Source organism: Balaenoptera acutorostrata, chromosome 7 (assembly GCF_949987535.1).
Source record: "Balaenoptera acutorostrata chromosome 7, mBalAcu1.1, whole genome shotgun sequence".
In the NCBI taxonomy this organism is placed as follows: domain Eukaryota; kingdom Metazoa; phylum Chordata; class Mammalia; order Artiodactyla; family Balaenopteridae; genus Balaenoptera; species Balaenoptera acutorostrata.
The window spans coordinates 106,386,940-106,963,655 of record NC_080070.1 but is presented as its reverse complement, the minus strand read 5'-3'; the positions used below and the strand labels follow the sequence as shown (position 1 = coordinate 106,963,655).

Genomic DNA, 576,716 nt, shown 5'->3' with positions numbered 1-576,716 from the left:
TAGGAAACAAGTAGATAAATTGAACATGCTCAGAAAATACTATTAAGATATGTCACCATATACCTCTTAAAAAAAAACTGTATTTGTCTAAAACACACACACACACACACACACACACACACACACACACACACACACTTGCTAATAGAAGGTGATATTCCAAGCGATCTTTGTGTGGCTAGAACTTCCATGCACATCAAGATAGGAGGGACTTTCTGTTTCCTCTAAAGAGGAAGGAAAAAGAGAGAAAGGAGGAGGAATAGAAGAGGTGAATAATTATTAACAATGTCACAAGATATTTAGTGTGAGGAGAATTTTGTGAAATTGGTGACGGAATTGGGTTCACACCCGGATGGACGAGAAGAAAAATAGTACATGCAGATGCAGAAATAGAGGGCACAGAGAATGTATTTTTGAAAAAACAGCGTTATATTTAACAATTTGAGAAAGTAAAAGGCTTTGTTAAGCAGAATGTTTTATAAACCACTTACTGATCACTCACTCATTTCAATTCTCTGGAAAATACCTTACGTTCCTTGTCTTAAGAAATTCTCTTAACCCCTTGAGATATATAGATCTTCAATCTACAGAAGTGCAAACTGAGGCTCAAAGCAGTTATGTAACTTGCATGAGGTCACACAGCTGGTAAGTGTCCCTGGTATGTGTTCACTTGTGGCATTAAAGTTCTTTGGTATAAAAATGCCCAGGAATTGGATGTAGGGGTGCCCATCAGCCAAGGAGCCAGAACTGGGCTCCCTATGTGAACTGGAATCCAGGAAGATATGGTAAGTTTAGAAATAAAAACCCAGAAATCATTATCCTCTAGACTAGAAATTAGCCTCCTGCACTATGTAATGAGTACAAGATGTGTCACTGGCTTGAGCTCAGAACACTAAGCCTTTGTGTGACTAGATACGAACCCTGAATTTGAGCTATATGTCTGGGCAGTATAAACCCTGAGAAGATACACTTACATAACAATTGACTTGGAGCCAGTGAAATCCACAGGATCAGGCATAAGCAAACAGCCTTTTAGGAGGTGCCCATATCCCAAGGCACAAGATGCAAGATGAACTCACAGTCAAAAATTCCAAAGTTTGTGAGGAAGTTTAATATCATGATAGACAGTTGCCAGATGCAGCCACTGTGGGAATTTACATTTTAGGAGTTACAGATAACAGAACAATATAAAAGAGACTCAAATTATGAATGTTTAAAATTTTCTAAGGAAAAAAAAACTGGCATCTGCAAAACAAGAACAGGAGTTATGAAATAAGATCCAGTGGATTAAAAGAAAAAGAAGTAGAAATGCTGGACATGAAAAAATATGGTCACTGAGAAAAAAATCCAAAAAACATTTTCATCAACAGTTCTTAATTCTGGTTATACATCATAATCACCTTCAAGCTTTAAAAATATTGATGTTCATGCCCTTACCCACACCAATTAAACCAAAAACCCTGGAGGCAGGGCCAGGCATTGATATATTTTGTAATCTGCCTGGTGCTTCTAAGATGCAGCCAGTTCTATGAAGTACTTTGTTAAATCAATTACTGGACACAGCAGAAGAGAGAAATAACAATTAATAATAATACTGATACTAATAACAAAAACCAAACTAGACATAGCTTAAGACAGAGGGAAAAAAAAGAAAAAGGAAGATGATAAGAGAAGGAATACAAAGGCCATAATGAGAAAAGTTTGGCCTCTATCCCATAAGCATTCCAGAAGGAGAGAATAGAAAGAATGGTGGAGGAGAAATAGTCAAAGAGAAAACGGTTAAATATTTTCTCACAATGAGAAAATACATGAAAACCTGTATTGGACTCTGAGTAGATAAACACAAAGAATCCAGACCTAGACACATCACAGGAAAATGAAAAGAGAAAATGCCAAAGTAGGTGTGGGTGGAGGGCAAGCAGGCATCTCGAGTACAGATGTGGTTGTTATAAGAAAAAGTATCAAATGCCATTGGAGTATCAGAGCTGATTCAAGGCACAGTTCTACTCAAACCAATACAAGGTTACTTACCAAGCATGGTCTACGTGCAAGTGCAGTCCTAGGAACTGACAGATCAAAAGGTGAATAAGGCACAATTAAAGAACTCCAAGGAAAGAGAAGACAGGCACATACAGAACTGTGGTAGGTTACACTGAAAATAATACCAATACTTCAATTCTCCCTGTATCCATCCACTGTGTCTTGTGACTTTACGGGTCTTCTTAGAGTTTATTTCTCAATGTCTTAAAATCGGGCTGACCTTGAGACTTCCTTTGGCTAACAGAGTTTACTGGACTTGACAATGGGCCAGTTCTGAGTCTAGTCCTCAAGAGGCTATGAGGGATTCTGCTGCACTTGGCCTTCACTCGGACAACACGCCCAGGTTAGCCGCCTGGAGGCTGAGGTGTGGGGAGCAGAGATCAGTCACCCCAGTCACCCCAGTCACCAAGTATGTGAGTGACCCCAGCAGAGCTGACCACCCCAGATGTCTGATGAATAAATAATTATAACTGTAGGCCACAGAGATGCCACTGGTAAGTAACAACCCCCCATATTCCAGTGTGACAGAGGACACAGCAAATATCAGCAGGAAAATAACTCTAAAATCTAAACTCTTTCTCCTCTAGCATATTAAACCTGTTTTAAACTTGTTTCTTCGGTTTCACAAAGTTCCAGCTTGTTCTGTCTGGCAAATGCGTTGGTGGCAAAAGCTGTGAAGGGTGGTGGCAGCCCAAATCTCTTGCCCTTAAATAGCTGTCAGCTCAGAACTATAAACAGTAAATACTGTGAAGCCTGTCTTCAAACCGCAGCCCAGGGGAGCGGCAGAAATTGGATGCCTCGTAGAAACGATCTTTAAGTAAAGGTTGAATACAGTAGCCTTGGGGATACTTTCAAACAGTGGCTCCAGACAGAGTTGTCTGATGGTTGGCGTTGCCAATCTTGGCTTCGCGGGGCGCGCTGGCTCGGAGACACCTGATGAAAGAGAGGCCTTCGGAGTTCATCTCGGTGTACGCGGAGGGGCCAGGAAGACCCAAAGTATTTGCAGACGTCCAGGGAAATCGTCTGCTTGTGGGTGCATTCATCAGACTTGAAAAGATAATAGGCCAAGTGGAGAGCTGAACTTCGTCTCAAAGCCTCCATTCATTTCGGGAGCGGCGTGCGCCACGCCCCTCGCCATCAATCCTTCCCTTTCCGGGGAGGGCACCCCGCCCGGGGCGCGGGGGATGGGGGGATGCTGAAAGCCAGCCCGAGCAGACAGGGGGGCCCTCTTGATGTCCCCCGACAGGAGGTGGCCGGCAGCTCTGCCCGGCAGTCGGCAAGTACTCACTCTGCAGAGGCCAGAGGAGCTTAAGCTCTTGAGAGGACACTTAGGGACCCTGGGGTCACAGGGGCAAGATGCTGCAGCCCCGGTAGGAATGGCCTCGGGGTACTGTCGCCGCCAGAGCCACCTTTCCGTGGGCGGAGCGGGAGTGGGGTGAGCCGTGCCCGGGGAGGGGGAAGGCGGGGGGAGACGGGTTTACCGTAAACGCTGCTCGTTCTCGAAGCGCTTAGGGGCTGGATGCCCAGAAGGTGGACAGTCCTCTAGGAAGATGCAGACGCCGGCTCTTCCACGCCGCCACCCAGCAGCCTCGGAGCACCCGCAGCCTTTTATTTTCCGTGTCCGCTGAGTCTGTCAAACCTCGCCCTGGGTAACTCACAAGAGCCTCTACTCAGCAATGGCCGCGGCGGGGCCCCCGAAAGCAGAGCCGGCTGCGGGTCCCCAGCCGCTCACCTGTCACCTGTCCCTAGCTGGCGCTCCCTCTACCCCGCATTCGTGGGCCTCAGGCCGCCACCCAACTGCGTGTTTCCCGACTCCCCCTCTCCATGAAACGCCACCAATAATTTCAGGCACCTGCCTGCGCATCTCAGCGCCTGGCAGGAGGGGGATTGGAGGGTGGAGAGTGTGGTCTCCTTATCCTGTGGAGTCAATGCCAAGGGCATGAGCGGATGTACAGTTAGGCCCTGAGCCCTCACCCTGCCTGGGCACTGACAGGTCATTCACAGGTTAGAATAACAGGGCATCATGCTAACTGTTCCTGACGTGCAATTTGGCCATTGTATTAAAATGCCCCCAATTTGACACAATATACTCCGTTTTGTTATCACATTTATGGTCTGTGGATTTCTTCTGCGTGGGCCTTGCAGGAGTAAGGATCCTATGAGGAGGCCAGACTGGCCATCTGTACAGATGCCAAGCTGACTCCACACTCAAAGCTCTTCAGTATTTCCCGCCTCAGTTTTCTCATCTGTAAAGTGTGACTATTAATAAAATCTGTTTTGATAGTATCTGGTTTTTGTTTTAAAAAAAGATAGTCCATGTGAATCGCTTAGCTCCAAGGCTTGGCACACAGTAAGTCCTCAATGTTAGTTAGCTACTATTATTCTAACGATTATTTCTAAAAATGCTATGGCAACGATGAAAATCTTTTGTTTTTGAGTTAGCTCTCAATTGGTGGGCTATCTGAAACCTTTACAGAAGTAGTTGAAAGTACTTTTTATAAAGCAAAGCCTCTGAGTTTTCATATTTTTCTGACTAAATACAAGAAAAGCTTACGAAGAAAACCCAACAAAGTAAAGCTATTCAGTTAAAAAAAAAAGCAGGGTGATCAATTTTATCATCAAATAGAGCAAAAACATTAAGAGGAAGATAGAGGGTCATGTTTGTGTTTATTAAAGACAACATCTAAATCAAAGGTGTGACAGTAGAAAACATACAGAGGTGCTAACAACTTCACGTTCATACTTTTGAAATATGACTCCTAAAATGGTATAAAATTTTGGTCTCACAAACCTGAATCTGCCCCAGAAAACATGTAAAGTGAAAACTAGTAGACATACAAGGGAGTTAAATAAATTAAACTTTCTTGTATTTGACTAGTAAACAGATATAGGTGAATAACCACACAGGAAGATGATCCTGATATATTACATAGAAGAAAAGAACACATAATGTAGTTGTTGTTTTTTTTTTTTGCTGAATCATATGGTACTTTTATTTTAATTTTTTTAGGGACTTCCATACTGTTTTCCATAGTGGCTGCACCATTTCACATTCCCACCAACAACAATGTACAAGGGTTACCTTTTCTCCACATCCTCAGCAACACTTGTTATCTTTAGTTTTTGTTTTGTTTTGTTTTTGCTTTTGTTTGGGGTTGTTTTTGTGTTTTTTTTAACATCTTTATTGGAGTATAATTGCTTTACAATGTTGTGTTAGTTTCTGCTGTATAGCAAAGTGAATCAGCTATACGTATACATATATCCCCATATCTCCTCCCTCTTGTGTCTCCCTCCCACCCTCCCTGTCCCACCCCTCTAGGTGGTCACAAAGCACCGAGCTGATCTCCCTGTGCTATGCGGCTGCTTCCCACTAGCTATCTATTTTACATTTGGTAGTGTATATATGTCCATGCCACTCTCTCACTTCGTCCCAGCTTACCCGTCCCCCTCCCCGTGTCCTCAAGTCCATTCTCTAGTAGGTCTGCGTCTTTATTCCTGTCTTGCCCCTAGGTTCTTCATGACCATTTTTTGTTTTTTTAGATTCCATGTATATGTGTTAGCATATGGTATTTGTTTTTCTCTTTCTGACTTACTTCACTCTGTATGACAGACTCTAGGTCCATCCACCTCACTACAAATAACTCAATTTCATAATGTAGATTTTAATACATGTGTCCTGAGGTCAAATCAGTTGTGAAACTCTCAGACCAGTTCACCTTTTGGAATTTACCTTTAAACTCCTAATTGGCATATCAATGTCTCTGGCAAATCCTAGGACTGAGTTTAATTCTTAAACCTAGTGTTTTCCATCACTTTTTTGGGATCATGGAATACTCTTTTTCACAACACCCATATTAAGTTTCTTTTGAACTATCGTTAATAGACACATTTTGGGGATATGCTAACCTAGAAGCATTCCCATTAAAATCAGGTAAATAAAAAGGAAGGATAACTCTATCAGAGTTATATATAGAGAGAGACATATATTGATAGATATATATATATGTAAATACTATATAAAAGAGTACTGGAAAGAACACCAATTATCATCTTTACAGATGACAGTTTTCTCCTTAGACTACTCAAGATGGTCAACTGAAAAAAACTGGAACCATTATAATATTCTAGAATATATAAAACCAGTTCTTCATATATGATGTCTATAACACCTTGGAAAAGATCATGAATAAAATAATTTATTCACAGTAATAAAATCAACTACCTAGGAATGACCTTCAGACTTGGTTCAGTTAACTTCCTCTGGATGACTTTGCCTGAGCTGCCTTCCTGTGTCCCTGGTCACCTTCTATCCTGTGCCTCCCTTGATACAGAGCTTATCTTGTTGGACTGCAAATCATCTATTTGCCTGTTGCTTTTTCCCAGCTCACACACATAAGGCAGCTCTTCCTGAGCCGGAAGGATGTTTACTTATCTTAGCATCACCAATATATAGCCCAGGGGCCGAGGTGCTCCACAAACATTTATCCATTTAATTAACTAATCCACGATTTGAGACTTACAAGAATGTAAATATCCATCTCTTTGATGTCAACTTCTTTGACTTAATATTTTTATCTGTTACCTATCTACACTGTTTGAAATTTTATTTTCACATGATGTATTTTTACAATGTAAAAAGTCTCCTCCTTTAAAGTCATGAAGGGTTAGACATTTAGATTGAATGTAAATGACTACCAAATTTTTTTAGAATCAAAACTTTAAAAAATCAGTTAAGCAATCAGTAGTGTCAAAGTCTGATAAGACAAGAATCTTTCAAAATGGTATGCATCTCTGTGGAGCAGGGCTCACTCCAGTTTGCTTGGAAATGACCTGGAGCTCAAGGCCCAGTTTCCTAGGTCTCCAGGTCCAGCAGGGGAAGAGCTGCACCCAGATCAGTTTCCATCAGGCCCTGGGTCTTCCATGTCTCCAGGCTGGGGGCTGTGGCATTTCTCAGCATCCCACCAAACAGCTGGCATCTGGGCTCAGACAGCCTGATGCAAGCCCCAGTGTTAATCCCCTGCCCACCAGGTCACTCGCACTGTCATTCTGCTTTAAAGAAAGAGCAGCAAGGGAGATGGCTCTCTCTTCTGAGCAGAGCCCAGAGTGCTCAGGCCCAAACACGTGGCCACAAGGACCTGTGACCTGCTGGTCTCTGCCCAAGTGACCCTGTCTGGTGTCTGCCCGAGGCTTTGGCTCAACAGGTGCACACGACCGACTCACCTGTGTCTTCTGGTTGCTTACAGAGTGGGACTGTGCAAATGAGTTAATTTTAATGAAGTGAGATTGTTTGGGTACTTTAGCGATGACACTATCACCTCAAAAAATCAAACTTTACTTCTGGTGGTAGGGACATGAACTCAAGGGGTTTGTCTTCTTAGTTTTTATTTTTGCTTTGTTTTGTTTTCTTTGGGTGGGCACTTTGTACTAACAGTACTTCTCAACTGAGAATTTCAAAGGGATTCAAAGCTGATGGAAACCATAATGCCCCCATGTCACAGAAGGGGAAACTGACTCACTGCAAGGTACTGAGTTTAGGCTTTAATTACTAGTAACTGAGCTGGGTGCCTCCAAAGTCCATCCTAAATTCTCTTTTGTAATCTGTGTCATACATGAAAGAAGAGCAGGGCATTGGGGTAGGTTTTCTTGATAAGTCACTGAGTGGAAAATATTAATACGTTTTCTTTTTCCCAAAGATAATGCCTTGTCTTCTTACCATGGGCATTAACCTACAATAAATATATTATTAGGAGAAAAAAACTTCAAGGTGGATAATTCACCCACTGGCAGCCATTTATTATGTATGTTTAAGCGGCTAATAAATCCATTTGGACTACAAATAATTTGAGAACCAACCTACTTATTTACATGAATTCAGTGATGCCCTGTAAATCTTCAAAAATCAATATTTTCACCAGATTATAGCAGTCAATTCATCTGTGAAGGATCATGTATTGGCCAAATAGCTCATGATTTTTAAGCTCTACCAATATTTTATATCTCCTCTGCCTGTTTACTCAAATTACATTATGAATTCCTGGAGAGTATAGTAGGAGCCTAATAATAGCTTGTCGAATGAATGTACAAAGGATATTGCAAGTTCAGTGTGATCAGAATATACGGTATTAGGGCCAAGCATTATAACAGGAGCAACTTAAAACCCACAATGGAGAGGAGAATGGGAACAAGGGCTAGAGGTTGGTGCCCACGCCCTACAGAGCAGGCATATTTCTATCCTACAGGCACCAAGGGGAGTTTGGCAGTGAGATATTCAGGGGGTAGGGACATGCTCTTTGCTACCTCTGAGGGGACAATCAACACAGATCCCCAGGGCCATTTGCCAACCTTCTCCTCACACATTTCCAGGACCCCGTATTTGGCCCAGTGGTTACTAAAGAAAAGCCCGTTGGGAACAGTTGCAATTGGCAAAAAAAAAAAATTCAAGCTAAAGAAAACCTGGATGGACTTTTCTCTTTCTTTACCTTTTATTTGATATCCTGGAGAGAACTAGGAGATACATACTGCTAAGTAGCGCCAAGAGAGACGAGAGGAAGAAGAAGTAACTGAAGAACCAAAGAGATTCACGTCGCAGGAAATGGCAAGGGGATTTTCTTTATTTGAGGAGGCACTGTTAGTTTTTGAGGCACAGGACCCAAAGGTAGAACAGTACACGAAGGTTGCAGCAGCTGTTCAGAATGCAATTCAGTGCTCCCGTGTCGTCTATGACGAGAAAAAAAGAGCTACTACCCAGACATTACTGGATTGTCTTTTCTAGAGGGTAGATAGAATTGAATCCAGCAAGGAACCAGAACCTCTGTCATCAACGTCAGGCATGAGTGAAATTGCAGCTTGCCCTCCATCTCCTATTGCTGACGATCCTTCAGCTCTACCATCTCCCACCTCCTCTCCCTCCTCCAATCAATAACTCTTCTTGCCTGTTCACTCGATGCCAGACCCTGGATGCCAGCTGTTGTACTGGACTACTGTACTTTTTAAGGTACTGTACTGTAAGATTAAAAATGTTTCCTTTATTTTTTGTGTTTGTTTGTTTGTTATGTACGTCTTATTTGTGTGAAAAGTATTATAAATCTATATAGACGATTGTGTTAGTTCGGTACCTAGGCTAACTTTGTTGGACTTATGAACAAACTGGACTTCGGAACGTGCTCTCAGAATGGAACTCGTTCGTATGTAGGGGACTTACTGTGCTATTTCTGGTGAGCCAGGATTTAGCTCTTTTTTTTTTCTTTAGGCAAGTAATTATCAAGAGAGCATAGCCTTTTTATTGTTCTAAATCCAATGAAGCAGCTGCCCCTCGTCTGACCTCTGGGGGCTCCGCCAGCTGATGCTCAGCCTGGCAAATCCCGTGAATCCTCCCATTGTCATCTCTTCTGTGGGTCCCCCAGTTCCTGCCCACTTCCCGGCCCTTCACCCTCCTGCACACATGCACACTCTCACACCAGCTTCTCAGCACGGCTCCAACCACTGAACGGGAAGCTTGTCTAAACTAAGAAACCAAGATCTTGTCTTGCATCCCTTGCTAGCAAAAAAGTTCCAAACCTTTTTTAGGAAGGCAGAACTTGTATCACATCCAGACGTACATACTAGCCTAGAGAGATGGCTACCAGGCACCTGCCACCTATAAAATCCTTGCCAGGATTTTCTATAGTGTTTTTCCTCTGTATTTTTTTTTTCCATTTGGATCTGTGTTGGATGAAACTGTTTGCATAATCTCTCAACATTACCACCAAATTAGTATGTGAGAAATAAAGATTCTTGAAATTATCTACTTCATATATAAAGCATATGTATACATGTAGCTTAAAATGTTACACAAAGCTTAAAAATGAACCATTTGGAGATGCATTTTTGCTGGAGAAATGGTTCATACAAGAGTACCTATCATATAGGGAATCCACCCAACAGACTCACACAAGAACTCAGATGATAGAGTGAATTGACAAGATTGACATTTACCGCATAGAATTCCTACCCCAAGTACAATCAGGGCAAACTCACTATCTTACAAGCAGTCTCATGCTGTCATTTGAAGGTACCTCAGAAAGGACCTTCCTATGGAGAATGTCAAAGGGTAGGGAAAAAAAAGAGCATCCCATAGCTCTTGTATTATTAGTTTAAAAAGATGAGTTTGACTCTGGGGGGAAATGGCCTCAGATCAAATTAGCCTCCATCACCATCATGGCAGGTAGGGTTTATGGTGGCAAACGAAGGGGTGGGCATGTGTTCCAGCTGGGTGACCGATCATCCCAGTGGGATCCAAGGACTCAGGTAAGCCAGGAATGTAAGGGACCAGAAGCTGAGTGCAAGGCAGGCCCTAAGGAGCGCCAAGGGAAGCTGCTCTGCCATCAAGTTCAAAAGCAAAATGTGGGCACAGAAAGATAACAAGGACAGGAGACCCAGGAAGCAGGGAGCTGTAGGGGCAAAGCAGGATATGAAGGGCAAAGGAAAGACTGAAGAGAGAATTGAACACAACAGCGTGAGTACACAGGAGTGTGAAGCCAGGTTTGTGGCACATAGGTGATTTGGTCTGGCTTAAAGTCATGACTTCATGGCCAAAAGGTCAATCGACCTCCATTCTGAATTGCCCTCTGTTCTTGCCCAGCTAGTGCCAAATAGGAGAGCGGAGTTCCCTTGGGATGTAAGGGACCACTCTGGAATTGAAAAGGGAAACTAGACTTTCGGTTGTGGTCAAGATCCAGATGTCAGCAAGGAAGCTGCTAATACAAAATCTGAGCAAGTGAGAGAGAAAGCCCAGGGTCCAGCGTTCAAAACCAGCATGAGATGTGAAAAAAGGAAGGCTAGAGGACTAGGACAAAGTCACATGGTTAATATGCAGCTGCACTGGCTTCTAGAAAAGAATAAGGAAATCATTTCCCTGATATTATTGACTCTCCTCTCTTTTTTAAAAACTACTCATCTTTTGGTTAACATGTTCCATTCTCTCTGGCTAATGCTACCTGTCATGCATTCTCCCTTACTTGGGGAGATGATGGCCAAGGAGCCTTTGGTGGTGTCACTGCTTTTTTTTCCCTTTTCTTGGTACCATGGACATTACTAGGCTCCACCCCCATTTTCTGCCAAGCAGGTGGTCTTAAAGATGGAGGAAGGTGTTTTGTGTATATGTATATGTATATGTATAAGTGTATGTATAGGTATATGTATATGGGAGTGTATATAGTGTTGATACACTTTTTAAACTTGATAATAACCTATTTAGGACCCAACACAGCAGTCTACTCCATGAAACTCCTACCTGAGGTTAGCCAAAATTACTCATCTAGTCAAACTTTTGGAGGAGAAAAATCAGGTTATTACTGTGTGACATTTCATTTTTTTTTTAAACATCTTTATTGGAGTATAATTGCTTTCCAATGGTGTGTTAGTTTCTGCTTTAGAACATGGTGAATCAGCTATACATATACATATATCCCCATATCTCCTCCCTGTGTGACATTTCTAAATCACAAAATTAGGTAGGCATAGAAGCAGGTTTAGTCATCAGAGGATCTGACATCCAGGTTTTATAACTATCCAGCTATCAGATTTTCATGAGAGTTGATAGATTCCAAGAGGACAAGCTGTTAAAACTCAAAAGTTTCCAAGTTTGACAAGAGCCTTGAAAAGGGCCTTACAAATGCAAAAGCAAGCTCTTTCCCGGTGATTGCACATTCAGAAATCCATCTGAAAACAATCATCCAAAACATGGTCTAAAGAGCCATTACATAATTATTTATATTAGCCGAATATTGTAAACAAATGTTCAACACTGTGGAATTATTAGGTATATTGGAAGTGATGAAATTCCATTTGATGGACTCTCGTTCAGCTATTAAAACTGATGTTTACAAAGAGTTTTTTAAAGCTGGGAAAGATGTTTACATTATAATGCTAAGTGAATTATGAGGTTTCATGAATGTATGTGCCACATGACCTCAATTTTTCTTAACATGGACCAAAAAATGAGGATAAAACATATATAAATTTTAACTGTGATTTTTTCCCCTAAGATTATAGGTGATTTTTTTTTTCTTTTTTCTCTTCTGCTGTCTCCATTTTTTCCAAGTAAGCATATATAACTTTTATAGTAAGAAGAATATATAAATATATGACATTTCTTTTAAAAGCAATCCCAAGGCAGCACTTGACTTCACTGTCCTTTCACTCATGAATCAACATGACATTGAGAACAGAGGACCTCTGAGCCATTGTAACAAAATACATGGGCCCCCAGAACCAGAGATGAGAGAATTCACAGAGAAACTTGAAACATGAAGCCCAATTTACAGAAGAATGGTGAAATGGAGATTACTATTTGTGAAAAGTGAAAAAACTCATAGTGGATTTTCAGTTCCAATTTGGTTATGCTGCTTTCTAGAAGCCAGGGAAGCATCTCTTCTTTATTTCACAGAAGCGGGTGAGGAAAGCTCAGAGGCTAAATCTGTGATAAAATTCAATATTTCATGTGGCCAAACTCACAGCGAAGAAATCAAATATGGTTAACATTTTTGGTTGCAAGTTTCAGAGACTCACTCAAGTTAGTTCAACTCAAAGGACCAGTTATTAAGGACATACATGGAGTGAGAAGCAGGATGAATTTTCCTGGAAGACAACAAGCTGGGAGAGAGGGTAACCAGGAGCTATTATTAGAGCAAGTTTCACAGACTTGTGACCTAAAGGGTCCCTGGGTATAAGGATGTTCTAAAGACTTCAGCAGAGAGAGTCCATACCTGGGGGCTGGTGCTCCTGTATTCATACAACTCAGAACTTCTGATCACCTCTTTTTTCCTGTCTTGTATCAACTGACTTCTACACCTTCTTAGGCTATATGTTTTCTGAACTGTGTATCTTTTGCTCTGTTCCCCATAAGTTCATTTGCCTATGGCTCATTATGGCCATCTTAAATTTCCTCTCCTCCATGGCATTCTGTGAGCTTCAACTCTGGTCAAAGAGAAGCCAACTACATCATTCTCTCTGTATTCCTAGTACAGGAAGGAGTTGAAGTGTCTCATCTCTTATTTACAGTAAACCATTTAATAAGCCCCTGAGAAGCCCATGACATCACTGCTCTGGGTTCACACATTTTCTCCTTGTCCGTGAAACAGAAATTCTACCTGTGACTGTTCAATGAGAAGGATTCTTGGGCTAAGCAGATTCACTTAGAAGAGACAGGAAAAAAAATATTATAACATAGGGGTGGCACCTAAGTCTTCACACCTAACATCCTGTGAACAGCCATTGACTGAGTTCTGTTTGCCTGATGAACATTTAGGGTAAAGAATCCTGACTCTGGAATGTTGACACGTCTGTCTCGAGTCAAATCAACATCATTGAGCCCACTGAACAGGGTGGCTGTATAAACTATTGATAGTTTGTGCCTATTTGCTAACAAATATTTCATGAATATTTTTATGTCAAGAAAAAAATATATAGGTTATTTACATATTTAGCTAAGAACCACGCCACCTTTCTGATCCTTTATTATGTTTCACACAGACATACTATTCTCTATGTTGGTTATGTTACCAAAAGGAGTGGTGACATCTTGACTGCTCTAGGTTTCTTTCTTTTTTTAAATTTATTTATTTTTTTAAACAGCTTTATTGGAGTATAATTGCTTTATAATGTTGTGTTAGTTTCTGCTGTAACGGTAAACTGGGATGAGTGAGCAGCATATATATACTACCAAATGCTCTAGATTTCTTAATCACAGTTTTGCCTAAAAGCCAGTTACATCAGCTACTTAAGGCCTTGATGCCTATTTGCTCCGAGCCCACCCCCCAAAATAAGGAGCTTCCTCTTTTTCCTGCTCACTACTATTTAGATTGCTTTGGGCAAAGCTATAAGCAAAACAAAAACAAAATGGAAATCTTGCCTTTGGTATTATCAGTGAAAAAACTATTGCCTGCCATATCAGTAAACAAAGGATGTTGCAGCCATCAAACCATCACACTACAGCCGTCCCGAGGTTAAGCCCTGAGGGAACTCAAGGTAGAAGAAGGATGCCCACCATCGAGCAGTCACCACCCCCTTCAATGCTGCACCCTGAGGAGACTCAGGATAAGAAATCACAGGATGCTGGCCCTAAATGGCTAAGGTGCATATCAAAGGAATGATTTCAGTGAGCCCAGACTCTTGCATCTTCCCATACACAGAAAAGTGCTAAATTCCTTAACTTGAGATGTCTGGCTTTCTTTAATTAACAGTAATCTTTTGATATTCCAACTACCTGGTCTTTGCTGCAAAAAATCCTAAATATCCTGACTCCTCCTTTATCTCTTTGGAGCCATTCCTTAGAGCGATCTGAGAGGCTGCATCCCCGGCTTAAGTCCTCAGTTTTGTCTGCCAAGTAAAACATAATTCTCAACTTTTAGGTTGTGCATTTTTTTTTCAGTCGACAGCATCTAGATGTGTTTACTAAACTGAGAGTCTGGGGGACTTCCCTGGCGGCCCAGTAGTTAAAACTTCGTGCTTCCACAGCAGGGGGTACAGGTTCAATCCCTGGTTGGGGAACTAAGATCCTGCATGCCGCACAGTGTGGCCAAAAAATAAATAAATAAAAATAAAGTACAAAGACTGCATCCATTAAAAAAAAACAACAAAAAAAAACAACTGAGAGTCTGAGATGAAAGCAGTTGAAAGGAAAAAAATGCCTTAAAGGGGAGGCCAATGGCAATTTTGCAAAGAAATGTTTCCAAATGCCCTTTCCATGGCAGGATCAGCGAGCCTCAATGCCCCTCGGCCCCTGTGATTCCATTACTCTCAGGGCTTGGCAAAGAAATATTCAGATAGCAGTTTGATGCTCGAGGATTGGAGGGAAGGAATGGAACATTTATCAAGCGCGTGCTACACCAGACACAAGAGTTGGTGCCTCTCTCACATATTATCTCATTTAAACCTCACAAAAATGTTGGGAGTTAGGCGTGACAAGGGCCAAGTCTCAGAAAATTGAGGCTTAGAGGGGTAGCCTTTAAGAAGCCTAATCAGAAGAAGAGAAATTATAACTGATATAATAGAGATTTTAAAAATCATAAAAGAATATTGTGAACAGTTATATGCCAACAAATTATACAACCTAGAAAAAGTATTGTTGTACAAATTTCTAGAAACATAAAATCTTCCAAGACTGAATCAGGAAGAAATAGACAATCTGACCAGATTGATTACTACTATTGATATAGAATCAGTAATCAATAAACTCCCAGCAAAAAAAAAGTCCAGGACCATAAAGCTTCACAGTGGAATTCTACCAAACAAAGAATACCTATCCTTCTCAAACTATTCCAAGAAATTGAAGGGGAGGGAACACTCCCAAGTTCATTCTATGAGGTCACCATTACCCTGTACCAAAACCAAAGACACTACAAAAAAAGAAATTTACAGGCCAATATCTCTGATGAATATAGATTCAAAAATCCTCAAAAAATATTAGCAAACCAAATTCAACAATATATCAAAAGGATCATATACCATGATCAAGTGGGATTTATACCAGGGATGCAAAAATGGTCCCATATTCACAAATCAGTCAATGCGATATACCACATTAACAAAAGGAAGGATAAAAATCACATGATCATCTTAATAAAAAAAAAAGAAGACTAATTAAGTGAGCTGGGTTTATTCCTTTTTGCCTCAACTAGATAACTGAAGAGTAACTGTAATTATCTAGATTAATAATAAATAGTACATTTCTCATGTCCTCACAATAGAGGTGGTATCCAGCCGTTCAGAATACTGGCCAGTAGATCAGGTGCTAACAGGAATGGGCATACCTGGCCAAGAGGAGGAAGACAGAGCCTGATGAGAAGGAGAGAAGGGCAGTCAATACCAGAGGACCAGAGCGGGGATTTCACAGATGGTCACACGTTCAAATAGAGACAGGCCTTGCTTGAAGGCTGGGCTTCCTGCCTTGCTGCCTTGACCCGTTTAGGCCTCCATCTATTTCTGTCCTTGACTGCCAAGTTTACTTCAATCATCGATGCCTATTGGTTCAGAACCCCAGATAAAGTAATGAACATCCTAACATGTTTGAGCAATGCATGGTCAGTGGAAAACGTAACGCTCTCCCTTGGTGGTTACTCTCTGTCCAATGTCTGCTAAGAAAATATAAAGCTTCTTCTTTGCCCTTATGTGGTAGGAAAGGTCTTAGAAATACCCTTGGTTTTAGGCAGGCAAGAGCTAACTTCAAGGCTGAGTGCTACTTGACTTCCCCCCGCTTTTCAGAGACCCATCACTCAACAGTCGTTTCCTGCACACGTGGCAGAATGCCGTGGGCCGGGAGAAGACATGGCTCTAAGTTTCACTCTTAGGGCCTCGTTGGTATTGTGCTGTTCATTGCTTTCTAGCACTTAGATGGAAGTTCCCTGCCTGTCGATACCCCTCTGTTAAAGTTCAAAATGACAGGAACAGTGAGTAACAATGGTACGAATCAGCAGGGTGACCGGGGAACGAATTCATAAGGACTGAGTGCATAAGAATGAAGAATGCACTTGAAGTCTTAGTAAAGTGCAAGTTGAAGGAGACAAGCAAGTTTCTGGATCCAAGAAGATACTTCAGATCAACGTCCAATCGTGTGGGCCAAGCAGAAGGGACGCAGAGAAATGACCCCCTGAGTGAATGAAAAGGAGAAAATGAAACTCAGACTGAGCAAGAAAGCACGGGAGAAAGGAAGCCTGTCTATTCAGTGGCCAGTGCATCAAAGTTCCAACTGAGCAGCAAGAATCAGAAGGGAGTTTTTGCAAACGGTCCCCACCAACATATAACATCTGGGTTGGCAAGTGGTTCTCAGACTTGAGCCTGAATCAGAATTAACTCGATAAAACACAGATTGCTGGGCCCCTCCCCCGGACTTTTGATTCAGTAGGTCTTGGGTGTGACCTGAGAATTTGCATGTTTAATAAGTACTCAGATGGGGCTGATGTTCTTGGTCTGGGGACCAACTTTGAGAACCATGGGAATAGCAGATGTATCCAAGCAGCCTGGTTAGAGGATGCCTGTTGACCTTGGGCAGTAGCCAAGTGTCCTCTTGCTGTAGCCCTGCTCTTGCTGTGGGCACACTTTTGCCAAGGCTGCCCACTGCAAGACATCATGCATGCTTCTGAGTTGATGAAGTTGATTTCTTTAGGTGGGCCTTGAGGAAAGTAACACATATCATGTGATCATTTTTTTGCGTTATGTCTCTGCTGCCTCCAATAAAAAAATAGAAGAAGGCTTATAATAAATGATGTATGTATTTAAAACTCAAAATGGAAATAAGAGAAAATATGCAGACAAAAAAAAAAGAAAGCAAATACACCAACAAAAAACGAATAGGGGTCTAAGAATCAGCATTAAATGAATCAGCCCTGACTTTTTAAGCAGCCAAGGTAAGAATGGGAAAAATGATGGGTGGCATAATTCTCAACATTGATTAAACATATGTAGAGCCATTCTTCAAGAGACACCCATAGATTTGGGATTTTAAATGATAAGAAGGAAAGAGGAGCTTGCTATCACATGATCAGTTTTTCTTAAAGATTGAAAGAGATAAGAAGGGCATATGTAAAGGATGGTGAGGAAGATGATTGAAGCTAAATAAGAGCTAATTTTGACAATAAGTGAGCAAGACTTCCAACACCCAACAGATAGTATTCCAGTGGCACAATATGTCAGCTCTAGAAGACCTCAGGCGTCCACGCTTACTGCCAAATCCGGCCCTGGTTCCCGGAGCTAAGCAGAAACCAAGACTCTGAATTGTTGCTGGGTCACTAGGAAAACCAGACCAACTTCCTGTGAGCCCTGGCATCGGGCAGCTCTCCTCGTAAAAGCAACAGCTTATAGTAGAACAAGGAGGCAGTCACAGGTCTGGAAAAAGGCCAGAAGGGATTCGCCAGGATCTTACACAAGGTCACCCACCATAAAACAAGCACCAGAGCGTTTATAAAACGCCCCCAAAACACACAGATCCAGCCCTTCTACTCTGCCCACAGGGTTTTGTGAGGTGTCTCATGGCTCCAGTTCAACTTCCTGTCGTATTGTCAGAGTTTCCAGACTACTGGGACATTTGGCGAAGGCCAGGCGTTACATCTCCTGTCGAGGGACCCTCTCCTGCCAGGAAGGGTGGAGTGGCGCAGTGGAAGAATCCAATCAGGTCTTTTCCATTCCCACTTCTGTGGTCTCCTTTAGACTCTCATCACATCATCACATGAATCAAAACAATCTGGAGACACGTGATCAGACGAATGTCCCAACATGCCTTTTGTCCCTAGTGGCATCCTTCTCAGGAAAAAAAAAAAAAAACACAGAAAAACAGAGTCTCCCAAATAAACATCATTCCAATTTGCTTTGGAATTGTCGGGAAAGAGAAGGCAGCTGAGCAATTTCTACTCCTCCACGAAGTCATGTGGCACTTTGTTTACACTCAACTATTAGGATAAGCGTCGAAAGTAGAGGTCCATGAATCTAAGGCTTTCTGGCCCCAGGCTGATTGTTTACTTTTGCCTGACTGTCAAAATCCATCATAGGCTTCTCTTATTATCTTTCCCGTAAATATACCAGACTCAGTGGAAAGGAAGACATTCCTCTGGGCTGCAAATTATTTTTCAACTGCTTCATCCCCTTCCTCCCCACCCTCTTTTGAATAAACATTTGGGAGACACAATCCTGCAGCCTGGAAATTTGCAAAGACTCTCTTTGTCCTCACAAAGGCAAAACAAGATGGACGAGGTTAATGGAGGATGTGAGTTATCTTGGATAATCAGTTGAAATATCCACATCTCTAATTCAAGGCTTCCTTTGATTTATCAATGTCAGATTTCACATTAAGGCCCCCAACGTCCATTTTCTTCATTTCCTTTCTAATTATTGCTTCCCAACTCAATAATTGGCTGTTATATAGTTTCTGAAGTCTTGCATCTAGTTTGTTCAGCATCTTGGAATGTGATGAGAAAAGGGGTCTCTCTGTTAGAAAAACCATATGGACTTTTTGTTCTTTTCATTTGTTCGTCCCGTCCATCCTTGTCAGCGAACATATCCAGGCTGGTGGCTAAGGATGCAGGACACATAGAATATTTAACTTTTCTCAGATCACTGGAGGAAGGGCTGGAGAGAATGGGCTCAGGACCCAGTGTTACCCTTTACCAGGGGCAGAAACTGTACGAGTTTCTTAACCTATAGGATTCACAGATACCTTATCTATAAACTGAGAGATTTCAAACTCTCAGAAGATGTAAACTCTGAGGGTTAAAAATAAAAATCAGTTCCGGGGTTGTTGAGAGAATCAGAGAATGGATACCACCTCTTGCCCCTCCACTGTTTCCACCCCAGTACAACCCACTAGCATCTCTAGCCTGGATTTTGGAACAACCTCTACTCCCAGCCTAAGTCCATTCTCAGCACAACATCAATCAGACCATGTTACAGGCATCCTCAAGACTTTTCCCATAGGACGGACCCCTACTGTCTCTGACTGCAACTGTTACAACTTTCTTCCTTGCTTACTCCACTCAGCTATGTTGGTCTCTGGTGTTCCTTGAATGCCTCTGGCATGGTTCCTCTCACCTCAGGGCCCTTGCACTGGCTGTTTGCACTGCCTGGAATATTCTGCACCCTGCCCTACGCCCTCAGCCCACCTGCCTTTGCAGCTCTGACGGGCTGTTCCGTGTATGCCACCAACCTCTACATCATGAGTATGCCACTACATCGCCCTGTTTGGCTACCCTGGAACCTTGGCTAGCCTGAGTTCAGGTGCAACACGGTCCCACAGGGAAATTAATGTGCCAACAGCATCCTGAACCAATGCGATTTGGTAAATCAATGGCCAACCTCCCCTCCTGTGGTTGGGATTCTACATGGGGCCTCAGAGGGCCCCTGAAGGATTGAGTCCCAGTTGTGCACAGTGGTAAACAGCTGACGTACCCTCGGTTGATTTTCTTACTTCCCCATCTCACTCTTGCCCACTCTTTACTTCTGGTTCTGGGATCATCTGGGATCTCCAATCTCAAAGCTGTTTTCCTTGATGACATTCTAAGATGAAAAGCAAAAGGCAATGTTCCTTTTTGGTTGGATTACCATGGGAGGCTCGAAAAGGATGCTTCTTAATTTCTCAAAGTCAGACAAAGACTCACCTGCTCCTTTCCCAATTGTAGCTATTTCTGGGAGCAGACAACCAGGGATACCTCTTATCAACAGCAAATTTGGAGATGGAAGTCAAAGCATGTGTCTCAAGGGGTAAGAGATAGGTCTTTCTAAAAGTATTCATGAAATTCCTTCCTGCTCTTGTTAATTTTCGAGTCAGGCAACACTATTCTCAGATCAGAAAGTGCTTGTCTCTGCTTACCATGGTCTGCACTTCCTGCTGGGCCCCAGCACAGGTGATCTAGAAGGAATGGGAGGATGTCGGTCTCATCATTGTTTTGGGTACTTTTTCTCTCTGAGGAGAAAATCTCCCTGAGGCTTTAACAGAGAATAAAATGAAGTGGTGTATTAGTCCGCGCAGCCTACCATAACAAAATACCACAGGCTGGGTGGCTTAAATAACAGATATTTATTTTCTCATAGTTCAGGAGGCTGGAAGTCTGAGATCAAGGTGTCGGCAGGGTTGGTTCCTCCCAAGGCCTCTCTCCTTGGCTTGCAGATGGACGTCTTCTCCTTGATCCTCACATGGTGTTTCTTCTACGTGAGCACATTCCTGGCGTCTCTCTGTGTGTCCAAACTTCCTCCTTTTATGAGAGCACCAGTCAGATAGGATTGGGGCCCCCTCTAATGACCTTGTTTTACCTTAATTACCTCTTTAAAGGCCCTCTCTCCAAATGCAGTCACAATCTGAGGTCCTGGGGGTTAGGGCTTCAACATGTGAATTTCCGGGGGCACAGTTCAGCCAGAATAAGTGGGGATAGATAGAATGGTTTAACCAGACACAGCCCTCTCTGGCTCAGTCTCACTCACTCCCCACTTTACACTCTGCCCCAAATTTTAACCTTTCCTAGCAAGGTATCTCAGGATGACCCACTTTGTCTCCTGTCCTGACCCTGGACCCTGTGGGACACTCGTGGGCTGGCATGTGGGCATATTTCCTGTGTCACTGTCCCTGGTTCTGCTTCCTGTGAGTCACCCCCTCAATTGCTCTGTGCCCCTGACACATTATGCCAAAGGCACTCTGCTGGAGTAGGCAGGTGCCCCTCGGTGCCACCCCCCAGCATGCCAGCCCTAACATCTCTCAGAGATGGCCCTTGACATCCGCACTGCCATGTCTGCCTCTGGTTGTGGTCTCTAAGACCCACTAACAGATCTTGGAGACAGACACCACGTTATCTCCAAAACCCCTCCCCTCAAGAGCACAAATGCCCCTTCACCAAAAACAACTCCTCTTTCCATCACTCACAGAACACCTGTGTAATCCACTCACTTTGAAATTTCTCCTCACCTGTAAGAACCATGATTTGCAAGACTCAGATCAAGTGTTATTTCAAGAGTGACTCCTTCAGTGAACTTCCAAACATAATCCTACTGAAAACTAAAAAAAGAAAAAGATAGTTCAAGAATCTCTTACAGGGACTTCCCTGGTAGCCCAGTGGTTAAGACTCTGGGTTTCCATTGCAGTGGGTGAGGGTTCGATCCCTGGTTGGGGAACTAAGGTCCCACATGCTGCGCAGCATGGCCAAGAAATAAAAATAAGTAAATAAATAAGAGCAGAGAGAGAGAGATTCTAAAAAAAAGAAAAAAGAATCTTTTACATTCACATAGCATTCTAGAGTTTACTAAGCGCTTTTCTATACTCATTAAATCATTTGATCTTCCAACAGCCCTGGAAGGAAGGCATTTCCTCATCTTCACAGGTAACCTGACACATGGAAGTTTGCCTGGCATGGCCACGGTCAAAGGCCAGTGAAGGGAAGATCTAAGATTAGAACTTGGATGCCTATTTCAATGTTCTTTCAAAACTGCTGTCATTCTTCCCAAGCCTCCCTTACAATATGCGGCAAAATCCCTAAGTTAATTTTTTTTAATTAATTAATTTATTTATTTATTTATTTTTTGGCTGTGTTGGGTCTTCGTTTCTGTGCGAGGGCTTTCTCTAGTTGCGGCAAGCGGGGGCCACTCTTCATTGCAGTGCGCGGGCCTCTCACTATCGCGGCCTCTCTTGTTGCGGAGCACAGGCTCCAGACGCGCAGGCTCAGTAGTTGTGGCTCACGGGCCTAGTTGCTCCGCGGCATGTGGGATCCTCCCAGACCAGGGCTCGAACCCGTGTGCCCTGCATTGGCAGGCAGATTCTCAACCACTGCGCCACCAGGGAAGCCCCAGTTAATTTTTATTTTTAGGAAATACCCATGTCAAAGTGGACATGTGTGACAAGTCATTAAATGCTTTCTACATTCTTTAAAAAAAAATTAGCTATAATGTACCAATTTACTGTTATAACAACTCAGTTGATTCTTTTGACCACCCTTGAATTATTGTATTTATTTCTTAGGGCTGCCATAACACGGTACCATGAACTGAGTGGCTTAAAACAGCAGAAATGTATTCTCTCACAGCTGTGGAAGAGAGACTCTGAAATCAAGGTGTCAGTAGGGCCACGTGATCTCTGTAGGCTCCAGGGAAGGGTCCTTCCTTGCCTCTTCTAGCATTTGGTCCTTGCAGGCAATCCTTGGCTACCCTCAGCTTGTGGACACATCACTCCAATCTCTGCTTCCATCTTCACGTGGCCGCCTTCCATCTGTGTTGCTTCTCTCTTTCTTATAAGGACACAAATCATTGTATTTGGGCCAATTCTAACCCAGTATGACCTCATCTTAACTTGATTACATCTGCAATGACTCTATTTTCTAGTAAGGTCACATCCACAGATACCAGGAGTTAGGATTTGAACATATCTTTTGGCGGGACACAACTCAACTTGTAACATGTATGGTGTTGTGATATTATTACCTATATTCTGTAGATGAGGACCTTGTAAGGCTCACAACAGGGAAGTTAGTATATCTGTATGCTTGGTCCAACAGATGCCCACATCAGGTGCACCTGGGGGTTTCTTACAGTGCAAACTCCTGGGTTTCACCACAGAGCTGCAGAATTGGAATCCAGAATCTGTGCATCTAACAAGGACCATAGGTGGTCGTAGGCACACTAGATTTGGGGAAACCCTTAGATTCACGAGAGCCACCAGAGATTTTGTGAATAAGTAAATGCAAGCCTAAGCACTTAGATTTCAGAACTTTGTTTGCATAGTGGGTCACTTTATCTTTTAATTTTCTAATCCAAGAATTTGCTTGATTATTTGCCCCAAACCCTTGTGAACACTCATCTTCCTTGCTTGGCATACCTGTCCCTTGCAGGAGCCCTGGGCAATGCTGTACAGGTCGGCCTTGCTAGCCCATGTGGAAGCCCCATTCTCTCACCAAACCCTTATTCCACTTCCCTTATCCTGCATCATTTCCTCCACATCACCTTGGGCTATGCAGCTGTCTCAACCATGTTAGTGGGGAGGCAGAGCTAGTCTCCACTCTGGTTGCTTACAGAATCTTCAGGCTGTTGCATTTTATACCATTTCCTCCCAAGAATTATACCAACTGTCTCAGGAAACATTGGGCAGTTTCACTTCAGCCATCTCTTTCCAAGATACGATAGTGGTTTTGTCATGCTAAATCCTTTGTTCAAGAGGAAAATACTACCACTACGTATAAATAATAATGATAATAATAACTATAAATAGCACAGGGAACTCTATTCAGTATTCTGTAATAACCTATACGGGAAAAGAATCTGAAAAAGAATGGACGTATGTATACGTATAACGGAATCACTTTGATATACACCTGAAACTAACATAACATTGTAAATCAACTATACTCTAATATAAAACATAAATTGAACTAAAAAAATTAAAAATTAATTAATTAATTTTTTAAAATAATAATAAACATTTATTGAGTCTCAACTATGTGCCAGGCATCCTGCCATATCATATAGTTTCTCATTAGATCCTCCTGTAGAGGGATACCATTCTCATACCTCTTTTATGGATGAGCAAACTAGGTCTTAACACCAAGCTCAGAACCAGGATTCAAGCCAAGCTACTTAGACTCCACCTTTTGCTAGTCTGCTTTCCAGCCCTGCCTAGGCAGTCCAGTCCCAACTCCTCGTCCTGGATTCCAATAAGGCTTCTCCTTTTCATCGGACACCGTCTGCAATCACCGTTCACTCTTCTCTACTCAGCCGGCCTCCCCACTATAGTCTTTCACTTCCAAACACCACTCATTCCCACCACTTGATCATCCAAAGACATCCCATTTGGGCCCTTAGCATGTACTGTTACGTGTTGTTGTTATTTACGAGCAAGGACAAGGTTGGGCGCCCACCACTCATCCTACCAGGAGGGCAGTTAGCACAGAGTAACCATATCTTGAATGAACGATGGCAGCCCGTCCTGTGGATGGCCCCTCTGCACACAGGGGAAACCCTGCCCTGAGAGTCGAGAGCCTTGCTTTCTTTCCACCCTTGTCTCTGTGACTCCTTAGAATCATGCCTGGACATGTCCATTCATCTCCCTGGCCTGTACCAAGAAGGGTTGGACTACAACATTTCTGAAATTTCATCCAGGTCTAACACTCTCTAAATCTAAGTCCTGCTTCTCCCATGAAGACACTCCTATAACTTTTGCCAATACCGATCGCTTCTGTTCTTAATCAAGTCCGTATTTCAGTACTGAAAATCAGAATGCTATCTGACCAAAATATTTTGTACTGCTTCTGGATATGGGAAGCAATGAAATTGCAGCTTGAATTGCTACTGTGCTACCAAAATGCTGCTATGTTTGGGGTATTTTAGTAGCAACAAAGGGGCAGAATATTTGAAAACCAGGTTGTCCCTGAAAAAACAGAATGTGTTCAGTCCTGACAGCAAAACTAAACAGTAAAGGGAAAATTCACAGCCTATACATTCGTGCTGTATATTGAATACCTTCTTTTGTACTTTTCATGTACTTTTCTACACTCTTTATTTGCAATGTGTAGAAAACTTAGCTCCTTTCCAGATAAACTTGAGACGAGAAAGCTTCTGATGTGCTTTTGGTATCTCCACAGCCCTTACCCAATGCAGCCTCACAGTAGAAGCCCAATATGTACAGGCAACAAAGCTAGAAATACAATACAAAGTACTCTATGGATTAAGCATTAAATACTTACTGCAGGCTGTTTGCAAGCTAGAACTCCAAAAAAAGGGATAATTTCAGCTGGAAAGGAGTCGACAAAAAGGGAGAACAAATATATCAACATAGGCTTTCCACAGTCATTCGTTCGTTCACTGCCAATGACAGCTTGCTGTGACTTTTCAGAGATCATCAGATCTAATCAAAATTGAATAATTCAATTCATCTTTTTCTTTCTTGACAGCCACAAGAGACTTGTACCCAAACCTAAAGGAATTCGGGGGTACAAGAGAATTGCCTGTTTCCAACCACAGATGCACAAAGTCATAGAAACCACCTGGCTCTAGAATTTGAGCATTAAATGGACCTTTTAAAATGACCAAATTCACATTCCTCATTTTATTGATGGAGGAAGTGGGGGCCAGGATGATAAGGCAACTTGCCCAAGGTCCCAGAGTAAGTTAGAAGCAGAGGCAGAGATGGAAAAAAGCCCTCTGACTTTCAGGCTGGCGTATTTTCCAGGAGATAGACTGAGACTTCTTTTTCAGTAGTACCATAAGGATATATATTTGACTGGAGTCATTTCTTCCCTTGACCCCCATCTCCGCATTTGGGTTAAGGATCGAGGTGGGGACCCCTAAAGAAATGTCGTTTGTTTATTACAGAATAGTGTGGTCAGGACAACCTTCCTGGTTTGCCCAGGACTTTCCAGGTTTGGCCCTGAAATTCTCACATCCGGGAACTTCTTCCGTTCCAGACAAGCCAGGACGTGGCCCCCTTATTCCACAGGAAGCCTGTGTTCCGAACATTGCAGTTCCCCACGTTTGATTTGTGGCAGAAGCTGCTGCAGCAAGGGCTCTGTCAGCTCCCACTGTTCTGGTCTGTTTGACACACAAGTTTCAGGATGTCACCGTGATGCCTGTTCTATCTGACAGAGGTTCAAAATCTGCCAGATCACACTTTTATTTGCAAAAGCTCTTAGTCTTAGTTTCAGAAGAAAAAAAAAATTCTCCACTTATCTACCACCCACCCCAGATTTTCTGTTGCCCACTTACGGGAGATGCCCAGCACTGCTGAAGTCCAAGAGCTCCCTACAATGACAGCACTTCTGGGGACCACAGAGCTTCCCAGCGTCTACATGGACAGTCTCCTGTCACCACAGCAGCAGCTGCATGCCCTCTGTCTGTCACTTTGCCAGTGTCTGTTTTTCAATCATCAAGAGGCACCCAGAGTATTCACTCAATCCCTTGCTTCAGAATCTTTCCTTTAGATCAAGAGTGGCATACTACGGTCAATGGACCAAATCCAGCCCTGTGGCCTGGTTTTTCCAAATAAAATTTCACTGGAATGCAGCCATACTCATTTGTTCATATTCTGTCTGACTTCTCTCTACTCAATGCAAGTGAGTAGTTGGGACAGACAATGCATGACCTGCAAAGCCTAAAATATCTACTCTCTGGGCCTTTTACAGAAGAAATTTGCTGACTCATGAGCTTTGTCAATAGTCTTGGATAAGATACTCATTACTAGTGGAATTTTCTTTCTTTTTTTTTTTTTTTTTAAACAGAACTAGGTCAGCATCTTTTTTATATGGTTTTTTTTTTAAAGAGATTTTTTTATTTTTATTTATTTATTTATTTTAAATTTATTTATTTAATTAATTAATTTATTTATTTTTGGCTGTGCTGGGTCTTCGGTTCGTGCGAGGGCTTTCTCTAGTTGCGGCAAGTGGGGGCCACTCTTCATCGCGGTGCGGGGACCGCTCTTCATCGCGGTGCGCGGGCCTTTCACTATCGCGGCCCCTCCCGTTGCGGGGCACAGGCTCCAGACGCGCAGGCTCAGCAGCTGTGGCTCACGGGCCCAGCCACTCCGTGGCATGTGGGATCTTCCCAGACCAGGGCTCGAACCCGTGTCTCCTGCATTAGCAGGCAGATTCTCAACCACTGCGCCACCAGGGAAGCCCACTAGTGGAATTTTCTATCACCACTATCAAATATGTTGATACGGCCTTTTAACTTATAATTGTTGCTGTATTCATTATTCTTGCCAGTAATATTGAGATGCATACATAATAAAGGGTACCTAGCTTTTGGTAAATGAAGAAATTAAGTCAAGAGTCTAGTGGAAAATGAAAGGCAGAAAGATAATTGACATTCCTGATTAGCACTTTTGTAGGAAACTCTCCTTCCTGGTGAGGGCTGGATCAGGAAGTGACAGATCACAGGGAGGAATAACCACAAAGTTATTCCCAGCTTATCTAGAACAAGTGGAGTGGTCATTGCCAACAAAACAGCACTGCTAACTTCCCCAGGGCAGAGTAAAATGGGTAAAATGATTAGTTGTAATCAGATACAGTCAATATCCGAACAGATTACAAAGCGATCACCCACAGGCAACTTGATCTTTTAAAGGACCAGATTGCATACAGAATAGAAACAAAACATTATTTTTTTAATCCATGGCTTAAACAAGATAGACATTTATTTATTACACTCTCATGCAAAAGTCCAAAGGAAGGACTGGATTGGTGGTACCATGGTCTTTAGGATCCCAGTCTGCTTTATCAACCTACCATAGGGCTTCCAGCCTCAACATCACCTCACAGCCCAAGATTGATGCCGTCACTCCAGCCATCGTGTCCCACTTGCAGGCTAAAAGAAGGAAGAATGCTGATGTTGCAAAAAGGGTGTTCCCCAGCAGAGTCAACTCTCTTAAAGAAGCCTTCTAGGAAGTACCACCCTAGACCTCAGCTTACATCTCATTGGCCAGAACTTAGTTGCAAGGGAAACTGGGAGCTGTAGTCTTTTAGCTGGGTACATGGACTTGTACAGTTGGAATTTTCGCACCAAGGACAAGGGAAAAAATTCCTCCTATTGGCACTGAAAACCCTGAGGAGAAAACTTACTTCTCTAGATTTACTTTCAAGAAGAATTTGCTCTGACTTTTGCACTTTGTCCATAGATAATGAAAAAGCTAAAAATAATAATATTTACAAAGGAAGTGCCTGTCATTTTACCACCCGTTCTTCCCTAGGGGGTTGACACCTGAGGGAATGTGATGGATGCCTGTGTACATAGCTAAGAGACGGGATTGATGTCCGCCTTGTTTTTCTGTTCCAGAGACAAGAAAGTCTGAAAAGCCAGAAGCACAAACATGTGGGTTTGGACTCCTCCCACTCATCATGCTTTGAGTCTCACTGGAACTCGCTCCCCTCCAGGGACAGAGGGCAGAGTCTCTGGTCAGCACCTTGGCCATGTGGCTACGCCCGCGGCTGCCACGTGGCGGGAGGAGCACCTTCCCTACTCTCTGCTGAGGACCGTGTGTTGGCATCGCAGAGAAACGCGGTCACAACCGCTGCCGCAGGGCCAGACACTTGCTGTGTAAATACGCCGCTAAAATAGATCCCTCCGCCAGGACCAGGGAGGGGTGTTCCGCGGTGAGGAGGCCAGAGTGGAGGGCTGTTTGTTTAAAAAGGAGAGACACGGCACATCGTCAAATATCTGCGTGTTTTTTCCCAGCGTCATTTCTGCTTTCTTACCCGCTAGGTAATCTTTACCAAAACAAACATCAAAAATCATAGAAAAAAAATCAAATAAGAAAGTGCAAGAAGTCCGTCACCCTCACACTCAGTCACCCCATAACAAGATGCCAGAGGAAGCCGGAAGCTAGAGAGGAGAGAAATCAGACCAGGGCCCCCAGAAAAGCCAGCGGCGCTGCAAACTCCGCGGCGACGAGGGCAGGAGGGGCCCGAGGAGGGGCCGCGGGCCAGGATGGGCGTGGCCAGGTCGTGGGGCGGAGCCAAGGTGACTGCGCGCGCTCACTGTAGACCACGCCGCCCCAGCCTTCGTTCGGCTCCGCTTCTTCCGCTTCCGTCCTTCGGCCTTAAGTTCCGTTCTGCTGCAAAGGAGGGAGGAGGGTTTCCTTGACTGGCAACGGTGCTGCAGGGAAGGGTCCGGTGAAAACCCTCAGGCGGGATTCCAAGTCTGGCCAGAGCCACCTCCGTCCATCTCCCTGCAACCGTAAGCCGTTATGATGACGCACTTTATATCGCTGCATTTGCCATGTGGCTTTTCTGCCCACTTACTGAAAAGTCAGAGAAAATGGGAGAAAGCTATCCAACGCTATCCCCAGCAGCGCCAAAGGTCACTTTTCAGGGAAGCTGAGGGTCCTGCCTCAATGGGCTTCTGGGCTCTGTGACAACTACTCCTCTTCCAGGCGGCCGTACACTGTGTGTCGAGCACATTTCTCCCCAGGGAGAGACCGTGTCACAGATGTCGACAGAAAATGCTGGATCGATGACCGATGGCTCCCCAGCCCCAAATCTCGCCGTATTTGAAGGCATTTTTCTGATGTGTGTCATTTTCTGCCAGAAGGTCTGTGTCCCCCAGCCTGCCTCCCGCCCTGCGCAATCCACAGCATGGGTCTCCCAGGACTCGTCTGTGCCGGCCTCCAGGGAGACACAGACCTGGCCGTGACCACAGATGCGCTGAGCTGTGTTCTCAGAGCCCCACACTACACTCTCCAAGGCCCCATAGGTTGGGACTGAAGGAGCACAAAGACCAGATCTGCACCGCGGGCCCTCTTAGCTGCAGGTTCCAAGCCATTAGCAAGGAAGCAGCGTGGGGCCGTTCCTAGCTGTGCCGTTTGTTCTAATGGATGAGCCCTCACTTATAAGAGAGGCTGAACCCTAAACAAGTCTCAACCCGGCTCCGCTTATGTTGTCCACCGACGGTTAGAACAGAGACGGACTGCCTCTGATGTTTCACTCCTCCTGAATATGAACTGAGAGCACCCCTCCTACCAGTAAGTAAATTGCCTGCGTTTGGATTATAATTGAACTGTTCGGCTGCAAGCGCTGCACTTGGAAAATTATAGCTCTATCGCAATAAGGAGCCAGAAAGGGTTCATTCACCTCTACTCTTTCCTCCCCGGAAGGATCAGATCAAGAGGTAATTATAAATGACTGATAATCTTATTTATGTTTTTATTGGGCTATAATTAAACAGCATGGTATTCATCTTCATTATTCTAGCAGTTCCACATTGGGTATATCCTCAGAGAATCTGGAAGTAATAGACCAGAATCTTTTCCCCTATGAACTTTGGCATCTTCTAAAAGATGAAGAGTTCTAATATTGAGGGGCAGAAAATTTGATCTACAGTAGCAAGACCTGCTCCCAGAGTCCAGTGCAGGTTCCAATCATTGCTTGCTGATTCTCAAGGTGCTAGAAGGAGACTGGAGGGACCAGAGGAGTGTTCATACTGCCCACTGGGCTTTCTTCAATGGCTTGGAAATAACTTCCTTGCAGGGCTCAAGAGCTGTCTTCAAATAGATATCAAAAAGCAGATCCGGACACTGAAGGCAAGAACATTTAGGTTCACATTTAAGGACTTCTTTTTTTGTTGTTTTCTTTTCCATTATGGTTTATTACAAGATATTCATAATAGTTCCCTGAGCTGTACAATAGGACCTTGTTGTTTAGAACTTCTAAACAATGAGGTTCTATGGGAAAATGTTGGGTATTCAGTAGTACATAAAACAGATATACTCCCTGCCCTTGTATAGGTCACAGTTTGGAGGGAAGTGAATTTAAAATGCATTAAAATATGTAAATCATGTTTTCCAACTATGGCAGTGGCAGGAGTGAAGGGTAATGGCGTGAGAGTGGAGAATAAAGGGCGATGATGAACTCGCTTAGGAAAGGTTCTCAAGGAGATGACCATTTATCCAGACCTGAAGGCTGTGGGGAAGGGAGAGCATGCATGAAGACCTAGGACAGAGAAGGAGCCCTGCCAGCTCGCGAACGAGCAGACTGGTTAAGGAGTTGAGGTTGGAGAGATAACATTTCCAAGTAGCAGCTGGTCAACCACTTTGTTGGAAATGTGATAGTGGGAAAGTGTACCTAGGGGATAGAACTGACCAGTATGGACCTTCGTAATGTGAGGATGTTTAATTTTGCTATTTAAGAGGGGCTTGCCACGTTGTGGCACAGGTGGTAATAGAACCAGGAAGCCTACCTCGTGTATTTGCTTGGAGGGAAGAGCCTGCAGATATCCGTGCTGCCCCCGGGCCCCATTGGGGTTCAGGAGCTCATCCTCAGACCGCCCCCCGCCAACTCAGCAGCTCCCTGCCTTTCTCTTGGCCATTCCTCCTTCTCTCTAATCCATTCTCCACACTGCACTGGAAATGGTTTTCTAACACCAGATCTGACTAGATCCCTTTAATAAATCACTCCCTGTTATCTACAGAGTAGAGCTACTGAGCAAATTTCTGTTATTTGTATCCTGCTCACGCCTTTCTTGGCTTCATCTCTTGCTGGTTTGCACTCTCATAATCTAAACTACCCATAATTTTCTAAACTCCACTCCACCCACCTCAGATGCAAGCTCAGGCTTGCATTACTGGTCCCTCTTGCATTACTTTCAACAGTTTTTGCAGATCCACCCACCTCCAGGCTGAGCTTTGCTGCCTTCCAAAGATGCCCACAGCCTGCATCCTACTGACTGCCCCCCGAGAATTCCTCAGCTCCCCTCTCCCTCAATTGTGAGATGATACTAAGGAACTTCTTTTACTTTCTTGGCCACCCTCCTCATAGCTATGGCTTCTGTTCCTAACTGCTCTGTGAACCAAAATTGCAAGGCCACTACATTTGCTCACAGGCCCACCCAGATGGGACTAAGATCTGGGGAATGGTAGGCAAATATGTGTGTACATCATGCAGTCTTAGGGCTCTTGCTCTTCCTTCTGGCTGGAACACACTTCCCTCATTTCTTCCCCTGACTCTCTTGTTTTGAGCATTTTGCAATCAATCTATGATGGTACTGCCCTCAGGGGTCCGTCCATAAGCAACCAGTTAGATCTGATTATTCCTTCTCTCTGCTCAATATCTTGTAGACAACAAATACATTCAGATTATGTGTGTGTGTGTGTCCTCATCGTACTTTATGCTCCTTAAAGTTAGCAGTGTGTCCCTTCAACCTGTTTATCCATTTCATCACTCTCTGCCGAACATTCAGTGCGCACTCACTAAATGCTCGTGAGACTTTGGAAATGTACAAGAAAAATAACGAAACAGAGAGCCAGTTGTAGAAGACAGTCTTTGACTCTCCAGTCCCAGCCAGTGGTACATCCTGAAGGCCTTCAGTTTGTTGGCTTAGCCCATCTGATCCCTGAACCGCCCGTAGCCTGGATGTACGTGGGGGTCCAACACTATTTAGATTGGAGGCCTGGGCTTAAACGTACAGGAATTCATTCTTAATTCCCGCAACCCCTTATCTGAACCTCTTTGAGGGTACTTGTTACTTTCTACCTGTATACATTTTTATCTTTGCAACTTCATAGCTCCTTATAGCTGAAATATAAACTCAGTGAGGGTTGTACCTAGCACACAGGAGGTACTCAATACATTACTGGTGAAAAATTAAATTATGTCTTTTGCTGCATTCACATAACCCATGTGTGCCAAATAAGTTATGTGTTGTGATCAAATTCAATGTAAATCCTGATCTGTGATTATCTAACACATAACGAATGCTACTACAGTCGTCAGCTGCTACTGAGGATGCCAGTACAGATCCTAAATCTAATAGGTCACAAACAAATGGAAGCGGACGATTCCTCAGGAAGTTTTTCTCTCTCTCTCTCTCTCTTTTTTTTTTTTTTTTTTTTTTTAGTATTTGTGAGTGGACTTTTTTTTTTTTTTTAATTATTTATTTATTTATTTATTTATGGCTGTGTTGGGTCTTCGTTTCTGTGCGAGGGCTTTCTCTAGTTGTGGCAAGCGGGGGCCACTCTTCATCACGGTGCGCGGGCCTCTCACTATCGTGGCCTCTCCCGTTGCGGAGCACAGGCTCCAGACGCACAGGCTCAGTAATTGTGGCTCACGGGCCCAGCCACTCCGCAGCATGTGGGAACCTCCCAGACCAGGGCTCGAACCCGTGTCCCCTGCATCGGCAGGCAGACTCTCAACCACTGCGCCACCAGGGAAGCCCCTCTTTTTTTTTTTTAAAGTCTAGTTGATTTACAATGCTGTGTTAGTTTCTGGTGTACAGCAAAGTGATTCAGTCATATATATTCTTTTTCATATTCTTTTCCATTATGGTTTATTACAAGATACTGAACATAGTTCCCTGTGCTATATAGTAGGACCTTGTTTATCTATTTTATATATAGTAGTGTGTATATGTTAATCTGAAACGTCTAATTTATCCCTGCTCCACCCTCTTTCCCCTTTGGTAACCATAAATTTGTTTCTATGTCCGTGAGTCTGTTTCTGTTTTGTAAATAAGTTCATTTGTATCATATTTTAGATTCCACATATAAGTGATATCATATGGTATTTATCTTTGTCTGACTTACTTCACTTAGTATAATTATCTCTAGCTCCATCCATGTTGCTACAAATGGCATTATTTCATTCTTTTTTATGGCTGAGTAATATTCCATTGTATATATGTACCACATCTTCTTTATCCATTCATCTGTCGATGGATATTTAGGTCGCTTCCATGTCTTGGCTGTTGTAAATAGTATGAACATTGGGGTGCATGTATCTTTTTGAATTAGAGTTTTCTCCGGATATATGCCCAGGAGTGGGATTGCGGGATCATATGGTATCTCTATTTTTAGTTTTTTAAGGAACCTCCATACTGTTCTCCATAGTGGCTGCACCAATTTACATTCCCACCAACAATGTAGGAGGGTTCCCTGTTCTCCACACCCTCTCCAGCATTTATTATTTGTAGACTTTTTAATGATGGTCATTCTGACTGGTAGGGAATTTCTCAAGAGTATCAGAACTAGATCATTTTGACATTGACACACAGCTATGTTTTTAATATTTGTACATAGACATAAACTTTAGAACACTAAGTTATCTTTAAAATAATAAGACTGATTCAATTAAAATGATTCTATTCCAATAAACAATGACAACAAATACTCACTCTCACATACACCTAAAACATCCACTCTGACATTCAGTTCACATAAGGATCTATTCAGCCTAAAAGGATTATGTTGAGTAAGACAGAAGTAAGTGTAGAATGTACTGTGTGTGGAATACTAACTGTGGAATTCACTTCACCCCACAATAATATTAATGATGACTGACATTTTGACTTGTGTAGGACTTTTTGTCTAAGGTGATTACATTGTAGGTGCAAATCACCGTATAATTGCTCTAATGTGAGCTTAGTTTTAATCACAATACCAAAGTTTGATCTTGAACAATTCATCACACCGTTATCCAAGAGAGAATTTATAAAATGGTAAATTGGACTGTGAGAACCCACTTTACCCTTGGTCATGGGCAATTAAAGTTGGGTTTCAGTTGATGAGACATGAAGAAGACTAGAAATCCTACCTACACCGAATTTCTTATGCTTCGTTTATGGGCTCCAGAATATCATGAACATCAAATAAAATGGTGTTCAATCTTGATTTTTTTAAAAAGACAGCACCATTAATTGAGTGAGAAAAGAAAATAGTTGTGATGTGTGGTAATAGAACAAATAGTTCTCCTTAAACTTGAATATTTTGTAAGCATGCCCCTAAAAAGTTTCCTGGTTCACAATAGTTATCTACTTCTATTTTATTTTTATTTTAAATTTTATGTGTATTTCTTTCTTTTTTTTCACTATGCATCCTGTATGTGTCCATATTTGAACATAATCCATTTCCATTTATTGTACTAATAATGTGTAGTATTACTTCTATTATCTTGTTTTATGCTTTATATGTTTTATAACTCATGGCTGTTTGCTTCTTGTTTTTCAGTCTTTTACTATGTGGGAAATGTTTTCTAATCTTTTTGTAATCTGGTAATTTTCAAGCTGTATATTCTGGCTTCAGTTATATGGATAGTTAATTCAACTGCAAATTTTAAAATGCTCCCCCTGTGTACATTTTTTTCTCAGGAAGGAAACAGAATTGTTGACCGTTTGCATTTAATAAATAAGATGGCAAAATGAGCATTATTTTACTGTCCTTCCCTTTTTCCTTTTCCTGGCTCCCCTGGAATAGAGCATGATTCGGATGCTTCTGATGACACTTGCAATTATCACTATTATGCATATTACTTATATTTTTTCCCCCTTTTTACATTTCCATTCAACTTTCTAATCACAATTACAACAATTATTTAGCCTTGATTCAACATTGACATGCTTTCCATAATACCACTACTTGCTGACTTTTAGCTGTTTAGTTTTGATTCGTTTGTTGGTCAGTTGCAACGTGTCATCAAGCATTTTTCAGGATGAGGATACAGGTGGTTTACTTGATGAGCTTTTCCTATAGTAAGTCTTTATTAGCATGCTATATAATTCTGCACCTTGACATTAATGATACAGTTCTTTTATTGTTCTATTTGTCCGATGAGAGTTTTTTTTTTTCCTGTTTACTCATTCTTGAATGATCTGAGGGTTCTCCGTGCCTGAAGTTTGCCAGTATTTACAAATGCATGGTGTCACTTGGTCCGATCGATAACCATGAACTCCACCAGCATCTTCCTCCTAGACCCCAAACTGGAAGGCAGCTTCATTGCAGAGTTCCATGTAAATTTTAGTCTTTAAATGTCAATTATATAATATGGCCCTTTAGAAGTGGTGAGGGTCTGCTTCCCCAGCCTGATCATCTTATAATGGGAAATACAAGTTATTCATAGATAATTGACAATCTCTATGTCTTTCCTTTTCAGATGCAAGCTGAGGCTGCATTTCCCACAGTATGCTCTTCTCACTATTCTTCTGTCCCCTCCATTTATCACTGTCAGTATCTTATACCTGCATCTGACTATTTCTGACTGGTCCCTCTTGCATTACCAAATGGTACTCCCCAAATGGATATCAAAAGGGAAGTGCCCATGAAAGAGCTTGATTGGATGAAATAAACTTAGCCAAGACAGAAGGCTGTTGCTTCACCATTTAATTGGTGACGGCTCCAGAATTCTAAGATACATAACTCAGTAAGACAGGGTGGAAATTTCTCAGTGTCTTTCTGCTTGATCTGGCTTGTCTACCTCGGGCACCATCCAAGCTTTAGTTGGTAGAAATTCCTCCTGGCATCTAGCAAATCATTAGTCTGTATTCCTGATTTCCAGTATTGTGGAAGCTTTTATCTCTCGTTCAGTTTCCATAATTATTTCAATTAGAATTTGGGAAGGTAAATAACGTGCCCCTAACTAGCTGCCATCTTATCTGGGAAGTTCATCTTCATAGGAATTTTAATGGGAACTGGGAGAAGGAATGTTCATTTGACACCATCTTAAAAGATAGTTTGCCCTCTTGACTTTCTTTACAGTAGAAATAACTTATGTAAAAGTAAAATAAAAATAATAGACAAAAAGATGACACTGATTCTACAATGCTGCCTTTTTCTGCTGACCATCAAAGTAGCCAAGGTCAGTGCCTGATGGAAGCAATCATCTCACACCTGGCATTTCTCAACAGAGAAGAATTAACCAAAGCAGCAGCTGATCTAACAAACCAAGGCTGCCAAGAACAAAGCAGAGAGGTTGCTGGAAGAGGGTCTTTGTCTAAGAAAAAGAGGCCAAAAGCTAATGTGAGGGAGTAGGACACAGTTTAGGACACAGGCTCTGGCCTCTGACTGCTTCTCTTCAAACCCTGGCTCTACTGGCCGATTGATTAGCTGTAGGTCCTTAGATGGGATAGCATGTCTACACTTCTGGTTCCTTATTGCAGAGATTGTACCTATCTCAACAGGTAGCTGTAAGAAAAAAATGGCCTTACACATACAAAATGCTTAGCATAGTACCTGGCCCATGGTGAGGGCTCATTAATGTTCATTATTGTTATGTTTGCCCTCATTTCTTAAATAGAGATCAGATGCAAACAAAACAGAGCCAGCTACTGGACATACCGTTGAGCCAGGTGTGCAGATGAGAGACAGAACATGTGTGCTGTTAGTTCCAGAACATCCTAGTGGCTCTGGGGGAGAACGAGGGGACACAGTGACCTGGACTCAGGGGGGAGGATGGCTGTTGAGATTCTGGGAGAGCAAGAAGTCACTGGCCTCCATACTCCCTGACAACAGGAATAGGGTCTTATTTTCCTCAAAATCACTGATTTTCTGTGTCTAGCCTAGAGATCTGTCTATCACAGACATCTAATGACTATTTGTTAAAGGAATGAATTTGTTCACTGAATTCAGTAGGATCAGGACAAGCCTGGAGCAATCACAGCAGACCAGAGGCAGCATGGAAACAGATACAAAGCCTGAGTAGATAGTCATAATATTAGTGTCCAAAATAATAGCTTAGGTTATTTATTCACCAATTTACATGGTCCAGGTGAAGGACTTAGTATATTTAAAGTCACTTTATTTTCAGTTCTTACCAAACTTTCCATTTTTTGAAAGGAAGAAACTGAGGATTAGGGAAAGTAAGTCATTCATTCTCTCTCCACTAGCTTGTGTCCAAGCCCCAGCGTACACCTCCCCCTGACTACACCACCTCTCAGAGTCCTGGGCACGGGCAAAGCGCCCTGGGCCTGGGAAAGTGCGTGCCACAAGGCCACTGGCTTTGTAAGCAAGTGCTCACATCAGAATACGTGCTTGAGAGAGAGGGAGAGGAAGAAAACTGAGGGGTCTGTACCTCAGGATTCAGTCTGGAGGTACCAGAAAGAACAACGGTGCCTTGAGATACTGGTGAATCAATCTGAGATCTCTGGCTGGACCAAGCCTCATACTATTTTGATCATAATTCATCCCTTACTAGGAATTGAAATCCTAAAATACTCAAATGTTGTTTGCCTTTTTATTAGGCTGCTTCAACATCCAAAGGGGCAATTGCCATGACTGTCACCAGGAAAACCATGAATTTGGATAGCGCTGGGTCATTGCAAGGAAGGAGGTAAGAGACAACCTGAAGGGAACCATTATTATTATATGATTTTAATTCACTGCAAATGAAAGGTCATGTATTTAAAAAGAAAAACAACACGTGAGTGTTGCAATGGAACACCCATGGTACATCCCAAATTAATAAATAACCTTCCATTTCCACCTCCCAAATGACCGTGATTACAAGTCTGACCTTTCTGGCCAATGACACAAGAAAGAAAGGCCAACAATTTAGCTGCTACTTGTCTCCATGAAGTGATGCGTATTTGCATTTTGAAGGAAATCTTGTAACATTGGAAACGTCCTGGAAGCTCTCTGAAAGGTTACAGGTGAACAGAAAAGTGCCATCCTGTGGGCTTCTCAGAACCCTTTTCCGCACCAGCCTGCAGTGCCAATGCATTCCCAGTGGACCCAGAGTGGACTCGGTGGGGGACGCCTTGGCCCATGGGGTCAGCTGTGCTCTAGGGCCACCAGAATTCCCAAAAGAGCCCCACAGAAGGAGAGACTTCCCACTGGTCAGAGCCCCTGGGGGGGAGGTGGCGATGTCCCAGCCATATCACCTTTGCTCTCCACCCCTGGTGCTACACCTGCCTGCCCAGACGCAGCTGCTGTCAAGGGAGAAATCCTGCTCCTCACCGGGACCTGCCCACATTTGCCAGTGGGAGGGAATATAGGGGCAGCACCTGGCTCCTCATCTGTGTGTAGGCAGATGACAGTAGAGTCTTCCTCAGACTGGGGCTTAGAAATGGCCAGGATCTCACCCACTGCCCCACGGGTGGGAGAACAAGAGGAGGTTTGGGGAAGGGTAGACCCTACTGCACTTGCCCAGATCAGTGCATCTTTCCCGGGATGTAGGGAGACTGGAGCCACCTGGGAAGAGCGTTTCGTAAAGCCAGGATCTGGAGCTGAGAGTTTTTGTTTGCGCTGACAGAAGATGCTAAAATGCACAGCACACGAAGTCTCAGACATCCCGAGTCCCATGATCCAGGTTCTAGGGGGTCACAGCCTCCAGCTGCCTCAGGGGCAGGTCTGATGGAGATGAAGGTCCAGGCAGGCCAGCACGGGGGGAGGGGGCCAGAGAGAGGGGGCTGCTGCCCGCCCACATTGGAGTTTGAGCCTCAGGCTTATCAAAAGTGTGGTCCAAGAACCAACGCTATAAGCGTTACCTGAGTTCCACGTTACAAAGGCAGAATCCTGTGTCCCATGTGACACCTATGAAGCGGAATCTTTGGAGGTTAGTGTGATCTGATCCTCAAGGGCCGGAGAAAGAGGGAGAGACTCAAACCCACCTCACCAGAGGTTTCCTTTCTTTTCCCAGCCTTTCCCAGGCCACTGCCTCTCAGACCGTCTCCAGGGCCAAGAGTCCCTGGGACAAAATGACTTCAAACCTGAGAATCCACTTAGCTGTGTACAAGGCTCATTACCCCTGGGGCTAATCCCCAGCGCCCTGCCTGCTGCGCTAAGGGGCCCTCATCATTAGTCTACGCCTCACATGGGCCAAGAGCCCGGCTCCCCAGGGTCACAAGCTTGGGGCTTGTCGCTCAAACGGGGGGACCTGTGCCAGTCCCCCACCCCCTGCCCTGACTTAGCCTGATCTTTCCCAGCTCCCTGGGGCCAAAGCTGCCCGGAGGCCCAACCGCAGGCTGCATTTGGTGCAGTTACGAAAACAATTACAGGCCCAGGACATCTTCAGTTCTCAGCAGTCCTGACAGGGTCAGAAGAATTATCTGCATCCAAAACCTGCCTTCTGGTGTGACTCAGAATCAAGATCTCCTATGATACATCGGAGATCTCCTGGCTGTGCGGCCTGCAGTGCCAGGCACGATTACTCAGCCATAAAAAGGAACGAAATTGGGTCATGTGTACAGACGTGGATGGACCCAGAGACTGTCATACAGAGTGAAGTAAGTCAGAAAGAGAAAAACAGATATCGTATATTAACGCTTACATGTGGAATCTAGAAAAATGGTACAGATGAACCTGTTTGCAGGTCAGAAATAGAGACACAGATGTAGAGAACAAACGTATGGATGCCAAGGGGGGAAGGGCGGGTTGGGATGAATTGGGAGATTGGGATTGACATGTATACACTAATATGTATAAAGTAGATAACTAATGAAAAGCTGCTGTATAGCACAGGGAACTCTACTTCACCTCGCCGTATAGTACAAACTAACACAACATTGTAAAACAACTATACCCCAATTAAAAAAAAAAAAAAAAGCCACACAGGCAAAAATCAAACACTTGAGATGCTCCAAGTCACAGATCACCTCGCTCCACCCCACAGCATGTGGCCTGCCTTGTCACCATGTCATCTGTTTGCTCTGGAGCAGACACTGTCTTTTTGTTTTTTTAATAAATTTATTTTATTTTTATTTATTTTTGGCTGCATTGGGTCTTTGTTGCTGCACGTGGGTTCTCTCTAGTTGCGGCGAGCGGGGGCTACTCTTTGTTGTGGTGCGTGGGCTTCTCATTGCGGTGGCCTCTCTTGTTGTGGAGCACGGGCTCTAGGGCGTGCAGGCTTCAGTAGCTGTGGTGCGTGGGTTCAGTAGCTGTGGCTCACAGGCTGTAGAGTGCAGGCTCAGTAGTTGTGGCGCACGGGCTTAGTTGCTCCGCGGCATGTGGGATCTTCCCGGACCAGGGCTCGAACCCATGTCCCCTGCATTGGCAGGTGGATTCTTAACCACTGCGCCACCAGGGAAGCCCGACACTGTCTTTTAAGACCCGGAGGAACTGTTTCTATTCTCCTTGAAGTTGGTTCTTGCTCTATGTGCTCCCAGCCTCCAGCTAGAGGTCTAATAGCCCAAAGCAGGAGTCAGCAAACTTTTCTGTAAGTGGCCAGAGAGTCAATCTCTTAGGCTTGTATGGTCTCTGTCACAAATGTGTCACTCTGCTGTCCCAGTGCCAAAGCAGCTGGGGACAATAGGTAAATGGGTGGCTGTATTCCAGTGAAATGCTCATTACAAAAACAGGCAGTGATCTGGACTTGACCCGAGGGCTGTAGTTTGCCAACCCCTGGCATAGGAGGGGAGACCCTAAAGACAGATGGTTCATTTCAAATTTGAGCCCCATCAGTTTCCTGTCTGTGCAGCCTTAGACAGATTACCGACTTCTCTAAGACATATTACTAATACCTATATCACGCTCTTCTGAGAAGACTGCAGTGAGAGTCATGCATATGAAGTGCTTCAGGGGGTTTCCAAGCGCATGGAAAGCAAAGCTACCAAAAAAGCTACATTAGCTACAAAAAGCACTCATCACTCTTACTATGACCCTTTCAGACCGTGACAGTTCTGCCTAGGACGTCTAGCAATGGGCTGACACCTTCCCCTGCGGCCCAAAGCGTCCCATGTGCTCGCCAGTGCCCAAACCAAGTCTGAGTTTGTGCCACTCTCAAAACGTTATTTTATTGATTGATCAGCTGTCCTTGCTGGAGCCAGCCTCTGCGACTGGGTTGTGTGTCATGGGCCCCTCCCCTGCACTACTGAGCAGGGATCCTCCCAGCTCCTGGGTCCCCTATCCCCCCTCAGGGCTGCCACGTGGGCCCCGATGCCTCAAGCAGCAGCCTCTGCCCTTTTGGCAGCCTGGACAAACCAATAGCATCATGGGCCAGGCCATCAGCTTCCTAGCAGTACTTGCCAGTGACCTTCTTCAGAATCACCATTCTGTGAGACGGTACTGAGTGCTCCCAAAAGGGATAAATGACTCGCGGCCAATTAAGTATTGGGAACATAGGGCTAAAGACCCTTTAAAATGTTTCTTTTGTCCAGAACATCTCAGGGCCTTTTAATAAGCTAATACGTACTGTTCATCTTTAAGAGGGGAATCCAAGCACTCCGGCAGCGTTTCCAAACTTTATTTTAATATGGGACCATTCTCAAGGGCCATGACACAATCAGGATTCTAGGAGACACATTTTGGGAAATGCAGCTCTGGAGGAAGGGCAGTGTGTCTCCGCTTTCTGAGTTGATTGATGGCAAAGGTTAAGAGTGTGCGCCTGGTAGAGACATCTTTAAAATCCTTCCTGTCTGTAATCCGTGTCCTCGTTTCCCATCGCAGGTCACTCAGCACATTTGGGCTGTGGGTGCTGCCTGGGGAGCTGGGTTTTCCCAGCATCAAGGCTTGTTCCTTCTGTCAGCCAGACCGGCCGGATCTATAAAGAATTCCCTGAGTTCGTGAAATCCAATGCCCCTTCCTTCCTGAAGACACCCCAGTCACCCCAGTCAATCTGTATCTTGCCAAATGTTCTCCTCTTTGACTCTTAAAAGAAGTTCAAAGTGGCCCACAATTCATGTCAAATGGACCGGCCTGCCATTTCCTCGTTGTCTCCAAGGGCTCCTTATATAAAACCGTGGCTTTATGGGCCTTAGTCATCCTATATCCTCAGGGCCCTTTTCTGGACTCAGTGAACTTGTTTAAACATCCCAGGCCTTCTCCTGTTTCCCTTGCCCCCCTCTCCCTGTGCCTGAGCCTGGTGGCACTGACCTTGGGGGGAGGGGAGGGCACCGTGGAAATGCTAAATCTTCTTAGCAGTTTCCAGCACTGGGGATTTCATTCTTCACCCGCATCTGTGTCCGCGGCAGCCTCAGCCATGTTGTCCGGAAAGAATCTCTCCCTTTGCAGGGAGTGGAGCTGAGACCCTTATCCGAGAGGCAACCCCGCTCCCGCTGCTGGCCTAGTACCTGTTCACTGGGAAGAGACTCCTCTTCCTCGTTTTCTTTATTGCAAATCAGTGGGAAAAGAGCTTCCAATCCAACGATGCCCGGGAAGAACCTTGAAGTTTCCTGATGAAAGAGGCCGTGGAGGTGCCCATAGTATGATCTACAACCTGCGAGGCAAGTTTGTGTCCGTTCCTCCCTTGGGTCCCAGCACCCACGTGGAGGGAACAGATGTGTGTCTTTCCCAAGCTGGGGGCCAAGGTGCTGGAAAGATGCTCTGAGGGGACGTACGTAATTCTCACCAGCTCGGGCCAAAGTTGGCCTCTGACTTACCTTTCTTCCCTTTTCAGCTTCCTTCTCCAAATGGAAACGGGAGGGTTGATGTGGTTCATGGTTCCCAGGCCGCTCCTCCCAGATACCACATTCTTCAGGGGACACTTGCGGCCTCTCCACCGGCCAGGAGGAATCCTGCTGGGCAAGGGGTCTTGGATCTGACTGCAGAATCAGATCCACTCTGATTCTCTACAGTATACATGGTATTCTCCATGTGTAGTTCCCCATGAGATTTTATTTGAGGGACAAACAAAAAGTTTCTTCTGTCTGAAAATGACCAGGTTAAAATATTGCTAAGAACTTTTCACTCTTCATGTCCTTTGATCCCAGTTCTAAGCACCTCCCTTTCACCCCAAAGCCTAGCTTTTCATGCCCCATGTTTTCTCTCATACTTACCCAACTGTCAGTGAAAACTATTAGGATGTATTTGTGGGGATGAAATAAATGTATATTGGTTTTGGGGTGTTTTTTTTTTGGCCACATGGCACGGCATGTAGGATCATCATAGTTCCCCGACCAGGGATCGAACCCATGCCCCCTGCGCTGGGAGTGCAGAGTCTTAACCACTGGACCGCCAGGGAAGTCCTATATTGGGTTTTCTAAATCTAGTCATCTGGTGGAAATAGAACCCCACCTTTTATAGTCTGGGTTGTCAGGCGTGTTTGTTGGAATAGTTTCCCGTATCCATTGTTTTCCTCAGTCCTTCTGCCTTTACAGGCCAATCCCTACCAGCTCTGCAAGGATTTTGACACCTCCACCCAGCATCAAGCTAGAAACCATTGACATCATAGAGTTTCCACTCCTGTGCTTTTTTTCTTTTTAAATTCTAATGATGTATAGTTGATTCACAGTGCTGTGTTAGCTTCTGCTGTACAGCAAAGTGACTCAGTTATACACATATAGACATTCTTTTTTAAATATGTTCTTTTCCATTATGGTTTATCACAGGAGATTGACTATAGTTCCCTGTGCTATACAGTAGGACCTTGTTGTTTACCCATCCTATATATACTAGTTTGCATCTGCTAATCATAAACTCCCAATCCATCCCTCCCACACCCCACTCCCCCTTGGCAATCACAAGTCTGTTTTCTATGTCTACGAGTCTGTTTGTTTGGTAGGTAAGTCCATTTGTGTCATATTTTAGATTCCACGTGTAAGTGATTTCATATGGTATTTGTCTTTCTCTTTCTGACTTACTTCACTTAGTATGATAATCTCTAGGTCCATCCATGTCACTGCAGATGACATTATTTTATTTTTTTTATGGCTGAGTAGTATTCCATTGTGTATATATAAATATATATATATATATATTTATATATACCACTTCTTCTTTATCCATGCCTCTGTCTATGGACATTTAGGTTACTTCCATGTCTGCCTATTGTAAATAGTGCTGCTGTGAACATTGGAGTGCATGTATCTTTTCGAATTAGAATTTTCTCTGGATATATGCCCAGGAGTGGGATTGCTGGGTCATATGGTAGCTCTATTTTTAGTTTTTTAAGGAGCCTCCATACTGTTCTCCATAGTGGCTGTACCAATTTACATTCCCACCAACAGTGTAGGAGGGTTCCCTTTTCTTCATACCCTCTCCAGCATTTATTATTTGTAGACATTTTAATGATGGCCATTCTGATGGGTGTGAGGTGATACCTTCATTGTAGTTTTGCTTTGCATTTCTCTAATTAGCGATGATGAGCATCTTTTCACGTGTCTGTTCTTAAAGCATCCCTCATGTTTCAGTTTCCCAGTGAGCTTGGCTTCTGCACGCAGCCCGTGGCCAGGAGCCCTCCTTTATGTACTTTCCAGCTGTGGCGCTTGTGCAGGAGAAGCTGCACCCAGCCCAGCTCACCCTCCTGTGAGCTAGAACTTCTAAGGGAGCTCAGGGGCTCCTTCTGAGGCTCCGTTTCATCTCCTCCCCTTCCTGCGGCTTAACCTCTCCCCTCCCAATGCCTCCCCAAGTGCTTCTTTCAGAAGAAAAGGCTTCCCAACTGCTGGCTCCTTTCCTCCCTCCCCAAGCCTGCTCACCTCCACCAGCCTGATCTGTCAGAACTTCTGGGAAGACTACAGACCCTCCCTGTGTCCCTGTAGCCCCCCCCCCCCACCGCCCTCCCTGAGTTTCTTCAGGGACGCTGACACCCATGGTGCTCTTGAGAAGGACGCAAAAGGGATAGAGCAGGGAGCTTTCCTGCAGGTCTGCCACCTGCTCTTACCAAGGACGTTCCCCCGGCCATCAAAGGCTGCCTTGGCCCCAGATGTTGCACCTCCAACCCACAATTCTCTGGCCATGAACTCCCACAGCACCCAACTTTGTTCTCCGAGGCCTTAGGGAGCACGGGGAAGGGGCGGGCCATGTCGATCCCCTGCTGCTCACTTCCCCGTGCCAGGCCGCACCTCACCACTGGGGCTCAGCCAGGGGGGGTCCATGGCTCCACTGGCTCTGGAGGTCCCTCTGGCCAGTTGAGGAGGGATGGGAGATGACCCCAGGGTGCTCCCCTGCTCCTGGGCTAGACACAGCTCCCCGACAAGCTGTCCTCCTGTCAGCTTCCTTCTGGCCTTCGTCCCCAGCCCGGAACAGCCCTGTCCCCTCTCCCTCCCCTACCCCCAGGCATACACCCCCCCAGACCTCCACTGGGCCGCCTTTGGCCAAGCCCTTGGAGAAGGACATCCTTGGCCAGTGTGCTTCTTAAACCTCATTTGGCCCAGGACCGCACACGCTTTATGGGCTCCTCCCTTGCCGGGGCCTGTACCACAAGGCTATTAGTTAAGATGTTTCCATGCCGCAGTCTGACCCCGCATTTTCTGGCTATTTCCTTGACTTCCCCTCTTTGCCCCCAGCTCCAGGGCTCCCACACGTCGATTTCTCATCAGGGCTTGGGGGGCTGAGAGCACAGCTTTCCTCTCTCTCTAATTCCTTTCCTAGGAGTCTGAGCCAGCATCTGGCTTGGACCAGTCTGGAGAGATCTGGAATCCAAACAGTCTTTAAAGAGTTACGACTCCAGGAACCGTGGATGGCAACGTTTTCTATTATTCACAGTTCCAACTTTCCCATCTGGCTGTTTTCAGAATGAAAGCTGGAGATTACTGTCAGCATTAATTACAATCAGGTGTACTTTTCTTCTACTCCATTTTGCCCCAATGGTTTCTCACACAGCAAGAAATCCCTAAAATGCATGTCCTTTGAAATGGGGCACATAAATCCTTGCTGCTGGTGAGAGCTGCTGTCAGCCCGTGGGGCTCTCCCTGGATCCGGTGACCTTGGTGAGGTTCACCGAGCTTCATCAGGTTGAGAGGTTCGCCTGAGCCCCTTGAATCTTCAGGGCAGGAAATGTCAAAAGAATCAGCTTCCTTGCAAGATTTCTGGCACTTCCTGCTCCAAGTCAAACCCGAGCTACCACAAGAACGGGTTGTGGAATGTCTGTCTTCAGGGCCCTAGCTGAACCTGAGAGGGTGAAGCTGCAGAGAAGAAAATCAGTCTCCCTGATAGTCCCCTCTAGTTCTCATCCCAGTCTCCTTCCTCGTGTCTCAGTTCTCACGTCTTCTCCCCGGACCCCTTGCCTATTTCTAGTCAATGTTTGAAAAACATCATCTCATTCGGAAGTATTTTCTTTCCCTCCATCTTTGTCCCTATATGCATATTTATAGACGTGCCGCTTTCCTTATATTTTCCAGAAGTGTCTTTTTTTTTTTTTTTTTTGGAGTAGAGTTGATTAACCATGTTGTGTGAGTTTCAGGTGTCCAGCAAAGTGATTCAGTTACACATATACATGTATCTATCCTTTTTCAAATTCTTTTCCCATTTAGGTTATTACAGAATATTAAGAAAAGTTCCCTGTGCTATACAGTAGGTCCTTGTTGATTATCTGTTTTAAATACAGCAGTGTGTACCTGTCAATCCCAAGCTCCCAATCTATCCCTCCCCTCCAGAAGCTTTTTTTAATTACTCTCCTCGGGTTTACTTTTCTCTACAGATTATTCATAACTATTTTTTTTTGGTTAACCATCCAACACATTAAATTTATTGTTTTAATTTATTTTTTTATTGAAGTATAGTTGATTTATAATGTTGTCTTCATGTCTGCTGTACAGCAAAGTGACTCAGTTATTTTTATATATATATATATATACACACACGTTCTTTTTTTATGTTCTTTTCCATGATGCTTTATCCCAGGATATCAAATATAGTTCCCTGTGCTATACAGTAGGACCTCCATAATTATTAGTCTTCAGGATTAATTAAACATCAGGACCATTCTCCTTTTGCAAAGACATTTGAATTTCATTCAGAAAGGCCATTCTGATATCTTAGTTATTCTTTTTAACAGCTCTGCTATGTAAGCCACGGCTCTACTATTACCAGGTGGGCGATGCTGGGTAAGCTGCTTAAACCCACTGCCCTGGGGTTTCCTTGTCTGCAGAAGGGGGATGCTGTATCTTCACAGGGCTCCTAAGTGCATTAGGGAAAACAACAGCTCAGCAGTGGCAAGTGTAAAGTGTTTGCTCCTCACCTAAGGCATGCTCCATGATTTGGGGCATTGGAAGAAGGAACAAGGGTCCTCGTCTCGAACATTCACGAGAAGACAAATCTCTTTCTCTGGGAGAGTGGAGGAAGGGATTGCTGCTCAAAGATGACAAAATGTGTACGCAGTACAAAAGCAAAACTGTTTTTAATACCACCCATTTTTTCCTCATGGAGCCCAATCTTCATGGGTTCCCTTTGTCACATGTGGCTCATTCCATTTTCTACTGGAATCCAGTTGGCCTGTGTCTTTATCCCTGAGCAACTGCAGTATAAAATGCCAGGGTTTGAAAAAGAGAACCATTCACTTAGAACATTTGCCCCTCCCTAACGTCCCCTGACACATCACCCACAAACTAATAATCTTGGGAAAAAAGAGAGGGAGAGAGTTGACAACTTTGAAAAAGCTGGACAGAGTATGACATTTCTGCAATAAAAACTGAATAGAGGAATTTACCGTAACCACATTGGTTTTGCTGCTAATTCGACCCTGGCCATAACTTGCCCTAGTTCGCTGCTCCCAAATCACTTGCCTCTTTGAGCTCTAGTCAGGCTGTATCTGCCTCATCCCACTCATCCTCTCCTTCCTCACCTCAGCTGCTTGGAGACCTTGCACAGGGGGTATTAACCGCAGAGCCCCGGCAGCCATCTTGCAGATGAATTCTCTGGCTGCATTTCATAATCTCGGTAGAATAAATGAAGTTTTTGACAGTTAATTTATTTCCTTGATGTATTTCAGATGTCTCTTCAGACGAAGCACTGGGTCAGTCCTGCTGGTTGTCTTGAATCGGATATTAGGTAAGAACACTTCCTTAGCACTGTTATTGAGATGTGCATTAATTGTATTTGCACACACTCATAGAGCTGAATGAGCCTCTGAGCTCCTAATTTTTCCACTTCATCAAACTCAATGGGTGTGCTGAGATGCACAAATGAGACAGTTATGAATGTGGTCACAACCGCGTGGGTCTGCTTAAAATCGGTATCTCATCCCTGTACTAGTGAATGTACAGGAATCATCCATTATGAGCAAAATTAAGGGAAATATGTTATGTAGACAAATGGCTTTGTCATACACTCCCCTTTCCAGATTTTAAATGCTTTTGCACAAATGTTTTTTATTGTCCTAGTTCTTTCCCTATATTCTCAACTTCTTTTTTTTTTTTTTAATTTTATTTATTTATTTATTTATGGCTGTGTTGGGTCTTCGTTTCTGTGCGAGGGCTTTCTCCAGTTGTGGCAAGCGGGGGCCACTGTTCATCGCGGTGCGCGGGCCTCTCACTATCGCGGTCTCTCTTGTTGCGGAGGACAGGCTCCAGACGCGCAGGGTCAGTAATTGTGGCTCACGGGCCCAGCTGCTCCGCAGCATGTGGGATCCTCCCAGACCAGGGCTCGAACCCGTGTCCTCTGCATTGGCAGGCGGATTCTTAACCACTGCGCCACCAGGGAAGCCCCTATTCTCAACTTCTGAAGGGAGAGTCACCACCTCAGCCCCCTGCCCAGACACGGACCTGAGGAGGTGGTTGAGCAGGTCTCAGATACCCTCAGGTCGGAAGGGCTCAAAGGAAGAATTGCAGGTTGAATGAACACAAAATTCTGAGTATGGCTGTTACCATTTCCTATTTCCCAGACCATGCTACAGGTCAATCCTGTGCAGAGAAAGCCACAGGCATCACTGACTGTTTGGTGGTGAACCCCTGGACCACCCCAAGTGCCATGTCCACCTTCACTTCAGTGTCGTATCCCCATACCAGTGATTAGGGTGTAACTTTTGGAGTCAGACAAATCCATATTTCAGTCTGGGCCCGGTTACTTACTAACACAGAGAATCAGACTGTCCTCTTGGGGCCTCCATTTCTTTATACGTGCAATGGGATAAAAATGATTTCAAGGATTCAGTAGGTCATGAGTATAAAACTCTCAGGACACCTTATGATGCCTGCCACACAGAATATGCTCTCTAAATGGTAGCTTTATTGTTACAATAACTGAACAACAGACATGATCCACATTGGGAACCACTGACTCTTCCTGACAGAGGTTACCTCTGGCTACTCCAGTCTCTGGACCATAACTACTAGTTTCCTAGGCTGTGTAACAAATGACCAAAAACTGAGTAGCTTAAAACAACCTACATTTATTCTCTCTCAGTTTATATGGATCAGGAGTCTGGGCACAAATTAATTGGTTCTTCTGTTTAGCCTTTTGTGATCAAGGTGTTGGCTGGGCTGTGTTCTCATCTGCAGGCTCAACTGGAAACTAATCTTCTTCCCAGCTCAGTTAGGTGTTAGCAGATGTCAGTTCCTTATAACTGTAAGATTGAGGGTGCTGACTTCTTCCTGTATGTCAGTAACCATAGGCCACCCATAGTCCCTTGCCATGTGACCCTCTCCATAGGCCCTGTCACAACATGGCAACCTGCTTCTTCAAAGACAGCAACAGAGAAAAAGAATGAATCTGCTAGCAAGACAGAGTCTTGTACAACATAGAAGTAACATCCCATCACTTTGCCATATTCTCTTGGTTAGAAGCAAGATGCAGGTCCCACCCACACTTAATAAGAAGGGCTCATACAAGAGGACACCAGGAGGAGGGGTTAATGCAGGTGACCCTAACGTCTATCTGCACAGCCAGAAAAGGCTTCAGAGAGTAAGAGGTACAAGTAAAACCTACATCTGTGGTTCTTAAAGTATGGCCTCCTGACCAACAGCATCAGTGTCACTGATTCCATTCCAGTGCTACTGCATTAGTATTTTATTGCTGCTATAACAAAGTACCACAAATTTAGTGCATTAAAAATCACAAATTTATTATTTTATCGTTCTTGAGGTCAAAAAGCCTGAAAAGACTCTCACTGGCCTAAAATCAAGCTGTCAGCAGGGCTGCATTGCTTTTGGAAGCTCTGGGGGTGGCGGGGATTTTTTTCCTTGCTCTTTTGAGCTCCTAGAGGCTGCCTGAAATCTTTGGCTCCCAGCCACATCACTCCATCGTCAAAGGCAGCAAGAGTGGGTTGAGTTCATCTCACAGTACAACACTCTGACCTCTTCTGCCTCCCTCTTCTACATTTAACCGTCTTTGTGGTTCCTTGGGTTTACCTGGATGATCCAGGATAATCTCCTTATTTTAAGGTCAGCTCATTAGCAATCTTAATTCTACCTGCAAACTTAATTCTCCTTTGCCATGTAAGGTAACATATTTACATGTTACAGCTATTAGGATGCAGACAGCATTATGGGGCCATTATCGTTCATACTTCACACACTGAATCAGACGATGGGTCCAGGTACTTCTGGTTTACCAAGCCCTCCAGATGATGCTGACACACACTCAAGTTTGAGAGCCACTGGTCTACCTCAACAGAGTTTGAAACAATTAATTTGTAAGACACTGGTGTCAACACCTGGTCACTGGCAAGAGTTAGGAGGCAGGAAATTATTGTGATGATTGAGTTGTGTTAAACAAAATATTAAAGAATCCAACAGGTATAACTAACAGGAATGCTTTTTCTGGACAGAGTTTCTGAAATCTGTACTCTATCCACCAAAAAGTTAGGAGCAATAAGCCCCTCCTTCCATGTCCATGCATTGTGAAGAGAGCACCAGAGGAGACAGAGTCAGGGGATGAGCCACTGCCACTGGTGTTTCTCAGAGATGGAGCTGAGGAGGAAGGCAAACCTTATTATGCCATTGAGGAGGATGTGAACCACCCCAGAACCCTTTGTAATTAGTAATAAAAGGGCACAGACAGACAACGAGCAGCTAAGTCCACTGATGTGAATCCAAACAGTATATAAAACAGACCCCTAAGTCACAGGGTGCTGCCTTGGATAGAAATGCTCACCTTAGCAGTAACTGGCCAAGCTGTCACCAAGTATGTTCTAATAATGTGATTTAAAGCACGTTGTTCACATTGGAAGCTACATGTGGTTTGTTGCATATTCTAAGGGCTAAATAGCTAGGACAGTAATGAATGTGCATTTCTTACTTTCTTTCTAAGATCGTGACTTTCTTACTCATTGGCCCAGGGTAGCCTCTTGGTTGGGAGGATGAGAGAAGAGTTGGGGGAAGAGACAGATTAGGATTTGTTACAGAATTAATTCAAAGTTTGATTTCCAGCCCTCAAAATATGAGATTATTCAAGATAGTCTTTCCTTCCTTTTTCACATGTCAAGGGTTAATCATGGAGGACTCGGATCATAAATTTCTCTTTATGGAGAAAGAATTACCTATTTTCTATTAAAGCCTAGTCATGATGGATTAAGGAAGAAGGAGGAGATGACCTAATTAGTCATTCTCAAACACTTGCTACATCAGAATTACCTGCAGTACCTGTTAAACTACAGATTCCTAAGCCCTACGCCAGAGATTCTGACTCAGGGGAGGAAAGCCTGCCTCTTGTCCTCCCTGGAGTGTTTACGAAGAAAGAGGAAGAGAGGTAGAAAATGATAGAGCAGAGGTATATGTCCCAATCTTCCTCTTTTCCAGGTTCAACCCAGAGAAGCTAAAATAAATTAATTAAATTAGGGTAATTCAGAGGGCAGAAGGGGGAATTGTGTTCCCAAATCCTCCATTCATGATTTTGGAAGATCAGTGCTCAGAGCCCTATGCCAATGTGTTGCATTCTAGCCCAGATAAGAGAGTAGAACAGTGGGGTCAGACAGACAGAGTCCTAGTTGGTACCTTCATGCTTCCCATAGCCTGCAGTGGTGGACTGCTGAGCATGGAACACAATGGGGGGTGTGACAGTGACTTGGTGGTCCACAGCCACCAGAAGCAGAGAGGAGACCATGTCATCCAGTGGGAGATGAATGGTGACCCCACAGAACAACAGCTGAGCTGAAACAACAGACCACAATCCACCAGTCACAGACTTCAGACTTGGGTGCCAACAGGACAAGGGCCACCTGGATACAAAGAATATTGAACAGCCAATGGAGGGGGCCTCCAAAGACCATCCACCATGCAGTCACGTAAGCCAGCCCACTCCCCCAACACCCACACACCCCTGGGAGAGCAGCTAGAAGGGGAAGGACAGAAGGCTAAGAATCAAGAATCAAGGCTGAGCATTACCAAAAAAAAAATCCAACTCAAGACATCGACTTGCACTAAGTTTAAAACAGGTAGGTCTAAAAGCGAATTTATTTACAGTAATCAAGACTTTATTGTGTATGCAAATCATGGTAAAATGGATGGTTACCTTGTGTCAATACCCATGGTGCAGTGTCTCCCTGGGGTGCTGTATTGAGGGTTTGGAAGTTTCCAGAGAGCCTGGGCATTCAGCAGTGACTGCCCTGAGTGGGAAGTCAGGTGACAGTTTCTGTGGCACAGGGTGGCCATCACTGGAATAGGCTACATTCTGGTTTTCGTGAATCAGTGTAAGCGCAAATTCACAAAGATGGGCAAAGAATCATGCTTCCTGTGGCCCTAGAAATGTGCCTATTAACAACAGAAACAAAGCAAAATATCTGACTTTGAGTCTTTAGCAATTCGGCCAAGTATCTGTCAATATCATTTTAAGACTGAGACTAAAGTCTGCAACAGATGTGGACAGAAGAGAAAGAAAGAAAATTAGTGAATCTTCAACAAATGTGTGCTGAGTACCTTCACACGTAAGACTCCGTGCCGGATTCTACAGTAACACAGAAACAAGTATGATGCAGACCTTCTCTAGAGAAAATACTGTCATTCTGACCAACAAGCCTTTGAAATGTGGGTGGCTGATGTGTTTGCTAGACAGTTGACAATGACCACGGCGACGGCAAAATGCCTTCTAGTGCCCATTGTGATATGAATCCAAAATCCCTTCAGGTACTGCACATACCCACCTGCGCCCTCACCCCCTTGGAAAGCAGAGAGCAATTATGCTGCAGGGAGCTTCAGGAGCACGGGGTCTCCTAGCCAAACGCGTCATGAAGTTCCAGGAAAGCCGTGGGGAGAAATACGTTTGGCAATAATAGTAATTTTAAGGCCACTTATTTAACTATGGGATCATCCCAATTACACATCGAACCCTTGAGCACTGATGAGGTGTAGGGCGGATGGGTGAGTATTTTCCTGCTGGTCACACCTAGTGTGAACACTGCACGATATTTCCTACCAGTAGTAACAATCAGGTGACAACGCATTTCTTCCAGTGTCTTTCTTCCAGTTGTTGGGATTTTTTTCGATATTCCCTGGGTTTCAGATCTAAAAAAAAAATTCTGGAAATACATTTTGGAGAAAGAAGTAGTGTTTTCTGGAAGGTGCATAGCATAATGTGTGCGGCTAAACTCTTGCTATCTAGAACCACAAATAAATTATTTTATGTCTGACTCATTTATGAAATGTACTCTGGGGCTATTTTTTTCTTTGAGATTCATACAGTATCTATTATTAAATCGTGTTGTAATGAGTTTTAGAGATTATTTAAGTAATTCTGTTAGTGCCATGGCTTAATTTAAAGATACATAACACTCATGTATATTCAAAAATTTGAGTACAAAAGAATTAGAAAAGTTATGGCAATAAAACTTTAGTCATTCATGTATTTGGAAAAGGCTGTTGGCTGTGTAGCACTGTTTAGTTTGAATCCATATAATCACGTACCCATTCTAGGTGATTCAATAAATGCTACATGATTATGACTTTTCACATTTAGTATTAGTGCACTAGAATGTAGCGGCTGTACAGTAGACCATCAACTAATCAAAATTCTTGGGAGTAGGATGCTTCTTCCAGTTAATTGAATTTACTGATACATTCAGGTTTCAATGACAAATCCTTTTATTTTTAACCCGTTTGAGGACTCCTTCTAAAATGCATTAGTTCACACTAGTTCTACAGTGTACCAAGGATTCACATTTGATATTCACAAAAGATTGGTCCTTTCTGTGCCTCTTTTTATCAGCCTCAACACCAATTCTTAGAGAGTACTGGTTGTTGCCTTGACCCAGGGTGTGTAATTTGCTTCTTTCTCCTTAATAATGAAGTAGAACAAAATATCTCAATCTTAATGTCTTTTGCTTAGAACAGTTTTCACAAGTTTAGAATTGCAAAATGGGATTTTTTTTAACAAAAAGGAAATTCCCAGGTAAAAGCCTTGTGCCTTATGAACTTTCAAACAGGCATGTCTGTCAGGGGAGAGCCTCATTCTTTAAAGCTTTATGGCCAAGGCTAGAGTTACAGCCCTGAGAATGTGGGCCTCAGACTAGGGCAGGTGTTTCCATTCTTTTCAGATGCTTATCTGAACGTGGAATAAAGTTGAGTCTATAAAACAGGGGTGGGAATTTCACCGAGGAAGATTCAGGCCAGACCATAAAATTGCCCCTAGCCCTGTGTCTGCACTGCCTGTGTGTGAGCCCGCTAAAGAAACTTCTAGAAGTGCAGTCAAGGACCTCAGTCTCTCTGGTGTGTGTAAACATGTGCATTTTTAATGTATTCCAATGGATTAAAATTCATGAAGAATTATAAACACCCATTTTAGACTTTCAGCTCTGCTGTCAAGAGGCTGAAGGGATTTGAAAGCAGTTATGTTCGTCCTTGTACTCAGAGATATTAGAGTCTTTTAGATCAAAGAAAATGGGTAAAGTAAAATCCATACGGAACACGTACCCACTGGAACTGTGTCTCTAGGAGAAGTACTCACAGATTTATAGAAACCGAGGCCAGGAGATTTGTTCACCATCTCTGTAGCTAAGAAAAGTGACGTTTTAAAATGCACATCGGAGCACATGACTCCCCTGTATAAGACCTTCTGGGGCCCCTTCTTCCATTTCAGATCAGTTATGGATTCTACGAGGTTCCGAGTATTCTTCCATGTACCCCCAAGATCCTTTGTTCCCAGCTCCCTTCACACTGGCTTTTTAAAAAAAATCTCTAGAAAGTACCAGATATTCCCCCACTTTGTAACCCTCTCAAATGCCCTTTGCGTTAGTGGCCCTGCCCTATTTGCCTTGCTAATTTCACTCAGGTCTCACATAAAATGTCACCGCCCCCCCTTCCAAAATCCATCTAGTTATGTGGCCAATTTTATTTTTAAACTTTCCCTTCGTTATACCTCTCAGAATTTGTATCTAAATGAACGTTAGAATATCTAGGGCTTTTTGTTCCCATTGTACGATATAATTGATGAAAAGAGGAGCCACGCTATTTTCACTTACTTCTGGTTTCCTGGTGCCTAGCACAGTTCCCGAACGTGAGACGTATTCAATAAATGTCTGTTGAATGAATGAGTAAATAGATGAAGGAACACACAGGATAATATGAAATGGAGTTGTATGTGCACTACATGTGCTTTTCAATGATGCTGTTAGCAACAAACACCATCATCTAGTGATTCCCATCGCTTGTTAATTTATTCATTGGATATTTTTTGCATGCCTGCTATGTGCTAGATATTGTGCCAGGTATAGAGAATTCATGAGCAGCGCAGTGGACCTCTGGGGCTTTAAATCCCGGCTCCATCAATTACTAGTCAAATGACCTGGGTTACTTAATTGTGTAGACCTGAGTTTTTCTCATCTGCTAAAACAGGATAGTAATACCTGCCTTTTTTGATTGTTGTGAGATTTAAAAGAGTTAATATGTATAAAGAAATTAGGATGGTGGTTAGTGCCTAGTAAGTGCTGTCTGTATGTCAGCTAAGTTACTATGATGGTTAATTTTATGTGTCAGCTTGACTGGGCTAAGGGGTTCCAGATATCTGGTAAAATATTACATCTGGGTGTGTCTCTGAGAGTGTTTCCAGAATAAATTAGCATTTGAATCAGTAGATGCAATAAAGAAGCTCATCCTTACCAATGTGGGTGGGTATCATCCAATTGGTTAAGGGTTTAAATAGAACAAAAAAGGTGGAGGAAGGGTGGATTTGGTCTCTCTACTTAAGCTGGGATATCCATCTTGTCCTGTCCTTGGACAACAATGGTCCTGGTTCTCAAGCCTTAAGACGCAGACTGAGACTTATACCATCAGCTTTCTCAGGCCTTCAGGTTTAGACTGAACCACCAGCTTTCCTGGGCCTCCAACTTGCAAATGGCAGATGGTGGGACTTCTCAGCCTCCATAAGCATGTGAGCTAATGTCTCATAATAAATCTCTATCTATCTATCCATCTATCTGTCTATCTATCTATGCTATTGGTTCTGTTTCTCTGGAGAGCCATGAGTAACACAGTTACTATGTTGGAAGGAACCGTGGACCACAGCCAACTTCTATGTGTTAGTTCTCATTGGATTAGGTGCTGGGACTGGACCTCAATGTCCTCATCCACAAATGGGGAGAGTAATACCAAATGCCATACCAAACTTAGAGGATTATCAGCGAGATCATGTAAACTGCAAACACAATGCTAGTCTAAACTATTCTTCCATGGGAGACTTCTTTATTCCACTTGGTATTTAAAAACTTAGAGTATTCTGATATTATTCATCCTTTCTAAGTGAATATTCTACTTTATTTGACAGTTTTATACTTCATATATTGTACTGGGACACTTTTCACCTTTTTCTCGTGTTTTTTTTTCATTTTCTCTGTAAATCTAAATAAAAATTCATACTCTATCTGCAGTATTAAATATTACAATATTTGGAGCTTGAAACAGGAGGGCTGAGCTACATTTTCAGTAAAGTATGTTTATTTTCTCAGTATCTTTTTATACAAGTCTATTATTATTATTATTGATAATAAGAGCAATCTTCTTCTCTAAAATTGTGAAATATGTACATATTTTCAGAACCTTGGGAAGAATTTTCAAGGAAAATATGTTAGTCATGTTGCTGTTAGTCACATCTGAAATAAATTAAAATTTGAAAGTCTTTATTATCCCACATAGGTCATGGAGAAAATGCATAATTTCCCAGGAGGATGAGGAAGGGTGGAGGTATTGGACTAAAAGGCCTTGTTTTCTAGATGCCATTTGATATGTTCTCATTGGAGTTTACAGTGGGCCCCTCACATTACCAGTCATGCTGTGTCCTCTTTCGCATCTTTTTTTTTTTTTTGGCATTTTACCCATTTCACTGTAACATAAAACATTTGAAACTGAAAGCTTCTGATCGTCTTTAACTCTTTACATCACTTATCATGAGTAGACATTTGATAAATTCATGTTAATGTTTTAGAACTTTCTGCACTTTTGCTTTAGTATACAGGGTCCTTAGGTGTTGAAAAACCTCACACTCTTATTGGGCTATTCATCACTCATTACCTTGCCTTCTATAAAAGAAATGCTAGGTGCACTTTTAAAGAATCTCACCTATAGAGTAATTGTATGTGCCCCCAAAAGTAGAAATCTGTTGTTATGTTATTATTGGCATCACTGTGATTATTTATAAGAATCATTTTAGGAAAGAACTTGCCATTTCTGGAGAGTCCATAATCCCAAAATAATAATCATAGCAACCACCATAATAATGAGCAATAGAATCATCATTCATTTAGACAGTGATTCATAATCTGAGCTATTATCCTATTACGCTTAATTATCATGATGGTGGTGAAAATTACTATTTCCAGCTATTGAGTATACAAGGAATTTCAGAACTCAAGGGAAGAAAATGAAAATTAAAAATTTGATGAAACTTTTTTCTTAAAACTCTCAAGGAAAAGCTATTTAAAATAAAGCTAAATATTCAAATTTTATTTTGATTTAACTCACACTCATTTGCCTGATCTTGAATAGAGAGGTATGTGTTTTCAAGTTGTTAAAACCTCTATCTGTGTGACTTCTTCCTCCCAAATTTCCACCAAAACCATTTCTGTTCAATTCCAAACTAAAAACAATCAGGAGCAATCCTGACAGGAGGAAATGCTTGATTTTTGAAAGTCATGGTGAGCGTTTATGATAACGTTGGTCCCGCCATTCAGGAGCACGGTATCGTGAAGTGACCACAGCACAGGAAGGGAAGGTGGGCTTCTTGGCTTTTTATGACTCTGGCATCAGAGAGCTGGATGTACTCAATGGTCTTGTCTGTGAAGAAAACAAAGGAGAATGTTTTACCCTCTGGAACGCTGAAAGCCTTTTAAACATGACATGAAAACCATAACCATAAAGGAAAATATTGACAAGAGGTTTGACGTTTGAAAACTTTAAGTTTCAGTAACAGAGAGAACATGATAAATTAGCTAAAAGACTATTTTTTTAAACTAATGAAAAATGTAGCAGACAATGGATTATTATTTGTAAGACATAAATAATTTTTTAAATTACCACGGAAGGCCAATAGGCCAATGGAAAAGAACACACCACTAGGGTATGAACTGGCAATTCAGGTAAGAAGAAATATAAATGATAAAGACATTAAAAAATAATCATCCTGCTTATGACTAATTAAATAAAAATAATATAATAAAACACCACTCTTACCTATCAACTTGAAATTTTTTAATTGATAAATAATACAGTGTAGGGAAATGAACACCATCATGCACTCCTGGTGAAAGTGTTTTTTGGAGAACATACACTTTGGGAAGTCTCAATTCCAGGAATTTACTCTGTGGAAATATTGGCATAGTACAAAGATATGTGCATAAAAATGCTTAGTAATGCTTTACTTGTAATAGTTAATCAGAAATTTCTACAGATATATCAGTAGACAACTAGTTAATTTACACAGACAATGGAATAAAATCAAAGGAAATTGGACAGCTCTTTTATGGATGTTTTGAACAGGACCAAATGATCCTGCAAATATCAAGAACCCTTTAGCAGGGACCAAATGTCTTATGGACCGATGTCTTATGGACATTTTGATAGGACCAAATGTCTGCTAATCAGGAACATAACAGTAAGCAAGAGACCTCACTGCCTCCATAAACTTACAGAGTAGTGAAGAAAATGGATACCTAACATGAAATCACAACTCACCTCGAGATATGGTGGAATACTCTCACCGAGGACGCTGGAGGACCCAATCAGGCTTGAGATAGAAAGAACCCACCAAAGGTGGCACCTGAAAGGTATAAAGAAATTATTCAAGCAAAGAGTGACAAATTATGGTTGAAGCAGAGATTTCTAGGGAAGAAAGCAAGAGATATACTTGGAGGCTGCTCAGGAGACCCATAGAGAGCCTGACAGGCCATGCAAAGGAATTTTCATTTTATCTTCAGTGCAACAGAAAATTCAAGAAGGGTTTACACATGTTTACACAAGGGAGAGATATGGTCAGATTTGTATTTCTGAAAGATACACAGCCCCGGCCACAGTGAAGAATGGAGTGAAGACTTCCTTTTCTGGCAGTGTGGCTGGCTGGAAACTTTAGGGCAAAATAACTAGATCTTGCATTAGAAACAGTCTTGTGTGTGTGTGTGTTTTGTTTATTTTAATTGCTGAGTTTTCAGAAAATATGGGAAAGGGAAAACAAAACACAGTATTTCAGATCAGTGGTTCAAACACATGGCCCGTGGGCCTCTGGGATTCCCCAAGAACATTTCAGCGGGTCAAGGTCAAACTTATTTGCATCGTAAGCTGTTACTTGCTCGTTTTACTGGGTTAACATTTGCTCCGATTGTGAACGAACAATGATGGTGAAACCACGTCAGCACAGTGGTACAAACCAGTGTCTCTTCTCCTCCATATGCTCGCAATGACAGAAATGCCAGTGTCCCACGAGAATGTCCTTGATGAGGCTGTGGGATGGTCCATTTTGTTCATCTCAGCGCTGGAGAATCAGTCTTTAAGAGTCTCTGTGACGATGGGGGAAGAACACAGAAAGCACTTCTGCTGCCCACAGACACAGGAAGATCGTCTCAAGGAAAAACACTTGTCTGATTGTTTCAGCTGTGAGCTGAACGAGCCACTTTTTTCATGAAGCAACATTTTTACCTGAAAGAAGAGCTAGAAAACTATAATTATCCAGACTTGGGTATTGGTCAAATATTTTCTTGAAAATGAATGAGGTGAGCCTGTCGCTTTAAGAAAAACAATGACAGTCTGTATTGCCATTGATTGAACTGAAGTTTTCAAAGATATAAATTAAGAAAAAAACAACTTGTCCCCATCACATTGAGCTTGAAAGTCTCCCAATAATTAAAGATTTTTCTCATGTGATCAATGGACTTTTAACAAACGTGTGTTATTATACTGTACAATGAAATGTGTCAATATTGGAAAGATTTGTATAACCCAGTGAACCAATATTGTCCAAATGATCAATATATGATCTATAAAATCACACAAAAGTAAAAAATCCACCTAAATTGAAGATAGTCCAAATGGATTTTAATGTAAGAGAGAACAAAAATTTTATCTATAAAAGTACAGAATTACAACTAACCTTTAAGAAACTACCACTTGTCTAGTTTTGGTGATATATCACAGAATAGCCACAATTACCTGAAAACTACTAAATACTCCTCCCTTTTCCAACTACACAGCCTCTGTGAGGCTAGATTTTTTTCAAATACTTGAACTAGAACAACTTATCACAAAGACTGAACACAGCTGCAGCTATGAGATTCCAGCTGTCTTTTATTTAACCAGACATTAAAGAGATTTGCAAAAATGTAAAACAACGCCACTAAGTATTTTGTTTTGTTTTGGAAAATACAGTTAGTATTCCATAAAAAAAATGTGATTTATATTAACATAGAATGGACTTATTAATGTTAAAAGTAAATGTAAAATTTTCAAGTTTTCATTGCTAACGTTGTAAATCTCAGTAGATGTCACCCATATTAAGAAGCTTTTCGGGATTGTCATTTTTTAAGGGTAGAAGGTGTCCTATAGAGAAAAGACTGATGGTTGCCAAGGGGGAGGGTGTTAGGGGAGGGATGGAGTGGGGCATTGGGGTTAGCAGATGTGAGCTTTTATATATAGAATGGATAAACAAGGTCCTACTGTATAGCACAGAGAACTATATTCAGTATCCTATGATAAACCATAATGGAAAAGAATATGAAAGAATGTATGCATATGTATAACTGAATCACTTTGCTATACAGCAGAAATTAACACAACATTGTAAATCAACTATACTTCAACAAAAAAATATTGATTGATTAAAAAAAAAAGAAACAGGCTCACAGACATGGAGAACAAACTTATGGTTACCAAAGGAGGAAGGCAGGAGAGGGATAAATTAGGAGTATGGGATTAACAAATACAAAACAGATATAAAATAAATAAGCAACAAGACCCTACTGTATAGCACAGGGAACTATATTAAATATCTTGTATGACCTATAATGGAAAAGAATATGAAAAATAATATATATATTATATACATATAACTGAATCACTTTGCTGTACACCTGAAACTAGTACAATATTGTAAATCAACTCTACTTCAATAAAAAATTTTAAGAATTTTAAAAAAAGAGTAAAAGATACCCTGAAACCAAAAAGCTTGAGAACCGCTATGTTGCATGCTATGATTATCTCTGCATAAAATTATTACAGTTCAGTGTCTGTTTGACAGCAGAGCCTTGGGTAAGGACTCATGTGCAGGTAGCTTATTTGGTAATGAGATCTCAGGAATGCAGAGAAAGTGAACATAAAAGGAAAGAAAACCAATGTGTTATCAAGTCAAGCATGGCTATGGGACCATGGGACCCTCTACTGAGCTGTATGGAATAGTTCTCAGAACCATGTGCCTAGACCATGAAAGGCAGAAGGCATCAGTCCACCAGCTTCCTTCCCCTATGGGTCAAAGTTGTCTCTTCAGGCTTTACCCTCCTGAATTTCCTGGTTGTCTGATGGCTGTCAGAGCATGAATGCTAATCCAGGTCCTCTGAAAATCCCAGGGCAGGAAGCAAGAGGCCCATTGCAGATATTCTAAGGCACAGTGTTGTAAGAGTGTACCTGGGTGAAACTGGTTGGAGCCTGCACAGGCCTGATTGGTCCAGAGGTGGCCAGAATTAGAAGACAGGGCAAGAAAATATGAAATAATGCACAAAGTTTCCAACATAATCCACCCCCTTGCACTACTCGGATCTCTCCATGCCTTCATTCAGTCGAGTCCCCTTCATGGTGGTGGTTCAACTTAATCACTTCAAACATTGATGACAGGGGTTTAATAGAATAAGCTATGGACTGCAGTCCCTCTGCTGCATCTGGTCCCAAGGCCATAATTGCTATTCACCATCTCCCTTATCCACCCTCCAGTCTACATCTCCCTTTACCTTTAGCCAGCACTTGGGCTGGTCTACATGGCTGGTCAGGTGGGGTGACCCAGACCTTCATCACTGATAAATCTGTGCCCCTGTCCTTGTCAGGCTCTGGTTGCTGTAAATGTTCACTCAATTAGATCACCAGGCACAAGAGCAGCAAGACACATCCCAGTGAATATCCCTGATTCATTGTAGCAGCATAGCTAGCTCTACATGGCAATCGGGGTCAGCCACCTGTAGCCCAGAGTGACCCAATGGTAGCCATAGCTTCAAGTTCAAAGGAACCGTATACTTTGTGTTCTCGTGGAAGTGTCCACCCCGCTCCCCAACCAGAGGATGTAGTATGTCTAATCTAGCAATATAATATTCTGCAAGTGGGAAGAGCCAATTCTATTTCTACCTCTCAGTTCCTGGACTCCTGTGTTCTAACTAACAGGGTTATAGCACCTTAGGTCAACCATTGGTTTACTGCATACACTGCAATGTGGAGAAAAGTGTCCCATCTGCAGGCTCTTGTCCTCAAGCAGACCCATTAGCTGAGCTTTAACAGGCTACTCTAATATTCTATTATTCTTGCTGAATCTGGGTGATAATATGCCATGAGTGGATCCTGTGGTCATGTACTGGTTTTTGCAACTCTTTGGCACGAAATCGGCCTCTTGGTCCAGAGCATTGTGTGATCCCATGTTGATACATCTGGTATTCTGTAAGCCACTGGATTGCAGTGATGGCGGAGGCAGAAGACATACCCACAGGTGGGGTAGAAGACACACTCACACCCTTGGTAGAAGGGATTTGATGGAATCAACCTTCCCCTAAGAGACGGGCTCATCTTGAGGGACCAGACCTCCCTTTGTGACGCCTCTGCCTCAGCTGAGGTCTTTTCAAGGAGAAAGTGGTCTTTTCCAGCAACGGGAAGAGGTCACATCCGCCAGCTGGCAGAGTTCAAGGGGGAGTTTGGGATTCAAGATTCTTAGGCTCATCCACTCAGCTGTTCCATCCCAGGTCTCCAGGTCCCACTCATTTCCTATCATGGTCCTGATTCTGACATGGCAACATATTGACCCTGTACACATTTGTTGTTCTTAATTGTCGCATTTAAACAAATAACCTTGCTGTAGAACTCTTGTGCTTGAATTTTGTCTCTCTTTTTTTTAAAATTAATTAATTAATTAATTTGTTTTTGGCTGGTTGGGTCTTCGTTGCTGCCCGCGGGCTTTCTCTAGTTTCAGCGAGCAGGGACTACTCTTCGTTGTGGTGTGCGGGCTTCTCATTGTGGTAGCTTCTCTTGTTGTGGAAGCTTCTCTTGTTGTGGAAGCTTCTCTTATTGTGGAGCATGGGCTCCAGGTGTGTGGGCTTCAGTTGTGGCACGTGGGCTCAGTAGTTGTGGCTTGCGGGCTCTAGAGCGCTGGCTCAGTAGTTGTGGCGCACGGGCTTAGTTGCTCCGAGGCATGTGGGATCTCCCCGGACCAGGGCTTGAACCCGTGTCCCCTGCATTGGCAGGCGGATTCTTAAACACTGTGCCACCAAGGAAGTCCAAATTTTGTCTCTCTTTAAACACATTTTAGTCTCCTATATTTGTTGCATTTGCCCTATATATTGTGATTTTTAGGTATAGATTCTATATTTTCATGGTAGTAGTAATTACCTTTTCAAAAATACGTATGGGCGTATATTTATCCAATCGGCCAAGTCAAAACCTAATGCATATTTTCATTCCCTGCTTAGTAAGATGAACAAATTTATGACACCTCTATTTCCTTATTCACTCACTTCATGGTGTTGCCATAATTTGAAGTTTTAGAAACCAAAATATTATTGTTTCCATCACATGATACTCACTTATCAAAAATTAATTGGTATCTAATTTGTAGGTTATTTAAAATAAATATTTTAAATTAAATTATTAAAATAAATAATTTAAAATAAACTTTTTAATATGTTTAACGATTTCAGTGCTCATTGTCACATTATTAATATATGATTTGTACATTTTGAATTTTTAATAATAATTTGCCTCTTAATTATATTGACATTGTTCTTAAGTAACAATGTTTCTGCTTGTTTGTTGCTTTGTTCTTATATGCATTGTACACTTCCTAAAACTGCTAATCTCGTGTTACCGTGCTATCATTCAAACACCACAAGGCTTGGATTGAATATACAATATGAGTACAAACTTTCCCCAATACACTGTAATCATTGTTTCCGTATGTTCTGGCATTCAGAGTTACAAATAAGTCTAAGACCAGCCTAACTATTATTCCTACATGAAAAAAGTAAATTGCTTTACTTTTTTCTTTGTAATTGAAGAATTTTTGCCAAGATTTGTCCAAATGCAAGTCCCTTTTTATCAGCTTTGCCTTATAATATAAGAAAAACACTTTAAATCTACATATGTAGGTCTTTATTTAGTTCAGAAAATTTTCTTCTATTATGCACATTTTTAGTCACTACATTTTCCCCATTTTTCTAGTTTCTTAAGGAATTACTACTATTTGTATGTTAAATATAACACACAGAAAAACTAAATCCATCATCCTCTCCCTTTTCTTCTACAGCCCAAGGGAACTCCAGTTTATCCTCAAAAACTGTCCTTTTTTTGTAGTGTCCAGTTTTTTCTATATTGCTTCCAATCTTAATTTTCATTCTGTGTCCTTTTCAGTTTCCCAGAAGTCTTTCCTCTTCTCTGCCAGCACCCTTTTCATCTTAGACTTAAATTTTCAGCCTTTTCCAAATCAGTCTGTTCTCTTTTAATTATTTTTCCTGTTTCCTACATTAAAAATTTTTTAGGAATCTACCATTCCTCTGAATCTCCAAGATAATTCTTTCTTTTCCTTTTGGACCACTGTTTTTACTCAGGACTCATTTTGGCTATAAAAGCTACATGCCCTGTATGATACAGGAATCAGAGGAGGAAGAGCTTACAAACATGAAGGGGTCTGGAAGGTGTTCCTGAAGGAAGAGGGTGTCTGCTGAGCTGGAAACTATGAGATTGACTGGCCAGGGAAGACAGAGGTGTTTTAAAAGAGACTGACTTTTTCTCACTATGTTTCAGTTGGATAACTCTGGCAGTCAAGTGGAGGAAATGCTCAAGTCAGGAACACTGGTTAGGAAGCTCCTGAAATAGGCTGGTGAGCAAAGATGAGGCCCTCAACAAGGTCAACGAAAGCAAGGCTTAAAAGAATAGAGCTTTCAAAAATATGTGAAAAGGTTAAGTCACAAAACGTGATGTCTCATTGTGTCATTGAGGAAATGGGAAGATTCCACTATGACTGTAAAAAGAGCAGAGTTAGGGAGATGACATGTTGGGTTTTTATATTCTGCATGCGCCGTTTGTATGGGATTTCCCGGTGCAGATGTTCGTACCAAGCCTGAAGCCTAGGGGAGATGCAGACCTAAAGAAATGTGAAGTGCTTTGGACTATGATGAGGCAATAGGTCCTTCGTCTGCCAAACGAGGCTAATACTGCTGCACTCACAGGATTTCTGTGAGACTTTCCATGAGATGATGTATGCCCTGTCCCAGACTGATTCTGCCCATGGCCCTCTAGACATGATGTCTTAGGTCTTTTTCCTCCTTTAAGAATCTGTATGTTCCTTGATGGACTCTGCCTTAGTGTGTCCCCTTGGGTTTCTGAATCTCTTGCTACGTTGGGTAGAGACACCTGCTGTGATAATAGCTCCTTCCGTCCAAATTTCTGACTGTGCTCACTGGGTGGGCATTTGTGCAAGTTAAGCCTTGTTCCCCAGAAGGGGCCTTTGAGTCCTGCCTGGCAGAGCTCTGCCCCACACCTCTGTTCATCAGAGCTGGACAGCGGGAGGAGGTGAAGAGAGGTTAAGATGGACCAGAAAATCTGGCATCTATGGAGGATCCGGCGGCTCTCTGTGGGCAAAAGTGACTAAAGATGGAATATTATGTTACTGATGGCCTCGGCGATTTGAACAGCTTTTGACTTTGCATCAGAAAAGGCTACTGGAGAAAAGGCTACTGAGGCTCTAAGTTCTCTGGCTTCTCCTGCTGCCCTGTGTGGTGCCTAGTTGGGGCTCCCTGGGTTGCACTGCAGAGCTTCTTAGCAGCCTCCAGACCTCCTCAACCCCACGTGGCAGCAGGGGGGTGCTGGGGCTCCAGAGTGCAGGGAGGGGGCAGGAGTGGAGGGCAGATTCTGGGCAAGGATGCAACGGGTTGCTGTGATGTTTGATGGTCAGAATCATGGCAGGATCAATAACACTAGTAAAAGAGACTATGAGGTCCTTTTTTTTTTTTTTTCCAGAGTAAATGTTTTTCTGTCAGCCTTCTCCTGAGACCCAAGGAGTGTGAAAGGGATAAAAGGAATTACAAAAAATATAAAGAGTAAGACACTAAAAGCTGTCACCACAAATAATGATTATAGACCTTAGCGTCATTGTAAGTTCTCATTCTAACCCAAAGTAGAATGACTGGACCCCAGTAAGCACCTGGATGCCTTCACCTGCACTAAAGTATTTTAGCACATATAAGGTTTTTCCCTCTTTCTTTGCATATTAGTCATAAATTATCTCAGACTCCAAAAATTGAATATTGTCTGCAGAGGGGAAAGCAATCGCTCTCTTGAATATTGATTGATTTAGTTTAGTCGTTTAGAATATAGAATTCGGTGGGTATTATGATATACCCATCATACATATTATATGCACGGTAGTATATGGTATTAAACCAATAATTATAAATATATATTATTACACGTAATTTTTTTCTATATTACCTTGGACAAATTATTTCACAACTTTAAGCCTTCATTGTAAAGCTTATCAATAAATCAATATTACCTATCTCTTAAGTATATAATGAGAAAGTGTGTATAGATTTGCTGAAAGACAGTAAGGTCTCAATAAAAGCTAAGTATTATTGGTATTATCGTTATCCTACAGGAAATGGCATGGAAATTGAATTAAGATGTCAGACTAACCAAAGTTTCCTCTCTTCTTTTTCTGTGTCCCTTCCCTTCTCTTTCTCTCTTTTTGTCCAAGATACTATAGAAAAAGTAATTTTTTTAAGAAAAATTATAACTACTCTCAAAAAACAAAGAAAAGGGAAGCTCCCTACTTCCTTACATATGGCTATTTCTTAATCCCAACTGTATTGACCAACTTTGTGCACATTTTGGAGTTAGTGTGCTTTAACTTTTGCTAAAATATAATCAATTTCCTAAAATATAACTGAAACACAAAATACCCATTAAGTAATTATGTTAGAATATGAAGTGGTTAAAATATCACTTCTGGATAACCAAAAAATTAATGATTGTTAATAAATACCTGCTTCATATGCAATACAGATGCCCTTTGTTGACATTTGGTGCACTTTCCAAAAATAGCCACATGTGATTCTGACATTCTACCTAATGTATTTGGAATATAACTTGAGAATTTTCCAATCCATCATTTTGTTTAAAATGTTATATTTGGGTTTGGGGAGGAAATGTAAATGTTTCCTACATTCATGTATTCTATAATTTGGGAATATGAAAAATGAAAAGAATTTCTACTGAGAAAGCAGTAACGAGAGAGATTTTTTATAAATTCTAAACATGCAAAATAAACATTCTTTGGTGAAAAGCACAAACAATAGAGGAGTTAAACAGTAAAGATACAGCTTCAGATAGAACTAGTGAATGTGAAAATAGAGCTGAGTAATTCAAATACATGTAGTGAAGGGGTAAATCAGGAAACATGAAGGAAGTTAAATGATATGGAAGATGCAGAGAAGGACCACTATGTATCAAATAAGCATTCCAAAAAGAAAGAATAGCTAGAATAGAGGATGCGTGATATTGAAAGAAATGATTTTCTAAAAGTGAATAAATCCATTAGTTCTCAAACAAGCTAAATCCCATCTAGAAAAACTATAATAAAATTGTAGAAAGTCAAAGAGAAAATTCTTCAGTAATTAGAAGAAAAAAAGATTGTATAACAAAGAATACAGAGCAGGAGAAGAATTCTCTGAGTAATCAGTAATAGCATAAGAAATTAGAGTATCTTCAAAGATATTATACGAAGCAATTATGTCACTCAGTATTGAGAGTGAAATAAAGATGTTAATAGGCATATAAAAATGAAGGTATTATTTACTGTATAAACTACTAAGGAGTAGAATGGAGAGCAAAATAACAACAAAAGGTGAACAAACATACCAATAAAGAGATGATAAATCTTAAGAAGTATTGGCAAAGTTAATATTTCTCAGTTTAGAAAAAACTAAAACATCAGATATTAATAATAGAAATGGTGGAATTTGGAGGAAAATTAAAGTGTGCTAATTTCTTTGAGAAGAGAATAAAGATATTGAGCAATCTTAGGCTTTGTTATAAAATCTAAAATTGTTGTAAAAATTTTTTCAAAATTTAAATCAATCCTAAAAATAAAGAAGTAAAATATATAACCTTTAAGTTAGTAACAAATAATGAATAAAGAAGATCTCATCAATTTATAAGAAGGTAATGAAGGAAAAAGAAAGACACAAAGAGAAAGCACAATAAATAGTCAATGCATATTAATTAGTATGGTGGAAATAATTTCAGATACTGACAAAAATAACAAATAAAAGATGGACTATTTTAGATAAGATTAAAATAATAGCTACAACAAAATCCAGCTATATTTTTACACAATAAAAACATCAGTGTATAGAAACATTAAAAAAAGTGAGAACAGTTACAAGAGATGGGTAAGTTATCTTCTAAAAGTCACAGGCTGTAACAATTGTATAAAAATATTAGCAAATCAAATCCAATAGTATGAAGAAAAATAATACATTAGAACCAAATAGAGTTTATGCAAGTCAGGTTCAACATTAAACAATCTGTTAACATAATTTTCTCCATTAATAAATTTTTAAATGTATATGTTCATTTCAGTAGAAGTAAAATTTTAATTAATATAAACACTATTTTTTTAAAATTTGCAAACTATGAATAAAATAAAACTTCTAACCTAATATAGTAATCCATGACCAAATGCACTCCAGACCTGAGGACATAGTAAAAATAAAATGCTGAAGAATGTAACAAAATGCTTAGAAGGACAAATTTCTTATACGGTAGGATATAGACGTTGGGCCTAGTGTGACCCCCTCTCCCATGCTATTTGTATAAAAAACACTGAACTGGTGATTCTGAGTTCCTTCGACAGATAGGTTTCTCACTCCTCACAGCTGAAAGTAACCACCAATTTGGACATGGAACTCTGAGCAATAAAAGAGTTCTTGGAATCTGCATCCACTTAATTGGGTTACTTATTTCCTTAGAGGGCTTGTTTTATGGTTAGGAAACTAAAGTGAAAGCAAACCTGAATTAAGTCTGATCCAGTATTATTTTGACCTTGGTGAAATGGTAGATTCAATCTCTCCAAACTGAGGAAACCTTACTATTGAACACCGTCACAAGTACCAGTCAATGTGATCAGACAAGAAATAGACATAAGGATTATGAGATTTGAAAGGGAGACACCAAGCTGTCATTATTGGCAGACAACACGATTGTCTACATACAAGGGTTAAGAATGCATCAAATATAAATCTATTAAAATTAAACTATTAAATTTATTACATTAAAATTAAAACTGTTAAAACTATTAAAATTAAGAGTTTTAAGGTTTCTTATTTTAACAACCACATCACGCATCAGTAGCATCTTTACACGTCGGAAATAACCAATTAAACTGTGGAAAAGGAAGAGAACCTTATTCACAACAGCAACAAATACTAAAGATACCTAGGGGAAAAGTCTTCTTAATTGTATAGAAGACCCATGTAACATCACACACAATTAAGGACATACACATTAAAACAACAGTGGTGTAGTACTTCACACACTAAGGTTTGGCAAAAGCAAAATGTTTGAAAACATCAATTACAAAGGATTTAGAGAACTGAGTAGTTATTCATTATTTGGCTGTAACAACTACTGCTTAGGAGAGAACACTCTAGCAATACCCATTTAAAATGAAAATGCATCTACTCTAATACCCAACATTGTGTATTTCTAGCTATACATGATAGAAAATTTTTTCATGTAAATATTCAAGGAGATAGGTACAAGGATGTATAGCATTTTGTAAAAGTAAAAAATTATGAACAACCTAATGGAAATGGATAAATAAATAATGTCATATTCACACGTTGGACTCTATACAAAAGTTAAAATGAATGAACTAAAGCTATGTATATTAACATGCATTGACACAGTCTTTTATATTCATCTAAATTTAGAATAAAATAATGGGACTAGTTCAAATGACAGGAAAAAAGGAGTTATTTGAGCAATAAATTGTTTAGAAAATTGGCTATTAAATTGAAAAAAATGAAAATCCCTAATTCACAACCACACAACAATAAATTACAAATTAATTTAAAAACTAAGCAGAAATATGTAATTTTGTATTTGTAAACAAAGTGGGTTTTTTGTAATAGATATAATCATGTGTTTATATTGTTTTATGTGATTTTAAATGAAACCTGTAAAGCAATTTCTAGTCCATGGAGTAAAAAGGAAAAACAAAAACAAAAAAGGAAGCTGTGGGCTTAAAAGCAGAGAACAAAAAGCATAAATTTTAAACACAACAACTATGACCAAATAATTTTTTTCTAGGAAGCTTTCCAGAATACTTCTATCTAAAGATAATTTTTTCAGGATTATCTAGATAATCTGGATAAAATTGTTTCTATTACCATATGTTTAATGCAATCCATTGCCTTTCCAATCTGTTTTATTTTTTCCTTCTAGTTTTATTGAGATATAATTGACATACAGCATTGTATAAGTTTAAAGTGTACAGCATAATGATAAAGTCAAGAATGTCATTTTTACAACTATTTTAGTGGGGAAGGTTTTCTCGAGCCAATATTCAGAATCAAAGCAATATTGTTGGATTTGACAACGTGAAAATAAAAGTTTATGGACCCTTTTGTCATATAAAGATAAAGTACAAGTGGCCAAGAAATATTTACAACATAATATCAATTACATAGCGCTTCCATACTATAAAAGAACCACATACCCTAATGGAGAATATTATAAAACAGTAATGAAAGACAGAAAAGAACATTTGTGAGTAGAGAAAATTAATATTGCATGGATATTAATCTCTCCAACCTCATATATGAATTCAATGCATAGCAGCATAAGAAAAAAATATGAACAACCCATGGAAAAATTTCTGAAAAAATTTAAGAATATGAAATAGAAATGGCCAACAAACTCATGAAAATATATTCAAGTTCACTAACAAACTTAAGCAATTTATCACCTATCACATGGTCAAAAAATTTAAAAGACTGATACTGTTCAGTGTTAGAGAAGACAAAGTTGAAACAATTGTCCTCAGGCTTTGTTGTAGAGGTGAGAGAGTTGAACACACAATTGTGGGGGATGATTTTGCAGGATCATTTAAATATTTAAATATGCATTCCTTTAGACACATTAAAAAATGTAATGGTGGTTTTTTCTATTTGATTATACTTTGTAGGCCCCCATATCATGCAAAATGCATACTACTCCCACAGACTCTAATTAAAGTAGATAGTGTGAAAATGTATAAATATTGCAGATCCTTTGGTTTTATTATGGGCTTAATATATGATGATTTAAGTGTTATTTGACACTAAGGTATTGTTCATGACTATCTTCCCTCAAAACCCTGAATGATATTTTCATTCTGTCAAAACCCAAATAAAAGCAAAGCTTTTCTTCAGTATTCATTATTTTCCCACTGTTCTCCATCCACTCAAGAAATACGTTAAGATATTTAATCTAGAAATATAACAAGATAGAAGTAACAATAATGATACAGAAGACAAACTAAATTAAATTATCAGGTGAAAACAGGAGTTCAGTTAGTGAGGAAAAAAATACATATCATGCCATTTTATGTCCTTGCTGAAATCTGACATCCAGCTTGATCACGATCAAGATAACATCAAGAGGCATGACCAGTTACATCATTCACAGTGTCTTAGGATAAGTACAGACCAGTCTCTCAGGAGATCCTCAGCCTGTCCTTACAATAAGGCTAGGACCAGAGTCCCCAGAAGAAAGACAGAGAGCAGAAAGCAGCGGGGTGTTTCACAGCAGCTTCACAATGAACAGAGTGACAGATTTTAGTGAGGCTGTTCTTATAACTTCTCTTAATTTAGGAAATGCCACAATTCTTTAAAACTTATCAAATGGGGAGCCAATTCAATGCAACCCAGGAACTTGGCTCGCTAACAAACTGGCTTCCACCAAGAGAAGATTTTGCAGAGGTTGCAAACAGGCAGCTAAAATTTGGCCTAAAATAGATTTGGTTTGGCCACAATAGTGGCTGGAGAGTTAATAAAAATTGGGCAACTGCATATAAAAATCCAGATTTTTCAGCATTCCTTGAAGAATTGTAAGATTTGGCAACACTGGACTCACATGGCCACAGTTAGCTGGCCCTGAGTATCAGTAGCCCCTTTTGGACAGGGGATAGGCAATAGATTTTCCATAACCCTCACTAGTCTGCATAACTCATTTATGTTACCTTCTTGGTCCACTTAGGCATTTTGCTTGTGATCAATCTTCAGACTATTGTGCAGTAATTCTCAGCACTGGCTCTACAACCAAAACACCCATGGAGGTTTTTAACAATACAGATTTCTGGGTCTTACTATAGACCTGCTGAATATGCAGTTGCCTGAGCCTCAGCCACTGAGTTCTGCAATGGATGAGGCTCAGGCATCTGTATATTTCTAAGTCCCCATATCATCCAATACCCAGCCAAGGTTGAGAACTGTGAATCTAAAGAAATGAATTTCCTGTTGGTGGGAATGTAAATTGGTACAGCTACTATGGAGAACAGTATGGAGGTTCCTTAAAAAAACTAAAAATAGAACTACCATATGATCCTGCAGTCCTACTCCTGGGCATATTCTCGGAGAAAACCATAATTTGAAAAGATACATGCAACCCCAATGTTCACTGCAGAACTATTTACAATAGCCAAGACATGGAAGCAACCTAAATGTCCATCAACAGATGAATGGATAAAGAAGATGTGGTGTACTAATGCAATGGAATATTACTCAGTCATACAAAAAGAATGAAATAATGCCATTTGCAGCAACCTGGATGGACCTAGAGATTGCCATACTAAGTGAAGTAAGCCAAACAGAGAAAGACAAATATCATATGATATAACAAATATACGTGGAATCTAAAAAAATGATACAAATGAACTTATATACAGAACAGAAATAGACTCACAGCCGTAGAAAACAAATTTATGGTTACCAAGGGGGAAAGAGGGGAGATAAATTAGGAATTTGGGCTGAACATATACACACTACTATATATAAAATAGACAACCAACAATGACCTACTGTATAGCACAGGGAACTCAATATTTTATAATAACCTATAAGGGAAAATATAGAAAAAAAAGATACATGTGTAAGTACAACTGAGTCAATTTGCTGTACACCTGAAACAATGTCAATAAAAATAAATAAATTAATTTTAAATAAATAAATTTCTAAAACATTACTCCGTAAACATTTCTCTCAACTGAGCTTCTGAAAATTACTGAAAATCTATGAGTTTGAAAACCGCTGAGTCTGAGGTTAGGCTTCAGGAACAGTTCTTTTTTGATGCCCCACCAACTGTAACAGTGAGCTAAGCATGGAGCAGGATTGAAATCTGTTAATACATCTCTAAAAAGAATGTTATGCTATTTCTTTTTGGACCCTGGAAAGCACTTTTACAGGTCAGATTTCTCTAAGACATAATCTGTTGCTGCCCCAAAACAGGGACATGTAGAAATCATCTCTCCATCCTCCTTCCACAAGGGAACATGAAGACATTCCACCATCAGCACCTGCTGGGCTGACAAGCATTTGTCACCAGGAGCCCTTTTTGGACCCACACTTTCTCTGTCCTTGTAGACACACTGATGGGCAGCTCGAGAAGAATCATCACTTGTAGAAGTTTCTAAGGTGGAGTGATTTTATCTCCTCCCCATCCTTGCATACCTCGTCCCCCTCCAGCTCCTATTTACTATGGAACCTGGACACATCAAAATGGTATGGGGACCAGAATGTTCTAGGTGGCACCTTCACACTCTGTCTTATCCATTTCCTCTAAGACAAGAAGGGTAGAACTACACCATCCAGAAGAAATGATATCCTACTAGTAAGGTGTGATTTTATTCACTTACTCAGCACATCTGTTGAACATCTTCTAAGTGCTAGGCAATGTTTAGGCACTGGGAATACAACAGTGAACAAAAAGGGAGAAATCTCTGCCCTCTTGGGGTGAATATTCTAGTGGGAGGGAAGATGATAAGTCAGATAAATGAAAAAATAGATCATATCCCATATGGTGATGAGTCACCAAGAAAAAATGAGGGGGAAAAGAACAAATAGAAAGTGTTGGAAAGGAGAGTCAATTTTAGGTGGTGTGGCCAGGTAGGTGAGGAGGCATTTTGTAAAGATCTGAGTGAGCTTAGAGTGGTGAGGCCAGAAGAGCATTCCAGGCAGAATAAATAGCAAGTAGAAAGGCCACAGGTAGGAGGTGTCTGGAATATCCAAGGAAGATCAAGGAGGCATTTGAAATCAGCAAGAGAATCAGTGTTGGAAAGAGGGTGTCTGGAGACAGAAGCACCTGCATGTGTGTGACCCAAACCTGGGCCACCCAGGTGTGGTGGGTCCTCTCTTTTCCATGTTTGCTTTTTTAAACCCCTTACACCTCCCATCCTCGGGACCAAGTTTCAAAAGTGATTTGGGGAAAATCTTAGAAAAACTTTTGGGCAATGCTGCAAGGCTAGGCGTTTGTCAATAAAACCCCCAGGTAAGCTCCTCCACCCCGTCATCCCAAAGTAACAGCAGTGATTTGAACCATATGTTCAAATTTGAGCATCTTTCAAAATTTCACTCTACCTGGAGTTTGCACCCAGAGACTAAAAACCTTAGTAACCCTTAGATCTGCTTATGTTCAGGGTCCCTAGTCCACATCATAGTAAACATATGGAAATACACACAAATCCCATGTAAGTCTTTTGCCCCAAATTTGAACACATCTTTATGATTTGCATTTTCAGATTATTTTTTATTTTGATTTGGTCCTTTCCTTTTATATTTTCATATTTGGCATGACTCATCATTTTTCAGGTCTCAGCCATTTCCACACCTTTGAAAATCATCTTCACATAGACACTGTGCCTACAGGCACAAAGGCACCTGGTCTCACCCTGAGGGACTGCCCCATCTCAGAGCGACTGCTGCCCCATCTCAGAGCGACCGCTGCCTTCTCCCCTCTTGTGAGAATGTCCTAACCCAAGAGAGAGGTGCCCTGACAGCCAGAGAACAAAGCTTTTATAAGTCCCTTCAACTCGTGCAAGACTCTTGGTAGCCCCACGTCCTCGATAAGGTGATGTGGAATTTTACGGTCTATCAGACCTGGTTCTACACTGAGACTTGCCCTCAGGAAGATGAGGTCATTTGCAGTTTCTGACAACCCAACCGCACTAATAGCACGGCAGTACTTTTCAAATGTCTTAGTCTCCGGCCCCCTTTACAAGCTTAAAAATGATTGAGGAACCCAAAGAGCTTTAGTTTACGTAGGTTATAGCTGTCAGTAGTGACTATATTAACAATTAAGACTGGGAAATTTTTAAATGTTTATTAACTCATTTACAAATAGAAATAATAGACCCCATTACCTTTTAATAACATAAATAATATATTCCTGTGAAAAATAACTATACAAATAAAATTGAGTGAGAAGATTGATGTTGCTTTATATATTGCTAATCTCTTTATGCCTGGGTTGACAGAAGACAGATGGATTCTCACACGTGCTTCTGCATCAATCTGTTGTGACATTGGTTTAGCTGATGTACATGAAGAAGATCCTGCCTCACAGACGTGTCCTTGGAAAAGCGAGGACCTCACAGCCCCTGTGAGATGCTCGGTGACCTCAGTGGGCTCACAGACCACACGTTGAGCACCGTTGCTCTGGTGACAGGGATGAACAGGAAGCAGCACTTTGTGTGTCGACATGCGCAGTTGTGGTTAAGTGAGAAAGAGAGGTGGAGAATAGTGGGGCAGCTAATACTAGACCAGCTCTCAAAAACAGAAAAAAGGAATGTTTAGCATCTGTCAATTTCTGTGGTGTAAATACCCCCCACTCCAGCTCCCACAGCGATGGCTGTGTTTAACAACCAGCTCAGAGAAATTTCTGAGAATTCAACATCAGCTCCAACGCATGGCTGGGAAGAACTAAGATCAAGAGAGTGCTGATAAAGAAATTGTCCTATATCTGATCATTTGAAATAATTGTGTAATTAAATAAAAATAGTAACGAACCGTTAAAAATAAAATGGGGAAATGCTGCAGAGGGTTGGATCTCCTAAGTTTCTCTCTTTTAAAGAACAAGCTGGGCTTCATGTTAAGCAGGTGAGTCAGTCTGAGTCCTAATTGCAAGCAACAGAAATAAACTGTGTTGATCTTAAAGGAAAGGGAGGTTAGTGGAAGCATATGTGGTTTTATAGAATTGATAAAAGGCTGAAGAGCCAGGATTGAAAAAATGAGCAGATCCAGAGGCAGAAAGTATAATTGTGCTTCAGAAAAAAATTGGTGCCAGGACAACATGATACAAGGAAAGAATTGTTTCCTTGAATGGAACAATACGGGACATAGTCACATATGGAAAGTGGAAAGGGATTATCAAATGACACTGGGTCGGATAATGACAGGAGGAGAGAATTCAGGGGACAGAGGTATTTCCCAAGCCCCAACTGGCTAATGATTTCACTTATACTTTGGTGAGAAAGGACTTTGTATTAACACTAGAATTGCTCTTTGTTTTATGAGTTAATTATTTTTAGCTGGAAAAATATACATATATAAAATATATATGAGATATATAAATATAAATTGTGTGCATGTATATAAATATAAAATGTGTGCATATATAAATGCATAAATGCATATGTATCTATATATGCAGTGCAAAGGTAAACGGCTTAGTAAACTGCATATAATGCATTCCACAGACTAGATTTAATATTTCCCAAACCCTCCTTTTCTGTTGTTTTAGAAATCCAAGTTAACATATGTCTCTAAGGTATTGTTACAGAAATGTGTATTGACTACTGCATGAATATGGTTCACTCCTAATCATTGTAACAGTCACACTAAGAATAAAAAAGTAGTAACAGGCTTCCCTGGTGGTGCAGTGGTTAAGAATCTGCCTGCCAATGCAGGGCACACGGGTTCGAGCCCTGGTCTGGGAAGATCCCACATGCCGCGGAGTGACTAAGCCCGTGAGCCACAACTACTGAGCCTGTGCGTCTGGAGCCTGTGCTCTGCAACAAGAGAGGCCGCGACAGTGAGAGGCCCGTGCACTGCGATGAAGAGTGCCCCCGCTTGCCACAACTGGAGAAAGCCCTCGCACAGAAACGAAGACCCAACACAGCCAAAAATAAATATAAATTAATTAATTTTTTAAAAAAATGCAGTTTCACATAAAAAAAAAAAAAGTAGTAACAAATGTTTGGGTAGGGCCAAAAGTGCAAGTGAAAGTTTGGGGATATAATCGGAAAGACTTGTTTTTAGTCCCTCTCTATTAGGTCTTAGACTTTATCAATAATGAGAAAAAAAGGAACATTTTTCTATTGAGGACCAGTCACAGGGAAAGAATTAAACTACAGCTAGTAACTAAAGGCCACGTTAGGTTTTGTTGATAGAAATTTAATTAATTTTTTTTAAGGCTAATAACGGATAATGCTGCTTTCTTCCATCAGAGAGCAGATATTGTGTTAAATACTTCAATTTCGTATGTTTACCAGCAAGGGGAAAGGGAAAACCAAAGAAGCAGAGGCAAATTGAAGACCAGATAGAGAAGATGGGAGAGCTCTGTGGAAAAGAAGAAAGGCGAGCATAAGACAACTTGAGAGGGTGTGTCTCAGAACTTTCAACACAGAGTGGAGAGTGGTCTGGGGACCACACAGAAAAATCTCGAACAAACCTGTGCCATTACCCTTCTCTTCATTTCAGACTGTTCTTCCTCGGAGCTGCCTCTGAGGGGCTTTGCACTCCAGACTGAAAAGCAAATGTACTGTGAAAGAGCAATTCTTATACGGAAGCAAAACTTACCAAGACTCTTTGTTTTTATATTTCTTAATTATTGGTCTTGCCTGGAGAAAATGCTGTGCTTCCATCTGCATTTCTTTCTTTCTCAAAAACTTCTCTGTGAGCAGAGGATTTGCAGTAATTTGTCAGGGAGGGCATTTTCTGAATTTCTTGGAACGTGGTCTTTCCTACACCTGCTCTGGGCTCTGGAACCCTGCATGGAAACTTCCCATAAAGTCTTTCCACAGTATAATCTATAAATCACCCTGTAGAGCAATATTAAACTTTAAAAATCAGCTTCCCACCTAGGAGTGCTGGTCAGATGAAACTTCTCCGTGTCCTCTCTTTAGCTGTGTGACTTCTGTCTTTGAAAAGTTAAACTAGAACGAACGGATAAATGGTTCTTTTATGACTAACGCGAGTCTTCCACTTCATCACCACCACAAGTCAGATGAGGTTAGGACTTACTGTAAATATGCTCTTACAGCATCTTGGACCCCTTTGTAGCTGCGGTCACCAGATTTAGCCATTAAATACATAGGGCGTGGAGTTAAATTTGATTTTCAGACAAATAACAAATAACTTCTTAGTATAAATAAGTTGGAAATATTTTTCTGAAATTTAGATTTAACTGGATATCCTGGATATTTTCTGGCACTCTTATCCATCACACATGTTGCAATTGTCATGAATTAAGCATTTGTATAATTATGTGTTTAAGGTCTGTCTTCTCCTTAGAGTCTATAAGTACCATGTGGTTAAGACTCTCTTGGTCTTAGTTGCAATCCTATTCTCAGCACTTACCCCAAGGTGGGCACAGGGTACAAGTTCACAAGGAATTTGTGGAGTGAATGAAGGTCAACTCTGAAAGGCATGGTCATCACACACCACTGGGAAAACATTGTCCTGTCAACTTCTCTGCCAGTGACCAGAGCCAATATTACCTTAAGATTCAAGCCAAGTGGTAGATTTGTCCAGAGCCCACTCTTACCCACCTCTGAAATAGTTATCCCATTACTATATAAAGTATAAAGAAAAGAGATGCTGTGTGCATGCCCTTCCACACAAGAGCAAGTAGCGAAAACAGCAGTAAACACGTCCAGGGAGGGAAGGAGGGACTCTCTAAATCCCAGTGCCAGGTGATTATAACAGTAGGATAAAGTGTCTGGATGCCTGACCCAGCCAAGAGAAACAATCTGCCTTTGGTTTGTCACAAGCCAGCACCGAGTGGAATTCAGCTTCCAGACCCTCCCAGGGAAGAGTCCTGGTTTGCCCTTAGGATGGTCACAGGAGCGGGCCAGCTCACCACATCCCTGTGCAGGGAGGGGAGACCTGATATGGAAGAGATAACAGGGCAAAAGCTGACTGATTCTTCCCTCATCCATCCACCGTTTCATGAATAGATGTCTCTTTGAAGTACCGTCTGAGTTAGGAGAAGTATAAAATAGTTGGATCAAGGCCACAGAGGGCAGCCCATAAATTACATATTTTGCTAACTTTCGCCTTTTCTCTTGGTTTAGCTAAGCAAAATAAGCTCCATGGTACTGAGACAGGATGAGACCTGGGACCTGGGACCCTTTGCTACAATGTTTGCACCTGGACAAAGGTCAAAAAAAAAAACTATAAGGGACTAAAAATAACTGTGTTTCTGTGCAGTTGGGGCAAATTATGGACAAGATACAGAGACCAAAAACCCAGCTGCCACTTCTGAAGAGCCGGGAGCAAAAGCAAGGGACTGAGCATGCCCCCTGCACACAACACCACTAAAGGGGTGGGCAAACTACCTTAGCCACCTCTCCAGCCTGACCCCTGGACCCTTTCTACCCTCACCCCATGTAAGGAACCAGCTCGCCCCCGATCGCCGAGCTAGCCAGCAAGCAAGGGAAACTGTTGCTTGTTCTCGCTCCCCGCTGCTGCAGCAGGGGCCCCAGTAAAGCCTTGCCGGAATTTCTTGTCTGGCCTCTGGTCAATTTCTATTGATTAAGGAAGTCAAGAACCCTGGTCAGTAACAGTATACTGATACCTTGTGTTCTCCAAGGGCCCCAAGGGGTTTTTAGAACTGCTATTTGTATAAGTGCATTACAGTTTCCAGAACTATTTTGCATATATTCATCATCTCAATTAACCCCTGACAACAACGCTGGGAGAAAACTACTAGTTCCTTTCACAGATAAGGGCACTGAGGTTCATGGACATATTTGGTACTTAGTCAACACTACTGAAGGACTCAAACAACAGCACTCAGATTCCCGAATTAACGTCCTGCCACTCTGCAGTGCTCCTCAGCTGGTGGTCTTTCTGCTGCTTTCAGGCCCATGGGGCTGGACCCTGTTCTCATGATCCAGGTCTAGGGTTCCTTTTCAGGCCCCAAGGTGGGGGCCTGAAAGCCAGTCTGCAGAATACTGGTATGTAGAAGACATATTAAATTACAACCATTATCATTTGAGTATGAATTAGTTCATAGTTTTACCAGGGAAGGATAAATGTCTTCCTGTTTTGCCTGTTTGTTTTCTGTGCATTTCCCATCTCCTCTTCCATCTGCCATTCCATCGGGAAAAAGACACAAACTTAAAGAAACAGCTCAGCTGTGGGGGCGGGGGGGACCTACAGATTCTCAGATGCACGTTTGCCTCCATGGACTAAACGACTGTGTATGCAGAGAAGAAGGAGGGGGCACAGGGTTGAGAACAGAAGATGGGAGAGAAGCAGAGTCCTTGATGTGGGGAAAAAAAGCAGGTGCTAAAATAAAAAGGCCCAGGAAGCAGAAAGAAGGGACTTAGGGCCCAGCTACACTTTAGCTTTGGACAACATTCTGAGGAACTTGGTGAGGAATTTGAACAATCTGTTTGGAGATACGGATTTCAAGAGAAAGACCTTCATCTCCTGCCCAAGACATGGTTGAATAAAAGGAATGGGCTCGCTGTGCTGACACAGGCCACACAGGGACGAAAACTTTAAGGGTCAAGGCAGAACTATACTTCTATCTATGTGTTTGTAAGAAACTACCATATGACCCAGCAATTCCACTCCTGGGTATATATCTGAAAAAAACAAAAACACTAATTCAAAAAGATACATGCACCCCAGCGTTCATAGCAACATTATTTACAGTTGGCGAGACATGGAAACAACCTAAGTACCCATCAACAGATGAATGGATAAAGAAAACATGTTTTATATATATATATATATATCTGAATCACTTTGCTGTATACCTGAAACATTATAAATCGAGTATACTTCAATAAAATAAACAAATAAATAAAAATAATAAAGGAAAGGAGGAAATATATGGAAAAAATTTTTTAAAGTAGAGAGTATGTAACTACTCCCATAGACCAGTCACCCAGCTTCAGCTGCTATCAGCTCAAGCTAGTCTTCCTTCATTTACACCTCATCCAGTACCTTCCCCTATCATGACTCCCTAACGTTAGGTTGAACCAAATCCCAGACATAATTTTATTTTGTCTATAAATAGTTCAGTCTTTATTTCTAAAGATAGACACTCCAGACTAACAATTTTTATTGGTCTGGAGTAGACTGCACTCCGTGGGCTCTGCCTGAGGCGTACACGTAGAAAATGGAAAAGGGAATTCCCATGGCTAAAGGCCATGGTTAGAATATAATAAAACCATTTAATAATATTTGTACCCCACAAAGTTTTCGTCTGTTCAATAAAATTATTACAACTTGAGTATGAACAACTTTATGGGATTCACACAATGAGTTGATTCAGGAGCAGGAAGCTGGGAACCTGAGGCCCTGGACTAGGGCAACATGGCCTTGATCTCCAAGATGGCAGTGCCCGTGCTGGAGGTGGAGGGGGTCTCAGAGAAGAGGGAGGCTTTTGAAGAGGACCATGCCCCCCTGTGGGGAGACAACAGCATATCCGGTTTAAGTTCTACTACATTTTACTTTCGATTCCAAATTGACATTCCATTTTTTTTTTAAATTTATTATTATTTATTTATTATTTTTATTTTTGGCTGTGTTGGGTCTTCGTTTCTGTGCGAGGGCTTTCTCTAGTTGCGGCAAGCGGGGGCCACTCTTCATCGCAGTGCGTGGGCCTCTCACTATCGCGGCCTCTCTTGTTGCGGAGCACAGGCTCCAGACGCGCAGGCTCAGTAGTTGTGGCTCACGGGCCTAGTTGCTCCGCGGCATGTGGGATCCTCCCAGACCAGGGCTCGAACCCGTGTGCCCTGCATTGGCAGGCAGATTCTCAACCACTGCGCCACCAGGGAAGCCCTCCATTTTCATACAGACTTATCAAAGTAGCACTGTTGTATTAGGGAGTGTATGTCACAGTCTGAATCAGAAAAGGAATAGGGATCGTTTCCTCCACTGTGTGTGGTGACCACTAAGGATGAAGAGTTTGCAGTGTCCAAAGGACTTCATAAACAAGACGGAAAGACAGCCCTCAGAATGGGGGAAAATATTTGCAAATGAAGCAACTGACAAGGGATTAATCTTCAAAATATACAAACAGCTCATGCAGCTCAATATCAAAAAATCAAACAACCCAATCCAAAAATGGACAGAAGACCTAAATAGACATTTCTCCAAAGAAGACCTACAGATGGCCAACAAACACATGAGAAGATGCTCAGCATCACTAATTATTAGAGAAACGCAAATCAAAACTACAGTGAGGTATCACCTCACACTGGTCAGAATGGCCATCATCAAAAAATCTGAAAACAATAAATGCTAGAGAGGGTGTGGAGAAGAGGGAACCCTCCTACACTGTTGGTGGGAATGTAAATTGGTACAGCCACTATGGAGAACAGTATGGAAGTTCCTTAAAAAACTAAAAATAGAATGACCAAATGACCCAGCAATCCCACTCCTGGGCATATACCTGGAGAAAACCATAATTCAAAAAGATACTTGCACCCCAATGTTCATTGCAGCACTATTTACAATAGCCAGGGCATGGAAGCAACCTAAATATCCATCAACAAAGGAATGGATAAAGAAGATGTGGTACATACATACAATGGAATATTACTCAGCCATAAAAAGGAACAAAATAGTGCCATTTGCAGAGATGTGGATGGACCTAGAGACTGACATACAGAGTGAAGTAAGTCAGAAAGAGAAAAACAAATATCGTATAATATCGCTTATAATTGGAATCTAGGAAAATGGTACTGATGAACTTATTTGCAAAGCAGAAATAAAGACACAGATGTAGAGAACAAATGTATGGATACCAAGGGGGGAAGAGGGGGCAGGATGAATTGGGAGATTGGGGTTGACATATATACACTGCTATGTATAAAATAGATAACTAATGAGACCCTACTGTATAGCACAGGGAACTCTACTCAATGCTCTGTGGTGACCTAAATGGGAAGGAAATCCAAAAAAGGGGGGATATATGTAAAAAAAAAATTTAAATTCTAAGCTTGTGTCATTTCGCACTTATATAGCCCTTTCCTGCTCCCCACAGCTCAACTAATTATTGTGTGTAGAAGGGAAGGATTGAGATTTTGACCAAAAGATCCTTCAGAATGGGAATTCTGAACCTCAGGGCCTTGGACAACTGAGAAATCTGTGAATTAGTGAATTGAGCCCTCCAATCTATATCACACAAGCATCATCATTTCGGTTTTTATTTAAATCCAATAAAATATGTGATATGGAGAATGAGTTTTGAGCATAAAACAACACTGTCTATTTTACTCAGTAGATACATTAGTATCAGTAAGCAGCCATATGTTTTATAGATTGAATAAATGATATTTTCCCACACATACCCTCCCCTGCCAGTTCTAATGTATGTAGATATATTTTTGATTCATTAAATTTATATAACATTAGTAGATTCATAGAACTTTCTCAATCAGTGTTTACTTAAAGGACACTTGTACTATATGAGGGTCAACAAGACATTCTGATGTTTAAAGAGAATTCTCATATCAAAATCATGGAAAGCACAAGGTTACCATGGACTTCATGAATAAACACACAGGGAAAAATGCCTGTAATTCAAAGTCCTCCATCACCAGAAAGCTGGGAAGCAGAGGGAAAATAGAATATCTGTACATGTGTATTATGTGTGTACATATATACATATATATGCACATGAATATATACAGAAACATACATATATAACACATACATTCACACACACACATCCCTATATACATATACAGACACATATACATGTATATACACACATGTATACATCCATATACATGCATGTGTATATGCACATATACATACATGTACACATACATACATGCATATGTGGGTTAGGCACATGGTTCTAAAAGAAACATAAGCAAGGAAAAGAAAGAAGGGGCAAACACCTGTGTTTTCAGGTAGAATGGAGCTTATAGCACTGGCTCAGAAAGTGCATGTCACTTAGGAGCCTTGATCCCCCACCTCCAAGGAAATAAGGGAGTGAGCAGTTCCGATGTCTGGAAAATGTCATCCACATACTAACAGTGGTTCTCCTTGGGTGGCAGACATGATGAGCAATGTTTACTTACTTCTTTAATTTTCTGCTCTTTTTCATATTTTATAATCAGCATGCAGTATTTAGGTAATCAGAAAAATAAATACCTCTATTTTAATTTTGACTACTACTACTGTAGAAGTCTCTATGGAAAGTGGGTTTGTTGTCTCTCTAGAAAGGAAGCCCAGGCCAGTGGTGGCTGCATGAGCAGTTGGACCTCCAAAAACAAAGTGAAACGTGAGATAAGTTAGGAGTTTGGGATTAACAGATACACACTACTGTATATAAAATAGATAACCAACAAGGACCTACTGTATAGCACAAGGAACTATAATCAAAATTTTGTACTAACCTATAAGACAAAAGAATCTGAAAAGAATATATATATATATTCATATATATAAAACTGAATCACTTTGCTGTACACCTGAAACTAACACAACATTGTAAATCAACTATACTTCAATTAAAAAAATAAAATAAAATAAATTTTTTTAAAAAGCAAAAGGAAACTCTCACCAGGGACTCTGTGTTTCTAGCCTCTAGACCTCAGGGATTTTTCAAGAAAATCAGATCCACATATTTCTAACTTGTTCAGGATGAAATCTTCAAAATGTTTTCTTTAAGTGTTCTCTGATACGTATGAAATCCTTTGAAAATTTTTTCTTAAACTAATTTGTCATTTCCGCTGACAAATGAAGGTAAATGAGTTTCAGCACCATACAGTGTCGGCCATAGAATGAAAGGGTTTTTCTTTCTGATTGTGAATTTCAGCAAGCATTTTCTCTGTTGCTTCATCAGGTGCAGTTGAGAAATGAACAATCATGTATATCTTACAGTGGGAAGAACAGGGATTTAGAGTGAGATGGCAGGAGTTGAAGTTTCGGATTCAGCATGTTCGGCAGGTTACTTCTCCCTGAGCCTTGGTGTCTTGAAATGTGAAAATACTTAGGTCAGAATATTTCGAGGGTCAAAGAGCATCGCATGTGAGAACCCTGGGGACAGAAGGAAATCTCTGCATTGGTTAGGACTCTGTCAGCTGCAAGGACCAAAAGCCAGCTAAAACTGGCTTATGCAAATGAAGGAATCTGTGGACAAATCATGGCTGGGAACGGAGCTGAAAGGATCCCACTAGTGTTAGGACCACACTACTGTCTCCGCTGGCAGGCAGGTCTTCATCGTGGTGGCCCATGGCAATTCCAGGCTTTCATCCCACCAGCTTAGTGACTCCCCTTTTCCAAAAGCACCAAGAACAAAGTTCTGTGCTGGGCTCTTGCTGGATGTGTTAATTTCTTCCTTCTTGCAGCCATTCACAGCCATTCACAGGTGGGCCTGGTCAGGATGTTTCTTGTGAGCTAAAGATATTTTAGCTTACGGCTCAGGAAGGGTTCCTGGAGATGGGCCATTATGTATACTTTAAGCTATAGGCAGTATCCCTTTAGTGATTAACTTGTAGCAAAAGAAATAGAACACAAAGATTAAAATAAAAGAAACAGATCCAATATGGTGTCAGATTTGTTCTTCTCTATTACAAGAAGATGGACCAGATTTGAAGTCTGGTCCTTGAATGACATATTGAAGAACCAAAACCTGCAAGTTTTAATTCTTCTAAATACTGTCCTGTTTCTCACCACCAAATCCTCATTTCTTGACCCTTATAATGACAGTTGGGCCCAACTCTATCTTTCCCAGCCACCTTCAGTCATTGGAACAATACTCAGTTTTGGAATTCAGTGCTCTCCTCTTCACCTCTCCCTAATGCAGGCTGGAGTTATGGTCAGAGTCAGGGCAGGACCAAGCTCTCCCTCAGCCTCTTCTGAGCCCAAGCCCCTCTAACTGTAAGAAGCAGAAGACGGAAAGAGAAGAGGCACATGTCCCTCATTTATGCTGGAGGAAAGAGCCCATTGACAAAGGGCTCCTTCCCATGCACCGGGCATCCCTGGTGATGGGGCTGCATCTCCAGCAGGGGGCATCACGCCACGCCTGGGACTGGTCCCTGGAATCCCAAACTTTTCTGTCACCCACTGCTCATTTCAATACAATCCAGCTTCTATACCTCTCCAGAACTGCCACAGTGCTGGCCTTTTCTGCACCTGGAACTCTATCAAAATGACATCTCTCCTCAGTTTCTTTTAGGTTCTTACAGCCTTAACAGTCCAGGGTCAGGTCAGGAAATAGGCTAAGCAGTCCTACCAGGGATGAATGTCCTGTCTCCCTGTGTTGCAGGACTCTCTTTCTGAAGAGTTGCTGCCAAGCTTATGGGAGACGAATTAGCAGCAACTCAAAGCCCATTCCCAATGCAAGGCTCTAGAGGAGAAAGTAAGCTCTTTGCAGGCTCAGCCTCTCCCCAATACCTCCCTTCTCAAGGCCCCCCTTAGAGTAATGATGGGGAGTTGGTGGTAGGTCTCCCTCTCTCTCCTGCCAACTGTCTGGCAGCCTTCTGGTGAGATGGCTGGCCAAAACTGTTGGCAGAACTCTGAACTTAGAATTTAGGAACTTAGTACCATTTGCCTATAATTTGGGGCTTTAACTGCAGTTCCCCTCAACAGGGAAAATCCCATTCAAATGCTCTGATATGTTTTTTCTTTGTTTTATTTGGGTTAGGTTGGTTTTGTTGTTGTTGTTTGTTTTGCCTTAGCAAATAACAAGGTACTTCTAGATATTAAAAAAAAAAAAAAAAAAAAACTCCCCCTGGAAAGCCCATCTTTGCTTTTCTAATCCCTTCTTGGCAAGTCCCCTGGATTGCATTCAATGACTGTGCTTTTTGTGCTTATCCTTGGGAAGAGCAAGGTTATATTTGCTTAGATGATAGACATCTTTCAAAGAAGCTTCTTCTTTCAAGATTGATTTTAAATTTAAAATCGGGTACTTGGGCATAAAGAAATAGAGTATTCCTTTTCAGATCTAACTTTCTTAGAATTATGCATTCACTATTACACTCCTGGAACCGGTCATTGCAGAAAGGCTTGTACATACAGTTAGGGAGTCAGTCTCTCATATGAACCATAAGCAAATCTCTACTAAATCCATGTCTACGTACACAGATTTGCACATGCATGACTCCCATCAGTGTGTTCCCACTGTTACACTAATGTGCGTTTTAGTAGGACCGGGCTGGAAGAGAGCTTCCGGTGGGACATCAGTGCCTGTGGGGCAGGAGGTGGAAGAGAGAAGAGCAGCGCAGCTGGAGGGGCAGTTTTCCCAGAAGGGATATATCGATTCAGACACACAAGATTCAAACTGCACTTTGAACTTTGATGCAAGGGGGACTCGTCGCATAGGAAGAGGAAGCCTGACTGGTGTGAAGACGAGAAGCAAAAGCAGAGAGCATCCTTCTTCACCGCAGCATGGGAAAAGGCGAGAATTCAGTCCTTTCCTTCCTTCACCTCTTCATACGTATGCAGCATTGCAAAAGAGAACTTACATCCATGTTTAACTTTTTTGGAAAAATTATTGTAAATAGGCAGAGCACAGAGGATTTTTAAGGCAGTGAAATTACTCTGTGTGATACTATAATGGTGGATACGTGTCATTCTGTATTTGTCTAATCCCACAGAACGTACGACACCAAGACTGAGTCCCAAGATAAACTATGGACTCTGGGTGTTAGTAATGTGTCAGCGTGGGCTCATCCATTGTAACAAATGTACCACTGTGATGGGGGGTAATGATAACGGGGAAGGCTGTGTGTGTATGGGGGCAGGGGATGTATGGGAAATCCCTGTACCCTCCACTCCATTTTGCTGTGAATTTAAAACCGCTCTAAAAAATAAAGTCTATTAACAACTACTACACAGACCTGCCTTCCGTAACACTGGAAAAAGCAAAACTGCATTTGACTCTGTCCAACCCACACTTAAAGCAAGAAGCACTATCACTTAAGACCTGTCTCAGGGTAGGCTTTTGCCAATAGCACCTGGCTGGGATCTCTCTAGAGGATTCTCTGCTTTCCTGTTGGATGCCTGCCCCCATGCAATTGTAATCTAGCCCAGGTATCTAAGAAGATGCAGACACCAGCCCGGCAAAACAAGCAGGGGGCATGTTAATGAGTCATACCCCTTGGCTTTCTCCTGGAATAAGTCTTTCTCTCCGGCCACCATATGGACTTGATTCACCCCCTGGAGAGGAAGGCTGCTGCTCCTGTCCTGCAACTGCTGGGAATTTTATGCCTAATAAAGGCTTCATTTAACACACAAGTATAATTATGGCTTGTATGCAGTGGCTGGGAGGTCTAGAGGTTTGGTATATTTTATATTAAAATGTGCACATTCTTCCACCTGTATTTTTTAAGAAGCGGGGGGAAATAGTGAAAACATGTCCATCTCTAATGATGCGTCCTCTTGCACCTTCTTGCAAATGAGATACAATATTGAGGGCCTCTCACACATAGATGTGAATGTATTTAATAAATAGGAATAAAATAGTTGTGTCAAATTCTGCTGGTATGGACCCCTTCTTCCTCTTTTCTCAAAATCTTTGACATTGAATGTGGGTTCCAGGAAGACAGGTTGCTCCAAAGACACAATTTATGCATTGCTAGATGCACCTTAGCAAGGGCTGCAGGCGACTCTAAGAGATTTAAACAATGTAGAGATGGCCTCAACGATGACTTCATTCTTGGTCCCAGAGAGCACGTCCATTACCTCTGCTAATGCCTACATTTTGGTTTTCTTGAATGGTTTGCCTCTCAGGCTCAGAAAGAGGATTCTTTCCCATTAGTTTCCACTCCCACCTCCTCATTAACCCTTCAACTTGGAAAGAAAAGAAAAATTGGCAATCTCTGAAAACATTCTGTTTGGGCTTTTGTGTGGTACTTACAGGATGCCTAAATTAGCTCAGAGGATTCTGGGCGGGCAATCCTTATTACATCTATTGTTAACTCATCAGTAGACCAAAACTGCCTAAACCAAGTTTTCCACTCAATAATTAGCCAATGGTTTCATTTGGTGGTTTCTTCCATCAACTAATTACAGCCTTCAAAAGAATGATATCACTGCCTGGCTAGAAGAAAAGTTAAGCTAATCAAAAGCCATTTTCAGAGTCGACTGAAAAGGGAGAAAATGAATTTAGGATATCAAAGAAATCATGCTCCCAGCTTTGGGGAGACAGTGAATTTACAGCTTGGACTTCTAAAACTCGTCTTTAACCCTGTGCTTCCTTGACTAAGTTGTGAAAATATGAAGCTAGGGATATCAACAACTTATTAGGATTATTAGAAGCTCCTCAGGTCCCAAATAAAAAAGTGAGGTCAAAAATCACTTCCTCAAAGTCTCAGAACAGAATTGAACTAAAACTTTGATCCCTCTAAGATTCCTTGAAACTTTTAGAATAGAGTTCTCTTTGAATAAAATGAAATAAAGTGTAGAGGAAGAATACTCTTACACTGATTTGAATATATTCACAATCATTTTTAAAATTTTTTTATTTTTTATTTTTGGCTGTGCTGGGTCTTGACTGCTGCACGCAGGCTTTCTCTAGTGGCGGCGAGTGGAGGCTACTCTTCGTTGTGGTGCGCGGGCTTCTTATTGCGGTGGCTTCTCGTTGCGGAGCACAGGCTCTAGGCACGCGGGCTTCAGTAGTTGCGGCACGCGGGCTCAGTAGTTGTGGCTCACGGGCTTAGTTGCTCCGTGGCATGTGGGATCTTCCCGGACCAGGGCTCGAACCCGTGTCCCCTGCATTGGCAGGCAGATTCTCAACCACTGTGCCACCAGGGAAGCCCCACAATAATTTTTAAGCATAGTAATTAGTCATTAATGCACAGGAGTTTGCAGAGGTAGCTCTGATTACTGTAAATTTCAAAGAGCCAAACCAGGATTTCTGTGTCTTCATTGGCTCCTGGGCAGCCGACAATGGTGTAAATGGACTGGTGGTTTGCAGCATGTAGAATTTACAGACGCACATTCACTGTCACTCACTAGACCCTGACACCTCAAGGTGATGCTGATCTGGCAGCCCAGGCCTTCGCGCCTCAGGTGAGCAGAGCTGTCTGCCAGAATTGAAGGAAGATGATCCAAAAACATACCTTTGTCATTTAAACCCTGAGTCTGGGGGTTATGTGATACCTGGTAAACATGTTCCAAGCTTTTCTTTGTCTTTTTGCTCTTTGTACAAAGTTGAATGCATCACTTTTGGTTTCAATATCATTCAAATATTCTCCTATTCATTATTTTAAAAGTTTTGTTGTTTTGCTCAGTCTAGAATTTAGTTTTGCTTATGGAATGAGGAAGGATCTAATTTTATCTTTATTCCAAATGGGAAGTCCAATATTTTATTGGTTACTTCATTTTTTTTTCCTCACTAGTTTACAATGCCACCTCCTGCCTATACTTTTCAAACATGCATATGTAAGGGTTTGTTCTGGGCTCCTTACTTTATTCCATTGGTCTATCCTAGAAACGGACACTACACTGTCAATTACTATTATTTTATAGTAAATCTTCACACCTAGTAAAATGTGTCTTTCTTTATTTTTATTCTTGTCCAAAACTCTCCTAAATGTGCTTGACCATATAATATTTATATGAATTTCAGCATCTACTTGTAAAGTGAAAAATCACGTTGGGACATTATTTGGAATTACATTGAATTTATACATTTATTTGGGGAGAATTGCCATTGAGTCTTTCTTTCTCTGAAAATAAAACATGGTATATAGTTCTCCATCTATTTAGGTTTCCTTTAATTTTTTCCAAAATTGCTTTTTGTTCCTAGTTACCTTACAGTTTGTGGTGCCGTACTACTTATATCATTTTTATTTGCATTTGTGATTATGTGTTGCTCACATATAAGCATGTAGTCAGTTTTACGTGTAGAAACCTTGCTGAAATTTCATTATTTCAAATAATTTGTGAGAAAAGGAAACTATTTCTTTCCTTTTTTTTTTTTTTAGTTTATTATTTATTTATTTATTTATTTATTTATTTATTTTTGGCTGTGTTGGGTCTTCGTTTCTGTGCGAGGGTTTTCTCTGGTTGCGGCCAGTGGGGGCCACTCTTCTCTTCATCGCGGTGCGCGAGCCTCTCACTATCGCGGCCTCTCTTGTTGCGGAGCACAGGCTCCAAACGCGCAGGCTCAGTAGTTGTGGCTCACGGGGCCAGTTGCTCCGCGACATGTGGGATCTTCCCAGACCAGGGCTCAAACCCATGTCCCCTACACTGGCAGGCAGACTCTCAACCACTGCACCACCAGGGAAGCCCCCATTTTTTTTTTTAAATTGATCTTAGTGCACTGCCTAAGATTCCAGTTAAATGAGGGAAAAAGGCAGAGATACTGGGTATTCTTATCTTTTTCCAGATATTTAAGGAATTGCCTCTAAGGTTGAATGTTTATGTGCACCTGTTGTGGGTATTTGTGGGTTTTTTTAACCCTGTATCGAGTTAAGGAAGTTACCTTCCCATCATAGTTGTTAGAAAAAAAGAGAAAATCTCGTATGAACATTTCCGTTTAGCAAAATCTGGCTTTCCCAAAGCCCATTTTGAATCTCATGGACACTGAGTTACTAAAGAGTTTCTCTGAAGAGGTTTTGCATTTGCTTCTTCTTGGCGCCCCAAGAGTATCCACTACTGGGAACCAATTCTTCTACTAATGCCTTGGCTTGTGATTTTTCACCCCTTGTGGGTTAGGATTCCAATTCAGGTGCAGGTCCAGTGATTCAATTTCTCAGAAGGATTTGGGTTTCCATGTCAGATTCATGGTATAGATGAGCTTCCTTGTCATCCCTCAATTCTGTAAAGGGAGTTCAATACTGAGACCAAGCAGGACCCTGTGGGACCTTCCCGGGGACAGACCCCTCCCATGTCCCCTGCCCCTTGTCTGTAGAAAAGCTTTAGCCTCCTAAACTCCTTCCCTGAGTTCGAAAGAGCCAATTTAATCAGAGAAGGGGGAAAATGCAGAAACAAAGGAAAACAGTCAAGCAAGACAAAATAATATTAGTTGAGCCATAAAACAAAGCCAAAGGCCTTTAGTTCCTCCTCAAGGGCTATAGATAATATCCTGAGGCATATCCTTGACTCGTTTTAGAGATACTAAAACCTCCACCAGGTGGAAGAAGGTAACTGCATGCTGACCACCAGCATGTAGACCCCAGACTGGTTTGAACCAGCAGGTTGATTATGTTAACTCCGGAATACTACCCTGTTACTTCACCACCAACCAATCATAAGAATATTCACTAGTTGGTCATGCATTCTGTGACCCTCTCCCTCATCTTGCCTTTAAAACTCTTTTGCTAAAAGTTTTCTGGGAGTTCAGGTCTTTTGAACATGAGCTACCTGTTCTCCTTACTTGATACCACATTGGGCATATTGCAAAAACATTGTACTTTCCTTCACCACAACCCAGAGTCAGTAGATTGGCTTTGCTTTGCGTGGGTGGGTGGACTCAAGTTTGGTTCAGTAACAATATTCCCCTTTCTCCAGGACTATAGGTGTTCTGAAGTCTTGACTTCATACACAGACCTCCCATCTGACTCCCATTTATGCAGGAACAAAAAATAGGGACCCTCTATGGGCATTAAAACTCAAATCCATAGCCCTAACTGAGTCACTAGACCCTGGAGACAGTTGCTGCATTGCTCATGGCTTCCTGTCCTGATGGTCAGCTCTTCTCTGCTTCAGACACACTTAATGTCAGTCATTCTCAAACTTTTTGGTTTCAGGAAACCCTTTAAATTTGTAAAATTTATTGACAACTCCGAAAACCTTTATTTGGGTGGATTATATATGCTAATAGTTACTTTATTAGAAATTAAAACAAAAAATACTTATTTAATAATTCATTTAAAATACCAGTAACAAATCCATTAAATGTTAACACAAGTTATGTATTTTTATTTAAAAATACACTCTCCAAAAGAAACACATTTGTATAAAGAGTGGCATTGCTTTACATTTTTGCAAATATCTTTGTCTGACTTAATGAAAAACAGCTGAATTCTCATATCCGCTCCTGCATTTAATCTGTCATGATATACTGTTTTGGTTGAAATATATAAAGAAAACCCAGCCTCACACAGATAGGCAGTTGGAAGAGGGAGGAAAATTTTAGCAGCTTTTTCAGATAACTATAGATATTCTCCTTTGATACCACACCTGAACTCAAGTGGTAGTTTTTTACAGATCAGTTGCAGTGTGGAATCTGAAACCATGACGCTGTACCTCGCTACTCCGTAACATTAAAATATGTTTGGTCTATCTTACAGTTGGGTTGGATCTTGCATGCATGATTTTATACATTTAAAAAAATATTGGTTCACTGTTTTTCAGATCTTCCAAACATTAATATATTTCATTCACAATATTAAAAAAACATTCATTAAAATCACCAGCTATCTCATAGATATTATGAAAGTAGTTTTAATGTCACAGACCTCTACAAGGAGTTTTCAGGGGTCCCTAGACCACTTCGAGAACCATTGCCTTAAGTGATACAGTTATATTTTATTCACCATCTCTCAGGTTTCAGCTCTTCCATATCTGCTAATTTTCCTAAACCAGAGACAAGAAATATTTTCTGTCAACAAAGAAACATGCTACAGTGAAGAGTTACAAAAAGCTGTCAATAATCTCAGCAATGTCTTCAAGCATAAACTTTCTGCTTGCTCACCATGGGCCAGGCTCTGTTCCAGACAACAGTCTAGTGAGTAAGAGAACATGAATTATATTTATGAATAAAACAGTTCTATTGGTTTCTACTGGAGATCCAACTTCGTTTCTCTCACAACAGTCCAATAACTATCGTTCATCACATAATTCATACTTGCGTTTTAAAAATACAGGTTGCCAAGTGTTATATGGGAACTCTCTGTGCTATCTTTATAACTTTTCTGTAAATCTAAAATTATCCAAAATAAAAGTTTGATTTTAAATTAATTAATACAGTGTGCTTCCATCAACTTTTCTTGAGTCAAAAGTATTGCATTATGAATTCAGTTTAAGCTGGTAGCCTCTCTCTTATAAAGACACTGACTTTATTTAGAAACTTGAATTCCAAAACAGAAAAATGATTTGGTCACAAAGGAAGAGATGAGTTTGGAAGGAGTATAAAAATGAATTCAAACTATACTCCAATATAAAATTAAAAATTAAATTAAAAAATAAATAAAAATGAATTCAGAAACACTATAAATTATTAAAACACATATATTATTTTAGTATGTATCCTACTGCATTTCTCTCTTACTCTGTGTCAGTCTCTAAACTAAATGTACTTCTTTTAACTTTTACAGTAATCCTATGCATTAGGCACTATGAATCTCTACTCTTCACAGAGCTACTCAGAAAGTTCAGTAAGTTGTTTGTCAGTGACAGAGCCAGAGCAAAAGACAGTCTCTCTGGATCCAGAGCCCCTGCTTTTAGCCACTTGGCTCTACAGTTCTTATTGATGTGATTTCCAGAAATGGAAAAATTTACAGCCATTGAAGCCACCACAGGGAACGGAGAAATGTTTTCATTGTTGTTGGACTCAGTCCCTAATTTTCATGCTACCTTTCTCCTGAAGCCACTTTTAAGGATGTGACTGTGGATGGTTTGGTTGGGTGTTTGGAGGGTGGTTTCATTGAGTAATAAATCAAGGTATCCAAGAGCAGAAGCCCAGAAATCTAAAGCAGTCCTCAGAGGAAGAAAAGGGGGATTTTAGATACTCTCCCTACCAGAAGGGAAATTAAACAAATGAATTTAAACCAATTAATGTTTACTTTTTAAATTTATTTTTTTACTTTTTAAAAACATGTTAAACATTTCATTGAAGTATAAGTTGATTTACAATGTCGTTTTAGTTTAGGTATACAGCACAGTGATTCAGATATAGATATATAGATATATATATTCTTTTTCAGATTCTTTTCCCATGTAGGTTATTACAGAGTACTGCGTAGAGTTCCTTGTGCTATACAGTAGGTCCTTGTTGGTTATCTGTATTCATATATAGTAGTGTGTATCTGTTAATAATTTAATGTTTACTTTTGCTTACACAACACCTGATATGTTTTGTAAGCATTTTATTCTGGAGATTTTTAAAACATACTGAAAAACAGAGATAATAGACATGTAAGCCATAATCAGCTAAGTTAAACAATTATCAACATTAAAGCAATCTGGTTTAATCATTCACTCACACACTTTTTTGGAAGGATGGCTAAAGCATTTTAAAGCAAATCCCATATTTTTTTTAAGATAACCATGGTATAACGATCTCTTAGCAAAATGAACGATTCCTCAATATCATCTAATACCCAGTTTGGATTTATATTCCCCTGATTGTCTCAAACATAACATTGTACGGTTAGTTTATTGAAATCAGGGTCCAAATAAGTTCCATACATTGCATTTGATTGATCAGTCTCTAAGGATTCTTTTCATCTCTAACAGTCTCCTTCCCCTCATTTTCTTCTATGTCATTTGTTTGTTAAAATAACCAGGACATTTGTCTCCTTGCATTTTCTACATTCTACATTAGGTTGTTTGCTTCCTTGTGGTGTTATTTAACACATTCGCCTACTCTTTATATTTCCTCTAAACTGATAATCAGATGAAAAGTCTTGATTAGATGCTAGAGGTTTGCTTGTTTGTCCAAGAATGTGTCATGAGTGTCCCATTCTGAGCGATGCTAGATGTTAGTATTGAGTCAGTAGGCTCCAGTGCTGTCAGCCTGGTCCAGCTATTAGAGTTCCCATCGACCTTCACCTAATGATTTTAGCAGGCAGTTGCTAAGTGGTTGCCTATGTTCACTTTCTCATGAGGGGCTACAAAATGATCATCTAATTCTATCATTCCTTCTGCTTTTATTAGCTGGAATTCTTCTACGAACTTCACTCTGAAATAGGGTTGGATTTTATTTTATTGCTCTATAAATTCATCTAAGAGCTTTTGTCTTTTAATAAGGAGTCTAGACCATTTATGTTCAGTGGCCTATTTGATAAGTATCCTCTTCCTTTTTTTCTATCTTTCTTTTTTGCTCATTATATTTTTGTTTTCTTTTCCTATGTTTTGCTATATGGACTATACTTTGCATTTTTGTCATTCAGTGTCTTGGAGCATATATATGGTAGACAACCTTTATGACTTCTTCTCAGGCCATGCCCCTTTGCCTAAGAACTCTTCTCACACTTCTGTGGGTGAGCCCTTGGCAACTGTGTTTGTACAATATGACCCTAGAACACTGGCCTGACTTGAATGAACTAAGGGTAGACGTTTGACTCTAATTGGGCTGATCAAAATCTCTCCCCTGGGGATTTGGAAATGGGACCTTACGTGCACTAGTCAATTTGGGGTTCTTACTAGAAGTAAGAAAATCTGTAAGCTTGAGCTGTGTTTGCATGTTTGCACCATTCATAGTGGAAACTGGGGAGAAGGAACAAAATGAAAGAGAGGTGCAAATATATGTAAATGTATGTATTCTAGAGCAAGAGAAGGCAAGGCGCAAGAGAGGGTGGGGTAGCAGGGAGAAGAAGAAGCCTGCCTGAGCCCCCAGGTTACCTGCAGCTCTTTGGTCCCTGAATCTCATCCTCCATGGCTCTGTGCACGTCCTGCCTTGGTGGCTGGGAGACATCCCAGCCACATTTTAGGGGAACCAACCTGGTGTTGGCTTCTGGCCATGTCACATTTTAAGGTGGCTGTTTTCTCTCAGAGGTGACATGGGGCAACTTCCAAAAGGACTCATCATTGCCGACTCACTGACCCCTTCACTTTGGCTCCTGGTTCTCTGGCGTCCACACCCACTCAGGTCCTCTCTGTTGAAGTCCCATCACCTCTCTTGGGGTAGAGTCATCCCCTTATGAAGGTGGCTCTTTTTCTCACACACACCTGGCCCACATCTGATCGTAGGACACTTGTGCCTTCCACAAGGGAAGGGGTGTATTTGGGGAGGTGGTCCTTGAAGCTTCTCTCACTAGACTTGAGATTAAGAGAAGCACTTCCTCCATGGGTGGGCACAGAGGTCACAGCACCACCACCCTCTATCCACTCCCCACGACACACACACACTGGACAACATTTTGTACAGAAATCCACTCTGGAATTTCCAGCTTCAAACATTTATAAGCATCAGAAGGGTGTTGAGCTCAGGGTCACAAAATTAGCTCTTGGCCACCTCCTTTCCAGATTATGCTTAGATGATCAGCTCTTTAATGCCCTAGGGCTCCAGGCTAACTGGGCAGGTTTTCATTTCTACAAATGTAATACACGCATACACATAGTATTTTCTAAGTCTCATCTGCTCATTCAGAACTAAGGGCTATTATTTATTCAAAATATACTAAATGAATGGGGTCAATTGGAAATCTCCCAAAACTTAAAATAGTCTGAGTGTTTAATAGATTGATTCATTCTTTGATTTTTTTTCTCTCTCATTTGGCTTAATATTTCTTTAAGTTTAAAACTAATACTTAATACCAACATCTTCTATGTGCCTATTCTTCAGCATTTACAACATGATTTCAGGTGAATAATTTCATTCTACCTTCCTAGCAATCCTTTAGTGTTAACCTCATTACAGAGGATAAGAGAACTTGATCCATTATACAGATCCAGATGCTCCTTATTTTATGCTGCTACTACAGCTTAAGTAAATACATAAATACAGTTAAAACAACAACAATGACACGTGGACCCCTGCCTGAGAAAAGAGATTTTAATCACAAGTCACGTTTGTAGTGGAGTGAGCTATTACCTAGAGTGGAATCTCGGCCCCCAGAGTTGTGGCTAATGGCAGTCAGCAGGGAGACCACCAGCTGGATGGATTAAATGACCTTCTTTATGCCAATGGCTCAATCTTCCTGGTGAGGTAGGAGTGGGAGGTGGGGAGAATGTAAGAACTTTCTTTCTTGAGACCCCAAAACGAAAGCATCCCTATGTTATAAAGATGTCTGATCTCCAATGCTCTGTAGGCCTGTGAAGTTAAGAAGACCACGTTCACATCAAAGTCATGTAAAAAGAGTACAAACTGTGAGTACCTCCATTTCCCTGAGTTTCACATGCTGGCATTCCTGCTGAGCTGCAGATCTCACCCCGAAATGCCTTGGTCCCCCAGGAATCAAAAGTGCTTACAACACGCACCCAGCCTCTTATTTCACCCCATCACTGCCAGCTGGAGCTTCCCACCCAAGCCCTTTTTTGAGTTAAGATTAATAAATATATTTGACACTGAAAGCATCTTTTCCCCTGTGCCTTCTCCCTTGCTCTGAATTCTGACTCCTTTCTCAAGGCATGATAAATACATACATAGTTCATTATGGGATAGATTTGCCTTCTCCTTTTGCTGCCCTTCTTCCATTTGCAACTTCCTAGCACCTTCCAGCTTTAAGAGAGAAATTCCTGCCCATTCCTACCCCCATCCAAGTCACTAACAGTATATTTTGTAAATTCCTCCAAGTTGTCTGTATAATATTCTATTTTGCTGATATTCCAAAGTATATTCAACTCTTCATTAGTTCATACTATTTCCAAGATTTTTGTTGTTGGAAACAGATCTGTAATCAGCATCTTCTTCTTCCCATATTGTTTTCCATATTTATGCTTATATTTCGGTGGGATAGATTCCTAACCGTCAAGTACTGAGTCAAAAGTTACGCTTATTTTCAATTTTAATAGATGTTGTTAAATTGCTTTCCAAAATGTGCTGAAACAATGTACGTTCCAAGTGTCATGGATGAAAATCCTCTTTTTTTCCCTGCCAGTATTATGTGTTATCACTCATGAATTTTTACCAATCTGGTGATTATGAATGATATCTGATTGTTACCTTAATTTGTAATTTCCCTGACTGTGAGGGATGTGAAGAATATTTTCATATGTTTTTAGAATGTATTGTTTGGATTATTTGCTTGTTTGGGATTTACTTTTCTATGAAGTGTCTATTCATATTCTTTGTCCATTTTTAATCTGAGTTTTCTCTATTCATTATCAATATAAAAAGCTACTTTTTAAATATGGAGATTAAACTTTAATCTGTCATCAAAACACAAATATATCCCTATTTTACACTAATTTATAGATTTAGTGTATCTTTTCTATTAATTTTTTTGGGTTTTTTAAATTAAAGCATGCTCAACTCTCTTTGATAGTGTATTTCTTAACATTTATTTATTTAATCAACTGGAATTCATTTTTTGTATAAGGTGTTAAGTGAAAAATTAGTTTCTTTTTTTCTGAAGCACTGAGAAACTTCTTAGCAACATTTATTAAAACATCTTTTGAATCAAGCATAATAGCACTTTAATTATATTCAAAATTCTTACGTATTTTAGGGCCTATTAATGTCTCATTAGGATCCAGTGAGCCGGCTATTTTTATAACAAATTTTAATAATTTCAAATTGGTAGGATAAGTTCTTCCTCTCTTCTCTCTTTTCATCTTTTAAAAAAGAAGATATAGGAAATTATATTGTGCTTATTGAGGTGAACTTTGGAATAATAGTTTCAGACTTCACAATTTTGATTACAGTGGCGTTACTCAGATCACATACACTAATTTAGAGGCCATCACCATCTTTAGGCTTTAGGAACAAAGCTGATCTATTTAGACAAGTCTGAATTCAGATCTCAAGTTCTTATTTAGTTTTCTTCATATTTCTTATTAGAGCTGTTTTTACATATTTTATATTACTTGTTGTTTAGTGAATCAAATCCCCCTACTTATTAAAATACACTTAATTATACTTTAACTTTCAGAGAAATTTTAAAAGTATAAATGATTCAGTGCTATGAGTCTGTAGAAGGAAATATGACTCACAAGCGTTTGGGAAGATTTCAAAAATTAAATCCTTTGAAACCATAATAAATGATTCCAATGAGACATCTGTTTGAATAGGCAATTGGCTAACAGCCACCAGTGTATTCTCTCTTGATGTCTCCCCAAAATACCCATGAAGACACAAGAAAAGTTGAAAACATAAAACGAAACTGACAACTAAGACAGGCAGTTGACCTGATTTTAGAATTGACACTAATTATATGTCAGATAACACAGGATTGAGAAAAAAGACAATGAGGGCTTATCTCATGAAATATCTTGACTTCTCTTCATGAAATCAAAACCACCTGAGCAAAGGGAAGAGATGCTTTGCATCTCCCCAAACATGTATCCCAGGAAGCAAGGATTTACGGTTTGTACCAAAAAGGAAATGGTATCATCATTCTTCTGCCTCCAAGATGCTGATCTGGGAGTTGACCGCTCTAGTTCCTGTACTGCTTCTTTCCCTGTCTCTCTTACCTTAATGTATCTAGTTATTCAAAGACCTAAAAAAGATTCAATCAAACCACAGGGTATTGTTCCTTGCTAACCTTCGGTGGCCACTTTGCGAAGCAAATTAAATGTCTATTACTGCCACCTGATCTCTTATGGTCATCCTTCTATGTTTCAGCCAAGCAACTCAGGGCTAGATATAATCCTTAAAAAATGAGAAGCACATGAAGTGAGTGCCACATTCACTAAGGCTTTCCCTCTCAAGGCACTTTCCAAACCATGGCAACAGGAAAATAGAGCCCAAGAAATGAGTAGAAATCTCACAGGATGGGAGAAATGAAGATAGGCGTTTGGGATTGCTAAGGTGGCTGGTATTTGGGTGTCAGGACACCAGAGAAGAGGAAGCTGCAGAAAGGAAGTTCAAAAAGTCTGTTTAAAAGTATTGTTTTTTCCTAAGCCAACTTCTAAGCTGTGCATGCCCAAGATGGGTGTCTAGAAGGCTTGAATCAGTAGCTGCTGGGAGGCTAAAAGCTTAACAGGGATTTTAGGGGGTCACAGAGCGGGTATATATTAAAACAATTCCAGCTCAGTCAGAGTGGAAGGACCTTGGTGAACATCTCAGAGAGCCCAGAAGGACCACACCCCAGGAGAAAGGACTATGCCCCAGGACTAAAACAAATGCTGAAACAGGGGTGAGGTGAGGGTCCCAGGGTGCAAACTTTCATGCCCCTGAGAGTGAATGGTTCGTTTAATACTGTGCTCTGGGCAACTCACTTGCCTCATCCTAGTTTTGGCCGTGCAGACAAGGACTTCAACATCACTGTCATTAATATGCTTTAAAACACACACACACACACACACACACACACACACACACACAGCAAAAGGATGTATAAAATGATTGAAAGGGAGGACATTTTAATACAGAATTTAAATTCTCATGAAAAAACAAAATCAATATTTGAGAATTAAAATACCTAAATAAAATCATTAAAAAGTAGTGAATGAATTAACAACTGGAGGGACAGAGCAGAAGTCATAATTAGTGAATTCAAAACCAGGTTGATAGAAAGATAGCCAAATGGAAGTATAGAGAGGAAAAAAAGGAAAGAAAAAGAAAACCAAACTTAGAGAAGATAAGAACCATATGGGACATAATCAGAGATCTAACATAAGTGTAATTATGTTACACTTTGGAGTCACCAAAAAAGAAAAGAGAGAAACTGAGGAATTAAATTAGAACTCAAAAAAGAAAGATAAATAGAAAATCTCTTAGACATTAAAACACATATGCACACTTCTAAATGACTGTTAGGTCAAAGAAGCAATAATAATGGAAATTAATAAGTATTCTGAGCTAAAAGATTATGAAAATATATTCAGAAATTGTGAGATGCAGTTACTTAGCAGGAATTTAAAAGTTTAAATGCATGTATTTTTTTAAAAAGTCTTAAAAACGGTGACCTAAGCATTCAATCCAGCAAGCTAGACAAGGAGAGCCAATTTAACCCAAAGAAAGTATAAGAAAAGGGATAATAAAATTAAGAGTAGAAATAAATGAGATAAAAAACAGCATATAATAGAGAAAATCAACCAGGCCAAAAGTTGATTCTTTGAAAAAAATAAATTTGATAAATCACTAGTAAGACTGCTCAAGAAAAAAAGAGGGAAAACACAAATTATCTGTATCATTCATGAAAAGAGAAACATTACTACAGGTCCTACAGTTATTATTTATTTAAAGAATTATGCAAAGATACTATAAACAACTTTGTGCTAATAAATTTGAAAATTTAGATGAGATGAACCAATTCCATGGGAAAAAGCTTACAAAATAACATCAATCTTACATAACTTCATTCGGAAAATAAAAAGAAAAGTTGTGGTCAGGGATTTTTTTTTTCCCTGGGAAAGAGCAGAAGGGAACTTTCTAGGGTGAGGCAAATATCTATATTTTGATCTTTCTGGTGGTTACAAAGTTGCATACATGTGCAAAAATTCACCAAGATGTATACTTATGATTTTGCACTTTATATGATTTACATCTCAAGAAATACAAAGCAAAAAATAAAAGACTTTTATACTCAGATTTCTCTAATTTCATACTCTAAGGCAATTAATTTTTGACAATGTAAAAATAATTGTGATCTATTTAGGAAAGCACATAGAACGCCACTCAGCAGAAGCATACACAAAGAAAAAGACTTGATCCTATCCCAAATTGTGGCCAATGATTGTACACTTACAAATTTTAAGTACAAATCAGTGATATTAAAAAAAAAAAAAACTACTTTTCTATGCCTATGTCATGAAGATATTTTCTTATAACAATTTCTATTAACATTTTAGATTTGGTCTTTTATCTATCTGGAGGCTATGTTCCTATGCCATTTAAAAAAACTTTTTATTGGAGTATAGTTGCTTTACAATGTTGTGTTAGTTTCTTGCTGTGCAGCAAAGTGAATCAGTCATACGTATACATATATACACTCTTTCTTAGATTTCCCTCCCATTTAGGTCAGCACAGAGCATTGAGTAGAGTTCCCTGTGTGCTATACAGTAGGTTCTCATTAGTTATCTATTTTATACATAGTAGTGTATATATGTCAGTCCCAATCTCCCAGTTCATCCCACCCTCCTATACCATTTTAGGTAAGGATTCAATTTCTTTATTTTTATTTTATTTTATTTTTTGTATAGTGATCAACTTCTTTGCTTGTTGAAATAATTTTCTTCTTTTTTATGCATTAATTTCCACTTATACATGGATCTGAGTTCCCAAGTCTATTCTATTTGTTTTCATGCCAGTCCTACATTCTTGCTATTCTGTAGCTTTGTCTTAACATCAGGGAGAGTGAGCTCTTCTCAAAGCTATCTCCTTGTTAACTTAGCTAATCACAGATTCTTATCCCTCAAAGGATGTTTAGTAAATCAAGTTCTTTATAAAACTTCCAGTCAGAATTTTGTGTGGGATTGTGTTGAATTATGTTTATTATTTCAGCTCCCATATTTTTCATATTTTATGAAATATGAAACTTGGTTTTTATTATTTTTTCCTGCTTTATATTAATAATATCCCCCTTATATCTTGGACATATTATTATGCTTATTATAAATTTGTTGTTGACCTAATCTAATAATTCTCCTTTTTGCAATATGTTTTTCCCTTTTGTTGATGTTTTTTAAGTGGTTGTGTTTTTCTCTTGTCTGTTCTTTTGACCTGTGACTTTAAGTTTCCTTGGGAATATCAGCTGCCTTATCCTGTAACATGCATAGGGAAGGGTCAAAACACACACTCTAGTTCTCATCCTACTAGACAGTTTAGGGGAGAGTAGGGGTGAACCCATAGAACTCCACTGATCACCATCTCTTTGTTGTCATGCCACCAGGCAACTGTTGGGCCAGGAAGCCATCTATAAACTCATCCAAAGAAACAGCTCTGGGATTTAGGAGGGTGATGGGAGTGGTGGATGTTAAAGGCCTGGGCTGGTTGCCACATCTGATTTCCTCAGCTCTGCAGGGCTTCTACGAAGCGCTGATATTTCCCTGTCAATGTGTGGTGTACTATGGCAACCTGCAACAATCTTCCAGCTGAATGGGACAGGCAATAGCCAAATGTAAAATCCTCTGGAGGTTCCATATCTTGATTGAAGTGTGGCTTACCTGGGGTATACATTTGTCAAACACATTGAACTATACACTTGAGATCTGTGCATCCCAGTATAAGAACACAATACCTAGGAAAGACGGGACATCTACTATCATCACCCTTATTTTACTGCTATTGAACACTGAGCTGGAAAACTAGCAATTAAAATAAGTTGTAAAACTAAATAAGAATTATAAATATTCAGAAGAAAGATATAATATTGTATTTCTTTGCTCTTATCACATTTTCTCTGGAATCCCCAAAAACTCATTGAAAAAAAATTAGAACTACTGAGAGTTTAGTAAGATTGTCAGTTAATCAATAAACCCACACTGATCTATAACTGGGGGCACAGTTCAAATGCTTACAGCATTTTCACCTAATGAAAATGGATGAAAGAAAATAAACTGTTAGGAAGGTAATACAATTTTTTTAATTTTAATTGAATTGTGGTTTAAACAAGTGATATAAACATCTGTGATACTGAAGATTATATTTTAAATTTGAAGTAGAAAAAGTATGAATGGAGAAATCAGAACAATTTTATTTTATATATTTTTTTCTCATTTGGGGATGCTGTTTTAAGCCTGAAAAAATACCATATTTTGCATAAAGATATCAATATCAAGCGTTATATTTCCATTGTAATGTGCAGAACAGAATTCAACCTTGAATTCTTTAACTGGGTGCAATATTTAATTTTATATGGTTTCATATTTCATGAGAGAAAACAGCTGCTCACAAATTTAGGAAGTTCCGAACCTAACAGAATCTTTGTACAATGCTTTTTCTATTTAGTGCAATCACATTCCGGATATTTGTAGAATTACGGAATTCTGGCGTAATGATGTAAATATGTACCACAATATTGTACTAAGCTCAGAAACTTTTCTTTGTAGCTGTTCATTCAGTCTTCTTCTGATAAAGAAGAAGTGAGCACTATTGGTAATTTTTCTCAAAATGTGAAGTTATCACAGTAGACTGTGTAGACTGGTTTAGAGGTTTAAGAGAATTGATTCTGTGGCCAGACCACCTGAATTCTATCCTTGCTTCAACACTCAGGAAGTGTGGCCTGGGGCCAATTTCTCAGCGTCTCTGGGCCTCAGTACATAATCTGTAAAGTGATGAGGCTTATAGCACCTACATCAGCAAGAAGATTAAATTACCTAATATACACAAAGCTCTTAGATGATCCCACTGCATAGCAAGCTCAGTTATTATTAAGAACCTGTTTTTGAATTCAGTCTTTTAGCCCACTATTTAGAAAGTGAATATAGAAACTAAAAATGGTAAAATCTTTTGGATGGCAGAATCCAAATATATATGGATGGTTGTGCATATGTAAGTGTCGGTTGTGTATGTGTGTATGTGTACATGGATATACTCTTTATTAATGTTTGTATTCACTTGGATCCAGTAATTCCTCCTTTGGGACTGTATCATGCGTCTAAATAATAATCCTTTCAGTGTCAAAACAAACAAACACCAAGGAACAAATAAACAACCCAGAAACTTACTTGACTCAACAGGAGGGAGACTTATTATTAAGTCAGAACCTAAGAGAAACATTTGAGGTCAAGTTTGAGACAGACCCGTGAACCAGAGGCCTCAAGAACACAGGCAGCTATCATCCCATCCTTCTCTTTACCCAAGGACAAACTCTCTGAGGAGGGGATGTGAGAAGAGCTCTAAGAAGGGAAATGGAGGAGTAATGGGAAGCTTTTGTAGTAGGCTAAAGAAGTAATCATGGATTGTACAAAGATGGACCCAAAAAATTGTTTATAAAAATAATATATGTCATACAATGTCTAAATGTATTGTCTAAATTATAGTAAAATATATAGGCATTTAAATTACATTAGAGAAGACTATTTAATAATGTGGAGAATCAGTTACTATATCATCTCTATTATTATGGAAAAATACGTATTTCAAAAAATGAGAAATATGATGTGAATTAAATTTACATTTAAATTGTAAATATAGCCTGCAAATGATCTGGTTTCATCAGCATGCAACTAAAAATTAAGGGGATACTGCTTTTTCATGTTCAGTAACAATGGAGAAGTGGTTCAAATGGACTACACAAAATACCTGGTCATTTCTGCCCTTTCCACGGGTCCTCTCACTCGGTGTTTCTGGGGAATCCTGGTGGTTGGTGCCGGCATCTCAGCCAGTGGTCTGGTTTCCTGTATGGTTCTGTTGTCCCCTGGGACATCGCTTGCCCTCCTACAAGGACCTTCATCAGTCTCAAGACTCCTTGCCTCATGCTTACTGCTCCCTGCTCCCGTCTGTGTCCCCACTGTGGGCACACACTCTACTCCATTACCTAGATCAATAGAAAGGGTTAGGCTGTAATTTTCTATGAGACATTAGCTAAATTTCATGGATAAGTAAAGGTAATATCACAAAGGTTAAGGCTAGACATGGCCATGCAAAGAGCCCACCTACAAGGCTTGGTTGAGGGGTGGGTCCTCAAAGAGCATCCTCACTTGGTATCCTGATCACCTCCCCAGGCTGGGGGCCCCTCTTGACCTGAACCCTGGGAGAGCTTTGGGAGTCTCCTTGCCTCAGATCCTAAGCCCAACCTCCAGGAAACTCCTAAAGAGAGACTCCCCCTCCCCTTATCCCATTCCATGATTCACATTTAAAACTTTTTTAAAATTAGGTTGTTTTTACTGAGATAAAACTCACACAGTAAAATTCACCATCTTGCGGGGGGTGGAATGAACTGGGAGATTGGGATTGACATATATACACTATTGATACAGTGTATATAACAGGTAACTAACGAGAACATACTGTATAACACAGGGAACTCTACTCAATGCTCTGTGGTGACTTAAATGGGAAGGAGATCCAAAAAAGAGGGGATATACGTATATGCATAGCTGATTCACTTTGCTGTACAGCAGAAACTAACACAACATTGTAAAGCAAGTATACTCCAATAAAATAAAATAGAATGAATTCACCATCTTAAAGTGTACAATTTAGTGAGGTTGTTTTTAGCATATTCACAGAGTTCTGAAACCACCACCACCATCTAATTCCAGAATATTTTCTCTGATTCACTTTTCAATCCTTATTTCCCATTCCTGGTATTTGAGAACAAGTTTGAGAACCTCACGTCTAAACCAGTGGTTCTCAAAGTTTAGCATCATCAAAATCCCCTGAAGGGCTTAACACACCACCAGCTGGTTTCTGATTCTGCAGAGCTGGGATGGGGCCTGAGAATCTGCATTTCTAACAAGTTCTCAGGTGATGGAGCTGCTGCTGGTCTGGGGACCACACTTTGAGAACCACTGACCTAAATATTTAAAAAACTTAGTTTTCAATCATTTTAATCTACCTTTGAGATTTAGTTTGCCCGCTAGTCTTTCAGATTCCTGTCTTCTGCAGAAGGTGGGATTTTAGGATCTGTGCACTAGGGAGGGCTCTCCCCTCCACTGGGTCCCCGGGAGCTGTGACTACCGCTCTGCTCACATCATAGACTGCTGCTGTATGAGGCTTGTGTCTACCAGTGTTGAACTTGGGATCTGTCCTGGGCTCACTCGGAGCCCGGTGGCCCTTCAGCTCTCACCGGCCCTACATACCCTGCCGGAACTGACCCTGCCTTTGCTTGCGGAGGGTCACTTTGTCCCCCCTCAACGGGCCCCATGGCCAGCGCATGGGGCTGACGGACTCAGCATCAGAGCCTCTCGCCTCTCTCTGTTGCACGACGCCACTCTCCCCTTTCAGCTCTGCCTCTAACAGGAGGACAGCAAGGTCCCTGTGCCCCCAAGGTCCCTCCAGGCTTTGCATCCTGGAGCAGAGGGATGAGAGCACCCTCTGATCATAAAGAACCACTGGACGAGAGGGAAACGCCCTCGGCGACTCCAGGACTCTCAGGTGGAGGGACTGGCAGAAGCCAGGGCTGGGAGGCGGGGTCCCGCTTTCTCAAGCACGACTTCTGCTCCCCCTTATAGCACTCATGCTCCTGCTCTGCTCTCTTTTCTGCTTAGCTGCCCTCCTTCGAGGTGGCTCCCCTTTTCTTTTCTTTTTTGATGATGTGGACCATTTTTAAAGTCTCTGTTGAATTTGTTACCGTACTGCTTCTGTTTTATGTTTTGGTTTTTTGGCCGCGAAGCACGTGGGATCTTAGCTCCCTGACCGCGGCATTGGAAGGCGAAGTCTTAGCCACTGGACCGCCAGGGAATTTCCCAAGGGGGCTCGCTTCTGACTTGCAGGTGTTATGACATATTCCTGAATCCTTTCTGTGAAGTGCCTCTTGCCTCATCATCAGACCAGGGTGTGGTCGGGGGTGCGGGCATCTGGATCACCTGCGCTGCTAGGCGAGCAGCCGGCTCGCAGGCCACAACCCAGACTTACCGAATCAGAAACTCCAGCGATGGGACGCAAGAACCTGCACTTGAACGGGCACCCCAGATAATTCTATGTACACTCAATTTGAGGACATCTGTACTGGGCTAATAGCCACAGAAACTGAGGGATAGAATCTGTGCTGTTGACAAGCGTATTTTCACCACGTGGCACACAGCATGTGCAGGAGTCGCCGTACAGAGGGCTGGGTTCCACAGTGGGGATGGGGTGGGGACAGTCATAGGTATAGTGACACGACGCTTGCAAATTGTGCGTGTGTGTGCGCGCACGCGCGTGTCATCTCAGCACCACCTGAGTCCTCTTTGGCTCTGGAATAGACCCCTGCTTTTGCTTGGACACTGCTCACCAGAAGTGATGGGGTGCTTTAAACACCAAAGTCACAGCCTGTTGCTTACATGAGAAGAGAGTCACAGAAACCAAGACCCACGTAAGGTCAGAGCCGGGGTACCCTTCTCTGGTTTTCCATTTTCTCTGGTTTTCCATTTTCTCTGGAGCAATTCCTGGTGGAGTGAGTGAGCGGCCAGGACTGGGCTGGGTAGATGTTCTCTCTCTCCTTGTGTGGTTACATTCACGGAAGCTAAAAGCACACGTTACACGTCTCCACTGTGAACACACATAAATGTTTGTTGGAGGATTGAAGGAACAACACGTGGCAGTCCACGGTCTGCAATGAACTTTCTATAATAAAGAAAAATAGCTGTCCTGTAGATGGTACTTTTCACGCACCAGGTCCTGTTCCAAACATTTTCCATATAAGACTCAATAAAATCTTTGATTTTATTTTTTTTCTCTTTTAAATTAAATCTTTGATTTAAAAAAAAAAAGTGTTTCCCATTCGACAAAAGCGCAGGCACAGAGATGAAGAAACTCACCCAAAGCCCCAGAGGCAGGGGCTGAACCTCAGCAGTCAGTTACAGCATCTGGGTGTTTGGCCACCTCCCCCTTGGCTCCCTGAACACATATACCAGGGGATTCGAGGGCGTTTCTGAAAGTCTTCCTCAGCCAGTCCCCCTTTCATGAGCACATATGGATGTCCCCCTGAATCAAACTGGAAAACCAGGTACAAATATTTCCAGAGACAGAAGCCACCTTCTACGCTAAGGCATGTTTCCTCCAGCATGTTTTGTGCTGGTGAGGAATTGGTGGTTGGCTGGATTGAGATGACTCTCTTTTTATTTGAAAACCACACACACACAAAAGAACCCCACAGCTCCTACTTAGTTTGTTTTCTCCTGCACTTTATATTATGTTGCATTCAGGTGGAATTTTGATATTTCAAGTCATTGTAAATTTTATAGCTAAATAAACACCCCAATTGCAGGCCTTACTGTGTAGTCAGGGTTAGGTGTAAACATGAGAAGCTTTAGTGGAATTATTATAATACCTGTTTGTATTTCACGATTATAAAAATTCTGCTTACATAAAGTAGTACATATAACCTACATAACATTAAATTATGTCATAATCATTCTTCTACACACACAACATTTGAAGGCATTCCACTGATAATGATGGAGAGTTTCAATAATTTGTACCTTTTCTAACAGAACTAGAGTCTGTTTTGCTTGTTAAAATGCATGGTGATTTACAATAGTCAAAACTGCATTTGGCAACAAGTTATGTTGAAGACAAGATAGTAGGAAATATTTTCTCGATTAGATAATGGTTGGTGGAAATTCTTTCCAGCTTTGGCGAAACAAAAGTTAGCAATTGAAAGCGTATCAGATGATGCATCAATTTCCCATAAACAGAAGACTGTGCAACCTACTTTATTGAAAAAACCTTTATGCGGAGCTAGATTTAATCTCTCAATTTAAGAAGCAGTGCCATGAAATAAGACGTTTGCATGCAAAATCTCCAGATTTCCAGTGGAAATATAAAACAAAGAAGCGCTCCGTTCCCTTGGGGATGACACCTATCTTGGATTTGTTTTTTCTCTGATGTTCTTGCATGGTTTTATCAGTGGCTTCAGGGAAGCGAAACAGCAGTTTGCTTCCTTCAGAACAAAGGCTTGGAGAATTAGGAAAAAAGAAGAAGATAATATATTAAAAGTAGTTCCCCTACTGTTCTTTATATTTGTTATGGATTTCCTGAGGAGTAATCATTGTTTCAGATAATTTGTCTTTGAATGATTTTAATATTTAATCTAGCAACTAAATATGACCTGACTTTATGCTTTGTTTTCTTGGTTTTTGTTTTTCTAAATCACACATGCAAATGTTTCTTGAAGAAGGCAAGTCTTAACTATGTAAAACTGAAAAGAGTATGGACTTAAGCAAACTATACATTTTTCGTAAATGGCTAGCTACTTTACCAAAATAAAAGCGAAACTTTACTAGCATCTTTAAATTTATTTGGTAATTAAGTATTTAGCACATGATATGTGCCTGATAAATGAATAAATGACAAATAGGACACGGTCCCATGGTCAAGGTCCAGTAATATAGTTGTGCATAACTGGTGTATATTATAAACATGGTGCCCAGGGAGAAAACACATCCTTTCCAGCACATGCACCTTATTGGCTATATGGCAACCATATTGGTTTCTCCTCTTTGTTTCTGTAACAAGACAGTCATTTCACATTCTGTAAAATTTATTGATTTCTATTTTCAGTTGTTAAATGCTCCAAAGTTCTACCTACTTATTTAAAGCACTGCTGCAAAAATGTCTAGTGTTTCACAGTCCATTTTTATAAAGCCATTTCTCTCTACATATTTATTTGTGTCTTAATAGGCAATCTTAGGTAAAGTAAGCATAATTTCTTACCAAAGCAATTTAGCCAAATTTAGTTAATTATCTGAAGCCATAATATTGTGATGTGCTTGGATGGTTTTCCCTAAATACTGTTTCCCATGAAAGGGAACCAGGCAATCTTGGAGAAATCTCCAATTCCACATCTGATTCCTATAGCTGGAAATGTACAAGATAAGCCTGGATTATCTCAAGATTGTGTCAAAAAGACACAGAACATTTGAAGAGGTTTCCCTGGCTAAAAGTGGGACAATTTCAGCATCAAAAAGCATTGATATCCTAAAACAAGTAAATAAAATGAGCCAAAGAACAAAGTCAAGCACATATACAATACAAATACAAACAGCAATATAAAAGCCTGAGGTCAAAAATAATAAGTCAGGGGACTTCCCTGGTGGCACAGTGGTTAAGAATCCTCCTGCCAATGCACGGGACACGGGTTTGATCCCTGGTCCAGGAAGATCCCACATGCCACGGAGCAACTAAGCTCGTGTGCCACAACTACTGAGCCTGCGCTCTACATCCTGTGAGCCACAACTACTGAGCCCATGTGCCACAACTACGGAAGTGCATGTGCTTAGAGCCCGTGCTCTGCAACAAGAGGAGCCACCGCAATGAGAAGCCTGCGCACTGCAACAAAGAGTAGCCCCCACTCGCCGTAAACAGAGAAAGCCCAGGTGCAGCAATGAAGACCCAATGCAGCCAAAAAAATTAAATTAAATTAAAAAAATAATAATAATAATTCATGTTACAGGTAGTAATGAGATGGGACATTTTAAGTTATTAAAAGTATAATTCACAATAAATATATATATCAATCATAAAGATTCATGTGATAAACAATCTATGTCTGAATATTTAAATTAAAAATGAAACTGAAACATGACAAAAACATAATAGTAGAAGATGTGAACATATCTCTCAGCTTTTGTCAAGGAAGTAGACAAATGTTTTAAGAATGTATAAGAAATTTTATTAAGGCAATGAATAACTATTATTTTTTAAATGTTTTTAATTTTTTTTTTTACCTTATAAGCAGAAAGTATCATTTTGTTTGCTGTGTCCACGAGTAGTTTTTAGAAAATGATCTTATTTTAAGCCACATATTGAATTTCAATTTATTTGGAAAAACACATTCTCTGTCTTCAATAAAATAAAATTAGAGGTAGTGGTAAGGGTTTAAATAAAGAATTCCTCCAATTAGAAATTTTACAATGGCATTCTAAATGACTTCTAAGTTAAAGTGGAAATAAAAACTGCATATATAAAAATTTTGTAAAAATTAAAATGCCAATTCAAGAAACTTCAACAAGATGTTAAAGTTTTGCTCAGAAGGGATTATGTATCCTGATGACTTTATTAATCTCAATACATAATGATGTAAATGAATGTATTATTCAAAACTCAAGGATTAGAAAAAGAATAAACATTGAAAACTAAAGAAAGGATTCTATAACTATAATTTCTACATTCATAAATTGACAAAATGCCATCATGTCTAATCAGGATAATATAGAAGAATACAAAAGTATATACAACACTAGGCACAAGAATGAGGATAGAGAGACATATAGATAAGAATTTTAAAATTATATTGACTTAAAAATGTTATAGCTAATTCTTCTCATGTGAATATGGGATTTCAATAAAAATATCAAGCAGGAATTTGTTTTAGGACTTGGCAAAATGATTCTAAATGTCATCTGAAAGAATTATCAGACAAGAACAGCTTCCAAGCCTCCCAGTAAAACTTGTTTCTGTCATTTGTGTTTGTGTGTGTTATAAATGTCTATATTGTATTATTTGCTGTATAAAAGTTTTAACAGTTATAACTTCATAGTAGGTTAAGATTTTTATTAATATAAAAACACTCTGTCCCAGGTAATGACTTTTTCTAGGAATTATTTTTGGTTTCTTGACTTTTTCTTTGTGTTTTTGCTTGATGTATTTGATCTTCCTTTTTATTTCTAGACTTTGTCTTGATTTATTTCACTGTAGGCAACATATAGTAAGATTTTGTTTTTGAACCTAATCTAAGGGTTTTCTTTTGTTTCTTTTTTGTTTTTTTTTTTTTTTTTGAGTTTTCAAGAGGTTAAACCATTTGGTTTTATTGATATGTTTGATCTTCTGTTATGTTTTTAATTCCACCTTCCTTAGTGTCTGCTTTGTTTTTCTATGTAAACCGTTTTCAAACATACAATTTAAATATATACTTAAACCTGTAGTTCTCTAATTATGCAAATCAATAGTAAAATGAGATCCTTTAATGTCCTTGTTGCATAATAAAGAGTGAAACCTTATTTCCCCTAAAAAAAAAAAGTTATAGCTATATCTCAAAAATATATCAATGTAAATTTCTGATGCAGTAAATACTTAAATATTTTTAAATCACTAAAATAAAAAAGAGAATATTAATATTAATATTAACCTTGGATGGAGACAGATTTTCTGAGCATTACAACAAATGCAAAACCCAAAATGTTAAGTATTAGAAGACTTGAGAGTTTGTCTACAGCCAACTGTGGATCAGTGCAGACAGATTCAATAAGCGAGTGGCAGTGAGAAGAGCAAGTGCCCCAATAAAAGACCAATGAACATGTCTTTTTTTGGATGCTCCAGGCCAACCATTCAATCCAGATTGAGATGGGGCTCCCACACTGGCTTGGATTTGGCGGAGGATATTTCCAGCAATGCCACTTCCAACCATATTAAAAAAATTTTTTTTTCAGTCAAGCAGGGTATATTTCCTATGAACCAGCCAGGTCAACTGGCTCAGACCCAGTGTTTTTGAGCAAATGCTTATTTGTTTTAACAGACCTTAGTTTTCAGAGCAGTTTTAGGTTCACAGCAAAACTGAGTGGAAAGTCCAGGGATCCAGGGACTCAAATGATGTCATCCAGACATGATCTGACTCCCTCCATCCTCTGTGTTGGCTTCATTTTCAGGTAAGCTCGTCTCATGGATGGCAAAATTGGCCCCCGGGGAGCATTAGGCCACGCTGTGTCAGTTCTTTCCTCCTGGAATCTTGTCGTGGTAAGAAAAAAAATGTTTAAAAAAGGCAGGAAAACTCCTTTTAGAGGAGAGAAAAGTCTTTGCTGAGCAGAACACCTTGAGGAGACTTTGTGGATATAGAAAGATGCACTGGGGTCATGGCCAGTTGGGCTAGAAGAAACATGTATTTTATTATCAAATCAGGACACTTTGGAGGGTAGGAGGGAGTACTATTAATCATTTCACTGGAAAACAGGTATCATCTGGCATCGTTCCCTATAAACTAAGCTTAGGCTCCCCTTCTGAAGAAATGAAGCCAAGAGGTAGCTAAACTGCTGTACTAAAATAAAAAAAGCACGATGAGATGACTAAATGACTGACCATACCAAACGTTGGTGAGCCCATGGGGCATCTGAAACTCTCACACATTGCTAGCGGAAGTGAGATGGTACCTACTGGTATTTGCCAAAGAAAACTGAAGTCACAAAACCCAAAGATTTGTACGTGAATGTTCATTGGAGCTCCATTTGTAATAGCCCCAAACCCAGAAACAATCCAAATCCATCAGTAGACAAATGAATAAACACGCTGTGGTATATCCATGCAATGGAATGCTACTCAGCAATAGAGACACATAGCTATTGATGTACACAACAATGTGAATTAATCTCAGAATCATTACACTGAGTGCAAGAAGCCAGGCTAAGAAAGAGAACAAATTGTATGATTCCATTTATATAAAACTCAAGAAAATACAAGCTAATCTATATACAGAAAGAATGTAGATCAGCAATTGCCTGGGGATAGAGGTAGAAAAAAGAATGGATGAAAAGGGGCACAAGGAAACTTTTGAGAATGATGGAAATGTTTGAGAGGCGATAGTTTTGTGGGGAATGTATGTCACACCTAATAGAATTGTACAGTTTAAATATGTGTAGTTTTGTGCACTTCACTTAGACCACAAAAAAGTTGGAAAACTTCTAAAAAATAAAAATAAGTGAGATTTTTTTTGGAGAGGTGGGGATTGGAGTAGTTTGAGCCAGGGTAGAGAGGAGGAGGTTGATGGGAAGTGAAGAGGCCCAAGAAGAAGCAGAGTCTGAAGCTAACAGAAGAGACCAGTGCACATTCCCCGGTTGGGCTGGGGCCCCTGGAGAGAGGGTACCAAAATGCTTCCAGACAAATGATATCTGACAGTCTACTTTACCTGCTGCGGTATTCTCTGATGTAACCTCCATACTTACACCCTACATCTTTAATAAGAAATGGCCTTGGATGAGTGCCGTTTAGGGGATATAAAGGAGCTGAATCTCTGATTCAGGATAGTGAGAAGGGACAGCTAAAATATGCAACATGAGAGAAAGATCCAGGAGTTATTGGCAGCACAAGATCAGTCTGAAATGAACCAGTGAAATATGACTTTCAAGAATGGTCACTGAGATTTGGAACTTGGCTTAAGGTCCCAGCACACAGGGAAGCGGGGGATTTGAGACAGTGTCATCTGACTTTTGAAGGCTGTTAGATCCTGACTGACACCTGAGGTACATGACTATGTCAAAGGGCAGTGGTCCCGTCATTCCAACCAAGTGCTGCATTCTGGAGCCCCTGCTCTTTATAACCATTTTCACCTGGGGTCAAAGAGATCAAGGTCAGTGGCCTCCTGCTTCTTAGTCATCGGTTTCAAAGGTAAATTTCAATTCAGGGGGAGGGAGAGGTGGTGGAAGATGAGAAGGAAAAGCAGTTTTCAATTTTCAATTTCAATACGCACGGTGCCAACACTGGAAATGCCGTGATGAGCAAGATACTTGAGTCCTCTATTCCCAGAGCAGAGAAGCCAGCAGGAACATAGACGTTAAATCAGGAAGAGCAATGCGTGCTAGCATGAAGAGGAGAGGAAGGGAATTCCGATGTGAATGAAAAATAACTGAGTCTAGGGGATTTCCCTGGGATGTAAAGGGTAGGATGGGATTGGAAACATGAATAGGGAATGTGCCCCACCCCCAAACACTCCCACCCCCTGTCCTGGCAAAGCAGTCCCCATTCCCCAGTCAGTGAGGTTCAGCCAGGCTGCTGACAGCTACCCCGGCACCAACACTTGTGCGTCGGCCAAGCTGGATACTGTCCTGAATGTTGGTGTGACAAAGCAACAGTAGGTTTGTCACTCTCTACCACAGTGGGCTCCTGTGTTCCCAAACTGATGAAACAACCAGGCATTGGCAGTACAGTAAGTCCCCTACCTACGAATGAGTTCCGTTCCGTCAGCACGTTCCTAAGTCCAATTTGTTTGTTAAGTCCAGGAAAGTTAGTCTAGGTACCCAAATAACGCAATCAGCTATATAGTACCGTACTATAATAGGTTTATAATACTTTTCACACAAATAATACATAACAAACACAAAAAAATAAACATTTTTAATCTTACAGTACAGTACCTTGTAAAGCACAGTAGTACAGTACAACAGCTGGCATACAGGGGCAAGTTCGCATCTTTGAAAGTTCGCAACTTGAAGGTTCGTATGTAGGGGACTTACTGTACACTTGAATATTCTAAATCAGAGCCTGCCTTCCTGGGAGTCATGGCATGGGATGGCACAGAAGGGCCACAGATGGACACCGTGGGCGATGGTAATAGACGTACCTTCAGCCTCCACACTTAGTCATGGAATTTCACTTCCTCTTCTGCTCTTGTATATAGACACTCAGCCATGAATCCCACTCTCAGGAGCATTTTTATCTGGTTCTCTGAGTCTACGGCTCTACTACAGAGCAGCCTGTGCTTGACTGTTACACTGGTGACCCCCAGTGAATCATGCTTCCCAGTACCCTCGTCCCTATGTAGTTCCTTCTCCCATTGATTCTGGGCTTGACCATGTGACTTGCTTGGACCAGTGGGACATTAGCAAGAGTAAGGCAAGCACGGGTTTGATGAGCACCTGCCCACTGGGTCCTGTCCTCTCGAACTGTTCCCTGTTGGAATTCAGCTGCCATGTTATATATAGGGAAGTCCTTGCTCTTCTGTTGTGAGAGAGGGGCCACGGGGAGAAGAACTAAGGCATCCCAGCCCACAATCAGCACTGAGGCCTCAGGTGTGTGAGAGAGGCCTTCCAGAAACTTCCAGCCCAGCCCAGGCACCAGCTGGCTGAGCCAGCAAGAATGGAAGAAGTCCAGCAGAGACCACAGAAGCAGAGAGACCACTTAGCGGAGCCCTGCCAACCCACAGGGCCATGAAAAAGAATACACTGCTATTGTTTTAGACTTATAAATACTGAAGTGCTTGCCTCACAACAACAGTTATCGTATAGACGTGCCCCTCAGGCCTTGTTTTCCCAGACTTGTCCACACTGAGCCTCCATCAGTTCATCAGTGACAGCTCAGATTTTCCTACCCGGGTGCTGGTTCCCATGGGGGTTTCTGTTCATGGGTCCCCACTCTAGTAAATTGTGATTCTTTGTATCCACCTGTCTGGGTCTCCAATTTTGGGGCAGGGGTTTCGCCCTGTGACTTCAATTCTCCAGCAGATGTAGAAAGAGTAGTTGATTTTTAGTTTTTCAGCTTTTTACTTGATGCTATGATAGAGTGACAACTTCCAAGCTCTTTCCATGCCAGATTGGAAATTGGAAACTGGAATTCCAAAGCTGGTTTTTTAATTGAGATTATATTGATAAGCAAAATTAAACTACTTGTTTAACATATTAACAGTTGGCTTTTTTCTGCTTTTATTCTTAGAACAATTTTCCTGTGGATGCTATGTTTTCTGGTACAAGTTTTTGAGTTGATCATAGTCTCTACTGAGGGCAGATACCTACCGATTTTCATTCTATGATTGCAATTTTCCCTTTCATGGGAAGCCACAGGGTAGGGTGCTCTTCTGACAGACGCGATATCCTCTAGGTTGGCAGGTAATGCCCTCAAGTGGAAGTGATCAAAGTGCTTCCCTGGTCACAGTACCTACACAGTCTCCCAACCGGAAGCGGGCCTCCTTTGCAGGAGCAAAACGAAACTAAGTAGAGGGCTTTCCTGGTGGCGCAGTGGTTAAGAATCCGCCTGCCAAGGCAGGGGACACGGTTCGATCCCTGGTCCAGGAAGATCCCACATGCCGCAGAACAACTAAGCCCGAATGCCACAACTACTGAGCCCGCAAGCCACAACTACTGAGCCTGTGTGCCACAACTACTGAAGCCTATGCGCCTAGAGCCTGTGCTCCACAACAAGAGAAGCCATGACAATGAGAAGCTCGCGGACCACAACCGCAACTAGAGAAAGCCCGCACGCAGCAACGAAGACCCAACACAGCCAAAAATAAATAAATAAATAAATAAATTTATTTAAAAAAAACAAAAAAACTAAGTAGAGGTGGATTCCACCCCTCACTTTCCCCAGCTCCACTAGAGGCTACACTAAGGAAGTGTGGGCAGATTCCATCCATCCTCTGTTTCTTTATTTGCTCCACTCCTCCCACAACTGATTCCACTGATGAAAAGTAGAAGCTCAGGATAACTGTAGAAATGGAGGTGCTGATGACAGCCATGGCTTGGGAGTGAAGGGTTGGGGTGACTCCCATTGCTTTGGAAAGCAGAATTGTCACAGTAAGAACAGGTACTGGTTTTACAGAAGTGAGGATAAATACCCAGATGTATTCATTAGAGCCCTACCAGCTTCTTCAAGAGATAAACCGCAAATCAAATGGACACAGTAGAAGTGTGTTTCTCACTCACATTAAGTCCATGTGGCGGCTCACTGAGCGGGGAATAGGGAGGGAAGCTCTGCTCCATGCAGTGACCCGTGGAGCCAGGCCCCTCCGTCTCGTGGGTCTTCCAGCCGCTGGAGCCTCAGCACCCTCTCCACTCAGCCAGTAGAGAAAGTGGAGAATCATGCAGGAGGTTTTATGAGCCCGGCTGGTAAATAGGACCCGCCATACCTGGTCATATGGCCACAGCTAACTGCAAGGGATGCTGGGGAATGTAGTCTTGCAGTAAATGAGAAGATAAACATTGGGTTTGGTGAACACCTAGTCAACTTCTTTTATACCAAGAGAAGGGTAGACAAGACTGACAAGTCTTTGCTTCCTACATTAGTGACTGTGTTTTAAAGGATCAATGTGCATTAGCCACAGATTGTGTTTTTCAGCATACTCTTCTGTTTTTTTTTAATGTCCTAATATTTATTTATTTTTAACATCTTTATTGGAGTATAATTGCTTTACAATGTTGTGTTAGTTTCTGCTGTATAGCAAAGTGAATCAGCCATATGTATACGTATATCCCCATATCCCCTCCCTCTTGACCCTCCCTCCCACCCTCCCTATCCCACCTCTCTAGGTGGTCACAAAGCACCAAGCTGATCTCCCTGTGCTATGCAGCTGCTTCCCACTAGCTATCTATTTTACAATTGTGTAGTGTATATATGTCCATGCCACTCTCTCATTTCGTCCCAGCTTACTCTTCCCCCTTCCCATGTCCTCAAGTCCATTCTCTACGTCTGTGTCTTTATTCCTGTCCTGCCCCTAGGTTCACCAGAACCTTTTTTTGTTTGTTTTTAGACTCCATATATATGTGTTAGCATATGGTATTTGTTTTTCTCTTTCTGACTTGCTTCACTCTGTACGACAGACTCTAGGTCCCTGCACCTCACTACAGATAACTCAATTTCATTTCTTTTTATGGCTGAGTAATATTCCATTGTATATATGTGCCACATCTTCTTTATCCATTCATCTGTCAATAGACACTTAGGTCAGCATACTCTTCTTATCTAAGCCATAATTAGTCAAAACTTCCACCGAGAAAATAATTGCAATTCATATGTATCTGACAAGAACTCTCATCTTGAATACATTAATAATTCCTAAAATCAATAAGAAAAAAAGAAAAACAACTTTTTAAATTTTTATTTTATTTTGGAATACAGTTGATTAACAATGTTATATCAGTTGCAGGTGTACAACAAAGTGATTCAGTTATGCATATACCTATATGCATTCTTTTTCAAATTCTTTTCCCATTTAGGTTATTACAGAATATTGAATAGAGTTCCCTGTGCTATACAGTAGGTCCTTGTTGTTTACTTATTTTAAATATAGTAGTGTGTATACGTTAATCCCAAACTCCTAATTTATCCCTTGCCCCCCACCTTTCCCTGTTGGTAACCATAAGTTTGTTTTCTATGTCTGTGAGTCTGTTTCTGAAAAAGCAACTTTTTTTTTTTAATGTTCAAAGGACAAAAAAAGGCATTTCACAGAAGTCATCCAAATGGTGCCTAACATCATCAGAGAAATCCATATTAAAAGCAAAATGAGATCCACCATAGAGCCATCAGAATGGTGAAAGTTGAATTTTCAATTCTTATTTTTAAAAAACTGGAAATACCAACTATTGGAGAGAATATGGAGCAATTGGAATTCTCGTATGTGTTGGCAGGTCATAAAGCATTACAACCACTTTACAAAATTTTTTGCCAGTCTCTACCAAACATATATATCTAAACTGTAATCCACCAATTTCCAGCTCAGGAATTGAGTGGATTCCAATTCCAAAAGAATCAAAGGTGTATATCCACTAAGAGCCTTGTTTCTGAGTTTCCATAGAGCTATATTTATAGCTGGATTTTAAAAATGTACATTAGTAAGAGAATGGGCTAACTAAAATGGACTAACTGATCTGGGTGGTACCTACACTGAAGTTTTGTGCATTTTAACTGTATGTAAGTATTTTTTAGATCTGAATTTTTGAAACATCAGGTTTATTGAGGAACAATTGAGGTAAAATGTCCCCTTTTTGTTCAGTTTCGTAAGTTTTGACAAATGTATATACCACTATAATCAATATAGAGTATATTTCCATCACTCCACAAAGATTCTTAATGGCTATTTGTAGTCAGTTTCCTCCTTCCAGCCCCTAGCGTCCACTGATCTGAGTTCTGTTTCCAGAGTTTTCTGTTCTCTCGGTTGTCATATAAATGGAATCATACTTTATGTAGAATTTTTGTATCTGGCTTCTTTCACTCAGCGTAATTCTTTTCAGATTAATTTGTAACGCATGTATCAGTACTTCATTCCTTTTCACTGTTTAGTACTATTCCTTTGTTATGGATTTAGCACTCTTTGTTTATCCGTTCACTAGTTGATGGATGTTAGAGTTGTTTCCAGGTTGGGTCAATTACGAATAAAACTACTGTAAACATTTACATACAAGTGTTTATGTGGACATACGCTTTTATTTTTCTTGGATAAATACCTAGGAGTAAGATTCCTGGGTCATAAGTTAAGATGATGTTTGACTTTGTTAGAAACTGGGAAACTGTTTTCCAACGTGGCTGTGGTATTTTGCATTCCCACCAGAAATCGACGAGAGTTCCGGGTGCTCTACATCCCCACCCAGCTCTTGGTATCGTCGGTTTATTTTAATTTAGCCTTTCCAAATGATGTGTAGTATCATTTTGATTTTAATTTGCCTTTACCTAAAACTAACGATGTTGACCATCATCTTCATGTTTATATGCCATCTGTAAATCTTCTTTTGCAAAGTGACTGTTCAAATCTTTTGCCCATTATTTGTTGGGTTGTTGCATTTCTAGCAAACAGTATGTAAAAGTTACATGTTTTGCAAACAAGCCCTTTTTCTGACATGTGTTTTGCAAATAATCTTTCTCGATCTGCACTTGCCTTTTTATTTCCTTAGCAGTGTCTTTCAAAGGACAAAGGATTTTACTTTCAATGAGGTCCAATTTATCTTTTTTTTTAATGATTTCTGCTTTCTGTGTCCTAAGAAATATTTGCTTAACCCAAAGTCACGCAAATTTCTTCTGTGAATGCAAATCAGAACTACAATGAGGAATCACCTCACACCAGTCAGAATGGCCATCATCAAAAAATCTACAAACAATAAATGCTGGAGAGGGTGTGGAGAAAAGGGAACCCTCTTGCACTGTTGGTGGGAATGTAAATTGATACAGCCACTATGGAGAACAGTATGGAGGTTCCTTAAAAAACTAAAATTAGAACTACCATACGACCCAGCAATCCCACTAGTGGGCATAAACCCTGAGAAAACCATAATTCAAAAAGAATCATATACCACAATGATCGTTGCAGCTCTATTTACAATAGCCAGGACATGGAAGCAACCTAAGTGTCCATCGACAGATGAGTGGATAAAGAAGATGTGGCACATATATACAATGGAATATTACTCAGCCATAAAAAGAAATGAAATTGAGTTATTTGTAGTGAGGTGGATGGACATAGAGTCTGTTATACAGAGTGAAGTAAGTCAGAAAGAAAAACAAATACCGTATGCTAACACATATATATGGAATCTAAAAAAAAAAAATGGTTCTGAAGAACCTAGGGGCAGGACAGGAATAAAGACGCAGATGTAGAGAATGCACTTGAGGACACGGGGACGGGGAAGGGTAAGCTGGGACTAAGTGAGAGAGTGGCATGGACATATATACACTTCTAAATGTAAAATAGATAGCTAGTGGGAAGCAGCCACATGGCACAGGGAGATCAGCTCAGTGCTTTGTGACCACCTAGAGGGGTGGGATAGGGAGGGTGGGAGGGAGACACAGGAGGGAGATATGGGGATATATGTATATGTATAGCTGATTCACTTTGTTATAAAGCAGAAACTAACACACCATTGTAAAGCAATTATACTCCAATAAAGATGTTTAAAATTTTTTTTTCTTCTGTGTTTTCTTTTGGAGGTAATAACCAGTTTTAGGTCTGGATATCCATCGTCCTAAAACCATTTGTTGAAAAGACTATTTCTTTCATTTAATTACCTTGGGGTCTTTGTCAAACATCAATTGACCGTACATGTGTAGGTCTATGCCTGGTATTTATGTTCTATCTCATTGATCTATTTGTCTATTATTTCATCAATACCATACTATCTTGATTATTGTGATTTTATATTAAATCTTGAAATTAGCTAGTATAAATCCTCCAACTTTATCCTTCTCTTTCAATATGGTTTTGATCATATTTGGTCCTTTGCTTTTCTGTGTAGAATCAACTTACTGATTTCTACCAAAAAAAGAAAAAAAAACAAGATGTTGACTGAGATGACACTGAATCTATAGATCAATTTGTGATGAACCAACATCTTAGCAATACAGAGATTTTCAATCCATGAACATGACATAGCCCCACTTTTATTTAAATCTACTTTGATTTCTCTCATAAATGTTTTATAGCTTTAACATACATATCTTGCATGTATTTTGTATTAAGTATTAGGTATTTTAAGAGTTAAGGATTTTGTATTAAGTATTTCATGTTTTGTTATTATAAATCGTACTTTAAATTTTTTTAATTTTAATTTTTAAAACACCTTTTTAATATTGGCTTTGTATCCTATGACCTTGCTAATGTTACCCGTTAACTTTAGGAGCTTTTTTTGGAGATGCTTCAGGATTTTCCACTGGCTTAGTCAGTTTGAGCTGCTATGACAAAGTACTATAGACTAGGTGGTTTATAAACCATAGAAACTTATTTCTTACAGTTCTGGAGGCTGGAAGTGCAAGATCAGAGTACCAGCGTTGTCAGGTTTTGGTACAAGCCCTCTTCTGGGATTGCAGATAGCTGACATATCATATTCTCACATGGTAGAAAGAGTGTTAGATAGCTCTCTAGATTCTTTTTATAAGGACTCTGATCCCATTCATGAGGGCTGCACCTTCATGACTTAATTACCTCCCAAAGGCCCCATCTCTAAACACTGTCACATTGGGATTAGAGTTTGAACATATGAATTTGGGTGGGGGGGACACAAACATTCAGTCCATTGCATCTACATAGACCATCATTTGATCTGCAACTAAACACATATTTATTTCTTCCTTTCCAGTCTGTATGCTTCCCTCCTTTTTCTTCTCTTATTGCATTGTCTGGTAACTACACTACAAAGGTTGAATAGAAGTGGTGAGAGACAACAGCTTTGCTTTGTTTACAGTCTTAGAGTGAAAGCATTCAACCTTTCATTAAGACAAAATAATTAGAAATGTCAGCTGTAAGTTTTTTTCCTACATGTCTTTCATCATGTTAGGAAAGTTCCTGTTTATTCCCAATTTGCTGAGAGTTTTATCATGAATGGATCTTAAAGTCTGTAAAATGCCTTTTATGCATTTATTCAGATGATCATATGGATTTTCTCTTTTAGTCTGTTGATATGGTGAATTACATGGCTTGGTTTTCTAATGTTGAACCTTGCATATCAGGGATTCCCAGCCTGTTGCTTAAGCTAAAAAGTCTTGACATTCAAATTAGTTAGAACACATAATCAGTTATGATTAGTAATGATTTATCATACAAGCTTTGAGTTTTTTTTAAAATAGATCTTTATTGGAGTATAATTGCTTCACAATACTGTGTTAGTTTCTGAAGATGTGACACATATATACAAGCTTTGAGTTTTATTCATTCAATTATTCAACAAGTATTTATTGAGACCTACTATTCTCCTGAATTAGGTGGTGAGGAAGATCTGTGCTTGGTTTTCTAATGAGATAGTCCTGACTCTATCAGTTTTTAGCTATATGACCTTCAGCAAGTCATTTCACTTTTCAAAGCTTCATTTTTTAAAAAACAAAACATCAAACAGAAACAATAATTATACTTGCCTTATCCTAGATTCCCACAGGGCTCATTTCTTTCAGTTCTGTTCTCCTGGAACCATCTTACAGAAGCCTACCTTGACCACCCATGAAATGAGGCTCTTCTCTCACTCCCTTACTCCCAGCTTTTTTCCATGACACTTCAAGTATGTATTCATACTTTCTGAGCCTGTCCAGTACAATTTAATCTCCACAAGTTCAAAGTCTTCTGCTTTCAACACTAGTTCCCAAAGCCTAGAGGTATACCTGATATGGAGATGTGATCAAATTGTATGTTGAATGAAGAATAAACTAAATGAGATAGTACATGAAAAGCATGTAAGCCTTATCTGGCACAAGATAGGTATTCATTAAAACTAACTATTAATATAAATATGTATTCTTCATTGTGCTTTCTCATATATGTTCCGATCATGAATTGTCAGGTCCCAGCAGATGGCACACTCAAACAGGGTATTTGAGGAGAGTAATAAATGGGTTTTTTACAAAAGGTGACTTTAGGTGGAGAAGTTTTAAGGGAAACCAGCGAAGGAAAGAGAGGGCTGAATAACAAGAGGGGCAGACTTTGGGGAATGGACCCCATCATAGGGCAAATACATGTAGACCCTAATAACATCGCTCCTCTCCAACTACTGGCTGAGCCCAGAAACCAGAGGGCAAGGAAACCCCACTGAGGTGCTCCATACAGGCCAACCTTCCAGGGAAAGAGACGGAGTGGAGAGGTGTAAAACAGATCAGGAGGGGAATATGCAAACTGTCCAGCACCCATAACACACGAACCAATTTTCCAAGTTTAAATGCTCAACAACCAGGAAATTTTACAAAGTACTACCCTTCTAGGTTACCTTTCGGAAACATCTTTTTGCCCAATCCTTTCCCTCCTTGACCTAGCTCTAGAAGGGTTGTTTGGCTGGATGCAAGCCTCGGGTGAAAGTGCTTTGTTCCTCTAAGATTCTAAGAGGAGCACGTTCATAAGGACCACTGTAGTTCTCCCAGGCAATTTCCTGGTTCTGTTCTCCCGATCTGTGTCTTTTGCCATACAAAATAAAAGAGAGCTGCGAACCCGGCAGCCAACTGCGTTCATGTAGCATGCAGTATGTCTGTGCATTGTTAAGCAGCTGCCACAATTTCCCCCAGAGGTTGCTACATTTCAGAGCTGGATGAGGTAATGGGGATATTTAGCCCAAATTAAGCTTGTAAAAGTGCTTTGGGAATCTTTGGAATGAAAAGGACTGTGCATACACAAAGTTCGCTATTAATTACACGATGTATGCCCAGGGTTGGGAAAAAATCTCTGCATGGGTGTCTCCCACTAGTAAATATGACTATTTCTTTGCTTGGACAAGATTAATCTGACAACTGAAATGCAGTAAAATAAACTTCAGGCAGTATTAGTGGTGGAAAAATTTGAGATCATTCCCCTACCTACAAGTTGGGAATACTGATAATTATTACATCATCGAGACTAGGGGAGGGTATAATGGCAGTAATATGTATGAATTCATTTCTGAGGAGTTTTGTTGAGGTGTCAAATAACATTCTTGGAATGGTAGCTAGATCATGACAAGGCTCCTTGTCATGCAAGGCTGGTTACAGAGCCATCCACCTGCAAATGAAATGCAACTTATCCCTCCGTCTGGGTTATATCTTGAAATACAGTCAGGCATGACTCAATTTGTTGAGTGGACTGAGGGGCCTGAAGACAGTCAGACTGAGGGCTGGGGTTTTAAAACCAGACCTTCCCTCCTGGAGTGGGACAGGTGGTGGGCAGCTTAACCCAGTTACTGATGCTTGGAGGAAGTCCAGCCCAGCAGGCAGAGTTTAGCTTCTAAGAGAGAAGCAAGAGGCCAGGCCAACAGTCAATTTCAGAGAGTTTACCAGGAAGGTCCTCATGGGATAGAACAGTGCAACCAGGAATGGCAGATACATGGAAATCCAAACGGGCAAGGACCACCATGGATGTCCGTCGGCAAGGGGCTCCAGCTCAGATTTTTACTTTACAGAAGGAACACTGGCAATTGTAAGCCAGAGATGGGGGTAAGAGGCAGGAGGTCTACGGAGAAAGACAACCAGGTGCAGGGAACATCGCTGCTCCAGAATTCCTACATGAAGTGCATTTGGGGAAGGCAATCTGGTTGGAAGGGGAAGTTTGAGGCTGTGTTTACACAGAACTTTACAGAATGTTGATAAGATAACAGTTTTCCATATCACAGAACATAGTAATTATGGAAGAAAGGGGATTACAGCCCTACTCACCCATGCATACTCATACACACTCACACTCACAAGCTACCTCCATGCACTACTAGTAGCCCAAAACTAGCCATCAGAATTAAAGTCCAAAGTTAGTGCAGGTAAGGAGACAACAAGACTGAGGTCAGGATCTCAGCTCAGTCAGCTCTGCCAAGTACCAGGTGATGCCTAAAAGGCCCATCCTAATACACTCCCTGTGTTTCTGACATTCACTCCCAATGGTCCTTTTCACCTGCATGTACAATACAAATGAAAGGCTTGTAGAATGATCATCTCTGCAGCATTCCCTGAGCCATACATCGTAAGGGAAATTAGATACTTGAGTAGAAGGATGCATTCAAGACTCTTCACATCCAATATATCCCATCCACCTTCTCCCTTTATCACTTTCCCCGGTAATTAATGCCTAACATGTCCTACTGGCCTGAGGATGTCTCTTCTGTGATTAAAACCCTCCCAACAAACAAAAGCCCAGGACCAGATGACTTCACAGGCGAATTCTATCAAACATTTAGAGAAGAGTTAACACCTAAACTTCTGAAACTATTCTGAAAAATTGCAGAGGAAGGAACACTCCCAAACTCATTCTATGAGGTCACCATCACCCTGATGCCAAAACCAGACAAAGATATCTCAAAAAAAGAAAATTACAAGCCCAGTATCACTGATGATCATAGATGCAAAAATCCTGAGGATGTTTCTTGAACCGCATCTAATTCAGGGGTGTTTTGACTCCAGAACACCTAAGCAAACTTTTTTTTTTTAGTCTCTTTTTTCACAGGTTGTGTCAGTTTTATGCATAAGACTCTGGGCTGAGGATCCACACCCTGAGCCTCAAGAAGCAAGAAAACTCCAGCTTCCATTATAGAGCCGGTTCCTTGTGACAATGGCCCCTGGCATCATCTTCAACAGAATTTTCCTGACACCCAATAAGACACCCCAGTACAGCCCCGAACCATGGACTGTGCCAATGGGTCAAGATTACCTATAAAGTTGGAAATAAATAGAGGTGCCCGGGACCATCCATGGAGATCCAGTACTGTAGATTTGGGGTGGTATCTGGGTACTGAACCAGAGGCAAGAATGCAATCAGTCAAAGTCCAAATGACAACCATTATGGAATGAAAAAGATTTCTAAGAGTTCCCGGTGATATATTCTTCCGCCTGAAGCGATGAAGAGAATTTGAATTCAGGAAACACAGGTCTTTCCCACCATATTCTGTTCTGCATGCAAAATTGTACAGCCCTCTACACCATTGCATGTTCTCTGTGCTTTTCTCCTTCATTTGAAAACCAAGGGGGGAAAGTGGCAGGGGTGGTGGTGGTGTGATGAATTGGGAGATTGGGGTTGACATAGATACACTAATATGTATAAAATGGATAACTAATAAGAACCTGCTGAATAAAAAATAAAATAAAATAAAATTCCAAAATTCAAAAAAAAAGAAAACCCAGCAACCAGGAAGTGATTGCTGTCATTGCCGGCTTGGCAGGGGCACAACTCCACAGCAGCCCTAAACAAGGAGCCACTGGCCCTGTGTTGTGTGCGGATTTCAGGGATCTGTCCTGAGTGTCAACTAAATTCGTCTTGACCTTAGAACAGATGTTTCCACTTAATTTTTCGGAGCCATAGACAGTAATCAACTTACAGCAAATCTTGGTCTCAAATACAGCCACCTGGCTTCCCAGAGCAAAACCCGCGGCATTTCAGCAAATCTCCGGATGGAGAACTTGGAGGAAAGCAGAGAAATGTAATGCTTTGTAAATGCCAGGCGTGGTAGGTGCACAGAAAGAAAAATTGATTTAGATCAGAAAGAATGCAAGATACATTCTATAATCAAGGACCTTGGTGGCCGAACAGGATCCCCTTAGGAGATAAAGCTCAGGGCTCTGAGATGGTGTTCCTCAGATTTAATGTGCGTACAAACCACCTGGGTGCTTCTTAAGATGCATATTCAGATTCAGTGTTTGGTCCTGAGACTCTGCATTTCTAAAAGCGTCCCAGATAATGCTGATGCTCCAGTCCAACAGCCACATTCTGGTAACAAGACCCAGGCCACAGGCCTCTGAACCAAGTTCAGTAGACAGATTATCAGCTTTGGTGAATTATCAGCCAAAGACCACAGTGACTTTAAGGCCAAAGAGGAACTTGATCTTCATCAGGCTCTCCAAGGGACAAAGACCTTCCCATCCATTGAGATGCAAAGTAATTTTGTATCCTCTCTCTCCCTCTCTTTCTGATCAGAGCCCCAAATAACCTGTCCTATAGACTCCAATGTTTTGCAATTGTGAGTTAAGTAAAGGAGACATTAAGATGATTTCAGATTTCGAACAAAAATTGAGTCTGTTTCTTAGGCCATGTTTAATTCAAGCTCTTGCCATTGATTTTTTTGGGGGGATGGGGGTTGGATTCAACCACATCATCACTTTCACCCTTTCTACACAAACGAAGGGCTGAAGAGTTGGATTTTAGTAGGAACTGGGTGAGTGTTCTGATCAGTGTCTGCCATATTCAGTCCCCCAGTCTCCTTGTGACAAATGGCAGCTGGCTCAGTTTCAGACTGCTGCCCCAGGTCCATGTGGGGACTGAATTCATGAGTGGGATGCATTAGAACAACCGTGGTAAAGCAACTGAGCAATGGACCAATGAATGTGACTAATGATGCCGAAAATTCAGCCTCTGTGCACTGGTGCGGAATTGAATCTCAGAGACGAAGTTTTGGGTGAAGTAGAAAAAATTAGCTTTACTGCTTTGCCAGGCAAAGGGGGACACAGCGGGCTCATGCCTCAAAAACTCTGTGTCCCAACCTGGGCGGGGGGGGGGGGGGGTCGGGAGAGGGGGCGGGATTTGGTGAGGAATTTTATAGCAATGGTTCAAGGGCGGGGTTGCTGATAAGGGTCAGGGTGTGTGCAGGGCCTGCATTCCTTTAATCTGGCCCGAGGTGGTCTCCTGATGAGCTTCTCGAGGTTATCAAACTGTGAATAACCTGGAATGAAAAATGCTAACATCTTCCACTTGTTGGGGGTTTTAGTTCTGTAGAGGAGCTCAAAGATATTGTTATGTGTAACCCTTGAGGTGGAGCCAGGACCCTGCCCCAAGGCTGCACTATTGTTTCTTGATTGCCCCTCCCTTGTGTCTGTATCCCCTCCTTTCCCTGATTAGCAACTGTTCGAATCTGCCCTTCGAAACTCAGGGAAGGTCATGGAGGCTGGAGTCTATTCCTTACCAACAAGAAATGGGGGACACAGAAAGACTTCCGTGACCAGGAGCTGTACAGGGTCCTGCTCAGTTTCACTAACAGGAAAAGCCAATCCTGGTAAGGCAGGGCCTCAAATCCCAGGGCTGAAAACATGATGTTTAATGCTACCCCAAGTATGACACACAATCACCTAACGCATTCACTAAAGGGCAGAACAGTGGCTTCCTGTTTGCTGTGCCTATCTGAATCTTTCCCTCCTTCCACTCTGACAGCTCGTGTAGCTGGCCTGATTCCCCTTACCACGGTATTTTTGTAAGTCAAAATTTAATACATATTTGTTGAACCATTTTTTCACTGTAGTCATAAAGAAGAAAAATGATTCTTTCCAAAAAAAAGTCTTGCTAGGATTTATCAATGGAATATGGAATTTATCAGAGTCAAGCTGGTAGAACCCACCATGTTGCCCATCCCCCTGCTGTAGGCATGACTAATATTTAAACATCCCTGCTTATTAAGACCTTTTGTGTTATTTTATAATAAGCATTAGAGAAACAGATTCTATAACCTTCTTAAAGAATGTCATTTATGGTTAAAAGCATCTACAGTAAGGAGATTCTTCTGCCACCTGATTGTATTTCTTTGCACTGACAGCTTTAAAAGAAAAAAAGGAAACAAAGGATCACAATGCAACTACCATGAATTCTGCTTCCAATATCACACCTGTTAGTGGACATCTTTCTTAGCACATTCCCTTATAGGTCCTAGAACAGAATGACAAAACCGCTATTCAGTTCCACAAATAAGCAAGCCCTAATGAGCAAAACCACCAAGTTCCTGGCACTAACTGTTTCCTGGCATTCCTTTTTGACCAATATAAATAAAATATGGTTTTTTTAAAATCTATGTTTATATTGAACATATCAGTTTGCATATTCAAAGAAAGACAAAGAGGAGCTATCGTACACACACTACAATATATAAGATAGATAACTAACAAGGACCTACTGTATAGCACAGGGAACTCTACTCAATATTCTGTGATAACCTATAGGAGAAAAGAATCTGAAAAAGAATAAATATACATCTATGTATAACTGAATCACTTTGCTGTACAGCTGAAACTAACACAACATTGTAAATCAACTATAATCCAATAAAATTTTTTTTTAATTAAAAAAAAAAAGACACAGACCACAGCAAGATGGCAGTCACCAGCCACATGCAGCCATGCCCACATACATCTAAATTAATTTAAATCAGGTTATATTAAAAGTTTAATTCTTCAATCGCATTAGCCACATTTCAAGTGCTCAATATGGACAGCTAGTAACTATTTTGTATTAGCGCAGACCTAGAACATTCCCACATCAGAAGAAAATTTTGTTGGACAATGTTGGTCTAAAAGGATGCATAGCGGATAGTAACTATTACTGATATCCCAGAATATTAGTGGTGATTATCTCTAGAAATTGAGATTGGAGGGTGTTGGAAATGTTGTTTTCTAATTTATGTGCTATTGACTTCAGTTACTTTAAGGAGTCTTATTTACTTTTATTCTTTTTTTAACATGAAAATCCTGAAGGTTGGTGAGGAATCTAACTTGAATTAAATGTATTTTGGAGCCACGTTGGGTCAATGTGTCCTGTTTCTTTATGTGCCTTTAGGAATCAAGCTCTTTTTAAGTAGATATGGAATATGCCCATGTGAGCACTGCTCCATGATCAAAGCAGAATCATTCTCACTGTTTTTCCCATTTCTATTCTATGAATAAAGGAATGAAGGAACATAAGCTTGGAAGCACAATTCTAAGTTGAGTTGAGTTTAACAAAAATGTATTGAGCTCCTGTTGTGGTCTGCCCTGTGTATGAGTATAAGCATGAATGTCACCCTTGAGGACCTTACAGTCTGGTGGGAAGACAGGTCTAGAAACAGATTATTCCAAGGCAGGGAGGCAGGTGTGATGATGGAGATACATGTAGCAAGTGACAGGAATCCAAGAAGGGTCATTAGCCCCACCCTGAAGATCAGAGAAGTCATAGTTCAACTGACTTAGAAAAGGGGAGCACATATTAATGAGGAAAAGAAGGCATTTGGGGAAGGAGAAGAAATCCATGCTTGGAGAATGATATGAGCAAAGGAAGGGGTTAAAACAGAGGAGGGTAGTGCAGTCCCCAGGCAGGGTGGCCCCAGTGGGAGAGGCCACCCTTTGGCTGAAAGGCTTATGCTCTGCCTGACTCTGGAAGGGATGGACACTGCACTCTTGGTGAGAACAGCATGAGCTGTCATGTCCAACAGCCCTGGGTCTGAATCCCAGCCGCTTTCTTTCCCAGTTAATTGAATGTGTAAGCCGCCTCACTGATGCAAGCCTTCTCTCTCTCTGTGCAAAATGCCTAGTGATACCCAGCTGGCAGGATGGGGTGAGGACCAAGCAGGATAAGATGCGTAAAGCACAGCACACTGCTGGCCCTGATGCCCTGTGATGCTCTATCACTTTCTTCTTTTATCCCAATTGGACGATTTACTAAAGCATTTCATTCCTGGGACTCATGAAGAGGTAGAATCATGATAACAACATCACCAGCATCATACTGAGCATCCTTTGTGCTCACCGTCCCTGTGTCAAGGGCAATCACAGTACCCGTCTCCATCCTCCTAACAAATCCCTGGAGGAAGAATTATTCCCCTCCCCGCCACTTTGTAGCAGGGAAAGCTGAAGCTTGGATTGGTAAAGTGACATTCCCAAGCTCCCACGCCCAAACAGAAGCCCCAGAACTTGCAGCAATGTCTGCCTGGCTGGCAAGCCTGCCTGGGGACCTCTGCGCGCTGTGCTTCTCCAAGAGGAACAGCTGAGCATCATTTTCATGCAGCCGAGGATCCACTTTTCAGAAGAGATTTTGGAAATAGTTCGAACAACAAAGAATTATCATTCATGATCTCAGTTCCCTGAAGGACCATGCACAGGATTCTGTTTTAAAAGAGGGAAGAGACATGGGAGCATATGTATATGTATAACTGATTCACTTTGTTATAAAGCAGAAACTAACACACCATTGTAAAGCAATTATAATCCAATGAAGATATTAAAAAAAAAAAAAGAAGAAGAGCACAGAGTTTCTCTTAGGATAATATGCCTGCATGATTTAATTTTTTCCCCAAGGCAGAAAGGGTAGCCTGATTTGGACCTTGACCTTGGAAAGCCAAGCTCTAGCAAGCCTGGGCAGACTTCCGGCCACCCCTCCAGCCTCCAGGGGCTCTAGGTGGCTGCAGGGTGGGCTCTAGGAGACCCTAGACTCCAGCTGTTCAAATTCTGATCAAGGAGTAATTCAAACAACAGTAACTGAAATGATAGCTGCAAGCAGGTTCTCCATCGACAGTAGGCAACCCAGGTACCTCTTCAAACCCCCAAAGCCCAGCCTCAGGTGCCGACCCAGGCCAGGTGTTAACCAAGCCAAGGAGCTGACGGGCTGGAGCTACGAGACGGGACCCTCTTAGTGCCGGCTGGAGCCCATCCACCCCCCTCTCCCGCGCTGCCCTTTCCGGGCACCTCCCAGGGCCCTCTGCCTCTGGCCAGCGTCTTGTTTCAAGAGAGAACAGAGGGAGCCGCAACCCCGGGAAGGACATTTTTAATCAGTTACCAGACGCCTTTGAACTTCAGCATGAGTCCCCCTCAAGGTGTGCTTCAGATTTAAAGTGGAAGCCGTGGAGAGAAGCAGTCTGAGATAATCGGAACCAGAGTGGCAAACGCCAGGCATGCACGTGTGCATGAGCCAGGCCCCCCAGCCCCGTCCTGCAGACACAGACATTAGACACAGGGCTCGGGAGCTCCGGCCCTGCTCTGAGTACCACCCTGTAACTCTGCTGGGATGCGGCTACGGAACAAGAGGTCACCCCGCTGAGTCCCCATTGGGATCAACGTACCTCTAGGGCCCCAAACCCAGTGGGTTTGTCATCTGTGAGCAAGAGATGCTGATTAGCATTCTTTTTCTTCAAATTTACTTTTATTGAAGTTTAGTTGATTTACAACATTGTGTTAATTTCTGCTGTACAGCAAAGTGATTCAGTTATACGTATATATACATTCTTTTTCATCTTCTTTTCCATTATGGTTTATCCCAGGATATTGAATATAGTTCCCTGTGCTATACAGTAAAACATTGTTGTTTATCCATTCTCTATATAAGAGTTTGCATCTGCTCTGATTATCATTCTCAATATGGTTGTTTATTATTTGCATCCCAGGACCAAACAATTACTCTGAGGCAGTAAACATTGTGCAAAGCACTTTAGTAATAACCCCTCATTTAACCTTACCCAAAACCTTGCAAGGAAGGAAGCACCATCCCCTCTGTACAAATTAGGAAACCAAAGCTCAGAGAAGTTAAATAAACTGGCCCAGAATACGCAGCACTTCGTGGAGGAACCGGGGTTACTAAGGACATATTGTGATGATTAGGAAAGAAGGGCTGGAGAGCAGAAAGCTGGCTTTAGAGCAAAGGATGTTTGTTAATTGGCTTTAAGTGACATCTGTGCAATTAGCCCTCATGTCGAACTGATCTTAATTTCCTCTGGGCCATGGATCTCCCATCAGGAAAATGGGACTCATGGCTCTGCCCATTAAGACCACCTCGCTAATTAATTGACTCACCTATAACCTCTACGTGCAAGGTCTCGACTCTTAATTGTGAAGCACTTATATCTCTCCGCTCTTTCAAAGAAAACTTCACAAAAGGCGTGCAGGCTGTGTGGTGTATGTGCACACATGGGTTAAGATGCAGCATCTATTTAGCCAGTGGTCCCCAACGCAGGCAGTGTATTGGATACTCTGGAAATCACGTTTTAAATGATGGGGGTGGGTGGGTGCTGAAGAGAACATGTCCCTTTAGAAGAAATAATGAGGTCTTTGTTTAATTGCTCATTCAGCACAGGATTTTATCTCAGTCTGCCAGCCCACAAAAAGGAAAAGGCAGCCACCGATTTAGCCTTAGTTCATCTACAACTTTAACCAGCATGTGCTTCTAATGAAGCGAAGACTTTCTGGGCTGGAGAATTTACTGGTCTAGAAGGTAACCGAATGTTCTATCACCTCCTCTAATTGAACAGTAATAAAAATGTCACAAACGGTGTCAATTACCCATTGATGGGTTGCTTTCCTCCTATGTACCTTTTAAGACAGCAAGTGGTTGTGGAAAATACTCCAGGCTGCTTTTTTTTACCTCCAACTCTCCCCACACCCAGTAATATTTCTTTCAGAAGTGACAAGGAGAGAGTGTCGCTTGTTGGTGTCTGGTCATTAAATATCTGTCGGAATCCGTGACTTAGGTTGGGTCCAGACACTCAATCACAGAATGGGGTTGGGGGGGGGGGGAGTCAAAATAAAAGCAAAAAGTGAGTGTTGGTTAATTATGATCTAAAAGTCAATAAAGTCATCTGATGGCAGATTTAGGGGAACTCATTAGAGAGTGGAATTCAATTGTGGAGAAAAGCAAGCTGCTACAGCTCCAAAACCAGCCCGTTTCATTAGGGTCTTCAAATGGGATGAGAGAAATGCCTCCAGGGCCTGAGTCCCCCCGCCCTCCATCCCAGCAGCCTACCAGTGGAGCATCTGTAAAGCATTTGCAGGAATAAGTCAAGAAGTAAGAAAAGAATAAGATAGCCAGGTATCCAACACAAGCTACTTTCTTCTCATTTCACAGAATGAAATCCCTTACTTAAGAAAGCCAGACAAACTTAAGGACCATAAGGATCGCAGTGGCTGCAGTGGCCGCAGTTTTTTGCTCGGCGAGCATTAGGCATCTTAAAGCCATAGGCACCAGGGAGAGACGTGTGACACTTTCGTGTGTGTGACCATTTTGAGTGTGGCTATTAATAAGAAACCGAATAGTGCAAGGCTGCAGAAGATGACAGTGAAAACTCCTTGTGAACCATATAGTATATATTTGTTTAAGAGTGGAATTTGGTCTGGAACTTAAATCTCCCAAGGCAAAGCTATAAAACAGGCAGTGTTTATCTTTGGCTTCTTACTGCCAGAATCCTCTCCTTTGGGGGGCCCTCTACTCCCTGCATGTTTGTCCTCATGGCTCAGGGTCCTGATCCGCAGCCTCTTAAAACTTACCTATCAATCTTTTATGGATCAAGCGCCCAGCTTGTGACACCCTGCTAGGCTCTGGGGGAGTGATAAAAAGATGAGCAAACTGGAGTCTGTGTCTCCCGGGATCTGTTAATATTGGTGGAGAAACAAGAGATGAACATATGCCAAGCATCCATCCTACTCTGTCCGAGCCATCCCTTAAAAGAAAATGTCTGGTTCTCCCCATTTATCAGACAAGGTGATCTGATTTGAGGCTCGCAAAATCTGTACCTGAACATATATACCCAGATCCCCATACTAAAAAAAAAAAACAAAAGCCACATGAAATCAAAGCATCTCCTCAAACAATCGGGTCCTAATAAAGGGCAAGAAGCAAGGCAGTGAATTATAACAGTATGTTTATACTACTGGGTGTGCTTACATGGGTCCATTTCTACTGTCCAGCCCTTAGGAATCAGATTTTCTCTGCCTTAAAACATAGAAATAAAAAGCTGGCATCACATATTTCTCTGAAGCTGGTGCCTTCCCTGGAAGGTAGGGATTTCACAAATCAATATGAAATAGATGGGCCCCAAAATGGAAAAAGAAATGGAGGGAAAAAACAGAACACATACCCATTAAAGGAGAAAAGAATTCAATTTTATTAATGCTCAAGTACAAATTAAACAACTGTGAGTGTCATTTTTCACCTATGGTTAGTGTCCAAGATTGGTGAAGGGTTAGTGAAAAGGGGACAGCAGTTTGCTGCTTAGCGCAAGTGTAAACGGGGACAACCTTTTTACGGAGCAATTTTCTGATCAGTAATCGTCAAAATGTTCATAGCCTTGGGCCTGGTAATTCTCCTTCCAAGAATGTATCCTTAGAAAATAAGCTCAGATGCATTTGAGGCTCTAAGCACAAAAGCATCAAGCACACCCCCCCGCCCCCAAGCATGGCTGCCTGGCCCGGGCTGGGCTGCCAGGAAGCCTCCTGCACCAACTTCCCCCCAGGGAGCAGCTTACACTTTTCAAACACACTGAAGGAATCCAGATGTGCTCCTGACCTCCCGATGGTCTAACGTCATGTCGGCCCTCGATCCTTTAACCTAAGGGCTATTAGCAGGTTTCTGCCTGTGTCTCTGCCACTTACTCTTGTCTGCACACTGCCCCTCTTCCACTGAGGGTGAGTCACGAGCTTGCCTTTTCTTTCAATTCATTCTCCTTATGCAGAAATTCCTGGAGATTTGGTGTGTACATTTCAGCCCGACCAAGCATCAGCACTGGCTGCAGTTTCTCCTCTTCTTTTTCTATCGGTCATTTTATTTATTTTTTTATTATTATTAATTTTTAAAATTTTTATTTATTTATTTTTGGCTGCGTTGGGTCTTCCTTGCTGCTCACGGGCTTTCTCTAGTTGCGGCGAGAGCGGGGGCTACTCTTCGTTGCCGGTGCGCGGGCTTCTCATTGCGGTGGCTTTTCTTGTTGCGGAACACAGGCTCTAGGCGCATGGGGTTCAGTAGTTGTGGCTCGTGGGCTCAGCAGTTGTGGCGCATGGGCTTCGTTGCTCCACGGCATGTGGGATCAGGGCTCAAACCCCTGTCCCTTGCATTGGCAGGCGGATCCTTAACCACTGCGCCACCAGGGAAGCCCCTCTCTCGGTTATTTTAATGGGGATCTGGAAGGAGAGGAATTAGACACTTGTTCTGACATAACATTCTTACCCAGAAGTCCTGGGTTGCTTTTCTAAAACAAAAGAGCATCAGAGGGAGGCGAAGAGGGAGGAGGGAGGGGAGATACATTTGCGTGGCTCCTCTTCATAATTGCAGATAAGTCGCTGCAAGTTTGTCTGTTGGTGTGAGTTATTTTAAACAGTTTGCCACTTGTCTGGATGTTACTGAGCAGGGATTTGCGGGGGAGGGGATTGGAACAGAAAGAAAAATAGCTGCAGACTTCTGGTGAAGAGTAGATTTAGATGTGACACCATGATGCAAGGGAAGGGATTGGTTTGCCAGGAAGGACCTTTAGAATCTGGAGTCAAGATAACTGGCATCCTGAGAAGTCACATAGAGTCAGTGAAGTACACCAAAAAGCAGAGGGGAGAGAGGTTTCTAAAAGTCTTATTTTGCCCCTCTTGCAAATTTTCCTACAAATCTGGTGGTAGAAGCCATCTCCTTTGCAATCCCTGAATCAAAGGTCCACCTTGATGAATTGCACGAAGATGTTTGGCTACACAAAATCGATTTCCTCACAGAGCGATTAATTTTGTTGGCTATTTTGAAAGTGAGAAGTGGATAGCCAAATGCTTTCGGAGTATCGTACAGATTTGACATAATACAACCAGAGCTGTGTGGAAGCAGAGTTGGCTTTACAAAACCCTTTAGAACATACTAAACCGTGCAGTTGTAGTTTCTTTGTCTTTTAATATTCATCTGAGGTCTACAGACTTCTTTTTTCCATCTTCAAATGACCCATAGATGATCTTCTCTAGAGGGTCTTTTGTTCTATACAGCGCATCGTAGAAAAGATAGCCATGCAGATAGGGAAACTCCAGGCTTGATTTGGCAGTTATTATTTTTGAATCACTGAGAACCCTCACAAAATTGTCATTGAGTTCAACAAAATTTGTCATAACATCAGTGGTGTGCGTGTGTGTGTGTGAGTGTGTGTGTGTGTGTGTGTGTGTAAAAATCTTTTTTAAAACCAGGCTGATTATAACTAGAAAATGCTTGAGAAAAAACAAAGCTGATCAAGGAAATTTGGGTGATGTTTAACAGCTGTTTCCTGGGTACATATCTGTTATATTTTTTCAACCACAATTAAATGTGATTTTAAGAATCATTTGGTATTTAAATAATATAGTATGATTGTCATATGGAATTTTAATTAAATGCACATTTTCTTCTAAAATATGAAGCGTTACCACTGTGAGAAGACCTTTTCTCTCCCAAGAACATTTTTTAAGAGTAATGTTCCCTGTGATTCAGTAAAAACAAAAAAATTCTTTTCCAATATTATTTACCCTCCTCCACTAATCCGGCATTTGATGAGTCTTAAGGGAATAAAAGACAAGAATTTTAAACTAAGTAAGTGTTCTCATAATCTCCAAATGAGGATAATGAAAACAGTGCACAGAAGGATATGTTTAAGATAAAACATTCTTCAAGTAAATAGCACATAAGAAGCAGAAGTTACTTCCATTCTGTCTCTGTTCAAGGCATTTCCTATATGCCATGTTTGTAAAGCAGTCACATTCCATCTTCTTTACCTTTGTTCTCCTTCTCTTTGGGAAACTTTATATCTTATATATTTTCCCCTCAGCATTCAAAGGCTCTGAACTTAGATCTTAGTTAAAAGCAAGCTTGTAAATGGCACTGGTCAAATCACCATCCATCCTTCCCAGACTCCAGAAAATCATTGTTTGGGTGCCCGTCACATTCGTGTGCTAAAAACCCCTTTACTTTCTATAATTTTATAGAATCATTTTTCAAGGATCATTTTTCTGGTGGTGTCCTTTTATGATTCCTGCCACCTGCTCACCTATTCTTACCTCTGGTTTCAGTGTGTCTACTGAACTATGATCTAAGGATTGGTGTTGGAAATCAAACTCCTGATGCATTCAATGATAATTTAAAAATAAAAAAACTACAATGTGCAATAATTCCCCTTCATCAAGTGGTAACAGCTCCGGCAGCTGGCTTTTCTTTTTGTCCCTCTGTTTGCTCTTCATCTTCCTGGAAATCCAAGAACCCTTCCTGTTAGAAGCATGTAAACCAGATTTCAGCCCCATTTCAGAGTCAAAGACAGTTTGTCATGCAAGTAGTGAAAATCAGACAACTTCCAGTTATTTTTTAAAGCCAAGGGTTAGCATACGAAAGGGAAAACATTGAGCCTTGTGAATAGCTACTGAATCTCTCTCCTATGGCTAGAAGGAGGGAGGAAATTATGAGAGGCGGGGGAGAGGCAGCAAGAAGCCTCACCTGGTCAAGAAGGATTCCTTGAACTTCAGGTTAGGTAAGAGAATGTCTCTTCCCCTCGGCATAGGGAGCTTGACACCAGCTGAGCTGAGAGGCAAACAGGAAGTTGAAGTCTATAAAACCTAGAAGGGATTCCACGTGAGCCACCAAATGCAGGGGGCAGAGCAGGTATCATAGGGTAGAGTACGGAATCAAGGACTAGAGGACCAGAGAGGCAAGATCATGGAATCAAGGGCCAGAGCTCCCCAGAATGTCAACAGGGGTCCTTAGTGACATTCCCTAGAGTACCATCATGGTCACCAGGGCAGAGGGCCAGGATGAGGTGTGGAGGGCAGGGTCTGGGATGCAACAGCAAACACCAAAAGGTGGGGGTAAGGAGGTATCTCTGGTACCTGGAAAGACCACAAGAACCATATTTGAGAATTGGCAGGTGGTGCATAGATGTGAAAAGAGAGTGTAATCTCTCTCCTATTCCCATATACATCTCTACTGCTAAGGTAGGAAAATATGCTTAGGATGAAAAATATGTGGAACAAAATCTAACACGTCCTTCTTCTTAGACCACAGTGAGCATTGCTTATGGACTATGGGACTCTTTGCATAACCAAGTTTCAGAATTCTTTTTAATGCAGCCTTCTAAGTTCTTAAGGACCGCTAGGAGTTAACACCCAAGTTAAACCCACTTGCCCTCTCTACTTCATACTGTTCTTTGATACAGACAGCCCCTGCATCTCTCCCTTCTCTAGTTGCTTGTTGACTGCTGGTGACATAGCATAGTCATAGGGTTGGCTCATACCAGCTCACAATGCCAAGTGTTAAATTTTCAGGAATCTTGCAAGACAGTTGTTAATCACAGCCATCTTTAAGAGTTAAATTATATAGGGAATCCCCTGGTGGTCCAGTGGTTAGGATTCCAGGCTTTCATTGCCAGGGGCCCGAGTTCAATCCCTTGTTGGGGAACTGAGATCCTACAAGCTGTGCAGCGCAGCCAAAAAACAAGAGTTAAATTATATTAAAAACAAATAAATACTCAAAACTCCCCACTTCCTAATTATTTTACTACTACCTGTGAGGTTATTTACATCTATTGTATCTATATGGTGGACATACTATTACCTGTGCTCTTGAGGTTATTTATTACATTTCTTGTATCTGTATGGTGGAGAGATCTGTTGTATCTGTTTTTAATGCTCTGCCATGAGACATCTCTTCCTCACTCCACTGTTCAGTGACAGTATTGGTCGTTTAAAATTGGCCAGGGTGTAAATACCACTGAAATAGGCAAACACTGTAAATCAGACCTTTTTACTCCTCCAGGATAGCCTGTTATCAAACATTTATCAGCACACTACTGGAAACAGTAGTGCTTGAAGTTGGGGAAAATGTTGGAGGAGTGGAAGCTAGACATTTGAGAAGACATCATCTGGTGGAAGAGTAGAGTGAGACTTGCTGTGGGGATTGGCTTTTGTGTGCTCATCTTGGTATGCTCCGTGGGCAAATCAGCACCATTTACAGGGTTAGTGAAAGGGTCAACAGTCAGTGCCTCTGAAGGCACCATTCCTCTTACCAAATGAAAAAGTGCATCACAAATGATGGATTTTTCTGTAAACTGTCATGGAGGACCCTTGAGATGATTCTCACGGGAGAAACGAATAGAGTACAGGTGGCCAGGAAAGGAATGGAAATTAATATAAATCAACATAAAGAAACTACAAGACAAAAAGAGGAATTGGAGATAATAGTGATGATATAAAAAATAGGTATGTGGAAGATGCCCAAAATAAATATTTTAGAGGAAATACTAATGCAGATGGAAAAACCAAAGCCATGGCAATTGCTCCTTTTTTGATCATGCTTGACAGGGTAAGCCAGTGGATGTCAATGGTGTTCCCTAGAGAATTCAGAATGTAGGTCAGAACTGAAAAGGAGGTTCAAGATTACAGAAGACCAGGTTCCCCTACCCTCTCACCAGGGCAGCTATTTTTCTCATTTCACATTGAGTTTTCTAATATGACTCCATTTGAAGAAGGGCTTCCTCTGATTTCAAAAAATGGGGGAAACGTGAAAAAAATAAATATTGGGTTTCTATCTCTTTAATTGAAACATGAATTTATAATCAAAGTCATTACAAGAATCCTATCAAGCATTATCATTAAAAATATTATTGAAAAATCCATTTTAAATGCAACAACTCTAAATTATCTGCCTATTCATGAACCCCTGAATGTGCTGTACTGAATGTGGTGTGCTTCGTGCATAAATCTTTTTAATGTCTTCACATTGAAACACATAGTTTGATTAATACTTTTTTGCCATCTATTAAAACATTCGCTAATTTTTTTAAAGTAGGAATCAGGTAGGAAAGGCTGAACGAGCAGAAAGGAGCTATCTCATGTAGGGTCTTTAAAATGCGGGTCTGTAGTTTCAGCTGAGGGCGACGTGATTAGATTTGCATTTTGAAAATGGACCCTGATTCAATGTGGAAAACAGATTTGAAAGGGCTAAGAATGGATATGGGAAGATTAGTTAGGAGATAATTAAAATGGTCCAGATTTACTATTGTGGAGACGTGAAGATGTACAAAAGTGGATAAAAGAGATATCTGGGAAGTAAAATAAGCAAGACTTTTAAAAAGAAGGAAGTACAAAGAATGACTCGGGTTGCTGAACTATGCAACTGAAAGAGAGAACTGAGTTATACAACTGAGATATGGAACTCTAAAAGAGGAACACGAGGGGAGGAGGAAGATTATGAATCCAATTTGGGTATACTGTCTTTGAGACATCTTTGAGGTATTCAAAAGGAGATTTAAGGTGAGCAAGTGGATATTATGCCTCTGGAGCTCAGAAAGAGACATGATGCTCATAAATTTATAATTCACATACCATAATCCACCCATTTAAAGTGTACCATTCAATGGTTTGTAGTATATTGACAGAGTTAGTAATCATTACCACAACCAATTTTAGAACATCTTTATCACCAAAAAAGAACCCTATTCCTATAAGAAGTCAAACCCAATTTTTCCCTCACCCTATCCATAGGCAATCACTAATCTACTTTTGATATTGTGGAATTACATAGTCTAAACATTTTATGTAAATGGAATCACAAAATATGTGGTCTTTTGTGTCTGGCTTCTTTCAGGTAGCATGTTTCCATGATTCATCCGTATTGTAACATGTATCATACTTTATTTTTTTTACAGCTGAATACTATTTCATTATATGGGTATAACATAGATACCACATTATGTTTACCCAATCATAGGCTCATAGACATTTAGGTTATTTCTACTTTTGGGTTACTATGATTAATGCTGATACAAACATTTGTTAATGAGTTTTTGGGCGGACATATATTTTCATTAACCTTGACTGTATACTTAGGAGTGAAATTCCTGGGTCACATGAAAATTTCATGTTTAGCATTTTGGGGAAATGCCAAACTGTACTCTGCAGTGGTTATACCACTTTACTTCCCACCGTCAGTGTATGAAAGTTCCAATTTCTCCATATCCAGGCCAACACTTAATATTGTCCATTTTTTAAAGTATAGCCATTCTTAAAGGTGTGAAGTGGCATCTCATGTGTTTTGATTTGCATTTCTCTAATGATTAATGATGGTGAGTATATTTTCATGTGCTTAGTGACCCATTGCATATTTTCTGTGGAGAAACATCTATTTAAATCCTTTACTCATTTTTTAATTGGGTTATTTGGGTTTTTACTGTAAATATTTTTTATATATTCTAGATACAAGTCCTTTTATCAGATATATGATTTGCAAATATGGTCTCTCATTCTTTTCACTTCCTTGATAGTGTCCTCTGGTGCACAAAAATGTTTATTTTTTTTTTGGAAATAAAATTTCTTTTTTCTATGGTTGTTTATGCTTTTGGAATCACATCCACCATTGCCTAATTCAAGATCACAAAGATTTAAATCTATGATTTCTTTTAAGAGTTTTATAGTTTTTGATGTTACATTTAAGTGTTTGATCAATTTTGAATTAACTTTTGTATATGGGGTGAGGAAAGTGTCCAACTTTATCCCTTTGCATGTGGTTATCAGTTACTCAGCACCATTTGTTAAAAGGACTGTTTTCCCCATTGAACTGTCTTAACACCCTTGATGAAAATCAATTGACCATAAATGTAAGGGTCTGTTTCTTGATTCTTAATTATATTCCATTGATATATGTCCATTAATATGCCAGTATCACATTGTCTTTCTACAAAGCTGAATATTACAACTCTGTAGTAAGTCTTGAAATCAGGAAATGTGAGTACCCCAACTTTGTTCTTCTGTTTTCAAGATTGTTTTGGCTATACTGAGTCCCTTACATTTCCCTACAAGTTTTAGGATCAGCTTATTAACTTCTGGGGAAAAAAAAGGCAGCTGGGATTTTGATAAGGATTTCATTACTTCTATAGACAAACTTGTGGGGTGTTTCCACTTAACAATCTTGTCTTCCAATCCATAAACATGGAATGTCTTTTCATTAGGTCTTATCTAATTTCTTTCAAAAATGTTTAGCAGTTTAAAGTGTACAAGTCTTGCATTTTTTGTTAAATTTATTCCATTCCTCAACATTTTATTCTTTTTATGTTATTTTACATGAAATTTTTTGAATTTTATTTCTAGATTGTTCATTGATAGACATACAACTTATTTTGGTATTTAGATCTTGTATCCTGCAACACCGCTGAACTTGTTTAACAGCTCTAAAAGGGTGTTTTTTTGTTTGTTTTTCTGAATTCCTTAGCATTTTCTGTATAAAAGATCAGATCATCTGAAAATAGTAGTTCTCCTTTCCAATTTGAGTTTGTTTCTTTCTTTCTTCCTTTTTTTTTTCTTGCTTAATTGCCCTGGCTAGGAACTTCAGTACAATGTTGAAGACAAATGGTGAGAGCAGACCTCCTTGTCCTTTTCCTCTCCTTAATTTTGAAGAATTCTTTTGCTGGATATAGAATTCTCGGGTAACGGTCTTTTTCTTCCAACACATTGAATGCATTATCCCACTGCCTCCTGGCCTCCATGATTTCTTTTTTTAAAAATTTATTTATTTATTTATTCATTTTTGGCTGAGTTGGGTCTTTGCTGCTGCGCGCGGGCTTTTCTCTAGTTGTGGCGAGTGGGGGCTACTCTCCATTGCGGTGTGCGGGCTTCTCACTGCGGTGGCTTCTCTTGTTGCGGATCATGGGTTCTAGGCGTACGGGCTTCAGTAGTTGTGGCTCGCGGGCCACAACAGTTAAATAACTGACTTAAAGTTTTTGTCTAGTGAGTCTAATGTCTGGGATTCCTCAGGACTCTTTCTATTGGCTGCTTCTTTCCTGAGTATGGGCCATACTTTCTTTTTTACTTCCATATCTCACTTTTTGTGTTGAAAAACTGGACAATTTAATTAATACTATACGGCAACTGTCAGATTCTTCCCAAACCTCCCCAGGGTTTGTTGTCATTGCTGTTTATTGTTATAGCTTTGCCTCTGCTATTTTTTGGCAACTTCCCTGAACTAATTCTGTAAACTTTGAGTTGTTTGTTGCGTGTGCCATTGAAATCTCTTCCTGGTTAATTTAGTGGTCAGCTAATGATAAGACAAATGTTTCCTTCAATGCCTGGAACCAATAATGTCCCAGTCTTTGCCAAGGGCCTCTGTGTAGGTGTTGGAGTATACCTTCTGCCTTTAAATGGGGACACCACTGTTCACAGATGTTATGAACAATGGCACAAGTTCAGTAAATGCAAGTGGATGCAAGATAAGAACCAGGAATTTTTGACTTCGTACTCTTCTGGGACACCACACATGTTTAAATTTTAATCTTCAAAAGTTAATGAAGAGGAGGAAGGAGTATCTACACTCATTGAGGGTCCATCATGCCACATACTAGCCAATACTTAAATAAATGTTATTTCACTTTATCTGTCCCAAAACACTGTGAGGAATCAGAAATACGGAGATGTTAAAAAATCTGATAAAGTCGCACCTTTAGAAAATGCCCAGAACATAGATGTTCAATAACAGTTTATTAAAAAGATGAATACAAGTGGTAGAATCTGGCTCTAGTTCTGATGGATGACCCTTTTCTCTTCTGTAATACTATCCAGCTATACTGATAGGCATGGAGCAACATATGCGATTCCTCATACACAACTGGTTCTTTTTTTTTTTTTTCCCCAGTCTATTAAAGAAGCAGACCCTGGAAGAATCAGATCCTTGCTTTGGTAGGGCAAGGAGATAAGAAAGTCAGGCTATTGCAGTGCCCAAAGCAACAGACCAGTTTAAAAGCCTGGAAACTGCTACATGGTAAAGATAGTGCCCCTGGCAAGCAAAGTCTTTGCTTTCCACCTACAACTAGGGCCGCCTAAAAGCCATTCTTCTGTTAGTCTTAAATTCAAACAATGATTTCACAACAATCTTTTCTATTTTCATCATCTGAAAAGATGAAAGATTCCAAAGAAGGTGGGAAGAGCACTTCAAAATTTCATCTCACAACTCTTTTGGATCACAGGAGTTTTATTTTCTTGGCAGTGAAGAACTGAAAGGTCAATAAAAAGGCACAATATTTTATAGGGTTCTTCACTGATGGGTTATTCTTTAAATGCCAAGGAAGGAAATAAATAACATGCCTATTTAATTAAAGCATGCCCAAAGCCTGTGCACAGCTGTGTCAGAGGCACCTCCGCAGAACTGTTAATGAGAGGGTCAAAGTTAACACATAAGGGCACTTCTACAAAAGTCTCAACAATTACTAGTCATCTCTTCCAACTTCCTTCCCTTAATCTCCAGGATGTAAGTAGGGATGAAAATGCACAGTCACTTGATTTACCTACAAGATCGACTTGGGGGAAACAATGTGAGAATTTAAGACAAATGGTTGGAGAAGTGATGAGTTTCAATGAGTAAAAATAAAGGGTAGTCTGGTAAAGAAGGGCAAGAAATCAACACAGGATCAGAGACAAGGCCCTGCAAAACCAGGCTTTGCCCACCAGTCTGGTCTGATCTCTGCCACCTACATACGCAATTTTCTCCATCCCTAAAATGAGCTACCTGGGTTCCCCAAGCCAGTGATAGCAGTTATAAAACACTGCCTTCACACCCAAAGCTGTTCCAGAATTCAAGGATGTGATTTTTTTCAGTTGATCTACTGTAGTTTGTGCTCCCACCTTCCCCTCCAAGAACACTCTGCTGCTCAAACTGTGAACATACCTTGTTTCTCTGACCCCTGTGTCTTTGTGGACCAGACCCTCCATTTTTTTATTTTTTATTTATTTTATTTTATTTATTTTTTTGCCACACCATGCAGCATGCAGGATCTTAGTTCCCCAACCAGGAATCGAACCCATGCCCCCTGCAGTGGAAGTGGGGAGTCCTAGCCACTGGACCGCCAGGGAATTCCCAACTCTCCACTCCTTTCAACCTCCTTGTCTGGCCTTATCCCACACACTCATCAGAGCCCCATCCAATAACACCTTCTTCCTGGAAGTCTTACCAAATAAATCCTGCTCATTTGCCTCAACCTATTAGCCTCTGGGGACACTCTCTGTGTTCACTCTCTGTCCCACTCATGTAGTCTCCGCTGACCCTTTTTATTCAACTTGCATGCTTCCTTCCTACAGGATTCAAGTACAAACACAGTACCCTGTGGATTTTTCTATTGATGCTTCCAGGGCCTTATGTTAACTCTCTGTGACTTGAAAACTGAAGGCCCTTTGACATATTGAGCCCACACTTATTTCATAAGAGTGAATTGATTGTGTGAATAAATAAAGTACTAATAAAGTACTCATTTTGAATGATACAGTTTTGGTAATTTATAATTGTGGTTGAAATATTTGAGGTCACATTCTATTCCAGGTTAGAATGATCTGATTCTTCTTACAATATTTGGTTATGTCATTAACCTTATTAGGCGCATATTAAGTCATTTTGGTGAGTCGTTTTAAAAGCAAAGGGTTAAAACTTACAATAAGGTCCAGAACTAATAACTAATAGCTATACTGAGAACAAATTCTGACCCATGCCTACCTTAGATGCTAGGAGACTATAGGAGCATGACACACAGATCCAGCCAGAAGTGCATCTGTACATAACAGCTGGAGTTTTAGGAGGAGCCAATATCCAACACCTATCTGGGCTGAATTGTGACCTCCACCCAAATTAATATGTTGAAGTCTTAGCTCCTAGTACCTTGGAACGTGACAGTATTTGGAGATAGGGTCTTCAAAGAGGTAATTAACTTAAAATGAGGTCATTAGGATGATTCCTAACCCAATAAGACTGGCATCCTTATAAAAAGAGAAGATTAGGACTCAGACAGGGACAGAGGGAAGGTGAGGTGAGGACACAGGGAGAAGATGGTCTTCTACAAGACAAGGAGAGAGACGTCAGAAGAAACCGACTCTGCAGACACCTTGATCTTGGACTTCTAGCCTCCAGAGCTGTGAGGAAATAAATTTCTGTTGTTTTAGCCACCCAATCTGTGGTACTTTGTTATGGTAGCCCTAACAAACTAAGACAATACCTCTTCTCTTCTTCCAAGTTCAAAGTCGGTTGAGAGTCAGTCATATAAACAGGAAAACACTATGTTTATTCCTGACTGATCATGTTGAAGACCATGGCTTTAGTTCTATGACTCAAATGGCTTGGTAATACCCCTTTTTAAATTAGGCAAACTTTCCAACCAGTTTCAGGTATAGCCAGACAACCTCAGGCCCTGGAATTAGGTCCCTTACTATGTGGCAGAGAACAGACCAGAATGTATGCCTCTTACAAAGACGAAGATCTGAAAGAGAAAGAAAGAAGGAGCTGAGTTCATTTTCTTCTAGAAAATTCACCAGCAACATAGGACTGAGGGTATAGAAAGAGGCCAGGAGTGTTACTACCAGAAGTTGCTAGTCATGGAAACAGAAAGAGTGGGGTTAAGTACCCCACACAACAATCCCCAGGGTTTTTGCTTTCTTGACTCATTTGGGGTAAGTGCTAAGACTACGGTCAACCAGGGATATGACCATTTCTCCTAGGAGAGAGAAGATTTAACATCACAGAGCTGGTCTAGGTGCATACATCCCAAGCCCCGTTGATTCCATCAAACATCATCAGGGTTACCTGGAGAATGAGAGCAGCCAGTCAATGCCAATTGTCCAGGACGGACAGTCAGGAGGTTTATTGTAGGACTGTGTTTATCATATCTGTGTCAGAGGGTGGAAGGTGGACTTCACCTATGCTTCTTTCCCAGAGAGAGGCAGCATTTGCATTTTATAATATTAAGTTTAATATTCTGATGGAAGAGGAAATGCTAAAAAGCTATTATATGGTTATTAAATTTTAAAAAAAATGGAACCATTTGTTTAATAAAATCCTGACCTTTAGAAGAGAAAAAATTATCCATAGCAAGTCAAGTTTAAGTTAAAACTATAGTCACCAAAAAAGCAAGTTATTGATTTTTTATATTTGAAATTAGATGCACTTTCAATGTGTTTATTAAGTTCAGTCATAAGAGAGAATGCGTGATTATCTTCTTTTCCAAACTTTTACTGAAATGAGAGTAAAAGTGAATAAAGGTGAGTTAGTCTATAGTAGCACTGAGAACAGGAGGGAAACCATCAAAACACAGATTTTTGATTAATTTCTTGAAGATACAGAGATAGGAGTTCTTTGAAAGAAAGCAGTAGCTATGAATGTGCTTAGGAAAGGCTGCAATAAAGGTGGGAAACATTGATTCTCCTCAGTGGAACCAGAGAACGTCCAAGCCCAAAGTCAAAAAGTACAGAATATAGATGTGAGCCATGTGGCATAAACCCTTGGGGTGGGTAATTAATTAAAAACTGCCCACAGAACAGCTGATCCCATTCTCCCATTCATAGCGCTGAGAGACCGGAAATAATAGCCTCAGTCCTCATAGCAAAACTGGAAGTTTATCCTCCAAAGAGAGTGAGCACTCTGCCCTGGGAAGGCTGAGACTCCAAATATTGGCACCCCAAAGAAAGGTGTTCCATATTTGGCACCAAGGAGAATGATCAGCCTGCCTATACTTTCTGCCCTTACACCCTAGAGCAGGGTTTCTCAGCAGCGGCACTGTTGATATTTTAGGCTGGATACTTCTGTGTGGGAGCTTTCTTTGCACTGTAGGATGCTTACCAGTATCCCTGGTCTCTACCCTAGTAACACAGTAGTAACCCCATTTGTGACCACCAAAAATGTCTTTGGACATTGCCAAATATTTCGGGGGGGACAAAATCAACCCTGGTTGATACAGCTGCCCCTGAATGAAGTCTAAAGATGAGCCCTGCCCACAAACACAAAACTGGAAGTTGGAATTGAAGAGAGACAGTAGTTGGGGAAAAACATCTACACCTGTTCTTCGTAAGTGTGAATGGACAATCAAGATCCTCAGATATTTGAGGAAAATCAAGTACAAAATTAAAACGTAATCAAATACAATGACTGACCCTAAGAGAAACAGATATTTATTATCCAAAGACAAAAAGAAAACCTTTCAAAAAATATAATTAATATGCTCAAGAAGTTTTGAAGATAATGGATCTGTAAAATTTTTTTAAAGATTTTATTTTTAAAAACGACCTTCAGAGAATAAGGAAGATTTTGTGGGAATGAAAATATGATCCCTCCCCTCCAAAACAAATGTACACACTTAATAGAAGCTCTGAAAATTAAATTCAAAGAAAATAACTTGAAACTAGAACAAAAATATCAGAAATAGAAAATATTAAAAAAAGAGTTAAAAAAATATTAGGGATAAACCCAAAGTTTAACATCTGTTTAACAGGAGTTCTGGAAAACAGAAAACTGAATGGAGGAAATGAAAAGGAGAAAGAGGAGATTTCCCAAAGCTTAAGAAAGATGCTAGTCTTCAAACTGAAAACAAATCCCACTCTTAGACTCATCTTAGAACAATAAGGATGAAAAAGTATCCTAAAATGTTCAGAAGGCAGAGGGATGTCAGTGTTTATTTACAAATAAACAGTAATCAGAATAGTAGAGTCCTTATGTGAATGATAGATGGAAATAGAGCAATGGTTCAAGTTCTGAGGGATATGATTTTTTAACATAAAATTCTATGGTCAGCACAGTTGTCAGGTATTTTTTCCACATGCCTTTTCTGAAAGTGTTACTGAGGGTGTGCTGTAAAAAAATGAAACTGGGATCTAAAGAAGAAAAGGTAGGAGATCCAAGAAAAAGTGAGACTAAGCCAGAAGTGAAATGAAAAGAAATTTCAGAGTGAACTCTGTTCAGTCAAAACTGGAAATGAAGTCTAAAGTCTCTGAAAGAGCCTCTTCAAGAAGAAAGTGAATTCCACTCAATCAATAATTAAGAAGTTGGGAGATTGAAGCAATATGCCAGAAGATTGTTTTTAACATGTAACCATTCATTGGCAAGGACTACTTTGCCATCCTTACAGTGACAGTGACAAAACCACTTCCAAAATTACAAAGGAATTCACAAAATGGGTCTAGGGAATCAGTATTAGGATTAGATTAATCTGCAAGTTTTATAACGTCTTGTCTTGGTTGTTTTGGACTTCTATAATGAAATACCACAAACTGGGTAGTTTATAAAAAAACAGAAATTCATTTCTAACAGTTCTGGAGGCTAGAAGTCCAAGATCAAGGTGCAAGCCCAAGATCAAGGTGCAAGCATGGTCATGTGCTCATGAGGGCCCTCTTTCTGGTTCACAGCTGGGGTCTTCTTATTGTATCCTCACTGGTAGAAGGGGCCAGGGATGTCGCCAGAGCCTCTTTTATGAAGGCATTAATCCCATTCATGAAGGCTCTGCAGCTCCCAAAGGCCCCACCTCCTAATACCAACATCTTTGAGGGGGGAGTTAGGATTTTACATATGAACTTGGAGGGGACACAAACATTCAGACCATAGCATATTCTATAAGAAGTGTAAAACTCTTAGACCTAAAAATGGGTATAAAGTGTTGAGAAGATGAAATAGCATGATAGCACACAAAAGCAACAAGTAAGAATGAAAGCTAATAAGAATTCCATGTAGACACGTGGGAAAATAGTATTTGTTGAGTAATCATAGCTTATTTTTAGTCACTTTGGAAGCTGTTTTTCAGTCATTATCAGCTTAATCCTCACAATAATATTAAGAGGTGGTTATGACTATCACAATTTTACTTATTAAGAGATTAAGTAACTTGCCCCAGGTCTCAAAACTGTAAGTAGCAGAATCAGCCTTCTCAATCAGGCCTGCTTGTTGTTATTATAAATTCTGGGCTTCATTTTCTCCATTCCACCTGTATGAGGGATGTATAAACTTAATTGACCATATGCGAGGTATCAATTATGTCAGAGGAAAGACACAAAATTCATATCAGACACTTCTCTAAAGACCTGAAGCCCCATAGTTGGCTCATTCTGAGATATTATCAGGAAAAAGGAATATTTCCGTTCCTTTGTACACAACAATAAAAGGTCATCTACAATGCTTATCCATATACCTCAAGAACAACTTCATAAAATCAGAGAAAGTCCACGAAAAAGCAATTAAAATGACCAAAGGGCTAGATGCACTGTTTTATTAAGATAGACTAAAAGGATTGTGAAATTATTGGTATAAAGAAAATCATAGACTGTAAACAAGAAAATACTTAATCCTGCCAGACATCTCAAAAATCTTTTCAAAAAGGAAAATTCAGGTAAAAGTAAAGGAAGAAGAGCAAATAACCCAATCTTAAAATAGACAAAAGATTTAAAGAAATATTTCTCCTAAAAAGATATACAAATGGCCAAAATCCTATGAAAAGATGTTCAACATCATTAGTTATTAGGGAAATGCAAATCAAACCATAATGAGATACTACTACACACCCACTAGGATGGCTATTATCAAAAGAAACAGACAATGACAAGTGTGGACAAGGATGTCAAGAAATATGAACCCTCATACATTGCTGGTAGGAATGTATAATGATGAACCCAATCTGGAAAACAATTTGTCAGTTCCTCAAAAAAAAAAACAAAACATAGGCACCATATGACCTAACAGTTCCATTTTTAGATGTACACCAAAATGAAATGAAATATGTCCACACAGAAACTTACACGTGATTGTTCATGGCAGCTTTATTCATAGTAGCCAGAAAGTAGAAAAAAACACAATATCCATCAACTGATGAATGGATAAACAAAATGTATTATAGCCATACAATAGAATATTATAAAATATTATAAAATAAATAAATAACTGACACATATTACAATATGGATAAAACTTGAAAAAATTATGCAAAATGAAAGAAGTCAGACACAAGACACTATATAGTATATGATTACATTTATATGAAATGTCCAGAATAGGCAAATCCATAGAGACAGTAAGAAGATTAGTGGTTGCCTAGGGCTAGAGGGAAGAGGGAACAGTGAATAAGAGCTAATGAGTACAGGGTATCTTTTGGAGGTGATTAAATATTCTAAAATTAGATTGTGCACAATCTGTGAATGTACTAAAAAACATTGAATTGTAAAGTTTAAATGAATGAATTTTATGGTATAAGAATTATATATTAATAAAGCTATTTAATATATATTAAATATAAATTAAATATAAATATATATAAATTTAATATATTAAAAGAAGTAAAAGATGATTGACTATCCATTCATGATAAAACTCTCAGTAATAGAAATAGGGGGAAACCTCTTCAACTTGATCAAGAATATCTACAAAAAACCTGCAACTAGCATCATACTTAATGGTGAGAAACTTGATGCTTTCACATTATGACCAGGAACAAAGCAAGGATGTACCTTCTCACCACTCCTTTTCAACATGGTACTGGAAGTGCTAGCTAATGCAGTAAGTAAAGAAAAGATATACTGATTGGGAGGAAGAAATAAAATTGTCTTAGTTCACAGACTACATGATTGTCTATTTAGAAAATCTGAAATGATTGACAAAAAAATTCCTGGACCTAATAAGTGATTACAGCAAGGTTGCAGGACACAAGGTTAATATATAAAAGTCAACTGCTTTCCCATACAACAGCAATCAACAACTGGAATTTGAAATTAAAAGCACAATACAATTTATACTAGCACCACCCAAAATAAAATTCTCATGTATAAATCTAAAAAAAAAAAAATAATTACAAGATCTATACAAGAAAAACAGCAAAATTCTGATGAACAAAATTGAAAAAGAACTATATAAATGGAGAGATATTCCATGTTCATGGATAGGAAGACTCAATATTGTCAGGATGCCAGTTCTCCCAACTTGATCTATAGATCAATGCAATACAAATCAAAATCTCAGCAAGCTACTTAGTGGATATTGAAAAACTGATTGTAAAGTTTATATGAAGAGGCATAAGATCCAGAGCAGCCAACACAATATTGAAGAATAAAGTTCTGACACTTCCCAGCTTCAAGACTTACTATAAAGCTACGGTAATCAAGACAGTGTGGTGTTGGCAAAAGAACAGACAACTAGATCAGTGGAATAGAACAGAAAGCCCAGAAATAGATTCCCATAAATATAGTCAACTTGATCTTTGACAAAGGAAAAAAGGCAATACAATAGAGCAAAGAGAGTCTTTCCAACAAATGGTGCTGGAACAACTGGACATTCACTTAGAAAAAAAGGAATCTAGATGCAGACCTCACGCTCTTCATAAAAATTAACTCAAAATGGATCACAGACCTAAATGTGAAAAAAAAACCCAAAAAACTATAAAACTCTTAGAAGATAACATAGGCAAAAACCTAGATGGCCTTGCGTTTGGCAGTGACTTTTTAGACACAACACCAAAGGTATGATCCATGAAATAAAGAATTGTTAAGTCAGACTTCATTAAGTTAAAAATTTCTGCTCCACAAAAGACACTGTCAAGATGACGAAAAAACCCACAGGATAGTAGAAAAAGTTTGCAAAAGACACATCTGATAAAGGACTGTTATCCAAAATACACCAAAAAAAAAAAAACACCCCACTTAAAACTCAACAATAAGAAAGCAAACAAGCTAATCAAAACAGTATGGTATTGGCATAAAAACATATAGATCAATGAAACAAAATAGAGAGTCCAGAAATAAACTCACACATATACGTCAATTAATTTACTACAAAGGAGGCAAAAATATACAATGGGGAATAATAGTCTCTTCAATCAATGGTATAGGGAAAATTGGATATTCACATGCAAAAGAATAAAACTGGACCACTATCTTACATCATACACAAAGTTATCTTACATCTTAACTCAAAATGGATTAAAGACTTGAAAGTAAGACCTGAAACCATAGATCTCCTAAAAGAAAACATAGGCAGTAAGCTCCTTGACATTGGTCTTAGCAAAGATTTCTTGGACCTGACTCTAAAGGCAAGAGCAATAACAGCAAAAATAAACAGAATACATCAAACTAAAAAGTTTCTGCACAGCGAAGGAAATCATCAACAAAACCAAAAGGCTACCTATGGAATGGGAGAAAATATTTGCAAATCATATATCTGATAAGGCTTTAAAATAAAAATACATAAATAATTCCTACAACTCAGTGACCAAAAGAAATCTGATTAAAAAATGGACAGATGATCTGAATAGACATTTTTTCCGAAGAAGACATACAGATGGCCAACAGGCATATGAAAAGATGCTCAACATTGCTAATCATCAGGGAAATGCAAATCAAAACCACAATGAGATATCACCTCATGCCTGTTAGAATGGCTATTATCGAAAAGACAAAAAAATAACAAGTGTTGGTGAGGATGTGGAGAAAAGGGAACCCTTGTGCACTGTTGGGGGGAATGTAAATTAGTGCAGCCACTACGAAAAACAGTATGGAGGGTCCTCAAAAAAATCAAAAATAGAACTCCACATGATCCAGCAATTCCACTTCTGGGTATTTATCCAAAGAAAACAAAAACACTAAGTCAAAAAGAGATATACACCCCCGTATTCATTGCAGCATTATTTACAATAGCCAAGATATGGAAACAACGTAAGTGTCCATTGATAGGTGAATGGATAAAGAAGATGGGTTATGTATATACAATGGACTACTACTTGGTCATAAAAAAGAATGAAATCTTGCCATTTGCAACAACATGGATGAACCTTGAGGGTATTATGCTAAGTGAAATAAGTCAGACATAGAAAAACAAATACCATATGATTTCACTTATATGTGGAATCTAAAAAACAAAACAAAACAAAAATCATAGATACAGAGAATAAATTGGTGATTGCCAGAGAAAGGGGGGTTTGGAGGGTGGGCAAAATTGGTGAAGGGAATTAAGAGGTACAAACTTTCATTTATAAAATAAATAAGTCATGGGGATGTACCATACAGCATGGTGATTATAATCAGTATTGTACTGCATATTTGAAAGTTGTTTAGAGAGTAGATTTTGAAGGTTCTCATCCCAAGGGGAAAAAAAATTGTAATTTTGTATTGTGATGGAAGGTAACTAGACTTAATATTGTGGTCATTTCACAATGTATACAAATATCAAATTATTTTCTTGTACACCTGAAACTGATGTAATATTATATGTCAATTATACTTCAATAATTTTATTTTAAAAAACCAACAAGCTGATTAAAAAGCCAAAGACTTTAACAGACACCTCACCAAAGAAGATATCCAGATCTCAAATAAGCATATGAAGAGAGATGCTCCACATCGTATGTCATCAGCGAAATGCAAATTAAAACAACAATGAGATACCACTACACACCTATTAGAATGGCCAAAATTCAGAACACTGACAATACCAAGTTCTGATGAGGATGTGGAGCAACAGGGACTCTTATTTATTGCTGATGAGAGCGCAAAATGCAAGTATTGCAACTTTGAAAGACAGTTTGGCAGTTTCTTTGAAAGCTAAACATCTTTTACTCTATGATCCAGCAATAGCACTCCTTGGTATCTACCCAAAGAAGTTGAAAACTTATGTCCACCAAAATAACCTGCTTGAGGATGTTTATAGCGGCCTTGTTCATGATTGCCAAAACTTGAAAGCAACCAAGATGTCCTTCAGTAGGTGAATGAATAATAAACCATAGTGCATCCAGACAATGGACTATTATTTAGCACTAAAAACAAATGAGCTATCAAGCCATGAAAAGACATGGAGGAACCCTAAATGCATATTTCTCAGTGAAAGAAGACAATTTGAAAAAGCTACATGCTATATGGTTCCAACTTTATGACATTCTGGAAAAGGGAAAACTATGGAGATAATATAAAGATCAGTGGTTGCCAGGGGTTAGTGAGGAGGGAAGGATGAAAAGGCAGAGCACAGAGGATTCTTAGGTCAGTGAGACTACTCTGGTATGACATTATCATGACGGATACATGTCATTATACATTTTTCCAAACCCATAGAATGCACACCACCAAGAGTAAACCCTAATGTAAACTATGGACTTTAGGTGATAATTATGTGTCCATGTAGATTCATTGATTTTAACAACTGTACCACTCTGGTGGGCATGTTGCTAATAAGGGGGGCTATGCATGTGTGGGGACAGGGGATAAATGCAAAATCTCTGTACCTTCCATTCAATTTTGCTTTGAACCCAAAACCCCCCAAAAATAATCAAAGTCTATATTTTTTTTAAAAAAAGGAAAGAATCATTTTATACATTTATGGAATTCTTTTCCTCCAAGAAGTGATAGAGGCCAGAAATAAAGGTAAGTCTATGCACAGCAAGGTAACAAATGGCATATGATGTGTTATGATGAAAAGTTAGGCTATTTTGAAGATTTCCATAATCTTTAGAAGTTGAGCCTTCTAAAGAGAGCATAATGATCTCCCACAAAATGTTTCCTTTGTGTTAATTTTATGAAATAAAATATTGGGCAGAGTAAACCATTAGACTGACGTTGAATAATTCTTGCTCTCTTTCTCCTCACTACCCGCCCCCCAAATTTTCCCAGCAGAATTAAGAAAGCTTACTAATTACAAGGATAGAAAAAAGAAAGAGTAACATTTCTCTTCTATGGTGGCCCTAAAAATAATACAGTACAGAATAGCAAAGGGCCACAGGACACCTGAGAATTCTATAAGTTTCTACATGAAGACTTTGAAGCAAAATGAAAAATATCACAGTGCAGGTAACACAATCAAAGGAAATGTTTTCTCCACGTTGTTTACACTCTCTCACTCGCAACAAAAACAAAACCCTCACAATCATGCACTCAAGACAAATTTTATGTGGACAGAAAATCAGTTGTTCAACTTTTTTTAAAGAAGTCATTGCAATATTATTTCATTAAGGTTGAAAGATGATGAGCCATTGTTTGTTCAATGAATATTTAAGTGGTATAGTTTACCAGAGTCTCACCACAGAGCAGTTTTGTGTGTGCAGCACAGCTGGAAGCAAAAATGCACACAAAAGAGAAAAAACAAACCACTGAGTTATTAAGCTGAGACAGTAGAGTAACAATGAAACCAGTCTGGATTTTTTTTTTCCTTTTCACATAAAGATACTATTTGTTTGAATAAACAGTGCATTCTTTGCATTTAAATAAACTTAATTTTAAACAGCAGAGGGAAGAGGACAGATGAAACTAAACCAAACATAAAACAAAACCAGAGATCATTAAAAAAGGGACTTCAAACCAAATTTTTATTCAATTAAGACAACACCCAACAACAGAAATCTGGGAAGGATGTTGATGCAAGGACCAAACTCTTTCTTTTTTTCCAAATCTAACTAATCAATTGAGGTGGATGGCCTCCAACTACCAATATAAATGGAAAAGATCATCATATGTCCCAGTGGAGCCATGTGACAAGAGAAGCTTTAACTGCTTACAAGATGTGGTGGTTACTTACAGAAAACCTGAAAACAATGCGTGCTTCCCAGCTCTCTAACTCGTAACTAGAACCCAGGAGGTTACAAAAACAAATGCCACATTTTTCCGAGTCTAAACAAACTCCTTTGAAGTGTCATCAGCCATATGAAATGCACCTCTGTTCCCTTCTGCAAAGGAAGCATAGGGAGATTACAGAAAGAACTCCTCTGAGGAGAGAGAGACTTTCTTGCATATTTTAGAAATCCATGGCTGCCTCAAGGGACATCCATTATCCTAATCCTACCCAAGTCTCAACTACTTCTCAAGCTCTGGCCAAAAGGCAAACCTTCTCCAACATGTTCTAATTATTGGATTAATTTTCATTCACTCAATTGTTGTTGACTCATCGCCTTCTTTAGCACAGGATACAAGTACTACCCAGAGCAAACTACCACCACAATCTGCCTTTTTTATTTTAAGGAAATGTAACTTTCAGAAGGTAGACAGTAGGGGATAAACAGGAAATGTGACCAACTTGAAGCTAGGAGGTGAAGGGCTTCCAAGGAGATCCTAAGACCTTCATGACAGCCCCAATCTCTATGGCACTGAGAGGCTAGGGTTGGCCCAAGAAAAACAATGATCAGATTTATCTTCTCTATCTTTGGCTGTAGGTGTTTCTTTGCAGCTCTGAGGACTGGCTAGAACAAAATTTAATGGCTTTTAGAGGTGGAGCTCTTTCTGGCAACAGAAAGCCAGGACCTAAAAAATGGATGGATTTGTGAGTGATTTGATTTTGAGAAATATAGACTTAATTGTTCCCTCCTCGGTCTCCAGTTACCTTTCTCTTTTGCTTATATAACACTAAAACAGGAGGGGAGGTAAAGAGTTTTCAAATTCACTAATGTGGTTTTTTTTTTAAGAAATACAGAAATAGTGGAGGATTTAGTCATTTGAACCAACTTTCTTGCTAAAATAATTAGGAAAGCAGTTCAGAATATCAGAAAAATTTAAAAAGTAGTTCAGAATATATTTGAAAGCATAGAGAGCTAATAAGTTAGTGAAAAACTACCATGACAGGATCTGATGGAGGATAAAAACTCAGAAGAATTTTCCTTGGGGGTATTTGTTGAAAATGAAGGGAATGGCTCAAAAGCTAAGTAGCATTTTACTACCCTCACAAAATTATCAAAATAGAGATGGGAATCTAGGGCTCAACACAATGAGAAGGCCCTGGAAAACTCCTAGCACTTTTCTTAGGACCTCAAACATCTGGTCTTAGAATTAAGAATGAATTGAAATAGTCAGGTTCTTGCAGGGGATTCAGATCAGCTTTGAATCATTGTTGGATTAAGGTGATCCCATTTTCCTAAAGTATCAGGCTTCCTAGAGTGATGGTGCCCTCACATTTCTGACAAAGACAAACATGAATTCTCTGTAGGGAAGGAGAATCTCATACTAGGCTTCAAATTATTTTTAGAAACTGCTGTGAAACTACATTGTCCAACAGAGAGTTAAAAGTAACCAGGCATACAAGGAAACAAGATACCATAAATGAAAAGCAGCAGGTAAAAAAGATAGGTGATAGAAATAGATGTTGGAGGTATACAATTCAGATTTTTAAATAATGCTCCTTACTATGTTTCAGAAGATAAAGTAATCAACACATCCCGATTTGTTTTAGTATTGAATGTCCCAGGAAACCCCTCATTCCTGGCAAAATGAAGGTTTGTCACCCTAGAAAAGACAATACTGAAAATTTTAGCAAAAGAACTGGAAACTATTTTAAAAATGTAAATCCTACTAATTAAAAATACAGTAGCTGAAATTAAGAACTCAATAAATGGGATTTATAGCACACATACACTAGAAGAGAGAAATAATAAACTAAAATTTGGTCAGAAGAAAATATCTAGAAAGAAAAAAATATCCAGGGAAGGAAAATAGAAAAAGGAGAGTGAGGAATATAAAGAACAGAGAAGGGGCCTAAAATACATGTAATTTGATTTCCAAAAGAACAGGGGAGACAAAGTGTGTTGAAATCAATATTTTAAAAGATAATGACTGAAAATATTTCTAAACTGAAGAAAGACATAAAGCCATAGAGTCAAAAAGCACTATGGGGTCTTCCTTGGTGGCGCAGTGGTTGAGAGTCTGCCTGCCGATGCAGGGGACACGGGTTCGAGTCCTGGTCTGGGAAGATCCCACATGCCGCGGAGCAACTAGGCCCGTGAGCCACAACTACTGAGCCTGTGCGTCTGGAGCCTGTGCTCCGCAACAAGAGAGGCCACAACAGTGAGAGGCCCGCGCACCGCGATGAAGAGTGGCCCCCACTTGCCGCAACTAGAGAAAGCCCTCACACAGAAATGAAGACCCAACACAGCCAAAAACAAATAAATAAATAAATAAATAAAAATTAAAAAAAAAAAAAGCACTATGAACAACAGGCAGGAGGAAATCCTAGGCCCATCACAGTAAAAGTGCTAAAAACTAAGGAAAAGCGAAAGTTTTTAAATTGTCAGAGGAAAGGGACAGGTGACTTACTGTCAGTAGTGACATTCTGACATCTAGCTTTTAAATAGAAAACATACTATCCAGTAAACAATGGAAATATACCTCTGAGGTAGTAAAGGAGAATGGTTTCTAGGATATTGGATAATATCCAAGACCTAAATCTGAATCTCTTGAAAAATACTTCAAACACTATAAAGAACAACAAAGAAACCAAATTAAGCCACCTATGCCTAGAACATGACTGAGAAACAAAGAAGACTACAAACATAAAATTCCACGTGAGTAAGAAAACAAACTGCAAAACCAGCAGAGCCAGCTCCACAGCACATGCTGGAGTAGCAGCACAGGAAGCCTGAAAAAGTAAATAAAACAGGAAAGTGTATCCTGGTGTTAAAAGTGATGACCAAGGATTAAATTGTATCACCACCCCCCTCAAAAAAATGAGTTCAACTGGGAATGGAGAAAAATTTAGAATAGGTCTAAGACCTAGCAGATTTCTCTGACATATGGGTAATTAAAAGAAAAAGAAAAGAGTGTAGGACCACATGTTCGGGTCTCAGGAAGATAGCACTTCTAGCACAGAGGGGGCTGATTTGAAAGTGGTGGTAGTATTTGGTAGTCATGAGAAAGGAGAGATTATAAGCAGTGAAAATTAAGGGCTTACAGAAAACAAATCACAAATTCAGAACGTATACCAACCTCTTTCCGCCCCCCACAAAGAAAAGGGAACCATCATCTTTTAAAATTGCACATTATTATGCTAAAGAAAAGGGTGTTCTTGAACTAATAAATCAATTAAGCCACCTAAACCCATCATATCTTCCTTCAATTGTTTGTCCAGAAAAAAAAAAAGACATTTCAAAACAGCAAATAACATCCATACAAGCTAATAATAGGAGAAAACAGAAAATAAAAATCAAATATTTCAGCTGATGAAAATTCTCGCCATGAAACAACCACAAAATACACTACCCCAAACTAAAATAAATATCTTTAAGCAAGAAAATATATGTATTTTTCAGTTATAATGGGAAAATTTTTAAAACAAAAAGTAGAAGGACATAAAAACATGACCATGTGAAACAGGAGTTGACAGAACTCAAGAAAAAACTTCTTTTAAAAAAGACAAAATCCTCTAAAAAATAAAAACATAACTAGAAGATGTCAGAGGGAGAATAGATTCGATTGAAAATATAACAGTGGGAGTTGAGAGGAATAAAAACAACTAAGAAAAAAATAACAAAAAGTCAGAGGTAAATAGGTTCAGAATGAAGAAAAATGGATGTAAAAAGACAGGCAAAGATCCAACATACATATAACTGGAGTTCCAGGATGGGAATGGGGGTGGGGATAGGGGAGCAGATAAAAGAAAATGAAAGCAATGGAACTGAATACATATTTTAAACCATAATGAATAAAATTTCCTGAAATAAAAGAATCTGAATCTACAAAAGATTCAGAAAAGAAAGAGCTCACCATGTACCTGAAAAAATTGGTTTTGAATGGTCATCTCCAATATATACTATAAATATTAGAAAAGTGTTTCTGTATCTGTAGGCAAAAAACCAAGTCACAAAGGAAAGACATGCAGGTTAGCAAAAGACATTGCCACAGAAATATGCAAGGTGAGACAGCAAAATTTTCAAGAAACTTGAGGAAAAAAATTATGAATGAAGAATTTTATATCCAGCCAAGCTCTTCTTGTAATACCTATTTTACACATGCATAATCTCAGGAAATGTTGTACTTACAAGCCATTCCTAAGGAAGCTAGTAGAGGATCAGTTTCATATGATCAAAAGACAACAAGATAAACTTCAGCAAAAGGGCTGTCAGTGACAACTGAATATATCAAATTGTAGATCTAAGACTAAAACAAAAGTGGGAAAAGGAAGGAAAAATAGTATGTAAATGTTATATGTTATAACAAAGTACAAACAACCAAAATAAATGGAAATATAGGGAGAAAAAAAGAGGAAAGTAGGAAAGAAATCTATTTTATTATTACATAGAAAATGGGGGGGAGTCAAATGATATGTTTTAAAACAAACAGACTAAATAGTAGAAACCCCACCTGCAAAACAACTAAGTACTAAGGACCTTATATAATGTAATAGTAATAAAGTAAGCAATAGAACAAAAATACAAACTTTCCTAAATATCCAAAGGAAGTATAACATGGAGCAAATAAAACAGATAACATAAAGAAAGAAACACAGTAAATATAACAAAAGACACACAATAAATATAACAAAATAATATGGCATACCAATCATATAAATAAATATAAAAGGACATAAAAACACCTATTAAAAGAAGAGACTTTCAGATTTCTTGCAATGGCAAAATTCAGCTCTATGCTGAATGCAATAAATACACCAAAAAATAAAGTGGTCCTGAGAGGCTAAAAATAAAGGGATAGGCAGGGAGGGGATATGGTGATATATGTATACATATAGCTGATTTACTTTGTTATACAGCAGAAACTAACACAACATTGTAAAGCAATTATACTCCAATAAAGACATTAAAAAAAAGGAAAAAGATACACGCAAAAAAAAAAAAAAAACCAGAGAGGCAAATGTACACCAGGCAAATGCAAATATTATGAAATCAAGGATAGAGAACCTGGGGCTTCCCTGGTGGCACAGTGGTTAAGAAACTGCCGGTCAATGCAGGGGACACGGGTTCAAGCCCTGGTCCGGGAAGATCCCACATGCCGCGGAGTAACTAAGCCCGTGAGCCACAACTACTGAGCCTGTGCTCTAGGGCCCATGTGCCACAACTACTGAGCCCATATGCCACAGCTACTGAAGCCCATGGCCTAGAGCCCGTCCTCTGCAACAAGAGAAGCCACCTCAATGAGAAGCCTGCATACTGCAACAAAGAGTAGCTCCCGCTCGCCACAACTAGAGAAAGCCCACGAGCAGCAACGAAGACACAACGCAGCCAAAATAAATAAATAAATAAATAAATAAAATTAAAAAAAAAAAAAAGGTTAGAGAGCCTGATAGCAGATAAGATTAAATTTAGGCAATAAACATTAAACATGGTAAAGAAAAATATGTTCTAATGCTAATGTCAATAATTTTCAATGAAGACACAACAGTTATAAATGCTTATGCAGCAAGTACAAATGACTCTTTAAAAAGCAGATTACAATAGATGCAAAGAGAAATTAACAAAAATACACTAGGAATAGGAGATTTTGAAGCAGTAGGCAAGTGGACAAAAAATAAATTATGCTATAAAAGTCCTAAACAATATCATCCATAAAATAATATTTGGGGCCATATGTTGAAATTTTCATACATATATATAATTTTTGTAGTGATGTCTTCTCCAGATTTATCATATCTAATTAGATCACAAAGGAAATTTCAACAATTTCTATGCAAGTTCTAAGTAGAAATTAATACAAAATTTTAAATGCATTGGAAATTTTTTTAAAGGAACACCTCTCTTCTAAAGAACTCATGTAAAAAATGAAAAAAAGACTAAAATTGCAGAATGTCTAACAAATGACAATACTACATATTGAAATATATGGAATACAATTAAAGAATTGATTAGGGAAAAATAATAGCCTTAAATAGTGGCCTATCAGCAATCAAAATTGAAGAATAAAATTATAAGAATAAAATGATAGCCTCTACAAAACTAGAAAGATGTGTAACTAGACAAGGATGGAAATAATAATAAAAGCAGAATAAATACAGTATAAATTACAGAGATAATACAACTAATGAATAAACCAAAATGCTGTTTCATTAAGGAAATAAATCACCTACAGAAACGAACTACAAATTTCTACAGTAGAAATTTACTTAAGAAAAGGAAAGAAATGAAAAATATACAAAATAGGAAATGGTAAGGCAGCAGTAACCATTAAAAGAGATGAAATTTTCAAAATAATAAGAGACTACTTTGAACAACTCTGTGCAATTTGAAAACCAAGATCCAATGAAAAGAGTAATTTCCTTGGGGAAATACAATTTGCACAAGTTTGCTCCAGTAGAGATAGAAAGTCTAAACCATCCAGTTTCTGTAGAAGAACTTAAAAAGTTATCAAATAACAACCCCACAAAAAAGTCCCAAGTCATAAAATTTCCTAGGAAATTCTACCAAATATCTAAACACCAGATAATCAAAATGCTACATATATTATTTCAGAAAATAGGAGAGCAAAAATGAAAACCTCAAAACATTTATGAAGCTAGTATAACGATGATAACTAAAACTGATAAAGATAACATAAACAAAAGGATCTACAGATAACTTATTAGAAATAATACTTGAGATAAACATATAAAATGTAATACTATTTCTATATATCAGCAATCAAATCTGTAATAACATCACTTGTGATATCAAACACATATCAATATATCTAACAAAGACTGCACAAAATCCAAGCCAAAAAAGTATATATATACATATATATATAAAATTATTGAGAGTTTAAGAGAATGAAAGGTAAATCACAGACTGGGAGAAAATATTTGCAGAACTGATCTGATAAACCGTGTGTATTCAAAATAACACAAAGAGCTCTGAAACTCCATAATAAGAAAACAAACAATTAACAGTTGGTGAAAGATTGAAATGGACACCTCAACAAAGAAGATGTATATATGGCAAATAAGCATGTGAAAAGCATATCAACATTATATATGATTATGAAATTGCAAAATAAGAAAATGAGATATCACTACATATCTACTGGAATGGCAAAAAATCCAGAAAACAATATCAAATACTGGCAAAGATGTGGAAATACGGGAACTCTCATTGATTGCTGGTGGGAATGCAAAATGGTACAGCCACTTTGGAAGACAGCATGGCAGTTTCCTACATAGCTAAACATAGTCTTACCATAAGATTCAGCAATTAGGCTCCTAGTTGAGTTGAAAACTTATATTCACACACAAACTTTCTCATAAATGTTAATAGCAGCTTTATTCATAATCAGCAAAATCTGAAATAACAAAGATGTACTTCAATAGGTGAATGGATAAACTATAGTATATTGATTCAAAGGAATATGATTTAGCAATAAAAAGAAATGAACTATGAAGCCTCAGAAAGGCTTGGAGGAACCTTAAATGAATATGGCTAAGTGAAAGAAGTCAGTCTGAAAAGGCAACATACTCTATGATTCCAACTGTGTGATATTTAGACAAGACAAAACTATAGAGGCAGTAAAAAAAAAAAATCAGTGGTTGCCTGGGGTTCAGGAGGAGAAGGGGAGTAATGAATAGGTGAAACACACAAGCTTCATAGGGCAATGAAACTATTCTGTACAATAGTGTAATGGCGGATACATGATACTATGCATTTGTCAAAAGTGATAGAACTGTACAAAACACATCTTACTGAAAGTCTGGACTTTAGCTAACAATAATGTATCAGTAATAATTCTTTAACTGTAGCAAATGTACCACACTAATGCACGATGTTAATAACAGGGGAAACTTAGGGCGGGGCAGATGATAATATAGCAATTCTCTGTAATATCTCATTACGTTACTAAAACTGTTGTAAAATATTGAATCTTTTTTTTAAACTATATTAAGAAAAAAATAAAGACCTAAATAAATATTTATGAATTAAGACTGAATAATAGATTCTATGTAATACCAGTCAAAACCTAACAGTTGTTACTGTTCTGGGGAGTTTGGTTTGGTTTGGTTTGGTTTTGGTGATGCTTTACAATCTGGTTCTAAAATTTGTGTAAGAATGCAAAGTAGCTAAGACAATGTTCAAGAAAAAAGGACAAGTTAGAGGACTTACTCTACGAGATATCAAGACTTGTTTTAAGCTTACAGTAATTAAGATAGTATGAAATTTTTGCAAAAATAAATAGAACAATGGAATGAAATATAGCATCCAAGAACAGACCCACATATATAGGTATACTTGATTGATAACAAAGGTGGCACTATAGAGTAGTTGAAAAAAGATGTTCTTTTCAGTCAGTGGTGTTGAGAAAATTGAAAATCCATGTGGGAAGAAAAAAATGAATCTTAATCCCTACCTCACTCTATAACAAATCTCAGTTCCAGATAGACTGTGGAGCCATATGCTGAAAGTAAAGCAAGAGAACTTCTAGAACAGTTCTTAGCCTGGGGTAAGAACAGGCCCCTGAAGAGTCTGCAGCTCAACTTCAGAAAGTTCAGAAACTTGAATGGGGAAAAAAATGCATGTTTAATTTTACTAATTTATAACTCAATTTGTTATTTCCTTCGATTTATCAATATGGGCAAAAAACCACAGTAATGTTAGCAGTAACCGTCAAAACAACACCAACAGCAATCACAGATATTTTCATATCAATATAGTAAGTATAGATATTACATATATCTTGATATGTCATTAATTTTTAACCCTACTTCAAAATTATTGTAGTTTTTAGACCTATTGTTAGAACTTGCTATTCAGTGTATTAACGAAAACACATAAATTACTATATAAAAATTATGTTTTAGATATTTTCATAACTATATTTTAATCAATCGAGTTCAATAATAGCAGCTTCCTTTTAATCTTATATATTTTATTTTATACATTTAAAATATTCTTATGAGAAGGTGTTCATAGACTTCACCAAACTTAAAAAAAGGTAAATATTAAAAGTAATATAGGATAATATAACAATCTTCATAACTTTGGAGTAGGGAAAAGACCAACCAAAAAGGAAAAGAATGATAAAACAAAAAAAATTCTTAGATTCAAGAATTTCTTCTAATCAAGACACCTGAAAGAAAGTAAAAGGATAAGCCAAAAGTGAGAGGAAATATTTGCAATACATGTAATCAAATGAAGTTTTTGCCCCAAATATACAAGGAACTTCTACAAAACAATAAGAAAAGATGGATAAAACAAAAGAAAAGTGGGGAAGAGCCTTGAACAGTCACTTCACAAAAATAGAAAATTTAAGTAGACAATAATCTTGTGAAAAGATCATCAGTCTCACAAAAAATCAGGAAAATTAAAATTAAAATCACCATAATACACCATTATATATTCACCAGAATGACAAAAATGAAAGAAAAAAGACAGAAAAACAAAGAGTCAGCACAGATGTAGAACAACAGAAACTCCCATTCATTGCTTGGGAAGACAGCAAATTGGTACAACTATTTTGGAAAACTATTCGACATTAACTACTAAAACTAAAAATATATTATGCCATGGCCAAAATATTTCACTCTTGATTACATATCCAACAGAATTGTTCCAAGAGACGTGCACAAGAATGTATATAGCAGCATTATTTCTAGTGGTCCCAAACTGTAAACTTACATTTCCTTTAACAGTAGATATAGAAATTGTAGTATAGTCACACATTAGAATTCTGTACAGTAATGAAAACGAACAAATTATAGCTATATGCAGCATTGCTGATGAGTTTCACAACAAAGGTCACACATAAGAGTACGTACTGTATGAATCCATTTATATAAAACCCAAAATGTATGCAAAACTAAACTGTAATGCTTTGATGGGAAAGAGAAGCAGAAAACTGATTGTCATATTGGTCAAGATCATGTTTATCTCTGGCAGGAGAGAAGGGTAGTGATTGGATAGATGCACAGAGTGGCTTCTGGAGTGCTAGCAGGGTTCTAGTTTGTCCCCTGAGTGGTGGTTGCACAGCTACTCACTTTGGAATACATCACTGAGCTGTGCTTTTTCTGATTTGTGCAAGTTCTGCTGAGAAAAGAAAACTGTACATGTAGAGTTGACAATTCATTTCGTAATAACAATGTTAAAATAAAAAGTTATATATGCTTTTGATATGATAGAATTCAAGCTATACAAAAGGGTAATATGATGAAAACAAAATATCTCTCACTAGAGACAACCACAGGTAACATCTCCCATATATCTTTTAAAGTTTTTCTATATATAAGCAGATGAAAGAAAAAGAAAGAGAGAGATTGAGGTGGGGGCGGAGGAAGGAGGGAGAGAGGGAGGCTAGGAAGGAAGGGAGGAAGGAAGGAAGGGAGGGAGGGAGAGAGGAAAGGAGGAAGAGAGAGAGATATATGATAAATAGAAAGAAAGATTAGATAGATGATAGAGAGTATAGATGAGAGAGACAGCAGGATAGAGAGATGGAGGAATAGAGAGACATGGAGAGATAAATGTTCTACAGGGTAAACATACCATAAAAAAGAGAAAATACTGTATTTGCACTGCTCTGCATATCTTTCTCACTGAACTATATATCTCGGAGGTTATTCCATATAAACACATATAAAGTTTTCATGTTCTTTTTAGTGACAATATTATACTTGTATAGATGGACCACCATTTCTTCACTTAATCATTGATGGAGATTTATACTGCTTCCAGCCATTTGTCAATATAAATAATTTTAATTTTGCAATGAACACCTTTATATGTGTTGCACTGATATATGAAAATATGTGTAGGTAAGTTTCTGGAAAAGACATTGCTCTGTCATAGGGCATGTTGATAGCTACTGATCTCCAAGACGTTGAATCCATTTACATCCCACCAACAGTGTGTGAGCACCTGTTTTTCAACTCTCACCAATATTCTGTATTACTTTGTGTTTTGATCTTTGCCAACTGAATATGTAAAGCTTGGCCTCTAATTTAAATTTACACTTATTTTATTAAAGGTAAGTTTGCACATCTTTTCATATCTTTATAAACTGCTTGTTTTTCTGTGAACTATTCATCTAGATAACACAGTTCCTTGGTTCCAAAGTCAAAAGTTGTAAACTGACATACATTAAAATTTTCCTCCTATCCCTTGTCTCCCCACTATCCAGTGGCCCGCTCTCATAAGCAACAAATTTCATTACTCCTATATGTACCCTTCCCAAAAATATTCTACGTATAATGTGGGAGTGTGTGTTTCCCCTTTTTTTCCCCAAATGGTAGCTTACCATACATAATCTTCTGTGCTTAAATCAAAGATTTCCGAAGACTTTTGGAGGCTTTCTCCCATCCCAGCTGACCAAGTGGAGGCATGCAATAGACACAATAATTCCTACCATCCAGATACAACAAAGGAGGCTTAAATGCGGATGGCAGGAAGAAACCAGGAGAAGGAGGTCTGTTTCTAAGAAGTGTTTTTCCTAAAGAGTCTGCCCTGAAGCTGTTTCTGCCCACCAGAAACCACAGGGATAAACAGCCCCTCCCAAAGTGCTGAGAAAAAAAACCCCAGCAGATGTACAGCCGTGACCTGAGCACATCGGGAGGGGCACAGCACAGACGTGGGAGCCCTAGACAGCAAGGGGACGTAGGATGGTCAGTCTGAGGCCAGACAGGTGAGAAAGCAGCTAGCAGGGGTGGTGGGATGGCAGCACACCGCCAGCAGAATTCGAACTCATGAAGGCAGGCTTCCGTCCTCTGCCTGGGTGCAGCGCGGTGCAAGGGCGAACTGCAGAGGCCCAGAGCTGCCAGGGCAACAGCAGCAGTGGGAGTCACAGAAGCACAAAACGCCCTGTGACCAGGACTTGGCACTGAGAAAACGCAGAGCAGCACGAGATCCCGGAACAGACCACATGAGTCAGGCACCGGGGGTGGGGCTTAGTCCCACACCATTATTCCAACTGAGACGTGGCCGCCAGGCACTGTGATGACCCAGTAGGGATGAGTGATTAAACAAGATCTTACCTGCACTCTGCCTATTGTAGTCATTAGTTATGTGCGGGTCTAAATTATTTAGGAGGTAGATTTTTATGTACTCACCCATAGGATTGTGCTGTGCTGCTCAACGTAGCTCCTTTTCTTGTTTTTCAGTATTCCTAACCAAAGAACTTCATCCGTTGTCGGAAAACTGAAATCCGTAAACTATCGAGAATTATCCGAACTGACCATCCACTTGTGCTATGAACGCCTCCGCGGAGCTACCTTCACATCAGTTCGTTCTTTTGTCCTTCAGACATTGATCAGTGTTAAGCACCTACTATGTTCCAGGGAAAGTGATGGAAGCTGAGGGCATGACGATTGAAGCAGACGCTCCCAACCCTCCAGGAATCCAATCTGTTATGGGTAAGAGAGACAAGTGAACGCAAACTGTTAAAATTCAGTACAAAAAGTTCTGCAATAAAAGTAGTAACTGAGTGCTTACAGAGGAAGGAGTCACCAATTCTGCCTGAAGTTGTCAGGAAAAGATTCCCAGAGGAAATGAAATATGAGCTAAGTCTTAAAAAGAGACTTTTAGGAGTTTATTAGGCAGAGAAGTGGGGGAAGGCATTCCTGGATGGGAGAAGAGTTAAGTATAAATGCAGAGTCGTATCTGGGCATTGCATCTCCAGGCAAGACTCAGAGTTTCACTGTAGCTGATGCCGTGGTACTCGGTGAGAGGAGAAGTTTCGGAAAAAGAGGGAAAAGGCCCAAACTGTTAAAGCATCCAGGAAACCAGCAAGACCCAGCCCAGATGGATTTGAATGAGAGGAACCAGTGGCCAAGTACCCGCCTAGGCAGGAAATGCAATCAGTGGGAGAGAACACTGAGAACCACCAGCGATGCAGACACTTGGGATGCACTGGCCAGCTAGGAATCACCTGGAATGGGATTTTGCAGGTCATCAAATTTTGCACATTCGTGCTGAGCAGGAATTACCCCTCCCATCCTTACCCTACACCAGTGGTTTTCAACCAAGGCAGGTGGTTGAAAATGTCACAACTCAGGGAGCTATGGGTCTGTCTAGTAGGTAGAGGTCAGAGAGGCTGCTAAACATCCTAACACACACAGGCCAGCCTCCAGAGCGGAGAATTATCTGGTCCTAATGTCAATCATGCCCATGTTGAGAAACCTGTGGTACACAGAAATATTTAACCACATACGGATCTCACATTAGAGGCACTACTACACAATGGTTACATCCCTTTTCAAATCCAAGACGTATAGCATAATTATTTACAGCAGCTTAAGTACTTCTTCTTCTATCTTCCTATCTTTTCCTCTTCCCCCGCCCTGAACTTTAACTTCCTGAACTGCTGGATCATCTGCTAACTACCTACTTCTGCAATCCGATATCCTCTCTTCCATTCTTGGCTTCCTGCCCCTTTGCATCCATAATAATACCCTGCACTATACTGTCTTCACAGTGTTCAGCGTGCTCTCACCTGCATTTGGTACTTTTATCCTAACAACAGTCCTGTGAGGATAAGACAGGCATCATCAGAACACCTTGTTGGTGAGGAACCCAGATCACATAACAAGCAGAGGCAACAGTCAGACCTCCAGTCTGGACTGATTCTGGCATTAATGCTCTCTTACCCACCCAGCTACCACCTGCAGCAGGTTGCCTTCAAACTTTTTAATTTGAGGATAAAAACTGCCATAAAGGGGGGGAAGGATAAATTAAGAGGCTGGGATTAACATATACACACTACTACGTATAAAATAGCTAACCAACAAGGACCTACTGTTTAGCACAGGGAACTATACTCAATATTATGTAATAACCTATAATGGAAAAGAATCTGAAAAAGAATATATATATATATGTGTGTGTGTGTGTATATATATATATATATATATATATATATATATATATAACTGAATTGCTATGCTGTACACATGAAACTTAAATGATATTGTAAATCAACTATGCTTCAAAAAAAATTATTTTTAGAAAACTGCCATAAAATTCTGACCACTGTGTAAGCAATTTTAATATTTAATGGATCTATGTGGTCAGTGATATTTCAATTACACAGTGAGACTTAACAGTTCTGCTCACTGGATGTCATGTCTTTTTAAGGATTATTATAGATGAGAGTGACCCTCACTTTCTATTTCTTCCTTCTGCTTTTATTTTTAACATCTTTATTAGAGTATAATTGCTTTACAATGGTGTGTCAGTTTCTGCTTTATAACAAAGTGAATCAGTTATACATATACATATGTCCCCATATCTCTTCCCTCTTGCATCTCCCTCCCTCCCACCCTCCCTATCCCACCCCTCTAGGTGGTCACAAAGCACTGAGCTGATCTCCCTGTGCTATGCAGCTACTTCCCACTAGCTATCTATTTTACGTTTGGTAGTGTCTATATGTCCATGCCACTCTCTCACTTTGTCCCAGCTTACCCTTCACCCTCTCTGTATCCTCAAGTCCACTCTCTAGTAGGTCTACATCTTTATTCCCATCTTGCCCCTAGGTTCTTCTGACCATTTTCTTTTCTTTCTTTTTTTTTTTAGATTCCATATATATGTGTTAGCATACGGTATTTTTCTCTTTCTGACTTGCTTCACTCTGTATGACAGACTCTAGGTCCATCCACCTCACTACAAATAACTCAGTTTAGTTCCTTTTTATGGCTGAGTAATATTCCATTGTATATATGTGCCACTTCTTCTTGATCCACTCATCGGTCGATGGACACTTAGGTTGCTTCCATGCCCTGGCTATTGTAAATAGAGCTGCAATGAATATTTTGGTACATGACTCTTTTTGAATTATGGTTTTCTCAGGGTATATGCCCAGTAGTGGGATTGCTGGGTCATATGGTAGTTCTATTTTTAGTTTTTTAAGGAACCTCCATACTGTTATCCATAGTGGCTGTATCAATTTATATTCCTACCAACAGTGCAAGAGGGTTCCCTTTTCTCCATACCCTCTCCAGCATTTATTGTTTGTAGAGTTTTTGATGATGGCCATTCTGACCAGTGTGAGATGATATCTCATTGTAGTTTTGATTTGCATTTCTCTAATGATTAATGATGCTGAGCATTCTTTCATGTGTTTGTTGGCAATCTGTATATCTTCTTTGGAGAAATGTTTATTTAGGTCTTCTGCCCATTTTTTGATTGGGTTGTTTGTTTTTTTGATATTGAACTGCATGAGTTGCTTGTATGTTTTGGAGATTAATCCTTTGTCGGTTGCTTCATTTGCAAATATTTTCTCCCATTCTGAGGGTTGTCTTTTGGTCTTGTCTATGGTTTCCTTTGCTGTGCAAAAGCTTTTAAGTTTCATTAGGTCCCATTTGTTTATTTTTGTTTTTATTTCCATTTCTCTAGGAACTGGTCAAAAAGGATCTTGCTGTGATTTATGTCATAGAGTGTTCTGCCTATGTTATCCTCTAAGAGTTTAATGGCGTCTGGCCTTACATTTAGGTCTTTAATCCATTTTGAGTTTCTTTTTATGTATGGTGTTAGGGAGTGTTCTAATTTCATTCTTTTACATGTAGCTGCCCAGTTTTCCCAGCACCACTTATTGAAGAGGCTGTCTTTTCTCCATTGTATACTCTTGCCTCCTTTATCAAAGATAAGGTGACCATATGTGTGTGGGTTTATCTCTGGGCTTTCTATCCTGTTCCATTGATCTATATTTCTGTTTTTCTGCCAGTACCATACTGTCTTGATTACTGTAGCTTTGTAGTACAGTCTGAATTCAGGGAACCTGATTCCTCCAGCTCTGTTTTTCTTTCTCAAGATTGCTTTGCTATTCGGGGTCTTCTGTGTTTCCATACAAATTGTGAAATTTTTTGTTCTAGTTCTGTGAAAAATGCCAGTGGTAGTTTGATAGGGATTGCATTGAATCTGTAGATTGCTTTGGGTAGTAGAGTCATTTTCACAATGTTGATTCTTCCAATCCAAGAACATGGTATGTCTCTCCATCTGTTTGTATCATCTTAGATTCTTTCATCAGTGTCTTATAATTTTCTGCATACAGGTCTTTTGTCTCCTTAGGTAGGTTTATTCCTAGATATTTTATTCTTTTTGTTGCAATGGTAAATGGGAGTGTTTTCTTAATTTCACTTTCAGCTTTTTCATCATTAGTGTATAGGAATGCAAGAGATTTCTGTGCATTAATTTTGTATCCTGCTACTTTACCAAATTCATTGATTAGCCTTAGTAGTTTTATGGTAGCATCTTTAGGATTTTCTATGTATAGTATATTGTCATCTGCAAACAGTGACAGCTTTACTTCTTCTTTTCCAATTTGGATTCCTTTTATTTCTTTTTCTTCTCTGATTGCTGTGGCTAAAACTTCCAAAACTATGTTGAATAATAGTGGTGAGAGTGGGCAACCTTGTCTTGTTCCTGATCTTAGTGGAAATGGTTTCAGTTTTTCACCATTGAGGATGAGGTTGGCTGTGGGTTTGTCATATATGGCCTTTATTATGTTGAGGAAAGTTCCCTCTATGCCTACTTTCTGGAGGGTTTTTACCATAAATGGGTGTTGAATTTTGTCAGAAGCTTTTTCTGCATCTATTAAGATGATCATATGGTTTTTCTCCTTCAATTTGTTAATATGGTGTATCACGTTGATTGATTTGCATATATTGAGGACTCCTTGCATTAATGGGATAAACCCCACTTGATCATAGTGTATGACCCTTTTAATGTGCTGTTGGATTCTGTTTGCTAGTACTTTGTTGAGGATTTTTGCATCTATGTTCATCAGTGATATTGGCCTGTAGTTTTCTTTCTTTGTGACATCTTTGTCTGGTTTTGGTATCAGAGTGATGGTGGCCTCGTAGAATGAGTTTGGGTGTGTTCCTCCCTCTGCTATATTTTGGAAAAGTTTGAGAAGGATAGGTGTTAGCTCTTCTCTAAATGTTTGATAGAATTCACCTGTGAAGCCATCTGGTTTGTTGGAAGATTTTTAATCACAGTTTCAATTTCAGTGCTTGTGATTGGTCTGTTCATATTCTCTATTTCTTCCTGGTTCAGTCTCGGAAGGTTGTGCATTTCTAAGGATGTGTCCATTTCTTCCAGGTTGTCCATTTTATTGGGATATAGTTGTTTGTATTAATCTCTCATGATCCTTTGTATTTCTGGAGTGTCAGTTGTTACTTCCCCTTTTTCATTTCTAATTCTATTGGTTTGAGTCTTCTCCCTTTTTTCTTGATGAGTCTGGCTAATGGTTTATCAATTTTGTTTATCTTCTCAAAGAACCAGCTTTTAGTTTTATTGATCTTTGCTATCGTTTCCTTCATTTCTTTTTATTTCTGATCTGATCTTTATGATTTGTTTCCTTCTGCTAACTTTGGGGTCTTTTTGTTCTTCTTTCTCTAATTGCTTTAGGTGAAAGGTTAGGTTATTTATTTGAGATGTTTCTTGTTTCTTAAGGTAGGCTTGTATAGCTATAAACTTCGCTCTTAGAACTGCTTTTGCTGCATCCCATAGGTTTTGGGTCTTTGTGTTTTCATTGTCATTTGTTTCTAGGTATTTTTTGATTTCCTCTTTGATTTCTTCAGTGATCTCTTGGTTATTAAGTAGTGTGTTGTTTAGCCTCCATGTGTTTGTAATTCTTAAAGATTTTTTCCTGTAATTGATATGTAGTCTCATAGCATTGTGGTCAGAAAAGATACTTGATATGATTTCAATTTTCTTCAATTTACCAAGGCTTGATTTGTGACCCAAGATATGATCTATCCTGGAGAATGTTCCATGAGCACTTGGGAAGAATGTGCATTCTGTTGTTTTTGGATGGAATGTCCTATAAATATCAATTAAGTCCATCTTGTTTAATGTAGCATTTAAAGCTTGTGTTTCCTTATTTATTTTCATTTCGGATGATCTGTCCATTGGTGAAAGTGGGATGTTAAAGTCCCCTACTATGGTTGTGTTACTGTTAATTTCCCTTTTTATGGCTGTTAGCATTTGCCTTATGTATTGAGGTGCTCCTATGTTGGGTGCATAAATATTTACAATTGTTATATCTTCTTCCTGGATTGATCCCTTGATCATTATGTAGTGTCCTTCTTTGTCTCTTGTAATAGTCTTTGTTTTAAAGTCTATTTTGTCTGATATGAGAATTGCTACTCCAGCTTTCTTTTGATTTCCATTTGCATGGAATATCTTTTTCCATCCCCTCACTTTCAGTCTGTATGTGTTCCTAAGTCTGAAGTGGGTCTCTTGTAGACAGTATATATACGGGTCTTGTTTTTTTATCCATTCAGCTAGTCTATGTCTTTTGGTTGGGGCATTTAGTCCATTTACATTTAAGGTAATTATCGATATGTATGTTCCTATTACCATTTTCTTAATTGTTTTGGGTTTATTATTGTAGGTCTTTTCCTTCTCTTGTGTTTCCTGCCTAGAGAAGTTCCTTTAGCATTTGTTGTAAAGGTGGTTTGGTGGTGCTGAATTCTCTTAGCTTTTGCTTGTCTGTAAAGGTTTTAATTTCTCCATCAAATCTGAATGAGATCCTTGCTGGGTAGAGTAACCTTGGTTGTAGGTTTTTCTCCTTCATCACTTTAAATATGTCCTGCCACTCCCTTCTGGCTTGCAGAGTTTCTGCTGAAAGATCAGCTGTTAACCTTATGGGGATTCCCTTATGTGTTACTTGTTGTTTTTCCCTTGCTGCTTTTCATATTTGTTCTTTGTATTTAATTTTTGATAGTTTGATTAATGTGTGTCTTGGCATGTTTCTCCTTGAATATATCCTGTATGGGACTCTCTGTGCTTCCTGGACTTGACTATTTCCTTTCCCTTATTAGGGAAGTTTTTAACTGTAATCACTTCAAATATTTTCTCAGTCCCTTTCTTTCCTTTTTTTTTTTAATTTATTTTATTTAATTTTTGGCTGTGTTGGGTCTTCATTTCTGTGTGAGGGCTTTCTCTAGTTGTGGCAAGCGGGGGCCACTCTTCATCACAGTGCGCAGGCCTCTCACTATCGTGGCCTCTCTTGTTGTGGAGCACAGGCTCCAGATGCGCAGGCTCAGTAGTTGTGGCTCACGGGCCTAGTTGCTCCGTGGCATGTGGGATCTTCCCAGACCGGGGCTCGAACCCGTGTCCCCTGCATTAGCAGGCAGATTCTCAACCACTGTGCCACCAGGGAAGCCCACAGTCCCTTTCTTTTTCTCTTCTTCTGGGACCCCTATAATTCGAATGTTGGTGCATTTAATGTTGTCCCAGAGGTCTCTGAGACTGTCCTCAATTCTTTTCATTCTTTTTTCTTTAGTCTGCTCTGCAGTAGTTATTTCCACTATTTTATCTTCCAGGTCACTTATTCGTTCTTCTGCCTCAGTTATTCTGCTATTGATCCCTTCTAGAGAATTTTAAATTTCATTTATTGTGTTGTTCATCTTTGTTTGTTTGCTCTTTAGTTCTTCTAGGTCCTTGTTAAACGTTTCTTGTATTTTCTCCATTCTATTTCCAAGATTTTGGATCCTCTTTCCTATCATTATTCTGAATTCTTTTTCAGGTAGACTGCCTATTTCCTCTTCATTTGTTAGGTCTGGTGGGTTTTTACCTTGCTCCTTCATCTGCTGTGTGTTTCTCTGTCTTCTCATTTTGCTTAAGTTACTGTGTTTGGGTCTCCTTTTCCCAGGCTGCAGGTTCCCAGTTCCTGTTGTTTTTGATGTCTGTCCCCATTGGCTAAGGTTGGTTCAGTGGGTTGTGTAGGCTTCCTGGTGGAGGGGGACTAGTGCCTGTGTTGTGGTGGATGAGGCTGGATCTTGTCTTTCTGCTGGGCAGGTCCACGTCTGGTGGTGTGTTTTGTGGTGTCTGTGGCCTTATTATGATTTTAGGCAGCCTCTGTGCTAATGGATGGGGCTGTGTTCCTGTCTTGCTAGTTGTTTGGCATAGGGTGTCCTGCACTGTAGCTTGCTGGTTGTTGAGTGGAGCTGGGTCTTGGTGTTGAGATGGAGACCTCTGGGAGATTTTCGCCATTTGATATTACAGGGAACTCTGAGGTCTCTTGTGGACCAGTGTCCTGAACTTGGCTCTCCCACCTCGGTGGCACAGCCCTGATGCCTGGCTGGAGCACCAAGAAAGAGCCTGTCCTCCACACAGCTCAGTATAAAAGGGAGAAAAAAAAGAAAGAAAGAAAGAAGAAGATAAAATAAAATAAAATAAAGTAAAATAAAATAAAGTTATTAAAATAAAAAATAACTATTGAGAAAAATATTTTTTTAAGTAAAAAAAAAAAAAAAGGACAGACAGAACCCTAGGACAAATGGTAAAAGCAAAGCTATACAGACAAAATCACACACAGAAGCATACACATACACACTCACAAAAAGAGAAAAAGGGAAAAATATATATATATCATTGCTCCCAAAGTCCACCTCCTCAATTTGGGATGATTCGTTGTCTATTCAGGTATTCCACAGATGCAGGTACATCACGTTGATTGTGGAGATTTAATCCGCTGCTTCTGAGGCTGCTGGGAGGGATTTCCCTTTCTCTTCTTTTTTTTTTTTAATTTTATTTATTTATTTATGGCTATGTTGGGTCTTCGTTTACTGTGCGAGGGCTTTCTCCAGTTGGGGCAAGCGGGGGCCACTCTTCATCGTGGTGCGCGGGCCTCTCACTATCGCGGCCTCTCTTGTTGCGGAGCACAGGCTCCAGACGCGCAGGCTCAGCAATTGTGGCTCACGGGCCTAGTTGCTCCGCGGCATGTAGGATCTTCCCAGACCAGGGCTCGAACCCGTGTCCCCTGCATTGGCAGGCAGACTCTCAACCACTGCGCCACCAGGGAAGCCCCCTTTCTCTTCTTTTTCGCACAGCTCCCGGGGCTCAGCTTTGAATTTGGACCCGCCTCTGCATGTAGGTCGCCTGACGGCATCGCCCAGACAGAACGGGGTTAAAGGAGCAGCTGCTTCGGGGGCTCTGGCTCACTCAGGCCGGGGGGAGGGAGCGGTACGGAGGAGGCGGGGCGAGCCTGTGGCGGCAGAGGCCGGCGTGACGTTGCAGCAGCCCGAGGTGCGCCGTGCGTTCTCCCGGGGAGGTTGTCCCTGGATAGCGGGACCCTGGCAGTGGCGGGCTGCACAGGCTCCCGGGAGGGGTGGTGTGGAGAGTGACCTGTGCTCGCACACAGGCTTCTTGGAGGCGGCTGCAGCAGCCTTAGCGTCTCCTGCCCGTCTCTGGGGTCCGCGCTGATAGCCGCAGCCGCGGCTCGTGCCCGTTTCTGGAGCTCCTTTAAGCGGCGCTCTTAATCCCGTCTCCTCGCGCACCAGGAAACAAAGAGGTAAGAAAAAGTCTCTTGCCTCTTCGGCAGCTGCAGACCTTTTCCCGGACTCCCTCCCGGCCAGCTGTGGCGCATTAACCCCTTCAGGCTGTGTTCACGCCGCCAACCCCGCAGCCCGAGCCTCAGCTCCCAGCCCCCGCCCGCCCCCGGCGGCTGAGCAGACAAGCCTCTCGGGCTGGTGAGTGCTGCTCGGCACTGATCCTCCGTGCGGGAATCTCTCCGCTTTGCCCTCCACACCCCTGTGGCTGCGCTCTCCTCCGTGGCTCCGAAGCTTCCCCCCTCCGCCACCCGCAGTCTCCGCCCGCGAAGAGGCTTCCTAGTGTGTGGAAACCTTTCCTCCTTCACGGCTCCCTCCCACTGCTGCAGGCCCCGTCCCTATTCTTTGTCTCTGTTTTTTCTTTTGCCCTACCCAGGTACATGGGGAGTTTCTTGCCTTTTGGGAGGTCTGACGTCTTCTGCCAGCGTTCAGTGGGTGTTCTGCAGGAGTTGTTCCACATGTAGATGTATTTCTGAGGTATTTGTGGGGAGGAAGGCGATCTCCGCGTCTTACTCTTCCGCCATCTTGAAGCTCCTCCCTTCCTTCTGCTTAATGACTCGATGCTTTCTGAATAAACACAGTTATGCGTAGGATACCTGATGAGAGTCTTTCCAGTCCCAGCCACCATTCTGCACGTACTCCTTCCTTTCTTCCAGATCTGCACGGTTCAGAGGGAGCTGTTGGTACCCATGGTTGACTCCTTCTGGTACTGTCAGTGAGTCCAGGGCCTTAGAGCTGGACCAAATTGGGCCAGAGTCCTTTCCCTGAAAGTTGACCTTGAGACCACAAGTAACATTTAGCCTCTCCCCAGGTGGCTACAACACGTAACCTTGGGAGCTATCAGCTTTCATGTATTAAACATGTGGACAAAAAAAATAAACTAGTTTGTAGAAACAGGATAATGAAGCAGATGACCAAACATAAAAAGAAATGGGTATCTATACACAAAAGAATGAGATTAGACCCCTTCCTTACACCATGGACAAAAATTAACTCAAAATGAATCATGGAATAAATGTAAGTGCTAAAATTCTTGGAAGAAAACATACGAGCAGTATACTTGAAAGTTGCTAAGAAAGTAATTCTTAAATGTTCTCAGCACAAAAAAGATGGTAATTATGTGACACAATGAAGGTGTTAGCTAATGCTATAGTGGTAATCATTTTGTAAGATATAAATATATGAAATCAATACATTGTATACCTTAAACTTACTCAAGGTTATATGTCAATTATATCTCAGTAAAGCTGCAGGGAATATAAAAATTAAAGAAAAGAAAAAAATATAAGTAAATCTTCATGACCTTGGGGTAGGCAACAACTTTTTAGAAATGATACCAAAACCACAAGCAACAAAATAAAAATAGATAAATTGGACTTCATTAAGACTTTTGAGCTTCAAAAAACATGAAAAAAAAGTTAAAAGACAACCCCCAGAATGATAGAAAATATTTGTAAATTGTATATCTGATAAGAGAATTGTATCCAGAAAATATCATGAACTCTTATAACTCAACAATAAAAAGATAACCCAATTGAAAAGCAGGCAGACAGTCTGAAGAAAGATTTCTCCAAAGAAAATATACACATGAACAATAAGGACAGAAAAAGATACTCAATACCATTAGTCATCAGGGGCTAATCAAAACCACAAGAAGATACCACCTCATACCCACTAAGATGGTTATAATCAAAAAAGCAAAAAATAACAAGCATTGACAAGGATGTGGAGAAATTGGAACATTTTCTTGCACATTGCTGGTGGGAATGTAAAATGGTTCAACCACTGTCTTTGTCAGTTCAGGCTGCTATAATAAAATAGTACAGAGTGGGTGGCTTAAACCAAAGGCATTTATTTCCCACAGCTCTAGAGGCTGGGAAGTCCAAGATTAAGGTGCTGGCTGATTTGGTTCTTGGTGAGAACCCACTTCTTGGCTTGCAGACGGATACCTTCTGTCTACAACCATACACGCGGAGGAAGAAGGAACTCTGGTCTTTCTTCCTTTTCTTATAAGGGCACTAATCCCACGCTGGGACTCCACCTTCATGACCTTATCTAAAACTAATTACCTACCAAAGGTCCCACCTCCAAATACCTTCTAGGCACTCATATTGGGAGTTAGGACTTCAACAGTTGAATTTAGGGGAGACATAAGCATTTAGTCCACAACAACCACTGTGGAAAACAGTTTGGCAATTCCTCAAAATATTAAGGGCAGAGTTACCATATGGCCAGCAATTCCACTTCTGCTTATATATCCAAGAGAAATGAAAACATATGTCAGCATGGAAACTTGTTTATATATATTCATAATAGCCCCAAAGTGAAAACAACCCAAATATCCATCAACTGAAGAATGAATATTAACTGTGGCATATCAATACAATGGAATATTATTTGGCAATAAAATACTGACACGTACTACAACACAGATGAACTTTGAAATCATTATAGTAAGTGAAAGAAGTAAGACAAAAGGCCACCGAATTTATGATTCCATTTGTATGAACTATCCAGAACAGGCAAATCTAGAGAGAGAACGGAGCAGTGGTCGCCCTGAGCAAGGGGGGTTTAAAGGGAAATGTGGGGTGACTGCTATTGGGCATATGGGGCTTCTTTTGGGGATGATGAAAAATCAATTCTAAAAATCTAAATCTAAATCGATTCTAAAATTGATTGTGGTGATGGTTGCACAACTCTGTGAATATACTAAATACCTTTGAACAGTAAACTTCAAATGGATGAATTTTATGACATGTGAATGATATCTCAATAAAGCTGTTAATAAATGAAAAGAGAAGGAAAGAGAACCCTGATGGTATTCCCAGGATTTCCCAGTCGTGAAGTCCAGCTCTTAGGGTATGTGAGACATCGCTGTATGCTAATAATGACATCGCCTTTTTTTTTTTTTTTTTGAGTGAGTGGACTCAGATGGAGCTACAATATTTGCCACCAAAAGTGTATGCCAGAATTGCATCACGTGCCAAGAATGGATATTTTTCACATCAAAGGAACACAGTAAGTATTAAAATTTAGTCTGTACTTGAGCTGATACTAACTCAGCCTTTATCTCCAGCTTTTGGTTTTATCTGCTAACCCCACAGAATTGTTGTAAAGTGCCAGTGAGGTGCTGGATATGAAAGCTTTCTGTAAACTTAGAGAAATAAGCAAATGTATGATATCATCTAGCTTCTGGGCCTCTTAATTTTGATAACTGTTTTCTTTCCAGGTATGTTAATAGCAGGCAAAGAATGCTTTCATTTTACAGGCCAGATGCACATTGTTTTGTACATAGGTTGATATTTAGTCTGTTAAAACCATATCCTAAGAATTGATATAGAAGATCAGAGCCTGCTAACCTTAAAAGAACTGATAAAACTTCACATCTGAACACACAGGCTTGGAGATCTTAGTAGAGAAGTAATTAGACAGTGGATTACATACGACCACACTGACCTAGGAGAGATCCCACTCTCGAGAGACCATCAGAGAGAATCAGCAACTGGTGTTTCCCAGAACTTCAGTGTGTTCTGATGGGACAATCCAGGTCCACCGCTGTCTTGCTTGAAGGTCTTTAATCCTCTTCTATTTCTTCAGGATAAGTGTAGCACGCAACCTTCGTGGCATTGCACATACAAGACTTTTCACATCTGGCCCATCAGTCAAGCCCTTCCCCTACCGCAGGTGCTCATGTCTCCTGCTCTCTCTCATGCTGACCTACTGGTCATTTCCTGACTGATCGTGTTCCTTCACACCACCATGCTTCTACATAAGTCGTATCCTCCCCAACTCCTGAGTCGCACATAGGAATGAAGCTTCTCATGTGTGAAGATCACTCCAGTGTTATTTCTCATATGAAAGTACTCTAATTTTCTCATGTGGGCTTAACCATCCTTTCTTCTAAGCTCTCGTCATTCTTTGTAAAGGTCTCCACTTAAACATCCATCATAGTGGATTGGCATTTTCTGCAAGAAAACCAAAACTTCTAGATAATGAGATACTTCTTCCAAGTCTCTTTTACCAGGGGCCAAAGCTGGCAGGGATTCTAAACAAGTGTATAAATGCCAGGGTGTGGGTCTTGAGCAAGAGCTTGGTCAAAGGAGAAGTTCCTGGGCCAGCAGGCACCAGTGTGATGAATCAATCAGTATTCCTCGTGAACGGTGGGTGTTCATGAAGTACTGGTTAAGTATTTTGAATGTCAACCCTGGCATTGGTTACCCAAATCATCCTGCAGTAGGAAAAGCTATGTCCTTGGGCTTAGCAAAGTGTCAAAAAAGAAGTCACCTAGAGATTGTCATATCTCATTTAAAATGGCTAACCAATAAGGACCTACTGTATAGCACAGGGAATTCTGCTCAATATTCTGTAACAACCTAATTGGGAAAAGAATTTGAAAAAGAATAGATACATGTATATGTATACGTTTAACTGAATCACTTTGTTGTACACCGGAAACTAACACAACATTGTTAGTCAGCTGTACTCCAATATTAAATTAAAAGTTAACAATAAAAAAGAAGTCAGAGCTTTAGAAATAGAAGAAGGTGAGGTCAGGAGCCAAAGAGACTTAAGAAGAGAAACCAAAGTGAGGGGAAGCACCAAAGGTACGGGGGTGGGAGTGGCGGATCTAAGTAAAGGGAACGTGATGGGCGAAAGAACGTGGGGTCTGCATTCCCAGTTCCACTCCCAAAGGTTCTCCTTACTTGCTTTGAGATCTAATTACATAAGGTAACCTCTTTGGTTCCCATTTTCCAAATTAGTAAAATGGCGGTTTTATAACCTACTTTTCAGAATTGCTAAAAGAACTGGAGGAATGAACATTTCTCTTCTGTAATAAGGTAATAAAGCCATATTAGGGCATGTCTACATGGGGTCCTAGAACATTTCAAGAAACACAGTAATTAGCTATTCAGCAAAAACTCTCTCTTAATCGTTATCCTATAGTATCTGTATCTTGTATCTTCCTCTATCAATATGCTTCTCAGGGTGCAGTATCATTAATTTGCTGTCACTCTTTCTCTCCTTTGAGGCTCTGGGTTACTTGTGGGCAGGGACTTTATCCCAATTGTGTAGCACAATGCATGCCTTTCCCAAAGGAGGTGTTCCATAAGGATTTGGTGAATGATGCAAGTGAATTTATTGAATGGACCTTGGGTGAGACCAGGAGAAAACAACCTGAATAAAGTTGAGGCAGAAAAATATAAGCAGATACAAAAGTCACAATTATGTTTTCCATGCCCAGGATGCTATGGAAGGAATGGGAAGTATCTGTGCTCTGCCTTTAGCTGAATCTTAAAGGATGAGTAAGAATTAGTCAAGTAAACAAGATGTGGAAAGGAATTCCAAGCAGAAGGAGCAGGATGGAGGTGTGGAAATGTGAACAAATGCCAGCAGATAGTTTGCGTGCATTCGAGGGAACGAGGGAAGCAGAGTCTGTGGTCAGGACTGAGGCTATTAACCTTGCTAAGAACTTCAGATTTCATCCTAGGGTAAGGGAAAGCTGTTAATGAGGTTTAGACAGAAAAATAAGTGATAGTATTGCCATGAAAGAAACACAAATATGGAGCACAGATCAAAGACAACCTGGGGGAAAAAGGGAGACCAGTTTGAAGGCTATTGCAATCCTCTTCTTGGGAGATGATGAGAGACTGAAGAAACAGAAGAGAGGGACTAAAGGTGGAAAGTTCTCTGGGTGCTTGGCTAAAGCAGGGCCATGTTTGTAAGCCCAGAGCTTTGCCAATGACCATGAAGTAAAGAATTAAGGGGAGACATTTTCTTAATTAATGAAGACCGTATCTTCTGAGTAATTGACATTAGTGTTGTTCTAATTGAGATATAATTTACATACAGTAAAATATACTCTTTCTAGTAGACAGTTCTATTAATTTAACAAATGGACACAGTAAACAACTACCACCACAATCAATACATAGCTAAATTCCATCACTGTAAGAAATTTCTTTAAAGCTTCTCCCCACTCCCAGCCCTACCAATCTTGTTTTCTGTTCCTGCAGTTTTTCTTTTTCTATAATAGAATGTCTTATAAATGGAATCATAGAGTATGTGACTTTTGAATCTGGCTTCTTTCACTTATCACAATGTACTTGACATGCTTCCATGATGCTGTGTGTATAAATTAGTTTGACTTTTTATTGCTGAGTAGTATTCCAATGTATGGATATACCATTGTTTGCTTATCTGTTTATCTGTTTAAGACTTCCAATTTTGGGCCATTATGAATAAAGGCTTTATAAATATTTATGTACAGGCTTTCATGTGACTATAACTTTTAATTTCACTTGGCTAAGTAAATAAAAGTGGGTTTGCCGGGTACTATGGTAAATATTATGCTTACTTTAGTAGAAACTGTCAAACTGTTTTCCAGAGTGGCTCTAGCATTTTGCATCCCTGCCGGTATTGTATAAGGATTCCAGTTACCCCTGACCCTCTTCAGGGTTTGAAGTAAACATACTGTCGGTATGTTTGGTTTGGTGTTTTGTTTAGAGTAGCTGTTGTTATTGCTTTTAGCCATTCTAATAGGTGTATGCTAGTAACTCACTGTGGTTTTAATTTGCATTTCTCTGATGTTAGTGATGTTGAGTATCTTTTCATGTGCTAACCTGCCATTCATATATTTTCCTTGGTGAAGTGTCTATTTAAACCTCTGCTCATTTTTTTTGAGTTGTTTATTTTCTCATTACTGAGTTTTGAGAATTATCTATATATTCTGGATACAAGGCCTATGTCAGATGTTTGCTTTACAAATATTTCCTCCCTGTCTATGGCTTATTTTTCATTCTCTTAATAGTGACTTTCAGGGAGCAGAAGTGTTTAATTTCGATGGAACCCAATTTATCTTTTTTTTTTCTTTTATGGATTGTGCTCTGGGTATCATATATAAGAAATCTTCTCTCAACCCAAGATTACAAAGATTTTGTTCTGTGCTTTATTTTGGATGTTTAATAGTTTTTTTTTCTTTTTTGTAATATCTTTATTGGAGTATAATTGCTTTACGATGTTGTGTTAGCTTCTGCTGCACAACAAAGTGAATCAGCTATATGTATACATATATCCCCATATCCCCTCCCTCTTGCGTCTCCCTCCCACCCTCCCTATCCCACCCCCTCTAGGTGGTCACAAAGCACCGAGCTGATCTCCCTGTGCTATGCAGCTGCTTCCCACTAGTTAGCTATTTTACATTTGGTAGTGTATATATGTCCATGCCACTCTCTCACTTCATCCCAGCTTCCCCTTCCCCCCCGCCCCGTGTCTTCAAGTCTGTTCTCTAGGTCCGAGTCTTTATTCCTGCCCTACCACTAGGTTCATCAGTACCACTTCTTTAGATTCCATATATGTGCGTTAGCATACGGTATTTATTTTTCTATTTCTGACTTACTAGTTTTAGACTTTATGCTTAGGTTTATGATCCATACTGAGTTAATTTTTGTATATGGTACCTGATAGTAGGTGTCTAACTATAGTTTAGAAGATGGTAGTTTGTATTCCTCGTCCTAGTCATTTTGCCTAAAAACTAAAGAAGGAATTTCCTTCTCTCCAAACTTTCTTCAGTGCAGGTCAAAAGTGGAAGAGATAGGGCTTCCATGGGGGCTCAGTGGTTAGAGGTCCGGCTGCCAATGCAGGGGACACGGGTTCGATCCCTAGTCCGGGAAGATCTCACATGCCACAGAGCAACTGAGCCCGTGCGCCACAACTACTGAGCCCATGCACTTAGAGCCCGTGCTCTGCAACAAGAGAAGCCACTGCAGTGAGAAGCCCACGCACCACAACAAAGAGTAGCCCCTGCTCCCCGCAACTGGGGAAAGCCTGCGTGCAGAAACAAAGACCCAATGCAGCCAAAAATAAAATAAATACATTTTTTTTTAAAAGGTGGAAGAGATAACATTTGGTCAGATCCCAGATAACCTACAGATCTACTTAAAAGAATTCTAGTAGATGACTGGGTTTCCTAAACATTTCATTGTTTATCTAGAGTAAATAATCAGTGAGTCTAGCTTTATCATTATAGCTTGTTTTTTATGATTCTTATAAAACTATCGTAGAATAATACTAAGCTCAGGATAACTCTTTGATTTCTGCTTTTTGAATCTCCAGCTTAAGAGTTATACTCTTGTGGCAAGTTTATCTGTTGTAAGTCTCCCATGCTATTCCCTGATAAATTATTGGGAATTAAATGAAAAGCCTAACATTCCCCACAAAGATCTAATGTGGTTTGCTCCTCTGACCCCAAGCTCTTAGCCCTGGTGATACATTAATTAAGAGGGCTGCTGGTCAGTTTTATAACTAAAATGTTGATATTTTGAGAAATAATCCTCACCACTTAAGCTAGATAGCAAAGCAGATAGCTGTAATAGGCTTATCTATATGAGTCAACAATAACATCTGAGGTGGTTTTTTGAGTTTTTTAACAAGATAGAACTAAGTGCTTCCAACTAGAGGAGATGACATTTGAATTTCAAGCTAAAGTGGTGCGTTTTGTATTTGGACCAGTATTTTGAGTTGAGGACTAGCTAAAACATGGGGTGGAATTTACTGGGCTGTTCATTGCAAAGGCTTTTAATTAGCATTGCCATTAGCAGAGCTAAACCTGATAAGGGGCAGGCCAGGAGGTAGCTAGTGTTCCAGTATAAAAGGGATAGGAAAATACTACTGTGACCATGAACTATACTGGAAATAAAGAGAAGTGGGGAAAACCTTATTTTATAGAGTTCTCATGGAGAAAATGACACGATTGTAAGAACTTTGGTGGACCACTCAAAGGGTGCATTGGGCTAAAGCTCCCGGAGGGGAGGAAAAAAAGGTCCATGACAACATGAATCTGTAACTGCCCGCTAAGGTGTTGAGGTTCATCTTTTTTCCTGGGAGGAGTATATGCATAAGACTCTAGGTCCTTGACAGTCCTCTCCCCTAAATAGATGTCAAATGCTCAGTGTTTAAATATCATATTAAGGTCCCCCAAATTATTAGTCTGTGTGGAGGTTCACACGTAGCCAGCTCTGCCCTTACCTTGAAGTAGTGAATGACATTGCCGAAACCTTAATCCAGAGAGTTAACGGATTTCAAGAGAGGTGTAGTAAAGACAGATAGTATGCAATTCAAATTTGATGTTCAAGCTAAGTTTGTCCCTTGAGCTGCAACTATTTAGGCATTGGTTAGGAGAAATGTTGCATCTGGAACCAAAGGATGAGTTCGGTTTGTGGGTTGGTTGCTTGGTTGCTTGATTGGTTTGGGAGCTGTGTTGCACTTGGGGAAGTGGATGGGGGTGTCTATTTCCAAACATCTAAAATCTGATTAGATTTAAGAGGTAGGTGTGGATGCCACGGTGAGAGCTGTACACTCATGATCTAGGAGACCAACTAGAATGAAAAATGTACTCTTCACACCCTCCTATAAATGATGACTGAGAAGCTCTGGGGATGTAGATAGCAGTTGGCATTAGCCCACTTTATACAATGGGCAGTGCTCTAGGGAGATGTGGAGCAGAGCTTGGCTGGACAATGTCTCCCAAGTATCCCTGCTCAATGTCTGAGTCCCCCACAAGCCCCTGGGGGAGGGGGGAAGAGATGATCTGCTCCTCCTTCTTACCCTATCTCTGCAGCACCTTAGGAAAAATGATTCCATGAGAGATAATAAATGTCCAAAAGGGGAAGTTGAAAAGGCTGGAGAGTGAGGGCCATGCAGATCTACCCATGGCTGGTATTTTCTGGAACAATCCTGTAGTGGCTTCAGGACCTGGAGTTCACGTTAGCTTCAAATCTCCATTCTACAGTATTTCCTTATTGGGGTAGAAGATTTGAAATGTTTCCTTTGATTTTAGGTTGGCTGCCTAAAATATAAGTTCTTCTGTAAGAAGAACTTATAGACAGACACATGACAGTTTTAAGAATGACTATGACCCAAGCCATTTGGTAAGCGTGTCATCATTCTTAGAAGTAGAAGCCAGCTTCTATTTGCTTCTATTTCGTTTAATTCTGTGAGGAAACATAAACCATGTACTCATAGTGTCTTGAGATGAATCATTCCTATGACAAGAATCTGAAAGCATTGCCATCCACTGGGCATCTAAACCTTCCTGGGATGTCAAGAAGAGCAGCTACTGACAGCCATTGGTGTGGACTTCAGCAAATCACACACTCTCTGATGCTTCGATTGCCCCAGTCTTAAAGTAGTACCCTAACATTTGCAACTGCTACCCTCCATCCCCCAACACACACACACACACACACACACACACACACACACACACAGAGCAGGCTAAATAACTAGAGATAAATAACGTGCTGGGCACTCAGTGGGGGTGAAGGGTGCTAAAAGAACATAAAGGGACATTAGGAACCAAACTCCCACCCTGCACACTCAACCAGGAGAGAACTGAGCACCTATGATTATTAAATAATATTGTCGTGGACAGGAGCCAGGGTGCCCGAGACTCTTTTTCTGTAGCACCATTAAAGGCATGAGAATCAAAAGAAGGTAATTTCCCAGCTATAATCAGCCCTTCATTACAAGCCAGCTCTGGGATGGGGGGTGAGTAATTAGCCTCTTCCTCAGAATTACTTCCCCTCCTTACATCACCCCTACCTTACATCTTGGCTATGACTTCCCCTCCAGGAAGCATGGAACTCCTGCAGTCACCCGCTCCATCCCTGAGAGATCTCTGCATTTCTGTTTCTTTGCTGGCTCTAGAGCAGCTCTGATTTACTTCCATCTTTTTCCAACTAGTCCTCCTAGTGTCAATTATTGAAGGATAGCCTTCTGCTTCTAAATACACATCCTAACAAGCATAAATCTGTAATCAATTTGGGGACGTGATTAGAAAATGTATTTAAATTTGTTGCAGTAGTGATGGGGCAGAAGACAGGAGGCCTGGGGGGAGGGTGTCCGGCCAGCTGCTCAGAGAAAGCCTTGTAAGAGCCAATACCACCGCAATGGGGTCCACATGTTCCAAGAGCTGGACCGCGGCAGGTGAGACATGCAAAGTGGATTTGGTCAGTTTTCCACAGTGTATAAAACTCAGGGAACAGAACTCGTATTAACCAAACTCACTAAAATAGTGGTTGTCAAAACCAGCATTTCTGCTCATCATTTTAACAGATTAACAGGGAACATGCAACTAGACCCACGTTTCTGCCAGCTAACAGTACATTTTCTCCTCCAAAGCAAACCCTTCCAGGAAGACAACCAAGAGAAGGTTTGGCTAATGCCCTGCTTCTGGGAAGTGTGTCCACCAACAGGTGACATCAGCAGCTTTGGGGATGCTTGCTGAGCTCTCTGGGGAGACTGCCAGGAAATCTGTGCTTTATTGAACTCTCTCAGTGATTCTTATGCCTGCCGGTTCAAGCTCTGGCCAAAAGGCAAAGCTTCTCCAACATGTTCTAATTATTGGATTAATTTTCATTCACTCAATCTTTGTTGACTCATCGCCTTCTTTAGCACAGGATACAAGTACTACCCAGAGCAAACGACCACCACAATCTGCCTCTTTTACCTTAACAAAATGTAACTTTCAGAAGCTAGACAGTAGGGGGTAAACAGGAAATGTGACCAACTTGAAGCTAGGAGGTGAAGGGCTTCCAAGGAGATCCTAAGACCTTCATGACAGCCCCAATCCCTATGGCACTGAGAGGCTAGGGTTGGCCCAAGAAAAACAATGATCAGATTTATCTTCTCTATCTTTGGCTGTAGGTATTTCTTTGCAGCTTTGAGGACTGGCTAGAGCAAAATTTGATGGCTTTTAGAGGTGGAGATCTTTCTGGCAACAGAAAGCCAGGGCCTAAAGAATGGATGGATTTGTGAGTGATTTATTTTGAGAAATACAGACTTAATGGTTCCCTACTAGGTCTCCATCTACCTTTCTTGAAGGAACTTGAACAAGAAGTTGCACAGAAGATCCCTTAATCCTACAAACATTAGTAAGCCTCTCCTCTGTGGGAACATGGTGGTAAAGAAAGAAATCCTCTTCCTGAAGGAACTCATGATCTTATTCAGCAACATAACATATAGAGATGTTCAGTGCAACACAGGGCAGGATGCTAGAGCTACACACAGGCTTCTATTAGAACACCTGGGAAGAAAATCCAGACTGGCATGAAAGAAAGTAAAAATAAACAAAGATTTCCCATCTAAGAGACTTTTCATGGAAGCATATGAATTAGCTAGATAGATACAATAGGGAAGGGGTTTATCATAAAAAAAAAACTTTGGGTATTTTAATTCCCCAAAGTTAGAGAACTGGTTTACTCATCCAAATTGAAATTTGAAAGTCTTATTTCTTTTCGTCTTTTTCTTTTATTGAAGCATAGTTGATTTTCAAAGTTGTGTTAATTTCTACTGTACAGCAAAGTGACTCAGTTATATGCATATATATATTCTTTTTCATATTCTTTTCTCTTATGGTTTGTCACACGATATTGAATATAGTTCCCTGTGCTATACAGTAGGACCTTGTTATTTATCCATTCTCTATATAATAGTTTGCATCTGTTAATCCCAAAGTCCCAATCCACCCTTCCCCCACCCCCTTATTTTATTTTTTTTTAGGCTTTGGATTCTTCCTGACTTTAAACAAAACATGGAGCGGATGTTATATGCGTAAAGCAGCTAAAAGCAAAGTTGCACTGAATGCGCTCCAAGTGGGGGACCCTCAGCCCCTTGCCCGTTTCTCCCAGTACCATTTGCGGGGACCCTGGACAATGGCAAGTTAAGTAAGAACATGCAGCGCTGGGGAAAATTCTGGGAGGTCCGCTAGTAAGTGAAGGAGCAGATCACAACCCGGGCGGTCACTCTGCAAGGTCATCTTCCAAAGTGCACATTCCTAGCCCGATGGATGGACCTGGGGCAGGTGATGGGGTTTGGTGGGGGAGACATGCAGGCTGGGTGGTCACACACATGCCAGGCCTTCGTGAGACATGAAGAGGACAGGCCAGGGGACCACGATTTCTTGCCACTTTCCATCATGGAACATGGAGGAGCCCAAGAATTCTGTTTCCGTCCTTGGGCTTCCAATTTGTTTTTGAAGGTTTATGTGTCAAAGTAGGAGAGAACATATTTTATTTAACAGTTTGTTGGCTTGACTTTTAACCTTGGAATATTGAGACATATGGTATGAGGGTCTCTGTTTGTACTCTTGTTCCAGGCCCTGAAAATATTAGAGGTGACTTGTTTTTATTAAATTGACAATCCCAACCCCATCATGTTTTATTTTGGGTTGTGCTTGCTGAATAAATATTTATTTAACCTTTTATTTTAAACTTTCTATATAATTACAATTTAGGTGTGTCTTTTTAAAGCAGTATATAATTCCATATTTTTTTAGCCCAATCTGACAATTTTTTTTATCTTACTTGGGAAAATTATTTATTTAGTTTTATTATCTTCTTTTCTACTTTCTCAATATTTCTTATGATTACTTGCTTTTTACACCTTCTTTTCTTTGTTTTGCTATATGTTTATTTATCCTCCCCAAAGATTTGAAAGGTATGCATCCTGTTGCAATTCTATTTCATGTTACATTTAAGTTAAAAAAAACTCATTCCTCTATTGAAATAAAAAATGGAAAGTTATCTTTTTACTCCTCATTGTTGGAAAAAGAATCTTATTCCAGTTTTCTTTCCTTCACTTCCCATTCCTTACTAATATAAAATGAGATTTTCAAACCAGATTGTTATTAATTTTCTTCATTTTACCGAGTCCTTTTCAGAAATTATTTTTGACACAAGAATTAGATTCTGTAATAATATTTATTTTTTTCTTCCAAATTTTCATCCTTGAGATCTTAATTTGATTCAACTTTCAGTAAGGAGAGTACACGTCAAGTAAGTTTTAATTGAAATTTTAGTTGAAAAGCTGTAATTACACATGCAGTTGTAAGAAATAATACAGAGCGATCCCACTTTTTACTTGGTTACCTAATGTCTTGTTGCAAAACTTCAGTACAATATCATAACCGGGATATTGACATCAATACAATCGACAGATCTTATCCAGATTTCTCCAATCTTATTACTTGTACTCACTCATTTGTGTTTGTAAGTGTTTTTATTTCTACACAGTTTTATCACATGTAAGTTTGTGTATCCACCACCACAGTCAAGGTACAGAACAATTCCCTTGCCGCAAAGATCCCTCTTGCTGCCCTTGATCACCACACCCACCTCCCCCCTACCTTCACCCCTATCCAGTCCCTAACCCCTGGCAATGACTAATCTGTCCTCCATCTCTTTTTTTTTCTTTTTCGTTTCAACAATGTTATATAAATGGAATCGTACAGTATGTTACATTCGGGAGGTGGCTTTTTTCACTAAGCGTAATTCTCTAGAGATTAATCCAAGTTGTTGCATGCATCCATGGTTTGTTCCTTTTGATTGCTGAGTAGTATTCTGTGGTCTGTACCACAGTTGAACCATTCATCTTTTGAAGGACATCTGGCTGCTTCCATTTTGGGGTTATTACAAATAAAATTTCTATGAAAATTAGTGTTCAGGATTTGTGTGAACCTAAGTTTTTATTTCTCTGGGATAAATGCCAAGAGTGCAATTGCTAAATCATTTGGTAATTGCATGTTTCATTTTATATGAAACTGCCAAATTGTTTTTCAGAGTGGCTATGCCATTTTACTCAAGCAATTTTCAAAAGAAAGATATGAATTTATATTTTCTGGGCTCTTATTTATCTCCTTATGTCTCTCTGTTGCCTTCACACGTATGATAAATTGGCTGGGAAAACGTACTTGTTTCACAATAGTTTTTCCTTAAAGTTCTATAGAATTTGTTCCAACATCTTCTAATAGTCTATGTTTCAGAGAAACCTGTGTCTAGCTCAATTTTTGTTTCTTTGAAGACAACCAGTTTTTCCTGTTTGGTTACTTCGTATGATGCTTTTTCTTTGCTTAAAAAAAACACATAAGGTGTATAAAAAATGGTCTCTTTTTAACAATGTTACATGAAATATGGTATTTTCTATCTCTATTTTTAGGCCTTTGTTTTAGCTCAGAAAAAGTTCCTCAATTGTGTTTTCGATCATCGATTCTGTTAGGTTCTGAGCTCTGCCGTTCTTCGCAGTATTTATTACCTACACTGTCATCATTTTCTTATGTTTGTTCTTTCTTTTTACATTCTGAGAGAGCGTTGCAACTTTGGGGTTTTTTTTTCTTTTGCATCAATCATTCATTTTTGCATAGTGACAATTCACGTATTGAGCAGCTCCAACTGGATTTAAATTTTGCTATGTAATCTTAATTATATTTCAAACTTTCCATATCACTCATAGCTTCCTTTTTACATTATTCTGCTGTCCTACAGCTCAGAAAATCCTCCCACTGGATTTCTCTGCACCTGCCTCAAGAAGTCGTAACTTCTCACTGTCAGTTGAAGTTACTGAGAATGCTTTTTTTTTCTGGTTTACGTAATAAATTGTTTTCAAAGGCACGTTTCCCCCTGCATTTTCAGAAGATGTTTCCTTCCCTTGTGCTGCAATATTTTTCTCATTTTTTAGTTGAAAATTTAAAATGTTTCTGATCTCACAAAAAGACAAAATGCACCATTTTAACTATTTTTAAACATACAATTCAATGGCTTTTAGTACATTCACAACGCTGTACAGTCGTCACCACTGTTTAATTCCAGAACATTTTCATCACCCCCAAAGGAAACCCAGCACTTAAGAAGTAATCACTTCCCATTCCCTCCTACCTTAGTCCTTGGCAACCACTTATCTGTCTTCTATCTGTAGGGATTCATCCACTCTGGATATTTTATATAAACAGCATCATACATATTGTGGTCATTTGTGTCTGGCTTTCTTTCACTTAGCACATTGTTTTGCAGTATATATATATATATATTTTTTTAAATTAATTAATTAATTTATTTATTTTTGGCTGTGTTGGGTCTTCGTTTCTGTGCGAGGGCTTTCTCTAGTTGCGGCGAGCGGGGGCCACTCTTCATCGCGGTGCGTGGGCCTCTCACTATCGCGGCCTCTCTTGTTGCGGAGCACAGGCTCCAGATGCGCAGGCTCAGTGGTTGTGGCTCGCGGGCCCAGTTGCTCCGTGGCATGTGGGATCCTCCCAGACCAGGGCTCGAACCCGTGTCCCCTGCATTGGCAGGCAGATTCTAACCACTGCGCCAGCAGGGAAGCCCTTGCAGTATATTTTTAATTAGATTTTTGGTTTTGATCATTATTCTGACCCACACAGATTAATCTGGCCACCATGTTTGTCAAGAGGTAACGCGGCTGAGTTGCTGCCCTGGTTTTTCCTTGGTGGTTGGGATAAGCTCCTTCTCTACTCTCTATCTAGCAGGAGAGCCCATAGATGTGCTGAGATTTTATCTCCATCCCCAGTGCCTGCTGGCTTTCATCAAGTGTAGTTCTGCTGGAATCAAACTGAATCATCTCTCATCTCCACTGGTTAATTTAAGAAAAGCCTACATGATTTTCGGAAAAAGTAGTTTCTTTGACCAGTGTAAATAAATGTTTAACAATGATAGCTTTGAAAATTGGCTCCTTCTGGAAAACTAGGGAAGAAAAAAAAGATATTTTCAAAATTTCAGTGTTCAGCCAAACCCAGGCCAGGAGAGCAGGGTAACTCCTGCTACTAGGAGTCCTCGAAAAAAATTATGGACTTTTTTCTTAGAAAAGAGTAGCACATTTGTGGTTACTGATGAAATCACTGAGCTAGGCAGACTTTTCAATTTGGATCTGTTTCCTAATTGTAAACTTGATGTGTCTGTCTATATCTCCAAGTAGAGTATGACATGACGGCCTGGGTTTTAATTCCTCTTCTTGTTTGATATCTCTAATCAAGTTTAAATAAATAAATTTGCTCTTATGTAAAGTCAAAAAAAAATTCAGTGTTCAAGATGGTTTATGTCATTGGAAGGCAGAATATCACAGGGCTGAAGAACTGAGGTTCAGAAGTCTGGCAGACTGGGTGGAAGGTTGCTCTGTGACTGATAGGATGACAAGTTCCTTAACAATTCTGCACCTTGGTGGAGAGAAATAATAATACCTACATCAGAGTGTCTTTTGGGTAATTAAATGAGTTAAGACACAGCTGACTTATAGGAAAAAAAAAATAGGTCGACGACAACTGTTAAATTAGAAAAAAAAAAGGTTGATAATGTTAAATTTAAGCATACATTTTCAATCAAATCAAAAGACAAATTATTCAAGTCTCATATTTGCTGTCATTTCAGAGACCCCATGATTTTTTCAGATTTCTTTTGCATTCAGTGTTCAACATATGAAGGAAGCCAGTAGGAACTCAGTATTTCTGATTTCTCTCTTCTAAACACAAAGTTTGCTCCTGATCTTTTGTTCTCTACTCCCAGAAATATCCTTGTCCAATATCGTCTACATTTTCTGGCAACTCGTCATGAGCACACTGCACTTAGGCTATGATATCACCATGCTCGGTAAAGTTGGAGCAGAGAAATATGTTCCCGGTGGGGATCCATCTCTGCGTGGTCCAACTCTGCCACCTTCCTGGGGGTAGACAGGGAGCAACTAAACCATCCTCTGGAGGGGTGAGATTTTAGGTTCCCTGGGTAGTTCTGTCAAGCAGCCAAGGAGAAGAGTTACTTTCCTAACATCCATTCCTAAATTTCCTTCCAGGTGTACCATTCTATAAATCAAAGTAAATTTTTTTGTTCTTCTTTTCCTTTTTAGCCAGAGTCCTTGACTTCTAGCATTGCAGAAAAGGGTGTGTGATAGACATTTCTTTATACTCAAGTTTTGACTCAGTCATGTCTGGGTAAGGACCTGGGCATATCTTCTTTTAAAGAAAGATCATTTTCCAGGAGAAAAGTTGATAATTCTTAGAAATCTAAGGCCTTCTAAAAAGACCTGTGCCTGGGGAAGCACAGCAGGGGAGACAGAGTCAGAGGATCCACATTTTAAAGAAGAGATGAAAAGGTCAGAGAGGCCTTTGGGTTTTGCACATTGGGAAGGAACCACCCACCCACCTTACTAGATAAAAGACTTCCATGCCTTCAAGAAAGTGACTGGGAAGGGATGTTTCTGCCTATTTGGGGTTTTCAGAGCTAAAAATCGCAGAGGTTTTTTAAATGTTGTATGTAAGAGACAAGTACTGTACAATGATCAATCACATCCTGGCCGATGGTCGTATCCCATTAGTAGCCTAGTGGGCTGACCATCTTGGCTCTGATTTTATAAATGATGAAGGCTCTGAGCTTATGTGTGCCTTAATTATCTTTACATAAAAGTATCTAATTCAGAAAATTAATATGGATGGTTAAATAATACAGTTACCCCTCACCTCCAAAGAATGCAACCATTTGGACCTCATATTACATGGGAACAGAGAGTCCTACAATCAGAGCTAGCTTTGTTATTCACTGGGCATTTGCTTTGGTCATATTATATAACTTTTCCAAGTCCTGATTTCCTCAATGCCTGGCCCACGGACCATCATAAATGAATATTAGTTAATTGTATGAATGAATGAATGAAGTATGATTATTAGCTCTGCCGACCTATAAGAATTTTGGTAAGCACCATTTGAGAAAAGATGGGTTGCAATGTTTACAAACTGAAGAGTGTCATTTACAAAAGTAAGGTAGCTATTATTCAAATCAGTAATATCAGTACTAAAACTGATAAAGTATATAAGCAAATAGAAGACCTTTTTGTGACCAAAAGAATGCCTCCAAATCCAAGCACTTGATTTCTTGTATTATATTCATAGAAGAAGAAAAATGTTTTAAAACTATTACTTACTCAAAATCCAAGCACACTGAGAATATGTTTTAAAACATAACAGTTCTTTACAGGATGGTAGTTTTTGATTCTGATCGGAAGCAGCCAGCTCAAAGACTGGACAAGGTGAATGACAGGACAGGCAAGACGTAAGAATTGACAAGCTGACAGTAAGAACAGGGACTGCAAAAAAACTATTAAAACTTCTGGATTCTGGGGCTTCCCTGGTGGCGCAGTGGTTGAGATTCTGCCTGCCAATGCAGGGCACACGGGTTCGAGCCCTGGTCTGGGAAGATCCCACATGCCGCGGAGCAACTAGGCCCGTGAGCCACAATTACTGAGCCTGCGTGTCTGGAGCCTGTGCTCCGCAACAAGAGAGGCCGCGACAGTGAGAGGCCCGCGCACCGCGATGAAGAGTGGCCCCCGCTTGCGGCAAATGGAGAAAACCCTCGCACAGAAACGAAGACCCAACACAACCATAATTAATTAATTAAACTTAAAAAAAAAAGCCTGAATTCTAAAAAAAAAAAAAAAACTTCTGGATTCAAGGAGCAGATTATGATTATGTAATTTAGGTGCAAGTATCCCACTCTTAGACAACCCTATGAATATCATTTTATTACAACATTTTGCAACAACTGATTTTATTAACAATGATGAAGACAACTTAATTGGCGTGAGTATACTCTAGTCAAAAGGCAAAGAAATGATTAGGACACATCTTTGGGATAATTTCCATTAAAAATGCTTCTTAAAATTTTGGGTGCTTTAAAGAGCAATTCTCAACATGTGGGAGAGGAGTGATTACCTAATTCTATATCTCATTCCCTGAGAGCTGGGTTTTGTCTGCTGTAAAGGTTGGTATTAAGTGAGCCTACTTACCCCAAGCAAGGCCTTGGTCTTCCCTCCTACATGCAGAATGTTCCAGCTCATAGTTTCTTTTTTAAATTTTTTTAGTTTATTGAAGTATAGTTGATTTACAGTGTTGTGTTAATTTCTACTGTACAGCAAAGTGATTCAGTTATACATCTATATACATTCTTTTTAACATTATTTTCCATTATGGTTTATCACAGGATATTGAATATAGTTCCCTGTTATACGGTAGGACCTTGCTGTTCATCCATTCTCTATATAATAGTTTCCATCTGCTAATCCCAAACTCCCAATCAGTCCCTCCCCCTTGGCAACCCCAAGTCTGTTCTCTATCTCTGTGAATCTGTTTGTGTTTTGTAGATAAGTTCATTTGTGTCACATTTTAGATTCCACATATAAATGATATCGTATGGTATTTGTCTTTCTCTTTCTGACTTACTTCACTTAGTATGATAATCTCTAGGTCCATCCATATTGCTGCAAAGGGCATTATTGCATTCTTTTTTATGGCTGAGTACTATTCCGCTGTATATATGTACCACATCTTCTTTATCCATTCATCTGTCTATGGACATTTAGGTCGCTTCCATGTCTTGGCTATTGTAAACAATGCTGCAATGAGCACTGGGTGCATGTATCTTTTTATACTTTTCTCTGTATATATGTCCAGGAGTGGGATTGCAGGATCCTACAGCTCATAGTTTCTTGAAGTATAGTTCATAAAGGTCCTACTAACAAATCTGAAAGTCCATTTGTGAGTTCTTATGGGTAACTAACATAATTTCATAGATCCTTACCACTTGGTGCTATTTATTTATAACTTACTAATGGAGATATTAAAGATAATGAAAATTCGGTGTTCAGAGACTAAAATTAGCAAGTTCCCTGAGTTTCTTGAAGATTCTGAATCAGTAGTCTTCTAAATACATGACCATCACACAAGGCTCTGTGGCTTGGCAAAGGTCCTACCATGCATGTACATGTAGGTTACAAATTGTCCAATTTGGGGAGAAATTTGCACTTTGTTATTAGTTTTGCTGTCTCGAGTCAGTTGTAATTTTTAATTGTTGCTTTTTTAAATATAAATGATTATTTATCTTCTGCTATTAGTTCATTGTGTTGTGGGTTGCTTGGTTAATGACAGCATGGTGAGACAGAGTTGCATCAATAATATTCTGACATAAAACTTCCAGTTACTGAGCTCTAACACATGCATGTATTGGGTTTCAAACATGACTCATTCTCTATATAAACATATACAAAAAATGCTCCCTTGTTTTGTTTTGCACAAGCCCTCTGCATTTGTGCTGTTTATACTATTAAAGTAACTATAATGAAATTACTGGGCTATTTTTTAAGTTTATAGAGTATAATATCATAATATAAAACTGTGATAGAAGCTAATCATTTTCTCCTGTAAAATAAATAAGAAACAATTCACAGGTGCTTCCAGCAAGTTTACTTATGTAGTTTAGTCCCCTCTAATGCTTCCTTATCTCAAAGTTATTTTCTACTAAGACAGAAAGGGAGATAATGGAGCTGGGGGTAGGGAGGAGAGAAAGGAGTCTATTAAATCACTAAAACCATACTGCTCTCCAGAATGAATCATTCTGTGCGGATTCCAGATAACTAAAGTCCTGATGTACACGGAGAACCGTCCAAAATGTTTTTGCCCAAAAGCTTATAAACAAGCTGTAAACAAACACATGTGACTCTGTTGCCCTGCAGTTGGAATCTCCTGACTTTCCTGGCTGGTCCTCTGAACATGCAGAAGAGAATTTACTTCAGGATCATTTTAATCAGCCTGAGGTTCTCTGCTGGTCAAAGGAGTGTAGGAATTTACATTCCCCAGAATGCACTGTCCATCCTCAGCCCGGGATTCTCAGCTCAGATCCCTCCCCACCCCCAGGGTGCAGGCCTTTTCTAATCCCCTCCCTCTTCCTTCCAGATGGCAGGTCATGCCCCCCAGACACCCTCGCTCCCTCCTGCAGCGTGATGTTTGGGGCCTAGTTTCAGTCTCCCAGCCTTGTCTCTTTCCGTGGATATAAACAGAACAAAATCTTTCTCTCTTTAATTTGTGACCTTAACTTCAGCCTTTATGCAGCCTTGAAGATTTTCCTTGGATAGTCCGTGAAGGGGTGGTCTAATCACTTTTCACACCTGCCCCGGAAGATCTGTGTCCTGGGCAGAGCTTCCAGAACATTCCTTGGAGGCGTTGTTTCTAGTTGGGCCTGGTGCTGCAGCTGATTGTCCCATGATGACAATGACAGGCATACACAGAAGCTAATGCTGTTCACGAACTCTTCCCATCTCTGTCCTCAGCCCACAACTTCATCTCCCTGACTACAAGATACAGTGGCAGTCTGCCCTGTATTCCTGTTGAGTTTCAGGAAGTGATGTGGCAGTGAACGGCCCCCAGAAGTGATGACCGCCTAGCTTTCTGGTTGGGTCTGAGTCGGGGGTCACAGTGTGGGGAAGCCAGAGATGAAATGCTTTGTCTCCTTACTTCCATCAATTTTTTTGAGCAAGAACGTTGTGTTTTAACAAGGTGATGGGTGGGTAAGCTACCAACCCTCGTTCTTAAATCCCTCTCCACTAGCCTTATAGTTTGTGAAAATTCCTCAAAGATTAGAATTTTAATCTAATTAAAATTAGAATTTTAATTTAACCAGGCTAATTCCTTTTGTGAGGTATATATGTGTGTGTCTGTACCATTTTAGAAATTTCAGTAAGTTAGAAAAGACCAGACCAGACACTGTCATTTTTTAAAAGTGTATTTAACAAAGTATTTAAATTGAAAGCAGGAACATCCAGTTTCAAAAGGCATTTTTGAGTGTCTTCTCCCATAGCTCTATTACAACGACTAGAAAAAAAAATAAAGTAGCTCTGAAAGCCAAGGGTCACAGGCAATATTTTGGAAAAGTCTTGGAAGTATTGCTAAAATCACTACCAAGCAGATTTAGTGAGAGCTGGATAGAGAAACAGAACTGGTTTCTACATGCTTTACCTTTTGAAATATAAGATCCCCTTTCCCAAAGTACGTAGGAAGAAGTTTAAAATTTCTCCCACTATCTACTTCTAGCTGGGACATCCATGGTGTCCACAGCTTGTGGGGAAAAAGAAAAAGAAAATCTGTGCAGCCATCGTTGCCAAGATACAAATGCTTCTGCTTTTACCATGTCCATTCCATGCCCCACTCCTACCAGCAATCTCTTTCTACATTTGTCTAGAGGCTCCAACCAATGGGAGAAGAAGGTCTGTTTCATGGACAGAGTTTTCTGTCCATTTGGAAGAGGCATTGTCTTAAATGGCTCTGGTACGAAATGGGAGAGACATGGAGTCCTAAGACTGATTTTCTGATCATTTGAATGACAGCCATATACAAAAACTTTTACTGTTAAGCGGACTCTTCCCTTCTCTGTACTAAACCCAAGGGAAAACAGATGAGAATACATTTTACCCACAGGTAGAGAGCAAGATCCCAAAGACCATGTACCCTGGACTGAGAGTTTTACATGCGTGTATCTGTTGAAGGAGCCTCTTTTAAGATAAAATGTAAAGGTGTCCCTAAGTCTAAGAGAACTAAGCAAAGAACAGGTAAATGAATATTCCCCTTGATTCTGGAAGAACAGAACAAGATAAATGCCTGTAAGAAAGGAACTGACAACATTGACCTCCCCTACTGCTCTCCATCTGGGAGGAATCTACATGGACTCAAGTGCAAGTGCATGGGACCAAGGGTCTGGGTGGGTCTCATGTTATTAAAGGATAATTAAAGAGAAAACAAGCACACAGTGGCATGGAATGGAGAAAATGCACAGGGCACCACAAGGAAAAAGAGCATTTTTATCTGCAATTTTGGAGGCACAGTTCACCTCTGAAAATGATTTTTGACAGGAAGCACAAGGACATTTCAAAAAAGGGCTTCTTGGTGTTCTCAGTAAAACAGGAATTTACAGCTCCTGAAAAAAAGGAGAATAGGCTTGTATGGAAAGATCAAAGATAAAGAAGAGATGCAAAAATAACAGCCCAAGAAATAGGCTGAGGGATAAATTGAAACTAAAGCAATGCTAATTTTGAAAAAGTACAAAGCAATAGAAATTAAAATACTAATGGCAGAATTAAGGGTAATTTTAATTTTATTATTCAGGTTTTTCTGCATTCTCTAAAGTAACTATCTTTTCATAAATAGGAAAAATAGAAGTAATAACGCTATTGTGTTTTAATTATAAAAAGCAACATAATGTAGTAGAAAAATTTAACAATAGGAAAGATGTATAATTCACCCCTTTTATCATTACATGAACTCTCTTCCTTATTTCTTTCACATTTATATTTTATATGTTTTAATCATGCTATAAATACATTGTTTCAATTTATGTTGTTTAGGGATTTCTGTTCATTTTATTTTGCTGCATAATCTTCATAAGTGTTCATTTAGTGGCTGCAAAACATTCCACCCAAAAGCTATTCAGTAATATGCGTAATGTCTCTTTTATTGATGGACATTAAGTGATTTTCAAAGTTTTAAAATATGAATGATGCTCAAATAAACACTTTTGTATATGCAATCTTTTACTTTTAGATTGGTTTCGTAATTTAGATTCCCTGCAGTTATTATGGTTCTTCTTAGTCCTAACAATGACTCTTCTAAATTAGGTATTATTATCATCTTCATTTTAATGGAAGAGGAAATTCAGCCTTAGAGAAGGTGAGCACTTGCCCAAGTCCCACTGCTGATGTGTGGTAGAACCGTGTTCACACAAGGCCATCTGCAGGGGCAGTTCACACTGCCACATTTCTTTCCAAAATAGGTTCTTTGCAGATTAACACTGCTAATTGCCACAGCTAACAGTTCCCATTTCATGGCACCTTTACCAGCAATTGGATATTTATGTTACATTTTTGATGATTTAATAAGCCAGGGTGGGATGGAGGAGAAAATAACAAATTATTGTCCTGATCTTGGCATGCTACACAACGGTACTCTTTTCTTTGCTGATTATTAAGATCACTAAGAGGATTGTCTAAATGCAGAGCAATGCCTTCAAGTGATGAGAAACTAGACTCATTCCGAATCATACTATAAGCGGGAGCTATTCAACACAAATCAGAAACAAAAACACGGAGCCCAAAAGAACTTAAATTGAAATTCTTGCAAGAATAAAATTAATGAACTAAAAGTAATCTATATGGCAGTGGATGCCATATTCTAGATATAATGTATTAGACTAAAAAGCCTCTTCAAAAGTTTCCAGAAAAGAAATCCTGTGGATTCACTGAACAGGGGTTTTGGTATGAAAGCCATGGCTCAAAACTGCAGATTTCTACATAACAATAATCATAACAGCTCTTACAGTCTCTCAGATTGCCTTATATAAAAATTGTCTGTATTCCTAAGGAGAAAAGAACAATTACCAAAATAAATTCTAAGGGAATAAGAAATAAAGTAACCTGCCTGTATCTCTATAACATCCAGATTGCAAAATAATGTATTTCACCACAAAGTACTCGATTCCTGATTGTAAAACACCATAGCCATCAGGTGACTACTTTATATTTGCCACAAAGATGAGAGCTTTTCTACCATATGATCCTGCAATCCCACTCCTGGGCATATATCCAGAGAAAAGCATGGTCCAAAAGGATACATGCACCCCAATGTTCATTGCAGCACTGTTTACAATAGCCAAGATATGGAAGCAACCTAAATGTCCATCAGCAGATGAATGGATAAAGAAGATGTGGCATATAGACCACATTCACAGAAAGACAGACAAGATGAAAAGGCAAAGAACTATGTGCCAGATGAAGGAACAAGATAAAATCCCAGAAAAACAACTAAATGAAGTGGAGATAGGCAACCTTCCAAGAAAGAATTCAGAATAATGATAGTGAAGATGATCCAGGACCTCGGAAAAAGAATGGAGGCAAAGATCAAGAAGATGCAAGAAATGTTTAACAAAGACCTAGAAGAATTAAAGAACAAACAAACAGAGATGAACAATACAATAACTGAAATGAAAAATACACTAGAAGGAATCAGTAGCAGAATAACAGGCAGAAGAACGGATAAGTGACCTGGAAGACAGAATGGTGGAATTCACTGCTGTGGAACACAATAAAGAAAAAAGAATGAAAAGAAATGAAGACAGTCTAAGAGACCTCTGGGACAACATTAAACGCAACAACATTCACATTGTAGGGGTCCCAGAAGGAGAAGAGAGAGAGAAAGGACCCGAGAAAATATTTGAAGAGATTATAGTCGAAAACTTTCCTAATATGGGAAAGGAAATAGCCACCCAAGTTCAGGAAGTGCAGAGAGTCCCAGGCAGGATAAACCCAAGAGGAAACACGCTGAGACACATAGTAATCAAACTGACAAAAATTAAAGACAAGAAAAATTATTGAAAGCAACAAGGGAAAAATGACAAATAACATACAAGGGAACTCTCATAAGGTTAACAGCTGATTTCTCAGCAGAAACTCTACAAGCCAGAAGGGAGTGGCATGATATATTTAAAGTGATGAAAGGGAAGAATCTACAACCAAGATTACTCTACCCGGCAAGGATCTCATTCAGATTTGATGGAGAAATTAAAACCTTTACAGACAAGCAAAAGCTAAGAGAATTCAGCACCACCAAACCAGCTCTACAACAAATGCTAAAGGAACTTCTCTAAGTGGGAAACACAAGAGAAGAAAAGGACCTACAAAAACAAACCCAAAACAATTAAGAAAATGGTAATAGGAACATACATATCAATAATTACCTTAAACGTGAATGGATTAAATGCTCCAACCAAAAGACACAGGCTTGCTGAATGGATAAAAAAACAAGACCCATCCATATGCTGTCTAAAAGAGACCCACTTCAGATCTAGGGATACATACAGACTGAAAGTGAGGGGATGGAAAAAGATATTCCATACAAATGGAAATCAAAAGAAAGCTGGAGTAGCAATACTCATATCAGATAAAGTAGACTTTAAAATAAAGAATGTTACAAAAGACAAGGAAGGACACTACATAATGATCCAGGGATCAATCCAAGAAGAAGATATAACAATTATAAATATTTATGTACCCAACATAGGAGCACCTCAATACATAAGGCAACTGCTAACAGCCATAAAAGGGGAAATCGACAGTAACACAATAATAGTGGGGGACTTTAACACCTCACTTACACCAATGGACAGATCATCCAAACAGAAAATTAATAAGGAAACACCAGCTTTAAATGACACAATAGCCCAGATAGATTTAATTGATATTTATAGGACATTCCATCCAAAAACAACAGATTACACTTTCTTCTCAAGTGCACATGGAACATTCTCCAAGATAGATAACATCTTGGGTCACAAATAAAGCCTCAGTCATTTTAAGAAAATTGAAATCATATCAAGCATCTTTTCTGACCACAATGCTATGAGATTAGAAATCAATTACAGGTAAAAAAATGTGAAAAACACAAACACATGGAGGCTAAACAATATGTTACTAAAAACCCAAGAGATCACTGAGTAAATCAAAAAATACCTAGAGACAAATTACAATGAAAACATGATGATGTAAAACCTATGGGATGCAGCAAAAGCAGTTCTAAGACGGAAGTTTATAGCAATACAAGCTTACCTCAAGAAACAAGAAAAATCTCAAATAAACAATCTAACCTTACACCTAAAGGAACTAGAGAAAGGAGAACAAAAAACACAAAGCTAGTAAAAGGAAAGAAATCTTAAAGATCAGAGCAGAAATAAATGAAATAGAAACAAATAAAACAATGGCAAAGATCAATAAAACCAAAAGCTGGTTCTTTGAGAAGATAAACAAAATTGATAAACCATTAGCCAGACTCATCAAGAAAAAGAAGGAGAGGACTCCAATCAATAAAATTAGAAATGAAAAAGGGGAAGTTACAACAGACACTGCAGAAATACAAAGCATCCTAAGAGACTACTATAAGCAACTCTATGCCAATAAAATGGACAACCTGGAAGAAATGGACAAATTCTTAGAAAGGTATAACCTTCCAAGACTGAACCAGGAAGAAATAGAAAATATGAACAGACCCCTCTCACAAGTAAAAAAATTGAAACTGTGATTAAAGATCTTCCAACAAACAAAAGTCCAGGATCAGATGGCTTCACAGGTGAATTCTATCAAACATTTAGAGAAGAGCTAACACCATCCTTCTCAAACTCTTCCAAAAAATTGCAGAGGAAGGAACACTCCCAAACTCATTCTATGAGGCCACCATCACCCTCATATCAAAACCAGACAAAGATACTACAAAAAAAGAAAATTACAGACCAATATCACTGGTGAATATAGATGCAAAAATCCTCAACAAAGTACTAGCAAACAGAATCCAACAACACATTAAAAGGATCATACAGCATGATCAAGTGGGATTTATCCCAGGGATGCAAGGATTCTTCAATATATACAAATCAATCAATGTGATACACCATATTAACAAATTGAAGAATAAAAACCATATGATCATCTCAACAGATGCAGAAAAAGCTTTTGGCAAAATTCAACACCCATTTACGATAAAAACTCTCCAGAAAGTGGGCATAGAGGGAACCTACCTCAACATAATAAAGGCCATATATGACAAACTCACAGCCAACATCATTTTCGATGGTGAAAAACTGAAAGCGTTTCCTCTAAGATCAGGAACAAGACAAGGTTGTCCACTCTCGCCACTATTATTCAACATAGTTTTGGAAGTCCTAGCTACAACATTCAGAGAAGAAAAAGAAATAAAAGGATTACAAATTGGAAAAGAAGAAGTAAAACTGTCACTGTTTGCAGATGACATGATACTATACATAGAGAATCCTAAAGATGCTACCAGAAAACTACTAGAGCTAATCAATGAATTTGGTAAAGTTGCAGGATACAAGATTAATGCACAGAAATCTCTTGCATTCCTATACACTAATGATGAAAAATCTGAAAGAGAAATTAAGGAAACACTCCCATTTACCATTGCAACAAAAAGAATACCTAGGAATAAAAAATAAAAAAAAATGAAGATGTGACATGTATATACAATGGAATATTACTCAGCCATAAAAAAGAATGAAATAATGCCCTTTGCAGCAACATGGATGGACCTAGAGATTATCATACTAAGTGAAGTAAGTCAGACAGAGAAAGAAAAATAGTGTATAATACCACTTATATGTGGAATCTTAAAAAAAAAAAAAAGGTACGAAAGAACTTATTTACAAAACAGAAATAGACTCACAGACATAGAAAACCAACTTATGGTTACCAAAGGGGAAAAGGGTGGAGAGGGATAAATGAGGGATTTGGGATTAACATATATTAATATATGGGGAAATGGGGAGTTATTGGGTAATAGGCACAGTGTTTCAGTTTTGCAAGACGAAAAAGTAGAGATTGGTTGCATGACAAAATGAATGTTCTTGATACTATAGAACTATACACTTAAAAATAATTTGAATGGTAATAAATACATAAAAATGAATAAATAAGTATACTGAGAAGATGTATTGCACATGCACTATATGCCAGGTTCCATGCCAATGTATTTTAGATTCCATGTCAGAAAAGCATCTTGAAATACAAATGCCTGTGCTTTGCTTTTCTTCTCTTCCTCGTTCAGCTCCCACAGAACCTGAAGGAGAAGGAGGGCAGTTTAAACACAGAGAGAAAGAAATTGTCAGTGTTCGGTGTTCTAACTTCCAAAATAAGCTCTTGATCCCAGATCCAAAACAAACTTTTGAGAGCCAACGTTTTTGATATGCAAGAGGAAAGTTTTCAAGAGAAGAAAAGGCTATTAAGAAGCAAAAAGAGAAGGCCTGAGAGTGAGGAGGGCAGAAGATTTGTGCCAGAAGCAGTGCTTGAAAAGAAGACGGCGGAAGACCAGGCTCCCACGCTCCACCCCAAGCCCTCAGGCTGACAGAGTAGCTGCAGGTCAACCAGACTCCAAGGCTGGAACATTCCACCAGAGGAGTAGAACGGGGCTGGGAAGGGGATGAGCTAAGGCGCATAGACCACCATGACTCAGTAATGAGTGTGGAAGGCCAGGCACCGAGAGCAGGTAGCTCCTACCGCCAGGTAGACGGAGCTCATCTAAGTCGCACACTTGTGACCTGGCCGGTACTGGGTCCCATTCCACCTGCCCCATTAACAGACTCTTTTCAGGAGGTGCTGCCCTGGAATGGTTGAGAGTGCTTAACCCCTTCACCTGTGTGTGACTGTGGGCAAGTTACATCCTGTGGGTCTTAGAAGCAGAGCTGCTTCTTGTGCACGTGACTTACAGAGGAGTTGTTCCCTGGCAAAACCAGTAAGAAGTGAGGGAAGCAGAGGAGAAGGAGGCGAGGTTGGGGAAGATGGGCAAAGAGGTGGGTGCAGCTGACGTGTAGCCTTGAGAGACTTTATCTCTCACCTGAGAGGAATTCCAGACGAGTATGACAAAGGAAATGGCAGCAAGGCAGGATTTAAAAACTAACTAGCTTAGAATTTACCAGAATTAAAGAAAGACATGAGTCATCCTAGAAAGTATGAATTGGGTGTCCAGAATATATACAACTCAACTGATCTGGGTGAACCTACAGAACTTTAAAGATAAAAATAGTGTCAAAATCTAACAGAGAGGAGAGACGGTTTACCCACCAAAAAAATAGCACTTATGGAGACAGCAGTTTTCTTACAAGTAGCAAGTGAAGCCAAATGTCTAGGAAGTCATATCTTTAAAGTGCTGAGAAGGAGGAGGAGAAGGGAGAGGGGGAGGAGGAGAAGGAAAAGGAGAAGGGGGAGGGGAAGAGGGGGAGGAGGAGGGGAGGGGGAGGAAGGGGAGGGGAGGGGAGAAGAAGAAGGAGGAGGAGAGAAGGAGGAGACGAAGAAGGAGGAGGAGGAGGAGGGGGAGGGGAGGGAGGAGGGGAAGTGGGGGGAGGGGAGGGGGAGGGGAAGGGAGGAGCTATCGACCTAGAATTCTACACTTCTCTAAACTACTATTAAGGATTGAGAACAAAATAAAGTCATTTTCAGTTGTTGAAAAACAAAAACAGATTATTACCCATGGACCGTCACCAAAAAAAAAGTGCAAATGGATGAAACATAGCAAGGAGAAAAATAAATCAAAAGGCCAGAATATGATGTAGGAAAGAATGAGAGTCTAGAAATATAACCTCACATTTATGGTTACTCAGTGCTCAACAAAGGTGCCAAGACACTTCAAAAGGGAAAGTGTACTCTTTTCAACAATTGGTGCTGCAGTAATTAAATAGCTACATACAAAATGATGGGCTTGGACCCTCACCTCACATTATGTATAAAATTAATCCAAAATGGATTAAAAACCCAAATCTAAGAGCTAAATTATACAACTTGTTGAAACCATAAGAAGTAATCTTCAAGGTACTGGGATGGACAAAGAGTTCTTAGATAGGACACCAAAACATAATATAAAAGAAAAAAAACTGATAAATTGGATTTCATCAAAATTTAAAACTTTTGTGCTCCAACAGATAGAAAGCACAAGCCACAGATTGAGAAAATATTTATAAACTGTATATTTCATAAAAGACTTGCATCCAGAATACATAAAGAACTCATAGCTCATTAAAAAGACAAGTCAATTAAAAACGGCCAGGGCTTCCCTGGTGGTACAGTGGTTGAGAGTCTGCCTGCCAGTGCAGAGCACGCAGGTTCGAGCCCTGGTCTGGGAGGATCCCACATGCCGCGGAGCGGCTGGGCCCGTGAGCCACAACTACTGAGCCTGCTCGACTGGAGCTTGTGCTCCGCAACAAGAGAGGCCACGATAGTGAGAGACCCGCGCACCGCGATGAAGAGAGTGGCCCCCGCTTGCTGCAACTGGAGAAAGCCCTCGCACAGAGGCGAAGACCCAACACAGCCAATAAATAAATAAATAATAAAAGTGTTTAAAAAAAAAAAAAAGAACCTAGTATATTGCCTGGCACATGGTAAACATAAATAAACAATGGCTATTTAAAAAAAAAAAAAAAAACGGCCAAAAGATTTTAATAGACATTTCATTTAAAAATATGCAAATGGATATAAAGCATGTGAAAAGATGCTCACAGTCATTAGGGAAATGCAAATCAAAACCACATGGGATACCACTACACACTCACTGGAAAAAAAGACAGGACAATATCAAGTGTTGGTGAGGATACAGAGAAACTAGACCCCTCATACATTGCTGGTCATAATGTAAAATGGTCTGACCACTTTGGAAAAGAATTCATCAGTTTCTTAAAAAGCCAAATATGACTTACCATACAACCTTGCAATTTCACTTCTAGGAATCTACTCAAAAGAAATGAAAACATATATACACATGAAGACATACCTGTGAATGCAGCATCATTCATCATAGCCCCAAACTGTAAACAAGATGCATGTCCATCAAGTGGCGAATGAATAAACAAAATGTGGGGCACCTATACAATGGAATACTATTCAGCAATGAAAAAGAATAAACGTGCTACAACACAGATGCATATTCCTTATTGCTCTGTAAAAAGGAGGAACAGAAATGCTGGTTTTGACAACCACGTTTTTAGTGAGTTTGGTTAATACGATTTCTTTTCCCTGAGTTTTATACACTGTGGAAAACTGACCAAATCCACTTTGCCTGTCTCACCCACCGCAGTCCAGCTCTTAGAACATGTGGACCCCATTACGGTGATATCGGCTCTTATAAGGCTCTCTCTGAGCAGCTGGCCGGACACCCTCCCCCCAGACGTCCTATCTTCTGCCCCATCACTACTGCAACAAATGAAGTATCTTTCTCTTTCTAATCACTTCCCAAAGTGATTACAGATTTATGCTTGTTAGGACGTGTGTTTAGAAGCAGAAGGCTATTCTTCAATAATTGATACTAGGAGGACTAGTTGGAAAAGAATGGAAGTAAATCAGAGCTGTTCTAGAACAAGCAAAGAAACAGAAATGCAGAGATCTCTCAGGGATGAAGGGGGTGACTGCAGGAGTTCCGTGCTTCCTGGAGGGGAAGTCATAGGCAAGATGTAAGGTAGGGGTGATGTAAGGAGGGGAAGTAATTCTGAGGAAAGAATCACATGTATAAAGATCTTGGATGCAAGAAGGAGATCAGCAGGTTGTGAGGAAAACAAAGGACACTAGTGCAGATGGAGTATAGTAAAGGATGGAATGTAGCAGGAGATCAGGATAGAGCCATGATTTAGGTTTCATTATAGTAAATTTTTTGGGTTTTACTTTAAGAGCAATGAGAAATAATTGAAAAATTTTAAACTAAGCAGTAATGTGATTACATTATATGGATTTTAGGAAAATCACTCGTTACTATAGATCAAGGGTCAGCCAACTTTTTCTGTGAAGAGCCAGATAATGAATATTTTATGCTTCTGAGCAGCACAATCTTAGTCCAGCTATTCAGTGCTGTCTTTGTGGCACAAACGCTGCCAAAGATAAATGTAAACAAATGAGCTTGGCTGTGTACCAATAAACTTTATTTGCAAAAACAAGCAGCAGGCAGGACTTTTCCTTCAAATTCTAATTTGGCCACCCCTGCTACAGATGGATAATGGATTACAGAAAAAGGCAAATCTGGAGTTAAAGAAACCAGATTAGAAGGCAAGTGAAAAATTTAAGTGAGATCATGCAATATTTATCTTTCTGTGTCTGTCTTATTTCACTTAACCTAACGCCTTCCAGTTTCCTCCATGTGGTCGTAAATGGCAGGATCTCCTTTTGTTTTTAAAAGCTGAAAAATATTCCGTTGTATATTCATAGTAACAGAATGGTGTTAAGTAGAATGTGGTTGCTAGGGGCTGGGGGGAGGGTGTCATGGGAAGTTATTATTTAATGGGTACAAAGTTTCAGTTTTGCAAGATGAAAAGAGTTCTGGAGATGGATGGTGGTGATGCTTGCACAACAATATGCAATGTCTTAATACCATGGAACTATGCACTTAAAATGGTTAAGATGGTCAATTTCATGTTATGTGTATTTTACCTCAATAAAATCTGGTGCGGGGAAAAGAAGGCAAGTGGAAAACGATACATCTAACATTAGGGTTAGCAGTAGAATTGTAGAGTTGACTCCAGACAGAAATTACATTGTATACAATGAGGAGAGGTAGAGGAAGAGGTCAAGAGTAACCCCTGGCATCAGTCGCTGGGGAGACGGTGGTCCTCTCGGTATCTCGGTGGAGAAGTAAACGTGGGCCTGGGATGCGGAAGCACAATATTTGGAGGAAATGAGAATCATAGAATCTAAGTGTTACTGACATGTAGGTAAAATAGTCCAACAGTAAATGGTCATTTGCAGGATGCTTCAAAGCATTCTGTGGGGAGAATTCCCCCCAAAAGACCAATAGAATGGAAAAAGGAATGCTCATATTCTCTCCAGTGTGCCTGAGGTTCCCTCCACTCTTTGGGACCATTTTAGGCTCTAGCAAATTTGCACAGGTAGCTGGGGTCAGATTTATGGAATCTGAACCTTATTCCATCAGCAGTGGAAAGCTGTTAGAAGGCTTCCCATCAATGGGAGGGAGCATGGGGACTTGCCTGGTGGTCCAGTGGTTAAGATTCTGTGCTCCCAATGCAGGGGACACGGGTTCGATCCCTGGTTGGGGAACTAAATTCCCGCATGCTGCACAGCGTGGCCAAAAATTAAATTAAATTTTAAAAATAAGGGGGGGGGGACGAGCATCTGACTGCCATTTCAGGATGCTGTGGTAATGGTCGAGGCATGAACTTAGGTAGACTGTCAGTCAAGTGATCAATCAATACTGAGGTCCTGCTACCAAGCACTGTGGTAAACAATGGAGTGCTAGAGGAGAAAAGATGGATTTAAGAGCTATTTTATAGAAGAAAAAAAAATGGAAGCGACTTGCTGACTGCTTAAGGGGAATTTTAGAAGAGGGGTATAATTTTATATTAAAGCAAAGTTGGGAATTCGAGTGACCAGGAGAATTAGTACCCATAAGGAAAACAGGAAAATTTAGAAAGTTGGCTAGCATAAAGGCCAAGGTGAAAGACTTTACATTCTAATTGCTGTACATTCGTGTTGACTTTGGACTTCCAGTAGGTTCCTTAGGAACCATCAGCACCAAGATATAAGTTGATGCCAAGGGAGATGATGAATTTTTTTAAGGAGGCATAAAGAGAGAAAAGAAAGGACCAAAATGGAATTTCTCTCTATCGTGAACTTGTCCTGCTATGAACCAAAGGGCAAGAGAAAGATGTGAAGCAAAGACAAGGGTCAGAGTGAGGCAATTTCCCAGGTGAAGAAGGATCACATGGCTCCATGAAAACCATCAAGAGTTTTCATATATGAACCTTGTTTCTCTTCCAAATGTGTTCTCTCCTTCTCCACTGTCTCTTAGTTCAGGCCATCAACATCTCCCTCCTGGATCACTACAATATTCCTTTAACCCACCTCCACGCTTCTGGCCCACCCTTTTGACCCACCTCCACGCTTCTGGCCCATCCTTTTGACCCACCTCCACGCTTCTGGCCCATCCTTTTAACCCACCTCCATGCTTCTGGCCCATCCCGGTCAATCTTGACTCCAGACGTCTTCCTTTTTCTATGGCTTCCCCTTCACCCTATTGGATATAACTGAAACTCCTTAGCGCAGAATGCACTTCGTGAGCAGATGCCTTGTCTATGCCTCCTGCGTTAACTTTCCCCACCACCCCTTCCCTACCTGCTCTACCCAGCTACCTGAACCTGTATCTCCTTTCGTCGGGTTTGTGGTGTAGCACAAGGAATCTGTTATTAATGATAAAGTTCTGAAGTTTGTGAATATTTTCCTTTTTAATTAATAAGAATACATTCACAATTATCCTAATACTATTAATGTCACTATCTCCTGTTTGTATTCCCATGTGCTGTGTTTTCTTGACTAGGAGGGAAAGGAAGTGGGTTAAATTCTCAGTTCGTGAAACTTGCCAGGCATGGGAAAGTTATCTGTCACGGGGTTAAGATAGGAAAAAAGAGAGAACCACTGTTCTTCGATTAGACAATGCAATACTCAGTGTTCCACCCATCGCAATGGTCCAACTTAATCATAATTACTTATCTATCTATAGCTCCCACTGTTAGCTCACCAAGAGTACACGCTTATGACTTTTACCTCTGCATCTGATACCTGAGATGCCTAATAAAAACAGATGAGATTTTTTTCCCTCCTGTCAAATGAAGTCAGAAATGTTGGGGCTTCTCATGAAGATGGCCAGTGATGCCTTCCAGAAGTGGGAAATACATTTCATGGGCTTGGCTGAGGATGGAGGAGGGAATGAGTAGTTAGGAAATGGAGACAGAAGGTGCAGACAATCATTTCCATCATTTTGGCAATAAAAGGAAGGGGAAATACAGGGCAGTGCATAAAAGAGAAAATAGGTTCAAACCAACATTTTTTGGCTTCCTCACTTCCCATTTCCTCCAGTCTGGCTCTTCTCTAACCATTTCACAGAAACCTCTAGCTAAAGTTACTAATAACTTTTACTGCTGAATCCACAGCATGTTCAAATGCTCACCTTCCTTGACTTGGTTGGTGAGCATCAGCTTGCAGCTCAGTAGCCCAGCCTGTCTTCCTGAAGGACTCTCTTTCTTGTCCTCCTGTGTCACCATGCTAACTTACCTGTAAGATAGGATTTTCTTCCTGCCTTTTGGGCCACCCCTTGGCTAATGCCTTATTCACCTGCATTCACTCTCCCTGTTGGAGATCAAAGCTTTGAACTGGGTCACCTCATCTTTCATGCTACATTCTTGCCCTGGCTATCTCATCCATCCCAATGACTTTGAATCCCACCTATACATCAATGACTCTCTTCTCTTTAAAAAAAAATTTTTTTTAGTCCACTATATATCCAGACATCATCACATAACTATCTCACAAATACCTGAATGTATGTTCACAATTAAGTTCTTTATACTTCTTCTCAAATCCCAGTAAAATGGTATCTACTTGCTCAAGAAAGACAACTGAGAACCGTAATTCCCTCCTCCCTCTTGTTCACCTTGCCTTTACATCCAATTTTTAACCAGGGCCTGTCAATACTACTTACAGAATACATAATCATCCACCTCTTTCCCTCTGTCTCCACTGCCACCACCTGGTTTAAACCACCATCATTTCTCACCTGGGGTGACTGCAAATAACACCTACTGAACTTTCAGCTTCCATTGCCTTTCAATTCATCTACGCACACCACACTTTGGATCATATTTCTACTTCACTCAAAACCCCTCATACCTTGGGTTAAAGATGAAATTCCCCCCAGGTGGCCCATAGGGCCTTATAAGATCTGACCACTGTTTGTTTCTCCAGCCCTACTTCAGGCCACTCCTATCCACACACGCTCATGACACTCAGCCCACGGGTTTCTCTATTACAGACACCAAGTTCCTTCCTGACTGAAAGCCTTGGAGATGTGATTTCCTAACACTAGAATCCATTCCCTGCTCCCGTCCACATCCTTGCCAACTCCTACTCAATTCGCGTGCCCTCAGTTTAAATGTCCTTTGCTCAGACCACAACCGCCTACCACTTTCCAAACAGAATTAAGTAATTTAATGCCGCCGTTAAATTCTCTTCTGGTGTCCTGTGTCCTGTGTTTTCCTTCATAGCATTTATCACAGTTAGTCTCTATACATATATTTATTTGTTTGTCATCTTTCTTCCCTACTAGACTATAAGCTCCATGAATCCAGGAACCATATTTCACCTCTAATCAATAGCTCTTAGCCCAGGACTGGCATGTAACAAGTACCATAAATAAATAAAAATAAATGTTTGTGAGATGAATAGATAAATAAATGAATATTAAGTGATTGAGAATAAAAGAGAAAAAGCTTTCGAGCTTAAAGACAATAAAACCAATATCTAAATTCACACTACTCTATATAAAATAGGTAACTAACAAGGACCTACTGTATAGCAATATTCAATATTTTATAATAACCTATAAAGGAAAAGAATCTGAAAAAAATAGATATAGATGTATGTATAACTGAATCACTTTGCTGCACACCTGAAACTAACACAACATTATAAATCAATTATACTTAAGCAAAAAAAAAAATAAGAAAGGTAATTTTTATTTTATTTATTTATTTTTATTTATTTATTTATTTTTGGTTGCATTGGGTCTTCATTGCTGCGCGGGGGCTTTCTCAAGTTGTGGTGAGCAGGGGCTTCTCATTGCGGTGGCTTCTCTTGTTGTGGAGCACAGGCTCTAGGCGCGCGGAGCTTCAGTAGTTGTGGCATGTGGGCTTCAGTAGTTGTGGCTCGCGGGCTCCAGAGCACAGGCTCAGTAGTTGTGGCACACGGGCTTAGTTGCTCCGTGGCATGTGGGATCTTCCTGGACCAGGGCTCGAACCCATGTCCCCTGCATTGGCAGGCGGATTCTTAATCACTGTGCCACCAGAGAAGTCCCGATAATTTTTAAAAATAACAAAACAGTAAATTCAGTCACTAAGCAACTGATGTTGAACTCAAGGATTTGGGAGTGATAACCATGGGGAACAGGTTCAAAGTACTTCACGTGCAAAGTCACTTAATTCACATAAAGCCTCTGAGCTTACAAATGAGAAAGCTGGGAAATAGAAATGTTAATTAATTTACCCCAAAGACACAGAGCTGGGAAGAGGAGAAACTGGGATTGCAATCCAGGCCATCTGGCTCCAGAGCCTTCACGCTTAAGCACTATTTAATTCAGAGCTTCCCAGATGGTGAGCCAGGAATGAGCTGCAGAGGTGCCAACAGAAATCGATTCGTTTAGCCATGGGGCAGCCAGGCTGGTGGCCTCGGGCAGTGAGCAGCTTTGTCCGGGGCTCCTCAGAGCATGGCAGAGTAAGTCTGATGTCATACCGCCGTCCCACAGCAGGAGTGAGGAGCCCTGACTCAGGCCGGACCACGTGCGGACATGCTGATCCTCGGTGTTTATCTCAGCAACAGCTGCAGAGGGCGCCACTGTGCACCGCGGACAAGGCGCTCCCGGAGCAGGCAGGTGCACCGGGGGCTTAGCCAGCAGCTCAAGATGCTGAGGGTAGAGGGGCAGAGGAGGAAGGCCGGAAACTCTGTCTGCATCTAAGCGAACACACCTGTCCAGGCGTGGCTGCTGCCACCGTGCTTTCGGGCGCCTCAGCTGGCTGCAGGGTGGCCCCCTGACACCCCACGTGCCTTCTGCTGACTCAGGCTTCATCGGTGTTCTGAAATGCTTTATTACTAACGGTTTGCCTGCTTTGGAAATCCATGCTCATTTCCACCTCTGTCCATGAAAGAAAAAGAACAGCTCTTAGATATCTTAATATAATTTCAACTTTTGTACCTTTTTGAATGGTGGTAAAATAAAACATCTAAAACGTTTTATTACCTGTTGGTGTGAACAAATTTTCTGTTGATAGTCACCGACAGGACTTTGAAGAAATGAACATGGAGAACTCTTTGAGTGGAGATCCTGGTGGACATTTAAAGCACCAAACCTGTTATTAAAAAGTTATCTTGGTGGAAGCAAGACCAAGTTTTTCACCAAAAATGTTGAAAAGATTTTAGAACTTTTACATAAATTTTATATTAACATCTTCTTAATACTTTTCATTTTATTTTTCTAGTCATGATTATATAATATAAAGAAAATGTAAGTAATTTTCATCAAGCATCATATAGACACCCCCAAATTTTATCCAATGGTCACTTTCTGTGTGTGTACAATGAGAAAAAAATTGAGGACTCCCTCTCTGCAACGTTTTCTATGTGAAGGGTGTTCATTCTGTGATGCACTTAACTTCATAGGTATGGTCCCATTCAATCATACTAGATAAGCTGCAGTTACTTCTGAACCCACCATAATTTCTCTTGCTGTTTTCTCTGTGTAGAGGTTAAGAACTAAAGCTCTGGAACCAGGATGCCTGGTTTGAATCCTAGCTTTGCTACTTATTAGCTGTGTGACACTGAGACAGCAACCTAACCTCTCTGTTTTATTATGGGGAAAGGGCATCATAATAGTAACCACCACAGAATTGAGGTAATACAGATAAACAGGTCAGAATTATGTCCAGCATATAGTAAGCACCCCTAGAATGTCAGCTATGGTTGTTGCTCTCTCTCGCTTTCTCCTCTCTGCCCTTCCTTATCCTGCCTTTGCCTGGCTGAGTCATACTCAACTGTATGACCTCAGCTGACATGTCATTTCCTCTAACTAGCCTTCTGTGTCCACCCTAGCCTAGGCTACCACTCCCTTAGGAGCTCATGGAGCCCATAGTATCGCCCCTGACGTAGCACTTAGCGCAGTGCTTGGTAATTTTCATTTTCTTGTCTATTGCCTACCACGGCACCATTAGAGCAAGGTCCTTCAGAGCAGGAACTGTTGCATTAGCTTGTGAATTCCCAGCGCCTGTTACGGTGTCTGGTACTCAATAACCAGTCAATGAATGAACATCATATGGAAGAACCCCATTCTGTGCTGTTTCCATAGCAATGACTCTGGAAGATAGGAAGAAGGTAGGCAACTTTCCTAACAGGTTTTAGAAGTCTGATTACAGAAGTAAGTATCCATGATATTTTCTTACTCATTCTCTCAATCCCAACTTCCCATTGACCTTCATGTTGGGAAAAATAGCATCCCTTTTTTTTTCCCATACAAATTCATTCAGCTGCCCTTTTGTGACTTTCTGTCTCCTAGCATTGTGGGTCAGAAGAAAGCTTGGGAACTTTGGTGTTAGCCATGGGCTGGGCTGTATGTGGGTAGAAGTTTCTTGATGCCCAGGCAATGGGTGGAGCATCTGTCACAAGTGCGATTGCCCTGGCTGCGTGGAGGTCAGTTAAGCTGGGCTCTGAGCCAATGCCTGAGAAGCGGTAGCAAGGGCTGGTCCACACCTCTCAGCATGGTGATGACTCCCAGGTGACAGCTGCAGAAGGTTCTGGACTCTGATGTGGTCAGCAAATTGGAGTCCAGCTGCCTTAATGCAATATGTGTTTGGCAAAGCTTTCCCATTCTTGCCTTGAATCGCCCAAGTTCACATCATCTGTTGTTTCCTACACCTGGACTCTTGAAGATGTCAGGTTTATTTGTTTGTGGTTTGTTGGGACTGTTTTGTTTTCATTTTCAGGAGTAAAAATAGCAAAGGGAAAACAAGTGGTCCATAGTATGAATACTGATTTTCCAAACAGAACACTAATTTTCACAAGTGGGCCTTGTGTGATCCTTTACGTACTTCAGTGCCATGGGGTAACTGGGAAAGAGAAGAAGGAAATAAAAGGAAGGAAAGAAACTCACTTTTTTTAAGTAAAATATGTGTGTGTGTGTGTGTGTGTGTGTGTGTGTGTGTATGTGTGTACTTGTATGGGGGTTAGAAGAGCAAAAAGCAAGACAGGGAACTAACATTTATTCAACATCCACTCTGCTTAGACTCCAAGCTGAGCCCTCCATGTGGTACCCCACTCAGGCCTCATGGCCACCCTGTGAATTAGGTGGTGGCCCCTGCATTTCCAGACAAAGATGCAGAAAAGTTAAGTAACAACGTCAAGGTACATTTTGAAAGTAGGTCTTTTATTTATTTATTTATATTTTGCATTAAAATTTTTACTACAGTTTTAAAGTTAATTTCCATCTACAGCTACTACAAAATATTGGCTATATTTCCCGTGTTGTACAATACATTCTTGAGCCTATCTTACACCCAAAAGTTTGTACCTCCCATTTCCCCACCCCTATATTGCCCGCCCTTCCCTCTGCCTGCTGGTAACCACTAGTTGGTTCTCTATATCTGTGAGTCTGCTGCTTTTTTGTTGTATTCACTAGTTTGTTGTACTTTTTAGATTCCACATATAAGTGAGATCATAAGGTATCTGTCTTTCGGTGTCTGATTTATTTCACTGAGCATAATACCCTCGAAGTCCATCCATGTTGCTGCAAATGGCAAAATTTCATTCTTTTTTTATGGCTGAGTGATATTCCATTGTATATAGGTACCACATTTTATTTATCCATTCATCTGTTGATGGACACTTAGGTTGCTTCCATATCTTGGCACCTGTAAATAGTGCTGCTATGAACATTGGGGTGCATGTATCTTTTCCAATTAGTATTTTGGGGGGGGGGGTTGGAGGGGATATATATACCCAAGAGTGGAATTGCTGGGCCATATGGTAGTTCAATTTGCAGTTTTCTGAGAAACCTCCATACTGCTTTCCACAGTGGCCGCACCAGTTTGAAAGTAGGTCTTTCAAACGTGAATCCCCAACCACTTTTTTCCCCACTAAGACAGGTTAGCACACACACAAGCCAGATTTGGCCCTCTACCTGTTTTTGTACAGCTTCAAGCTAAGAAAACTTTTATCCTTTTAAATGGCTGGGAAAAAATATCAAAAGAAGAATAGCATTTTGTGACACATGAAAATAATGAAAACTATATGAGATTCAAATGTCAGTGTCCATAAATAGATTTACTGGAATACAGGCCCACCCATTCTTTTACTGTTGTCTCTGGCTGCAGAGTGGAGAAGTTAAACCGACTGTGTGGCCTGAAAAGTCTAAAATATTTACTACCAGGTCTTTTACAGAAAAAAAGGTTTGCCAGCCCCTGTTGTCAGGGAATGATTTTGAAAGGCTGTAGTTGCTTAGGAAAGTTTATTAAGAAGCAGGAAAAGGGCATTTCTCACTAGGCACTCTGATCTGAAGTGCCTGGTGTGAGACCTCTGCATGAAGCACCCTGGGAACAAGTAAAACTAGATGAAGCACAAAAGAAAAGAAAAAAAAACGCAAGCTGCAAACCCTCTGGAAAAAATGCCTCTGCACCTCTAGCTCTTGCGGAGGTTGGCATCTTCAGTGGAGTCTCCTATTGCAGGGTGACCTGCAGGATGGCATAGAAGTAAGACGTGGAGATCACCTTCCTCCCAAAAAGTATGTCAAAAATACATCTATATGTGGAACAACTCCTACAGAACACCTACTGAATGCTGGAAGAAGACCTCAGACTTCCCAAAAGGCAAGAAAATCCCCACGTACCTGGCCATGTGGCAGACATGGTCTTGGTGCTCTGACCTGGTGTCAGTCCTGAGCCTCTGAGGTAGGAGAGCTGAGTTCAGGACATTGGACCACCAGAGACCTCTTGGCTCTGTGTAATATCAATTGGCAAGAGCTCTCCCAGAGATCTCCGTCTCAACGCTAAGACCCAACTCCACCCAACGGCCAGTAAGCTCCAGTGCTGGACATCCCATGCCAAACAACTAGCAAGACAGGAACACAACCCCACCCATTAACAGGGAGGCTGCCTAAAATCATACTAAGTTCACAGACACCCCAAAACACACCGCCAGACAAAGCCCTGCTCACCAGAAAGGCAAGATCCAGCCCCACCCACCAGAATACAGGTACCAGTCCCCTCCACAAGGAAGCCTACACAACCCACTGAACCAATCTCACCCACTGGGGGCATACACCAAAAACAACGGAAACTACGAGCCTGCAGCCTGTGAAAAGGAGACCCCAAACACATTAAGTTAAGCTAAATTAGAAGACAGAGAAATACGCAGCAGATGAAGGAGCAAGGTAAAAACCCACCAGACCTAACAAATGAAGAGGAAATAGACAGTCTACCTGAAAAAGAATTCAGAGTAATGATAGTAAAGATGATCCAAAATCTTGGAAACAGAATGGAGAAAATACAAGAAACGTTTAACAAGGACCTAGAAGAACTAAAGAGCAAACAAACAGAGATGAACAACACAATAAATGAAATTAAAAATACTCTAGAAGGAATCAATAGCAGTATAACTGAGGCAGAAAAATGGATAAGTGACCTGGAAGATAAAATAGTGGAAATAACTACCACAGAGCAGAATAAAGAAAAAAGAATGAAAAGAATTGAAGACAGTCTCAGAGACCTCTGGGACAACATTAAATGCACCAACTTTCAAATTATAGGGGTCCCAGAAAAAGAAGAGAAAAAGAAAGGGTCTGAGAGAATATTTGAAGAGACTATAGTTGAAAACTTCCCTAACATGGGAAAGGAAATAGTCAATCAAGTCCAGGAAGCACAGAGAGTCTCATACAGGTTAAATCCAAGGAGAAATGTGCCAAGACACATATTAATCAAACTATCAAAAATTAAACACAAAGAAAAAATATTAAAAGCAGCAAGGGAAAAACAACAAATAACATACAAGGGAATCCCCATAAGGTTAACAGCTGATCTTTCAGCAGAAACTCTGCAAGCCAGAAGGGAGTGGCAGGACATATTTAAAGCGATGAAAGGGAAAAACCTACAACCAAGATTACTCTACCCAGCAAGGATCTCATTCAGATTCAACAGAGACATTAAAACCTTTACAGACAAGCAAAAGTTAAGAGAATTCAGCACCACCAAACCAGCTTTACAGCAAATGCTAAAGGAACTTCTCTAGGCAAGACACACAAGAGAAGGAAAAGACCTACAATAACAAACCCAAAACAATTAATAAAATGGTAATAGGAACATACATATCAATAATTACCTTAAATGTAAATGGATTAAATGCTGCAACCAAAAGACATAGACTGGCTGAATAGATACAAAAACAAGACCCATCCATATGCTGTCTATAAGAGACCCACTTCAGACCTAGGGACACATACAGACTGAAAGTGAGGGGATGGAAAAACATATCCCATACAAATGGAAATCAAAAGAAAGCTGGAGTAGCAATTCTCATATCAGACAAAATAGACTTTAAAATAAAGACTATTACAAGAGACAAAGAAGGACACTACATAATGATCAAGGGATCAATCCAAGAAGAAGATATAACAATTGTAAATATTTATGCACCCAACATAGGAGCACCTCAATACATAAGGCAAGTGCTAATAGCCATAAAAGAGGAAATCGACAGTAGCACAATAATAGTAGGGGACTTTAACATCCCACTTTCACCAATGGACAGATCATCCAAAGTGAAAATAAATAAGGAAACACAAGCTTTAAATGATACATTAAACAAGATGGACTTAATTGATATTTATAGGACATTCCATCCAAAAACAACAGAATACACTTTCTCCTTAAGTGTTCATGGAACATTCTCTAGGACAGATCATACCTTGGGTCACAAATCAAGCCTGGGTAAATTTAAGAAAAGTGAAATTGTATCAGGTATCTTTTTCTGACCACAACACAATAAGACTAGATATCAATTACAGGAAAAAAATCTGTAAAAAGTACAAACACATGGAAGCAAAACAACACACTACTAAATAACCAAGAGATCACTGAAGAAATCAAAGAGGAAATCAAAAAATACCTGGAAACAAATGACAATGAAAACACGATGACTCAAAACCTATGGGATGAAGCAAAAGCAGTTCTAAGAGGGAAGTTTATAGCAATACAGTCCTACCTCAAGAAACAAAAAACATCTCAAATAAACAACCTAACCTTACACCTAAAGCAATTAGAGAAAGAAGAACAAAAAGACCCCAAAGTTAGCAGAAGGAAAGAAATCATAAAGATCAGATCAGAAATAAATGAAAAAGAAATGAAGGAAACAATAGCAAAGATCAACAAAACTAAAACCTGGTTCTTTGAGAAGATAAACAGAATTGATAAACCATTAGCCAGACTCATCAAGAAAAAAAGGGAGAAGACTCAAATCAATACAATTTGAAATGAAAAAGGGGAAGTAACAACTGACACTCCAGAAATACAAAGGATCATGAGAGATTACTACAAGCAACTATATGCCAATAAAATGGACAAACTGGAAGAAATGGACAAATTCTTAGAAAAGCACAACCTTCTGAGACTGAACCAAGAAGAAATAGAAAACATAAAGAGAGAAATCACAAGCACTGGAATTGAAACTGTGATTAAAAATCTTCCAACAAACAAAAGCCCAGGACCAGATGACTTCACAGGTGAATTCTATCAAACATTTAGAGAAGAGCTAACACCTATCCTTCTCAAACTCTTTCAAAATATAGCAGAGGGAGGAACACTCCCAAACTCATTCTACGAGGCCACCATCACCCTGATACCAAAACCAGACAAAGATGTCACAAAAAAAGAAAACTACAGGCCAATATCACTGATAACATAGATGCAAAAATCCTCAACAAAACACTAGCAAACAGAATCCATCACACAGTAAAAGGATCATACACCATGATCAAGTGGGATTTTTCCCAGGAATGCAAGGATTCTTCAGTATATGCAAATCAATCAATGTGATACACCATATTAACAAATTGAAGGATAAAAACCATATGATCATCTTAATAGATGCAGAAAAAGCTTTTGACAAAATTCAACACCCATTTATGATAAAAACCCTCCAGAAAGTAGGCATAGAGGGAACCTACCTCAACATAATGAAGGCCATATATGACAAACCCACAGCCAACATCGTTCTCAATGGTGAAAAACTGAAACCATTTCCACCAATATCAGGAACAAGACAAGGTTGCCCACTCTCACCACTATTATTCAACATAGTTCTGGAAGTTTTAGCCTTGGCACTCAGAGAAGGAAAAGAAATAAACGGATTACAAATTGGAAAAGAAGAAGTAAAACTGTCACTGTTTGCAGATGACATGACACTATACCTAGAGAATCCTAAAGACGTTACTAGAAAATGACTAGAGCTAATCAATGAATTTGGTAAAGTAGTAGGATACAAAATTAATGTACAGAAATCTCTTGCATTCCTATACACTAACAATGAAAAATCTGAAAGAGAAATTAAGGAAACACTCCCATTTACCACCGCAACAAAAAGAATAAAATATGTAGGAATAAACCTACCTAAGGAGACAAAAAACCTGTATGCAGAAAACCATAAGACACTGATGAGAGAAATTAAAGACGTTACAAACAACTGGAGAGATATACCATGTTCTTGGACTGGAAGAATCAACATTGTGAAAATGACTGTACTACCCAAAGCAATCTACAGATTCAATGCAATCCCTATCAAACTACCACTGGCATTTTTCACAGAATAGAACAAAAAAATTCACAATTTATATGGAACACAAAAGACCCCAAATAGCCAAAGCAATCTTGAGAAAGAATAACAGAGCTGGAGGAGTCAGGCTCCTGGACTTCAGACTATACTACAAAGCTACAGTAATCAAGACAGTATGGTACTGGCAGAAAAACAGAAATATAGATCAAGGGAACAGGATAGAAAGCCCAGAGATAAACCCACACACATATGGTCACCTTATCTTTGATAAAGGAGGCAAGAATATACAATGGAGAAAAGACAGCCTCTTCAATAAGTCGTGCTGGTAAAAATGGACAGCTACATGTTAAGGAATGAAAGTAGAACACTCCCTAACACCATACACAAAAGTAGACTCAAAATGGATTAAAGATCTAAATGTAAGGCCAGATGCTATAAAACTCTTAGAGAAAACATAGGCAGAACACTCTATGACATAAATCACAGCAAGATCCTTTTGACCCACCTCCTAGAGAAATGGAAATAAAAACAAATGGGACCTAATGAAACTTAAAAGCTTTTGCACAGCAAAGGAAACCATAAACAAGATGAAAAGGCAACCCTCAGAATGGGAGAAAATATTTGCAAACAAAGCAACTGACAAAGGATTAATCTCAAAATATAAAAGTAGTTCATGCAGCTCAATATCAAAAAACCAAACAACCCAATCCAAAAGGGCAGAAGACCTAAATAGATATTTCTCCAAAGAAGATATACAGATTGCCAACAAACACATGAAAGGATGCTCAACATCACTAATCATTAGAGAAATGCAAATCAAAACTACAATGAGGTATCACCTCACACCAGTCAGAATGGCCATCATCAAAAAATTTACAAACAATAAATGCTGGAGAGGGTATGGAGAAAAGGGAACCCTCTTGCACTCTTGGTAGGAATGTAAATTGGTAGAGCCACTATGGAGAACAGTATGGAGGTTCCTTAAAAAACTAAAAACAGAACTACCATATGACCCAACAATCCCACTACTGGGCATATACCCTGAGAAAACCATAATTCAAAAAGAATCATGTACCACAATGTTCATTGCAGCACTATTTACAATAGCCAGGACATGGAAGCAACCTAAGTGTCCATAGACAGATGAATGGATAAAGAAGATGTGGCACATATATGCAATGGAATATTACTCAGCCATAAAAAAGACACAAAATTGAGTTATTTGTAGTGAGGTGGATGGACCTAGAGTCTTTCATACAGAGTGAAGTAAGTCAGAAAGAGAAAAACAAATACCGTATGCTAACACATATATATGGAATCTAAAAAAAAGAAAAAAGGTTCTAATGAACCTAGGGGCAGGACAGGAATAAAGACACAGATGTAGAGAATGGACTTGAGGACACAGGGAGGGGGAAGGGTAAGCTGGGATGAAGTGAGAGAGTGGCATGGACATATATACACTACCAAATGTAAAATAGATAGCTAGTGGGAAGCAGCTGCATAGCACAGTGAGATCAGCTCGGTGTTTTGTGACCACCTGGAGGGGTGGGATAGGGAGGGTGGGAGGGAGATGCAAGAGGGAGGGGATATGGGGATATATGTATATGTATAGCTGATTCACTTTGTTATACAGCAGCAACTAACACAACATTGTAGAGCAATTATACTCCAATAAAGATGCTAAAAAAAAAAAGAAGCAGAAAAAGGAATCATTTTGTCCCCTAAAATATCCTCCTAAATGCTCAGAAGGATAACAGAATTATGAAATAGATGTGAAATTAATATCTTATTGTAATAAAAATACTAATATTGGGTCACATGGATGATAAAATAACTTTTCCCTCTCCTCTATGCATATGTTTTCCCTTTTCTCATAGGTATTTACATGTTTAATTTTGCACGGTGTCGCCGGGGACGAACTTAGCAGAGAGGAAAGATGGAGCCATGGTCCTGGCTTTGCTCCTAAGTACATTAAACTAATCACTTTGATTTAAATTTCCTTATCTCCAAATTGGGGGCTGGACAAGATAATCCCAAAGGTCCCCTACAGTCATAAAATGATAGGCCTCTGTGACTTAGAACATAATTTTAAAATGTTAAGTGATCACTGAGGTTTATAGCAGTTATGGCTTTGCATTTATGGTAGATCAGTGGCCATATTTATGATTTATTTGACTCCAAATCCTTAGTCAATATCTCAACTCCCAATTACGGCATTGTCCCTATAGGAAAATATGAGCAACTTTATGATGATTTGATTCTCAAGAAGATTTCCAGGGATGCATTGAGGGAAAAACTGTAGAAACTTTTATAGTTCTATAGTTTATTACCAATTTGAGATTTGAGGGTCTTTAGGAAAAGACAAAACGAACACTGGTGTGACTTTTAAATGGGCACTTATTATTTTTTCCGTTAAATAATATACCTCTAGTAATTGACAATGAAAATATTGAATCACTTTTTCCAGAGTTTTCCATCCATTGACGTATATGTGGATCCAGACATCGAAACAAATACTCATTGTGTTTCTTAGATGTACATATGTCTTTCAGAGCTCTGGGTCTGTTCTGATTGGTGGATCAGCTCGGAAGGTTGAGAAATAGAACTGTAGTTCTATCAAGGGCAAGTTCACATTTTATTCTGTATTGCCACTGTGTTGTTCCCTTCCTTCAGGCAGAGTTGCCGTGATTATCTGTAAAGAGAAACTCCTGCAGGGAGTCTGCCCAGAGCTGGGGCTCCAGACCAGAACACGCAATGCCTATTTTCCCTGGGGACACAGCTGAGCTGCAGGAATGGGTGGAAGTGTTCAGCAGCCCCTGCCCAATGCAATGGCAATGATTTCTAACCCTGTTCTAATACTTTGGGTTTCATGTCAACCTATTATAAAATTAAGTACCAGGTCATGTGCAACAAATTTCAATGGAAACAGAATAAAGATGCAGAAACCTGGTAATGAATTGAAAAGAAATGGAATATTCTGCATTCTTTCTTTCTGTAACGTCGTTTGCTTTGTTCCCCCCTGAGATCTAAGGATGTTTGTAGCTGGATGAGACTTGAAGCCTCTCAATACATTAGATGATGACTGTACAGGATCGTGGTTAGAGGTTCTTTGTTTGTTTGTTTGTTTGTTTTACTGGGGTATAGTTGCTTCACGATGTTATGCTAGTTTCTGCTGTACAGCAAAGTGAATCAGCCATAGGTATGCACTATTCCCCTCCCTTCTGGATTTCCCTCCCATATAAGACACCACAGAGCATCAAGTAGATTTCCCTGCTCTATACAGCAGGCTCTCACTAGTTTCTCCTCCATACATAGCAGTGTATACATGTCAGTCCCAATCTCCCAATTCATCCCACTCCCCTTCCCTCTCCTTGGTGTCCATACGTTTGTTCTCTACATCTGTGTCTCTATTTCTGCTTTGCAGATAGGTTCATCTGTACCGTTTTTCTAGATTCCACATATATGCGTTAATATACGATATTTGTTTTTCTCTTTCTGACTTACTTCACTCTGTATGACAGTCTCTAAGTCCTTCCATGTCTCTACAAATGACCCAATTTCATTCCTTTTTATGGCTGAGTAATATTCCATTGTATATATGTACCACATCTTCTTTATCCATTCATCTGTTGATAGACATTTAGGTTGCGTCCACATCCTGGCTATTGTAAATAGTGCTGCAATGAACATTGGGGTGCATGTGTCTTTTTGAATTATGGTTTTCTCAGGGTATATGCCCAGTAGTGGGATTGCTGGGTCATATGGTAGTTCTTAATCAAGAAGTAGCCTGGAAACTCACACCAAGTTGTCCACCTCAGTCCTGGGGGACCTTGTTTGCAAGCTAGAACTGGCCCCAGCCCCCTGCAGCTGGGGGATGGAGGAAAGACATCACGTTTCAGTTCAGTGGTTGCAGAATGCAGTTTAAGAAGAAGCGAGTTCAAAGTCCTTCTACTCCACCATCTTGTCCCGAGATGAGAATGCAGGTTAGAATGTTCATCTTCTCCCGTCTACCAACCACCTCGAAATACCTTGCCAATTCCCCCCTCAAAACAAAACAAACAACGTTAGCCGCTGCATTGACCCCCAAGCTTTGAGCAAACAGACATTAGGTAGGCCTACCCCCTGTAAAACCAGCTGAACAGAATCAGTCAAAATTTATGGTGCAAATAATTTTAGACTGTATTAGACTGTATTTAGACTATAGTAATGAAAGCATTAACATATAAGTCACTGGTCCAAGAAATCAACATCCCAAATTCCCAAAGGAGTCTTTTTGTTAACATTTCAAGTACAACCTTTTTTTGTTTTTGTTTTTATAGTTATATGCCTGGGATAGACCAAATTTTAAGCAATATACCTGGTCAAGACTAGAGGGACCTCAAAAACGGTACATACCATGTTTTTTTTTTTAATTAATTAATTAATTAATTAATTTATGGCTGTGTTGGGTCTTCGTTTCTGTGTGAGGGCTTTCTCCAGTTGCGGCAAGTGGGGGCCACTCTTCATCGCGGTGCGCGGGCCTCTCACTGTCGCGGCCTCTCTTGTTGCGGAGCACAGGCTCCAGACGCGCAGGCTCAGTAGTTGTGGCTCACGGGCTTAGTTGCTCCGCGGCATGTGGGATCTTCCCAGACCAGGGCTCGAACCCGTGTCCCCTGCACTGGCAGGCAGACTCCCAACCACTGCGCCACCAGGGAAGCCCCATACCATGTTTTAAAAAAGGGAAGGAGGGAAGGTATGGCTGAGGGACAGAAGACGTTATCTGGAAAAATCTTCCTACTTGTTATGGTTGGTCAATCAAAATGGTACACATACAGCCAGAGGTTCCCAGGTCAGCTGCATTGCTACCAACCCAAACTTTCCTCTTCACAGTAATTCATCCCCACTCTCTGAACACCTATTGTCTACTGGATTCAATCCTCCACTCACCTGAAACTGCTTTCCAAAGGCACCAATAGGTCCCACTTTTTCACTGAGGACCAAAGCTGACTTACTATGACCTATAATGTCATCGTGTCTAAACTCCTAGTGCTCAAAGTGAGACCTTCAGGTAAACAGCATCTCATCACCTGGAGCTTCTTAGAAAAGCAGGACCTCTGGTTCTACCCCAGGCCACTGAAGCAGATTGTACCTTATACAGAGATCCCCAGGTAACTGAGATGCTCACTAATGTTTGAGAGGCACCATAGCTCCTGCCTTCCTCACCTCCACCCCAGCATCCGTGCCTGGCACATATTAGATGCTCATTAAATGCTGATTCAGGAAATCTGATAGCTGCTTTTTAATGCTCACGTCATTTAACCTCTCCTTATATCTGAACAGTGGCCACTTCATTCTTTAACAACCCTTCCTTTCTTTTTTGGGGGGGCGTGGTGTCTGGTTTATTCAAACAGTCAGGATTCCCACCAAGGAACAGAAACTGACTAGCTGGGAGCTGTGGGGCTGAACAGGGCAGGGATGTCCAATGCTTCTTTTCTTGGTTTCCTTCCTACTGCTCCAGCTTCACCTTCTCAGTCTCACTTGCTGTATCATCATTAGTCAATCACTTAAGTGTCGTCATTGCCCAGGGTTGGATCACATTGTCTTATTCAGGTCTATCTGCTTTTCCTGGTGGATCCATCTTTTCCCATAATTTTCACTAATAGGTATTTAGGATTCCAAAGTATTTAGAATTTATGTCGAGCTCAAACCTGTCTGGCTTCCTTATCTCAACTCCATGTTTACGTATCTAGTATCCTCGGAATATTTCTAACTCATTACCACACAGACTTCAAACTTGAAATATCAAAATGATACATATTCACCCTGCCTTGCCTCCTACAATTCCCCTCATCTCTACCATCTCATGCTCTTCAATCCTGTACTTTACATGAGGTTGATGCCACCATCTCATCACCAACATGAGGAAGTGGAAATTAGGCTACACTCTGAGGCACTCCTTACAAAGCAAACCAATCACCAAGTCCTAATTCGTACATCTAGGTTTATTGGATTTACCCCATGGGATTTTTGACATTAATCTGAGATAGAGAGCCACCCCCTCTCCAGGGTCTGAAGCCATAAGTGGTAAACTTTCTTTTCTTCACACCTGAGGTCATGTGTTCTACCATGTGGTTGGAGAAACCCAGTTCTCAGCAAGACACTCTAGCCAAAGTACAGAGAAATCTAGAGATAAGAGATGCTCTGAAGGTCATCTGCATCCTTTCTTCCTGGAGCTTGCTCTTATATTATCTTCCTAATGATTTACCCTTTTTGATTCAAGCCATTGGATTTCTGTGACCTACAAATAAAAAGAGACCCATGAACTTCAGATATCTGAGAGGCCACAGCAGGAGCCATAATGTTCAAAGGCCTGTGATTACAGACCAGCTTGCTTGGGAGGCTGGTGCATAACAGATCAGGTGCATATAAACCCACCCTCAGAAGGTGTTAAGGACATCATAAAATTTTGCCAGATAGTCCCAGCAGAAAGAAGATGGTCCCTTAAAAAAGAGATGATCCAATAAACCTTTCACTCCCAAAGGACTAAAAATGTATGAACTGTTGAAGATAACAGTTGTTTTGGGGGCCTTCAAAAATATTATTTAGAGAGGAGAACATAATATTGGGGATTCCTTTGGGTGCGAGTGTTGTAGGTCCAATGTGTTTCTATTTTTCACATCTGTACAGTGTGTTCTCTTAAAATCAATATGGCTCCATGATAAGACTCAGTTTTTCCTCTTTTACTCTTAGTAGGCTATGTGTAGTGCTCAGAGACAGCCTTGTCCAGTAGAAAATATGCACTTGTTAGTAAATGAATAAATGAATGAATGAATTTTCACACGTGAGTTGATGCTGTTTTGACCATTCCTCTGCATATAGAGATAAGTTGGGAGAGAGTTAAAACTGAGGGCTGAAAAGCAGTGTTTGGGACCAGGAGGTGGGTTTGGTTGAACCCTGTGAAGATGTCAGTGGTGGGCTGATATGACTCTATTCCCTGATTAAGAGGAATGGGTGTGGCGTGGGGACCCCTCTACTCCAGGCAGGGGTGGAAACAGATCCCAGGGATTCAGGTTTTATTAGATCTATGCATCAAGTCTTTGAATGAGCAACGGTAGATCTGTACTAGGTGAAAGTTGGTGAGGGAGGAACAGAGAGTGTGGGGAAGGGGCCTAGCTCCAGAGAATGCGGTCTTTAAGAATTTACTCTAAGTGGGTCTCTGCCCAACCTAATTTCAATCAAGCTTGAGCTGAGGATGTTCCTTCTAGTCTCTGTGACCTTTATGCCCCTCAAGCTCGCCAGCTCCTATTTGAGCAGAATACATCCAGCTTCATCTCCTTATAGTCTGTCTGTTCTCATGGCACTCCATCTATCTACCTGTCATTTGTCTATCTATCTATCTATCTTTCTATCATCTATCTACCTACCTATCATCTATCTGTTTACCTCTCATCTATCTATCTATCTATCTATCTATCTATCTATCTATCTTACTCATTTAAGACATGTTTATTGAGATCCTACCATGGATTTACTCTAAGTATCATTTAAAAAGGGGGGAAAGAAATCAAGTTGAGTGTCTATGTGCCAGGCAGGGAATAAGTATTATCTTACTGAATTTTCTGAATCATTTTATAAATTAAGTCTTATGATTCGACTTGACCTCTAGGAAACTGCAGCTCAGAGGGGTTGAGTAGTCTGCCCAGAAACATATGGCCAAGAAGGGGCAGAAATAAGATTGACTTTGATTCTTTAATCCTAGGCTTTGTCACCAACACCAAGCTGAATTTTAAATGTAAGAGAGCTCCATATTGACTCGATAGTAAGTGGACGGACTAAATCTTTTCCTTCCATTACTTCTGTAATGGGGATCTTGTGGAAATGAGATAACAATGGGAAAGCCCAGTACACCATAAACCAGGAGACACTTTTGTGAAGACTCTTGGAAAGCATGCTGGAGCTGTCGGTTAGGATTCTGGGACATGAATCATTTCCCTTGGGAAACATTGGTGTCTGTGCCCATTCCTGCTCCAGGGCATGGTATAATAGACAATACAAAATAAAGAGTTAGTCTCTAAAAACCCTAAAACCTGTTCTTAACAGAACCTATATTGTGAAAGGTACCTTGTCCAAGCTGAGCACCCTCCCTTCCGTTTTGAGAAACATGCAGGAATTTAATTACTGCCCAGATCTCTCTTATTTGTGCAAGCTTGAATAGATGCTTCATGGCCTGGCTTCTTCTCTGGGAGACTTTAACCTTGTTGACTATCTCCCTAGCACCTTTCCAATCAACACTGTGATTATTTTTTAAATAAACACATTTTTTAAAAGAAAGGCGTTTTATTCCGGCTTTCTGACGCAGCCTTCTGATAAGACCAGAATCTGGATAATCCAGGCTAACTAACCACGTTTTGCCTTAATTGCCTGGCCCATATAAAGATAATTTACTCAATTCTCCACTTCATTTTGCATGTGCAGAGGAAATCTGACTGCAGAAGCTCAAGCACTGTTAATTCAAGTTAACAAGCAACTAAGACTGCGGTGCATTTGGTATTTCAAGCTCAACCTTGATTTTACTTTACTGCCTTCATACAAATGTGCTCATGGCGTGCCTCTCTTTGAAATGTGCTCCACAGATAGATACCACATGTAACCTTGTATATTTCTGTTCTAAAACATATCTAATATTGGTGGAGCTTAAGAAGTGGGCAGAAGGAATATTTTTTATTCGGTGCGTCAAATGGTAAATAAGTGGAGCATATGTTTCTCTCCATGGTGTCTTGGGAACTGAAGCAACATGTAGAATCAACACTTTCAAATGTGATGTGAAACTTGAAGGAAAGAAAAATAAATGCAATGTGCGGTTCTTAATTCATGCAGGAGTAAAATTATGAGCTAAGCATATACGGACACTTCATTATAATAATATGCCTTTAAAACCAGGGTCTTGAAACCCTTTTTGACATCACCTAAGGCTGTGGGATTAATTTCCTGGGTCAAGTGGAATATAAGCAAAGCCAACACTGACCTTCTGTCCTGGAATCTGGCAGGCTCTGCCTACCTCCCAGCCTCTGGCCATGCTCCTTCCTCGGCTTCCCTCTGCCTGGACCACACTGCCAGCCTCAGCACTGCTCTGCATCCTTGGGTCTCAGCCTCAGTCACCTCCTCAGGGAAGCCCCCCATGACTCCACCATATATGGCAGCCCCCCCCCCACCCTGAAATCTGTCACATACTGCCCTGTTCTTGTCCTCCATGGTCCCCTCTAGAGTCTAAGCTCTGTGAGGGCAAGGAATGTGACCACTGGCTCACTGCTGTAGGCCCAGTGAACTTGTGCGGCCTATCTCATAGCACATGCTCCCTGCACGTTTGTTGAATGAATACACGATTGAACGGAGAATCGACCAGAGTCCCTTGGGTGTAAGCAACCCAAACTAGGAAGGAAACCTCACCTCTTCACTGAGGCTTGCCTACACAGTGATCCTGCAGGCCAGGCCTGTTGATGGGTTTGTATAAAGAAAAACCTAGAGTAGCCAAGGGTCAGGTGCTTTGGATCTTTGTTGCTTTTGAAGGACATGGTGGTAAATGATTTCTAAACGATTGTGAGCATGGCAGAACAACAAGTTATCTGGAATTGGCAGGTTGTTTCTTTGGGGGAGAAATTTTTCTCCCAAGAACTCTTTGTGAGTAATAGACTCTTGAAATAGTTCTGTGACTTTGAATATTTTAGTAAAAAAACCAAAAAACAAAAAAACTATTCAAAACAAGTCACACTTTTAGAGGGGAAGTAGAACAGAGACTGGAAACCCTACCTCTCAAGTGTCTTCCTTACTGAGTGTGCAAAAGCTGTGACTGGTAACATGGAGCTCAGCTGGCATAAAAAGGAGGAGAAAGAGGAAATCTGCTTTTCTTGGCATCTCTTAATCCATCCAGCAGGCCCATCTCTATATAACCCGCCATCTCATTTCCTTCTCACAAAAACTCTGGGAGATGGATATCATTATTTCCAATGTACAGATGGGCAAACTGAGTGAGTTGACTTGGCAAAGTTACAAAGCTAGTGATGGTGGAGAAAGGATTTAAATCCAGGTCTGTTTTGTCTTGGATGCTTCTGACGAATATGAAAGCCCCAAAGAAGTGAGACTGTTAGTTACTATCATAAAAAGCTGAACCCTATGTTACAGGTTATGGATAGGTAGAGAAATAGATGGAGATAGATAGAGACAAAGAGCTAGAGACAGAGACATAGAGATGGGGAGAAAGAAAGAGAGAGAGAGAGGGTCCTATCTTCCACCTTCTGTACGTAACTGTGCTTCTCTACTCAGCCACAGTGGACCCTGGAAGAGCCATGAAAGGAGTGTTACAATAACAAAGGTATAAACGTAATCACTGGCTTGGAGCTCTCAGCTGTTGGGATGATGGGACACAGAGCTCCTACATCCTTCCTTTCCCCCACTAGGCTCTCTGGTTGAGGAATATTCTCCCATGGCCAACATGAGCTCTGCTGGAACAGTTCTGCTTCTCCTGGCTGGCCTTGCTACTATTTGGGGGTTGAGACCCCATTTTTCTTCCCACCACCATTCATGTTAACCCCTCACTCTGATCTCAGAGCTCCTCCTCTGAACCCCATGGTTATTGAGGTGGGGGAGGTCCCTCTTTCCATGAGTACGATGGTTCCCAAGCAAATGACCACTGCTTCTTGTCTCTTCTTGAAATATCCCAGTTCTTCATTACGTTCCCAGGTTCATGGCCTCAGTTTTCTCAGTTTCTTATGTAGCAAATACAGGAAGTTTCATTCACCAGAACTCCTCATAGGAATTCCTCCTGCTCGTTTGGAAAAGAAATACACTGATGAGTTGCTGGGTGCATGTGTGGAGGTTTAAGGGTGTAAGACTCAAAAGATAAGATGAGCTCATGAGCGCCTATGAATGTCCTAAACCACTTTCTAAGGAAGATGGGTCCTGGAATCTCTCAGAACACCCAATTTAGAGGTGCAGAAGCAGATTGCTCTAAGAAAAGGGAAATCAGTGGGACTGGGTACCAAACAGGAGAAGATAAAATAATGTAGTAGGGGCACAGCCAGAGACAAATGAAAGAACAGAAAGTTTAGAGGGAAATGTTGGAGATATCTGGTGTGATGCGTTTGATGTTACCTCCCCTCCTTTATAGCCTGTTTATCAAAACACTCGGTAAAACCTACAGTATGTGTCAGTGGATCATTTAGGGCAAAACCAAGCAAACTCAAAATGTTTTCAGGAAGGAGACAGATGATGCAAACATGTGTAGCTGCAAGTAGGCTGTGGCGAAATGAAGAGTCCAGGGCAAAATATACTCACGCACGTGAAATAATAGACATCGGCAGACAACATGCGTCCCATGCACCACTGCTTGTTACCTTAGCTTTACGGAAACTCAAAGAAGTACCGAGCATTGCTGCCAGGTGTCTGGGAGCTGATGACAAAGGCAGTGGGGCAGATCCTGGGCAGAGAGACACGGAAGAGGCAAGAGAAACCAGCATGTCATGTGAATAAGCTCCTGGGAAAGGAAGGTGAGACCTCAAGAGACAGATGCTGGCCACTGAACTGCTTTGTTTGAGACACAGAGGGAAAAACTAGTTTTATTTTTGAAAGAGAGGGATGGAGAAAAATCACCCTTGGGCTACCCAAATCATCACTAAAATCTACGAAGCTCCCTCCGCGCCTGCTGTAGGTGGGTTTCCTGTGACTTGGGCAAGGGGCAGTGTCATGCAGCAGCAACCACAGGGGGCGTCTGAACTCTGCTGCAATCCAAAGGGAGGGTTTTAGGTCTTCCCAACTTGTGGGATTGGCTGAGGTCCAAGCCAATTATAGCTACATCTCCAAGGTGAAGAGGGACACAGCCCACATCTGGGTTACATTTAGAATCCCAATGTTGTAGGAAGATGCAGGAATAAGTTATGCGGGTGCTGAGTGAGAGACCCTTGGAGGGCACCTGTGCGATGCACTTTACAGCATTCTCCCTCTTGGCAAGCGGCCAGTCAGCGTGGGGAAGCTTGGGCTGTCCACTGTGGGCCAACTCAGAGAGGGTTTCTTTCCCTGGGGTGCTTGTAAGACGTGTGTGTGTGTGTGTGTGTGTGTGTGTGTGTGTGTGGCTGGGGGGGTCTGCCTGGGTCCCCCAGTACTATCCCTACATGCACACTGGTGGGTGCAGTGAATGCAGAAGCACCATGTCCAGGAAATGAGAGGGGTGCAGCAGGAAACCTAAAGGGGCTGAGGTGCCCTCAGGACATCAGATCAGCTCAGGCTAGGAATCAGTTGTCTTGGCCCTGGGGCGTGAATCAGAAGAGAGCACTTGAGGAAACTAGGGGTCAGAGGAGAGAGGGGGAGGGAGAGAGAATGATGAGTAGAGCGACACTGGGGTCTGGAACCCTGGCTCCTGCTCTATCCCCTTTGCACCCCTCCAAGGGCCGAATTCCCCTTCTCCTTGTACTCACATACACGAGATAGCTCCGAAGTCAGGGCTTCCTGGCTGGGAGGGAGGTCTGCCTTTTCCAGCTGCTCCCACTCGTGGCGGGGGATAGGTCAGCTGGGGGGAGCATGGTTGGATGGAAGAAACCTTATTGTGTTTGGAGTCTAGTTCTCTAATGCAGCCCATATGGTATTTCTGTTCCCATCATTTCTCCAAGTGGTGAGACTCCTTAACTGGCACCTACAAACTTCCGAAAGACATACAGACGGACAGATGTTAAAGGTCCTAGTTTCAGCATTAAGCTATGTTCTCTACTGAATTCGGAAACATCTGGAAATTGGGTGGGCTGGTTATGTTGTCCGTAAGGAGTCTATTTGCATGCCAGACTGAGAAGCCTCCCGGAAAATAACTCGCCATAAGTGTAGACAGTATGTGGCAGATAGGCTTGGTCCAATAGTAAACCATCACTGGTGAATGGGTGGGTGGATGGGGAGGTGGATGAATGGATGAATGGACGGATGAATGGACAGACGGACAGACGGACGGGTGAGTGAGTGGGTGGGTGGGTGGCTGGCTGGGTGGATGGACAGGGGGATATGGATGTGAAGGTTTGCATTTTCATTATGAACATTTATTATCTTGAGTTTGTGGATGAAAAAGGTATGAATCCTTGAGCTATTTTCAGAAAAAGAAATTGGTGGGATATTCATACATGAGGACAAAATATTAAGAAACTTGTGATCACGTATAACTTCAAAGAACAAGAAAATCCTTCTCCCCACACAGATGTGGTCTGTACTGACTTCAGAGTGCTGAGGATACCCCAGAACATGGTGGACTGAATGTATCACCTCCCAGTAGGCAGCCCTACGTTGGGCAACTGAAGCAGAGGTGACAGTCCTGCATGTATAGGAGGGGAGCAGTGGAAAATGTGACAGTCTTGCATTTACAGGAAGGGAGGAAGAATATGGTGGCTATCATGTTGGGCTTTATAGAGGACTTATGCTAACTGTTTACCTGGCATGCAACTATCCCCCTTGCCTGGCCAAGAGGAATATTGCATCCCCTTGGCCAAGGTGATTATTCCCTGGGAATGCAAACAGTAAGATGGACTGTGTAAAGTGCAGCTGCCTCTGGCCACCATCCTTGGTTGCCTAAAAAAAATTTGCATGAAGTGTGAATAAAGCCTAACTGAAAGGTGGAAACAGGACTTGGCTGACATTGTTTGAGCCCCTGGATCCTACCTTGCCTGAAACCTACCTAGACACTTCTGGACTTTTCAGTCAACAAAACACCCGTTCCCCACTTTAAATTTAACTTAAGCCAATTTGAGTTGGAATTTTGTCACTTGCAGCTGGGAGCTTATCAATACACATGAAATTGTACTTGGAATTCCCCAATAATTAATAGGGGGCTTATGTGAAGAGAGATGGAAGAGCTGTAATAGTAAGTGAGGGCAAGAAGAGTCATTATGGATAAGCACACGTGACAGGGCAAAAAAATACAAAGGAGCATGCAAAGTTTGTTCTCAGGTTCATCCTTTGTCCTCTTAGTTGCAGATCCTTCATCCTCTTCTGTCACTTTCAGTATTTTTATGGGTTGAATTGTCTCCGCCCCAAAAAGATATGTTAAAGTTCTAACTAACTCCTGTACTCTCAGAAGGTGATCTGATTTGGAAACAGGGTTGTGGAGATGCACTTAGTTAAGATGAGGTCATACTGGAGTAGGGTGGGCTTCTAATCTGACTGGTGTCCTTAGGAAGAAGAGAGAGAGAGAAACAAAGGGAGAACGCCATATGCCTATAGAGTCAGAGGTTGGAGTGAAGCAGTAGCAAGCCAAGAAACACCAAGGACTGACAGACACCACCAGAAGCTAGGAAGATGCAAGGAAAGACCTTCTCCTAGAGGTTTCAGAGGGAGCATGGCCTTGCTGAGACCTGGACTTCTAGCCTCTAGAACTGTGAGACAGTGGATATCTGTTGCTTTAAGCCACCCAGTTTGTGGTCCTTTGTTAATAAGCAGCCCTAGGAAACTCATACTAAGATCTTCAAGTCTCCTACTTCATCCAATTTGTTGCCAAAAGACATACAAACAAAAACTGTCTTATAAGCTTAATCATTTTGAAGACATATATATATATATATATATATATATATATATATATGTTTAACATATATGTATGTTAAAATGTCCTAGGACATTTGCGTTTGAAAAGAGAACTGATGAAAGCTGTCAGTAAGTGACTCTATAATGGTGGAATTTTAGACATGGACAAAGGCCTGTAAATCTGTAAGTGCCTGTTTATCATTGCAAGGAGGTTACACTATTGAGTGTCAGGGTGGCTTTGGGGTTTTTAGAGCTGTCTCAGGAGCCATTGAAGAAAACAAGGCTAGGGGGCTGGGCCCTGAGACTCCACCCAACTGCAACCAGAGTAGCTTTCTTTTGTATTTTGGGATTCCACACAAGATTTCCTTTGGAAAATAATTTTTGTGTTAATATAGATTGAAAGTCATTGTATTATGGCAGTATTTAACTCACGCGAGGGCTAACCAAGTTTTTTATTTCCGCTACTATTTCTGCCAAATGTTCCCACTCACATATATGTTTACCACTAAAGCAGAAAACTGTTCATTTCTGTCAAGAATCTAAGGTGAGGACACAGGGACACACAGGAGACGCCAGCTTTATTTCTCCTCTTGTTTTTAGCTATTCTGATGGGCATAGGGGGAAAGACGAGCTGCTTTTTCTTTGTTCTTGTCTTTTTAAAACTGAGAATCAAGATCTTCATGATCCAAAATGTGCAAAAGATGTTTAAGTAAAAGTCAAAATATCTAGTTTATTCCAGTTGTTGATTTATTGGCTGTCTGTCTCCTTTTTATTTATTTTTTTGCCATTGGGTGAACAGAGGAGGCTATCAGGATGTATTATTTGCATTCATGTGATTGAGGCAGAAGCAGTACTTGAATACAAAAAAATATTGTGACTGATGCTGGAGCATATACAGGAAGTATAATAATAATTCTTACACATTTGTGTCCCTTTCTACTTTCACACGCATTATCTCATTGGAAACCCTTACAAATCCTGGGAGGTATGCGGCCTGGTTTTCCTATCACCATCCCACAGATGGGCTCAGACAGTCCTCCTGGGCCTAAGGCCAGTTAGTGAGGGGAAGCTGGGACCACCACCCATGTATCCTGAGACCCCTGCTCTGTATGATGAGTCAGTGGTGAGTTGTTTTTTTTTTTTTCCAAGCATGGTGAGGTAGAGAGAGAAATCGTAAAATGAATGGCTAAAAAGGACCTTCAGCCCTCCTTTATCTTCACTGCTTCTACCATAAAAGCTTAAGGCAGGGTCTGCTTTTGTGGAGTCTTTGAGATAAGCAACAAGTCCCAGGAAACAAATAGTGAATACCACCATCAATTCCCTTCAAAATTCTCCAGTTAAGCATTTGAATCTCAAAATGCTCTTCAGATCCTAACAGCTAATCATTCAATCACCTACGCTCCTCTTTCAGTCAAGATGCTCCGAGTCAACACAAGTGCACCCTGAGCTCCGAGGCGCTGCTGGCGGCCGGTGGGTGGGTGGGTGGAATCTCAGCTTACCCCACGAAGAACGGATTTGGGGATGCCACAGGGGTTTTCTTTCCTTTCTTTTTCCCCCCCCCCCTTTGTTTCCCCCCATGGGAACTCTGTTTTTTGGGTTACAGGTCCAGGTTGAGTACACTGAAAGGGAACAGATGGATGCAGGCTGGCCGGTTGAGAAGAGAGGGAAAATAATTTTTTTTCTGGTATGGGCCGCTGAAAATCAATCAGGGACAGAGACACTTTGTAGCTCAGGGAAAAGCACCACGTTGGAGTCCAGGCTCCAAGCCCGGGGTCTTTGTTTTTGTGTCCTTTATAAAGTAGCCCATGGGGACAGCAGGCTGTGTAGTGGGAGCTCCTACTTCCCAGATTTGGCCCCAAAGGGCAGATGAGTCCGGTGGAGAGAAAACCCCTGAACTTTCAAAAGCATCCTCCGGCGAGGGGGAGTTTCAGGGTTGGCCTGGGGAAATGTACAAGGAGTGGGCGAGCCAAGGAGGGGGTGGTTGCGATCAGAGAGGCCTTAAAAGAAGAAAAAGGGAGCCCAAACTGGGAGCGGGGAGAAAAGGGAGCGGGAGAGGCGGGCTGGGAGGCGAGGGGAGCTGGGAGACGCTGCCGGGGCGCGCGGGGCGCGGGGCGCGGGGCGGCGGGGGCGTCCCGGCGGTGTGGCGAGCGCGGGCGGGGAGGGCGGCGGTGACCTCACGCCCGGGCCCCCTTCCCCTCGCCGGGTGGGTGGGGCCTCGGCGCGCCGAGCGGGCGCGGGGTCAAGGAGGGGGAAGAGGAGGAGCAGGCTTGAATGTGTCTGTGTGAGGATCGGGGAGGGGCGGAGGAGGCGGAGGGCGGGGAGGGAGCGCGCGCGTGGCTCGGGGCGCCCGGGCTCCCCCCCCGCCAGCCCCCGACCCCGGCCCGCGCCGCCTCTTCGCCACCGCCCGCGTCGCCGCTGGGACCCGCTGCGGGCGCGGGGACCCGGCAGGCGGGGAAGCGCGGGCACCCGGCGCGGCCTGCAGGGAGCGAGAAAGCAAAAGTAAGGCGAGCCGCACTCCTCCAAGTTTTCCCAACTTCGCCCCCTGCGGCGGCAGGCGTCCTGCTGCTCGGCGCGTCCCCACCGCGCCGCCGGAGAGGGGCCGAAAGAAAAGGGACGGGGCGGGGGCGGGGGAAGAGGGAGCACGAGCGAGAGCCGAGAGTCCGGCAACATCTGTTAAAACTTGGGGGAGGAGGAGCGCGGGGAGGAGGAGGAGGAAGAGGAGGAGAGGAGGGAAGGAGGGAGCGCGAGGGAGGGAAGCGCAGAGCCGAAGAACAACTTTTCCACCCGTGAGTAGCGCAGGCTGCGCGGGTCCGGGCGGGGGGCGCCTCCAAGCCCGCGCGGGTTTCCAGGCCGGGATGGGACCTTCTTCCAGAAAGTCGATTGGATGCCAGGAGGGGAGTGCGGTGGGGGCTTTCTTTCTTTCTCTTTCTCCTCCCTCCCGCGGGTGAACCAAATCAGAACTGTCACTCAGGGCCTGTGAGTCAGAAGGGATCGGATTACACGATCCCTGAAACCGATGCCGGAGCCGCACGAGCGGGCGGGAGCGGGCAGGGGCAGCGCCACCGCCACAGCCACCGCCGCCGGCGCGCTCGCACCCTCGCCCTCGCGCCCCCTCGCCGCTCCGACCCGCCCTCCCCGCGCGCCCGGCGGCCGCCTGCGCCGCACCATGCCCGCCGCCGGCGTCCCCCGCGCCCTGCCCGGCCGCTCGCCGTAGCCCGAGCAGCCCGCGGCCGCGCGGAGCCCGGAGCTGCCCGCCCGCGCCCCGGACGCGGGTCTATGGGAAGTTCGGGGACTTGACAGCCGCCGCCGCCGCAGGTACGTCCCGCCCGAAGTTCTTTGTTTCACGGGGCTCCGCACCCGGGAGCCCGCTCCGGCGGCCGCGCCCGCGCGTCCGGGGCGACAAGGGGGGTCCCCGACGGGGGGGCGCGGGAGGAACTGAATATGGCTGTCTAAAGGCGCCCAGATTTCGGGAGCAGCGGGTAAGGCGTCGGAGCGAGTGTTCCCTTCGCCCCCTCCTGCTCCCCTTCCCAGCGTCTGACTCGGCGGCCATACGGAGACGGACTGGAGAATTTCACCTCCCGAAGTTGGGGCGGGGGGGGGGGAGTGAAGAAGTTTGCAGCAGCCGCGGCGACGGCGCCCCAAGCCCCCACTCCCCACGCCGAGGGCTTAAAGGAACTCCGCTAGCCCCCGGGGCCCCGGCGCCCGCCTTCGCACTGTTGCATCCCCCCCGGGGGGCCGGGCGCGGAAGGCGGCGGGCGGCGAGGTGGGTGCGCGCGGGGAGCGCCGCGGCGGGGGCTTCCTCCAGCCTGCGCGTCTCATCCGAGGGAGGCGCGCCTCCGTCCTGAGAGAGGAAAAGTGAAAGCTGTACCATCTGTGGATGATTTGGGATTCTTTCATTTCTTTTCTTTTCCAGGGACAGCATTAAAAAAAAAAAAAAAGAATAAAAGAAAGAAAAAGAAAACAAAAGAAAGAAAAGCACTAGAAACTGCAGGGAGTGAGCGGTGGGAGTTGGGCGGGGGGTAACCGTGTCCCCTGCAACAGTCATTTCAGAGGCCGCATTTTCACCGAGCAGAGTTGGGTATGAATCACTCTGCAGGGGACAGTTACTTTTTGGAGTTGCAGAGGGCACAGGGCCGGGAGGAGGTGGAGAGGGAATAAATATTTACCCAAACTTGGAGAGTTTGTGAAGCGACTTCTAAGCAGATTGCCAGATGCCGAAGCTCCACCGCACACCCAGGCCTTTTATCCTCCCCTGAACTTTGTGCTCACGTCCCTGATTACACCTCCTTTGGGAGATGCCATCCCGAGAGCACCTGGACCCACGCTTCCCTTGCTGACCCCGTGTAGACAAGAGTATGAAGGAGGCATCCTCCCCGCAACTCCTCCCGCCCGCCCCCAGGGTCTCATCTCCCGGGTGTGCAGTCCCGAACAGACTCTGGCCTTGGGTACAGCGCTCGTGGCCCTCTGCCAGTTTATATGTACATATATTTATGTAAAACATTTTCTCCCAGCTCTCTGCCAGCTGTTCCACATTTTCCAGCTGCCATTTCAGTTTGAAATGATGGACTGTCCGCATCTCCAAGTAAAAGAGCCCTTTAGTCGGAGGTGTGGAGGGTCGGCCGCTGTGCAGAGACCTGCGCCGTGTGGCATTTGCCGGACTGGTTCTAGAAAACACCTTCTGCGCTCCTTTATCTTTCTTCCTTCTTCTCCCCAGTTCGTCTCTGCAGAGCCCTTTGCTGGAAATTCGCGGTAATTAGGCTTTTCCCTCCCAATGTGATTTTGGACAGAATTGAGATGTTTTTGAGATCCCTGAAATAAGTGTCTGGTGGAAATCAATTAACTTTTAAGAAGCGTTCCAGCGTGAGTGCCTTGGGCATGGCCGGTGTGGCCCTCTGCCATGGTCCTTTCTGTCTGTTTAAGGCAGGAGCTATTCATGGTCCCCATGTTACACTTTTTGTGTTGTTTGAAGTCTTAGCATATTATAGACGGAAATCTTCAAGAATTGGCCTAAAGTATTAATTTTGAGTATTTATGTAATTGCTCTGTAATTTGAATAGGTGCCTTATTGATTGATTCCTGTAATTATTTCATTTAGGTTTTAAATTAAAAATTAATAATGGTCTGACAGTTTCTTAATTACATGTGTCAAGATTATTTTGAAGGAGGAAAATGCTATGTTTCAAAGTAGTGAAATAACCTCAGAATCGCTTCGTCTTTCTGAAGCAGAGCAGTATTTCAGTTGAGGGGCTTTATTAAAGCAGTGGTGATTGGCTTTACAATGTAAACTGTGTGAAGTATCTAAAGAATTTGTTTATGTTAGGAAATATTGGTCTTAACCTGGTACACAAACACTTTGGCCAGTTGGACTATAGTCAGACCTGAAACAAACATGAACTAACATTTAAATTAGTTGTAATAGCATACTTATAGGGAGAAGAGGTTTATTTTATACTAAAAGCTATTTAATTAGAAACTGCCTGCCTAAGGGGAGATCCTTTCAGGGTATACGATTCTTGAAGTCAGCCTAGGGAAGCTTTGGTTTCAGATGCCTGAGTAGGTCCAATGTGAGAGGTGTCCAGTGAAATTTCACACACGCAGAAGCACTTTAAACGGTATAGATTGTATTGTTATGAAAGGCTAGTAGATTCAACTCAGATACCTACCACTTCCCGGTACCTTTAACATGTTTGTGTTCCTTGATCGAACCCTGACATAAACACATTTTTCCAGTATGTCGAAATTGCAAAGGACTACAGACAGAAATGAGAAAATTCAGTACTGATGAAAAATGACTCTGGTGAATTATTTCATTACTTATTTAATGAAAGAGTCATTAATTTATCAGTTTGATGCCCAAGCCTAAAAGTTGAACTTTCCTTTGTTTCTTGGCCAGTTTTCTTAATTACCTGCATGCTGTAAGGGTTTCAGACTTCCTCTGTGCTTTGCCATTTAGGGGTCCTTACAATCTATTTGAGGTATCCTGCTTACTGAGATTCCCCTTGCCCCCCTTTTTTAAGGATAGGGTTTGGGAGTTTACGAAAGGAAACAATTTAATGATCATTGTGCCGTGCACTCACTTATATGGAGACAGTAATGTATTAAGAAAAACCAGTCTTGAAGGAAAAGTGAATCAGTGAGTCATGAAATCCTCAAGAAAACCTTAGTAATGGAATGTTAATGCTTTTAGACTATAGTAGATTATCTTAAAAGTCAGCCTTTTCTTCTTTATGCAATTGTTGTAAATCCCCAGCTAAAGAATTCTTTGAAGGAGGTTTTAGTTTTGCTGGCATCCATATTCTATAGTCGGTCTGATTTGTTTTGGAAGATTCAAGAAATTTTCTGCCAACTTATATCATGAGAGTCAATTAAAATGCTGACATGACTGTAGAAGAAATTGTGCGTGCATGTGTGTGTGTGTGTGTGTGTGTGTATGTGTGTCTCTATTTCATTTGTTAAGCACAAGATTCCACTCTAATAATGACTTCAGGTTGTCTTTTCATTAAAGGCTACTAGAAGATGCTGCCCTTCACTTCCTGTTGTCATTTTTCCAGATGAAAATTGATTTGTTCTAGTTTCAAAGCAAATAAAGGGAGACAGAATAAACAACAACAGGGCAGGGGGAGCACCACAAACTTTTCTCAAGCACTACAGTGTATTTTTCATCTCTACTTGTATTTGATGGGCCTGTGAAATAGAGCTGTAGACTGGCGAAGACTTTAAATGAAATTTCACACTTTGATGATTTTTTTTTTTTAACTTTGATATATTGACAGCAAAAGGAGCTGCAAAGCTTTTTTATAACTTGAGCAGTAACGCCAAGCAGCAGTCAAACGTCTCTGTGCATTTGTGTTTAACTGCAGAAGAAAAACATGTCCGTGGGCAGTAGAGGTTCTTATCAACCCCCTAATCCCAGATCCCAGCAAACCTTGAGGGCATGCCTCAGATCTTGCTGAAATCACTGTAGACTCTCACAGTTTGCAGATTAAATATGCTATGTGTTCCTGGCTCCAATAACAGGTTTATGAGCTCACTAAGCTTCCTGTTTTAAGATCCTTTTCTTAAGTTTTTAGAAGCTGTTAAAGGCAAATGCTTTAACAGTAAGTGGTACTTGTTAATTTAGAGACACTCTAGATATTTCATGCTCTCTTTCGAAATTGCCAAAATTATGATTTTTCCGTCTAAGCGCTGGTTTTACAGGGTTATAAGGGAGGGGAGCCGTTGGGAAGAAATCGGATGTTAACTGGGTTGGCAAGTGTATTCGATTGCAAACCTTATGTGGTGTCTCAATTGTTTCAAGGCACTTTTCCTTCGCCTCGCCCCTTAAACTTAGACTTTTTCCACTTGTAATTCTAAATGCACTGTATTTTAGTGCCACACTTCTTAGCTACTCATGACCACTTTCGGGTTTTTTCTTTAATGTGAAAGTGTTTTTTGTTCTGTGTGTGTATATTTCAACCCAACAAAACATCCCAGAAAATCTATGGCTCTCTAAAGAAACTGAATGAACGGGCCATTACCTAGTTAATAAGGTGGCATTGGAACATTCCAGTCCCCTCCTGAAAGGCAATATTGTGTTGAGCTCCACATATGCATCTGCAGTATCTGGAGTTGTCTCCTCACATTAGGGTGCTTTTGCATTTTGCATATGGAGTCATAATTAAAAAAGGAAAATACTCACATCATCGTCCAACGACATGTCACATAATTCCCAAGAGAACTCGAGCCAATTTTGTGCTTAAAGGTTATTCAATGAATGAAATTGTGAAAGCCCATTTGTCAAAGTACTGCATGGTTCCTGTTAGTTTTCAAGCCCCAAATTCATTGTCTGCCCGGCCGGCATCAGTCATCAGGGTATTAGCGCTTCCTTCAGGCCATGTGGCCCAGCACTTCTTCACACCATTATAGCCTTGAAAGTGTACTCTGTCGACTTGTAGAATTACTGCTCTGATTTCTGCTTGGCTGGGTTTGAGGTAAGTCCCCTCCCTACCTTCTAGCTGACTGTAATCCTTGCTTTCTTTTAAAGCTCCTTTCCAGAGATTTAGGGGAAAACTTTCTTAAGGGCCCTATTGGCATCACACTGTGGTTTCGTTGTGGCATGCAGTGTACATGTAAATTGTACCTGCAGTAAATTGGATTGATTGCTAGCCTCAAACAGCTAGTGGGCTTTTCTTTTCTTTACTTTTATTTGGGGGGGGGGTGATGGCATGTGTGTGTGTGTATGTGACACAGGAGTATGTTTGAAACATCATTTGTTGGTATATTTGGGTAATTTTTGTGCCACAAAATGAAACATAATGGGAGATAAGTGTCCTTTTATTTAAATCTCTGTCTCTTGGAGTACCTTCAGAAGGCAGTGTGACATCTTATTTGTTTATTTTCATGTGGAAATCTGCAGCTTTAGCTACTTGGACTTTTGGGGGAGATTGCATAAAACACCTAACAATATTCCAGAGTGGTGTACATTACAAACTATGGATTTTTACAAAAAGAGACTGAAAACTCACAGTTCAGATGAAAGCTAATTCTCAAATTGTTGTAAGGAAGGAATGAAGCAGTTAAACCAAATTCTCGATTTCAGCTTGTGGTATTTTAGAAAAGAATAATTCAGTCTCAAGGGAGTTACCTGTGTGTCGAGGAACCTCAGGCAGCAGCTCAAGAATGAAGCCTTAATGAACTAAGATGTATGGAAATCTGAATGGAGCGTGGACCAAGCCACGCCACTTCAGGACAACATCTGCTGTTTGAACTGTGAGATTCAAATGAAATTCCACACCAGGGCATTTCACTGGAAGGGTGCATCATTCGGTATAGTTTGCATTGGTGGTTTTGTACATGATTGGTGGGCAGGGACCAAAAAGTAAGACAGCTGAAGAATTCTGCAAAGTTTATAGGCTGAGTGGACCAGGGGGTAATTGTTACTCAATAAGCCCTGATTAAAAATCCTTAAATTATGAAAAATGTGCTTTTCAAATTGCAGTTAAGATTCAAGAATCCCCAGTTTAAAAATCGGGAGGTTGAAGTATGATGAACAGTACCAGACAAAAAAAAAATAAGTACCTTTGGGAGATCTCCAGCTGATTTTAACACCCAGCGGATATTGGTCTCATATTTGTGATGGTTTAAAAGTATATTCCTCTTCATAGAACATGTATTCTACTCTCTTAAGCTTGATTGTAAAGGCACACCTGATTCTAGGAACCAAAAGTTATAGAAGTTCTCTAAGAAGGATTTTTAAATTTAGGGATTTTTTTCTTCTGAAAATATGTGAAAACTTTTAATTCCTGTACACCTTAGGGAAGTGAGACAAGGGTCACCTTTGATCAGTCATGCTGTTTTCGTGATATACGTAGGTTTAAGGGAAATGCGGTTTTCATGAGCTTAGCGGATCTCTAGACCGATAATTGACTTATAGATCTCCTTTTCTGTCTGAGGATTGTCTGTCTCCAGCAAGCCCACAGAAAGTCGGGGTACCAGCTCATTCCTTCATGACACCTGCTATGCAGGGCACTTCCTGCAAAGCCTAACCAAAGTACACCGAACTGGTGTTTCATAATTTTTGCAAAACTCAGAAACAGTAACAAGTATTAAATAGAGACCTTTACCCTTCAAATGTTTCTCATGAAGTCCTCCTGGCAGCAGAGAAAGTCAGAGTAGCTGATGATCTTTCCTTTTAAATACACATGGCAGAAAAGTAAAACTGGCACACAAAATGTAATTTGTGATTTTAACGCTAGTAGCAATGATGACTTCACGTCAAATATGCTTTTCAGTAGTTGAAGTTAAATATATGGGTTTCTTAAAAGTTGAGATGTCGTTAATCTACTAAAACCAAACTCAGTCCATAGCCAGGTAATTATTTCCCCTTAGAGTAATTCCATTCTCTTTTCGAGGGGCATCTGTCATGAATACTGTTTATCTGAGATTAGGAGCTTCAGAAACTGGGAAAGAAAGATCTGCACACAATAGGCAGCAGATTTGGGGAACCCTCTAGGCTACGAAAGACCATTTTTGGCAACTTGAACAGATAGGAGCTTTCTTACTTGCAGTTACGGCTTCAGGCTTTCCTAATTATGGGGGGGGGGGACATCACATGTAAAGGTAAAATAATTGCACATTTAAAAATACTATAGTTAAAAATTCATGAAGATTTCATTAAGAACTTATGGAGTTGAGCTTGCAGGAAAGAAAGGCAGTGCAGGCAGGGGAGGGAGAGGAAGCCTTAGGAATCTTGGGAACTGGGAACTAACTGTTGGTGTGTCACAGAGGTTATGCATATCTAATTGATTTTAAGTTCAGAAAGGTATTTTGAGCACCAGGAAACATCAACATTACCAACCTATACGAGGTTTTCTATAAAGTATGATTACATGGAATCCACTGAAATGTTTCAAATTCCCTAAATTTCGCTCATGGAAACTCATGCTATTTCTCACTTCCAGAATTGCTCAAAAGTTAAAATCAGCATTAGTTTGTGCTTCTTGATTTAAAAAAAAAACTTTTCCTAGAGCAGTCATGTTCTTTAGGAACTGAATTTTAATGCTGCAGGAAGGTATAGCTATTTAATAGGAATTTTACCTAAACGGTTGCTCTCAGACTGGCGTCTTGAAGGAGCAGGTAATCTGCTAGTAAGTAATACAGTGTGAGAGAAATGTCACTTTTCAGTGTTATGGTGGAAGCTCCTTAGAAATCCTTACACAGGCTAGTTCTTCTGGATTTTTGAAATATTAGCATATTAGGAAGATCATTCAGCTTGTAAATATACGTGCAGGTGTAAGTAAAGGTACTTTCTCTGGAGGAAAGTCTTATTCCTCTTGAGCAAAGAGTTCCCTGGGTTGCAGAGAATCATTTCTCACTTAAGGCCTAATCGCCATGCTGTTCAAAGTGCTGCCCTTCCTCCTGGAATGCCTCTTTTTTCTGATCCCTCCTTGGCAATAGCTGTTTTAACCCATCAGAAACTGATCAGGTTGGCACAAATCAGGCTTTTAGTTGTTTTAAATCTTTAAATGCATTAAGAAAAAAAAAGAGGAAAACCCAAATTCAGGCCACTGAAAAATAAACCAGCTGGATTAGGGAAATAAATGAAGTAGTCTGCTGTTCACAAAGGATGCATTATCAGTTTATAACTACTGTTTCATTTCACCTTCGATTAGAAAGTCGTTTTATACAGTTCAAACATCATTTCAAACGTTGGTTTTAGCACTGGCGCTTCCTTTTGAACATTGTAAGGGTTTAACCCATCATGGAATCCTGCTTGTATGCGCATTCCCAGGGTTCACTGCAGAGATCTGCAAGGGGAAAGGCTGATTTTTGCACATGTTCCCAGAATTGTGATTTCTCACGCTCTCCATTTACTGTCTAAAGCCTCGTGGTTAAGGTTGAACTTTGGAACCCCACTGAGGGCCCTCCTCCCCGAGAGCCCATGAGATGGGTCTGTGCCTACGCCATTCACAACACCTCATCTATGTAGGGCAGCTGATGAACGAACAACATTTGGAACAGGGTTAAGAGCCGGTGAAGCAAGTTAGAAGTTTGGTGAAGTGATGCACACAGCCAGGGGTTTCCTGAAGACGTCAAGGGTTCCGCAGCGTTGTATTGTAGTGTCGCACAGAGGGTGTTGCCTTGCAAAGTGCCCGGAAAGTTGCATCTCTCCGAATTCAGCCAGTGAAGCAGCTGTGTGACTGCATGCAGGGCGGCCACCGACCACTGTCTGCTGGAGATGCTGCCCAGTTGTGCCGAGAGTTTTCCAGTGCCCGGGGAGCCGGTGCCCGGGGTGATGCAGAGTGCACAGGGCTGCCCCTTGGGCGGCGGAGGCCCTGCGGGGTTCCGATCGTCCGGCCCCTGCTCTGCGCTTTCCGCGGGGACGCTGCCGGAGGGCGGATGCGAGCGGGGCCGGCCGATTCCGAGGAACCAGCGCTGCGCGGCCGGGCGCTCCGGGCTCGGGGCGCGGACCGGGAGCTGCGGCCGGGTCTGCCCGCGCCGGGGAGGGAGCAGACGGCGAGGCGGGCGCCCCGGGGCCGCCGCTGCACCGACTGCGACCGCGTGCGGGGAGCGGGGCCCGCACGGCGACGCCGGGATCCTGGGGGTGGGGCGGGGGGAGGCGGCTGGGACGCGGGGACGCGGCCGAGGTGTGAAGACGCGGATCCTGGAACCGTGCGGGGAACAGGAGGGAAGCTGGCGTGGAAGCGCAGGATGCGAGCGCTCCCAGGCAGCACTGACCGCAGCCCACTGCTTACTAAATGGAAAAAGAAACACGCAAATGACAGCTTATCTTTGCAAAGATGAAAGTTCTTGGTTTTTTTGGTTTTGTTTTGTTTTTGTATTTTTTAATTGCAGCTCCAAGTGGCCACTCTAAGGAGAGGGCCACCTGAGGCTTTGCAGGGGTGGGGTGGGGGAGTGCTGTTTCCAGTGCAGGTCTTCCCCCCTCCCCGCCATTTCTCCAAATTGGTGATAAATGTTGCAGCTTTTCTTTGGCTGCCTTTCGAGTGGAGACATGCACTACAGCATCACCTGGTCAGTGGCTCCAGGATAGGATGTCTCGTTTGGTAGGAGGTTGACGCAAGTTCAGATTTATAATCTAGAAAGGAAAGACCCTCCTATGGGCAGGTTGCTAGTAGGAGAGGGATTAGTTTTAAAAGAGGGTCCGGAATTAATTGTGCCCTGGGTTTAGGCCTCGGGAAAATTACAGAAGGATCAGGGACAGCTGAATGGGGAAAAGCCATGACTGTTTGCTTTCAAGAAGGCGTTTTCATTCCTGCATTTAGCTATGAAATGTCAGGCTTTAGCAGGCCTATTAGAGCAGTTTTTCTTGGTTGCAGGGTTTTTTTTGTTTTTGTTTTTTCCCCCATATACCCAAGCTGCTGGGACTCAAACATCAGCTACAAATAGTTTTTCTTTTTTCTCTTTTTTTTCATAAGCATATAAAGTCAAGGGGCATGCCAGCAAATCTTGCATGTAATGTTGCAGTGGTGAAAAGGATTGAGGGAGAACAGTTTGGCCCTGTAAGAAAAGGAGCAGGGTCTAAAAGTCTCATTTCATTCACATCTGAAAACCAGTGGCATGTTTTCCTCAGAGAAAGATCTTTGAAGTGAAGCAGAACTGAAAAGTTTTCCTTGAGAGTTACGTTCTAAATAAATTATACTTTATTATTTAAGAAACGCCAGGTTTTATAAGGAGTCCTATAGGCTACGGCCCTAGTTATGTATGTTTTAGGATTCCATCAGGAATCTTTACTGGTCACTTCTGTACCTCATGCTTTCCTGTATCAGCTCAGGACTGAGTTTCCCAACTCGGCTGAATAGTCTATGAAAAAATTGCCACCCCAGCTAGAAGCAGGCACTCTTCTCTGCTCCCTAATTCTTGGTGCAGAGTTTTGCTGAGGTGTGAGAGTCTAGAATGTTAAAACTTTCTCCTTTAGGGCTTCCCTGGTGGCGCAGTGGTTAAGAATCCGCCTGCCAATGCAGGGGACATGGGTTCGAGCTCTGGTCTGGGAAGATCCCACATGCCGCGGAGCAACTAAGTCCGTGTGCCACAACTACTGAGCCTGTGTGCCACAACTACTGAGCCCACATGCCTAGAGCCTGTGCTCCGCGACAAGAGAAGCCACCGCAATGAGAAACCTGCGCGCTGCAATGAAGACCCAACACGGCCAAAAATAAATAAATAAATAAATTTATTTAAAAAACTCCAACTTTCTCCTTTGTAACTGACAGGGACAAAGTTGGGTTTTTATCAGTAAAATAAGCTGATATAATTTATAGGGATATACAGGAAGCAGATGTCTGCCTTGGCAAGTTGCCATCTTTATAGCCTTGTTCCAAGCATAAACCACACTTTTAAATAATTAGTTACTAACTAATGAGATCCAAAAATAAGTTGTCAAAATAGAGGAAGGGGGTAGACTTTTGAGTGACCAAGGGTCTATTTAAAAAAAAATCCATTTTGAACAGGGGGTGGGGGGAGGAATTAGTGTTCTCCAAGACCATTAATTAGTGCGATTTCAATCAGCGCCTGGGGCTTTACCTCTTCTCACTGAGCCTCTCTCTGGTGATGAGTATTTGGAGGGTTTTTACTGCTTTGTTAAAATGAAGTCTTTTGCTTGGGGGAAAAACCAACAACTCCACAAAAACCAAGTTTGTCAAGGAGCTTTGGTGACTTGTCTCCTCACTACTATTAATTAGTTCCCTCTCCTAAGGAAGAGACAAGAGTCCCATCTCTTCATGGTTTTTTTTTTCTTTCCCCCCTCTGGTCCATTAGCTTGTTTCTGTGTCCAGTATTCATAAACTCCATCCAGATTCGACCGGTAAAACTGTATTTGTGTTTTGAGGGAAACAATTATAGTAAGTGCCCCTTTTTCTCCAAAATGGTTGAGAATGGAGTGTTTTGATTAATTAAATATTCCTATTAAAGTTTTTAGTTTTGATATAATTTGCCAGTTTACAAAGAAACGCTGGCTCTAAAAGAAAAGAGATGTAACTAAATCTATGGCAATTAAGATTTAAAACACTACTGAATTGTCTGGGTCATGGGATCATTGCTGGATCGCTTATTACTCAGTAAATATTCTTACAGGTATGAGGTGCTGGGTAGATAGCCCGGCCTTTGGAGTTTAGGGTCTGGAGGGGAAGACGGACATTCAACAAAGATTCCCGACCGATGCAGAGTTCATTATTGGGATGGCAGTTGGGATAGGCTCTTTTGGGCTGTTGGAATTCAGTACTTCATTCATTAGTTCATCCAATCTGCCAAGACTTAAATGAGGACCACCTACAGTATGGGTACAGAGCAGCAAACAAAAAATATATAGAGCAGTTGTCTGCGAGCTTCATTGAGACTGATAGTCACCAGTGCTGGTTCAAATAAAGGTTCCAGGGGCCACCTCAAAGACATCAGGGGTTGGACCTGCAACTCTGAATGTCTGCAAGCACTGAAACAAGGCTCATTCAGGTGGCTTTTGTACCACGCTGAGGAACAGTGCCATGGAATGGGTTGAATTGTTCTTGTGGCATGCTTTAAAAATGATATTTAAGTCAATTTGGGGGGATCGTGCAAAAAATGTAAAGAATCATTCTGAGATTGGTAAAGCTAGAAGGGATGGTTGAGAATTTCTCCTTCAAGGGTTCTTTATCTGGTTTGGAGGGCCTGTGATCCCTTGGAAATCAAATGGACAATTTTTTGTGCGATTAAGGGGATTCTGGGGGGAGAGGGTCCGTAAGTTTTAACATATTCTTAAAGAGGACCAGACACCCCCCCACTCCCACCCCCAAGGTGAAGTCCCACTGTGTGACACTGTCATGTGACAGATGAGGAAACTGAGGCACTGGACAACTCCAGGGGGTGCCGATCAGGCCCTCCCCTGTGGACTTGTGTATGGTGGCAGCCTTGAGAAAAGAAGGTCTATATTCCTTCACTGTTGTGATCTATGGGGGCTCTTTGAGGGATGTTTCTGAATTCGGAGTGCATCTTATAATTGATATGTACATTTAACTTAGGGCGTCTTTTTGTCTTTTTTATTCTAGAAAAGCTGTTCTTAAATAACTTGTGTGTTTTACAATGAATGCCACTGGATAATCAAGGAAAAGAAATGGAAGTTACTGGAAGAGCTGGTGCTCCAGGGCCATGAGGCCTCTGGGCCTTTCAGCTTTTCCAGTTACTTATCCCAGATTGCAGTTCCCTTGCAAGTTTGAGTTAAGGATGACTAAAAATCTTCCATCCGGTACTTTAACTCTTTTAGTCTGTGAAGCACTTGCTTGTTTTATTTCTCTAATCCTTGTTTTGATGGAACACGGTGGCCTCCGCTAAATGTAGAAAATAGGCAGGTGACTCCGCGGAAGAAATGCCCACAATCCTAGAGAGCTTGAGGGAAACATGGTAGAGAGGAGACTTGTCATCTTCTCTTGTGTTCTTTGTAGGTGTAGATCATGACTGCCAAAAAAGAACATGACCCAAACAGAGCGAAAATTGATGAATGATGAGTTAGGGCGATTATCACATGAATGAAGCTGGTGAAAGACAGAGTAACTGCCCTTGCTTTTAGCTGAGTTTTAATATTTCTTAAGTGGTTCCAGCCTTTGCTGTGGGTGATCTTTTGCCTTTTCCTGTGGGATCCAGAGTGTGTTGTTCTGTCACCTTTGTTTGTTTTAAAAATGTAACTTAAATGAATGGAAATGTTCTACTGTTTTAAGAAAGCTTAAAGAGTATGGTTTTCCTGAAAGAATTAGGTTTAAGAGGCGTGTTGCGATTCACATATCTTGGTGAGGGAAGCAAAATCATTGACCAGAATGCTCTGATTCAGAATTTTGAGTTGGGCTTGGATGGGAGAAATTGTCGATCGCTCTTTAAAACATCTAATTAATAACTAAAAAACTTCCCTGGCTTGGAAAGTTGTCTTACTGCCCCTTCTTAGAAAATCGGCCACCTTCTTATAAATGTCGGAGGCATTCGTAGATGTGGCTTGAAGGAGTAATGTGACACTTGGATTTCTCGCCATAAACACAGCTGAAAATGGAGATATTCAGACCATTTAATAACAAATGCCCAGTAGGATTTTAGGAAAAGTCCCACATTATGGGCAAGTCCCTTTCTCCTCCTTTTGCACGTGTAGACAGAATTCTCCTGGCTTGTTACTAGAACTTTGAGGCCTTTTTGCAAGAAAGCCTGCGGGTAAGGGTCTTCCAGATTTTGAATTGGCTGATGCTCTGGGCACCTCCTCAGGTGACAGGTGAAGCGGCCTTCGGAATGGGATTTCCTTTTTCCCCTTCTTATTTGAAATTGATGGCGCTGCTGTTTTTTCAGGGGTTCCTGGTCGCCCAGAGCTGAAGTAATGAGAAGGCGTCATGGAGGCCCAGTCCCAGAGCTCCACGACCACTGAGAAGAAGAAAGTGGAGAATTCCATAGTGAAATGCTCCACTCGACCAGATGTCAGCGAGAAAGCCGTGGCCTCCAGCACCACTTCCAATGGTGAGCGGCCACGGGGATTACCAGCAGTCAAGCCTACAGTCCTTTTCTGTGCTCTGCATTCCTTGCGAGTTGAGCATTTGCACCTGGACCCGTGTTTGTTCTCTGAGAGCTGAAGAGCGCAGATGGAGGTGGAGGTCGGGGTGTGGGCTCGGGCTGGGCAGGCTGTAGCCATCTCTGTTTTGGCGCTGAAACTACACGTTTTCTTCCAAATTTGCTAATTCGAGATGTAAATGTGATAGGTTATTTATTATAGGAAGTTCCTGTTTTGGCATTTTGGAAATCATCTTGATGAGTCTGGCTGGGGTTCAAAATACTTTGCATTTCACATGGAAAGTCTCCACTCGTTGGGATAATTAGTTATCAGTTATTACAAAAGACACAAGAGTTGCCTTGTCCAAATTAGTGATAGGGTCCCTTCCAGACCCCAAACCCTAAGGAGTCCGCTCTCAAGGATTTTAAAAGTTGTTAACGGTTGAGCCTCATCTAGTTTCTGAGTTGCAGGTTTTGCCGTTGGCGTATAAAAATTTAACGTCCTTAATTTGCGTTTAGAGATACAGAAAGCCAACTGTTTTATATGCTGTATGTTTTAATATTTTTAAGCAAAGTGTTGAGAGGCATTTCAATTCAAGCATGGAGCACTGAAAATAAATTCCAGAGCCCCCTCTGGTAAAAACAGACTGAATAAGTGAAGAGTAACCTTCACTTCCTTTCCCTGCCTTTCGGCTCTTGAAGGCCATCAGCGCCTTGGCTTTTTGTAGATTTCATAGTCACCCCTGGCCTCTGCGAATCGTTCTCCGCTTTGCCATGTGCCCTTAGGAAGAATGGGCTGGTCCCAGTCCTGGACGCTGCCTACCTGGGTACAAGGATTTGCATCTGCTGAGCTCCCTCCCTCCCTGTGCATTTATATTTTACTTATTCCAAAAAGATTTGACTAGGTTGATTTCCAGTTCTTTACATACAATGGGAGAGTCAGAATCTGCTCTGGAAGGTAACAGCCCAGAAGTGTAGGCTGTGAGGGCAGACATGCAGTAAAAAAGCTGCACCTTCCTGTCTGAACTGTGGCACTGCCTAGCCCTGCTCTCTGCGCCCATCCTGGTCCACAGTGTGTGCCGCTCACTTTTCTCCTTCCCCGATGTCACCAGTGCGCACTGCTGGCTTGACCGGGCCAGGGGAGGGGGCTGGCATTAAACCTTTTGGCTAATGAGTCCCATTTTGAATGGATCCTTAAGGGAGATCTATTTATGTCTGAGTTAAAATAATGAATTTCCTTTACATACATACGAAACTATATTTCTCTCTTGATTCGTGGTCTTTCAAGTCAGGACTAGAGCTTATTTTAATAGAGCCAGATTTTTGCATTATTCCCGTGATGAGGTTTTAGAAGGCATATTTTCTCCTTAAAAAAGCATGCTGTGGCCCTTGTTTCTTTTCTCTGGAATTTGTAAAAATTAGACACGTCTCTTATTTCAGAAATAGAATCAGTCTATGCCATGTAGGTGATTTGGTAATTTTAATAGCAAATTTGTAGGAATAATCTCTTTCTGGATATCACGCTTCATGAAACATCCACGTTGGGTGATTTTTATAGCGGTGTGTGTGAGTGTGAGTGTGTGTGAATGAGTGAGCGTGTGTGTAAGTGTGTGCGTGCATGAGAACGGGCTGCACCACGTGGAGCCTCTATAAACCACTGTCCTTTCTGTGAATTTCAGCAGAGTAACAGTAGCGATCTGTCCTTGTGAAGGTGCTGCCGCTTTGGCGATTCCGGCCCCTGGACACATGCTGGGCAGGTTTTTGGTGCTGTTGCATTTGTCTGGAGCTACTCTGACCATGAGTTCAGCCCATTAACCTGCTTAGGGTGACCAGGAACAGAACTAACCTAATCAGCCCAGCAGCCAGGAAGCCACTGGGGATCAGTATCCAGGGAAGAAACAGTCATGGTTTATAAAAGTTAGTCCTTGAGTCTGAAATAACCACAGAACTGACTCCGAAACCGAATTCCATGGGCTTCCCACCCTGATCAGCCTGGGTCCTTGAAGCACCTCCTAAATGGGTGTAAGACACGTCCTATCTTGGGGCAAAACCTCATTAGTCAGGTTTGCAGGGCTCCTGCGTGAATGATAGCTGTCCTAGAATCCTGTGAGCTCTGACCATTTTTTCAGTGTTCTATTTCTTGTAAGAGATTGACTCCTTTTTGTTTTGGAATAACATAAAGAGCCAACCAAATAAAGGAAAATGGAAGTGGTGTATTTGAAATATCAATGGCAATCCTGCTGGAAGATTCCAGGAAAACCAGCAAACAAGTTGAAAGATGGGAAAAATTGAGACAAAGGAAAATAAACTTTTTTCTTTGTGATTGCTTTACATAAGCAATGCTAATAATTGTAATGATTTTTTTTTTTACAAAGTCCTTTGCAGGATTCATCTAACTAGTTCAGAGCCTCTTGATGGCCCCAGGATCATGCTTAGGAGGGTGTGGAATGGCCCAAATTCTTTGTTCTGCCAGCTTCTACCTGGTGGCACGCTGCCCTTTGCTCTCAGCTCTGGTCACACAGCTAGTCTGGGGGCTTTGGTCTGTGGTTTGGTTTGGGTTTAAGAGCTGGTGTGGGCAGGCTTTCAAAGGTTGGTATACTGTCGTTGCTATGGTCATCCATCCGTCTGTCTATTCTGTCTGTCTCCCGTTCTGTCTTTTCTCTGCACACATTTCAGAAGTGCTTGGATACTTCCACTGAGGCTCTTCACAAAAAGGAAATGAAAATTACTTGGATCCTATAATAGGTAGTACCAATTGCTACTGTTCCCAGGGGGTTCTTAGGCTTTCCTTACAAAGTTCTGCAATTCAGAGACTTGTAAATGAACAATGAAAACTGAGTTCGGCACCAAGATATATTAGGGGTGTAACCTGTGTATTTCTTCTCCCGTCCACAATTTCAAGATTAAAATAAAACAAACAAAAATGTTTTGCTATTGAGGCTGTGTTAGGTTGACTTAATTAACTTTTCCAGCCATTATGTGCTGCAATTTGTTCCTGATTGTGAGCCTTCCAGCCAAACCATACACATTCCTCTGCATGTCCTTACAGATCTGTTTTCTTACTTTTCTCAGCTGAGTATCTACTCCTAGAATAACAGTCATACAGAGTTTTGTTTAAACGCACACATACACACGAACCAAAACGTATGGTTCAGAAACCTTGAACAACATTTTAAGGAAGGATTTGCCTTTTAACATTGAAATTTAAAATAACACAAGTGAAAAACTGTTCTAAATCTTCTATGGATAAAACACAGCCAAATTGATTTTTGTAACATTTAAGGACCTATATCAACATATGAAGCATTCAGTATACTTACTCAGGAACCACAATGTTTGCTTCATGTGTTATAGTTTGATTTTAAGCTCTAGTGTTATTATTAAACATAAATGACAAAAGAGAAGACATTCAGTTTTCTGAATATTTGTTCAGTGCAATTGACATGTAAATGATCATTTTTGGCGTCCAAGATGGTGTCTTTCATATATACAGTGCATTCATATATTAGGTGTCATTGTTTACTTAAAAATCTCAAATCTGTTAATATGCTAGTACCTTAAGTAAAATGCCTTAATGATCTGTTTTTTTCAGGTATGGATTCATTACTTTCCAAGCTACATATTGTGTTTTGTAAATAATAGACATTTTTTAATCTAGGTGTTCCAATGTATTAAACCTTCTCATTGTCCTATAAAATTTCCTTTAATGACTTGCAAATACTGACTTTTCAATGTGAAGTGTTTTATTTCATTTTTGGCCTATGATTTTTTTTAAAGGAGTAATCTGATATTTCTTATTAACGTACCACTCTGCTTTAAAAAAGAAAGCAGCTAATAATAAGCATATGTAGGTCCTGGTTTGGGGATCTTTTATCAGATCTGATAGTTATTGGGAACATACCTTAAAGTGATAGAAAGCAGAAATTATCTTAATGGTGATGCAATATGAAACCAAAGTTGATAGATTAATAATGGAGAGGAAGTTCCCTGTTCACTTTGATTCTTTCAAAAGGAGGGCTTGGTTCTCCTCTGCTTAAAAAAAAATTCTTTGAGGTTTCTAAGGGGAAAGTGTTGTGGTTTGCAAATATGTAGGAGATCCTTTTTTTTTTTTTTTATTTTAACTTTTGGTCACTTCCTGGCCTTGTGATTTTCTTTCAAACTGTCCAATAACTCCTATGAGTGTTAATCAGGATATCTGTTGGTCTCCTGGCTGGGAATAAGATGGCTCAGAATTTTGTTAAGAGTTGGGAATTCATCAGCTGTTCACCACCAAGATCTCTTGTCTCTTTTTGTCCTTTTTTATGGTAAGAGTTTATGTACCTAATTCTTCTCAGAAGTGGGTGGACAGTTCACACCAGAAAGCCTGTAGGTTGTGAGTTTTAGGTTTCCTGTCCCTTTAGATGTTCAATCCTTTTTTTCTTGGCCACATCCCATTTCCTAGCACATGACAGATGGACAGATGGATGGAAAGGACTTTCAGATAACGTAGTTTCACATTGTAGGGTGTTGGATAGGAGCACCCCTGGGGTTTGGATTGAAAGTTTGGGCTGAGTTCTGGCAACACCAAGGACTAGCTTGGTGCGTGTGGGCAAATTCACTTCTCAAAGTCTCAATTTCCTCAGCTGTTTAGCAAGATATTAATTAGACCCACTTCACAGGATCTTCAGGAGGATTAAGTGAGGCAATGCCTGTACCTTTCTGGTAGGACTGCACACAGTAAGAGCTTAGCAAAACACCAGCCATCGTTATTAAGACAAAGCATGAGGATGAGTTAAATGTTATGAATCCAAAACAAAACGATTGTGTTTTCTTGAAAATACACATAGGTTTTGAAATTAAGGGGAAAACGTTTGACAAAAGTAATTTTAAATTTGCTGGACTCTGTCTGAAAAATAGCTCAAGGTGTTTCACAAAGCCCCCAAATGACAGAGTTTACACATCTTAAGGAAGAACTATCAAAAAAAAATTTATTTTTCTCTACCTTCCTTCTAAGCCAGAAAATAGGGAAGGCCATTTTGAGAAAATTTATTTTGATTTCTTTAACCTTGAAAACTACCATTGATTATATGTCTTAACATTAGAAACAGCATATGGTACATCCCTTTTCTTGAGTCTTTTTTTGGGGTAAACTGTTTCCTTTCAGGTTCGTGGTACCCATTTATAGGGTAGTTTGTGCTGCATAAAATTTTATGCTTTTTCAAAGAGCTTTCATGTTTTTAAGCCAACTAACTCATGGCAAATAATCTGATTCTCATAAGAGCCCTGACTCTTTTGAGCTCCAAACTCATGTGTTCCTTTACCTGGTAACCTCTGTCTTCTTGTTTTGGCTGAGTGTATCAGCTTCCCTGTGGTCACCCAGGCTTGAAACCCCACAGTCACCTTTGACCCCTTCCAACCTCCGGCTTCCCGTGTCCTACCAGTTTTGAGGTCCTGGTAGATTTTCCTCTGTGATTATTCACCCACGTGTCCCTTTGGGCCACTCTACTGCACAATGCTATTTCAGACCTCACTACCTCATGCCTAGACAGGTAAAGTGACCTTCTCTCCAATCGCTCGGCCCTGATTCATGGAGTTGCTCCTGCCCAATTAACCTTTTTACGGTTATGCCACACCCCTACTCTAGAACCTTCAGTGATTCCCAGCTACTTATAAAATAAAGTTCAAAATCCTTCGCTTAATATTGAGTTATCTTCCGAAATCAGACCCCAGTCTGCCTCTCCAATCTCTCCAATCTGATTAACTGCAACTATGCTTTCCCATCTATAACCTGTGCTTTAGCCAATTTGAAGGGCTCCTCGCCTTCATTCACACTGCTCCCCCATAGAATGACCTTTATTCTTAACATCGGTGCACGTTGCATGTTTACCTTCTTCTCAAATGCGACTCTGCCCTCCATCTCTTTCTCTTTCCGTATAATCTTGTGTCCTTTGGGGAGCTACCTAATAACACTTGGTTTTGGGAGGCTTATTTTATGTATTACTATTTTAATCAATAGACTATGTTTTAGAGAAGTTTTGGATTTACAGAAAAATTGATCAGAAAGTACAGAGAGTTCTTATATACCCCTTCCCCTCTCCCAGTTTCCCCTATTATTAACATTTTGTAATGGTGTAATACGTTTGTTACAATTGAGGAAGTAATATGGATACACGATGACTAACTACAGTCCATGGTTTCCGTGAGGGTTCATTCTTTGTGTTGTGTGTCCTATGGGTTTTGACAAATATATAATGTCCTGTAGCTGCCATTATAGACTAGTTACACCCCTAAAATTTCCCTGTGCCCCATTTATTCATCCCTCCCACCTTCCACATAACACTTGAAACTTTTCGACATAGCACCTGGTTTGTCTTTTCCCTGCCTCCCCCTCATCCTCTAGTGTTTTGGGCTTGGAGGGCCCCAGCCTACACAGTACACAGACCTGCCAGAACTTTCCTCGGCTCAGTGGGGCAGGGGGCATGTGCAGAACAGCAGTGGTGTGGATGCCAGGGTTCGACCCTGGCTCAGCCCCTTTATCACTGTGTGATCTTGGGCTAATTACTTAACATCTCTGAGGCTGGCACAGTAAGTGCTCAAACATGGTAGCTATTTTTAGGAATAGCAATAGCCTCTTCTGGATAAAATCTGGCAGGATTTAATATAGTGACACTTTTCATCTCACTCCTTTCAACACAACATCATTTGTTAATAATCTGTGCATGGTTAAGCTTGAATCTGATTGAGAGAGTTAGAGGGTGTTGGCTTACAGAAAATCCTTAAAACGTGGTGGTCATCAGGACCTAGCTTAACAGACAAGGAGATGATAGGCGATGGGAGCAGGAAACAGTACCTCAAATCACTGATCTTGAAATTGGCACAAGTTGGATTTAAAGAATCAGATTTTCAGGTCTACTCCTCATTCATAAATACGCCTTCACGTTATGGGATGAAGTCAGTAATTCCGTGCAAATGGGCTTCCCTGAGGGCAGGGCCGCTCTTTTCTTGTGCGTTTAGCTATTGGATTTCTCCTCCGAAAGAACAATTCTTGGGTGCTCCGAGAAATCAGGAATAAATCTCCATCCCTTCTTGTCCCAGTTTTCCAGACTTGGGAGTGAAAAGAAGCCACAGCGTTATGTGTTCAGCTTGTGGGAAGTTTCTGGGTTGCCCTGATTACTTGTGATCCAGTGATGTGAGTATTTTACATTTTCAGAGAGAAACTGGTCAGAATCAGAAACAGGAACCCAAGAGTTGAAACTCGGGGCCAAAATGGAGCTTGTGGGAGGGCAGTGTCTCTCTGGGGAGGTATCTCGGTGGCCTTCTGCTGGGTACCACTTTGAGCCCCAACTTGGGGGGAGGTCTTTTGTTCCAGGGATGCTAGAGGGTGAGATCGGGAGCGTTGGGAACCACGAGGGTCCCAGGCGGAGAAGGAGGTGGGAGATGGTGAAAGCAAAACCCTTCCCGTTATCGTATTTACGTGGAAATCTTGCCAAATCCACCTGCTGTAATTTCTATTTTTAAAACTTTACATACAGCATCATTTACTTTTGTTTGGTGTACACTTCAGTGAGTTTTGACAGATCCATAAAGTTCTGTAATTACCACCACAGTCAAGGCACAGAACGAACGGTTCCAGGCCCGTCCCTGCCAAATTTTGACAGATACTTGTTTTTAAACTCAGTGTAGTAATAGTTACCTTATGAGTCACTGATAATAATAGAAAGCATTAGAACTGTAGAAGTTGCTTGATGTTATGGTTTTTTTGTTTTTAAAAAATCCGTGAGTTTTTAGATCCTGTTTGCTATACTCAGTTTTCTTTTCCTTTCTATCTAAATATTTCATATTGAATTGTTAGTAGAACTAATATGTTCTTGAAAACTGCCCAGAAACATATAACCTTCTGTCTCTGCCAGTCTGAGTCTTTTTTGAGTGTCCAATCAATGTATTGTTTCCTTTTAGGCCAGTTGAAGATGCCATTTTATACTTAAAACTATAAGGCAGTCATATTGATGAGGGGTTTTTTGTTGTTGTTTTGCTACCATGAATGAACTGCAGGAGAGTGTTAGAAAGAGAACATTTAATGCAGCTCTAACCTAGAAGAAAAGTATCCAAGGCTTTGTTAAGTCTTTCTTTTTTTTTTTTTTTTGGTAACATCATTCTTTTCCCCTTTACTTTTATAGATAGGACTTCATCTCAGGTAGGGGAAATTTTTCTATAAAAGTTATTCTTACTCTGACTTAGGCTGCTGGTTTTTTTTCCTTTTTCACTCTTTTTTTTTTTCTCTTTCTTTGACTCTTTCCTCTTCTTGGTCTCTTTCTTCCCCCCCCCCCCCTTTAGTTGTAGAAAGTTGAGTTCCATCCCAATTATTAAATCTTAGGAGACCATTCCCACATGGTTCCGTAAATGGTAGCTTCATCCTGCGTTCTTTCATCTCTTCCCCTGCTCTCTGGCTTGACAGTTGAAAAGGTCTGACTGTGCCACACAATGGTTTGATTGGTTTCTCTGGGGGAGACTTTTCCCTGCCTCATCATTCGCCAGGCAGGTGGACCAGAAAGTCTCTTGATTCTTTTGTTGCCTCTCAAAGTCCGAGGTCTTTGACTGAATAAATCCGCCGTCATGGGATAATTTGCTAAAAGGAGTCTGAAAGATGTGAGAGAAAAGCCTCCCGACTTGGGTGCTGCATTAATGAAATCACGGGGCCTTGGAGTTTGCAATTGAAAAATCACCAGGAATGCAATGGGTGGAGACGGGGCTTCTTTTATTTCCCATAATAAACTTTTAGTTCTATCATTTAAAGCACGCCTAGCCCTTTGCTGGCCTACTGGCCCAAGTGTGTGTTTTTTTTTTTTTTTTTTATTTATACCCATGTTTCAGGGGACAGCCCTGTCCGGCTGAAAGCCATTTGGGTGCTGTGTCTAGTTAGTCATTAGATTATTACTAGTAGATGGAAAGAATTCCATATGACAGGAGTAAGGTTGAGTTAACACAGGACGAAAAGTAATTTACAGATAGGCTGTCCCCAGCCATCTTTGTAGCCCCTGATAAGGTTTCATTTCAGAATGGATAGGCGACATTTCCACTTACGGGCCCATTCTGCGACACCTGTGATAACAGCTTCTGGATCCTAATTGAAATTGGTTTCAAAATGGATTTTCACTTTTCTCTGTCTGTGGAAAATATTGAATGGACTCAGAGCTGCCACAGAGAACCCTGGACCTTGGAAAATGGAGCGGGAGGCTAGGATCATCTTTCATAACAGTGTCGATGATATGACAGTTTTGTTATCCGTCTTATTAATGAAATCATTGATCATCTGATGAGGGAGATAATAAACTACATTTCCGCCCCCCCCCCCCCCACCACCAGTGTTCCCGAAGCGCAATTAGATTCGGATTACCAATAAGGAGGGGGGAAAAAAAACAAACAACTATGGAACTCAAGTCGTCAAGGTCGATGAAAAGTTTTCCTTCCCCAAGGGACCATTTCAGATCAGAACCTTCTGAGTGATTGCAATACAAGTATTTTGAAATTATAGAAGCCAGCATTGTATTTGAAGACTATCTTTTTGGCCAAGTCACCAGCATTTTTAGTAAAGACCTATAAAGTGAAATTCACAAGTAGAAAGGGCAGTTCTGAATTAAGTGCTTTGTAATGGGGAGAATGGGGAAAAAAATCCCCAGATTCTCCCCTCCACCCCTAGGGTGAAGGGATTTGGGGCTTGTCCTGGGTGGGTATAGTGGACGAGGAAGACCAAACTGAAGGAAAAGTAGCTTATTGTCTGTCCCTCTCTTAAAGCGCTCTGGGAATCCTAGTAAGATGGGAATTAGGTTTGGATTTAACGAGGTGGCTCTATTGTTTGGTGTTGGGCTGCTTTGGAATGTGCCCTCTTGTTCCTCTCCAAGGAGGGGAAGAGATGCTGATGGCTCTCATGTTTCATGGTGAATTGTATTCTTAGGTGTTTCTCCATTCTCAGAGCCAGCAAGGATCAATCCAGTCCCATCTGAGCTTGAAACAGGAGCTGTGATCAAAGGCTCTAATGATGTCACTGGCCTCTGGTGATTGATTAGGAACAGAAGTTCTGGAGAATTCTGCCTTTCCTTATCATTTCCAATTCATTAGTGTCTACCATTAGGGTAGCTAGCTCTTCATTTCTGTAAAATTATAGAAAAGAATGATATATAAAATATTCTGTTTTTCTTCTGGATCTGTCTATCTATCTATGTCTATTTTTTTTTTTAAGTTTATTGGAACCATGGCTGCCTTTTATAAGCAGTCTTCCCCTTTAAGTACACTGCAGAGAAGTAGAGTTCGCTATATAAATTGGGGTAAGTATTTGGGAATTTAAATTGGGATAGTATTTGAGAGTGAAAACAGTTCCATTGTTTCCAAAGCAGTTTAAGCATATATAGGTAATTACATGCGTGTTAGGTCAACATTAAATATATTTAAATATTTTATTACCTTGGAAATTTATGATTTTAGGACTTTTTAAGTTCTTTTAGTTATTTTTATGGAACTATCTAACATTTTTCCTCTTGCCATTGAGAAATAAAAACAAATGCATTTCATGCCAAGAGGTGACAAATCTTACAACTGGGGAAGATGCAACTTGAAAGAAAATCATAAAAAACCGAGAGAGAGCCTGAGAGATCTCTTTCTGGAACTGCTCTTGCCTGTACTATAACTATTGGCTTAGATCCACCTGGGGTGGGGATTGATTGCAAAAGCATTGAAAAAAAATTCTGTTTTGGAAGGCTCTGCAGCCCAAGGAAGAAAAGTTGAATGGAAAATGGAGAATGTGAATTATATTAAAGTGACTGTTACCGTCTATGGTTTGCTGTTGATTGTCAAGGGCTATTGCCTCCTGCTTGCTTAGAGCTAATTCCTTTCATAGAAAACTTCATTCTGAGAACTGCTCTCTGAGTAGGACTGATACATGTGTTTATAGTCTAGGGTGAGTATCTAAAGAGAAGTGATCATGCAAATGAGCCTTTGGGAAAAGACGGTGAGGCAATTATGAATACTAAGCTTTAATGGATGTCAAAAACTCCCCTTTCACAGAATATTTTTGTTCTATTGGCAGTGATAAGAAAAGTAATCCCAGACTCTTGCCAGTAACCAAAAGAGAACTTCTAGAAAGAATACAACAAAGGCATGGTTAAAATAATGGGACTTGCAGCAATGTAAACATTTTCTGGTAAAACAGGAATCTAATATTCAGTTGAAGATTTCTTCCAAGCATTTAAAAACTAGAAAACACACAGTGGCCCATTTCACATTAAGTTTAAATCAAATCTGTCTTTAAAAAAACTAATGTTTCTAGGCTTGTTTTCAAATTCTGGCAAGATTTAGAGCAGTAGAAAAGTTCCTTTCCTATAAATGTTGACAGCAGTTCCGGTGGAGGCTAACAATATTTTATAAATAGAGTTTGCTTAGCAAAAACCATATGTACGCCTAGTGAAATAAGCTCACATTTATTTATGTTTTGATTTATAGAAAACATGTGCCCCTTGACAAAGCCTTTGGGCTCTTTTCCGCAATTAAAAGGAATCATGCTTGAGAAGAATAGCTACCGTCTTAACGGGAAACTTTTTCACATCAGTTGAAAGCATTTTCTTTGATCACTTTCACACAAATTGAGAATATTTTCATCCATCAGCTTGACCCCCAGAATTGAAAAAAAGACGTCTATAAATATGTACACATACACACACATATCAGCATATATATTGGTTGAATATTGGGGAATCCCAGATTTTTATGTCTTGGGTAATATGAAAGTGGTAGTGTACAGTTTTGTAGCAGCAATTATTTTATTTCATTTTTATTTTAAAAATTTTATTGATGCTTATTCTTGCCATGACTAGTGTTGGTACAGCATGAGGTGGTCTCCTGTTTGGTTTGATTTGGGTTTTTCAGACTGAAGATGGGCACAGATTCTGTGTGTACCTGTCGCTCGGGCTTCATCTAGCTAAAATAGCTGAAAAATATCTCTATCTTGATCCTCTTTCGAGCAACAACAGATAATAAGGCAAAAGAAGGATAAGAAGGTGGTTTGCAAATCTCTCATCCCTGTCCTTTGAAGAAAAGACTTCAAAAGTCTTTTTTGTACTTTTTTTTAAGAAAAAGACTGTATAATTTAGTTTAAAAGATGTTCCTTTTGCTTATTGATCTTTCAGGAAGTTCAGGATTGGGAGCGTGTTGCTGAGAAGAAAAAAACCCCTTTTTTACCTTAAGAAAGAAGTGGTTATATTTGCTGGGACCAGGCTACAAAATACTGTTCTGTTTCTATTCTAGACTAGACTGGATCAATGGTTTTCACACTGCTGGGGGGGGTGGGAGGAGGGTGCGGAGAAAGTCAGTGTTTAACTATAAAAACTTCATGATACGTGAGTATACTAATGATACAGGTACAAATCTTACATGTAAGGGCTAGTATAATTTGGTACCTTGTTTTAACTGGGGGGGGCGGGTTTTATTTTTAGATACAAGTGAGAGATTATATGTGCTTAAAAAAGAGTTAAATTAAAAAAATTTTTCATTGAAGTATAGTTGATTTACAGTGTTGTGTTAGTTTCAGGTATATAGCAAAGTGATTCAGTTTTACATATATGTGTGTGTGTGTGTATATATATATATATATATCCTGAATATATATATATACATATATATCCATATATGTGTATATATCCATATATGTGTGTGTATATATATATACACACACATATATATATATACATATCCTGAATATATATATATATATATACACACACACACACACATACACACACATACATATACATATATATATATATATCTATATATATAGGTAGATAGATTCTTTTTTCAGAGTCTCTTCCATTATAGGTTATTACAAGATATTGAATATAGTTCCCTGGGCTATACAGTAGGTCCTTGAGAGTTAAATTTTTAGAGAAAATCTTTCTCATGAAGGTGATGTCAGTGTCTCACGCCCTAGGAAAGCCTAACTCCTAGCTCCATGCACTCAGGAATAAGTACCATTGAGTCTGGTGGCTGATATCTCTGGGCCAGCATGGCCTGTAAGAGGAGTGAACCATCTTTTACAGCATGGGGGCTTCATTGGGAATCCAGGAACCCTTGAGGTTCATGCTTCAGAGAATGGGCCAACCCTCTGAAATTACTTTATGCAATGCTTTATGGGTGTGAGCCTATATCCTCTTTGTTCAGGTTCTTAAAGAGACTTGTGACCTAGTATTTGCCAGAGCCACTGGTCTGCAGGTAGGCTTTGGAGCTCTGACTTTCTTCAGGGAAATACTGATTGAATGATTAGAATTGCTCTTTGACGGAATGATGTTCTATGAGAAGAGAACCTCTTAGGGGTGAGGGGAGATGAAAATGAATCTTTCTCATGTAAAATGTGATGTGATAACCATAGTCGTGACCCAGCTTACTTGATAGAGGCCACACATTAGGAAGTCAAAAGACTGCTTCCACATCACTTTATTGTTTTAAACGAGGAACTTGAGTATCTGATTTAAAGAGCTCTTCCCCACGAAACTCTGTGTCTATGACATTCGCCCGAGGTTCCCTAGGAATTTAGAAGAGTGAAAAATGACAGGAAAGATGTCAGGTAGATGAGAGGCACTTGAAAGGAATGAGTTAACATAATCTAAGTTGAAAAAGGGAAATCCACCATTCTCTTTAATCTGTATCAGTCACATGTATGTGTCCCTCTTGGGTTAAAAGCCACCGAAGATTGTGTTTAGGCCAAAATGTGTGGTCACACTGTTAAGTCAAAATAATACCAAGTATTTTGGAGGGCTGTCTATAGATATTAGTTTCAGGTGCACGGGTAGGGAGATTTTTTTGCCCCGTTTTGACTGAATTGCGGATAATTACACAGAGTTGCCACAAAAGCAATGGATCCTCTGAAATCTGAGATGTGCGTGTCCTTGATTTAGACCTGGTGTCATTCGTTACCGACCTGATTTCCTGCACTGGTCTTCCTGGGAGTACTTGGGCATGGCTGGAAGGAACATTTGACTCTTGTGTGAGACTAACTCTTCCCAGACCACAGTCCTCTTTTAAACGTCCCAAACATCCTCAGAGAGGGGTCTGCCTAGTTCTCTGTTTGGCATCTGGTTTGATGTCGTTACATTTTATCACGGGCCTCCCCGAGAGCTTTAGCAAATTTCTTTGATGCTAATTTAGTCGCTTTAAACTCCGGAGTGGAAAAAAAGAAACAAAACCAAGAATACAATAAACTTTGATTACTAGTCTCCTAAACACTGCATCTCTCGAGTAACCCATATTTGTCATTATTTTTTGAGAATGGAATTTATAGGGGGAAGCTGTTCAGATACAGCCCAGGGAAGGGGGCAGAGTCAAAGGCCAGAAGACACCGCCCTTCACAGGTTGCCTTGGGAAGATGCTGCACCCTCCAAGGAAGACGAGATGGTTCCTTATACTATAATTATTAAAATAATGCATTTTCAGGGAATTCCTCAGCAGTCCAGTGGTTAGGACTCCTCACCCTCACTGCCAAGGACCTGGGTGCAGTCCCTGGCCGGGCAACCAAGATCCCACAAGCTGTGCCTCCAGGCGTCCAAAATCATAATCATAATCATAATGCATTTTCGAAAGCGTTTCAGTGAAAATGGAACGTAAAGGGGTATGGGGAGTGAAGGACGTGCTTACCACAGCCCGAGACCTTAGAACTACCCCTATTGTTCTCTGCTTTCCTCTCTCTCTTAAAGTTTTTGTGTGTGTGTGTTTAGTTTTGTAAAAGGAATACCTGCTCACTGGGAAATTTAGAAATGCATAAAGAAAAACATGGGCGTGTCTGGGAATCTCACCACCCAGAGATAACCTTGGTTAACATTTTGGTATATTTTCAGGTTTTTTCCTCCATTTTCTATGTCAAGTGTTACAGGTTCAGGTGACCATATGTTTGGGGCATATTTCTACGTCATGTGCTACTTTTCTCCAACCTGACTTTAATGGTGATGTAATTTATTCACCCATTCTTCTTATCATTTATGTTCTTCTTTTCTTCTTCCACTTGTAAATAAGGATGTGGTGAAAATCCTTAAACAATCTGTATGCTTTGAATACCTCTTATCAAATTAACTCCAAGAAATGTAGCAACTTATATTTCCATCAGCTGTTTATGTGTGCTCACTTTCAGAAATGCTTATTAATATGAGTGAAATCTTTTTAAAGAAAATATGATCGGTGAAAACGTCACCTCATTTTTAAAATGTTTTTCATTGAAGTGTAATATGCAGAGAGAAGAGTGCGTATAGTGTAAGTGAGCAGCTTTGATGAATTTTCTCGATGTGAACACATCATGTAAACAGCACGCAGATCAAGAAAAAAAACACTACCAGTTTTTCTCTGGATATATGCCCAGGAGTGGGATTGCTGGATCATATGGTAGCTCTATTTTTAGGTTTTTAAGGAACCTCCATACTGTTCTCCATAGTGGCTGCACTAATTTACATTCCCACCAACAGTGCAGGAGGGTTCCCTTTTCTCCACACCCTCTCCAGCATTTGTTGTTTGTAGTTTTTTTGATGATGGCCATTCTGACTGGTGTGAGGGGATATCTGATTGTAGTTCTGATTTGCATTTCCCTAATAATTAGTGATGTTGAGCGTCTTTTCACGTGCCTTTTGCCCATCTGTATGTTTTCTCTGGAGAAATGTCTATTTAGGTCTTCTGCCCATTTTTTGATTGGGTTATCATACTGAGTGAAGTAAGTCAGACAGAAAGACAAATATCCTATGATATCTGATATCGGTTATATGTGGAGTCTAAAAAAAATGATACAAATGAACTCATTTACAAAACAGAAATAGACTCACAGATGTAGAGAACAAACTTATGGTTACCAGTGGGGAAGGATCGTTAGGGAGTTTGGGATTAACATGTATACACTGCTATATTTAAAATGGGTAACCAACAAGGACCTACTGTATAGCACAGGGAACTCTGCTCAGTATTATGTAACAATTTAAATCATTTGAAAAAGAATAGATACATGTATGTGTATAACTGAATCATTTTGCTGTACACCTGAAACTAACACAACATTGTTAATCAACTGTACTCCAATATAAAATAAAAAGTTAAAAAAATAAAAATAAAAATAATCTAAAAAAACCCCCCCACCACTACCAGTGCCTGGAAAGGATGTCTGGCGTCCTGGTCAGTTACTCCTCCGGCCCCAAGGGCTGGCTCTGTTCATCCCTTCTGCTGAGGGGGGCATCTAGATGGTTTCCAGTGTGAGGAGCGTTGGCTGTTAGGTACCTGCCTTTTGGTGGACCTGTGTGCACATTTCTATTGGTTAGGTTCCTAGAATAAAATTGCTGCATCCTAGGGGTGCATATATTTAGCTTTAATAGATACTGTTCAATAGTTTTCCCAAGTGGTTGTACAGAATTTTTCCTCATTCTTGCCAAACTAGGTATTTTCTCTATTTTTCATCTTGGCCATTCTGTTGGCTGTGTAGTATTCAGTTGTGGTTTTAATTTGTTCCGGATGACTAAGGGAGTTAAACACCTTTTTAGGTATTTATTGGTCATCTTAATATGCCCTTTTGTGAAGAATCTGTTGTGTCTGTTGGAAACTTTTTTTAAAATTTGTACTTCTTTGAGGGTAAATAATTATTTAGTAGTTGTTCTATCACTGATTTGAAATGATACCTATATCTGACATTGCCTTAAAATATTTTATAGCTTCTTATTCTGAACTCTTTTATGCTATTGACCAGTTTGTTCTTTAGCCAGTAAGTACCACACTCTCAGATGTTATGACATATATTTTATTTGAGAGTGCCGTTATCTTTTATGATTCTTCCTTTTCAAATGCTTCTCGGCTCTTTTTCAAGTTTTTTCTTCTAGAAGAATTTTAGGAATTCTTCTAAAATTTGGAACTACTTGTTTATGAATTCATCCATACGTAGTAAAAGTATAAAAACATGAACGGATGCAATTGATTTCAGCAATAGAGGTTGCCTCTGGGGAGAGTGGAAGGGGAATAAGATGGGGAGGGTTCAGATGTATCTGTACTATCTTACTTCTTGAAAGAGAAAAGATTTTAAGCAAATATGGCAAAATATTAACATGTGTTAAATCTGGGTGGTGGGTGTCCTGATGTTACTTATATTATTCTCTGAAATATGTCATGATGAAAAGATTCCCCTTTGGGATTTTATTTGGAATTATATTCAGCTAGCTTATCTAGGCTTTGTAACTATACTGGCTATAAGAAACAGCCTTGGTTGCTTTTCTGTCTCATTTTCACAAGGTTACTCTCTTCCCAGACGCACATCAAAGCGCACATAAATGCACACTCTCTTTGGCGCCCATGTTCTGCATTCATCTTCAGAAGTATTTTTTAAAAAATCTGTCACTTATAAGAAAATACGTAGGAAATCACAGTTGGCAAGACCTAACAGGTGTTTGCTTTATTTTCACCTTTTATACTTTAACATGTCCTGGAAGCAATTTAGTTTTACTTTTGTCTCATCTGTGTTGAATTGAAAGTTGCAGGTACATCGATAAGTACTTGGGTTAATGTAAATACCTCTTGTATTCTCTCAGGACAGATCTGATGCTCCAGTTTCTTGGTATCAGGCTAGGTTTTTATCAAGCACCAGCAGCTGCCCTCTCTATGCCTTGATAGTGGTATCTGTTATGTGGTGGCTTTTTCTACTGAAATCAGTCAGTGCCAGGATCAAGGATTAGGAGTGGGTTGAGGGTCTTTGTTATTTGTTTGTTTGTTTGTTGTTGGGAGAAGATTGATTCAATGGAAAAGGCCAAAGGAATCTTGGTACTCTCATTTTTGACCTTGGAGTAACCTTGGTTCACTCGTGACTCGGGCGTAGAGGATTTAAGTGGATGTTGGTTGTGGCCAAGTGGAAGAGAGAGGTCTGTGAAAGGTCTGGTGTCAGTTCTGTGTGTGACATGTTGCTATGATGCACGTGTATCCAGCAGAACTCATAAAGAGAGGCAAATCACAGACACCTTTAAGGACACCAAGTAGCAGAATATTCGTGCCTTTGAAGATAGGAAGTGTTGCCTTCAAAGGTGTAATTCCAGTAGCTTCTTAAGCCTCAACTTCATACACTTAAAAGCATGCCCACAACCTGTTGCCTAAAGCTTTTGGAAATAACTTAGAGACATGATTCTTGTTTATTCTCCAGATTTCAAATCATCCAGCATTTTGTTGCCTTTTTGTCTGGGGAGATACACATTCACCAGAGTGATGCCAATAAGCACAGAAAATTTGCCAGCCCCCAGAGAAATTCAAACTTCCTCCCTTTTTCCCCACAGGAGTGTCTCGGGGAAATCGCGCATACAATAGAACTTTTCATGTCTAGGCCCTGCCCAGGGGATTTCTGTCTAATAAGAACCTTTTCTTTTTTTTTTTTTCCTTAAGCATACCCATATGGAACAAAGCTCAGGAAGAGGTTGGGGACCGAATGCAGGGAAAGAAAATATAGAAAACCCGGGACCATCCGATTTTCCCAAGTTTCCTTTGCACCCAAGTCCAGGCAGTTATAAGTGAAAGGTTCTATTTTACTGATGTCCTGCCTGTAGTCAACATTCTTGAATAAAATATGGTTTCTGCTCTGAAGATACTTATAAGTGAAGGTGTAACCAATCAAATTATAGTACACTGATTTGGTGCAGTATAAATGATACCTACCGAGTATCAAGGAAAGCCTCCTCACTTGAATTAGATCTTTTAAATGTAATTGGCTAAGGCAGGGGTAGACAGGACTCTGGACAATGAGGGCTGGAGGATAAAATAAAGAAGAAAGATGCTCCAGGTAGAGGGAGCTATGTAAGCAGCCACTTGGAAGCAAGGATGTTCTTGGTGATTTGGGGAATTGATTCCAGTCAATGTAGGTTGCTTATTGGATGGGCACGGGTCGAGGCTAGGGAGCCTGATGATGGAAAATGCTACTGAAGAGGCATGTGGAGTCCATATGGTAGAGGCCCATGAATGCACCGCTAAGAAGTTTGGGCTTCATCCTGAAGGAGAGTGGGAAGAGGGGAGTGATAGGGTGTCATCTGCTTAAAGATAACACGTTTGTCCGTGGTGAGAAGGACGGCTCGCACTGCGGGGAGAATGGAGGCATCCCGGCCGTCAGGAGGCTGCAGTGACCTGGTGGGGAAGTGGAGGGCAAAGGACACCATGCGGAGGAAGGCAAAGGAAAAAATAGGATTGTGGACAGAGAAATGAGCGCGACTTGGTGGAAGTAATCTGGTTGTAAATGTTTCGATTTCCGGTGTTTATCTGAACTGAACATCCAGAGCCCCAGGAGGAAGATGAGGCCTGATGATAAAGATTCGAGATTCATCTCAGAGGAAGGTTAGGTGGTAAAGGCAACAGGAATGAGGGAATGGGCTGGAGAAAGGACCACGTCTGTAGCTAAGACTCAGCAGGAACATGGGATGGGGAAGGAGAGATTTGAGATAGAGGACCAGGACCAAAGAGGCTGAGGTTTTTAGGATGGGGGGAGAGGGGTGTGGTTTCCAATGTGTCAGAGAGGCCAGGAAGATGGAGGGCTGGGAAGAAAACGCCGTCTCTGGCAGTTGGCACTGGAAACGCATGCAGCCGTCAAGAGCAAGGTAGACTGGAGGGCAAGACACAGTGGATGTAAGTACAGGCGTATGGGAGCGTGGGAAGGGGATGTACCGTGAGCGGGTCACGCTTTAAAGGAAGGAAAGGGGAGAAACAGCCGCTGGAGCGGGAAATAGAGGCAGGTTTAAGGGAATGTGCTTTTAGGATGGAGGGTCTGAGTCTGATTGCAGGTGCCGGGCGGTGACGGAAGAGGGGGCGGAGGTGTAGGGACGGTGATGCTGAGGGGTGAGGCTGTGCAGGTCCCCTGGGCACAGCGCCTCTCCAGCCGGCCTGCGGTTAGGACATTGGGACCCGCAGCCCTGGCCTCAGGGCTAGTAGTTTCAGCTCCTGGGTGGTTCCAGTGTGCATTCAGACTGTGAATCTCTGCTCTGGGGGATGAGGTGGAAAGGGAAACCTTTCGTCTGAGAAAGATGGGAAGCCAGGGGGACTCCTGGGTAGAATCTGTGGATAAAACTAGAGGGGGCGGGGAGGGAAATTAAGAGGTGCTGCTCCCACTGTCTCCCGTTTTCTCAGTGAAGGATGACAGGAGAGTAACGGGGACGGTTGTAGGCCAGGCAGATCTCTTGTGAGGAATGGGAAAAGGTGCTGAGGACACGTGAGGAGGGTTGTCTAGTCGCGTCGGGGGCCCAGCTGCGGTCAGGCAGGGTCATTTTATGGCTGCATCCATAAACCCCATCCATTCGTGGCAGCTTCTAGCAGAGCAGAGGGGACAGGTGGCTGGCCTAGGGTTGGGGGTTGGCAGCCCAGAGGTCCAGAGGGCACAGGGAAGGATGGATGTGTGTTTCCCATCTGCACTCTCGCCCCGTGCACCTGGTGATACACATGTGCGTCAGGAAGGTTCACGAACTTCAGTCTTTTTCTTTCGTGCGAGAGTACAGTTATAAGGTAGCCCTTGTAGAGATGAGACCTGTAAGCTTGCCTTCCTTCATAGGGTGCTAACCAACTCTGCTAGCGGATCATTGACACAGAATGAATCAAGTCAGTACTGACTACCGCCCTGACGTAGATTGCTTGCTTTTAGTAGAATTGCTGTCTTGCGTGTGTGTGTGTGTGTGTGTGTTTGTTTGTGTGAGAGAGAGAGAGAAAGAGAGAGATCTTATGAATTTCAGGTGAGGTCAGATTTTGGGGAAAACATTAACCAAAGAAAGGCCAATCCTCTATCTTTGGAATCTTGTTGTAATCTGATTTACTGTAAGTTTTAAATGTTAATTTTTTTTAAAAAAAACACAGATTGCTTTTCACTTGGGTGTGTATCTATATCTACTCTGATCTCATATCCTTTTATATGGAATTTTTAATTCTTTTATAAGGGAAGCATGTTAAAATATCTGTTGTTTTGGTTTTTGTTCATGCATTGCTTAGCATTTCTTAAAATGAGTGGCTAGGATTTGAATTTGTCTCAACCTAGAAAGACGCTGGAGAGATACTTAGAGCTGAGTTTTATACACACTCACTCACTCATCTTCCTTCCCTTCCGCAGTTGATGTTGCTTAAAGGCTTGGAGCCCAGCAGGAGAGAACAGTCAAGGAGCATTGACTAAGGCCGGGTGGAGGAGGAGTAGTGATCTGACCTCATGCTGACGATCTTGGCAGCTAGAGAAGGAAATCTGGGCCTTGAAGGGCCCATCAAGTAGCTGGGTGTGTCAAAATCATGCAGGAGGTGGCAGGTTAGTACCGGCAGAAAACAGCCAAGGACTAGACCAGGAACACAAAATAGCACTTTCCCCACCAGCTGCCCCTTCTAGAAAGCAGATTATTTTTGAATTTATTTACAAAACAGAAATAGACCCACAGACATAGAAAACAAACATATGGTTACCAAAGGGGAAAGAGGGGGCAGGGATGAATTAGGAGTTTGGGATTGACATATACACACTACTATATATAAAATAGATAAACAACAAGGGCTTACTGTACAGCACAGGGAAATCTACTCCATATTTTGTAATAACCCATAAGAGAAAAGAATCTGAAAAAGAATATATATGTATGTATAACTGAACACTTTGCTGTACACTGGAAACTAACGCAACATTGTAAATCAACTATACGCCAATAAAAAAAAAGAAAGTAGATTATTTTCCTGGGATAATCCACTGGTAGGTAAGTGGAGAAGATCAGCATATAGGGTCCCTGGAAGGAGGAAGCCAGAGTGGTCTGAAGTACAGGTGATGCCCCCCCAAAGCCCCATGGAGACCCCCAGCACCCAGGCATCCCCTGCCCTGTGGGAAGACCTGCCCTGTGCGCTTGCAGGACCAACTAGGCAATTTCATGGTTTCTACTTCTTTCTTTCTTATATTAATGATGCTGGAGTGACAGCTTTGGGGATTTCAGTGTGGGGACAGATATACATGTAAAGTCCTAGTAGTTGCTTCCTGAAAAATAGCTTCAGAGGAGCATGGGGGTGAGCCTTAGGCATCTTTGTTTCCTTGAACCAAAATAGGTTCAGTGTTTTGGAATTCAGAAAGCATGACCATCTTATTAAACCAAAGAAAGAGCTTTTCTTGTGGACAGCTTGGATGTCTGGGAAGGAGGGCAGGAGTTAAAGAAAGAACCGTTCTGGTTGATGAGCTCCCAACTCGTGCCTTACGCTTCCTCACTGCCGCCATGGCCCGGAGTTTGTGTTGGGTCTTTCAGAGAAATTTCCTGTGCTTATGCTGAGATGTCATTCCATTCACCGCAAAACCCAGCCTGGGTGCCAAACACCCATTTTACAGAAAAGGAAACTGGGGCTGGGAGATTGGTTTCTCCAAGGTCTCCTGGCTGGGCAGAAGCAGGCCTGTCCCGGTCTCCTGCTCTCCTGGCTCTTGGCCTCTTGACCAAGGTGGGATGGGGTGGGGACCAAGGAAGTGGTGTACTGTTATATTTTTGTGTCTTGAATCAAAGATCAAGAATTGCAGTATATGAGAAATGATCATTTTCTGTTGGGTAAAGTTTAGTTGCCAACCACTATGAAGTTCTCACTATATATATTTATTTTTATATATATATATATATATATATATATATATATATATATATATATATGTTGTGTAGATGCCACTGATTGTGTGTTTTTTCTGTTTTTGAATCAGCACACAGCATACATGTTTTTCCTCTCTAAAATCTGTGTGCTTTTTTTGCCTTTGGATGGAAAACTGAAACATATGATTCCATCTCAACGCAACAAACTGAAAAAAGGACTACTTTGAAGTACAAATGACGGTATCCGAAAATACTTTAAAAGGCACTGAAAACACTCTGTTTAAGGCAGCCATATTGTGTCATTGCTGGTGGCCAAGCTTGGCCAAGCTTTGGGTTTTAGAATGAGGAACTTCACCAGTTTCACAGCTGTGGCAACAACAATTTCTCCCTCATTGATTGAATCTGTCGATTGCCTAGCAAGTTTTGGCCACTTATTATTTTTTCATTGCTATTAGTTAAGACTAAGATGTTCATTATCTTGTTGTCTTTCAGATCCTAGAACATGTAGACCAGGGACCCCTTCCATCCTGCTGGGAAAGGTTCATGCCTTTTAGTGTCTCCTTGTGTCTTCAGGCAGGCTCATCTTGAACCAATCCAGATATAAATGTCAGTTTTTTTCCTGAAAAGTCTTGCCTGAAGGAGCTTCTTCTGTTTCATTAGCCCACGGTGCCCAGGAGTCGTGAGAGAGTTAGAAGAAGCCTGAACGCCTGTACGACCTCTCTCAACCTGAATGGCCAGACCAGAGCCCAGTATGAGAAGCATTCTTTCAGGCACAAGAAGACAGTTCTTGCCAGCTTTTTTAAAAATGTATAGAATTCATCATTCTTAAATTCAGTGTTTGAATTTAAGTTAAAGTTTGAGTCCCATCTCCACCAATTACTATCTGTGTGATTTTTGAGCAATTCAATTAAGCTCTCTGAATTTTAGTTCCAGCATCCATAAAACAGATATAAAAATATATCCCTGGCAAGGTCGTTGTGAGAATTCGAGATGATATATACAATGTTCTTAGCACATTGTTACAACATTAATTGTGTGTGTACCTGTGATCATGGAGCAAGAGGGTAAAACACTTAGAGCTCAGGACTAGCACGTGTTGAATACTGTGAAACTAGATGGAAAAGTGCATGCTGCTGTCAGTCATGTGTACGATGGCATAAATGTGGACTACTAAAGTTGATATTTCTGACTCTTCAAAGTCATATATTAAATCTGATATACCTATCACTTTTTCGATACACCATCCCTCCTTAAAGGAGACAGATTATTTTAAAACAACAAATGCCACTAATACTTTTTTTTTTTTTTTAAAGTTTTACTTGATTTTATTTATTTATTTATTTTATTTTTGGCTGTGTTGGGTCTTCGGTTCGTGCGAGGGCTTTCTCCAGTTGCGGCAAGCGGGGGCCACTCTTCATCGCGGTGCGGGGACCGCTCTTCATCGCGGTGCGCGGGCCTTTCTCTATCGCAGCCCCTCCCGTCGCGGGGCACAGGCTCCAGACGCGCAGGCTCAGCAATTGTGGCTCACGGGCCCAGCTGCTCCGTGGCATGTGGGATCTTCCCAGACCAGGGCTCGAACCCGTGTCCCCTGCATTAGCAGGCAGATTCTCAACCACTGCGCCACCAGGGAAGCCCGCCACTAATACTTTTTAACTGGCTAGCGATTTTCATCAGTTTTGCAGGTGAAAAGGTAGGGTTAGTTGGAAAGCTGACTTCAAAATCTTTGGGGAGCAAAGCTTCTTGGGACATAGTTGATGTTAAGAGAATTAGAGAGGTTTTCCAATCCATTCCGTTCTCTGCCTCCTATGGGGTCCTCCCTGAAGAGGCAGGAGGATGCTGAAATGATAGCCCATCTGCGGGACAGACCTGGGCCCTGTTGGGGGCTGGGGCGAATCTGCACCGACGGTGCTTATGTGGTGACCACATGTATCCGCCTCCCTGACCAGGAAATGCCCAGATGCCCCTTACGGCCACTGCCCAGGCCGTGTGTCTTCTCCCCCGTCTCCCAGGTCAGGTGAGGAGTCAGTGTCCCATCAGGATGAGATGGGGAGCAAGCATACCACGGATAAGATGCTTCAGATGTGAAAACGGGTCACTGGAGTCATACCTCTAATGAGTGGGCCGCATGTCTCAGATTCATTACCATTTTCGTGGCCAGCATTAAAAGGCTTGTGTGAATCCTTCCCCTCCCTTTTTGGTTTTTATCAGAGGGATGTTTTTCTTTTTTTAATGTTCTTTTTAAAAATATTTTTAAAAAATATTTTTTAAAAATTGAAGTATAGTTGATATACAATGTTTCAGGTGTACAACGAAGTGATTCAGTTATATCTATCTATCCATCCATCTATCTATTTTTCAGATTCTTTCCATTATAGGTTATTACAAGATATGGAATATAGTTCCCTGTGCTATACAGTAGGTCCTTGTGATTTACCTATTTTATATACAGTAGTGTGCATCTGTTAATCCCATACTCCTAATTTATCCCTTCCCCCTCTTTCCCCTTTGGTAACCATAAGTTTGTTTTCTATGTCTGTGAGTCTATTTCTGTTTTGTAAACGAGTTCAGTTGTATCATTTTTTTTAGATTCCACATATACGTGATATCATATGATATTTGTTTCTCTGTCTGGCTTACTTTGCTTCGTATGATCATCTCTAGGTCCATCCATTTTGCTACAGATGGCATTATTTCATTCTTTTTTATGGCTGAGCAGTATTCCATTGTATATATGTATCACATCTTCTTTATCCTTTCATCTCTTGATGGACACTTAGGTTGCTTCCACGTCTTGGTTGTTGTAAATAGTGCTGCTGTGAACACTGGGGTGCATGTATCTCTTCAAATTAGAGTTTTCGTCTTTTCTGGATATATGCCCAGGAGTGGGATTGCTGGATCATATGGTAGCTCTGTTTTTAGTTTTTTAAGGCACCTCCATACTGTTCTCCATAGTGGCTGCACCAATTTACTTTCCCACCAACAGTGTAGGAGGTTTCAGAGAGAGATTTTTCTTAATGGTTAAGAGCTCTAGTACACAGACACCCCTCGCCCACCCAAAGTGGAAGAATCTCTGTGAACCATCGCTCCTAGAGATGGCGAAGACTCTTAGATCTTGAAGTCCGTCCTTCTTCGATGTACACATCTTTCGGTAAGAGCCCAGGAAGTGCTGCCGCCATCAGTCCTCAGGAGGGATGAAGCCTTCACAGGGCCGCCCATTCCATTTTCAGACAATTTTCATTATTAGAGTATCCTTCCTTGTGTGGCGCAAAGACCCACCTCCCATCACTTCAGCCACATCTGCGCCCTCCCCTCCCTGCTGCCTTCGAAGGCACTTTAGGTGATGGATTTGGGAAGGATGACTGATTCTCTGGCCTCTGAATCCACACGAGTTAGTGCTACTCTTCTTCCACAGATAATGTACAAATATCTGAAGAATAAGGCGCCGAGGCCTCTGGGGTGGCTTTGAGTGTTCACTGTCTGTGCCCATGAGCTGGACACGCATCTCAGTACGAAAGCACGCAGTACGGCTGAGCGATACTGCTCCCGTTACTATGTGAGATTGGAGCTGGGTCTGGGCAGCCAGATTCCACAGCTGATCATGACCGAGAAGAGCATCCCTAGGTATCCTTTCCCATCTGCTGCTAAGTCATAGTTCTGCCCCCTTGGACTGCAAATGACTTGAGTATTCATTTTTTTTGGCTGAAGGGTAGGCCACTGTATTTACCCTTATTACATTTCTTCTTCACCTCAGCCCATCATCACAGGATAAAACTGATGTCATGTGGCTTCTGCCCTCACAGAGCTCCCCATGTTGCTGAGTTACAAGGCTTAGGTAAAAAGAGGGGGCACACACTCACAACACACACACACACACACACACCACACACAGAGTCTTTTATTCACTTGTCTTCTGATTTTGAATGCCAGCCATCACACATAATAACTCACGTCAAGTTGCTGTGACTATACGGCAACAAACTGATTGGAATGGAGGAGGAGAAGCATAGGGGAAGCATGGGGGGTTGTGCCTCGCCTGCCCCACCAGCCTTGCAGCCTGCTGGGGAGACAGTGGGATTGAAGGGAGGGGACCAGGAGCCGTCTACCCACCTCTGCAGGTGTGTACTGAGGAAAATCAGAGTTCTACTGTGCTTTTCATGTGCTTTCTGTAAATTTATTAGAACTAGATACCTTGCCTGGGGCCTGTTATTTACCTTACATCCTAATGTCTGTGTATCAACAATGGAAAATTTTCATCTGCTCCCAAGCAGGCGAGCAGCCTGAAAATCATTTTCAGAAATTTTAGAAATGTTAGTAACCCAACTTTGTGGTGAGTAGCTCAAACCACATCTAACATTTGGATCAAACCGTACGTTTTCAAAGCACGGCCGCCTCTTGCATGTCTCACTGGCATTTTCTAACCATTCCTCATCTTTGCAGTGTATTCTTTTGTTTTTGGTTATTGACTGATTGCTTTATAGATGCCATTTGTTATCTATCATCATAGGAAATTTAGGGGGAAAACACTTTGTCATTCTGTTTGGCAGTGAGATTGTCCCCAGTCTTTTCCTAAGTTTTATTTTTTTTTAAAAGAAACTTTTTGAAAGAGGTTTGAGGATTGGAAGCTATGCAGTTTTGATACCATGGGTTGTGCTTCATCTGACTGTTTCTGAACTATAACAGTCTAACATTTCCTCTGCAGGAGAATGAATCTGTGTACATGGTGTGTGTGTGCGCGCCTGCATGTGTGTCTCTCAAGGTATCAAAGTTAGATCCTAGAAGGATGTACTGATTTTTAAGGATTTAGATATCAGATCAATCCCTTGAGGGGAGTTCTGCAGCCTTTATCATCTTTAAAGACACCACAGCCATTTGCCTAGAAGGCCTTGGTTCCAGATCTTGCCAAACCTCCATGCGATGAGGTAGAGGACCTTTGGAGAACAAACAAAACTTGTCTTGGCCTGTGAGTGCAGTAATGCAGTCCTCCCACATCCCCTGGGTTCAGCACCCCCGGGATCGGCTCCAGCACTGAGGCAGCTCCTGGGATGGGTACCGGAGTTGGAAAAAATCCCACCCCATGGGCTTGGTCCTGTCCTGTGCCCGCCCGCTCACCTCCGGTGCTCCAGCCTCCCTCCCCGCCCCCGCCCCGTGCTCCCTACCACATTTCCCTTTCTTTTTTCTTCAAAGAACGTAGCTCTGTGAAGTTAGTTATTTTACTTTTTATATATCTGCGTGTTTACTGTCTGTCTCCGCACCAGGATCTGAGAACCAACAGCCCCCTTGGTCTTCTCTACATGGTACCTCTGCTTGGGCCAGTGGCCAGCACAGGATGGGGACTCAATAGATTCGTGTTGAATGAATGAGTGGGTCTAAAAATTACCTTAAACCACACCTGGAGGGATTTAGAATTTTCACTCCTTTTACAGGATACAGTTCTACAGATGATATTCAGGTTTTGGTGGGTTCTATTTAATTTGCCGAGCAGATATGTGTGCCGTATGTTTTGGACAGCTACACCTCTAGTTACCAAAATTGCTCTACTTTGCTCCCAATTCTGGTCTATCTTTACCATCTTTGACTGGTTTCCATGGAAAGAGCAGTGTAGGCTTCATAAAGGTTATGTGGAACCTTCCAGAAACATGGAAGGAATCTTCAGGGGTCCTCACAGGTGCTGTAACACCCGGTCACATAGGGTTTTCGTCCAGAATACGAAGGCAGGTGCTTACTTTCAGGGCTGAGGTGGGGAAGTCTGAGATGGCCATCAGGCCTACCAGTAGCGAACTGTCCTCTTGCTAATGGGATCACTGACGTGGTCCATCTTGATGTGATCAGAAGCCAGCACCCTTCCCTGTATACTCAGCAGGGCTCTCAGCTCTAGAAGCAGGATGTTTGTTTTTGCTTTGAAGTTATGTAATGAAGAGTGACTTAGTGGGTGTCTGAACATACAGCTTCAGGGTTGCCCAGTGGTCAGATACCTCTGTTCTCCAGCAAGTAACTTTGGTTATCTAGTGAGTCGGAGGATTAAAATAAGAAAAGGGCTTCCAATGCAAGATCCCTGCATTCTCTAGAAAGTGGCCATTGTTTTAGGGCTTTAGCTCAGCTGGGGAATCTTCCTGACTTGGCCTCATCTTGCTTTGGTGTCTGTGAGGTGCAGTGTCTTGATTGGTATTGGTAAATTAGAGAAAGCCTACAATGGAGTAATTATTTTACATAATTACTCATTTGGCTGCATAGACATTGGATAGCTGCTGATGGGTTGTGAAGACTTGATCTTTCTAGGGATCCCAGGAAAGGTCAACTAAATTGTATGACATTAAGAGTGATACATGTATGGTGGAGAGCTATCGTGGGAAATGGTAGGTTATATAGGCAGAGAAACTTGGATGTGAGTCTCAGTTCTGCCCTTAGTGGCAGGGGCTAGTAAGGCCCAAGGAAAGGTACTTTCTAGGCCTCAGTTTCCTTATTTGTAAAACGGGGATAATAATAATTTTTGAGGCTACTGTCAGTAGTAATAGAATGATGCCCATCAAGGACCTGCAAGATTGTCAACTTCATGTTCAATTCTCTTGTGCTGGAAACTTTCACTCTCTGGCTTCTTTCCCATTTTGTTCCAGAAAAAAAACACGTTGCCAACCAATATTAAACTTGATTTCTTTCTTTTTCTTCTTTTCTCCTCTTTCCCTTTTTCCTCCCTTGATGAGAAAGGTGCAATATTCTCTAGCATCTCAAATGAGACATGAAGACACCTAGAAGATGATCTCTTATCAAGTTTACCAACAGAGTTTTTAGAGAAAAATTGGAATCTTCATTCCAGAAACAATAGTTTTCATCAGGTTCATAAGTCGAAGCCAGGAGGAAATTGTAGCAGTAATTTGGAATGACAAAAGTAGTGACCTCTTTAAAATTTATGTAAATCAAATCTTTAATGCTTTTAAAAGTAAATACTGGCCAGTGCCTTTGTGTAATATACTTTTTGGTTGTTCTCCCATTTAAACATAGATTTTTAAAAGGTCTTTTTTTGGAAGTACATCTTCTGTCATTATTTGTTAATCAAGACTCCTTTGTAAGAAGATAAAATATTTAGTCCCTCCTATGTCTGCCCTCCCCTACACATTTTCCAAAGCTCTTATTTAACCCTGGTGAGAATTGTTAGTTAAATTGGAACTGCTGACCCACAGTTATATTTCTTTACCACTTTTTGCTAAGAGAGATTTACAGTGTATCTATCAATACATTTAGATGTAGGTCCCTTTAAAACATATTTCCCTTATTTTTTTAGGACCAGGAAAATATCTTTAATCCTAACTAATTGAATGGAGTCAGCATTGTTTTCTGAAGCAACTTGGAAATCTTAATTAATTAGTTCATCAATTATTATTAATATCCGTGCTTATATTAGCGAGGCTGGGAGGCCATTTTTGCTTTTTGAACCATTAATTTTTGTGTTTAACTTTGTTTAGCTTACTAGAGACATTCCACCTGGACAACCTGGCAACAAGATCATGTTTGAAAAGTGATCAAAATGGAAATAAATTCAATTATAGTATTGTAGCTAGAGCCAAGATACATGGAAAATGACATAGTATGTCTGTTGACTTGGCTCCTGGGTCCTGGAGGAGGAAGACAGCACACCAGATTTATTGAATCTACTCATCCATCCATCCATTTGTTCAGTAAATACTTTTCAGAAGTCTCTTCTGTCCCAAACACTGTGCTAAGTACTGAGGGGTGAATTAAACAAATGATTTCTGCCCTCAGGAAATGTCTAGTCTCTATACTGATTAATTGTGATAATTGCTTTCATAATGCAGACCGCAGGGGCACTGGCGCTATTAGGACTGCAGTTGGGTATCAGGGAAGACTTCCTGGAAGAAGGCACATTCAAGCGGAAACCTATAAAGTTAAAAAAAAAAACTGGGTGAAAGCAAAATAAGAATGGCTGAGGAGGTAGGTACAGAGGGAAGTTATGGTCCAGAGAAAGGGGTTGTAGGTGAGAATTCTCAGAGGTGCAAGGGATCCTTGTGTATTCAGGCAGCTAAAATAACCTTTAATGGAACTGGGGACTGGACAGGGAGGTGGTGAGTATTGATAGACGGGGTAAATAAATAGAGTTCTGGTGTTGGAGGTCCAGGAGGTCTTTTGTGGATTTTATCTTAAGGGCAGAGGACAAAGGGTTTAAGTGTGGAAGATAGGATTATATTGGGGTTATATCAGCGTTATCTGTCGTGTATATAGTAGTAGGTTAAGAGGGCAGCACAGAAGATAGGAAGACCTGTTGGAAGCTACTGCTTTAACTCACATGCAAACTGGTGGTGGCTTAGACTGGATTGGTGGCGGTGGGGATGAGAGAAGTGGAATGCATCAGAGACATAGATTTGGGAGGGTTTAATAGGACTGTGGAGGTGAAGGAGGGAGGGTCAAGGATGTTACCCAGTGATCTAGCTTGAGCTCCTTGTGGAGATGGTGTACCGTTCACTGAGACAGGAACGGGAGCAGGCTGGGAGACTATGACGGCCTCAATCTGTCAGGTTAAGTTTGAGGGCATCTAAGTGTTTGGCACATTAGAAAAGAGGCCTGGGTTGGAAATGCTGATGGTCATTGAGAAAGCAGGAGCTCACAGAAGCAGAACAAGAAGAGATGAAAGTGGGCCTGAACCCCGTGGGAGAGCAGAGCCTGACGCCCAGATAGAGGAAGAAATGCCGTCTTTCCAGAGGCACTTTGCTAAATGAGAATGGGATGGATCTTCTGAGAATGTAAACCATGAAGTTGGGACCTATCCTTTCTAATTGTAAATATTTATGAGTCTTGTTTCCTTTTCTTAATTCTGTCCTAAGTTTGTTATCCTCAGTTTGATGTTGTACAGGCAAAAATGTGCCTATGATGAGGTTGATCATTATTGGAACAAATAGAGTGGGTGTCAGATGGAAGGCTTTTCTAAAAGCGATTTGCTGTACAGAATTGCTAGTGGCTGGGACTAGGGCAAGGGACTGTCCTTTATGCATTTTTAAAACATAAAAATTGGTATTATTAATAGTCATGGGCAAAAAAGTAAAAAATATCCACAGGAAAGACAAGTTATTTGCTATGTTTGTATTTCTGGAGAGGGAGGGAAAAGAATAAGCCTTGGGACTTCCCTGGTGGCGCAGTGGTTAAGAATCCGCCTGCCAGTGCAGGGGACACGGGTTCGAGCCCTGGTCCCGGAAGATCCCACATGACTCGGAGCAACTAAGCCCGTGCGCCACAACTACTGAGCCCACGAGCCACAACTACTGAGCCCACGAGCCACAACTACTGAAGCCTGTGCGCCCTACAGCTTGTGCTCCGCAGCAAGAGAAGCCACTGCAATGAGAGGCCCGCGCACTGCAACAAAGACCCAACACAGCCAAAATAAAGAAAGAAAGAACATAAACATTAAAAAAAAAAAAAAGAATAAGTCTTTCAGGGGCAGGGGATGGGAGACTTTGGCTCTATCTGTTTTATTTCCTTCAAATTATCTGATACAAATATGAGAACCTGTTAGCATTGCTGACATTTGAATTGTAGGTGACATGAATAACTACCTCATCATTTCTAGTCCTTTTCTGTACCTTTGGAATATTTCATAATTTAAAAAAAAAAACAGAAGTACGGTGGGATGTCGTATGACTGCCTGTTGAGTTTATTTAGCTCAAAGAATCCAAGGAAACCAGACTAATAACGAGCAATAAATAAATAATAAATAAATGTTTAAAAATAAAAAACACATTAAAAGCAATGGGAGTGTCCAGCCATGCAAACACATTTCCGTGTTCAGAAACCTGGCCTTTGGTGGACATAGATGTTCAGATAGTTCTACATAAAAGTTTCAAAACTTCTGTTTCAAAAACAAAACCAAACATCCGTGCTGCTTGTTGCACACGGAGACGAAGCCCCACCGAGAGCAAATTCATCCTAGAAGGAGGTCTTTGCTTTTCGCTTACCTTTTGCTACCAGTAGAATTCCAGAGTAATTGGATTCAGGAGTTGTTTTTTTTTTTTTTCTTGGAGCTCCTGATCAAAGCTGTTTCCATCCAAGTGAAGGCAGGATGGCGCTCAGGAGACGGGTGCTGTCGGGCTGGGGGCGTGGGGTGGGCAGCGCTTTCAGTCCAGGAGATAGAAGCTTCCTCCAGGGATTTTTAAAAAGCCCTTTTGAATGGGCTCATTGTTTATAAGAACAGCTCCTTAATGGAAAAACAAAAAAGGCAAGAGGGTCTGGAGCACGCTCTCTGCTTTCCTGTGCCGGTCTCATTGTTTATTTGATTTATCAAGTCTCCAGTAGTTGCTCTGCTCTGTGACCTTCCTTGAGCTAGTTCTCTAGAGTATCCATTTACTTTATTTAGAAACATAATATTTAAAAAAGCTGGAGCTGAGTCAAAAAATCATCACCTATTTGATGTGGCCGCTACCCCCGGCCCCCCCCCCCCCCCCCCCCCCCCCCGTCTTTTGAAACTTTAAACTTGCCCTGAGGCTTACAGTCTCTGCATCAACAATGTTTCTGGGTCCTGGCTTCTGCTCCCAGAGCCAACTGATCGGAACCGTGGTCCTCAAAGAGCTAGGAAGTGGGACAGCAGCTCTGCCCACCCCTATAGGCCGGCTTACACACACCGAGAGGACACGGTGCCGGAGAAGTCGGTGCAAAGGTACCAGCTGAAGGTGATTGCTTGGATGATGGGGGGAAACGGTGGAGAGGTGGTCCTGAAGTGGAACAGGAAGCATGGGCTGGTGTGGTTCTGTGAAGAGATGTCAGGGAATACAGAATTCATATTGGGCGTCCCTTTTTTTTTTTTTTTAATTTTATTGAAGTATAGCTGATTGACAGTCCTTTCCTTTTTTTATACAGCTGTTGAGTTCTTCCTGAGCCTTGCTCTTCCAGATTCAACATTCTGAACGTCTGCCATCTTTTGAAGAAGTTTTCTTAAGATAATTTTTCAATTGGTTTTTTTTAACATTTGTTCTCCCACCTTCTCCTCGCTCTTTTTTTTTTTTTAACTTTTAATGATAAAGGTTCTAACTATAAAGAAAGTTTGAAGACCAAAGAGTAGATATCAAATATCATTTCATCACTTGAACACATTACCTGTTTTAAATTTTAGCATATTTTCTTATGAGTCTTTACCTGTCTGTTGTTATTAGGTTTTGTGGGTTCTTTTGTACTTTATCTTTCTTAAAAGGGGCCACCAAAGGTGTCTGTAGAACTCCATTAGGAAATTGCTTGTGGGAACAAGGAGCTGTATGGACACAAGCCTGGAGATGACAAAGACTAGCATCTTAAAGGAGAATTTAATCCCCGTTATTAAAATTTCTTGGCTGGATATTCACTTTTTTCCTCTAGAGGAACTTTAGAATCACGTTATTAAATTCTACATCCCACCAAGGAAAGCACGTCAACAAAAGTAATATTTTCTTTGTAGAATGTGATTGGAATTACATTAAATCTATTTATTATTTGGGGGCTAATTGACATTTTTATAAAGTACAATTTACCTGTTGTGAAATATGGTGTGTCTCTGTTCAAAAAGGGTCTTCTTGGTGATTGTCAGAAAGTTTTTAATTTTTTTAACATCTTCATATGGGTTGCATGCATTTCTTGCTCTGTTTATTCTTGACATTTTTGCTTAAGGTAGGAGTGTGCCCTTCAGTCTATTTATTTATTTATTTGACATCCTTAAATTTTTTTAATTGAATGAAAGAGTCTTTAAATTCTATCGTGCTTTACAATTTTCAAAAGTTTCACAGCCCTTCAGTTTAATTGGGAGGCAGAGGTGAGATGGAGTGGATGTGAGGCCTTTTTATTCACTGGCCCGGTCTCATACTGGCTCTGTCATGTGCTACCGTGTGACTTGGGTAGGATATGGAATCCTTTTGAGTCTCGGCTTTCTCACCTATAAAATGTGGATCATAATGGTGTCTACTTCTTAGGATTGTAGTGAAAATTCAGTGAGCTAATAGATGTTAAGGGCTTAACACCATTTCTGGCAGTTAATACGTGTTCAAAAAATATTATCTATTTCTATTAGCTGGTAATTGCTGGTAAATGGGAAAGCTGTTGACTTCTGGATATTTATTTTCAATTGTATGGCTACACTAAATGTCTTATTTGCTCTAATAGTTTTTCTGTTACATCTTCTTGGCTTTCTAGGTTAGACTATAATGCTATGTGCCAATAATAATATTTTTCTTTGCTTTTCAATTGCTGTGTACTTGATTTCTGTTTTATATCACATTGAACTGCCTTCAACTTCCTGGATAATAGAGATTAATAGTGATGATCACCATCTTGGCTGTTACTTTAATATTATTACTATGTTTTTTTATCATGCAAAGGAAATATCTTTCTAGTTTGTGTTTGGTACTTTTTTTTTAAAATCAAGAATGAGCGTTGAATTTTATCACATAACTTTTCATCATCTTTTGCTTTTATGTTACATGATTTTTCTCCCTTGACCTATTAATGATGTTTATATATTTTCTCATAATATTTCCTCTTTTTTAAAATTCAATTTATTTAAACTTAAAAAAAAAATTCACCCATTTCTCCCATCCCCTCCACCCTCCGCCTCTGGCAACAACCGATCTGTTCCCTGTATCTATGAGCTTGTTGGTTCTTTTAAATTAATTTTTTCTTAGACTCTGCGTATAAGGGAGATCAAACAGTATTTGACTTTCTCTGTCTGACTTACTTCACTTAGCATCATGTCCTCGAGGTCCAGCCATGTTATCGCATATGGCAAGATTTCATACTTTTCATAATTTTTTAAGGCCAAATAATATTCCATTGTATATACGTAACGCATCTTCTTTATCCATTCATCTGTCAACGGACACTTAGGTTGTTTCCATATCTTGGCTATTGTAAATAATGCTGCAATGAATACAGGGGTGCATATATCTTTTTGACTTAGTGTTTTTTGTTTTCTTTGGATAAATACCCAGAAGTGGAATTGCTGGATCATATGGAGTTCTATTTTTAATTTTTTCAAGGAACCTCCATACTGTTTTCCATAGTGGCTGTACCAATTTACATTCCCACCAACAGTGTACAAGGGTTTTCTTTTCTTCACATCCTCACCAACACTTGTTATTTTTTTGTCTTTTTGGTAATAGCTATTCTAATAGGCATGGGGTGATATTTCGTTGTGGTTTTGATTCATATTTCCATGATGATTTTTTTAAAAGATTTTTTTGATGTGGACCATTTTTAAAGTCTCTATTGAGTTTGTTACAATATTGCTTCTGTTTTATGTTTTGGTTTTTTGGCCCCAAGGCATGTGGGATCTTAGCTCCCCGACCAGGGATCAAACCAGCACCCTCTGCATTGGAAGGCAAAGTCTTAACCACGGGACCGCCAGGAAAGTCCCTCCCTGATGACTGACGATGTTGAGCATCTTTTCATGAGCCTGTTGGCCATATGTGTGTCTTATTGGGAAAAATGTCTATTCAGGTGTTCTGCCCCCTTTTAATTGGCTTGTTTGGTTTTTTGCTATTGAGTTGTATGAGTTCTTCATATAGTTTGGATATTAGCTCCTTATCATATATATGATTTGCAAATATTTTCTCCCATTGAGGATGTTGCCTTTTCATCTTGGTGATGGCCGCCTTTGCTGTGCAAAAGCTTTTTAGTTTGATGCAGTCCTACTTGTTTATTTTTGCTTTTGTTGCTTTGCTTTTGGAGTTACATTAAAAAATTATCATAAAGATCTGTGTCAAGATGTTCAAGTGTCTAATCCATTTTGAGTTAATTTTTGTGTATGGTGTAAGATGGTCCAGTTTCAGTCTTTCGCATGTGGCTGTCCAGTTTTCCCTATACCATTTATTGAAGAGACTGTCCTTTCCCCATTGTGTATTCTTGGCTCCTTTGTTGTAAATTAATTGGCCATGCATGCATAGGTTTATTTCTGGGCTTTCTTTTCTGTTCTATTGATCTATGTGTCTGTTTTTATGCCAATACCCTACTGTTTTAAACACTATAGCTTTTGAATATAGTTTGAAATCAGGGTGCATGATGCCTCCAGCTTTGTTCTTTTTTCCTCAAGATTGCTTTGGCTATTCTGGGTTCTTTATGGTTCCATGCAATGTTAGGATTGTCTGTTTATTTCTGTGAAAAATACCATTGGAATTTTGATAAGAATTTCGTCGAATCTGTGTATTGCTTTGGGTAGTATGGGCATTTTAACAATATCAATTCTTCCAATTCATGAGCACAGAATACCTTTCCATTTATTTGTGTTGTCTTCAATTTCTTTCATTAATGTCTTGTAGTTTTCAATATATTTCATAATATTTCTAAAATCATGTTTCCTGGTATAAAATCTGTTTGATTCTAGACTTTTGATGTGATTTGATATGCTAATATTGTATTTAGAAAGTTAGTAGTTTTGTCTATAAATAGTTTTAATTCTTAGGTTTTTGGGGTTTTTTTGTCCTCACAATATTAGATTTTGGCATTGGATTGCATTAATTTTTGAAATGAATTAGAACTTTTCCCCAAAATGTTTTCATCTAGAAAATTTTTTATAATGTGAAATCATCTGTCCTTTGGAAGTTCGAATAAACTCACACATAAAACTATTCACTGGAAATAATTTTAAATGACTTTTCAGATTCTTCCATTATTATTGGATCTTTTATATTTTCCATCAATTTTGGTCACTTAGATTTAATCAAGATTCTAAAATTTAATTGCATAGAATTTTTGTAGCCTCATTTTAAAAGGCAACTCTTCCTTATCTGTGTTTATATCTCCCTCTCAAGTTGTGCTTGTATTTTCTATCTTTTAGTCTTATGTAGACTCGCCAGAGGTAGTTTCGTTTATTGTGCCCCTGTCTCTACAAACAACCTGCTTTGGACTGTCTTTATAAATTCTAATAATTTTCAGTTTGATATCAACTTCATAATTTTTGCATTATTATCATTTTCACTTATTCCTGCTTTTTTTTCAAATTCTAAAAATTTGGTGTGTGATTCCATATATTGGGTTTTATAATAGTAGACAGTATTCATGACACCAGTTTTGTTACTGCATAAAATGACTGTTGGTAATATTATTTGCAAATGTAAAATATGTATTTTATTTTCCCTATAGATTTGTGAGGCATGAAATTGTGTGTGTGTCTGCACACATGTGTATCACATGGGTATGAATGTTCATTATAGGATATATACCCGAATCTATCAAGATGTAAGATAATATGGCATTATAGCTTTCAAAAAGACTTCAAAGGTAGGTTGATTTTAGACTTTTGGTTCTTACAGTCCAAGAAAGGAAATGGTTCATTCTGTTGTTACCAATAAGCAGGGAGGAAAAAAGACTCTTGCTATTCTTGGTAATTTACTCCAGGACTTTGTAAGATTTTGGTAAGAATATTATCACTTCTCTGTCATCAGGTTTTACTTGCTATTTTTTAACCTATTTCCTCTTCTTTATCCTTCAAAGCCATTGGAGTACGAAGTGGGTGTTCTTAGTGATATTTTATATGCTTGACGATATGTATTAGATTATCTCCTATATTTAATTTTCTCCACCAATCATTTTATCCGTTTTTGGCTGATTGCAGCTTCTCCTGATTGCCTTTTATAAATGGAGAATAGAGGGACTTCCCTGGCAGTCCAGTGGTTAAGACTCTGTGCCCCCAATGCAGGGGATGCGGGTTTGATCCCTGGTTGGGGAAGTAAGATTCCGCATGCCACGTGGCATGGACAAAAGAAAAAAATTAAAAAAAAAATGGAGAATAGAAATAAACCTTTACTTTTAGAAGAGTTTGATTAACGCTTAGGACAGGAGCTCTGAAATGTTCACTGTTGATTAGATTGTTCACATTAGTGGTTTTATGTCTACTTCTATCTTTTTCTGACAGTTTGACTTTCTATACCATCTACATGTCTTGAATGAATGTTTAGGATTTCTGTACATTGCATATTCTCTCTTGGTTGATGATCATTCTGTTTTAAGTTTGTCGTTCCTTCCAACTATTACACTGATGGGTTGCACCAAAATTTATTTTATCAATCCTTTATTGTTGCTTACAGAGTCAGTTTTTTAGTTCTCTTTTTACTGTTATAATAACAGTGCTGTGGTGGTTATCCTTGTAGCTAATTTTTTGTTCCTAGCTCTGATTATTTGTATAAATTTCTTAAAGTAGAATTGCTGGATCAAAGAATAATCACATTCTGAGGCTTTGATACATATTCAGAAAGCCTAACCCAGCTTACCCTTTCACCAGCCATGTGTGTACTGATATTTTTAATCTTTTTACAGTGCAACAGATGAAATGATAGAGACCTTTCTAAGTAGTCTTCTCAGGCTGTCGTAACAAATTACCACGAACTAGGTGGTTTAAAACAACAGAAGTCTGTCATACAGAGTGAAGTCAGAAAGAGAAAAACAAATACTGTATGCCAACGCATATATATGGAATCTAAAAAAAAAATGGTACTGATGAACCTAGTGGCAGGGCAGGAATAAAGACGTAGACGTAGAGAATGGACTTGAGGGCACGGAGGGCGGGGGGAGAAGCAGGGGTGAAGTGAGAGTAGCATCGACATATATACACTATCGAATGTAAAATAGCTAGCTAGTGGGAAGCAGCCACATAGCACAGGGAGATCAGCTCGGTGCTTTGTGACCACCTAGAGGGATGGGATAGGGAGGGTGGGAGGGAGGCTCAAGAGGGAGGGGATATGGGGACATGTGTATGCATATGGCTGATTCACTTTGTTATACAACAGAAACTAACACAGTATTGTGAAGCAATTATAGTCCAGTAAGGATCTATTAAAAATAAATAAATAAATAATCCAATATGTGTTTATAAAAAAAAAACAAAAAGCAAAAAATAGAAACTTATTCTCTGAGTTCTGGAGGCCAGAAGTCTGAAATCCAGGTGTGGACAGGGCCATGCTCCCTCTGAGGGCTCTGGGGGGGAATCTTGCGTTGCTTCTTCCAAATGCTGGTGGGTGCTGGCACTCCTTGGCTTGTAGACCCATCACTCCAAACAGCCTCCATCTTCACGTGGTGTTCTTCTGCCTCTCTCTCTCTCTCTGTGTCTGTGTGACTGCTGGTCTTCTTCTAAGGACACCACTTGGATTTCGGGCCCACCCTAATCCATCATGACCTCATCTAACGTAGCTAATTATATCTGCAGTGACCCTGTTTGCAGATAAGGTCACATTCTGAAGTTCCCCATGGATGTGAATTTGGGAGGGGACACTATTCAATCCAGAACAGTTGCCTTTATTTTTTTTGGTATTCAGTTAAAAGAAAGGAATGGAAATCTGATTAGAAAAGTAAAATCTTACCCAGCAGCCATAGGAATGATGGATTACAGAACAGTTCCCTTTATTTTATGTTGGTATCATCTTCAGGGATAAACTGGATAAGCCTTGTTCTTGATGTCTTCTTCCTTATTAATACAGATGTTAAATAGCTATATCCTACATGCCAAACTTCACTATAATATTTGAAAAAATAAAATATATTGTGTGTTTACTTAGGAGGCAAATAGCTTTCCTTATAGTTTTATTGCTAACCTTTAATGCTACTTAGTCATTTTTATTCCAAACAGCCCAAAACATTTAAAAGCTCTCTTTAGGGCAGTGGTCCCTGACCCCTGGGCCGTGGACCGCTCTCGGTCTGCAGACTGTTAGGAACCGGGCCGCACAGCAGGAGGTGCGCGGCGGGCGGGCGAGTGAAGCTTCATCTACTGCATCTGATCTCTGGTTGGGGAAATATGAATTTCCACTGCTGTCCCCATCGCTCGCATTACTGCTTGAACCATCCCCCCTCCAACCCCCCCGCCGTCCGTGGAAAAATTGTCTTCCAGGAAACCGGTCCCTGGTGTCAATAAGGTTGGGGACCGCTGCTTTAGGGAATTCCCTGGCGGCCCAGTGGTTAAGGTTTGGCACGGCACTGCCGTGGGTCTGGGTTCAGTCCCTGGTGGGGGAACTAAGATCCCACAAGCCACAAGGTTTGGCCGTAAATAAAAAATAAATAAATAAAAGCTCTCTTTATCTATCCTTCTACTTAATCCTAAAATACAGACGAACTCGTGGAAGGGAGATGTAGTGGATTTTAAAAGCTGATATGATGTAGAGCCAGAAGTCAAGTCTGTTTGAACTAACTGAAAATTCAGGTGTTTACATCTAGGATAAGTTATTTTTTTATTGAAGTATAGTTGCTGTACAATATTTTATAAGTTACAGGTATGCAATATAGTAATTCACAATTTTTTTTTTTTAACAGGAACAGAAATTTTTTTTTTTTAAGTGTTTATTTATTTATTTATGGCTGTGCTGGGTCTTCGTTTCTGTGCGAGGGCTTTCTCTAGTTGTGGCAAGCGGGGGCCACACTTCATCGCGGTGCGCGGGCCTCTCACTATCGCGCCCTCTCTTGTTGCGGAGCACAGGCTCCAGACGCGCAGGCTCAGTAGTTGTGGCTCACGGGCCTAGTTGCTCCGCGGCATGTGGGATCTTCCCAGACCAGGGCTCGAACCTGTGTCCCCTGCACTGGCAGGCAGATTCTCAACCACTGTGCCACCAGGGAAGCCCGATTCACAATTTTTAAGGTCCATTTATAGTTATTAAAAATACTGAAAAAAAATACTGGCTATATTCCCCCTGTTGTATAATGTATCCTTATAGCTTATTTCATACCTAATAGTTTCTACCTCTTTGTAGGATATGTTATTTTTAAAGATGGTGTTGTCTAGGCTCACTAAGCCACCTAGATTCATTTGTTGTGAATGTCGTGGGCCTTCCAGTGGCTACACAGGATGGAGGACTTCAATTTCATGTTCCGTCGCATGGTCATGTGGACGGGCCAGAGGTCGGGTCCCCGAGTTGGGTGGGCCTCATCCCACTGCAGTTTTGTCTGTGTGGTCATGTGGTTGCCCAGCTTTCTCTCTTCTGGACCTTCTTATCACATGTGGCATTGCCTTAAAAATGGCAGAGGATATTTAAAGTTCCCTTTTCCAGTAAAGTCAAGAGCTTCCTTGTCTTTTCTGTAAATCTGCGCTGCTGTGCTGGTCACGGGGGATGCTGACCGAAATGGAGAGGGCAGGTTTTAAGAAATTCAAACTTTGGGTGAAATAGAATGCGTAAGAATTCTGTTATAATACCGTGCAACGGATATTATGGTTGAGAGGTTTTAACAGTGCTACGGAGAGACAGAAGAGCGAGCAATCAGTTATTTCATTGAAAGGGGTCTTCAGGGGAAGCTGATGAGAGAAGATAAGGTCTGACTGTTTTTGTTTGTTTCAAATTCTGGCTTCTGCAGTATCAAACAGTGGTTTGTAAGGATGCTAATTGGTTCTGATGTGCCGAGTCTCATTTTAAGACGGAGTTTCATACCTGGGATCACTGATGACCTGCTTAGGCTCGTATGATCATTTGCTTAACGTATGGTGACGGTGAGGCTAAACTCTCAGTCTCTGCTCCCGTCAGGCCCCGTCTACACTCGTCACCAGCCAGCTATTTTGAAATCTCTGCTCTTGTCACTTATATGTGGAATCTAAAAAAAGGATACAAAAGAGCCAGGCCACTGGTGCATCCTGACAGCAGGGACAGGTCAGGACCCTAGTAGGGTCTGCGACGCTGTGTCTGTATAGGTGGTCAACCAAGAAAGCAAGTCCTGAATACTGCTGCCGGGGGGTTCTGTGTTTTGTTCTATAATCACAGTTCTTCGTCCTTAACTAGTAGTATAGTCCCCGGAGAGGAGGACTGTTGCAAGCTAGAGAGGACCACTGGTGGGGCCAGAGGGTCATGCACATGTGCCCTGGAGCAGCACATCTGTACAGCTTCGGGCTGCGCAAGGGAAGCTGAAGCACATCTGGGCGCTTCTAAATTGCACGCAGAAAGCATTTGGATATTTGTACTTCCTTAGCGCTGCAGACAGAAGCTAAAGCTCCTCTGTGGCATCTGAGAATTGCACCCAAAACATCCCTGAGCGTCTTGCCATCATTATTAAAAAAATATGGCTGGGAGTGTGGGATACAAACTGCCACTTGAAAGGCTTCCGAGCATATTTTTGAATCCTCTCGGAATGGATGCTGGAAAAGGAAGCAGGGGAGCGTGAAGGAGTGATGGGAAATAAGAAAGCAGCCGGGGTCTGGGGGGGAAGCCGCTTTTTAGATGACTTCCCATGAGTCTGAGAAAACAACACGTGGCTGAGTTACAGAAAGAATACCACTTGTAGAATTTTTGCTTTTTTTTTTTCACCTTTTTCTTGAAATGTAATTGCCATGTAACGTGATGTTAGTTTCAGGTGTACAACATAATGGTTCAATGTATGTATATACTGCAAAGTGATCACCACAGTAAGTCTAGTTAACATGCATCACCACATACAGTTACATATTTTTTTCCTGTGAGGAGAACTTTTAAGATCTACTCTCCCAGCAACTTTCAAATATACAACACAGAATTATTAACTATAGTCACTATGCTGTGCATGCAAGGTTAAATTTTTCAACAGCTTTATTGAGATAACTCACACACATACCATCCACCAATCTGAAGTTCACAATTCAATGGCTTTTAGTATATTCCAAGAAATGTGCAACCATCATCACAGTCACCTCTAAAACATTTTTATCGCCTCAAAAATAAATAAATCCTGAACTCTTTAGCCATCACTCTCCTCCCCTTGTCCCTCCCACAGCCCTAAACACCACTGATCTATTTTCTGACTCTAAATTTGCCGATTCTGGCCATTTCAATAGGTGTGGATTCCGACGGCCCCAGGAAAATGTGGTCTGAAATGTCTACAGGAAGAGCATGACCACAGCAAGGTGGGCCCTGAACCCTGGGCACCATCGTTATAAAAAGCCGTCGGTCCAGGCAGAAGAGGGGGACCCAGTAGCATAGGGCAGAAGATGCCAGGTGTGCGGACCTTCCCAGCCTGCATACCTGCATGCCTGGGCAGATGGGGGCCAGCGTCCACCTTAACGGGGAAGTTTGTGCTGCAGGTTACGTGGCCTGGGAAGCAGCCTCTGCGATGGAGTCTTGCCTGCAGGCTGTTTATTACACAGTGTGCCTGAGGTGGTCCCTGTGGAAGAGGGGGGACAGGGAGTTCTGCAACTGGAATGGACCGTAGGAGGTGTCCCGAGTTGGGCTGAGATGGCCAGACCTTCATACTCTCGCATCGATGAGTTAGCAGGTGAGGGCTGCTCCAGGAACAAGGGCGACCCGGAACAAGACAGCTCTTGCCGCTCGGGCAACCCCTGCACGGGCTGAGCTGAAGCGTGTTGGCTGACACCAGCTGGGTCGTTCAAGGAGGGGGGATCTGGGTTGGGCATTTTGGTGTCCACCACTGTATACGTTCGTTGGTTAGCTTGCTCGTTCATTCATTCCGGAAAGCAGTCCATCAGTCACCATGTTCACTGCCCACTGACGGAAACCAGGCGCTGTCCTGAGTCCACTGAACTCAACACCGAGGACCAGGCCTGCCTTCTAGTCGAGAGACAGTCTGTGCACAGGGAACGTGAGGGTACCCGTTGGAGCGGGTGCCCTGATGATCAGGAAAAGGCTGAGATGGTGAGGGACTGAGGGGCCATGGACACCAGAAGGCACAGCCGTGGGGGAGCCGTGGAGAAGAGCGTTGCAGGCCGCGGGGATGGCGTTTTCATTTCTCTGTCTAAACCTGTGTGCTATGTCCAACTTGGTAGTCACTAGCTGTATTTGGCCATTCATAAGTGAAGAGCCTCAGACAGAGAAAGACAAATATCCGACTGCTGTCGCTTACATGTGGAATCTAAAAAAATGGTACAAATGAACTTATTTACCAAACAGAAACAGACTCACAGACTTCGAAAACAAATTTAGGTCTACCAAAGGGGAAGGGTGGGCGGGAGGGATGAATTAGGAGGTTGGGATTGACAGATACACACTACCATATATAAAATAAATAAACAACAAGGACCTACTGTACAGCACAGGGAACTCTACTCATTATTCTGTAATAACCTATAAGGGAAAAGAATCTGAGAAAAAACAGATATATGTGTATTTGTATCACTGAACCACCTCGCTGTACACCTGAAACTAACACAGCATTGTACATCACCTATACTCCAATATAAATAAAAATTAAAAAAAATTTAAATAAATTAAAATGGAATCAAATTAAATATTCAGTTCCTCAGTCACACTAGTCATATTTGAAGTGCTCAATAGCCACATGGCTACCGTATTGGACAGAGCAGATATGGAACATTTCCATCATCATAGAAAGTTCCCCTAGACAGCGCTGCTCTAAACCTTAGAATCTAAGATTGACTTGGAATCTTGGGGTCACATTGTAAACTGTGGTGCTCAGGAGAGTCCGAATTTTTGCAGAGAAACTTGTAGATGGGCTTAAACATGAAAAAAGAATGCTACCCCATCTAAAGGAGGAGATATAGGGATATATGTATGTGTACAGCTGATTCACTTTGTTATACGGCAGAAACTAACATGCCACTATAAAGCAATTATACTCCAATAAAGATGTTAAAAAATAAAATAAAATAAATTGAAAGGACCAGTCTGAAGTTCCACCATCCGAAGATGATAGTCTTATTTTTCTGGCCCGGTTAATAGGTGGAACCATCAATTTCTGGAAAGTTGGGTGTGTGGTTGAGCTCTCCAGCTTGTTAGTGCTTGATTTTGTTTAGTAGGACATATAGGACCTTTTCCCTTTTTGTAAGTATTTCAGTAGTACATTCCAACCCAGGCCATTAACTGTCTGGAAAATGGGTATAATAATTGCAGAGGGATATAGTGTAGGCTCATGGAAGTTTTTAATTACATTTTGAAATGACAGGTGAAAGACGTTTATATAGTTATCCTAAGACATCTATATAAACTAGAAATAGCTTTTGGATGTTTTACTTGGGATTTAAATCATGTCAGCCATTATCATCTGAATTGCATTTGGAGCTTCCTTTTGTTAGGTAGTAATAATTTTAGTGTAGATGAGAAGTTATGATACTCTAACATTATCTTTAGAGGATGCCTGTCTTCTAGATTATAGGAGTCTTCAAGCTACAATCCGAGGGTTCAGTCCAGCCTCACTGCCTCTTTGTGTAAATAGAAATTTTTTGGAACACAGTCATGCCCATTTGTTTGGGCATGCTGTAGTTTTTTTATTGCGAAATCACATAGTTGTAACAAAATGATGTGCAAAACTGATAATATTTACTTTCTGGCCTTTACAGAAAAAGTTTGCCAGCCACTGGTCCAGATAATGGGCAAGGGTTTCGAGTACCTTTGCAGTTTGGAAACATCTGTGCAGGCCCAGGTTTGCAAAAGTCTTTTAAGAGTAGTCCTGAATTTCTTGATGCTTCTAAAATCTTTTATGGCTGTATACTTTTGAGCTGTGCTTCTGCTGTATAATTCTGAGCTGAGATTGTCTCAGACTGTTTCTTACTACTTATACCAGACATCCCTAAATTCCAAGGGGAACTGGATATTGAGGAAGCCATCGAGTTTATAAAAAGGATACAGGTCTTACTTCCTTTTAAGCATCAGTGATGTACCTCAGCCCTTGGCAATATCAGTTATGTGTTATCTTTAAGTGAACTAAATAGTATCAGGTCCATATAAAATATTGGGTCTTTAAATATGTAAGCTCATCTTTTCAACATTTTTGGTAATGTTTGCAGCTTAAGATGACCATTCTTAAGAAATAAGCACGCTGTTAGAATGAAATAACATTATTCCACTCACTCTCCTTAATTTTTATTTAGTAGACCGTAGAAAGGGTAATCACACATAAAATGTCACTTCCTGGGCGCACCCTCCCCCAGTTCTTTTACTTTCCCATTCTTCCTGGAAGACTGTTTCGTGTCTTCTACTCATCACTCCAATAACTCTTTCTTCTGCCTCATTCCTCAGCTGATGATGTGACTTTTCTCCTTTTACTGATTGAAGCCAGCCTCCTGCAACCATGTCTGCTCAGCTCCCAGCATCGGTGCCCTCACTGTCCGCTGCCCCTGTTCTCACAGGTGATATCTAATGCCAGTTCCTCCAAATGTCCCATCTCTCCCACCTTCTCCGGGCCATCACTCCCACCACCATCCCCTCTCTCTTCTATGTCAGCTATTTTGTTTTTCTGCTGGATCGCTCCTATCAGTATATAAACGTCCATCCTCTTAAAAGAAACAAACAACACTCCTTGATCCCCATCACCCCCACCAACTGCCACCCTGGGTTTTTGCAGCAGATTTTCAAAGAGTTGTTTATATTCACCGTCCGTGTCTTCTCTTCAGCCATCCCATTTTACACCTGCTCTGGCTTTTCCCCTGATCTCTCGCTCTGTGGAAGCTGCTTTGTCAAGTTCATCAGTGACCCCCACGTTGCTAAGTCCAGTGGGCAGTTTTCAGTCTCCATCATCTTGGCCGGTCAGCAGCGTTTGACCCAGCTCTTCCCTCCCTCCTCCTCCGTGTTCCTTCTTTCCTTGGTATCCAGCTCATCTCTCCACCTGCTTTCTGCTTTCTGTCCCCTGCTGGTCCATCTCCTTCAGTGGCTTCTTCTCTTTTCTCCAAACTTTTAATGATGGGGGCCCCAGAGTTCAGTCCCTGGTCCTCTTCTCTCTCTCTGCTCATCCCTTTGGTGAAAGCAAGCAGCCTTAGGAATTGATGTGACATCGGTTTCTTGATTTATTCTTAGTTCCAAGATTTGTTCTTTCAGTCCAGACTTCTCTCCCAAAGAGCCCAGACTCATATATTCAACTATGTTTCAGACATTTCTGTTACAATATCTAATAGACACCTTTAACATGACATTGACGAACTGAGCTGATTTCCAGCCCCCTCCAACCTGCTGGGCCCCCCATTTCCTATCTCCTGTTGATGGCAAGGCCATCCTTCTGTTGTTTAGGCCCAAATGTTGGAACCATGTTCTGTCTCTCTCTCTCTCTGTCTTTCACACACACGCGCACACACACACACACGCACACACGCACATGCACACACACACACACACACACACGCACACACACCCCCCAAGTCCAGCTTGTTAGGAAATTCCGGCTGCTCCACCTTCATGAACCACCTCTTCCCTGCTCTCCACCTTCCCGGGAGCCACCTTCAGCTCCTTCCTGGATGACATTAACAGCCCCTGGCCTCCTGCTCCCATCTTTGCCTGCCTACCATCTCTCATCAACACCGAGTCAGAGTGAGCCTTTAAAAACATAAATTGGATTACATCACTCTTCTGTTCAAAGCTCACTAAGCAGGTCACCATTTCACTTGGAGCCAAAGTCCTCACAAAGGCCTCCCAGACCCTGCGTGCTCTGCCCCTCTGCCCACACTCTCCCCATCACTCTCTCTGCTCCATCCACACTGGCCTCCCTCTGGGCTGTTTCCTAAACACACAGGGAAGCTTGTGCTCGGGGCCTCTTGATCTAGCTGTTCCTTCCTCTTCCATATCTATTCTGCTTCCATGCCAGTTTTCCAGGGAGGTCCACCAGGATTGCCTTACTTCCTTCCCCCGCCTCCTACCCCACTCCCATCACCTGATTTTGCTTGTATCACTCTACAGTAAGCCTCCTACATACGAACCTTCAAGTTGCGAACTTTCAAAGATGCGAACGTGTGTTCGCATGTCCAATCATGTAAGTTAGTTCACGTGTCTGATGTACATTGTCACGTGCGTGCATCCTCTACAAGTGGTTGTGCTTTTGTGTACTTTACAGTACTGTATAGAGTACAGTAGTACAGGATCTTTATTTCAAGCTCAGGATGTCCGGAAGCAAGTGTAAAAGCAGCAGTGATGTAGCTGGTACTGCTAAGAAGTGCCAGGAATTGGAGGCCCAGAGAAAGGACGGAGACAAGAGGAAGGAGGAGTAACCGAAGAACTGAACAGATTCACAGCGCAGGAAATGGCAAGAGGATTTTCTTTATTTGAGGAGGCACTGTTAGTTTTTGAGGCACAGGACCCGAACGTACAACGGTACACGATGGTTACAGCAGCCGTTCAGAATGCAATCCAGTGCTACCGTGTCATCTATGACGAGAAAAATAGAGCTACTACCCAGACGTCACTGGATCGTTTTTTTCAAGAGGGTAGATAGAATTGAATCCAGCAAGGAACCAGAACCTGTGCCATCCACGTCAGGCGTGAGTGAAATTGCATCTTGCCCTCCGTCTCCTATTGCTGGAGATCCTGCAGCCCTACCATCTCCCACCTCCTCTCCCTTCCCCAGTCAGTAACTATTCTTGCCTGTTCACTCGATGCCAGCCCTTGTATGCCAGCTGTTGTACTGGTACTACTGTACTTTTCAAGGTACTGTACTGTCAGATTAAAAATGTTTATTTTTTGTGTTTGTTTTTTATGCATTATTTGTGTGAAAAGCATTATAAACCTATCACAGTACAGTACTATATAGCCGATTGCATTAGTTGGGTACCTAGGCTAACTTGGTTGGACTTAGGAACAAATTGGACTTAGAACCTGCTCTTGGAACGGAACTCGTTCGTATGTAGGGGACTTACTGTACTTTTTATTTTTCCATATTTCTTGCTACCTCTAATATGCTGCCTGTTTCCCCTACTGAACTCTGAGCTCCCAGGGAGGGGGGTTCTATCTATTTTGTTGACAGATAAAGCCCAAGGGCCTGGAACGGGGTCTAGTTACTAGATTCTGGTACATAGTATGAGCTTAATGCAGATGTGTTGAACGAATGAAGAGGCCTTGGTTCAATCTGATGGAGCCCTTCTGTGTGCTGCTCCCGGAAGAGCTCTCCTTTCTTCTTGAGAGGGGATGATCAATTCCTTGGTGATCAAAGGCACAATCTTTTTGTTTTATTGTGTTCTACCTTAGGTGGTAAGAACAGGCAATCTTTTCCAAGGCGTACATTCCAGTGTGATCAGGACCATGGCCTCTGCAGTGCTGCTAGCGGCCAAAGGAACGTTCACGTGTGACTGGGGACGTCAGCTCCTGCAGCTTGGTGGCCTGCAATCTGCTCTCACGATAGGACCAACTGACTACTTACCGCAAACTGGGGCCCCAGCGGAAGCTATATGCCTGAAACTTGAGCTAATGTTTGAAACTTTGTGCTTCCGGTGATGCACATTTTTGTCCTGTCTTTCCCTGGAACTTTTTGTTTCAAAGCAGAGAAGTGGTGTGGGTGACCTCTGGCCCCCTGTGACATTTGCCTGCTATCATTAGCAAGCATCCTCTCAGCTGGGACCCGGCTGGGTCCTCCTTGTCCTTGGGCCCAGGAGGCAAGCGCATCTGCTTTCTCCACTTGATTTCTCAATTGGGCGGCACCCGAAATCTGTTTTAGCTATGATTTGATTATGTGTCTCATTCAGTTAGTAGACTTTGAGCCCATGAAGGCAGAGCTATGTGCTCTGTCTTGGGACACTGACCTCTGGCCCAGTCTCACCCATGTCAGGGTTTAATGAATAATGTTCATGGAATTGTGAGTGATATTGCCTGAAGCACAGTCTAATCAGAAGTTCCGCATGAGGCGGATGGAAACAGTTCTGGAGATGGATGGTGTTGATGGTTACGCCACAATATGAATGTACTTAATACCACTGAACTGTGCACTTAAAAGTGGTTAGGATAGGGACTTCCCTGGTGGTCCAGTGGTTAAGACTGTGCCTTCCAGTGTAGGGGGTGCCGGTTCGATCCCTGGTCGGAGAACTAAGATCGCACGTGCCTCGTGGCCAAAAAACCAAAACATAAAACAGAAGCAATATTGTAACAAATTCAATAAAGACTTTAAAAATGGTCCACATCAAAAAAAAAAAAAAAAGGGGGGTTATGATAGTAACCTTTTGTGTGTTTGACCACAGTACAAAAAATTGGAGGAAAAATTATGCATGAGGCATCCCATCAGCATATGGTACTGTTGTATTGTCTTACTGGACAAGCCGAGAGGGCAGGAGGCTTGGAGAATTTCTACTGAGGATCATGGAGTTGTTGGCAACAGTTTTGCGCTATTAAAAATACCCCTTTCTTGTCTCTGCTGATTCATCTATGTTTTCAAATTTGGTTCACTCTATCGTTTGTCTTTGGTTTCTGTATCTCTTTGATAATCTGCTTATTCATGATCATCCTTCCATCGAATTGAACATTTAAAATTTCTACATTATAAAGCCACAGACAAGTAGAAGTGGAGATCATGGATCAAAGGCTTGGGTCCTGGGGTCAGACTGGGTTCTTATCCCAGCGCTGCCATTTACTACATGTGTTCTTGGACTTTTTGCACCTCGGGAAGGTCCCAGGAGGAAGGACCAAGCCTGTCTCATCGGCTGTCCCCGTGTACCATGTTTTGAATATGGATGTATACTAGATAAAATTATTCTACTAATGTTAATTTTTTGGTATAAAATGGTATTGTAGCTCTGTAGGAGAATATCCTTATTCTTAAAAGACATGTGCTGAAATGCTCAGAGTGGGAAAAAAAACAACAACCTGTTTTTTTCCCTCCATTCTCTACAGTTGTTTAAAGAATAAAGTCCAAAGTCAAACCTGGTCTTGTTAACCTAGAAATACTTCTGCCTTACCTAGAAATACTCCTTACGATTTTTATAAACAAAAGGGTTTTGATTCTAAATGCAGTTTTAAGTATTGTTTTCAATTTAAATGAAAGTCATTTGAATTTCAAGCATCCCAGGACAGTGCCTTCATTTGGACCAAGATGGTTGCAAGTATCCTAGAGAATTCACAAGTCAAGCAACTCTTTCATGTAAATGTGCATATTTTTTCAGTCTAGAGCAGGCCAATATGACATTTGATATAGAAATAAAAAGTTGCCCAACTTACTTTGGTATTCTGACTTGAGCTCAAGAAATGAAAAGGGGAGAGTAGAATAAATATATTTTATTAAAAAAACAAGCCCCCAGTGGGAGCTCAGCACGTTCATGAACTGGACAGGAGTCAGTGAATAAACAAACAGGGGCGTCTCCTTACTGTAGCGTGTGTTTTCTGTCCAATAGCTTGGCGGATGCCTCGCGATTGTGGGAAAGGTTTCACAAGTGCCGAGGGGAGAGGGCAGAGCCTCTGTGTTCTTCCTGGTCCCCGGGCCTGGCCTGCTTCCTCAGCCCCCTCTGGGCAGTGGAGCCTCGGAGCTGAGCAGCTAGAGGATGCGATGATCAATAATCCACCTTCAACCCAAGTCCAGAGCAGGCAGCACAACTAGCTGAAGACTCAGGAGGTAGCTCCTTGGAGGAATTCCTCACTGAACTAAGTTTTGGACCTTTTATTTTGCTCAATAGCCTAGGGCTGGAGAAGCAGGTTGTCTGAGACACATGAAAGGTGAGGAAGCGGCTGGGAGTCTGCTATTTGCATGACCCATGGGCTTGTGCTGCCTTGGGCATCTGTGTGCATGAATTCCTGTCTTATTCTGCTTTTTTCCCACTGACTGGAGTTTTTTGGGGCCAAGCTGGGCCAATCACCTGGAGAGAGAGATACAGAAAGAGAGGAGAAAGTCACATATGTGTGTGTTTGTGAGGGGGAGTGGCGGGGGGGGGGGGAAGATACTTTCAGGATTCTTGGCCCCAAGGACTGCTTTTGATCCTGGATGGGGGCAGAAGAGAAAGATTAGAAAACTGAGCCGACAGATCTGTTTTCATGAGGGATTTTGTATGATCTATGGGCCTAAACAGGATTTGTTAGGACCTCGGGGCAAAGGAGCGCACACGACGGTGGAAGGGGCGTTCTCTGAGCCTCTGCTTGGAACCCAGCTCCCTTCTGGCACCTTGGTGAATCTTTGCGGCCACCTTTGGGTCAGCACCAGCTTCTGTGGGCTTTGAGTAAATGTTAAATGCAGTTGAAGTAGGATTTCGGTCAGGCTGCCCAGGGCATCTGTGTGCTTGTTGGTCACGACGCCTGATTTGATGATCTGGCTGGCCAGCCTGTGTAGCCATCCTTCTCCATCATTCTGTCTGTGACTTGAGCTCAGTTGACAAGTTCAGACCTGCCGCAGTAAGAAGTTTCTGGGGCTTGTACTGTCCAGGGTTGAGCACGTGTGCTCTGGGATTCGACAGACCCAGGTTTCATCTGATGGCTGTGTGACCTTGAGGAACTTTCTTTCCCTCTCTGAGCTTTGGTTTTCGCATTGGCAAATGGGAATAATAAGATTGTGGTGAGGATTTAAGGAACTCAGAGCTCTGAAGTGTTTGTGCAGCCTGACATTCAATAGCTAGTGGTATTGCTGTTCGTACTGTTATCCATCTTAGTGTATGTGTTGGAACCCACTTACTCGTAGAGAATGGTTTCTGCTTTTCTATACAAGCTGGTAGCACTTAACTCATTTCCTGCCCACAGGTTGTATAAGGGAGGCTGCTATCACTTCCATTTTTCAAAATGAAGAAACAGAGGCCCAAAGCAGTGGAGTTTGTTTCCTCAGCTCACAGAGCAGGACAGACTTGTGGCAGGCGAGCATTTCGGGGGAACTGGTCCAGAGCACTTTGATCTGCCAGTGTCACGGGCACACGGCAGCACTTAAAAACATGTGTATCACTCCGTTGGTCACAGACACACAGGTGGATGGAACATCACATAGGTGGTGTGGTGGTGTTTTTTTTTTTAATTGAAGTACACTTGATTTACAGTGTTGTGTTAATTTCAGGTGTACAGCAAAGTGAATCAGCTATACATCTCTCTCTCTCTATATATATATTCTTTTTTAGATTCTTTTCCATTATAGGTTATTACACAATACTGAGTAGAGTTCCCCGTGCTATACAGTAGGTCCTTGTTTATCTATTTTATACCTAGTAGTGTGTATATGCTAATCCTAAACTCCTAATTTATTCCTTCTCCCACCCTTTTCCCTTCGGTAACCATGAGTTTGTTTTCTACGTCTGTGAGTCTATTTCTGTTTTGTGTATAAGTTCATTTGTATCAATTTTTAGATTCTACATATCAGTGATGTCCTATGATGTTTGTCTTTGTCTGACTTACTTCACTTAGTATGATAACATCTAGGTCCAGCCATGTTGCTGCAAATGGCATTATTTTCATTGTCTTTATGGCGGGGTAAGAGGTTTTGGTCATCTAGTTTTTCGAGGTCTCTCTTGGACCTTAATATACTCGAAAAGTTGCACAAGGTGTGCCTCTCAGGCAGCAGGCTGCCTTTATATAGATCAGGCAGGACAGCTATCCCAGGCCTCTGCAGACAGAGTGCCTGTCAGCATGGGGGGAGAGGTTGGGCTGAGAGCCGACATCTGGAGATCACGTGTCACCGGCATCCCCTTAATCCTCACGGCAAGCCCACTGCCATCGTCACACTTTGCAGATGAGGAAACGGCGCTGGGGAGATCACTCGTGCGCCGAGGGTAGTGAGGGCCAGGCCTTGAACCCTGGCAGCCAGACTCCAGGTCTGCGCTATCACCCTCTGTGCGGCCCTGGGGGGGTGGCCGATGAGCTCAGTTCATCAAAAACGCGCTCGGAACCGACAGATGAAAGAGGAGGCCTGCGAAGACGCGGAAGTTCCTTTGTGAACCGAAATGTGCTTTAGTTGTTCTCTGTGTCAGCGAAGAGCCACCGTGAGCTCCCAGGTCGCCCACCCCGGCAAAGGGCTGATTTATGAGGATTTGCTCAAGTCTACCAGCTGGTTAACGACAGGACCCTTTTAACATTTCAAGGGGAGGAAATGAATAAATAGGCGTTGAGGGTGAAGCCAGCCAAGTCCCTGGGGTTGGCTGAAAGGTGAATTCAGTTGAAAGAAGTTTTGACACAAAGCTGACATCTCTAGACCCAATTTTGAACCAGGACACCCAGTAAACAAAGAGTCAGGAAATCAGAATTTGGGGGTCAGTTCCCCATTTCTCACAGAGAAGAATCGTCAAAAGAAATTTCTGTGTGTATTATTGGGGGGTGGAGGAGGTTATGTGGTTTAGGTGGAATAAGTCAGATGGAAAAGAAAAGCTAGTTGCCCAGATAGTAACAGGTAATGCACACCTTTACTTCATTTTAAATGTGATAAAATAGCCATTTGAAGTTTTTGAACAATTAGACTATTTATATTTTATATTATATCCTGTTAAAGACTTGTGCACATTTGCAAGCCTTTTATCCCATAGAGTACATGAAACCATTCTACAATTTTATTTTAGTCCAATACCATGAGAAATCTACTTTACATCGCTCTTTTGTCCTTTGGAAGAAATATAAAATTAGGGTGTTTTTGTAGAATTAACATAGTGGGCCAAGATTTCTATAATTCTTCAATGTGTCTCAGAAAGAGAAGCCATGAGGCAGTGGTCCAGTGTATAACGACCAAAACGATAAAGTTGTAAGAACTGAAATGGAAATGGACAAGCTCTGTTTTGGTCCTTAGGTTTTCACAACCGTCACTTTTCTTGGGTCGCTTCCACACTGGAGTGAACACAGACCCCTCCTGAGGGCCATTGGCTGTGTTTCGGTTGATGTTCCTAAAGAATTCCCTGAGGTTCTTTCTGCTTTGGGAGAATCAGTGACTCAGAAATCCCTTTGTGCTCATAAGAGGAGCCAGTCTTCTGGGAGGCCCATTTTGGGATTCACATGAGGAAAGGGAAGGAGAACTGGAAAATACAGGAAAAAAAATGGTAGGAGACTATGATAATATTTATTTGCTTCTAAATCCGAATAAATGGGCAGCTTTCCACAAAAGCAAACATTGACTTACAAACTCATTATCCAGCTCTGTGCAGGATACTCATTTATTCCTGCTGCTGGATTGATGGCAGAGACTAAGAAAGTAGTACTCGTACAATTTAAGAAATCCCTTTTTAGAAATTAGAGCCAGACTTGGGCCTTAGAAGTTAAGTAACTTCTAGTTGCTTGGGGTGTAATGGAAGAGAAGGGAGGGAAACGCTCTCAGTGTGTGTTAGGCTTTTCGATTGATTCCTTGAGAACAGTTCTTGCCCGTGTGTCTGTCCAGGGCAGCTCTGCGAGCCCAGCCTGGTGCTCGTGAAAGGCTCCATCTCTCCAGGTGAGCCAGGCATTTCATGCGCGTCTCTGGGGCATCTACCTGGCGCAGCATGCAGAATAAAAAATAAAGTGTTAACGGTAAATGATGATTTGTGTTCCCTCTACTCCAGAGAAAATCCCAGGTCGGCTGAAGGCTCTTTCCTTCCTCCTGGGCAGCCGGTGGGAAGCCCAGGTCCGAGCACGGTCCGGGAGAGCTGGGATGCCTTTGTTCTGTCCGTCTCCACTGCACACATTACTGAGGTGCAGAGCCTCTGAGATGGGCTATGACCAAGGAAGGGGCCAGTAAAAATGTGTGCAACCCATACATTTACCTGGATGTGGGATGATTTTGAGACCAATTCCTCCCTTTAGCCCATTAAGCATCTAACACTTTTTCATTTTACCAGCTAATTCTGCTGGTTGACAGAAATGCCAGTCTCCCAGGCTCTCCAACTCCAGGGATACTCCATGGTGACCACCATGATTGTTCTGCATCTCGTCACCCACAGGCAGTGGTGGGGCAGGGAAGGCACGCAGGGGATCTGGCTGAACTGAGATATTTGAACGGGAACAGCATGTGTGAATCCTGCAGAACCTGCTCTCCTCCACTTTTGGAGCAGTTAACATGATTTTATTCTTAGAGTCAGTGTGAGGGCACACTCTGTTCCACTTTTATGGGTGAAAAATACATCCTCTTCTCCTACCCTCCCTGCCAAAAAAGCATCATTAAAATGTAAGAGAGAGTTTTTGGTAGAAACAGTGAAACCAGATCATGTCCCAGTCTTGGGTCCTTTCTTTATTCTCCCCTGTATCTTCAACCTCGACATGGATAATAAATGTCACATGTTTTCTGCACACCCTTGGAAGGAATGCCTTTGGAAGGAATACCCTTGGAAGGAATGCCTTTGGAAGAAAGCTTTGGAAACGGTGTAAACTTGAGTGTTTGTGAGGAGCGCCAGATCCCAGGGCCCTTGATTCCCAGTTCTCTATTCTTTTTATCTCATTACACTTTCTGTGTCCTGTAGCATGTGAATATGGCTTTCTAATAACAAAAGCAGTACTTAATCGACATAGAATATGAAATATTCTAAATATTGAAAAACATAGCTAAAGAAAACAAAAATCATCCTTATTCTATGACTCATGTGTGGATGAAAATGAACATTTTAGTACATTTCCTTCTAGTCTTTTTTCTACATGTATGTATCTTCACATGGCTTCAGCATAGCGACATAGGAGTTGGAAATTCTCCTATTTTATTCCTTAAGTACTTAGTCTCACTACATCCTTCTCAGTTCCTCATAGGAAAGGATTTTTAAAGTCTTGAAGTTTCACTTAGGAGGAAGGTTCTGCTCCTTACAGAAGGCAAAAAATATGCCACTTAGTGAAACCCATGATACGGTTACTCCTACGAAAGAAAAAGCCGTGAAATTGTATCTCATCCAGACTTCTGAACAATCTTTGAAAATTTTGCAATCAAGGTTGCTTTTGAATCTGACACTTACTAGGAGCAGAGGTGAGAAGCTGGGCAGAGTGAACTGATAATACAGTGCCCAGAGCTACATAGGGTCAGGAGGGCCCGGAAATGGTGTGAGTTGGCAATGGAAGACATTGCGGCTTTTATAGAGCCACGCAATTGCCCATAGAATGATTAATAAATAACTGTGTGCTGAGTCAACTGGGTCGTTGCTGCAGGGAAGAGAAACAAATGAATCCTCACAGGTTACATTTTGTCTGGGGAATGAGGGTTAATCTGGGTGTGAACTCACAGAATGTCTGATGCCTCCTTCCCTCCCCCAAGGGGGGGTTTAGCAAAGCAAAGAAATGCCCAAGCAAATACTTGATTGTGGCAATCACGGTGAGAGTTCTGGCATTTCTTTTCTTTACCATTAACTCATATTTCAAAAAGACCAAAGGCTTTCTTAAAGGGCCAATAAGTACTATATAGAAGAAATTATATTAGGGCTATAATATTTAAGCTTGAAACAGCTCTGAAAAGACACATTTATTTCTGAATTAACCATTCTTTTAAAGCTTTTTTTAAAAAAAATTTAGAAATAGAAGGGAAGTAAAAACACTCATAATCGACTTCCCAGTGATAACCATGGCTACTAACATTTTGGTATCCACTCCCTGCTCTCTCCCCTCCCAGCCCCTTTTCTCTCTGCTTTGTTGATATTATTAATCTCCTACTGCGGTCATTTAGAAACTTTATCCCTTCTCTTATAAGTCATGTTTCAGTGAACATCCTTGTAGCTAAGTCTTTGCCAGGAACCTAAATTACTGCTTTGGGTATGTACCCAACAAGGGCAGGATTGGGTCAAGCAGTATATGTAGTTAAGATTTGTCACAGAGGTGTACAAAGATATGAGTATATAAAATATACTCCTTTTACCCACTGATAACAGTGTTTTCTCCATTACTCAGCCTTTACCAGCACTTCCTAATTTGGTATCAAGGCAAAACCACAAAACAGTATCATATTTCAATTTTCACTTCTTTCATTACGTAATGGAGTAAAAAACTAGTTGTCATTTTCTTCTTACACATTTAAATTTCTTCTTCAATGAACTGCCTCTGCATGTCAGTTCTGTCCCACCCCCCCATTTGGGGAGTTCTTTTTATTATAGAGTAACATTTTAAAAAAATTTTTTTAATTGAAGTATAGTTAATTTACAACGTTGTGTTAGTTTCAATTGTATAGCAAAGTGGTTCCTTTATACATATATATATGTGTATATATATATACGGATATATTCTTTTTCAGATTCTTTTCCGTTATAGGTTATTATAAGATATTGAGTATAGTTCTCTGTGCTATACCGTAGGTCCTTGTTGTTTACCTGTTTTATATATAGTAGTCTGTATATGTTAATCCCAAACTCCTAATTTATCTCCCCCCTTCCCCTGCCCTGCTATCCCCTTTGGTAACCATAAGTTTGTTTTCTATGTCTGTGCATCTATTTCTGTTTTGTAAATAAATTCATTTGTATCATTTTTTTAGATTCCACATATAAGCGATATCATACGGTATTTCTCTTTCTCTTTCTGACTTGCTTCACTTAGTATGATAATCTCTAGGTCCTTCCACGATGCTGCAAATGGCATTAGCTCATTCTTTTTATGGCTGAGTAATATTCCACTGTATACATGTATTGATACCACAACTTCTTTATTCATTCATCTGTCGACGGACATTTAGGTCATTTCTATGTCTTGACTATTGTAAATAGTGCTGCTGTGAACATTGGGGTTCATGTATCTTTTCAAATTATGGTTTTCTCTGGTTATATGCTCAGGAGTGGGATTGCAGGATCATACAGTAACTCTATTTTTAGTTTTTTTTTTTTTTTAATATTTATTTATTTATTTACTTTGGCTGTGTTGGGTCTTTATTTCTGTGCGAGGGCTTCCTCCAGTTGCGGCAAGCGGGGGCCACTCTTCATCGCGGTGCGTGGGTCTCTCACTATCGCGGCCTCTCTTGTTGCGGAGCACAGGCTCCAGAAGCGCAGGCTCAGTAATTGTGGCTCACGGGCTTAGTTGCTCCGCGGCATGTGGGATCCTCCCAGGCCAGGGCTCGAACCCGTTTTCCCCTGCATCGGCAGGCAGATTCTCAACCACTGCGCCACCAGGGAAGCCCTCTATTTTTAGTTTTTTAAGGAACCTCCATACTGTTCTAGAGTAACAGTTTTTATATGTGGTAGATATAAACTACCTAAAATACACAGCCGCAAGTTTCATATTTAAGAAAGAGCACTTATGAATGGGAGCACATGAGACAGATCTGAAGAAGAGGACATTTAAGAAGTGTCTGGAAGTTTTTAGAACTGATACTTAACCCCTTTTTCCTGAAGGAAATATGCATGTAGAAAAGTGCTCATATCATAAGTTGCATAGTTCAATGATTTTCACAAACCAAACGTATATGTGAAACCAGCACCAAGCCCCAGAAACAGATGGTCATCAGCATCTTTGAGCCCCCATCCCTGACTTCTACCGGCATGGACTAGTTGCGGCTGTTTTTGTACTTTATAAATTTGTTATCTGGCTTCTCCTCTTTGCTCTACATTATGTTTACAGGATTCATCCACATGTTGTGTAGTTTTGGGTGTTCATTCACCTTGTTGTATTGCTATTCTGTTGTATGAGTATGCCACAATTGACAAATCCTTCCTACCACTGATGACCACTGGCAGTTTCAAACGTTTGGTTACAAACAGTACTGCTATAAATATTCTAGTTCATGTGTTTCGGCATCCCTGGTGTTGGGAGTGGAGCTGCCATTTTAGCAAACTTTCATGGGCTCACATGCTTCTTTTGTCCTCTCCAACTACCTCTCTTGAGCCAAGTACAGAGCAGCATGGACTTGAAATGCAAGTGTTTCTGTTTTGTCTTTTCTTGCTGTTCCTTTTAGTAAGGATGCGAGTAATGAAGTTCCCTTAACAAGGTACTGATATAAATTGTGGATAATCACTGTTGACTTCAGCCTGGGCTCTCATCTCTACATGAAGAATTACATTTTCCATCCTGTTATTTTCTTCTTCATCAGTCCTTGACTCGCCCTACTAAATGGAAGGTTCAAATTGTCTTAAGTGGAAAGAGTTTATTAATGTATCGGTCTTACAAGCAACCTCTCTCGGTTTACTAGTTAAATGAAAACCACATCTTTGGGGCAAGAAATTGGATGGAGGCCATGTGCGTGCGTGACTTGAGGTTGAGATGTACCAAATCTAGATCACACTGCTGTGTGATCTTCTGGTAGAATTAAATAAAAGGCATTAAAAAAATTTATAGCTGCCTTTTACCAGCTTTATGTCTGATTTTTTTTCTCTCTCTAGATTCTTTGGCTGACATGAGTTTTGAAGTTCTGCCATATTCACTTATCAGCCTATGGCAAATGCAGTCCTACCAGAGTGAAGATGAAAGGCCGAGAATTAAAAAAAAAAAAAAAATCCATGTGCTACATAAAAATGCCCTACCTTTTAAGGAATTGGAAGAGTTACCTTTATTTCCCTTACCCCTCCCTTGCTCTCTCTCTCTTTTTCTCTGAATGTGTAGAAAAAGGTTAAATTCTTAACTTGTTTTTGTTAGTCTTTAATCCATCAATTGTATGTATATCTATTTGACAGTCATCAATGCTTTCCAAAACACATCTAACATGACAATTCAATGTCTCAAGGTGGGCCAAAATGTTTGTTGCTGTATTTCCAATGTTGTGGGTATCTTTGTAAACTACGAATCACTTTGTATTTCTCTCATCTGCATGGGCTAAATTTTCATCTCCACAGCAACTCCCATGAGGTGAATATTGAACGCATGAAAAATCTCAGCCCAGTCTGGGATAGGGTAGTTCGTATCCGTTTCTCTTGCCCTTTGTCTGTTTGCGTATTTTCATTCTCCTTCCTTTAGTGTCTTCAATGTTTTATCTGTCATTAAAGGACACTATCCTTAAACTGATGAATAGCAAGATAATGTTCTTCATTGACAACCTGGCAACAGTAAACAGGGGTTTAAAAGAATCAGAACCAGCCCCTGGCAAAAGGCTGCCATAGGTGACTCCCCTCTGTCGCTCACTCCCTTGTTTGTCACCCCACCCTGGTTGGAGCTGTGTTTTCACTTTGGGCATCTTCTTTCTTAGGGTCCCCTTGCCAGGGCCCACATGGACACCCCAGTGTCCTTTCCTCCGGGGCTTGATTCGGTTTTTTTTTTTTTCATATTTATTTATTTATTTGGCTGTGCTGTGTCTTAGCTGCGGCATGTAGGATCTAGTTCCCTGACCAGGGATCAAACCCGAGCCCCCTGCATTGGGAGCACGAAGTCCTTAACCGCTGGACCACTAGGGAAGTCCCTGGGGCTTGATTCTAATCAGATAGATGCTGAGCTGCCAGCCCTGGAAACAACATCACTATAAGACAGTACCTGCAAGTCCCACCCCATTCATTCAATTATTTATTCATCCCCAGAATGATGCTCTAGTGCCTGTGGTATGCCAGGCAGAAGAGACACCAGAGCTAGCAAGATTCAGCCCCTGCCCTCGAGGAGCTTATATTCTAGTGATGGAGATGTACAAGTATATAGCCCATTGCAGAATAGTGTGAGAGATACCTTGTAGGTGTTGGCTGGGGAGGGAAGCAGCCTCAGAGGATGGGGAAGGAGAGGCCTGAAGGTGGTCCCTTTCACTCGGAGCCCTTATTCAGGCCCGGAAGTGTGGGGTTGGTGGTGTAGACACCTGAGCTTCCTGGAAGGTTTGTGAGCAGAGAAGCGACATGTGTTTCTAGAAGGGTTTTAGGCATTGGAGTGAGGATCATCAGGACTTCTTACGTTGCTTCGGTTTTCAGAAATCCCCAAAGAGTTTGCTTTTGCACTTTCGAAATTAAGTTTGAATACACGCAATTTTAGGATTCGCAACATTTCCATTTCCCAGTGCTTTTGTATTTTCTTCTATGGTTTGAAGCTTCTTTGCAAGACTGGGTTTTACTTTTTTGATTGAATTTTTCAGAATGTTAGGCTGCTCAGTAATTTTATGGAATCTACTTGCTCACTTTTTTCAAATAAATTTATTTATTTATTATTTATTTTTGGCTGCGTTGGGTCTTCACTGCTGCGTACGGGCTTTCTCTAGTTGTGGTGAGCGGGGGCTACTCTTCGTTGTAGTGTGCGGGCTTCTCTTGCTGAGGAGCACGGGCTCTAGGCGTGCGGGCTTCAGTAGTTGTGGCACGTGGGCTCAGTAGTTGTGGCTCACGGACTCTAGAGCACAGGCTCAGTAGTTGTGGCACAGGGGCTTAGTTGTTCTGCAGCATGTGGGATCTTCCCGGACCAGGGCTCGAACCCGTGTCCCCTGCATTGGCAGGCAGATTCTTAACCACTGAGCCACCAGGGAAGTCCCTACTTGTTCACTTTTAAGGGAACTTTTAGGTGTTGCTTTCTGCGATCAGCCTGGCAGAGCACAAAAGAAGTTCAAGACTTGTTACCACCAGTAACTAGATTTCAATGAGACTAGGCCTAAGCCTGGCACAAGTGGGGAAGGAGAACCCCACATGCACCAGCAGTGTATTTTGATTTAATGACATGATAAATTATACAGCTCATTTATATCTTCATGACCTGATCATTGAAATTAAGCTAATTAAGCTAATTAAGCTAATTTGTGACTTCTGCTTTCTCACTTTTCATTGTTTATGTGGAGAAATGATTCCATATTTGGGTTTCAGGAATATGTATTTATGAGGGGGATATTTTAAAAAGTAATCCTCCTAGCCCCCATGAAACTCTTGATGTTTTTGCAAATTATTTCAAATAGAACAAATAGCAAGACACTTCACATTGGATAATGAAGTACTTTACCAAAACTTTTGGTGGTTTCTGTGGTTTCTATAGTAGGGTTTTGCTTAAAGCCAAAGATTTTCAACTGATTTGCTATACCTGTCAGGAACTGCAATCTATTGAGTAAGCTTTAATTCCTTCATCATTTCATTATTGCTTTCTCTTGCACTAATAAAACTGCTCCTAGAATGTGGAGTTTTACTGCATAAATCTAAACCTGTTTTTAGATTTCTTAAGAAATGCATTGAAACATGGAAGTATGCAACCATATTAAAACGCCACCTTTCAAAACTTTGTAGTGCAAGTGTATGTACAGGTTTTTTTTAGTGATTATTTTCTGTTTATGCTATTAAATTAGAACTTACATTTTTACACACACGTTGATTTTTCACCCCACAATGAATTTCAAGTCCATCCAGATAGACCCATTAAACGAATTTACAAAGGCCTGGGATATTCACACTTTGGAGCCATTCAAATTTATTCTTTATTTATTCATTTATTTGTTTATTTAGTTATTAAAGTGTAGTTGATTTACAATGCTATGTTGGTTTCAGTTGTACAGCAAAGTGATTCAGATTCTTTTCCATCATAGGTCATTACTAGATGTTGAATATAGTTGCCTGTACTGTACAGCAGGTCCTTGTTGTTTATCTGTTCTATATATAGTAGTGTGTATCTGTTAATCCCAAACTCCTAATGTATCCCTCACCCCTTCTTTCCCCTTTGGTAACCATAAGTTTGTTTTCTATGTCTGTGAGTCTCTTTCTGTTTTGTAAATAAGTTCACATTCAAATTTAAAAGATAGAAAAAGACAAGTACACAAAGGTTACTTGAAAAGAGTGGGTGGAAGTTTGTGTTGAAGCATCAGGGCAGAGAGGAAGCCATTAAATTGGCCAAACGAGAATTCTTGGAAACCTTACAGACAAATTCAGGAGTCAAGTGCAAGCTACAGAAGGTCAAGAAAAAGAGACGCTGGGGTCCGCAGAGTTTAGGATTATTGCTCGGTGGTTCTGGTGTATACAGAAGAGAGATGGTGTATTGGATAGAGGCGGTGTTGGGTCCAATGAAGACTTCGTCGGAGAAAAGCTGAACAGACAGAGGCAGCTACACGGCAAAGGCAAGTTGGTGATGCGGATGAACATTCCTCGCCGGCCCCGGGAGGGGTGTGACAGTCAAGGGTGAGCTGGAAGATCACTCTTTAATATGGGGCAGACAAGGAGCAGAATGAAAGGAAAGGCAGGTTCGTGGAGATACACACCTGGCTTGGTTTTATTCCGAGTAATTTATGAGGCCCTTGGCAAGGAAGACTATGGCCTGACTCTTATAGAAAGAGGTCAGTATTGCACAGAATCAGTGTTTGGATGGCAGATCCGTAATTTGTGAATACTGCTGTTATTGGACAGGTTTGTGGTGTAGCTTTGGAGATTAGGTTGAAAGTATAAAAAAGTGTTTGCTTCTTCCTCTTCTGGGCCACGCCTCCCCAGGAATCCAGAGCCAATAATCCATAGGAAGGAAGACGAATAAAGATGAGCTTCCTTTACTCATTGCTCTGTGAGGTTGGCTGCTTGAGAGCCCAGGGGAGGCAACTTCTCTCTGGCTTGAAGTCGCAGTGGTTGCTAACATTCTGTTGAATGAACTGTGAGATGCATTCATTTTATAGGGAGGGGATATTACATTTGCTAGCTGGACCATACTAGGATTTTTCTTCCTTTCCCTACAAATGATAGAATAGACTAAAGAGACCCAATAGAATTAATAAAATTGTCCAGGGCAATAAAAGTGCCTGGATTATATGTTTTGGTTGCTGTTTCCTGCAGCCCTTCTTGAGAGCTTTAGTAGAACTGGACCAGACAACGAGAAGAGGATGGAAGAAATTTTATCTGAATGGCTTGGCAGGAAACGTAAAGATTTTCTGCCAAGAAAGAGGAATTTCCACTTGTGTCAGCAAGATGTGAATGAAAGAAGAAAGAAAAGTGCAAAAAGAAATAAACAAAAAATCATACAGGTGCCTTCAAACCCCAAGGCGCAAGGTTTTGGAGCTTCGGAGTCATCGTTAATACTATGCTGTTGAGTTGAATGTATCCCCGAGGGGTTAGAGGGAAGTTGACCAGCCTCTTTGAAAGTCTGAATTAGAGGAGACTCAGCAAAGACTTTCCCAAACCGGATCTTGTCCAAACCTCCTTCAAGAATGTCTGCCTGGTCTATACGCCCACATCCAACAGCTGAACGAGCTCCTTTTCCTTTCCAATAGTCTCCTCCTCACATTGACTTAACTGTCCATTGGTCTACAGCACCAACCCTGTGGCCTGTGTTTCTCTTCTCAGGTGGTTCCAAGTCTAGAAAAATCACAGTCATAACGGCTGCGAGGGCAACAGCCATTCGTTTTTACTGGTCTGTTTTGCTGGGACACACGGGCACCTTGACGTGGATGCGTCTGTATGAATCCAGTGTAGAGAATGGCTGGCCTGGGCCACTTTGCATGCTTTGTGTCAACTCAACCAACTCTATACCCCCTGGATGCAATTTCTCACACAAGTTGCCGAAACACTTTCTCGGAACCCTGACTGAACTTGCTTTTGCCTTTTGATTGGGAGATTCCCAATTTGGTGGGAACAGGAAATCTCCAAACTTGATGCTTGCAGGTTCCTCCTCCATCCTTATTAGCAAAAATACGTGCCAGTCTGGGTCATCCCGCCTTCAAAAACAGATCAGTAGGGATTATATCTGGCTCAGCAGAGGGTATGTTCCCTTGTATTTAAAAAAGGCACATTAAGTAGCTTGATGTGTGGGAAATGACCTCTCTCACCTTCAGCCTTCAGGGAGAGTGTGGCACTTTTGACTGACGTGTACTTGTTTGGTTTGTGATTGTTCTGAAAAGAACAAAACTCAAACAACTGCAGACACACCCTAAGTTGGATAAGGAAACCGATCTTTAATCACACACATCTCAGATTTTTTTATTTAAAATTCATTACTTATCCCAGTGCTTAACACACTGAGAGAGGGAAAAGTCAGGAAATGTTTTCTACCTTAAGGTTTATGAGAAAGGCCCAAATCCTCTTTTCCCCGCCATATAAATTGTCAGGTTTAGAATTATAGGGAACTGGTTTGATCGCCAGCTCACTGACTTGGGACTTTGGGGAAGTTCATCTCTCTAATAAGCCCGTTTCCTTCACCTGTAAAGTAGGATGATGTTAGTACCCACCTTAAGGTTTGGAAGCATCAATACTATTGCTTTGAAATGGTGCTGCCTTATTTTTGGTATGTATTTCTCAAGTGTGCTTTATCATTTCACTGATGGGGGTCCTGAGATGGGCAAGTCAGGGGAGGGCACACTTTTTCTGGAAAGGGCCAGCTAGTAAATATTTTAGGATTTGCATGGGCCCTTCAGGCCCTCTGCTCTTACAGGGATAAAGCAGCCATAGACAATAAGAAAATGAGTAAGCCTGGCTGGGTTCCCATAAAAGTTTATTCATGGACACTGAAATTTGAATTTCATATACTTTTCATGTGTCATGAAATATTCTTCCTCTTTTGAATTCTTTTTCAGCTATTTGAAAATGTTCAATCCATTCTTAGTACACAGGCCATGCAGAAACAGTCAGTGGGTATAAGCTGCCGACAATCATCCTAAGAGAATTTGCCTGGTCATTTTTAGTATTGTTCATGGAGAAACAGCAAATGTATTTCTTGGGAAGGTTCAAGTGTCTCAAGTCATTGTAGCAAACCAAGTAGAGAAGAGATTGATATTTTCAATGTAAATTTCAAGCAGGCATACTTCGTAAGTGTTGATTATGGGCCTGATCCAAGATACATTAAAAAAGTGGGTGAAAGAGACGGCCAGTTAAATTATAGGTCATTAACTTGGATCTTCTTTGTGGTTGTGAAACAGCGATTGCTCTCTCCCAAGACATCCAGCCTGTTGATTGGTGATGGCTCATTTTATATAAGGGGAAGCAGCAGCCCAGAGAAATTCTGTGACTTGCCTGAAGTTCAACCAGTGTAACAGTAGAATCAGTCCTGGAAACTCAGCCATCCACCTCCTGACCCAGGGCACTTGCATCCCACTGTCCTGCTTTGCATGATTATCAAACAGATAATGAGGAGATTAGTGCTGGTACCCGGCATTCATAAATGCTATAATTTATAAAGATCCTTTTCATATTTTGTTTAACCCTCAGGAAACCCTGGCAAGTAAGCAGGGCAAGTTTTATTGTCTGCCCGTTAAGTGAGGCAACTGACAATCCGATATAATTTAAGTTACCCAGGGTCACACACCCATGAATGCTAGAGGCAAGTCTGGGACCTTGGTTTTCTAACTCCCTTTATTATACCATGTTGCCTTATTATATATACGATACGGCAGTTGATGTCATTAATATCCAAACATTAAAAAAATAAATTGAAAAAGAAATAACACCCTGCCCTGGTTCCAGCCCCTGGCAGTGATTTTTAAGTGGAGATTTGTGTTATGAGAATTTTTTGCTTTCAGAATGCTGCACGTGCCTCCTGTAAAAGGTTGAATTAAATGATTTTAGTTTTGGTAAGTGGCCCATGTAAGTTTATTATTTATTTATTTTGGTACTTTTTGCTTCAGATCCTTTGGCTAAACGAAGCACTGCTGTATTTTTATTGCATACCCCATCATTAAAAGAAATTGAAAAGACGCTTGTTAGTTTGAATATTGCATGGATGGAAATCTATCTGGCACTTTTAGGAATGGTTACAATTCCTAATAGTGCATTTTAAGGAGTCTGGTTTTGTTCTTGATTAAAAAAAAAAAGAAAACTTTCTGAAATTTGCTATAATTCGATAATCATCTTTCTTGGGGGAGAGGGTCTCAGCTCACTGTGACCCTGGTTTTATTGACTTATTCAGCATTCCCTTCCAGCCTGTGGGAGGGGAAGTATACTCTGGGGCCGCGTGACGGGCCTTTCATTTGTTGGTAAATAATCCACGCAAAGCTGCTTCCAAGCACAAGTTTTCCCCTCTTTTCTATAAACCATATGCTTCTTTAACTATTCGACTTATGCCCCTTTCCATAAACTACATACAGCTTTAACTGTTGGCACTATTGTTAACTTGAACACAAACCAAATACTCAGACGGCTTCTGGCATCTAAGTCCGCAACACAATCCCCCAGAAGATGGTGGTAAACATTCCTTTGCACAAATAGCTGTTCAGAACCTGGAGACCCTGGATAACAGGTCCTTTGGTTACAGACTGAAGTCTCCTTTCCTGATAACTTGTATAGGAAGAGGTAGAATAATTTTAACAATGACGATCATCTTCACCTACACGTATAAGGAAATGACAAGCAAATCAGTGCTCAGCTTTCAGAGACTTTATAGTAGACACTTTGCAGGAGTTACTCATCATTGATAATAGATGAGAAAGTCCCGAAGACCTGGCGCTTACCTGAAGGATGGCTTGAGGCGGGTTGCTTAAACTTATTAAGCCTCAGGGTATTTACCTGAATAACTGGGGTGATGGGACTGAGTACCTGGTAGACTGTGAGCAGCCAATGGGATTAATGCCTTTGCACTTGGCACACGACCTGGCTTTTAGCACAAGCTCAGGAATATGAGCAACAGCCATGGTTTAATGATAATTTCTAATGCACTTTCCCTTTATACCTTTCAGGGGGTGCCCTGGTGAAAGCTGAGTTCCCAAGTTTAGCAGGAAGTGATGTTAGGGCATTTTTGGTACTTGTTTGGAAGGCGCTCATGTATAGATACAAAATAATTAAAAAGTCGCATAATTTTAAATAAATGAATTTATTGACATCTCCATAAATCCCAACATCATTGTAAGGTGTTATTAATGCATGTAAAAATAGCCTAGCAGGCACTTACAGTCTTAAGAGGTGGGATAAGTAGTTTAAAACAAGACTACAGGAGATAAACTTGTGGGATAATTTTTCAATATATGTGTACTTAATTTGGACTTCTCTAGAGAATTATTGTGAAGGTCATACTTAGGATAGAATTAAAACCAAGAGTAAAAGAAATCGGCTATATCTGCAGTCTAAAGTGGTTGGGAAATATAGAAACATAAAGGAAAAATAATCCATAGAAATATTTTCATGCTATCTTGGTGCATTTTTTAAACTTAAAAAAATTTGCATAGAAATAAATATATATTTGTCTTCCTCCCTTAAAAAATTTGGAGGCATGGTAGTCTAGTGGGTTAGTGGACTCGGAATTCCAGTTCAGGCTCTGCCTCTTTCTAGCTGTGTTTTCTTGGATAAATATGCCTCAGTTTTTGTATCTGTATAATGAGACGCACAAGAGTATTTACCTCATAGGACTGGCGCGTAACACCTTAGAACAGTAAAAATCCTTTCCTATATTCATTAAAATGCTTAATTGCACTGTATTTCATGATACAATATTCCATCCTATCATAAGATAATGGACCTTAATTTTGTTACTGAGTTTTCCCTACTGTAAATAACACTGTGATGAATATCCTTGAATATACATTGTCTTCTTTTCTAATTTTTTTCCCTTAAGATACATCCTGGAAGTGGGATCATTTGATACAGCCGATTATGGAAATATTTTAGTAGTGTGAGAAAGTGACTATCCCTTTGTATCCTCCCTAACACTCAATATTATTGCTTTTGCAATTTTACTGTAATATTCCTCATTGTTTGGGGGTACAAGCTTTATTAGCAAAGGTGTGTAAGTTCCTTTAGGGTAGTAGTTAGTCTCCAGTGTAGCAGAATCCAGTCTGCTACCTGTTTTTGTACAGCCTACGAGCAAAGAATGGCTCTTCACATTTTTAAATGTGATGGGAAAATTACATGAAGTTCAGATTTCAGTGTCCGTAAATAAAGTAGTGGGACACAGCCATGCTCATCGGTTTATATCTTGTCTGTGGCGGCTTTTATGCTGCAGCGGAGTTGGATGGTTGAGAAGTTTGCAGACGTATGCTAGGGCATTGATCAGAATTCAAATTCAAATTTATATTATATTTCTTGACGCTGAGTAGAGAGGTCCAACGGCCAAATCTTTAAGTGGGAGCTTTAGAGTCTGACTGCTTGGGCTCCAGGCTCTGCTTGTGAACCGGCTGTGTAACCTGGGTAAGTAACCCAGCTTCTCTGTACCATAATTTTCTTATCTGGCAAATGAGCAGAATGACAATGTCTTTCTGATCAGGATACAGTGAAGAGTAAGCAAGACAGGTGAGGCCCTCCCTATGTCATAGTAAGCAAATGTTAGCTGGATTTCACTGGTACACGGTTAATGGATTTGAATTAGTCGGAAGAATGAGTGAGGCTAAAATTACTTGTATTTTGGAAATGTAGATGAATTGGTCTTTTGTTTCCTTAATCGCCTTTATTGGGACTTCTTGAATATAAAAATGAATTCCCCTGGCGTTGGGGCGTTAAGTTCTCCTGAATGTGTCTGGAAAGCTAGCAAAAGGACAGAAGAAAGGTCTGACTGTGTCCTGGTTTCTAGTCTCATGCAGAGGAGAGTGGGTGATTGGTGTCTGCCCCGTCCAGTTGGTCAGAGGAGGGGAGAGCAGCGGGGGTACCAAAGCATCCTGTCTTGGCTGTGACCATGAACATGGGCTTTGGGGGAGATTAGGTTTTGTGACCATTCCTGCTTTACTCATAGTATCTGAGCCATTCCTGGAAAGTGTTTCCCAAAGTTGCAGACCTTTGTGGCTAAGTAGCTAGAAGTAGGCTGACCTCTCTAGTAAAAGCGTGAAGAATCAAAACGTGGTATTTTCATTTGGATTTCTCGAATGCACATTTCATAACTAAGGTCAAAGTGGGCAGTGGCTAGAGGGAGCTTCTGTGGTTAGAAGCCTGACCCGGGCAGCCCCTGGCCTTGCCCGGAGGCTGGGTCAGCAGAGGCAAGCGCCCTGGCACCATCCCTAATCTTGTCCCAGCGCGGGTGGAGCCTCCAGCTCCTTTCAGTACAGTAATGATATTCGCGTGATATTTAAATGCACTCTCTGGAGGGTCTGATTCCTCCCATGGCGTAAGCATGGTCTTTAAAATGTTATTAAAAATATAATACCACCATATGCTCAGGCTTTCTTATTACCCCACCTTCTAAAAACAAAAACCAGGCAACATACACACACCAGATGAAGCCAGTTAAATTTGTGTTCACCCCTGCAATTTAAAACATGGTGGAAAAGTTAGGAAATGGGACTTTGATGTTAGGGACGGGTCCAGGGTGGGCGCGAACCTGGGAACCACCATTCAGAAGTGCGGCCAGAAGAAGCTGTCACACACAGAGATTTTTTTTCCTGCCTACCTTTATAAGAAGAGCAGGAATTCCTTGGAGGTCCAGTGGTTAGGACTCCGCACTTCTGCTGCAGAGGGTATGGGTTCGATCCCTGGTTGGGGAACTAAGATCCCGCAAGCCGCCTGGTGGGGCCAAAAATAAAAAATTAAAAAAAAATAAAGGAAGAGCAGGCTCTGCGTCCTCCCACTGGACAGGAGCTGGGGTAGATCTCCAGGGCGATAGATAGGCTTGGTCCCATTGGAGGATGCAGGACCCTCTAGCCTTGTGAACAGACATTGCACTATTTCTGTTATGACTGTGGGTTGCAGATGTCATTATGGAAAGTTAACTGCTCGGGTCTGTAGGGGCAAAGCAAGGAAGAGGGACTCTTCATTCTTTGCTTATAAAACACTCAAACTAAGTTCTCAAAGAAATCTCTAATACTTAAATGTTCCAGAGACTGTTAACTCGCAGATAGGCATAAACGCGCTCTTAAGCAGAAGGAAAAAAATTGGGGCCCTCCTGAGAATTTATTGTACTGCCTTTGATGTCACTAATTAACTCACTCTGTGTAAGCAGCGACTGGCAGCTAATGGCAGGCTAATAGAAGAAGCTTCATGACATTTTAGAATTCTTAATGCAAGGAAGGGTCTTCGCGAGCTCAAGGAAAACAAGGAAGATCTCTGTTTTATAGGAGAGCCTGCCGGGACTCTCAGGGGCCTGTTTTGGTCTTTTTTTTTTTTTTTTTTCTCTTCCCAGGTACAGGCGGGGCTTGGCTAGTGCTTTCTGTCTGGAACTTTGAAAGCTGGTTAGTAAGGTTGGGTTCGTGCTGGGTGATACCGGACCAAGTCACAGAGACTCTTTTGCTGTCCATGTCATTAACGCCGAGAAGTATTCTCCCTGAGGTGGGCAGGGGTGTGGACCTCTGATTGGTGAGGGTTCAGAGAGAAGCACAAGGAAAGAGAATGGAAACCCTGTAGGCCACAGGGCATGCCTGGTGAGGCCTCAGATGTGAAGCTGGTGGTGTGATTGGCTCCTGATTTTCCAGATGGCAAGGAGCCCTCATTGTATGATCTTTTTAAAAAGGCAAGAGGCTGCTTGCTCTCTGCTGCCCTGGAACAGCCATGTCAGGTTTGCCCTTCAGTTTATCTAAAGTCTCATCTTGCTTTCTCTCCACTCTTTCTATCCCAGGAGCCCCCTTTGAAGCTGGGTGGAGCTCTGTAAGCTGAGTAGTAGGGAGTGAGGCCAGAAATTGCCTTGGGTTCAGTTGTAACCTACACTTGGGAGCAAATAGTTTCTGGTGAAGGACTGGTGGGATATGGGTCAGTCTGGACTATGTTTTGTTCTTTGGCAAAAAGAACTCTAGAAATGTTAAAACAATTATGGCATTCGGACTACTCTGATGGAGGGCGTTTTGTACTTTCTCTCCTTCCCCCTTGGGATCTCCTGGTTGATGAAAGTGGGAAGAGAGAGCTACCCGTTAATCCTTGAGCCCATGATCTTTGAGGGAGGGTTGCCACTTGAATTTCTCCAAAGCTTCAAATCCCCCGGCAGCCCGCTCGCGGCAGCCCGCTCGCGTTGCAGGCCTTGCAGTCGGTTTAAAGGTTGCAGACAAAGCGGAGAGCTCTCCCCCATCCATCTGGGCCACTCCCTCTATCATCACTCATTGTCAATGGGAGATGTATGTGTAGCCGCATAAGGGCGATGTCTGACCCCAAGGGCATTGGAAATGTTCTTAGAGAAGGCATTGTTTACTCCTCCCCTTGGAAGCCAGGCTCTAAGACATTCTAGGGAGCAGCCTCTGGCTTAGGCATCACTGCAATGAGGATGGAAAGAGGCAAGATTCTGCTTATAAAAACTACAGGAACTTCCCCCCCATCCCCCAACTTCCTGGCATAATTCTACGATGCTTAGGAATGTACTTAGCCTCTTCTCTTTCATTTCTGATCTCTCTTTGGTCAAAGTCTTAGAGGGAATTCTGAAACAGGGAGGCGAGGACTTGGGTTCCATTGGTTTTTATTCAAAGAAAATCAGAATGTAAATAGCCACAGAAATAAAAGCTGACAAGATGCAACCAGTGTATAATAGGAAAACATGAAATAATGCTCTTTCCAAACACAGCCAGGCAATTTCCTGGGAGGAAAGCAGAAAACGATGCTCTGTTTCTTGATCGGAAGAGGAAGATGGGGCCCCAGGCTTGTGGGAGCACATTAAAAACTGCAGTAACACACAGATGCCATTGGTTGAGCCTCAGCGTGTGAAAGGGGGTGTGTGTGTGTGTGTGCAGCCTGTATAGGGCATGTGTGTGTCTTCACGCCTGTGGGGATAAGATGCTTCATGGTACTAAGACCCTGAGGTTGGACGTCTCGCCATGGATTTGTCACTGGGACCCTCTGGGTGCTTCCCAGGAGTAGACTTTCGTCGATAAAAACTTAATAGGAGAGTATCAAAGGTTTGAAAATGTCTGTGCATCAAAATGTAATTACTTTTTCCCCCCTTTTATGATGGTTATGGGGGTGGAGGCTGGGAGTGCATACAAGTGCCAGGTATCATTCCCCAAACCGCCTGGGAGCAGACCTCTTGTCCTGTTAACAGGACTTTGTGGCCTCAGTAAGGCGTGGCTGGGATTCCTCTTACATCACTTACTCATCAGGGATGTGATTGCCTGTTTCTGATTAGGAAACTGGACCTAACACCTTGTCCTGCTGCAGCATTGGGTTCTGGTGAGGATCAAGTGAGATGATATAAAGATAAAGCGCTCTGTAGTGGAAAAGGATTATTTATTTTCTTAAGGAAGGGGGCGACGTCTGCCGGTGAGGGGTCAGGAATAGCCCTCTACGTGTCGATTGAGCCTCAGCCCTGTGTTTTAATCCATTTGAAGACGACTTGATTATATCGTTCAGTCTGGAGATGATGAGGCTTCACAAACACAGACCTTATTAAACACGGAAATATTATTTTCTTGTTCAAATCCCATTCGCCTCGAAATCTTTTCCGAGTCTGCAGTCTTTCCCCCCCCTCCCCCTTAACATTTTGTGGCTTCTGTCCCTCTCCCCAGCCGCCCTGTCTTTTGGGCTCACTGAAATCTGAGTGCCACTTTTCTTGGAAAACCTGATATTCTGACTTCAGTTTTGTAATTTAATGATGGAGAGTTTCCTTAGTAAACCAAATTTAGAGTCCTAGAATGCTTATCTTATATCCAGACCTTGAACATAAAAGGCATTTTATACCCGCAATTGTTCATTTAATGAGCAATTGCAGAGTGCAGGCCGGTTAAGGGATTGAGCTATATGCACTATTATTGCAAGAAGTATTCCGAAATACCAGAAATAGGACGTAAGCTCTGATCAGGGAGACTGCGAGCACAATTACCTTCTTTTCAAATCCTTCTGTGACACTGCAGGAGGAAAAAGGACTTTGAAACTTGAAAGGAAAGAGCTTGCTTTCAACCTCAAAAGCTAGGAGGAAAGGGCTCTGAAATTTGCTCTGAATTCCCAATTCACCATTAGCCTGTTTCTTCCTTTAGCCTCAAGGCATTCTCCGCTTTTTGAAAAGATGTTAAGAAATTCAGTCACAATAGAGAGCCTAGTTCTGAACGTGTTTCCCTCGGTCCATTGAGGTCTGGGCTCCAGCCTTTGTGTGGAGTGAATTGAGCTGAGCAGCTAGCTGATTGGAGAGAGGTGAATGAGCAATCGCTGTGCAGTGGCAAATTCTGGCATAGAAAGAAGCTCCCCCTCTTCCTTTATTTTCCAGTATGCATTCCTGTACAACCCTGCTAGTGGCCATATGTGGCATCGAGCCTGTTCTTAAGTCAATACGGGATCCTTGGTTTATTGCAACTCTTGTTAAGTTTGTCTTGTAATTGAAGCTGCTGTTGACCTTGCTTGGGGACCGTTTGTAAAACCGTTTATTTAGCATAAACTGAAATAATAAACCCTCCTTCTCTCGGGCTGATTGTGATAGGGTGACATTAGTTTGATTTAATGATTAGCCAGCCTGACCCTTCTGCTGGAGAGAGCGGCTTGAATAGAGAGAGTTCACTCGGAAGCACTCAGAAAGAATACTAATGAGCTTGTTAAATTTAGCATGGCTCCAACCACTTTTAATTCCTCTAATGGGAGCAAGCACTGCCTGGGAGAGGGAGAGGGCCAAGGCGCAGGGGGGCAGGGAGACACCGAGAATGTTCCTCGAGGGTCTGCACCGCTAGAGAAAGCCCACCAAGAGAAGTTTGCAGAAAGTATCTAGCCAGAGCCTGGGACGAGTTGTAAGTATTTGTTCTCTTTTGCTCTGTGTCTCCTGTGTCTTGGGGGAAGAGAGGAGTGATGCTGTTAAAACGGGATTTCAGGGGACAGCTTAAAATCCATGTTCATTTCAAAGAGGTGAGCACGTGTACGTCCCGGGAGTTCCTCGGCCGCTAATTCGGTCAGGGGGACAGGAGGTGTTCCTAGTTAGTGAGGCAGCGTAGGGTTTTACTTTTCTATCCAAAGAATCCTCTGAAACTGTTCTTTCCAGTCCGAGGCGAAAGAGCGCTTGTTTCCTGGGTCGCGAGGAGAAATCGTCCTAAGAGTTTGTGAGCATGCACGGGCGTGTGTGTTGAGTCCTGCTTCAGGCAACACGATTACTTCCTTTAAACCGTCCCTGTAAACGGTCTCAGCAGTGTTGGCCACGAAGCCACTTTTGAGTTTTGAGAGTTTATGGCACTAAGCGTGTCCCATGCCATGTGGGTTGCCTTTGGAAGAGCTTGGAAGATCTGGGACAGTTTCTAAAGTGAGATGCAGGGGCAGCTCTCTCTAGGGGGGTAGGAATTCCCTAACTTCCACTGGAGCACAGATCTACAGAAGGCAAGGGGGTCCCAAGTGGGATCCCGATGACAGTTTTGAAAATAATTTTCTCCTGAAGCTTTTAGTGAATTGCATGTCTCAGTGTGACCCCCGAGCTTGCAGCTGTTGAACGGAGAGAGGCATGAACAGTCGCCTTGTGTTTGGCTGTTCAAGTCCATTGGCAGATGCTTCTGGAGGACTGGGCTGTTTGCTTACATTTTTGCAGCCGACTTCTACTTGTTGCCATGGTGGACAGTATGTTTCTGTCAATAATTTGGCCTGGCGTAGCCCGTCTGCGCTGACTCTCAAACTTTATTGAACAACTCAGCTCAACTGAGCAAGATTAGACAGCTCTCGTCTTTCTGGCTTGCTGAAGTGGTTTCTACATTTATAAGAGCAGGCAGGAATATTGCTTGGAAAGTTTCCTTTCCACTGTAGAGTGCATGCTTTCAAGCCTCTTAGCTGTTTGTGTGTACTGTCAAGTTTTCATCTGAATGCCCCTCAGAATCAACTCAGTACACGAGATGAACTTCATGAAATAATCGTCTGCTGGAATTTTCTGGAGGGGGAGGGTAGGTGAAAATTTGGGAGCATTGACTCTTGTAAAAGTCAGTCTGATGAAAGTTTCCACGTGAAAAAAAATTCTGGCCTGCATTGTACTTTACTAAGGGAATTCATTCTTTTTTTCAGTATTAAATGTTTGAACTTTGCTGATTTCTTGTTATAATTTGATATTCACACATGTTGTGTTAACGCTCAGGAAGAAAATAATTTTTAGCTAAAAAGTCACCCCCCGTTTCCACTTACCCCGCCCCACGACTTCCTTCTCCCACCGGTGGGGAGAAGGTGGGAGGACTGTGATCAGACCATGCCAATTACTCAGTGATTCGTGAAGTTGGATTCAGATGCTCATCCGCAAAGGCATCGTGTCGAAGAAACACACTCTGTTATAGGGATGCAGTTTTAAGAGAAGAAAAGTTAATTTCTTCTAGGAAGATTAAGTCAAGGGAATCCTGTTTTAAACCTGGAACAGATTAGTAGGGCTTGGTTAGTCATCTTGCCCAGAGAATGCTAATTATGTGTCACAGCCCCATTTGATAGGGGCTTTCTGGTTTTCCAAATGAAGGTCCATTCTACAGAATTTGCACCTCAGTGCTACACGGTTGAAATTGGAAATTTGTGCAGGCGCAAATTAGTGGAAAATATGACTTTGGTCATTTGTGCATTATAGGAATTTTTATAAAACTGACTAAGAGTTTTGAAGTGTTTTGACACCCTTCTGCTTTTACATCACTGCAAACCCTCATTCTGTAGTCTGCAACTTTACTGCTAATGAAGTATGAGAGTGGCCTAGGGCCTAAAAGTATTAGTCAGAAGGGAAAATTAAAATGTAGGGGTTTTTTTTTTTTTTTGGAGTTTGTTTTTAAATTAGCAAAAGCATGGTTGGAATTGCTTTTGTAAAGATCAATGGGTGAAAATGTGGGATTGCACCATTTTCTTTTTTAGTAGTTACCTGATAGATTAAACTCATAATTTATCCCATCATTACAAGGTTTTGGGGTGAGGATCTGCACAAAATAACACTAGAATAATGTTTCACAGTTATCCAGCAGTAGTCAGCAAAATTACTGTAAAGTCCAGAACATACCTCATTGCCTATTCAGTTTTGGAAGTCATTTGCTAGGCTAAAAAAAAAAAAAAAAAAATACGTTGCTTATTTCTTCAAGTCCCAAACATAGGCAGAAACATGAGAGTTTCTACTGGCTTTAGGTAGTCCAAATTATTAGTCATCCCAAAACAGTAGTTGTTACTTTAGTTTGTATTTTCACGCTCATTCAAATTTATAGCTATTCTTCTGAATTTGTCAAAAGAGCTGTGAAACTGCTAAAGCATACTTTTTCTGTTTTTTTAGAGGCTCTCAGCCAGACATACCTGCTTTATGGGATACTTTGAAGAGAAGTTTGTGTGTTGAGATTAGATGAGTTCAAAATCTGCTCATCTAAATAGTACAACAGTATTATTATTTATACCCAAATATAGTTTTTGTTTTTAGGATCAGGAACAGGAAAACAGCTTTCAAATGAGGTGTCTAAGCAGTGTCCCAACAGCTTGGCTTCCATCAGCACTTATCTGCCAGAGCAGTCTGTGGATTAAACACAGAGCTTGTGTGGGCGTAGTTTAGAGTGTGTGTATGATTCTAACAGACGAATTGGTCCACTAGTTGTGGGTTCCGATCGCCAGTTCAGTTTGATTTTATGCCTCGGCTCTTTGATCTGCTATTATAGAAAGGTCATCCAATCACATTGGCGGAGAATCATAGTGGACAGATGGAAAGTTCTTACAGATGAAAAGGAGCAGAAGTATTAGCGAGCTGGTATTTCAGCAAGCCATTGCTTACATGTTGGAATTGATGTCTGGAGCCCACCAGAGCATGGATGTAGACCAGTGTAACTGATGCCTTCCACACCCATGGCCTCACCCCGTTTTTGTCTTAGCTCTCAGCTCTGCTCTGTGGGCTGAAGCAGGAAGTGTCCTGCAAGGGGCACTGTAGGTTTCCATGATTGGCATCTTTATCCCTTGGAACCAGTGGGTTTTCTGTGCCATGTCTGGCTCTGTTTAATCTCTCAGTGGGTCACAAATCTGACTTAAAAAAAAACCCAAATCACAAAAACTTTGGGATCGCTTTCTAACGGGTCCTTTTCTGAGGAACAGAGGTCCCTCGCTTCCTAGATCACCCGGAGGCCTGGCTTCCTCAGACCAGGGCAAACTGGACATCCACAGCCTCAGGCTGGCGAAACTTCCAGTTCCATGTGGGACTCGCGGGGATACTGGAGAGTCCCCGCGGGGATACTGGAGAGTCCCCGCTGAGCCTACCTGGCAGATTCAGCTGTAAACCGGGGATGAGAATTTGCTGACCCCCTACATCTCAAGTGAACAGGCTCATTTCCTGCTCCCCTTCCTCCTTCGATCTGTATCTTGGACCCTCATTCATACGCAGTTTTGGCTTGAGACCGTCCCGTCGTGGTGTAGCTTTCAAAGTTGCCAAGGATGAGAAATAGGCTTGTTTTGCGGGCGGGGGAGATGGATGGAGAGAGGGGCCCTAGCTGATGGCTTCTCAAAGTGCTCACAGAGTTTCCACTTCCCTTCCTTCTTCAGAGGATGAAAGTCCTGGACAGACCTATCACAGAGAGAGAAGAAACGCAGTCACTATGCAGCCTCAGAGCGTCCCGGGGCTTGGCAAGATCAGTGAGGAACCTTCGACATCCAGTGACGAGAGGGCCTCGCTGATCAAGAAGGAGATCCATGGGTCCCTGCCCCACCTGGCCGAGCCCTCTGTCCCCTACCGCGGGGCTGTGTTTGCCATGGACCCCAGGAACGGCTACATGGAACCCCATTACCGTAAGTGGTCCCCTCCCCGGGGCACTTGCTGTAGGAGCTACGGCAGGCTCTGCCTGTGTGGGCGTGTGTGGGCACGTGTGTGCGTGCGCTTAATTAATGAGGTATTTGGCATGTATTAATTTATACAGTGGAATTTATACAAACGTTTAATTTACTGTCTGCTTTACTTCTTACTTCTCCCACATCCTGTCCGTTCTTCTTTTTAGGGAAAGCCATCTCCTTCCATCCCTAAGCAGCTCGGGCCTCGGAGGGGGCTGGAGGGCCGCCGTCAGGAAGGTATCCATCTGTGGCTAATCCACATGGACCTTTCCCGGGAACTAGAACCAGATTTGCTCCGCCCAAGTAGATGCTGCTGGAGGAAAACTGGTAGAGGGGGGCAGTTATGGAAGTGGGAGGCATTAGCAGATGTCTTTAATGGCAGCCATTCCCCGTTTCAATGATTTGTGTGTGTTTGTTTGTTTGCTTCATTGTTGAGGAGGAACAAACCTCTTCTAACCAACCAAGGCTGAATTCCTTCCTATGGAAGATTTTTCTATGTGTTCTACTTTCTTCTGCAATCAGCAGACCAGAAGACCTCGGAAAGCTCCTTTTCCATCACTCAGAAAGTTTAAGAAATTAATTAGGGCTCCGAACACACATATATAACGGTTTTCTCCCAAGGCAGAACGTAAAGGAAAATATCTAAGGGTTCAGTGTATTTCTGGCCTGGTTCTAGTTAAAAAAATGTAATTTGGTGGTGGAGTAATGAAGTTCATATTGAGATGCCCAGGCGTGCAGCTCTTGATTACAGATTTATCACCTTGCCAGGATACAGACCTGCTGTTTAACCTTCCCGGCTCCGGCTCCAGTTGATCCATCGCACTCCAGGGAGGGGGGACTGATTTGTGTTTCCCTTTTTCCACATCGTTCAGAAATTTTAGTGTTTTAAGGCAAAAGGTCATTAGCCAGATGACTGATGAGTGAGGACAGCTGATTAGTGCATGTTTTTTGGCTCAAGAAAGTGCCCAGGATAAAAGCTAATTTCATCCCTTCATTAGTTGGCTTGAAGCAGAGGGGAATGTTCACCCATCAGGGTGCAGATCAAAGAGCTTCGCACAACCTTAAGTCTCAGTAAATGCTGCTTCTTCCTCCCCCCAACGAGAGTATATTGTTGGTAAAGATGGAAGATACATTATTTTCTTCAGTGGAGGGAGATTTTTTTTTAAGTGGTCAGAGGCATGGAGGAAAAGGTTTGATGGCTTCTTGTTAGCTTTTAAAAAAGGCTACAACTTCTCTGTTTAAAAAGTGCTTATCAGCCCTGTGGCTACAGTTGTTACTTTTACAGATACAGAAATAAGGAGGAGGTGTAATGTGTATGTTCCTTTCCTTCCCTCATTAGAGGTTTCTTTCGTTTTATTTTATTTCTCCTTTATTTTCGGAGTGAGAGTTTACAACAGTGTGGGTAGGGTTTTTCTCCGAGCACATTCCTAAGTTTTCTACATTGTATTTTTGTGGATGGGTCTGCATTAGATCTCATCCATGCAGAAAATTGGAGGGACTCTACATACTCTCGACCTATATTAATATTCCCGGAGAGTACGCTTACTTTTGAAAAAGGATCAAGTCCAGATTATTCGCCACACGTTCCCTGCCTTGTTTTTGCCCTTCGATGGGAACACAACTTTCCAACTCTCCCCATCTCATATTTGTGTTGTGTTTTCGATTCCAGATGCCCACTAATTGGTGAGGTAGTTAATTGGTCAGGACAGCTGCCCGAAGTAGGCAGATGACTGCTAACTTTCTGTCTGTGCCGTCCAACTTGCAGCTTGCTCTTGGCCCATTTGTTCTAACGGTTTGCCCATTGAATTCTCTCCCCGTCATTTGAGGGGCCGGGATCTCTGCACACCTGAGGCCCTCATCCCCTCTCGGTGGTCCATGTGTGCGACCCCCCCTCCCGGGCCTCCAGTGGAGTACGAACTAGCACGGGGCATTGGAGAACTCTTGGTGGCTCTTGGAACTGTTCATTGTCACTGTGTTTAGGGGACATCGCACCCATAGGTTGGTTACGCTTCAGCATTTCCCACTGCATTTTCAAATCACTATTAAAATCACACGGTAATTTATAAGCAAGGTAGGTTGTCTGTCACCAAACGGCAAGTGCCATTTTGACCCACCCTCCCAACGTACTCACTCAATTGGACATGAATAAATGCTATCGTTACATACATCATATGGATGGGGAGACCTAGGGATTACACAGATTTTAGCTCAGCAACTAGGGCACTCAAGTTCCAGCCTTGCCACCTACTGGCCGTGTGACTGTCGCCAAGTAGGCTTGTGCTCTCAGGTCCCTCTAAGGATCCCTTCCTAACTGTTGAATGGGAGTGATGTAAGACCCCCCAGCCCCATGGCGTCCTTGTGACGATTAAGCGAGACAATGCCAATAAAATATTGAGTACAATCTCTGGCTCATGGTGACTGCATCGGAATCATTACGGTAGCCGTTTCTCCTCTGCCTCATCTTCCTTCTCCTGTTCCTCTTTCTTGCTCTTCCTTCCGTTCCATCGTCATCATCATCATCCGTGTCCTCACCACCATCTGTACGTGATGCGTTCACTCTCCAAACCGACGTGTTTTTTTTATCAGAGTTGCAGTTGTGTTCGGTTCAGTGCAGACTGGCTTTTCTCCGCCAGACCTGCTTTCCTCCCTCCCTGAGGTCAGCATCTTCTATAAATACAGATTACAGATGGAGTGAGTTGTAACCCTTAGGGAAAGGGTGTGCGGTTAGCAAGGGGTGCCGTGGCCCTCTGAACAGAATCCTTTCTCGATGAACCTTAGTGGACAGACTATCATTTTTTTCCTGTTTGGGGAGTAGAGAAATTTTAAAGCTTTTACGTGAGTTGGAGTTTTAACCTTTTACATTCCTAACAGAAAGTGTTTTATGTAACAAGTACAAACTTAATACATGTGGAAAAATAAAAAGTATAGTGTTAGGTGTTCATGGTAAATAATTTAAAGATGTCCTAAAACTAAGCCTCAAGGGGTCAGTAGGGTATGACTTTATTTTTTCTAGAACCCTGTTGGATTATTTAATCTTCTGCCAGTATAATGAACTTTTTTAAGGTACCTTGTAATAATATTTATCCACCTCACGTGGATTTAATTATCCAGATAAACGACCGATGGGAAGCTGAAACTGACACATCTTCTAAGAATCTTTTAGTGTGTGAGAAAAGTACCCTCTTTTTAAAATGAGACGTAAAAGCTTGGCCACGTTTCTTTACCTTGTCTCAGTCGGCAGCCTTGTCAAGAACATAAGTTCATTGCAGACCTTCGGTAGCTGACGGTTCAGAGCATCTTTTCAGGCCATTCCCTTTTCCTTTGAGTCGTCTGCCAGCCCCACCAGACCGTCGGAGAGGAAAGACTCCTCTAATCCAGTGTATCTGGGCATGTGAACTCTCACAGTAATTCCTGCGTTTCTCTGTGGTTGGAAAATGCAGACGTTCCAAGATGCCTAATTTGTGCTTCTATATATACTAACTTTGTATTTCTAACGTGTGGGCAGGCTTCCTGTAAGACCGGAAAAGGGAAAATCGCTTTTCCCCTCAGAAGGACATCTGTAAAATTTTTATTGCACAACACTCTGTTATACTTGGGTAGGCAATGTTGCATCTTCACAAATTGCACTTAGGCGGGATTCAAAGTATTTTCGGTTTTGTGGGTTTCACTTAAAAAAAAAAGAAAAAGAAAACCCCAGGATAGCGGGCACTTCAAACATTTGCAACATGTGTTTGGAATAAAATCCTCACTGGGGGATTGGGGGGTTTGTCTCGCCAAGGGTAGCTGTGGATGGGGTGTATGTCAAGGCAGGAAAGTTGATGTTCAAGCTGCATGGCTCAGACCTGGGGCGGTGCTGACAGGCTGGCTGGTGCAGGATCACTAGCGCTTTATAATTGGGGAGAGCACAGGAGGGGCCAGATTCGGGGAATCTGACCTACTTGTCCTGGAGTCAGGATAAGGATCCCCATCTCCCGGCCCAAAGATTTCTCAGCAGTTTTATTCTGCTCCTGCTTCATCTGTAGCCAGATATTTCAAACCACCATCACCCCCCCCCCCGCCCCCCGCCTTCACTTAACCACTGTGCATTTCTTCTTTTATAAACTTACAAGGCAGGTGACATAATAGTTAAAGCATTCCTGTACCCTGGCCGACACTTAACTTTTATTCTCTTCCCCATTACAGAAAACATGTGTTGCATTGTCTTCTATCTCACTGTGCGGAGTCCAGTTTTTTAACGGTCCCTGCAGGGGTCTTGGTGGGGAGTTTCTTGGAATCACCAGTCATGTCATACAGATCCCCTGCTGGTTTTGTTAAGAGCGGGGAGGGTTTAGAAAGATGCCCCCTTTTCTAAAATTTCAGGTCTCTTTTACAGTTTTATAGTTGTGTGAAGACTGCTTTCCTTCTGCCCCCAACTGCTCCCAAGCAGTAATTCTTCCTGGAAAATATGATTCATTCCTCCATGTAAATGCTTTGATTGAAAACATACCGCTGGTATTCTTCCTTATGTTTCCCAGCTCGGATGACAGAACTATTAGTTGCTAATTAGCAAAACCTGAGGAATTAGCTTAAAGAAAAGAAACTGAATTTTTAATTGGCTGGCATTTGTCTTCTGTGCAAAGCTGATGTGCTTAGCCCACTTGCCTTCTTATGTGCTAAAAAAAAAGGGCATGGAAGATGTTTCTTCTACCTGTCTGTCTTTATATTGGGTGACTTTCCACACCCTTTAGAAACACGTTTTCTAAAGTGAGGGGAAGGGAAGAGGTGTATTTTACATATTTAATAGACGTACCTGCTCACATTTCTTTTACTCTTGGAGTGTCATCTGGAGGCTGTGAAAGAGAAAGACGCCTACGAGGCACAAGTGAACAGTTTGGTGTTGACCAAACTGCAAAGGCAGTGACAGTTCCCCGAACACACAGTTCTGTTCTCATCCAAGCTGTCGTTTCCGTCTTTGGAAAACAGTTGACAAGCCAATCAGGAGTGTTGGGATTGTTTTTTGTTTTTGTTTTTTTCCCCTTGAAAGCTAGAGGGTTTTTACCAGAAAGACTGATGTTGGGTCATACTCTGGGGGATTTGCTAGGTGTCTTGTATCCTGGGCTGGTCGTCTTGAATTGTATGTAGGGAAGCTGGAGTGGGGCGATGCAAGCAAGTCTAGGAAGTTTTGCAAAACTTAACTCGTGAGCTTAAGAATAGCTCCCTGTTAATTTTTGTCCTCTTAGAAATTCAACGTCAGGATCCAAGCTTTCTTTCAACAACCTGGAGGTAATGTTTTAAGACCAGCAACAGTGAACCAGTTCCATAGATTTTTTTTTTTTTTTTTCAGAGCTGCATTGCAGTGCACCTCTGCAGAAAGCGGTAGAAATTTAGGGATCATTTTTAGGGGGCTCCAGATTCCACTCTCCCGGCTGAATCTTGACTACTCTCATACTTGACGTGACTGTGATTCCACGCGTGGGTCTTCTGAGATAACGACTTGAAACTGGGACCCAATGCGGAGAGAAGCACTGTGACCTTTGGAAAAAATGAGCTATTGATTTTACCCATTGAATTACTTATTAGGACATACTTATTAGAGGGGACCAGGGAGAAGCCTGAAGGCCATTCCTCCAGGAGAGGAATAGAAAGGAAAGGCAAAGGGAGATCATGTTCTAGAGAGAACCAGTTGGCCTGTTTATTGGTGCTCTGGCGCTGCCCTCTCACCCTCTGTTGTCCAAATAGTGCCCCCTGCAGGCAAGTCTGGCTCCTGACGTCCACTGCTCAGGCCGCCCTGCTCACACTGTGGTCCTCCCAGAATAATTCTTGGCTTTCCTCCTCTCCTTCAAGTCCTACTTATTCTTTACTAAAGATGCCCTTCCTGTGAAAGACTTCTCTGAGTCCCATCTCACAAGGATATTTTCTTACCCTGCACTCCAAGTTCACGTGTAACTCTCACCCTGAAACACATCACACATCACACATCCATTTTATAATTCACCCATTATATGCAACCTCTGATCTACACTTACTCCCCTCCCCCATCCTTTCTGAACAAACGTAAGCAGGGTTTAAAGTGTTTATAACACATTTATACATTTATAAACATCAAGCATATTTGCTTCTGCCTACCTATAGCACATCTAAAGCTGCCAGGGTGCTCCGACGAGGTGGGATGTGGTACTTTGGAGGAGATTGACACTTTGCTCCCGGAGTTGGATGAGGACCAACTCATTGTAAACACCACGGGATTCTCACAGGAGATTCACCCCTCCTGTGTGTTTTGAAGCCTGTCTAAAATCCAAAGGGTAGGTATCTTTTCCTGTAGTTAAGGTGAGCATGATATTTGTTTTCCCCTTTAGCAAATTTCGGTGATTCGCCTTATCTTCAATAACCTCTAGGCAATTCATGATTTCGGTAACATCTTTCCCACTCGTTAGTGTGCAAGTAAGCGTGTAATCCATGGTAATGGGATCCTCCATCGACAAATAGATCGGGATCATGAATCCAGTTGTTTAAATATTCCGTGGAATTATTTTCCTTTTCTAATTTGGCCACCCACCCAACACCCAACACAAGCGGCAATGTTTTTAGTTGCTTATGATTTCTTTCCCTCCCCCCGTCCCTCCCTCCTTCCTTGAGAAAAAGCACGAGAAACACAGCAATGCCTGCCATTTCATAGCCATGTGCTAACAGCTTTCCAGCCTATTTTCTAACAGAGGCAACATTATCCTTGGCCCCCTCCTCCTTTTTGTTGTATAATTAAAGAATGTTACCTTTGATGTCTCTTGAAAGCTGCATCTCCTGCCTTGCTTTAGCTTTCTTGATCTTGTACCTATAAATCTGTGCTGTATCTTCATCCTACTTAGTGAAAGGGCTGAATTTTTCTCTTTGTGCCTTGTGCAGTTTGGTTTAATATAGGGCAGCCGATCTGGCGTTTTATGGCTCTGTCCTTCTTACGTTCTGATAGAGTTTGGATTCTTGTGGAACTCTTTGAAAAGCATCCAACTTTCAATCCTTTTAGCTTTTACATGTGGGTCTCTACATTGGGTCGCTCCTAAAATGCATTGTTCTTATCTTTCTAATATCTTCCCTTCTTTGGGGGGCCTCCTGGCTTTTTGTTAACCTCAGTTTTTGATGAGTTTCTTCCTCTTAGAAAAAAATGAAGAAAGTTCTTGACTCGTTGAGCTGTTTGTATTTTTGGTTCCCCTGTCAGTCATTTGTTAGTGAATCATGCTTACTGAGTGTCTCTTAAGTGCTAACAAGTGTTGGATAGAAAGAACAAGGTCATTGCTTCCATGGAGCTTCAGGCCAATGGGACAATAAGACAAGTAGATAAGCCCTTGCCTAAAGTCAGCACAAAGGATGTATCATAAAAGATAGATGCAGGGCCCCTGAAGAGAAGGTAACACACATACCTCACCCTGACTTGATGGGTCAGGAAGGCTTCCTGGAGGAAGTGACGTCTCTACCTGTGATAGAGAGGTAGAGAGGAACGTTTTTGAAGGCGTGGAGGCCAAAGGAAAACATGTCACTCGTGAGGACCCAAGAGGACTCTGGGGTTGGTGGGTGGAGCTCAGGTCAGGGAGTGGCAGGAGACAGGCTGAAGAGGTGCCGGCCAGTGGGCTCCCTGGGAGCTGATCCTCTTCTGCATGAATCCACGGTGAGCCCTAAGCCTTGTTTCTTGGCCTTTGCGTATTTAAGCAGATCTTTGGGTAACTATGCTTCCCATCACCAGCCCAGGATTTGTTGCAGAGTTTAATTCACCTCCTCCTTCTGATTTGCCACTGTGATTCCATCCCCAGCCCCTCCCGACTTCTCTGGCTGACTTCTTATCCCGTGGTCTTCAAGGACATGCTGCTGTTTCCCCTGAGTCGCGTGTTATATTTTCTTTCGAAGACAACAAAATCCATTTCTACTTGTTCTCCAACTGCTGAGCTTTTCTGTATTAGGTAACCCTGATAATCACGATAGCTGGGTCTCAAAGTACAAATCCCAAACATTGGGAAATAAATGTGGTTTCATTTCCAGTGAATCAGGAATGTTCTGTAGCAAGACACGTTTTAACTTCAGAATATAAGATTCACAATAAAATAAAAAACCTTGAGTTTTATTTCATTGAAAAACACAAATCCCCTAACGTCACTTGAGCTAGAGGAATTGTGCAAAGGGCCCACGGCAAGGTTGGCGAGAGGGGCCAGAAATAACAAAGTGAAATTCAGCTGGGAAATCAAGTAGCTAATACCACTGGGAGAAAATGAGAACAAAGACTTCCAGGGGTGGGATAAGCCCGCAATCTGGCCTGGACAGAAATAGTCTTAGGGGAGATGGGGGGACCCCTGAGGAGGAGCCGGGCCTCTCTATGGAGGGCTGAGGGGCTAATCAGCGGGCATTGTGTAGGTCAGAGGAAGCCTACTCTAGGAAGCTGGGTGTTGACTCGTCCACTTGGGGGGGCCCCAAATCTGCATCCTGACTGTGCTTGTGACTTGTGAGTGGGATCAGAGGGGGGCCTGCTTTCTAGTTTAGAGAGGAGCAGAGAAGTGTGCACGGAGTGTCCTGGGAAACAGACACTGCCTCTTCTTTCCATTTGCTTTCGTGAAATAAACCTGCATTCGAATTCGGCAAGATTTCAGATTTCCCCCCCCAATCCCTGTTTTTCCCCTTTAAGTAAGGAATGTCATAGGATGCCATCACTCCCCCCTCACCCCACTCTCCCCCAGCATCTGTGATTCCAGCTTGGCTCGACAAATCTGACCACATAGGTTGACTCTTTTGAGCAAATGTGTAGTTCACTTCTATATTTAATGTATAAGATGTACATCACACAGCATGTAAGGCTGTGGGATGCATTTCTATATAGCCTCTGTGTTTTATCTTTAATGATGTCTTAAGCATAATTTTTGCCCATCACATTCCACAAATGATGATATAGAGAGATGATCAATGAGCAGTTGAAGGCACCTGAGTGCCTCCAGTGTCCCCAGCTATTCTGATCACGCCCCTGCTTCAAGTCTTACTCCACTGGGTACATGATGCCTGATCTTCATTCTCATTTCCAAAATTCCATGCATCTTTTTGAGAGTCTGCTGTAAGTCAGGCACTGTCTAGGTCCTGAGGGGCCAGCATTTGCCAAGACCAATCAGGTCCAGGCTTTCGTGGAGCCCACATTCCAGCCAGAGGAGATACACACCAAACATGGGGCAGAGACATCGACAAGATAGCACAGTGGGTGCTCTGAGCCCACTGAAACAGGTGGTGTGCTGGGGAGAGACTCGGGGTGGAGCATGGTACCTTGGAATGGGTGGGCAGAACAGGGAAGGCCTTCCTGGGTGGTGTTTTTGCAGCTGAGACCCAAGTGATAAAAAGGAGTCAACCTTGGGAAGGTCCAAGGGAAGAGCATTCCACTTCAAGAGTGGAATTTGTGGGTTTGCCATGGCCACGTCCTGGAGCAGAGAGAAGGTGAGTGTGGTGGGCAGGTGGGGGAGATGAGTTGAGGGGATCTTTGTAGGCAAATGGAAAGCCAGTGGAGGGAGTGACGTGATTTGATTTTTTACTTGAGGGATATCGCTCTGGCTGGTGTGTGGGGATTGTCCTGAAGGGGCAGAGTGTAGAATGAGGGAGACAACTGTCAAGAGGTGTTGCAGTAGCCCAGGTGGGGTCCCTCTGGCTTAGAAATTATCGCCGGCAGCAATCGAGCCCTCACTGTGTGTCATGTGGCATGGGCTTTGTTCTTGAACTCATTAAATCCCCGCAACAACCTTATGAGAGGCCGCCATGATTTTCCCCAGGGACAGATGAGGAAACTGGGGTCCAGGAAGGCTAAGTCACTTGTCCATTTTTACCTGGTTCAAAGTGGCCGAACCAAGATTCGAACTTACGGAGTTTGCCTCCAGAGCTCAAATCCTTAACTCATGCCCCATAACTGCTGAGACTTCAGAATGGCAGTGCAGGTCTCTACAAGGGCCTGGGCATGCTGGCTCAGTAGGGAACTTAGGGATTCTTCCACAACTGGATGGTGGTGTTGCCAATGGTGACGGGCAAGGGTCTGGAGGGGCTTGGGAGGGCAGGCTGCCTGCCACGCGGGTCTCCAGGTCTGGACTGTCAGATCCTAGCATGGAGAACGCAGGTGTGCCCGGTGCTTCCTTTGCCCTTGCTATATGTTCCATGCCTGGCTACGTGGGAGAGAAGGCAACATTGCTTCTCAGCTGAGACTCTTCCAAAGAATTGGAGGTTACCTATGACCTGAATATGGGGAGGCCTCCTGGTCCTCTCTGTGTCTCTATTTTGGGGGGATAAGTGTGTGGGGAAACAGTGGCGGTCACCACAGGCCCATGAGTGGAGCGTTTATCGTGTGCCGGGCGCTGGGCTAAGGACCCCATAACACGATCTCATTTAGTTTTGGCACAAACGCATTTGGCACCTGCATTAACTGAGGCTGAGATCTGGAGTGATCACGTGGCTTGCTCCCAGGGCCAGTTTGAGTCTGGATTCCACGGCCCAGGGCTTGGGAGCCAGTGGGGGAGGCCCCACGTGCACTGCTCTCCTACTTGTCTTGTTAAATAGACTCTGTCTCCCCACCGTGTCCCTGTTTCCCCCATACCTGCAGGAGCTTTGGGGCCATAGGCTGTCTGTTGGATCAAAGGTGGATTCGTTATGTGAACTCTCCATTCCGAAGGGCAGCCTCTGTAAGTAACTGGGGCTTTCACGTGTCACCAGAATAATGCAGCATCTGGACCCACCTAGGCCAGTCTGGGGACGGCTCCTCCAGCTGCACTGAGGCCACCATGCCATCCCTCACCTGTTTCTCCTGTGACATCAGAGCAGTGGACCACCCTGCCCCACCCAGGGGAGGAAGCGGCAGGGAAAGAGCATCCCTTATTTATAAGTATGCTTGGAATGTTTATATCGGAGAGGGAGAGAGAGAGAACCATAGTCTTTTCATACGAAGGCATCTTCTTGTCCCACTGATATGGGCAGTTCCTGGTCTCCTGGCTTTGGTGTCTCAGATACACTGAATGAATCCTGGGGAACAGCAGTTAAGCCTGATTAAGAAGCTGGAGGAATGATTTATGAGGAAAGATGAAAAGGACTGAATACGAATAACACAGCCAGTGCAGGCTAAAGAGACACATGGAGACTCAAATGAGGGAATAGATGCTAAGGAAAGAAAAGACAGAAGCAAATGCATGAAGACAGTCAAGGAGGAGACCAGGGGGTATCCCTTTCTCTCAAGGACCTGCAGGCAAGACTGATGTTTGCTTTAAAGACTGATGTGAGTATCAGACCCTCTCTGCATAGAGTTGCAGTTCAGGGGACTTGATCTGACTTGAGATAAATCTGGATCTGGTAATAAAGATACAAGTTGTAATAATGCTTCCCCTGTACCAGGAGAATAAGAAACGTTAATGTGGAGACTTTCAAGAGTGACTACCATCCCCTGAGATACTTATAACTAGAGCAGTCTAAAAATTATGGACAATTGCTTTAAGGTTTTTAGAGAAGGCAGAGGAATGACTTAGATATTTTTATTGATTCCCCAGTGTTAACTTAGCACCACACACAGTAGAAATACAAAGTATGACCCTGGCTCTTGATTTTATATTCTGGGGAGAGATCGCACGAAACAACACATGAAAACAATTAAGTCCCGTATCAACAAGTATAAAATAGCAGGATGAAAGGCACGACCCGGGTCCAGGGAGGGTGATTTCTGATTCCAGCGGGGTTTTACAATGGAGCTCTGACTCCATGGCAAATTTAAATCCGGTATGAAATTTCTCCTAATTAACATTTCCCTTCTTCCTTCCAAATATCAAATGTATGGAGTCTTAAGAAATTCACATAACCCATATGCCAATGCTGCATTTTCTTTCCGCTTGACCTGTTCCAGCTGTTATAAACTTTCATGTCTGACTTCCATTAATTTATGAGGAATACTGAACTGCCATCTGAAATGTTCCCCTGAATTTTTGACTTTTGGGGGGACAGATTTCACATGAGTTGATCATGACCCTTGCTAACATTTCAGCCAAGCATGGGAGTTTATTACTCTCTAATACGCTTTCCAGGGCCCTCCGGTGACGTGTGCTTGCATGAGCTGTCACGGTTCCCGAGGGGGTGCACAGATAGGCTTTGTCACTGGTCATGTCACCACGCCCCCCCCACCACCTGACTGATGGAAACTGAGCGTCCTCAGTGGCTCTCGTCCGGCATACAGTTCCTGCCCTTGAAGTCTAAGAAGCTTGTAAAAAATAGGTTTCTGGCTTTTTAGAGGCGTGCCCTCTGATCTAGGGCGGGCAGAAGTTTTAGTTGGCATTCTCGTGTACATCGAGGCTGCTGCAAATGCTCCTTCCCTTTCTTCTCCATCTTCGGTTTTTTTTTTGTTTTTTTTTGCGTCATGCGGGGTCCTAGTTCTCTGACCAGGGATGAAGCCCACAGCCCCTGCAGTGCAAACGTGGAGTCTTAACTACTGGACCGCCAGGGAAGTCCCTCTTCTCCATCTTCTGATGGTTCACAGGAACAAGGAACTGAGTCCAGGTCATGAAAGGTTCAAGGGCAGTTTGGGGTCATTCGCACTAGATTTTTCTTAAACGTGAGTCCGTTTCACGCTTGGTTATGGAACTTAATATTTCATATTGGTGGCCACGTGTTCTTAGTGTCTGGGAGCATGCCCACTAGACTGTGAAATGGCCCACCTATGACCAAGGCGAGTGGTCCGCACTTGCACTACCCACCCCACAGAGGAAGAGCTGGGAGACCTGCCTTATATAGACCTGGCTTTTTGGAAATCTGCTCCAATAGGATGTTCTTAAAAAATCCGTTCTTTTTGGTACTAGCACAGCCTTGTTCCTTTCATGCTAGTCTCCTGCTATTAATGTTCAGATATTCTGAAATTTTCTCTCTTAATGAGTCACCAGGTGAGCGTGACTTTAAGGCTTGGATTTCTTTGCTGCTGCCTTCTGTCTCGAATATGAAGATTCCAATTAGAAACTCTGTTAAACAGAGTCTGATATCAGGGCTGTGATTGGCGCCTCTTCAAAGAAGAGTCGAGGTCCTACAGGGTGATACAGTGTGGAAGCATGGGCACTCCCGTCACGGGAGTTCCCGACACCAGTGGGTGGCGGGCACTTGGTGGGGTTGGGAGTGAGACCCGGATGCAGGTTGGCTAGAGGCTCTGCATTCTGCATCCTGTGATGGGTTTTGAAGTTCATGACCTTGGTGGCATCAGCCATACTAAAGGTGTGTGTCGTATCCTTATTTGTCCCACATAGCTAATAATATCTGAGACCAAGGTAAAGTAGTTCTCCCCGAGTACTGCTTTATTTGAATGCCAGCCTAGTTTTACAAAGAGCCGAGGTAGAAATAGATTCTGAGAAGTTGGAGCTTCGTTTTCTTTTTTTCCCTCTCTAATCTGATGGCTTAGGTATTAGGAGATGAACCGGTTTGCAGGGCAGAAATAGAGACACAGAGGTAGAGAACAAACGTATGGACACCAAGGGGGGAAAGCGGCGGGGGGTGTGGGTGGCGGTGGGATGAACTGGGAGATGGGGATTGACATATATACACTAATACGTATAAAATGGATAACTAATAAGAACCTGCTGTATAAAAAAATAAATAAAATAAAATTCAAAAAAACAAAAAAAGCTTTGTTTTAAGTTTTATATGTATTTTTAAAGAATTTCATTTTAAAAAATTTTTATTGTGGTATAGTTGATTTACAATATTGTGTTAGTTTCAGGTGTACAGCAAAGTGAGTTAGTTATACGTATGAGTATATCCACTCTTTTTTTAGATTCTTTTCTCATATAAGCCATTACAGAGTATTGAGCAGAGTTCCCTGTGCTATATAGTAGGTCCTTATTAGTTATCTATTTTACATATAGTATGTATATGTAGTGTGTATATGTCAATCCCAATCTCCCAATTTATCCCTCCACTCCCACTCCTTACCATTTGGAAACCATAAATTTGTTTTCGACATATGTAACTGTATTTCTGTTTTGTAGATAAGCTCATAAAGAATTTCATGCTTTAAAGTAAATATTCCTAAAAAAGTGTTTTTTTTCTTTTAGAAATTAATATTGAAAGTGGCCTTGTTGTGTTCTGAAATTGGAGGAGAGGCTTTTCACATTGGAAATAACAGTGGGATATGGTGATATGCAAAGAATTAAAGCAATTGATTCTTTTTTTAAGCTTTTTTTAAAAAAATTGGAGTATAGTTGATTTACAGTGTTCTAGGTGTTCAGCAAAGTGATTCAGTTTTATATATAATGTATATATATACATATATATTCTTTTTTCAGAATCTTTTCCATTATAGGTCATTATAGGATGTTGAATATAGCTCCCTGTGTTCTACAGTAGGTCCTTGTTGTTTATCTATTTTATATTGAAGTGTGTATCTGTTGATCCCAAGTTCCTAATTTATCCCTCCCCTTCCCCCTTTGGTAGCCATAAGTTCATTTTCTATGTCTGTGAAAGCAATTGATTCTTTTTTGTTTTTTTAATACATTTATTTATTTATTTATTTTTGGCTGCGTTGGGTCTTTGTTGCTGCACACGGGCTTCCTCTAGTTGCAGCAAGTGGGGGCTATTCTTCGTTTCAGTGCGCGGGCTTCTCATTGCAGTGGCTTCTCTTGTTGCGGAGCACGGGCTCTAGAGTGCAGGCTCAGTAGTTGTGGCTTGTGGGCTCTAGAGCGCAGGCTCAGTAGTTGTGGCTCGTGGGCTCTAGAGCGCAGGCTCAGTAGCTGTGGCACACGGGCTTCATTGCTCCGCGGCATGTGGGATCTTCCTGGACCAGGGCTCGAACCCGTGTCCCCTGCATTGGCAGGCGGATTCTTAACCACTGTGCCACCGAGGAAGCCCTCATAGTAGCTTTTGATTTTCCAGTTCAAAAGATGAGAATATTAAGGTTTCCCGCTTCCCCCTCCCCTGCAATCTCCTGAAGCCAAGCTTTCCTATTATAGTGTCAAAGTTGTTAATATCTCCATGTATCTTACAGTCAGCACCTCATCTGCTATGTTTTTGTTCATAAGTTGACTTTAAAATCAATAAAGCATCTCTAGCCTTACGGCTGTGGCAATTCTCCTCCCTGTTGCACCGTAGAATGTTAGGATCTGACTTACCTCTTTGTGGTCCCTGACAGTGATGTGTCCAATATAAAGAACAAGTGTTTTAATAGCTTGCATACCTAGTGTATTGCTTTTTTGTAGTTGCTCTAGCTTTTCCTCTGTTATTTGCCTTTATAATATCCTTACGTTTTTTCCCCAACCTCCCAACCACATCTTTTGCCCTTAAGGCGGAATATCCAGCTTTCCTGGGCACTTCATTCTCCTAGGTAGTCGGACCAGGTGTCTCAGGACATCCGTTCACAATCAACTGGGTTGGAACCACTGCTTCCCAGGTCTGACAAATTCGTCATTCCAAGTTTATTCTTTTATTTTACTGGAGTACATCAAGTAACTTTTCAACAACAGAGGATGTACTTTCTGAGTTCTTGCCTGTGTGAAAATATCTTTATTCTGCCCTTGCTTTGTTTGATCATTGAGCCAGAATTCTAACTTTAGAAATCTGTTAACATCCAAAGTTGTAGATGAAAAGTCTGATGCCTGATTGATTTGTATTCTTTTGTAGGTGGCTTATTTTTCCTCTCTGGAAACTTTTGGGAAACTTGGTAGTCAGAAGGCATGTCCCTAGATGTAGGTATTTTAAAATAAATTAAATTAAATTAACTTTTTGCTCGTTTTGCTTATCACTTGGTGGACCATTCCAATCTGAAGATGCACTCTATATCTCTGGGATGATTTTTATTCTACTATATCTTTAGTCATTTTATCCACCCCGTTTATTTTTTCTGAGACTCTGCTTAGTTGAATGTCTGACCTCCTGAGTTATTTCTCTGTGTCTCTTATCTTTTCTCTCACTGTTTGCTTTTGGTTCTGTGTTCTGGGAAATTTGCTTGAATTCATTTTTCAGTGCTTTTGGTGATAGTTTCATTTCAGCAATCGTATTTTTAATATCTAAAGGCTTTTTAAAAAGAAAACTGTTTTATGGCTCCCTTTTCTCAACATCTTGCTCTTGCCTTTTGTATGTAATACTTTCTCAGAACCCTCTAAAAGTTTCCTCCAGGGTTAGGTTTTCTTGTTTATCTTGGGCATTCTTGCTTATGCCCTTCCAGCTCCTCATAAGCCTAGTGATCCTGAGTGTGAGTATGTGTTTGTGTTAAAACCTCGGGGAAGGAGGCCATCCTGGTTTCCTTTCCTTGGAGTGAGTGTCCTAATGGTGCGTATCTATGGCCAGGATCATCTTTTGGGAGATACAGCAGGGCTGTCCATATGCCAGGGCGGGAAGGGCTTGATTCTGGGGAGCAGGGAGAGCCAGCGTGGCTTGGACCGATGAGGGGTCATGGCAACCTGCAGCGATAAGAGCTGGTATGGCTCTCGTGGGGAGTGCATTTGAGTGAGAGACATGGGACTGGAAGAAGTCTCCAATAATCCATAAGGAACTCGCTTTCCAAGTCCAGTGCATTTGTTTTTTTTTTTTTTAAACTTTTAATTTTATATTGGAGTACAGTTGCTTAACAATGTTGTGTTAGTTTCAGGTGTACAGCAAAGGGATTCAACTATACATATACATGTATGTATTCTTTTTCAAATTCTTTTCCCATTTAGGTTGTTACATAGTACACACTGCTGCATTTAAAATGGATAACCAACAAGGACCTACTGTAGAGCACAGGGAACTCTGCTCAATACTACTGCATTTGCTTTTTGAAGAAGAAGCATGAAGCTATAGCTCAGGAATGTGCCAGCCACGTGTGCAGGAGACAGGCAGAGGAGAGGCGCCGGTGTTCCATGTAAAGTTCTGCCCAAAGTCTCCTTGGCTGGACTGGCCACCACCTCTATCTTTGCTCCCTTAAAGAACAATCTAGGCCCCTCTACAAGCCTCAGTTATAATTCCAGTCTTATCTTCTTTGCATCTTGTAGGAAGTCATTGATATTTCTTGTTCTGATCTTATTGTAAGAGTGTGGGTTCTAAAGCCAGACTGCCTGGGTTCCAATCCTGGCTCTGTCACTTCCAGCGGTGTGATCCTGGGCAAATTCCTTAGCCTTTCTGAGCCTCAGTTTTCTCATCTCGGCAATGGGGATAAGAACAACACCTGCTTCATAGGCTTGTTCTGAGGATTAAATTAGTTAATGTAAATAAAGTTTTTAGAAGCGCCTCGCACAAAATATGTACTCAGTAAATTTTATTATTATTTGTTCATATTTTTATCATCCAACATCCACTTCCATCTATTTATGTCAGAGAGGTCTTCAGAGGGGTGGGTGAGAAATGTGTTTGCCCAGACTGCCGTCTCGAACTGGAAGTGGTAAATTAAATATTTTGCATATTTGGTCTGCTGCAAAAAGATCTAGAGTCAGTGAAATTTAGGGTCTGGTCCCAGCTCTGTCACCTTCTGACAGTCTGACCTTGAACCAGCACTTAACTCTGGTTTCCTCGTCTTTAAAATGGGGGCACACGTGGCAACCTCTTAAGGTGGTAATGGGAATGACATGAGAGAATGAACTGAAACACCTAGCGAATCGCCTTCCCTTCTGGGAAAGAGCCTTGCATGGTTGCAATTACTTTCACCTCTCCTCTGCCTTGGTTCTCACCCTAAAGAAGATACTCTTACACAAGGAGAGTGTAGCTCATGGACTTTCCTCTTCCATTTAGGATCTCTTTTGATGCCATTGAATCCTTCTTTTTAATTTACTTTTAGCTTTTGGAATGCCTTTTATTCTCTTTATGATTTTACAAATTTGAGAAGCTTGAAAATAATGGAATTGAACCCTAAGATCTGGGTAAAGCCCTACTTCAGTAAAAACTAGGCATGGTCATTGTGACATATTTGATGGAGTAATGTACAAAAAAATTTAAATAGTACAGCTTCCCAAAGGCAACTAACATGCCAGACAAAAAGTCTTTTAAAAGTCTTATCCTTCCCACTGGAAGGACCAGTCATTCATTTCCTGAGAAAAGTCTCCCCTCGTTTATTTTTTTTACCCAAATAGACTTTTTAAAAAAAGCAACTAATATGGTAGTTTAGTAGAAATTTAAATTACAAATAGTTCAACTCTGACTAACATCATAACAAACAATTAAAATGGATGATATCGTCAAATTAGATCTTAAACTGAGTGCCCATTCACTACAGACTTGCTACACAGGAAAGTTTTTCTCCTAACATCAATATATATATGTATGTTCCCATATGTGTCTCTTCTCTTTAGTTATTTCTTTTTTGCATATTAAGTCTATTTTAAAGCCGTTGGCTAATACACTCTGTTTTTAATTTATTTTTTAACATGCTCTATTTTAAGGTCACCGCAAAGAAATCATTAACTTGGAGAAATCAGTAATATTATATAAACTTATCTTGCTTTTAAAATGGAAAAGTTATTTTCAACCTGTCCCAGGTACTATCAGGGTTTAAAGGTGTTATGTTGGTGCTGTATTGAATCGAGTCTGCACGGTGGAAGCTGGCCATGTTTAAAAGATGGGCGTAGTGAACTGTTGAGGATGCATGTGTGCTGGGTTTCTGAAGGGACCACAGTCTGCAAACAGTTTTACAAGTCAGATCTCATTGAGATGACGGTGGCGAGTAGATTTCTGAGCTTTAAACACACACCGCCCACCTCACATGAAGTAAACGTCATTGTGTTCCTTTTCTTAATCATGCATCCCCGAAGATCGTGTAATGGGCTGTAGAGTCAGGGAAAAACGTCTTTACCCCGGCTTGGACAGAAGAGGATAAGGCAGGATAAGGCCTGGGAGCAGTGGTCCACCCCTTGCAGGGGCCCTCAGGCCCAAGTTGAAAAGGCTGCTTACTGGCAGGGCTGCCTGCAGTGGTGAGCCGTGTCAGAAGTGGGAAGATAGGCTGTCCATCAGAGAGCAAGCCCGTGGGGTGGAAAGCTGGTGAAAAACGGAAAAGCTAAACATCCCAACCGAGAGAGCTGGAATCGGTTGGTGAGGCCAAGCTGGGGGCGGGCAGTGTGAGGGCATGTGGTTGGAACCAGGGCTGGCTCTGAACTGACCCTCGTTGTGTTCTCCTGTGGGGTCCTCAGAACCCAGACCAGCAGGCTGTGGTAGAAGCTATAGAATTGCTGGTTTATTTCACATGAGGTATATACTTTTCTGAAATGTTTAACCATTGTACACACAGAATGCAAGACCATGATATACGATAAGATAGGGAGGGTATCTGACTTCTTGCAAAAGAAATATCATATGTCTGACTGTTTCCCTTTTCTCTTTGGCTACCGGGAAACTCAGATTTAAATGTGCTGCTCAGCTATACTAACTCTATGAGATCTATGACCTGCATATTTTCTATTTCGCTTTCTCTAGGTCTTGACCATCTGGACTGTTCTCTGACTGGATTTTTATTTAGTTAGCATTTTCTACCTTTTTACACACATTTTTAATGCTGTGTGAAATCTTTGGTGAGAGGAGGCCACATATTAAAGTAATACCACTCCTAATCAGTCGCTAAGGAGTGCTAGAATTTCACTAGACATGAGAAATAGTCACAGAAATGAGTATTGTTAAAGCCATATGTGGAGACAGATTTGTGTGAGTGTAAGTAGGTTGTTGAGAAATCTTGTATTGAATGGATTTGGATGGCAGCAGTGTTCCTTTCCCTTAAATGGAAGACCTTTTCAGAGATACAGACACTGCCCTTCCTCTTAGTATGATTCGGAAATATCAGATTCTTCCAGCCTCTGAGAAAGGCCCCACAGGGAACTAGTTCAGCTTTTAAACTTTTCTGACCTGCGGTATATGAGTGTGTTTAATATTTCTCCCTCCAATCACCTTTTTTTTTTTAAGTTCTTTTAAGTTGAATCAGGTTTGGGGACATTTGCTTGTTGCCATCCTTTTTTCAAGTCCCAGTGTGCACTGACTTGGTAAGCATGTTTTAATATTTTAGAACGTGTAGTCCTCCTGTGAAAAAATGAGATTATTAAGCAGTTTCCATAGGATCACTCCTGTGTTTTCAAGTTATCACAGATATGCAGCTTTGGGATCTTGGCTCCCAGCACCATTGAACCCCAACTGTAAAGCTCCTCCACATAAACTCGGTCTAGTTACACTCTCGAAAATAAGAGGCTTGTCTCCCGAGGACCGCTCCCTATTACAGGCGGAGTATAATCCTTAACGTTGTTTTTCTTTGCTTTCAAATGGCTGGAGACAGTGAGTCAGGAGTGAGAACTCCCTTTGTTTCATGTCTTGTGCATGGCGGGGGAAGAATGTAGCAGGGCAGAAAATGAAGAAAGACATAAAAGGATCTCAGCTCAAGGAGGTCAGATCCATCAGAGGCTTAGCGTTGCCTTCAAAGATGCCTGGGACAGGTGGCAGTTCAAGACAATCACAGCGGCCGCATCCGCTGGAGCTGAGATAAGGGATTTCTCCAGCAGTCTGCTATCTGGTGCCCGTTCGCTTTGATGTAACTCTGCTAGCAAGACTTTGGGGAACGGGCGACTGCCTGCTTCTGTGATAGGCTGCTGTTGTTCAGTCTTTTAAGGTCTCATTACAGTGCTCCTTGAGGATTAATCCTCTTTAAGGTTTACATGGATGGTTTTGTCCAGAGGCCCAGCCGGGGACCCATGGTACCACCTGGACAAGGCGCCGGGGCAACCTCTGTTTTCCCTCTGTCCTCCCCGGGTTGCTGATATTGAAACCGCAAACCTTCAGCATCCTTCGCTTCCCTTTCTGGCAATGGCTGAGTTTTTTGTCTCGCTCAGCTTGAGCTCTTCTTTGGAGGCAGTGAACCATTAGCACTAAATCATCAGCTTCTGTTACTCATTCATTCTGCTTTTCCAGCTTTTTAATATATATTTTTTTCACTCTACTCCCCGGTCTACCCTGTCCCTTTTTAGAAAGAAATCATGATGTTGTTTGGCTCTAGAGTGTAGTGTGTGCTTTTGACCCATTGCCCTGAAAAACACACTGTGTATAGAAAGATTCCATGGGTGCACCTAGGAAAACATCTATTTGCATAAATTGCATATATTTGGAACTCTTCATTATAACACACACAGAATAGCAACTCAACAAAACTGTGTCCCGAATTTCATAAGTAAACTTTGTCCTGACACTTTTCAACTTTTAGTCAAGCAGAGCTTTTCACAAACCCTCAACTGGCACTTTAAGGGGGCAAGTGGGGAACTCTGAGACGTGTTTAAAGGGGAGCAAGTGGAGGACTGACTTTTGGTCCCTTTTGCCACACTCAGCCAGCTTACTGTACTTGGGGACGGGACAATTCTGGGAATTAGTAGTGGAACACGGGGACTTCTCATCCCGTAGTTGGTGGTTCATGGTAACTTCCATCGTCAGTGGCTGAAAGGTAATTAACATCCAACTAACTACCTTTTCCCAACTTCTCTGGTGTCAGTTTGGTTGTTCAGAGAAGGGGGCACTTGGATTGAAACTAGCCCCCTGACTAAGGGGCTTAGTCATCGCTCCCAGACTAAGTGTCCTCCACATGCTATTTTGTGCAGGTCAGACTCTTCCCAAATTTGAAATAATCTTAAAGTAACAGAAGCCAGTTGAGCCTCAGCAGTCAATATAATGAAGGAAAAAGATGTAGTCATATGGGCCACCAGACATCATAAAGATAATAATCATGTGCTTGACTTTTCTGCAAGGGATTGTTTTGTTGTGTGTTTACATTGATTGAAACTTACCAGTGATCAAAAAGAAAATCACCACCACCCCCCTGTAATATAGCAGTTTTGGGGGGTGACTTTCTTATCCCCACAAGTGTCTAATGGAAGGCAAGACAATGGGAAGAGGCAGTTTCGGGGGGGGGGGTCACACAGAGATGACGTGATGGACTTCTGGGGTCTTGCCTCGAGGGGGACTCTTGAAACTGTAGCATCAGAACTAACTTTGTGGTCCTTATAGAGCCATGAGGAATCCTGAACTTCACGCCAGACCTGCTGAGTTAGAATTTCCAGGAACTGAGTCTGAGATTCTGTGTGTTTAATAAGTTTTTATACAATAGAGTGTGAGACCCACTGCTTTAAAAGTTAAAGCATGATGCAAATGACCCTGTTTATAAAACAGAAATAGATTCACAGACATAAAAAACAACCTTATGGTTACCAAAGAGGAAAGGGGAGGGGGAGGAATAAATTAAGGACTTGGGATTAACAGATACACACCACAGTGTATAAAATAGATAAATAGATAAACAACAACGACCTACTGTATAACACAGGGAACTATAGTCAATATCTTGTAATGACCTATAATGGAAAAGAATCTGAAAAAGAATATATGTATATATGCGCATAACTGAATCACTTTGCTGTACACCTGAAACATTGTAAATCAACTATACTTCAATAAAAACAAAACCAAAAACATATATATGCACAAATTTTTAAAAAATTATATTTTTCTCTATGTTAACATTCTAAATAATTTCTAGGAAAAGCAATAATTCTTGAGTTTAGAAGACATCACATCTTTATTTTAATTTCTAGTATCAATCTAAACCATGGTGACATTTGTTAATTTCTTTCTCATGTTTATGTTTGAATATGGATAATCTAAAAAAAAATTATTTCATACATGTTTCTAATTAATTCATAAAACACATAAAACATAAAAATATTTTTGAAGATATTTTACATTTCCAAGTTATGTAGACTATTAAAATATTCTTCACCACACTTGGATACTTGAATATGAATGGACATATTTTGCATGCAAAATTTTTACAGTATTAGAGATACATATATAATAAAATTTGCACAATTGTGCAAATAAAAAAGAGTTAAAGGTCAGATGTCTGTCTCAGTATCTTTAAATTCGCAATTGGTAAACACTTAGATTTTCTGTCTTAAAAAGGTTCTGTAAATTTACTCACCTGATTGTTACATATTATATCCCTATTTGAATTACACTTTATTTCTGATAGTTGCTTAAATATAAATCTGAATACTTATGAAATAACTTTACTTTCCCTATGTGGTAAAGAAAGTTGGATACCAAATTATTTGATGCTGTGGAAAATTTTTATTTATTATTTTCCAAGTATTGTGCCTAAACTGAATTAGCAACTGGCTTAAGGATAATTTGTACAGTTGTGTTTCTGTATATCTGAATTTCTCTTTAGGGAATAGAAACATATACCTTTGTATGCATTTTAATACACTTGTGTTTGAATGTGTGTTGGCACCAAAAACACAGACCTTACTAAATACAAAAAAAACTGTCATTTGCTAAATACCAACCAAATTTATGAATTATTTTTCTGTTGTTACTTTTTTTGGCCAAGACTTTGCATTTGTTTTAAAGTAAGGTCTCAATACTGAGACTACTAGTTTCAGGATGTAGAAAAGTTGATTGAGTTTGATTATCTCCAGAAATGGGAAAATATAGCCATGACTGGTGAAAAACGTTGGTCTGATCTGTCTAGTGATCCCACCACAGTGGAAGCTGTTAATTAAAGAGCTGATTAATACATACTTCAAGCATACATATTTAAAATAAATGCTGTAATGGACTTAACAATCAATTTTCTTTGATATGAATGCTAACATTTTGTTAATATTTGTAATAAACACTTCAAAACAGTAGCGGTATGAAATAAGTTTGGAGTAGTCCAAGTTTAGTATTTAATATCCAAGTTTTTCCTTTTGTCCAGTTTGTTTGTAAGGTCTCAAAGATACTCTTGTTCGTTCTAGTAAAAATATTCCATATTCAGTCATTTTTCACCCTGCTACAGTTTCTAGGGAAATCTTATCATCAAAAAATGTGATGTCTTTTCTGATACGTCATTTGGTACGTAGCAGATTTAGTAAGCCTGGGTTTCCTTAGTCAGTTTTAATAACTGCTCATCTTTTAAAATAGGCCAGTTTTATGCATGCTTCCAATAAAGGAAAGATGGGTGCTGATGATTTGGTTGCTTAGAGGAAAATCAGGGGTGATTTTGGAAGCAGAAAGAACACAATTCAACTCTTCAGCTATTTGCTTACTGAGATATCTTGTATGAGTCACTTAACACCTCAGTTTTCTTACTGATACCAAGTACCTTCTTCAGAGGCTTGTTGTGTGGGATGGAGCAGATCTGGAGACGTTTTTGGTATGAAGTATCTACTTCTAAGCAACTTTAGTACAATATGATGACTATAGTTGACACTGCTGGGTGGTATAGTTGAAAGAGAGTAAGATCCTAAAAGAGTAGATCCTAAAGTTCTTATCAGAAAGAAAAAAATTGTAACTATATGAGCAGATGGGTAACTATTAACTACGCTTATTGTGGTCATCCTTTCCTAGTATGTGTGTGTGTGTCAAGACATTATACAGTATACCTTAAACTTACAGGAAGCTGTATGTCAATTATATCTCAATAAAACAGAAAAAAACAAACAAAAAAAACAGAATACTCTTGGCACAGAGCAGGTTAGTTTCCTGCCCCAGCAGTATCACTTTTGGCCAATTTGGTCATACATACAGGCTTGGTGTTTCTTCTCTAATAAAGATCATACAAAGTCTGATTTTATGTGACCAGGAGGTGATGGTTTTATCATCAGAAAAAGTATGCAAAAGCCACGACTTTCTCTATAAAATATTTAAGTTAAAAAAGCAAGCTGTTTGATTTTCTTACCTGGCTTATTTTATCGAACAGCATTTTTCATTTTGATATTTCTTGATGGTCACTAATTTGTTTGCCTTCATGTCACCTAATTGGAGAGAACTTGCTTTAAAGATGCAGGTGCCGGTCTGCAGGAGACACGGCCTCAATCAGGGCACAGCGGCTACCCTGTTACTGGTCTCACCAACCATCCACGTGATGCGACTGCTTGGGATCTTTTTATTTTAAGATACGGGACTTATTAACTACAGATGTGAAAATTAAGAAAATCCAAGTTGTCCTGCAGAGTTTGCAGCCTCGAGGCAAAGAAGAGGCACCCACCTGCCTGCGTGCCACTGTTGGCGTGTTCTGGTTTTACCCCAGGGATTAGAATTTTTGAAGGGCAGCAGCTAGTATTGAGTGAGTGAGTGCCCTGTTGCATACCAGGTGCTGCCCGGGTCTTCAGGGCCACTGGTCGTGAAGGAGGCAGGGGCTGTGTGAGGACGGCGCAGCTCTGAAAAGGGCAGATGTCTAGACAGGGTGTTCTTGTTCCCTGGATGGGATCTGGGCTCCCATCCGGATCCTTAGCAGGCTTCAGATGGAAGGAAAGGTGAGAGGGCCCTTGTTAATCCTAGACGGAGGTAGTGTGTCTTCAACCAAGTGTATGAGTGGATGGCAATTGACATTTGTTGGCTAAAATAACATACACTGATATTTCAGTTCTGCGAGGAAAGAGGATGTAATGTAATCTAGTTGTCATTACTTGCTATTTTTTTTATACCTGCCACCTTGGCTGCTCTGAGCTTCTGCCCATCTGTCTGCTAGACCAGTGGTCCTCAAAGTGTGGTCTCAGGCCAGCAGCGTCTGCATCCCTGAGGGAACTTGTTAGAAATGCAGTCTGGGGCCCTGCCTCAGACCTGCTGAATCAGAAACTCTGGAACTGGTACCCAACGATCCATTTTAACAAGTTCTCTAGGTGAGGCTGACGCAGCTAATGTTTGAGAACCTTTGTGTTAGAGCATCTTGTCAAATGATTTGCGTCCCTCGTTCGAATGGGAACACCAAAGCAGGGAAAGAGCTGTGGTCCAAGTCGGGAAGAGGGAGAATTTTCACCTGCTTGGTTTCTTCTGACTCTTCAAACCCAAAGCAACTCATGGGAGGGGAATTCAGAGACAGGAGCCCGTGAACCTAACATGTCTTTTTTTGTTATTTGTTTAAGTCCCTCCCTTATTAATGTATGACATTATGAGCCTGTCCTTTGATATTGTTTGAACGTGTATCCGATTAACCCTTAGGTTTGCAGGCTGCAGGGCAAGAATGATCATGGAAATTCCATAGGAGAAAATGGTAACTGTTGATCCCCCAATAATGGATTCGTGGAAACTTAAGAATTTCAACAGAAAGTTAAAGATTCACAGGATGAAATCAGCAGGACAGATGCAGAGCCCTGGGTGTGCTTGAATTCCAAGTTAAGTCAGGACCAACAGCGACTGAGTATGTGTCCAATTTCAGCTTCTTCCTTACAGCCTTTGAAATACCGTTTTGGCCTCTTAATTTAAAGAAATGAAAAAAGCCAAACACTTTATTCTCCTTTACAAGGCATCAAGGAGAGGGGGTAATAAGCAGGACCTCGCTGATGGAGTTTAATAAATACTGGTTTACTGCAGCCCACAATGGAAGGCAAATACATGCAATTACTTGCAAATTTCTTCAGTGTTTGTACTTATAAATCTCTGCCTAAACCTTCCCAGCTGGGAGTTCAGTTAGTCTTTCTGCTGTGGAACCAGGGCTTTGTTCTCCTGTTCAGCCTCTGCACGGTCTGGAATAATTCAGAAACGTATTAGCGAGATTGCCGCTCCCACAAGGCATAAGGAAATAACCTTCACTCCTGGCCTTAGGGAAATCAGCCCAATCAGGGTTCGGGTAGATTTCTCGATTAAACAAAGAACTAACTGTGCACAAATTGCACCTTAACAATTTCTAAGGAGTCCACCTTAGAAATGTCTTGCAGGTGGAAAGCTGATATTTTTTAATCAGGGCAGTGGGGCTGCTCAAGTCAAAATGTCACCAGCATTTTCCCACTGCTCCCCAATTAGCAACCCCCCAAATTAAATCGAAAGTTGCATTTATAAGCAGTCCACTGCTTTGAACCCTCTTCTCCGGGTTGTCAAACAGAGAGGGAAAGAACTCCCTATGTTCGTGCCAGGGTTCTGGGGGTGTGTGGGTGTGTATCTGTGAGTCTGTATGTGTGGATGACTCAGTTCGTCTGGAACACGTCCCAGGGGGCTTTGGGCTGTCAATTTCTATTTCAGCCAATTTCATATCGGGAACTGAAAAGGAGGGTAGAGAGTTATTGTGTGTAATGTGCTTGTGACTTTATGTGCTCCTAGTCAAAGTATTTTGAAATCAAAATCGGGCCCCTGTGTTGCTGTGGAATGTTGTTTAGAATAAGCCTTTTTGGAAAGATTTAGTAGATTTCTGCTGATTGTAAGAGCTGCTCATGCCAAACCACTGCCCTTGTGACGTTTTTAGAGAAATGACTGTGTATTTTGATGGGGGTTGTGGGGATAAGGGAAGGTGTGTCTAGATCCATCCCACTTGTAGTACTTTTTGCTTTGATTCAGCGAAGAAGTCCACGCTCAGCTAAAAACAGGCGCTCCCAAGCCATCATGCTCTTGGGAAGAACCTCCCAAACCCCTGTCACTGAATTTCAGAAGAGGGCTTATGTTAACATTAGGTCTGGTGAGCACATCCTGGCCCTAATTAGACAGCCCTACATCCTTAGTGTAGTGGGACCACGAAGAATGCTTGTCAGTGTGGTTTACCTGCTCTAGGGTTTTGAGCTCTGTTTTGTGAAAAGAAACTGCAGCCCCAATGATTCCACAGAAACTCTTGAGATTCCTTGTGGGAATCAAAACCCAGTCTGAGAAAAACAGAGTTTGGTGTGTCTTTGATGTTTACAAATGGCTTTCCTCAAATGTTCTTTTTGGTTTTCTTAGAAATGCAAGGCATTGGACAAATTCATCAACAAGGTCCCTTTCCCTAGTAATAAACGTCTGAAGGAACGACTCCTTTACAGAAGTCAGAAGACCTGGGTTCAGCTTCTCGACTTTGCAAGGTGGGCTGGTTAGCCCAGCTCCTCCCTCCTCTCCCAGCCCAGCTCCATTGCTTTTTCCATAAGGAAGTTGATGCCAATCCTGCCGGCCTCACGTATCTGGAGAGTTTGTGTGAGAGCAGATTGAAGGTTCTTGGAGTTTCGGGATGCTTTCAGAATGCTGGTTTTGCAGTTTCTGTTTCCAAACAGTGGTGACGGTCTGTCGTTCCATGCTGACAATATCAAACAAGCAAGTTAACCTGGTGGGAATGTAACTGTGGAACTCAGAACGTGGCTGGGACCAGTGTGGCAGCTGGGGGTACAGTGTGTGAAGATTTGGGGATACCCAGCTGGTGCATATTATTTAAGACTGAGTGGAACTAGGATGCCCATTTTCAGTCAGGGCTCTGCCAGATCTGCTGGGAGGAGGTGGCCATGACTCAACACCATGAGCTGTGTAAGAGCTATTTAGGTTTTGTTTTTTTTTTTTTTGGCCGCACTGTGCAGCATGTGGGATCTTTGTTCCCCGACCCAGGATCGAACCTGTGCCCCCTTCACTGGAAGCACAGATTCTTAACCACTGGATCGCCAAGGAAGTCCCTTTTCTTTCTTTTCTTTTTTTTTTTTTTTTTTTCCGTATTAGCTATGTTGGAGTTAACTTCTGCATGAAAAAAATCTAAATCAATCAATCAATCAGTGGTGAAAAAAGCCTTTGAATATATCTCATTAAGGTTATTAAGCTTTAGAGAGAATGCGAATATTTGCAAACTTGAGTTTGGTATTTTGAGCTTCTGTTTTTAAAAGCATCCCCGTATTAAAGACAAATTCATCTTATCTTTCTCTGTTTCATGCGTGACAGAACCTTCTGGCAGCTCTTGCCCATTTACCTGCATTTGCAGTGTTTGACAACGAACACTGCTCTTAGAGTGTGCATGTAACAAACTACGGTGTGGTCCTGACACAGAGAAGCCTCAGTTACTGGGGGCAGCGTATCCCAGGCCACAGAATCCACAGTGGCATGTGGGGCATCAAAGTCCCAACTTGTTGTTTTTCTTCAATGAGCACCAGATCCACACCCATCACTTTAAACTCTTCCATCAATTAGCATGTATGGCCTGTGAGATCATACACTTTACCAGAAGTACTTTCATGTCACCTGGCAGCTGCAGCCTGAAGCATCATTTGTTCCATTCACCAGCAAAAGCAGGCAGCGAGCAAGTCAAAACTATTTCCCTTGAAGGGTCCTGGTCTTTTTTAAAGCTTGAGCTTCAGACATCTCCCCCTCCTGCGCCCGTTTCAGGGAGACTGGATCGCGCCCATCAGATGGGAAGGCTTCCCCGTTTGCAGTGTTCAGTTGTCATTTTTCTTAAAACCGAGCTGCAGCTATTAGTGTCTGAGTGGCTTGACGTTCTCAAAACTGTTACTAGAAAGCGTTTGGTCCTAGTACTGCAACACGTAAAACTACCTGTCAGAGAGCTGCAGGTATTATAAATCAAGGACTCAGACGTGTAAGGGTGCACCTGGGTGGTGGGAGTGAAAACACTGCTTAAAAAGGCATCCACGGAATCGAACTGTAAGACCCTTCCTTTATTCCTCTCCGTCCTCTTTCTTTCCTGTGCTATTTGCCTTCTCTCCTTCCTCCTGTCCTTCTGACCAACATATTGAGTGAAATCTCAGCAATCCATATTCCGTGACAGTAATTTTTTAATTTAAGTTTTTTTATTGCAGTATAGTTGATTTACAATGTTGTGTTAGTTTCTGCTGTACAACAAAGTGATTCAGTTATCCATACATATGTGTGTATATATATATATACATTCTTTTTATATTCTTTTCCATGATGGTTTATCACAAGATATTGACTAGAGTTCCCTGTGCTGTACAGTAGGACCTTGTTGTTTATCCATTCTATATATACTAGTTTGCACCTAACAGCCCCAAAATCCCAGTCCATTCCTCTCCCTCCCCGTCCCCCTTGGCAACTTTAAGTCTGATCTCTATGTCTGTGAGTCTGTTTCTGTTTTGTAGAGAAGTTCATTTGTGTCATATTTGAGATCCCACATATAAGTGATATCATATAATTGTCTTTGTCTGACTTACTTCACTTAGTATGATCATCTCTAAGTCCATCCATGTTGCTGCAAATGGCATTGTTTCATTCTTTTTTATGGCTGAGTAGTATTCCGTTGTCTATATGTACCACATCTTCCTTATCCATTCATCCATCAGTGGACATTTAGGTTGCTTCCATGTCTTGGCTATTGTAAATAGTGCTGCTGTGAACATTGGGGTGCATGTATCTTTTTGAATTACAGTTTTGTCTGGATATATGCTCAGAAGTGGGATTGCTGGATCATACGGTAACTCTGTTTTTAGTTTTTTAAGGAACCTCCATACTGTTCTCCATAGTGACTGCACCAATTTACATTCCCACCAACAGTGTAGGAGGGTTCCCTTTTCTCCACACCCTCTCCACCATTTGTTATTTGTAGACTTTTTAATGATGGCCACTCTGACGGGTGTGAGGTGGTACCTCATTGTAGTTTTGATTTACATTTCTCTAATAATTAGCGATGTTGAGCATCTTTTCATGCGTGACACAGTAATTTTTAAATGCCAACACCAAAAATTAGTATTGGATCAAAGACCTGAAACTCCCAACAAAGTACGGAACTCTGGCTGGTACATTGAGCATTCACCCACAATTGAAAGTGTGCATCTGTGCATTGGAGCCTTTACCCCACCCCGGAGGAAAAACACTTTTTAGTTCATGAGTGAGATCTGTCTGTGGATGGCCTGTCTTTGGCCAAAGTGGGTGCCTTGATAACTTCATGGACAGGCGAGAATTGCTCTAAGTTGCTAAGATGGAAGGGGCTTCAAAATGACACACTCACTATTGCGAGACCATAGACTGACCTCTTAGCAAATTATGGGATGTTGAAAGGGATATAGCTTTAACGATGTGTGTTTGTGGATTCTATTGGTGTTTTGATATGCTTTGTATTAATATTCCTGAAAATATGACAAAATGACCTACATAACAGATGAAAAGCCTAATTTGATTTGGAGAATCCTTTGGCCCAGTCTGGTAACTCCTTCCTCTCAGGGGATCTATCTAGAATTTTTTAAATTGTTCATATAACAATAAAAGCAAGTGGATAACTTTTATGAATGGTTTAAAAGAAAGCTTCCCACATATTTAGAAAGGGGATAAAAAACCTTCAGGTTAATTCAGTTCTCTGCAAAGCTAACACTTGGGCCCAATCCTCTGGGTATTAGTGAAGATGTTTAGTTTATTTAGTGTATTCACCATTTTCAAAGGCCCAGAATTTCTTAGTATAAAAGTAGTTTACAAGTGGTTCATCTTGCCCCCTCTCCTCTGTTTCCTCGATGTCTTTTAACTGACACTCACATTTGATCATATCAAATTAAACCCTGGAAGCTCATGGGTTGCTGTTCAACAAGATTTTAGAGGTTTTCATTGAGCACTTAAATAGGGGACCTAGACCTGCAGGTGTGTCACATGGAAATTGTTCTTCTCATTTGAATTTGAGTTTTTCTGACATGTGATGTGTTTGGGACCCAATAGTTTCCATCAAGGCAGGTTTTGCAGAAATGTATGTTCATAGAAAAGATTTTTTTGGAATGTTTTCACCTTGTTGCTTTAGAACGATTTCAAGACAAATCTTTACCAATTAAGGAAGTATCTACAGTGGTCACCTCTGCACTGGTGCTGAGCTCTCCACTGAAGACTGTTCACTGACAGTGTTTTCTTCTTCAGGACTTTTGAGGGAAAACCCAAGACGGCCCCCCACAATCTCTAGCTCAGTCCTATTTTTAATATCGTCGTGGATAGGTGTGACACATGTTAGTAGTTGCTACCAATCCCAAACTGTATAATGTGCTATGAAAATAAAAACCTCCCTGCCAAGTCCTTTTCACTGTCAGGTGGGACAAGAAATAAGTCAGGGCGTAAAACTACTTACGTGTGCCTTTGATCGCCATAAAAGGACCTCATTTAGAGAAGAAATTTGTTGTTGCCCAAGCAACTTAACAGGTACCTGGCTTCACAGTCTACCGCTGTTCGTGAGGCTGGCTCCCTGGGGCACTCTGACCGTAGAGAGCTGGATAATCAACCTCCACAAAACGCATACCTGATCGAACCAACGCAGCGTCCAGGTCACGTGAGCTGTCAGGTGCGAGGAGGACGAGAAGAGAGACGATTCATACAGCGTTCTCTTTGGAGGAAGGAAGATGCAGGATAGCTAGAAGATTGCGAAAGTGTAGGAAAATGATTCGGGGCCCAGAAAAGGGGCTTGCATTGTTACCAATTTTTGTCCCCTTTCTCTTGTTTCCTCATTATTGAAAATCCCAAGTTGGAGATTTTTTTTTTCAATGATACCCGGCCGCAGCATACACACGAGGGCGCATCTACATGGATGGATTTCTGCAACAGTTAATACTGGCCAGGGAAGGGCCCCTGGGCAAAACATGACTGTAGGGTTCTGGGGCTTCCACGTCACAGTAAAAAGGTGTCACCTAGAGATGGCCGAGGGCCACTTTTCTTCTTCCTAGACCTCTTTGCCCTAATAAGCAACTCAGTCCTCCACCCACGTTGCTCTTAAGAAAGCACTTCTGTACTTCTCACGTGTCATGCTGCATACCCATCCTTCCTCAGGCTCTGTTGGTCCTGGATACCTCTTCTCTCCCTGCCAGGCTGGGCTGCATGATCTCATTCTCCTCATCTGTAAAACGGGATGACGGTAGTACCTTCTTCAAAGGGTTAACGTGTTTCTAGCCCATAGACTCTTCTGGCATTTACCCAGTGTCACATCATCATTATTTATCAGTTAAATGAATGTGAGTTGGGATTGGAGGTATATTCTGTGGTCATGGAACCTAATCTAGCTCCCTAAGTCCCCAAAGAACTGAACCCAAGCCTTGCCCCTCAACAACTGAAGTTCCCTGCTTGGCTTCCTTGCCTGACAACGGTGAGTACAGTTTCCTGGTGCCCAGATACACACAGTGAGGCATAGTCCATTTCAGGAAAAAAGACCTGGTTTCCAGAAAAGGTTCATCATCTCTTCATTAGACCCCAGATACATCAGGGCCGTATCAGCCGCAGGAAAGGTATTGGTTTTCATCAATCCCATCAAAAGTTTGCCCAATTGATGCTTAGAGGTGTTGGCGGTATCCAGCACATTCTCTTTCTCAGGCTCTGCTGTCATCCTTGGTGGTTTTACGTTGTTCCCATCTGGCTCGTGTTCCCTTGATCTCCAAGGCATTATACCCTGGAGCTGGGTCCCAGGATGGCCAAGCTGTGGATCTTTCCATTACAGAGCCTGTGCTGTGCCCTGCCCGTGGTGGGCCGTCCAGATAGAGCCCTTCCAGTTTACCCAGTGTGTCTGTCACCCTGGCCGTCACCTTATGGACTGTGCTGAAGCCTGAAACCCTTGCCACCTGCTTGCATGTTCTTTTTCCCGGATGAAAGCGTGTGATCGGACAAACAGCAGAGCTGAGTGAACTGGTCCAGTAGAAAGGGTGCTTAACTTCCTGGATACTTAGAGGGGCTCCAGAACTAGAGGTCTTCCTGCTGGGTCTCAAGCTCCTGACATTGGCTATTCTAAACATTTTCTCCCTTCCTTAGGCTTCCCCTGTCCCCTTAGAAAAGATAACATTTCTTGAAGTATCCCCCTTCCATTCTACTCCTGATGTCCGGTTCATGCTTGCACTGTTGTGACGGGCTTCTGGCTTTCCATTAATGTTGCTGCCTTATTAATCTTCTCGAAATGCCCAGAGATGCATATTGCCCTCCTGGTCCATGGCCCTGTCTCCCCTTGACCTGATCTTCAGCTGCCACTGGGCACCCGTGAAAACGTTCTGCTTTAATCAGACTGCTTAACTTGCTTCAGTGCTGTCATTCCCCACATCAGGATGCCCTCTGATGCCAACACCACGCATAGATGCCCTGCTCCTGTTCAGGCCTCTGCCTGGTCTTGGTCCTCCCAGAAACCTTTCCTGCAAAGCTTAGTTTTGAGGATAGCTGAAAGGCCTCAAGTTATGACTGTGTCATTATCTGTTCCAGCCAACTGTGTGGCGAGTCCTCAGTAATCTTTAATACTCCTTTTCCTACTATGACTGATTGTAATGATGGAGGAAAATTGAGGCTTGGAGAAGATGACTAGCTTTCCAAAGTTGGCAAAATTATGGTTGACCTGAGATATGAACCCAAGTGTGATGGTTTCCAAAGCTTGTGCTATGCTGGATGCTCTGGCATCCCCACTCTCCCCTCTCCCCAGACTCGCTTGCTACCAGCTGGCAGCGGGATCTGTTTGGTAAAGGAAATGCCCGGGGTACAACCTTCACTGAATAAATTAACATCCCTCTTTAGGAACAGATCTACTGAAAGAAATACAACCTGCCTGTGCTATTGATTTATTGCAGACCCCTCCCTTTCTCTCCATCATTTAAGGTCGGTGAATGGCTTACTTATCTTTCAATCAAAATAATTTTATTTTGATAGTCTTTGATAATATTTTCATAATATTTCATAATTTTATTTTAATAATAATTTTATTTTGATGTTTTTGTTTCAAAACATCTTAAGAGAATTGGCAACACCTAGTATTCACAAAAGCAACCGATGATTGGTTTCCCGTGCTTTATGGTTACCAGGAGGGTAGGCAGTTGGTTGCCTGTTTGTTCTGAATTCCTTGGTTTACTCTAGTTTTCTCTTTGCACCTTGGCTTTGCCTTCACTCGACTTAGCACAGTTTTTTTTGTTTGTGTTTTTTAAAATTAATTAATTAATTATTTTTGGCTGTGTTGGGTCTTCGTTTCTGTGCGAGGGCTTTCTCTAGTTGCGGCGAGCGGGGGCCACTCTTCATCGCGGTGCGCGGGCCTCTCACTATCGCGGCCTCTCTTGTTGCGGAGCACAGGCTCCAGACGCGCAGGCTCAGTAGTTGTGGCTCACGGGGCCTAGTTGTTCCGCGGCATGTGGGATCTTCCCAGACCAGGGCTCGAACCCGTGTCCCCTGCATTGGCAGGCAGATTCTCAACCACTGCGCCACCACGGAAGCCCAAGCACAGTTTTTAATTACGTAGTTACTTGTGTGATGAATTAACATGTCTCCCTCGTTCTCGCTAATGGCAGGAGGGCAAGGGCCACGTCTGTGCAGCTGAGGCACAGTGCCTGGCACAGTAGGTAACGTCCATATTTGTTGAAGTTTAAATAAATGAATGAATGAATGGATGAATGAGTAGGGTTGCACCCTTACTCAGGTATCCTATGTAGGATTTGCAGAAAACTTGGTTACAAGAGGATTTTTTTCTATCCAATTGGATTCTAAAACTGAAAATTTATTTATGCTCAGAAACTACCAATATACTTTGGAAATATTTGAAGGAAGAATAAAGATGGAGTTTGGTTCCTCTATCTTTTTGTTACATATATTTTCTATGAGATTCTTTCACTTACCACTTTGTATTTTTTGGCAATGTTTGCGCCTATGTTCAGGCAACATATACGATTTTTGCTGTTCTAATAAAACGAGGCATTGTGTAAGAAAGATATGCATATTCCTCACATTTAGTCCCATTAATAGGAAAGTAGTACTTGGTTTCCTATATTAAAGTATCCAAAAGCAGACTAGCCAGCATCCTGTAACAAAAGTATTCAGAATTTTTTGTGTTCTTGGTCAATATTCCCAGGTGTCAAGATGAAGTTAAAATCTTTCTTTTTCCAGTGGAAAAACTATTGTTCACGATGGCTGCTAATTGCGCTAAGTTTAGAGTGCTGTGTTTCTCTTCAGCAATAAGCCGTCTAGTTCTGGGATATGGGGTTTGTATCTTTATCAGTAGGTATCGCTTCATCTTATTTGCTGATTCTTCATTGTTCTGAAACCTCTTGTCCAATGGTGTTAGTCTCCCTCCCAGGAAACAGGTTTCTTTGGACAAAGGCCGTTTCCACTCTGCTACGTTCTGTTCATTATTTTCACTGTCAGCTCAGAAAGCTCAGCTGGAAAAGGCCAGTGCCCGCTGGGTTTCCTACAGTCATCTCAGTGTCTAATTTTGTGGCTTCAGATGCAGTACGTTACACTGTTATTCATTCCAGTTTCCAGGCCACTTTCCTCTGGTGGCTCTCGGGTGTAGATCAGCCAAAACATCAGCTCTATCTTATTACTGCCCATGGGGTTCGTGTGCTCCTTAAATTTCCTGAAGTGCTAGACTTTCAGAAATTCTGCTTTCTAAAACATGGGATTGCCTCTTCGTGGAAGCAAGGTTGTTTCTCATCTGGATCTCAGCTGCTCTGCAGTTCCTGGGATGAACCACAGATACACTTGTGGACACTGTTAGTTACCTTAGGGTTGTTGGAGGGGTCGGATTAGGAGTTAAGCTGAGGGTTAGGGTTAGGGTTGGGGTTAAGGTTAGGGTTAGCAAGGGCCTTTTATTTAGCTTGGAAAAGAAAACCTGGTGTGGGGGGGATGATTAGATGTACTTAAACAGCCATCACAAGGAAAAGCAATTACACTCACTGTGAGTGTCTTCAGAATACAGAGCTAGGGACGGATTGACGGGTGAAAGTTAGAGGGAGGCATACTTGCCAGTGTGGAGGGGTCGGGGTTCTCGTCCACAGAGCAATGTGAGAGGGGAGTGGATGGCTTTTTCAGACACCAAGTTCTCAGACACCATGTTGGGGGTTCCTGCAAGGCAGTAGATTAAACAGATAACTCTTTAGGTATCTCCAGGTTCTGAAATCCCATGGTTTCATTATGCTAAGTTAAGCCATTTTAGGACAGTTTTCTTTTCTTTTTCCTTTTCTTTTCTTTCCTTTTCCTTTCATGGAGCAGGGATTGTTGATCCTTTTTGTGGTTCAAGTTAAAGAAGAAGTCTTATCATGGACCATTTCCTATCCTATTGCTTTGAAATGGTCACACTTTTAATCCATTTGTGTTTGGACAGGTAGGGTTGCCGAGTACAGTTGTCCAGGCTGTTCACTGTACAAAGGACCTAGCTAAGAAGAGTGAACTTGAGCAGGTACTCTGCTGACCAAACTATGCTTCTACTCAAAGGGAGGGTCCATCTTTCTAATTTGCAAAAAGATACCATCAGCTCACCCAGTTGAGTGCCAGGGAACTGGGTCACCCCTGAAGAGACATAGTTTTCTAATATGTGTGAAGATATTGTCCATATAGCAGCTGGTCATGAGTCTGGAGAAAGGTATACCATTTCATTTCATTCGTGGTTCATCAGAACTGACAAAGTTAAGCCTAGACACACCTGCAATTTTATTGGTGGGCTGCGCTAAATGCAGTGCTGACCATTGCCACTCATAGTGACAGATTCCATTATTTTTGCCAACTCATCAAGCATTCCGATCTTGGAAGTATCTTCAGGATTTGCTGCATATTCCTCTTTACATTTGAATATTTGGCCTTGTGGGGACATGACCCTGTACGTTCTCCTTCTGAGCCCAGGAATTCTTTTTGACTCTTTTGTTCAGTGTCAACCTGTAGGAGCAATATATATGGTTGAGAAGCAGTTGGGTATTTATGAATGCCGGGCACCTACAACCTCCCTGGATTCTCAGATGTATCCTAACCAGACTGTGAGTGTGCCCATGATGAGGATAAACATTAAAGAATCCGATGCACCACAGGCGAGATTGGTTATTTTAAAAAAATAAAAACAGCAACAAACAAAATGAAACAAAACACCCCTCAGGTTGCTACTACAGAGGAGCGGTTCTTTGAACAGGCGCCAGAGATGCCAAGTGTCCCCAGAGACCGGCTCCTTCAGTGTTTCAGCCCCCTCAGCTGTTGTGGCTGTTCCTCCCTCCTCTGGAATGTGCAGGAAATGAATGCGCCACACCCACCCATTCACAAAAAAGCCTGGAAGAGAGCCACCTCCCCTCCACAGTTCTCTTCTGCCAGCTCGTGCTCTGTTCGCTGGCCCCACCCCCTCCGGTCCCCGTCCCTCACCCCCATCCTTGTTCTCAGGCTGCAACAAGGGAGGAGCTGGGGCCTTGCCTGGCCTGCTGCATCAACCCTGGTTGTACCATGACGTATTTTTATTTTATTGAGGCAAAACTGGTATATAACATTACATCAGTTTCAGTACGAAGTGATCACCATGATAAGTCTAGTTACCATCCATCACCATACAATTGACCCCCTTCATCCTTTTTGCCCATCCTGTAACCCCCCTTCTCTTCTGGTAACCACTGGTCTATACTCTATGAGTTTTGCTTTGTTTGTTCATTTGTTGTGTTTTTTAGATTCCATATGTACGTGAGATCATACGGTATTGGTTTTTCTCTGTCTGACTTATTTCACTTAGCATAATGCTCTCAAGGCCCATCCATGTTGTCACAGATGGTAAGGTTTCATTACTTTTTATGGCTGAATAATATTTCATTGTATGTATATACTACAATTTCTTTACCCATTCATCCATCCCTGGACACTTAGGTTGTTTTCATATCTTGGCTATTGTAAATAATGCTGCAGTGTACATGGGGGTGCAGATAGCTTTTCAAGTTAGTGTTTTCTTTGCATAAATACTCCCAAAATGGGATCCTCTGCCCATTTTTAATTGGAATGTTTGTTTTTTTTGCTATTAAGTTCTTTGAGTTCCTTATATATTTTAGATATTAACCCTCTGTCGGATATGTGATTTGCAAACATTTTTTTTCCCATTCAGTAGGTTGCCTTTTCATTTTGTTGATGATTGCCTTTGCTGTGCAGAAGCTTTTTAGTTTGAAGTAGTCTCACTTGTTTATTTTTGCTTTTGTTATTTTTGCTTTTGGAGTCAGATCCAAAAATTCAAGGCCAAGACCAATGTCAAGGAATTTACCCCCTATCTTTTCTTTTTGGAGCTTTATGGCTTCAGTTCTTACATCTAAGTCTCTAATCCATTTTGAGTTAATTTTTATGTCTGGCATAAGACAGTTGTCCAGTTTCATTCTTTTATGTGTAGCTGTCCAGTTTTCCCAACACCATTTGTTGAAGGGACTGTCTTTTTCTCCATTGTATATTCTTGCCTCCTTTGTCGTAAATTAATTGACCATAAATGTGTGGGTTTATTTCTGGGCTCTCTATTCTGTTTCACTGATCTATGTGTCTGTTTCCCCCCCCCCCCCAATACCATACTGTTTTAATTACCATAGCTTTGTAATAGTATAGACTGAAATCAGGAAGCACAATGCTTCTGGGTTTGTTCTTCTTTCTCTAGTTGCTTTGGCTATTTGGGGTCTTTTATGGTTCCATACAAATTTTTTCCTGTGAAAAGTGCCATGGGTATTTTAATAGGGATTGCATTGAATCCATAGATTGCTTTGGGTAGTATGGACATTTTAACAATGTTAATCTTACAATCCATGAACATGGAATATCTTTCCACTTATTTGGGTCTTCTTTAATTTCTTTCATCAATCTCTTATAGTTTTCAGTGTACAGGTGTTTCAACTCCTTGGTTAAATGTATTCTTAGGGTAAGTCAGAAAGAGAAAAACAAATACCGTACGCTAATGCATATATATGGAATTTAAAAAAGTGGTACTGATGAACCTAGTGGCAGGGCAGGAATAAAGATGCAGACGTAGAGAACAGACTTGAGGGCACGGTGGGGGGAAGGGGAAGCTGGGATGAAGTGAGAGAATAGCACTGACATATATACACTACCAAATGTAAAATGGATGGCTAGTGAGAAGCAGCCGCATAGCACAGGGAGATCAGCTCGGTGCTTTGTGTCCACCTAGAGGGATGAGATAGGGAGGGTGGGAGGGAGGTTCAAGAGAAGGGGATACGGGGATATATGTGTACATATAGCTGATTCACTTTGTTGTACAGCAGAGACTAACACAACATTGTAAAGCATTTATACTCCAATAAAGATGTGAAAAAAAAATTATTCTTAGGTATTTTTATTCTTTTTGATGCAATTTTAAGTGGACTGTTTTCTTAATTTCTCTTTCTGATAGTTTGTTATTAGTGTACAAAAACACAATAGATTTCTGTATGTTGATTTTTGTATACTGCAACCATACAGAATCCATTTATTAGTTTTAATAGTTTTGGTGGAGTCTATAGGGTTTTCTACATATAGTACCATGTAATCTGCCAATAGTGACAATTTCACTTCTTCCTTTCCAATTTGGATGCCTTTTATTTCTTTTGTCTTGCCTAATTACTGTGGCTAGGGCTTCCAATATTATGTTAACTGGAAATGGCAAGAGTGAGCATCCTTGTCTACTTCCTGATCTTAAAAGAAAAGTTTTCACCTTTTCGTTGTTGAGTATTATGTTAGCTGTGGGTTTGTCATATATGGCCTTTATTATATTGAGGTATGTTCCCTTTATACCCACTTTGTTTAGAGTTTTTCTCATAAATGGATGTTGAATTTTGTCAATAAATGCATTTTATGCATCTTCTGAGATGATTATATGATTGTTCTCCTTCAATTTGTTAATGTGGTGTATCACATTGATTGATTTGCAAGTGTTGAACCATCCTTGCATACATGGCATAAATCCCGTTTGATCACAGTGTATGATCCTTTTAATTTATTGTTGAATTTGGTTTGCTAATACTTTGTTGGGGATTTTGCATCTACGTTCATCAAGGATATTGGCTTGTAATTTTCTTTTTTGTGGTATCCTGTCTGGTTTTGGTATCAGGGTAATGCTGGCCTCATAAAATGAGTTTGGCAACATTCCCTCCACTTCCAGTTTTTGGAAGCATTGAGAAGGATAGGTATTAAATCTTCTGTGGCCTATTTCTTAGGCCAAACACTCTTAGTTCCCTGAATTTAATACACTCTGCTCACTGACAAGTTCATTTATGACTTGGGGCCACTGCTTTTATCTGTCCTAACGCTTTGGCATTTCACTTCTTTCTTCAGAACCCTTCACCGTTCCTTAATTACTTCAAATCAGTAGTTTCCAAATTTTGGCAGTAAAGTTAAAAAAAAATACTGTGGGAGAGACCACCCTAGGGATACCAAATACTTATTTGCCCAAATACGGACAAGAGGGCTGGGATGAGTTAGGATGCTGGAAACATAAAAAAATAACAAAAATATCATCTGCTGTTGCCATCAGTTCAAAAAATTGGCCACTTTCACACCATAAGGGCATTAAGCAGGGAACATTCTTTTAAAAAGAATAACTTTAACTGTTGACACATTCACCACTTTTATTCTAATTTCTTTAGCTTTCTTTTTTTAAAAAATAAATAAATAAATAAATTTATTTATTTATTTATTTATTTTTGGCTGCGTTGGGTCTTCATTGCTGCTCATGGGCTTTCTCTAGTTGCAGCGAGCGAGGGCTACTCTTCATTGTGGTGCACATGCTTCTCGTTGCAGTGGCTTCTCTTGTTGCAGAGCACAGGCTCTAGGTACGCGGGCTTCAGTAGTTGTGGCGCATGGACTTAGTTGCTCCACGGCATGTGGGATCTTCCTGGACCAGGGATCGAACCCGTGTCTCCTGCATTGGCAGGCAGATTCTTAACCACTGCGCCACCAGGGAAGTCCCTCTTTAGCTTTCTTTAACTTCTATTCATCCAACATAAATTCAGATTTCCAGCCACTATTTGGAGGCCACTGCTGCAAAGGATTCTAAAATAATGAACTCTTCCTTCCAGCCACAGAATAAAGCCACCAGGGAGCCCAGCTTACCCGGGCAGGAAGCCACCAGATGGATGTCTTGGTCAGGGTCTGTCCCTGTTCATGTGACCATAAAACCAGAAGTGACCGAGGTTCTGTTGTTCCTTGATGCTGACTTAATCCTCTAACCCTAACGCTAACCCTGACCCTCTAACCCTCTAACCTGCTGTGACTGGGGATCCTGTTGCTCTGCTTCTGTGGCCTCCGTGGTGGCAGCTCAAGGGTCACTGACAGATGTAGGGATGCTGTGAATCTGATCAGGATGGAAGGTGGGCCCTGAGGCCTTACACAGGAATCATCCCAGTTCTGAGGCTCAGTCACGTAGGTGTTCAGCCTCTGGACCTTTCTCTCTCGGAGAAGGTGCAGATATCAAACACTGACAGCAGCATGGACACTGCAGGCCATAGAAAGAGGATGCTTGCTGGACAGTGCGGAGAGCCTGTGTGATGGCAGAACACACTAGAACCGCTGGGAAGTGAGACCAGGAAAACACACGCTCCCTCCTGCCTGCCCAGCTGCTCCCACCCCAGCCTCATTTGGCTGTTCCACAATTTAGCCTGCTTGGCTGAAAACCAAATGTAAAAGGGATACGAGAAACCTCTAGGGACTCGAAGGAAGACTCGAAGTTTAGGTGTGTGCTGAGAAAATTGATTTCCTGGTGGGGTGTCTGGGCCCCTCAGATGAGCTGAGGCACTTGGGTGTCAGCTCACACCCTGCTCATTAAAACTGCTTTTCTGTGACCCCCACACCTTGTGGGCTGCTTTAAAAAACTGCCATATAGTGGTTGGCTTATAAACAACAGAAGTTTGTTTCATACAGTTCTAGAGGCTGGGGAGTCTAAGATCAGAGTGCTGGTAGATTTGGTGTCTGGTGAGGACCCACTTCCTTGCTCATAGATGGCCACCTTCTCACTGTGTCCTCATATGACAGAAAAAAAAGAGCTAGTTACCTCTGGTGTCTCTTCTTACAAGGTCACTAATCTTATTCATGAGGGCTCCACCCTCCTGACCTAATTACCTCCCAAAGGCCCCACCTCCTAATATCATCACACTGGGATTAAGGTAATAATATATGAATTTTGGGGGGAACACAAACATTCAGTCCATAACAGCGGCAATACCTTGTAACTTTAAGTGTTTCCCTATATCCATCCACCTGTAAACATTTGGAAGCCAGGAATCTGAACCTCAGAAATGTGTTTATTAAGTGATGGTTTCATAATCTCACACCCATTACATGTGGGAGTCTCAGGAAATCTCATTAACTCAGTAAATATTTGGAAATGCCTCCTAGGTGCTAGATTCCCTACTGGGTTTATGGGATTCAAAGGCTAGTAAGACATTTTCTCTTCCCTGTCTTTTTGCCCATTGTAGTAATGGGAAGTGAGGAGCAGCTCTAAAACTGACACGTGAGAGTAAAACTGGAAAGAAAGGATGTCAACCAGCTTCCCAGAGTGGGGGACATTTTGGTTGGGTATTAAAGGACACTGGATACTGAGTATCCAGGTAAGTTCATGTGATGCGTTATTGCCTTTTCTAACATCAGTCTTTGATTTAGGTGTAATATAGATCGTCAAAGACATTAAGTTCAGGATTTTACTGAGTATGATAGATTCTTCACAACTGGCCCATCAGGCACCATTTTTCTAGGTAAGCCTTGTATCCCCTTCAAGTACAGGTAATAAGCATCCTCATACACATGGTGTACCGGGTCCTCACACATAGTATAGTGAACGATAAAGAAAAGGATGCACAGTGAATATTCACAGGTTAGCCAGCGCTCACCTGACCTGTGTCCTAGAGCAAGCACACCTGTCATCAGCATCAGCGTCATGACTATTTTCTCTTCTTTTATTGACTTCGCTATTATTTATGTTTAATGCAAATGGCTTATCAAATTGTGGTGCTTTTATTTCCCCTGTTTACTTTTTTCTGAATCCTTTCACATGTCGTTTTATCTCTGAAGCTTGAGAGACAGGTTTAGGGTCACAGCCTGGCCCTGTGCCGTCTTGGACAAGTTATTTCACCTGTTTGTGGTTCCTCGTCTGCAGCTGAAAAAATGGAGATTCAAATGTCTGCCCACTTGATTAGACTGTTAGAAGGATCCAGTGAGATGGTGTGTGTAGAGCATTTGGCACAGGGCTTGGCCAGAGTGGAAGCTCCGAAATGGATTCACCGGAGGCTCACCCATTATCTTGGGTCGCATGAAGCTACGATCAGAACTTGGATGAAAGCCACAGTCAAGGCACAGCTCCTAGCCCTGCTTCCTTTTTAATGAGATACATTTGGTCTTTGAATCATTTCACTGGATAAATTGGAGATGAGATAAGAAATTCAGCTATTTACAGCCCTGTAGGGTTCTACAGATATGTCCACACATTTTTGATTCTCCTGACTCAAGAGGTGGGGCTTACTTTTTCTTCCTGGACTGCATGACGGTTCTAGAAAATAGGGTATGGCAGAAGTGATGGCACTTCCCTTCTGAAATTAGGTTATAAAGGATGGTGGGTGGTTTTCTTACTGTCTCTTAGACTACCCATTCTGGGGGTAGACAGCTGCCCCATCACGAAGCCTCTTAGGCAGGCTATGGAGGGACCCACGTGGAGGAACTGGGCTTGCCAGTGACTCCGCATGTGACCTGGGAAGCACATCCTTCTCAGTCAGGCCTCAAGATGACCACTGCCAGGGGTTAACAGCTTGACTGCAACCTCACGAGAGATCCTGAGCCAGAACAACCCAGCTAAGATTCCACACCCACAGGAACTGTGAGACTGTGTCTGTTGTTTTCAGCTGGTAAATGTGAGGTCATTTGTTACACAGCAAGGGATGACTAATGCAGGGTCTAATCTGTAGAGTGGAGTTGGAAGCATTTTGATTTTGGAATCTGATGTATGTTGCAATGCACCTCAGTTGAGTCCCTGCACTGCTATGGTTGGTTCACTGAGACAGCACCCATGTACCTTGTATTCAGGTGGTTTTTAGGACTCAGCTTTCAAAAGGTCCTTCTCGACTTTGGGGCAAGCCAGAGAGGAGTGCTCTCTACCTGTGGTTCAGATCCCTGTTTCCAAACCTTCTGAAATTTACTTCCTAAGCAGAAACGTTCAGAATCATAGGCAACCTAATCGTAAGCATAGGAAGAGAACTGGGGGTAACCTGACCCAGAGCCTGCCTCCAGCCAGGTAAGGGATTATCCTGACTTTCCTGATGAGGCCCTAAAGTGACTCATGGCGCTGCTACAGCTGCTCAGCGGCTAAGTTGTGGGTTTTCTTCTCCCATCAGCCAGGGTTATTTGATGGTAAGCAACAGAAACAGATTGCAATTCTTGCACCAACAGGAACTGCTGGGATGACATCAGGAGCTTCGATCTATCAGAAAATCCAAAGAAGCAGGTGGCTTTGGAGGCCAGGAGTGGTAGGAGGGCTCTAAAGCGGGGTGGTCTCTTCCAGGGGGCACGAACTCCAGCCATTTCTCCTTTTCCTCCTCATTTCCTGAGGCTTGGGTTCTCAGGAGAGACCTCAGCTGCCAGCACCAGGTGCCCTGGCTGTTCCTGGACGGTGAGGATCTTGGCTTTTTGATTCACCCTCCTACAAAGCCTAAATACAGCAAAGGAGTAATTCCCCAAAGGAAATCAGAATTTTGGAGAAGAAAGAATGGATACTCTCCGGCCAAAAAAATGACTGAGGCCTCCTGCCATGTGCTTCTCTCTCCCTAGATTTTCTGAGAATTTTCATATTCTTTGTTTCTTGTAAATATTCACCTCTACTCCTGCCCAACAGGAGAACAGAATGTGGACTTCTCTCCAAGAGCTGCTGATGTACCCTGGCCTTCCTAAAACGAGATTGTGACGTTTCCTAGGGCTCCCATAACAAAGTGCCACAGACTGGGTGGCTTAAAGCCACAAAAATGTATCCTCTCACAGTCCTGGAGGCTGGAAGCCCGAAACCAAGGTGTTGGCAGGGCCATCCTCCCTCTGAAGCCTCTAGAGAGGATGCTCCTTCCTTGCCTCTTCCAGCTTCTAGCGGCCGCAGGTGTTCCTTGGCTGTGGCATTATCACTCCGATCTTTGCCTGTCTCCTATGGCCTTCTTCCTGTGTGTGTCTATGTCTGAATTCCCTCTTCCTAGAGAGACAGTAGTCATACTGAATTAGGGGCCACCCTAATGACCTCATCTAACTTGTTTACTTTGACGAAGACTGTGTTTCCCTATAAGATCACATTCACACATTCCAGGGGTTAGAGCTTCAGCATATCTTTTCGGGGGACATGATTCAGCCCACAATACCAGGCGACTTATTACATCCTTATTCGGCAGCATACAAGGTGGGCACATGCTGCTGAATTTTCACAACCATCAGGGACCTTTATTTGTGCTTTGGCTGCACTGGATGGCTCCCAGAACACTACTCTTAGCTTCCTGAGAAAACATTTGGCGGGGGGCGGGCGGGGGGGTGGTCCCCTGGTCCCCTGGTCCCCTGGTCCCCTGGTCCCCTGGTCTTAACTGACTGGTTTTGATTTGCACAAAAGCGAGTATCATGTTCGTGGAGATAAAGTACTCTAGTGTGTACATGCTTTTCACAGAAGCTTCTAGAATATCAGACTGTGTTTTGAAAGCATGTTTTGTTTTCAATGTTATTTATTTATTTATTGGCCGCGCGGCTTGCGGGATCTTAGTTCTCCGACCGGGGATTGAACCCCAGCCCTCAACAGTGAAAGCGCAGAGTCCTAACCACTGGACTGCCAGGGAATTCCCATTAAATTTTACAATATTATATATTTATTGTGGAAAATGTGATGTTACAGCGGAAACCAAACCTAGTTCGTAACAAATATTGTTAACTGCTAAAAAATCTGTTCTGTGCGCTCTATTTTATGTATTGATTGATTGAGTCATTGATTGGTTGGGGGATGGATTTTTCTGTCGTAAATACAATATGGCAGATGGCGTTGGATTCAAAAGAAGTGATCATTCAAGGTTAGCATCATGGTCAGAGGGTGAAATCTTGGCTTGCATTTGTATTTCCTACTCCTGATTTTTGGCTCTAAGCTCATCAAACATGAGGTTGGTATTGATACAGCTTCTGGTTTCTCTAAAAATGGCGATTCCAGGGATTCCCTTTGTGGGTGATATAGAAATTGGTGAAGGCTGAAGTCTTTGGGGGCAGAGCTTTCCTGGCCTCTGCAGGTCATGCTGCTGATGGGGGTGCGGGTGTGAGAGGGGTCCAGTCCCTGGAGGGAGAGCTGCAGAGACCTTTTCATGGATGTCCCACTGTTAGAGTCCCAGGACCACACATGGATGTCACCCCCTTTTTTTTTTAAATAGAAGCTCTGCTTTATTGAAGTGGCATTACTTTTTCTGGTGTTGAGGAGGGCCCGCACTGCACAGCTTGCACGATCTTAGTTCCCTGTCCAGGGAGTGAACCCGGGCCCCCCGGCAGCAGAAGCTTGGAGTCCTAACCACTGGACCACCAGGGAAGTCCCTAGAAGTCACCCCTTCTGTTCACCCAACCATAGGTGTCCCAGCCCCGCAATACGTGAGGAGACTGAGTAGGAAATGGCCTGTGACCTTTGCCACACATCCTCTCTGGAACCAGGCAGGATAAAGAGAATCCTGTACTGGCCTCGTCTGAAGCACAGTGTTCATTTTGGTTTCTCTTGGGGTAGCTCAGCAGTCGGACTCATTAGGGAATTAGGGACATTTTAAATTTTTTCAAAAAGGTAAAAGCAAGGCATGATGCTAATTAAAAATGGCAGAATGGAAGAGACCCTAAATTGACATAGCACTTTCCAGGTCACAGGCAGTTTTATATGCAGTATCTCAGTTTGGTTTGGATTCCGGAAATGACCTGTGGGTGGATCCAGCAGGTTTTAGACCTGAGAAAGTGGATGTTCAAAGAAATGGGATCATCTGTGTAACTTATCCCTGGGGATGTCCTCAGAGCTCCTTGCTGTAGGTTCCACTGGTCGGTACACCAGGAAGCAGCAAAGAATGGATCGCCTCCCAAATTCCATAGGGGAGGAAATGGGGACTCAGAAACCTCCAGAGGGAGGGCTCCAAAGGTCCTAAATCAGTAAGTGGTTGAAATGGGGCTGACACTTAGGGCTTCTTTTTCCATTATTATGGGACTCTCTTTAGTACATTCTAGAGACAGAGAGATGGTGGGGGGCAGGGGTGAACTTTTTTAATTCTTTCTTTTTTTATTGACGTATAATTGATGTACAGTGATTCAGGTGTACAACAAAGTGATTCAGTTTTATTTATATATATGTGTATATACATTATATATATATATATATATAATATATATGCACATTCTTTTTCAGATTCTTTTCCATTATAGGTTATTACAAGATATTGAATATAGTTCCTGTGCTATAAGTAGGCTCTTGTTGTTTATCTATTTTATATATAGTAGTGTATATTCTATATATAGAATTAATCTCAAATTCCCAATTTATCCCTCCCCCCCTCTTTCCCCTTTGGTAGCCATAAGTTTATTTTCTATGTCAGTGAGTCTATTTCTGTTTTGTAAATAAGTTCATTTGTATCATTTTTTAAAATTCCACATGTAAGTGATATCATATGATATTTGTCTTTGTCTACTTACTTCACTTGGTATGATCATCCATCCATGATCCATCCATGTTGCCACCATGGCATTATTTCATTCTTTTTTAGGGCCGAGTAATATTCCATTGTATATATGTACCACATCTTCTTTATCCATTCATCTGTCAGCGGAGTGACCTTTTTTGTCTTTGAATTCGGGTTGGTTAAATGTGTGCGGAAGTGAGGCCTGCATTCCCTCCAGCCCTCTGATGGGCACCCAGCGTACTTCTTCCTTCCTCTGTGGGTAGCAGCCACAGGATACAGTGGAAGACAGATGTACCTTAGAGCCCTGAAGTTTTGGGTTTGGATCCTAGCTCCTCTGTTTGTCAGCTGTGAGGCTGGGGGCCTTGTGCTTAGTCTCTCTGAGGAGGAACCTCCTAACCTGAGAAGATAATATCCTGTGCTTCCTGGGATTGTCATGGGAATTGAATAAGGTAAATAAGGATGATTTTCCTTCCTTTGTGTGTCGAATATAGAGCATCCCATGCATCTGTTCTATAGGGTGTCACTGGGGCATCCTGGAAGGACAAGGCAGGCACGGAACTGAGATGCTTTCCTCAAAGATGTCATGGAAAGGAACCGAGGGTCATAAAGACAAGTTCCATGCAGTCATGTCAGTACTCTCTTCAGGATGGAGAAAATGGCATGATCATTTTTAAGAAGTAATCTTCTTCTCTTTCAAACCTGCCTGGAGGCAGAAGGCTTGGGAGAGATATTTGGTTAAAATGTAGATCAGTGCATGAAGCTTGCCAAACGGTCTCACCCAGTAATGTCTAGGAGGGGAGATCCTGGCCATTTCCTCGGTCGTGGAAGCCGCGGGTGGGGTGGGCTTCGTGCTTCTGGCTGTGGAGGGCTAGGAGGGCTGCTGATGCCCAGGGGAAGGGCATGGCCTGGGCCTCCCCCGCCTCCCCCCTCCAGCATCCTCTCCTGTCTAATCGGAGCCTGGGTGAGGGCCTGTGGGGCTGGGACCGTCTGGGGTCTGATGCCTGCTGCTCTAAGTCGCGCATCTTCCCCTCACACCTCTCCATCCTCCAGGGGGAGTGACTGTCTCTAATAGGGTGGCTCTGACAGATGCTGTGGGGATTCTGAGTTTGGGATAATGAGCTGTCATATGTCATTTCCCTTAAACACAATAGTACAAATATTTTGATCAAACATTTTCTCCAGCTGTTGAGCGAAAGCAATAAAAGCAGCAGGGAGTACCAGTGAATTCACTGGTTTTTGAAATGTTTGAGCCTCGAAAAGCTGTTGCCTGTTAACTCTTTCTGTCTCTGCCTCTCTTCCCGCTCCTTTTCCTGGCCCCTCTGATTCCCCACAGCATGTGTAGGGCTGTAAATGAAGAGACCGAATTTAGGGCCCTGAAGGGGCTGAAATTGACCACAGCTTTTAATAAATGTCCCTTCTGCTGGCCTCAGAGCCACTGCAGCTGCCGTCACCTCCTAAAACCCGCGTGGCCTGGCCACTGCAGCCAACCCGCAGGCCCTACCTGCCTCTGCCTCTCTCCCCGGGTACAGTCTTGAACCCAGGGAATCTGGACTCACATCCAACTGTTAGGCCACCGTCTTTTGAGACAGACTACTGCTTAGGAGCTCCTGGTACTTGGTTCTTCCTCCTGGTTGGAATCAGGTTCCGCGGTTGATTTCCCTCGTAGATTTCTCCGTCTCATCCTGTTTGCTCTCTGCTGCTCTGACCTGGCTGCTGGAATCTCCTCCTTGCTTCTCTTTAGAAAGAAAGGGATGTGATCCCATCATGAGCCTTTCAGGGGGCAAAGGAGGTGCAGTGAGGGATCTGGGGGGACCCTGGGGCACAAGCTCCTGGCTGATCACAGCAATTCTGCTTGCTGGTAGGAAGGAGGCAAGGGGTCTGACCATTCTGAATGCATCCTCCTAGCAGAAATTCCTAGAAGGAATAGGCTGTACCCCATCTTTTTTTGTTAAACTCTGACCGCAGTTTTAAAAGAGCCCTCTCTGTCACTACTCTGTAATAACCTATATAGGTAAAGAATCTGAAAAAGAATAAATATATGTATGTGTACAACGGAATCACTTTGCTGTACACCAGAAACCAACACAACATTCTAAATCAACTGTATACTCCAATAAAATTAAAAAATAAATAAATCAGTGAAAGAAACATCTCTGCCTCTTCATTGCCACTGGGTCTGACGTTTCTCACATGAGCCTGGGGTGGAACAGATCGGGTTTTTTTTACTTGATGCTTTTTAAAGTGTCTTTAGGGACCTCGCTGGCGGTCCAGTGGTTAAGACTTGGCACTTCCAATGCACGGGGCAAGGGTTTGATCCCTGGTCAGGGAACTAAGATCCCACATGCCTCGGGTGCAGTGAAAATCAATAAATGAAGTGTCTTTAAAGCCCCTTCCCATTCTCTCCCTTCCTTGAATGGGGGCTAACCTGCTTCCTGTTCTGGGTTCTAGGAAAGCTGACCCATCAGTGCTGTCCTCTGACTTCTGTCTTCCAGCCCAGGCTGTGACTGCTGTCATTCCCCTCCGCTGACCGTGTGCTCAGATGCCTGTCATCTGTAAAAACGCCCACACCAAACTCCTCCCTGACCCTCGATCTTCTCGAGCTGCTGTCCCGTCTCTGGCCCTCTCTTCTCCCTCTGCAGCCACACTTGTGGGGCGTGTCGCGGTCTCCACGTCCCCAGCTCCCACAGCTGCATTATCCGCCGCAGCGCGAGTCTTCCTGCTCCCGGGAGGCGCCCCTTCACACCCCCTCACTGCTGGCTCCCCGGGGGCTCTGGTGTTTCCTGATCCCAGCTTAGTTTCATCCTCTCCCTCTTCTCATCCTTGAACCGTTGCCCTCCCTCCGGACGTCCTCTGATCTCGTCCCTCCCCCTGTCCGATTTCACTCACTCCGTTGGCGTCCACTGCCCCTGCGATGGCATCTCCTACTCCAGGGCAGACTTGGCTCTGGGATTCCAGACCTGGATCCACCTCTCTCCACATCCTCAAACCCCACCTGTCCCAGCCTGAACCCGTTCCTGCCCGCTGGTTCTTCCCACGCCTCTGCCTACCTTTCCTCTTGGTTCCCACCACTGTCAACAGGGACCCTAGAAGTCAGCCCAGCCTTCTTTTTTTCTGTTCTTACCCATATCCATTCATCCTTCTTCACTGGAGTCTCCAACCATTCATTTGAAGTCCCACTGCCCGGCCTCAGTGTCGGGGCTTTTGTATCTCTTGCTTCCCCACCTAATTTCATCCACTCCAACCCATTCTCCACCGTTCCACCAAGGTAATATTTGCAGAATGCACGTCTGATCATTTCAGTCTCCTGTGTCAGCCCTCCCAGCTCACCGGCACAGCATGCAAGCCCCTCCGTGGCCTGGCCTTGTTTTCTTCCACACGGCTCTAGAATGGTGGTTCTCAGAGTGCGGACCCCCGGCCCAGAAGCTTCAGCGTCACCTGGGAACCTGTTAGAAAGGCAAATTCTCACTCTCCTCCCCTCCCCAGGCCTTCTGAATCAGAGACTCTTGAGGGTGGGCCCAGCCAATTTGCCTTTTCAGAAGCCCTCCGGGTGATGAGAGGCGCACTGCCATTTGGGGACCAGTGCTCTAAAGCAGTTCTGGGTCCTTAGGGTCACCAGACACACCCTGCTGCTTCACGCCCTTTCTCTGTGGGTTCTCTCAGCTTGCTCTCACTCATCTTTCTGAACAAGGCTTTTCCTCAAGCAGAGGAGGTTTCTCTGACCTTCTTCCCTCCCCACCGGCGCCCCCTACTCACTGCTCACCTGAGTGCCATCTTTTCACCGGGACTCTTTGAGCTGCTGTCCTTGTTCCTGGCTTTCTGACCAGGGGGTCCCCAAGCTTCTCTTGGGCAGAATGGCCTATTATTAGGCTCCCCGTGTTTCCAGGGCCCCCATGGTGCCTGGGACCCAGCAGTGCTGGTTAGGTTTGTATGTGAATCCATCTTTACTTATTCATGTATGGGTTTATCCACCAGTGATTGAATCCTGAGCTGGTATTGTTAGGGAATCGGTGATGGAAACCGCGCACCTTGGCCAGGCACGATAATAACTGCTTGCATGAGTTGTCTCACACCAGGAGGTCCTGATAAGGAACACAGGGCTGCTGCTGAAGACTAACTGGGAGAATTCAGGAGGGGCCGAAAGGAGGGAGGATGTCACAGCCCATAATAAACCCTGCCAACCTCCCAGAAACCCTCACGCAGGAATCCCTCTTGGCTGAGAGATGCGCGTGCCACCAGGAAGGACCCTGAGTCAGACCAAACATGGGCCAAGCAAGATGACTGGCCAGAGACAACCTGGAAACTAACCCCATCACCGTAAAACACGAGACTGCGAGCCATGTGGCAGAACAGTCCTCCTGGGTTCCCTTACCCTGATGCTCTCTGCCCGGGGCGGCGGGGGGGGGGGGGGTCCCTTCCCAATAAAGTCTTTTGCTTTGTCAGTACGTGTGTCACCTCAGACAATTCATTTTCGAATGTTAGACAAGAGCCCACTCTTGGGCCCTGGAAGGGGTCCCCCTTCTGATAACAGTATGACTGAAGCAGCCCAGGAAAGAATTCCGGGTTCTAGCTATCCCAGCTCAAGTGGAAAGATTCAGAGTAGTTGAACAGCTGAGAACAAATGATTTCTCAAGGAAGCAATTATTATTATTATTACTATTTTTTATAAATTTATTTATTTTATTTAATTTATTTTTGGCTGAGTCGGGTCTTCGTTGCTGCGTGCAGGCTTTCTCTAGTTGCGGCGAGCGGGGGCTACTCTTTGTGGCGGTGCATGGGCTTCTCATCGCAGTGGCTTCTCTTGTTGCGGAGCACGGGCTCTAGGTGCGCAGGCTCAGTAGTTGTGGCACACAGGCTCAGTAGTTGTGGTGCATGGACTTAGTTGCTCCACAGCATGTGGGATCTTCCCGGACCAGGGCTCGAACCCGTGTCTCCTGCACTGGCAGGCGGTTTCTTAACCACTGCACCACCAGGGAAGCCCAGAAGCAATTATTTGAAGGACAGTATAAGTGAGGTGGTAACATTACAGGAACGACTGTGACTCTTTCCTATAACTTTCCTTCAACCCAAGATGCTTCTTGGACAGAGTCACTCCTCCTTGTCCCTGACATTACTTCTCCTTCGTTCCTTTCTCTTTTCCTTAATAGGCTAGCACAGAACTATGGCAGATTTTCAGTGTTGTTTTTCTGCTTTGAAGAAGGCCGTTATGTCATAGGCCCTCAGTCCTGAGTTTATTTGGTCATGTGGCCCTTTAATTATTTTTTTTTACCGCCCCCTCCCCCCCCAGGACCACTGGATGTGGATAGGGAAACAGGGAGACTTCCTTTTGGGGACACAAAGATTTGTCTTAAAGCTCTCAGACATAAGCATTCCCCTGCCCTTTAGATTCCGCATTGTTGTGTGTGTGTGTTTTTTTTTTTCTTTTGTAGATTTATTACATTAGCACTTAATTACTCTTCATGACAGTATTAAATTTCATGAGTGATTTATAGTTTTAATAGAGACTTGTATGATTTATTGCAGTTGGCATTTGAGGTTTACCAACTTCTTAAAAGCCATAAGTACTGGAATTGCTTACTCTGACCCTTTTCAGCACAAGCAGGACATGGGTGAAACCACAAATTCAAGTATAATAGGGATGCCTGCCCGGCCTGGACCATTTTTGTTTGATGTTACCATCTCCTATTGTGATATGTGTGTATGTGTGGGGCAGTGGTGGCAGGTATGTGTGTTCTTAGAAAAAAAAGAAAGTGGATCCCCTCTGTTTTTTATTTATTTTTATTTTATTTTTTATTTATTTTTTTAAACTTTTTATTTTATGTTGGAGTATAGTTGATTAACAATGTTGTGTTAGTTTCAGGTGTACAGCAAAGAGATTCAGTTATACATATACATGTATCTATTCTTTTTCAAGTTCTTTTCCCATTTAGGTTGTTACATAATATTGAGCAGAGTTTCCTGTGTTACACAGTAGGTCCTTGTTCATTATCCATCTTAAATATAGCAGCGTGTATATGTCAATCCCTAACTCTCTAATAGGAGCCCCAGATGGTTTCCTGTGCCCTGGATGGGTGGGTGTGACATGAAGGCCTGAGATACAGTGGCCTGGAGGAAGCTGGGGACAAGTGTGGGTCAACCCCATCTGCCGAGGGGTTCCCAGCTCAGGCCTGCAGGGCCCGGCTGGAGTGGTCATGACCAGCCTGCTGTCCGCAGATGCTGCATGCTTCAGTGGGCCGCCGACCTACCCCATTCTGGGCTCTCACAGCTACCGGAGAAGCACCAGCTTAACTCGCACATGACCTGTCCCCCAGTTTACCCCAAGTTTTTGTTGGGAGAGTGTTGATTCCTGCTTCTGAGCTGGAATCCCGAGAACACACCCAGCATGGTCTTTGCTCTCCTGTCCTGGTCCTTTCCTGCACTTTCTGTCAGTGCCCTCCCTGGCTGCCCTGGCCCTGGTGTTTTGCCCAGGCCCAACTTTGCAGCTGTGGCTCAGATGAATATTATTTCCATGGGATGTGGGTTCGTTATTTTAAACTGGGGATAGGTAGCTGCTCGCTTGGGCATTTTCCTAGAAGACTTGATCCACTCCTGCTCCCAGAGAAAGAGGGTGTGCCCTCCAGGCTCTGCCTTCTCCAGAGAGAGGCCCGGTTGGATAATCCTCTAAGGGCCCTCAGCCTCTGGGCCGATAATCTCTTCGGGGTTATCTGTTAATTACCAGTGAATGTGTGAAGTATTTGTGAAAAGGCTTTTGAAGTGAGCTGCACGCATTGCCCTCCCTCCGGGGCTGCAGCCCAGGCCTCCTTCCTAGGGCAGAGGGTTTCTGGGCCCAGCGCGGGTCCCCCTCAAGTGCTGGTATTCTCTTGCTACATTGTTTGCCTTTCTAATGAAGTGAACTGTTTGTTTGACTCTGCTTGGAGGAAGGTATTTAACTGGGGGACTAAAGTAAACGTTGGAGACATTCAAATAAGCCATGCATCTCTGCTTTGTGAAGCGAAGAAAAACAGTTTGGCCTCGTTCACCTCCGGGAAGAGTCGTTAAGTTACTGTTTAAATAATAAACCGGAGCCCAGCCAGCGGATATTGCCCGGCCAGGCTGGGGCTTTTCTGCTTGCCCCTGCGGGACTGGGAATTTCTCTGCCAAGGCCACAGGGGAGGAGAGAGCCGCTCCAGTCTAGCAGTTAGTAATTGTGATTTATTTATGTGTAGAGGGACTTCTGCTTCGTTCAGTCTCGATGAAAACAAGCCAATTAGCCCTCCGGATGGCTGGGGGATGGCGGGGTGATTTTGCTAGCCATGGGGAAAGCTAGAGAGAGAGTGTCATAGCGGATCCAGCCTGGGTCCACCTGGCCAAGCAAGCTGGGGACCTGCTACATGTGAGCCGGGTCCCCGGTATCTGGGAGAAGAGTCTGAGATGATGCGAGGATGATGGACCCCAGAGGATGTACGGCTGAGACGGGGCCCCCAGAAGGAAGGCCCTCCCCTTCTCCTGCCTCAGGACCTGGGGTGAAGGTGTCTGTGAGTGAGGCCCTTTAACCGCTTGTGGCTTTTGTTATGGGGAAGCGTGAAGTGGCGGGAGTACCCAGGAGGGGAAGCTACCCAGGAGGGGAAGCGTAGCTGTATGCAGGGCAGGCTACATCACTGGTGGGACCCAGCGCCAAATGAAGATTCCGGCCCTTGCTCAAAAATTATGAAGAATTTCAAGAGGGTGACAGCAGAGCATTAAGCCAAGCATGGGGCCTTCTGAATGGGGGCCTGGGCTGCATGTCCAGGAAGCTGGCTCTGGAGAAGGCTTTGCAGTCAGGCTGGACCTGCGGTCCAGCTTTGTCAGTTCCTACCTGAGGGCTGTTCAAAAAGCAATATTCAACTGAGTAAATTTTAAAGATCTTAGTGGCGTTATTCATCGATTTATGAATCAGGCAGTCTCCCACCTAGCGGAGAGAAGGGGGCTCTGAGGAGTGGTACAAAGTAAGAGACTTTTATAGGCAGAAGGGAGCGGGGACGAGGAGTTAACACTAGCAGAAAGCGGAATGGTTGCGACAGAGGTCATTTTCCTTGAGGGGACGGGATTACGTCACCAGTGCCAACCAGGTGATTTCTGATTGACTAGGTTAAGATTCCATTTCTGGGGGAGGCCAAAACTATAATTCGGTCTCAGCTTGGTGGGTTTGGTGATGTGGAGCTTAGCATAAGTGACTCCATGTTGGGCATGTTGTCTTGTTTTTTTACTAGTGCCTTTCACTTCCTGTCTTCCCTGATGACTGTTTGCTCATTGTGAAGTAGGGGTAGTTATACCTACTTCATTGGGTTGTCTTGTAATGTAAATAAAAAATATCTGAACAGCGTTTAGGGTAACCCTGCGCACAGAGTGAATGCTCAGAAAATGATAGCTATTTATTATTTGAATGTCTGTGTGGCTGTCATTTTTTTCCCTCCCCTGATGGTTGAGCTGACAACAGTGTATGGCTGATCTGGAATTTGGGGGACAGAGTTGAGTATTTGCCACAGAAATTACTTAAAGACAAGGGATGAAGAACCTTCACATGCCTCATGATCAGTGAAGGCTTGAGTGCAAGGGAGGAACATGGGTGGAGCAATCAGGTCCAAAGCTGAAGATGCTCATGTAAAGATGTTGACTATCAATGTCCTTTTGGATGTCTGGATTGAAGACAAAGGACTTAGAAATAACAATAACCCCTTAAACGTGAGGACTTTAGATCTTATGAACAACCTTCACCTTTGTCCCTTGGCCTCTTGGACAACTTCGTGGAGTAAATAGGGCTGAATCTTACGGGCTTTATTTTATGTGTGAAAAAAATCTATATTATGATGATAGTCATTTGTTTCTATGTAATTCTATAAAATATGGTTTACAATGGGAAGCCTTTTCAGCTGCACGTGCAGATGGAGAACAGACATGCCCTATAAGGGCTGCGGCATGCATTGTTCAGTGGGCTGCGTGTTTGGCTTTCTCCTGATTTTTGAGGAGGTGAAACTGCAGGATGGGTTTTCTAAGGTTTCATACTGAGAGGGTGATAAATGTGCAAATATATATTGGCTCCGAGACGACCAGTAGGGCGTCATCAATTTTGTCTATTGAGCGGTATTAGTCATTAAACCCATGCTCTGTTTTACATACATTGGGGTTCTCATATTACCACTCTTTGAGTCTTTGTTAATACTTGCAAACAGCAAAGTGTGAGAAGCATCCTTGCTCCTTAGAAATGTGTCTGGGCTCCACTCTCTGACAAGTGGAAGCTCATTGAGAAGGTGCAGGATGGGGTCCTCTCTGTCAGGATGTACCCACTAGTACCGGGGAAGGTGCATACCCATGTATCGGGGCTACAGTCCCTGGGACTGTAGGTGGCCTGGGATACCAGAAGTAGGTATGGACTCCAGAAGTAGACCATGTTGTCTGTCCTCAGGGGCCCATAGGCACAGATGGACATCAGTGAGTTTAGATACTTACCAAGTATAGTTTGTAAAGACTGGGTCCCATGTAGTTGGTCTGGAAACCAGGGTCACTTTGGGGAGAGGAAGGAGAGGACCCACATGGAGATCACATTGAAAACGTATAGAGCCTGGGTCTTTTGAGACAAGGTAAGAAGCTGTCATAGTCCTGATGGAGGGCCTTGGGGAGAACCGCCAGTTAGGTCACCCTCTGAGGCAGTGTAACTGTCAAGGATCACAGCAGAGGTAGGGGGTAGCCTGGAAGCAGAAGGGGCATAGGCTGTCCTGGTGGCAATAGGGGAGGAGGGCAGGAGAGCTTGGGCCTTAGGGAAACACAGGCAGCAGGTGACCCAGATAAAGCCCTGCTCAGTGGAAGCAGTCTCGAGACCACTGACCTCTCCAGGAAGGAGTGCCCACCTGAACACACTAGAAGGCTTGTTGACACCCCCCAGATCTCCTTTCCTCCCTGTCCTGAAGTAGAATGCTGACAATGTGGATTCCTCTTGGAGGTTTTTGAGCAGTTCAGCTCGTCCGGACTGTAGGAAACATGAGAGGAAGAGGAACAGGAATGGCCTCTGTCCTCTGTGGGCAGGGCTGGGGTTGTACCAGAAGCCCGGGGAGGCCAGTGCCTCTTGTCTGCAGTGTAGCTTCACCGTCCAAGGGCATTGCCATGCCAGCAGGTGCTCTCAGGGACAGCGGGTCAGAGAAATCCTGAAACTCATCTGGCATCCAGAAAGGAATGGGGCTAAAAAATCAAGATAAGAAGTCCAGTGAGGGAGGGAAGAAGGGAAGGGTAGCCAGCAAGAAAGGAAGTCCCAGGTGTGAACTCTGGGGAGTGGAGATCGGGGTAGTTGTGGAACCCCCTGCACACAGCTCTGGGCTTTCTGTCCACACACCCAGGAGCGTGCACAGGGCAGCATCAGGGTGGAAGAAGGGGTCCCGAGTGCAGCTCGGGGGCTGTGCGTGGACAGGGAAGGAGGGAGGTGGTCAGGTAGGTCGCATGACAGTGGGCGTTGAAGGGCTGACAGTCAGATGGGCCTCACGTTCCAATAAAGGTGGACAGAGTTCAGGTGTGGTATTGTGATGAACTTGAAATAGGTTTTGATTTTATTTTTCCTTTGAATGTTCTCCTTTCTTGGTCCATGCTATCAGTGTCATAATTCTTTTTTTTTAATTAATTGTTATTGGAGTATAGCTGCTTTACAATGTTGTGTTAGTTTCTGCTGTACAGCAAAGTGAATCAGCTACACGTATACATATATCCCCTCTTTTTTGGATTTCCTTCCCATTTAGGTCACCACAGAGCATTGGGTAAAGTTCCCTGTGCTATACAGTAGGTTCTCATTAGTTATCTGTTTTATACATAGTAGTGTGTATTTGTCAATCCCAATCTCCCAATTCATCCCACCCACCCTCAGTGTAATAATTCTATAAACTCAGCCTTTATTCATGGGCCAGAGGAAGCCTCAGGTATCGAGAGCTTCCAAATTTTGGCTATCTAATCATTAACAGTGGGGATGCCAGAGGTGCAAATACCATAGCTGGCACTCAGAGCACCATCCTTGAGCAGAAACTTATTTCCCTCAAATGATACCGTCTGATATATACTCACATAGCCGACGTCTTTGAGGGCGTGTGTACAGCGTATGCCTAGTGGCTAATGTAAGATTGCAGGGAAAAGAGACACCTAAGAAAAATCGGGAATGTTTTGGTACTTGCATTCTTTCCCCCTTAGAAATGGGGGATTCTCTCCCTTTTCTCCCATTTCCTTGCTCATCCGTACAAGGGAATCACTTCACGTCGTGTGCTTTATTATTTTACAATCCTGGTGAAAGAAGCACTTAAATAAACTCTTTGCTTAAAAGCTTTGTGTGTCCCTGCTTCATGGTGCTTTAGCGGCAGTGAGAATTCAGGGTTTAAGGGGCAGGAAAGTGGAACCTTTCAGGGCTCCCAGTGTGCAATCAACGTGCTGGAATTTCAATGGATTCCAAAGGCGTAACAATAATAGCATTAAGAACAGACCAGGGCCTTTGATGTTATTGACAATAAAACGGGGAGAGGGGGCGAAGGGGCCCCTGTCATTTCTGTCATGAGCTTTTAAACTTTTGACCTCTAACCTTTTGTGTCAAAGAGCTTTTTCCATATGGGCGTTAGCAGCCTGCTCAAGTCTCCTGAATTCACTGGAGCGCCCACGTTTCCTTGGTGGGAAAGGACATTCAGCGTCTTGGAAGAGACCCAATGTGGGGCGGTTATTGCTGAGTGCCCACCATTGTCTGCTCCATCTTAGGGGGATGGCAGGGTGGGATGGGGTGAGGACACCACACATCCACATGAAGTGACTCCGGCCTGGCGGGAAGCAGGCAGCCTTGCAGGGATAGAAGGTGAACTTCAGAGCTATGATTTAGCTCAGGGTCTGCAGGCATCTGCCTGGAGTTGGCTCTGAGCATGGAGTGGGGGGCACCTGGAAGCTGCATGGGGAGGATTCGGAAAGATGGTGGGGCCTTTGGGATGCCCTGGTTTGGCCTGTTATTGAGGCCTGTTAGGTAGATGGAAGGGTCCTGCAGTGCCAGACGGGCCTGGTTCACTGCTGCTATTACTTGGCCTCAGTTTCCTTTCTTGTCTTTCCTTCCTCCTTCGCCTTTCTGATAAGAAACATTTATTGAATTCCTGCTGGGTGTGCGGTACAGTGAGCCTCTTCTGCCCTCGAGCCCGAGACAGCCTGGGAGGGAACGCAGATGGTTCTGGTCTGACGGCAGTGCCAGGGCAGGGTCTCATCCCCAAGTGGCCTGGCACGGTCCAGGAACACGGTGAGTGCCCCTCCTGTGTGTGTGTTTATCCGCCACAGCTGTGTGTACAGCGCGGGCTTCAGTGTGAGGGAGAGCTTCTGAGTAGGAACACAGGGCCTTCAGCGGGCTTAGCATCAGGGAGAGAGGAGATGTGGGCAAATAGAGTTTGTCCGGGGGGGGGGTCCCCAATAACCTGAAGGATGCAGAAGGGAAGAAGGAGCAAGTGGTTCCCACAGGGACTCAGGGAGGCTTGACTGAAGGGGTGACGTTTGCACTGAGGCTTGAAGAGAGAGTTGGACTCGGAGAAGGGGGAGAACTTCTCAAGCAGGGCACAGCATAAGTCATAACAATGAAGGCAGCACTGCATCTCGGAGGGGGAGGTACCCTGAATGTCGCTGGGGTGTTGGGGGCCTTGAATGCCATGGTAAAGGGTTGGGCTGGGCTGGGAAGGCTCTCCTGGACCACTGCAGATTTGGGGAGCAGGGAGGACCATGGTCCAGTCTAAGGCTTAGGGATGTAAGTCTGGAGAATACAGTTTAGAGAAGAAATGTTAAGAAGCCTGAGCTCTGACCGTGTCATGGTAAGAAGCAGAGTGGCTAAGAGTAGGGGCTTTGGAGTAAAAAGGGACACCAGCTCTGCCACTCTCTCCCTGCATTTCCTTTCTTTGGATAAGGCCCTTAACCAGTTCCCTTGTCTGGAAGAATGGGCATACTCATTCCTACTCTCCAGGGTCAAAGGAAGAAATAGATGAGGTCATGAGTGTAAAAGGCTTATTTAGCACAGCACCTGACATATATTAAAGTATCCACTAATTGTCCTTATACTCATGATTGTTTTAGTATTATTAATTTCTATTAATGGGGCAAACCTTCGAAGACCTTTAGTTGTTGATCGACAGGAACTAAAATGGGGTGGGTGGTGGAGGTTATCTGAGGAAGAGTCTATAATCTACTCTGCGACAGCTTCTCGCCTGATTTTGAGCGGAATGAATATGGACCTCATTCATTATTTAATGGCTACGCAGACTCTAACCAACACACCCTGAAGGTCACTGCTGGGTTTCCAGTGCCTTCAAAATATTTCTCAGGGTGGACTTGGATGGGTGGTTTTTCTTTGACTTAGCGGCATCGTTCTCTGCTGTGGAACTCTGGAGAGAAAGGTAAAGGTGAGCTATCTGATGCTCTCAGCCTCAGCCCAGGCAGTTGCCGTGCAGGAGGCCTGGGTTTGTGTGCCTGAGCGCTCTTCCTGGTTCCTGGTTCGGAGCAGGACTTGAGCATCGAGGTGGGGCTCTAAGATGGTGTCTGGGGCTGTGTTGGGAGTGCCACCTCTGGTGGTGGAATAGAAAAAGCACCAACTTGCATCACAAGGCTCTGGTTTCTGTGACTTTGGGTACATCATTTAGCTTTTCTGAGCAGATAATGGAATATTCCCTTCGTAGCCCTCAGGATCGTGTGATAATAGGAAATAAAGAGAAACAAGACTTAGGGGGATAATAATAAAGCCTCGGAAATGATGATTTTAGTGTTGTCAAGGGGATCCCATGAAGAAACGGACATGAGTTTTATGAAATGTAAAGCATTGTATTCCTTTGCTTTTACATTTTGCTACCTGCTTCTGCTAATTTTGCAACATTGAAAAAAAAACATTTGGAAGCTCCTTTTTGAGTTGATTTATTTTCGATAGGACACAGCTTCTAGATCTCATCATCATTGTTAATTGTTGGTTTACTAGCTAAACCAGGCAACTTCTGAATTCATTGTGTCTCTAAGGCTTCTGTAGTTCGAGCTGAGATACCAGATGCTTTCCTGGAAACGTTTCATTCTCTGCCTTCACTTCATCAGCGTTGAGAATCCCAATGTATATTTTTGAAACTATGAATTTGGCTTTTAAATTGTGCTATACAAAAAAATGGTCATTCACGTAAGAATTTGTCACCGGTGAGAATTTCCATCTTTTAATTTCCATGCTTTCATAAGAAAACACACCATTAGCATAGTTCAAGTAAACGGATTTGTCACTTTTAAATATAGTGACTCCTTATATGTTTTCACGTGATTTCCCTTGGACAGTTTTGCAGTTTCAGTATAATGGCTGGAAACCTTCTCTTATTTCTCTTTGCTGCTTTTCCCTCTGTTTATTTTTTTCTGTGATCTTGGCAGGAAAGCTGGAAACAACAAAAATATGATGGCTGCATATATATGGGATCATAGACAAGGCACATTCCAGAGGCTCTGGATGGAAGGATTTTATTGGTCGGTCAGTAGGCAGATGTGGTCTGTTTCTGCCATTGGGAATCCAATGGATGTGATTTTTAGTTGAGAAACTTGCAAAGACTAGTGGATAAAAGAAGTTAAAAGGGACCAGGAAAGGGAGAGCTCAACTGTTTGTTCACTACCCAGGATGCATTTGAGGTAGTAAAGGCAGATTTCTTGTTAATTTACTTGCAGAGGGCTATTTATCATTTTCTTGTAGAAACACATAATGATGTTTGTAAAGGATCATGGCCTGGATGGATTGTGATATGACCAGAGTGTAGTGCTGAGTAGCACTTAGATCTATTTAAAATATTAGATTAATTTAATATATCTGCGTGCTGGCACAGAAGAAATAATAGATTTCTATCTGAAAAGTGGGGAATGCCCATGGATATTTATACAAGAGGAGTCCAGGACTTCCCTGGTGGTCCAGTGGTTAGGACTCCGCACTTCCACTACAGGGGGCACGGGTACGGGTTCAATCCCTGGTCAGGGAACTAAGATCCCACATGCCGTGTGGTGAGGCCAAAAAAAAGAGGAGTCAGGAATGTTGGGTGGTTGCCAGAAGTAAAAATTGCTTGGGTTTTATACATAACATAGTTTTGTTAATCAGCTTTCTATGTAACTTTGTGTATGTTTTACTTAACTTATAAGGAAACTTAAATTTGCAAATGTTAAGTGTTTATTGCCATCATTTGCTAGATTTACAGTCAATTTCATCCATTATCATTTTTATCTTAGAATTTATTTATGATAAATAAAATCACAGGATAAGTATCCTTTTTCTGAATAATTGTCAGATTGGACACTTCTACTGTAAAGATTTTTTAAGTCACACAAATAGGCATATCGGTATTTCACACATACAGTGTTATCACTCAGAAACTACGTATCCATGAAGGAAAAAAATGGTGTGTGGTTTTTCTGAGTTGTAAACATTTCTGAGAATTATTTTCTTGGGGTATACTAAGGACAGGGTTTGTCAAACTGTATTCCGTAAGGGCCAAAAGAAATATATTAGGTTTTGTGGGCCATGTGTTTCTCTGTTGCAGCTCTCCAACTGTGTCTCTGCAGTTTGCAGTTTGAAGGCAGCCATAAGCAGTATGCAAACGAAATGGCACCTGTATTCCAATAAAACTTTATTTATGAAAACTGCCCAGGGGCTTCCCTGGTGGCGCAGTGGTTAAGAATCCTCCTGCCAATGCAGGGGAAACGGGTTCGAGCCCTGGTCCGGGAAGATCCCACATGCCGCGGAGCAGCTAAGCCCGTGCGCCACAACTACTGAGCCTGCGCTCTGGAGCCTGCGAGACACAACTACTGAGCCCACGTGCTCCGCAACTACTGAAGCCCATCTGCCTAGAGCCCATGCTCCGCAACAAGAGAAGCCACCTCAATGAGAAGCCCGCGCATCGCAACGAAGAGTAGCCCCCGCTCGCCACAGCTAGAGAAAACCCGTGCGCGGCAACGAAGACCCAACGCAGCCAAAAATAAATAAATAAATAGATTAATTTAAAAAAAAGAAATTTAAAAACTGCCCAGTGCAGGAGTTTGCCCCCCATAGAGTACATTCCACAAGTTAAGTTTCCTGCCATGGTATAAAGAGACAAAATAATAGATCTTTTTTTATGCAAGGCATCTGTCAGATGTCTCGAGTATACTATAACTGCATTTCCTTAAAACTTGCACCGCATTACAGAGGGTCTTATAAACAAGATGATCTACACTAACAACTCTGGAGATGCTTCCAGCTCCACACAACATGCATGTAAGACTGGAAAGGAGATTCCTGATGCTTCATGAAGTGCTTGCTTCATGGGATGATGCCACCTGGATGTCCATCAAGTCCACAGCTGGTCCCTTTGGGGTTCCACGCCTTAGATTCTGCTTATAGCAGACCAGCAGGGCCACGTGCTTTAGCATTCCTGGTCAGGCATCCCAGGGCTGTCCTCAGAGGGGCAGATGAGCCCCTTGCTGGCGCTGTGTTATCCACAGGTATATTCCTGTCCACGGTATAATCCTGTCCACAGGCAGGAACACAAGGATGTCTGGATGGGGAGTCAGTCCGGGTGTGGAGTCCGTCCACATGATGATGTGTTCCTTAGGCCACTGAGCCCTGGAAAAGGTCTTGCAGGTGCCAAGGTAATGATTGGAGACACTCAGCGGGGGGAAGAGGCAGAGATGGCGCTTGGGTGCCACTCCACCATCTCATCGGAGTGGTGAGGGCCCCTGTCTCCCCCTCTTGAGACCTCTCCTTTGATAGATGCTGGATGATTCCTTTGGTTTTGGCATAGTGGATGTTGCCCACATTGGGTTTTAACATTTCTACTGATGGCAGGCGATTGAGTGAATTGGAGGGGACTGGACATTCCTACAGGCAGGGCTGACCCCAGTGACAAGAAAAATCATCTCTAGTGCAGGTCTAGAATAAATTCCAAAGTCAGTGAACAGATGACTTCAGGATTTAAATAAGCCAGGAGAATTTATGCCCTGGGCGGTTGACTCTTGTGGGTCCTCCTGTACTGTTTCCTGGGCACTTTCAGGCCACTCAAATATCATTTGGTGAATTACTCCTTCAGGGCACAAACGGAGCGGCCTTTGATCTCTCTTTTTTAATCTACAATTTTTGTATGTAAATTTCAAACCTTAAAAGACAGTTTCCCAGAATGGCATCCGAGAGATCTCATAGCCTGAGGATATTAAAACTATTTCTTGGGGGAAGGATGCAACAACTGAAGATAAACCTCCAAGTGTCTCTTCCTGGCTACAGGTTTTTTATGATCAACCCAGGCTGTTGTGAGGAGACCTAAAAATCAATGCCTCCCATTCCTAATGAGAGGCTCACCGCACAGCCTGATGACAGCCAGCATGAAGTCGAATCCTGACAACGATACCCAGCGCAGATATTGTTACTACGCATTTCAGTTTAAACATGTGTCAAGCCAGTTACATATTTATGGGGTTTAAAGACTCTTCCACTCGTGCCTAGGATAATAGGCACTCTGCAAATCTCCGTTTAGTCTAAGAGGAATTGGGTCCAATAGTCAAACCTCTTGCGAGTCGGTAATAAATCATCTTTGCAACCCAAAGTTGACTGCTTCCCACAGCTCCTCAGACTTACCCCACCTGGTAGAATTTTAATTCCTTCAGTAAAATTGATTCCCCCAGTTCTGCACATTATTCTCCCTGTCTTGCGTTTAGCCCGTTAGTTTGCTGGCAGCAGAGTACACAGCACTTAGCAGCTGGTTTGTGGAACCATCAGTCAGGAAATTGTATGATGAATAGGAGGGAGCCAGGTCTAGTGGCACTTCCTTCTGCTTCAGCAGCTTTTGCCCGACTTTGGAAAAGTCATCATGCGGTGTTTTGTCAAGGGCCAGAGCAGGAGATGGCCGCGGTGCGGTGACTTATTACACATACCCCTGAGTTACAATGCTCTGCAGCTGTGCCGCTCATGTGTAAATAATAAACCGGGAGGTGGGTAATTATGGCGGCTGCTGGCGACACGGGCCTGTTCTCGTCCTGTGGGTTTTCTTGGACAGCTTCTTGGGCTCGTGATGGAATATACTGCGATCTTCCACATAGAAACGACCAGCTGAGATGCAAGGCAAGCACTCCATGTTTGAGGAGTCGCAAGCACTTTTCTTTTTTTTTGAGAGGTGTGTTGGGATTAATGTCATGTGATGCCACATATGTTAAAGGACGTGCTCGCCCTGCTTTTTATTCTTCGTTTTCACTGTTAAGCTGTGGTCAAGCGTGTCTTGAATTGGAAGAGGGCTGTCCCATTGCGTTTACCAGAAAGCGGCTTAAGAGGTGTGATTTCCACGGATAACTGACATGAGGTATAATTGTTCGCACAGACTTCATGGGTCCAGGAGACCAATAGTTATTTTAGTTATTTTCAACTAAATCGAGAAGGAAACAAATAGAAATAAAAATGCTTAAACTAAAATCAGATGTCTTTGATGAAATCAGATCATATCCATATTTTTTGGCTCTTTATTTAACCTGATTCCAGAATGTGGAATTCATAAATTTCCTTGGGACATAAATAAACACTTGGAGTAAACAGTGCTGCAAGATGCATCACATACTTTCATTCAGAATTAACTTTTAAACTCACAAAATACACTCAACAGTGAGAAATGACTACTAAATGCCCCAGTAATTCCTAACCCTCACCCTCACCCTAACCCTAACCCTAACTCTTTTCTCTTAAATATTTTTTCAATGCTTGGTCATTTTCTCTCTCATTCTGAAAGAAAGACAGAGGGTGAGAGAGAGAGAGACAGTGAATTTAAATCCTGTTAATTTCTTAAAAATAAAAGGATGGCAATGCCTTTAAATATCTGTAATAGTCTTGTAATTTTCCTTGGGGTAAAGATTTATACTGCTTGGGTACATGCTTTTGATTTTATTGAGTTATGTGCCTGGTTTTCACCCCCTGTGCATATAATCTTTGCAATGTTATTATAAACACTCATATAAAAAATAATGACTGTTACTTCCTGGATATATGAGGCATATATTGAAGGTAGAATAAATTCACACATTTTGAGCCCTTGTGTGTATGAAAAATCTGGATTTGTGCTTCTTCTTAATTCACAGCTGCACCCACATAGAGAAAAGCAGATACAGTTAACACCCACTTATCTGTTGCAGAGAATTTAATCACACAGCACACAGCCAAGAGCCAGGAAGTAAATAAGTGAAAATATCTTCCAACTCTGACATGGTTGTCACAAAGTCCCTCAAAACGCCCTATAAAATGATGTGTGGGAAAAACCTTAGGAGGTGTGTCAGATGGTATGAATGCTTAATTTACACCCAGTTCTAATAGGTTTATTCCTCCGGTTTCCAAGAGCCCATGACACGTGTTAAGTCTCAGTCCGCTGGAAGCAACCTTGTTCGAATCAGCAGTGACCACTAACAGGGGAAGAAGAGAAAGAACTACGCTTGGGTCTGCTGGCCATCTCCCTGACCCCCGATCCCCGTGACTTCTCATTCACCTGGTCCCAAATGCCAATGATTCATTTGGGCCTGTTCGAAATTTAAAATCAGGAAACATTCACTGAGTAGGTGTCAGACTTTCAGACTCATGCAAAAGATGACTCCACTCACTTTTACGTTGTTTTAGGAAGGATACGTCATTTTCTAACAAAATGGTTAAATGGAATAGGACATTTGGGTTCTGCAGGACATTGCTGGGTAAACTTTTCAACTTAGCACACAAAGTATCAAGATTTGTGTTACCAAAAAAAAAAAAAACAATTCCAACATCGTCTCATATTAAATCCTAAGTGGTGCATTTAAAATCGAAATGAGTTTTTCGTATGGACTTTATAAAATGTATAAAGTGTGATCAGGCAGTCAGCACATCGCTCACCTGTTGAATTTGCAGCATTGCTGTGACAATGATGAGACATTACTGAGATATTTCCTTTTCTCCCTTGTATCGCTCCCTCCCTGCTTTACCGTATAACAAGCACAAAATGCAGCGAGTAACTGACATTTTCAGTGCTGTAGGACCTCTTCTTCTGGGTTCTAAGTCTGGTGGAATTTGGCTTTCGGTGCCTCCGTAGTGCTGTCAGTGCTGTAATGCTGTACATTGATAGTTTTTCTCTCATTTTTTTCTCCTAACCATATTCTCAGATTCTCAAAGGAAGGCAACAGGGGCAAAGTCTCAAAAAAGGAAAGTAAGACATCATAATTATTTTTTTTAAAGCTCTTTTGTTTACATTCTAAAAGATGCTTGTTGAAGAAATTTTGGAAAAAAGAGAAATGTATAGGGAGGAAAATGAAAACCACTTGAATTCAACAAGCACATGTATAATGGTCACCCCCGGGACTTAAGGAGGTTCACAGTGGGAGGTGCAGTCACACCCTAATCTGTGTTTGACACACCCGCTCCCCTGCCCCACGTGGAGGTTCTGTGTCACTTTTTCCAGCCATCGCTCAGAGCCTGTTTGCAGGGCGTCATTTGGAATTGCTTTTGCCGCCTACTACACTAGGCAAAATCTTCAGACTTTTGGTAGAAGCTCAAAGCCCTTCTGAGGCACGTTTGGTGTACACATCAATTCCTGGGACTGTTTTGAGGAACAGCAGCGTGATAGGTACATGCAGGCTTCCAGGACGACCACACGTGGAAGGTAACATTTGCAGCACGAGTTCCGAGTTCCTGTATATTTGCTGTCTTATCGGGCTCTGAGCCGTGGAGGCTTACCTCCCGATTTTGGACTTCTTTACTGCTTCTTGAAACTTGGGAAAAACCTTAGTATCAGAGGTGCTTCTCATGGTACAACCTGGTAAAACTATTTTCAGTTCTTGCAGTGAATCACTATTTAGAAAAAAAAGTTTATTTTCAGATTTGTCAGAGATAATCAGGGCAAGTAAATGGAGGTAGAAGAACTATTTTAAGTATGTGCATACACGGGAACCCCAAAACAGTGATGACTGAGAGCGGGTCCCATGGGAATGCTGGGGCTGCAGGGAAGGAACCTTCAGTTTGAGCCAAACCCCCCTCTGTCAGGCCATGTAGCATTTCTCTGGCCAACCTATAGATTTGCTGCCCCTGTGTTGGGATTCCGGAGGCCTGACCTAGAGCAAGAAGGAGGGGGAGCATGCATTTAAATTTTTAAAAAGTGTGTGTGTGTGTGTGTGTGTGTGTGTACACGTGCCATGCATTCTAGCAGGGACTTTTGTTTTTTTATTTAACATCTTTATTGGAGTATAATTGCTTTACAATGGTGTGTTAGTTTCTGCTTTATAACAAAGTGAATCAGCTATACATATACATATATCCCCATATCCCCTCCCTCTTGCGTCTCCCTCCCTCCCTCCCTATCCCACCCCTCTAGGTGGTCACAGAGCACCGAGCTGATCTCCCTGTGCTATGCGGCTGCTTCCCACTAGCTATCGATTTTACATTTGTTAGTGTATATATGTCCATGCCACTCTCTCACTTCGTCCCAGCTTACCCTTCCCCCTCCCCGTGTCCTCAAGTCCATTTTCTACATCTGCGTCTTTACTCCTGTCCTAGCAGGGACTTTTGAACATGACTCTTTTCCTTACAAAGCATCATGGGTATGGGAGAAATGAAAGCTAGTAGTGATATTACGTCTTTGTCTAAAACTCACTTGACAGTGTCATTTTAAAATTAAAAAGTGGGGAATTCCCTGGCGGTCCAATGGTTAGGACTCTGTGCTTTCACTGCCGGGGGCCCGGGGTTCAATCCCTGGCTGGGGAACTAAGATCCCGCAAGCCGCGTGGCAAGGCCAAAAATAAAACATAAACATAAAAAAGTGTTTTGGAGTCTGTTCCTCTTGGCTTTGTGGCGGCCCTTGCCCTCTGGCCGGCCTCCTGCAGGGTAGGAGCACGTGTTGTTTCTCTTTCTTGCTTTCCTGCCTGCGTTCAAGTTGCATTCAGAGGCTTTACTGCCTCCGGTGCTGATATTAGTATCTGCTTGGTTCTGAACTGTAAAGAATTCTTCCACAAATTCTTCAGGTAGATTCAGCATCAGTTGTGAAGACGGTGTTAGCGGTGTGGTTTCATGGATTGGCATCCATTTCAGAGTGTTCCATTTATACAGGCTGTACTTTCTTTCTTTTCCAGACCCTCCTCATCTCTTTCCTGCATTCCATCCTCCTGTACCAATCGATGCAAGACACCATGAGGGCCGTTACCATTACGATCCGTCTCCGATCCCTCCATTGCATGTGTAAGTATTACAACTTTACCTGTCAAAGAAATAGCACAAAATACTGGCTTTCACCATCTCAGGATTTTTGTTACCAGCACAGCTACTGGGCTTTGAAAATGTGATAGAAGTCTAAGATTTACTTTTGAAATACAGCAAGCCTATATGTTCCTGCACTCACTGAAGCAAATCCCCACTGCTTCCTGAAGAATGCCTGTCACACTAGGTGGCTGGCAAGTATTTCTTATGTAGTTTTGCTGACATGTGTTCCGTGGGCTGTAAATACTAAATTAAAAAATTGGGCCTAATGGAAGGTTACCACTCAGGATATGCATTTGGTCGAGAGTGGGTGTGAAGTTTTTCATGCTCCAATTTCTGTTACGGGAAAGTCCTGTTCCAGGGATCACTGATGCATCGTAATGAAATTTCCATGGTAAATTTTCATAGCCCCTGTGGTGTGTACACCAACGGTCACTTGATTGATGGGAATGTCACCCAAACAAAATGGCAAATGTGATCGAGCACATAGTTTACACAAAGATAAAAGGAGAGAATGGGGGTAATAACATACATTAGAAAAGGAAGAAGAAAAGCCAAATATCATATATGAGGCTAAACAAAAAAATGATACAAATGAACTTATTTACAAAACAGAAACAGACTCCCAGACCTAGAAAACAAACTTATGCTTAACCAAAGGGGAAAGGTGCAGGGGAGGGATAAATTGGGAGTTTGGGATTGACGTATACACGCTCCTATATTTAAAATAGATAACCAACAAGGACCTACTGTATAGCACAGGGAACTCTGCTCAATATTCTGTACTAACCTAAATGGGAAAAGAATTTGAAAAAGAATAGGTACATGTGTATGTGTAACTGAAGCACTTTGCTGTACTCCTGAAACTAACACAACATTGTTAATTAACTATACTCCAGTCAGGTAGTCAGGATAGCCCTCACCTAAACTAAAATGGTCTTTGTTTGCAGTATTGTGCAGAAAACTGATATATACTATAACAAGGGGAGTCAATCTTTGGGAGCCGCTGACCCTTATGAATGGCCTTGATTTTACATTTAGTCATATCTGGTAATCACCCTTCATTCTGAGAGAGTAAAGTTAGAAAAGCCCAAATAATACTTTGAAGAAGACTGCTAGTTATTTGGATGGTAGATTGCATCTCCATGGCTATTAGTTACATCTGTGTAATTACATATATGCCAAAGAAAAATGAAGTTGTTTTAAAACAAGTCCTCCTCTGTGAACAGAATTAATTGATACTAACAACCCTAACTATATGCCCAAGTACACATATAATATTTTACCCACAGTTTTTTGGATCCATCTCCCATTGCTGAATTGTAATTTCAGAGCAGATTTGCCTGGAGGTAAGTCATAAATCTGTGTTCAGATTTCTGTAAGCATTAAAGGAGAAGTGGATATTTAGGGAGAGAGAATGCAGAAACTTGTGACTTATTCTTCAACTTTTCACTAGAACACAAGTAAGTATTTACAGGCTTCTAAAGCCTGGTAAAAATACACTCAAATAAAACCAAGATGCCAATTTAAAGCCCCCTAATACAAAGGGAAGGAAATGACAATTTCAGGCCGAAAACTGCTATGGAATTCATCCTGTTCTACCAAAGTTTTGCAGTACAGATGGGACCACAAGGGTCTCAGACGAGGATCTGCCCTGTGGTACAGAGCCAGCAAGGGCCCACCGGGCCTGGGAGATGCAGACAGCTGATCTCTCCCAGACTCCAATCTCTGAAGTGATGAAGTAATTTAAATCAGATTTTCTATGGGATTTCAGAGTGCCTCACTCTTAAAAAATCATCTTATAGAGAAATTTCAAAAAATGAGTTTATATGATAGAATAAACTAGTTCCTCTGCGTTCATTATGGTTTGCCTTGTAATTAAATTCAAATATAAATTTATCAGTAAAAATCGCAAGTCTTGGTTCTTTGGCAGAATGTAAGAACAGCAAGCCCTCGTGTAGATCACACTGTATGTTCTAGACCCTAATTGCTGTATCTAAAGAATTAGCTTGCTAGAGATAAAAACACCACAGGATAAGGCAGGTCAAGTTTGGAGAATCCTAGGGGAGAGGGTTGCAATTTCTACAGGACTGCTGAGCAGGGATTTTTATAGATTTTAATATAGTCAACCCTTTGTGTCTTCCGGTTCTGCATCTGAGGGTTCAACCAACCTTGGATTGAAAATATTGAAGAAGAAAATTCCAGAAAGTTCCAAAAAGCAGAACTCGAATTTGCAGCACACTGGCAACTATTTACAAAGCATTTCCATTGTATTAGGTATTATAAGTAATCTGGAGGTGATTTAAAGTATCCAGGAGGATGTTCATAGGTTATACGCAAATACTTTGCCATTTAATATAAGGGATTTGAGGATCCACGGATTTTGGTATCCGTGAGGGTTGTGGAACCAATGCCCTTCAGATACTGAGGGATGGTCCTACTTCCTGCTTTTTCAGCCAAGCTTTAGGATAATTTTGCAGCAATTGACTAAATTGTTCTCTAGCTGCCTAAATGTTTAGTTACCAAAGATTCATGATGTAAGGTTTGTAGATAATCCTGAGCCTCCCAACACACGTTCTGGAGGTGCTAGGGGAATGTCATTGCTGGGCACAGAGCGTGGTGAGCACGTGCTTTGTGGTCTCCTGGGACTGCTCGGCATAGCGGGGTCCTGGGTGGAGACACTGAGCTTATGGAGTAGGCTCTGGGAAGCTGGGGTCAGTCTCACCTCTGTGCCTTTATAATGTGACATTCTCTCTGTTATTACCCTCAGTGGTCTTCCCTCCCTGCGTGGCAGACGCTGGTTAAACTCCTCACCCTCAAGGCCTAATTCAAAATCACCTCTGCTGGCTGTCCCAGAGGCTGTTCCTCAGAGAAGCTTGTGTGCCTTTATCGCAGCCAAATCCTCTTGCCTGGTCAATTATTGTTTAGCGGTCACTGCCCCTGCTAGATTTGCGGGCATTGCCTAACCCTCGGCCAGGCACTTAGTAAAACATGCTCAGTAGAACTTCAAGGTGTCCAATCTGGGAAACAGTGGACCAGCACTCAGAGAGCTTGACTCCCAATCTTGCTTTGCATTCGCCTGTGCTGGGAACTGGCAACTTACAATTTCCATGTATTGGTTTCATTCTGTGGAAATGAAGTTACCTGCCTTGCCCGACTCTCCAAATCTCAAATCCAAGAGTTCAATGAAATCGCGTTCTTGTGAGCGCCCTTGAAAGCAGGATGCTCCAAGCAAATGCCGAAAGTTAGCATCGCGACAATTGGGGGCATGACAAATATTGAGATTCTCTTCTGGCCTGGCTCAATCCTGAATCCCTGGGATGCTTTGGCACCTTCTGTGATGCAAATGTAGACGCCTGTGATCAGATCATTTTGGGCGTGGAGGATAATCTAGGCAAATATAGCTTGGTTACTAAAATCTTAAAAGCACATCTTTTGCCAAGGGGCTAAAGCAGTAGCCTGGAAAAATAAAATGATTTTATCTAGAAGTTGAATTCCAAAATGCTTGTTTTATAATTAGCTTCTAGAAAATGAGATCAAGTGAGCTTACGGAGTTTTTAGAATAAATATTTTTAATTATAAGTAGACAACATTTGGGGATATTCTCATTGTTTCGTACACATGATTGTTCTTCTGGTGCCAACTTCAAAAATTAAATTGTAAGTCTCTTGAAACAGGATGTGTGTTGATGATGGAAATGCCAACAGGTCTCTGTTTAGAAGGATGGCAGGCACTGCGATAATTATGCTATCATATCCTATCATTAATGATTCTATTGAAAGAGGTTTGTAAATTGCTCCTCTTTTTAGATAAACCACCCTATATTAAGGCGTCAATGATATGGTGCGGAATTAAATTAGAATCTCAGAAAATGAAATATGCTCTGTATTAGCTGTTTGACACTTAATTTGCCTCTGAATGAGTACAGGAAATCACAAATTAACCTGCCTTTGTTTTTCCAACCATGGCTTATTAGGTGTTAGAACAACTGCAATTACAGCCTAATAATAACCACCAAGCCTTATAAATATGTACGGAAATGCGTCAGTTTGTGTTAAAGAACCCAGTTTGTTAAATGGAATGCCTTTAGCTTACCCGACTTACTCTCACAGTGTTCTCCAGAGTTTATGGTTAGGCAGTGTAGACGGAGTATAGACATTTACATTGTTCCAACTACAGTACTGGAAATAATGTTAGAATTTATTAGTATTCCCTTTCTTAACCCGAAATCATGAATTCGGATGTGGGATTTCTAAGTGGGACGTGGAATGTCAGTGTCATCTTTCCCTGAGTTGTCATGTAAAGGTTGTCAGAGAAATGTATGATTCCTGCATTATGTTTATTTAATTCAAGTAGTTTGAAAATTAAGAAACACTGGATATGGGGAATTTTCCCCTTTCTTCTGAAAGTTATTCTCCCCTGAATTCACCAGAACTTATGTTCAGTAGCTAATTGGAGTGTCTCGTTCTCTCTCAAATCCTTTGCTTTGACCACAGAGTCCATGTTTTATTAAGCCATGTAGAAAAAAGTACAATGTTTTAGAAAAATATCAATGAGTGTATTTTATTATGTTGCTGAGATCGTTCGGAGCGTTAGTGATAGAACCTGAATCTGTAGCCACATAGTCGAGGCAGAAATTTCATGTGGTTGTTTCTACTTCTTGGTCTTCTCTCTGCTTCCTGCTCTGCATTGTCTCCATCCGGGCTGTGGGGTTGCATAACTCCAGGAGCTATTGTTGTAACCTACGGGAATTGATGGTGTTCTCTAGGCTAAGGCTTACTACTTGTTTTAAAATTCCACTTGGAGACTCAGATGTAGAGAATGGACTTGAGGACACGGGGAGGGGGAAGGGTAAGCTGGGACGAAGTGAGAGAGTGGCATGGACATATATACACTACCAAATGTAAAATAGATAGCTAGTGGGAAGCAGCTGCATAGCACAGGGAGATCAGCTCGGTGCTTTGTGACCACCTAGAGGGGTGGGATAGGGAGGGTGGGAGGGAGATACAAGAGGGAGGAGATATGGGGATATATGTATATGTATAGCTGATTCACCTTGTTATAAAACAGAAACACACACAATTGTAAAGCAATTATACTTCAATAAAGATGTGGAAAAAAGTAAAATAAAATAAAAAAATTAATAAATTTAAAAAATAAAATAAAATAAAATTCTACTTGGAAATTCAGACAATGGGAATATTACATCCCTCTCCCCTAGAAACAGTTGTATTTTCAAGTGACTACTTTCACGTTAATGAAGCAAGCGCTCTTTCTCTTGCATTTTGAGTGTGTGCTTTTTTTCCTTTGCTTTAGTGTTAGAATGCATTTAAGCACGCTTACTTTTGAAAGTAATTTTTTTGTTTGTTTTGTTTTGTCTTGTGGCCGCACCGCACGGCACGCAGGATCTTAGTTCCCTGACCAGGGATCGAACCCGTGCCCCCGTGCAGTGGAAGCACAGAGTCTTAACCACTGGACCGCCAGGAAAGTCCCCAAAATATCGATCTTTTACATACAGGTTTTTTGAGCCAAAGTTTCCTCATTTATGGACCACTGTGAATTTCGGACTGTCCATTTGCTTCTGCTGAGCTTGGCAATTCATTTTTCAAAGCAGGATCAGCCTCAGTTACTAATTTATTACAATAATTCGAGCCCCACAGATCTTGCCAGTGGAGCCGAGAGCTACCCTTGTCTCGTGCTATGGATGCGGGCGGCACTGCATCCCAAAGCTGCATCCCAGGCCAGCGCTCTGACCGTCTGTCGCACTTCACCATCCACTTAACTAATTCAGTTTACAAAATCAGCTTCATCTCTTCTCTCCTGGGGGAACTGAGCACTGTTCTCATGTTCTCTTCTACTCGGCAGCTCTTTCTTCTCTTAGTGGAGTCAACGTGCCTCTTTCCAAGGCTGCCTGACTCACTGGAATTATTTCACCGAAGTATGATAGAGCTGCTCCTCCCACTCAAAGTGGTCCACTTCGTGGCGCCTGGGGGGAGGACAGGACGCGGTAGATCATTAATATGAGCTGGGAGAGAGGGGGATTTGGAAATAAATGAGGCTCCCCCCGCCGCCACCATGGTTATGACTGCCTTTTAGGGTTCTGAGCAGGGAAACTGGTAGCAAGTTTGGAGTATGAATAAATACATTTCTTTCCAGACAGAGGAAACTCTAAAAAAAGATAGAGTATTATGGTAAAAGCTTAGAGAAAGAAAGAGGAAATGGATGACCAGAACTACTACTCAGTTTCCCTCCGTCCTCTCCTCCCTCCCTCCTCTCCTCCCTCCCTCCTCTCCTCCCTCCCTCCTCTCTTCCCTCCCTCCCTGGATTCAGCACCTTGTGTGAGAGTTGCTTAGTGGGAATTCATCTAATACTTATTCAAAAGCAGCCTTCACTCTAGCCATCTACTTAAAACTTGGTGATGGGCTCATAATACATAATAGTGATTTCATTATTTTCATTCACAGGGAAAGCCTCCAGTAAAATGTAGAGATTGAGCAAAACCTTGTATTTGTATTTGGGGGCATAACTTGTTTGGACTATTTTAATAGTACAATTTAAAATTAACACAGGCAAGCCCTTTTCCCCCGTGTTTGTGCTCTACCGTAAACGTTATTGAGACCGATAAAGTGTGATGACATATCAGATTTCAGGCATACCTTGTTTTAGTGTGCTTTGCAGATATTTACTTTTTTTACACATTAAAGGTTTCTGGAAACCCTGTATTGAGCAAGTCTATGGATACGTCTTTCCAACGGCATTTGCTCACTGATAGTTAGCATTTTTTAGCAATAAAATATTTTTTAATGAAGCCATGCACATTGGCTTTTTCTTAGACATAATGCTATTGCACACATAATAGACTACAGTATATTGTAAACATAACTTTTATATGCACTGGGAAACCAAAAATTCATGTGACGCGCTTTAGTGTGATATTTGCTTTATTATGGTCTGGAACCAAACCCATAATATCTCCCAGGTAGGCCTATACATCAAATACTGTAGCTAACATTTTGTAACACTCACCTCCACCCTCCAAAATAAGAAAAGAAAAAAGACTAGAAAAGAGAAGAAAAGAAAATGAACTAGGTTATGATCACATCTCTTGGGGGCAAAGACCACCTGTGTATGTCTTTGCATTTGCTAGGCTGAGCCCGTGCCTTTGCAGAGTGGCTCCTGGATAGATATTGTTTTCCATGGTGATAATGGGCTGTCCTTTTTTAGGCCAGTACAGGATGACTGCCATCTTCTTTCTTTTGTTTTTGTTGGTTTACTTTGGTAGGGTGTGTCACCTCATGCCAACAAAGCTAGCACACTGAAGACTCAAAATCAAAAGCTCGATTCCTTCTGAAGATGATGTTAATATAAATAACTACTGCAGTGTCAGATGCTCTCCACTGCCAAATGAATTCCCTGATATTAAATTAGTTACTGGTTGTGAAGGTCTGAGGTCACCTTATGTGACTAGGTACCATTGAACTTAATAGCTGCTTCTCAGGCCCCTCACGTGGAAATAAAATTAATGAAATTAGCAATCTGTAATTGATAATGTAATATGAATACCAAAGTTCCAAATATAAGGGGAAAAAAGAAATGACTAGACCATTCACATAAAAAATATAATAATGGCCATAACTGACATTTTTGACTACTTACTGTGGGCACAATTTTAGAAACTTTACAAAACTATCTCATGTAGTACTTAGAATATTCAGCCCTAGGATGGAGTTATGATCTCTAGGCTCCTTTCCAAGATATGGAAACCTTGACACAGAGAAGTTAATGGTTGTGCCATTATTTAAACCTAGACATCAGACACTACACTCCTTGCACTTGACTTTCATCCTCTGCTCATGAAGATGAACACTGGGGCCTCTGGTGCTCTAGTTTCTACTTACTGGATGAGCCCAGATAATTCTAACAATACCTGATAGGAAATTTTCAGTGTCACTGGCTGTCATCGTCTTCTGCAAAATTCTAAGATAGGAACATGGCAGTGAGGAGAAGAGCTGGGAAAAGCCTTGTCTGTAGCAAAACAAAACAAAATTAGATACACATCAAGGTTTGCTACTGTAGAACTTGTAACCCCCAACAGCTGGACATTTATATATCCAGCTACATGGAGTATTGGGTGAATTGTGATTCATCCACTTGGTAGAATATTGAAAAAAACAGTAGCATTTGAGAAGACCATATGAAAACATGGATAAATAATGGTCAGTGATTACAGCTGTGTACGCTATAAAATGTAAGCCATGTTGGATGAGATCATAACATGTATCTGCCTGGAACCTCCTTCCCTTAGACGTCCATGGCTTGCTCCCTTACTTCATACATTTCCCTGCACAGACATCTCCTTATCAGAGAGGTCTTCAATGAAGAACCATCTAATGAACAGGGATTGACAAACTATGGCCTGTGAGCCAAATTCAGCGCATGGCTTGTTTTATTGGAATCCAGTGACTGCCGCTTATTTGCTATTGTCTGTCTATGGCAGCTTTAGCAATCAAGGGCAGAGATGAGTAGCTGAGATAAAGGACATGGCTGGAAAAGCCTAAAATACAAAATTTCCCAAGGCCTGATCTAAAAGAACACCCCCTTTCTAGCCTCACTACCCCCTTTCTCTGCCTTATTTTTCTTTTTTTTATAAGTGATGCCATGCACCATGTTTTCGACTATCAGGCTTTCCCACTGCTATTCCCAACATTTCTTGTTGCATATCATATCAGTTCACAAAAAAGAAAATAAGTCTTATTGTTTGGGTATCATTTCTCATGATCAACTGAAAAAATGTAAAGTCTGCCTCATTTTCAAGCACTACCGTAGACCACCTACATCCACAGTTCCCAGTCTAAGTATGAAAATATTGGTGAGCTTCAATTCCTAAACTTTAAAAATTTTAATGAGGGCTTCCCTGGTGGCGCAGTGGTTGAGAATCTGCCTGCTAATGCAGGGGACACGGGTTCGAGCCCTGGTCTGGGAAGATCCCGCGTGCCACGGAGCAGCTGGGCCCGTGAGCCACAATTGCTGAGCCTGCGCGTCTGGAGCCTGTGCCCCGCGACGGGAGGGGCCGCGATAGAGAAAGGCCTGCGCACCGCGATGAAGGGCGGTCCCCGCACCGCGATGAAGAGTGGCCCCCGCTTGCCGCAACTGGAGAAAGCCCTCGCACGAACCGAAGACCCAACACAGCCAAAAAAATAAATAAATAAATAAATAAATAAATAAATAAATAAATAAGAAAATCCTTTAAAAAAAAAAAAATTTTAATGAGCTGGCGGTATCAATCCAGATGAACTCACACACACTTTACTTTGCATTAAGAAATGAACATGAAGCAAATAAATGGTACTCCAAGGGCATACTACTTTTTTCTGTTTTGCAATATTCCTTTCTTTAAAAAAAAATTATTGAAGTATAGTTGATGTACAGTGTGTTAATTTCTGCTGTACAGCAAAGTGATTCAGTTGTACATATATATACATTCTTTTCCATATTCTTTTCCATGATGGTTTATCACAGGATATTGAATATAGTTCCCTGTGCTCTACAGTGGTACCTTGTTGTTTATCCATCCTATGTAGAATAGTTTTGTCTTGCAATATTTCTAATGACTGAAATACTGAATTCGGTCATTGGTTACAGAGAAAGCAGGCCCTAATTATAGTGCATATTCAGAGAGTCTGAGAGCCAGCTTCTTGGATAAATTCCTGTGTTCTTTGTGCTGGGCTCAGCAGTCCGGCCGGGAGCAGATATTGACTGAAGGTATTCACGGCCACTGAACCGGAAGCTGCCAGCTCTATAGAGCCTGCCGTCCAGCCTGTTGCAAGGGGCCTGGGGGGCACTGGGCTGTAACAGACTTTTCTCTTTGTGTACAATGCTTCCACTCATGTTAAGCCTGGCTTCAAAGAAAACAGAAATTTACTGCCATCGTTGTATTTAGTTTTCAAAGTATGCGTTGGAGAAAATTGAACTTTCACAGAATTTGTCCCAACGGGAAGGCACTTTCCGGTTAGTTTTTAGGTGATAAATACCACCCAAACCCAAGCTGCCTGCAGTTCTTCCTCTGTGGCCATCCCTCCCTCACTTAGGTAACAGAACCTGCTTTTTCCAAACCTAAACAAAGACATGCCATTTCCTATAGCTGCTCAGCAGGCTGAGTTCATTTCAGACCCTTCCCCAGGGGAACAAAGGCTGGGGACAAGGGCTGCCTGCCACTCATTTCTTTTTGTTATTGCTGCATCCCCACCCCTGCCCCCAGCGAAATTCATACAGAAAAAAAAAAAAAAAAAACCAACAATGTTCGCAGATTTGTTTCCAGTAACCTGCCTGCTAACTTTTTGAATCCTAAGTAACAAATTAGCTAGATATTTGCATCTTTGGTCATCGGAGCCAACTAAGCATACTAAAAGGAAAGAGCAAGAGGAAGGTCTGTTTTCAAACTCATCCTCTGAGTCCAAGGGTAGTGATGTGATGTGTTGCAGAACATGCATTAGATAACTATTGAAAAGAAATTTGAAATAAATATATGGACCATTTTTAGTTCTGATGTGATCTTTGTAAGAAGCATATCAGAACAGTCATGGGCATCGTGACATTGCAGTTGGGTAAAAATTAACCAGTTAAATGGCGTATTGGTCCCATGTTTACCTCCTGCTTTAACCCAGCTGAACTGGTGACACTGTATCAATGTTTGTAACACTGGTGTTGAAAAATGTCAAGTGTAATGAGAGATCTATACCCTTCACCTCCGGTCTCTCCTCTCCCACTGTCTCTGTCTGTCTCCCTGTCTCTCTCTCTCTCTCTCCCTCCACACAGGGAGGGGAATTGAACTCAGAAAGGTAAGAAGTGGCAGGAACTGCCTTAGGGCATGAGAGTACAGCCCTCCCTTTGTATCTGTGGGGAATTGGTTCCAGGACCCCCGCTGGATACCAAAATCTAAGGATGCTCAAGTCCCTTATATAAAATGACATGGTGTTAGCATATAACCTATGCAAATCCTCCCATAAACTTCAAATCATCTGTAGATTACTTATAATACCTAATACAATATAGATGTTACATAAATAGTTGCCAGCATGCTGCAACTTCCAAGTTTTGCTTTTTGGAACTTTCCAGAAAATTTTTTTCCCCAAATATTTTCTATCCATGGTTGGTTGAACCCATGGATGTGAAACCCCAGATACAGAGGGCTGACTGTACATTTCCAGTAAAGAAAAAAAATAAGGATCTCTAATCCAAAGCTATAGATTTTCTAACATTCAACCACGAATATTCTGGGTAATGAAACATCCCACATGTTTATGAGTTATAGATATTTAAAACTTTCTTATCCAACTACAGAGAGATTATAATTTCATTAAAAATTTTGCCATTGAGACTGTTATAGGGAATAGAAACTTAGCCTCCATCTGAAAATCTAATTCATTAATACCAAAATGAATGAGCGGCAGTTGAAGGCATTCTTTTACAAGTTCACCTGTGAGGGTCCCTCAGCACTGGTTGCTAGTGGGTACCTGTGAATAGTTCCTAAGGAACCTGACACCTCCCACCCCCCCAGGCCCCAGTCATTCCTAAGTAGTAAGAGCTTCTGCCTGAAGGAGTTATATTAACTCAGTGCATTAAATAATTCCCAGGGCCTGACAAGGTTCATGTGTGTCTTCTACTACCTAGAATGAGTTTAGCACTAACCAGAGAATCACCATCTTCCAAATACATTCAAATAGTATTCAAATATTGCCAAGTTCACCAGAAGTGAACAGTGTCTTTATTATGTAAGGTGGGAAAAGAGATGTACTGGCAGTTAAATGACCTGCCAAATGATTTGCAAAACAAATCACCAAACCCTGTTGCTTGAATATGATTTACATTTTGAAGACAGGGTCCAAAGAAAGCATTCCTAGCTTCCTAAAATACTTCTTGCCTCTATTCAAAGTGATCTCTGACTCCCCCATGGAACAAAATCCCCATCTTCCTAGCACACATGGTTTTCAACATAAACTGTGCACAACCGTGAAAGTTTTCAGAAACAGATTCAAAGATTAAATCAGGAAAAAAGGCAATCAGACTTCTAAAGAGGTCTCTGATTTTTAAAGGTTTTTCCTACCGTATTTGCCTGGGATATAACACATGAAAATTAGGATTATATGAGATTGTGTTAATATTAACATTTTGGGTTTCTTTATTTAACGTAAGCATTTTCTGTTATTTCACTATGCACACACACATGTATATACTCACATACATATATACACACACACTATATATATATATATATATGCACACTCACATACATATATAAATACACACACACATATACACCCCCAAAACACACATATATATATACTCACATACATATATACACACACACTATATATATATATATTTACATACTCATATACATATATACACACACACTATATATATATTTACATACTCATATACATATATACACACACTATATATCTATATATATTTACATGCTCACATACATATATATATACTCATATACATATATATACACACACTATATATATATATTTACATACTCATATACATATATACACACACTATATATCTATATATTTACATGCTCACATACATATATATATACTCATATACATATATACACACACACTATATATATATATTTACATGCTCACATACATATATAAGCACACACACACACACACACACACACACACACATACACGGTGCTCACGTCTGTCCATTTTCCTCGTGGTCATCTCAGCCTGTCCTGGAGCTTAGCCGATAAAAGACTGCATGATCCTCTTCTTCATGGAAGTAGTCAAGAGGAAAAAGAAGGTCAGCCTGAAGTATTTTAATCTTGTTTTAATGTTCAAAATCTGGTCACTCAGACTTTGGATTTCAGGGCTGCTGAGATACATGTATCAATAGTTACTGGATGGAGGGAAGAAGAGTCCAATTCAAGAGTTTGCCAGATGTCAGGGAATTGGGGGTATGGGGGCTGCTGAAAGCAGAGGCCCAACCTCAGGCCTAAGGCTGCACTGAGCTCTATGGAGGGATTCTCTCCAAGTCGACAGGCACCCGGTTGGTGATGTCACGTGCTGTTTGTGAGACTTTTCAAAGCGAAAGTCCTTGAGCCCTTCATGAGTCTCTCTCCATCTCTGGGGTGTGCAGAGCAGGCTGTGTGGCTCTGACCTGGACGGGTCGTACACTGGTGAGGGCCCTCCCATGACCTGAAGTACAGTCAGAAACTACACTGCACCGTTTTTAATTTGGCTGGACTTCCCCACCTCCCCCCATCTTTGGACCCAGACAAACATAGGACTGTTCAGTTATTTTGATTGTTGTTGTTTGGTGTTTCTTTCTTTGCTGGGAGGAGGAAGGTAAGAGGAAGTTGAATTGGAAAGACAGAAAACTAGAGTCTGGGCGCTTCACCCCCAGTGCAGGAGGGAAACGTCCTTCAGGGTCTGTTTGCTTTGCAAGGGTGTTCTTTGATGAGGTCTTTGTCTGGGGGACCCCACTGAAGTCTCAGTGTACTCAAGCTTTAGAAAAGGCTATTGGCCCGTCTTTGTTTTCTTTGTTGAACTGTTTATTTTGCTTTCTTCCCACGAGGTTCTCTGGCCTCGCTCTGACAGCGCTTTTCTGCATGAATTACATTCCTCGGAGCCAAGTCTCCGAATTCTTCCAGCCCATTTGATTCCGGCCTGGGTGATTAGTCCACAGCTTCGAAGTGCCGTGGACCTCTGCTAAGCAGAGTGCTTGTAAGTGCCCCTAACACGGAGACCTAAAGACATTTTGTAACCTCATTAGCGAGAGGGTAGTGCTTCATTCTGGTTTAATAACATAGCTGCTGTTGAATCATCGCTAGCTTGAAACTCACGGAAGGAGGGTACTAGTCCTTTCAACGTGAATCAGGCTCTTGAAAGAGGACAGTTCAGGTTATTATACTCATGCCCAATTCAGTAACATAAATTGTCCTGGGCCGGGTGGGAGGGGAGCCCGCTAGCTCCATTCAAGTTAAATCTACATCTGGAATTTCGTAATTATTTTGTACAAAATGCATGTCTGTGTAGAAATAATGAACAACAGTAATGAAAATTATGCAGATATCCTAATCATAGCCGTTGTATTTTCTTGTGCGTATGTTTTCTGAAGTACAGTTTATGACTGAGACAGAGATGGTCAGTGAACAGACTTATGAATTATGGTTTTTTTAACCTCTACTAATATAGATTAAATATTTGATTCTTTAATGAATTATGCCTTCATTATAGGTATTGTGAAAGCATTGTGATACCGCCAGAAAAAATTCAGCTGTCTTAAGAACAAAATTCTCTAAGGGGTCTGTTCACCTCTTTTTACCCACTTTTTAACACATGAGAAACTTGACTCTGACAGGCCGGTAGGGTGTGTTTTACCTAACAGGGAACCTCCATTTGTTGACAATGTGCCTGGAAGTGGTTTTGACTTGAAACTTCCCCAAAGAGGACCAAAGAGTTTTTCAGAAATGATTGAACACACAATCTGTGATGAAAATTATATGCAATGTAAATGCCCATATAGACACAGAAGCTCTTCCTTAAGGAACTGGGGAAGGTCCCAAGCCGTGTGGCCAGGGCCTGGTTCTGATTTCTTGGGATCCTTTATCTGCTTGCTGGTCCTGGTTCGAACTGAGCTCTTGGTGTCTGATGTTTACGAGCCCTTGGAATGGCTGCGTACTGCGGGGCCCGGTCTTTCTTTGAGAGTCTGTTCTCCTCGGCAAATAAATGCATCCACTCTGCGGGATCACGGTGCTTCTTTACATGGGAAGTAAAGAAGATTTGGAAGATGGGAATTAAACCTCTTTTGGCTACAAGAGGCCCTTCCTCCTTGGAGTGGGCTCTGAAAACAGATCCCCCAGGGAGCCAAAACACAGCTGTTGGAATACTTCCTGTGTAACACAATTAAACATCCCTTACAAGTAGGACTGGATTACAGCTTTGCTGAGTAATCGCCTCTGAGCATTCCTCCTCTCCACCCAATAGAAAGTTGGTGACATTGGCCCATGATAATGCTTTTTTTCCGGGTTTCAAAGTGTAATGCCAGAAAATTCCAACCTAACTCGATTGGCACCTGGCTTCGGATGAGCCTCTTCTTGAAGCCACTGTATAAGCTGTTTTCACAATAAATGTGGGCCTCACTCATTTCCATCTCGGCTCTGCCACAAATCCACTGGGTCCTTGAACACGGGCCCTGACCTCTCTGGGTCTCCTTGTTTTCATCTGTGAAGTAAAGCCATTGGTTTAAATGATGTTTCAGATGCCTTCTTAACATCCCACGGTTATGGAAAGTTTAGGTTTGTTCATGGTTTTTTTTCCTTAGAAGAGGAATCTATGAAAACATCATGGTCCTGATACATACATGCCCACATGCCAGTTTCTTCTCCTGCCCTCTTTCCTCCTGTGAAGATCTGCTGGGAGAGTCTTGCACAAACTCTGGTTGTACCTCCTGCTTTTTTCCCCACACTCTCTAGTGATGCCTTACACATCCCTGGGCCACCGGTGCACAGGGCCACTGGGCGCCATGTGTGCCCCGTGAATATGTGAATGTTCAAATCAATTCCCTTTGGAGTGAAAAGGTCACTGGAAAACCATACTGTCCTGGTTGTTTAAAAGCCTCAATAATGCTAAAATATAAGTGCATTTAAGCATGGATGCACATATTTGTATTTGTCTTGGAGTAATTTTCCTTTGCGTTTAAAATTATAGACTTGATTTGAATCCAGCTTGGGTATTTACTATCAGATTACCTACTCTGTCCAAGCCCAGTTTAATTATTCAGTCCCGTGTGAATCAAGAATTCAATGAAGGAGCAAATAGATAGCACATAACACAGTCTCTGGCATGTCATAAGTGTTTTGACAAATGGCAGAATGACCGAATACGTGTCTATTACCATATTTAAGCCATCTATTCTAAGTTGTCCATCTTTTCTTCACCTTTTAACATCTCTGAAATTGGAATGTATCTTCCAGTCTGTTGTGTTTTACGATTGCTACTGGGAAGTGGCAGTCATGAGGAAGTTTCAAGTATCTCTTTTTTTAAATTTAATTTAGTTTAATTTTGTTAGTTTCAGGTGTACAGCAACAGGTATCTCAATAAAATTACTTTGCCTTAGAGTTTCCTTTTTGTGCAAGTACTACAGTGATATATGACAATGCCTCTGTCCGAATAAGCCTGAAAGAGCTCTTTTCGTAAGTATAAAGTAAAAATTGAAGGTGATAAGGAAGAACCATCCTTCTGAGTGGTTCCTAAAATAATGCTGGGTCTTTAGATCAATAGCATCTTAGCTTTGATGAAATACAGTATAGATCACGTATATATTGACTGTGTAGGTTTGTAGTCAACAAAAAAATTATTTCATCATCAAGCATTTTTTTCCCCCAAGAACCCAGCTGACTTTTCCTCAATGTTGTAATAAAGGACCCAGTTGCAGACTGTAAAGTTAAAATGCAAAGAGAGTGTTTTCAAAATGCTCTTGCTGCTTGAATCATACAAAATGAAAAAGGAGGCCAACTTCAGCCTGAAAGGGTATAAAGCAGAGAAGCATATGTTGCCTGCTGGTTGTGTTGGTGTATTTGTGCAGATGCATAGCACAGGCTCTCAGAGGGTAAGACTTCATGATTAATGGTGTTTATTCTTGACAGAAGCCTCCTTTATTTATCTGCAATACAGTTTAGTGATTTTATCAGGCACCTGAATGAGAAATATTCAGTCATACCAATATTGCAGTGTAAATTGAGTAGAGTCACTTTTTATTATATCTTTCTGCCTTATCATCTGCACAGTAATTTTCTAGCAGAGGTTTGATATGGAAAGGCTGGATTTAGCTGTACTTGACACAAAGCCTCTTCAATTTCCCTTAAAAGTTCAGGCTGCTCTTAGAAATGTGTGTGTGTGTGTGTGTGTGTGTCTGTGTGTGTGTATAATATATAAACCCTCTCTGTTATCCAAGCAATTTCAGGATGTGAAAGAATAAAGATAAAATGCACAAACCTGGATGGGAAAAGTGTTGTTAATATAAAAACATCTAATAGCCGTGAACTCACTGGTAAAAGCTCCTTTAGGGTTTAAGCTGAGGCTCAGTACCGAACCGTTTGCATGGCTACATGGTTGCAATTTTTGCTCATCCATCATCATCCAAATCCAATCAGCATAAAGCCAGACCCTTTCATTTCTCCAGGGAGAAATATCAAAGTTGAAGACCAGAGTGGCCAGGGGCAGGGGGACATCAGTCGCAATGATGATGGCAATGCCATTCAAAAGAGGGAACAGCGAGAGGGAGGAGATATGGGGATGTATGTATATGTATAACTGATTCACTTTGTTATACAGCAGAAACTAACACACCCTTGTAAAGCAATTATACTCCAATAAAGATGTTAAAAAAATAAAAAAATAAAAAATAGAATGTGGAAAAAAAAAAAGAGGGAGCAAAAGACATAGAAAACAAACTTATGGTGACCAAAGGGGAGCAGGGGGAGGGATAAATTAGGAGTTTGGGCTTAACGTATACACACTACTATATATAAAATAAATAACCAACAAGGACCTACCATATATAGCACAGGGAACTATACTCAATATCTTGTAATAACCTATAATGGAAAAGAATCTGAAAAAGAATATATATTTATATATATATATAAAACTGACTCAGCTGTACACCTGAAACTAACGCAACATTGTAAATCAACTATGTTTCAATAAAAAAAATTTTTTTAAATGAAAAAAAAGAGGGAGCAAAGAAGGAAAATGAGACTCAAGTGAAGTGTCACTAAATGTCCAAACTAAACTTTATTCAAGTTACAGACTTGGTAACATGAGTTGTCAAAGCTGCTCAAAGGCAGATGGAAACAAATGGTTTGAATTATAGAAAACACTGGATTTTAGGACCAAAAGATACTTTAACCCTGGTGGGTGGAGTGGAGATCATCTCATCCAAATCCTCCCATTTTACAGATGGGAAAAGTAAAACCCAAAAAGCTGTCTTCAGAAAGGCTGTGGTCCCGTGCAGGTTCTCTGAGGGTAATCTGAACAGGTGATTTCCACACATCATATAGATATTCCCAGTCAGTTCAACCCATCCTTACTTGTGGTGTCAGAAGACTTGCTTTCATTGGGCAGAACAGAGTGCAGCAAGAGGCTGTGTGGTTCCTCTTCCAGTGGCCAGACAGATCTTCAGCCTCTCCTGATGTTATTCCCTTTTCCTGGAGCAAAGTTCTCCAAAGCCAGGGTGACAAGAACCCTAAGGACATTGCTGTCTCCTTATGTAGCGCTTAATGCTTCTTTTCTATGGCATAATATAGACAAATTGTTCCCCCAGGACATTAGATCATTAGATATACGCCTTTCATATTTAACTTATTTTGGAAAAGTTTGACACCCTCAGTATGTAACTGAAAATGGGGTCTGGCTGCTTACCGCTCAAAAGCCAATAAAGAGGCAAGGTTGGTGGAAAGGAAAGTTTTTGCTTTATTTTGTAGCCCTTGAGAAGGAACTAAAAGTCCTTGACTATGCTTAATGACTAAACTATTATGATTTGGTCTCCTTTGACTGCTTTCCTTTGTTTCTCCATTTTCTCACTTCTCTGATTAAACTTATTTTTTGGCTAAAGTTTTCCACAGACAAAAGGCAGGCGGAGGACGTGGGTTGGGGGGCGGGGCAAGGACCATAGGGTCTGCTCCATTTCAAGAAGGGTTAAAAGTCTAGAATATCAAGAAGTGTGCCTGGGATATAAAGTCTTGATCCACATGAAGTAGTCTTACAAGATCTAATTCCAGTTAAATCTAAAGAGCGTGGCACTTTCAAAGGGCCTCTTATTTTCACCTTTACTAAGCCAGAGGCCCCTAGCAAACCTGGGGGATTTTCTTCTGGAGGAGAGCTATTTAGATAATGATAGTTCCTTGATGGACATCTCTGTTATCACTTAAAATAGGGATGATTTAAAGCATGAGGGAAAGTGTGAGTCACATGCATCTTGCCAAGGATGATAAGAGACAACCCAGTAAACACTCTTGGCTGTAGTTAACAGTCATCATAATAATTACGAGGATTATGATGATGATGGTCCCAGAGAAAAAGTCCACACCAGCTCCTGTCCTGGAAGATGCACCTAAGTGCAACAACGTACCAGACTGCTGTTGATAGAGGATTTACTCGAGCTGTTTCTTGAAGTAACGTTTACAAAATATCAGTTAGTACAGAAGCCCCACCTCTCCTTGGGTCCGCATTCCAGATGCACCCTGTCTTTGTTATGAATGTCCTCCATACCATCTGTAAGAGGACTCAACATGAAGCAAGGATTAAACTGTGGAACCTCACTTCCTGTTTCTAATTAATTATGTCCACTCAGTATCTGAAGCCTCCAGCTGGGAGACTTCTCACTTAAATCCTGGCTTGGGGCTCTTGAGATGTTTTAAGTATCTGTTGACCTTAAATGGTGGAAATTTCCAGGTAAATGATACAAGCACAGGCTTGTTTGTTTAGTTAATTAAATCAGCAGTTCTAATTGAATCTTGTGTACTACTTTACTGTCCTTTTTCCTTATACCTGGTGGGTATTGTGGCTCAGATCCTACCAGAGGGTGTCATGGTTGATAGAATTCTACATTATCAGAAAATGTTAACACCTGAAAGAAAGAAAGAAAGAAAGGGAAGAAAGAAAATGTAACACTGAGGAACAAATGCCATAGGACCCAGGGATTTTCTAGATGCTGTTAGTTCATGAGACTCAGTCCTTGGTCACGCCACACTGTTGTGTTTCAACATCTTTCTGTTTTGCAATGTGTTTTCTTCTTGGAAAAGGACATTAGTTTGCCATTTTGCCTGCTGTTTGGGGGGTATTGGTAATTCATCAAATTCCAAAAAATTCCGATCTATTAGAATGAGTGGAAAGTTGGCAGGAATGTCAGAGAAATCAGACTTTGAAATTTTCGTCCCGGCACCACCACGTTTTCTTTTGTCATGGCAGTGAAGTTACAGAATAATCATGCCCTTGAATTTACTTTCAGGGGGAAAAAAAAAAATCCCATCCATTTTACTATGGTCAGGTAAAGTCACTAATCTCTTTGCTTTGTCCAAAGAGGTTCACGGGGACCCTCCTAGATGACACCAAGGGTGTCGGGATTGCTGAACCCAGGCCGGCTCCAGAACTGAGGAAAGGAATGCACAAGGATGCAATGAAAGCAGCATGGCTTTGACCTTGACCACCCAGAGCTCTAGTAGCAACAGCAGCAGTAGGAATGAACGTGTTGGTCATAGGGGCCAACATTTACTGAGAACTTACCACGTGACAGGTCCCCGGCTAAATGCTTTATGTATATTTTCTTATTAAACATTAAATAGTACAGCTCTGCTTTTCCATCTAGGCCTAAAGAGCCTTGGAGCAAAGCAGACTTTTAATGATCTTGTTGACCCAGCACTCAATCTAAATCTGAGACCTTGCCACGCTGATGGTGCAGAACAGTTGATTAAAGGCACTATCCCCACTGCAGGGAGAAAAAAAGGAGGAGGCCGAGACAGGACAGCCCCCTGGTCCTGTGGGCCTGGCTGGATTGGCCTCCCTGGTGGCCTGCCCCACTAGAGGAAGACAGAGCATCCAAAGGAAAAAGGGAACAACTTATTATCTTAGGGAAAGAAGGGAGAAAAGGACAGTGTCTGTTTGCTTTGTTACCGCAGAACAGTTGGGAAGGGCTTCAGAAAACAGGCTCCATCAACTGTCCCAGAAGCTGACCACTGAGACCAGCTCTCCGTCCCCCCCATCTGCCAGGCATCGGGTTAGGAAAGCGTCACAGCTGATCATCTCTCTCCTGCAACCACAGCTGTTTCCTCATCAAGGTGGTATCTTTGTTGTGGCGTGTGGGTTTTACTCTCTCTTGTTGTGGTGCGCGGGCTTAGTTGCCCCATGGCATGTGGGATCTTAGTTCCCCAACCAGGGATCGAACCCGCATCTCCTGCATTGGAAAGTGGATTCTTTACCACTGGACCACCAGGGAAGTCCCAAGGCACTTTCTTTATACAAGGGTGAGTTGGGACAGGAAGCCCCATGCTATATGAGATGTGGTTATTTATATCCAAGTGCTTATTTGAACCAATAGTATGTTTAAGAACTCTTGTTAATAACAGTGCATTGCACATTGTAGTTGTTTGAATGGACTTTCTTTTACAGTTTTTTGACTCTTTTCCTGACCTTGGAATCCTAGTCTATTAGTATAGAGTTCTATTAAAGTACAGAGTAGAGACCAATTTTAGCAAATTATTTTTTGCAGTCTTCTCAGGAAGGAATAAAATCATTTTTAGCCATAAACAATTGCATTGTTCTTGTATAAAACATAACATTGCTCCAGTTGTCAAAGGACATGACTGACATGAGTTATGAATATTTGCTTGGCTTCTCCTTTTGATTGGCTTCGCTGGACCTTTCCTCCCCCAAAATGAATATACAGAAGCCTATCTTCCACAGTTTACTTTGAACTGAGACTAATGTGTCAACTAGACCATCTTTGTTTAATAGTGGTAAATATCATGTTATTATTTATGGTCTTTTTTTAAGCAATATTTTTCAAAATTTGAAAAATACAAGTGCACATCTATTTGATTTTCTGAACTTGATAGGAACAGTTTGAAATCACTGTGGAAAATATTGTTATAGTCGACACAAATCAAATGCATATATTATTTTCTTAAAAATTGGTAATAAATAGTACACATACAGAAGAGTATACAGAATATACACAAATAGCTCAATGAATTATCGTGAGTTAATCACAGAGTGAAAACCTCTCACCACTAACCAAATCTAGAACTATAATAATCACTGGCATCCAAAACCCCTCCCCGGGCACCACCCCCCAAGAACCTACCAAAAGGTAAACATTATCCCAACCATCCCAATGCTAATTTTTAGGTCTGTCTGTTATTGATCTTTATATAAATGGGCTAATACAGTATATTATATTCTTTTGTACCAGGCTTCTTCTCCTCAACATGATGTTTGTGAGATTTTTCCACATTATAGTTTGTTCATTTTCATAGCTAGTCACTATTTCATTGTATGAATTATTTGCCCAGTCTACTGTTGTTAGATATTTGGTTGTTTCCAGTTTTAACATGAATGAATAATGCCACTCTGAACATTCTAGTATATTGTGGCACGTGTGTACACAGTATTGCACAGTATACACCAAGGAGAGGAATTACTGGACCATAAAGTGTGCATCTGTTTGAATAGATGATGCCTAACTGTTTTCCAATGAGGTTGCCCCAGTTTATACTCAGGTCGTTTGAGAGTTCCTGTTGCTCCAAATCCTCATCAATACTTGGTGCTGTCAGTCTTTTTAAGTTTAACCATTCTAGTGGGGTTTTTAAAAATTAATTAATTTAAGCATAGTTAATTTACAGTATTGTGTTAGTTTCCTGTGTACAGCAATGCGATTCAGTTATCTATTTTATTTTTTCTGATTATTTTAAGTCATAGAAAGATAAATATTATATGATATCGCTTATATGTGGAATCTAAGAAATAATACAAGTGAATTTATGTACAAAACAGAAACAGACTCACAGACATAGGAAACAAACTTGTGGTTACCAAAGGGGAAAGGGGTGGGAGATAAATTAGAAGTATGGGATTAACAGATATAAACTAGTAACATAAAATAGATAAGCAATAAGGATTTATTGTATAGCACAGGGAACTATATTCAATATCTTGTAATAACATTCTAGTGGGTTTTTAATGATAACTCATTATGGATTTAATTTGAACAGCAAATTAAGATTAAAAAAATAATTTGCCAAAAAAAAATACTGGAGTATATACGTTAAAATATTGATGTTGGCTAGATTTGAATAGCTTGGATATAGGGAACAACTATTGTTTTTTAAAATAATCTCAACTTTTCAATTCATGGATGTAAATTCCTTTTATAATTAGACATAAATAGGAAATAAAAATAAGAAGGTCATTCTCAAATCCCTTGAAATGATGTTTCCCCATTAAAACAAATATTTCTCTCCCTTGCTCTCTCTCGTTTTTTTTGTTGTTGTTGTTGTTGTTAAAGAAATCAACCATAGCCCTTGAATTCTCCCTCTAAAAAAATATTCAGCATCTTAGCATTAATGTGTACATTAAGTGATGTCCCTTCAACTTCAGTGGCTACTTCTATCCAAATCTTATCTACTCTTGGTAGCACAGTTCATGTTGCATATTTTACATAACCAGGCTGCATCCTGGAAGGCTCCTGTTGATACATTTTGACCCATCAGATAATACTTGTTCTATATACACTTCATGTGTGTGTGCCTTCGCCTCCCCCCATTTGACTATAAACTCTTTGAGAGCAGGGACCAAATGACCATATATTATGTTTCTTGAAATCCCCCAAAGTGCTAAAATCATAATGGATTCTTAGTAAATGTATTTTCAATAAAATGTATATCGAATGAACACCTCATTGAAATATTCATCTGTGTGGTTATACATGTAGCTTTACAAAATTGAAATCCAATATGGTACATTTGTAAAAGGCCTGGGTCAGTTAAAAATTCATGGGAAATATTCTTTAGCTGCAGAGGAGATGAAAATGAGATTTGAAACTGAACCATCTTATCAGCTAGCAGTTTCCTGGCAGTTCCATGGAGCAGATATTTACAGAGGTGTGGACAAGGTTAAGGGCTCGGAAAGTGATAGTAAAGCCTCCAGGACTAGCAAAAGTTTGAGGAGGTTACCAGCCCTAGCCTGAAGGTGCGGTCAGACGTCAAGGGCAGTGAGGGATAGAGCCAAGGAAGAGGGGTCACACTTGGGGAGCGAGGGCCTTGCGGGGAGGAACGCCACCAGCAGAACTGTAGCTAGTGAAAGGAAGTGAGGGGAATTAATACCCTGACTTCTCTCCCCTCTGCCGCCAGCTCCTGCCATTGCATCTACTTAGTGGAATCCAGAGGGAAAGTGAGCCTGCTGATTCAGACCGCAAAGTCCAGCCTTCAGGGCATGCAGAGGTTCCGGGGTGAAGGCTGGCAAGTGGGAAATAACCAGCACACCCATGTGTACATTGCAGGGGCACGTGATGATTCTGGGGCAGCAGTCATCTGAAAACTCACCTTGAACAGAGAAAAAGACCAAGTTCAGGACTATGCAAATTTCCAACGATGTCTAGTGTATTAGCCATGGACATTTTAGTTATTTGTTTCTGTCGCTGTATGGAAAGCAACATTTTTTATTACAAATTTTGGTTTATTAAAACTGTGCTTATTGAGTAATTAATTAGTTGATTAAAAATACATTATAAGGGGTAGCTCCCCTTTGTTGTCTGTTAAGCCACTACTTGAATATGAAGAGTGTGTACTTTTTATGGAAAGAACAAAATTAAACAAAAATTAACTTGCTATGTAGAAAAAAAAACACCCCAGCATCTCAGTCTTCTGGTAGTTGAAGCTGTCATGCGTACCGCAGAATGCAAGGGATATGTGTACATTTCCAGTGTTCCAAGCAACATGAAAGCGAATTGTAATAATCCAGCCTATAAACCTTGTTTAATGCTCTCATAATGGGTAATGCAAGTGATGGAATACTGTGATTTTAATCTTGGCATTTTAGTAACCCAATAAGATAGATGAAAAGGCAGTAACAAATTAGATGATATAATGATATTTCATTTTAACTAAAGAAGTCCAGTTATTCTCTGCAATACATGTTTTTTGTTTTTAAGTTTATCATAGTATAATGTTTAAAAGGCTCTAATAAGAATCCTCTACTCTTTTCATTGTAATCTATTTTCATGACCTTATAAAAGGATTAATCCAAAGTTAAATTATTTCCGCAAACAAACACAAACTTTATATTACTTTATTGTCTTTGGGGAGAACATAAAAATAACCCCCACCTGCTTTCTTGTCTGAAGCTATACTTCATTTATCCATTGGGCGATACGGAAACAAAATGGCAGCCATGCATTGGGTCTTCATGGCCTTGGGAAGACAGAGAGGTGGAAGCAGTATAGGGGACGTTATCCCTGGTGGGCAGGCCGGGGTCTTAAATGCGTGAGCCAAGATGCAGAGGTCATGGAACCATAGCTCCTCCCCTCGGTGATGCTCTGGCCACCCAGACAACCCTCTACAGCTTGGGCATCTTTTTCCTAGACAGCAGTTTTGTGATTTAGTTTGAGGGGGTCACAGGCCTATTTCTATACTCTTTGGCTACAAAATAAATAGCATGGGATCCCTGTTCTTGGAGCAGTTCTAAATTTCAGTGTTCTTCCCGGAATGTATGTTTGTTGTTTGTTTTTTTTCCTCCGTGGTTTGTGTTTGCCTTCCAACCACGGGGCCACGTACAGCCCCAGAAAAGAGAGAACCGAAAGCTACAAAGGCAGAGAAAGTCATGAGAGGCCAACAGTAATCTTCAATTCAATCTCTGTGTGTATCTACTAAAAATATAAACCGAGAAAGTGACACCTATAATTTGTTTTTCCTCGTGCTCCTGTAATCCACAAATGAAGATGTTGAGCAAGCTTGACAAATATTTACCAGGTCAACTTTAGGATAGTTTGTGAAATGATATATGTCATTTCTATGGAAAACTTGGTGACTGCCTTCCTCACTTTTCCCACCTCTTCTTTCTTCAGTAGAATTCACCCCTCTGGCCGTCAACTTGAATGGCTCTTTCTTCCAGCGGTGTATACACATCTGCCTATTAAATAGAAAGTCTTCCCTTTCAGATTTGCTTTACAGTTAAAAGCAAAATAAATAATAGATGATCTAGATGCCAAGAATTTGGAAATGACTCTGTTAGGTAAGGTCAAAAGCAGCTTTATTGAAAAATTGTGGTTTATGTATGTTTACATCCATGTCAGGTGGCTGCCATGGCCGTTGTAGTTCAAGGCTGGGTGCTCAGCTTTGATGACTTAGAAAGCCATTTTTGTCAGTCTTCAGTGCTAGAGAAGGGTCATGCTAGCCCAGCTCACAAGAGCCTGATTTGGAGGCAGAATGAATAAGTCATCAACGTGAGAAATTGAACAGCAAGGAAATGGGAACACCAGTCTCCAAAAGTCTTGCTATTTGGACATTTGTGTGCTGAACTGCAAACAGGTGACACACAAAAAAGTTGTTGGATGGTTGTGACAGCCACCAAGAACGTCAGCGGCCATCACCATTTACTGAGTGCCCTGTGCCGGTGGTGACAGCAGCCCTGGCAGAGAACTGTCATTGTTCCATGTTGTGTATAAGGAAACACGCCTCAGTGACGAGTCAGGGATGAGCCTGAGTTCAAGTCCGGTTCCTTCAGAGCTCTTGCATTTAATGATAACTGAGTTCATGTTCTTAACCACCTTGTATGGTTTTATGATTTTGAGTGGAGGTCCTGGGAAACCCAAGGAGATGCTCCCGGGATACTGACAGGTTGGGGAACAAAGCAGGCAGGTGTGTTTCCACCATACGATTGGCTTTGAAAAAAGGGTTCCAATATTTCAGTATTTGAAAATCACGTAGTATGCTATATTTGCCATCCCTAATATGCGTGTATGTGTTCATGTGTATGTATGAGTATATATGTACATATATTCATTTGTCTCTGTTGTATATGTGTATATATTAGGAGTGGAATATATTAGTATAGTTTGTGAAATAAGTTGTATGCACGTATTCAGCATTTATTAGATACTAGGCTCAGTACGTGAGGCTTTAGTTATATTCACTTGCCAAGACCCCCAAGAGGTAGGTATCCTCCCCATTGGACTATTTAGGACAAGAAGGGGGTGAGTATCACGGCCAAGGTCACACAGCCGCTGTCCCATCCACGTCGGTTCCCCTTCAGCCCTGAGTCCTCCCATTGTACCACTGCTCTGATGGTCTGACTCAGCTGTCCCCAGAATTCCTGATGACCCTTCGCTGAATGACCCTCGTTAAGCATTTTCCTGTTGTATCCTGGGGATGGCTGGCCTTTGACTACTAGATGGTTCTTTTCTTTAGGGCAGTTGATATCTTGCGGCTTTCTTAGTTGCATTCCTGTCTGAAAGCATGTCCCACCAGCTCGTTGAGAAATAGGTGACTCCATATCTTCCCAGCATCATCTCTGGAGGGGAGGGACAGGCATGGGTGTGACATTCACCAGAGTGCGTGGAGTTTCCTGACTTCGTCTCCAAATCCTGGAGGGACCAACCCTCTTCTCTGCTGTTGCTTCTCACTGGTGTGGAAGGGAGGACGGAGCCTGGGCATCGCTGCTGGGGAAGATGTGTCCGGATCTTGATTCCTTACTCAGGGAATAGTTATCTTCAGTCTTCCTGTGAGAACAGGTCAAATGAAAGTGAAAGGGGGGAGGCGGACATCAGGCATCCACAGATTTGTGAGGAGAGAAAAAGCATCAGCCATCTCCTGGCTTCCCTGCTTCTTTGGGACTGGTGAGTACCCCAGCCCGACATCTATAATCTTCATGTTGTACTAAGTGCTGATTTTTTTTCCATCCATGATTCTTCGATGGAATCTAGGCTTCTGGGAATATTCTTACTACCATTCTCAATTCTAGAATTTGAGAAAAATTACAGGTTCCAGTTTTTTGCCTAACGAAGGAACCAATTAGCAATGTCATTGCTTCACTGATTTTTAGTTCATAACGTTCAGACTGAGTTTCTCGTGGATCCTAAGAAAAGCTTGTCTAGGAGGTATCATCTCATGGATCTCTTGAAATGTCTGCTTTTTTACATTTCTGCGGCATCTGTCTCTCATCATAAATCTGCAAAGGAGCCTGTTACTTCATAATAATCACTTTCGAATCGGATTGGAAGGATTGATTTTCCTTTCTGGTGGAAAATGAATGAATGAATTTGAGCGTCTGGTGTGCTCTAAGGTAGTGACAGGTCTAAATGTGAGCATTAGATTTAACCAGTGACACAGAGCTACCTTATTTTGTAGTAAAGAGCTAAAATAGGATAGACTAATAGGTCTTGCCAATTTCTATTTAAGGACAAGGAATTTTTACTAATTTCTGAGTGGGTATGGAAAGCCTCAAGTTGTTTGGAAAAGAAATAGCTATTTTCAGGTGGTGACGTCTCACTCTGCCCACATGTAAATTTAGAAAACTCTGGATTTTTATTTTATTTCACCCAAAGTGACATCCGAAGAACAAATAAAGAGCCTCTTTTTTTATTTTAAGTTCAACATGAAAAAAAAAGAGTAAGAAGGAACAAGTAAGAAAATCCTCTCCCTCCCGTGTGTTTTAACCTCTTTGATTTTCTACTGAGAAGATTCACGATCTGAGCTTTGGGTTCATTTAACTCAGTGCCTGCTCCGTGCACTTGGAGGAACTGGCTTCTCCCAGGACGCTGTTCTGACGGGGCTGGGGGCCAGAGCCCAGCTGCGGCTGCGTGTGCCTTTGCTTGGGAGGCGGGATGAGAAAATGTGTTTCTCCTCCCTTTCCTTTCACTCCTAAAGCCAGCGCCACAAGAGGAGCTTGCAGTTTGTCAGAACGTCCCTCTCTATCACGGTCTCGCCTTTTTATGGCCATATTCTCTGTGAATGAAAAAAGGGAAAGTACAAGTGTGTAGCCTGTCAGAGCCAGTTCACTGGATTATCCACACAAAACGTTTTCTATTAGAGGAGGAACAGGGCGGCGAGGGGGGTGTTCCACAGACTGGCCGTTCTAGAAATGCCTGTCGCCGGGGCTTGGGGGTGGCTCTGGGGAGGGAATTCCCTGGAGTGGATGAGGTATGGTGGCAGCAAGGGGTGCCTTAGAATTTATTTTCATCAGCCAAAAGCTTACATTCTTCTACCTTTGCTCATTATAACTAAGGCATGAGCTTGATCAAAAACCCTCATCTTTTCCAACTTTCTAACCCCAGGAGCACTTCATTACGGATTGTTCACTGAACGTGGCTGATCAGGAAGCCAATGCAGAACGAGTATGAGAGGAAGCTGCCTCCCCAGGGCTGCTGCTCAAGAAGAGGGGGGGCTGCCTTCAAAACAGGGAAACCCGTATCTGTGAAACTGGTTTTGTTCACAACCTCAAGACCCAGAACACTAAAGCTGGAGCACCTATGTATAGAGTGTCGATTTCATGTTTCTTACAGACTTTTGCAATGAGTCTCTTTTCTTATTTGTAGGCATCTCTACCATGTACATGCTCAGACTCCCAGACCAGAAGAATCTTCCTTCCTTTCTTTCTCTCTCCATCCCTCCCTTCCTTCCTTCCTAGCTTCCTTCCTGCCTCCCTCCCTCCTTCCTTTCTTTTCTTTCTTTCTTTCTTTCTTTTCTTTTTTTTTTTTTAATGCAGTACCATGATGCTGAGAGAGAAGTTCAATGGTAAAATTAACATTCAGGTCAAATGGAAAGTAGAATCACAGCGACTACTTTAAGCTCAGATGCCTGTTTAGAATTTCTTCTCATGAGGAAAACCAAAGGCTTTATTTTCCTATATTCTGAGTGCCAGGAAATTTCTCAAAGGTCCATTTTCTTCGCCCAAATAATTGCATAGTAGCATTCTACCTACATGATGTCACCATGATCTTAAGGTCCTAGTACTGGAAATGTATATGCCTGATCTTCTTTCCCCCAAGACGCCTTGAGTTCATGTAAAATCTTACTTATTTTCTTTCACAGACAGCCTCTGCCTACGGAGCTCTTGGTCTCATGCGTACCTCTTGTGTCTGCTTTTCTTTTTACCTAGGCCTTCTGCCTTATCTAGTAGCCCCACGTATTCCGACCTGCCCTTCATCAGGATCTCCCCGCATCGGAATCCCGCTGCAGCTTCTGAGTCCCCCTTCAGCCCTCCGCATCCCTACATCAACCCCTACATGGACTACATCCGGTCCCTGCACAGCAGCCCGTCGCTCTCCATGATTTCGGCCGCCCGCGGGCTGAGCCCCACAGATGGTGAGTCTCAGACCAGCCTGTTCTGCTTCCACACGTCATGCCTCTCCTGGAACGTGGCATAGAGTAACTGATGCTTCTTGAGTCCCGTGTGCCGGGCGCTGTGCTAAGTGATGTGATTACGTGCTTTCATTGCAGCCTTATGACACCTCCATGAGGGTGAGATATTATGTCCATTTTCAGGTGAGGATAAGGGCAGAGGGTCCAAGTAACTTGCAACCTGGTTCACTGGCTAGTAAGTGGCAGAGGTGGCACTCAGAGCCAGAATGCACTGATGCCCAAATCCTTGCGCTCATTCACTGCTCTGTTCTGTGGCTTCACGTATATTTAGACTGGCCCTGTTGCCATTCCCACATTGTGCGTGTGTAACCAGCACATTTTGCTCACCTTCCGGTGAACGCTTTTCTGTTCTGCATGTCTGAAGGACACATGTATACAGATGTGTCCATTGGAGCAGCACTTTTCAAACTCCAGTGCGCATAGGTATCACCTGGGGATGGTGATAAAATACTATTCCGTTTGGGGTGGGTCCAGGTGCGGCCTGAGGTTCTGCCCTTCTGAGAAGCTCCCAGGTGACGTCAGTGCTGCTGGTTCAGGGACCACACTCTGAGCTGCAAGGTCTTAGAGAACATGATGGGCCAGCTCTGTTGTATGTGCCCTCTGTCCTTGCCCAAATGAACACCGCAAGAGGGATGCGGTGGGACAAGAAACAAACGTTGACTTTAATCCTCTTATACTTGATGTTCATCTAAGCTCCAAAGCACCAAACTCCTGTTGTTTTGTTGGCCTCCCAATGACTTGTCACCTGACTCTTTTAAATTGGAGCTGTGCATTACACAAGTGCCCAATGATAAAATGCTCCTTTGGTTCAGAAAGAGCATTTCCCATCTCATGCACACATATACAAACTCACTTGCCCACAATTGCTAGCATCTGAGTTAAGGTCCAGGATGGCATAAGCTGTACTGATGACAGGTAGAGGATTATGAGCTCTCTGCAGCAAACCACACATCGCTGATGCTTGTGTTGGGGCACAGAGACACACTATGCAGTCCGTCTCACCGGGCAGCACGGTCCACATTCTCCACTCAGACGCTTCCCGAGGCTGACTGTGCATGGTGGGCATAGTAGATGGAAGCTTCCTGAGGTTTTTCAGTAAATATCCACTCATTCATACGAGAAGTTGTGCTCCAGCAATAGCTGCTGCCTCACTTTTTTCCCTCCGATTCAATGCAGTGAATATACTTGTAAGGTACCTAACGAAGAAGTTTTGCCATTTCGACAAGATTCACACTTTAAAAATAAAACTGTAAAAGAGTGAGACTGGACTTCGTTCTGCTTTGGATTTGGTTTTCTAGTGGGAAAAATGGAATGCTTGGGGGTTCATGGAAGTGACTAATAAGAACAGAGGGAGAGAGGGGTAAGGAGGTCAGCTGACGATGGGCTTGGAATGGTGCCTGGCTTCTGGACATTTAGTGGGGCCACTGGAGTTGGTACCTCTAGTTAAAACATCTTGTTATCTGCTTTCCATAGTATTTGATGATGAGTATGACTAAAACATTCTTTGATTGGTTGTTCTGCCTCTCAGGAGTCCAATTAATACCCAAGTCAAGTCACTAATGTTTGTCTCTTGTGGTCTATGATTTTTGTATATATCTCTCTATCTTTATGATGTATGAGAAGTATGTGGACACATATAAAAAAGAATGAAATAATGCCATTTGCAGCAACATGGATGGACCTAGAGATGATCATACTAAGTGAAGTAAGTCAGAAAGAGAAAGACAAGTATCATACGATATCGCTTATACGTGGACTCTAAAAAAAAATGATACAAATGAACTTATTTACAAGACAGAAATAGACTCACAGACATAGAAAACAAACATATGGTTTGGGAAAGGGGGTAGGAGGGATAAATTAGGAGTTTGGGATTAACAGATTCACACTACTATACATAAAATAAACAAAGACCTACTGTATAGCACAAGAAACTATATTCAATATCTTGTACTACTTATAATGGAAAAGAATATGAAAAAGAATATATATGTGTGTGTGTGTAACTGAATCACTTTGCTGTACACCTGAAACTAACACAACATTGTAAATCAACTATACTTCAATAAAAAAATTAAAAAGTATATGGACACAAATGTAAAGCCTACACAGACCTATCGCTAGAATGCTAGTGTTTCTACATCATAATGATAAAATTAGCTTTTATTGATCGAATGCTATGTGCTAAGCACTCTCCATGCACCATTGCCTTCACTGCTCCCAGCAACTTCCTGTGAAGCTGTAAGAGGTGGAGCTGGGATTTGCATCCAGATCTCAGTGTATTTGGAGACCACCCTCAGAACTGCTACAGCGTCCTGCAGCTTTGGCACATAAATTGGCATGAGGAAACCGATCATTATCCCACTGCTATAGAGCTGACACTTGCCAGTAAATTGCTCCAGATTGATAGGTGTATTTCTTTTTGATTTTGTAATGAAAAAAAGAGAAAAAAAAGAGCTTTAAAATTATGGAACACAAAATTGCAGCTTGCCACCGTCATGTGTTATTAAAGCCAGCTGTGCTGCCTTTTCCACTCGTGGCCCAGGGTCCTCCAGCTCCCGAGAGCTGACTCAGACCCTCCTGCCAGAAGGCTTAGGGATGTATGTTAAGTATGTCGTGAAGGACGTCATGGTTATCCAAGTTGTTTACTACTGTAAGAAATGTGGAAAAATGAATGTGAACATACAGTGATTTGGTATGACACTTTTTTTTAAAGATTATTTATTTTATTTATTTTTGGCTGCATTGGGTCTTCATTGCTGTATGCGGGCTTTCTCTAGTTGCGGCGAGCAGGGGCTACTCTTCGTTGCGGTGTGCGGGCTTCTCATTGCAGTGGCTTCTCTTGTTGAGGAGCACAGGCTCTAGGTGCGCAGGCTTCAGTAGTTGTGGCACGCGGGCTCAGTAGTTGTGGCTGATGGGCTTAGTTGCTCCGCGGCATGTGGGATCTTCCCAAGACCCTTCCATTTTGGGGAGCAAAATAGGGGAATGAGTGTACAGATACATGCACACATATATTGGGTTGGCCAAAAAGTTCGTTTGGTTAATGAATACGTTGTTCAATAAAGCTCTCGGTGAAAATGAAGAATGTCTTTTATTGGTACTTAAACCCGAACGAACTTTCTGGCCAACCCAATACAATTTAATCATTTGGAATTCCTGGTGATTCTTAAAACTAACCTCGAAAGTTTTATCGTGTATTTTATTTTTTCTATTCTTTTCCTTCAGTTTTATTTTCGAATCAGTGATATCTGGGAGACTTCAGTGAAAGCACAACTTGAGTTAAGGAAGTTTTCCTACAAAGAACCACAAAAGAAATGGCTGATGGCTAATGGACTTTGGGATGTCTGAGGAAAAGCTTCGTTTTGGCCTTCTTTCAACTAGTAACCATGTTTTCTTGTCTCCTCTTCCATCCAGCCCCCCACGCTGGAGTCAGCCCAGCAGAATACTATCATCAGATGGCTCTGTTAGCCGGCCAGCGCAGTCCCTACGCAGACATCATCCCCTCCGCTGCCACCGCCGGCGCAGGGGCCATCCACATGGAGTATCTTCACGCCATGGATAGTAAGTGGCGGGGCCCTCTTCTGTAGTCCTGGGCGTGGCCAAGCTAACTCATGAAAGGGAGAGGAAGATACAAAGATGGGTTGATTACCTAACTTTTCAAACCAGAGGAGGAGGAGGAACCACCAATATTTGGGGCTCTGGTGACCTTGGTTTCCCAGGAAGCTTCCACAGATGTGGCCATCTTGAGACTCCCGCTTAACTCGGTTCATATCAATGAACTGGAAGATACAGGCGATTGTAATTTGGCAGATACACAAAAAACTAGTCAGCCCTGATTGTCTTGGTAGCAGAACAAGGGAACGTGTTTGATTAGATGAATGTGCTTCATCGAGTCATTCCTTGGTTTTATAGATTTTATGCTTTATAAATTAACTAAAAAAGAGACCTATACTTGGTTTTACATGTTCCAGTGATTTATTTTTTTCTTATTTTCCACATGTTTTCTTTACATTAAAAAAAATCTATCTCATTGAGACCTTTTACATAGGAAAAATAAAAACATTTCCACATCGGGAAGGGCTACTTTTAGCCCTCTACCTAGCAGTGGAAGAAAATGGGATCATTGGTTGTACTTTATATCACTTTCTTGTGGGTCCCTCAAGGCTTATGACAAGTCCTTTGTGTCACTTCTCTAGACATATAAACAAGAGCCTATGATTATCATTTTTCAGAACATCCAAGAGTTCTTATTTATTTGGATTCTTTAAGCCCACATCCATTTGCCAGGTGCCAGGAAGTGAACCTGAAACATCGTCCAAGGTGTACATAACAAAACCCTTTGAATACGACGACAGTATGAGTTTGAGTAGGACATATGCTCGAGGTTTTGTTTGTTTCTTCTAGTAGCAGTGATTAATTTGTGATTATCCATGTAGGGTCTGTTTGGATTCTTCTGTGACAATGGGTGGACCTTGGTCTACTCTGTATTAGTGGTTGATAATTCAGTTCTCAGATTTAGAAGAGAGAGAAAATGATTGGTCCACAGGGCATAAAATCTACAGCCTTGGTCCCCTTACTGTCATGAACTAACTTAGCTGTGTTACATACGAACACAGCTTGGGTGGGTTTCCAATGGGGAGCTCATTACCACACACAGAGTAAGAGAAATGTGTTATGTCTTCCGCAGGGATTTTGTTTTCCGCTTTGTAGAAGAGAGAGTTTTCATTTCAGATTCATCATAACCATGTTTCAATTAGGGATTATTGGAAAAAAAAGTTGAGTGTTATTATGCAAATTAGTTATTTAAAAATCTGCAAATAAAGAATTAAAATAAGAGAATCCTTGAAAGGTCAGCCCATATTACCTTCTCTATTTGATGAGAATGTGTTTAGTCAGGCAATGGCGGTTTTTATCTAAATAAAGGATGAAGCTACCCTTTTACTTTGTAAAAACTAATTAAAGGCATTTTAATTTGCCAGAGTATGTGGTAAATTGATTGTCATTAACTAGGAATTTAGATGTCCTATCATTCATCACATAAAAAGAAACCTCCTTTTTCTTTGTCAGAATCTTTTATTAGAATACAGAAACAAAACAATTAACAGAAAGCCAGATTGGAGAGATCTGTGTTGGAACAGTAAGAATGCTCGGGCTTAGATTTAAGAAGGAAGTCGTATGATCAGTGAAGAACTGGGCCACTTCTCTTTCAGCAGTTTTGAAATCCACACCTCGTAGTTTAGCTGTTCCCTTCAACAGATGATCCCAAGTCACTGCCCCAAATGCTGACAACTTTCTCTTTCTATGCTTCGTTGTTAGGGGGTTGGGGAGAGCATAATAAAGGGTTGGAAAGTGCGTAAAGTACTATATCCCTGCCCTCTAAAATAGCTGAAATAGCATTTAGTTTAACAGAACATAACCAGAATGTTATGTTTTAAATCGAAATCGTAGGAGACTTTTTCAAGGGAGGAGTGAAATGGCTTTAAATTCCTACATTGGCTCTGCAGTAGCAAAACCAGAGGCAAACTGGGGTGGAGCTGGTCATTCTGATCCACTGTTAACACATCTTCAGGACCCTTCCACTGGCAGAAACGGCAATAAACTGGATTCAGATGAGCACCTGACTTTTAAATGTGCCAACAGTGGGCCTACCTGGGTTTCAGCCAGCTTCAGGATAGAGTATTTATGTGTTGCACATTAGAATGAACAAGTCTGTTTTATGGCTCTAATTCTACCTTTTGGGATTCGAGTGGCCTTTAAAGACAAGAGAGCAAGTAATCCCTATAAGGAATATCCTAGAGAAATCCTTGACACTCATGAAAACCACACTATTTATATGCATGGAAACTGACTTAAATAAGTACCCATCTTGGAGGGAAAATCAGAGGAGCCGGACCGTCCAGGCCCTGGGCAACCTGGAGGCTTCCATGGAAGGGATGAAGCCAGGCCCTGGGCTCTGTCTTTGGATGATGTGATGGGGATAGAGGCCTCTGGTGTTTTATAGCCCTCAGACGGCCTCCTTATCTATTTAGTGTTTTTTAAAAAATCAGGAAATGAGCTCTATCTGGAATGTCCTGTTACTTCTAACTCTGCCAGGGATCACTGAATCCCACTGAGAATGGTTACTCTCGAGGATGATATGGAAACTGACCAGAAGTCCGGTTTGTCCTTGGAATCCTTTGGAAGTGGAATGCATTTCTTCATTGAAAAACTTTTATGATGAAATTAGCCTCTCATAGTGAGTAAAAATGAGACATTTATGTGTAAGGCAGATGCCATAATAAAAGTAAGATGCTGGTTTAAACACTAAGAGCTGTGAACATAGTGGGACTGTTATTTTTGTACGAACATGGCCTAAATCAGGTTGGTAATGAAACTATTCTAAATGAAGAAATTCAATTTTCAATGTGCCTGAAAGAAAGCTTTGAGTATGTACTTGTCATTCAAATTGGTTTTCCAGTTTTATATACATGGATGGTACTAAGTTCCAGTTTGTGATTTATTTTTTATTCACTATAAAGTATATCTATTCATCTCTATAATATTATCTATAGAGTCTTTCATATTCATCTTTTATACTTCATTAAATTATCTCAAAGCATATGTTGGATTGTTATCTTGTATCAAGGTCCATCTCTGGTGAAGAAAATATTCCCAATGAGTTTTCTGGAGACCAAATGCCTAGACTTTTTTCTACAAAGAAGGCTTAACTTCTACTTCAGTTTTCTGGGGACCCCAAAATTGCCATGTCCCTGTACCCATGCTTTGAAATAGAAACCCTGTGTTATTTCTTAAAAGTAATCATGTTTGATTTTCCTCTTACCTAGTGGTATTATGTTCTCATTCTGTCCTTAAACTTTAGTTTGATGACTCTGTAATGTAAATGTGACCTTAGAAAAGGCAGGAGTGGGCCTGTGGGCCACATTCATAGCTCTGCCCTAATTCAAATCTCTACCATCTACCAAATTGAAGGCAAATGGACATTTAATTTTTAACTCTCCATGTAAAAAGCATTGTATTAAGTTGGCAGGCGTTTAAGTGTGAGTTACTAACCTCCAGAATAGAACTGCATCAGTGGAATCTTCTTGAAGTCTCAAAACTCTTATAAATGCAGAGAATTAATTAATCGATTGATTGATTGATCTGATAACCAGAGGCTTAAAATTGACTCATGTTATCTTACTATAATGCTTGCAGGGTTTTTCTCCCCCAACCTTGGAAAATCTGTAAACAAACCACGTCCCAAGCTTTTAAATGTTTCTTGGGACTTAGGCTGTATAGATTATGGGGAATTTAGGGCAGCGTTCCTCCATCTCGGTGCTACGGGTGCCAGATGATTCTTCATGGCGGCGGGGGCTACCCTGCCCATTCCCGGGTGTGCAGCAGCTTTCCTGGCCTCTAGATGTTTCCAGCACCCCGTGAGTTGTGATAACCAAAATATCTCCAGATGTTGTCACATGTCCCCTGGGGGCAACATCGGTTTCCCCCCCCCCCCATCGAGAACCATTAATTTAGGATAACGTGTTTATCAGTTTTGTCAGTAAAGCTGTAAGTATTCCGTGGATCAGATAACTACAGAAATCATGGGGAAATGCGGGCATAACTAAGCTGGATTTTTTTAATCTTAGGATACTTTAATTCATTTTTTTCCTTCGGCTCATTGCCTTAAAACGGTGTGCATTGCGGTGGGGAGGGTGGAGTGCGGTGCGACTGTGGGAACCACTGTCTTTGTCGCTGGTGGTGAATTAATGATGAGCATATCTAAGCAGCTGTCAGATTCATAAATCACTGGAAATGAGAGGGAGAACACATAAAAAGTCTCTCCCTTTTGTTTAGCAATTTATCATTTTGCCTGCACATTAATAAACAGAGCTCCCCCGAGGTAAGCCCCTGGAAGATAAATATTTCTCCCTAATTTCCTCAATTGTACCCAGTAGATCACAAGTGGGAGGAGAGAGGTACTTGTCAACGCCAGTCACCGGCTTCTTATCCTTCACTTTTTCCACGCGGGGTAGTAGGAACAGATAATGGGTACCGAGTCCAGCCGCAGGTAATCAGGTTCTGTTTTGTTTATACAACAGGCACCAGATTCCCCAGCCCCCGGCTGTCAGCCAGGCCAAGCCGAAAACGTACACTGTCCATTTCACCACTGTCCGATCATAGCTTTGACCTTCAGACCATGATTAGGACGTCTCCCAACTCCTTGGTCACCATTCTCAATAATTCCCGCAGCAGCTCTTCAGCAAGTGGCTCCTACGGCCACTTATCTGCAAGTGCAATCAGGTATGTATTTTCCCCAAATCCATGATGTGTTTCTTTAATAAAACGTCACTGCTCGCCTGCACCTTGCGTTTGCGGTACTGACTACCTACAAGGAAGGATTACAACAGGACACCGGGGAGGACCCGGGATGCGGATGCAGGTCACGTTTCACTACAATGAGTTCCAGAGCCAATTATTCGGCCGAAAAGAATTATTTTGCAGACGTCAGTTAGCAGCTCATTTAGAGAAATAGTTATTCAGGAATGAAATCCCCTTCCTAGAGACAGTGAGTACGGCGATCTTTTCATCTTCTTACTAGTTATAGTTGCCTAGAGGGAAAACCAACTTTGTACCTGATTTGGGCACACTTGCAAGGACAGGGACAGAAATCAAAAAACCAGACGTGGGACTTCCCTGGCGGTTCAGTGGTTAGGACTCCACACTTCCACTGCAGGGGGTGTGGGTTCGATCCCTGGTCGGGGAACTAAGGTCCCACAGACCGTGAGACATGACCAAAAAAGAGAAAAAAGACCAGACGTGAGTCTTGTCTCAGGGGGGAAAAGTGTGCATTGGGAGGAAGAAAGAAAAGGGGACAGAAGGGTTTTTAGTCTAAAGGAATTGATGGGTCTTCCATGATGAATAAACATATTAGGGAAACCCTAACAGTCCAGAAAAAAAAAATGTGTTAGCAATAGTCACACCATATTTACTAGAAATGATGAATACCATTAGTTTTTGTCCTTAATGTTTCCATTACGGTTTTAATTCTTTGCTTGTTCAGTTATCAGCAATCCTCCTTGGCAGGCAAGTTAACGTTTAAATATTATAAATCCCCATTTTGATATGATGTCGTTTTCTGCAGCATCTGTCTTTTAATATGGTCAGGAAAGTGTGGAAACAACGGAACAGAGCAAATAACTCTGCTTGTATGATAGCAGTCCGTACTTACAGAGGGGGATTGTTTCAGGATTAGCCGATGTAGTCACGAAGGTAGGCTTTGGAGTCGGGCAAAACAGTAGTCAGATTCCAGCTTTGCCACCAGCTGTGCAGACCTTACTTGCCTGTAGGCTCTGAAATTCAGTCTTCACATTTGTAAACTACAGACAAGACAGCCACGGTAGAGGAAAGGGGTACCTTTTATTAAAGCTGGTGTGTATGGGCAGGGCCTGGATGAAGACCCCTGCCCATGGGCAGAGCCGCAGGAGAACTGCCCCTGATGGTGCATCCAGAGGATGAGCTACCAGGGCCTGGCCGTGCTACCCCCAACGTGATCACCCCAATCTGGCTCCGAGGAAGTACGCCCATCTCCAAACCATGGGCTGGCTGTTCTGCACTCTGGGCAAATTTCCCTGGGCTCATAGATTGCCATCGACCTTATCTCCATTTGCTGAAATCATATCATTATTATGTGGCTTGACTAGAAGTCATAGCATCAAAGTGGTGGAAATGAGGTACACGGTGAAATTCACAGGAATGCTATTCACACGGAATCACTTTGTGAGCGTTCCTTTCTCCTTTGTGTTTTCTTCCCTTCTGCTCTCTGCCCAGCTACCGTGACTTTTCACAGCCTCTACAGGACTTAGATTAGAGAGTGGTACACAGATAGTCTCAGTGCAGTCTTTATTCTTACCCTAACATCTTCACCCGTTTCCTCATCTCCTCACCTTTCCCAGGTAATCTAGTACCAGTCCTGGAGAGACTGTCAGTATCCTGACTTGGAATGATCATTGTCTCCTGCCTCCGAGGAGCTACCACAGATCTGATTATTCTCATTTGAGCTGGAAGCAGAGATTCCTAAGTCCAGTCAGGCCCCAGGAGACCCGTTTGCAGTCAGGTGACCAGGGCCGTCGGGCACACAGGTCTTTCTTGCCTTCAGCTCCTCACCAGCCTGTCTTCTCTCTTGCAATCTGACCTCTCATTCTTCAGTACACAGCCCCTGTGTGCTAGGATAAGATGTAGCTTCTGATGCATATAAAGTAATGCAGATAACCCAAGATGAGATCGGCTTGCTGGAGCAATACAATAATTAGAAGAATTACGACCGACACCACCCGCCAGTCCTTTAGCTGGAGTAGCGTTAGTGCTTCACTTGCTCTGTTCCAAGTTTCACTTTGTGAAATCTAAAGACCGGCTGGAGGACTCCTCAGTAAGTGGTAGGACCCGGTGGCTGACAGGAAAGGAAGCAGCATGAAGAAATCTACAAAGGGTAACTTTCTCAAGAGGGAAAGATACAGGAGTGCATCTCATCTCTGCTTTGTACCCAGGGACACGGTAGGCACAAGATACGCTCACTGTTTTCATCTGACAGCAGTTTTGGAAAGCGTAGTGTTATTCTTGTTTTATGCATCAGCACGGAGGGTCTTTGCAAGAGGACCAGCCCTCCAATTCCTTGCTTTTTAATTTGCCCCAAACACGTTTGACTTGCACACTTGCATGTTTTCTAATCCTAATCTGCTTCTCGTGTTGTCAGTGCATATGGTAACGGGGTCAGTTTCTAAAGATGTTTTTCAGTGTGTAATGACACACATTCAGTTTTCTAAAAAAATCTCCTTCACACGTGTATCCCAGTTCAAATGCTATTCTCTAAGAGGCTGGTAATAGTAGGGACCACTGTTTGAAATTCTCCTATTTACGTGCTCATCTGGTAGTTGCTATATGTCTCCCTCTACTAGAATACAAATGCCAGAAGGTCTAGGACTGTGTATGTTTTGTTCATGGCCACACTGCCCACCTCACAACATCTGTGCCCTGTCACCTTGATACCGCTCAACAAATATTTCTGGAGTGAATAAATGAAGGAGCTCTTAATGAGCCATTAGAATTCTAATCACCCTCCTTATTAAAAGGAAGTTTCCATGTGGAGGATGAATAATGCTGGCTTTCAGAAAGTTATAGTGTATATGGATAGTATATCATATATCCATAGGTTGATAGATATATGGAGATACAGAGGGATGGACACAAAATAAAGGGATAAAAAAGCAAATGCCCATCTTCAGTTTGTATATGGTTCTTTTGTTTATGTATTTACTTAATAATTCGGACTGCTATAAGAATTCCATATAAAGCACATATTTATTCACAAAAGCCTATCTACATCTTAAAACATAGTACTTGATTATGGCTAACTTATTAAAACATATTGTCCAAATGTATAGCAAAAGTCTTTTTTATATCATAACTGAGAACATCATTCAAAAAAAATAACTCCATGCATTTAAAAGGATGTTGTGAAATAGTTAACTGTCTCAAAAAGTTTTAACTTCTCCATCACCCTGAAGACTCCTGTCTAAGACTAGCTGATTCACATTTATCAAATACAGCCTGTAAGCCCCACCTTCTCTGGTTAAGGCTAGTATTATAAATATCCAGTTAATGGCATTAAATTAGAAATAGTTTGACCTCTGCTAATACCTTCCCCTAGAAATCGAGCTCCCATCGGAGGAGAAAGTGTTTCAACTGACCCTCAACTTCCATCTTCTAGCAAAAGTAAAGGGAATGAAGAAATGAGTAATCTATTCATTTCTAACCCACCAGTTACAGCTTTCTCACTTTGGGTTTAATGGCGAAAATGAAGATGGCTTCATATCCTTAGTAGTTTCAGATCTGGTTCGGCCAGGACAGACATCTCACTGGAGACTGCGTTCCTGCTATTTATGTTCTTGGAGGTTTTGTCTGTTTGGCTGTTTAGTGGCAACCCAGCTTTTAAAGCCTTTTAGGACTCTTGCATCCTATAAAGCGTAATGTATTTTTGTCCGAAGCATTACTGAAAGAGTGCATATGCCTCGGTGTAAACATTGGGATGATACTTAACTCATTTGGTGGGTGTGTGGGTCTTTATGTGTGTGCTCATTACTTCTTTCGAGGCTGCTGGGTTTTCCAATGAACTTGCCCTGGGGGGCTTTTATGGATGGACGTGGAAGCTTTACTTTTTTCCTTTCCAATAGAGGCAGGTGCATGCATGTGTGTCCCTATACCGACACGTATACAGATGATAATGGCTGTTGGCCTGTTCTCTGCAAAACTGGGAAGAATTGTTCTTCCTTTGAATGGCAGCTGTTGTACAGTAAATTCCACAGCTGGAACCAGAAAGTGGACAACCTCGTTAGTACGACAACCACAAAGTAACCACAAAGTTGGTTTTGATTAGATGCCTCCTTCTCCCCCTTCCTCTCTCTTTTCTTGAAGCCAGTTTCTGAAATTTTGGGGCCCTCATGTTACAGTGTGGACTGTTGCCTGGCTTCACCTCCAGTACTGGTTTCGTGAGCCAGAACTAGGAGAGATGGGACACTGAAAAGGAAATAGCGTCATTGGATTCATCAGCCTATAGAAAACTGGGTTAATTGCAACATGAAGTTTTTTTTTTTCTCTTTTATCAAAGTATAGTTAATTTACAATGTTGTGTTAGTTTCAAGTATACAGCAAAGTGATTCAGTTATACATTTGTGTATATATATTCTTTTTCAGATTCTTTTCCATTATAGGTTATTACAAGATATTGAGTATAGTTCCCTGTGTTATGTAGTAGGACCTTGTTTACCTCTTTTATATATAGTGGGGTGTACATGTTAATCCTAAACTCCTAATTTATCTCTCCCCTGCCCTCTTCCTGCTATCCCCTTTGGCAACCATAAGTTTGTTCTCTATGCCTATAAGTCTGTTTCTGTTTCGTAGATAAGTTCATTTGTGTCAGCATATTTTATATTCCACATATAAGTGATATCAGATGATATTTGTCTTTCTCTGACTTACTTCACTTAGTATGATAAACTATAGGTCCATCCATGTTGCTGAAAATGGTATTATTTCATCCTTTTCATTGCTGAGTAGTATTCCATTGTGTGTGTGTGTGTGTGTGTGTGTGTGTGTGTGTGTATATACCACGTATTCTTTACTTATTCGTTTGTTGATGGACATTTAGACTGCAGCATGAAGTTTCTTAATCCCAATGCCCGACCTGAAGAAATACATTATAAAAGCATCACATGAGTTTCTTTTAAGGAAGTCTTAAAAATTCACATCTGAAGAAAACTGACCAACTAGGGCAGTTGAAAAAAAATGTGTTTATAGGTCGTTAGCATTGATTTTACATTTAAAACATTTCCTAAGAATCTATAGCTGCCACATAGTCTTCACTCCTCTTCACTTTGGGTAAGAGATGGTGCCTTTGTGACTCAGGCCTTCCTGTGACCACCCATGTCAGGACTCTGCTCTGGTTTAATTTTCTCATCCATCTCAGGCCAGCCCAGCTTCGTGCCTCGCCCTCCAGGTCAGGGAGGGGTTCCGGAGATGAACCTGGAAACTGATGATGAGCCTTTCGGCTGAGTTCCCTGCAACTTCCCTCATCCTTCCCCACGTGAGCACAGAGGAACCCCAGCACTGAGACTCAGTGGAAGGAGATGTTCCATGCAGCTCTAAGGAAAAACTATGATTTTTTCTTTTTTTTTTTAAGAAAATGGGTAAATGCCATGTGGATTGACGTCATTAAACAATAAAACAGAAACTTTTACCTGTAAGCATGCGGTGGCTGGGTGATCCAACCTCTCGCCATCTTTCTTATAGTTCCGATTTTTTGTTTTCTTTTTTGGCCGTGCCTAACGGCATGCGGATCTTAGTTCCCTGACCGGGGATGGAACCTGTGCCCCCCTGCAGTGGAAGCGCAGAGTCCTAACTGCTGGACCGCCAGGGAATTCCCCCGAGTTTTTTTTTTTTTAATATTTATTTATTTATTTATTTATTTATTTATGGCTGTGTTGGGTCTTCGTTTCTGTGCGAGGGCTTTCTCTAGTTGTGGCAAGTGGGGGCCACTCTTCATCGCGGTGCGCGGGCCTCTCACTATCGTGGCCTCTCTTGTTGCGGAGCACAGGCTCCAGATGCGCAGGCTCAGTAATTGTGGCTCACGGGCCTAGTCGCTACGCGGCATGTGGGATCCTCCCAGACCAGGGCTCGAACCCGCGTCCCCTGCACTGGCAGGCGGACTCCCAACCACTGCGCCACCAGGGAAGCCCCCCCCCCCCGAGTTTTTTAAATTCACTTTTACTTAGAAACAGATCTCTTCAATATTGTAATTGGCTCTATCTGCCCTCCCAATATGAAGGACTACAGCAGCCCACATCATGCTGCTTTATTTATTGTACTGGTATTAAGTTATCCAGCCCATCCCCCATCCTCTTACCCTCCACCGTATGCAGAGTTCCTGAAGTGTTTTTAAAATACATTACAGGTTTGTCTCACGTGCTATTTTAATTGGTTTTTATCTTTTTTGACTTGAATATTAATAACTTTGAAATGCCTATATGTATAGTAGGGTTGAATACATCTTAACAAATGATCTTCTACAGTATGAACTTTTAGTGTCCCCCACTAATATAACATTTCTATAATTAAATGTGAATTTACAGATCAGAGAGGTTCTGTACAAATGATGACGCACATCACTTCCTTGGTGTGAAAAAAATAATGTTTGTTGTGAAAGTGAAACATGATTATGGATCTCAAAGTTGTATGTATTGATTATCATTAATATGTAACTTTCCAGTTACAAATGATTATTTTATTCTTTGAATATATATAAAAGGGATCTGTAGGAAGTACTCAGCTAAAACTTGTTGAATTAATGAATGAGTGTGTGGATTTTACGATATTTATTTTTTATTTAAAAAAATTTTTTTATTGAAGTATATTTGTTTTACAATGTTGTGTTAATTACTGTTGTATAGCAAATTTTGATTCAGTTATTCAGTTAAACATATTATGATATTTATTTTAGTTGTTTAACATCCTGTCTTTCTACTTACACCCCAGCTTTCAACCAGATTACGCATAGTTGTTGAGATTCCCAGACAGAAGAGTTCCAGATAAGGGAGGGGGTTACTGGGCTATTTATTGCAATATTCAGAAATAAGACCCGGTTTGCAAAATTTGACCCCAGTTTGAAAAGTGTATTGACAAAACATTACTTCAGATTTGTGATGGAGAATAAATATATCAAAACTTTCTTTACGATTCAGACTTTGGGAATTTTAACATTAAATTTTTGGAAAATAGAAGAAATAGTTCCCACTCAGACAGCGATTTGCTGATCACTTTTAATTCAGCTCAGAGCAAAGAATAAAAGGGAAATTGACCTCAGTAGTTATCCTTATTTAGAGTTCTGTCCCCAAGTCACTGCCTACCATGTAATGAGTGCTCCTTTAAGGTATTTTATAAAACTAAGACTTCAGTAGCCATAAATCGGTTTTGATGGGTAAAGTTTATACTTGGTGGATGAGAACACCACACACACTATAGTCAGGGTTCGAAAATCCACATTTTTCTCATTTTCTGCTTTTTAGAAAAATACAGGACAGATTAACATTTGAATTAATTTATTCTGGCTTTCTTTTTTCTTTTATAATTTTTCAAAAATTTTATTGGAGTATAGTTGATTTACAATGTTGTTAGTTTCAGGTGTACAGCACAGTGATTCAGTTATACATATACATATATTCATTCATTTTCAGATTTTTTTCCCATATAGGTTATTGCAGACTATTCTAACTGTTGTCCTAGAAGACTGTTTCTCAAAGTGTTTTGTGAGGAACACTAGTCTCTAAAAGCTCCTCCAAATGTTGCTACAAACCATATCTGGGGTGGGACATTTGGAACACACATTCAAGTATTAAACAGTTCCAGGGAACCCCGAGGCTGTATTCCTCAGACTTTATCACCTTGGCACTTCTTTTGCCTTTCCTCCCTAACACTTACTTTTGGGTGACTGTGTTAGCACATTGCTTGGGAAGATCTGGGCTATCTGACACTTTCTAGCGATCTTATTGATTAAATATAGATTAACAGTTGCAAGTCACATTTTTATAAATGTGTGTTTTTAATTATCCCATCTCTCATGCAGTCATCTAGAAGTAAATGTTATAAAAATTTTTTAAATTATACTTGATTAAATGTTGAGTGAAGAGAATTCAAAAATCAGAACGTAAACTTAATTGCTCTTCAATTGATCCAGAGGAACGAACAGGGTGAGCAGAAATGTAAAGGCTTTGAGATCATAAAGCTCAGGTGGACCACGTTTTAGACTAGACTGTGTCCTTCTTGAGAGGAGACAGAAGCTATGTATAAAATTTTTCAACAATGTCAATACTTTGTATTTCTAGGAAATTATGGAACGAATACATGAACTGTTTAGGAAGATTTTTTTTCAGGGCTTCTAAAAATAGAATTTACTTTTCAAAAAAAATTCCGACCTCTGTAACCAGCAGTCTGTCCTCAGCTGCTGAAGTTCTATAAAAATACACAGATCTAGTTACTACCTTTGTACTGTTTTATAAACACGTTGTCAAATTGCTTTTCTTTGAAGTGACTGTTCGAGTTCGGTAGGCAGAATAATGGCCCCCAAAGATGTCCACATCTTACTCCCCGGAACCTGTGAATATATCACCTTACAGGGCAAAAAGAATTGTGTAGCTGTGATTCAGTTAAGAGTTTTTGTTTGTTTGTTTGTTTGTTTGTTTTTTAATAGTCTTTGTAGCAGCTTTATGTGTAATAGTAAACCGCAACAACCTGAGACGCAGCAAAAGAGCGTGCATAGAACATATAAGGCGCGTACATAGCAAGCGTGCTATACTTAGACTCTAAGATACTATTCAGCAAAGGAAATGATTGGAACTCAACTAAATGCAGCAACATGAAAAGATATCACAAACACAATTTTGACCAAAGAAGCTGGACACCAAAGGTTACCTCCAAAGGTTGCCACGTAGACTTTAACACATCTAAACTTACAGTGTGTGGACCAGTTTTCCCCAGGTTTGAACTTGCCAGTGGAATCATGCAGTAGGTAATCGTTGGTGTCCAGTTAAGGGCTTTGAGATGAGGAGATGATCAGGTGGCCTTAGTATAATCACAAGGGTCTTTATAAAAGGGAAGCAGGAGGGTGTCGGAGTTACAGGGAATCAGAGGAGGAGGTCGGGGTGAGGTGGGACCCTGAGCCGTGGATGGAAGCAGCTTCTAGAAGCGGGAAGAGGCCAGGTGCCAGGGATTTCCGGAGAAACGCAGGCCTGCCCACCCATCTGAGAATTCTGACCTCTGGAGCTATAAGATGGCAAGCGTATTTTGTTTTAAAACAACTAAGTTTGTGGTGATGTGTCGCAGCAGCAGCAAGAAACTCATTCCTAATGGGGGTGGTTCGGTCACTCACTGACTCATCTTGAGGGGCTGCCCCGTGCCAGGCAGTGTTCAGGGCACCAGGGGTCAGTGGGGGACAAGGCAGACCAGAGCCCATGTCCCCTAGACCTTCCATTGCAGAGGGAGGGAGAGAATATGGTTTCAGAGAGCCTCATCCTGCAGTGAGAATACAAGTGTCAAACAACAGAGCGTCATGGGGCAAGGAGCTGCAGAGGGGGCTTGTTTGGATGGGGATCTCGGGCTCAGGAGGCCCCTGTGTCTGAGGAGGTGACATTTAAGCTGGAATCTGAGTGACCAAAAGGAAGCAGCTAGGCTGGCCTCTGGAAGGACACAGCAAGTACCGGGATGCAGAGCTTAGGAAGACAGCTCACTTGGGGTCAGAGAGCAGGGGGGGCTGGTCCCAATCCCCTGGCCCCCCCCCCACCGGTGGGAAGTCCTCGGAGGTTCTTTCCATGCTCCTGGGAGGACGGCATTGTTTTCTGCTCTATTTGACATCACCTGCGGTACCTGGTCATCCCCCATCCTCTGCTTCTTCCTTACACAACTGCGTGGACAGCCCCGCAGGCAGTCGGCCTGACTCTCCAGTCCCTTCACCGACGCTGTGACAGAGCCAAAAACATCAACTTCTGTCATCAAATCCTAAATAGGCTTTGTAATCTTGAGCAAGCGGCCTCCTTTCCAGGAGCTGATGGCAGCAACCGCTCTTGTGGGGTGACACGAGGTCTTCCCCTGTGTCCACTGTTGCCCAGCTCTTTGCACGCAGAGGAGAGAGGGTTTCCCTTAGCAGTCCCTCCTTATGGGTAATCAGGGACTGCTAAAAACTGCTGGTCCATCCTGTATGTTCTCATATCCTTTGGAATCTGATAGTTGACATGGATTTTAGGGAAGGTTTATTCCTGTCCCCTGGTTTGACCAGCGAAAACGCAGCGCCAAATGGGGATGTTAACCACATGGGTTGAAAGCTGTCGCAGCCTCTCCTGCATCTGAGGTCAGAGACTTCGCACCTGGGGACGGGGCTGCAGCACCAATGCTGGTCCTTCCTTTTGTCTTCTACATATTTTTAAAAGTAAAAATCGACCTACTCTGTCTGGCTATTAACATTTGTAAATTGCATTACATACAAAACTGAGGGCATTTTCTGCCTTGTGAAACGTTTTCTCGAATGGTCTGGATTCTTAATTGGGTCCTGACTTTTTTGAGCCTCCCAATATTGGGCCCCCCAGAATGAGAGGTGTACATGACCCAAGGGGCCCCCTTCCCAAGCCCACCTACTCGTTCAAGCTCATGAAACTCAGGAAAGATGCATGGAGGTTTGTGCAAAGTCCATATCACATTATAAATATGTGTGTAGTGGGGTCTTTTAGTTTTCCTTTGTTTTTTAATGAACAGAATGAGGTAGTTACACTTAGTAATACCCATTCACCAAAAGGAAAGGAGGGGGGTGGGTGGGTTAAATCATTGTGTTTTTTGATGAATGGCTTGTACACCAAAAAATAAATTGGACAAACTGGCATAGAGCTCAGTGAACATGAAATCAGCTATTAGAAGAAAGCTTGTGAACAAATTCTGAGGCAGATATGCATCTTTTGATTAATGCCCTATCAATCATCCACACAGCTACCTTAGCTAAGTCTTGCTGTAATCATTCATAGTTGCTTTCCGAAACACTGGCAGAAACTATAGCGCTGCAGAAACAGAATATTATTACTGATTTCTCCCTAACTTACTGTGAACAATGACTGTTTTCACCAGGTTTCTGCTCTCCTTTATTAAAGAAATACAATACAGAATGAAAGGAGAGTTCCTCCAAGCCCCGTGAAATTCTCCTAGGGTATTCTTAATGATATTCAGTCTTAAATGGGCAAGCTATTGTAATGCAAGGTTCTCCGTAGGAATAATAGTAATGTAATCCCATTGAAACCACCTTTTTATGGATTGTAGTCAAATGGGCAAAACGTGGAGTCACATTAATGAAGGGAGTATATCTTCGGCGTTATTACTTAAAGTTGTTGAACTGGTTTGAATTTTGTTATTGTAATTATTATAGTCTCAGTTAATGCGCTTAACAGCAATAGTAATTAACCCACCAGATTGGAAAATTTGCATGAATTCTACCTTTGACTTTGCAAGAAACCCTGATTCTTTCTGGGCCGTACACAGCAGGATGGAGAGAATATCTACGTATCTATATATATTTTTCCCACTGAGTATTTTTTAAGGAAGAAATATTCACAAATGCCATTACAGTGTTTCATGCCTTTTTTTAAGCCATCGGCAAATTCCTCGAGAGCACTTCATTCTTTTAAGAGGATTGGATTCCTAAACTATGGTGGTGCAGAGAATGATTTGGCACTGCCTACTAGTGCAGAAATCTTTAGGTGATGGTGTGACTTCCTCAGAACTTCCTGTAGCCTGGGAAATACTCTGGCATAATGAAGTGGTGACAGGCATTAGCATGTATAATGGACGTTAATAGGCATTTAATGCTCCTTAGCTGGAAGAGGGAGCGGATGCTCTCCCATTGGAATATTCCTCAATCGAAGCCCATTGATCACCGATTTCAGCCAGGAGAGGTTAATCCATCAGCTTCTGTAACCAGACGGCACTGATGGAAATTCTTTAGGTGGCATTCAGGATGAACCAAGCTTTCCATCTTTACAAACAAATGAGTGATATGACAAGCATGGTGTTCAAAACACATTTAACCAATTGATTTTCTTTCCTCTTGTAATAAGATCTGGAGACATATGAAAGCGTGCAGCGTGAGCATAGATGAAAAGAATTGCTCCGTGCACGGGAACATATGGGATGGGGAGCTGAGAATAGTACTATAAAGCATGTAGTCACCCATTCTCTTTGTTATATAAAGTTTGTTATTGCAATAAATAGTTGTTATTGAGCTGATGCCTTTTGCTTCCGTTCTGCTGAATTTTATCTCAGGTCTGTGTGTCTGTGCCAACGCCCACGCGTGTCCTGTCTAAGCCCTCAGCTTTCTCCAGGAAGTTTCGAGATGTTCGTCAATCATTTTTACCTTCTAATTTAAATGCACAGCCCTGATGCGATTTGGGGACAAAATAACTAGGTATAAAGGTGCACTGGTCTCTGTGTCCCGTGTAAATGATGGTTTTCCCTTTATTTCCCACCCGCAGCCCTGCCCTGAGCTTCACCTACCCTTCTGCACCCGTGTCTCTCCATATGCATCAGCAGATCTTAAGCCGACAGCAGAGCTTAGGCTCGGCCTTTGGACACAGCCCTCCACTCATCCACCCTGCCCCAACCTTCCCGACACAGAGGCCTATTCCCGGGATCCCTACGGTCCTCAACCCTGTCCAGGTCACCTCCGGCCCTTCCGAGTCCTCACAGGTGAGAGAGACAGCTCGATGACCTGGTCTGTCTTGGGAATCATAGAGGAAAGCCACGAGGCCACATCGGCCATGAATACGCGCAGGCCAGTGGCATCCTCACCGCTTCCGTACTGCAGTCTGTGGTCCCAACCCAGGGCCGTCATCTTCAGATTTTGTGCCGTGTGTATGCTCCTCAAGACACGAGAGCTTCTTCCACTAGAGTCATTTTATCCTCAGTGGAAAAGCAGGCTGCTTGATCGGGCTTCCCTCTGACCCTGGGCTGTCTATAGCCCGTTCAGTAAAAAGACATCCCGTGAGTGGGTTGCTGGCATTTGGTCCCTTTCCCCTGCACTATTAGAGTTCGTTAAAGCCTGGATCCCAGCTCTTTTCCTCTGGCTTTAAAAAGCCCCGGAGAGTTGCTACTTATGAGTTAAAAACAAAGAGCTGTCTCATGAATGTATATCCTGGCTTTTTAAAAAAAAATGTATTGGCGTATGATTGATTTACAGTGTTGTGTTACTTTCTGCTGTACAGCAGAGTGAATCCGTTATACATATACATATATCCACTCTTTTTTAGATTCTTTTCCCATGTAGGTCATTACAGAGTATTGAGTAGAGCTCCCTGTGCTATACAGTAGGTTCTTATCAGTTATCTATTTTATATATAATAGTGGGTACATGTCAGTCCCAATCTCCCCTTTATCCCTCCCTCCCCCTCTTCCCGCCTGGTAACTATAAGATTGTTTTCTACATCTGTAGCTCTATTTCTGTTTTGTACATAAGTTCATTTGTACCATTTTTTCAGTATATCCTGGCTTTGAACACATTTTCTGAACTCTGCTACCTGGAAATAGGAGCCATATCTGTCATCATTCTAGTGCCAAAGAAGCTTGCTGTTCTCGACTTGTGTGTTTTAGCTATGGGCCTGCTCATTGATCAGAACTTAATTTTTGTCTCTGTCCCTGCCAATGTGACCCGCAGAACAAGCCCACGAGTGAGTCCGCTGTGAGCAGCACCGGCGACCTAGTACATAACAAACGCTCCAAGATCAAACCCGATGAAGACCTCCCCAGCCCGGGGCCTCGGGGCCAGCAGGTGAGGGAGGCGCCCGGCTCTGGCTCCCTCCAGCCTGGCGTCTTTTCACAACACTGGCTTGTCTACTGCGTTCTTGGCCTTGGGCGTACCCACACATTTAACAAAAGGCCAGGGCTGGAGTACAACGAGGTTTGTTTCTCCAGCTCAGAAGCAGACACACAAAAATGCAGGCAGCTTTGTGGGGTATAAACTGGAGTAAGTGAGTGGATGCATTTATTGTTGACCAGGGATGTGAACAGGCTTCAGTCCTTGGCCTTGATCTTGGGCCTGAATTACAAGCTCGTGGCTCTCAGCCTGAGCTGGGCAGACCAGGGATATTCCTTATAATGATCAAGTTCTTATTTGTTCTTATTTTGCCACTTCCTACTGGCCAGGAGACCCTGCATAGCCAGGAGGGATCCAGCGACAACTAACCTAACCTAAGGCTATGTAGATTCTTGTTCTTTACCCCAAGTCCTGAAAGGACAAGCTTAAAAATTCCAATCTTGTCTCTGCTGTTACTTAGATCCTGAGCCTCAATTTTAAAAATGTGTAGATTCGGACTTCCCTGCTGGCGCAGTGGTTAAGAATTCACCTGCCAATGCAGGGGACACGGGTCCAATCCCTGGACCGGGAAGATCCCACATGCCGCAGAGCAACTAAGCCCGTGTGCCACAACTACTGAGCCTGTGCTCTAGAGCCCGCAAGCCACAACTACTGAGCCCGTGCGCCACAACTACTGAGCCTGTGCTCTAGAGCCCGCAAGCCACAACTACAGAAGCCCGGGTGCCTAGAGCCTGTGCTCTGCAACAAGAGAAGCCAACGCAATGAGAAGCCCGCACACCGCAATGAAGAGTAGCCCCCGCTCGCCACAACTAGAGAAGCCCACGAGCAGCAACGAAGACCCAATGCAGCCGTAAATAAATTAATTAATTAAAAAAAAAAGAATGTGTAGATTCTGCTCATAATCCTATCTTGTAGGTTCCCTGGGCCTGATATGGAGCTCAATGAGTATAATTCCCAGAGATAGGGGTTGGACGAGAGTCTGGATGTCCACAGAATCTGGACCTTGCAATGTTCAGGCTGCTTCAGCCCAAACCTGAGAGTGCTGAAGCCCACGTTTCCTTTTTAGGGAGCACTTGGAAGATGGAATGAATGGGTGTCGTGGGCTCCGAGAGCCATCCTTCTTGCATATTGCTGGTTATGCCTAAACACTTGTATACAACTTTTGCCATCTAACCCCAGATTAGATCCCGAATTTACACACCTAATCATCTCCCAGAATTCTGGAAATTCTTTGTGTTTTCATTTCTGCAAAGCTGCCTTAGAAGACTAGAAAAGACTTTACCGCCAAGCTTTAGATGCTGTGGTTCTTGGGCAGGGAGTGTATGCTTGGAGACCAGAAGGTGAAACCAGAAGACATCATCCCTGTAAAAATCCACACAATGCCTCTCACAGCCTCCAGTGGCAGGGAGAACAGAATTAGAATTAGCAGTAAACCATTTCCCTGGATCCCAAAATAGGAGAATAAACAAATAAATATGCTGAAAAGAATTTAACCGAAAGAGCAGTCTTTTGGATAAAGACTACATCACCTAGTTTAATTGCTTTTCTTAAGAGATGGCGTCTTAGGTTGTTCTCACCTTGGTGTTCAGGACAGCAGAGTTTGGCCTCAATATCTTACCGACATTCTGGTTTGGACCATTGTCTTTAGTCACAAGTTAACAACCTTCGAAGGTGTATTGAGTAAATCTGAAAAAAATGCACACAAATGAATCCATCTTTGGTTTCTTCAATTCACAAAACCCAGTTGATAGACTTGGGCTCTATTTTATTTTCCCCCCGAAAAATTGCATCAGGAGGAAGACAAGCCTACATCAGGTTTTTCATTTCTCTTCTTTTTTTTTTTAACTTTTTATTCTATATTGGAGTATAGTTGATTAACAATGTTGTGATAGCTTCAGGTGCACAGCAAAGTGATTCATTTACACATTTTCCCCTTTAGGTTGTTACATAATAGTGAGCCGAGTTCCCTTTCTCTTCTCTCTGCCATCCCATTGTGTCTGATTTTGTCCCTCTTTCTCCTCCCTTCCCCACCCCTGCCTTTCAGGAACAGCCTGAAGGGACAACCCTGGTGAAGGAGGAAGGCGACAAAGATGAAAGCAAACAGGAGCCTGAAGTCATCTACGAGACAAACTGCCACTGGGAAGGCTGTTCTCGGGAGTTCGACACCCAGGAGCAGCTGGTGCATGTGAGTGAAGGGGGCCGGGAAGGGGGCTTTACAGCTATGTGACCTTTCCTGCGGGGTCAGCTCCCCTGACCCCATGCTGAGTCAAGTTTCTCAGCTAGCAGCCTAGCAAACTGGAGGGGGCTTTATGACTTTCTGAGAATAAAGAAAACTCTGAGCCACGGTGCTTGACCTGTTCAGTCAGCTAAAGCTTAGTGTAAAATTCAATAAAGTCTTCAAGAGAGAGTGTAATGACTCTGATCCCATAAGCGAGAAAACACTATTTTGAGTTAGCGACTTTGATGGTTATTGAGTAATAGTAAGCTGGACATGAATTATTATTAACCTTTTAACCAAGTTTGATTTTAACCAAGACCCAGTAACAATTGAAAAAAATCATAGAGGTGGGGGAAGTCCTTTTTCTCCCTCCTCCCTTCCTCTCCCCGACCCTCACCAGCTAAGGAGTCTCCCATGATTTTAGGCAGCAGTTGGTACTTGCTGTGAGAAGTGGGTAATAGTTTGGGATAAGCCATTAGCACAATTTCTTGACTTGAAGCCAATCCTTGCGGGCCTCACAGTTCCATGGAAAAAGCAATATATATTTTAAAATGTGTCTAATGATGTATATTTTTGAAAACTGCAATGTGGTCCGACTGAGACCCTCACCTCGCCTTCCCACACCAGATTCAGAAGTCTTTCCCTTGCTCCCTTGCCAGTTATTTCAAATAATGCAGGGTACCCCCATCTGCATACCTGATTAGCCCTGTTTCCTTGGCCCGTGCTTCATCTTTGTTTGGTACTTTCTCAGGCCAGTAGAGTCTCCCTGGCACATGGGACCAGGGGCAGCTGAGATGGAAGGATATTTGCATAATCAAGGATGAAACGATGTCAAAGCACAGGGTTGCATTAAGGCATTAAGGATGGTTTGCTATGTGTAGCCCTTTCGTAAGCTTTAAATACGACAGCAAATCTGACAGAGTAACTTCCTTGTGACCCCCCCCCCGCCCCGTCACCTACACACACCATACACACCCCGATTCCGTTCTCTTTACTTTTTTACAGTCACTTTTTATTTTTAGATGATCCGTATCGCTTGATAACCCTCCTCCGTTTAAACACTAAGATTATACAATTCTTATTTGTTCTTAACCTCTAATATATGCCACATGCTGCAGTTACATTATAGTGTCAAATATATGGTTTGCCAGGTTTTGAGATCCATCATGTACAGAATGTTTTGAGGGCTTAACATGACCTCAGGGTTTCCCCCCCATTTCTTTTTTGATCATGTCTCCTTGTAATAGTATAGAGAGAATTATAGATTTCTCTGCACAGCAAGAAACTAGAAAGTCAAATGTTTTTAATTAAGGTATATTTCCAGATTTTTCCATGAACTTAATTTGATTCTTTCTCTTTAATTTGATGCAAGTGTTATTTTCAAGCCAAGCCTGACTTAACAGCCTTTTAATCTTGCTGATTGTTTTAATGGAAACCACAGACATTGTAACACTAAAGGGGAAAAAAAATAGCTTGGAATTTTTCTTTTAATGTGGGGAAATAAACCCAAAGAGGAGAGAATGCCAAGAATACCCTCAGTGATAGAGTGAGTGAACATCGTACATGAGAAGAACTGGTTGTACAAAACCTGCCGTCATAAACGAGATGCTGTTAGGCAGTGCTGCTTGCCTTTTACAACATCCTTCTGCGAGAGGACACAGTCTCATGGTGCCTTTTCTGTGGATAAGTCATTGCAGTTTCCAAGGAGTGCTGTGATTTTTGTTCAGCTGTTATCAAATGAGGAAGGAAATTCTAAGTCTACATTTAAAAGAAATTGTGTTCCTCATCAGAGGCCAGTTTTGAGATAACATTTTTGGGGGTTGTGGTTATACCTTCACATTTTCCCTGCCTTATATGTCACGTGAAAGCTTTTAAAAGACAGTGGATATTGCAGGTATTTGTATTTAATCTCAGTGGCAAAAGGTTTTAGGTAGGGATGATGCTTTAATAGAGAGATCTGAGTAGTTTTAAGGCAAGGCTGCTTAACCTGTCAACTAAATGGCCACCGTGTTGTCTGTTTTATTATAAAATCTAGGAAATGAATTACATATACACTGGAATTTTTTTATTCCAAATTGGCAAGAAGAAATTCGTGTCAGGATTAGGAGAAAATCCAATGTATTATCTTTATGATATTAATTTTAGTCTGAGATAAATTATATGAGTTAAGTAAACTTAGTTAAGTGAATTAAAAATTTTAACTTACAATAACATAAATAAAGATGCTGGTTTATATCGCTTATTCTCTACCTTTTTACTCGTTACCTGACGTGTAGAAATTCCAAATTTGTACGTGTAAATTGATTTTACTTCGCATGACAGACATATAAGAAGTGCCTTCCTACCCACGGTGACTCTGGTAGCTTCAGCAGTGGCCTGGTATATTATTTTTTGTAGACTGAATGAATAGCTAGTTGAAATCCACCTAATTACTTGGGTGACAGATGGAAAAAAGACCAGTGGCAAAAACCAGTTTTTTAAGGACGGAGGGAAGCATGAACTATTTGCATTCCTATGACTCTCCCTGGAGAGAGGACATTTTGTGAATTAGTTGAATTTTCATGCTACAGACAACCAAGAGGCAAGGTGTTAAACCATTCTGATGCTCTGCCTTATTTATAGCCATGACCCATTCTTTTTCCCCCTCTTACAGTTAATAGAAAGATTCATGATTCTTCATGGTTGTCTATCTAGTGTCTGACAGTCCCGACTGCCTGCGAAAGCAAGTCACTATCTATAATTGATATCCTCCCGTGGAATAGGGTGCTGGCTGCAATTGAAGGGCTTTGCTGAAAGCTCTTAAATCCTGACAAGTTCTCCCCTTGTTCTGGTTCAGTCGCTGAGCTGCACGGTTGGAATTCCAGAGTCATTTGAACTTGGTGCAGAAGGGAGACATGTGTTTCGCATTAGCAAATCAGAGTTGAAGAGGAGAATTAGGGACTCGGACGACTTTTCCCGCCAGGTAGTCTCATTTTCAGTGTAATGCACTCCGTGTTCTCTTGAAAAGATGACCCCATCCCATTACTGTCCGAGCAGATGGGCTAAATATTGCCTTTGCCTTCTCTTCTCCTCTATTTCAAGCCCCTGTCCTTCTCCCGTGGTGTGTTGATTCCAGGTTTGCTGTGGGGTCTTTATCACTGGGATGTTTAATTAATTTCTCTTCCCAGCAAGATAATTATAATTGGGCTTCATGACTCTCCAGTTAGTATTAAATTTGTCATAAATTTACTTCTATGCCCAGAAGCTAAGAAGACAGATGTATATTTTTGTTAGCTGGTTTTTTGTTGTACTTTGTCCCCTTCTTAGTAGCAGTTAAAATAAGAGAGTAAGAAGGATATAGAGTACAAAAATTAATTAAAGTACTTGTGATTAAGATGGAATTTATTATTGATTTGTCAGGATGCCAGCCCTTTCTCTTGCCTTGACAGCTGGAAAGCGCGTAGTCTAACATCTCAAAATAATTTGAAAAGTCCACACTTCCCCTTCAATCCCAAATGAATTATATTCTCTTTTTTGCTGTTGTGCATTATATATTCCTAAACGCACGACTCTTATATCTGATTCTGAAAGTCATAGAATATCGGTTCACTCAGTGTGGTTTCTGTTTTTGTTTTGTTTTGTTGGTTTAGCTTTTTTACTATGTAAGACAACTCAAATTCTGTCTGCTGGCCTTGCTTGTCACAGAGATGAGAAAGGTTTCCAAACCTTCCTGAGACCCATTTCCCTCTTGCATTAATTCTGTCCTGGAAGACAGTTCCAGCTTTGGCTCTTGGATGATTGAAAAATATCCAACATGCATTGACTGCAGCCCAAGTTAGTCTCAGGTTCTTTGCTTCTGAATGGCGTTGTGTGTACCACTGATGTTCTGAGAGGCTTTTTAAGAAGAGGAGAAAGGAATACATGTGAAGAAAGAGGAACGTGTACCTCGGTGTGGGGTCACCACTGCCAGGCGTCTAGTTATGCTTGAAAACATCACTGCTGGTATCCGAAAGAATAAAAATAGTACAATCACCATAGCTAATGCCCACCTGTTTGCTCTGTCACTGTAATTCGCTTAACTTCTATTACACGGACCCAACCCTTTCTTTCCGTTTAAGGAATAACACATATAATATTCTTTCCAAAGGTCTTTAAAAGGTCAAATTATTTTTTACCAGTTTTATTCCCCATCCCAGCAGATATAAGCTTATCTGCAGGGAGGGCCTTGGCAATTACACTGTGCGGGCTCTTGTCTCCTGCCTGTAGGGCTGAACGGCAGAGAATATGAGGGGTGTTTATATTAGTCCCCAGCTTCAGCTGGGTGGCATGTACGTCGCTGTATTCCTTCATTTGTATCTTTTAAACGTGGTGTCAAAAACTCACCTTTTTGTACAATGATTAGCCACCTCCTTGGATTTTAAATGCTTTCATATGCTGCAAATTTTGATCTTTAAAAGCGTGCTGAAGTTTCCTTTATCAGAAGAATGCAGTTATAATCACCTTTGCTGCCATTGGAACACAAATTCTGTACATCGGCAGCATGAAAATGAAAGGCTTTCTTCTTAATATCATAGAGATTTAGATGTAAAGGAAGCACATCTAATCTGCAAAGAATTGATGCATCTGTAGAAACACGGGAAAGTGTTAGGATGTGGTGAAGACATTATTTTCATATTAATACCGTGTTCACAAATTTGCATTTTAAATGTTTTCCAGCTAATTTTGATCCCTTTGCTAAAGTTGCATTGTATATCTTTACCTAAGAGAAAATGGAGTTTAAGATGTGATCGGGGCCTCCGATAAGAGGCAGAAATAGATTTGTGTGCACATAAAACCTAAAATGAATGAGTGAAGATTTTGATCTCATTTTCCCTACATCGAGTTGCTAGTTAATTTAGTGACTCTAATTATTTGGAAATAACTGCATGGAAAAATGTAGACGAAGAACCACCAACTTCAAAGCCATCCTTTGACAATCGTGCCCCAAGGGTCACGTTCTTTTTCAAGTTACTGGCTAAATTGCACCTGCAGAAATTGTTCCCATAAAGACACTCGGGAGATTAGACTGAGTGGGGGGCATGGAGGGCTGTGTGGTCCAACAGTGAGAGCCTCCCAGCGCCAGCGGAATTCTGAGTGGCAGCGCCATCTCTGCCCTGACCCTTGGGATGACCTCCTTGGAACCATTTGACCCTTTAGAACGTTATTTTCTCACTTATCATACTGTGAAACAGCCGTGAAAATAAGTGCCGTCCCCCACGTCCAAGGCCAAACAGAGATCACATGCAGCAGGCCTAATGAGAAACAGACAGAGGGTCTCAAAGAGGTTACTCGTCTCTTGGTTTTATGTATTTGTGTTTTGCAGGGCGGAGGGGGGGAGGGGTGGGGAGTGGCGCTGTTGGGTTTTGTGGCCTCTGTGTATCAGCTCTAAGGCTTATTTTATATTCATTGTTGCTGAACTGAGATGTGCACTTGACCGAAGCTGGAGATCCCATTCTCTTCCCCCAGTGTGGTTCTAATGGATGGGACTTGGCCGAGACATTGCACCTCCTCCAACCTTGGTTTTAGTAAAAGCAAGGGAAGGGTTCAGAGTGGATCGTCGTTAGGCTAAGGATGGCAGGCAGGTTTCATTTCAGGTACAAACTTACTGGCTGGCAGTCACTTGGGGTGTGAGCTGCGCTCTTGCCCACTTTCAGCTGCAGAGGCAAGGGGGTCAGGATGATGCGAAGCCTGCCATGGATGAGGTTTCGCAGGAGACAGGTACTCACTATATGTTTTCCAAAGTCCTCTCAGAGTTCTGTAGGTTAAGTGCACTCCAGAACAATCGTGGTTAATTTTTCTAGGGGGTGGTATGTTAATTACTTGAGCAATGATTGAATTATTAAAATTCTCCCTTTACTAATGCTCCTTAACCCGTGAATGAAGAACAACAAATCAATATTTTAAATAAGATATAATGGGTATCGAGTCATATCTTAGTTACTTCCTTAAATTTGTTCAGCCGTTTTAGACCCCATGAAATATATCATCAAAACCTTCATCCAAATAACTGTATACTGCCGTTTGGGGAGGAGTTTTCTATCAAAAGCTTTTTGATTGGTTCTGAATGATACTTTGGGTGAGATTCTGGATTCTGCTAATAATTAGTCCCCTGGGATATTCTGTGTGGACGCAATTTATACAAGAGAAGATGATGTCACTTTGGGCTGGGCTGCCTACCTCACTAAAGTTTACTTGCCAATAGCAGATCTTGCTGATACCATGTATCCTCTTGTTTGTCAGCAAAAGTGTGAGCTGACAAACAGCAACTCAGTAGAAGAGGGCCTGGGTGCAGCCTTCATACTGCCCACTGCCCCAGCTTTGCAGTGGGCATATGCTAGCGCGACTTAGACCAGAGCCTGCTGGGGTGGTCCTTCTCATTGGGAGGGGGAGACAAGGAAATGTAAAAGCATAGTAAACAATGTCAGGTTGGACCTAATGAAGCCATAGAGTATAGTTGTGATTTTAGGGGCTCAGAAGAGGAAGAAGTATATGAGGGGTACCCAGAAAGGCTTCTGGGAAACGTGGCAAATATGGTTAAGGTCAAAGCAAAGCAGACCAAATATGCAGGTCTGCTTTTGAGATATGATGACGATGGTGATGGTGATGATGATGGTGATGGTGATGGTGATGATGGTGATGGTGATGGTGATGGTGATGATGATGGTGATGACGATGGTGATGATGGTGATGATGATGGTGATGACGATGGTGATGATGGTGATAATGATGGTGATGGCGATGAGGATGAGGATGGTGACAATGAGGATGATGGTGATGATTCTGTAAGAAGAAATAGCACCTTATCTGAAAGAAAACTTTGGCTTACCGCTGTTCTCCTGCTATAGTACAATGCACTGCGTTTCAAAACTGACAGACCTGGGTTCAAAACCTGCTTTCCACACTAGCCATGTTACATTCCTTCTCGTGAAACAAGAATAATAATAGTATTTACTTCATAAAACAGTTGGGGGAATTAGCTTAAAAATTATACTCAATAAAGTGTTAGTGATTCTCCATATAAAAGTGAAAAGTGTAAAGGTATTTACTGGCTGCTAAGTGCCTGTGTGTTGCCTATGAAAACATGGTTTAGGCTGGTATTCGGGCAGTGTTTGCGTTGGCATGTCAACATGAAGTGAATAACTGCATAAAGGTGCTGACTGGGCCCCCAGTTCATGGAACCTAGGAGAGAAGGGCTGGAGAAGTCCCTGGGTCTCTTCCTTGTACTCCAGATCCCTCACTGGACTTGCTTGTGTTGTGTTGAGATTCAGAGCCTCATCCTGTTATGAGTTCAGTTGTGCTGACATCCCTCTGAAAGTTCTCCTTAGTGGTTGCCCTAAAACGGGGCTCCCCAGCCTGGGCACACGGGGGCAGGGGGTTCTTTGGTGTGGGGACTCTCTTCTTCCTTGTAGGACTGTTAGCAGTATTGCTGACCTCTGCCCACTAGATGCCGGGAGCGCCCCTCCTCCATTGTGACAACCAAAAATGTCTCCAGACATTGCCAAATGTCCCCTGGGAGGGGGCAATTACCCCCAGTTCTGCTCTAATCTTTCCTCTTGCAGTGTGGGAAGAAAAAAAGCAACAAAAATTTAAAAAGTATATTTGTGATTAAAGATAAATTTTCTCCTGCTTAAATGTACTTTAGAATGTTCTGATTAAAAAGAAAAGATAACCTCATTAAACAGTCTCCACCAAAAGACTATATGTATTATATATATATTTATAAAATATATATATATACACATTCTGTATTACATTTATAGATATTATATGTGTGCATGTACATGGTGTATGTGTGTGTGTGTGGTGTGCATTAATTGGCAGAACTTAATTTTAAAACCACATTTGCTAAGGTTAGGCACACACAGTAGTTCTCAGGAAGTCCCATAACCAGCCAAGCCCTTTGTCTTGGTGGAGAAATTCCATCACTGTTTTTCTTTTTTTTGCAGACCGAGGGAAGTCACTCAGACTTCAGCTTCTGAGACCATGGCAAGCAGGGTTGGAGATCAGGCTCCTGCTTTGACATAAAACAGAGCTCAAAGAACAGAAAGCAATTTTCTAGTGCAAGGACTTTTTGAAGATTCAGACATTTAGGCTTTTCTAAGATTAGCTAAATACTGCCATAGATGGATTTTTTTTTTTTCGTTTCTAGAACGATTAGTGTTGGCAAGAGAAGAGAACTGTAAGTGGCATGTTCTCAAAAGACTATGTATAGGCCAAGGCCTTAAACTTAAGCCATCCCCAGCCCCCCAGCTGACAGTAAAACTAGCATTAATCAGTGAGTGAGGGTGTGGAGAGAATATTGGATGGTGTGTTGGAGATTTATCTTTTATCCCTACATCTGCCAAAAGTTGTTTCTGACTTTGAGTAAGTCACCCTACAACTTCAATCATTAGTTTCTCATCAAAAATGGAGATAATATCTATCTTATTTTCCTCACAAGTTTTTTTAATTTGTTTTTTGTTTGTAAGGATAGAATGAGATCATGTAATGGAAGTGCTTTGTAAACTCTGAAACATTATTCAAATATAAAGAAGGATAGAATCCATGAGAAGTAGCATTAATAAACCTAACTAATTGAAGAATGGAGAGATTAAGGAGACTTTTCACCAGAATAAAAAAGTTTATAAGTATGTTGGTAATTCACTTGTGCCCTCTCACCTCTGTAGGCTGTTGATCTTACCTGCTACAATACATCATCACCACCTAGTGGCTGCTACACAAATTGCAGGCATAGTGTTGAGAAGAAAAAAGCCTCATGCACATCAGACCTATGGACTTTAGGTTGGGGTTGATACACCTTTTTATGTTTATCCCTTTGAGTAAGGAGAACATGCAGCGCAGGATGTTCAGGAAGAGATAGAGCAGGCTATTGGGAAGACGATAGATGTACAGGCAGAGCAGTGGGAAGACAAGTAAAGTGAAGGTGCAGAAGAAGGACTGAGAAAGGTCTTGTGGAGATCAGATTTGAACATGGTCTTGAAAAGGAAAGTGGATTTAAAATAGGGAACGACCATTGCAGGGAGGAGCTGGAGCTTCCATGTGGAAAAGACAGTAGGAAGAGGTTAATGGATGCAGAATATATGGGAGAATTTTATCTATGAGTGGGTTATATAAGGCTGGGGTTTTTGACACTTCTTGGGGTCAGAAATATAATTACAAAAGGATTCATTTTGTGCCTTTGGACTGAAAAGTGGTAAGTAACGCAGTTATGTTAGAACCAAGTGTGTCTGGAAGGCAGAGGGTAGTGGGAAGTAAGGTTATGGAGCAGAGAAGCACCATTTCATGGGTGACCTGACTGCTACATTAGCAGTCTGACTTATATTCCAGATGGAGTAAGGAGAATCGATGTTTCTGATGAGAAAGTTTGAGCCCGCGCGAGCTTTAGAAAGATGAGGGCTGAGCTTTGCACAGCTGTATTTGAAGAGGGCAGGGGTACGAGTGGGGCAGGGCCGGAAGTGAGACTCAGAAGTGGGAATTATTTTAACTTATTTTTTTTTAACCTGGGAGTAGAGTTCGTAGATGTTTCACAATTATGGTTTTCGTAGCTAATGTGGGCATTGTAGACGTTGTTCAGAGATCAGTTCGAAGTTTCCAGTTGCTGACTGGGCACCTGGGAGGTGGTTTTGCCCATGAAACCCCTGTCTCTTATGTGAGTGGACCAGGTTCATTACTTAAAGCTCCCAAAATCCTGTTGTCTCTCTTAGAAGTAGATTTACCAGGGTTGTTGGGAGAGTGATCTCTGATGACTTTTGGAAGATGCCTCCTATGGTGTTAGTCAAGTTTTTAGCACCCAGGTAGTGATGGTTTTATTGCTACTATTATCAGTTTTCTTTCTTTGTTGTTTTGTTTTTCTCTGTGCCTTATCTTCTGGTTATGGGTACATGATCTCAAGTTCTGAAAATGTCTTTCAAGTCAGGAAAAGGAAACTGTGCCAGCCCTCTTCTGTCAGCTTCAAAGGATTTGGGGGTGGGAGATCTCTACACACCTGGTCCAGCCCTGTCTCACCCGCTCCCTCCATTCCACCTTGAGGGACCTCGGTTTCTCGGGTGTTACCTTCAGCAAGTGTGATGTGTCCCAAGGAACCAAGCTTTCTCTCCAGGATGAGCAGGAGAACCCTGGCTCAGGAAGAGCAGGTCTTCTCCAGCATCCTTCCCTGGAGGTAGTGAAAGTGTTCACCCTTCCCTCTCCTGGACCACTTGGCCAGAGATGGTGCAGTTCCTACCGGCCAGATAAAGCAGCCAAACAAACTGCAAAGAAAACACAGCCTCCTTGTATTCTCCTTGTGTTCAGCAGAGATAACTTTGCTGGAGTTTCAGTACTGAGTCATTTGGCTTCTGGCAGGAGCTTTAATTGCTAAAATGCAGACTTTTTTTTTTTTTCTTGATCAAGAAGGGATTATTCTTGTTATCAGTCCAGAGCATCTTATTTCAAGATGAAAAGCCTTTACTAAATTACAGATGTACGTTTGTACAAAGCTTTTCGGCGATTGACAACTCAAAGAGAAAGTATGATTTATTAGCCTATAATGGCTAACCCTGAGCTATGGTCTAGGTCCTCCCGATTTGTGAAATTGCTTAATATGAACTGCCTTTTATGCCATTCAAGCCTCAGGTGACTCAAATAAATGTAGAGTCTCCATTACAGGATATGTTACGGAAGAGGGAAAAAGAAAAGCGGGGGAGGGAGGCAAAAGGAGAGAAGTGGCTTCTAAAATTCATCTTGGTGGTGCCTTTTACAGTAGTTTGGCTGATAAGCTGGCAGAGGAAAGATTAATAACGAGGCTTGTCGCTATCAGTACCTGCTTGTCGATTCTCTGTAACAGGGCTGTCTGTTCAGCATGGAAATTATTGATTAAATAAAAATGGCTATTAGATTGTGATGTGATCCATAATCACAAACAATGGTGGACATTCCTCTTTTAGATCCTCAGCCATGCATCAAGTTGTTTCTTTTTTTCCCTTGCTGTAATTTATATCGCGCTGACACTTGAGCTCATTAGGACTAGCCTTTCTGCTCGGAGGCAGGAAAGCACGGGCATGCGCAGACCGGCCAGAGCGGGCCGGAGGATGGAAGGACCATTCTGGTCGGGGGCCTGGCCAGTTCATCCACTGGGCAGCAGCAGGGTTTTTGTTTGTTTGTTTGTTTGTTTGACTCTCTTTTTTAATTGTGTTAAAATACACATAACATAAAATTTACCATTTGACCATTTTATTTAACTTTTCTCTAGTTTTCCTGAGGTATAATTGAAGTATAAAATTGCATATGTTTAAAGTGTACAACGTGATCACTTGATATACATATGCGATGTGAAATGATGAACACAGTCAAGTTAATTAACACATCTATCACCTCACAGAGTTACCTTTTATTGTGCTGTGATGAGAACGCTTAAGATCTACTGTCTCAGCAAATTTCAAGTATACAATAGGGTATTTCTAACTATAGTCACCGTGCTGTATATAGATCCTCAACTTACTCATCTTATAAATGAAAGTTTGTACCCTTTGACCAGCATCTATTCATTTCCCACACCCACCCCAGACCCTGGCAACCATGACTAATACTGTTTCTATGAGCTTCACTTTATTTTTTTAGATTCCACATATACGTGACACCATACAGTATTTGTCTTTCTCTATCTGACTTATTTCACTTAGCATAATGCCCTCCAGGTTCATCCATGTTGTCTCAAATGGCAGGGTTTTCTTTTTTTAATGGCTGAGTAATATTCATTTTTTGAGGAAGCTCCTTAATGTTTTCCATGATGGCTGTACCAATTTATATTTCCACCAATAGTGCACAAAGTTTCCTTTTTCTCCATTTCCTCGCCAACATTTGTTATCTCTTGCCTTTTTGATAATAGCCGTTCTAACAGGTGTGAGAGTATATCTCACTGTGGTTTTGATTTGCATTTCCCAATGATTAGTGATGCTGAACACCTCTTAATGTACCTGTTGGCCATTTGTGTGTCTTCTTTGGAAAAATGTCTAATCAGATCTTTTTAAATTGGATTATTTGGGGTTTTTTGGTTTGTTTTTTTTTTTTTTTGCTATCAAGTTGGATGACTTCTTTTTTTGGATATTAATCTCTTATCAGATATGTGGTTTGCAGTTTTTTTCTCCCATTCTGTAGGTTGTGTTTTCATTTTGTTTCCTATGCTGTGCAGAGCTTTTTAGTTTGATATGCTCCCACTTGTTTATTTTTGCTTTTGTTGTCTGTGTTTTTGGTGTCATATCCAAAAACTCATTGCCAAGACCAATGTTAAGGAGGTTTTTCTTTCTGTTTACTTCAAGGAGCTTTACAGTTTGGGGTCTTTAATCCATTTCAAGTTTTTTTTTTTTCTATTTCTGTGGAAAATGCCACTGGAATTTTGATAGGGATTGCATTGACTCTGTAGTGGGTGTTTTAGCAATAGTAATTCTTCCAGTCCAAAGAGAACAGACTCTCTTTCCATTTATTTGTGTCTTGTTTAACTTTTTTCATCAATATCTTACATTTTTCAGTGTACAGATCTTTAACTTCCTCCTTTAACCTCTTTTAAATTTATTCCTAGCTATTTTATTGTTTTTGAAGCTGTTGTAAATGAGATTGCTTTTTAAATTTCTCTTTCAGGTGGTTCATTGTTAGTGTGTTGAAACACAACTGAGTTTTGTATGTTGATTTTGTATCCTGAAACTTTGCTAAACGTGTTTATTAGTTCTAACAGTTTTTTGGGTGGACTCTTAGGGTTTTCTATACGTAAAATCATGTCATCTGTAAACAGAGACAGTTTTCCTTCATTCCTTCCAATTTTGATGCCTTTTATTTCTTTTTCTTGCCTGATTTCTCTGTCTGGGGCTTCCAGTACCATATTGAATAGAAGTGGTGAGAGTGGGTGTACTAATTTTGACCATTTTAAAGTGTGCAATTCAGTGCCATTTAGCACATTCACAATTTTGTGCAGCCATCGCCACTACCTAGGTCCAGAACATTTTCCTCACTGCAAAAGGGAACTATGCCCATTAAGCAATCACTGCTCTTTCTTCTTCCTCCACAGCCCCTGAAAACCACTAATCTACTTTCTGTTTCTGGATTATTTGCTTATTCTGAACATTTTGTATAAATGAAATCATATAATATATGATCTTTTGTGTCTTCATTCTACCACTTAGCAGTGTTTTCAAGGTTCATCCACGTTGTAGCACGTGTTAGTGCTTCATCCCTTTTTATGGCCGAATCATGTTCCATTGTCTGACTATACTACATTTTGTTTATCATCCTTTTATCTGTGGAAACAATTTGGATGTTTTCCACCTGTTGACTACTGTGTTCTTATGAGCATTCGTTTTTCATTTCAACATTTATTTTCAAATCTTTCTGGTATAATTCTGCGAGTGAGACTGCTGGCTCATATAGTAATTCTATGTTTAATTTATTTGAGAAACTGCCAAACCTACAGGAGGTTTTAAGCTGTCTTGCACAAGCTCTGCCTTCTCAGGGGGTCTTACCTCTAACCTCATTAGCCCCTTGGAAGTACTCACTATTCTGTCCCCACCACCACCTCCCCACCTTGCCTGGGCTCTGCCTACCCTCCCTGTGCTGCAGGCTCAAGCTGGCTGGCTGGGTGCTTCTCTACAGAGCGACTGGTGGCTCTACCCTCTGTGGGCACGTGGGCATCACTCAGCAAAGAGGACCATACATCACCACTTTTCCCCCCAAAGGGGTGGGACTGTTTTGGACAAATGCGTAGACTAAATATTTAGAGCATTAGGTCATGTGGGCTTGGCCAAACAAAATAGACTGACAGGTTGGCCAAATTTTATATTTAAATGGTGATTCAGATGAAGTTCTGTTCAGGAGGAATGACCATAGTCCTTTCACAGTAGCTTGTTTGCGGGTTCATAGCTGGATATTAACTTTATTTGTTTTTTGTGGATATTAATTTTATGATCACTTCTAAAATGTAGAATCTTAAAAACGACCTAACCCACTGCCTGCCTTTTTTTTAACCAAGTCCAGTGAAGTCTAGAAAGGGTAAGGACCTTTTCTTTTTTTTTCTTTTTTTTTTATTAATTAATTTATTTATTTTTGGCTGTGTTGGGTCTTCGTTTCTGTGCCAGGGCTTTCTCCAGTCGTGGCAAGCGGGGTCCACTCTTCATCGCGGTGCGTGGGCCTCTCACTATCGCGGCCTCTCTTGTTGCGGAGCACAGGCTCCAGATGCGCAGGCTCACTAATTGTGGCTCATGGGCCCAGTTGCTCTGGGCCATGTGGGATCTTCCCAGACCAGGGCTCGAACCCGTGTCCCCTGTATTGGCAGGCGGATTCTCAACCACTGCACCACCAGGGAAGCCCAAGGACCTTTTCTAAGGCCACTAAACTGGTTAGTGAGTGGCTTTGCTACCAATTAATTTGTTCACTCCTACACGAATTCTCTTGTTGTAAATGGTTGCTTGGCCCATATAATGAAGGTCTGGCCTTTAGACTTCCTAAGCTATTAAATGTATGCATTCTACCATCCCCCACTTCACTCACCTCACCCCTGCCCCCAACACACAGTCCTCCTCTGTCTGTCTGTCTATCTGTCTGTCTGTCTCTCTCTCCATTTTCCTCTTGCAGGGGAAAGCTGCCACCAACACGCACACGCATTTACCGCAAGTTGGAAACCACTGAAAGTAAATGTAACTCTTCATCACAAACATCAGACCCCTTTAATCCAAACAGGGGTGAAAGTCAGATGCCCATCTAGGGCTGATCATCTTGACTCAAGATAAAACTCATGCACTCATCCAAAACATGCATTTGTCTTTTGCTTGAGAGAGAATATGTGTGATTGATTATATTAAACTTAGGACTGGAAACCACACTGCAAGAAGGCAGAACTTTTGGAACTTGAAACCCCAAGCTGTCAGTCAGCACTCCCACCCTGCATTTCTGCTGTTGTTTCCTAGTTTCGCTTTAAGCTCTAGCCCTTCACACGGACAGAGGCAAGGATGGGACTTCTCCAGGGTGGAAACAGCCAGCAGGACAACCCCTTGGTACCAAGGCTCAGTACCAGCTACAGAGGTGCTACTCAGACTGGACAGCCAAGCTTTCTGATGGGCCTGGATAAAGAGCTTGAGGCCCTGGAGGGGAAGCGAATGCCAGAGAGTTGGGGGGTCACCCAAGAAAGCCCTTCTGACTGAGTAACCACAGCTTCTCGAAGAAAGCAGGCACCAAGTGTGCAAAATATAGATCCCAATGGAATTCTTTGATAAAGTTAGGCTTTAAGTCATCCATACAAAAGCTGGAAAGAAAGTGCATACGTGGAGACAAGAAAGAGGTGTGGCATGGACATATCTGACCCGCCTCCAATCCAGTGGCTGGTGGGCAGGTTGAGGGCCTCAAAAGGGCTGCTGTGGAATCTGGGGCAGGGGAGGCGTATTCCTTGGAACTCATGGTTTAGAGGTGACACAGGGCTGTGAAAGCAAAACAGCTCATTTTCTAGTTTGCTCTTGCCTTTGTGTTCATTTGAATGAACATGCACTTGGGACCAGGAGCTAAGGGTACATCAGCGATTCACATGAAGCCTGTCCTCTGGGGCTTCCCATCCAAAACGGGGGCACAGCAGGAAAAAAAAGAAGGGTGCCTGTCCAGCTGAAAAGGGATGAAGATCATGATTGGCAAAGGGGATCAGAAGCCAGCTGAGTGACAAAATCTCTCAAGCAGAGAGGTTTATCCGATGCCAGGGGACTGAAGTTCATTACAAATGGAACCAGGAACCAATATGAGAAATTTTTGAGCAGCCACAAAAAAAGTGGGTGACGGGCTGGGAGATTGAAGATGGTGATATCATTCTGCACTTTCAAAGAGGGCAAGAGAATGAATTCTGAAAATGACAGGCGGAGGATGTCGAGTCAGTGCTAGAGGAAACTATATTTTTATTGTTAAAAGTTTTTTGTCTTATTACAAGATGAAATAGTAATCACTGGGACCCTCTGGGATCACCAAGAAAAACATTGCACTGGACCGGGCTGATGTTTTCTTTGGCAATTTTGTTAGGCTGGTTGGCCACGAAAATGCAGAAAATACATGTTGGGACCTCAGCAAAACATTTAATAAGCACCTTTGGCCAAGACAGAGAGTGATGGTTGCACTAAACAGCAGTTAAGAGATGTATTCATTGGGCTTGCCCCCAGCCCCGTTTTGCTTAACAGTTTGATGTTTGTTTGGTTCCAGGACGAAGTTGTAGAATGCAATTATCATCAAAGTTGTTTATGAGGAACTTTCAAATCCAGTCAGTGACTGAATCAAGATCCTCAAAGATCCTGAAAAATCAAAACACTGAAATCACTCCAAGGAGGTTTAAAATGATGATAATAACATAGGGCCTTTCATGAACTCTAAATTCACTTTTACTAGACACTGAGATTTGCCCCCAAAACTAGCTCACGGGATTCTCAACTACAGAAACAGAAGTACACTTTATTAGAATCACGCTCAAATTGTTTCAAGAAAATACCACTTAGTTCAGCATTCCGATTTCTAAAGATACTACTGATTGGATCAAGCAGAAATAGACCCAAACATGCCTTGTTAATAGTGGTTGATAGAACCAGGCAAGAGAGATTTGGGGGTTTCAGGTGGACAGAGAGCTGGGGGCATGATAACTGCCTTCAAATATTGGTGGGTGTGTTGCCGTCTTGTAGAAGGTGGATCTGATTTTTCCCCGATGCATAGAAACCATAGGGAAACAAATTTAGGTTTAATATAAGGAAAACTTATTTGACAGTAAGAGCTGGCCAGAATGCTACCCCAGGAAAGAGAGAGTTCCTGAACTCAACCTTAGGTATTTAAATTGGACACCATTGGGTGTGGAGTGTTATGAAGGTCATTTCAGAGTTTCCCTGGGTTCTGGACTAGACGAATTCTTAGTCCTTTTAAAGCCTGAGAGAAATTGTTTTATTTTTTAGACATTTCCTGAAGCCAGTCATATGCTGTGTTCAGAGGAGGAATAGTTTGGTCTTTGTTCTTAACTAAGAATTAATGAAATCATCTCAGTTTTAGAACAGTTCTAACAGTCTTTCCTCTCTATTCCAAGCTTTTCCTTTCCTTATTTAAAAATATTTCGTTATAAAACATATTACTAGTTAGTAAAATGAATTAGCTGGACAAAGCACTTGAAAGCTGAACCTCTGAGTTCCTCAGATAACAAACTCGGGATAAGGATTTGGGGAGTCGTCAGGCCAGAGAGTTCCCTTGTATTCCAGAACTACCTCTAATCCAAAACTTCTTGGAATTTTGGGTTTTTTCTCATTGTGTTTTAGTATGACTAGTCCTGCTGTGGTTATTATTTATGAAAACCTCCCTTAGAATTTTCTTTAGAAATCAGTCTTGTGTGCTGCGTACTTTTAGATCACATCCATTTTTTTTTTTTCTGAGATACTTTCAGATAAAAGCATTAATGCTAAGGCCATTGACATGGAAAATCATCAAATGTGTTTTGAATACTAGAAAAGGAATTTTTTTTCCTCAAGAAATACCTCACTTCCCTCTCGGATTTGGACTGTGCCTGTGTGGCCTGAGTCTTTGGCAACATGAAGGATATAAAACTTAGCCTGACCATTCAGAGTGTTGGCACCCTTTTATATTTTGTCCAGACTGCAGTCCGTATCAGAGTAAGTCCCGGCCTTGTCTTTGTGTTTATTGCAGGCACGCAGGAGATTACATAATACACTTGAAATTTTCTGCTCTTTCTCATCCTTTCTGTTGTGTAGCCACAAGCGGCTCTTGCTGGGTTCTGCTTTTCTCCTTTTTTTCCTCTTTTTTTTTTTTTTTTTCTTTAATTTCCTTCCTGCACCTCATTATCTTGATGATTTATTTCACCCATCACCTGTGTTCTGGGCAGAGCTAAGGCATCTGCGGGGATGTTGATTGCTCCTCAGTAGCTAAGCGGCCCTTCGTTTTCCTCCTTTCTTTGGGAATCATGAGATAAGGATGACCCCTTCGTTTTCCTCCTTTCTTTGGGAATCCCGAGATAAGGATGACCCCTTCGTTTTGAGGGGCTGAGCTCAGAGCATCTGGAGGATTCCCATTAGTGTATTTTTTAATAAATTTATTTATTTATTTATTTATTTATGGCTGTGTTGTGTCTTTGTTGAGGTGCGCGGGCTTCTCACCGTGGTGGCTTCTCTTGTTGCGGAGCACGGACTCTAGGCGCGCGGGCTTCAGTAGTTGTGGCACGCGGGCTCAGTAGTTGTGGCTCGCAGGCTCTAGAGCGCAGGCTCAGTAGCTGTGGTGCACGGGCTTAGCTGCTCCGCGGCATGTGGGATCTTCCCGGACCAGGGCTCGAACCCGTATCCCCTGCATTGGCAGGTGGATTCTTAACCACTGTGCCACCAGGGAAGTCCCCATCAGTGTGTTTTTAATCATCAGAAATTCCTGAAAAACCTTAAGAAATTAAGAAATTAGTAAAAAGAACCAAATCAAAATGAACCGTTCTTTACCCGAAGTACTAAGAAAATATGAAATGCACTTACCAACCACTGTTTCCATGGCCTTCCCCTTTAGGGGTCCAAGCATCAGTAATTTCTCCCCTGAGGAACTTGGGGGCCATCTGTTTGGTCCACTTGAAGGGACGGATGTTTTCTTTGGAATCGTGTGTTCCAACTTGGGAATAAACCGAAATGACCCTGGCCGCCAAAATCTGGAGGTTCAGTCCCTGTCGGGGCTTTTTAGGCCTGCCCCCTAATATCTGCAGGAGTATGAATAGGGGCTCACATGCTGTGTACCTCAATACTTAGCAGCTGTAAGTCAAACTAAGAAACCGTTCAAGAAAATATTTTATACTTTGACCTGGTCTAACATGTCATCCGAACAACTGGGAAGGCCAGATTTAAGAGAGGATTCTGAGTCCTGTGCCAGGATGTGGTGGCCCAGGGATGACTGTCTCCCACCCCCACTTCTCTCCCCCCTCTGGCTCTGGAGAGGCATGGATACTCCCACCTGCTGGTCCAGACCCCATCCCTATCCCCCCCAATAGCTCGCCTTTGGTCCAGGGGCACACATACTTGGGAAGATGGCATGGTTTGTCTTCCGAAGGAGGGACCCCAAGAAGGGTCCTGTCTAGACGTGAGAATCAGGCTCAGAGTCTGTTTGTGCAGGGAATTCCAGAACCCCAGGATCTAGAGTGTGGTCCAGAAGGGGCGCTGGGCTCCATGCAGGCCTCTCTGACTCCTCTTCCTGGGGGATAGGTGTTCGGCTGGAACAGGCTGGAACCAGACCCTCTGAAGCAGGGTTGCTGAGTCTGGTCTGCAGACCAGCGGCCAGTTCATGGACTGTCCCTGGTCTGTAGGGAGATGAAGAAGCTGGGTGCCAGGTGGAAATCAGAGCACCTCTTCCTCCATCGAGAGCATATTGCTTCAGGGCTTCCCTGGTGGCGCCGTGGTTAAGAATCCGCCTGCCAATGCAGGGGCCACGGGTTCGAGCCCTGGTCTGGGAAGATCCCACATGCCGCGGAGCAACTAAACCCGTGCGCCGCAACTACTGAGCCTGCGCTCTAGAGCCCGCGAGCCACAACTACTGAGACCACGTGCCACAACTGCTGAGGCCCCCGCGCCTGGAGCCCGTGCTCCGCAACAGGAGAGGCCACCGCAATGAGAGGCCCACGCGCCGCGGCGAGGAGTGGCCCCCGCTCGCCTCAATGGGAGAAAGTCCGCACGCAGCAACAAAGACCCAACTCAGCCAAAAATAAATAAATAAATAAATTTAGTTTTTAAAAAAAGAGCATATTGCTTCCAAAAAATGTTAGTCGAACTGAGCAGCATGCTTCGCCAGTCTACTGTCAGACACGCACACTTTGTCTTCGTCCTCGAGGAGCTCTCCTGAAAGCCCTGGGCCCCCTAGGGCCTTTCTTGGCTGAGTCTAACGCCAGCCCTGCTCAGTGATCTTGGCTTCTGCTGGTCCCTCAGGTCGTTTCTGGGCTGAGAGTCTATGACATCTCCTGTATTTTCATCTCCCTGGATGCCTTACATCTTCCCTTCTTTCCCTGGTAAAACTCTGCAAATAGGTAGAATTTCTCCCACCCTCGTGGGTCCGGAGCCTGACCCTAGAGCCGGTAGGGGACTTGGGAACCTGCATTTCTAACCAGCTCCTGGACAATCCCTGCTCTGCCCTGCCGCCGCTGGCTCTCTGGAGCAGGTGCACCGCCGGGGCTGGGGGCTTGGGGGGCAGGAGAGCCTGGCCCCCTGGCTATGTGGCTTAGAGCTCTGGTCCCTTACACACTCTCTTAAGTACAGGAGAATCTGTATTTTAGTGTAGAACCTGTTCCCTGCTTAATTTATTAAGTTCGTTTTGCGATTGACATATACACACTACTTACTATATTTAAAACGGATAACAACAAGGACCGACTGTATAGCAGAGGGAACTCTGCTCAATAATCTGTAATCACCTAAATGGGAAAAGAATTTGAAAAAGAATAGATACATGTATATGTATAACCAAATCACTTTGCTGTACACCCGAAACTAACACAACATTGTTAAGCAACTATACTCCAATACAAAATAAACACTAAAAATAAACACCTTGTTTTGTTCTCTTTTGAGGGGTGACACATTCAAATGAGATGTTAGTGGTAAAACAATTAGCTTCTTTTTTTTTTTTTTTTTTTTAAAGGATTTTCTTATTTATTTATTTATTTATTTATTTATTATTTTTGTCTGTATTGGGTCTTCGGTTCGTGCGAGGGCTTTCTCCAGTTGCGGCAAGCGGGGGCCACTCTTCACCGCGGTGCGGGGACCGCTCTTCATCGCGGTGCGCGGGCCTTTCTCTATCGCGGCCCCTCCCATTGCGGGGCACAGGCTCCAGACGCGCAGGCTCAGCAACTGTGGCTCACGGGCCCAGCTGCTCCGCGGCATGTGGGATCTTCCCAGACCAGGGCTCGAACCCGTGTCCCCTGCATTAGCAGGCAGACTCCCAACCACTGCGCCACCAGGGAAGCCCCAATTAGCTTCTTTATGGTAGAAACGTGCATGAGATTTGATTCTAAGAGCTGTAGCATCCTTTGGTCATGCTGAACTTGGGGCTCTGAGAAGGAAGTGATTTGAAGTATCCGCTTCCTCCTGCCAAAATTGCCTAATCCCCCTCTCCTCCCCACCGCCGTCCCTTCATCAACTCTTTTCACCAACTGGAGCCTCCCAGCTGACTCGACTTTGGAGACTAGAGATGAGCAGCTAAAGGGAGTAAGAGAAATTGAACAGGAAGCTGGGGAGGTAGTAAAATAAATGTCCTTGCCTTCAACCCACATCCTCCCTTCCCACCCTGGTCAGTGGTTTGTTGGGCCAGAGCCTAGGGGGATGGCATCTCAATGACAGACACAAGGAGGCCCCTGGTGAGTAAGCAGCCCTTTTCTAGAGCCAGGTGTCTGCTGCTTCCTGCTGAGTGTGCAAAAGACCAGCCCTGTCCTCGCCCTGCGGGCCCAGTGGAAGTTTAAAGTGCTTCTCCTGGGGTGAGTTCTTGGTCCTTAGGCACCATCCATCCATGTGTGTAGGCCAAAGAAATAACCAGGGCAGTGCAGGCATACGATGATGTCCATTCGTATCTTGTTAATGCAGCGAATAATTACAGAGGATGATGATGGCTTAGGTCTCCAGCATTTTATTTTGTTCTCAAAGCTCCCAGCTTCATTGGAAGTCTTCATTCCAATACACTCATGACTTTTGCAGACCTGTCATTTGGATCTTGGGATTAAGGGCTTTGTCTGTACTCATAAAATGTTATAAAGCTGCTGGCCTCTATAGATGCATTTAAACTCAAAGAATTCATCAGTTCCAACATGCTGGAAGTTTCTTTCCAAATGTTTTAATTGCAATGCAGTGTAAAATTTAAGAGGGTTTGGGGGGGTAATTAAACATATGCAATTAATGTAGTGTCTAATGGCTCTTCCTATTAATTTTCACAGTCCAAATACTGTTTTTCCTTCATATCCAGCCCCATGGGCTCCTTTGCTATTAATCATACACCAAGGCCACACCATCCACAGGACCTTTGCACCTGCCATTCCCACAGCTGGGATCAGTCTTCTCATAGAATCTTCTCTTCTCACAGACCTTCCTCCAAGCCTCTGCTTAAGTTCTCATAGTATCGAAGAGGTCTCCCCTGACCGGCTTGTAGAAAATGACTCAAATGACCCCTCCATCACTCCCTTAACCTGCTTTGTACCTTTTTACATATCTCATAATCTGAAACATTACTTTTTTAAATTAAAAGAAAAATTATTGAAGTATAGTTCATTTACAATGTTGTGTTAGTTTCAAGTGTACAGCAAAGTGATTCAGTTATACATATATATATATATATATTATTTTTCAGATTCTTTTCCATTATAGGTTATTACAAGATTTCGAATATAGTTCCCTGTACTATACTGTAGGTCCTTGTTGTTTACCTATTTTATATTTAGTAGTGTATATCTGTTAATCCCAAACTCCTAATTTATCTCTCCCCTGCCTGCCCACTATCCCCTTTGGTAACCATAAGTTTGTTTTCTATGTCTGTGAGTCTATTTCTGTTTTGTAAATAAGTTCATTTGTATCATTTTTTTTTAGATTCCACATATAAGTGATATCATGATATTTGTCTTTCTCTGTCTGACTTACTTCACTTAGTATGACAATCTCTATGTCCATCCGTGTTGCTGCAAATAGCATTGTTTCATTCCTTCTTATGGCTGAGTAATATTCCATTATATATGTATACCACATCTTCTTGAAACATTCTTTTTTAATCAGTGTACTGTCTGCCTTCCACCACAAGGCTATAAGCACCATGAAAGTAGAAAATTTGTTTACTCATTCCCAAGACTGGCCTGGCATATAGTAGGTATTCTGTACATATTGTTAAATGAATGCATTAATGAATATTGATTTTCTCCTTAACACCATGGCTTAGAAAATTGTGTGTGTTTGAATTCGGGGTGAAGAATACTTTTTCAATCAGTTAAACACTTTGCTATCCATTATTAAAATAAACTTTAATAGTTCTAGAATATGGTGAATGTTACATTGATGATATACAGAGGAGAGCCCTTGAAAAGAAGACTATATTCACCTAAGTATTAAATAAGGTTTGGTATTACTAACGCAACATGGAAACATTAAAGTTCAGATGACTGTTAAAAAAAAAGACCAAAATAATCCATAATGCCTTCAAAATCAACAAAACCAAGGCAAATTTTATTAAAAATTTTATAGATTTTCTCTCTTCTTAATCTGTTTCTTAAAAGTTGAGAATATACTGAGTGTATTGGTATGTAAATTTATATTTTGTACCCTGATTTCATCATATAGATAACCATAATCGCCTAATCATTGCTATTTGACATCTAGGATTTTTCCAACATTTTTTCACTATTAGAAATAATAAACATCTTTGTGTAAAATTCTTTGCTCCTAATTAGGATTGTTCCCTTCAGATAAAATCTTTAAAACAAAGGAACTGAGTTCAACAGATTAACTTAAGGATGATTTTTGACTAAATTTAGAAGAATATACCATTGGGATTTTGCCTGGAATTTTGTTAAAATCTCAAATGAAAAGAATCTATATCCTCTAAAAATTCAGTTTTCTCATGTAGAAATGGGATATATTTTTTTATTTCTAAGCCTTCTAACTTGATATTTTTCTTCTCCTTTTCTTACCCATTCCTAGGCATGAAATTCCCCCCCCCACCCAATTCGTTATTGCTTTTAATAGAACAGGGACGGGGTTTGTTTATTTTATTGTGTGTACACTCAGCCTCCTGAATCGTCTTGATGTTCCTAATGGTTCTGTATTTTATTGTCCCAGATTTTCTAATAATACACTTCTATCATCTGCAAATAATAATAATATCTTCTTTCTAATAGATATATATTCTGTTTCTGTCTCATTGCATTGGTTATATTTCTTGGAATAGTGTTGGATAATCCTGATGGTAGCCATAACTGCTGTTTGGTACCTGGCTTTAATGGGAATGTCCCTCTAGTTTTCAGTCTTTATATAATATGTTCATTTAAGATGGATACAATTTGGGCATGTGAATGAAGTACCCTTCTTTCTGTCCCTAAATGTATACAGATTTTATCTTGAATGGTTATAGTTACTTTATTAACTTTTTGCCACCTAAAGAGATTACCATGTAGTAGGATATAGTTCTTTGTCACTCCAGAATATGCCAGATGAGTTATTCTTCTGATATGTTACTGGATTTAGTTTGTTCTTTTTATTTATAATTTCCCCATTTTTATGACGGAGATTTATATCTTTCTTTTCTTTTTTGTGCAACTTTGGTATCAAAGTCACTCTAGATTTTTTTTTTTTTAATGTTCTTAGTCATTTTCATCTTTTCCGTCTCCAGAGAGCATTACATAGCATAATAATCTGGTCCTTGAATGTTTGAAATAACATTCCCGTAAAACTGTTTGGGTCTAGAGTCTTTTCAGAATAAAATCATTTGGTAACTTCAAATTTTTTTCTTATGGTTTGAGGAACTTTGGAGTTTTTTACCACTGAGTCAGTTTGAATTATGTTTATTTTTCCAGAAAGTCACCCATTTCATTGAGATTTTCAACTTTACTGTTTTCACGCTGTGGTAATTTAAACTCTTTGATAAATGCCCTCTGTGTGCTTCATTGTACCATCTTTATTTATTTATTTGTTTGTTTGTTTTTGTGATTTGTATTTTTTACCACTTGCTTGGGTATGTCATTGGTTTCATCCTGTATTTTTACTTTTTCCCTCCAAATCCGTTTCTGGGATTAGTTACCAATTCTACTGTTTAAATTTTAATTTGTATCTTTTTATTTGTTTTTATTTTTTAATTATTCTCTATTATGCCTTCTTGGGCTGATTTTTGCTTTCTCCTTATAATTTCTAAAATGAAATATTATTTTTTTCTTTTTAAATAATAAATGCACTTAAAGATGTTAACTTTCACTTTAATTCACTTTGACTCTCATAAAGTTTGACAGTCCTGCTATTTCAAAATCGTCTGTAGTTATTTTTATGGGTTTTTTTTTTTTCAGTAGATAAGAAGTCACTTAATTGTCAAACATTTTTGAGCCCCTGCTATAAGCCAGACACTGTTCTAGGCTCTGGAGATACATTTGTGACCAAAACAGTCAAAAATCCTTGTCTTTACGGATCCTGCATTTCAGTAATAATATAGCTTTTACTACTACTAGCAGCCAGCTAATACTTGGTTTTCAGTCAGGTATTATGTGCCAAGCACTGTACTAAGAGCATGCTGTGTTAACTCATTTCATCCACTCATAACCTAAAATCTCCATTTTATAGATGAAGGACCCAAGTCATAGAGTTTCGGTAGCTTGTCCACTGTCACATTGCCAGTACATGGCAGAGCCAAATGGCTTCTTAATAGCTATGCCAACAAGGACACTGGTTTGTATGTTCCCTGGACCTAGGATTTTGTTTGTTTATTAACACATTTAAACTTGTGTTATTATTTTGTAATTTTATCTAGTCAGTAGAGATTTGGGTGTGTGCAATTTCTGCTTTTAATATTTTATGGAGGTTATTTTCACTGTGTGATACACATTCAGTTCTTTGAACATTCTTTTGGACAGGTACAAATAAAGAGTCTGAGGCAATATTCATTCATTCAGCTGTTTTAATGGTGTTAGTCAAAATCTTTTTGTCACCCCTTATTTCTTTGTCTGCTTATTCTAAAACTGGTACTGGTGTATTAAATCTCATATGATTATGTTTCTAGCTATATTCTTTATAATTTTAACAGGTTTTGCTTTTTATATTTTGGTGCTTGGTTATTTGGTAGGGAAAAGTGTTGCTTTCCTTTAAGGATTGTACTTTTATCAATACAACTTTGTTGTTTAATTTGTTTAATATTAAGATTAGTATCACTAATATCACACCCACCTGTTTATTTTTTGACAATTTCTATAATTTTGTTTTCAGTGACTCCCTGAGGTTTATAGTTATGTTTATTACCATCTGAGAGAGTTTGCCTATAGTGGGTAGATTTGAGACATTTATTTTGAATGTGAATTTTCATGTGCTTTTTCAAGTTTTCTCTGTATGTGTGTGTGGGCGTGTGTCTGTATGTGTGTTGCCATATTTTCTTTATTTTTACCATGGCCAATTTGAAAGTTAATATAGTGTTTTAAATATTGGTATGCTTGCCTATACATATATTAAATACACAATTAAATGCATAATTTCTAATTACTGGAAAACAGATATCAAAATATCCCCTACCTGCACGTTACTTTGCAGGACAAATAATTTATTATTTAAAAAATTCTTTCTCTCCTTTTTCTATTCTTCCTGCATTTGCCAATTTAATTAGGGCTTATGGACTCAATTATTATACATGTGTTAATTTTACTATGTAAGTCACCTCGCTTATGGTTTTATATGTTTACTTTTTTTTAATCAATTTTATTTATTTATTTATTTTTGGTTGCGTTGGGTCTTCATTGCTACACGGGGGCTTTCTCTAGTTGCAGTGAGCGGGGGTTACTCTTCATTGCGGTGCACGGGCTTCTCATTGCGGAGGCTTCTCGTAGCGGAGCACGGGCTCTAGGCATGTGGGCTTCAGTAGTTGTGGCTCGCAGGCTCAGTAGTTTTGGCCTGCAGGCTCTAGAGTGCAGGCTCAGTAGTTGTGGCTCACAGGCTTAGTTGCTCCACGGCATGTGGGATCTTCCTGGAGCAGGGCTCAAACCTGTGTCCCCTGCATTGGCAGGTGGATTCTTAACCACTGTGCCACCAGGGAAGTCCCTATATGTTTACGTTTATAACAGTCTTTTCAACAATCTTTATACTTTGCTCTGTGTGTTCATTTGACTTCTGCTCTTCATCCTTTCATGTAATGGCTTCTTTCTTGAGATCTTTTTTTTTTTCCATCTTTTTGTCAAGAGGGAAGACTTTTTAAAAAATCTCCTTCCTACATTAGTAACAATTTAGGTGAGTCAAGTTTTGGGGGGGGATATTTTATTTTCTCTTATACCCCTATAACTCAACATTTTCCGATGATGGGTGGACAGTGAAAAGCTGGATTAAACATTCAATCATTTCTTGCCACTGGATTATCCAGTCCTTTAATATGTGAGCAGGGCCTCCAGTCCTATTTCTGACCAGCATGTAGCAAAATTATGTTAACCTGTGTTTTCCTCTATGGAAGGATACTGCTATATCTTGTTTCTGTTCTTTTCTTGAATTTTTTTTTAATGATGCCAAGTATATCTAGGTCTTTCTTCACTAATTTCAGGTCTGGTTTATGCTTAGGCCATTTCATTTGCAATGATTTGGTTTACCTTTACTTTCTTCTACTTTTGTCTTTGGGGATGTATATGTGTTCGTCCTCGACACCTTGATTTGATTTGATGTGGTTTCTCTGTTCCCCGTCCAGTTCCCTGCTGCCTCCATAGTGGATGCCAGAGGATGCTTAAACATCTTCCTTCCCGCCAGCTTCCCACCTACTTGTTTCTCCACTTGGGTGCTTCTTATGTGCAGGCGTCCTGGCTTCTTTTATCCTATTTGGGAACAGCAAGCAGCTATTTCTAGTTTTCTTTCCTGATTGTTTTTCAATTCATTCTTTATAAACTGTGTTCTCACTCTGAGTCTTTCACAGTCCTTCCCTTTTTGCTGGTAAGAGAAAAATGTTCATGGCCCTCCTGTTGATGATGGATGTTGTTGGCATCTACCGGAATGTAAGGTGTGCTATTCGTCCCCTAGGGTGGTGGCAGATTTCCCATCTCCACCCACGCCTTTGTTTTAGGTTTTTTTTTAATTACTTTGTGTTTTCTGGTTTTTTTTAATATTATCTGTAGAGTTTCAAATTGAAATACATTCATGTAGTTAAAAAGCCACAAGTTGTAACAGGTATACATCAAAAAGTCTCCATCTTTTTTTTTAGCAATTGATATGATAATTACACATCATTTTTATTTATCCATTAAAACTGGGATCCCCTAAAGTGCCCTGGTAGGAAATAATGTGGTTACCCTAGTATTTTGTTTGTTTGTTTGTTTTGGCTGAGTCCGGGGGCTTGCGGGATCTTAGTTCCTCAACCAGGGATGGAACTCAGTGCCCCCTGCAGTGGAAGCATGGAGTCCTAACCACTGGACCGCCAGGGAAGTCCCAGTCTCCATCTTTTCTTGGTCTCCCAATTCTCAGCTCCCTCTACAAGTAATAACTGTTCTTAATTTTTGTATCTGTCCGGAATGTCTTTATGGGCACGTTAGCAAACACACATATAAATTCTTACTCTCCCTCCATGCTGTCCGTCTCTCAACACTATAAACAGAGGGTGTGCTTGGATCAGGGGGTCTCCTCTGTGAACAGGTGGACTGTCCCTTCTGTCCGTCCAGGTGAGAGACCACTGTTGGGTCTTCTCTTGTGGGTACAACGTGTCAGTTGTGGACGCCCATGCATAGCCCTCGGGTCCACGGCAGCTCAGCAAGGAGGCATAGACCACGATGCTTTCAGCGTGTGGTTGATCCCCTCCTACTTCTGGTTCTGTAGAGCAACGTGACTCAGTGTATCCAGTGATGGCATAGACAGTCTGCATTCAGAGACTTTCGTGGCATTTTGTCACTGCCACCAGTTTGGCATCCAATAGTGTGATCAATGGCTTCTCTCATTAAACAGCATGTAGACCAGTTGGGTGTGGTCGAACTGGGAGGCGTGCACGCTAGCGTAGTTGAGCCTAGGACTGTCCATCCCTCCGCTACAGATGGGAGGGCGCGAGATGGTCTTTCACCCCAAGAGTTTGAGAACCGCTGATGTAGAGTTCTTGGAGATATAGCATGTGAAGATTATAAAAGAGGGGAATTGATGAGAGAGCATGAACCACCCTGGATGGCTTGAAAGTTGCTGTGGTTTATGGGAGAGTGATGGGTAATTGCCTAATTCTGTGGTCCATACAGCCTCAGGAACCCAGGGCCAATGGAATGCAGTAAAATCAATGAAAACCTTTTTCTGCCCTTTTGGATATTTGTGAGGTCTGGTTCAGAAGATGTATCCAAAGAACCACCTTACTTAAGTCAAGACTCTGCTGCTTTAGTAACAGGTCTATGGCGTGAGTCTTCAGTGCTACTGTTGTTCTGTATACAGTGATGGAAGCAGGCATTCTCGGTCATTTTTGTGTGTCTCCCATGTTAATCCAGTTGGTTTCCTTTTTTCTTATGCCATCTGAAGTTAGAATTTTTTTTTTTTTTTTTTTGGCCGTACCACGCGGCATGTGGGATCTTAGTTCCCCAACCACGGATCAAACCCTCGCCCCTGCATTGGAAGCGCGGAGTCTTAACCACTGGACCGCCAGGGAGGTCCCTGAAGTTAGACTTTTATTGATAGTAACTTCCTATCATGCAATTATGTCCAATGGAAAGTGAAGAAAATGGTATGGTACCCTCTTTTCAACAAGAAACTCCACTCATCTGAATCATCTAATTTATAAACTAAATCAACTTGCAACTTTTTAGGTCACTTGACGCTAAATATAGAAAACTGGATACATTTCAAGGAGAGTTAAATCATTGTGCCCATCATACTCTGTAGAAGCTGAAAAGCCATGTGGGAGGAAATACAGGAAAGGGAAGGGCCACTGAAGTAGATTTGGAGTGAAAAAGAATACTTTCAGGCAGAAGAGAAAGAAACAAAATAATTAAAGTTGTTAGTCCATATTCACCTCAAAGCTTTACTTAACAAAAAGGCGATTTGACTATTGATGTCCGAAGTTGAAGGATAATTTGGTGAGTAATGTAGAAGGTGAGAATATCCATGGCCTGAGCATTAAGTCAGCTCTGTCAGTGTAATTTGTATGGAGCCAATATTATGTTAACACCATTTAGAACCTCTGCCAATAAAATTAAGTGCTCTATTGAAATGCTGTAATTCATTATTTTACTTCCTTGCTAAAAGTCATGCATTTTGTATTTCATAGTCTGGTGAGAGGTGTTAAAGGTGAGAAATGGAATTTATTTGTGAGGCACTAAAGAAGGGAAAAGTTATGTAACGGATGGTTGTGGAATAGGCCCATTCATGTTTCATTACCAATTTGTTTGACATAACCCACATCCTGCTGGGGTGAGAAGCAGTTGTTGCATCCAATCTTGGGCATCCTTTGAATGGTTTTTACAGGCTTTCTGGGCACTTCAGATAAGATGAAGTAAAGGAGCTGGTTTTTAAAATATGTATAAAGAAAATACAGTGTTCTCTGTCACACGCTTGGAATTTGAGCCCGTGGTGAGACTCCCTTAGAAGAGGTGCCGTGTATTGATTATTTCTGCCCGTCTCAGTTTACTTGTAAAATAAGTGAAGTCAGCCCTTCACCCAAGTCCCTAATGACCACTTCCATCATTTACCTCCTCTTTCCAAGCATTACCCTGAGATGACCCGGTGGAGCCAGCTTAATGACAACATCTGAACCAAAAAGAATGCCTGATCCTTGACTCTTGCCAAAAAAAGGAAAAAAAAGAAGAGTCTTTGGGCAGCAGACACCTAGGAGCTGTCTTGTGCCCTAGAGCCTAAGTTTCCGTCCAAAGCACAGCAAGAAAAACATGGATATGAGAGTTAGATTGAGAAAATCTTTTTAGTGCCTTTGCCAACTCCAGCTACAATGAAATATGAGGAAACTGAGATTATGGGATCGTATCTTGGATTCATGTCGTTCAGCTGAGCACCGTTTCCTGAGCACCTGCCGTGCGGAAGTCACAGGAAAGGCCAGTGGGGCACCAAGATGAATGAGATCCAGTCCTTCGACTCAGGAAGCAGCCTGGAAGGGGGGAAAACCACGCTCGTGCAAAATAAACCCATCCCCAGTGTAAAGCAGAAGGTTCCATTAGAGAAATCTCAGAGTTAGGGCACACTTAACCCTAACGTCCAGCTGGGACACCAGCTCCTGCTTTTCCGCCTCTTTCTTTCTCGTTGAATTTCCATTACGTTGTACGCTTTCTTCTCTTTTGCTCATCTAATCCTAGGACTGACGAGAGAGCAGCAGTGGCTCTGATACTCCGTGATCTAGAATGATCGTGGGCTCCGCCAGGGAACGTCAATAACATTCACTTTAATAAAATGTGAACGTTGCCAAACCCTCGGTCACAGGCAAGCCTGGCGTAAAAAAGTTGACCTGCAAAGTTGGCAGTCCAGCCATCACATAGCCGCTTTTAAGGATGCTGTAAAATCCTTTCCATAAATAATGTTGAAGAGGCGGGGCGGGAGCTGAACTTCTCCAAATGTCCCCTTTCTTTATCAACCTCCCAACCAGTAAGGCCAGGATGCAGTTCTTTCCTGGGAGATGGCAATTGAGGTTTAGATTATGTCGTGTATGGAAACATCAGAGGGGGAAAAAACCCAAACCTAAGCCCCCGTTTAAAAAAAAAACGCAACTTTTTAGATAGCCATAAAAGGGAAATGGGAACCGCTCACAGCACTCACACCTGAGATGCCGCGTCCCTCCCAGCAGCTTTGCAATATGAATAAAAACCCCAGTCTTCTGCCCATCATTTCATGGCCCGTGGACTTGCACAGGAGATCAGGGAAGACTTGTAAAACACTGCATTCACGGAGCTCAAAGTTTTGCTTGACCACACTTACCGCGTACAGATGCATCGACTCAAATCGGAACAAGATGTGATCTTACTGAGAAAGAATCCTTATAATATCACGTTACCTCCCCCTGAAAATTCCCCTAAGCATGTACAAAATGCAGAAGACCTAAAGGAGGGTATCGAAGAAAACCTTTAAGGCTGAGAAGCAAACTGCATTTGCTTTCCTTGTATCATACTATATATACATATTACAATTATGTCAGCGATTAAAAGCATTGTCATGCCACATTATGAACTGTTTTTATGTTTAGGATTAAATAACTCTCCCCACACCCCTATGGATTCCTTTTATGTCCTCAGGGCAAATCCTTTCTCTCGGGTCAGGAATGTAATAAGGTAGGTTTTCCTCTCTCTGGGATATTGTGTCTGTCTCACTGTGTTTAAATTGATGCAGAAAGCTCTTCAGAGCAAAATACAGTATTTTCTTTGTATATGAGCCAGCAGTTGACTAACCCACGGGGAATTCTCTGTGTTGAGCATTTTAAAGATACAGGTTGGGAATGTTTGAACTGCTGACGTTCAGTGAAAACCACTGGGGAAGTGTATTGGCCATGACTACAGGAAGAGATGCTTTCTCAGGCAGTCATGAGGGGAAAACCATCATTATTCTAAACCAATAATTTTTAAGTGATAAATTAACTTAGGAAAATTACCCAACTCATTTTAATAATAATGGTTCAAGACAGGAATAAAGAGGCATTGCAGTTTGTATAAATGTGTATACATGTAATTTAAAGGCATTTAGCTTCTGAAAATGAATTTCCTAAAAATAGTCATCCTTCCTCCATCAGATGTATGAAGTGTTAACACATCCCTTCTGGGAGTTGAACCACAGACCCTGGAATCCAAAAACAGCAAACTTAGCATTTGAAGTAAAGGGAAATTTCTTTTTGATTTGATAGCTCCTTCCAGCCCACCAGTTGCTAGAGGTCAAGGCCATTTCCAACCAAAGATAACTTATTTAACCGTTGTAATGCTAGTTATTGGTTTTGATAGTACCCTGGGTTCTAGGATCTTGGAATACACACAAAGTGTAAGCAGGATACACTGTGTGTGTGTGTGTGTGTGTGTGTGTGTGTGTGTGTGTGTGTGTCTGTCTGTCTGTCTGTCTGTCTGTCTGCAGGAACGCATGTGTTTTCCTCTTTCCCTTCCTTCTTTAGGGATACAGGTCACTGTCTCTTGTCAGTGTACTTTCTGTAGCATTTCATTAAAAAAAAAAACTCTGGGAAATTCCCCCTCTGGTGAGCTTTTGGTCCTTTATTTCTGACACATGATCCAACTCTTTTTTGGCTGTGAATTCACCACTTTTTTTCGAAGTTCCGTCTATGTGTAGGTGGAAAGTTTAGCCTTGCGTTCTGTTCTTACTACCTATGCCAGGAATGCACGGCACACTCTTTGGTAAGTTACTGAACTTCTCCCAGTGTCAAGAAAAGCCTCCTGAGGGAGATAAAGGATGGGGAAGAATGAGCCAAACAGAGAGACATTGGACAAGCAGGCCAGGCACGAGCGTTTGTGTGAACACGTGTACTGCGCATATAGCCTACAGGCCATGTGCCCAGAAACAGACAAGATGGAAGACAAAGCAAGAATGGCCATGATGCTTGTGCCACTTCCCATGGCCCTGTGCAATGGACTTGATGCTGAAAACTCGGCCCCTGTGCACCTGTGCCAAATCCAATCTTGGAGACAAAGTTTCGGGTGAGGTAGGAAAGAAGAGCGTTATTGCTTTGCCAGGCAAAGGGGGACGCCATGGGCTCGTGCCCTCAAAAACTGTGTGTCCCCAACCTGAGGGGATTTGATGAGAAGTTTTATAGCAGTGGTTCGAGGGTGGGGTTGCTGCTAAGGATCAGGGTGTGTGCAGGGCCTGCATTCCTTCAATCTGGCCTCAGGTGGTCTCCTGATGAGCTTCTGTGGTTCTCGAGGTTATCAAACTGTGACCTTTTCTCTGGAATGAAGAATGCTTCATCAAATAGTTAACATCTTCCATTTGTTGGGGGTTTTAGTTCTACAGAAGAGCTCAAAGATACTGTTATGGGTATCCCTTGAGTCGGAACCAGGATCCGGTCCCAAGGCTGCACTACTGTTTGTTGACTGCTTCTCCCTTGTCTCTGCATCCCCTCCCTTCCGTGATTAACAACTGTTTGAACCTGCTGTTTGGAATTCAGGGAGGGTCATGAAGGCTGAAGCCTATTCCCTGCAAACAAGAAATGGGGGGGCACAGAAAGGTTTCTGTGCCCAGGAGCCCGACAGGGTCCTGCTCGGTTTCAGTACTTGTGGTTGAGTTACCTGAAAAGTGAAATGCATAGAAGTCATTCTGCAGACAATCTAGAAAAGATAACAAACATATAGTCCACTGTTACTTTAAATAACCAGGTGACAAAATTCGGACCAAACATTGAGTTTCCATTAGCTTCAGTCTCTGGTTTTTGGGCAAGTGCATTCACTATTGTTCCCCTATAGAGTGTTAACATTCATAAACTTTTAACCAGTTTCTGTGCTGTTATAATCACACTGTATTAATATTCTGTTCAAATATGCAATGTGGAGACAATTAGGCTAGCCACCTATATGTCAGGCATGCATACGCTTGAAGGGTCAAATGAAACTTTTTAAAAGTTGCATGATTACTCAGTATACACTGGCCACATTTTCCTAGGAAAACGTGCTTATAAAAATATGCTTTATAGAATCAAGCCCCCAAATTAAAAACATATTTTTAGGAATAATTTAGCACTTCTTGAGAAATGAAATTCTTACTTTGGTGGGGAGGTGAAAGGCAAAGCAAAAAAAAAAAAAAAAAAAGCAGAAATGGCTGAAATTCAAGAAAAATCATCCTCCCCCAGGAGTGATTTCACCATCTGAAAAATAGTGCGAGGAGGGCTGGCTTCCCAGTTCTCTTTTGGAGAGGCCACAAATCACTTCGCACACACACATACCCTTAATTTTTTAAATGTTTTTAAAAGTTGCCAGGTTGAAACCTGCATCTCAATGTAATGCCTTCCTCATTTATTTGTCCAACTGAAACTCTATAGGAGCAACCTTACTTCCTTGTTTCTGTCTCTTCAAGCACTTTAGTCATGGAAGGGGGCAAAATTTCCATTTCATTAATGAGATTTCCACAAGCAGATTAATGAGGAAATATGCCCTTCAGTCTTCTGTTACTTAACAGCATTACATTAGGAAGAAATCTCAGTATAAACTATCCACAGAAACAATAACCAGGGGGCCAAATTCCAGTGAGACAGAGTGTAGCTTAATCACAAGGTAACTTGGCCTTTTTCTCTCTCCTTCATGGGAAGCTTTATTGAATTATTTCAAGAGAAACCTATGGGAAAACATAAGATTATTTGCTTTCTATAAACAGTGGAACATAACATTGAAAGTTAGGATTACCACTTAAATGTTAGAGCCTTTACCCCAAAGTTACATCAACATTGTCATGGTGGGCAAAAATAAAGCTTAGAATTCCTTTTCTTTAATAATGAACAGGAACCAACTAAGATAACTTTGAATTATGTCATTACTAGTTCAAAATCTCAATTTACAATTGAAATATAAAAGGCGGCTCTGCTTGGTGGACCCTAAAGGCATATGAGATGCTGAGATTTATCCGATTGTTGGGAGTAGAGGAATCACAGGAAATTGCTTCTGTTTCCTGTGGCTTCTGGTTCTTAAAGCACAAACCTAAGAGGGCAGGTTGGGAGTATATCGACGCCTGGGACTGCATCAGTTCTAAACGTGGTATTTCCAATAATGCATTCCTCCAGCAAATATTAATTGAGCATTTACTATATGCTGGGCACAGTTCCAGGCACTTGGGAAACATCGTTGAACAAAATCAATAAAAATCTCTGCCTGTGTGGAATTGACATTCTTGTGGGAAGGCAGACAATAAATCATACACAATCTCTGTATGTAAATTATAGTATGTTAGGGGTGATAAGGGAGGGAGGGATACAGCAGCAGGGAAAGGGGGGGTGGACAGTTCAGGGGGGAGGAGATTGTGTTATAAATGGGGTGGTCAGTCTCATGAGGGAAGCAGCATTCCAAGAAGGACTTGAAGGAGGTAAAATGATCTTGAATTAGTGGCCCCATCCTAGATGTAACCCAGGTGTCTCCAAGCTGCCGGTCCAGCCAGGTTGTCTAGCCTCTGAAGTGGCATTTTCCTTTAAGGCGTTGGCTCTGCACTTCCGTCCCCGTTCTGTCCGGTCCCCCCCGCCCTGCATGGTCTAGGTGGTCTTGGATTCCCTCTCATTCCATCTCCTGTCTCGCTGGGCACTCGGTCCCCGCTGATCCTCCATTTCCTGCACTCTGTGCACAGAACTGCAAGATGCAGGTGGTCTTTACTTCTTCAGCTCTGCGTATCTCCTTGATGAATGCTGTTAACACAGAACTGAATTTTATAGACAGCCTTGGGGAAAACAAAAAGGGTTCCAAACAGCAAATGGCTTTAAAAAGGAGGACTGCCGACTTCTATCAACCATTCTTTAGCCCCTTCCAGCCTGGGAATGACAAATGAGCAAGTGGTTCCCCTTCTTAAGTTCACGCTCTCCACATGTTCCTAGACATTTTCTCTCTTTCCTATCTGATCCGTCCAGACTTACTGGAACTGAGAAGCTGTCTCTGGAAGAAAACTTACCTTTTACTGCTTTAACCGCGTCTGTCAACATCTGCCCAGGAGTCTTCCAAATCCACCCAACACGGTTGATGTACCCCAGTCCCCGCCATTTTGTTCTGTCTCCTTTGTTTTCTCCTTTATTTCCTTTTTTGTTTCCCTATCTCTTAAACACCGGTCTCCCATCTTTTCTAATTGCTGTCCTTCTTCATCCTCTGTACAGTCTCCGTAGGTCAGGGATTTTCAATCTGGGCTTTGTGAAATCCTTAAAATTCTGTGTATTGGGGTCACCAAAGACAATATGGGGTAGGGAAGGGAGCTGCCCTCGTTCTTCAGCTACAACCTTTCTTTGTTTCTTAAATCTTTATGTTTAGACTTGTCTTCTCTATTGGAGATGTCCTGGAGGCACTTCCAATACGTCATGTCTCAAACAGGAACAGAATCTCTCTCAAATCTGTTTGACCTCCCATGCCAGCTATTGTCTCAGACTCTTTCAAGCTAGAAACTTTGGTACCACCTGTTATACCTCTGTCTAATTCACGCTGCACACATTATTCCAAGGGTCTCTCAAATGGAGCCCCTTCCCGCCATCCTCATGGCCTCTGCCCTTAGTTCAAGGCCACAGATCTCTCTTGGATAATTATAGCAGCTCCCTAAATGGGTTTGCCGTCCAGGTCCTCTGTGACACCTACTAGAGTTACCTTTTCTAAACACAAATCTGATCACTGCCCTGCTTAAACCTTCTTTTTGTTGCCTGGGGTCTGGAGCTTTAAGCCATTCACCCCCCCCTCATGGAGGGTAGCATGTGAGTAAGTTAAGAGTTGATTGAAGAACGGTAAATTGCTCTACATGTTGAAAGCTTGCTAAAGCTGAGAGGTCTAGGGGTTTCCTTTCTATTTTGTTTTGGTAAGACAGGCCTGGAAAAGCTCTGGGCAACGGGCCTGCTAGTTTTCTATGATGTGGGGACTCGTGCATTCTTCTGGGTGGCTTACTTAATTGCAAAGGTGTCCATGATGTGAAAGCTAATTTTGAAGCAGTATTCCATTCTGCGTTCTGACAGCCAGTCTTGGACAAGATCCAGTGGACGTGTCTTATTCAGTCTTGGCTCTTCAGCGTCTAGCGCGGTAACTGTCATATCATAAATAAGCATTGAGTTAATAGTGAATGAATGAGTCAGCCCAGCAGGACTGTGGGCAGATTTCCAAATGGATAATTTTGCCTGGTTGCCTGCCTCCTTCGTTTCTTCCAATAGTTCTTGAGATTTGCCTGTGTTTGTGCCATCAACAGTCACCACTGCCTTCTTTGCACACACACGCACACCGAATCTTTTTCTGATTTCTGAGGAACTCTCCTGCCACCTTTCACGCAGGAGGATTCTTCCTTTGCAAGGTGATGGGCAGAAGACCTTCAGGTAGGGTCATGGCCAGGGACGTGGATTGGACTGGGCTGGACCCAGAATAACTTTTCTATCCCATATCTTCAAAGGATTTCATTAAAACAAAAGATACTTGACTCTTCTCCAGATACTAAAAATAGATTTGAAATCCAAATACGTTTTATTGCATTTGTTATTACTTTCACAAAGATTCTAGCCATTAAAATTATGACATCGAAATGAACAAAACAGGATGCCGGTTCAGGGGCTGATTGCTGGAATGTTCAGAATCAGACTTGAGTGGAGGGAACACGGTTGCTTTTATAAGGGTAGTGAAGAGTCAAAGTCAAATCGCATCTTTAATTCACCTTTATTTTTTCTGGAGTTTTGAATTTTCTCATAATCGTACTGTATGTTTAGGCTCTTTCCAAAGAGCAATGCCTGGATATTCAGGTTCCTGGTGATTGCTGCGATCATAAAAATTAAAAAGTTGGCAACTGTACTCAATATTTTGTTATAACCTATATGCGAAAAGAATCTGAGAAATAATAGATATATACATGTGTAACTGAATCACTTTGCTGAACACCTGAAACCGACACAACATTGTAAATCAACTATACTTCAATAAAACAATTTTTAAAAAGAGATTTGATCAGAAAATACATACATACATACATAAATACATAAATAAATAAAAATTAAGAAGTAATTAAAGGCTAATACTTTGTATGCCTCTAGATAATGGTACTCTTAATATTTTATATCACAAACAGGAAGAGTTTGTATCTACCTTTGCATTCAGGGAGACTTTAAAAAAAATGAGTCTAGTTGCGAGGGGGGGTGGTGTGTGTGTGTGTGTGTGTGTGTGAAAACATTAAGCGCCTCACATTAAAAGTGCAAGGTGTGCTGTTGTAATTATATGATTGCACCTATCTAACCTACCTTTCAGAGTTTTATAGCAGAAGAATTATTGTGACAATAAGTTGCAGGGTGTAACTACTATGTAGATACTAGTTGGAATTCTTAGTACACGGAGAAACCACCCATTAACCCTCCTTTCTGTCTGTGGAAGAAATCCAAGCCCACAAGGTGGAAGGATTTTAATGCTCTAGGACACAGTTCGGCTTCTGAAATCTTTTGTTTGGCAATAAATGCCATTGCCATGGATGGTAGTGCTTTCCAGATACAGTGGACTCTTAGAAATGACTCCTACATGTGAGTGACTGATTTCATTTGGTCCTTGAGAGAGGTTGCATTTTACGGCCACCTTCCCTGGATCCCCTGTCCTTGCCATTCTTCTCAGCCTAGGAGATGGTTGAGGAACAGAAGGTGGGACCTTTGCCAGAGATTCTGGCCTTTTCTGTTTTGGAGCTACACCTTTGGTCAGAAAGCTTGGCACTTACTGTTTGGTGGATTTGTTCATTGCAAAGAGATGAAATAGAAGATGCTTTTGGAGAGACTGGTTTTCCAAATTATTTCATTCCATGATTACACAGTTGAAATTGTCTTGCCTGTCTGGAATGAGTAGTATTCTTATTATTTCTAGAACGGGTACTACTCAATCCTTACCTGCTTCACTCTTTGGATTCTTTTTTTTTTTTTCTTTAACCAGGCCCCCAATCAATTTGCTTAGGGAGAGATTGTGTTTTTATTGTCTTTCGGGCCAAAACAAAAGTTGGTATTTAGAAGAATAAGATAAATAATTAAATGTGCCCAGTAACTTGAGAAGTGATGTAAACAGAGTCTTAGAAGCTTGGAGGGTGTGATGAAACCACATTACATCTCTATTTAAAATCTCAGTGGGATTCTCAGCTCTTCCAAGAAAAGAAATTCTGAGTCCTTCTTCAACAAAAGCCACCTTATTAAACTGTAAGAGAACCCTCTCAAAAGAGAACTACATTCATGTTTTAGGAAAATAACTTAGAATTCAGAGAGCAAAATTGTAAGAGAAAGAGCGCTTTAGTTCTCACAAGGAATTGGAGACCCTTAATCCATTTTCAAGAATGAGAACGTTTTCTTTTTACCTAAGTGAAATCAGTAACATTAATCAATAATATATACATTTTTCTTTTTAAACATTCTTCTCAAAAACTGAAATCTCCTTAATATTAGATCATCTTAATCATTAATTAATATACTGGCTTAATATTAAGCCAGTATATTATTCTGTGTACTTGAGTTTGAACCAGTAACACATGCACTTCTTATGGGGGAGGGGGTATCAGCTTAGATAAATTATATCACAGATTATCCATTTATACCTAGTGATTTTCTAATTCAATGTAACAACAAAAATAAAAATGTAGAGATTCTGAATTACCCGTGCTTGAATTTTCCACGAGCATTTAGTGAATCTTAGCATATAGCATGCATTAGAAAAATACCAGTTTTTCCATCATGTGCTCCTTTGCATTAAATTCCTTGAACATACATATGAATTTACCTATTAGCATACGATGTTTTCATTTTGTTTTGTTTACAACTCTGCACAAAGTTTAATTTTCTCCATCTTTCTACTTATTTTTACAACTTGAAAGATGAGGAAGGGCTACTCAGAGAAACTTGTCATGTAAGTGAAGTTCTCAGGTTGTTAGATCTGGGTCTAGTATGAAATCCACCAGGAAGTATTGTGTCGTAAAAATATGTTCTACTCTCACTCAATCTGTCTGTGGATTGTGTGTGTATGTGAATATAACTTCTGATTAAGATGCACCCTTTGCTTCCATGGGAAATCATTTACCAGCCCCAAACCCTAGATACAGCCCTGGGGGGGAGCAGATCCAACCTGGCTTTTCCTCGACCACTTTTCCTATTTTCCCCAACAATTTCCTCTGTTACCAGAGTAGTCCATCACCAAGCTTACTTCTGTGGTTTTCCTTTTTTTTTTTTTTGGAGGGGATGGTAACATCTTTATTGGGCTATAATTCATATAGCATGCTATTCACCCGTTTCAGGAATACAACAACTCAGCATGTTTGGATATATTCACAGAGTTGTGTAACCATCACTACAATCAATTTTGCAACGTTTTTGTTATCCCAGAAAGAAACCCCATCTTCCAATCTCTCCTCAGCCATAGCCAAGCACTAACTTACTTTCTCTATGGTTTTTGCTATTCTGGGCATTTCATATAAAATGGAATCATACAATATTTGTCCTTTTGTGACTGACTTCGTTCCTTAGCATAATGTTGCCAAGGTTCATGCTTACTTCTAAATGTGAACAATGGATGGAATTCCACTGTCCAGCTTACCTTAGTGGGGATGGGAGTGAGGGCAGTATTTTAAGTTGGTTTCCATTCTCTAAATTCAACACTGTGAAGCCCTTCATCCAGACATTAACTTTTTTAAAGAACATTGCCTTTCTTACCCGTAAAATAAAATAATTTCATTACAAATTCATAGATAGAAACAAGATTTGAATAACTGTCAGAGGGACTCCTTGTTAACGAAGAAGCACATATATTTATTTATTCTCAACCAAGAAACACATTTTAATTTTTATATCACCCTAATTTCTAATATTCACAGATCAGAAATAGGAAAAAATTCTACTTTTAGGAAGAGAGTGCAGTTCTGTACCCAAACTCTTGAGTCCTTTTGATGTTTTTCTGTATAAATTTATACTTAGATCAAAAACTGAAAGATACTTGGATATTTTTATTAGCCAGTGTGAATTGAAACAGTCATTTTGTGAGGTCTTCATGAAGGTCTCTCCCACAGCAAGCGATTATAGCTTTTTAAATACTCTGCCAGAAAGAATGCTGGGTGCCACTGAAACCATTTAAATTATTTTATTTATCTAAAATTAAAGCGCATATTGAGATAAAAGGCCTGTTTCAGCCCTGATAGTCTCTGATTCCTGCTTTTTTCACTTCTGCCTAGTAAAGCCTTAAGGAATCCTATCACAGGTTCTCCCTAATAAAATCCATGTCATGACAGTTGTAAAACTTCTGCAAATGTTAACGTGTGTCAAAGAATACACAAAACAGGAAGGTGTATGCCACCTTTCAGATGGCAAGTTTTGAGGGATTCTTGTAGAGAGTTTTCTTTTAGGCAAAGCATTTCAGCCTCTCCCTTGAATCAGTTTGAGTGTACTTGGTTCTAAATTGTTTTTCCTTCTTTCTCCTTTTCAGAAAAATCTCTGGGCTACTAAGTCAAGAGCTAGTCATAGATTTATATTATAAAGTCAGGAAACCAGTTGAAAACTGAGCTTTCTTAAAATTGTTTACTTGTTGATACCCCATCCCATGCCAAAATAGAAGCCTTTCTTAACATACTTCCTGAGCCAATCCTGAGAAGTTTCAAACGATCAAGTTCTGTTAAACGACATTTGTGTGCGGAGAGAGATCATATTTACCTGAACATTATTTTTCTAAAGACCGTAACTCTTTGCTTTTACATGTACCTTGTGCTGTGAAAATCTTGGCAACTTAACCTTGTAGCAATTCTTTTAAGTTGGTGAAAAAGTTCCGTGTTATTTGAGAAACAGTAGATACTGACAGAAAGACTGGTGTGTAATGTATATGCCCAGGGGGGGCCGTATGGAAATGGTGGTGAAGGTTGAGTCTAAAGCTTTACATTTCCTGCCTTCACTGTGTTTAGGCGTGTTTAACCGTAATATTTTCATTACAACAGTGGAAGGAATTTACCTTCTTGACATTAAGGAGCCTGGCTTATTTAGAGAATGAATCGCAAACAACAGCAAGGTGTTTGCTGATTAACCTTAGCCCGGCAGAGTGTGAACGGGGCTGTGCAAACCTTCCACACACACCTTTGTGCCACGCTGTAGCCTCTCCTCCGAGGAAGTCGCTTAGAATGGAGAATACTCACCCATCCACAGGACAATGCTTTCTGGGTGGGAGTCGGTGGGGAATCAGGCCAAAGGAGAGGGAGCTAGAGAGGAAGCAGAAGTGTGCTTCCAAGGTTCACAAACTGCTTGAATAGCAGCTTTCTTTGGGGAGCAGTGAACATTCGGGGATAGATGGACAGCATGTGTGTGTTTCATCTGAAGGGTTAGGAATAGACTGAGGACGAACCGTCAGCTCTGAACTCAGACTGCAAAAAGAAACAAGAAGAAAGGACCCTGATTAGCCCAGTGAAGTCCACTGTGGGTTTCCATTTTGCTGCTAGTAAAAGAAAAGCTTCAGTTTCCCTCCTGCACCACTGCAGCCTCCGAGGTTGACGCCAAGGGCTGGGCTTCCCAGAGAGAAGCCCTGAAAACAAAGATGTACTTTCCACTTCCCCGATGGCCAGGCCAACTGGAGTGATTCCCCCCACCTTTCTCCCTGCCCCCAAAGCTCCATGGAGAGTGCAAGAGACGGGAATCCTGGGTCTTAGCGCATCTTGCTACAAACATGATCACGATGGCCAAATACCAGCTTGGTTGGTTGGCTGTGGGCTCCTGAGATGTTTTATTTGTTCCATCAGCCATCAGTTTCCTGGGGCAAATGCTTACAATCCCATTTCATCGGGAAGCTCAGAGTCTGGATTCAGCCTTTCTGGGGTTGCCTGATCCTGGCATCTTCGTCCTGTTTATTCAGACAGGGAGCGTCCGGACTGGCCCCGCGGAGAGGGTTGGCATCCACCGCGTTAATTTACACCATCTATCTCTTTCTGGCGCTCAGGCCTCTGGCAAATTGCATGTCTTTGTGTTGGATTAGTTTGGAATTTAATCATGCATTATTTTCCCTCCAATTAAATTATTTATATATTTGATTAACGTTTTCACTGCCAGGAAGGCAAATTTTCAGTGAAACCACAAATAAACACAGGCCCATCGAATTTCAGGCCAGTGTCCCAGGGCACCGGCCTGTTTGTTGAGTGTTAAGAATTCGCTGTGTACGACTCTTCTTAACTACCTAGGGTTCTGGTGAGCCAAGAAGGGGTGCTTTTTCCATCCAGTCCCAGGACCATGATGCAGAGGGGGACGTCTGTCTGTCTCCCTCCCCTCGTGTTATCCCAGGACCCTGACTTTTATTCCTTTTCACTGCCTTCTCTTTGCTCTGGCGCCGAAACATACCTCCTTCTAATTTTACCTCCTCAGGCTTGAGAGCCAGCCTGACCGAGAACGTCAAGGGCTCTGTTAGCCCAGAAAGGAAACTTTGAAGTCATCTAGTTCAGGGAGAGCAAATGAATGGCCTACAGGCCAAATCTGGCTACTGCTTGTGTTTGTACAGCCCATGAGCTAAGAATGATTTTTACAGTTCTAAATAATTAGCAAAAAATGTAACGGATACCCCAGGATACGTGAGATTTTCAGCATCCGTAAACAAACAGCTGCACCGTGTGCTGTCTGTGCTGCTCTCCTGATACAGTAGCAGATGAGAGCCGCCCCAGCAGAAACCTTCCGGCCTGCAAAGGCCTAAAATATGTACTCTCTGGCTTTTTACAGAAAGAGTTTGTGGACATCTGATGGAGTTCATCACGCTCATTTTACAGACAAGAAAAGTTAAGGCCCGAATAGGTGAATTGTCCAAAGGTACACCGCTTATCACAACTTGGTCTGGGGGGCATCTTCCAATGCACCCACGCCCCCACCTCCAAGCTCATGTTTTATAAGATCTGCCCTAAGATGAGCCCTCCATGAGCACCCCCCACTGCAGAGGCCAAAGCAGCTTTTTTAGCAGATAAATATTTAGGACATCTGGACGTGTAAGATCTATGATTTCTTAGAATTGTAAATTTCACCTGAAATCTAGCTTTGGGTAATGTTTTAAGCTCAAAGATGCAAAATGACATATACACATATTTAAATATACTATATTTAAAATAGATAACCAACAAGGCCCTACTGTATAGCACAGGGAACTCTGCTCAATATTCTGTAATAACCTAAATGGGAAAAGAATTTGAAAAAGAATAGATACATGTATGTGTATAACTGAATCGCTTTGCTGTACACCTGAAACTCACACAACATTGTCAATCAGCTATACCCCAATATAAAGTAAATATTTTAATGAATAAATAAATAACCTAAATAAGCAGAAAGATTTCTGTGTTTCTTTGAAGTAATCGATTATGTCTGTGCTCAGTATTTGGACCCTAAAGACAAGGAAGGTGGACCTGTTCCCTGCTGGCTGAGGTCATAGAATCTCACTTAAAGAAAAATAACTCGTAATCTCAATCCAAGTTGGTCAAGAGCGGTTTCAGAAAATTACAAAAGCATATTAGACAGGCCTTAGGTCTACTCTACGGAGCAGAAAGGGAAAATTCCCAAGGTGCTAACCTTTCTGAAAGTGAGGTTGCCTCCACGGTCCCGAGAAGCTTCTTGCCTGTCCCTCCCCACATGGAGACAAGACGGGGTGCTGTGTTTACTGATGGGCACTGGATTCCCGCCACTGGGATTTTCAGATACCGTCCCAGAGGCCAAGGCCGATGCAGCTTGGCCAGGTATTAATCTGAAATGGTTCGCACTTTCCAGTCACCAGCCTCACCAGCCTGTTGTCAGCTCTCCGCTCCCAGCTCAGTGGCAGATCCTTCAACACCCCGGTCGGCAGCTTCTACAGCGTCTCAGCCACTTTTGGTTACTAAAGTCCCATCCGATTTAAACCTCTAACCTGCTATCCACTCAGAGCCTCCCCTCCCTATACCAGCCGGGCTCACAGCTCCAGGGCGCTGGCAGGCTGTTTGTTCTTCCCCTACCACGCCACCCATCCAGGAGGGGACCTCTTGCCTCTCCTCCTAGAGTCTGGCTCCCTCCAGCATGATGGGGAAGGCAAGAGACAGGGTCCATTGCTTCACTAGCTGCTGGTGGTGCTTCCCTGTTGGTCATCCCCGTTCCCCTGAGTGACTCCGGGTCGCTTGGGGCAGGCGTCCAAGTGCTGGCTTTCTGGTGGGGTGTGCGCTTGAGCTCTATGCAGGGGTCTATCCTATAGTCTCCCTGCTGGACACCTGACCCAGCACTCTGCATTTTAGGTGGGCCCAAGCTTGGCTACCTCACTGGTATCCACTGGACCCCTGGAAACTCGTGCCTTCGTACTACACCAAGCAGTGGCAGTGCTGGAAGCCTCCTGCGTCAGCCTGGCCCGTCCTCTCCTGCCCTGTGTGTTCCTCACCCTGTTCCTCAAAGGCACCAAATTCTGTCCTTCTCCAGGGGCTTCCGTCCATCTTTCTCCCCACCCACACCCTCACCTGCACACCTGCGAAGTCTCCACTCATCCTTCAGGTCCTACTTTAAATGCCACTTCATTGGAGAAGCCAACTCTGGTCTCTGGTGCTCCCCGCGGATTTGGGACCTCCTGTTAATTGTTTTTCTAAAACCCTCTTATTTCCCTTCAAAACGCTGATCACAACTATAATTGTACTATAGTCCTTTAAGCCATTATCTGTGTCCCTCCAGTAATTCCATGTCCCTGCCCTGTAATTTCCTCAGGGCAGGACTCAGGTCTGTCTGATTCCCCAGCACAGGGCCTGGTGTGGAGTGGTACCCAGTACATACATGTCAATATGTGGGCGATGAATGAAATGCTGGCAGTCGCTGAGTATTTGTTTTATTCTCCCCAGCAAGACGGGATTCTCATTGGGTTATCATTCAAATCATTCAAGTCCTTTTGAATTCTTGATGGTATATTATTTTAAAGTAACATAACACCTACATTAATATCTTACTGAACGGATACTGGATGAAATGCATTTGAAGTAAGCTAGGCAAACGCATCAAGTATAATTTCTCTGGTCCAGGGAAAGTTCAGTTTCTCACAGGAGCCAATCAGTCCAACAAATATTTACAGAGGACCCGCCGAGTACCAGGGCCACCTGTCAGTTGCTGAGAATATGAAACCGAAAGGTGTGGGTCGTGACTCAAGCAGCAGGCTCAGCCCGAATTCTCAGACCGTTTTCCAGTTTTAACTTTGCCTGCCTCCTTCTTTCCGTCCTCCTTCCCTCCCTCCCTTCCTTCCTTCATTTTCTTTCATGCCTATTCATCCAGGAAGCTTGATGCCTAATAACTTGGAAAAAAACTGAACCAAGGGCAATTTGTATGGAGTGGACTTGTGTGATCATTCATTGCTTTGCCTGGAAAGGAGAATTCATAGAACCTCTCTGTATCATGTGGGCTTAAAGGCTGGGCTCCAGCACCCATCTGGGGCAATCCTGGGTGATGTGAACAGGTGCAGACATGTTCTCGAAGCATACATTTAAAGATGGCATGTGACCCCCTGGCCGGCACGTCTGTTCTCTTCATCCACGCATGTGCTCCTGCACCACGTTTTTAAAAAATTTTTATTGGAGTATAGTTGATTTACAATGTTGTGTTAGTTTCTGCTGTACAGCAGAGTGAATCAGCTATACGTATACATACATCCCCTCTTTTTTGGATTTCCTTCCCATTTAGGTCACCACAGAGCACTGAGTAGAGTTCCCTGTGCTATAGAGTCGGTTCTCATTAGTTATCTATTTTATATATAGTAGTGTGTGTATGTCAGTCCCAATCTCCCAATTCATCCCACTCCTCCTTCCCCCCTTGGTATCCACGTTTGTTCTCTATGTCTGTGTCTCTAGGCTTGTCGGACAGAGTGAAGTAAGTCAGAAAGAGAAAAACAAATATTGTATAATATCACTTATATGTGGAATCTAGAAAAATGATACAGATGAACTTATTCCCAGCATCACTTTTAAGAAACACTCATACTGAGGACAGTTGGCTTTTTATAAGAAACACACGTCTGTGTGCCGGGGGTTGGGGTGCTGTCGTGAACCTGAGTGATTCTGTGTGGTTTCCTCGTTGTGTTCAGGGCGCCTGAAAGGATCCTAGTTGTCTGCCTGCGCCGGGGGCTGTGTCACCCGCTCTCCCCTGTTTCTCGGGCTTTCTGAGAGCTGTTCTAGGAGAGGAGAGTACACAGCAATTGCTTTTCTTTGCCCGCATCCAGTTTTATAAACTCCCCAAACAACACAACAGACTGCTTTATTTATTTATTTATTTTTCCTGCGGCAGCCAGCTGCCTCGTGGAATAGCTGAGAAAGGTCGAGTGATGGTGGAATTTTACCACCAGGTCCGCAGAGACCACTCAGTTAGGAACCAGAGCCTACGCAGGAAAGTAATTAAACGTCATGTCACTGTTACGGGGCTCAGGGAACCCAGAGGAGGTTTCTCTCATTGCACACATTTTTTAGTGATATGTTTCCACGTTATGTGGGAGAAAGGACTCACAAAGGCCTTGAATTAAGGCAAATAAAGTATGGAGTGACCAGAGAATAAAAACAACAGGATCAACCTAGGGCACAAGCTTCCTCCGTCATCCGTGACTGGACGTTAAAATCATAGGCTCATCTTACTGGACTAGACTTGAATTTGGTCCAGATTAAGAGCCATCTCTTCCTCTGGCGCTGCTGTAGATTTCACGTGTCTCCTAGTTGTAGGACATTTGACATATGAATCCAAGGAACTCTATTAAAAAATTGATCCTAAAACTTTGAATTGGAATTCAGGGAAATTCATCTTCATTTTAAAAACCAAATTAACAGAATTCTAGAGCTGGGAAGAACCTTAGAAACTAGGGAATCCATTCCATTATTTTGTGTATGAGAACAACAAAGGCCCTCAGACACTAAGCATTTTGTTGACGATCGCCTGGCCTTCATCTTCAGTATCAAGGGCATTTCTCTGTGATTCTTATCAAAGGGGTGAGCCCACTAATTGGAACTAAAGTGTCGTTTGAAAAAGTGCTTTGGATTTTCTTGGTCCTTGTTACAGACTGTGTGTGTGTATGTGTGTGTGTGTGTGTGTGTGTGTGTGTGCGCCCTTTCTGCAGTCTTGAGCCACAGCACTAACCCAAGGTGCTACCCAAGGCCTGGAGGGAGTGAGAGCTGGAGGTCACCTCTGTGGTCAGTTCACCTTGACCCCGACTTGGCCGATGAAAGATAACGGAGGCCCAGAGCGGACGTGGGTGTCTCACCCTATTTCTGCTCTTCTGATGCCCTTGCAGGACTTTTTCTGGGACACCAGGCTTCTTGCAAACCGGGTCACGCCTACAAGTTAGGAAGTATCCCTCCACAGTCAGTAAGAGCAAATTTACTTAGGAAACATCCTAAATATAGTAAAGGTTTGCAGTATAGTAAAGGTACCGTGGAGTCTTTAGGACTTAAGGTTGGGGGATTTGGGACACTCCGTTCTGTTGCCTTCAGAAAAGAGTAGTACATTTCCATTTTATTTCTCTCTTTCTTTTTCCAAACTCCAGCATATAAATAACGACCATATCCATGGAGAAAAGAAGGAGTTCGTGTGTCGGTGGCTTGATTGCTCGAGAGAACAGAAACCCTTCAAAGCCCAGTACATGTTGGTAGTGCACATGCGCAGGCACACAGGGGAGAAGCCTCACAAATGCACTGTGAGTACCGAACGGGCGGGGGCCAGCTGTCCCCTTAGGGGAGTCTTGCACCTGTGGGTCCTTCCTTGTACTCCAAGGGCCGTGCGAGCTGATGAGTGGTGGGAGAAGAGGGTTGGAGTGCTGTTTGTGATAAACTCCCGGGGTTTTGAGAGGGGTTTCCAAAACGGGGGGGGGGGGGGGAGGTGAGAAATGGAGAAAGGATGCAGAAAGGATGCTGACAGCTTTGGGGGATGCTGGAAGGAATTGATCTAGACCCGCCCCGTCCAACCTGGTGGCCATGAGACACACGGGCATTTGAGATGTGACTAGAGCAACCACAGAACTGATTTTTAAATTTTAACTTAACTTAAAATTTTAAATTTAAATAGCCCCACATGGCTAACAGCAACTGGGTCAGACAGCCCAGCTCTGCAGAGTGGCAGGCAGGCAGGTGGCAGTGGGGACGTGTCATCCGGCACTGGGAGTGAGCACCGGGCCACTGGGCCTGCCCCAGCACCAGTGCCTGTCACACCAGAGCCTTGGGGAGCACAGGGAGGGGCCAGTTTCGACTTGAAAAACTTAGGTTGACTTTTTACAACTAATAACCCTTACGGCTTTAGAGTTTTTCCTCGCCCTCCTCGTCTGTCCCCATGGCCCAGTACAGACCTAGAGGAGCGGGTTGGGATTCCTGCGAGGCTAAGGCTTCTTTCACTAAGGTGCCTGCCAGGCAAGGCTCAGCCCTGGTACTTTACATCTTAAAGGCCCTTTACAAACAGGATCAAATTCCGTGCCTTTGTAGGCACACAAAGCCATATTAATGAACTTTGTGCTGAATCTGAAATCAGTGGGAATTCAAGGAGATCCCTGAGCAGATAATGAAACCCATTGTCCACATTGAGTGGCCTATTAAAAAAAAAAAAAAGTCCAGGATTTTTACTTAGCCCTGAAAACGCTTTCTCTCGAACGGCCCTGAGCCCCATCTGAATCCCAATAAAGGCAGAGTTTAGTGGACTTTTGTTCATTGGTTTTGAAAACCTGCCAACCCTCCAAACGTCCCCGTCTTTTTTTTTTTTAAATTAATTAATTTATTTATTTTTGGCTGCATTGGGTCTTCGTTGCTGCGCATGGGCTTTCTCTAGTTGCGGCGAGCGGGGGCTACTCTTCTTTGCAGTGCGTGGGCTTCTCATTGCGGTGGCTTCTCGTTGCGGAGCACGGGCTCTAGGTGCATGGGCTTCAGTAGTTGTGGCACGCGGGCTCAGTAGTTGTGGCTCGAGGGCTCTAGAGCGCAGGCTCAGTAGTTGTGGCACATGGGCTTAGTTGCTCCACGGCATGTGGGATCTTCCCGGACCAGGGCTCGAACCCGTGTCCCCTACATTGGCAAGCGGACTCTTAACCACTGCGCCACCAGGGAAGTCCCCCAAACGTCCCCGTCTTTCATCCACGCGGAGCGAGTGGGATACATCAGCCCCATTGTGTGGGATCATCCAGATTTACCTGTTTTCTCCTCAGTTTGAAGGTTGCACAAAGGCCTACTCGAGACTCGAAAACTTGAAAACACACTTGAGATCTCACACTGGAGAGAAACCGTACGTCTGTGAGCACGAAGGTTGCAACAAGGCTTTCTCGAATGCCTCTGATCGCGCCAAGCACCAGAACAGGACACATTCCAACGAGGTAAGGCCCCTCCAGGAGACACGTGTTGGGTCCAGAGCTTGTGGTGGAAATAAAAAATCCTCTGGGGAATGTACTTGGAAACGCAAACCTGTTCCGTTGTATTTGCCTCTGGCCACTCCCAGCACGAGTGGGTCCTAATGCTGCAGGTGAAGGCTCGGGGCCCCAAAGGTAGGGCTGAAACCTGGGCTCGGATGGGAGAGATGTGCAGGGTGAAGGGGGAACGAGTTTCACGTTGTTCAGTACTGCCACCTACTGGTCAGACAGCAGGAGCATTTAACTTGGAATTCCATCCGCTCGCTCTGCCTGGAAGAGCAAGAATGCATTCAAAGGACGACCCTGTAAGCACCAAGGAGAGATTCAGAAGCGAGGTGTTGACAGCCGACAGCTTACTGCTAAGACAGCCACTTTTATTTGCTTTCTCTAGGTGGTATCTTCAAAGGCGCTTATATCAAAAAAGACTTTTGCAGAGTAACCCACCTTGGCTAAATAGGATTTCCAGACATTCTGAATTCCAAAGGATCTTGGAAGCTAGAAACCCAGAATGGTTTCTAGTCAGTTATTTAAGATAATATATTGAGTAAAGCTTCATGATCGTAGGTGGTTCCTATTGTGTTGTTGTTATTTTTAGGTATTTATCCCCCCAAATTTCAGAGAAGCATAAGAATGAACAAAAATGATTTCCAATTCATTTTGTTTACATTTTAATGCACGTCTGCCTGCAGACCTCCAATTTCTCCTTGAAGATCTAGCTTAGATTCTTCCTCCTCTGTGAAGTCTTCTCTTGAATGTACCCAGAGATTAACACAAAGGCTCCCTACATTTGTGGTAGAAATAGGCTAGCTACCCAGAATTTGTTCACATGAGCTGTAGTTCTGCCCCACAAAGTAGGTCATCAGTTTGCTTGAAATTGTGTGAGAGAAGGAGCATTTTGACCTTGGCCTGACTCTCGTCTGACCCCACGAGGTGCCAATCAGGCCCATTCTTGATCTTCCAGATGGAGAGCTGGGAGAGGGAATTTGGTAAAAGTGGACCACTCAGCTCACTGGCCATTGGCTTGAAGGTGGCAGAGATGGTCCTCACCAAGTTTCCTTTCAGCCGAACTGACAGAGCAAAAACAACTCTAAGAGGATTAGCCACACTCTAAAAAAAGCACGCTCACACATAAACTCACACACATGAGTTCACTTATACAGACCCTTTCTGAATGGTTCATAGTAGAATAAGGAAGCCTGAGTCCTTTAGGATCTCTTATTATTGATCCACTGTTTGCAGATGTTTTAGAGGAGATGCCACATCTCCATCTTTTACGTCAAAAATGCTTTACAATGTGCGATAGTTGCGGTGTAATCCACTGTACTTGTTTTGTACCAACTTCTAGGGGGTCTAGAATAGGCAGATCCATAGAGACAGAAAGTAGATTGGTAGTTGCCAGAGGCTGGGCGAGGGGGAATAGGGGTGACTGCTAATACGTGCAGGGTTTCTTCTCGGGATGATGAAAATATTTTGGAATTTGATACTGGGGACGATTGTACAAGATTGTGAATGTACTAAATGCCACTGAATTGTGCAGCTTAAAAGGGTTATTTTTATGGGAAGTGAATTAAATCTCAATTTAAAATGTTTTAGGGGATTTGATTAACTTAACTTAGAACTTAATTAATATGTTTACATTTCATGTATTTAAGTACAATTATGACTAGAAACTTAGAGGGCATTCATTCCTATAGATTCTCTCGTGTTATTGTGGATCAGTTTGGACACTGGGTATGTTAGGACTTTAGCAGTGCATACATATAAACATACTTACTGAGCTTTTTATCTTTTTATGGACTTCAAATGTGTGCCCGTGTCTTCTTTGTTTTAATTAAGTGCATTATATTTAAACATGAATCCTTCTGTGCAATAAAAAGTGCAATGTTGTATAGAGTTCAATATCCATCATGAGATTAAAACATACCTTGGTCAACAATATCTTTCACCAAGGTTGAGCAATTTACCTATAAAATAAATTATTAACATTGGCCATAAACACATAAATATAATTTTATTCACAAACACGTAAATCATTTTTCCTCTGTTCCACATAGAGAAAGCCCTCGTCCTGGCGTATGAATGATGGACGGTTTCAGATACACCAAAATTAAGTGTATCCAGGAAATCCAGACTTGCATCATCAAGCAACTGTAGACAAATCTAGATGTCTTCTTTCATTTCTTTGCTTTCTTATTTGTATCTTCGTTCTTTCACTGAACAAATATTGATAGCTAGTTACCTGCCGAGCACTTTGCTATTCTAGATGAGGCAAACAGGGTAGAATAGGACAGGAAGGGAGCAATACCCATTCGGGTAATCTAGGTCTCCTCCCCGCCCCCATGGCTGCCCTGCCCATTTAGGGTCACTGAACCATGGCAGTGGCCTCTGACTGGGCTACCTACTCCAGAACATGGAGCTCCCGTTCCTCCCAAAACCAGACGAAGCCAGTTTCCTGGAGCTCTGATTCGGTTGTATCTTCCTCTCCAGAAAGTTCCAGTGGCTCCGTTTTTCCTATAGGAAATGTTTAGACTCCTTAGGCTTGTATTTGCTCTCACTGGACCCAAGCCTTCCCTTTCACCATTCCCTTGACCTCTCACAATGGTGACCATGAATGGAACCTTCCAGATAGCCATGCCTGCATGCCTGAAGTGGTCCTGCTGCTGGACCTTTGCTCTGGATACTTTTTTTTTTCGCATCCTCTTGCCCTCATTTTTATCCTTCAGCATCTTGTTTGTCTTTCAGGACCCAACTACGACGCCTCTTCCTAATCAAAGCTCTGTTTATTGAGCACTTATTATGTGCCCCACATCACATTGTGGTAAGCACCGCCTGTACGTGGTCTGATTGAGCCCATACCCTGACCCCATGAGCTGGGCATTATACCCAGATACAGAAACTAAATTGATGCCTCCCATGATCATCCCAATGCAAAAATGATTCCCCTCTGTCCACATCCTTCTCTAGCATCCACACTTTGTACTGTAGGTAATTCATGCTGTCTTATTTTTCCTACCATAGTTTATACCCCTTGAGATTTTATCCTGTCTTATAAAACTTTGTGCTCAGAGTCTTGCCTATAGTAGGGGCCATTAAATGTTTACCAAAAATTTTATTTGGATACATTCTACACAGTCAAGTAGAATAAGTATCCCCACTTTCACAAAGTACCTTTCAGTTCAGGGAGTCAAGAAGGCAATGATAGTACCAAAAGTTAAGTATCCAGGACGGGAAATACGGGTAACTCAGAATCCTGACAACATTTATCTTTACCTACAATTAGATTGCATTTCAGTCATTCATCACAACAGAATTTGGGGGCCAAGATACGTAACTTAGTTAATGTGTTTTCTTGTGAAGTTAAGTTTCCTGACCCTGTGTTCTTGGAGTTTTTTTGTAGGTGGCTGTTGTATATGTCCACATGCAAGGGCACATGGGCACACATGTACTTGTATGTTCTGTTGGTCCTGGAAATGCAGGAGCTGATGAACATTAGCAGATTCATTCCACCTCTAGCTGTGTTCTCATTTCCAAGCTAACCCGTGATATATACATGCAGATATTTATGGGAAGGGTAGCTCTTCAAACATCCAGCAGTGGCCTGGCTTTGTGTTCCCTCTCCCTACCCCATACATTCCTGTCTATCTGTCACAGCAGCAGAGAGTGAGCAAGCACAGGGCCGAGGTCAGATGCTACACCGTAATAGCACTAATCATCAGAGCCATTCTTCTGTCCCTAATGCATAGAATTTGATGTGCTCATTTCATTATATATATATATATATATGCTGCAAATCACACAAGCTCCTGAATAGAAGTAATTTGTAGTTAATGGGAATCAATTCTACCCAAAAGAATCTCAAATTTGGAGGTGAGGTTTCTCAAGATAATTTCTGGAATCTTTATTTCACTACATTAGGACATTTCATCATTTTAGGTAGCTCTCAGTCTGTCCTTGGGCTTTTAGGGAAAAAGCATCATTCTGTAAGACAGGGAATCTTTTTAATATAACTGTAATGGATGCATTATATTAAGCATGATTTTTATGACTACTGTTTACCTAATAGCTCATATTCTGGTATACACAGAGGTAAATATAGACTCATATAAGTAACCATGAATATATTAGATTTCAAGGAAAGTAAACGAAATCACAGTTCTGATGTTGGTCATGAATACAGTGCCATGAGTTCTGTGATTTGAGTATATTCAGCTATAAGGGTTCATATAATTTTTTATGACTGTGTCTGTAGGCTTGATCACTGGCCCACATAGAAAATAAAAGTAGCATGAAATAATTTCTAGATCTTAGTACTTGCGAGCAGAGCCTCATCCAGGAATCCTCGTCTCCAGGACGACATCCATCTGCCCTCATCGGTTTACGAGTAAGCATTCGTGGACACTCCAACAGGGCTTACGGCTTTGAAGATCAGAAAGGTTCTGGATATTCTGAGCCCTGAACAACCCCCCCCACCCCCGCAGTTGTAATACAACCCAAAGGAAAGTATTTTAGTGATATCTAACCCAGGAGAGGCTGCAGGCAATTATTTTTTTTACTGCGTCAATGTGTAAAGAGCTCATTTTCAAAGGAGGTAGAGTGATATTAGGTCTGAGAACCAGGACATTTGTAAGAAAGGTCTTCACACCAGCTCTCCCCAAAGTGTTCTTCTCATTAAAGGATGGGTGTCTTTTAACCTTCTTCTGTTATCATCAGCAGTATCATCACCACCATCCTCATCATCAAGTTATCTCTTGAGCACCACGTGACACCATGATACTTCTTCCTACTCACAGGATAAATGCTTCCAAGAACATAAGCACAATTTACACGTTCTTCGCTCACCCTGAGCATTCTCTAAAATAATAATGTGTTCAAGCTGGATTCCATTTATTAAACCTTTGCACCATTTAGAGGGTTTTGAACACCTCACAGCCTTGTGATCGTGCTTTGAAAGAATTAAAAATATAATGAGTAGCCACAAAAGACCGTCGGGCGGGGGGAATAATCGCTTTGGTAACAACCTATTCTTTCATCCTTGGGGCATTTGGCAGAAACCGTACGTGTGCAAAATCCCCGGCTGCACCAAGCGCTACACAGACCCCAGCTCCCTCCGGAAACACGTGAAGACCGTGCACGGCCCAGAGGCTCACGTCACCAAGAAGCAGCGTGGGGATGTGCATCCCAGGCCCCCGGCGCCAAGAGATTCCGGCGGCCACTCACAGTCTAGGTCACCCGGCCGGCAGACTCAGGGAGCCCTCGGGGAGCAGAAGGGCCTCAGCAACACTACCTCAAAGCGGGAAGAATGCCTCCAAGTGAAAACGGTCAAGGCGGAGAAGCCCATGGTATGTCACTCGCTTTCCTTCTAGTTTTCCCCAAAGTTCTCCCAGGTCTTTAAAGGGGCCAGGTAGGGCGCTGGGGGCAGGGGCGAGGGGCAGACTTCAGTGCCCCGTTCTCACTGCATCCCACTGTTTGATTTACGGAGGTCAGAGCTCCCTGATCCGGATTGCCTACCCCAGGTTGATCTGCACAGCAGAACTCAGCTCAGAAAAGAGTTCCAGGGTTTCCTAACTGGTTTTTGAAATCGATCTGGAAGCATCCCACCTTGTGGGAGGTAGACAGACACCACGGTGCACATTTTCAGCGGGTCTCTAATGTAGAGACTCATCCATTCATTCCTTCTGTAAACATATTTTCTGACTTCTTTGCCCTGGTGACCCCAAGATAAATAAGCCACGGCCCCTATTCTTTATGGGTCTGTAGTCCAGTGGGATAGGGAGACCAAGAAACAAACACAGCTCAGTGTGATGGGGCTTTAAGACAAGTCTGGGTCAGGGGGTTCGGAGCCGGTGCACTTGAGGACACGTTGGGAAGGCAGAGGGCAGGTGGCCGCCAAGTTCAGCGCTCAGAGAGGGGAAGGACCGCATGCTGGGGAGCAGGACCTGAAGGAGCCAAGCACCGGCCTTGGCGCCCCGGGGGAATGTGCCAGAGTAAAAAGAGGGGGAGGATATAAAGGGAATTTTTTAGGTTTTCTAAGTTTTTAGAAAAGACAACTCCAGTGCCAATCTAGAGATTGGTTGATAGACTTCGAGACCGTATATCTGCAGTGGTGCCTGAACTGAGGAGGTGGAAAGCAAGGGAGGGATTTGAAAGATGTCATCAGCAAAAATCATATGGTTTGATGACAAATAGGATACATGGATTCAGCTACTGTTGCAGCTTCTTTCAAACTTCACTTGGTGATTTGGCCTTATGCATGGGCCAGAATAAACTATCTAAAATTTTTCCAAAGACAACGAGAAAAATGAAGAGAGTAGCGATCAGAGGAGATTTAGCACATTTGCATTTGGCATATGTATAATGCAGTCAGCTCTGCGCTTTGGGCTCTAGTCTGTCAATCTCGGGATATGGAAGAAACGTACTAGATAGAAGTCACAGGCTTAGACTTCCAGATGCATGGAAATGACCAGACAGGCAGATTTCTACTCAGTTCAAGGAAGCATTTGCTTAAAATTAGAGAAGTCCAAGAATTGGATGGACATCCTATGAATTCCTAAGTTATGCCACCACGTGGCAGTATGTATGGGCGGGAATAAATGCACATACAATTTCAGAATCGATAGAGTGGAATTTAATGACTTAATTGAATTTTAGTGACTTACTGAGTTTGTCTTTAAACTCTTACGAGTCTCAGAAAGTGACCCTAAGTCTAGCCAAAAGTCATGCAAATAAGCTATCCAGATGTATCATTATTTCCCAGTGGGTAGCCGTACTTTGCTTTTAAAAAACACCTTAGTAAGAAGTTTATATACGTGTTATGACTGATCACTATACTTTTAAATTAATCAGTTCGTAAACTGTGTTTTATATACTTTTTTTGGGGGGGGGGGAGCATTTATCAATTTCCTAAAATAAAGTCCACCTATATAATAATTGTGCAAAAGATTCAACCGTTTATCCTCAAGTGTTTAATGAAACAAGGAAAGTGAATTTGTGGTCTCCTAGATTATGTCATTGAAAGACAATGATTTATGTTTTTAGGACATCCTAGGAACCCAGAATCCCTTGTACTTTTAATGTACATCCGTAGCAAAAAAAATTGTTTTTAAAAAGAAAGAAAAGAAAAGAAAACTTATCTCTTCTCCAAACACCCATTCTTTAAAAAGAAAATTGGTAGAAATAAAAATTTACAGTGAGTTTGCTCAGTGACATCTGAGGTTCTCCAAGATGTGAAATATTTTATAAAATAATTAAATCATAGAAACAAAGGGCTGGAAAGAGTTCACAGAGACTGAGACTAGGCCCCTCATATTACAGGTGTGGAAACGGAGGCTCAGTGAGGGTAATAAATTAATCAAATTTCCATGGGGGACTATTTTATGAATATGTACACACACGTGTAAATATAAGTAGGTATCTTCATAGGCATTTACTAAGGCACAGGAGATTTACATTTCTAATATTCTTTCTTCAAAAACTTGTCTTTGATTTGCTCATCATGCTATAAATTAAATTCTTTCTTCTTTTTTTCTTATTACTCCAACTTCTCTTCTGTGTAATGCTCCTAAATGTCTTGTTCTCACTTCCTAAGGACAGTGGGTAATAAGGTGAGGGAATTTTGGCTTCTCTGCTCTCTGTTTTGTTTTCATTTTAACATTTAACTTTTATTTGTTTCACTTTTCTTTCGTCTTTGTCCTTTGTGATATTTTTAGTAGTGGACATTACTCAGATATGTTTCCAACATAGAAGTGATGTGTTTTGAACATTCAGCATGTGGAAATGTGGAGTTAGATGTTGAAATTCATCATTCTATTTGTCTAGGTTTTCATAATAAATCACACTGGGACCGACCAAGCAGATGTTCTCAAAGACTATTTAATTGTCATATTGACTAGTGTAAATTTATTCTTGGACCGGACGTGCACCACCGTCTTAGAGCAAGATCTGAATACACTTGTTGTTGGCAATTTAATCTATATTGAAATGTCTGCGCTCCTTTAAGCATTTTCTAATTGTAGGTGCATGTGAGCCTTCTTCCGGGCCCTGTGGAAGTGTGAGCCTGCATGTGTGTGTGTACATACTCACAGATTCACATACACACACACACACACACACACATGCTGATTTGACAATCCAAGCGTAAAAGACATCCAAAGCCCTGGATGATCTAAGTTCTCTGCAAAGGAGCAGGTGATCTGGTCCTTCAGGACACTGCAGAAGCAAAACCTTAAGACAGGCTCCATGCATTCATGATCACATTTGTGTATCTTATTTTTCTCTGCTTGGTTGCCCAGGACACACTTAGTATACCATGCGGTGCTCGCTTAGAAAGTGTTCATTTGCTTGGGTGTATGTACTGTGTTCTCAGAAAAACTGTAACGGGTTCCACGGAAAATGACTGTGTCCAGACCCCTTGCTGGCAGCACTGTGGTCCCACCAGAGACCACAGCCGTCTACACTGGAGTGTGTGTAGTTATCGCTCCCTGCTCTTGGGCTGCTGTCAGGCTTTAGTTTTCAGGTGACAGCGGAGAGGGTGCTACAGAGGAATGGAAGTGAGGCCGGGCTGGGGGTCTAGATCATCACAGTGTTTGCTTTGTGACTTTGGGCAGTCACTGAACTTCTCTGAGCATCACATTTCTTATCTCTGCATAAAGGATTAGAATGTTTATCCACCAGGGCACCACTGGAATTTTAGAGGGGCCAGTTCCAGGTTGTGTGGACCGCTCAATGCAGGCCATTCTATAGAGGGCTCCCAAATGTGGAGACAGTGTCTTTTCAGTCCCCATGGCCAGGGGCCCGTGGAGGGGGGGGTGGTCCTTTCCCTGAGAACCAGTGGACCAGATTAAGTTCCCATCGAGTTGCAGAATTGGCTTACCCAGTCCACTTGGTTGGGGTTAGGGAAACCTGGCCCAATTCTCCTAGTGCAATGCAATTCTCCTGGCTATAGCAGAAGCTAAGTGATTGAAGTTTTCCCTCTTACAACTGCTTTTACCTACACCCTGCTTGGAGTTCTACAAAGCAAGAAAATGTAGAAGGAAAGTAGAGAGGTTACAAGAGCTTGGGGAACCAGCCTGGAATGGTATAGCGGGGCTGGTTGGAGGGGAGGTAACATGTGCTCTTGGAACATATATTCCGAGGACTAAAGCAATTATAATAACAACTGCTAATGCTCTCCGAGCCAGTTAATTACTGTCATCCAGGTCTTTTTGAACTTTGTGTGTTTTCAGGGCTTTACACCTAATTCCCACAATAATCCCTAGGATAAATAAATTGTGCCCATTTTCTGGATAAGCAAACTGAGGTTTAGAGTGGCTAAGTAATTTGCCCAAAGGATAAAGTCATGGAGGCGGGGTGGGAACCAACAAGGAAGTGTGATGCAGAGTTGGCATTTGGGGCAGGGTTCCATGGCTGACGCATCATATCCGGCACCCCCCGCTGTCCATTCCCTCCACTGCACATATCTGCCTGCTGCGCAGTCACTGAGGCTGAGGGAGGCCACCTCCACTCACGGGAACATAGTTCTTCTCATCCCACCCACTGAGAATCCCGCAGGACTTGATCTGCGTGATCTCTCGTCATCCGCTCCCTGGCCTTCATCATTCGGGTGACGTTTCTGTCCTTTCCTCTTGACCGCACAGACATCTCAGCCAAGCCCTGGTGGTCAGTCTTCATGCAGCAGCCAACAGTCCCCCATCAGCAACTATTCCAACAGTGGGCTCGAGCTTCCTCTAACCGATGGAGGTGGTATGGGCGACCTCAGTGCCATCGACGAAACCCCAATCATGGACTCGACCATTTCCACTGCAACCACAGCCCTCGCTTTGCAAGCCCGGAGGAACCCGGCAGGGACCAAATGGATGGAGCACGTCAAGCTAGAAAGACTCAAACAAGTGAATGGAATGCTTCCGCGACTGCATCCCATTCTACCCCCCAAAGCCCCTGCGGTCTCTCCTCTCATAGGAAACGGTGAGTTCTGGCCAGTCCTCGTGTCCGTGCAGGGTTTTCTGTTCTTTCAAGGGCAGCCGGAGCACTAATCAGACCCGGGCCCTTGGTTTTCCATTTGCTTGTTTGCCCACCAGCCCTAAAATGATGCTGGAACCATAAATATTAGTGTTGCCTTTCTGGAGAGTCCATATTTTAAAAGCAGGCAGTAAGAGGATAATCCTGAAATGAAAAGTAAGACTGTGCATGACTGATATTCTGATGGTGAGATCATACCTCTTAGACCAGGGGAAGGAAATCCCAGCCGCAGTGGCGTCCCGGGTTAGCACCTGTCTCTGGCTTCCATAGTCTGCAGCCAGGACCTAAGCAGCCACTTTGACTGATGGCCCAATTCAGAGAAAGGCAAGCCATCTTTGTCACTGTTGGCCCCCAGTCAGTTTGTGTTTCTGAGATTACACTCGATATCTGCAGCATATCCCAAGGGTGAACCTCCCCCACCCCACCTACTCAGGTGCGCTCCACCCGCATAGGATGTCATGGGGAAGCCCTGAGTTTAGATGTATGCCTTCTGCCCTGGTACTTCCTGTACTTGAGCACTGTATATACTTCCAGGGACCCTTCACTTGGCCCTTACACTGCACCAGTGAAGGAGCTTAACTCATCCAGGGAGTTATTACTGTTTCCTTTCAACCAGGCGTGGGCCATGTACCGCTCCCACCTGCTCTTGTAAATAAAGTTTTATTGGCACCCAGCCTCACCCACCCCTTTACTACTGTCCCCAGGCCCTTTGGTGCTGCAGGGCAGCGATGGGTAACCACGGCCGAGACCGCCCGGCCCCGGAAACCGAAAAGAGTCACTGTTCACCGACACCCGTGTTAAGTCACCCTGAAATGAACCCCTGTCTCCCGGGCTTTCTCCGCAGGCACGCAGCCCAGTACCAGCTGCAGTCTGGGCGGGCCCCCGCCGCTTCTCCCGAACAGAAGCGACCTTTCTGGGGTGGACATCACCATGCTGAACCTGCTCAACCGCAGAGACAGCAGCGCCAGCACCATCAGCTCCGCCTACCTGAGCAGCCGCCGCTCCTCCGGCATCTCGCCCTGCTTCTCCAGCCGCCGCTCCAGCGAGGCGTCCCAGGCCGAGGGGCGCCCCCAGAACGTGAGCGTGGCCGACTCCTACGACCCCATCTCCACCGACGCGTCGCGCAGGTCCAGCGAGGCCAGCCAGGGCGACGGGCTGCCCAGCCTGCTCAGCCTCACGCCCGCCCAGCAGTACCGCCTGAAAGCCAAGTACGCCGCTGCCACGGGCGGTCCGCCGCCCACCCCGCTGCCCAACATGGAGAGGATGAGCCTCAAGACCCGGATGGCCCTGCTGGGCGATGGCAGGGAGCCCGCGGGGACCCTGCCTCCCGTACATCCTCCCCGGAGATGCAGCGACGGCGGGGCCCACGGCTACGGCCGGCGCCCGCTGCTGCCCCAGGATGCGCTGGGCAACGGCGTGAGAAGAGCCAGCGACCCGGTGCGGACGGCCTCCGAGAGCCTCTCGCTGCCCCGGGTGCAGCGATTCAACAGCCTTAACAGCTTCAGCCCTCCGGTGTTGCCTCCATCCCTGGAGAAGCGTAATCTAGTGCTTCAGAACTACACGCGGCCAGACGGGGGCCAGTCCCGACCCTTCCACGCGTCTCCCTGTCCCCCGAGCATTACTGAGAACGTCACCCTGGAGTCCCTGACCATGGACGCCGATGTGAGCCTGAACGATGAGGATCTCCTGCCCGACGACGTGGTGCAGTATTTAAACTCCCAGAACCCAGTCGGGTATGAGCAGCACTTCCCGGGCACCGTCTCTGATGACAGCAAAGTGCCCCACGGTCCCGGCCTGGGGAGCGGGCCCGGCGACTTTGACCCACTTGGGCTGCCCGGCAGCCACGCCAGCCAGCAGTATCGCGGGCTGGAACCGCCCTGCACTGATGCCGGTAAACCCGACCTGCCCATTCAGTGGAACGAAGTCAGCTCAGGCAGCGCCGACCTGTCCTCCTCCAAGCTGAAATGCGGCCCGCGGTCCACAGCGCAGCAGGCCCGCGCCTTCGCGCTGTACAGCCACGTGGGCGTCCACCCACAGAATCCCTTGAGGAGCGGGGCTGGCCCGGCTGGGGGGTATCCGACCCCCGGCGAGCACGGCAGCTCCTTCGGGGGCCCGGAGCACTTGGTGAGCCACGGCGGCGGCGGCGGCGGAGCTGCGGGCACCAACGGGAACGCCTTCCACGAACAGCCCTATAAGGCCCAGCAGTATGGAAACTGCCTGGCCCGGCAGCCCGGCTCCCCCGGCTGGCTCGACGGGGCCTGCGGTGCCGGGATGCAGGCAGCGAAGCTGCAAAGCATCCCCGTGCCAGGCAGCGGGAGCCAGCCGGATTTCGGCCTGTCGGTGGCACCGAACGAGTCAGCCGGCAGCACGGTGAATGGCATGCCCAGCCCAGACCCGGTGGGACAGGGGTACCTGGTGCATCAGCTCCTTAGTGACAGCATGCACCCCCAGGGGGCAGGCCGCCCCGGGCAGCACGTGCTGGGGCACGGCAGCGCTACCTCACACATCCACGTCTATCAAGGGCCAGAAAGCGGCCTGCCAGGGCCTCCCAGCACCGGCATCCAGCTGTCAAGCTTGGCAGCCGTCAGGGGCTACCAGCCGTGTGCCAGCTACGGGGGCGGCCGGCGCCAGGCTGGGCCGAGGGGCGGCCTCGCTCTGCAGCCAGGACAGCTCAGCGACCCAAGTCAGACCTGCAGGGTGAACGGCATCAAGGTGGAGATGCCCGGGCAGCCCCATCAGCTCTATTCGAGTGTGCAGAGTTACTCTGGTCAGTTCTATGACCAAACCATCGGCTTCGGTCAGCCAGACGTGAAAACCGGGTGCTTCTCCGTGTCAGAAGCCAGCTGCCTGCTCCAGGGGGCGAGCGCCGAAAACTCTGAACTACTCTCCCCGGGTGCTAACCAGGTGACGAGCACAGTGGACAGCCTCGACAGCCATGACCTGGAAGGGGTGCAGATTGACTTCGATGCTATCATAGATGACGCGGACCACGCCAGCCTGATGTCAGGAGTCCTGAGCCCAAGCATCATTCAGAACCTCTCTCATAGCTCCTCCCGGCTCACGACGCCACGCGCCGCCCTCCCGTTGCCAGCTCTGTCTCTGAGCACCACCAACATGGCAATCGGGGACATGAGTTCTCTGCTGACCTCCCTCGCGGAAGAAAGCAAATTCCTTGCAGTTATGCAGTAGGCATTAGGGGGAAAAGAAAAAAAAGAAAAAAAAAAAAAGACTGCCAAGAGACCTGAAACTTTAGGAGTTTAAAAGATTAAATTGACCCTTTTTTTTTTTTTTTTTTTTTTGGCTGTTTCGTTTTTGTTTTTTTTTTTAGTTCTGTATATGTTTTAGCAATCTCATCTCACCTAACTGGGATGTGTTTCAAGTATATTCCTTTTATGGAAAAGGACTCTGAAAAACCCTAAAGTATTCTAGGGAGAAACTGTCTTCCATTTCAGTTTTGAATCAGTATTGTTACACTCGAAACACCCTCTTTTTTTAAAAAACTGTAAGCCCGCCCTCCCCCCCCCCTTTTTTTTTTAGTAAACCGGTGTAAATGTGTGGTGTGCACGTTCTTTCTTTTTGGAGAGAGGGCAAAGGAAAGGATTTGACAGGTTTCTCTGTTACTCCAAGGAAATAGGAATTGGTGTGCTTGTGACCAAGGGGTTACACTTCCAGCTTTTTTCCATTTTCCTTTACATACGTTCAACGTTTGTTTTTGTGTTTTGTTTCTTTTGTTTTTTTAATTCCCACACTGGGCACGAGAATCAGAACATGGAGAGTGAGTTTGGGAATCCATGGAGAGTGAGTTTGGGAATCTCTTGTGAGCGTACTGTATCAGAGGTCACAGGTTTTTGAGACGCTCCTCGCCCACAGTTCAGTTCAGAGCACGCTTTAGACAGATACACACAGGTCGAAATTTGGGACTCTTGCACATGAAATGGTGTGCCCACCATTGGGGTTTAAAATTCTTCCTGTCCATACACGAGCTTAGGGTGGGTATGTGTATACGACAGTTCTCAGTTATCAACCTTGCCTCCTCTCTCTCTTTCTGTCCGTGAATGTTCAGTGCTCTTCCAGGGAGATGGGGAAGGGCGCTGGGTGACACTCAGACATGCTATTACTTTCATCTGTTCTGGTAAGAAGGTAGGTGGCTTGCAGATTCAAGCTACTGTGGAGAATTTGTTTGGGGAATATTTGTGGGTTTGCATATTTGTTGATAGTTCCATCTTTTGCCCCGTTTTCATAGATAACTGAGAATTGATGATATCTAGTTCTGAGTATATAGGTACTTAACCCCACAGCTGGCTATGTCATTAACATATGTTAATTCCACTATAGCGAAGGAGTATTTCTATTCTAAGTGCCCTATTTTAGGGGATTTATAAAACTTGGTTGTAAAAGAAAAAAGCTCACAGACAAAGATATTTGGAATAAATCGCTTCAAATATTTTTAGTATTTAAAAGCACTAGGGAAGAAGTTTTGTAGCTGTGTGGATACCTTTTTTTTGCACCCTATCTATTAAGTGATGCATCCATTTAAGAAGTTAAGTGTTCCACGCAGTTTGTCCTTAATGTGGACTTAATCTGGACTTTTGTTTTGGATTAAAGCATTTAAAGATTTTAAAAGTGCAGCTACTCCCCAGGTGCAGTTGCTACACATAAAAGACATACTATGTGTGCACAGAGTACGTGGATTATCCAGCATTTTACTTTTAAAAATATGTAAGCTATGAAAATAAAACATTGACACCTCAGGCTACCTGCTGTATTCTGTCCCCTTGACCCTGGAGTTGGATTTTTCCAAAGTGATTCATGAGTCCATTATGTGGCTTTTTCCCTTTATTCCTGCCATTTAAATTAGTATTAGACAAAATCAAATAAAAGTATTAAATAGAAAGAATATTAGGACCAGCCCATTTTTCTCATGTTTATGTTCTCTCATTTGGACCAAGAATCTCAGTGTGGAAGTAAAATTGCCCTTTGGGACTTTGGCTAAGACAGTTGGTTTGCTTTCAACTAAATGAAAGCAGAGAGATGCCGAGGTTCTCCGGCCATCCACCCCCACCTCCCACCCAGTGCAACACCTTCATTTCAATCAAAGGAAGCATCCACTTCAGAACAGAGTCCAAAATCAAAAGACAAGTAGTGATCTGAACTAGGAGAGTTGAGTCTCTACCACTTTTCAATGGAAAGATCAAGGCATTTTCTGTGTTCTTCAAACAGGTCATGATCTGGTTACAAAATCAGTAATCCATTCCCTGAATCTTGTTTTTTCCATGAATTCAAAATCTCCCGGTCCTGGTCTGAGCCAGCATGCCCTTGTGGCTTAATCCAATCCCTGTCCTCCTTCTCCTCCCTCTGAATCCTTTCCCCACTAGCATTCCTAGATGTGTCCTGCATTTATCAATTGCCATAATTTCCCATGTCACCTTTGCCCTACATGGAAGGATGGACGGAGCCTGGGATGAGCAAGGTTGTCACCTTGTGCCTCTGTTTTTCCTTTGGTTTCTGGTGATTCTCCGGGTTACCCCCTATCTTTTTCTCGTCATACTTTGTTTTCTTTGCTCCCGCCTTCAGATTTGCAGGAGACACTCATGCTTCAGCTCAGTATTTGGCTTCTCTCAGTATGGAAATCTCAGAAGGATGGAGGAAAGGAGAGGCGGAAGAGGAAAGTGTATTTTTCCAATCTGTTAAGATAGTGTAAGGAAGATCTTTTGGGGCCACTTACAAGTGTCCCGTCTGGACATGGATCTCTGTAGACTGGGCATCTCCTGTGATGGAACCCATCCCCAGCCTCCCATCTTCTCTCCACTTCCCTGTCCCTTGCGTTTAGGGAGATAACACCAACTCTCTAGGGTCATGGCTACTTTTTAATGCAGGCTCATACACGGTACCGCTGTTTGGCATCCATGTTAAACATGTTCAATCCATTTTGTTTTCTTTTCTAAAGAACTAATTAGACTGCCCCTGCTCCTCACTCACTGGCTCACCCTCTTGAGCTGCAGAGTTTCGATTCTTGCGATGTATGTGCCTTATTTTATGTTAATGTCGTCGAAGCGAGGGACCAGTTGGTATTGCCCAGTCAGGGCTCAAGGCTGCGTGCTCCCCAGCCGAGAGCACACGATTGTAGCAGAGTCTGAGCTGTCTTGTAACCTGGCTTCCCATGTTGTTTTGAACTGATAGGAGGATGTCCTCTTCTGACAAGTTACCGTTGTGTATCCTGCAAATGTGTAAGATAAAGTACGAGTTCATTGTTTTCACCTTTTTTAGATTTTTAAAAAAATAAAATGTGTAATCCTTTTTTTAAAAGAAACACGTGTAAATACATTTAAGTATTGTAGGCATAGTGTTTGGACGTGGCCGGCCCCGGGCCTTCCTCGGATCAGCCCGCAGCCCGTGCAATGCCCACCCGCGCCCACCTCTAGCCGGGGGCTGCAGCCCCGCCACAGATGGACTCTACTTTTGCTTTCAGAACCACTTAGTCTTTTTATAACAAAGAGAAAGAACAATGTTTCTTACAATGTCAATAAAAAACTCTTTGTACTGAAATTTCTCGTAGGTGGTTTATTTAATTCAGAGTTGAATGGGAAAAGGGCTTTCTTCGGAAAAATCCAGAACCTGTGTTTAGACCCAGGCCCCCTGACCCCCGACACACACACACACACACACACACACACACACACACACACACACACGCAGAGGGAACTTTTGCTCTGAGACCCAGATTCCTCATCCCTAAGATGGAGAATGGGGCAGTACACCCTACTAGTGGTGTGTGAGGAGGGGGACCTGGGAGGCACACCAGTTGTAACCTGGACTGTTTTTCTTAATTTTGTCTCTTTGCCAAACTCTAGGAGGAAAGATGTGAATAGGTTTAATGTCTAACAACTTGTCCCTCTTTTATATATTATCCTCTCATTTCAGAGATACCCTACCACATGTCAAGAGAAAATCTGACATGGTAGAAGCCTACCTTTATGTGGCTTTTAATAACTGACATCAGACAGAAATATAAGCTATTTCTCTCATTTGTCTTTTCTCGTCAGCTTGCGGTAGTTTTCTCCAGATCACTATAAAAGACTCCAGAAGAGTTCCCTTCTTCTTCCTGAGTAGTATCAGGTGTCTTTTGAGCCACCAGCTGAAGGCATTGGTTGTTGCTGGGAAGGACAGGTGGTCCAGGTTGTCAGTATCACAGGGCTACGAAGATGGGTGCAGCCCTCACGCACAGGTGCACACACATGCACAGGTGCGTTAGCACTGTCTCAGGGAACCTCCTGTCCCGTGGGTGGTGAATGTTTCTCTCCTTGTCCTATAGCAGAGATTGTCCAGTCATAGGGATGTTTCATGCTTTTCTCATTCACAAAGGAGAATTTCCTCCCATAAATCCAAAATTCTTTGCTTTCATAACTAGATCCTTCACATAAGGTGTCCAAATGCGTTCAGAAAAAAATAGGAACTTATGCCGTCTTAGGAATAAATTGTCAGCTTACAAAGAAGCGTACGAGATGACAAGTTAAAATAAAATAAATAAGACAAATGAGGCTAATAGAAGGAAAAAGTAGGAAATGGGGCACTCCCAGGAATGAGGCGTATGACAGACTCCTGTAAGTTCATGTGAGCAGAATGCAGGTACCACTCACAGCTTTGTTTAAAAGATGCCTCCTGCAAAGGAGATGTGAAGGAGGCAGAGTCAGGTAAAATGGCAAAGCTACAATCCATCTGGTATTTCATAAAGATTTATATTAAGGAATTTTGGTTCAAAGATGTTATGTGTTACCCAGAAAAGAATATGACAGGAGAATTCTAGTATTAAGATGGAAAATTTTAACCAAGTGCCAAAATGTCTTATTAATCCCTTTTTCCTCCATGGCTTTCTCTTTATTTTCTTGGCAGTTTTCCCCCTTTGGTTTGTTAAAAAAAAAAATTTAGCTGAGTAAATCTGAAGATCTAATTGGCTGTATTAAACTGTTCATGAGTGGAGCAGCATATGCTCTAGGAAGCAGAGAGAGACTCCTAGGTGTGTGCAAAATGGAAGGCTTTTATGGAAAAGAGAGTGGGACAAGAAAGTCATTAACAAGAGAAAAATGAAAGTTCACTGGAGGAAAGTGAGAGTTGGGGTGATGACGGCTCCTTGTTGGCTGAGCTGCATTTCCATCAGCTGCGTTTGTTGATGGTCAGGAAGAAAATCTTCCTTCTTCCTACTGGAGTAGTGAAGTTGTTGTACTTCCTGTTTGGGAGTACAAGGTTGTCTCTTCCTGTGGGGGTCTGTAATTGACATCTTCCTGTTTGGGGTAATTGACAAGGAGTGGTAGTCTTCCCTACTCCAATTTCCTTTGAGGTTCCCCTTTTATTAATTTTCACAGGTTTTGCTTTATAGTATATTCACTATTCCAAATACAACCTGAGCTAATCTCTCCTTTAACGTTAGCTTTCTTAAAATTTCATTTTACCAACATAAACCTGGTTTATGCCTTCTCTACCTAGTTATTCACGCTCTTTACTACTTTTAGGAATAGTAATAGAATCTAGAATAGAATCTGGTTTTAGGCTTTTTTTTTTTCTTTCCATATAGTCTGTGGCCCATACTCACCCAGCAGAGGCGTGGAATCTTAGGTTCTCCAAATTTTCTCACCCTTCCCTGAATCTTCCACTCCCTCCCTTACAGCTTCCAACCTTCCTCAATGCCCAGTGGTAGGTTATGATGGTCTCTGCCTTCAGAGAACTTACAGTTTATCTGGGGATATTAGACAGACAAGAGTTACACATTCCATTCATTCAACAGCGCTGCCTTGATGTCTAATATCCCATTCAGATTCCTTGCTAGGGACCGGAGATGGGAAGATGAATAAAGCAGTGGATCCATAGGCTTGTATCCCAGTGGGAGGGACAGACATGTAACCACAGAATACAACGGCATGCCATAACAAGAAGACATTCAAGGGCAGGTTCAGTGTGGGGCGTTATCCATCTGAGGTGCATATGGCAGGGCTTCTCAACCTCGGTATTGTTGACATTTGGGGCCAGAGGATTCTTTGTGGTGGGGGACTGTCCCATGTACTGTAGGATGTTTAGTGGCATCCCTAGCCAATACGCACTAGATGCCAATACCACCCCTACCCCCAAGTTGTAACATCCAAAAATGTCTCTGGACATAGCTACATGTCCCTTGGAGAGAAAATGATTCCAGATTGAGAAGCTCTGGCTTAGGGAGTGAAAATACAAGGAGACACATACTGTAGGCAGGTGCCCAGAAGAGAGATTTAAGTACCAACCCAGACTTGGGAGCCTGTGGTATACAGGTGAGAGATGAAGCAAAGGGTAAGAGCACCATTAACAGGCACAGGTATTGAACAAGAGGAAGACTGAGAAATGAACCCTAAGGAACACTGGCCCCATGGACCAAGAGGCAGGGAGGGCACAGGTGAGGCGGGCTGGACAGAGCGGGAGAGGGGGGTCGGAAGGCAGGAGAGGCTGCGTGCTCTAGAAACAAGGAGGCATAGATCAGGAGGCCAGTACTGTCAAAAACAACATGTAGGTCCAGGGAAACATGGGCTGAAAAATACCAGTTTTAAGAGTCAGGAGACCCCGGGACACTATGCGGAAACACTTATCAGTGGGGTGGTGAGAACAGAAATGGGCTCACAACAGTTGAGGATCAAATGACACATGACACAAAGGGGAACTTGGTGGCCTCTTTCAAGTAGCCTGTGCCGTGTCATCATCCCAGATGCCATCAGGACCACGACACCTGTTGCTCCATGTTCTCACTAAGAAAGAAAGCAAGCATGCAATTAAGCTGTGACATCATGCTTCCTATCCTCTAAGAGACAGATTACAATTTCAGTGGTGTCGTGGGCACCTCGGAGAGTATGAAATACATTATCTCCAAGGGAAAGAGACCAGAGGGATGGAAAGTTGGATTTTTCTTGTGGTTGTTCCCCTTCCTTTCTTCCATTTTTCCTTTTTCCCTTCTTTCTTTCTTCCCTCCCTTCCTTCCTTCTTTAATGCAAAAGGCTTGACCGTGTTAATCATCCAATAGGAAAGAGGCAGAGGAGAAGAGGTGCTTGATGTTACAGAGAACAAAGCAAGCATCATTGGAACTACCTGGATCGCAGGATGGGTGCTTCTCCAGGGAAACGAGGGAAGGAGTGAAGGATGAGGGCAGGTTTAGACAGAAGCGAGGAATGGGTACAGGAGATCAAGAGGCTGAGGGAATTCAACAGTGACTTGGACCTGTGAAGACACAGAATGGTCTGGCACATGTCAGGAAGGCCGGTGACCTTGAACTGGGCCTTCAGAACGAGTGGAGAGTGAGGAAGGGAGCAGAAGATAGGAGGGAACGGCATGAAGTCACGTGAGGCTCACAAGTTCATACCTGCTGCTGCATCCCTACAGGATCCAGATCGGATTGACTGGGGGACAAGACTCAGGGGGGAGATTATTGTGATCTTTGGGGGGAAAATAACTTCAATACCTTTAGGCAGTGATGGTGGGTGGCATGTGGAAGGGAGGGGGAGGGGAGGTAATGCCCTCGGACTCATACAGGAAGAGCCCAGAGCTGCTGTGCCTTAGGGAAGCAGGAGGGTGGGCAAGCGAGGGCCCCTCACCATTTTCTTCCCATTCCCCAGGAGGTGGGGTCCAGCCCAGCCCTGCAAAGGCAGAGCAAGCCCAAGGGAACGGGAGTGCTGGGGAGAACAGGGCCCAACAGAGCTCTCCATCACTGGCCCTTCACCAAGTAAGCAAGAAACTTTATGTGGTATTTCCAGTTAATAGTGCATAGAGGGTTTTGGTTGTTTTTTTTTTTTTTTTTTAAATTTTTATTTATTTATTTATTTATGGCTGTGTTGGGTCTTCGTTTCTGTGCGAGGGCTTTCTTCTAGTTGTGGCAAGCGGGGGCCACTCTTTGTTTTTTTTAATTTTCGTATTAGGAGACTATTTTAACAAAGTAACAGGCGTGCTTCCCAACTCTTATCTCTGCTTCCCACCTGCCAAAGCAGCTCTGCAGGGCTCAGCTCACACCTCCCTCTTGCTCCTAATTTCCCTTTTGCTGGAGTTTTCCCAGGCCCGGGCTCAGTGAGACGTGTGAGGTGGCCTGGAAAGCTGGCCAACCAAGCTGGAAGGAGCGCTGGCAGTCCCGGAGAGCCGGCCAGCCTCGCCCCAGCACCGGCCCCTTGGGAGAGAGGCCCGCTGCTGCCTGGGTTCGCAGCCACTACCGGGCCGGGGCAGGGAAGCGGGTGGATTGGCTGTGTTCTCTTCCCGAGATGCTTCTGTCTGATCGGGCTTCTTAGTCAAGCTCTAGCTGAAGAAAGATTCCCCAGCCACCCCAATTAGAAGCAGCTAAACCCCTAGCCTGTCCCTGCTTTTAAAAAAGCTCTGGAGTTGGCATGAGTGCTTCTGATGCCAGTGGTAAAGGGATATCACAGGTTGTCTGTGCCTGAACCATTGACATAAAACCCCCCAAAGATGTGTTTGGTAATATTTTTGACCCAGTGCCTCACTGATGTCTACTAATTTCCCTGACTACCAGGGAAATGCTTATGGAGATGCTCATGAAACAGTGGTTTATCTTCTCTGAGATCAGGGGGAGGGGAGGCAGGAGAGAACCCCACAGACTGCTCCTTCTTAGCTGGGCCTGCCTTCGAGCCCCTGCGCTCCTGCAAGGACCCCTAAGGAGATGGGAAAGGGACGGTTTGCCCCTGCGAGCAGCCCTGCGGGCCTCCGGGTCAGTGATCTTCCCCCACAGCTGGGAATCCTCTTGTGCTCAGTCTCAGCCCACGTGATCCGTGCTCAGCAGTTGGACCCTGGCTCCTCCCATTTGGCAGGCGCAGGCCTGCAGCCCTCAGGGCTTGCAAGGGCCAAATGCACTGCAGAGGTGTGATTCATTGAGTTCCCAGAGGAAAGAGAGGCAGCCAGCTGGCAGAGGATTACTGAACAGTCAGTCCAAGGAATTCCGTTGCTGTTTGGATGGAGATGAGCAACTAGCTACCTCACTTCTCTTCCTCCCTCGCGGAGGCGTGGAGATGGAGGCCGGCCAGGGCCTGGGGGGCAGAGGAAAGGAACCAGGCTGCTTCACTGACCACCAAGATAAGGGTCTGTGGCCATGTCCCCAGGGAGTCAAGGCAAGACATCCTTGCATTTTCATTTGCAGATGATTCTGGGCGCCCCCAAATGTGTATCCAAAACACCCCAAGATGCATTGCCCAGAGGTAATTTTTTTAATAAGCATCAAACTTGTTAGGCAAGAAAAATAATATTGGCTAACAAACAAAACAAGCCCGGTGTGTACGTTACAGATCAGTGATTGTCTCGTTTCCCGAATAGGGGATTTCTTCCCCCTACACATCGGCTATCTCAGCCTCTCCGGGTGTCTACCAGTTACAGATCCATTGCACAGTCATCCTTAACCCCGTGACACTTAAGAAACTGGCTGCTCCTTGAACCCAGGCCCCTGGACACCTCCCATTTGATCCACACCCTACACAAATGAAGTCATGAACCATCACGGTAAAGATTTCCCCTGAAGTTCATGCAACAAACCAACCCCGAGGACCCCATCCAAGCTCCCTCCCACTCGAACTTAGCTTCCTGCATCCCTTGAATTGAGGTAACAGGTAACAGGGTGATGTGATCCTTTTTCAACTACCTCTGCCCTACCTGCAGGGCAAACAAACAACACTCTCTCTGAGTCCCAAAGCAGTTGGGAGAAGAACAGAATGTTCCATTGACTTTCAAGACAGAAGGTCAAGGAACAGCCTTTCCTTGGGTTGCCTTGACCCGGGCTGTCTTCACTTGCTGTGCAGTTTTAGACGATTTAGTATCACTTTCCACTGTTCCGACTGAAAGGCCGACAGCTTCCAACACGGCGGCCTTCCAGCTGGTTGGAAAGGCGTTCTGAAGCTCTCTTAAATCAAGTGGGCTTAACATTCAGCCAAAAGGAAGGTTTTCGAAAATAGGCTGATTTCAATCCCTCCTTACTGGCCTTGTGCACCAGGATTCCAGCTTCATTCAGACACAGGGTTTCCCCTTCAAAGAAGGAGTCCAAAAGGGGTACAGGCAAGGAGGTTGCTCTGATCCCACCCCCAGCGGGTGGCTTGCCCCTCCCCCTGGATGGTGACGTTAGCACAGATCCCATAAGATAAGACCTCAGTCTTCCACAAAATTGCCCCCATTTCAGAAAGCCCGCCATAGGTTCAAGGGGGTCCCCAGGTCACTTGCACTTCTGACTGACTAGCTACAAATTTAGGGGTTCCCATGACCCTTCAGGTCGATAATTCTCCAGAATGACTCACGACTCAGGAAAGTGCTCTACTTATGTTTACAGTTTTATTATAAAGGATGCAACTCAGGAAGAGCCGAAGGAGGGGGTGTATAGCTTGAGGTCTCTGGGTACCTGTACCCTGAGTGCAGAGCCTCTGTGCTCCACCACATGTGGAGTCAGCGCCTGTCACCTTCCGGGCACATCAGTGTGGCCCCCATGGAGAAGCTCCGCTGAGCCTCGGCGCCCAGAGGTTTTATCAGGGTTTCATCATGTAGGTACAATTGATCAAATCACTGGCCACGCGATTAAACGCAATCTCCAGCCCCCATCCCCTGCCCAGAAGCCAGGCTGGCTCAAAGTCCCAACCCTCTAATTTCACGGTTGGTTTCTCTGGTGACCAGCCCCCAGCCCTGAAGTCATCTTGGAGACACCAAGAGTCACCTCATGAACATAAACTCAAGTGTGATCCCATGGGCTCGTGAATAACAAAAGCACTGTTATCACTGGGGAGATCCCAGGGGCTTAAATCTCCCCCAATTCTTTATTACACAACAGAGAGCTCCTTGGAAATGCCTAGAAAGGAAGCTCTGAGGTCCCGGCTCTCCGGAGAAGAGCCAGCCCTGCCTGGCATGGGGACAGAGCGCCGACACCTCCTCCGCTAGCTAGATGTGATCCTCCGAGCGTCAGTGGTGTCATCTGCAAATGTGGCTTAGTTATTTATGTCTACCCCAGAGTTATCACGAGGAGGGCTTCAGATGGCGGATAGAAAAATGCCTGGCATGTGTAGGATCCAGCGAGCATTCAATGCACATGTTTATCCCTCACCCGGGCAGTGATTCCACGTGACTGAAGTGCAGGAAAGGAGACCCACAATGTGCAGGAAGATGGAGGTCCCCAGAGCCAGGGATCTTACAAAGGGATGCATTTACGCCTTTACCCGCAAGCCAGCCTGCCTGCTTGCCAACTCTTGACTCACAAAGGCAACAGACGTGTGCACCTGGGTCAGAGTTCTCAGACTGAGAACAGAACACTAAAAAGATATTTCCATCTAGACCGACCTCAGAGGAATCAACAAGTCCAAAGAAGCAAATACTGAAGCTGGTATTTTACCCAAACGTCTGAGATATAACAGGTTCCTGGTAAACAGTAGTGCTAGAATTTAGATCTTTTAATCTTGGAAGAGCAAAAGAATATGACTTATTTACAAGTCCCCTACATACGAACAAGTTCTGTTCCGAGAGCATGTTCATATGTTCAATTCGTTCATAGGTCCAACAAAGTTAGCCTAGGTACGCAACTAACACAATCGGCTATATACTGCTGCTTTTACACTTAATCTGGATATCCTGGGCTTGAAATAAGGATACTGTACTACGGTACTCTCTACAGTACTGTACAGTAAAGTACACAAAAGCACAACTACTTGTAGAGGATGCACGCACGTGACAATGTACGCCAGACACGTGAACTTACGTGATTGGACGTGTGAATGCACGTTAGCATCTTTGAAAGTTCGCACCTTGAAGGTTCGTATGTAGGGGACTTACTGTATTTATTTATTTGTTTGTTTGTTTGTTTTCTTTTGGCCATGCCACGAGGCTTGGGGGATCTTAGTTCCCTGACTGGGGATTGCACCCGGGCCCATGGCAGTGAAAGTGCCGAGTCCCAACCACTGGACGGCCAGGGAATTCCCCAAGTCTGACTTTTTAAAAAGACATTTTATTATCATGTATACGCGCGCACACACACACACACACACACAAATACATTTGCACAATCCAGATCCACCCTGCTGCCCTTTCCATCTCTGCCCTCCACCACAGCAGGGCAGCAGGGTCCATACTTCTTTGTAAGATCAGAGCTCAGAGACAATCCCCGTGGAGGCTCACCAAACACTATTCCAACTTCATCCTCAGCTAGTTCATTGCAGTAGTTTTGAAAGCAGAGGATCATTTCTTCACACTTACTTTATCACTAATTTTGTTCTTTGGATGCTTCAAGTATTTAGAATTTAAGATAAATTATCTTGTGTAGAATTCAAGAATAAGACCCAGTGGTAAGTCTGATGATTAGAAACATATCCCTGTTCTGTGCAAAGACAGCCACTCAATATTTTGGTGTGTCTTCTCCCAGGCTTTTTGGTGATGCATTTCTTTGTTCCAAATAACATTTGTTTTCTTATTATAAAATGAATACATACTCTTTGTGGAAAACAGAAAAAAAAATCAGAAAAAAAAAGTCAGCTGTCATTCAACCACCCAGAAATAACTGCTGTCAACTTTTTGTGATCTAGTTCTGGGTCTTCCTTATACAGGTAACATTCAATGATGAGCATTTTTCCATGTCATTAAAAATTATATTAAAACATGGTGGCTACAGGCAAGGGAATGGAAAGACCAGTGACGGGGGGGTCAGGAGATGGGACCATTGCTTCTGTGCCAAGGTCCTCCTACCTCTTAGCTGCAGGTTGGCCACATTCTTTCTTTCTTTGAGCTTGTTTATCTGTAATACCATCACGATTTTCACACTCAGCCTAAGATACAGAAGAGGTAGACAAAAGCTGCTCTGTGCCTGGTGGCTACTGGAAAAATGGGTGATAAATGGGCAAGAATGAGGCACACTCATTAAAGGTGAAGTCACAAGAGCAGAGGCTCTGGCACTGGGACCCAGTCAAGCTCTCCAGCTGCTACAGCAGTTCAGTCCCTGAGCTCCCCAGGAGGCGGACAAGAGGAACCAGATGATAAAGGAACGTACACTACAGGCTGCTGAGGACGAGATGGGTAATCCGTGCCTCTCCACTTACCCCAGATCCTACGACACGCAAGGCTGGAAAATGCCCACCGAGGTTCCAGGGTACCTTGATCGTCTTTCAGAACCTCGGCTCACTCCCGCAGGCCTCGTGCGCATGTGCAAAGCCGCAGCGGAAACCTGATTGGCTGCCGGCCGCACCCGCAGGAAAGGCTAGGCATGCGCTGAGGGCCCAGGGCCCCGGTATCTCAGCGGCTGGAAACAGTCACCTGCAGTCCCGCCCGCGCTGCCTGCCCTCTTGTCGCTGTCATGGGCACCACCCTACACATGCTTCCACAGGCGCTGCCAGGGCGGGGGTCTGCGCCCTGGATGTGGCTGAGGTAGAGGAATGGGGGTGTGGGGAGCCGGCGGCCGCGGTTTCGGGGGAGAGCAGACTGGCTGAGGGGCCTACAGTCCAGGTCACTCAGGGCAGCGTGTTGGATGCTCCTGGAGCCTCCGTGTCGCCCTCTGGCTGCAGCTTGGACCAGAGGCGGCTGACAAGCGAGACCCAGGGGAGCGTGGCCTGGGGGTGTGGAACCTTGGAACGGGGTGGGGGGCGTTTATGATGGAGATGCTTTGAGGTGGCCTGAACCACGGCCAGACTTTAACATGCCGGTGCAGAGGTGGTGCTCGGCCACACCTCCCCCACGTTCCCGTGCCTTCCTGCGCATTTCGGCGTTGCCGTCTCCCCATCAGTCCCTCCCCGCCGCCCCCCTGCATGACATCCACGCCACCCGCTGCTTTCCTTACTTGGAATCACACACACTGTCTGCATGTTAACCCCGCAGTGTCCAACAGCTGCCTCCGAGTGGCCCTTGGTCCAACATACTAACCCGCAGGGGCTATTGGTTCAGTGCCCGGCTTGGCTTCCTTGCACTTCTCCCCGGACAGCGGAACAGACAAGCAGAGGCCGCGGGACTTCCAGAACTAGCCCCCCAGAGAGTCAAGGACGGTGTTCATTGAGTACTTACTACCGGCGTGTCCAAAAAAGAACATAATAAGTTCTTGTCTTAAGGACCTCACAGTCCAGATGGGAAGAAAGAAAAGCATGCAATAATTCCTGGAGAGAATGAGATGCGTTGTGAGAGCAGAGGCCCCGGGTGCCAAGGAGGGACTGAGCTGCCAGCGTCAGTGAAAACAAGGCGAGCGGAGTCTAGTACGATGCTGGTGGTACCAGGCAAGCAGTGCATGTTGATACTCTGGACGTCAGGGAAGGGCTCTAAGGATACAAGCGAAGGTTGGGACGGGTAGGTGTCTTTCAGAAGATGCAGAGGTGGTGGAGGAAGGTACAGGAATTGGTGTGAGACGGCAAAGTGGACCCCGTGGCTGGGGGCAGGAAACAGACAAGTCTGGCCAGAGAAGGGAGGGGGTTGACAAGAGCAAAGATTCAGGGCTACGACACCCGATGAAGGAAGCTGGGCTTGGTCCTGAGGACCAGAACTGAAGGGAGACAGCAGGTAAACTAGGGGGTGTGCTTTGGGAGAGCATCCAGAAGGAGAGGGAACAGGCAGAGCAAGTCTGTGGTGCCCAGTCTAGAAGTCATCACTTTGCGAGTAAGGAAGCCCCAAATACAATGAGAACAGGCTGGTCTTTGGGAGTTTAGGATCCAAAGGCAGGGTCTGTTGCACCACGATGGCAAGAGAAAAATTCCTGATCCTCTGCTGCCATCTCTAGCTCCCCATCGATGAGAGAAAAGAAGGCGAAGTGCATGTGCAGAACATTCAGCCATCAGACACAGTTTCTAAAATTTGACTGCCACTTTTCTCCCTCCCTGCACACTCCCCTCATCCCACATTCGGAGAGCTCCCCGGGGGCACAACCAACCTGGAGGGCGTTCAATAGTGGCTTCTCAGGAGGCAAAACTGAAACGTCTCAGCCTCTACATTCTGAGCTGCTACTGCCATCCCGTGGTGGAATCAGGAATTACACCCACTCCTCCTCCCCAGTTAGAGCCCCCAAGCCCACCTCCACTTCTACCTCTGCCCTCTGGCTGATGGAAAAAGAACAGGTGGACCCAACGCATAGGAAATGTTTCCCTGTTGGAAAGTGTAATGGAAAGGTTGAACATTCGGTAAAAAAATAGTATCTTTGGAGATAGGGGTCTTAGTTCAAATGTGCTTGGGATTCTAAATTTTATGAAATGAAACTTATTTAATATAAAATAGATGACCAACAAGGACCTACTGTATAGCACAGGGAATTATACTCAATATTTTGTAATAACTTATAAGGGAAAAGAATCTGAAAAAGAGTATATATATATATATATATATATATATATATATATATATATATATATCTGAATCACTTTGCTGTACACCTGCAACTAACACAACATTGTAAATCAACTATACTTCAATTTAAAAAAAAAAAGAAATAAAAAAATAACTTATTTAGAGAAACATCTCTCTTGCTGATACTGTGGTTTCCCTTCATCGGAACCAAAGACACTATTTTTTACTAAATATAAACAGGAGGGCTTCCCTGGGCTGCCTGGGATGGAGAGGTGGGTGTGAGGTGGCAGTAGCCCCACTGCTGACCACACCTGCTTACAGTCTGGATAGAGCCATCCAGTCAAGTGGAGTGGAACAGCTCCCAGCCTCTCTGTTGATTCTGTTTACCCCGTCCCAGGAGTGATCAAATCCAGTATTTCCTAGAGTGTCCTCGTGTATTTATCATTTCCCTTCTCTCTTTAGAGCCGTGACTCCCTTTTTTGGAAGGCATAAACAGGACGCCCTCGGTCAGTGCCTCCATGGGACAGGGTGTGAGCAGATTTGCAAGGAACCACGAGTTACAACGGGATGAGGATGAATTCTAGAATCACAGCTATGAGTTCAAGTTGCACCCCTGGACGTGCAGGTGACTCGAGTGAGTTATTTAACCTCCGGTGAGCCTCTGTTTCCTCATCTGTAAAATGGGGTTGCTCTCTATCTAGCAGATGGGTTGTAAGGATCAAACGAGGTGTGTTTTCTCTCTAGTCTGCTCACTCCAGACCATTTGACAAGGTCCTCGTCCCCTTATTCCCTGGACTGTTTAAACGAATGGGCTGTGATCCCTATAGTCACGTCCAGGTCATCTTTTCCAACACGGATGTAAGAGAAGTCTGTGCAGCCGGAAGTATGTGGCAACCCTGCCCTCCAAAAGGAAAGAACAGGTACAGGTCGTGGTGACAATCACAGGTCATGGTGACGACCATGGGTGCCCTAGAGGAAGCCCACGGATGAGGAAATTAAGGAATTTGAACAGCAGAAGATAAGAGAGATTAAGGCAAGTGCCCAAGGTTCCCTACCTGGTCTTACAGAGCGAGGCTGGGTGCTCAGCCAGGGTGAGGGCAGGGCTCACGCATCCGCCATTTCACTGGGCTGCCTCCCTGGGGACAGCAGATGAGGGGAGAGGGCTACAGACTCAGAGGGAGGAGGGTCTTTTGACCCTGGACGTGCAGGGCGAGCTGGATCTGTGGGTCAGAGGCAGGTGGGGTTTCAGGTGAAGTGGACCAGCAAAGGCCAGGGAGAGGAGATGAGAGCGGGCAGAACAAGGTCATGGGCAGTCTGGGTGAGATGGGGGCTGCCAGGCCCAGGGCGCTGGGGAAGGGAGCCCGTGGGTGGGCGGGAGTGGCCCGAGGATGACGAGCTTTCCTGGGGCCATGCGGAGGGCAAGGAGACATTGTGTGCAAACGTCCAGGAGGTCAGGGGGTCGGAGCTCCTGTGCGTGGGCATCTCATACTCAGAGTTCATCTCTGATGGCCTTGTTCGTTTCTCAAAACAGACATGATTTACTTCTAGGTGAAAGGAAGGAGAAAGACAGAAAAGAAACAGACTGTCCCAGACAGGACCCAGCACATTCAGGACAAAGGTCAGCCGCCCCTTCCTTGCGCATTGACGGTTAACCATCTATGATTCTTTGCCTTTATACCCTTCTCCGAGTTGTCTGGGCAACCAAGGAAACATTTTCCTGCCACTAAGAATGCCTCAGTATTATGTAACAACCTAAATGGGAAAATAACTTGAAAGAAGAATAGATACGTGTATATGTTTAACTGAACCACTTTGCTGTACACCTGAAACTAACACAGCATTGTTAATCAACCATCCTCCAATGTAAAATGAAAAGTTTAAAAAAAAAAGAATTACTCAGACTGCAGCTGTTGTGGACTTTTTTGTCACGAAGTTCAGTTTTATCACTCAGGGGAAATTCTGTCAAGAGAGTCAGTGAGGTCCATGACTTAGAACCAGCGAAGTGGAGACCTGTTTTTTTGGAATAAAACTGCTGTGAGGTGTGGAAGAAGCGAGCCCAGGGAGAAACGGTGGTCACACATCGCCCCCTGGTGTCCACAGCGTTTATTGCATGTCAGCTGCCTCTAAAGGCCGGGAAGGGCGGCAGGACGTCGAGGCTCATCTTACCTAACAAAACTCCTTCTTCCTAGTCTTTTGTGTTTCTTACAAGTGTTCATCCCAGCAGTCAATGATGAGGACCAGTTTCTGTGTTTACCACTTATTTGCACACTAGTTGGTTGCACAACCCCACCTGGGAGGTGGTCTGTGTGATGGTTAAAAAGCATGCGCTTGTGTCAGTCAGCATGAAGGAGTCAACCTTAAACCCATGTGGAATCAGTACCTAGCAAATGAAATACCAATAAGAGGCAAAATTACGGTGGATCAGAAATTGACAGCCTTGCAAAGGAAGTCAATCTGCAAAGAAGTGAATGGAGCAAAAGTGCAGAGAGAAGCACTAGTGAGACACCACATGGAGAGAGACTGAGAGAAGATACAGAGAAATACCAGATGACTTTCTCTTTTCACTGGACATGTAGTTACTTCCTACATGTAGGTTCCATAAGTTTTCCTGTATGTTTGCAATAAAGGTATTTTGAGGAAAAAAAAAAAAGATGCACTTTATAGACAGATCGGGATTCAAATGCTGGTGCTGCTGAGACAGGCTGGGACCTGGGACCTTTACTGCAGTGCTTGCACCTGGACAAATGTCTCCTCAAGCAACAGAATACAAAGAAACTATAAGGGACTAAAAATAACTGCACGCTGTGTGCAAGTGGGGTCAGTTATGAACAGTAAGATACAAAAAAGCCAAAACCCAACTGCCACTTCTGAAGCGCTGGGAGAAAAAGCAGCGGACTGCGCGTGATCCCTGCAAACAGCACCACCAGGGGGATGGGCAGACTACACAAGCCACGCCTCCAGCCCCACGCATGGATTCACTCCCACCCTCACACCAGCTAAGGGACCAGTTCACTCCCCGCTCCGGGAGTGAGCAAGGGAACCTGTTACTTGTTTTCACTGCCTCGTGCTGCAGCATGAGTCCCAATAAAGCCTTGCCTGGAATTCTCCTCTGACCTCTTATCAATTTCTATTGATTAAAAAGTCCTGGGGGGAAGGGCGGGCTTCCCTGGTGGCGCAGTGGTTAAGAATCTGCCTGCTAATGTAGGGGACACGGGTTCGAGCCCTGGTCTGGGAAGATCCCACATGCCGCGGAGCAACTAAGCCCGTGAGCCACAGCTACTGAGCCTGCGCGTCTGGAGCCTGTGCTCCGCAACAAGAGAAGCCACCACAATGAGAAGCCTGCGCACCGCAACGAAGGGTAGCCCCCGCTCACCGCAACTAGAGAAAGCCCGCGTGCAGCAACGAAGACCCAACGCAGCCAAAAATAAATAAATAAAATAAATAAATTTATTTTAAAAAAGTCCTGGGACTTCCCTAGCAGTCCAGGGGTTAAGACTCCGCGCTTCCACTGCAGGTGGCACGAGTTCAATCCCTGCTCGGAGAACTAAGACACCGCATGCTGCGTGGTGTGACCAAAAAAAAAAAAAAAAAGGTCCAAGAAGCCTGGTTGGTAACACTGCCATGGAGTATGTGTGTGACCCAGAGAGTGGCAAGTCCCTTAATCTCACTACTTCTTTATTCAGCACACTGAGTTCTGCACCCCACGCACCACTTTGCTAGGAAGTGGGAGTTAAACAGGAAACGCACCCTAATCTCCAAGAGCTTGCAGCTGGCGGAGCACATAGGTGACAGGAGGACATGATAAACTTCAGGACAGGCTGGTCTTGGGGACATTTCATCTGAGGACTAGAGACTGTGATACCTGTATCATTACATGAGATAACATGGGAAGCCTTTAGTGTGGTGTCTGGCACACAAGAAGCAATAAGGGATAGTTATTAGGGTTCCAAAGGGACCTTATCAGTTGGGGGCAGCGGTGGGTGTGGGGAAAGGGTGGAGGTGGTATTGTCTAGACCAGCGCCATCCAATAGAAATAGACTGACAACCGCCAATACAGTGTCAAATTTTCTAGTAGCCGTGTGAAAAAAGTTCCTTAAAAGTGAAATTAATTTTGTCGTTATTTTCTTTAATCTTATATATCCAAAATATCGTCAATTCAACATGTAATCAATGTCACAAATTATTATTGAGATCTTTTACCTTTCTTCTATTTGTACCGAGTCTTCATGACCCAGCGTCTGTACTGTAGTTGCAGCACATCTCAATGTGGGCCAGTCACATTTCACAGGCCCCATGGCTAACATGTGGGACAGAATGCGTAAGTGGGCCCTGGAGGGCTGTGGAGGCGCAGAGGGGACAGGACACTGACTTATAACCCTGTGGTTGAGCTGGAGGCACTTCCTATGGCGGCTGCTGCCTGTCTAGGAGACAGCAAATCAGTGCTTGTCAAAGGGCCCCTCAAAGGTCATTCGCGTTAGAATCCCTTGGGCTGCTGCTTGAACAGAAAAATTCCTGGGCCCTGGCCCATCCAAATTGCTGGCCGCTAGGGATCGACATCTTTGAGAGGCTCCCCAAATGATTTAGGGGTCCAGACTCTCCTTTCCAGTGCAGAGAATGCATGGCTTTGGAGTACAGGATGGTATGTTTTCCTATTTCTCGTGCTTCTCCTTTTGGATTACGTGTCTGGAACATGGTGGAGGTGGTCAGTACGGTCCATAATTTGGGAGGTGGCCATGACCCGTTTGCCTGTGTCCTCACTCCTTCTTAGCGATTCCCTTCACCTGGAGTTTAAACTTGGCCGTGTTCAATCACCTCCTCCAACAGCAAGCATTCCCTCTGGCCCGTGGACTCGGTGCAGGCACATGCAGTGAATTTCCCACAGCATCTGAGGAGACATCGCTTACCTCCAGCGGAACACCCAGCCATGTCCACCAACATCCCCGTCCTGTACCCTGGAATGTTCCCTCACCCTGCCCTAACTTCCCCACCCAGAGGAGCCAGAGCTAGGAATTTCTAGGTATCTAGTCCCCTCTCTGATTTCTCTCTCTCCTCCATAGAACCTCCTGCCGTAAAAGCTTCTGTGTATGGAGGCAGAAGGGCAAGAGATAGGATAGTGCTATGAAGGAAAAGCTGATGGAAACCAAGGCATTTCATATTTAAAAATAGTAGCTCCACATTTAGGGTGTCCTGTATCTTGGATATTATATGTTAAGCTATTTACTCTGCAAATGTCTCCAAGTGCACCAGCTCATCTATGTCTTCCAACACCCTGAGAGATAGTTACTAGATTTCATTTTACAGATGAGGAGAGTGAACCTCAGAGAGGTTTAGTAACTTACTCAAGATCACACAGCAAGTAAGTAGTGGAAACAGTGTCAGAGCCCACAAAGACAGGAGAGAAAAACTCAGTGAGCTGAGTCATGAAACTGGAGTCCTATTCCACCCCGTTTGAAATCACTAACCATGTAGCTTAACATAAATCTTTTCCTTTTTCTGAACTTCACTTTCTTTCCATGAAAATGTGATGGTCGCGCTATGTGGACTTGATCATCTCTTTTCTGACTATTCATTTACCCACTTGTCCTAGGTCAGGTTTCTCTGCTGGTCTTGTGGCTTACTGGTCAGTGACTCAGACCCACATTCTTGAGGAATCTGAGCCCTTAGTACCATGACATTCTCCAACCATGGCTGCTTCTCTGTTTCTCGTCAAATTTGGTCTGAGAGTAATGAGAGATGGCTGGATCACGTGGGGTCTACCCTTTCTTGCCCTCATTGCATAACAGCAACCGTACCTCCTTCTAAATGTCAGGGCCAATGAAACCTGCAAGTCTGGTGTTTCCTTTCTGAATTGATGGACTCCTGACACAGGAGCCTAAAGTTATCAGCCTTCAGACAGAGCTCAACGTTGAATGGGGTCCTTCCAATGTTCCTTGTGGTCCTCCTCTGGGAATCAGGCTTTCTACTTATGTAGAGCCTAAATTTTCAGGAATGGAAAGCTCAGTTTCCCCAAGTGGATCTTTGGGAATAATGGTAAGCAAGACACTGCCTATTTCAATCTCTTGGTTCTTGGACTCTGTATTCTACTTGTCAGGGTAAGAACATAGTGTATGATTTAGCGTGTACACTTCGCACGGAGGACGTGTCCCATTCCTACATGGCATCCTCTCCAAGGTAGCGCTAAGGCTGATCCCTCCATTGCTCTATCAGGCTGGCAGCTTCTGGTGGTGTGATATGCCATAGGATCGTAGGTCCTGTGACCTCCTGATACAGCTCCTTGGTCACACTTGGTTTGAAGCAATGCTATGTGGAATCCCATGTTGGTGGGTCAGATACTCTGCAAGCCTTTGGATAAGACCCTGCAAGCAAGAAAAACCAACCTGTACTCAGAATATCTACTTGTCCAGTCAAGATGTCTTTCTACCCCTTCAAGGATGGAAATGGTCTAGTGTAATCACCTTGCAACCAAGTAGGCATTTGAGAAATAGTGCCATATCCGATGGCTCGGCGTTGGTGTCTGTTGCTGGTATGTGTGGCAGCAGTAGTAGCTAATCAGAACTTGCTGGGTGGGAAGCTGCCTGTGGGACCCATGCATAAGCTCCTTCTGAATACACTGGTCATGAGCTCATCGCACCAGAGCTGAGGTAACCAGTGACAGAAGGTGGCTGTTGTTGAGTCTTACGGTCATTCTGTCTGCCTAGCTGTCTACAGGCTCTTTAGTGGGGGCTGCTTTCTGGCGGGTGTTAAAATGTGGTACAAAATCTCCATGTACGGTGCCCGCTCCAGAGGCTGATCCACAGACCTCCTTATTCCTGATCTGCTCGTCTTTTGTTTTTCATGGCCATGACCAACAGCCAAACCATTCACTACTGCCCGTGAGTCTGTATGTAGTCTCACCTCAGATCACTTTTCTTTCCACACAATGTGAATGACCACGTGCATCACCCAAGCTCTGCCCATCAGGAGGATTCACCTTCACCACTGACTTTCAGGATCATCATCTGAGCCCGGCCGTATTTCAGGATAGTCCATTTTCACCTTGCACCCACATACTTAGCCAACCAACCCTTTTGTGGACCAAACTCGGCCTGCTTCCTCTTCTGCCAATCATAATTGCTGAAGAGGAGATTCCAGTACAACAGTGGTGATTGACATGGGGGTCTGGGCCAAGTGCTCCTGCAATTACTCATGCCCTCTCTCCATCCCTGTTTGTTCTGGTCTTGGATATGCCACATCTAACGTAAAGTGAATTGTTGATGAGCCCGCCTGACCTTACGGCCTGATGGATCTAACCCAGCTCATGATGGGCAGTTCTGGCTCCGTAGTTGATCACATGATGTCCTATTGTTCTGCCCTCTAAGATATCTCAGTAACAAGAGCTACTTTCCAAACAGTATAATTCTCTACTGCAGATGAGATGGCCTTGTGCCAGAACCTTAGGGAATGCATGCTGGGATTTTCCCATCAGGGCTTGCCAAAAACTCTACACCAGATACCACTGAAGCCATAGGTTCTTTGATGTCATATAGCCCACGTGGAAAGACGGTTTTCACTGCAGCCTGAACCTGTTATGGAGTCCTGATCTGCTCATGGCCCTGCTCAAAGAACAATGTGATACTCTGAAGAACTGTTACATAAGTGAGCCAAAGATGGCCTCTGTATGTGAGCCCCTAGATTGTTTATTCTTCACAGCAAGCTGAGACTGATAAGCTCAAAACGCACTGGAGTCAAACTCAAAATTTTACACGTTCAGTTGTATGAAACATAGCTCAAATAATTTTAGCCACTTAGAGCCTGCTTGCTTTGTATACCCTGCCAAACTACACCCAACCTCTGCTAGCACAGAGAAGCCTCAGGGCTATAAAGAATCCCAAGCCTTGCTGTCCTTTGGAGCTCCCTGACCCAGAGGTTCCCTGCTGTTCTGCTGAGTGACGTCAGTTACATCCATAAATCCCCTCCTGCCCATGGAACATATTTGAAAATGTTCCAAAATTGATTGTTGTGATGGCTGACCAACTCTGAATATACAACAACCATTGAATCATGTAGTTTAAATAGGTGAAGTGTATGGTATATGAATCATATCGCAATAAAGATACAGAAACTATAAATAAAAGGCAGGGTCAATTCTATGATTGAGTATCTACATAAATCTTATCTATAGAGAGGGAAGAGCAGAACAAGGATAAAACTGTGCTTGATAAAGAGGTAATTGGTATAGTCACTCATTTTTGTCAAGAGGGGGACTTGCAGTGTTTTGTCATTGACGTAGCGATCTTGGCTCTGTCTGTGCTTAGACAAAGTATGGAGCAGACTGGCTTTGTCTCACTTTATCAAGTTCTCAAACTGACCTTGCCTGACACTGATGCTGGCTGACATTGGCGAGACTGCTGGGGACCCAACCCCGGGGGAGTAATGCAGACCAGCTGTGAGCGCCAGCAAACCGCTACCAGCTCTTAAGCGCTGGACCAGTTCTTGGATGTCAGGGGTTGATTTCCTCCTTTCCCACACGGATGCTGGGGAGGTTACAGGGATGCTTCGGTGGGCTTGTGATCCCCTGAAATTATGTGCCACATTTCAGAGTGAGAGCATGAATTTTTTACAGTGAGAAAATCCATAGAATTTATTAGATTCTTTAAAGTGGTCTGTAACCAGAAAAGATTAAAAAACACTGGCCCAGGTTAAAATGTGAAAAACAACAAATATGAAACCCTGATGCTCAAGACGCTTTAGGGACAGCTAGAGTAAGAGGATAGAGGGTGCCGTAGGGGCTGAGGAGCCCTGATGAGACAATAAGGAAACTGACCAAGACAGAGGAGTGCTTGAAGCCCCGGGGGGACGCTCAAGATGCCGCCTATGCCTGTATCAGCAAGGACCACAGAGAAGTCGGGAGAGGTCCAAACCAGACCAAGTTAATTACACAGTTATGTCTTGGGGCTGAGCCATCAGTGTGGGATACTATCCCAGGAGATACTTTTGTAAGAAAAATCAGTATTCATTTTCCCTGAATGGTTTAGTCATTGACCTGCACGAAATACCTTATGGTTTTCGGTTGCTTTGGGTCTGTGAATTTGAGGCGCCACATTTCCTTCTCCAGAGGCAGGGTCAGGATGCAAAGGTCACGGGTCTCTGTGAGTGACTGAGAAAGCCAGGCAGGCTGTGAGCCTCCTGGAGCCGGCTCTCCCAGACCAGCTTCCTGACTCACCCCATCCATCCTTCAGTGAGCTTTGGAGGGTGACAATAAATGGAAACTATAAAAATTCCCAACTCAATGTTTCTGAAGCAGCCACCAGGGAAACAGGAAGTCGCACACCTCATAGGTCTGTGTCTCCAACTTATGAATGTGTTCCCTTCATTCAGCCAGGAAGAATTTGCTCACAGCTCTGCCCCATCTGGAAAAAAAAAAAAAAAAAGCCAGAGATGGGTTTTCCTGAAATATAGTGGTCTCTCCTCATCCCTCCTCCTCGACAGCGTGGTTCCCAGCTTCTACCAGCCTCCACTTCACACGGGAAGAAGTGGAGGGGGAGAGATTAGTTCCCCTTAGGACCGTATTGGGAATATTTCTGAACCAACTCAAGGACTCTGGTTATGACCCGTGATCAAGATTCCAAGTGGGAATCCATTACTTACCATCCAATTTTGTTCCTCTTAAGCCCAGAATATTAGAAAGATTCTGTAGCTAATATTTACTGAATACTTACTGTTTACCAAATAAATACTTTACACACGTCAGCTCATTTAATCCACACAACTCTATTCTATAAGTGTTATCATTATCATGATTCTGCAGATGAGAAAGTGAGGCATGGATAATTTAGCTCTAAGTCCTACGATTACCTATTCCATACCTACTGTATAACTCTATTCTATAAGAATGCTATTATTATAAATAGTCCCCCTGTTATTGATTCAATAAATAACAGTATGATTCCCATTTTATAGAAGAGAAGATGCGGCACAGAGCATGTTACTAACTTGCCCAAAGTCACACAGCTAAAGCTCGAAGGAGGATGTCACCGTCGTATATGGGGATCTCTGCCTTTCTTCTCATTAGCAGCATATTGGGTTTTTTTTTGTTTTTTTTTTTGTTGTTGTTGTTTTTCAAGCCTGAACTCCCCAGTGGGTTTCAGCACAGCATTTTTTTAAAAATTTTTTTTAAATTAATTAATTTATTTACTTTGGCTGTGTTGGGTCTTCGTTTCTGTGCGAGGGCTTTCTCTAGTTGCAGCAAGCGGGGGCCACTCTTCATCGCGGTGCGCGGGCCTCTCACTATCGCGGCCTCTCTAGTTGCGGAGCACAGGCTCCAGATGCACAGGCTCAGTAATCGTGGATCACGGGCCCAGCTGCTCTGCGGCATGTGGGATCTTCCCAGACCAGGGCTCGAACCCGTGTCCCCTGCACTGGCAGGCAGATTCTCAACCACTGCGCCACCAGGGAAGCCCAGCAGCATATTGTTGACTAGTACTCACCTTTCCGGCAAATGCCAGAGGCTCAGAACCGCTCAGGTGGCTGTGATGGGGGTGCTTGGTCAGGCACATGTGGCTGTGGCCTCAGTCTTTCACAGCAGGACCTTGGGCATCAGCAGTGGGCAGTGGTACCCACGTGGGGGTGGGAGGACAGCTCTCAAATCAGGGTGTCTATGCAGCAGCCTCCACTGGGGGCTGTTATCGTCTCCTCATTCTGCAGATCACATCCCTGCCTGAGTGGGAGGAGGATAGTTACCATTCCAGTGAATTTTCTATTCTATTAGTTAAGCTGTTGCGTGTTTCAATTATGTAAACTTTCACTCAGCATCTAAGAGCTGTGTGAATAAACCTGCCAGACACAATGATAACACTGAGAGTCGAAAAACACATATCGTAATACCCAAATACCAGTGGACCCAGTCTTGGATCTGAAAGTCTTGTGAAATGTGTCCTGGAACTGAAGGGTCTGAGTTATCAGGATGTGTGCATAGATGCCCTGAACAGATAAATGCCCTTTGGAGATAGAGAACTTGGAAGAAAAAAAAAATCAATATCTATAGCTATATCTATCTATATCTATGTATACATATGTATGTATATATATATACACACATATTTTATATATAGGCTGATATAAAGTATATATATCTCTATATATGTATACATATGTATGTATATATATACACACATTTTATATATAGGCTGATATAAAAAATATCTATATATATGTATCTGTATATATATATATATACACACATTTTATATATAGGCTGATATAAAAAATATATATCTATATATATGTATCTGTATATATATATACACACACACATTTTATATATAGGCTGATATAAAAAATATATATCTATATATATGTATACATATGTATGTGTATATATACACACATTTTATATATAGGCTGATATAAAAATATATAAAGAAAGGAAAGTACCTCCCATATGAGCAGACTGGAACATGAAGATGTTTCCTGAGCACATCGGCATTACAGAACTTCCATAAACTCCTTGGCCTTGCCAAATTGGCAAAAGCCAAGCATTATGAGCACTTATCCATGAAGTTGATTTTTTTTTAAACTTTTTTATCTTATATTAGAGTCTAGTTGATTAACAGTGTTGTGTTACTTTCAGGCGTACAGCAAAGTGATTCAGTGATACATATACATGTATCCTTTTTCAAATTCTTTTCCCATTTAGGCTGTTACATAATATTGAGCAGAGTTCCCTGTGCTATACAGTAGGTCCTTGCTGGTTATCCATTTTAAATACAGCAGTGTGTACATGTCTTTGCAATGTACATGGCTATAGCATGGACTTCTGTAAGGCAATCTGGAGTGGCTGATGGGTTGCGGCGGCAGAATATTTCGGTGGCAAAATGTAGGTAGAGAGAAAAGAGAGGATTCTCCATAAATCTGAGTCCCTGGTTTGAAATGGAGACCTAACTAAATATAACATTAGCTATAAATCAGAGCAAATATTATACTGTATCTACCATGAGGCTTCTATTTCTTCCCCAATACACTTACTTTAAAGAAGTATTAGCCCAAAATGTGATGTTTAATTGAAATGTACTTACATTTAATTTGCCTGTCACCAATTATATTTTCCTTAGAAATTAAGGCTTGAGAATGTGTGGTTATAATCTTCAGATATATTAGAGAGCTGTACTCAAAACTCTCTGGAGTGGTGTAAGCAGATAGGTTAGGGCATCCCTGGAGAAAGAGAACCAGGCATGGCTTTCTTGACATAAGAGAAGCCATTTTGGCCTGAGACATTTTGTGATCTAAGTCTGGCCACAGTGCTTGCCCTGGAACAGTTCTCAGTAATTAACAATCTTAAGGGAACAAAGGAATGCAGGAACAGAAAAAAAGGCAGTCAAACAATAGTGCAGCGATAAAGCAGAGTTTTAGTTCCTCCTCAAGGGATACACATAATAATATATCTTGGAGTTCTGCAGGAACTAAGGCCCCCATCCAAGTGGAGGATGGAAGGATGGTGTTGACCCTCCAGGCTTCAAGCCACTAAGGCTTGGACTCTGTCGACCTTTGCCCCAATTCTATGCTGAATTCTCCTCTGCTCAAGCCCCTTCATGAATATGCATGTGGCCTTAGCTTAAAATTTCCCCAATTTTGCTGTTCGGGTAGACACTGCTTTGGGAAAAAACCCCAGCGTCCTCCTTACTTGCTGCAAGTAATAAATCCTTCCTTCTCCAGCACTTTGGTTTGGCTGTGTCTATGGGCTCGACACGCACCAAGAGGTGAACCCACTTTCTGGGTAACAATGGTACATCCCTTGGCTGATGTACAAAGTGAGAGGGGTGAGCTATCTGCACATCTGAACTTCATGGACAGCAAAGGATGACACGTCCTCAAACACACGCCACAAACTGATGGGTAAACAACCGCTTGACAGCCAAATAATTTTGCTTGAATAGTGTAAATTTGGCCTCCTGTTATTTTGCATAGCGTGGGAAGGGGGAAGTTGACTTTTCATGGTGGGAGCAGACAGCATTGTCAGGGTGATGTGTGGTGACACACCCGGTGATGCCGAATCAGGCTTTGCTTTTGCAAGGCCAGGTGGATGTACGTCTCTGGAATGGAGTGCGAAATAGTACAAGTGAGGAAGTGGAGCAGATAGGATATGTAGGTCCGAAGTCCAAGATCAGAGATGTGCACTCTCTAAGGAAGGGCAGGGAAAGTCAAATGCAGAAAGCCAGCAGCCCAGGGACTGTTAGCAGAGCCTAGGAGCACTGGCTGGAGAGAGAACAGGGAGTTAGGATTCTTTTTTTTTAAATTTTATTTATTTATTTATTTATTTATGGCTGTGTGGGTCTTCGTTTCTGCGGGAGGGCTTTCTCTAGTTGCGGCAAGCGGGGGCCACTCTTCATCGCGGTGCGCGGGCCTCTCACTATCGCGGCCTCTCTTGTTGCGGAGCGCAAGCTCCAAACGCGCAGGCTCAGTAGTTGTGGCTCACGGGCCCAGTTGCTCCGCGGCATGTGGGATCTTCCCAGACCAGGGCTCGAACCCGTGTCCCCTGCATTGGCAGGCAGACTCTCAACCACTGCGCCACCAGGGAAGCCCCCTAGGATTCTTAAAAGAGGAATAGAATGAGGTCATGGAGGGAGGTGCCTGGAGGGCAGGTAGTTCTGATGAGAAACCACAAGAATTATTCACAGAACCCAAGAAGTGAAGGATCTGCTTCCTTGACAGTCTAATTGCAGGCCAGTGGCAAAACCTGACTCTGGCTGGAGGATGCAGGTAGCCCCTAAGAGCGGAGGAGGGAACTTTCAGGATACAAAAGGGAGTGGAGACAAGGGAAGATCAGAAAGGGATGTTTGGCAATCAAAATCTTTCCCAGACAATCGAGAAAGTTCAAACTACCCAGGGTTTCCTGTTGGCTTCCTGTGACTTCGGTCTGCACATGGTGGCACCCGTGAGCTTTGCACTTGAATCAGAGAGCGTTCTGGACCGAAAGGACCCAGCTGATGGAAAGACAGGGAGCCTGTCCAGGCCACAGTGGCTTGATCTTTGACTTCCTTCATCAGCAGGGCGGGGCTCTCAGCTTCAGGTGCTTTTAGTTCCGTCTTTCCACTACGAATCCAAAATGGCTGGGGCTGGGGTGACACCAAGGCACGTGGAAGTAGGGAGGGACGAGATTAGTAAGATGAATAAAAGATCTAATACGGAGAAAAATCATCCTGACTGCAGTGGCGAACTTAGAGTCTGAGAACGTGGCAACTCTGAGACGACCCTGTGTGCCTGTCTAACCCTTTGATCTATGAAAACCCACCTTTATTTAGTTTTTTTGCTATACAGGCTTCTCAGTGTCATCAACAGAGCAATTGTTTCCCTTTAAGCTCACCGTCTATCAGGACATGTTTGAGGAGTTTAGGTCACAGTGCCTAAACACGGAGCTCATTGCCTGAGCCTAACAGCCCTGATGCTCTAATAACAACACCACTAACATCAGTCTAATAATAATAATAATAATAATAACCTCACAACAGCAAACACCTATAGAGCCCTTGTTACCTGCCGGGCACTACTCTGTACACTTTGAATGTACTATTACCTCATGAATCCTGCAGAAACCTTAGGAGGTTTCTGTAAGAAACCTTAAGCAACCTTCTGTAAGTAACCTTAGAAGGTTTCTCATTTTCAGTAAAATGAGAAAAAAATCCTCATTTTACTGAAGAAACTGAGGTTCAGAGACGTTAAGAAACTTGCCCAAGGCCACACACCTTAGACTATTTTCTGGAGTTAGAATTTGAGACGAAGCAGTCTGGCCCCAGACTATGTGCTCTTAGCCCAATACATGATCTGAGTATAGTCAGGTGTGATCAAGCCCACCTGGTAGAATGGAATACGTTCCTGGGCAGCAGTGTACACTGTACTCTACCCCCAAGAAGCCAGCTTGCAATGTACCTCCGAGGCCCAGAAGAGAAGAAGAGTAAAATTTGAATTACACCATCTAGGTCTTAATCTTTTCATCTTCACAAAGCCATGGGAAATTCTGGATGTTATTTTTAATTCTCTTAATTTCAAATTCCTCAAATAGCAATAATAATACCTCTCTTGCCTACGTCGTCAGGTTTTGGGTTATATCACATGAAATCAGTTTAGGAAAGGGCTTGGTAAATTGTGAAAGAGTGTGAGGAAGCAAGTGGTTGCTATGGCTCCATGGAAACTTCATATCACAGCACAGTGAATGGCCAGCCTAGAGTAAGACCGTACGATCATTGTCACTCACAAAGGGCAGCATATTCATTTTTCTATGTCACTGGGAAAGTAAAAACAGGAAGCATCCCAGCTTCTGGAGTGATGGGCTTGAGTCAGAAGACACTACCCTGACCCATTATGATAACTTAATTATGTTCTCTTTGGGAAAGACCATAAAAGGCTAATGTACTCTGGGTAGTGATGACATTAAGGGGCACTGGTGAATATCCATCATCTTTGGGGTTATTACACTACATTCCTTGCACTGTCTCTCAGGAAGATTTCCAAAGAGCACAAAGAATCTTGCTGTTTGACTTGTGAATCTTACTCCAAAAGTAGGCATGGTCCTAGATAGAAACTTTCTTCTTCCAAAAACTAACGTGAGCGCCTCAGAACTCAAGGCCACAAGTTCAAGTTTCAATTCACATCTGGGTGACGAAATCTTCTACTAATGACTGTTCAAAGGCTGAAGAGGAAGACATTGGTCAAGTTGGGAAGCTCCCAGGAGACACATCAGTCTCAAATCACAGCCACAGCAGACACCATCTAACGGCCTTGATGACTCTTCAGTAGACACATGGAAGATATACACAATAGAGAGTAAGTTTGAGTGAAAAATAGGAGAAAACACATGTTCAGAAGAAGAAATATCCTGAGGAACATTCATTTAAAACTATGTCATTTACACAGACTTATTAGAGAATGGACTTGAGGATATGGGGAGGGGGAAGGGTAAGCTGTGACAAAGTGAGAGAGTGGCATGGACATATATACACTACCAAACGTAAAATAGATAGCTAGTGGGAAGCAGCCGCATAGCACAGAGAGATCAGCTCGGTGCTTTGTGACCACCTAGAGGGGTGGGGTAGAGAGGGTGGGAGGGAGGGAGATGCAAGAGGGAAGAGATATGGGAACATATGTATATGTATAACTGATTCACTTTGTTATAAAGCAGAAACTAACACACCATTGTAAAGCAATTATACTCCAATAAAGATGTTTAAAAAAAAAAAACAAAAAAAACTATGTCATTTAAAAGTTCAAGTATTGCTGAAAAAAAACACATATTCTATATTTGTTGGATAGAATGCTCCATATTAGATCAATTAGGGCTACCAGATCTCCAAGACCCGTTAATTCATTTAGTACTTTTTCAGTTAAAAGATAATAATCACAATAAATTGATATTAACAACAAAATAAAACAAAGAAAAAATAATAAACACAAAACTTTTAAAGATAAATATTTAAGAAAATATGTGATCACTCTTACTTGTTAAATTTTATTCTGTATCTCTACCCTTGCTTTTCTTCTTTCAGAAGCATATTCCCTGGAAGTTCTTTTGAGGAACTCTTTGGATAGTAAACTTCCACAATCTTTACAAGTTTGAAAATGCCATCATTTTCCTCCCACTCTTCAATAATAGTTTAGCTGGGTATAAACTCCAAGCTTAATGGTTGTTTTTCCTCTACTCTTGGAAGACATCTTTGAGAAGGCTGCTGTCTAATTTTCATTCCTTTCTAGGAATTATTTTATCATTTATTTTATCAGTCTCAAAGCCTTTAAGATTTTCTCATTATCTGATTTTATTTCCTTTATCTGTTTTATTTTATTTTATATGTTATAATGATATTGATATTTCTGGGTGTGAGTCCATCTTTATTCTCGGTATTTGGAATCTATTTTCAATCTCAAGACTTTCTTATTCCTCATTTCTGTAAAATTCTTTTCTAATGTTGCTGCTTTCCTACCATTTCTTTCATTCTTTTCCGTGGAACTCCTTTCAGACATAAGCTGAGTATTTAAATGATCCTCCATGTCTCTGAACTGGACTTTCTTTCTTGCTCTGTTTTTTAAATCTTTGTGTCTTTCTGTGATGTGTTCTAGTCTTAATCCTGTTAGATGCAGAGGGCAATGCTCTTGTCCCCCTATATGGCATTAGCAACCTAAGATTGTGGTGCTTTTCATGTGAAAATAAAGCACATGTGTCTGTTGAACAACTAAAGTTGTAAACTGAAGACTGAAACTCTTATTTAAGCAAGTATTGCACTGCCTTATGGGCTCCAGTAACTCTTTAGCATGCCATGCAGGAACCATTCCAATCTGACCTAAGGCCTCCAGACACACCTCCTGCAACTTGCACACACTTTCCCTTTCTTACTGTGTAGACACAATGTTCCTTCATGACTTCAAGTCTTTGTATATACTATTTCCTTCTCCTGGGATGCCTGAACACCTTTTGAGACCCACTTCAAAACCAGCATTTCTGTGAGATCGTTCCCAAGTTCACCAGAATCAGCACTTTTCTCCTTGCTCCACGAAGTCTATAAAATCACAACATACTGTAATTTTCTACTTACAAGTCTATTTCTCTAAGGAGACTTTAAAAGCTATTTGAGGGCAAAAAATAACAGTCTCTGTGTATCCAGCAGATCATTGCCTGTCAAAGTTGTCATGAAATGTGTTTTGGATAAGTTTTCAATGACAAAGAGAATTCATTATGGTTTGAAATGAATCTCCTTCTTCTTCTAAATTTTCTTCTGGACCACCCTCCACTGACAGTTGGAGCTGCTTTTGATTTGGTAGTGTTCATTTTTTTTCTCCCAGGAGGTTGCAATCACATCCTGCAAAGAGGAACCAGCAAACCCAGCTCTGTCCTCTCATTATATGGACTCTGACACTCTTTTGCAAATGTTTGAGTTCAGCAAGTTCCCAGTCCTATTCAGCAATGGCACTTCCCCTGTTGCGTTTTGAAGCCAACACGAGAAAGACAATCTGTCTGGTTTTGATTGGTTAACACTCAACTGGTCAAAAATGTGTTTTGTAACACATAGTTCATGTCCAAGAGGTCTTGCGAGATTTCCAAAGCTTTTCCCACACCATTTTTCTTCTCACCCTCAAAAAAAGAAACAATGTTTTGCCAAAAACAGATTACCCCAATTCTCAAAAAGGACTGCTCTTGACTAGGAATCTTCAACTCACAAGAGTTCATTCGGGGCCTCATCTTGGCCAAAACTCACGTCCATGTTGCCTGTTGCAAATCTAATTGGCCTCCGGCTCAAGAAGCCAAGCTGAGTAGTATCATCACCTCTGCATCCATCCCTCAAGGCTGCCGGCCCTGAGTCAGCGTGGGCTGGAGATAAACAGGACACTGAGTGGGAAGGTGGACCCGGGAAACGCCTGAGGTTCTACATACTGGAAATGTTCCCTGATGGCCAGCTGTGGCCACAAACACTATTGGCCACAGGGCAGGCCAAGAGTCTTTTCTTTTTTAAGCCAAATGAGGACTGGTTGGACTTCACCTCAAATTGTATCTTGTCACCAGGTAGAGCTGGCCTGGAGGAAAAGACAGAAGCAAAATTCCAGAATAAAGAACTCCCTGTTTCTTCGCAACAGGAGCAACTTCATGTAAAACCTGAGGTCCTCAATCATTAAAATGCCTTTAAAATGGTTTTGTAGAAAGGAAACAAGAATTAATGTAAAATTGTGTCAAAGCAAAAAAAAAGTGCAGGGGAGGAATATATTAGGAGGTTGGTATTAACATAAACACACTACTATATATAAAATAGATCATCAACAAAGACCTATTGCATAACACAGGGAACTCTACTCAATACTCTGTAATATTACAGTGTAATATTCTGGGAAAAGAATATGGAAAAGAATAGATATGTGACTATGTATAACTGAATCACTTAGCTGTGCACCTGAAACTAACACAACATTGTAAATCAACTATACTCCAATATAAAATAAAAATTAAAAAAATTGCTATGGAGAAAAAGAAAGAAAGAAAGAAAAGAGTTGCAAATGTATATAAACTGTAGAAATCAAAAAAGTGACTTAGTTATAGTTATATTAGTTAGTCATAGTTGAACTGTTATAAACAGGATGCTGAATGATTCTTTTTCTCAAGGAAGGTCAAACTGAGGGACATAGAGTATCTTTCTCACCATGCTAGCCTCATTGACAACTGCCAGAGATATGTCTTTTCCAGAACAATACAAGAGTCTCCCAGAATCTGACCTCTGCCTCCCCAGAGCCATCATACCTACTACTGTCAGAGAAATTTATCTGAAGTGCATATCTGGTCATTCCAGTCTGCTACTAAAACCCCACTTAAAATATCTCACCTTGACCTTTAGAGTCCACCATGACCCACTATATCTCACACAGCTCCCCACATGCAGCCAACCTACAGTCTGGCCAATGCAGGCTAAGGGACATAGGTTATACACATGATTATTAATAAATCTAGTGAGTGTTACTAAAGAAATAAAGGAAAGAATTCAAATATATTTAAAAACCAGACACTAAAAAATAAATTATGTGTATCGTACTAGAAATGAAAAGTATGGTCATTGAACTGAAGCCCTTAATAGACAGTTTAAATGGTAGAGATTGTAGAGAGAATTAGTGAATTGAAGGACAGAGTGAGAAATCACCCAGGAGGTGGCACAAAAAGATGAAGAAATAAGATGTTAAGAGATATGGAAAAGAGAGGATCCAACATTTGTTTAGTAGCAATTCTCGAAAGAAATAAACTAGAGAGTCAGATAGGAGCAAATTTGAAGAGGCTGTGATTGATAATTTCCCAGGACTGAAGGAATACATAAATCTGGGATTGAAGAACCACAGCTTGAAGAAGGAAACCCAAAGTTGAAAAAAAAAAATCCGCATATTCACACATTATATCAAAACTTTAGAATTACCAAAGAGAAAAATTCTAATAACAATCAGAAGGAAAAGACAGATTCTCTTGAAAGGAACAAAAATTAGACCAGCAGAGGGGTTCTCAACAGCAAAATGAAACAAATTAATGAGAAGGTATCTTCAAAGTGTGGAGGCAAAAAACCCATCATTTTACAATTCTACACACTATGATATTATAATTTAACAGTGAAGGTGAAGTAGAGACATTTTTGGACAAAGCCTGAGAGAATTTACTACTCACAGGTCTATTATTGAATGTAGTTCAGTAAGAAGTGAATTTAATTCAAAGGAAGGAGTGATATGTGGAGATGAACTTGAATGCTATCTTAGAGGCAAAATTTACTTTACCTAACTCCCAGACCAAGGCTCCTGATAAAGTGGAGAGAGGCAAAATATGCTCTTGGGAGAGTTTATTACAAGTTCTGCTTTCAATTTCTACTGTCATTTCAACATTTTCTCAATGTTGATGAGAACTAAGGGTATATTTATTTGGCCCTTAGTTCACTGGGTTACTGATTTCTAGCAGCTGGGTGCCTCCAATAAGGTTTGGGAATTTAACTAAACAGTTATTTTGTGTCAGGGTAAAAGTTGGAGTCACTCCAATTAAATTCTGGAAACATCTTAGCAGAATCTATTTATGGCAAAAACACTGGTTCTTCATTTCCATTTCTGTGTTCTAAATTTACAATCTACTTGTAAGTTTTGTAAGGATTCCTGTAGGGACCATTTTTATCATTAACAGGATGTAGAAAGAGCACAACACAGAATAAGCAAGGGTATTTCCAGTCTCTCCATATTGGCATTATGAACTTGTACAAGTTACGTAACTTCTATGAACTATAATTTTCCTCATCTGTAGTATGGAGATAACAATCATTTCCTCTCTGAGTTATTATGACAATTAAGGAGACTATTGTATGTGCACTCCTCCCAGCTACATGTCATATCAGAAAGTCCAGCACTGGTGCCCAGGAAAATCGTTCCCTGGGACACAGGAGTGTAGGAGTGTAGGCATCGCCTCACCTTGACTCTTGTGTGAGTGCACAGCTGACAGTAATCCCCCAGCACCGCGCCCACCCCATCCACCTCTTTAGAAATCTGAGATTTCAGGTCGTGGGAATTGTGTCCAAAGCCACTTCCTTTGACTCTGTGGAATCTAGATCAGTTGTGGTCACTGAGTGTACAAGAAGGGGGTCCTCATCTGGGCTGAGTCTTGTCAGACAATTTCTGGTCATGGGTATCACGCATCCTAGCCTACTGAGTTTCCCCCAAAATGTATCATAGACGTGTGGCTTTCCTTCCCTTTCTGGTCAGTTTCCCCCATAGTGTCTGTGACTCATGCGAGTAACACACGTTCTTCTCATGGGAACTGATGTTTATTCGCAGTCCTGAGCAACACTTTGCCTAACCCAATGGTGTAAGGATTTTAGCTTTCTGAACAGAAGCAACTTACATAACTAATTTAGTTTAGGAGAAAGAAATTCTCAGCATCATCTGGCGGTATCATACCCTGTACTATGGAAAAATGACTTGGAATCCACTATTTGGGTCCAGTGGCTGATATATGAATGGGACTTGAGTGGTCCCTTTGCCTCTCTTCCCCAGCTTAATGGTGAAAAAGAATATTTGTTTATATGATGTGAAAGGACATAAAGGAAAAGGGGAGAGAAGGAAGGAACTGAAGGAACCTAGCATGTGCCTTGCATAGAGTCTGTGCCAGGTTGTGGAAGGTTCTGGGCAGGTGTTATCCTATGATGCTCCCATTTTATAGATGATGAATCGAGGAGGTCGAATAACTATAAATCCAGTGCTTTTTCTACTATACCATCTTGGGATATTATAGTTCATCCAGCTTTGAATTTCGATTGTAGAGGAAGCCCTGTGTGAGTGACACTTTAGGATACTCCAAATACTTAATCCCTGCCCTTTAGGGACTTATAATCTAGTAGGGGTCAAAGATCATAAGTGCTGATTGACAGACGGATGCTGATTGACAAATGGATGCAATGGTTCCCAAGAGCAAGCAGCCTGCCTGACCTTCCTAGAGGGCATTTGGAAATGAGGATGACCTGGGCTGCCACGGTGACAGGCAGGTGTTTAGGAGGAGTGGGCAGGGGCTGGTGATGCTAAAGATCTCTACTGTGTGGGACACTTGAACAAAAGGGAACTTTTTTCCCTCCCCAAATGCCAAGCTTTGCCTGTGGAGGAAATTCTTGTTTAGATAGAACCTTAAAAAACTAAAAATAGAACTACCACATGACCCAGCAATCCCTCTACTGGGCATATACCCTGAGAAAACCATAATTCAAAAAGAGTCATGTACCACAATCTTCATTGCAGCTCTATTTACAATAGCCAGGACATGGAAGCAACCTAAGTGTCCATCGACAGATGACTGGATAAAGAAGATGTGGCACATATACACAATGGAATATTACTCAGCCATTAAAAAGAAACAAAATTGAGTTATTTGTAGTGAGGTGGATGGACCTAGAGTCTGTCATACAGAGTGAAGTAAGTCAGAAAGGGAAAAACAAATACCGTATGCTAACACACATATATGGAATCTAAAAAAAAAAAAAAGGTTCTGAAGAACCTAGGCGCAGGACAGGAATAGAGATGCAGACCTACTAGGGAATGGACTTGAGGACATGGGGAGGGGGAAGGGTAAGCTGGGACGAAGTGAGAGAGTGGCATGGACTTATATATACTACCGAATGTAAAATAGATAGCTAGTGGGAAGCAGCCACATAGCACAGGGAGATTAGCTTGGTGCTTTGTGACCACCTAGAGGGGTAGGATAGGGAGGGTGGGAGGGAGGGAGACGCAAGAGGGAAGAGATATGGGGATATATGTATATGTATAGCTGATTCACTTTGTTATAAAGCAGAAACTAACACACCATTGTAAAGCAATTATACTCCAATAAAGATGTTAAAAAAAAAAAAGAAAATGCTGTAAGAATTTGGAACAAAAATAATTCTAGATTCATGGAAGAAAAAGTCTGCATCCAGGAGGAACTCTCAACTGTACTTTTAAGGAGAGATTGGATTTAGAAGGTAGGCATGTGGCAAGGAGACTTTCTAAGTAGGCAATACTTGCATCATTTTTCCTGATACAACATACCAGTGGTGATGATTGACGAGCTCTGAAGCAAGGAATGGAAGGGCAGAACGGTTAAGGAAATGTCTGGCAGCTTGGTGAAAATGCACGGAGAAGAAGGCCATTGGCATGGTTCAGGCACAGTCCAGTCTGGGCCTGGAGAAGGAAAAAGTGAATCAGAGGTTTAGAATTTAGAGCTGGAAAGGATCTTGGGTGTTATCTAGCCTTGTATTTCATAAAATATTTCTCAGAACTCTTGTCTCACAAGATGCTCAATGATTAAAAAAAAAAACTCCCATCAATTATGTTTGAGAAATATAGTAAACCACATTCCCCTGGATAAATTAGAGCCCAAAGCATCTGAGAAATCCTATGCTAAAGACACCTGCTACCTGAGGTTTTCCAAACATAATTTTACCTTTAAACACTACTTACTATCTAACAGTACTAATGTTCTGGAAAATTCATTCTGGGAACCAATGATCTAGTCTTATCCTTATGTATCACAAATAGTAAACTGAAGCTTGTGAAAGCTAAGTGACTTATTCGAGGAGAGACCCAGAGCTAAAGAACTGATTTCAGCTGCCCTTATCACTTTATAAATTTTAAAAATATACATTAATGTCTATTATGCACATAATGGAAATGAAAATTACATATCTAATTACTGTTTACTCAACAAAGCATTAAACCCATACACTTGAGAAAAATTCTCAACCGAAAAAGGATTTTTAGAGACTAACTTTCCATCAAGTAGCAACTCCCATTCCTGCACGCGTCCTGGATCCTGGATTTTATACTTTACAAGAGTTTAGTTTTTGCTCTCAATCTGTGATTTTTGCTTACTTGTAATATAACAGCTAACAATAATGAGGCACAGATGATGTTCCAGGCACTGTGTGAAGGCCTTTGTGTGCATTTTCTCTGTTAATCCTAACAACAGTTCTACAAGCTAGTTGACATTATCGTCCCATTCGAAGCTGAAGAGGCTGAGACTCAGAGAAGTAAGGAACTCGCCAAAGTTACAGAGCTCATAGGTGAAGGAGCTGAGTATCTGATCCAGGTCTGGCTGACTCCAAAGCTTATAGGCTTAACCACTATGTCTTCATAATATTCAGGAAGCTCTGCGGATTTAGAAGATTCCACACTGACATCTCAAACTGTTCCTTATCATCAAGCCCCATTAGGAAAAGCAAGTGACTCAACGGCTGACAAATTCATACTAAAGCACTGACATGTTGAGCAAGGCTCCAGCCTGCTATTTATTCTATGGCCTTCTATAAATCATGAAGAAAAGAGGTGGGACTTTGTGTCGTCAACTTTGAAAAAGACAGCAGAGGGCAGAATGGCATCATCAGGTTAGGTCTGTGACTGACCACCTACTTTGTCATCACTTGACCAGTTGAGTAAAATAGTCAGCCCATGAGAGGAAACATCAAGGACTCACATACAGGCATGCTATATTTTTGCCTTCCCTTTTATTGGTGACCTCTTATGGAATGCTGTGGGAAAACACTCAGTTCCTGAAGTTCCGTTGACTACAAATGAAGATGTCTAAACTAACTCTTGCCAAGAAACCATAATTCAGAAAGACACAGGCCCTGCCACAATTGTACTTGTGAATTTCATTTTGTTTTATTTTTTTCTAAGTGAAATTGCCTCAGAAAATTGGAGGGCTATCTTACTTTCCATGTGTAGAACTGATTAGATATGAAAATAATTCATCTCCTTATAGGTAGACATTGTGATTAACCTTTAAGGAAAACTAACATCAGAGTAATAAAGTCTTCCATGTGCAGTGTGTACGTTCAAAAACTATGGTCACATCCATTTCCTCTCTCTGATCCTCACGAGAGCGTTTGAACGCTGGCAGGGCTGCTAGTATGAGTCTTTTTCCTAGCCATTCATTCATCCATCAACTACGTATTGAGTGACTATTTTGTGCCAGGCACTGGCAATGCACTAGTAAACGAGGTAGGTAGGTTCTTTGCTCTTAGGAAACTTGTATTCTACCAGGGGTGGCAGTCAATGAAAGAATGAATACATAATAAGTAATTAAATAAGGAAATAAGATGGAAGAGTCATAGATGCTACTTAAATGGAAGGGTCACGTAGTTGCTGTGAGATAGAGAGCCTGGGCAGATACCTCAGATGGGGTGGTCAAGGAAGGATCTCAGAGCAGGGACATTTTAGCCTGAGACCTAAATGATAAGGAGCTAGATCTGCAAGGATGGGGCCACCCATTCTGCATAGATAGGAAAATTGAGACTCAAATAGATTCAGTGACTAAAGATTATGTAGTTAGCCCATGATGGACTTAGACTTCAACCTTACGTTTCTGAGTCCAAGACCAGTGCTATTTCTGTCCACCATCTCCCTCAACAGTAAACATGGCAAAATATATAAATAATGCTCATCACTGCTTTTGTACGCTAGGATCACCAGGTTAAATAATATAAATGGTCATTTTGATAATTTAATACTTACATGTTGATTATTAAATTTCTTCTAAATGAGTTAGGCAATTGTAGTTTGAACTTTTAAGAAATATGTAGTTAAACTGGACCCCTGCCTGGATGATGGCTTATTTTCTGATCAAAAGGAATTTATACAACAGTATTTCCAAGAGGTTCTTTCTTCTTTCTGCCTCCTTCCCTCTCATATTTAAGTATCTCTTGGTTTCAGGCAGGAAAAGGCACAATGCATAACAGCCTTGACTATCCTGCCCAATCCCTAGGACTTATAATTTCTCGTTTCCTCTCTACTAGTAGCATGCTGGATGATGCAAAATATTTGAGCCTCTCTTTGCAAATATATTAACAGGATTATACGGTAAGCCTTTGTTGGTGGAATAATACTGCTATTACAGCTTGAAAAATTACCCTGGAGTTCATGACCATAGGTGATTAAGGAATCTTTTAAGATTCCTTAAGTGAGTTTAAGTGTTGACAAGAATCCTTCCAGGATGGGTTAAATATAAATTCAAGAAGGAGGAAAAAAAAAAAAAAAATATATATATATATAACACATATGTATAAATGTGTATACATATATATGTATATTATATATATTACACATATGCATATAAAGACAAGAGCTCTTAGAGGCTCTTTCTGATTCTTTGTAGGAAAAAGAGGCAATTAATACATGTACATTTAACAAAATCATTTGGTATTGGGACTTGAAATTTTCATTCAAATTGCAAAAGACACAAAAATATCATGTCTAATAAACACCTAATTAAATGATAGTCATAATTGACCAAAAAACGTATTTAATTCGTTTTTGTTGGTATTAATTCATATAAGTATACAATTTTAAAGTAAATTAATTTTATTTATTTATTTTTATTGAAGTATAGTTGATTTACAATAGTGTATTTGTTTTAGGTGTACAATATAGTGATTCAGTATTTGTATAGATTACACTCCATTAAAAGTTATTATAAAATAATGGCTATAATTCCCTGTGCTGTACAATCTATCCTTGCTGCTTATCTATTTTATACACAGTAGTTTGTATCTCTTAGTCCCATACCCCTATCTTGCCCCTACAGCTTCCCTTACCCCACTGGTAACCACTAATTTGTTTTCTATCTCTGTGAGTCTGTTTCTATTTCGCTATATACATTGGTTTGTTTTATTTTTTGGATTCCACATATAAGTGATATCATGCAGTATTTATGTTTCTCTGTCTGACTTATTTCACTAAACATAATATTCATAGGTCCATCCATGTTGCTGCAAATTGCAGAATTTCATCCTTTTTATGACTAATATACCTTATACCATATATATATATATATATATATATATATACAAAAATAAACTCAAAATGAATGAAAGACCTAAATGTAAAAGCTGAAATCATAAAAATCCTAGAAGAAAAATAGGCAGAATACTCTTTGATATGATTCGTAGCAATGTTTATTTTTGGATCTGTCTCCTAAGGCAAAAGAAAGAAAAGCAAAAATAAACAATGGGATGTAATTAAACTTAAAAGCTTTTGCACAGCAAAGGAAACCATTGACAAAACAAAAAGGCAACCTACTGAAAGATAGAAAATATTTACAAATGATATGACCACAAGGGGTCAATATCTAAAACATATAAACATCTCATACAACTCAATATCAAAAACATAAACAACCTGATTTAAAAAATGAGCAGAGGGCCTTCCTTGGTGGCGCAGTGGTTAAGAATCTGCCTACCAATGCAGGGGACACGGGTTCGAGCCCTGGTCCGGGAAGATCCCACATGCTGCAGAGCAACTAAGCCCGTGCGCCACAACTACTGAGCCCGCGTGCCACAACTACTGAAACCCGTGCGCCTAGAGCCCGTGCTCTGCAACAAGAGAAGCCACTGCAATGAGAAGCCCGCGCACCGCAACGAAGACCCAATGCAGCCATAAATAAATAAATAAATAATTTTAAAAAATGAGCAGAAGACCTGAACAGACATTTTTCCAAAGAAGTCATATGGATGGCTAACAGGCACATGAAAAGATGCTCAACATTGCTAATCATTAGAGAAATGCAAATCAAAACCACGAGATACCACTTCACACCTGTCAGAATGGTCATCATCAAAAAGTCTACAAATAACAAATGTTGGTGAGGCTGTAGAGAAAAGGGAACCCTTGTAAACTGTTGGTGGGAATGTAAGCTGGTGCAGCAACTATAGAAAACAGTATGGAGGTTCCTCAAAAAACTAAAAATAGAACTACCATAGATCCAGCAATTCCACTCCTGAGTATATCAATATATCCAGAAAAAAATGAAAACACTAATTTGAAAAGATACAAGCACCCTAACATTCACATTTTAATGTGAATTAATTCATATACTATACACTTAACCTTTTTGTTAATATTAATTCATAAACTGTTCAATTAACTATTTTAACATGAATTGCTTCCGTAGTTTTTAATGTATTCACAAGGTTACATAACCATCACCAGTATCTAATTCTAGAACACTGTTATCTCAAAAAGAAGGCCTCTGGCAACTAGTAATTGCTTCTCTTTCTTTATGAATTTGCCTATTCTGGACATCTCATATGAATGAAACCAAACAATATGTGGCCTCTTGTGTCTGTCATCCTTTATTTAGCATGTTTTCAAGACTCATCCTTGTTGTAGCATGTATCAATACTTCATCCATTTTTACGGCTGAATCGTATTCCATTATGTTGGATATACCACATTTATTTATCCCTTCATTGGTTGATGGACATTTTGTTTGCTTCCATTTTTTGGCTATTAAGAATAATGCTGCTATGAACATTTGTGTACTAGTTTTTGTGTGGACATACGTTTTCACTACTCTTGGGTATATACCTAGGAGTAGAATTGCTAGGTCACCTGGTAACACTCTGTTTAACTTTTTGAAAAATTGCCAAACTGTCTGGTGCAGCAGCTATACTATTTTACATCCCCATCAGCAGTGTATGAAGATTCCAATTTCTCCACTTCTTCATCAGCACTTATTATTATTTTTTTGCTTGTGGTTATTTCCTTGTGCTATCTCATGAGTGGTATCTCATTGCAGTTTTGGTTACATTTCCCTAGTGACTAATGATGTTGAACATCTTTTTGTGTACTTATTGGCCAGTCGTATATTTTCTTTGCAGAAACCTCTATTTCAGTCATTTGCCCATTTTTAAATTGGGTTCTGTTTCTTTTTATTTTCAGTTATAAGATTTTTGTGTGTATTCTGGATACTAGACCCTTATCAGATACAGATTTTGCAAATATTTTCCCTAATTCTGTGGATGTTTAGTTCATTGTTATAGATTCTGTACGGTTACGGATCTGGACTACATTTGTTAGTATAGCATATATGTATTATTTTTGTCTGCATATCACTCCTTCTTCCCTCCTCTTTAGCTGACAACACTCTCCTTTTCCCTTCCATCTGTGAGTTTCTAGCCTAATCATCCTTCCTTCCCTCCCCAGTGCCTGATCCCCTCATGTCCAGGACCCAGGCTAAGCCAATTAAAACCCATTGCCAGAATTTGTCACTTTGGTTGGAGGTTATTTAAAGATCCTTTTCCCCTCTGCTCGAAAACCTGTGAGCATGTAACAGAACTGCTTTCTTCATGTTCCCCGCATGGCAAAAAGCCCTTTGGTAGTACGAGAGAGTGAAGTCCACAAGCAGAGAAGCAAAGCAGAGAAAGACAGAGCTGTGGCTGTCCATTTGTCCCCAGCTATACCCCTGACCTTCTTTGTTGTGTGAGCAAATAAAGTCTTGATTGAGCTGAAGTTAGTTATCTGTCACTTGTAGTGCAATACTCACTGACTAACGGAGTATGTATATGGCTTATCAAAGATATTACCAGCAACTCTTGCATAGCGAGAGCTTGTAATCGTTAGTCTGTGGGAAGAAATGCAAGGAAAATGTAACTGGGTAGAATTTGGGAAAACACAGACTAACACATCTGGGGAAACAGGATAAAATGTTTGAGTTTATGGGAAAGAGACTTGCAGGGAAAAGAGTCATTCCAAAGTAGTTGCAATGAATGGCAGCTGACAGTGAATCATACTATATGAATCGATGATATGAAATGACAAGTAAAACAGCCTTTGAGGTATGGAAGAGATGACAGTCAAAGGTACTGTGAGTCACAGACATTTGTGTTAAGCATCCTTTGCAGAGCCCCCCATGGAGACCAGTTGTCAGAACCAGCTGGCATGTCTCACATATGAATGTGGCTGTTTTTTCTCCATCTCCCTTCTGTGTCATCTCTCTCTATCTTTCTCTATTCTCCCCTAACAATCTACCCTTTGGTCCTTTTTTTTTTTTTTAAAGATTGAAAAGACCAGGTAGGTATTATGAATAAACAGAACCAACAAGTAGTCCTTCCCTCTTTCTTTGTTAGTAATTTTCTTTTTTTAAATTAATTTTCATTGAAGTATAGTTGATTTACAATGTCGTGTTAGTTTCTGCTGTACAACAAAGGGAAGCCGTTATACGCATACATATATCCACTCTTTTTTAGATTCTATTCCCATATAGGTCATTACAGAGTACTGAATAGAGTTGCCTGTGCTATACAGCAGGTTCTTATTAGTTATCCTTTTTATATATAGTAGTGCGTATATGTCAATCCCAATCTCCCAATTTATCCCTTCCCCCGCCCCACTAGTAATTTTCTTTAGCTTCAGTGTGAGCTCACCTCAGAGTCTCCATTACATGACTAAACAGTTAAAATGTCAGGGGATGGGGCTCAAATCACCCCACTCCAGGGACTATTACTGTTACTTTTTATTCTGTTGTCGGTGTGAAGCTTGCTAAGAATGATGGAGGATTTATGGAGTGTTTCTGTGATCTAAAATGCACAGTCTTGGATATGGTACACAAAATCCTGCCTATGGCAAACAGCAGAGTGCATCCTCTTAGAAGACTGTCTCTGCATTTTTGGATGGGTTCTTTCCTCTCTGGAAATCAATGAATGCATTGGACTCAATGGGAGGGTAGGTGAGTGGTCACTTCAAGATACTGGAACCAGTGTACTGCAGGAATAAAACAGTATCGGGTTAATATCTCAAAAATATCACCCACATCACACATGGATCTGTGCAGAGTTGAGAAGGAGATGGAAGAGCTAAACCTACACAAGAATAGTTGCCCACGTCTTTGTCCTTTAAGTGTGAAATTAAAAATTATAGAGTCTAAGTAATAGTAAATTTCCTAAGACACCATCCAAGAAATGCACCATTGTATAATGTAGAACACTATGATGATACAAGAGGATGCAGGCTCAGGAAGAGGGGGAGAAATATCTGACACAGCCTTCTCAACCATAACTCATCTAACTAAGATAGAAAGACTCTAATATTTTAATATATTTTCTCTATAAGTTGCTTAGATTAAATATTTAAGATCCTCCGTATATTTTTGACTCACAAGTGTCAGTGTTTCCTGTTCAAAAGTATAAGTTTAAAACCCTCTAGAGCATTGTTTGGTTGAGTTACAACCCCAGGGTCAGGTGGAGCCCACCAACAATTGTAGTTGAGATTCTGGGGTTGAGAGTGAGCAAAGGAGAGTTAACAGTGCCCCCTACGACCTGGAATATTGTCAAGTATATTTCTGTCTGGGAAACAGCATATACTTGCTTCAGGAAAGGAGTATCTGAAGCTCGGGTCTTGAATTAATGATTTTTTTTTTGTCTGGATGATTTATCCATTGTTGAAGGTGGGGTATTGACGTCCCCCACTATTATTGTATTGTTTATTTCTCCCTTCAGATCTGTTAGTATTTGCTTAATATATTTAGATGCTCCAAGTGCTCCAATGTTGGGTGCACATATGTACGTGATTGTTATATTTTCTTGATGAATTGAACTTTTTATCATGATATATTGACCTTCTTTGTTTTTTGTTACAATCTTTGGCTTAAACTCTATGTTATCTGACATAAGTATAACTACCTCTACTCTCTTTTGGTTTGCACTTGCATGGATAATTTTTTTCTATCTTTGCACTTGGAGCCTATATGTACTCTTAAAGCTAAAGTGAGTCTCTTGTAAGCAGCATATAAGTGGGTCTTGGTTTCTTTGTTGTTGTTTTTTGTTTGTTTGTTTGTTTTCATCCATCCATATACTTCTTGTCTTTTGACTGGAGAATTCAATATATTTACATTTAGAGGAATTGATAGGTAAGGACTTACTAATGCCCTCTTATTATTATACTTCTCTTATTCTTTTCTTCCTCTCTTGCTGCCTTCCTTTGTGAACTGATGATTTTCTATAGTGGTATGCTTTGATTCTCTTCTCTTTATCTTTTGTGAATCTACTGTAGATTTTGGCTTTGTGGTTACCATGAGGCCTGTATCTCATTGATATAACATCTCAGATATAACAGTCTATTTTATGCTGATAACAGTTTAACTTCAATCACATTGAAAAACTCAACCCTTTTACTCCCTTCTTTTATGTTTTTGATGTCACAGTTTACATCTTTTTATATTGCATATCCATGAACAATTATTGTACCTTAGCTATTTTTAATACTTTTATCCTTTAACCTTTATGCTTGAGTTAAGTGGTTAGCACATAACCACATTACAGTTTTAGAGTATATGCTTACTTTTAACAGGGTGTTGTATATTTTCATGTTACTATTTAGCATCCCTTTATTTAAGCTTGAAGAAATCATTCCATCATTTCTTATAAGGCATGTGCAGTGGTGATGAATGGTGCATGGAGCCTGGTGATGGATGTCAGGTTGGCAACATGCAGTTGCACAGCTGGAGGGATCAGCCCTGAGCGCATGCACAGCAGTGAGGGTCAGCTGCGGGGGCCTGGGCTGGTGCTTTGCACTCATGTAGCCACGAAGGCCTTGGCTGGTTGCAAGTGCAGATCCCAGGATCCGGCAGGTAGGGGAGGAAATGGAAAGGGACTCAGGTGACTGGTGCCTGTCAATGCCAATACCTGTGTGGGGCAAAAGCTGGTGAAATCTGCAGGGGTCCATGGTGGCTGTTCTGGCCATTGGTTTCTTCAGTGGCGAAAGCTGATGGGGTCGTCCACAGAGCAGATCACTGGGAACTGGGGTTGGTCCTGCTTCTTGGCCGATATTAGGAACCCCTGCCCTTTTTTCCTTGTCCCTAGTCATCTCTATACTTCTCAGCTTTGCTGGTTTCTCCAGAGGGATTGAGGTTGACACAAAGCTACTCATGGAAGCATTGTTTGAATAGCAAGAGACTAGATACAAGAAAATGCTCATAAGCAGGCCTAGTTAAAGAAACCATGGGGCATTCATACAATGGAATCACACTATGCAGCCATAAAGGAGAATAGGGGCTCCTTTGTGTATCAGTATGAAATATTTTCAAGACACATTCTTAAATGGAAAAAGTACAGTGCAGAATTTTGTGTAAATATGTTGCCATTTGTGTAAAAAAAGGAAAAACATACATGTAAGCATTTTCCTTTGCCCTTGGTTTTTTTTTTCCCCCCCCCCCGCAGGGAAAAAAAAACTGAAAAGAAGGAGAGGAACTTTGGGAAGGAGGATTATTTGTTGTTTCCGGAAAATAGCACAGTGAGTTTTCTCAGCTTAGCTACTTATAACAACAGGTGATCCATGACACTTTGTGTATTAATTCCAGATGTTATGACAGCAATCTCAAGTTCAGGAAAGCTAACAAAAGAAACTTTCTCTTGCCTCTTCCAGACTTTCATCCCCCCATCAATGGCTCAGAAGAGGTGCACCATCCACCAGAAGCCCTGTTGTTAGAAATGGAGATAACCAAGCCCTTGGCAACATATATTCTATTCTGAGTGTGAAATATGTGTGAGGATATTGTGGCATGGGGAAGATAATAAATCATGGGATCTGTACCCCCAGCATGTTCAGAATATTGTTGGAGAGACAAGACAAACATTCCTTGAGAGCACTAAAGAGAGGAGGAATCCACTAATGTGACTTACGTGAGTTTTCTTAAATCCGCCCACATATCTGGATTGATTGGGTAGCGCCAATAAAGATCCCAAGAGATTATGTATAGAAAGCACTTTGTGAACTGTAAAGTCCTATGTAGTGTGAAATGAAAAATATTGCCTGCTATGTCAGTAAACAAAAGATGTTGTAGGCGTCAAGCAATCCCGGAGGGTGAGCCCTGCGGGAAGTCAGGATGGAGACAAATGGGCTGCCCACTGCCAAGCTCTCAGCCACTGCAGTCACCCCCAACTATACACCCTGAGGGGATTCAGGATGGGGAAAATCAGGATAGTGCTCCCAGATAGTTAAGCTGCATATCAAAGGAATGACTTCAATAAGCCCAGACTCTTGCATCTTCCCATACGTAGAAAAGCGCTAAGTTCTTTAACTTGAGATATCTGATTTTCTTTAAGTAACAGTAATCTTTTGAAGTTCCGACTACCTGATATTTGTTGCAAAAAGTCCTGTATATCCTGGCTTCTCCCTTTACCTCTTGGGAGCAGTCCCTCAGAGGCTGTGTTCCAGGAATAAGTCCACAGTTTCGTCCACCAAATAAAACATAACTCTCAACTTTTGGGTTGTGCATTTTTTTTTTTCAGTTGACAGTAGATACTGTAATTTACTTTGGTTGTCCTTTTTTTTTTTTCAGTCGACAGTAGATACCGTAATTTACTTTGGTTAGAGAAGCCTTCACAAAGGAGGTAGGTACATAAGCCTGAGCCGGAAGCATGGGTGGCAGGTGGCAGGGGGGTGAGGAAGGGCCTCGCAGGTGGGGAGATACAGGTGTGCTGGGAAGCAGGAGTAGGTGTGGTCAGGAGAGGTGGGTGAGCTCTCCTCACAGCCAACTTGAAAGGTTGGTGTTGGTCTCCATTTTACACCTGAGGACGTCGGGGAGCCAAGGTAGTGAAACCAAGCGGGACCCTGTGGGGCTCCTGGGCACTTAAGCCTTTCTGTGTCCCCTGTTTCTTGTTTGTAGGGAATAGGCTTCAGCCGCCATGACCTTCCCTGAGTTCCAAAAGGCAGGTTCAAACAGTGGTTAATCAGGGAAGGGAGGACATGTAGACACAAGGGAGGAGCAGTCAGGAAACAATAGTGCAGCCTTGGGGCAGGGTCCTGGTTCCGCCTAAAGAGATACACATAACAATACCTTTGAGCTCTTCTGCAGAACTAAAATCCCCAACAAATGGAAGATGGTAACTACTTCATGAAGCATTC

At 42.0% G+C, this 576,716-nt stretch overlaps 1 protein-coding gene across 1 annotated transcript; it reads left to right on the top strand.

The window, feature by feature from the left end:
- Nucleotides 1–244,915: 244,915 nt before the first annotated feature.
- GLI3 (GLI family zinc finger 3) lies at nt 244,916–530,304 on the top strand. The gene is made up of 15 exons (XM_057550336.1): nt 244,916–245,119; nt 259,412–259,576; nt 338,630–338,872; nt 408,952–409,057; nt 438,748–438,953; nt 442,425–442,571; nt 447,089–447,290; nt 459,599–459,812; nt 460,777–460,890; nt 462,980–463,120; nt 511,929–512,078; nt 513,567–513,731; nt 518,813–519,103; nt 523,397–523,724; nt 524,623–530,304. The coding sequence occupies exons 2-15, from the start codon at nt 259,453–259,455 to the stop codon at nt 526,965–526,967; spliced, it is 4,776 nt and encodes a 1,591-aa protein (XP_057406319.1). The 5' UTR covers nt 244,916–245,119; nt 259,412–259,452; the 3' UTR covers nt 526,968–530,304.
- The last annotated feature ends 46,412 nt before the right edge of the window (nt 530,305–576,716 follow it).

What these genes read in the sequence shown, in the direction of transcription:
- GLI3 (XM_057550336.1), top strand. Translation starts at nt 259,453, where the DNA reads ATGGAGGCCCAGTCCCAGAGCTCCACGACCACTGAGAAGAAGAAAGTG. An exon ending in CGGGGCCTCGGGGCCAGCAG is followed by an intron (nt 460,891 to 462,979) that starts GTGAGGGAGGCG and finishes CCTGCCTTTCAG; the next exon opens with GAACAGCCTGAAGGGACAAC. An exon ending in CTCTCCTCTCATAGGAAACG is followed by an intron (nt 523,725 to 524,622) that starts GTGAGTTCTGGC and finishes CTTTCTCCGCAG; the next exon opens with GCACGCAGCCCAGTACCAGC.